The 487,587-nt window shown below is 47.0% G+C and overlaps 3 protein-coding genes, 5 long non-coding RNA genes and 1 pseudogene across 27 annotated transcripts, besides 72 other annotated features; 5 read left to right on the top strand and 4 right to left on the bottom strand.

Annotated features, from left to right (window-relative positions):
• The first annotated feature begins 765 nt into the window (after positions 1–765).
• On the top strand, positions 766–110,371 carry LRRK1-AS1 (LRRK1 antisense RNA 1). 8 transcript variants are annotated; one of them, XR_001751723.2, is made up of 4 exons: positions 58,213–58,784; positions 59,397–62,039; positions 101,826–101,971; positions 102,941–103,512. It is a non-coding gene; the product is annotated as an LRRK1 antisense RNA 1 (long non-coding RNA). The 8 variants fall into 8 exon arrangements; XR_001751726.2 differs by lacking the exon at positions 58,213–58,784 and adding an exon at positions 108,473–110,371 and having other exon boundaries at positions 60,990–62,039; positions 102,941–103,216; XR_001751725.2 differs by lacking the exon at positions 58,213–58,784 and adding an exon at positions 108,467–110,371 and having other exon boundaries at positions 60,990–62,039; positions 102,941–103,216.
• Positions 13,681–13,800: an enhancer, noted in NCBI's record as "active region_10187". NCBI's record gives its function as "activates an Ori minimal core promoter by ATAC-STARR-seq in GM12878 lymphoblastoid cells {active_cell/tissue: GM12878}" and the evidence as "EXISTENCE:reporter gene assay evidence [ECO:0000049][PMID:35858748]".
• Positions 16,705–16,754: an enhancer, noted in NCBI's record as "active region_10186". NCBI's record gives its function as "activates an Ori minimal core promoter by ATAC-STARR-seq in GM12878 lymphoblastoid cells {active_cell/tissue: GM12878}" and the evidence as "EXISTENCE:reporter gene assay evidence [ECO:0000049][PMID:35858748]".
• Positions 21,159–21,358: a silencer, noted in NCBI's record as "fragment chr15:101671452-101671651 (GRCh37/hg19 assembly coordinates)". NCBI's record gives its function as "represses an EF-1alpha promoter that drives an FKBP-Casp9 reporter gene in an ReSE screen in K562 erythroleukemia cells {active_cell/tissue: K562}" and the evidence as "EXISTENCE:reporter gene assay evidence [ECO:0000049][PMID:32094911]".
• Positions 24,580–24,749: an enhancer, noted in NCBI's record as "active region_10185". NCBI's record gives its function as "activates an Ori minimal core promoter by ATAC-STARR-seq in GM12878 lymphoblastoid cells {active_cell/tissue: GM12878}" and the evidence as "EXISTENCE:reporter gene assay evidence [ECO:0000049][PMID:35858748]".
• Positions 24,960–25,069: an enhancer, noted in NCBI's record as "active region_10184". NCBI's record gives its function as "activates an Ori minimal core promoter by ATAC-STARR-seq in GM12878 lymphoblastoid cells {active_cell/tissue: GM12878}" and the evidence as "EXISTENCE:reporter gene assay evidence [ECO:0000049][PMID:35858748]".
• Positions 25,360–25,409: an enhancer, noted in NCBI's record as "active region_10183". NCBI's record gives its function as "activates an Ori minimal core promoter by ATAC-STARR-seq in GM12878 lymphoblastoid cells {active_cell/tissue: GM12878}" and the evidence as "EXISTENCE:reporter gene assay evidence [ECO:0000049][PMID:35858748]".
• Positions 25,700–25,749: a silencer, noted in NCBI's record as "silent region_6884". NCBI's record gives its function as "represses an Ori minimal core promoter by ATAC-STARR-seq in GM12878 lymphoblastoid cells {active_cell/tissue: GM12878}" and the evidence as "EXISTENCE:reporter gene assay evidence [ECO:0000049][PMID:35858748]".
• Positions 33,732–34,233: an enhancer, noted in NCBI's record as "H3K4me1 hESC enhancer chr15:101658577-101659078 (GRCh37/hg19 assembly coordinates)". NCBI's record gives its function as "activates a minimal SCP1, AML or CMV promoter by ChIP-STARR-seq in naive H9 embryonic stem cells {active_cell/tissue: H9 hESC(naive)}" and the evidence as "EXISTENCE:reporter gene assay evidence [ECO:0000049][PMID:30033119]".
• Positions 39,830–40,616: an enhancer, noted in NCBI's record as "H3K27ac-H3K4me1 hESC enhancer chr15:101652194-101652980 (GRCh37/hg19 assembly coordinates)". NCBI's record gives its function as "activates a minimal SCP1, AML or CMV promoter by ChIP-STARR-seq in naive H9 embryonic stem cells {active_cell/tissue: H9 hESC(naive)}" and the evidence as "EXISTENCE:reporter gene assay evidence [ECO:0000049][PMID:30033119]".
• Positions 49,361–50,147: an enhancer, noted in NCBI's record as "H3K4me1 hESC enhancer chr15:101642663-101643449 (GRCh37/hg19 assembly coordinates)". NCBI's record gives its function as "activates a minimal SCP1, AML or CMV promoter by ChIP-STARR-seq in primed H9 embryonic stem cells {active_cell/tissue: H9 hESC(primed)}" and the evidence as "EXISTENCE:reporter gene assay evidence [ECO:0000049][PMID:30033119]".
• Positions 50,148–50,935: an enhancer, noted in NCBI's record as "H3K4me1 hESC enhancer chr15:101641875-101642662 (GRCh37/hg19 assembly coordinates)". NCBI's record gives its function as "activates a minimal SCP1, AML or CMV promoter by ChIP-STARR-seq in naive H9 embryonic stem cells {active_cell/tissue: H9 hESC(naive)}" and the evidence as "EXISTENCE:reporter gene assay evidence [ECO:0000049][PMID:30033119]".
• Positions 63,493–63,732: a silencer, noted in NCBI's record as "silent region_6883". NCBI's record gives its function as "represses an Ori minimal core promoter by ATAC-STARR-seq in GM12878 lymphoblastoid cells {active_cell/tissue: GM12878}" and the evidence as "EXISTENCE:reporter gene assay evidence [ECO:0000049][PMID:35858748]".
• Positions 72,568–73,129: an enhancer, noted in NCBI's record as "NANOG-H3K27ac-H3K4me1 hESC enhancer chr15:101619681-101620242 (GRCh37/hg19 assembly coordinates)". NCBI's record gives its function as "activates a minimal SCP1, AML or CMV promoter by ChIP-STARR-seq in naive H9 embryonic stem cells {active_cell/tissue: H9 hESC(naive)}" and the evidence as "EXISTENCE:reporter gene assay evidence [ECO:0000049][PMID:30033119]".
• Positions 73,130–73,691: an enhancer, noted in NCBI's record as "NANOG-H3K27ac-H3K4me1 hESC enhancer chr15:101619119-101619680 (GRCh37/hg19 assembly coordinates)". NCBI's record gives its function as "activates a minimal SCP1, AML or CMV promoter by ChIP-STARR-seq in naive H9 embryonic stem cells {active_cell/tissue: H9 hESC(naive)}" and the evidence as "EXISTENCE:reporter gene assay evidence [ECO:0000049][PMID:30033119]".
• Positions 73,692–74,255: an enhancer, noted in NCBI's record as "NANOG-H3K27ac-H3K4me1 hESC enhancer chr15:101618555-101619118 (GRCh37/hg19 assembly coordinates)". NCBI's record gives its function as "activates a minimal SCP1, AML or CMV promoter by ChIP-STARR-seq in primed H9 embryonic stem cells {active_cell/tissue: H9 hESC(primed)}" and the evidence as "EXISTENCE:reporter gene assay evidence [ECO:0000049][PMID:30033119]".
• Positions 74,256–74,817: an enhancer, noted in NCBI's record as "OCT4-NANOG-H3K27ac-H3K4me1 hESC enhancer chr15:101617993-101618554 (GRCh37/hg19 assembly coordinates)". NCBI's record gives its function as "activates a minimal SCP1, AML or CMV promoter by ChIP-STARR-seq in naive and primed H9 embryonic stem cells {active_cell/tissue: H9 hESC(naive and primed)}" and the evidence as "EXISTENCE:reporter gene assay evidence [ECO:0000049][PMID:30033119]".
• Positions 74,348–233,248, bottom strand: LRRK1 (leucine rich repeat kinase 1). The gene is made up of 34 exons (NM_024652.6): positions 233,154–233,248; positions 227,876–228,094; positions 178,638–178,801; positions 168,906–169,077; positions 163,792–163,971; positions 163,207–163,355; positions 143,542–143,768; positions 142,028–142,155; positions 141,768–141,931; positions 140,460–140,597; positions 138,177–138,289; positions 137,203–137,279; positions 131,423–131,552; positions 130,648–130,760; positions 130,008–130,222; positions 127,638–127,802; positions 126,468–126,640; positions 125,224–125,344; positions 124,808–124,967; positions 123,373–123,649; positions 106,453–106,624; positions 103,948–104,111; positions 102,822–102,961; positions 100,645–100,894; positions 99,517–99,683; positions 99,185–99,382; positions 97,382–97,659; positions 95,555–95,749; positions 94,464–94,615; positions 91,317–91,434; positions 89,915–90,031; positions 86,400–87,253; positions 85,864–85,965; positions 74,348–83,934 (listed from the first exon to the last, which is right to left on the bottom strand). The coding sequence occupies exons 2-34, from the start codon at positions 227,970–227,972 to the stop codon at positions 83,757–83,759; spliced, it is 6,048 nt and encodes a 2,015-aa protein (NP_078928.3). The 5' UTR covers positions 227,973–228,094; positions 233,154–233,248; the 3' UTR covers positions 74,348–83,756.
• Positions 75,382–75,943: an enhancer, noted in NCBI's record as "H3K27ac-H3K4me1 hESC enhancer chr15:101616867-101617428 (GRCh37/hg19 assembly coordinates)". NCBI's record gives its function as "activates a minimal SCP1, AML or CMV promoter by ChIP-STARR-seq in naive H9 embryonic stem cells {active_cell/tissue: H9 hESC(naive)}" and the evidence as "EXISTENCE:reporter gene assay evidence [ECO:0000049][PMID:30033119]".
• Positions 75,944–76,507: an enhancer, noted in NCBI's record as "H3K27ac hESC enhancer chr15:101616303-101616866 (GRCh37/hg19 assembly coordinates)". NCBI's record gives its function as "activates a minimal SCP1, AML or CMV promoter by ChIP-STARR-seq in naive H9 embryonic stem cells {active_cell/tissue: H9 hESC(naive)}" and the evidence as "EXISTENCE:reporter gene assay evidence [ECO:0000049][PMID:30033119]".
• Positions 82,291–82,457: a silencer, noted in NCBI's record as "fragment chr15:101610353-101610519 (GRCh37/hg19 assembly coordinates)". NCBI's record gives its function as "represses an EF-1alpha promoter that drives an FKBP-Casp9 reporter gene in an ReSE screen in phorbol 12-myristate 13-acetate-treated (for megakaryocytic differentiation) K562 erythroleukemia cells {active_cell/tissue: K562(+PMA)}" and the evidence as "EXISTENCE:reporter gene assay evidence [ECO:0000049][PMID:32094911]".
• Positions 82,412–83,075: an enhancer, noted in NCBI's record as "OCT4-NANOG-H3K27ac-H3K4me1 hESC enhancer chr15:101609735-101610398 (GRCh37/hg19 assembly coordinates)". NCBI's record gives its function as "activates a minimal SCP1, AML or CMV promoter by ChIP-STARR-seq in primed H9 embryonic stem cells {active_cell/tissue: H9 hESC(primed)}" and the evidence as "EXISTENCE:reporter gene assay evidence [ECO:0000049][PMID:30033119]".
• Positions 83,076–83,741: an enhancer, noted in NCBI's record as "OCT4-NANOG-H3K27ac-H3K4me1 hESC enhancer chr15:101609069-101609734 (GRCh37/hg19 assembly coordinates)". NCBI's record gives its function as "activates a minimal SCP1, AML or CMV promoter by ChIP-STARR-seq in naive and primed H9 embryonic stem cells {active_cell/tissue: H9 hESC(naive and primed)}" and the evidence as "EXISTENCE:reporter gene assay evidence [ECO:0000049][PMID:30033119]".
• Positions 84,406–85,071: an enhancer, noted in NCBI's record as "H3K27ac-H3K4me1 hESC enhancer chr15:101607739-101608404 (GRCh37/hg19 assembly coordinates)". NCBI's record gives its function as "activates a minimal SCP1, AML or CMV promoter by ChIP-STARR-seq in primed H9 embryonic stem cells {active_cell/tissue: H9 hESC(primed)}" and the evidence as "EXISTENCE:reporter gene assay evidence [ECO:0000049][PMID:30033119]".
• Positions 89,062–89,726: an enhancer, noted in NCBI's record as "H3K27ac-H3K4me1 hESC enhancer chr15:101603084-101603748 (GRCh37/hg19 assembly coordinates)". NCBI's record gives its function as "activates a minimal SCP1, AML or CMV promoter by ChIP-STARR-seq in naive H9 embryonic stem cells {active_cell/tissue: H9 hESC(naive)}" and the evidence as "EXISTENCE:reporter gene assay evidence [ECO:0000049][PMID:30033119]".
• Positions 89,727–90,392: an enhancer, noted in NCBI's record as "H3K27ac-H3K4me1 hESC enhancer chr15:101602418-101603083 (GRCh37/hg19 assembly coordinates)". NCBI's record gives its function as "activates a minimal SCP1, AML or CMV promoter by ChIP-STARR-seq in naive H9 embryonic stem cells {active_cell/tissue: H9 hESC(naive)}" and the evidence as "EXISTENCE:reporter gene assay evidence [ECO:0000049][PMID:30033119]".
• Positions 98,555–99,175: an enhancer, noted in NCBI's record as "H3K27ac-H3K4me1 hESC enhancer chr15:101593635-101594255 (GRCh37/hg19 assembly coordinates)". NCBI's record gives its function as "activates a minimal SCP1, AML or CMV promoter by ChIP-STARR-seq in primed H9 embryonic stem cells {active_cell/tissue: H9 hESC(primed)}" and the evidence as "EXISTENCE:reporter gene assay evidence [ECO:0000049][PMID:30033119]".
• Positions 103,364–103,887: an enhancer, noted in NCBI's record as "H3K4me1 hESC enhancer chr15:101588923-101589446 (GRCh37/hg19 assembly coordinates)". NCBI's record gives its function as "activates a minimal SCP1, AML or CMV promoter by ChIP-STARR-seq in primed H9 embryonic stem cells {active_cell/tissue: H9 hESC(primed)}" and the evidence as "EXISTENCE:reporter gene assay evidence [ECO:0000049][PMID:30033119]".
• Positions 103,888–104,412: an enhancer, noted in NCBI's record as "H3K4me1 hESC enhancer chr15:101588398-101588922 (GRCh37/hg19 assembly coordinates)". NCBI's record gives its function as "activates a minimal SCP1, AML or CMV promoter by ChIP-STARR-seq in primed H9 embryonic stem cells {active_cell/tissue: H9 hESC(primed)}" and the evidence as "EXISTENCE:reporter gene assay evidence [ECO:0000049][PMID:30033119]".
• Positions 104,549–105,049: an enhancer, noted in NCBI's record as "NANOG-H3K4me1 hESC enhancer chr15:101587761-101588261 (GRCh37/hg19 assembly coordinates)". NCBI's record gives its function as "activates a minimal SCP1, AML or CMV promoter by ChIP-STARR-seq in naive H9 embryonic stem cells {active_cell/tissue: H9 hESC(naive)}" and the evidence as "EXISTENCE:reporter gene assay evidence [ECO:0000049][PMID:30033119]".
• Positions 105,050–105,550: an enhancer, noted in NCBI's record as "NANOG-H3K4me1 hESC enhancer chr15:101587260-101587760 (GRCh37/hg19 assembly coordinates)". NCBI's record gives its function as "activates a minimal SCP1, AML or CMV promoter by ChIP-STARR-seq in naive H9 embryonic stem cells {active_cell/tissue: H9 hESC(naive)}" and the evidence as "EXISTENCE:reporter gene assay evidence [ECO:0000049][PMID:30033119]".
• Positions 105,846–106,531: an enhancer, noted in NCBI's record as "H3K4me1 hESC enhancer chr15:101586279-101586964 (GRCh37/hg19 assembly coordinates)". NCBI's record gives its function as "activates a minimal SCP1, AML or CMV promoter by ChIP-STARR-seq in primed H9 embryonic stem cells {active_cell/tissue: H9 hESC(primed)}" and the evidence as "EXISTENCE:reporter gene assay evidence [ECO:0000049][PMID:30033119]".
• Positions 123,301–123,853: an enhancer, noted in NCBI's record as "H3K4me1 hESC enhancer chr15:101568957-101569509 (GRCh37/hg19 assembly coordinates)". NCBI's record gives its function as "activates a minimal SCP1, AML or CMV promoter by ChIP-STARR-seq in primed H9 embryonic stem cells {active_cell/tissue: H9 hESC(primed)}" and the evidence as "EXISTENCE:reporter gene assay evidence [ECO:0000049][PMID:30033119]".
• Positions 124,298–125,497: an enhancer, noted in NCBI's record as "CDK7 strongly-dependent group 2 enhancer chr15:101567313-101568512 (GRCh37/hg19 assembly coordinates)". NCBI's record gives its function as "activates an origin of replication core promoter dependent on BRD2, BRD4, P300/CBP, MED14 and CDK7 cofactors, with strong dependence on CDK7, by STARR-seq in HCT116 cells {active_cell/tissue: HCT116}" and the evidence as "EXISTENCE:reporter gene assay evidence [ECO:0000049][PMID:35650434]".
• Positions 137,027–137,321: a silencer, noted in NCBI's record as "tiled region #13394; HepG2 Repressive non-DNase unmatched - State 20:ReprD". NCBI's record gives its function as "represses a minimal TATA promoter and a strong SV40 promoter by Sharpr-MPRA in HepG2 cells {active_cell/tissue: HepG2}" and the evidence as "EXISTENCE:reporter gene assay evidence [ECO:0000049][PMID:27701403]".
• Positions 144,019–144,348: an enhancer, noted in NCBI's record as "active region_10182". NCBI's record gives its function as "activates an Ori minimal core promoter by ATAC-STARR-seq in GM12878 lymphoblastoid cells {active_cell/tissue: GM12878}" and the evidence as "EXISTENCE:reporter gene assay evidence [ECO:0000049][PMID:35858748]".
• Positions 145,327–145,621: an enhancer, noted in NCBI's record as "tiled region #1628; K562 Activating DNase unmatched - State 12:CtcfO". NCBI's record gives its function as "activates a minimal TATA promoter and a strong SV40 promoter by Sharpr-MPRA in K562 cells {active_cell/tissue: K562}" and the evidence as "EXISTENCE:reporter gene assay evidence [ECO:0000049][PMID:27701403]".
• Positions 155,966–156,953: an enhancer, noted in NCBI's record as "H3K4me1 hESC enhancer chr15:101535857-101536844 (GRCh37/hg19 assembly coordinates)". NCBI's record gives its function as "activates a minimal SCP1, AML or CMV promoter by ChIP-STARR-seq in primed H9 embryonic stem cells {active_cell/tissue: H9 hESC(primed)}" and the evidence as "EXISTENCE:reporter gene assay evidence [ECO:0000049][PMID:30033119]".
• Positions 171,490–171,539: an enhancer, noted in NCBI's record as "active region_10181". NCBI's record gives its function as "activates an Ori minimal core promoter by ATAC-STARR-seq in GM12878 lymphoblastoid cells {active_cell/tissue: GM12878}" and the evidence as "EXISTENCE:reporter gene assay evidence [ECO:0000049][PMID:35858748]".
• Positions 178,829–178,878: a silencer, noted in NCBI's record as "silent region_6882". NCBI's record gives its function as "represses an Ori minimal core promoter by ATAC-STARR-seq in GM12878 lymphoblastoid cells {active_cell/tissue: GM12878}" and the evidence as "EXISTENCE:reporter gene assay evidence [ECO:0000049][PMID:35858748]".
• Positions 179,329–179,418: an enhancer, noted in NCBI's record as "active region_10180". NCBI's record gives its function as "activates an Ori minimal core promoter by ATAC-STARR-seq in GM12878 lymphoblastoid cells {active_cell/tissue: GM12878}" and the evidence as "EXISTENCE:reporter gene assay evidence [ECO:0000049][PMID:35858748]".
• Positions 193,809–193,858: an enhancer, noted in NCBI's record as "active region_10179". NCBI's record gives its function as "activates an Ori minimal core promoter by ATAC-STARR-seq in GM12878 lymphoblastoid cells {active_cell/tissue: GM12878}" and the evidence as "EXISTENCE:reporter gene assay evidence [ECO:0000049][PMID:35858748]".
• Positions 210,738–210,887: an enhancer, noted in NCBI's record as "active region_10178". NCBI's record gives its function as "activates an Ori minimal core promoter by ATAC-STARR-seq in GM12878 lymphoblastoid cells {active_cell/tissue: GM12878}" and the evidence as "EXISTENCE:reporter gene assay evidence [ECO:0000049][PMID:35858748]".
• Positions 210,928–211,067: an enhancer, noted in NCBI's record as "active region_10177". NCBI's record gives its function as "activates an Ori minimal core promoter by ATAC-STARR-seq in GM12878 lymphoblastoid cells {active_cell/tissue: GM12878}" and the evidence as "EXISTENCE:reporter gene assay evidence [ECO:0000049][PMID:35858748]".
• Positions 222,334–223,287: an enhancer, noted in NCBI's record as "H3K4me1 hESC enhancer chr15:101469523-101470476 (GRCh37/hg19 assembly coordinates)". NCBI's record gives its function as "activates a minimal SCP1, AML or CMV promoter by ChIP-STARR-seq in primed H9 embryonic stem cells {active_cell/tissue: H9 hESC(primed)}" and the evidence as "EXISTENCE:reporter gene assay evidence [ECO:0000049][PMID:30033119]".
• Positions 226,148–226,341: a silencer, noted in NCBI's record as "fragment chr15:101466469-101466662 (GRCh37/hg19 assembly coordinates)". NCBI's record gives its function as "represses an EF-1alpha promoter that drives an FKBP-Casp9 reporter gene in an ReSE screen in HepG2 liver carcinoma cells {active_cell/tissue: HepG2}" and the evidence as "EXISTENCE:reporter gene assay evidence [ECO:0000049][PMID:32094911]".
• Positions 227,445–227,945: an enhancer, noted in NCBI's record as "H3K4me1 hESC enhancer chr15:101464865-101465365 (GRCh37/hg19 assembly coordinates)". NCBI's record gives its function as "activates a minimal SCP1, AML or CMV promoter by ChIP-STARR-seq in primed H9 embryonic stem cells {active_cell/tissue: H9 hESC(primed)}" and the evidence as "EXISTENCE:reporter gene assay evidence [ECO:0000049][PMID:30033119]".
• Positions 227,946–228,446: an enhancer, noted in NCBI's record as "H3K4me1 hESC enhancer chr15:101464364-101464864 (GRCh37/hg19 assembly coordinates)". NCBI's record gives its function as "activates a minimal SCP1, AML or CMV promoter by ChIP-STARR-seq in naive and primed H9 embryonic stem cells {active_cell/tissue: H9 hESC(naive and primed)}" and the evidence as "EXISTENCE:reporter gene assay evidence [ECO:0000049][PMID:30033119]".
• Positions 231,620–231,679: an enhancer, noted in NCBI's record as "active region_10176". NCBI's record gives its function as "activates an Ori minimal core promoter by ATAC-STARR-seq in GM12878 lymphoblastoid cells {active_cell/tissue: GM12878}" and the evidence as "EXISTENCE:reporter gene assay evidence [ECO:0000049][PMID:35858748]".
• Positions 232,206–232,797: an enhancer, noted in NCBI's record as "H3K27ac-H3K4me1 hESC enhancer chr15:101460013-101460604 (GRCh37/hg19 assembly coordinates)". NCBI's record gives its function as "activates a minimal SCP1, AML or CMV promoter by ChIP-STARR-seq in naive H9 embryonic stem cells {active_cell/tissue: H9 hESC(naive)}" and the evidence as "EXISTENCE:reporter gene assay evidence [ECO:0000049][PMID:30033119]".
• Positions 233,012–233,601: a silencer, noted in NCBI's record as "silent region_6881". NCBI's record gives its function as "represses an Ori minimal core promoter by ATAC-STARR-seq in GM12878 lymphoblastoid cells {active_cell/tissue: GM12878}" and the evidence as "EXISTENCE:reporter gene assay evidence [ECO:0000049][PMID:35858748]".
• Positions 233,322–260,262, top strand: ALDH1A3-AS1 (ALDH1A3 antisense RNA 1). 3 transcript variants are annotated; one of them, NR_135827.1, is made up of 2 exons: positions 233,322–233,801; positions 256,539–260,262. It is a non-coding gene; the product is annotated as an ALDH1A3 antisense RNA 1 (long non-coding RNA). The 3 variants fall into 3 exon arrangements; NR_135828.1 differs by lacking the exon at positions 256,539–260,262 and adding an exon at positions 236,625–239,402; NR_135831.1 differs by lacking the exon at positions 256,539–260,262 and adding an exon at positions 236,625–239,402 and having other exon boundaries at positions 233,322–234,717.
• Positions 233,972–234,091: an enhancer, noted in NCBI's record as "active region_10175". NCBI's record gives its function as "activates an Ori minimal core promoter by ATAC-STARR-seq in GM12878 lymphoblastoid cells {active_cell/tissue: GM12878}" and the evidence as "EXISTENCE:reporter gene assay evidence [ECO:0000049][PMID:35858748]".
• Positions 233,972–234,581: a biological region, named in NCBI's record as "H3K4me1 hESC enhancer GRCh37_chr15:101458234-101458826".
• Positions 233,984–234,576: an enhancer, noted in NCBI's record as "H3K4me1 hESC enhancer chr15:101458234-101458826 (GRCh37/hg19 assembly coordinates)". NCBI's record gives its function as "activates a minimal SCP1, AML or CMV promoter by ChIP-STARR-seq in naive H9 embryonic stem cells {active_cell/tissue: H9 hESC(naive)}" and the evidence as "EXISTENCE:reporter gene assay evidence [ECO:0000049][PMID:30033119]".
• Positions 234,142–234,231: an enhancer, noted in NCBI's record as "active region_10174". NCBI's record gives its function as "activates an Ori minimal core promoter by ATAC-STARR-seq in GM12878 lymphoblastoid cells {active_cell/tissue: GM12878}" and the evidence as "EXISTENCE:reporter gene assay evidence [ECO:0000049][PMID:35858748]".
• Positions 234,362–234,581: a silencer, noted in NCBI's record as "silent region_6880". NCBI's record gives its function as "represses an Ori minimal core promoter by ATAC-STARR-seq in GM12878 lymphoblastoid cells {active_cell/tissue: GM12878}" and the evidence as "EXISTENCE:reporter gene assay evidence [ECO:0000049][PMID:35858748]".
• On the bottom strand, positions 235,979–272,774 carry ALDH1A3 (aldehyde dehydrogenase 1 family member A3). 2 transcript variants are annotated; one of them, NM_000693.4, is made up of 13 exons: positions 272,599–272,774; positions 267,234–267,338; positions 264,893–265,033; positions 259,966–260,095; positions 259,599–259,660; positions 258,523–258,651; positions 256,559–256,672; positions 254,420–254,522; positions 251,846–252,030; positions 246,918–247,082; positions 245,327–245,484; positions 244,123–244,197; positions 235,979–237,904 (listed from the first exon to the last, which is right to left on the bottom strand). In NM_000693.4, exons 1-13 carry the CDS (start codon positions 272,695–272,697, stop codon positions 237,832–237,834), a joined length of 1,539 nt encoding a protein of 512 aa, NP_000684.2. In that variant the 5' UTR covers positions 272,698–272,774; the 3' UTR covers positions 235,979–237,831. The 2 variants fall into 2 exon arrangements, with proteins under 2 accessions (NP_000684.2, NP_001280744.1); NM_001293815.2 differs by lacking the exons at positions 258,523–258,651; positions 259,599–259,660; positions 259,966–260,095.
• Positions 271,728–272,242: an enhancer, noted in NCBI's record as "H3K4me1 hESC enhancer chr15:101420568-101421082 (GRCh37/hg19 assembly coordinates)". NCBI's record gives its function as "activates a minimal SCP1, AML or CMV promoter by ChIP-STARR-seq in naive H9 embryonic stem cells {active_cell/tissue: H9 hESC(naive)}" and the evidence as "EXISTENCE:reporter gene assay evidence [ECO:0000049][PMID:30033119]".
• Positions 272,734–272,853: a silencer, noted in NCBI's record as "silent region_6879". NCBI's record gives its function as "represses an Ori minimal core promoter by ATAC-STARR-seq in GM12878 lymphoblastoid cells {active_cell/tissue: GM12878}" and the evidence as "EXISTENCE:reporter gene assay evidence [ECO:0000049][PMID:35858748]".
• LOC124903575 (collagen alpha-1(I) chain-like) lies at positions 272,802–273,659 on the top strand. Its single transcript, XM_047433433.1, has one exon. The coding sequence runs from the start codon at positions 272,802–272,804 to the stop codon at positions 273,582–273,584; it is 783 nt and encodes a 260-aa protein (XP_047289389.1). The 3' UTR covers positions 273,585–273,659.
• On the bottom strand, positions 275,727–302,853 carry GCAWKR (gastric cancer associated WDR5 and KAT2A binding lncRNA). Of its 8 annotated transcripts, NR_160704.1 has the most exons (9): positions 302,435–302,853; positions 297,257–297,374; positions 292,570–292,805; positions 291,279–292,449; positions 291,038–291,156; positions 290,700–290,869; positions 290,263–290,378; positions 287,855–287,929; positions 287,148–287,376 (listed from the first exon to the last, which is right to left on the bottom strand). It is a non-coding gene; the product is annotated as a gastric cancer associated WDR5 and KAT2A binding lncRNA (long non-coding RNA). The 8 variants fall into 8 exon arrangements; NR_160703.1 differs by lacking the exons at positions 287,148–287,376; positions 287,855–287,929; positions 290,263–290,378; ... (2 more) ...; positions 291,279–292,449; positions 297,257–297,374 and adding exons at positions 275,727–278,782; positions 285,166–285,247 and having other exon boundaries at positions 302,695–302,853; NR_160709.1 differs by lacking the exons at positions 287,148–287,376; positions 287,855–287,929; positions 291,038–291,156; ... (2 more) ...; positions 297,257–297,374; positions 302,435–302,853 and adding exons at positions 275,727–277,403; positions 278,613–278,782; positions 285,166–285,247 and having other exon boundaries at positions 290,263–290,762.
• Positions 302,727–303,021: an enhancer, noted in NCBI's record as "tiled region #9420; HepG2 Activating non-DNase unmatched - State 10:DNaseD, and K562 Activating non-DNase unmatched - State 4:PromP". NCBI's record gives its function as "activates a minimal TATA promoter and a strong SV40 promoter by Sharpr-MPRA in HepG2 and K562 cells {active_cell/tissue: HepG2 | K562}" and the evidence as "EXISTENCE:reporter gene assay evidence [ECO:0000049][PMID:27701403]".
• PHF5AP6 (PHF5A pseudogene 6) lies at positions 305,810–306,767 on the top strand (annotated as a pseudogene).
• LOC105371024 (uncharacterized) lies at positions 320,239–436,546 on the bottom strand. Of its 3 annotated transcripts, none has more exons than XR_932726.3 (5): positions 436,234–436,546; positions 410,683–410,772; positions 333,044–333,191; positions 324,385–324,479; positions 320,239–322,392 (listed from the first exon to the last, which is right to left on the bottom strand). It is a non-coding gene; the product is annotated as an uncharacterized LOC105371024 (long non-coding RNA). The 3 variants fall into 3 exon arrangements; XR_932729.3 differs by lacking the exon at positions 436,234–436,546 and adding an exon at positions 419,121–421,177; XR_932728.2 differs by lacking the exons at positions 320,239–322,392; positions 324,385–324,479; positions 333,044–333,191 and adding an exon at positions 393,450–393,550.
• Positions 349,183–350,382: an enhancer, noted in NCBI's record as "BRD4-independent group 4 enhancer chr15:101342428-101343627 (GRCh37/hg19 assembly coordinates)". NCBI's record gives its function as "activates an origin of replication core promoter dependent on BRD2, P300/CBP, MED14 and CDK7 cofactors, and independent of BRD4, by STARR-seq in HCT116 cells {active_cell/tissue: HCT116}" and the evidence as "EXISTENCE:reporter gene assay evidence [ECO:0000049][PMID:35650434]".
• Positions 364,975–365,175: a silencer, noted in NCBI's record as "peak2455 fragment used in MPRA reporter construct". NCBI's record gives its function as "represses an SCP1 promoter by STARR-seq MPRAs in K562 erythroleukemia cells {active_cell/tissue: K562}" and the evidence as "EXISTENCE:reporter gene assay evidence [ECO:0000049][PMID:32103011]".
• Positions 368,120–368,644, top strand: LOC440313 (protein enabled homolog). Its single transcript, XR_001751715.2, has one exon. It is a non-coding gene; the product is annotated as a protein enabled homolog (long non-coding RNA).
• Positions 369,906–370,535: an enhancer, noted in NCBI's record as "OCT4-NANOG-H3K4me1 hESC enhancer chr15:101322275-101322904 (GRCh37/hg19 assembly coordinates)". NCBI's record gives its function as "activates a minimal SCP1, AML or CMV promoter by ChIP-STARR-seq in naive H9 embryonic stem cells {active_cell/tissue: H9 hESC(naive)}" and the evidence as "EXISTENCE:reporter gene assay evidence [ECO:0000049][PMID:30033119]".
• Positions 383,418–383,918: an enhancer, noted in NCBI's record as "H3K4me1 hESC enhancer chr15:101308892-101309392 (GRCh37/hg19 assembly coordinates)". NCBI's record gives its function as "activates a minimal SCP1, AML or CMV promoter by ChIP-STARR-seq in naive H9 embryonic stem cells {active_cell/tissue: H9 hESC(naive)}" and the evidence as "EXISTENCE:reporter gene assay evidence [ECO:0000049][PMID:30033119]".
• Positions 386,528–387,155: an enhancer, noted in NCBI's record as "H3K4me1 hESC enhancer chr15:101305655-101306282 (GRCh37/hg19 assembly coordinates)". NCBI's record gives its function as "activates a minimal SCP1, AML or CMV promoter by ChIP-STARR-seq in primed H9 embryonic stem cells {active_cell/tissue: H9 hESC(primed)}" and the evidence as "EXISTENCE:reporter gene assay evidence [ECO:0000049][PMID:30033119]".
• Positions 387,156–387,783: an enhancer, noted in NCBI's record as "H3K4me1 hESC enhancer chr15:101305027-101305654 (GRCh37/hg19 assembly coordinates)". NCBI's record gives its function as "activates a minimal SCP1, AML or CMV promoter by ChIP-STARR-seq in primed H9 embryonic stem cells {active_cell/tissue: H9 hESC(primed)}" and the evidence as "EXISTENCE:reporter gene assay evidence [ECO:0000049][PMID:30033119]".
• Positions 429,607–430,806: an enhancer, noted in NCBI's record as "BRD4-independent group 4 enhancer chr15:101262004-101263203 (GRCh37/hg19 assembly coordinates)". NCBI's record gives its function as "activates an origin of replication core promoter dependent on BRD2, P300/CBP, MED14 and CDK7 cofactors, and independent of BRD4, by STARR-seq in HCT116 cells {active_cell/tissue: HCT116}" and the evidence as "EXISTENCE:reporter gene assay evidence [ECO:0000049][PMID:35650434]".
• Positions 437,368–438,201: an enhancer, noted in NCBI's record as "H3K4me1 hESC enhancer chr15:101254609-101255442 (GRCh37/hg19 assembly coordinates)". NCBI's record gives its function as "activates a minimal SCP1, AML or CMV promoter by ChIP-STARR-seq in primed H9 embryonic stem cells {active_cell/tissue: H9 hESC(primed)}" and the evidence as "EXISTENCE:reporter gene assay evidence [ECO:0000049][PMID:30033119]".
• Positions 438,202–439,035: an enhancer, noted in NCBI's record as "H3K4me1 hESC enhancer chr15:101253775-101254608 (GRCh37/hg19 assembly coordinates)". NCBI's record gives its function as "activates a minimal SCP1, AML or CMV promoter by ChIP-STARR-seq in primed H9 embryonic stem cells {active_cell/tissue: H9 hESC(primed)}" and the evidence as "EXISTENCE:reporter gene assay evidence [ECO:0000049][PMID:30033119]".
• Positions 438,202–439,548: a biological region, named in NCBI's record as "P300/CBP strongly-dependent group 1 enhancer GRCh37_chr15:101253262-101254461".
• Positions 438,349–439,548: an enhancer, noted in NCBI's record as "P300/CBP strongly-dependent group 1 enhancer chr15:101253262-101254461 (GRCh37/hg19 assembly coordinates)". NCBI's record gives its function as "activates an origin of replication core promoter dependent on BRD2, BRD4, P300/CBP, MED14 and CDK7 cofactors, with strong dependence on P300/CBP, by STARR-seq in HCT116 cells {active_cell/tissue: HCT116}" and the evidence as "EXISTENCE:reporter gene assay evidence [ECO:0000049][PMID:35650434]".
• Positions 448,898–449,167: an enhancer, noted in NCBI's record as "active region_10173". NCBI's record gives its function as "activates an Ori minimal core promoter by ATAC-STARR-seq in GM12878 lymphoblastoid cells {active_cell/tissue: GM12878}" and the evidence as "EXISTENCE:reporter gene assay evidence [ECO:0000049][PMID:35858748]".
• Positions 449,438–449,487: an enhancer, noted in NCBI's record as "active region_10172". NCBI's record gives its function as "activates an Ori minimal core promoter by ATAC-STARR-seq in GM12878 lymphoblastoid cells {active_cell/tissue: GM12878}" and the evidence as "EXISTENCE:reporter gene assay evidence [ECO:0000049][PMID:35858748]".
• Positions 449,548–449,647: an enhancer, noted in NCBI's record as "active region_10171". NCBI's record gives its function as "activates an Ori minimal core promoter by ATAC-STARR-seq in GM12878 lymphoblastoid cells {active_cell/tissue: GM12878}" and the evidence as "EXISTENCE:reporter gene assay evidence [ECO:0000049][PMID:35858748]".
• Positions 482,630–483,129: an enhancer, noted in NCBI's record as "H3K4me1 hESC enhancer chr15:101209681-101210180 (GRCh37/hg19 assembly coordinates)". NCBI's record gives its function as "activates a minimal SCP1, AML or CMV promoter by ChIP-STARR-seq in naive H9 embryonic stem cells {active_cell/tissue: H9 hESC(naive)}" and the evidence as "EXISTENCE:reporter gene assay evidence [ECO:0000049][PMID:30033119]".

Below are 487,587 nucleotides of genomic sequence, written 5' to 3'. Positions count from 1 at the left end.
GTTCCTACAGATGGACACAAGTCATTTCAGCCTTTTCAATCACAAACAATGGTGCGGTGTTTTATACTGCACAGACATCATTTTAGGTCCAGTTTAAATAGTAGTAGTGTAGGCCAGGTGCGGTGGCTCACGCCTGTAATCCCAGCACTTTGGGAGGCTGAGGTGGGTGAATCACCTGAGGTCAGGAGTTCGAGACCAGCCTGGCCAACATGGTGAAACCCCGTCTCTACTGAAAATACAAAAATTAGCTGGGTGTGGTGGTGCGTGCCTGTAGTCCCAGCTACTCGGGAGGCTGAGGCAGGAGGATTGCTTGAATCCGGGAGGCGGAGGTTGCAGTGAGCTGAGATCACGCCATTCACTCCGCCTGGGCAGCAGAGTGAGACTCCATCTCAAAAAAATTAAATACATAAATAAATAAATAGTAGTAGTCATGAAATGAACACTTATGCCTTTACCATCTGTGAACATATGCATCTCAGATTAATGCATTATAGAGTTTTTCTTATTTCTGTACTTTATATAAATAAGATCAGATTCAAGGTATTCTTTTTGTTATTTTTCTTTTCTTTCTCTATTTTTTGATTTGGGATCGTTCTCTGTCACCCAGGCTGGAGTGCAGGGGCACAATCTTGGCTCACTGCAACCTGGAACTCCTGGGCTCAAGTGATCCTCCCGTCTCAGCCTCTCGAGTAGCTAGGACTATGGCCATGTGCCACTACACCCTCTAAGTTTTCTTTTTCTTTTTTTTTTTTCTGTAGAGATGGAGTCTTGGTATGTTGGCCAGGCTGGTCTCAAATTCCTGGGCTCAAGTGATCCTCCCGCCTCAGCCTCCCGGATTGCTGAGACTGCAGGCCTCTTTCGGGTGGTCATTCTGGCTGGCTGCAGGTATTCTTTTTAAATTCTGTGTTCTCCTCACTGTTGCTCAAAATTATGATTTTTGACACATGCGTCCATTGAATGAATGTTAGATTCCATTGAATGACTGTACAGTTTAAAAAATAGTTGAGTTTACTTTTGAGGGTTCTTTGGACCATGGCCAGTGTTTTGTGTTTTGGACCGTGCTGTACAGACACTCTCTGTCCTTTCGTGCCCGTGTGCAGCGTTTTCACTGTGGTTACGCCCGACAGCAGATGTGCTTCCTCTCAGGACAGGTATGTATTTCCTGTTGCTTCCCATTCTCCTCTTGACTTTCTTTTGCATTTCAGGCTAAGCAGCTTTTCACGTCTTTGCAATTTGAGTTTCCTCATTTGTAAATGCCCCTCTGAGTCTTTTGCTCATTTTCCTATTATATTGTTTATCTTTTCCTTATTAGATTAGCGGGGTTCTTTCTGTATTTTGAATACAAATTCTGTGTTGCTCATTATTGTTGAAATATTGTCAGCTTGTGACTTGTCTTTTCCCTCTTTATGACGTCTTTTTTTACTTTTATTTTTTATTTATTCTTATTATTTTTTATTTTTTAGTAGAGATGAGGTTTCGCCATGTTGGCCAGGATGATCTTGAACTCCTGGCCTGAAGTGATCCCTTTGCTTTGGTTTCCCAAAGTGCTGGGATTACAGGCATGAGCCGTAGCACCCGGCCTTTATGGTGTCTTTTGATAACAGAAGTTCATAAATGTAACGCGGTCAGGCTGGTCGATCTTGTCCTTAGGGTTGGTGCTTTTTGGTTTTGTGCTTGAGGATCCTCCCCCAGCTGTGGTCCCAAGCACCCCCTCACCCAGAGCAGGCAGTGACTTGGATGTTTGGGTAGCGAGCTCTGGGTCAAGTTCCTGGCCCACACCTGCCAGGAACACTCAGCTCTGACTTGCCGTGGAGCCCCCTGTGCCTACTTTGCTGTCCACCCTGGGTGGGTGTGCCCCTGATGCACTGCTGTCAGCTTCCCCTTTGGATCTGGAATTTTATTTTTCTGTCTAACGTGCTTGTCCCCGGTTGGACTGGCCTGTATTCCTTGGGCAACCCAGCAGGTGGCTTGGCCTTTGGACAATTAGCTCCTCTGCTCCCCTGAGGAAGGGAAGGAAAGCCCCAGCGAGTGGTGGAGTTGGCTTCCGAGACACTTTCCAGTGACAGGTCTCTCCGGAGCTGGGGTCTCAGGGCAGGGCCTGCAGGGAAACGTGGACTCACTGGGGAGGAAGTATAGCTTGGCTCTGGGTTTGACGACAATGACGATGGTGACGATGATGATGACGACGATGCTATTTTGTTGTTGTTTTGGGGTTCACAGGAGCTGAGAGGAAGAGCAAGGGTTTGCAAATGAGGAAGAAAGCTGGGAAGTGGTTTCATGCATTTCCTCCTCTCTCCACGTGCCAGAAGGTGCCACTCGGAGGCTGTCTTCCCAGCCTCTTGAGGACAGGCAGAAGTCCTTGTGGCCTCAGTTAAAGGAAAGAAGAGAGAAAGAAAAGAATGAAAGCAAGAAAAGGGGCCAGGAGGGAGTGTGAGCTGCAATCCCAGCATCCTGACATGTGCCCTCATGCCTGGTCACATGCAGGCACGTTGCACGCCCGCTGGGCACAGGCCGCTTGTGTACCTTGGTCACTTATATTCTTAACAGCCATCCAGGACCCCGTCGAGTGCATAATACAGCCGTGTACTAATATAGCCATCCTTAGCAGCCGTCCGTGCACTAATACAGCCGTGCGGGTGGGCTGCCGTGCGCTAACCTAGCCGTCCTTTTGATGTTGGGCATGGGGTCATTTCCAGGGTCAGGTTAGATGTTCTAGACAGACCCAGCAGTGGGTAGCTTTAACTAGTACTTTAGTCCTTCCTTTCCATTATTTCCTTAAGCTACATTCTCATAAATGAAATTTCTGGGTAAATGATGAATATTTTTATGGTTTTAAAAAGACAGCATCAAATTTCTTTTCAAGGACAGGTGCTAATTTGGAAAATCCCAAATACATGTATCTATTAGAGATGGCATCCTGCTATATTGCCCAGGCTGGTCTTCAACTCCCGGCTTCAAGCAGTCCTCTTGCTTTGGCCTCCCCAAGTGCTGGAACTACAGGCGTGAGCCACAGTGCCTGACCCCTCGTAATTTTTAAAGATAGAGTGGGGCAGGAAAAGCTCACCAGAATGTCTCTCCAGCCCGTGAAGGGCTCCAGTCTTGGTGTCTGGAAGGCTCTAATCAGCAGCTCTGTTTTTACGGGGCCAGGCTGGAGCAGACAGGAAGGCTTTATGCTATCTGACTGATAAGGTTGTCTGGGGACTGTTTCCACACCACCGGTTTCTGTGCTTGTTGCTGTGGGCTTGGGTCTGGGGACCTGGGACCTGGCACGGAGCTATGGGGGCTCTGACTGTCTCAGACCCTGCCTCTGCCATCTTAGAGCTCACACTTTAGGTAGGGGGGAATGAAGCAACCGGTGCTCTCTAAGCAGAGTCGGGAAGCCTCATGTACCCAGGGCCTTGCTTTGGCCTCTCAGGGGTCGCAGGCAAGACTGGCTTGGTCAGGCCCAGAGGGTGCCCTGGGAAGGTGGGCCTCTCAGTTCAGGCTGGAAGCCCAGCTAGGGTGGTCAGGCCCTGAGGGCTGGAGGTGTAGGTAGAAAGGTGCCCTCAGGGAAACAACAGAAACGCCCAGTCCAGTGGCAATAAAGCCCCAAGGACAGGCAGGCAGTGCAGGGCACCCCCAGGCCGCCAGCCCAGAACCTTTCCCACTGGGGTCTGGGCCTTTCCATGGGCAGACAGAGCCCCACGGGCCAGGGCTGAGGGATCCATTGTCCCCACACTAGCAGGGCCCCTGACCCACTCGCATCCAGCAAGCGCGGCTGACCTTTCTCTGGGTGCTTGGCCGGAATCCAAGCCCATTCTTCCGAGCACCTCAGAGGGGGGTCAGGGCCTCAGCAGGGACCTGATCAGGACCTGAGGGTGGACAGTTTCACTTTCCCTCAGATACAGGGTGGGAGGCTATTTGGGGACAGGAGCCCAAAAGGGCCTGTCTGCTCACTCAGACCAAAAGTGGGATAAAACCAAAACCACTTCCTGGGAGGACAGCGTCTAGGGTGTCAGAGCCCGACACCGCTGCCCTCCACGCCTGCCTCCGCTGAAGTGGGTTCTGGGGGCTCCGAAGGTCAGCAGGGTTCCGGACGCTTTCCTGGGACTGCCCCTCCCAGCTGTGCAGGCTCAGAGGCTCCTCCACCCACTCCAGCATCCACAACAACAACAAAAATAAAAATAGCTCACACAGGACTTTCCCCATCCCAGCTCTGTGGTAGATGCCACTCTCATTACTCCCATTTTACAGATGAGGAAACTGAAGCACAGAGAGGTCAAGAAACCTGCTCCAGGTCACACAGCCAGTGAGCAGTGGAACCGGGGCTCAGAGGGAGGCAGTCTGACTCCAGAGCCAGAATGTACAGGCTTTTCATGTTGTGAGACGACAAATACATACACACGCGCCCACCAGAAGAAACCTACAGGCTGGGGCTGGGGGCAGAGTGGGGCTCCAAAGCCAGCAGACCTGGGACTGCATCCTAGCACTGCTGATCCCCAGACAGGTGACTTTGGTCGATTATCTTTTACATTTAGAGACAGGATCTCACACTGTTGCCCAGGCTGGAGTGCAGTGGTTGCAATCATAGCTCACTGCAGCCTTGACCTCCTGGGCTCAAGCGATCCTCCCACCTCAGCCCCCCAAGTAGGTAGGACTACAGTTGCATACCACGCCTGGCTAGGTTTTTAAACTTTTTGTAGAGATAGAGTCTCACTGTGTTGTTCAGGCTTGTCTTGAACTCCTGGGCTCAAGCGATCCTCCCACTTCAGCCTCCCAAAACACTGGGACTACAGGTGTGAGCATCTCGCCCAGCTCATTATTTCTGTTCACTTGTTACTTCATCTGTGAAACAGGAGAATAAACCCTACGGGAGCTGTGAGAATGAAAGGAGATCAGTCACATTCACAAACATGGGTGGCACTGTGGCCTCTCCAGCCATGGTAGATAGGCAGGAAGTGTGAGTTCCCATCCCCAGTCCTCCTCCTTCCCAGATAACCTCAGAAAGTCCCATAATTGTCCTGGGTGCAGGGATAGCATTTGGAAAAACTGATGGTTCTATTCATCCTGCTACAGGAGCCTCTTGGAAGATGCAAATGGATGAAACAACAGAAAACTGTGCTGCAAAAGGCCGATGCTCTGTGTATGGCCTCTCAAAAGATGTGAAACTAGGGGGAAAAACAATACCGTTCTTACCCTTTTCCTGGGCACCGCAGAGCCCTGTGATTCTGCTCACACCTGCAATCACCACCGCCTGATGTTCCGCTCTCAGATGCCCCAGGGACTATCCAGCCTGCAAGCCCAGGGCCTGTGTCCTGAGTCAGTAATCAGCTTCCCCTCTGGATTCACCTCTGAATTCCAAAATGGGTTGTCTGGGAACTTCATCAACTTCATGACTTCCATGTTCAATGGGAAAGTCAGCCTGCCTGGCCAAAGCAACAGTGAAATATGGGTTAACGTTACAACAATGTAATGCTGATTTAGATGTCAGTTTAATAGATGATGGGTGGTATTAGAAAGCACCTTCAGCCGGGCACGGTGGCTCGCGCCTGTAATCCCAGCACTTTGGGAGGCCGAGGCGGGCAGATTGCCTGAGGTCAGGAGTTCAAGACCATCCTGGCTAATATGGTGAAACTCTGTCTCTACTAAAAATACAAAAATTAGCCGGGCGTGGTGGCTGGTGCCTGTAGTCCCAGGTACTTGGGAGGCTGAGGCAGGAGAATTACTGGAACCCAGGAGGCAGAGGTTGCAGGGAGCTGAGATCACGCCACTGCACTCCAGCCTGGGCAAGAGGGCAAGACTGTCTCCAAGAAAAGCAAAAGAAAAAGGAAAAAAAAAAAAGAAAAGAAAGCGCCTTCAAGGCCATCTGTTTCTCTGCTACTACCCTTTTTGGAAAGACAAATCTCCTTCCCCTCCCTGTCCTCCTTCCTTCTACATTCCCCTAGGGCTGTGTACCTCTCTCTCAGCGTGCCCTGCCTTGGTGCCTCTGTGGCAGGGCCAGGTCTGACTTCCCAGATGAGCTTGCTCTCCTAAGCTGCATCATTGCATGACTCTCCTCTTTCCTAACCTCCCTCACTCCTCCAGCTCCCTTCTGCTGGTGAATGACATCTCTTCACGCCACACAGTCACAGGACGGCTGCTCCACCACCGGCATCACATCTCCTTTCCAGGCAGGAAGAAGAGGAAGGAGGAAGAGACAGGACAAAGGTGGTCTTTCTTCCAGTAAAGCTTTGACTTTTTATCTAGAAAACATTATCTCTGAGCTTTTCACCTACATTTCCTTGGCCAGACCTGGGTCACGTGGTCACCTCTAATTGAGAAGATGAGTATTTCAGAGGGACACATTTTTGTTCCCTCCCAAATCAGGGCTGTGTTAGGAAGAAAGCGGGAATGGGTCCTGGGAAGGCAGCTCGCAGTAACTCCACACAGTCTGTCCCTTTGCTATCCAGCACTCACGCAGCCCTTCCCTCAGACACAGAAAACATCAGTGTCTCCCAAGGCAAACAGCCAGAATCCCATCTTGCTACTTCCAGGGCAGGCTTCTTTGTAAGGTGCAGGTGGGGCGCCCTGTGGTCCTGTGACCTTGAAACTCAAAGACAAGTTATCTGCCCCGACATACTCAGGATCAGTGGTTGGTTAGAAACAGGAAAAGTGCAGTACAGCTTCCATCCAGCAACACGGAAAGGGATGCACACAGCAGTCGCTGGAGCAGGAAGTCCTGCTGAGTGAGGACGCCTGGCTTCCTGGGTACCATCTAGCACCCTGCTCTGCTCTCAGGAAGATGTGCCAGAGCCATTGCCTTCTGCAGACTCAGCTCTGCCCTATTCTCCTTATTCATTATTCTCCATGGGGTGGGTCTTGAGGGGATACGCCATTTCTGGGGGCCACACGGCTTCCTGTTGGTGTGAGTCTGGAGTCCTGGGGGTGGCTTCAAGTATTGGCTGTTACTCACCAACCTTGCATTCTTTTGGAGAATACATTTACTCAAAAACTTGGTTGGCTTCCAGTCTTCTAATTTTATTTATTTATTTTTGTGGTCAGTTCCGATAGCGGCCTCTATTTGGTGGTTGGAGGTCAACTTGTGACCCCTGCTGCCCTCTGGAGTCTCATTTTCAAATGATGTCTCCTGAGGTTGAATCTGATTGGTGGAGTGAGGTCACATGCCTGTGCCCTGGCTGCAAAGGAGGCTGGGAGGGAAGTTTTCTCTGTTCTACTTCAGGGACATGGGACTCTCAAGATGGGAAATGCCCCCAAACAGAGCCAGTATATTCTACAGATATGAGGCAGCCAGAAAACAGGAGGGGAACCGGGCGTGGTGGCTCATGCCTCTAATCCCAGCACTTTGGGAGGCTGAGGTGCGCAGATCACTTGAGCCCAGGAGTTTGGGACCAGCCTGGGCAACATGGTGAAACCCTGTGCCTACAAGAAATACAAAAAATTAGCCAGTCGCGGTAGTCTGCATCTGTATTGGGAGGCTGAGGTGGGAGGATCCATTGAGCATGCTATTTCCACCTCCTCACCTCTCCTTTCTGCAGTCCACCCCATTTGCCCTTTTTCCTCCTACTCCTTTAGCCACTCTTTGTGTCTTCTCAACTTGCTCCTCCTATTCCTCCTCCCTCTCTTAGATCTGAGGGATCCTGCGCCACCTCGGTGATTTCCTCTATAAATTGATGGCCTCATTTCTAGCTCCAGGTCAGAGCTCTGAGTTCCTAAGGCTCTTAGCTCACCTGACATTTGTGTTTGGTTTTTCCACAGCCATCTCAAACTTCATCTGTTCAATGCAGAACTCCTGATTTCCCTTTTTAATCTGCCTAACCGCTCTCAACCAGTGTACCCCATTTTCACAACAGCTACAACTATTTTCGGGCCAACAGTATATGAGTAATTCTTGATTCTCCTTCTTTCCTTCTCAGCCCATGTATTATACAATCCAGCAGCAAGCAACGTTGGGTTCTATCTTCTCATGTACCCCAATTCTCCCCATATCTTCCTGTTTCTGCTATCAGCAGTGTCATCCAAGTAGCCGTCAGTTTTCACCTGGATTGCTCCAGAGGCCTCCTAATGGTCTCGCTGCTTCCACTTTTGTTCCTTCTAGTTCTATCATTTCAGTCCTTTCTTCATTTTCCTCACAGCACGTGAACACTTGTTTGATTTGTAATGAATTATAGAAATGATCCCTGAAAGTAGAGAGTATAGTCTTACACTTGTTTAATTTGCAATCATGTTATTTGTCTGTTTCCTTATCTGCTCCCCACCTTCAATACCAGGCCCATGAGGACAGGGACCATCCCTGTGTTAGTCACTGACTAGTAGTGGGAAAAGTAGATACTCTATAAAGAAGTATTTGAAGCCAGGAGTGGTGGCTCATGCCTGTAATCCCAGCAACTTGGGAGGCTGAGGTGAGAGGGTTGCTTGAACCCAGATGTTTGAGGCTGCACTAAGCTATGATTGCACCACTGCACTCCAGCCTGATAACAAAGCAAGACCCTGTTTCTTTTCATAAAAGAGAGGCCGGGTGTGGTGGCTCATGCCTGTAATCGCAGCACTTTGGGAGGCTGAGGCAGACGGATTGCCTGAGCTCAGGAGTTCACGACCAGCCTGGGCAACACGGTGAAACCCCGTCTCTACTAAGATACAAAAAATTAGCCAGGCATGGCAGTGTGCACCTGTAGTCCCAGCTACTCGGGAAGCTGAGGCATGAGAGTTGCTTGAACCCGGGAGGCGGAGGTTGCAGTGAGCCAAGATCGTGCCAGTGCACTCCAGCCTGGGCGACAGAATGAGACTCCATCTCAAAAAAAAAAAAAGAAAAAAAAAATGTTTGATTTGACTATCTCTCAAATGTAGCTCAGCATCTGGTACTTCAAAAATTTTTGAGTCTTCTGGCCTGAACACCTGAGGAAACATTGCCTGTAGGGTATGTTTTTGTGGGGCAGAGATCATTTTGCAAACCCCATGGCCCATTCAGCTCTCAAGCTGCGTTTAAAATGAATCAATCTGATCTTAAACCTACTAATAACCAGAAGTGCCGTGCAGCCAACTAGCTCACCCCCAGGGTGGGTCCAGGCCCTGATCACTGCCAGCGATGAACTGATGCTCTTGTGGCCATCCACACACTTGCTCCCCAGAGGCCTCAGGCTTCCCGGCCGCCCAGCCTGTTGACATGTGCCGTGATAATTCTCCAAAGCCTCAGGTGAAGTGTGTGGGGAGCAGATCTCCCAAGCAGGTCAAAGGTGGCTTGATTTAGGATGTGTTGTCCTTTCCTTTTTGGGTACAAGCTGGAACCCGTGTGCAAGATGGTTTTGTTCAGGCTTGTCAAGTTATAGGAATGATCCTGTGCACCTCACATCTCTAGTTTATAGCTTCAGAGCCTGTGAGAGAGGAATGGGAACCCTTCACACATCGTAACTATGAGTAGCATATCTTAGGCACCAGCTACATGCCAGCCCCCAGCTAGGTCTTTATTGACATCATCTTCAGTCCTCACGTGGCTCTGCAAGTGAATGGGTCTGTGCAGCTCAAGACTGAGAAAGCCTGCAGCCGAGCCCCCTGCCCCTGCCTGCACCCTTTCCAACTCCTCCAGAGCTGGAGCTGTGAAGGCGGCCTTTGCCAGGTTCCCCTGCAGGTGAGGTTACATCTTGGGGGTTCCTAGGTTTTTTTCTTGTTGCAGGGGTGGAGACTTGGCAGCCTGGGAATGTAGGGCCATGGAGTAGGCAGGTGGGGGCCTGGCCTGGGTCCCACCTTGGCTGAGTGATCTGGCCAGAGCTGGTGTGGGGGGTGTAGCTTGGCCTCCCACAAGCCTCCCTCAGGGGGTCTGGGCCAGGCCCAGCATTTGGATTGACAGACTCAGCCCACCCAGGAAAGCATAGACTCTTAGAGGGAGAGGGATCTTGGAGGGCTTCTCAGCACTTGCCAGCATTTACCACTCACTGTGTCTGCAAGGGACACTCACTCCACTTCTGATAGAGGTATTGCACCACTATACCAATTATTGTTCTTGTAGCTATTATTATTATTCTGCTAATTATTTTCATATTGAGGTGGGAGAGTATGGCTCATTTATTTTTGTACCCACAATGACACAATGCCTGGGAGGCAGGAGTATGGAGCAGATGGATGAATAAGTGAATGGGTGGATGGATAAGTGGATAGGTGGTTGGATAGTTGGATGGATAAGTGGGTAGATGGGTGGATGATTGGGTGGATGGGTGGATGGTTGAGTGAATAGGTGGTTGGGTGGATGGGAGGGTGAATAGGTGGTTGGGTAGACAGCTGGATGAGTGAATAGGTGGGTAGAGGGGTGGATAGGTGAGTGGAGGGGTGGATGGTTGGATGGACAGATGGGTGGATGGGTGAATGGATGCATGAGTACATGGATAGATGGGTGGATAGGTGCATGGGTGGATGACATAAGGGTGTATTGATTGGTAGATATGTGGATGGGTGTGTGAGTGGATAGGTGGTTGAGTGGATGGATGGATAGGTGGGTGGATGGGTAGATGGGTGGATAGATGAGTACTTGGGTGTATGGGTGTGTGGGTTGATAGGTGGGTGGATTGGTGAATGGTGGGGTGGACAGGTGGTTGGGTGGGTAGGTAGATAAGTGGATAGATGGGTAGATGGGTGGATGGGTGTGTGAGTAGATAGATGGCTGGGTGGATGGATAGATGTGTGAGTGGATGGGTAGATGGGTAGGTGGATGGGTGATTGGGTGTGTGAGTATATGGATGTGGATGGGTGGATGGGTGTGGGGGTAGATAGATGGTTGGGTGGATGGGTAGATAGGTGGATAGGCAGATGAGTGGGTGAAAGGGTAGATGGTGGATAGATAAATGGATGAGTGGATGGGTAAATTAATGTATGTGTACATGGGTAGATGGATAGATGGGTGGGTGGGCGGGCAGATGGGTGAGGAGGTTGAGGGCGGGGGGGATTTGCCTCCACTTGCCCAGTCAGCTATCACAGAGGTACAGCACTCCAGTCCTTCTCACCCTCAGCTCCCCGTCTTTCTCCTTGTCTTTGACCATGCCTGTTGGTCTCTCCTCTCACACTGGGGGCATATAATGTGGCTGGGCTTTGGGATCAGGCTGAGTGTCCATTCTGCCCCTCAGCAGTGATGGGGCCATGGGGTGGTGCCAGTCACCAGCAGCAGCAGGGCCTGTGGTAAGAAAGAAGCAGGCGCACTGGCTGGGGCCACTCCTGCAGCTCCCCACACGGAGCCCTAGGCCTCTGGTTCCTTGTGCCTTTGGGGTAGCACTGCCGATACAACTTTCTGTGATGGTGGAAGGTTCTGGGTCTGTGCCATGCAATATGGGAACCATTAGCCCTGGGTGGCCATGGAACACTTGAAGTGTGGCTCATGTGGCAGAGGAGCTGACTTCCAAAATATACTTAATTTTAATTAGTTTAAATATATATTTCGATAGTGGCAGATAAGTAGTGGCTACCATTTTGGGCAGCACAGCTCTGGTGGGCTGGGCTAACTCTTGTTTGTAAAATCGCCTCATCCAAGGGAGGTTCCTGGGAAAGGGAGCCCCCTGACTCCTAAACCTGAGAACCCAAAATAGAGCTATGGAGGGTAGTCTTTCAGCAGGGGTGTTGGAGACACAGCTGTTGGGGGCTCAGGCACCCTGTGCTGTCAGCAGGGGCAGGAGCATCTGGTGGCTGGACACACTGCAGAGAGGTTGCTGGTCCCCTGCCCCATGTCCGTTCACTGTCTCCCAGACCTCCTGACTCTGAGCTGGGCCTCTTGGAATGAAGACCACAGGTCTCAGCCTCCCTTGCCTCTGGGTGTGGCCAGGTGACCTCTTTCATGAGACAAGGATGAAAGCAGAAATGCTGGGAGGCAGTGACTGGGAAATATCCGGAAGGAGACCCCTCTGGGCATGGCCTCTGCCTATCTCCCCTTTCCTCCATCCTGCTGCTTGGAGCAGAGGTGAGGACCAGAGTGCACCTTTAGCCATGAGGACCAGGAGACAGCCTGGGCTATGGGCAAGAAAGCTGGAGGGAGCCTCAGCTTCATGTTCAAGCCCAACCAGCTCATTGCCCTGGAGGGGAGCCCTGGCGAGCCGAGGTTTACCAGGCCTGGCTCTCTTCTGTCCTCTCCTGCGCTCCGCAGGGTCCTGGGCTTTCTTTCTAGCACGTGGTCCTGGCAGGTGCTGAGGGGCACGGCCCAGCTTCTCAGACAGCATCCGCCTCCCCTGCTTCCTTTCCAGCCTCTCCTCTGGCTGGGACAGACTATCTCTCTCCAGGTGGGACACTGGCTTGGTGTACAGGTCCTCCTATCCTGTTGTTTATGGTCTAAACTTTATCCTTGGAGCCTTTTGGAACCAAAAACCAAAACATAAAACCAAAAACCCAAAAACGTTGATCTGTTATAAAGCCTGGCTCTTGCAGTTTTAGGCCTCGGCTCTTAATGTAGTTTCACTTCCCAGCGTCTCCGTAGCCATCAGTGGAAGTCGAAAATGTACAAGTGTGTGCCCTGTTCCCGACTGTGCGGCCCCACCCTGGGGACAGCGAGTCTGAAATAACCCCTACCTGAATGGCCTAAGTGATGGGGCAGCATAAAGTACCAAAAAATCCCCCAAACCAGAAACAAAGCATTTTGTCAATATGTTAAAGTATTATATTATTCTGACACAAAGAGAAATAGCTCCCTGTGAGCTGACAACAAATGCTGAATTCCGAAATGGGGTCTCTCTGTTAATGGGGTAGACGCTTCTTGGACTGAAAGGTATTTGGATCCCATGGGGGGTGGGTGAGGAAGCGCAGAGTGGAGGGGTGGGGTAGGGTGAGCTTGTCTGAAAGGGTGTAGCCCCTTTAAAGTCTTTCGGGGCCCACCCCTCAAAACAGATGCCAGCCGGAGTCAAGCCCACCCCTAACCCCCCGCCACACACACACACGCGCACACACACGCACTGCCTACTGCTGCTCTTGGCTGGTTTCGTATTTCCACTCCATGCCTCTCAACTCCGGCAAGAATAACATTTCCATTTGTACCTTGTTAGGCCCTGGAGACCACAGGGTTCTAAGGAAAACGAGAGCACACATGTTTCCTCGCTGACTCACATGAGGGTCGACGGGTTTCAGCCATAAAGGTCCACTGTGCCCCAGCAGAAGCTGGGTGCGTGGCAGCCAGCCCCAGGAGCCCCCCGGGGGTCTGCAGGTTGCAGGGGGTGATGTATTTTTTTTTTCCTAGAACAGTGGGTGAGCAGGGGGCTGGAGCTGGCAGACTGTGACACATGTGTGTGTGAGGTCTTCAAAGCCTGCTTAGGTCCCCAGGCTCTTCCCCAATACAGGGTGGCCCCTCCCTCCCACCTCAGGGCCAGGGGCCTCAGGGTCATGTCTGCCCTATCAGTGGCGTCTGCTCTTAGAAACACCTGAACACGGACAGTGAAATCCTCAGGGTTGTTGCATTTAGATTGGGATTTGAATCTCCATATTTAGGAATGAAAGGTGGAATGTGAGGCATCGGCCAGGGGGTGGGCAGCTCTGTTTCTGTGGCCTTTCCTTTTCAGTACTCTCGAAATTACTCATCGTCCGTGTTTCAGGCCCTGACCACAGGGCTCAGATCAAGTATATGCAAAGGACCCTGGGTAGGCCTCCCTCCGAGAGCCATGAGCTAGTAGAGACCAACCTAGAAACCTCTCCCCACCCAAAGAGCCAGGGCAGAGTCTTGCAGTTCAGCCCCACTGTGCCCTGCCTGCCTGTGGGACTAGGGGGACCTCCAGCCCCTCTTTGGGGAGTCAGCTCTTTCTTCTGTGAGGTGAAGCGGGTCACCACATAGCCATGAACACAATAGCCAGATCTTAGGTTCTGCACCCCAGTCCCACCCCAAGGGACCAGGGCTCTCTGGGAGACTGGCTGGTTCCGGGTCTGGGCAGGAACGGTTTGAGGTAAGCCCGGACATCCTATGCCAGAAAGCAAGAAGTGCCCAGAGATTTCCGGGACAATTGGAACTTCAAAAAGTGTGGTGCCTGTCAGTGAGCATAAAGCATAGTGTGTTCAGTCCATGGACCCACTGTGATAAAACAGGAAAAGACAAAGCAAAGAAAGAGAAGGCGAGAGGAAAGCCCGTCCGTCCCCACTGGAGGGGAGCTTTGCAGGAGAAGCACCTGTTCCTCCCAGGGAATCTTCTTTATGGAAGAACGTCCGCTAATGGAGAAGGAAGGAGAGAAGTAGAAAATCGCTGCTCGACACCCTCAGTGAATAGCTGGTTCAGACCAGGCCAGTCTCTGGGGCTACTCCCGTGCAGTGGAAGGTCACGGAGGACTGGGGTGTTCACCGGGCACTGAAGCACCACCCCGAGATAACCTGCTGATTGCAAAGTGGAAAAGCCCTTTAGGGAAAAGATCTGGGGCTCCTGGGCTGGGCCCCTCCCTCGCCCCTGCTCCCACTGGGCCAGAGCCTCCCTGGCAGGCAGTGGCTCAACGTCCTTTTTTGGAAGGGGCAAGGGTTCCAGTCCCAGTCTTTTGGGCTCCTTCTGGACGTCCTCAGGAATGCAAGGTAGAGAGTCTGATCACCCCTAAGTCCTGAGAGACAGGAGCAGGCCACATCTTTGGGAGTAGATTCCTGAGAGCCGCCTTCCTCTGAGCATGGCCCTGGGAGTCTAACTCTGTCCTCTGCACAGTGGCTTGGGACAGGTTTTCCTCTGGACCTCTCAGAACCCTCACCTGGAAAATCTGGCATGCACAGATCAACAGCCCTGCCAACTCTGCAGTTTATGAAATAACCACACTTCAGAAATGTCACTATTGTTCCTTGCCTTTCTTTGGCTAAGTGAGGTCTGAGATAACGCAGACACTGTGCAGCAGCTGGTGACTCTGCAATTCTGCGCTGCCCACAGAGGATGTCCTGAAGCCAAGGTCCCCAAGTCCTGGTGTTAAAGCAAGTCAGAACAACACTATGCTACGAAACCATTCACACATGCACATACATGCACCTGCATACAAGACACATGCAACACATGCATGCAACACACACACAAGTGCACACAACACAGACACCCACACACACACACGCAAGGTGTCGAGTGTATGTGTGCTAATCATGGCAGAACAGGAAAGGCCCTGCCCACACTGTTAGGGTGGTGAGGCAGGAGCAGAGTGCGGGGTGTGCGCGTGGCTTGGTCTGTCCTCGTAAACCTGGCGGAACAGGAAGGGCCCTGCCCACACTGTTAGGGTGGTGGGGCAGGAGCAGAGTGCGGGGTGTGCGCATGGCTTGGTCTTTCCTCGTAGTTACTTGTGGACTTAGAAGGCAGATCTGTTAGTTGGCTGTGTGTGCGTGTGGAAGGGGAAGCGGCCCCCGGAACACAGGCTTATGAAGAAGGTGCTGCATGTGCCTGGATGTTAGATGTCCCTCCCTGCTCAGTCCCCATCACATCCATGTGGTCTACCTCAGTCCCACCGTGTTGCCTGCCACACCCACCCGTGCAAAAGCACAACCTGTGATGTCATGTTCTTGGTTTTGGAGGATGTCCACTCCTCTGAGCTACCTGACCCCAGCTCCTCTCAGAGGCAGGCTGGCTTGTTATTGTTAGCCCATTTCACAGAGGAGAAAATCAAGGCTTGGAGAGCCTTGGGGAATTGTCCACCGTTGCACAGCAAGGAGCGACTTCTCCTGAACCCTCGTTCTTTCCACACCCCACCCAGGCTCCGGTTGCCCTTCTCCTGGCCATACCTCTGCTTGGCTTCCTGATCACATTTTCTCATGTCCACAACCTTCAGTGCCTCCTATTGGCCTAGAGTGAAACGCGAGTCCTTGCTTAGCAGTTCTGTGAGCCCTTTCCATTGTCCCAGCTCCTCTCTCTCTGGATGCCTTCCTGAGTGCACTGCCTGGTGCCAGCTCCCCACTCCTCAAATACGTGGGAATTGGTCTCTGCTCATACAATCCTCTCCCATAGTCACTGTTCAGGAGATATTGGTTGTAGAGGTTCAGAGGAATGGGAGTGGCGGAGACCTCGTCCTGGAAGCGGAGGGTGGGGGGATGAGGTGTCCTTGATGGGGGAACAAAAGGCATGAAGGGGTGTACCTGTGTGCATGTGAGATGCAAGACTGCCGGGGGCTGCTAGAAAAGAGAGGGCAGGGGACATCTGGTGATGCCAGCAGAAACCCACAGAGTTCTGCCTGGGCAGCAGGTAGGAGCTGAGCTCATCTTCACAGGGATGGAGGGACCTCGGGGGCTTGTGACACCCTGTAGACCCTCTTGAAGCTGTGCCTGGGTCTCCACTGCAGGGGCTGTTTCTGGGTGTGGACATCATGTTCCCAACTGAAGACGATTTTTATCAGCTTGGGAATGATGAGATTGTAATAATGACAGTACCTAATGTTTAATGAGTGCTTACTGTTTCCTTGGCACTGACTGAGTGCTTTACGTGTATTTTCTGGTTTATCTTAACTGGGTACAACCGTGCACCGCATAATGATGTTTTGGTCAATGACGGACTGCATACACAATTGTGTCCCATAAGATTAAAATACCATATTTTTACCGTGCCCTTCCTATGTTCAGATATGTTTAGATACACACCTGCTTCCCAGCATGTTATAGTCGCCTATGGTACTCAGTACAGTAACATGCTGTGCAGGTTTGTAGCCCAGGAGCAGCAGGCTGTCCCATATGGTCGGCTGTACCACCTAGGCTTGTGTAAGAACGCACGAGGATGTTCACACAATGACAAAATTGCCTAACAACGCATCCTTTCTCAGAACGTATGCCCATCACTGACAGATATGTGGCTGAACTATTATTTTACCCTCTCAGGTGCCTCTCCGGACTCACACATCTTTTCTCTCTGGGCGCCCATGGGAGTTACCCACCGGAAGTGCAGGGGGGCGCCGTGGCTTGTCCGGCTTGCCGCCCAAGGTAGGGCTTCCCCTTGTCTGGTCTGTGGCTTTCACTTTAGTGCAGCCTCTGAAGTGAGTCTAGGGGTCAGGAGGGGGCATGACTTGTAAACAGTCCCATGTAAGAGCTGAGAGCCACTGCTGAATGAACAGGATCTTCCTCAGTCAGTGGTCAGAGCTATGTTCAAGACACATGTTTCAAAGCAATTACAAGCCTGTTAAAGAAAGGGATGGAAAGAAATGAATAGACACTTCACCAAAGCAGATATACAGACACATAACAGGCATGTGAAAAGGTGCTTCCCATTATTAATCACTAGGGTAATGCAAATCAAATCCATGATAAGGTGCCACCATGCATCTATTGAAATAGCTGAAATTGGCCGGGTGCGGTGGTTCATGCCTGTAATCCCAGCACTTTGGGAGGCCGAGGCAGGTGGATCACATGAGGTCAGGAGTTCGAGACCAGCCTGACCAACATGGTGAAACCCCATCTCTACCAAAAATACAAAATTAGCCGGGCATGTTGGCACATGCCTGTAATCCCAGCTACTTTGGAGGCGGAGGCAGTAGGACTGCTTGAACCCGGGAGATGGAGGTTGCAGTGAGCCAAGATCATGCCATTGCACTCCAGCCTGGGCAATGGCTGGAGTGAATTGCCCACTCCAACTAAAAAAGTGTTGGAGTGAACACTTTTTTAGTGAAAATGTGAAACTCCAACTAAGAAAAAATAATAATAAAATAAATAAAAGCTAAAATTGAAAAGACCGACAACACTAAGTGCTGGAGAGGAACTACCTTACATTGCGGTGGGACGTAAAATGGTACGAGCATTTAGAAAACAGTCTGGCTGTTTCTTTTCACAAAGTTGAACTATACCTACCATATAACCAGCAATCCCTCTCCTAGGTATTTATCCAAGAGAAATGAGAACATGTGTCTACATAAAACCTTGTACATGAATGTTGATAGCAGCGCTATTCATAACAGTTGAAAAATAAAAACAACCCAACTGTCCATCAACTAGTGAATCGATAAGCAGACTGTGGAACATCCATGCCATGGAATATTACTGAGCAATACAGGGAATGAATGCCTGATTTATTCAACAGCATAGATTAAACTCAAGTCACAGAAGCCAGACCCAAAAGCCTACATATATGATTTCAATTATATGACAACCTGGAAAAAGCAAAGCTGTAGGGATGGACAAGAGATCAGTAGTTGCCAGGTCTTGGGGTGAGGGATGGATATTGACCAAAAGGGACATGGGGAAACCTTTTGAGGTGGTGGGAGTATTCTTTAGCTTGATGGTGGTGCTTACATGAAAGTGTACATTTGTCAAAATTCATCACATTGCATACCCCAAAAGGGTGAATTTAACTGCATACAAAATATAGCAATAAATTTGGTTAAAAAATAATTCAGCCCAAAGGGATGCACCTCACCCCTTGATCACACCTTAGGCCATGCCTTCCGATAGCCATCTTTGGCACAAATATCCTGGACAGCGGGAGGCTGCAGGTGAGAGCCGGGAAGGAAATGATTGCCCCACGGAGAAGCCTGGTTTAAAGGCTGTGACACGGGGCCTAGCTCCACCTGCCTGGCTCTCCAGGAAATGGCTTTGTCTGCTGGATTTGCTTAAAGGGGCCTTAGGCAGTACCGTCTCTGAGGAGGGATCCTGCTGGGACCTTTCAAGGCCAGGTTCCAGGAGCATCAAGCCTGCAGAAGGGCTTTCAGCCCCAGCCCTGCAGGCCATTCCTGGCTCCTGGCCGGCTCTGGACCACCTGGCAGGAACTTCCTGGGGCCAGGCCACGCCTGAGCTGCAGCCCCTCGTGGTTCCAGCCACGGCCACCTGGGGGACTGCAGTTGCTCAGCAGTGGAGCCGCCCCTCCCGCCTCATGGCTTATATGGAGCTGAGCGTCAGGGAATTAGGAACATACGGCTGAGAGTGGCCCTGACAGACAGGAGGTGTCAGAGGCACCTGGCAGCTGTGCCCCGGCCAGACCCAGGTCCTCAGACCCTGGGGTCCTCTCAAGCATCCGGGGCCTGGCAAAGGAGCATGGGACTGGGGTGCAGGAGGGTCAGAGGTCAGGAGTGGAAACGTGGGTGACAGGGAGACTTTTTCAAGAGCAGATGGAGACTCTTTCATGTATAGAAGAGTTGCTGCTGGCCAACCAGGGAGGCATGGGCAGAGGCTGACCCGCTGCTTTCTCACACAGCCCCCCATGGCTGGCCTGGCCCTGAAGGGGCCTGTGGGGCTGGCCAGAGCCTTTTCCCAGGTGACAATGACCAAGTTTGGGGTTTCTGGAATTCTGGAATGTGAATGGTCACTCCCTATGTCAGCTGCAGGTGTGGGGGGTCTGTGGTCCTCATGTCACTTGGACTCATGTCGCTGAGTCTCCGTGTCCTTATTGTTCCCCTCATGAGGGTGGGGGCTAGGCGAGGTGGGAGAGGAGCTGGCAGGCCTGGCGCATGGTGCAGGTGAGGAACCACGGCCCCCTCGCTTCTTGCTGTGGAGGGGGTGGTCCGGTCAGCCAGGTCCCAGAAGCTGTGACCTCATCCCCTCACCCCGCCTCAAGGGGAGTTTGAGGAGAAGGTGCTTGGATGAGAGAGGTGGGGTGCCCAGCTCTGCTCTCAGACCCTGCTCCCCGGGACAGTGGACCTCACAAGTCCCTCCACAAGAGGGGCAGTGGTTAGGTGACAGTGACATGCCCAGTGCAGGGGAAAGGCCAGAGTGGACGCATCTCCTCGAACAGGCGACAGTGAGCACGTGGCGGTCCCTTTCCTCCTGCTCCACTCCGCAGACAGCTACAGAGGGTGTGAGCAAAGGTGCTCCCCTCGAGTGTGGAGTGGAGGCCTGTGGGGGAAGGGAAGGTTCCTGGTGGGGAAGGATGGGAGGAAGGGAAAAGGGGGCCAGAGAGGGCTGCAGCAGAGCAGGCCTTGCCCCTGGGCCGAGCAGGGACAGCCAAGCACGCATGCTCCGTGGAGACCTGGCCCACGTCTAACTGCGGAGTCAGCTGTTTCTTTGAACCAGCCTTCAGGTAGGAACATTTCAGTCATCGGATGCCGTGAAGCAGTTCTGGTGGCCTCTCTGGGCTGGAGCTAGGCCTCAGGAAAGAGCCCAGGTCAGCATCTCTGAGCTCTGCGAGGTCCTGTGCCACCGGCCCTATAGGCCACACCCTCTCCAGTCCCCACAGTGCCACTCAGAGTGCACCAGGCTTGTCCCTTGGGCCAGGATCTGACATGGCCACCGATGGTGGGGAATGGGCAGGACTCCAGCCAGGCCTCCAGAGCCCACGGACCACTTGGCGTCCCTGACCAGACTGCTCCCCATGTGAGGATGGAGGTAGCTTTTCCTGGGGTGCCTTGGTGGAGACTGGCAGATGTGTTGGCTTCGGAAGCAGAACTGCACTATGCTGCAGTGAGCACCTGAGCCCCTGCCTTGCCTAGGAGGAGAGGCCCACCTCACGCCTAGATCTGTAGATGCATAGGCTACGTCTATTCCTGTCGCAGGGTGGCCACAGATGAGGAACCTGAGGGCAGAGGGGAGGCCAGAGGGGTCAGTGACTCACTCAAGGTAAGACCCAGGACTCCAGCCCCCTGCGAGCCCTGAAGTCCGGTGTTAGTCCCTACAGCGAAGCAGATACCTAAGGCATCCGCTCCAACCCACGGTCTCCAGGGCCGCATACACGCTTCAACGGCTGGTGTATTTTCACTCCTGCAACGATCTTTTAAAAATTAAATATTTTTGAGTTGGCAATAGTTGTATATTAGTACAAAATTTAAAATGAACCAAAAAGCATCTGGTAAAAATCTCCTTTCCTGCTCCTGCGTCTAGTGACTCTTTCCTGGAGAAAACCAGTGGGGCCATTTTCTTGAGTATCTTTCGGGAGATATTTTTGCTTAGTCAGGCAAATACATTTATAGACTCCTTTTACCACTTTTAACCTGAATGGCAGCATACTATACATAATGATTTGTTCCTTTCTTTTCTTTTGGCTTAACATGTTATAGAGCTCATTCCTTATGCATATAGAGCTACCTCTTTTGTGTTAATGGTGGCATGGTATTTCATCATCGGAGTCAATACTGCTGTTTGCACAACTCTAGGCAGTACCTTTCACATGGTATTCAATGAGGCCCTGGATAGATGCACTATATTTAACCAGCTCTCTATTAAAAAAATTTTACTGTGGTAAAATACACACAGCATAAAATTTACCATATCGTATTAGTCCATTTTCGCATTGCTATAAAGAAGTACCTGAGACTGGGTTACTTATAAAGAAAAGAGGTTTAATTGGCTCCTGGTTCTGCAGGCTGTACAGGAAGCATGGCTGGGGAGACCTCAGGAAACTTACAATCATCGCAGCAGGTAAAGAGGAAGGAGGTACGTCTTACGTGGCTGGAGCAGGAGGAAGAGAGTGAAGGGGGAGGTGTCACACACTTTTAAACAACCAGGTCTTGTGAGAACTCACTGTCACAAGAACAGCAAGGGGGGAATCCACCCCCGTGATCCAGTCACCTTCCACCAGGTCCCTCCTCAAACACTGGGGATTACAATTTGACATGAGATTTGGGCGGGGACACAAGTCCAAACCATATCACATATCAACCCTTTTTAGGTGTGCAGTTCAGTGATATTAAGTACATTCCCACTGTTGTGCAACCATCACCACTATTCATCCACAGAACTCTCATCCTATGAAATCAAAACTCTGTGCGCATTAAATACTAACTCCCCATGCCGCTCTTCCCTTGCCCAGCCCCTCCACAGAACTCTCATCCTATGAAATCAAAACTCTGTACGCATTAAATACTAACTCCCCATGCCGCTCTTCCCTTGCCCAGCCCCTCCACAGAACTCTCATCCTATAAAATCAAAACTCTGTACGCATTAAATACTAACTCCCCATGCCGCTCTTCCCTTGCCCAGCCCCTCCACAGAACTCTCATCCTATGAAATCAAAACTCTGTGCGCATTAAATACTAACTCCCCATGCCGCTCTTCCCTTGCCCAGCCCCTCCACAGAACTCTCATCCTATGAAATCAAAACTCTGTGCACATTAAATACTAACTCCCCATGCCGCTCTTCCCTTGCCCAGCCCCTCCACAGAACTCTCATCCTATAAAATCAAAACTCTGTACGCATTAAATACTAACTCCCCATGCCGCTCTTCCCTTGCCCAGCCCCTCCACAGAACTCTCATCCTATAAAATCAAAACTCTGTGCACATTAAATACTAACTCCCCATACCGCTCTTCCCTTGCCCAGCCCCTGGCAACCACTGTTCCTTCTGTCTCTATGATTTTGACTCCTCCAGTTATCTCATCCAAGTGGAATCACACAGTCCTTTCTTATTTCACTCGGCATTATGTCTTCAAGGTTCATGCCTCCTGCAATGTGTCTCAGACTTTTGTTCCTTTTGAAGGCTGAGTAATATTCATTGTCTGTATTTACCATGTTCTTTATCCATTCATTCATCCATGCATGCTCAGCTTGCTTCCACATTTTAGCTGTTGTGAATAACATTTCTATGAACATTGGTGTACAAATTTCTCTTTGAGATGCTGCTTTCCGTTCTTTCGGCTACAGACCCAGAAGTGAAACTGTTAGATCATATTGTAATTCAATTTTTAACTTTCTGAGGAACTGCTGTACTATTTTCCACACAGCGGCAACATCTTACATTCCCAGCATCACAAGAATTCCAATTTCTTCACATCCTTGCCAACACTTGCTATTGTCTGTTTTTTTTTTTAAATAGTAGCCCTCATAATGGGTAAGCAGTGGTATCTCGTAGTTTTGATTTGCATTTCCCTAATGATTAGTGAGTTAAACATCTTTTCCTGTGTTTGTTGGCCATCTTCTTTGGGGAAACATCTATTCAATCCTTTGCCCATTTTCAAATTGGGTTTTGTTGTTTGTTGTTGTTGTTGAGTTTCAGGAGTTCTCCATATATCCTGGATATTAATCCCATATCAGATATATTATTTACAAAATTTTCTTCCATTCTGTGACTTGTCTCTTTACTCCAACCAGTTCCCTATGAATGGACATTTAGCTTGTATGCTAGTCAGCTCCGGCTGCTGTTAACAGATATCACCAACTGGGGTGCTTAAACAACAGACATTGATTTTCTCACAGTTCTGGAGGCTGGAAGTCCAAGATCAAGGTGCCATCAGAGCTGTTTCCTGGTGAGAGCTCTCTTCCTGGCTCATAGGTGGCTGCCTTCTTGCTGTAGCCTCAAAGGCAGAGAGGGAACACTCTGGTGTCTCTCCCTATTTTTTTTTTTTTTTTTGAAACAGAGTCTGGCTCTGTCACCAGGCTGGAGTACAGTGGTGCGATCTTGGCTCACTGCGACCTCTGCCTCCCAGGTTCAAGCGATTCTCCTGCCTCAGCCTCCCAAGTAGCTGGGATTACAGGCATGTGCCACCACACCCAGCTAATTTTTGTTAGTAGAGATGGGGTTTCACCATGTTGGCCAGGATGGTCTCGATCTCTTGACCTTGTGATCTGCCCACCTAGGCCTCCCAAAGTGCTGGGATTACAGGTGCAAGCCACTGCACCCAGCATCTCTCCCTGTTTTTAAGAGGAAACCAGCCCTAGAGAATCAGGGCCACCTCCTTCTGATCTCATCTAACCCTGATTGCCTCCTAATAGCCCTATCTGCAAATACTGTCACACTGCAGGATTCAGGCTTCAACATATGGATTTAGAGAGGACACAATTCAGTGCATAGCAACTTGTTGCCATATTTGGCTATTGTCAAATAAAAACAATACGGAGGGCTGGGCGACCTGCACATTCAGTCCCTTAGAACCAGAAGCTTGAGCAGCCCAGAGGCCAGTGCAGACCCTGCTTGCCTGGCGCTTTGCTGTGACCTCTGCTTGACAATGCTTGCTGCCTTGGAGCTGACGGGCTCTCGTCCAGCTCAGCTGGGGCACAAAACCGTGTAGCTTTGTCTAATTAAGAGCCACAGATGAAGTGCACCTTGGATGTGTTTCTTATTATTTCGGATGAAAGGTTGGCCTCTCTAGAAATCACCCCCAAGATTACTGTGCCTCAAACCTCGCTTGTTCCAGCCGATAGGGAAATGACGTTTTAACGATCATGTTAAATGAAACTGTAAGCTTGACCTTATTAGCTGCCTCTTCTTAATTAGCTGCTTATGCAAGCATTCTTTCCCCCCTGTAGATACAAATCAACAATTTCCAAGCCATCTTTGAACCAACCCACTCTTCTGTCCCCTTGCCAATTCCCTAGCTCCAGGGTTAATAAACTTCACATATGCTCAAGAGCAATTGCGTTAAGAAATGTTGCTTCCACGTAATTACTAGCAAAGTGCAGCATCAGCAGCCATTCATCCCTCACACATGTGCAAATTTACTGCAGGGTACATTCCTAGGAGTGTGTGTCATGGAGGACGGCTTGGCAGCTAGCATTCTGTGTGCTCTCCTCGCTGTTCCTTCAAAGGCTGGAAGGTGAGCCACTGCTTTTCCCGCTTCCCTTGCCGCTAGAGTTCTAAATGTGAAATGGGTTATGCCCGGTGGTCAATGTTTAACAACCAGCTCTCAAAAAAAAACAAAAAAACAACACAAAACAAAAGCAACCCGGCTGTTAGTGCTTGCTGATTTCCATGGTGTAAATATATCCACTGTGGTCAATTTCAATCTTGCTATCCCCTGGTGTCCCTGGACCTGGAATTGGAATTGCCGTGCACCGTTGGCTGTCACTAGGCTGAGCCAGCTCCAGCACATCCATAGTCCTGCCAATTCTTCGCACACCACTATGATTCAGAGGCCAAGACTCTCCTCCTGCTGCTTTTGGCCGTTTCTGCTGGCGAGCAAAGTTGTGGTGGTTGTTTTTCCTGTGGCAGCGTTCCAGGGTCCATTCAGTCCCTTTGTGGGGTCAAGAGGCAGGTATGGTACAGCACTGGGAGCCTCCCGACCCCCACCTGGCTGAGTGGAGTCAGGCTAGCAGAGCCCAGCCGGCTGGTCCCCAGGCCTTTTTCCGGGCACCACGCCAATAGGCCTGGCCCATGCCTCTCAATAAAACGGTAAGCCCCTAATTTCCTGTCTAAACCCCTTTTTGCTTAAAATTGTTAGAGTGGTTTCTGTTTCCTGTAACTAAACCCTGGCTGATGTAAAGTGGAACCTGAAACTGCATTTTTTTTTTTTTAAAGCAGATGTACGTTTTCCTTAGGCTTGTCTCCTAATCTGTCTGTGCAGAAGGATTTTAATGCGTTGTGAGGCCTGGGAGGACAATAATGAGTAAATTGGCACTCATTAAGCTTTGTAAATCTGAGAACTCTGGAGACAAAGCATCTGAGTGAGCTGAGAAGGGTGAGACCCACTTCTAGGGTCTGTGAGGCCCTGTCCTCTTAGCACTCCTTCTGCCAGGCCCCGGCAAGGCTGTCTGTGTTCACCAGGCAGAGGCTAGGCTGTAGGATGCTGGCGTTAGTTAGGGAGAAACTGGATTTTCTTAGATCCACAGAATCAGACACAAGTCATGAGACTATGTCATTTAGTTTGCAACTCCAAATGCTTTTGAGGCTGAGTTAACTGTGGGACGTCTCTTTGGATTTACTCTCAGGCAGGGCTCCTCCCTGGGGAGCAAACTACTCCTGAGGTGAGATGGGGGAGAACAGATGTGTACCAGTGATCCCAGCAGCCTAGGGAGGAGGCCCGACTTGCAGAGGCATTCTTTCAGCTCATTAAAGAGCACCCTCTTTGATAAAGGCAATTACCTCTTGGGAAAGAAGCCTGTTAGCAGCCCTCAGAACCTGGGTGTGAATGAATTTCCAGGTTCTTTCCAAGCTGAGAGCAGGTAGGTACTGCGAGGATGAGGCACAGCCTGGGTAAGTCTGGCAGCCGGAACTGTGGGGAGTAGACCCACCCACGGTCACTAATAAGAGGGGCTAGTCGGGACTGTGCCCTGAGAAGTGGGAGCTGAGCCCTGCAGAACCAGCTTCTAGGCTCTGTCCCCTCCTGCTGGCCCTTGGATAAGCCTCTCTGGGCCCCCTGCTTTCTCATCTGTCAAATGGGGATTATATTACCTAGCCTCATAATGTTCTCCTGCGGTGGGTAAAATGGAATCTTCAAAGCGCTAGGGAAATAGAAAGTGAGGGCGGGGTAGTGGGAGCTGTGGGCCTGGGTTCAGGCAGCGAGGTGACACACTGTCACTGAAGTCACAATAATAAAATCTACTAAGTCAGACGACTGGTGTTTTTGTTGCTGTTGTTTGTTTTTCTAATTACCAGGCATGATTAAATACTCCTGCCAGGGAAAATATTTTGTTGATCTAAATTCTAAACAATTGTGAGGGTTTATGTATATATATATATACTTCAAATCAACATGATTTTATTTATTATCCTTTGATAAGCTTTGTATTCCAAGTGAAAGTTAATTTCAGAACTCCCAGGTATAAAGTCGGTCCAGAAATGTGCTTTTCAAAAGTAAGTTGTGAGCCGTCTGAAGCCACTTTGGACATCATTCACGTCTCCAGTGCCCCAGGGTGCTGTGAATTCCTACATTTAAACAGCAGATTTGACGAAGCAACAATAGCACAGTGATCGGAAAGAGGAAGATTCGGAACTTAAGTTACTTCAATTCTGTATTCTGTGTGACCATTGAAGTCTTGTTTGTGTTTAACATTTAAAACAGTATAAGAGGCCAGGAGCGGTGGCTCATGCCTGCCGGTAATCCCAGCACTTTGGAAGGCCGAAGTGGGCGGATCACAAGGTCAGGAGTTCAAGACCAGCCAGACCAACATGGTGAAACCCTGTCTCTACTAAAAATACAAAAAATTAGCTGGGCGTGGTGGCAGCCGCCTGTAATCCCAGCTACTCGGGAGTCTGAGGCAGGAGAATCCCTTGAACTCAGGAGGCAGAGGTTGCAGTGAGCCGAGATCGCGCCACTGCACTCCAGCCTGGGTGACAGTGTGAGACTCAGTCTCAAAAACAAACTAACAACCCCAAAAAACAGTACAAGAGCACAAACTGCAAGGTGAGGGGACATTTTAGTTCATATATGAAATATTTTACTACATTGGAATGATATATTTAAAATTGGAAACATGTTCTTTTTAAATTATTAATTTAAAACTAAGGAACAAATCAAGAAAATTAAATATTAGAGAAAATATAGTAGTTGCCCAAGTTTTATCTTTTGCAGATGTTTTGTCTCATTTACTGAAATATAATTGATATACCATAAAATTCACTGTTTTAAAGTATACAATTCAGTGTTTGCTTTTTCTTTTTCCTTTAACCGTACTCACAAGGTTGTACAGCTTTCACTGCTATCTAATTCTAGAATATCTTTGTCACCTGAAAAATAAACCCCATACCACGAGCAGTCACTCTTCACTTCCCTCAGCCCTGGGCAGCCACTAGTCTATGTCTTCATGGATTTGCCTATTCTCAGAATTTAATAGAAGTGAAATCATATAATAGGTGACTTCTGCATTTGGTTTCTTTCCCTTAGCGTAATGTTTTCAAGGTTCTTCCATATTGTAGCATGTCAGAATTCCCTTCCTTTTGCTTTCCTTCCTGAATCATATTCCCTTGTATGGCTATACCAGATTTTCTTCTCCATTCGTCAGCTGCTAGGCATTTGGGTTATTGTCACCTTTTGGCCATTGTGAATCATGCTCCCATGAAGATTCATGTAGAAGATTTTGTGTGAATGGAGGTTTTCATTTTTCCTGGGCATAGACCTACGAGTGGAATTGCTGGTCATGTGGAAACTATGTTTAACGTTTTGAACAACCGCCAAGGGATTCGTCCTTTTGTGAGTGTATATCCAGTCCCAGCAATTTCTCCACATCCTCACTAACGCTTAGCTGCCCTTTAAAAATTAGAGTCATTCTAGTAGGTGTGAAATGGTCTCTCACTGCGGTTCCTTTTTTTTTTTTTTTTTTTCCCAGAGACAGAGTTCTGCTCTGTCACCCAGGCTGGTGTGCAGTGGTGCAATCTTGGCTCATTGCAATCCCCCCACTCCCAGGTTCAAGCGATTCTCCTGCCTCAACCTCCTGAGTAGCTTGGACTACAGGCACCTGCCACCACATTCAACTAATTTTTTTGTATTTTTTTGTAGAGATGGGCTCTCGCCATGTTGGCCAGGCTGGTCTCGAACTCCTGACCTCAAGTGATCTGCCCGCCTTGGCCTCCCAAAGTGCTGGGATTACAGGCATGAATCACTGCACCCAGCCTCTGTGGTTTTGATTTGCCTTTCCAATGACTTTTGATGTGATTATTGGCCATTTTTGTATGTCTTCTTTGGAGAAATGTCTATTCAATTCCTTCAGTCATTTTTGAATTGGGTTATTTTGTCTTTTTATTACTGAGTTTTAAGAATTCTTTATACATCCTAGAAGGAAGTCTTCATCAGATACATTATTTCCAAGTATTTTGTCTCATTATTTGTATCGTTCTTTCACTTTCTTGGTGGTTTGCTTTCTTTTGTTGCTGATGGTATCTAATCTAAAGAAACCATTGCCTAATCCAAGGTCAAGGAGATTGACGTCTGTTTGCTTCTGAGATGTTTTTAAGTTTTAGCTCTTACATTTAAGTCTTTGATCCATTTTGAGTAAATTTTTTAATGTCGTGTGAGACAGTAGTCCAAATCCATCCTTTTGTTTCAGCACCATTTTTTGAAAAGATGATTCTTTCCCCATCAACTTATCTTGACACACTTCTTGCAAATCAATTGACCATAGATGTAGCTACTTGAAGTTTTATTTCTGTTTTCCCTCAACTTCTTATTTTCAAAAATTTAAGTGGCAGGCCTTTGTTCTTCCCTCTTGTTACAGTTTGACATTCCTTCCTAAAAATCACTCTAAACTTTGTGACGGGTCCCAACTGTCCTCCTCACGTCCCCAGCACTTAGCTGGGGCAGTTGGCCTGGGGGCCTTGGTTCTCCTCCATGTGCCCCTCCGGCAGGCTGGCTCGGGCTTCTCACAGGGACCGGAGTTCCAGAGGGACAAAAGCGAAGATGGAAGGCCCCTTAAGGCCTTATTTGGAGTCACATGGTGTCTCTTGTGCCACTCTTTATGAGTCACAGCAAGTTGCAAGGCTTGGCCAGATTAGAGGGGTGGGGAACTAGCCTGTGCCTCTTGATGGGAGAAGATGGAAGGAATCTGCAAAGAATCTCTGACATTTTAATTCACTGCAATCTCTGAACATGCCAGAGTGTTTCCTAAGAACAGGAGAATTTTCCTGGATAGTCACACATGGTTGTAAAGTAAGCATCTTCAGAGAAGAGGACATTTAATAGAGGCCTGAATGAAGAGAGGGAATGAGACATGGGGAAGAGTATTAATATCAAGAGGAAGAGCACGTGCAAATGTCCTGGGGCAGAAAAGGACTTGGGGTGTTTGAGAAGCAGCACAGAGACCCAAGCAATGGGAGTGAGGGTGGGGCTGTTGTGAACATCAGATGGGATAAAATATGTAAAAGGGCTGTATTATGGAATAGTGAGGGGAACTATTTCTCTTCATACTGATTCTCTGAAGATATTTTCAGAGGGTGGGAGAGGACAGAAAAGGAGATACCTTCCATAATAACGCCCAGCTAGGTCAGGGGCAGGATGGGCCTTGGTGATACGTGTCCCCCGGAGTGTCTCAGTGCTACCGGCTTTTGCTGCCCAAAGCTGGTGCTACCTCAGGAACCTCCGCCAGCCCTCCCAGGTGGGCTGAGCACCTGCCTCAGAGCCCCTCCTTCCCAGCTGCCCAGCCCCAGCTTGGTGGCCTTGCCATGGGCTGCCGCCGGCTGACTCCCCTGGCCCCCTGGTGTTCAGGGTCCCAGGTTCCAGTGACTTTTAAGTGGCAACAGAGTTCAAAGGTGTCAACATTGTGAGGTGCAGGGCTTCCCCAGGGGCTGCTCTAGGACCTGGGATCTGTTTAGGTCAGAGAGCACTTAGCCAGGGCACTTAGAGAGCCACATCAGCCTACCCAGTGAGCCGCGGGTGGACGGGGGCCTGGCCACTTTTGGTTTTTGAGGTTTTTAGTATATGAAAAAAGAAAGCCAGAGACAGACAAAACAGGATGACAAGCATTGAGATGCACATTTAACTAACTGATAGTGCTTTAATGAAAATACAGGGGGAGAACACTTGTGCTATTCACAAAATATCGAAAACCTTATTTCCAAGTGCACCCCAAGTTACAGGTCCCTGGCGAGCAGCAGCTTCTTCAGTCCCACCTGGAAGGTCTGGATGACTCTGGTCACCCAGGATGTCCTCAACCAGACCACGTCTGGTCCACCAGGGTCCTTGGTGGCTGGGGGCTCCATTCCCACATGGTAAGGGAGGCTGCTCTGCAGGGGGAGGCTCAGGGGTCCAGCGGTCCGGGCAGGGTCTGCCCGCCACTCTCGCTCCCTGACTAGCCCTGTACACCGTGAGCAAGGTCTCTTTCCCCCTCTTTCCTCTTCCTCTGTCGCTAAGCGCCCCACTCCACACCCCTGCTTTTTATTTCTTTTCTCTCTCTGTGTGTCTCTCTTCCCCGGGCCTCTCTCTCTCTGTGTCTGTCTCTCTCTGCTCTCTTTCTGTCTCTGTCTCTTTCCTCTCTCTGTGTCTCTGTGTCTTCTGTCTGTTTCTTTCTTTCTGTTTCTCTGTTTCTCTCCCAGCCCTTTTTCCCTCTCTTTCATCCCCGACACTAAAGCAGAACCGTCATGGGCCCTACACCCCAGCCTCTGGATGGGAAAAGCTGTTTTGGGAAGTCTTGGGCCCTGCACCCCAGCGTCTGGAAGGGAAAAGCTGCTTTGGGAAATCCTGGGCTTGGGAAGGAGCAGCAGGTCGCTGGCAGCCTGGGGACTTCCTTCTCTCCAGGCAACCCTCTCCCAGCTGGAGGGCCCAGCCTTCCCAGCCCGCGCAGTCCCTGCTGCGTCTGGTTTCTGACCTCGCTGTGTCCAGGGCCGTGTTGTCTTGTGTCTCGGCAGGACCCGCACAGCTGGAGTGAGGCAGCCAGGCCGGGCCGTGGGGCGTCTCGGGGCTGCTGGCGCCCTCGTGAGGGGAGGACTCCCTGGAGACGCTTCTCCTTTCTCGGTCTCCTTCTGTCCCCTCCTCTAGCCAGTTGCTGCTTTCCCCAGATACTGGGGAATAAAGATGTTCTTGGACAGCAGGATTTGTCCTCTCACTGGGCTGAGGCCCGGCCCCTTCAGGGCTGCGGCTCCCGGACGTGCGAGGGTGTCATTGTCCCAGCCACCCGAGGAAATGGCATGCCTGTAAGGCGCGCCCAGCCTGGCTCAGCTGCACAAATGTGGCGTTTAAATATTTATTTTTAGTGGCTGCGGGTTTAATAGCAGCCTTCATTTTGGTGGGGGCAACCCTGAAAAGTAAAAATAAATCAGACCTTCGCCTTGTCAGTAAATCCTCCTGGCCCCTGCTGGGTGGACTCTGGGCCCGGTGCCCCAGTGTCCAGGGTGAGCTGGGAGGCCCGTGATTTGGGGGGCCACGCTGGGAGCCAGGCCAGCCTGCAACCACAGCTCGTCACGGAGACGCCCGAAGCCCTCCTTTCCCAGTCTCCCTGCCTGGCCCGCGCCACCTCCCCACCTGGCCCAGCTCACCGGCCTCACGCTGGGCTCATCAGCGGCTGCCAGGCACGGCGGCCGGGACAGAGGACCTGGGTCTGGCATGGGCACCTGCTGACCCCTGCTCAGGTCAGGAGGCCCGGGGTGCTCTGAGTTGCACATGTGACTCCCTCAGCCAGATGGGCTCTGACGCTTTCAAACTCCGTCTGTACCTCCTGCTGGCCTCGGCTCTCAGGCTACACCTGCTGGTCACCCTCTGCTTGCCCCCACCTGAGCTGGCCCTGGAGTGAGGGGTGAGCAAGTCCCCCGTGGTAGTGTTGAGGACGTGGTAGATCTGAGGCCATGCTTTGGCTTGGATTTGAGACTGTTGGGTGCTGGAATTCTTGCCCCACAGCCAAACGGGAGGCTGGCCCTGGAGGGTCTTGGGGGCCACTTCCCCAGGCCCCCAACAAAACTTTCTTCTGTCCTGCCTGATATGGGGCCTGGCATCCCTCTGGAGAAGGGCTTTTCATGGGTCAAGGCTGTGCCTGTCAGAGGAGCCTGGACCGAGTAACCCCAGAGGAGAGGGAACACCCACCACCTATCAGGCTTCTGCCGCAGACACATGAGTGACAGCTGGCCCGGACAGAGGCCCTGACCCCAGTTTTCAGATGTGAAACCTGGCTCAGAGAGGCCAAGTCCCTTTCCTCAGGTCAGAGCTCACAGAGGAGTGTGGGCTCACACCGAGCAGCCCATGCTTTCAATCCTCTTCCGGGCCATCTCCTCATTAAGTCACTTAATGGCTGTAGACACATCAAAGCTGATTGTTTTATCACATGATTCTCAAACTCAAATAATGGAGGACAACTTTCCACCCTCATTTTAGGGGGAAAGATTCTCTTGGTCCCCTAGTGTTGGTTTAAATGATTTTTATTATACTGCTACTTAAGTACATAAACACCTGCAAGCAGGCATAACCCTCTTATGCTTACAGCTGTGATAGAATCATACCACCAAGAGCCATTTGCAAGTTAAATACAAACAGCGTGAAAAGAGGAATGGCATTCAAATGAACAGAATTAGGCCAGGCACCGTGGCTCACACCTGTAATCCCAGCATTTTGGGAGGTCGAGGCGGGCAGATTGCCTGAGGTCAGGAGTTCAAGACCAGGCCTGGCCAACATGGCAAAACCCCATCTCTACTAAAAATACAAAAACTAGCAGGGCATTGTGGCATGTGCCTGTAATCCCAGCTACTTGGGAGGCTGAGGCAGGAGGATCACTTGAACCAGGGAGGCGGAGGTTGCAGTGAGCCAAGATTGTGCCACTGCACTCCAGGCTGGGTGACAGAGTGAGACTCTGTCTCAAAACAAATGAACAAACAAAAAACAAAACAAAAAAAACACAAATGAGGCCGGGCGCAGTGGCTCAGGCCTGTAATCCCAGCACTTTGGGAGGCTGAGGCGGGTGGATCACCCGAGGTCAGGAGTTTGAGACCAGCCTGACCAATATGGTGAAGCCCTGTCACTACTAAAAATACAAAAAAAATTAGCTGGGTGTGGTGGCATGCACCTGTAGTCCCAGCAACTCAGGAGGCTGAGACAGGAGAACGGCTTGAATCTGGGAGGCAGAGGTTGCAGTGAGCCAAGATCGCGCCACTGCACTCCAGCCTGGGTGACGGAGCGGGACTCTGTCTCAAAAAAACAAAAAAACAAAAAAACCCCAAAAAACAAAAAACAAACAAAAAACCCCACAAATGAACAACATGAGCTTAATGAGGTGTCTAATGGTCTAATGGTGTCTACTTTAGTGCCAGCTCCCTTGGGCTCAGCCCACCGGGGATGTGGGTCTCTCTCCATTGTCTTTACTTGAACTATGACAACTGCTTGTTTGCACAACACATGTTGTGCCAATGGCCCTTGGCTTGGATAGGACAGCAGCGTGCTCCCCCATTCAGATGCCAGTCACAGGATGGAGTACTGTGGAGTAAAGCTGGGGTCTGTGTCTTGTTTGTGCTGTGCCTGCATGCTAGTTGCTGAGCAGAGTCCCAAACATGTGGCATCTTAGGGAAGAGTTGGGGCAGGACTGGAGCAAGGGACAGCAGGGCCCGGCGTGGGGTGGGGAGTTGTGGGCTCAGAGCAGGGGATAGGCCAGGAGGCACACTCAAGTAAATCTTTTGCCCAGAGAGAAGGTGGCAGGAAAATCTCATGGCCTCCAACCTCCAGCTACATATGAGTGAATGAAAGCGGAATGACATCCCTGTCCTTTGTCCCAGGGAAGAGGTTTGTCTTGGAAGGGCAGCCCTTGAACGCTGTCCCGCAGGTCCCCCTGCAGGCTGCTACCTGGCCTGGATGCCCCGGAGCCTGAGCCAATTGTGCCACTGGCTGTTCCCGGCCTTGAAGCTCCTGTGGGCCCTCACTGCCCCTGACCGTTCCCTGTTTCCCTGAGAATTAAGGTCAGGCAGTGGGGCAGCCAGGCTCCAAGGAAGGACAACCAGATAAGGAAGGGGGCTCCCCACCAGCCTGAGAATGACTGACAGGTGGGCATACTAACCCCGCCTCCTGGGACTGACTGACAGAGCTGAACGCCTGCATCTGGGAAGGGCAGCGCCTCTGTCCCTGTTCTCCGTGGCCCCATGTCGCCTTCTCTCAGTGTCTTGCGGATTGAATGGGGTAGCCAAGAAGTGTGAGGCCCTTTGTCTTTCAGGCCTGTTTGGCGCCTCTCCACCTACCTGTGGATTGCCCTTGGGGTTGTCAGTTGCCCTGTACTGTATCTGAATGTGTCCCCCAAGATTCATGTCTTGAAATTTAATGGCCAATGTGGTAGTATTAAGAGGTGGGGCCTTTAGGAGGTGACTGCGTCATGAGGCAGAGCCCTCACGGATGGGATTAGGGCCCTTAGAAAAGGACTTGAGGGAGCGGGTTCATCCCCTTCGGTCCCTTCCGCCACGTGAGGAAGGATGCAGCATTCATCCCTCTGGAGGGCACGGCAACAGGCACCATCTTAGAAGCAGAGACTGGGCCCTCACCAGACACAGAACCTGCTGCCGCCTTGACCTTGAACTTTCCAGCCTCCAGAACTGTGAGACAATAGTCTGTTCTTTATAAATAACCCAGGCTTAGGTATTTTGTTACGGCAGACTGAATAGACTAGGACACCCTCTCTGGACACCAGAGAGGTGGTGGGTCCAGACACCCTCTCCGGACCCATTACACCCACTGTGTATATATATATATATATATATATATATGCTATATATACATAGTTCCCTCAAGCCCTTTTCTAAGGGCCCTAATCCCATCCGTGAGGGCTCTGCCTCATGATGCAGTCACCTCCTAAAGGCCCCACCTCTTAATACTACCACACTGGCCATTACATTTCAAGACATGAATCTTGGGGGACACATTCAGATATATATATATATGTATATGCCAACACAGTTTTTTTCTTCTGATGAAGTCTTCCTCTGTCACCCAGGCTGGAGTGCAGTGGTGCAATCTTGGCTCACTGCAACCTCCACCTCCCAGGTTCAAGCGATTCTTCTGCCTCAGCCTCCTTAATAGCTGGGATCACAGGCGCCTGCCAACACACCCAGCTAATTTTTGTATTTTTAGTAGAGACAGGGTTTCACCATGTTGGCCAAGCTGGTCTCAAACTCCTGAGCTCAAGTGATCTGCCTGCCTCGGCCTCCCAAAGTGCTGGGATTACTGGCGTGAGCCACTGCGCCTGGCCACAGATACAGTTTTATTAGAAAGTTCAAACCAACAGCGACAATAGCCACAGTAACTGTGAGCTTCTCCCCAGGTGCCTGGGGCACCAGGATTTCTCTCGCTGGAAGACTGAAGCTATCTGACCCCGTGAGGTATGAGCTGGGACGAGACGGTGGTCGTGGGGCAAAGGCAGCTTCGGCAGCAGTGCTTACATTTCACTTTTTTCTTAGTTTCCTCTGGGAGAGTGGGAAAGAAAGCAAGTCTTCGACTTTAGAAGGCAAATCTTGGTTTAGGTGGTGCCCCAATCAGAAAGCCACGCGTGCCAATGGCCTCTGGCCCATCACTCCACTTCTCTCTCCATGGAAGCTACGGCTCCATGAAGCTCTTTGGAAGAATTACAAGCAAAGCCAAAGTTATATTGTGGCCTGGATCTCTTTTGGAAGTAGGTGATGTATAAATTCTTAATTAAGGAGATATACAATATTATATTTGAATTTTCAGGCCCAGAGCCATCCTGGATAGCACAATGAGTGGAAGGGAAGTCTCTTATGTCCCCTGAACCTCCCTCTTCGGGTGTCTGCTTCATAAAAATTGCCAGAGAATTTGCTTTCCCAGAAGAGATTCTGCCTCCAGACCTCCTGGCCTGGGTGGGGACAGAGCATTTACCTTGCCAAGCTATGGGAACAGAGGGACTGTCCCTTTACAGGGCTACAGGGTTGCTGAGCTAGTAGGATGCATCTTTTTAGCTCCTTTCATGAGGGGAGGCCTACCTGTGATAAGATGAGATAGAGAGGCCCTGGATAGAGCCATACCTGAAGCCACCTACTCAGACGCCTCAGTTATATTAACCTACAAGTCCCCTCTCCTTTTTTTCCTACAGAAGATGGCTTGTGGTTGACAGAGCCTTGCCCACTGTAAGCACCAGGAAGCATGCAGTAAGAAGAATGTGGGCTTCCTCAACCATCCACCCACAGGCTGCTCTTGACTCAGGCCCTGTGATGTGTGCTGGGGGCCCAGGGATGAATTATGTCCTCAGTTACGACCTCAGTCCATTGAAGGGTCACTGAGACAAAGCCACGCTGCCCTATGCTGAATATTGGAAGGGTGGGTGGGAAGAGACTAAGGGAGGGCTTCCCAGAGGAGGTGACACCTTAACTCAAGGGAAGAATGGGGCTTGCCAAAGAGAGGAGAAAGCGTGGGCACAGGCCACGAGGCTGTCAGGACATGGAGTGTATGAAGAAACCGCAGGCAGTGAGCCGGGCCAGACTTCCCTGTGCTGGGGGAGGGTGGAGCGGTGGGAAGACAGCTGCAGCCCCCACGCCAGTCCTGCAGGGGCCCCAGGCTGGCCCTGCTGCGTGGAGTGTTGGCAGGAAGAGGCTGGAGGGAAACTCAGGAAGACACGCATGGCTGAGAACAGTGGTGGGGGAAGGAGGGGAGAAAGCCATTTTCTTTCCAGCCCCAAATGGTAAAGAAATGACCCTCCTCCTGCACAAATTGGAGTTCCTGCAGCTGGAAAGAAATCGGCTCATGCCATGTTTTATGATGCCTCGCCTGGGCCAGGCGGGGCCAGTACAGCCTGATGTGCTCACAGCTGGCCTGGCTGCCCCCGAAACCACAGTGACTGTCCTGCTGGCCCGGCCCTGGGCCCCGGGCCTCCACGTCCAGGCTGGAGAAACTTGGCTCCCCTGCAGCTTTCAAAATAAAGTGGTTTTTATTTCATATTCACAAGAGAAGGTAACAAAATATAATTGGGGTTGCTGCTTCTCATATTATTTATGCAGTTCTCCCCCCATCTCTCTTCCCAAAAGCAAGCCACAAAGGGGTCTTTGTTCTCTGCAAGTTCAAAGTCAGCTCCTCCAAGGGGAAACTTATTGGCGATTACAAGGAGGAGGTTCAGTTTTACAACGGCTGGCTGTCAGACCAGAAATATGGTACGCGTCAGGGTTCCGGTGGGAGCCGGCCAGAGTGCGGTCTGCAGGCTGCAGAAGCCATGTGAATGATTTCCAGTGAAAGATAGGGCAGGAGTGCCAGGGACAGGGGCAGCAGGAGCCACTCACGTCTGCTAGGCACACTCTGTCTCCATAGCCTCAGTTTCCTCACCTGTAGAATGGGCATCTCCACACTGGACTAAACCAGAGGATTTCATTCAGTCCTTTGGAGCCACGGGGCCCTGCCAACGCTCTCAGAAAAGAGTGGGCAAGACTCAGGGGCACGCATCCCCACTCCTGCCCTTCTGAAGGCTTCACTGATTGAATGTCCAGGTCAGATTTTTTTTTTGAGAAAAAGGTTTTTATAAACAAAAATCAGTAAAATCCTAGCTGGGTGCCGTGGCTCATGCCTGTAATCCCAGCACTTTGGGAGGCTGAGGCAGGGGGATGGCTTGAGCCCAGGAGCTCAAGACCACCCTAGGCAACAGAGTGAAACTCCATCTCTAAAAAAGTTTTTAAAAATTATCTGGGCATGGTGGTGTGTGCTTCTAGTCCCTGCTACTTGGGAGGCTGAGGCAAGAGGATGGCTTGAGCCCAGGAGTTTGAGGATGCGGTGAGCTGTGATCCTGCCATAGCACTCCAGCCTGAGACCCCATCTCTAAAAGGAAAAAAAAAATTGCAATAGCCTGGCCTGGATGAGCTTGAAGGCTCACTCCCAGCATCCTGTAGGAAATATGGCGCAGACAGGGCCTCCACCCTCAGCTGTCTGTGGCTCCTCTCGCCATGGTGGCCCCAAGTGGGGAGAATCCCAGGGATCTGGGTTGCCAACATCATGTCCCCTAGACACAGAGGGCCCATAGGGGTCCTTGGTGAGCATGCACTGGCTTCCTTAGCCACAAAGCTGTCCTGGGACCTACGCCTGGTTGAGGGTCCTTGAGGCAGCAGCCCTGGCCTTGGCTGCCCTGGGAGGCATCATTTTAATGAAAGCAGCTATTTCTGCAACAGCGAAAAGACCATCAGTGGGATTGCAGGTCACCTTTGCAGCTCTGGGCTGTCCATCCCCAGATGCAACATGATGTGGGAGGCCGGAGGCTCTGGCAGGTCCACGCTGGGAGGACTGGCCTCTTCTCTCACCCTGATGGAACCCCTGCAGGCCTGGCCACCAGACTCAGGGCCCACGACCTCCCAGCTTTCATTCCAGCTCCATTCCCAAGGAAGCCTGGGAAGTTGGGGGTGGGCTGGGGGAAGTGGTATGTCCCAGCGGCCTGTGCCTGCCACCGGAGCTCTTCACCATCCACCAAGAGGCGGGGGCCCCTGGGGGGAGAGTGGGGGACACCTGACCCTCCTTTGCTGGGAGCAAGAACTTCATTTGGGAGACCAGCGATGTGTTTCTGCAGCTCCAGGACGATGATATCGGGGCAGGGCAGGGAACTGACGGTGGGAGGAGGAGGGGCTTCCAAAAACAATGAAGTCTTCACCCTCCCTCTAGCCTCAGAGAGATGTGGCCCTCCCTGGTGAGATGCTCGGGGAAGAGGGAGAGAAGAAAGGAAGAGAGGGAATGTGAGGTGCCTCCTGTGTGCACTTCATGGAAGCCAGAGGGAGAAGGAGAGCATGGGAGGGGCTCCCTGCCTGCCTCCAAAATCATTCCAGAGCATTGATCTTGGGGAATTGCAGAGCAGAGGCCAGGCCTAGGTGAAGGTGGATGCTGAGGATCCCCCCAGGGCAGAGGACTATCAGACTGGAGGTGAATCCTGGGGGCCCAGGATTGCCTCCCTCAGTGGCCTCTCTGTCGCCCTTGCTGCCGGCCGTTGAATTCACTGATAAACATCAGCCCAGGGAGTTGAGACCTCAGGGCCCCTGGAGAAGATCTGTGCAGGCAAGAAGCGATCTGCTGAAGCCACAGTTCAGGGTCCTCTTTGCTCACATCATTTTACGTGAAAGAAGCTATTTCTGTGATAATGAAAAGGCCACGGCGGGGTTGCAGGTCGTCTCTGCAGCCCTGGGCTGTCCATCCCCAGACGCCATGCAATGTGCGAGGCCGCTGGCTCTGGCAGGTCCACCCTGGGAGGGCATCATGCTGCCAAGGTCCTCCAGCACCCACAGAGCTTCTCCCCACCTTACAGACAGGGAAACTGAGGTTCACAAAGCCAGTAGAGGTTAGGATTGGGGTCATTCCTGGGTCTGCTGACTCCACTCTGCTCTTTGCCACTTGATATTGGATGGGAGCAGGGCACTTACATTTAACACCGTGTGTCCTAGGGGGCAGGCGCTACACCCTGCACTTACCTGTGTTACCTTGTTCAATCCTAACACCATGAGTGGGTATCGACCCATTTTGCAGATGAGAAACTGAGGGTCAGAGAGCCTAAGTAAGTTGTGAGTGTGGATTGAAACGCAGACCTGCTTGACCCTAAAGCCCTGACCCGCTCTACCCCTGTGGAGCTCTGCGGCCTTCCCAGGGTGCCTCCCTTGAAGCTCCCTCGGCGGCCCAGGGGCATGCCCTAGGGAGCTTTAAAAAGGCTCATGTCTGGACCCCAGCCCCTGAGATTCTCATCTACTGGCTGGAGTGTGGCCTGGATGTCAGGGGTTCTTGGTGTTCCCCGTGGCCTTTTCTGGCAGCTGGGTTGAAAATCACAGTTCCAAAGGATGTCATCAGCCTCGAGGCCAGGCAGGGCCTGAGCTTCCTGCCCCGCTTTCCAGCCCCAACTTGCCCAGGAGAGCGAGGAGTGGAGGAAGCAGAGGCCCTGGCTGGGTGCATTTTGAAGGCAGTGAGCCTGGCCTGCCTGAGTCTTGGGCTCACTGAATATTCTCCCTGGATCTGGGGTGCCTGCTCAGAGTGAAGTCCCTGAGTGTGTTTACTTTTCCAAGAAACCCGCTGGGCTCATGCCACCTCTTCCAGCTTCCCGACCACCCAGCGTGATGTTGGACGCCTTGCTCCAGGTGTCCCTGTGAGCCTCGTGCTCTTGCCCCTGCCTGTCACGACCTGGCACAGCCTGGCTCATTTATCCGTGTGCTTATTTATGTCAGTCTTACCCACCTGAACGGACGTCCACGGCATGGGGGACCTCATCTGTGGCATCTGTCATGGTGTCCCTGGGTCTAGCACAGTGCCTGGCCCCTGGAAAGCATGTGTGTGGAGGAAATGAATGGATGGGGACGGGCTCACACCTCTGGGTGCTGATGTCATGTGTGACTTGAGGCTGATAAGCCGAGACCCCAGTGACTAAGCTAGTTGTAGGAAACCCTCAGTGCAGGGGGCTGAGCAGAAAACCCCTGGGAAGAAAGCCCTGCTGAGTGCACAAGCCCTGTCCAGGGTGGGGAGGGGCTGGCAGGCCCCAGACTAGTGTCCAGCTCAGCCTGGGCTGGGTCCTGGGGATCTGGGATACGGTGGCGCACCCTCGACCCTAAAATTGCCCCAGGCTTGTCCCCCCTGGGGTGAGGTAAGCAGGTCTGATGCACACGTCCCTTGGTACAGTCAGAACCACCCAACCCGAATACTTTACACTTCGCTCTTTAAGTCGCGCCTCTGCAGCTGTGGCAATGGGTGGCCCCAGTTTGTCTGGTGACTGAGCCGCACAGATGTCCGTTTGGAGACGGCAACCTAGGGACTCACACATGCAGGGAGCTGCTTGCCAGCGATGGGTAACCCGGCTCTCCTGAGGGGGCCTCAGGGGGTGCTGCAGCCACACCCACCCTAGCTCCCCTGCCCCTCCCCAGGGTCCCCTGCACATGCAGGGCTGGCTGGGCTGGAGGATCACCTGCAACCCTCAACCCCTGAGGGTCCCCAAACCTGTGTGTTGGAGCCCCCATGAGCTTTTCAAAGCCCGGTGTCCAGGTCCCCACCAACAAGTCAGAGTCTCTGTGGTGACACCTGGCCTTTGGTGTCACCCAACAGGCCACAGAACAAGCTTTTCCCCGAGGAACCGAGACACCTGCTCAAGCCTCTGCTCATTGCTGTTGGTAGTTCTGCTTGTGGCCAGCAAAGCCACATAATACCTAGGACAGTTTGATGACATGCAGGGATGCCAGGAGGGAGCTTTTGAGACCAGGATGGTCCTGGGAAAGTTGGGGTGTCTGTGATCCTCAGTAAAGGTCAAGGCTGTGAGCTGGGAGAAGGAAGGAGGGATCCCGAGGAAGGCAGCCGAGGCAGGTGTTGGGGGTTCATGATGGAGGCATGTGGGGCCTGGGCCTGGCGAGGAGTGAGCAGGTCCCCAAGGGAAGGAGGAGCAGGGTGCCCTCTAGGCAGGGGCAAAGAGGCTGCCAAAAAGGGAGGAGTGAGAGGCCGATGGGGTCTGGGGGAGAAGCACCAGGAGAGGCAGGCCACGCCGAGCAGAGCCTGAATGCACATTAAGGGAGCTGAAATCCTAGGCTTCAGGTAAAGGATAGCAGAAGCAGCTCAGTCCCTCTGAGGCTGGGACCCAAAAATGTCCGGAAGGTTGGAAAAGGCCACCATCAGCGGGCGTTTGATGTCCGGAAGGTTGGAAAAGGCCACGATTGGCAAGCTTTTGTGAATGGGTCATCTCTCCCAGCATCCTGTGGGGTCAGCTGGTCCCACGGGAGCTGTGGGGGCCTCGAGCAGCTGCTACTGAGCCCCGGCACCTCCCTCACAGTCCAGATATTTCCAAGCTGTTCCTGCGTCCCTGGCTATCCTTCAGTGACCTCAGCCAGGATGGAAGATAAACCAGCCACTGAACACGCATCCCTGGGACCACAGCACCTGGCCAGCCTGAACCACACAGCGATGGGTCTTGGGCCTTCATTCCTGGGACCCCTCACCTGGTCAAAAAGGAGGTGGCTCCTCAAAGTTAGGGGCCCTCCAGGCTGTGGTGAAAGGCTGCTTCATGAATTGTGCACGAGGCCATATAGAGAGGGGATAATTCCGTGGTGGTAGAGATAGGGGCCTCGCATTAGAGGGCCTCGCTTTTCAAGATATTTAGAAACGCAACGGCTTATTTTTGGGAAAGAAATTTTCAAAAGTCCTGGGTGTAAATAAGTAAATAAATAAAGCTAAAAATGGTCTCCAAGCCTTGGAGTGGCCCGATGGGCCTTCCCTGAGATTGTCCACATGTGGGTGGGCTCTTTGTGCTAGTTAACAAAGCAGTCAGTTCCCTCGTTGTTACCATCTGTGTTAGTCCGTTTTGCATTGCTATAAAAGGATACCTCCGAATGGATAATTCACTAAGAAAAGAAGTTTATTTTGGCTCATGGCTCCGTAGACTGTATAAGCAGGGCACCAGCATCTACTCAGCTTCTGGTGAGGCCTCTGGAAGCTTACAGTCACGGTGGAAGGCAAAGGGGGAGCAGGTGTGTCACATGGGGAGAGAGGAGCAAGAGAGATGCCAGGCTGTTTTAAACAACCCCTTATCAAATGAATGAATCCAATGAGTGAGTGAGAACTCACTTGTCACCAATGGGTGGTGCTCAGCCATTCATGAGGGATCCATCCCCGTGACCCCAACACCTCCCACCAGGCTCCAACGCTGGGAATCCAACACCAGGGACCACATTCCAACATGGAATTTGGAGGGGACACACATCTAAACACATTACCATCAGTACTATTTTTGTGGACTACATGCACTCATGCCTTGACTCCTGACTTCCGTGGGCTGAAAGTACAGCAGCATTTTTTTTTTTTTTTTTGAAACAAGGTCTTGCTCTGTCACCCAGGCTGATGTGCAGTAGTGTGGTCCTGGTTCACCTCTGCCTCAATCTCCCCAGGCTCAGGTGATCCTCCCACCTCAGCAATTTTTAAAAATTGCATAAACATTGTCACCTTGCATCATGAAGACAATAAGTGACTTTAACATTTCTGTTTGCTGGGCACAGTGGCTCACACCTGTAACCCCAGCACTTTGGGAGGCTGAGGTGAGCGGGTTACCTGAGGTCAGGAGTTCAAGACCAGCCTGGCCAACACGGTGAAACCCCATCTTTACTAAAAATACAAAACTTAGCTGGGCGTGGTGGCATGCACCTGTAATCTCAGCTACTTGGGAGGCTGAGGCAGGAGAATTGCTTGGACCCGGGAAAAGGAGGTGGCAGTGAGCCTGTCTCAAAAACAAGCAAACAAAAAACGCATTTCTGTCGTTGTTATAGTGTGTGTGTGTGTGTGTGTGTGTGTGTGTGTGTGTGTGTGTGTTTTGAGACACAGTTTCACTCTCTTACCTAGGCTGGAGTGCAGTGGTGCCATCTCAGCTCACTGCAACATCCACCTCCCAGGTTCCAGCGATTCTCCTGCCTCGGCCTCCCGGGTAGCTGAGACTACAGGTGGGCACCACCGTGCCTGGCTAATTTTGTATTTTTAGTAGAGATAGGGTTTCACCATGTTGGCCAGGCTGGTCTTGAACTCCTGACCTCAGGTGATCCACCCACCTCAGCCTCCCAAAGTGCTGGGATTACAGGCAGGAGCCACTGTACCCGGCCGTCATTGTTGTCATAATGTGTGTGTAGTAAATTTCAGAAGAAAGAGAAAAGCAGTCACAACACCGGCATCCCCAGGCAACCATTTCCATGTTACGCTTTTCTTTGTTGTGATCTTTATAATTATTTCTTTAACAGGCAGGAGTAACGTGGGTGTCCAGAGCGGCCGTGGGCAGCCAGTGTGGATGCAGAGTGGGGGTAGACAGGTACGTGGACACTCAGGGACCAAGGTCCATCAGTAGCCCCTGGGGATCAGGAGGTAGGAGCCAGAAAGCGTGTCACCTCATGGGGGGATGAGGCAACTGACACACAGGGGCTGTGGGGAGACCCCCAGGGGCAGGCTGGCTTCTGCTGCTGAGCTGGACCTGTTAGGGGCTCCACTCCTAGCACTGGAGGCTTATTGTGGAGCTTCTGATGAATCCTCAGACCGAAGAGCTCCTGGTCTCTTGAGAGTCTCATTGGTGGTAAGTGGCAGGAATCGTTTACCATCAATGATAAGAAGCCCAGCCCACACCAGCTTAAGAAGAAAGGGCAATTTGTTGCCTCACATCACTGAAAAGCCCTGGGGCAGCACCAGCACTGTCGGAGTTGGGGTCTGAAGGCTATCGGCAGGCCCCTGCGCGGGTCGCACTCTTGGGAAGGCCTCCCCTTCCAGCAGCTACAGGCATACAGACCCCTCCGTGGAAGGGGAAAAGGATTAACTGATTGTGGAGGCCTGCGTCACAAGCCTATCAGCGCGGCTGGCTCTAACAAACTGCAGTAGACTGGGGGACTTAAACAAAAACCCCTTATTTCTCACAGCAGAGGCTGGGAAGTCTGAGATCAAAGCACCAGCAGGTCTGACATCTGGTGAGGGCCCACTTCAGGTTCACAGATGGCTGCTTTCTCTCTGTCCTCACATAGCAAAGAGAGAGATGAAGCAAGCTCCCTGGTGTCTCTTCTGATAAGGGCACTAATCCCACCATAAGGGGCTCCACCCTCGTGACCTTATCACCTCCCAAGGGCCCCACCTCCTAAGCCCAAGCCACTGGGGATTAGGGTGTCAATGTATGAATTTGGGAAAGACACAAACATTTAGTCCATAGCAGACACCCAGAACAAAATACAACCATTGGCTGGCTCAAACAGCAGAGAAATTCGTTTTCCCACAATCCTGAAGGCCAGAAGAAATCAAGGAGTTCACCTAGAGATCAAGGTGCTGGCAGGGGTGGTTGTTTCTCAGGCCCCTCTTATTGGCTGGGAGATGACTGTCTTCCTCTGGGTCCTCACGTGGTCTTCCCTCTGTGAGTGTCTGTGTCCTAATCTCTTCTTCTTATAAGGACAGCAGTCATATTGGATTAGGGCCCACCTATGTGACCTTGTTTTATCTTAATTACCTCTTTAAAGACTATATCAACCAGATATGGTTACATTCTGGGGTTCTGGAGGTTAAGATTTCAACATGTGAATTTTGGAGGAAGACAATTCAGTCTGCAACAGAAGATAAAGTCCCCGGCCCTAGGGGACCGGGGGTGGGGGTATGTGGGGGGAATGGTATCAGCTGCCTTTGATCACACCCTCACTGTCGGCCAGGAAAGGTGTCAATTGCTTCTCATATGTATGGTCATGATGGGGAGAAAGGTTGGCCTCTGCCAAGTGTCGAATGGTGGCTCCCATGAAGACATGTCCACATCCGAATTCCTGGAAACCTGAGGATGTGATCTCGGTTGGAAAAAGGGCCTTACAGATGTAATCAAGTGAAAGGTCTTGAGACGAGACCATTCTGGGTTACTGGGTGGGCCTTAAACCCAAGGACGAGTGTCTCCATAAGAGAAGAGGAGACACAGACACACAGAGGAGAAGGCCATGCAACTGCAGAGGCAGAGATTGGGGCAATGCAGCCACAGGGAACACCTGAAGCCACCAGATGCCGAAGCGGCAAGGGCCAACTCTCCCGCAGCGCCTCTGGAGGGGGGCATGGCCCTGGGACCCCTCAAGCTGGAATTTCTGGCTCCATCATTGTTTTGAGTCTCCAAGTTTGTGGTGATTTATTGTGGCAGCCCCCAGAAACGAATACAGCCCCTGAAAGTTAAATCATTAAAATATTTGAACAAAGTGTGGGTGATTCAATGGAACTGAACTCTGGGATTGCCTGTCAGGTTGAAGTCAGCCAGCACTTCCATCCAGCGAGGCAGGACGGGAAGAGGATGATGAGTTAGTAGGAGGAGAAGGTTTGGTGCAGAGAGGGGCAGCAGCCTGCAGAGGTGGGTTGCAGAATCCGGAGGTTTTGTGGGAGAGTCCCCAAATGTTTTGTTCATTTTCATTTTTCATTTATCATATACTTCTAACTATTTGCAAGATGTCCTGAGCCACACGAAGGCAGGCACACATGCACTTGCTCCTTTCTCTCTCTCTCTCACACACACACACACACTCTCTCTCTCTCTCTCTCTCACACACACACACACACACTCTCTCTCTCTCTCACACACACACACACACACTCTCTCTCTCTCCCCCCCGCCCCTCTCTCTCACCCCTCTCATTCTTTCTCTCTCTCTCTTTTTTTTTAAGACAGAGTCTCGCTCTGTCACCAAGGCTGGAGTGCAGTGGCATGATCTCGGCTCACTACAAGCTCCGCCTCCCGGGTTCACGCCATTCTCCTGCCTCAGCCTCCCGAGTAGCACCACGCCCGGCTAATTTTTTGTATTTTCAGTAGAGACAGGGTTCCACCATGTTAGCCAGGATGGTCTCGATCTCCTGACCTCGTGATCCACCTGCCTCGGCCTCCCAAAGTGCTGGGATTACAGGCGTGAGCCACCACGCCCGGCCTCATTCTTTCTCTCCCTTAATCTCACTCTCACTCCTACTCACACACATTCAGTGTGACCAACTACTTATAAATTTGAACTTAAATCATTGACTTTGCTGCTAGTTAACTCGATTTAGTGCAAACCTTAGAATAAAGCTGTTTTCATCCCTGTGACAAAACTGTTAACAATTGTTACCATTGAGAGCTAATTGTCTTTGTGAATCAAAACTTCCTTAATGTTCTAAAACAAGAAAAAAATGCAAAAATAAACTGGAAACAAGGCTGATGTAAATCCACCCACCATAAACTTCAGTGTTTAATGTCACCCCTGCCATGATTTGGACTCGAATACATATCATTCTTAAAGAAACACAGCCCAGATAGTAATTCCGATGTTATTTACACCTTTCCAAAACAGCTATTTGGCCTCCAGATATTTTTGCTAAAATCTCCAAGTGTGTTCCTATTTTTTAACGCTGAAATCCGAGGGGAACCTGGTAGGTGGCATTCTCTATGGAATATACCCTGCCCCCACCCTCATTATTTTCTTTCCCTTTGAAGACAGAAAAAGAAAACTGACCTCTTTGGCTTTTGTCCTTTGACTGAGAGCAGGGGAGCATGGCAGCTGTACAACTCCTCTTGTTAATAATTTTAACCCTGCCCGTCACGGTTATACAGTTGAATACATGAGATCCATTTACACCCATAAACTACTGCTTTGGTCTATTTTATAGACTAGCAATATGTGTCATAAAAGGGAGGGGGTCACTATTAACTGTAAACTTAAAAACCCACTGGCATGGAAAGAGGAAGTCCAGGCAGTTAGTGGCTGTCTGGATTTATCCATCAGGTCCAAGGGGATGAGGCTAGATTAGGCCCTAACTTTCATGGCGTTCCCCCCTTGTCTGCAGTCTGCAGCCCCCAAAACTCCTCAACCCCTGAGATCCCCTCTGAGGCCCATCAGGTGCCATTCCAATGACTCAGCTTTCTGGAAATTCCAGCCAGAAATCCTTCTGGGGGAATCCATTCATTTAGCTCCTTGAAAAGGCACCTCTCAAAGTAAATTAACAATTTGGCAGTTCTGTTTCAACACTGAAGTCTGCTGTGAGTTTGATCACATGAGTCAGGTTCCCCAAGTCTTCCAAGAGCCATGGGACATTTGCCTGTGAAATGCCAGCCCGGGGCTTCCTGGCGAAAACCCAGATCATCACCATTCCTTGTCATCTCTCATCAGGGTGACATCGGATGATAAACAGTATAAGCGTCAGGATTAGTTTGTCAAGAGTAGGACATTTGGAGCCAGGCAATGTGGCTCATGACTATAGTCCCAGCCACTTAGGAGGCCAAGGCTGCAGGATCACTTGAGGCTAGGAGTTCAAGACCAGCCTAGGCAACATAGCTCGACCCTGTGTCCACAAAAGGAAAAAAAATTAGCTGGGCATGGAGGTGTGTGCCTGTAGTTCCAGCTACTTGGGAGGCTGAGGAGGGAAGATAGCTTGAACCCAGGAGTATAAGGCTGCATTGAGCTATGATTTGCGCCCTTGTACTCCAGCCTGGGCAGCAGAGTGAGACCCCATCTCTTTAAAAGAGTGGGGATATTTTGGTACAAGCCATCTGGCTTCAGGTAAACCCCTGCCAGGGTGTGGCCTGTGGAAGGCGGGACAGTCAGCTCACGTTCTGGAAGGCCACACCAGTGAGTGCCAACTGTGGTGACATCCGACTCATGAAGGGTTTGTGTGGTTTGGGACACCACTTAGTGGAGGATTTCTTTTTGAATCTGGACCCCTGCTAGTCTCATCCCAAGACTGGCTGTTAAGGAGGCGCTTGCCATGCCATTGCGGGGAATGTCACTAGGTTCTGGGTGACGAGGGGTGAGTCCTGTGCTTGCACATGAGGATACTCTGTTTGTCACTTGGTTCTGGGTGACGAGGGGGTGATTGCACACGAGGATACTCTGTAGGCACCAATTCTGTAAGTAAAGCTGGAGTGTAGACGGGTGACCCAAGGCTGACTGGTTTCCGGATTATGACAGGGAAAAAAAAGTGCTTAAGAAAGCTTGGGATAGCTGCACATTCTTTCCCAGCATTATGACAAGTGCAATCAACATTTGCTGCCTAAAACCTGGCTGCAGCCCTGGACCATCTGTGGGACGGGGCAGCTGCCATGTTGCCACTTGCTCATCTGACTTTGTATTGGTCGGTGGCTCCAAAATGCATCGGAAAGTGAAGTTGCCTTTCATTTGGAACTGATGCGGATGCCTACTCAGCTCCTGTTAGGGCGTGGGCTTTGAAGGGAGCTAAGAAATTCTCTAATGTTGGCAAAAAGTCCATATTCTAATTAGTGTTCAAAGTAGATAGTAGCCCTTTCCAAGCAAAAATCTCCTGTCCTGGAGGAGAAGGCCTTATCAGCCTGGATGTCTTCTCCCATTTCTAACCATTTTGGAAAGTAATGACGATGCGTGCTTTAAATTTATCAGAGGATCTTCCAAAGGTGCAAATGCAATTTGTGGGCATGGGGACTGTCACTCTGGAGTCCTCTGTGTCCCGCCTGGGAGAGTGTTCTGGGCTTTGTGGTTTGAAGGGCATGGTTCCAGCAGTGGTGCCTGTGTCACCTCCTCCCACTCCACACCCAGGGCAGACATCACCAGCCGATCACAGCATCTCTTCCCCAACCCACACCCGCTTCCCAACACCTTGCTTCGGGCAGCACTCCCAGTGACTCTTGCCTGTTTGTCTCTCTGGGCTTATTATTCAACAATTATCAAGTGCTAGGCACTGAAATGGTGCTGGGAATGCAATGGTGAGGCAAAGGAGAAAAAGCGTCGGCTCTGGTGTTGTTTATAGTCTACGAGGGGCTGATGTGGCAAGGGGACCACAGGAACAAATGTACAATTACGCCAGAGGTAGGACAGGCATGCTGCTGGGAGAACTCATTCTGGGGACATTGAGAGGAGAGACAGTTGGGTTCTGGAGGGTGGAGGGGGGAGTGTGAGTGGGAGCTCCGGAAGGGGCGCCTGGCAGCGGGGGGAGGAAGGTTGTCCAGTGTGGCTGTGGCACAGCTGGCCTACAGGTCTTTTTATTTTTTTTTTTTTTGAGACAGAGTCTTACTCTGTTGCCCAGGCTGGAGTGTAGTGGCGTGATCTTGGTTCACTGCAACCTCCACCTCCTGGGTTCAAGCAATTCTCCTGCCTCAGCCTCCCGAGTAGCTGGGGTTACAGTCATATTCCACCATGTCTGGCTAATTTTTATATTTTTAGTAGAGATGGGGTTTCGCCATGTTGGCCAGGCTGGTCTTGAACTCCTGACCTCAGGTGATCCACCCACCTTAGCCTCCCAATGTGTTGGGATTACAGGTGTGAGCCACCGCCCCTGACCAACCTATGAGTTTTGAGCGCTAAGACATCAGACCAGACAGGGCCTTGCAGGCCACACTGAGGCTCGTGGGCATCACTGAGAAGGAGCAAAGCAGCCCCTGGTGTCTAGGAGCTGGCCAGGCCCCTAGAGCTGGGCCTTGTGTTGTTAGGAGCTGTCCTGGCACTCCCAGCCCTGCCCTGCTGTCCTCACAGAGCACCAACAAGGTCCCCTGCAACCGTTGGGAAGTGCAACAAGGCCACCCTGCAGTCGTGTCTAAGCACAGACAAAAGCCAGGTCACAGTGCAAGCCAACAGCAGCAGATGCCCTCTCTGGGTTAAACTGAGTGAGGCTGCTTCCTTCCCTGCTGTGGGCTGCCCTCCCTGCAGATAAGATGTATAGGGGTGTCCCATCAGAGGCCTGTCCCCGCTCCTTGAGAGCACCCAATCTAGAGCAAAGCCTACTTCTTTGAACCCACCTCAAAGTCACCATTCTCTGTGGAGGCACCCCATGGCTGCCAGGGGTGGGGGCATCCTCCTGTTCAGCCTGCACCTGTTCAGCCACCGGTGATGTTCACAAGGAGCCCAGGGTTGGGGAAGGGGTGATGTTGCCATCTTCTCTTTTCTCTCATCCTCCTCTTGCTCAGGTCTGACCCCTAGTGAAGGGGCAGTGTGGGAGAGGAGGGGACGCAGCTGGGAGGATGCGACCTGACCACTGCCCTCCTGGTGATCCGGCATGGGTTCCCTGAGACCCAACAGGCTGCTTCCAAATGATCCTCATTTCTGGGCACTGAGCTCTCCAGGAGGTGCTCCACTTCACACTCCCTGGGGACAGTCATGCTGACTGTCCTTGACCTGGTGAACTCATTTCCTTAAGGGCTGGTGCCTCGAGCCTCCCTCTAGCTGGGTCCTCGGGCCCCCCTACAGCTGTCCAGGCTGTGTGGCCCACAGCACTCAACTTTTGGTTTGACTTTGGCAATGCGCCTAGCCTTACCTTCACTCTGCCATCCCAGTGCTGGCTGGGGATGGCCAGCTTTTATTTCCTTATTTGTCCCCTCCCATGTTCCATTTTTATCCTATCAGAATGCCCTTTTTTCAATCCTCCCTTAGATTGGCTACTTTTAGGATCCTGCTAATTGGTGTGTTTTACAGAGTGCAGATTGGTGCATTTTACAATCCTCTTGCTGGCTACAGAATGCTGATTGGTGCGTTTTACAGAGCACTGATTGGTGCATTTTACAATCCTCTTGCTAGCTACAGAGCACTGATTGGTGCGTTTTACAATCCTCCTGTAGGACAGAAAAGTTCTCCAAGTCTCTGCTCCACCCAGGAAGTCCAGTTGGCTTCACCTCTCACCAGCTGTGTGCCAGACCATCGGGCATCCTCAGGAGGGGTGGATCCGTGGTGTGTCCAGTGCTGCAGGGGAGCAATAGTGAGATTTGTGGGGGTCCTCACAGAGCCCTGTTTATGCGATTGGAGATGGGGAGGGAAGCGCTGTCTGCTCTCCTTCAATGTGGGGCAGCTAGAGCGCTTCCCTAAAATCCGCTCCTCATCCCCAACAACCCCTGAAGCTTTATTTCCCCACTGCGGGTGAGGAGGCTGGGAGGCTGCGGGGTCCCAGCCTGGAATGTGGAATCGCTTGTGGGGCTGCTTCCGAGGAAACTTCCACAGCGTGTGCCCGCACCAGGCTCTCAGAGCTTCTGGCACACAGCTGTTCGGTCCCGAGCTGGTCAGTCTCGGGTGGTCTAGGGGCAGGAGGGGGACCCCAGGACTCTCATCCTTCCTTTCCACCTGTATCCCTCAGCGGGATCCTGCTTCCCCCGGGTCTTGAAACCGGCTGGGAATGAATGAGCTTGGCCCGGCCTGCCTTCGGGTAATTAATACTCATCTCCGGAGGGGCCTGAGGACCAGAGGTTTGCATCGTCTCACTTCCCCTGGCACCGAGGGCCCCAGCCGTCATGGTGGAGGGGCGCTCCGGAGCGAGCTTTGTTCGTGGGATCTGGCCAAGCAACGAGCCATGGAGCCTGTGTCTGACAGCTTCCCTGGTGAGGTGAGGCCGTGAGGGTCACCATTGCCCTGGAGCCTGTGTCTGACAGCTTCCCTGGTGAGGTGAGGCCGTGAGGGTCACCATTGCCCTGGAGCCTGTGTCATCCCTGGTGTGAGGCCAGCGAGCCCTGACTGTCCTCCTGACAAGAGTGACCATTTAGGCCGAGGGAACAGGACCTCCCAACCCCTCGACAGTGGCTAAGCAGGCTTCCAACTCCCCCTGCCAGGCTGCCCCCTCTGCTGGCAGAGGAAGCTGTGCCAAGGCCCAGCCACGGGGCAGCCTGCAGATTCTGATGGCATCCACTTAGAAAGGGGCTTCTCCCAGCCAGGGACCCGCATGACTGGGAGGCAGAGGCCAGCTTTCTGCTGGGAAGTTCAGCCAGATCAGGCTTGAAGCCTTTCACTGAGTCCCGAGAGAGACCCTTTGCCCCCAGCCCTGAGTGTAGGATTCCTGTTCTCATGTGGATTCTCTTCCAGAGGAATCTGGAGAGAGGCCTGGAGTTGGAGCCTCCGCTGTTTGGTCCCAGGTGAGCCTCTTAGCCTCTGAGCTTCAATTTTCTTATTGACAAAATGGGCCACAGGCAACCAATGTGTGTTGAGCAGCTGCTGGATTCCCGGCACCGAAGCTGCGACTCTCTCGCCTCTGGCCTTCAATGGTCACCAGCACCATGGCTGCCACACAGGCATCGATTATGCTGGGGGCCCCGGGCTGGCCCCACGCTGACTTGTTCTCTTTATTCTACTGCAAAACCCTCAGCTCCCGGCAGCTTCAGAGATGGCTCCTTCTATTCCCGGGGCTCGGCTCTGACTACCACATGGAAGGTTCTCCATTAGACGCAGCGTGGATGGACACTAACTGGGAGGGAGGGACGCCTGGGTTTCTTTCTTGTTTTTTTTTTTTTTTGAGACGGAGTCTCGCTCTGTCGCCCAGGCTGGAGTGCGGTGGCGCGATCTCGGCTCACTGCAACCTTCGCCTCCCGGGTTCACGCCATTCTCCTGCCTCAGCCTCCCGAGTAGCTGGGACTACAGGCAGGTGCCACCACGCCCGGCTAATTTTTTGTATTTTTAGTAGAAACGGGGTTTTACCGTGTTAGCCAGGATGGTCTCATCTCCTGACCTCGTGATCCGTCCGCCTTGGCCTCCCAAATTGCTGGGATTACAGGCACGAGCCACCACGCCCAGGCAGGTTTCACTTCTGAAATTAAATTTGTGTGACTTATGAACCAACAAGAGCAAATAACTAATATCTTATTGAAAAAACCTCCTCTGGGCCAAGTGATTTATACACATTTTCCTAATGAACCTTCACAGTAGTCCTGTGAGATACTATCTTTCCCATTTCACAGGTGAGAACGTTGAGGAAACTGAGGCCTTGCCGGGGTCAGTCAGCACAGAAGAAGAGGGGGGCAGGATTTGGATCTGGGTCTCATGCCTCAGCCCGTGCTCCTGCATTCCCCTGGGCTGCCAACAGATATCATTTAGCAAGGCCCACTCATGGCCTGGGGTCTACGTGGCTGGCAGGCCACGGCGGTTACAGGGTAGAACTGTGGTTTTGCAGGGAACTGATGGAGGTTCAGCCCCATCTGCAGGAGGTGCCGGTGGAAGGCCCAGTGCTCCCCCAGTGGAGAGGCTCCTGGGATGAAGGACCCAGGGCCAGGGCATTCCGTGGAGGCTCTGAAGACCCCTCCACCTCAGCTAGCTTCTGCCTCAATCTCAGCCGGCCTGGGTGGCAGCCACGGAAACCCGGACCTGTCTGTGGCCCCTCAGCCTGGCGGCCCTGGTGATGCTGCGTTGCAAAACCACACTGTCTTGTTTTGACTTGCTCTTGGTTTCCCAGAAAATTTATTTACAGAAGTTAAGAATGCTTTATAACTTTAAATTCTTCTTTTATTATGGTAAAATATACATAACACACATTCTACCGTTTTAACCATTTTTAAGTATGCAGTTCCGTGGCAGTAATTCCCAATGAGTACATTCACAATGCTGCACAGCCATTCATTTCCAGAACTTTCTTCATCATCTCAAGCAGAAACTCTGTATCCATTAAATAATACCTCCCCATTCCCCCTCCCCGCAGCCCCTGGCTACCACCATTCCACTTTCTGACTATGAATTTGACTGCTCTAGGTACCTCACATAAGTAGGATCATGGTTTTTGTCCTCTTCCGATTGGCTTATTTCATGTAGCACAGTGTTGTCAAGGTTCATCCATGTTTCAGCATGTCAAAATTTATTTCTTTTAGAAGGCTGAATAGTACTCCATCATGTGGATAGAACACAATTTGTGTATCCATTCATCTGTTGAATGGACGTTTGGGTTGTTTCCATCTTATTTTTATTTATTTATATTTATTTATTTTTTGAGATGGAGTCTCACTCTGTCGCCCAGGCTGCAGTGCAATGGCACGATCTAGGCTCACTGCAACCTCTGCCTCCTGGGTTCAAGCAATTCTCCTGCCTCAGCTTCCTGAGTAGCTGGGACTATAGGCATGTGCCACCATGCCCGGCTAGTTTTTGTATTTTTAATAGAGACAGGGTTTCACTATGTTGGCCAGGCTGGTCTCAAACTCCTGACCTCGTGAACCGCCCGCCTCGGCTTCCCAAAATGCTGGGATTACAGGCGTGAGCCCGGCCTCCATCTTTTAATTATTGCAAACAATGCTGCTATGAACATGAGTCTCCAAATACCTGTATGAGTCCCTGCTTTCAATTGTTTAGGGTATACACCCAGAAGTGGAATTGAGAGATCAGGTGGTAATTTTATGTTTAACTTTCTGAAGAATCACCATACTGTTTTTCTCAGTGGCCGAATCATTTTACATTCTGCCAACAGCGGCAAGGATCTCAAGGGTCTCCACATCCCTGCCAACACCGATTTCCCTTTATGTTTCTTTTTTTTTTAATAATAGTCATCTTACAGCATGTGAAGTGGTATCTCATTGTAGTTTTATGCCTCTTAACTGTTTAAAAGTTTTACATCCAATGTAAAAATACTGTTTGTCCTATTCTAACTTATTCTTTTTTGTTTGTTTGTTTTAATTATTATTTTTTGAGGTGGAGTCTTGCTCTGTCACCCAGGTTGGAGTGCAATGGCTTGATCTTGGCTCACTGCAACCTCTGCCTCCTGGGTTCAAGCGATTCTCCTGGCTCAGCCTCCCGAGTAGCTGGGATTACAGGTAGGCACCACCACGCCGGCTAATTTTTGTATTCTCAGTAGAGATGGGTTTTTGCCATGTTAGCCAGGCTGGTCTCAAACTCCTGGCCTCAAGTCATCTGCCTGCCTCGGCCTCTCAAAGTGCTGGGATTACAGGTGTGAGCCACTGCGCCTGGCCTTTTTTTCATTATTTTTAATTGACACATAATTGTATGTATTTGTAGGGTATGGTGTGATATTCTGATACATTTATACGATGTGTGGTGATCGTATTCGGGTAATTAATATATCTGTCACCTCAAACACTTATCATTTCCTTGTGTTGGAAACATTTAAATTCTTCTCTTCAAGCCATTTGAAAATATATAATAAAAGAAATTGTTACCTGTAGTCATCCTACAGTACTATAGAATAGGGTCCCCAACCCCCCGGCCACAGACTGGTCCTGGTCTGTGGCCTGTTAGGAACCGGGCTGCACAGCGGAAGGTGAGAGGCAGTGGAGCGAGCGAAGCTTCATCTGTATTTACAGCTGCTCCCCATCACTCACATGACCGCCTGAGCTCCACCTCCCGTCAGATCAGCAGCGGTGTTAGATTCTCATAGGAGCACAAACCCTATCGTGAACCGCGCAGGTGAGGGATCTAGGGTGCACGCTCCTTATGAGAATCTAATGCCTGATGATCCGTCACTGTCTCCCATCACCCCCAGAAGGGACCGTCTAGTTGCAGGAAAACAAGCTCAGGGCTCCCACTGATTCTACAATATGATGAGTTGTATAAATATTTCATCACATAGTCCCATGTAATAATAATAGAAATAAGTGCACAATAATTGAAATGCGCTTGAATCATCCCAAAACTATACCTCCAACTCTGGGGGATGCGGAAAAATGGTCTTCCACAAAACCAGTGCCTGGTGCCAAAAAAGGCTGGGGAGGGCTGCTCTAGAACGCTAGAACTCATTCCTCTTAGCCAGCTGTAATTTTGTATCCATTAACCAACTTCTCCCCATCCTCCCTCTCCTCCTACCCTTCCCTGCCTCTGGTAACCACTTTCCTGTTTTCTTCTTCCATGAGACCCACTGTTTCAGCTTCCACATGTGGGCGAGACCGTGTGGTATTTGTCTTTCTGTGCCAGGCTCATCCACGACAGAATTTCATTCTTGTTTTTTCTGTTATCAAATTGCTCAGTAAGGCGACTTTCCTGTTTACCTAACCTTCCTTTGGCGGTGCATGAGAGGTGAAATTTCTGTACACCCTCACTAACATTTGATATTATTAGTCTTTCAAAATGTTCACAATCAGGTGGGCAAAAAGTGGTGCCTTTAGTAACTAGGTTTCATAGGCTTCATCTGTAGATGGGATCTTTGCTGTGGGTCTTTGCTTCATCTGTAGATGGGATCTTTGCTGTGGGTCTTTGCTTCATCAGCAGATGGGATCTTTGCTGTGGGTCTTTGCTTCATCAGCAGATGGGATCTTTGCTGTGGGTCTTTGCTTCATCAGCAGATGGGATCTTTGCTGTGGGTCTTGGCTTCATCAGTAGATGGGATCTTTGCTGTGGGTCTTTGCTTCATCTGTAGATGGGATCTTTGCTGTGGGTCTTGGCTTCATCAGTAGATGGGATCTTTGCTGTGGGTCTTGGCTTCTTCGGTAGATGGGATCTTTGCTGTGGGTCTTTGCTTCATCGGTAGATGGGATCTTTGCTGTGGGTCTTTGCTTCATCAGCAGATGGGATCTTTGCTGTGGGTCTTTGCTTCATCAGTAGATGGGATCTTTGCTGTGGGTCTTGGCTTCATCAGTAGATGGGATCTTTGCTGTGGGTCTTGGATTCATCAGTAGATGGGATCTTTGTTGTGGGTCTTTGCTTCATCGGTAGATGGGATCTTTGCTGTGGGTCTTGGCTTCATCGGTAGATGGGATCTTTGCTGTGGGTCTTTGCTTCATCGGTAGATGGGATCTTTGCTGTGGGTCTTTGCTTCATCGGCAGATGGGATCTTTGCTGTGGGTCTTTGCTTCATCAGTAGATGGGATCTTTGCTGTGGGTCTTGGCTTCATCAGTAGATGGGATCTTTGCTGTGGGTCTTGGCTTCATCAGTAGATGGGATCTTTGCTGTGGGTCTGCAGAAAATGCCCTAATCAAGTGAAGGAAACAACAGCTAAAATGTTCTCTTCTCCTACTCTGCCTCTATCTATTGAGAGGTTCGGGTCATCTAGTTTTTCCTACTCTACTAAGCTAACGTAGTGAGTCTTACTGTCAAGCAAGTCTTGCTTACCTGGGATTAAATGCTACTTGGTCATGATGGGTTATTCCTTTACTATGCTACTTGATTTGATTTGCTAATATATTAAAATATTTGCATACATGATCATTAGTGTGCTCTCTTTTCGTTTTGGAATTAACCTTATATTATCCTGCAAAATACGTTAATTCACTTTCTAGATTGTTGTATGCTCCAAAGTAGTTTACCTAACATGATAATTACCTATCTTTGAAGGTTAAGCAAAAAGTGTCCCGGGTGCTGTGGCTCACGCCTGTAATCTCAGCACTTTGGGAGGCGAAGGTGGGTGGATCATGAGGCCAGGAGTTCAAGACCAGGCCGGTCAAGATGGTGAAACCCTGTCTCTACTAAAAATACAAAACAATTAGCCAGGCTTGGCAGCAGGCGCCTGTAATCCCAGCTACTTGGGAGGCTGAGGCAGAGAATTGCTTGAACCTGGGAGGTGGAGGTTGCAGTGAGCCAAGATCATTCCACTGTACTCCAGCCTGGGCAACAGAGCAAGACTCCATCTCAAATAAATAAATAAATAAAAGTCTATAAAAACAGCTGGGCCCAGGCATTTAAAAAAATGTTCGGTCTTCTAGTTTAGTCTTTTATTGTCTATGCAAATTCTTTGGCTATTGAACTATCCAAGCTTTCTCTTTTTAAGCTTTTGGGGAATAGGTTGCAATACATTTCTTGTCTACTGTTTCTCTTAGTGTTTTCTAATTCTAACCCACTGTTTTTGGAATTTCTATTAGATGGTTTTGCAACTTCTGCATCTATCCTCCATGCACCTTCACATTTCCTTCACAGTTTTCGTGCTGTTTTCCTTGTGTGCTACATTCTGAACAGGACTTTGGCTTCAAACTCCAGAAACTTGCTCTTCAGGGGGCTCCACTTTTCTCCTTGGCTTTCTTGAGTTTTCCTTTTAACAATCATATGTTTAACAATCATATGTTAAGGTCTTTAGTTGGTTCCTTTTTTTTTTTAACAGTGGCCTGATCTTTATTTCTCCAAATACATTAATAGACTTTTTTTTTTTTTTTTGAGATAGGGTCTCACTCTCTTGCCTAGGCTGGAGTGCAGTGGTGCAATCTCAGCTCATTGCAACCTCCACCTCCCAGGTTCAAGTGATTCTCATGCCTCAGCCTTCCAAGTAGCTAGGATTACAGGTGTCCCCACTATGCCTGGCTAAATTGTGTATTTTTAGGAGAGACAGGGTTTCACCATGTTGGCCAGGCTGGCCTCGAATTCCTAGCCTCAAGTGATCTACCCACCTCGGCCTCCCAAAGTGCCGGGATTACAGGTGTGAGCCACCATGCCCGACCAACATACTTCTTTTAAAATCTCCATTTCTTTGTAATAAGAACTCACTTTCTTTAGGTGGTTTAGCTGTTGAGTTTGGTGACTCTCTCTCGCTGTGGGTTTTCCTCAGCTGTTTGTAGTGTCTTCGTTAAGCGCTCATCTTAGAGGGGGAGGTTTCCTGTTGACGCATCTGTAAGTGATGTATCTATTTACCCTCAGCAATTGCAGGTGAGAGGCAAGAATGCGTCGCCAGGTAGGCTGGGCCCGGGTGGTCTTCTGGATGCAGGCCCTTAGCACCTAACGGTCACTTGCAGCCCTGTTCTCTCGCTTGTACCTGCTCCCACTGAACTGGAAGCAGCCACCATTTCCAGAATTTGGAGCTATGGTTTCCTGATTCTCACTAATCCCAGCTGCTTCATAACTTCTGGACCACTGAAAGTATCCTGTTCTGGTTATCTGTTGCTGAGTAAGGAATCACTCTTAAAGGTAATGGCTTAAAACAACCATTTTATTCTCATTTCTCATGGCTCCTGAGGGTTGATGGGTTTGGCTGCGCAGGTCCTGTTCCGATGCCCTCCTTTTATGGGCCTGCAGCCAGACTGGTTGGGCGCTGCTTATCCGGGCATCAGATGGAACACCTGCCTGTGTCACCTCCATGTGGCTTGGGCTGTCTCATAGCATGGAGTCTGAGTGTCAATAATAAGCTCGCCCAGAGGGCCAGGCAGAAATGGAATCGGCCTTTCTGACCCAGCTAGTCACGTGGCATCACTTTTGTGTAGTCACTGGCCCACCAGGGTTCCAGGAGAGGAAGGAGAGACCCCAACTCTGGATAGGAGGAGCGTCTGAGCCCCTTGGTAGAAAAGCCATGTGGGATGAAAGGTCTTGTGGTAGCCATCTTGGAAAATGCAAGATCTGTCGCAACCACCTTTCCCCAGCACTGCCAGGAATTAACTTATTTTCTTAAACACCTTTTCTGCATTTTTTAAGAACTTAGGGGCAGGATCATGGAGCCAAAGCTTAGGCTCACCAGTCTTCTTGAGGTGATCTCACCTCATGGCTTATTTAATTTGTACTATTCCCCGCTATTCTATCTTGCAGTTTGTGCCATCTCATCCTCATGTACTCAGCTGGTGTTCCACACAGAAACCCCCTGGGGCCAGCGTGCATGATGTAGGCTTGAGGTGGAGGCTGCCCTCCTGGCCTTGTCGGACACAGCCTGGAAGCGGGGCCCAGTCACAGCGACAGTCATGGACTCCGAGGGTCCCCTGCCAGCTCTGTAGACCCTCTGCCTCCTAAGGCTCTCTGCGACTGCCGTGATCTACAGTTGGGAGTGCTCCAGGGAGTTCTCATGTGTGCTCCTCCACACGCAAGAGGCACTGCCTCTCGGGCGCCGATGTAGAATGGCTGGTGGGAATGGCTCGGTCCACTCTGAATGATCTCTCTCTTCTTAAAACCTGAGCATGGGTGCCCATGGCCTGCCCTCGGCCTGTCCAGTAGGCAGGGTGGGCACAGCACAGCAGTGCCTGGCTGCCCTGTCTCCCTCCTCTCACTGAGTCCTCCTGCAGGTGCACACTAGTGAGCTGCCCCACCGTCCTTCAGACTGGAGGTGCCTGAGAGAAGGGGCAGGCACAGGGGGATTGGAGGCCGTGCTAGTCAGGCTGGGTGAAGCAGCGGGGCTTGAGGAGGGCACCGCAGCCCTGTGAAGCTGAATCAGGACCTGGGAGCCACCTAGGCCTGGACCCCACAATGGAGACTGGGGAGTTAGGAGATGGCTGTGGTCCCTGCTCATCTCACTGGATGCCCAAGTGAGATGCTTAGGAGTTAAATGGACAGAGCCTCCAGCTGGGGCCAATGCTGAGAAGGCCTCTCCGGAGGGGGAATTTGCTTTCTTTTGCAACAAGGGAAGCTTGAATTCTGCCGTAAGGATCTCCATTCCTCACCAAGAAGTCTGGAGTCATGCCACACACAGCTGGATCAGCGCTGCCTTTTGGTCTGATGTGACAGTGGTTAAACTTGTGTGACAATGAGAAATCATGACAAACGACTTCCTTAATGTCAAAGTTTCCTAACTTTTCAGGGAAGAGAAAATAGGGCAACTGCATCATATTGCGGACAGTGAACTCGGATCTTTTAACTTCATTCCTACACCAAAGTTGCTGATTGAGGGAAATGGACAGGAATCGGCCTGACCCTTGGGTCTTGGGTATAGACAGGACAGGGCTGTCTGCCGAGAAGTGAGGCAGGAGCCGAGCAGGGATGTTTTGGAATCGGCGAGGGTGTCTGAACACCATCAGCTCTGCCTGCATCTGCTCCTCAGGCTGTCTGCAAGTAGCACCGTGTCCTGGAGCAGCATGTTAAAAAGCTGAGTTGGTTCAGGCTTTTGAAAAATCAAAACAAGACAAACGTCCACCCCCGTGATGAACAACAACTTTTTCCCAGGCTTGCAAGCGCTGCGGCCGGGTTGCCCTGGCAACGACACATTTTGGATCGGCCGCTTCCCTGGGCCTTCCTTTCCCATGTGCACAATGGGGATGGGAGAAGGTCAAGGTCATTTCCGGCTGCACATTCTGGGAGGCAAACCCATACCTCGGAGGCCTCTCTCCTGCCCTTTAGTCCCTGGCTGGCATCTCAGCAGGGAGAATAAAGGCGTCTGTGTTGTGGCTTCCTGGAGCCTCTTCCTTGGAAACAGATAGTCTGATAGGCAATGATGGCAGCTGCTGACTGCTTATGGCCTGGCTGCTGCTGGCCATGTGGGCCTCTGGAGCGGGGGGCCTTGTCAAGGCTCCCCAGACCCACTTCCACAGCCACAGGACCTGCCTGCAGTCTCTTTCCCTTTTCCTGGAAACTTCTGTCCCTTTGTCTACTCCCGATGAGTCAGAGTAGCCGATGGAGAGGAGTGCAGAGCCCAGGCCAGAAACAAGTGGCAAAGGCAAGGTGTGTCTCCTCTCTAAGGTCGCTAGGCCACAGCAGCAGTGGTTTTCGTTTGGGCCTGACAAGGAGCCGGTGCTGTAGTCACCCATGACTCTGGAGGCCCTGTTCATCCATCAGGCCTGGAAACACCAGCAGGACTGGCCAATCCGCCCCAGAGCTCAGCCAGCACGGACAGTCAGTCTTGGCCAGCAGCACCTTCCTCAGGCCTGAGAAGAAGAGGCCAGGTCTGCCTTGCACAAGCTGCAAACTTTGGTTCCCTGCACACCAGGCAGAGGGGGCTGCCCTGCCAGAGGCAGCTCCCACATCCCCTGAGCCTGAGTCATTACCTGCTAAAGAGGGGACAGCTCTTCAAAAGACCTGTGGCCTCCTGGGTCCCGGCAGCATCCGTGAAAGTGAAAAGAGCAGAATGTTGGTTGGCACAGTTTTCTGAATCTCTCCCTGGGCCATCTGTTCCAGTTACTGCTGTTTTCTAACAAAGCACCCCAAAACTTAGCGGCTTACCACAGCCATCTTCCCATACTCCTGGTTCTGCAGGTCTGGAAGTTGCACAGAGCACAGGAGGGCTGACTTGCTTCCATCCTGTAAAGTCTGAGGCCTCCACTGCAAAGACTCCACAGCTGAGAGGGACCCAACAGCTGGAACCATCTGAAGATGTCATCTCTCATGTTTCCCCCACATGATGCTGGCTGTTGGTGCGACCTCAGCCCAGGCTGTTGGCCACAACAGCCTCTGCATGTGGCTTGGGCTTCCTCAGAGCATGGCGGCCTCATCACAGTCAGACTTCTTGACTACAGGCTCAGGGCTCCAGAGGTGAGTGTCTGCTTCATTGCCTTTCCTACTGAGCTTTGGCAGTTATGCTGCATCATTTCCACCATATTCTATTTGTAACAAGCAAGTCACAAGCTCCCCCCAAATACAAGGGGAAGGGACACAGACTCCACTTGTTGATGGGAGGGGTGACAGGATGGGAGGTACTGTTGTGGCCGTCTTTGGAGAACATAATCGGACACGCCACTCTCCTGGCCTTCCTTCCCACTCTGCCCCAGCCACGATCCAGCTGCACAGACAGCCTTAATCAGGCCCTTCCAGTACCTTCTTCTCTTCCTAACAGCTGCTGGACAGGTCCTCCACAGGCCCAATAGTGAGCTGGGCCACCAAGGCATGGGGGAGGCCCCTCCATTTCTGCCTTTTTCACCATGGCTGGGGAAAGGGGCAAGCTCAGGGTTAACTGGAGTCCACAGGGTCATTCAGTTTGATGGAGTGCCCCAGGCTGTCCTGGGGCCTGGCCTGCCTCCCTCGCTGTCTGTGCCTGTTCATGTGGCTTTTGGTTTTGTGTTTCTTGGCTTGTGAGTTGTGGTTCCGGAATGAGGGGAGCCAGGCAGAGCCTCACCCTGGAACCAAGCAGTGGGGGGTCCTGAGAGCCCCCCCGGGAGCCCAGAGCTTCCTCTGTGGATGGTCTCCCCTCTGTGGCTCCAGTTTAGGGGACTTGGGACAGAACCTTTTGCCATCCCCTGCCCTATTTGTATTAGGGGCAGGCTGTTCTTGGTGGAATACAGTTTCTGTGTGGCTGACACAAGTGTGAACTGCTGACTTGCCTTTTGTGGCTGAGTTCTGAGGAGTTTTGCTGAGAACAGCGCAAGGGTTAGTAGGTCCCAGCTGTGAGAGCTGAGGGACTGCTGTAGTTGTAGAAGCTGCTTTTGTCAAGAGACTCTCTCAGGAAAAATGTTCTCTGGATTTCCAGACCCTTTTCTACTCTTTCCCCTATTCCCAATGTACCCCTGGCCCGCAGACCCCCCAAATTCCCTAGTGTGGACACAGAGCCCTACTCTGCCACCAGGCCTGCACCTGGCCGCGGGTCCAGATGCCAGAGACATTAAAGCATGTGTGCGTGCACACACACACAAACACACACCTACACACACATGCACACACATGAACACACACAAACACACGAACACAACACACATACACATACACACACATATGCACACACAAACACGAACACACACACACATACATATGCGTGCACATAGAGAACAGAGTATTCATGAGCCTGTAGTACATGCAAAAAAGCCAAGTTACGTTTTTAAAACTTTTCTATTGCACCAGAAATACAAGATGCCGCCTAGAACGTTGGGAGAAGAAGGTCCGCCCCGCAGCCGGCCCCCAGGCGGGCCCGCTTGTTTGGGCCTCTGCCTGCCCGCCGGGGGTGTCTGTATTTACATTCGTCCACACCCGCCACAAGGGTTCCTTTTTCCCCACGTGGCATCGTACTTGGGAATACTTGGTAAAGCAAACTCATCAAGCCCACAAACTCTTCTCAGAGGGCGCAGGAGCCCCGGGGCAGCCATTTCTCGGCGGGCTGGTGCCCCGTCGCGGCGGGAGGACGGCGTCCGGCTGCTCGGAGCGGGGCGCACCCTGGCGGCGGGCGAGGGAACTGCTCCTGCCCGCGGGTTGCATGGGGGCAGGTGCCCTCAGGAATAGGCTGGAGAGGTTGGCACGGCTCTCTGCTCTCCCGGGCTTCAGTGAGGGAGAGGAGCTGTTACATTTTGGCAAACAGCAGACCTTTCTTTCCCAAGCCCCCGGCTTCTAGCCACCATGGTTGACCGAGTTCTTTCTCTGCTGTAGGAGAAACAGGGCCCAGCCCCCGGCTTTGCCCAAGGGTCCCCCTGGCCCTCCTTCCCCGTCACTGCCTGGGAGTTAGTGATGACTGGGGAGGATTGGTTTTTGGGAGAGGGGCTGCAATGAGGAGTGTCACATTTTCTGAAGCGACAAGGAAGCCTCTGCACCCAGACCCTCACGTTCGTTCCCCCATCCAGTGTCCACCTGCCTGTCTCCCTCTAGCAAGTAAGTCCTCCCAGCCCAGCCCCTGACTTTGATGCAATCCCTCCCTGAGAACTGAGAGGGGCAAGTGCCCTGCCTTGAGCGATGGGAGTTCCTCTGTAGGGCCTTGTCACTTGGGGGATGGCAGGCCCCTCGCTGCTGGTTCCTGTTCCTGTCCCTGTGCTGGGGACAGCTGTGTGCAGCTGAAGAGAATTTTCAGGCCAAGCCTGAGGTTCAGGGTCTACTCCCTGACTGGAACAGAAGTAGACAGCACAAAAGACGTTACACTGGCCCTGAGCATGCCAAGGTCAGGAGGGTGGGGTTGGTGGGGGACCATGGATAGTCCCCAAGAACATTGACAGGAAAGACCTGGAGGCCCTTATGCACCTGAACTGTACTTCAGGAGCCAGGGTGGGGGCTGCAGCATCTTCCCTGATGCGTGCTCTCCGCAGTGGGGATCTGTCTATGCATACACCCTTACAACTTGCTGTTCCAGGCTGTCATCCCTGATTATTTTCCATCTCTGTCATTGAGGAAACAAGAATCTAAGAGGCATAGGATCTTGCCCTGGGTCTGGCAGCTGGCAATTGGCAGAGGGAGGATTCGAACCTGGGCCTGTATTTCCAAATCCCACCCTCAACACCACATTGAGGAACAGCCCCTTGAGGCTGAGCTCTGGCAATTCCTTTAGTCCTCAGTGTGGCCTCGAGGGAGAGGTTTGGAGCGAAGCCCTGGGCCTTTAGCTTTTGGGGTTTCCAGGACCCAGCAGAGGCCCAATTCCTGGCTGCCCCTGCTTGTACTCAGGGGTCTTGGGGTCTTTGGTCTTGAGGCCCCCATGGCCTCCATTGTGATGGAACCTAGTAGTTTGTGGCACACAGCCATTGGTTCTTCATCAACCAAGGAGGCAGGGCATGGAGGAGCCGCAGGTCCCAGGAGAGAGGAGGTGGCTGTGGGTCACCCAGCCAGGAGGTGCTGGAGGGAGTGCGAGCCCCATTTTCTGACCCTGACCCCAGCTGCCCCGCTTCATATTGCACTACCCAGTGTGTCTCTGTTCTCTTAGGTCCGACCTCTGAACGTAAGAGTGAATGAAAGGGAAACCAATAACGGGAAACTCAAAGGACAGGGGCCTCTGGGGTGGGCAGACCAGTAGCTGGAAGGGGTCCAGCCCTGATTCCTGAGATCGCCTCAGCCTTGTGCAGGCCCCACTGATGGGCAGGCTGGGCTCCAGCCATTGTCTGCTCCACGGCTCCATTGCGGAGCAGAAACCTTGCACCGAGGGCAAAAACACCTAGTGTGCCTTAGATCCAGTTTAAACCTTTTTGATAAAGAAAGTCCAGATAAAGAGTTCATTCACTTCCCCTTCTCCAGCTGCACTTGATCTGAGGCTTTGGTGACCCGATGCCGCTATTTCAGAGGGAGAAATGTTTTCTAGTTCCTTCCACCTCATTGTCAGCTGAAGCTCCCCCCAGCCCCCACCCTCTTCCTCCCCTCCTTCTCCTCTGTCTCCAGACCAGGGGAGAAGTTGTGCTGCTTGAGGGCAGGGTTGACGGGGATGCCTTGGCTGGACTTGGAGATGGAGGATTGAGTCTCGGTGGGAGAGATGTCGCCTGGCACGCAGCACATCCCAGAGGCCACTTTGGAGGAAGGGAAGAGGTCAGCTCCTGGTGCTCATGTGGTGGAAGCCACAACCACCTCGCAGAGCCTTCTCGGGTCTGCGTAGTGACGGGTGTGTGCTTGGAGGGCCAGGCAGGCTCTCCAGAGTGTGCAGAAAAGTGCCTCCTGGAGATTCTGCACACGCCCAGCCCGCCACACTCACATGAGTGAGACCGGGACTGGGCAGCTCCTAGATGACACCAACGACGGGACAAGCCAGAGCCTGGGAGGAAATGAATGCAGGATCCAAAACGGCGGCTGCCGTCCGAGTCGGCAGAACGAGGTTTCTGAGCGGGCTCCGGGCTGAGCGGCGGCAGATCCTCGCTCCCCGGGCCTCAGCGCTGTCGCGCATGCGGTTGAACGGCGGAGCCGCGGCCGCGCAGGCGCCGGAGGCCGTGGGAGGTGACATAGCTGCAGGGGGAGCTGGGGAAGAGCCGCGCAGGCGCCGGAGGAGGCCGGGGTAGGTGACGTAGCTGCAGGGGGAGCTGGGGAAGAGCCGCGCAGGCGCCGGAGGAGGCCGTGGGAGGTGACGTAGCTGCAGGGGGAGCTGGGGAAGAGCCGCGCAGGCGCCGGAGGAGGCCGTGGGAGGTGACGTAGCTGCAGGGGGAGCTGGGGAAGAGCCGCGCAGGCGCCGGAGGAGGCCGTGGGAGGTGACGTAGCTGCAGGGGGAGCTGGGGAAGAGCCGCGCAGGCGCCGGAGGAGGCCGTGGGAGGTGACGTAGCTGCAGGGGGAGCTGGGGAAGAGCCGCGCAGGCGCCGGAGAGTCTTGCGGAGCATCCCCCTGTGCTGAGTCCCGGATTCATTCCTTGGTTTTACAGACGAGGAAGCTGAGGATCTGAGAGCTGTACAGTAGTGGCTGAGGTGGGGTTTGCAGTGAAGGATGTGACACACCCCAGATGGAGCTGAATGGGCGTGGGACCTCAGGTCTTGGCCACAGTGGCCTGCTGTGCATTGATCCTGCTACAGAGTGTCCATTATCAGCCAGGCGCGGTGGCTCACGCCTGTAATCCCTGCACTTTGGGAGGCCGAGGTAGGGCGGATACCTGAGGTCGGGAGTTCAAGACCAGCATGACCAACGCAGAGAAACCCCGTCTCTACTAAAAATACAAAATTAGCCGGGCGTGGTGGCGCATGCTTGTAGTCCCAGCTACTCGGGAGGCTGAGGCAGGAGAATCGCTTGAACCCGGGAGGCAGAGGTTGAGGTGAGCTAAGATCGCGCCATTGCACTCCAGCCTGGCAACAAGAGTGAAACTCTGTCTCAAAAAAAAAAAAAAAGTGTGCATTATCAGGGACATGGCAAGAGGACGGTGGTGGAATGCTGGTGGAGCTGGCCCAGCCGTTTCTGGGGACGGGGTCCTCAGCACAGCCTGAGACTGCTCTGGTCCCACTGGCCAGGCTGGGGCTCTGGGGAGAGGCCTGTGGGAGGCTGGTGAATCCCAGGTCTGATGGCGCCTTTGGGCAACGTGTCTGGACTCAGAAGTCAGGAGCTGAGGATCCTGTGGGGTCGCGTGTCAAGGGGGATTTCGATGACAGCTGTAAGTCCAGGCAGTAGATCCAGCAGAATGCATGTGGCCACCAGAATTTACCCAGCGCCTCCAAAAAGTACCCAGTTGGGAAGGAGACAGACGCCTGTGTGGAGGGAGGGACGGGTGAGAATCTGGGGCCCTGTCCCTTAGTCCTTTGTAAATGGCAGAGGGAGAGGGGGCTTCCGGATGGCAGTGATCCAAAACTCACCTTTCCATAGAAACAGTGAGGACACTGGAGGCCCAGCTTCCGGGCCAGCCCCCAGTGCTGAGAGAAGCCACTGCCCCTTGCCACCCCCGGAGAGGATGCCAGCCGTGCTCATTAGAGGGTGGGTGCTCCCAGCATCCAGCCTCCCTCTCATTCAGAAACTCGGCTCCAGGAGGGGGTTTTGGAGGCTGGGTATATGAGGTGTGCCAGTACCTTGGGGTTCTTCTGAGACCAGGAACCCGTGCTTTAGGCCTTCAAGGGCCAGGACTCACCTGGGCAGTGATTGGATGGGAGCAGCCCCCTCGTCCCCCTCGTCTAAGGCAGTTCGAAGAGACAGCACCGCAGAAGGCCCTCTGTGTGTCCCACCCTCCTGGGGAAAGTGAGATTCCTGTCCAGGCTTGGAGGAGCAAGGCAGTTGCCTACTACTTGAATAAATGGGTTGTTTCTGGATTCTGGGAATTGGGTAGCTGACAATGGTGCCTCTTTGGTGTTGCTGCCAGGATGCTGGGAGTCTCAAAGGGGACCAGTCACAACAAGGACGTGCACTCTTTGGTTCCATAGTAATTTTATAGTAATTAAGAATGAATATTTTAGTTGGGCACAGTAGCTTGCACCTATAATCCCAGCACTTTGGGAAGATGAGGTGGAAAGATCCCTTGAGCTCCTTGAGCTCAGAAGTTTGAGACTAGCCTGGGCAACGTAGTGAAACCCTATCTTTACAAAAAATAAAAGAAATTTAGCCAGGCGTGGTGGTGTGTACCTGTAGTCCCAGCTACTCAGGAGGCTGAGGTGGGAGAATCACCTCAGCCCAGAAGTCAAGGCTGCAGTGAGCCGAGATCACACCACTGCACTCCAGCCTGGGTGATGGAGTGAGACCCTGTCTCAAAAAAAAAATTTGTAACTTTGATTTTTTTTTAATTGCAAAAGAAATTCTACATACGAACAATCCAAAAGAAAAGGAATAAAAGTGGCCATTCCAGCAGCGAGGAATAACCACCACTAATATTTTGGTCTGTGTCCTTCCAGCCTTGTCATTTATACATTTATACAATACTCTACAATTTTTTAAAAACATGATCTTCAGGCCTCCCTGTTTCACTTAGTGGATTGCAGGTGCCTTTCCTTGCCTTTCACTGTCCTCCTCCCAGAGCCTCCGTTCACCCTCACTGCAGGCCATGCTCTCTGGCTGGCCTTTATGCTCCGTGGAACCAAGGGGAACCCTAGAGCTTGAGACTTGTGGGATGCTGTAGGGCTGTTTGTTCCCAGCCTCCCAGAGTACAGCTAATATGTCCCACTACCTGAACGATGTGCCTGCCCCACTGCTGAGTGACATCGGTGTGGCTGGCAAGGCACCAGTGCTGGTCTTTCTTCCATTGCTCACACCTCTCCTGGGCTCCCTGGGCTTCTGGGTGAGTTGAACACTGTGGGGTGCAGGGGAGGTAGGGCTATCTAGCCTGGAGTGGGGTGAATGTGCCCTTGGGAAAAGGATGCCACTCTCTTCCAGATCTTTCTGTCCTTATGTCAGAGAGATGGAGTCATCCCAGCACTTATGGCCAGCAAACCTGAAGCGCCTCCATGGCCATCTCCCTCTGCCTTCAACCCACGTGAGCACTTCCTGGGAGCCAGGCTGGGTGCCAGGCTGTGAGGGCACTGCTGGGCTCACGCGTTACTGCCTGTGCACTGTTGATACCCTATTTATCAGGCTCATGAATCTGTTAAACATGAAACCATCAACCCTTTCCAAACAGTAACACACCGCTTCTGTGTCTCACACACGACTCCTGAGTTTTGGCAATTCCTCCAGTGAAACACTGATTTAACGTTTTTATTGGATCCCACTTGTAAATATTTAATTAAAGTCTAAAATGTTAGACTATCTCTAGTGCTTCGAACACCCAAACACTCAAAACATGCCTAAAATGCTATATTGGTTACACAACGAAGCACTCTGCTCTCTCTGGAACTGACCCCAGTGCTGAAGCCTGATTCCCACCTCCCCTCCTCACCCTACTCCCCGTCTTCTTACTGGTGCTCATAGCTCTTCCCAGGGGTTCTGAGCCTTCCTAGGGTTGCGGCGACCCCAGGAAAAGAGACAAGGCTTCAGGGTGGGACCAGTTAAGGGCTGAGGACACAGGGGCCAGGGTGTCGATGGTTCCTTTGGGGCGGTGCTCCCAACTGTTCCTCCCGAGGTGACTGGAACCTGAGCTCAGGCATTAGGCTGTGTCCTTTCTGTAGGATGTTGGAAGCTCAAGCTTTTCATGAAGCTTTGTGTTTTTTGGCAGCCTGATGTCCACCCCCTGAAGCGAAGTACTCTGTAATTTTGCTTGTCCCACTTCTATGATATGCTGGTGGGACATACACATGCTAACGAGATATGCCTCCGTGGCCTGCTTCACTAGGACCAGGGAAGCATATCTTGTTAGCATGTGCTAGACTGGCTGCTTTGAGGGTCTTTCTCAGGCGGGAGGGGTGAGTGTGGGCAGGCAGCTCACTGTCTCAGGGCTATCTCAGGACAGATGGCTGTCCCGCATCTGTGGGCCCCTTCCTGCTGGACCTCTTTCTCGCTGGTCATCAGTGCGGCCACCAGAGCGACAGCTCCTACACTCCTTCCAAGATAAGGATATACATGCATACATACATACATACATGCATACATGCATACATACATACATGTACGATGAGCTCTAACCTTTTCCATTACCACTACAATTTATATGCTTTCTAGAAACTGTATTGGTATCATTGCAACTTTTGACAACTGGCATTATTTCAATGAACCAGTGAACAAGTCACTGCCACTTGGCCAGAGTGAGCACTGCCCTGAAACCCCTGGGTATGCAGCCTGTCCCAGGCCCACTGTAAATAATGTGTGTGCATGTCTGTGTGTGTATATGCATGTATGTGTGTTGTGTATGTGTGTGTGTGGTATATGTGTGTGCACGCACGTGTGTCATGTGTATACATATGTATCTGCATATATGCGTATGTGTGCACGCTGTGTGTATGTGCGCATAAGTGGGTCATGTGTAAGTGTGCGTGTATGTGTATACAAGTGTGTGTATATCTGTATGTATGTGTGCGGTGTGTGTGTATGAGCATTCATGTCATGTGTATGTGTATTTGTATATGCATGTATGTGTACATGTGTATGGTGTATGCGTATGTGCTCACGAATGTGTGTGCCATGTGTAAATGTGCCTGTATGTGTATATGAGTGTATGCATGTGTGGGTGTGTGATGTGTGTCTCTATACATGTATGTGTGTGCAGTGTGTGTGCATGAGGATGCATGTGTGTATGTATCTATCTCTGTGCATGATATATGTATATGTGTGCATGTGTATGTCATGTGCATATGTGCCTGTTATGTGTATATGAGTGTATGCGTGTGTAGGTGTGTGGTGTGTATGCCTATGTATATATATGTGTGTGCTGTGTGCGTATGTGTTTTTGAATGCAAGAAAGTGCTACTCCCTGGATCACTCTTCATGACAGAGCTAGAAAATATTTTTGATGATGGATATTAATTTCCATTCGCTTTAAAAATAAGTAAAAGTCATGTTAAGAAGGGTCCTGCCTAGCCATCTGATTCCCTCCCCAGAGGCAACCACTGCTCCCGTATTTTGATTTCTTTCTACAATTAAAGGTCATGAGTTCACGTGGATGTTCCCAATTTCACACGTTAGGCTGCTGTCCCCTGGCCACCCCCACCTTCTTTTTGGATGGGACTCCTTTGCCTGTGAAGACCTCGCCTCTCTGTACCTTCCCTTGAGAAGTTCCCAGGCTGGGAGGCAGAGCTGGGCTGTTTCTTCTTACAGAGCAGGGGACAGCTCCGTGGAGCTGGTGCCAGGGGTGCGAGGCTGTGTGTGAGCGTGCTCGGTGGTCTGGGCGCGAGCTGGTCACAGGTCAAGTAGAATGGGCTGGGCGAGCTCAGGTCACCAAACCCTCAGCTCCCAGTGGCCCCAACGACAGGCTTTGCTGCTTGTTCTTCATACATGTCCGTGGCGAGCTGCCTGGGCACTCCGGGTCGTCTCTCCCAGGCTGACTGAGCAACAACCAGCGAAAGCTGCAGGGCCCAGGGCGGAGGGAAGGGGTGCTCTGGTAGAGTCGTCTCCCGCAGGAAGCGCAGGGCTCTCGCCTGTGGCACCGTGACAGTGCCCTTGCACTCGGCACGCATTTCCCAGCACTAACTAGTGCCTCTCCCCTCGGACCCACCAACAGACCTCAGTGGGCCGGGGAATGCAGCCCAACCATAGGCCCAGAAGAGCAGAGAGCCTGGTGACAGCCCTGGGGGTGGCAAGGACCACTGATGGCAAAGTGGAAATTAATTTTATTTGTGTGTGGATCATTATTACTACTTCATTTTAAAAAAACACATGTTCCAGGCCGGGCGCAATGGCTCACGCCTCTAATCCTAGGACTTTGGGAGGCCGAGGCGGGTGGGTCACCTGAGGTCAAGTGTTCGAGACCAGCCTGGCCAATATGGCGAAACCCCATCTCTACTAAAAATACAAAAATTAGCCGGGCGTGGTGGCGCACGCCTGTAATCCCAGCGACTCAGGAGGCTGAGGAAGGAGAATCGCTTGAACCCGGGAGGTGGAGGTTGCAGTGAGCCAAGGTCGTGTCACCAAGCTCCAGCCTGCACGACGGGGGCCAGACTCCATCTCAAAACACAAAAAACAAAAACCCGTATGTTCCAAATTGGGACTCTTAAACATCCCTATCATCTTATTACACTCATCAGTCAGCATCCGTTTATTCTTCTATGTGCTACACCTTAACTCAATTCGCAAGTAAGGGTGTGTACAAAAGTCTTCATTATTTCAGAAAAAATCTTCAGAGAGGAGATTTATTGTGAATGCTGGGATAGTTCATGGCAACAGGACTGCTTGTGTTTCCCCTAAGGGCTTCTCAAGGAAGACTGTGTGCTTCCCCCAGGGTGCCCTTCCCAGGCAGGAAAGAGGGGTCTCATGGCCAGGGGGAAAGGTGGGAGTCCTGGCCCTGGCGGGGGCCCTCCTAGTCCCTGTGCCGATCCCATCGGGAATTGTTGATGACAGAGGAGAAACCAGGGCTGCAGAGCTGGGGTAGCCTGTCCAGCATGGAATTTAAACTTGCAGGACATCAAAGCCACCACACCTTAAGTTTTGGCCTTTGGGTGACTTGGATGAAACCCTGGATCCTCTCTGTGACTGTGGTTTGGTTGCCTTGGGAAGAACTGTGGGCTACACCACACCCAGCTCTCACGATGCACCGGTGAGCAGGGGGCACGCCTGGCACACAACGCTCCAATCCATGGTTCTTAGGTCCCCCTGCCCGGACTTAAACAGAAGGTGGTTAGAGCCAGCTCACGTGCTGACCCTTAGTGCTCTGGTCGGGCTAATGGAAAATGTATCTGAATATTAGGAACTGCATTTGGCTGCCAGTCATAGACAGCTGAAAAATGCTGGCTTCAACAAGGAAGTGGGTTCCTTTTCCATAAGATCACATGAAGCCCGCAGGTTGGCAGTCAGAGCTGGCGAACTGTCCCCCATCACTGCCCCAGGTCCTCCTGGGGCCCTCCCTCCCACAAGGAAGGAGGAGGCAGGGGCAGGGTCAAAGGGGCCTCCAGTGACTCAGCCCCCTTTGATGGAGTTCCCTGAAGCTCTACTTGACGACATCCAAGTCACCCCTGGCTGGAGCTCAGTCCCAGGGCCACCCCACCTGCAAAGGTGGCTGGGAAAACATGCACCAACAAAATTGGGGTCTGATACTGAGCAGGAAGGGCTGCAGCTTGCAGTTTCTGCCACAGTGATTGTTAAAGTGCTGTTTAACTGACCCCTATACCCCAACTCCATTCTCCATTCCCCATCCCCCCACCCTTTCCCTCACCCCCTCTCCCCGCAGAGACTCTGAGGCCCCAGGCCCGACATGCTGGAAAATGTGGCTCCTTCCAGGGCAGCAGCCTGCTGCTTGCCTCTCGGCGTGTTTCAGGTTTTCCTGAGCATTGGGGAGTTTCTGTGTCACCATGTCTCCTCTGGGGCTTGCCCAGTGCTTTCTGCCAGAGGAGCCCGTGCTCCAGCCCTGGAGGCACTGTGAGGGAGACGGGCTCTGGCAGCCTCCCCGACCCAGGCAGGCTCCTTGCAAAGACCCTGCAGGTTTGAGCAATCAGTGGTCCTGGAAGGTGGTGACGGCTCAGCCAGTGACCAGTCGTCAGGCCACTGCTTTCCCAGGTGCAGTGTGGTGGGCGGGAGGAGGCCTGTGTGCCATCTCCTGGGGAGGGGTGGGCCTTGACCCTGCACCTGGGCTGCACACCTTCCCCATTCCAGGGTGAAGGTGGACCAGGGTCAGAGCCAATTGGCCTTGGCCCCCTGAGTCCAGCCCCGCATGCGTGTCCCCCTGCTGTAGCCATCCACCTCACCTGGGGCTCCGGGCCTGCATCCCACCATCCGCCTCACCTGGGCCTGCATCCCAAAGACAGCCAAGGAGGTTCTCGTTTAGCCAGGACCATGAAGTTAGATGGACGGATTGTTAGGGAACCCAACCCTGCCTCAGGACCTGCCCTCCATGGAATCAGACACTCACAGAGGAGAGGGGACAAAGGGGGGCTCCCCATGACCTCTAGAGACCAAGGCCAAGAGCCACCTGTTGGGCTCAGGGAAGAGGCCCCTCCCAGCCTAATTACCTCCATCATAGGCATGCACACAATTCAGGGTGCAGAGAGGAAGGAAGGTGTACAATAAAAATAAAGGGTTCACTCCTCTATGCCAGCCCTCTGTTCTCCTCCCCAGAGGCAACCAGTGTCCACCACGTCGTTGGGTGTCCTTTGGGATATTTTCCCTGTGCGTACACGCAGAGCTCTGCAATGTTTTTTACGCACACGGTAACTCAGTACACACTTTCATGCACGTCCGTGTGAAGAGACCACCAAACAGGCTTTGTGTGAGCAATAAAGCTGTTTATTTCACCTGGGTGCAGGCGGGCTGAGTCCGAAAAGAGAGTCAGTGCAGGGAGATGGGGGTGGGGCCGTTTTATAGGATTTGGGTAGGTAAAGGAAAATTACAGTCAAAGGGGGTTTGTTCTCTGGCGGGCAGGAGTGGGGGCGGCAAGGTGCTCAGTGGGGGTGCTTTTTGAGCCAGGATGAGCCAGGAAAAGGACTTTCACAAGGTAATGTCATCACTTAAGGCAAGAACCAGCCATTTACACTTCTTTTGTGGTGGAATGTCATCAGTTAAGGTGGGGCAGGGCATATTCACTTCTTTTGTGATTCTTCAGTTACTTCAGGCCATCTGGGCTTATATATGCGTGCAGGTCACAGGGGATGCGATGGCTTAGCTTGGGCTCAGAGGCCTGACATTCCTGCCTTCTTATATTAATAAGAAAAATAAAACAAAATAGTGTCGAAGTGTTGGGGCAGCGAAAATTTTTGGGGGGCGGTGTGGAGAGAGAGAATGGGCGATGTTTCTCAGGGCTGCTTCGAGCGGGATTCGGGGCGGCGTGGGAACCTAGAGTGGGAGAGATTAAGCTGAAGGGAGGTCTTGTGGTAAGGGGTGATATTGTGCGGTTGTTAGAAGAAACATTCGTCATTTAGAATTATTGGTGATGACCTGGATACGGTTTTGTATGAATTGAAAAACTAAACGGAATAAGTAAAGGAGAAAAACAGGTATAAAAGGTCTAAGAATTGAGATGACTCAGGACATCTGATTAGAGAGTGCCAAAGGAGGTTCAGCATAGTCCTGCCAGCAAAGATTATGTATTTAAGAGTTCAGAGTGGCGGTTTGGGGATAGCACCAGGAGATATCAGCTGTGATGGCTTGGAGAAACAGTGTAAACTGGCAGTGTAAACAAGAGCAGGGCACGTATGAGTAGTTGAGAATGGTGAATAGGAGTACGACTAGACAGAAGATAGTAGGGATGACAAGTTTTTTGGGGCACAGTCCAAGTTGGTCTGGTGTCTGGAATGAGACTGGGGCCTAATAAAAAGGAGCGTCTATACAGGAGCTCAAATGGGCTGTACCTTGTAGCATTCCAAGGACAGGCCTGAATTCTGAGAAGGGAAAGTGGTAAAAGTATTGTCCAGTCTTTTTTAAGTTGGTGGCTGAGCTTGGTGAGGTGTGTTTTTAAAAGATCATTAGTCCGTTCTACCTTTCCTGAAGGCTGAGGACTGTAAGGGATATAAAGGTTTCACTGAATACTAAGAGCCTGAAAAAACGCTTGGCTGATTTGACTAATAAAGGCTGGTCTGTTATCAGACAGTATAGAGGTGGGAAGGCCAAACCGAGGAATTATGTTTGACAGAAGGGAAGAAATGACCATGGTGGCCTTCTCAGACCCTGTAGGAAAGGCCTCTACCTATCCAGTGAAAGTGTCTACCTAGAATAAGAGGTATTTTAGTTATCTGACTCGGGGCATGTTGAGTAAAGTCAATTTGCCAGTCCTGGGTGGAGGCAAATCCCTGAGCTTGATGTGTAGGGAAGGGAGGGGGCCTGAATAATCCCTGAGGAGCAGTAGAATAGCAGATGGAACACTGAGAAGTTATTTCCTTGAGGATAGATTTCCACGATGGAAAGGAAATGAGAGGTTCTAAGAGGCGGGCTAGCGGCTTGTACTATAGCACAGCCTGCCTTTGCTGGTGTGTGGCCATTAGGCCTGGTGGAACTGCCATCCATAAACCAAGTGTGATCAGGGTGAGAAGCAGGGAAGAAGGAAATGTGGGGAAATGGGGTGAACGTCAGGTGGATCAGAGAGATGCAGTCATGGGGGTCAGGTGTGGTATCAGGAATAATGTGGGAGGCTGGATTGAAGTCGGTGCCAGGAAAAATGGTAATTGTGGGAGACTCAATAAAGAGTGAGTACAGCTGAAGGAGCCGGGGAGCAGAAAGTATATATGTCAGGTATGAGGAAGAAAATAGATTTTGGAAGTTATGATAACTGTAGAGAGTGAGTTGAGCATAGTTTGTGATTTTGAGGGCCTCTAAAAGTATTAGGGTGGCAGCAGCCGCTGCACAGAGACATGAGGGCTAGGCTAAAACAGTAAGGTCAAGTTGTTTGGACAGAAGGTCTACAGGGTGCGGTCCTGGCTCTTGTGTAAGAATTCTGACTGCACTAACCATGCCTAGGAAGGAAAGGAGTTCTTGTTTTGTAGAAGGGGTTGGGGTTTGGGAGATTAATCGGACATGATCGGCAGGGAGAGCACGTGTGTCTTTATGAGAATTATGCTGAGATAGGTAACAGATAGGGAAAAAATTTGGGCTTGACTGATGTAATGGGGGCTGTCTGTGAAGCTTTGGGGCAGTACAGCCCAGGTAATTTGCTGAGCCTGATGGGTGTCAGGGTCAGTCCAAGTGAAAGTGAAGAGAGGCTGGGATGAAGGGTGCAAAGGAATAGTAAAGAAAGCATGTTTGAGATCCAGAACACAATAATGGATTATGGAGTGAGGTATTGAGGATAGGAGAGTATATGGGTTTGACACCATGGGGTGGATAGGCAAAACAATGTGGTTGATAAGGCACAGATCCTGAACTAACTTGTAAGGCTTGTCTGGTTTTAGGACAAGTGAAATGGGGGAATTGTAAGGAGAGTTTATAGGCTTTAAAAGGCCATGCTGTAGCAGGAGAGTGATAACAGGCTTTAGTCTTTTCAAAGCATGCTGTGGGATGGGATATTGGTGTTGAGCGGGGTAAGGGTGATTAGGTTTCGATGAGATGGTAAGGGGTGCATGATCGGTCACCAAGGAGGGAGTAGAGGTATCTTATACTTATGGGTTAAGGTCGGGGGATACAAGAGGAGGACACAAAGGAGGCTTTGGATTGGGAAGAAGGGCAGTAATGAGGTGTGGCTGTAGCCCAGGAATAGTCAGGGAAGCAGATAATTTAGTTAAAGTGTCTCAGCCTAATAAGGGAACTGGGCAGCTGGGGATAACTAAAAGGAGTGCTTAAAAGAGTATTGTCTAAGTTGGCACCAGAGTTGGGGAGTTTTAAGAGGTTTAGAAGCCTGGCTGTCAATACGCACAACAGTTATGGAGGTAAGGGAAACAGGCCCTTGAAAAGAAGGTAATGTGGAGTGGGTAGCCTCCGTATTGATTAAGAAGGGGACGGGTTTACCTTCCACTGTGAGAGTTACTGGCAGCTCGGCGTCCGTGATGGTCTAGGGGGCTTCCGAGGTGATCGGGCAGTGTCAGTCTTCAGCCGCTAAGCCAAGAAGATCTGGGAAGGAGTCAGTCAGAGAGCCTTGGGCCGGAGTTCCAGGGGCTCTGGGAGTGGCTGCCAGGTGAGTTGGACAGTCCGATTTCCAGTGGGGTCCCGCACAGATGGGACACGGCTTAGGAGGAATCCTGGGCTGCAGGCATTCCTTGGCCTGGTGGCCAGATTTCTGGCACTTGTAGCAAGCTCCTGGGGGAGGAGGTTCTGGAGGAATGCCTGGCCGCTGCAGTTCAGGTGTTTGGAAGTTCTTGTGTGCTGGAGATGTGGCTGGGGTTTGTCTCACAGTGGAGGCAAGGAATTGCAACTTTTTTCTATTATTGTACACCTTGAAGGCAAGGTTAATTAAATCCTGTTGTGGGGTTTGAGGGCCGGAATTTAATTTTTGGAGTTTTATTTAATGTAGGGAGCAGATTGGGTGATAAAATATATATTGAGAATAAGACGGCCTTTTGGGCTTTTAGGGTCTAGGGCCGTAAAGTGTCTCAGGGTTGCTGCCAAACGAGGCATGAACTGGGCTGGGTTTTTATATTTGATGAAAAAGAGCCTAAACGCTATCTGATTTGGGATAAAGAAAAAGGAGCATTAACCTTGACTATGCCTTTAGCTCCAGCCACCTTTTTAAGAGAAAATTGCTGGGCAGGTAGGGGAGGGCTAGTCACGGAAGGAAACTGTAAGCCGGACCGGGTGTGAGGAGGGGAGGTGATAAAAAGATTATATGGTGGAGGAGCGGAGGCTGAGGAAGAATTGGGACCTAGCTCGGCCTGGCAAGGAGCAGCCTGGGGAGGAGGGGAGAGGTCAGATGGGTCTATAGAAAAGATTAGAAAGACTCAGCGATGCTTGGGGTTGGGACTGAGGAGACAGGCGGGAGGGAAAGAAGGAAGATTTGGGATGAGTTGCACTGGGAACAGAGACTAGGGAGGGACTGATGTGTAAAAGAACGCCTGGACGTCAGGCACCTCAGACCATTTGCCCATTTTACGACAAGAATTATTTAGATCTTGCAGGATGGAAAAATTGAAAGTGCTGTTTTCCGGCTATTTGGAACTACTGTTGAGTTTGTATTGGGGTCAAGCGGCATTGCAGAAGAAAATAAGGCATTTAGGTTTTAGGTCAGGTGTGAGTTGAAGAGGTTTTAAGTTTTTGAGAACATAGGCTAAGGGAGAAGAAGGAGGAATGGAGAGTGGAAGGTTGCCTACAGTGAAGGAGGCAAGTTTAAAGAAAAGGGAGAGTAGAGACACGGAGAGAAGCGGTTCAGGGGTTCTTACTCTCCAGAAAAGTGGGAAAGGGGTCGGGGTGCAGAGATACGAGGTCGGGATGTGGAAATAAGGGATCAAGGTGCAGAGATATAAGAGGTGGGGGCATGGAAATAAGGGATTGGGGCACAGAGATAAGAGGTTGGGGCACAGAAATAAGGGATTGGGGCGCAGAGATATGAGGTTGGAGTACTTGCTCCTCCTCTAGAAAAGCGGGACTTGCCGCTCAGGGTGAAGGAGAAGGGGTTGGGGGTTTCTTGCCCCCCAGAAAGGCGGAGAAGGGGTAGAGACACGGAGAGAAGGGGTTGGGGTCCTTGCCCATTCCCCAGAAAAGCGGGACTTGCCGCTAAGGGTGAAGGACCAAGGCAGGCGTCCCTGCGTGGTCTGACACCTCTGAAACCTGGGTGAATAATCAGAGAGGTGTCCCTGCAATGATTAAACACCAAGGGAAGGCTGCCTTCCCAGTCCGTGACCGGCGCTGGAGTTTTGGGTCCACGGATAAAACGTGTCTCCTTTATCTCTACCAGAAAATGAAAGGAATTGAAGTTAAGAGAAGGGAGAAATTGAAGTGTGGCGCCAAGATTGAAAGGAGAAAGAGGTTGAGGGATAGTGAGGGAGGTTGGAGAAGAGAGTAAAAAGAGGCTGCTTACTGGATTTGAAATTGGTGAGATGTTTCTTGGGCTGGTTGGTCTGAGGACTTGAGGTTGTAGGTGGATCTTTCTCATGGACCAAAGAGCAGGAGGACAGGGGATTGATCTCCCAAGGGAGGTTCCCCCCCCCCTCCCCCCGCGCCAGTTACGGCACCAAATTTAATGCACGTCCATGTGAAGAGACCACCAAACAGGCTTTGTGTGAGCAACAAGGCTGTTTATTTCACCTGGGCGCAGGTGGGCTGAGTCCGAAAAGGGAGTCAGTGAAGGGAGATAGGCGTGAGGCCGTTTTATAAGATTTGGGTAGGTAAAGGAAAAAGGGGGTTTGTTCTCTGGCGGGCAGGAGTGGGGGTGGCAACGTGCTCAGTGGGGGAGCTTTTTGAGCCAGGATGAGCCAGGAGAAGGAATTTCATAAGATAATGTCATCAGTTAAGTCAAGGACCGGCCTTTTTCACTTCTTTTGTGGTGGAATGTCATCAGTTAAGGCGGGGCAGGGCATATTCACTTCTTTTGTGATTCTTCAGTTACTTCAGGCCATCTAGGCATATACGTGCAAGTCACAGGGGATGCGATGGCTTGGCTTGGGCTCAGAGGCCTGACGCACTGTGCTGCAAGCTGCTTTCAAACAAATGCATTTATTATATCTTGGAGAACATTCCAGTCCAGCAGTTAGTGCTGCCTGCCTCTTTGACAGGCTGCAGAGGATGGCACTGTTGCATGTGCAGGAATTTTATGACCTCCCTCATGATAGAGGTTGGGGTTGCTTCCTGTTTGGGGCCATATTCTAAGAGATGCTATAGTGAACATCCTTGTTCTGTATCTTTGGGCACTTTTACCAAGATTTCAGGACCAAATACTTAAGTGGAACTGCTGGGTCAGAGGGTATGTGCATTTGAAATTTTGGTAGATAAGTCCAGAATGCCCTCCAAGGGGTAGCCTCCAACTACCCCCTCGTTAATCCACCCTCCATTCAGCAAAGTGAGTTGTAAAGTTGACTGAATCATCTAATAATCCTGCTTAAAACTGCCAGGAGCTTCCGCGGAGACCCCCACTTGCAATTCTGTGTGCACAGTCCCCTCCTTCAAGGCCGCAGCCACGCCAGGCTCTCCTGTCCCTCCCACACAGTGGCTTGAACCCACAACAGGGTCTTTGCATGTGCAAGGCCCTTGCACCCAGTGCCCTCAGAGCTCCATGGAATGCCTTCTTCCCATTCCTCAGTCTCACATTGTACCTCCTGGTGCAGGCTGCAGGCCTCGCCAGCCTCAGTCAAATGTAACGTTCCTAGGCCAAGCCACGAATTGCCCAACTGGGTGGTCCGGCTGCCCTGCTATCTCACTTGTTTGTGTGCTTATTGTCAACTCTACCTATGAGGAGTGAGCTCCTAAAAGCAGAGATTCGGCCAGCGCAGGTAGCTCACACCTGTAATCCCAGCACTTTGGGAGGATGAGGCGGGCGGATCACCTGAGCTCAGGAGTTCAAGACCATCCTGGCCAACATGGTGAAACCCCGTTTCTACTGAAAATACAAAAATTATCCAGGCATTGTGGTGCACGCCTGTAATCGCAGCTACTCGGGAGGCTGAGGCAGGAGAATTGCTTGAACCTGGGAGGCGGAGGTGGCAGTGAGCTGAGATCGCGCCATTGCACTCCAGCCTGGGCAACAGAGCGAGACTCCGTCTCAAAAAACAAAAACAAAACAAAACAAAAAAAACACAGAGATTCTTGACTGTGTCTCCGGTCACAGTGCCTGACACTTAGTAGGTGTTTAAGAAGGAGATGCTGGCTGGTTACCACCCTCTGCCAACATGAGGGTGGTAAGTGACATCTATCTGAGATGCCTGTGGTCCAGCTGATGTTGACAGGGTCCTCAGGGTGCCCCCCACCCCCTCACTGAAGCATGAGCTCTTCTACACCCGCCAGAGGTCACTGGGCAGAGGCCAAAGTTGCAGGGACCATGCTGAATGCTGGGCCCATCCCAGCAACATTTTACTGTTGTGGAGACTGTTTCCCTGCTGTTGGGTGAGGTCAAGCATTGATGTTTAAGGGTCTGTCTGTTTCTTTGTAATTCAATTGCTGCCCATGCCCTTAACCTGTTTGCCTTTCCGGTTTTCTGTTTCTTATTGACATTACGAACTCTCTGTAATGAAGATAAGTGAGGTCTTTGTCTCTCATTTGTGTTGCAATGTTTTTTTTTCTCAGTTGCTAGTCTTTTAGGCTTTGGACTAATTTTCCACGTAAGTTTCAATTTCATGGAGTCAAGTTCATTAGTCATTTCCTGTATTTTTTTTTTTTTTTTAAGAGTTGGGTCTTGCTCTGTCACCCAGGCTAGAAAGCTGGTGTGATCATAGCTCACTGTAACCTCCAACTCCCAGGCTCAAGGGTTCCTCCTGCCTTGGCTCCTGGGTAGCTGGGACTTTAGGCCTGTATGATTTCTAACTGTGATGTGATGAGATCCCCTCCCCTGGCTCTGTGAGGCCTGGGGCTGGGCTTTTCCAGGAGTAGGAGAGGGTGAATTTTGGTGCCTGCAAAGCAGCCTGGCCTCGCGTGATGCCAAAGCAAAAGCTTGGGGCCTGGGGCAGATGGAATCTGGCTTGCATCTGGGGGTTAACTGGGCAGTTGTGGGGCACTGGAATGAGAGGAGAGGGAGAGTGGGACTCCTGAGACCCTGCTGTGGGATGAGGGTGAGAGAATGGCAGGGAGGTAGACAGGAAGCACAGACCCTCAGCCCCCTGGGACTTGGTGCCCAGGTTGGTAAAAAAAAAAAAAAAAAAAAAAAAAAGAGTGGGGGGACTCGCTTTTTCCAAGCCTGTGACTGACAGAGCAGCGTCTCCACCCATGGAAGCTGCTCAGGGGCCACCTGCATGTTGGCACAGTGGGCAAGGAGGGGCTGCCCATTATCCCCAGACAGCGAGTGGGTCTGGGAGGGACTGAGCCCGTGCTGTGGTCATAAGCGCTCAAAAGACAGAGGCCACAGCTTCGTTCTTGAAAGAATCTGTTTATTTTGAGATTAAAAGAGTCTCATCTCCCTGCATATCCAGCAAATACTAAATTTGATCTTTTTAATTTTAGAAAAGGGTCAACAAACTTCAGCTGGAGTATGATCTCTCTTTCAAACTCCCATTCTGGTTTAAGGAGCCCCAAAGGGTAACTCTTGACAAAAAAGTGGCTATGTTTGCACATGTGTGTGCATATGTGTGTGCATGTGTGTAATGCATGTGCATAGTTTATAAAATGTTTGCTGTTGTATCCATAAATCCCCTGTGGACAACGTTCCTTTTCGTACTCCGCTGTACACGTGTGCAGTGAATGTTTAGCAAATACATAATTTGGTATAAATCCCATACAATGTGATTTCACAACCAGAAGCCTGACTGCTGAGATATTACTGAATTTTTTAAAGTGATAAACAAGATTATTATGTGCAAACAAACAGGGCCTGTGCTCCAGCTGCGTCCAAATTTACTTGACAAAGCTATAAACACAAGGCCCTTTCTGAAGTCCTGCTGATTGAGTTTCCCCTTCCTTTTGTCGGTGGAGAGGAATGTAAAGGCTAAGCGGGTGCACTCGGACTGTGTGCCTCTGGGCTTGCTGGCGGTGGCACTTAAAGGAACTCATTCATTCTCTGGATGGGGCAACACTCCTCACCCGGGATCCCCCAAGGGCTTTCCCACACGGAGACCTTCCCGAACACAGAGACATCTGATCTTGGCTTGCCCAAGCTGGCCCAGGCCTCGGGGACTCAGGAGCCTGTGGAATGTGCTGAGAGCCTGAGGTCTCTGGCGGGGAAAGGGCAGGGGTCACAGCCCCCCTCCTGCCCTACCTCAAGTGCTTCCCAGCGGAGGGCCTCTAGTGTAATTCCATCTGAGACCTGGGGATGGCAGGAAGGCCCGGCCCTGCTTTGTTTGACCCAGCTCAGAACAGGATCCTGCACCCCTGCTCCTGCAAACTGATGGGGGAGGCCAGAGGAGGCCGCTCCCAGCCTGATACCACTGTCTTCCCTGGGGCTGTAAAATCAGCAGTTGGGGGATGGGGTATTCAGAGAACTCTGCTCCAGAGAACCAGAGAACCCTGGAGCCACCGCCAGGCGAGTAACTTCTCAGCACTTCTTAGCAGCAAGGAGTTCAGGGGAGAACTCCATCTGTCTTCTAGGTCCTTGGAGAACTAGAGGCCGATGGCAGAGGGGTCAGGCTGCAGCCCCGGGCCAGCCAGCTCTGATGTGTGACAGTCATTCCACAGGAATTACCTTCTCTTGCGAGTGCAAGCCTCCAGCCGGCCCAGCTCCTCGTAGGACTGGTAGAAAATGTCGAACTCCCTGGCGCCCCAGCCCCTCCAGACGGCCAGGCACCACTCTGTGTTTTCATTTTCAAAGGTGCACACAACAGTGTCCTTTGCCACCACGGCAGCATCCACCAGCACCCTGCAGAGAGAAGGGGGTCTGAGGAAACTCACAGGGGTTCCCACTCGGGTGGGGTTGGGACCCTCCCCCTGTGCCTTCTGAGGAAGGCGGAGCTGGCTAAGGGCAGGGGAGTGTGTCTGCTTGCCAGCCCTCTCTGGGGTGTGCTGAGATGCACCACTTCTCCCCAGTGGCCAGCCTGTGGGCTTAGGCTTTATAAAGTCCAAAGACGGGCTGTGGGCATGAGTTCGCGTCCATGGGCTTTGTCTGTAAGAGTCAGACTCCCTGGAAGGCCACAGAGGCAATCAGATCATGCATCCTTGACTCAGCTCCCAAAGCGTCCAGAAAACACCACTGACCCAAATTTCTGCTTGTGAATGGCTCATGACCGAGTTTAACTCAACTCCCTTGCCACTAAGCTCAGTAAGATTCTTCTCTCATTCTGTTTCTACAGGCTTAGGAAATACAGGATCATATATTAAATGGAAAACCTACTGCCCCAAAGTCATCACTATATACATTTTTTGAAACTGTGGACAGTTTTGCAGGATCGGTGGGTGTGTGCTACAGGTTTCCTTTTGGGCCACAGTGTGGCCTCCCTGCCCTGGTGGTGCCCCACCCCAAGCACATACTAATTGCCTTTCCTCCCTCTGTGTCCCGTGTGTGCGGCCTGCGTGGCACTGAGGTGCTCCTGCAAACTGGGATGTCCAGGGACCTCTCACTCCGCGTGGCCTTGCCAGGACCTCCCCTTAGGGGAGGAGCCTCCCTCTAGCGAGAAAGAGGTAAAATCTGGCTTTAGGGATGAATAGGAGAAAAACAACAGCTAAACGTTAGGACATTAATGGCAGGTATGCCAAGGTCCTAACCTGGGTGCTGCACACCCATTTCCTCCAGAAGCCCGACCTGCAAGCTGGGAACTCCATCAGTTCAAGGCTTCTACCCACAGGCTCTGCCAGAGCTCAGGAGCAGATCCAGATCTTGCTTCCAGAACCACTTACAGAGTAAGGGTCACTGGCCCAGGACTCACTGCAAAAGTTCAAAGCTGGCAGGCAAGGGAGTGCGACTGCCAAGGATGTCCTTGTCATTGTCCTGCTTTGGGAGAAGCAAGCTGACTGGTGTTTCTCCACCCTCTTATGCTCCAGATGAAATAAAAACCCACTTGCCCAGGGATGGGGGATAACTCATGCTGCAGGGAAACAGGCCTAGTGTGAAATGGAAGAGCTCCAAAGTACACACACACACACACACACACACACACACACACACACACACATTTGAACTGAGGACTTTTCGTAGGGGAGATTTACCGTGTGGGGCTCGGTAGTCAAAGTGCGGGGTGTAAACACTGTGGGGAGCTGCAGCTGGCGCCAGCCTCACATCACTGCAACCATGTAGACCATGTCCCGGACAGGCCACCCTGCCCAGCATACCTTCACAGAGGAGACTGGCATAATCCTGGGGGTCCCCACCCACAGACAGGTACTGAGCTATGTCTCAGCCCAGGAAGGGCAGGAGCTGAGACCCCAGGCTTGGAGATGACAAGGTGTGCCTGTGTCATCTGTCCCCATAGGGTGCTGTGTGGGCTGGTGGACACCTCGGGTAGGGTTTCCTGCTTGGCAGGAAGAACAGTGAATCAATGACCTGGATGCATCTGCATGTCGATTGCAGCTGAACTCTGGCCCTGGAGACATTCGTTAGGTAGGGTACTAGGTAGGGTACTTGATCTACAGGTGCACTGGGTACTCCAGAAACAGGCAGCCATGGCCAGTGCGGAGCCCCTAGGAGCTGTCTGAGGGGCCCCATCTTGTTTCCACTTTGCCTTACAGCCACGTTAGTGGCTATGCTATTTGGGAGAATGGAAGGGCAGCAAAGCCACTGTGCAGGACCTGGCTGCAGGGCCTTCTGTGCTCATGCTGCTGCCTGGGTCCTAAAGGAGCTGCCACTCAGTCTTACCCATGCGGAGTCAGCTCTCGGGCTTTTAAGACGGCAATGACTCGGCCCCGCTGGGCGCCAGAATCCTTCTCCAGGCCAATGACGATAACATCTCCACCGCGCCTAAGCAACCAAAACCCAGAAGGGGAAGCGATTTGTCGGTAGCCGTGCTCTCCGGGGAGTGAAGCCGGTGTGCAGAAAGGTGCGGGAGGGAGGCAACAGACATGCAGTTTCTGCTAAGGGATTAAGTTATGGGGAGGGGACAGACTTCAAAGCAGAGGAGAATTTTCTCAGTGGAAACTGAGTCACAGTTGACTGTGGCTTTCCTTGTGTGGCACCTTAAGCTCTCTGGCAGGCAATAAGCTTTTGTGCGGCCACTCTTAGATTTGCTAAAGCGATCGCTTCCATTCCCAATGGAGGAAACCAACCCTCTTGGAAGAACAGCACCTGCCTCCCCACATGACCTGTAAGGAAGCCAGGGGGCTTCCCCTTGCTCTGTCCCCAGAGCAGGAGCAGTGGGCGTGCCCTGGATGGTGCCCTCACCTCGGGAAACGTACCTGGGGACCCAAATGAGGTCTCTGACGGCGAGGATCTTCACGGCCTGCAGGTGCTGGCTGAAGGTCTCCCCGTCCATGGGGGTCAGGTCATGCTCAGACCTGTCGGAGGCAGCACCGGGCGTATGTAGCATGTCTGAGTCCTCGCAGTCGGTGGAGAAAGGCACACTGGAAGAACTTGCTGGGGAGCTGGGGAGGCTTGAGGGGGACCTGGCAGCCTGGCGGGGTGGGGATGAGGAGTAGGAGGACATGGAGCAGTAGTCAGTGAGTGATTCCTGGTGGATCAGGATCTGCGTGCCCAGCTCCTCACTGTACATGATGCTCACGTCCGCGATGGAGTCCCCCTCAGGCACCTTTGGGTTGGCCGTGTGGCTGGCTGCCGGGGGTTCCGTGTCCAAGGGCCGCACGGGAAACATGTCCCTGAGGGGGCTGGGGACCCCGCAGAAGTACCGGGCACACAGCTGGTAGGTGGTGGAGTGGTACATCACCAAGGAGTTGGCCTTGTCATCCAGGCACCAGACGACCTCCTCCCCTCTGCCCTCAGAGCTGCACACGACTGACGTAACCATGGAGGGGGCCATGTAGGGCTCCAGCCGCCTGCAGATCTCCAGGGAGGCACAGTCGATGACAAGGAGGCCCGGCCCATTGCTGTACCAGACCTCAGAGCCGCTGTTGACCACCTCCATGGCCTTCACTGGGTAGGGGTTCTGCCGTGCGTCTTCATCCGCGATGCTGAACTTGGACCTGTTGGCTGTGTGTGAGCACAGGTAGGAGCAGCTGTCCTTTGGGGTGCCCCGCACCACGGGAAACACAGCCACAAGCCCATCGGCGAGGCCCGCTAAGACCAGGTAGGAATTCTGAAGGAAGGAGACAGGGATGTGTCACATCCTTCCATTTCACACATTCCAAGAGAGACACAGAGTAGGCACTGGACTCATCTGCACCCACACCAGGCGGGCAGTCACTTTCCACCAGTGCGCCTCAGGGCAGCAAATCTCTTAGAAAGGCCGGGGCTACTCCTAAAGAAGTGCAGCTCTGACTCCGCAGAGCCATATCTACCATCCCTGCAGCAAAGAAAGGAATGTGCCACCCAGAGGCAGGGCCTGTGGCACCAAGTAAGGCTGCGTGTCACCTGGACCACATGGGCTGCCTCTGCTTCTGCCAGCTTCTTGCAGGGCGAGCAGCAGGGAGCTGCCTTCTCCTTGAGGCCACCAAGGCCTCCTTCAGAGGCAGGACCTGGTGCCCCCGCCCTTTTCTCGGTGCTGCTTAACATGACAGCAGTGGGGGCATGGCAAGCATCTGTGCACTGCCCCCTGCCTGCCACCCCCCCCACCAGGCAGAGTGTTCCATAAGGATGGGCTCCCAGCCCACCAGCATCCCCGTGGCACTAGCCTGGCACAGGGAAGGGCTCAGTCTCCTTCATCTTGGTGGCCCTGTGACTCCACCTGGCTCCTGCTCCAAGTGGATGACATGTGTTTGCTGAACTAATTCTGGAAGAAATCGCTTCCTACTCAACCCTCTTCTGGAGGCCTGTCTCAGCCTGCTGAGCCCTCATCCCAGCTTACATCTATCGAGATGCCTGTGGTTCAGCTGACGTTGACAGGGTCCTCAGGGTGCCCCCCACCCCCTCAATGAAGCATGAGCTCTTCTACACCCGCCAGAGGTCACCGGGCAGAGGCCAAAGTTGCAGGGACCTTGCTGAATGCTGGGCCCACCCCAGACCGCCCCGGGGCACCTCCCAGGGCAGAGCCAGGAACAGAGTGCAGCTCCGCAGCCTAGACACCGCGTCGGCTGTGGTGGGGGTGGGAAGAGGTCTGCAGAACAAAGCTGGAGTCAGGGCAGAGCAGGGAGCTGGGCCTCATGCCAGTGAGGGGGCAGGGCAGAAAGCCTCCTTGTGGGGAGCTGGGGGAGCTCAGGAGGCTGGCTGTGCAGGGCAATGGAGTGGAGACCCGTAGCTCACTGTCCAGGACAACATGCTCTAAGAAAGCGTATCGAAATCCATCCCCAGGACTTTAGGGAAAGAAGGCAGCCAAGGCAAACAGGCTCCAGGTCTCTATCTGCAGTCCTGGCTCAGGCCCCGGCCAGGGCGGTGAGTGCCACGTCCCGGCTGGGTGTGAACGTGGGTGCGCGTGCAAGAATGCAGGCTTCGCGCTGGCGGCCTTGGAGGGGGCAGACACCCTGCCCAGGAGGCCCTGCACAGAGCAGGCTTTATTCCCTCTGGTCGTGCAGGAGGTGGTGCCCTGGCTGGGGGCTCTCGCCAGCGGTGGCCTCAATAACACTTTGTGTCGTGTTCTCCTGCGCTCTGGTACGGGCCTGGTCCCAAGCTGCGTAGCCTCGCTGTGGGGCCATGGTCATAAATGACTCTAAGGTTCATTTCATACCTGTTTTTTTTTTTTTTAAATGAAACTGAAGAAGGGTGAAGAGAAGAGTTCATGTATTTTGCGACCATCCAGAAGTAATAATAATACTCATTTACCAAGCACACCGGCCTAGACCTTTGGGTATGCTAGGCCTTCTGTCTCTTCTTATACCTGTTTTGTAGATGGGCAAACTGGAATTGGATGATGACAGTCACATTTTAACAAAGCAACACCAGTAAAGGCTTCTTGTGCATTTAGTGAGGGCGCCTATGCACAGACAGGCCCCTCAGGGTGGATGAAACCAGAGCTGGCTGAGCCGTGCCTGAATCCTGTGGGCGGAGGAGCCCGGAAAAGCCAGGGAGCTGCCCCCCACTGAGGGGCAGCTTCTCAAAGGAGGGGACAAGGCCCCGGGTCTTGAGAACTGAATCGGAGGCCGTCTGGGAAGAGGTGCGTGGAGGGGCTGTTCCTGGAGGAGGCTGGGATGTCAAGGGCCCAGCACAGAGTGGGGTGCTTTGTGGGGAGGGTGCCGGGCCCAGCAGGGACTGGAGGCCAGCCTCATAGAGGCTGGGGCTAATCCCAAGGTGCAGCACAGCTGGCTGGGCCTTTAATGGGGAGAGTGCCCCTTGGGGTCTCATTTAGAAAGGCCAGGGCTAGGAGGTTAAAGAGCTGAGTCTGCAGGGCTATGCTGCACAAAGAGAAACTGCGTCTGGTGTAAGACGGCGAGTACTTGGCGGGAGGCAGAGATGGAGGGAGGGAGATCAGGACCTCCAGGACCTGGTGATCAAGTGGCTGTGAGGTGGCTCTGGCCTGGGCAGGTGGGGAAGAGGCTCCGGATAGGGGAAGGGCACACGCATGACTGCTCACCGTGCCATTTGTACCAACAGTCCTTCCACCTGAGTCAGGGCATTTGCATGTGAAAGGGGGTTTTTCATTCGGCCTGCAGTCTGGCTGGGGACTTGACTTAGGTTTTTGCAAACCGGAAGGCACTAATGACGGACCAGGTCTGATATCTTTCCTCCCACCGTCTCTAAGTCTACGTCCTAGGCCAGGTGGTCCTAGGTGTGGCTCTGCAGGCGCCACCCTGACATAGCTAGGAGACGCCTCCTAGGCGTGGAAGTGCATCAGAGACCTGCATACCTGCCTTTGCCCCGACCTCACCTTTTTAATAACAGGCACGGCCAAGAAGCAGGTGACGACAGCTGGAGTATCCAAGGCCTGTTGGGGTGTGTTTAAGGGGCACATGCCCTTGAGGGTGTAGATGTAGATTTTCTGGTCCTGCAGAGGCAGACAGGTCCACTGTGAGACCCAGGCTGGAAAGTGTCTGGCATTTCCCAAGCCATTCCCATGAGGATGCACTTGGACTTGGGGATCCCCTATGGGTCTTGGAAAGTTACATGGATTGACACGTTCTGGTGGGTTGTTTATGGATTTCTGCTCTTTGTAGAAACGTTGAAAAAGACAGACTAGTCTAAAGAGGAAACAGAAAATAGCCCGTCATCTATTCCCCAGAGAAAACCAACATTGGGATCTGGGGGCACAGCCTCTCAGAAGTTCTCTGTGGTATTTGTGTGTGCACCTGGTACTGGCAAAGTGGACTCACGCCGCAATGCTGTCTTCTCACTGTTCTTCCCATGTGAGACAGCATGCTTTAGGCAGAGCCCTTGCTTTCCTCACTCTAGGAGGAAATGTTCACTGTTCTTCCCATGCAACAGCACGCTTTAGGCAGAGCCCTTGCTCTCGCCCATTCTAGGAGGAAATGTTGTGGGAGCATCTCTTGGATGCCTGGGACTGGGCTGCACCTACTTCGGCTAATCTGTTGTCAGATGTTTCTTAACACTGAGATTTCTGAGGCTTAAGTGGTACGCAAGGCTGGAGTGCAATGGTGCGATCTTGGCTCATTGCAACCTCCACCTCCTGGGTTCAACCGATTCTCCTGCCTCAGCCTCCTGAGTAGCTGGGAACACTCACGCACCACCATGCCCAGCTAATTTTTGTATTTTTTAGTAGAGACGGGGTTTCACTATGTTGGCCAGGATGGTCTCAATCTCTTGACCTCGTGATCCTCCTATCTTGGCCTCCCAAAGTGCTGGGATTACAGGCGTGAGCCCCTGTGCCTAGCCTGCCTCAGAACATTTGTGTTTGGCCAGTTGTCTCGGGACTTCTCAGAAGACCCCTCCTTGGGCCTTCTAGTGACTTCCCTGATTTCCCTGATGTGAAGGCAAGAGGCCTTCAGAGCTGAGTGACTAGCAGTGTTATGGGAAACACAGGCACGTCCCTAGCCTCCTGGGTCTCGTCTCCTGCTGAGGGTCTACATCTGGTCCTCACCATCGCAAATCCCGGCCTCCAGCCAGCAGCAGGCAGGGTTGAGCTGCCCCTGGTGACAGGCTGCTACTTCTCGGGGCTCCTGGCATTACTTGGGGACTGCACGGGGATGCGCTGGGGGTTATCTGAAAGTTCACTTGACCTGGCGTCCTGTATTTTTATGAATGTGGCCCCCACCCAGGGCTGCACCCAGTGGGCAGTGCTTACCTCGGTGGGCAGGCCTGCGGGCAGTGCTTACCTCGGTGGCTGTCCACAGGGATCTCTGGACCTGGAGCTGGCAGCTCACCTTCATCCCAGGGCAGCACATCCTCTGCACCTCCATGAGGCCCTTCTCTGTGTTCACCACCGTGTAGTTCCTGTAAGTGGCAGAAACTGTGCTGTCAGTGCCCGGGGGCCAGGGGCTGCCTCCTTTCCCTGAGCCTGGCCTGCCAGCTGCGAGCCTCGTCTACCTCCCCTGCTCCCACCCAGGGTTGCATCCTGTGTTCTGAGAGGGCAGAGCCGGGTTCTGCCCGAAGGGTAATGCTTGACCGTCGCCCGCAGGAAGGGCATTCGCCAGAGAAGAAAGGCTGTCCTCTTTCCGTGACCCCTCAGGGTTGAGACGGTTGCCCCCAGTACGAAGGAGGGGCCCTCCCGCCGGCCATATCCTGCCCGCCCCTGTTATGCGGGGAGCTCCTCACTGTAGAGTAGACAAAGCCAGGGCTAAAGACAAGTTGGGAGAATTCCAGAGGAGATTGGGTTGGGGCGGGGGGGCACTCAAAATGTGCTCCCAGCACGAGTGCTCTGAGAACTAATGGCTTGTCATTTGCGAGAGCCTTGGCTCACCAGGCCGGCTGTCCCCGGCATCGCTGTCTCCCCTCAGGCTGTGGCGGGCATCCTGAGCACTCACTGCATGGCAGAGGAGGCTGAAGCTGATGGGGCTGGGAAGTTATGTACCCCGCATCACGCAGCTCTGTCCCTCAGACTCAAGAGAATATGTTAAGCTCGCGGATAGCAGTTCTCAATATAAAGTTTCTCCTGCCACCAAATTTTAAAAAGCTGTTGACTGATAACGTATTTGCAGATGATAGAAATGGTAGAAAATACAGCAAACAAAAACTTCCTTCAGGTGTATTTGTCTCCTTTTCCCATCATTTTTTTATGCATCAGAAAAACAAAACTAAGATATTTGAATAGCTTTTACTTTGAAAACAAACAGTTAAAAATATAGAGAGTCATAAAGAATAATTGCCCCTGTTCCCTGCAACTGGAATTGTGTCCTAGGCGTATCCTGTTTACCTGCTCGTCTGCCCTGCCTCTCCTGCCTCCTTTCCTTCCTTAATTCTCAGACAGATCTCAAGTCAAGTCCGGTTCCATCCTGGCTCCCCTGCTTGGCTGCCCGTGTGCTCCCAGCCAGCCCCCTCCTCCCTTCCTGTGAGTGAGTCTCTCTTCAGGCCGCAGTGAGTTTTAAAGAACCTTCACAGGTCACAGGAAGAGGCCTCTGTCTTCCCTCTGGGATGAGTCTTCAGAGCCCTGAGCGGAACTGTCTCAGGTACCTGCCGCGTGTGTGTCTCTAGGCCAGCAGGGCAGGGCCCGGCCCAGCCTCCCAGGACCAGTCTGGCCCAAGGTCCTCCAATTCACCCTCAGAAGTCTGACGATGTCCTTGCTTCTAGGGTGGCAGATGTTCCAGGTGCACTCCCTGCCCCGGACCTGGACTCTGCCATGATTCTGATGAGCCCTGGTTCACTTTGGTACTTAGAGACCACAGTCTGGGTCCTAGGGGTGCATATTGGCATTTGGTTGGTCCTTGTTTTTAGGCCTTTTCAGTGAGCAGAACTGAGATATTTGTGTTTATTTTTCAACTATGTCACGAGTCTATCCAATCGATTCAGAACTGCAGGCTTTTACTTACCCGACTTTACATCTCTTTCCCCTTTAGCTCATGTTTCCAGCAACAGCAACATAATTACTCATTAACTGACTCCACAACCACAAGCAGCATCTTAGAGTAACAATCATAACAGTGCTGCCAACAATATAATTACTGAAACCTGTTTAATTAATATGTTTGCTTTTTGTTTTGTCCTTAGAGTACATCCCATCAGGAAGGCGTGCTCCATCGCTGTGTTTTGGAATAACTTCTCTTTTTTTCTGAGGCAGGGTCTCACTCTGTCACCCAGGCTGGAGTGCAGTGGCACAATCACCACCCACTGCAGTGGCAAACTCCTGGGTTCAAGTAATCCTCCTGCCTCAGCCTCCTGAGTAGCAGGGACTACAGGTGCTCGCCACCATTCCCAGCTAATTTTTGTTATTTATTTATTTTTGTAGAGACAAAGTTTCACCATGTTTCCTAGACTGGTCTCAAACTCCTGAACTCAAAAGATCCACCTGCCTCAGCCTCCTAAAGTGCTGGGGTTACAGGCATGAGCCACAAGGCCTGGTCAGAAAAACTTCCTTACAGCATCATTTCTTAGAGTACGTCTGTGTCACAACCCTCAGTCCGAGTGGCATAAAACCTGACGCAAACTCACAAAGACTGACCTAAGAGAAACTGCGAAGTCTGTTCCGTTTATCTTATTATGTCTCAAGCTCATTCCTCACTCTACCCCAGGCATCCTCCCCAAAGGTCACACTCCAGATGCCGTCTTTACTACCGACTGTGCGCCTCCCACCCACCCCACGGCAAGCACGTCTTGTCTGGCCACCGCCTCCTAGTTTTTCGGCTCATCCCACCTGAAACCATAACTCTTGAGTTTTTTTTTTAACTCTGGCAATACCTAGGATCCTTTAGTACTTTGCATTGTGCTCCCTGAATTTGTGGCCTCACTTAGGTTCCTTGGTCCATCTCTGTATCACTCCCTTGAAAACACCCCAATGCCTCTGCCCCTCTCTCCCTTTGGCAAAACCCCAACTCTGTTTAGACGCCCCCCCCCGTTGCCCCTTCTGCAATCTGGGGCAGCAGAACATGCTTGAGAAAGTCACATAACCAGGCCGACAGGCCTCATTTCGTTTTTAAAAATGTTTTAAATTTTCTAATTTTTTAAAAGATGGGGTCTTGCTATGTTGTTCAGGCTAAACTTGAACTCCTGGGCTCAGGTGATTCTCCTGCCTCAGCCTCTGGAGTGGCTAGGACTGTAGGCACATGCCACAGTGCCCTCACGTCCCCAGACACCCTGGCAGATACTACCCATTTTTGGCATCTCTTAACCACAAAACCATACATGCACGTCTCTTTGTGTGGACTTTCTTCTGCTCTCCCTGCTCTTTCTTGAGTGCAGTCTAACCAGGTTCTGGACCCTACCGTCTGCTAAATAATTCTCACTGTGGTCAACATCGACTGTGTTCCCAGATTCCACGGCGGCCTCCCACCCCAAATACAAAGGGGGCAGGGCAGCCCGCAGGAGCTTACCTGGACTCCTCTTTTCCATCCCAAAACACCACGGTGTACTCCTGGCCCTGGGATGAGAAGAAGGCTGTCTGCTTCCCACAGCACAGTTCATACATGAAGGTGGCAAAAGTCGGGTCCTTCATCTGGCTCACCACCGACAGGGCCAGCGGTCGCTGAGGGAGAGAAGCCACCAGAAGAGAGCAAGGTCACTTACAACCGGATTGGTGCCCGTTCTGCCCATGAGATCAGCCAGCCCCAACCAGGGAGGAATGAGGGATTCTGTTCATTCAGACTAGATCCAAACAAGAGGCTGAAACAGCTTCAGACGTCAGGAGCAAACCCATCCAGGTATCTGGGTCACCTTTGGCTACGGCAATTTAAGCTCATCTGGTCAGGTTAGCTGAACCCTGGGTATTCCAACCCAGGCCCAAGGACATACACTCTTCATCTCACTATATTGCCCAAGCTGGAGTGCAGAACCTACTCACAGGTGCGATCAGGGCGCACCATAGCCTAAAACTCCTGGGCTCAAGTGATCCTCCTGCCTCAGCCTCCCCAGTGGCTGGGACTATAAGTCCATGTCACCATGCCCAGATAAGGACATGCGTTCTTCTAAAGAATACCCTGTTTACTCCCCATACATTAAACTAGCTCTGTCTGATTTAATAAATGAGTTTTAACTTTGAAACCACTAGCCTCTTCCAAAAACACAAAAACACCACCGTCAAAAAACTAGCCTGAACACTGTAATATGATCCCTGATTCTCACAACGAAACCTTTTCCCCATCACTTTACAAAGAGACACCCACATTCTCTCTGTTCTTGCATAGGGACTGTATTGTTATAAAGGGGTTTATATACTTTGTTTGCACGGTGAAGTAACACAAAAGTCGGGGAGGAAAAGGAAGTTTGTTTCGTAAGAGTGACACGCACACACAAAGACAATGAAAGTAGGTATGTTAGGAGCAGCAAACATCACCCTCTAGAAGAAATGAGCAGAGAAGGGTTGCCAATGGTGATGGTTGGGCAGCCAGGCACACACCCCCTGGGGACCCACAGCTTCCTCACATGGCAGGAGGTCCCAGGCCCTGGGCTCTGTGTCCCCAAGTACCTTCTCTGGCTTAGTGTCCCAGCACTCCATCATGAGCGCCTGCAGTCGCCGGAACTGCACTTCCTCCGGCTGCCCCAGAACCGGGCGGATGCCCTTGGACAGCTTCTTGGCAATCTGGAGCTGGTGGTGGCCCAGTGCAGGGCGCTGTCCTGACAGCAACTCGTAGAGCACCATTCCATAGGAGAACATATCTACCTGGGCACAGAACAAGCCAAGTCAGGTCGCTGCCTGGGCCCAGTGGCCTTCACAAGGTGGCCCTCAGGTGGAGGGACCAGGGAGACACAATTAGACAAGGAAAACAAACATTCAACAAACCACCTGACCATGTCCCTCTATCCATTTATCCATCCACCTATCTGACCACTTTCTCTTCTATCCATTTATCTATCCATTTTCTCACCCTTCCTTCTTTCCATCCATCCATCCACCCATCCATCCATTTGCTTGTCTTCCTGTACATTTATCCATTCTTCTCATCTGTCCATCCATCTATCCATCCGACCACCTGTCCTGCACATTTATCCATCTGTCTTCCTATCCTTCCTCTTTTCCATCCACCCATCCATCTGACTTCCCACCATATTGTCCATTTGCCCATTGTCCCATCCATCCATCTATCCATCGATCCATCCTTCCATCCAATAAAACACACTGAGAACTTGCTGTTAGTCACTGATTAAGGACTCCAAGGATGTCATGGTCCTTATTCTTGAGTACCAAGACAAGGCAGGAAAACACACACCCTCAGCTTAATGTGCTTGGTACTAAAAGTGTTATGTATTGCAACTCATAAAAAAAGGAGCGTCTCCTGGATCACAACATGTTGTCTCCTCTAATTTTCATAATCAAAAAGGTCCAGCAAGGAAAAATTTATACAGACCCCTATAAGGGTCAAGAAATAACATTTTAGCAGGAGAATGACTGAGATAGATAGACTTGAGAATTTTTAATGTGAATGTTTCCATGATAATCTGAGTTTCAAGGTGACCTCCTTGTTGAAGTCAGCTACTATTATGAAGCTCTTATTTTTGTTGCTCTGATTTGCCTTTTCTATGGGCAACAACCACAGGTGCTGAGCTAATCCATACATGCACAGGTCATTCCTACAGGAATTAGTCAATGACCATCTGTAGAATCACCAGATAATAAGAAATTATAGACAAGGGAATTTTAATGCTGGGTGATCAATTAACAAGGCTGGCACTAGATGTAATACATGCGTGGTAAGATGACTTCAAGTTGTGTGTGTGCCTGCATCTACCAAGTAGCCATCAGGGATAAATGTTATCAGAAGATCAACATTTAGTCATTGTCTCAACTGAGGCTGGCAGTGCAGTTGCCAGGGGATGCCAGCTTGCTCTTTCACTCTTCTCCTGGTTTGGCATTCAACTTGGCCAGCACCCTGTGGCCGGGACTTAAGGCCAAGGGTCTTTACCGTCCTTATTCTGTCTGCTCCTCCTGAGTGCCCTGCAAGGCTGGTCCTGTGTCCTCACTGTGGACATCTAAATGTGAGTTGGAGCCCAAATCCAGACCTGTTTCTCTCTTGGACTCTTCATCTGCTGTTTACAGCCTCTACAATGTTACTGAATCAAGGTCTGAGAAGGCTGATGCTAAGGAGAAGTCAACTTTGCTACAAGCAGACAGACACAGGCCCCTGCACCCTTCTGGTTCAAGCCAGAACCTCCCTCATTGAGCAAGGGAGAGTGAGAAAAATGTGCTTTTGGGGATGCTGAGCCCCGAAGCTTCAGGTGCCTCCAGGACTGCCCGGCTAGCCTGAGGGCTGGGCTCCTACACTGTGGGGCTGGGCCAGGGGATCCAGGCACGTACCTTCTCATCATATACAATGCGAGGCCTGATCTCTGGGGCCTGGTAGCCAGGAGTGCCCTCCACGCCTAGGGCGCCCTCATGGAATGACTGCCTCGAAATCCCGTAGTCAGATAGCTTGATGTTGATGTGCTCCTTGACGTCAAGGGACCACACCAGAATGTTGTCCGACTTCAGGTCACAGAAGATGATGTTTTTCTTGTGCAGGTAGGCCAGGCCCGAGGCGATCTGGTAGGCTATTTTTTGGGTGAGCATGTGTCCCAGGGGTATAAAGGAAGAATCTTGCAAAGAAAAACAATTTTCAAATGTATCAAAATTTCAGTTTTGATAGAATCAAATTATCATGATAACAACTGTCTTTTTGTCTTCCGATCTCCCTAGATACTTTATGATTTTTTTTCTTTTTTCTTTTATTGAGACAGAGTCTCCCTCTATCACCCAGGCTGGAGTGCAGTGGCATGGTCTTGGCTCACTGCAACCTCTGCCTCCAGGGTTCAAGCAGTTCTCCTGCCTCAGCCTCCCAAGTTGAGTAGCTAGGACTATAGGCGCGTGCCACCATGCCTGGCTAATTTTCGTATTTTTAGTAGACATGGGGTTTCACCATGTTGGCCAGGCTGGTCTTGAATTCCTGGCTTTAAGCGACCTGCCCGCCTGGGCCTCCCAAAGTGTTGGGATTACACATGTGAGCCACTGCGCCTGGCCCTTAGATACTTTATATTCCATTGACACATTCTCACTATTCACCAGACTGCCATAAAGGACAGAGAATGGCCTGGTTAAGTGAAACAGTATTTAGGATAGAAATGCTCATCGCTGTAGCTTCATTCCTGATATCTTATTCCTGGAATTGCTGGCATTTTGCTGAATGAGCAAGGGTTCGAAATCTCTAGAGTTCACCTCAGGTCAAGGCTGTCCTACGTAAAGGGGTGAGAGGCAAGTAGAAGCATTTTGTTTGGCTGGGCGTGTGGCTCATGCCGGTGATTCCAGCACTTTGGGAGGCTAAAGTGGGGGGATCGACTGAGCTCACAGTTCGAGAACGACCTGGGCAACAGGGTGAAAGGCCATCTCTACAAACAACAACAACAAATTAGCTGGGTGTGGTGGCGTGTGCTTGTAGCTACTCGGGAAGTTGCGGTGGGAGGATGGCTTGAGTTCAGGAGGTCAAAGCTGCAGTGAGCTGAGATTGCACCACTGTCCTCCAGCCTGGCCAACAAAGTGAGATCCTGTATTAAAAAAAAGTAAAGAATTCTGTTTAAAAAATTATCTTCCATTGAGGCAGAAGTGATTGATTTTCATAGCATTTCTTCTTCCTTAGTCAAAAGACAGCTACCTTTCACCCTCTGGCCACTCTGGAGTTTAGCTGCTCTTTTCTCAAGGTAAATTACTTCGACATTTTATGTTAAAATATGGTCCCACTGACCCTGCGGTCTCAGAGTCTCAGCAGCCGTGTACGTGTGCAGTTGGGAAAGTGATTCAATGCAGCTCCCGTGCTCGGTGCCCTCCCAGCGAGGCCTGTTACCATCCTCCTTTTACAGGCAAATAAACTCAGCGGCTTTCCGGACCGCGGCAGAGCCTGGTCTTAGCCGACTCCAGAGTGTGCGCTCCCCCGTCCTCGCCAAGGCTCTGCCTAGTGACTGGACCTGGCGGGGAGCCTGGCCTCGCAGCCAGGGGATGGTCACACGAGCCATGGGTTGGGCGTGCCCTGGGCTTGCCAAGGCCACCTGAGGCTCTACCCCCCGTGCCAGGCAGGAGGCGCCCGGGGCTCTGTCGGTCTCCGGGGCCGGGTGGGGCGGCGCGCCGCGGTACCTCTGGCGTTCTCGGACAGCACGGTGTTGAGGCTGCTGAGCGGCGCGAGCTCCAGGGCGAAGCAGAGCGGGTGGATGCTGATGCCGATGAGCGCCACGATGCAGGGGTGCTGCAGCGCGTGCAGCATGCTGGCCTCCTGCCGGAACTCGGAGAAGTTCTTCATGGCATCGGTGGCCCGCAGGTGCCTCAGCATGGTGTCTGCCAGGGACAGCGCAGTGTCAGCCAGTAGGACATGGGGTGCCTGCAGCCTCAGGCCTCTCTAAGGCCGCACAGAGCTTAGACCCGGGCAGCATATGTCTGAGAAAAACAGCACCAACCTGGGACCCGCTTACCTGCCGGTACGTTAGCAAAGTTCTTGAATTTTTTGATGTGGAAGCGCTTGACGGCCACAGGCTGGCCCTGGTACCGGGCCCGGTAGATGACGGTGCCACTGCCGCCCTGGCCCAGGACGCTGCCCTCGTCCTCGCTGTGCTCCAGCTTGCTGTTCTCCAGGAAGAGCCTGCCACACACGCCCGGCATCAGCCACATCCCCCCCGCCCTGATGCGGGTGGGTCCTGGGCTGGGTCATTTGCCCCAACGGCCGAGAGTCATGGTTCAAAGCCATCTGTGAGGCTGGACAGATCTGGGCCACCCCGGCCCTGCCACTTGTGGGTGAGCACACCTGGGTAGGTTATGCAGGCTTGCTAAGCCTCAGTCTCCTCTGTACAGAGGGCTCTCAGGACAGGAACGGCCTCAGAGGTGGTGATGGCTGGCACAGGGTGAACCCCACAGAAGTGGTGGCCGTAGAGAAAGGACCCCTTTGGAAGTTTTCTTCTGAAAGGTGACGTTTCCTATTTCCTCCCCGATTCTCTCTCTAGTTATGATCTTGGGTTAGCATAGGTACAATAAACTCTAAGAACAGATTTGAGGGGTCCAAGGCTCAGCGCTAGGGCTACAGACAGGAGTCAGCGTTTGACAAAGAAGGTAAACGAGGCTCTGGGTGGGAGCTCAGCGCTAGGGCTACAGACAGGAGTCAGCGTTTGACAAAGAAGGTAAACAAGGCTCTGGGTGGGAGCTCTCCCTTCTCTCCCCTTCCTGAATGCTTGAGGAGCACTGGCTGCACTTATCTGCTGGCCCTAGAGCTGGTGGGGAGGTAGGAGTGGAAAGGAGAGGCAGCTCAGGAGAGAGCAGCTCTGGCTACGAGGGGAAGGGGGAGCCGTATGGGGAGGCAGGATGGCTGCACTTGCAAAGCACTCTTCCCAGTTGGGCCTATCAAGGCCTCCAAAATGGAAAGCCGGCAGCCTGGTTCCTTTCAGGCAGCCGAGGATGGGAACCTAAAAGGTACTGAGATTGGTGGGAAGCCATGGCCGGGGCACCTGCCCGCCCCAGAGGGGTCTTCCTGGAGATCACTCGGCAACTGCACAGCGAGGAACGCCCCCTGTGACCTGCACTGTGTTCTGGGAGGGGCCTTCGGGGCATACCTGGCCGGGAAGTCGGTCATGAACAGTTCAGGGACCAGCTCCTGCAGCGGCACGGGGAGGTCCGGGTGTCTGGGGCAGGAGATGAAGTCCCGCTCGATGGCCGTCAGGACACAGTCTTCCATGTCGAAGTACTGCACATCCTCTGATTTCTCACTGGGGTCCGTGTGCTGGGCCCAGGCTGTCTCGCAGACCGGGCAGGGCACGTACTGCTCCATGAGTGGCGTCCCGTCGCTCTCTGTGGCTGTCAGGGCTAAATAAGGACAGAGCAGGAGACAGCTTCACAAGAAGGTGGTGCAGGAGGGCCCCCCGAGCAGCACTCTGCACCCCAGGCCCTGAGGCCTTCGCAGCAGGGGAGCTGCCTGTCCTGGCCTGTACCCAAGAGACAGGCTGAAACCCACTGCCACATTCGGGTGCCTTTTTGGAGAGCGCAATTGTTTGTCCTGAAAGATGTGTCCAGGGAGGGTTCAGGATGCTTCCGAGAACTGTCCAGTGGTCGGGACACTGAGCAGGCTGGCTGGGGGGCCTGAGAGGAGTGGGGGGATCCCTCCTGCATGACTGGGCCCTAACAGGTCATCGCAGACTAGGTGTGAGCTATCCTCCAACCATCACGGCAGTGGGGAAGGCACCCTTCTTACAATTAGAAACATCAGGTTTACAATGTCCATGAAGGGCAATGCAGGGGCAGAAATGAGTGCAAATTATCATAGACGAAACTCAGTCACCGGACACGGGATTCCCCCACGCCTCTGAGAGGAGGTGCAGAGAAACACCCTCCAAGATGCCCTGTGGAGGTGCCCTCAGGGCCGGCCAACTGCCTGCTTCATGCAAGGTAGGAGGTGGATGCCTAGAACTTTCCAGGCACATCTGATATCTGCAGGTCCATGTGTAAGGCATCCCGTTGGGAGGGGCCCCTGGCTGGGGATGCTGGCTCCAGGCGATCTGTCTCAGGTGCTCACCAGAGCCCTTTCCATCTCAGGTGACTGTCTAAGGGACCCACCTGTCAAACTGCCCAGCACCTGCTGTGTGGGGAACACTGGCTGGTGGGGAGCTGCAAAGTGCCCAGAAGGGTTCACATGGGCCTAAGGGCCCCCTTAGACAGCCAAGTGCCTCCCAAATCACCATGACACGCACACCCAGCTGACTTCTCCGAGGGCTCCTTTCTAAGCCTTTTTTCCTTGTAGGTCACCCTTCCTGCCAACAGTGTGAAGGACCCCAACCCTGACAGAGACCAGACCCTGGGATCTGGAATGTGTATCCTGAGTGCATTCTGCCACTGCCTCTTAGCCACCTTCCCTGATGCTGTCTGGGATGCAGGCATTGCATGCAGGTGAGGCCGGCCCAGGAGGCCGGGGGACCAGCCGAGGCTTGCAGGGGTGGCACTGGAATTCCAAACCCGCTCTCCCACAGCTGCTTGGCCTCCAGCGTTCAGGGGCTGAGGCTCTCGGGCAGCCTGTCCCACAGCTGCTTGGCCTCCAGCGTTCAGGGCTGAAGCTCTCAGGGCAGCCCCTCCCACAGCTGCTTGCCCCATTAAACCCCAGATGGCCTCCCCCTGGCAGGCTGCTCTGGGAGTCGTCTCCACCCCAGGAGCAAAACAAACAGGAGGCCTCAGGAACTTCACTCAAAGAGTACTTTTTTTGGGTGAACTATCAATGAAGAAACAGATCCAAAGGGTCTGAGAAGGGCGGTGTTAGTGGTTTGATCACCGCCGGGATGGGTGGGGTGGCAGGGGAGGAGAGCAAGGCCCCTTGGCTGCCACGGCTCCCCTCCATCCCTGCCCCTGCGCAGGGGATAAATTTCCATCTGCCGGCTCCCCTGCAATTTCAGCCACACAGTCCTCACTATGAAAACAAGACACGTGTGAGCTCACACTGAGCATCTCCGTGGACCACTCGTGGTACCAGTGTCATCTTTCTTGCCACGCCTGTGGGCAGCTGGCAGGCCGCTTCCCTGCACATTCCCAGTGGTGTCCGAGCCCAGTCCTCCCCGTGGGACTCCCCCCAGTGACAGAGCTGGACTTCTCGGGGGCCAGGACTCCCACCAAAGTGCTGTTAAGACCCCCTAGTTTTCTTGGGCTGAATCCCAGTGGGATTTTTGTCCACCCCGAAAGCAGCAGCCCCACCCTGATTCATAAGAAATATTAGCATGAATGAGGGCTTGCTTCTAGCATCTCCTCTTACCGGGAAACCACTGATCAATCAAGGAATTGACGTGGTCCGTGATGAAAGCCATGGCTGAGAAGTCCCTCACTTCTGATTGGCAAACAATTTTCATTCCTCCGCTTTTCTTCTTTTTCCAGTTCACGTCGGAAGATTCCACACTGCAATCCAGAGACCAAAAGGAGCCCATTGCGATCTGGCTCTGGGGGACCCTGGGATGATATCCCTACCCCCAGGGACAGGAACCAACCCCCGGGGACCTGGAGAGACTCTGTGCCCTGCAGGACCGATGGGGGACTCCTCCCTGTATGTACGTGTGCGTGGCCCTGCCTTGTTCTTGCCCCGGACCTGGCCTGGTGAAGGAGGCACGAGGAAGATTGCAGTCAGGGACGCTCAGCCTGGGAGCTGACCCTCAGGTGAGGCCCTAAGGAAGTTCCCAGACCTCCCTGAACCTCAGTATGCTCATCTGTCCAGCAGCAACCCTGGGCCTTAAGTGAGAACATCTATGCGGAAGAGGCAGGTGCCAATCAAGCCCTCTGTAAAGTTACCTCCCCTTTTCCCTTCTTCTCCTCTCACAGAGCTGAAGAATATTTTGCAAAGTTCATTGTAAACATTAAAATAATCTTGGGTGTTTATCATTCGTTAAACCTGTTGGGCTGACTTTAGGTCTACCGCTCTCAAAAAACCAAGAATAAATGGCACAGGGAGCTGAGTTCCGTGTCTGGTTATGGGCAGTGGAGATGGGGGCTGAGGAGTCTCAGCATCCCCTGTCCCCAGCCTGGCTTCTCACAGAACAAGGGGACGGGCAGGATGGCTGCAAGGTCACCATGGTGACCTGAATAACCATGGGAAGTGCCTGAGGCTCTCCTGAGCTCAATGGCCGCCACGTCCCTCAAGTCCTCAGCTGTGGCCGCCACATCTGCCTTTGCCTTTCCCGTCCTGCAAGGGGGGCTCAGCAGGGGTGAGGAGACCGGAGCCTCTGGGACACTCGTGGGAGGGCCTCACATTTCTAGCAAGCTGCCATGACGAGCCGCTCTCACGAGCAAAATTCTGGACACCAAGAGGATGAGGCATCCTGCTGACGTGGCCCCGCGGTGGCTGCTGTGGCACCTGCTGACCTGGCAGGTGGGCTTCCAGGTGTTCCTACCTGAGGTAGCCCCCATCAAAAGTGACCAGGAGCCCTTCCTGCCAATAGATGGTCTGATTTCTTTTCACTCTGAATGTGCTACAGCGATTTCTCTGGTTTCCTGTAAAACTGTAAATGGTGACTTTCCTGTTCCTGCTTTTAGTATTCTTCTTGTTTTCAAAAAGCTGAAAGACAGAGAAAAGACCCTGCTTAAGTATTCTGGGCTCCTCGCTGGCCCTGGGCAGAGCTCTGCAGAGGCCGGGCTGGGCCCCATCTTGATAAATGTCCCCCATCTTTCCCACCCTCTCCTCCCACGCTGCTCATCCCTGCTGCCAAATTGAACGTTACATTAGCTGACGGGGTCTCCAGGGAATTCCGGAAACACAGTTTTTCCAAAGAATTGAAAAATAGGCTTTCCTTTAAAATTTTTTTCCCTTTCTGACTTTACAAGCAAAAATTCATATTAGAAAATGTAGAAAATACAGAAAAATGTAAGAGGGAAAACAAAACACCAATTTAACACCAAGCAGAGAGATCATTCAGATTTTGGTATATATTATTCCAGGATTTTTTTTTTTTCTATCTCCATATGTTTGTGAAAAACAGCTGAAGCCATATTGGATTTCTAATTTCGTATATGTTAAAAAACCCCACCTTTCCTATGCCATTAAAAACACACATAAAATTCATTTTTCTAAAGTTTAATATTCTATTAAGCATAGTAATTTCCTGAACCACTCTCTTCTGGAAGTGTAAGTTGGTGCCAATCTTTTGCTCCCTCAAAACCACCTTGAGTTACATGAGAAAGGCACAGAGCTTTCTCTGATTGAAAATGATGTCCTCAGTTTAGATGTTTACCAGTCGGATTATTGGTCGAAGGGTCTGATCGTTTTAAAGCTCTGGATGTATCCCGAGGAATCGCTTCTCGAACGACGAGACTGTCCTGTGCGCTGACTACCAGTGTGCGCGGGGCCGCTCCGTGCCCCGGGCTGGGGATTACGGCTCAGCTTTTTGCTAATGTGATGGATGAAAACTGGCATCTCACTGCTGCTTGAATTTGCATGCCTTTGATGAGTGATGAGACTGCACTCTTTTCCCCCTCCTGTCACCCATCTGAATTTCAATAGGACTTCTTTCCTAACTTCGAGTGAGGGAAGCTGCTGCCCGGAAGGGCGCCCTGGCCTCCAGGCCCAGCTGGGCCCCACTTGTCAGCTCAGCCTCCCACGATGCTAGTGCTCCATGACCCTCCCTTGAGAAGACAGCGGCACACAGAGTTCAAAGGGAGGGCAGAGGAATGGGAACGTAGGAGCACCAGCGCCTGCGCCCACTCCTTCAATCAGTGCACCCTTCTGGCGCTATTAACCCATCTCCCTCCCCGCTAGCACAGGCTGCTACTGTCACGATGGACTTTAAGGCTTTTGCATTGATTTTTTTCTTACCATTTCGGTAAAAATGGGAAGATCAAAGAACATTTTTATAGAGCTAAGAAGTTATAATTCAATAAGGGCTTTCTAATTAGGATGTAGCAACAGTAAACTCATACGGAGTTTAATGTCAAGGATTTGACAGTCAGGGATTATGCCAGAGGTTCGCAAAACCAAAAGTGTGTCAGAATCCCCTGGAGGGTTGTGAAAACCAGTGCGGGGTTCCCCCTGGAGTTTCTCATGCAGTGGGTTTGAGGTGGGGCCTGAGAACGTGTGTTCCTCACACGTTCCCAGGTGAGGCTGATTTTGCTGGTATAGGAACCCCACTTTGAAAAACACCACTGTAGCAAATGTTGCTTCCATGTTCCTGCCCTGCATGAAATTAATGTTGTCTGACAGCGGGGACGCCTTCCTGTAACCCCAGGTAAACCCACAGAAGCTAACTCCTTGGGCGGGGGGTCTCCCGTGTTACCAGAACCAACGTACAGTTCTGCACAAGTGGTTCTCAAACTGGACTGCACAGGGGACTCGCCTGGGAGCCTTAAAAATACCAAAGAGGAATCACTTTTTCAAATGATGCCACACTCAAAGACCCTGATTCAATCGGTCTGGAGTGTGGTCTGTGTCTTTTAGAATTTCCTCCAGGCGAGTCTAGCGTGCAGCCAGGACGGCAAAACCGTGCTTCTAACTTCACGGTTCTCCAAGTGTGGTTGCTGGGCCGGCGGCATCACCTCGGGGAATGGATAGAAATGTGAATTCTTGGCCTCAGTCCACACCTACTGAATCAGAACCTCGGGTGGGGCCACCAAACTGTGTTCTAACAAACTCCAGGTGGTTTTGAGGTGGGCTAACACTGAGAACCACTGTTTATAAAGGGCGTGTTCTGTCTAAGGAGGGTGCTGCTTTGGAACTCCCAGGATGGCTTCAGTGGGTTGGCCAGCAGCCCATGCCACACCTGCCCCCTGGCACTACATTGGTGGCATGGCTCTAGGAGAAGGGTCTCCAGGCAGGGCCCCCCAGCAAAGGGCATTCCCCTCCCCCAGTGGTACAACTGTAGGTGGCTCTCGGGCATCTGTCTATGCAGAAACCGCAGCCATAATACCTGCAGGTCCATCTCCGCCAGGCTGATCAGCATCCGTGCTATAAACCTTTGCCAGAAGCCAACGGGAACGAAGCTCATCTTAAATACCCTCTGAATGGTGTTGGCTGTGGGGTGCCGCATACCGTGGGTGTCCAGGCCAGGTTTAGATGGAAGGAGATGGGGCAGGAGGTAGCTGAAACACACCAAGGGGGACTGGTGAACAGTGGGGCCCAAGCTCCACTGCAGGGCCCTGACCCCAGCAGATGGCCTGATCTGGGGACAGGCTGTGCTGGAACACCTCAGGCTGCTGGGTTCCTTCCTCCCAGGGCCTTTGGAATTCTGTTATTAGTAAGAGAAGCGTGGTTTATATGCTAAGAATAAATACTCCAAAGGAAAATGAAGACTGGTCCCATTAATATGAGTCTATCATGGTTTCTAAGATACTAGAATAAGGCTAAGGGAAGACATGAAAACATCATGGTCCTAAAAATGTCAGACACAGCAAATGGGACTCAATTCTCTATAAACGGGGTTGCAGTTGGGGAAATAACATTAACTTTGGTTGATGAAGGAAAAACAAACACAGCTGCAAGGTTTCAAGGACAATGCAGATATTAGGGTCAGAGTAACATTTTTGGCCTTTAAAGCTATTTATTATTCTTGGCCCGTTGACACGACGCGATTGCCTTAAAAGTTAGAATAGGCCTGTTTTGTGCGGAAGAGGGATGTTTTACGAGAACACTCTCGGTCATCATAAAAATGCTGCATCATTGCATCGGCAAGGGCTTCACGGCTGAAACCTGGGAGGTCCCTCCAAAAGGGTGCCCGAAAACCAGCAACGGCTGCATCCTGTGGGGCTGCGGGGGCAGGCACTGGACAGGTACAGGACGGCCCCTGGTGTGCAGATGCTGCACTCCTTCCCAATAAAGGTTTTACCTTCAGCTCTCCTAATCTTAAATCTATTTCAGTCCAATAAATGTCCTTAGAACTTTCTGGAAAAGACTCCCTAAACTGTAAGAAAATTCAGTGACAGCCCATGGCCCGAGCATACAGGCGCAAGTCTCGGCTCTCACTTACACGCTCTGACACATGGGTATACAATGGGGAGAGAAAGGATCCCCTCTTGGCAGGGCTGGTGAAGGTAGACGGGGGCTGTGCAGATGACACAGCAGACACAGGTGGTGAAGCAGGAGGCCTTTTCAGCCTTTCAGGTCTTGAGTGAAAGGACATTCCCAACCTCTCGCTAGATGCCTCTTCATCAGAGTGTCCTGTCTTATTCCTTTACATCTGAAAAGTCCTTGCTTCTCTATCTGCTCAGTGTTTGTTCCCCATACAGGAGGCCCTGGGCCGTGCCTGCTGTTTCTTTCTGCTTTTTCTACTTCATCTCATGCATCCTGGGTCTCTCATGTGGCCCTCTTACAGTGGTGGTGCCCCATGTCTGTCTTGCTCTTCTCCTTGTCGGAGTGTGCTTAGAGAGTGGGGGGAGCATTCTCTGTCCCCAGGCGTCCCAGCACGATGTGCGGTGGCACACAGAAGAGGTGCTCCATGATGTTTTTGAGGGCAGAGGTTTAGAAGGTGACATGGCAAATAAAGAGATCCTGAGTGGCCACAGAAGCCAGTTCTCAAGGGAAGCAGTGGTCTCCAGGTAGTGGAGGCCGCTGGCTCCGGGTTTCAGAGCAATTACGAGCTGGGAAAGGCCGTCCCAGGGAATGACCAGTGAGTCGGCAGGACAGGTCCTAAGAGGTAAATTCTTCATGTGTTTGATGAACGTAAAGCAGTGAAACCCTGGCAGGGCACAGTGTCTGCACGGAGGTGCTGGCTCATGCCACCCCACTGAGACAGCCTCAGACAGGGGCCGCAGCCCTTCTCAGAGTCTGCTGAGAGGCAAGGACCTTCCTCCTGAAAGAAGCACAAAGGCTTAAAACTGTATGGTACTTCCAGGGAGTTCATGGAGATTTTCTGAGGGGCTGGAGGGGTTCACTGCAGGTGGGAAACCATGCTCTGAGAGGAGCCGCAAATGTGTCTGTTTGCACAGATCCAGGGATCCCAGCAGCCTTAGAAAGCTGATGATGCCAGGAGCGGGGACTTGCCTGGGGCTCAAGGGAACCATTATGCCTGTGCTGAGATGAAACGTGTCCCACTATTCCTGGATGTGTACAGAACCCGACACCATGGCTATGAGTACCTACCACGAAGAAACAGTAACAATAACTGGACTGTCAATACTGGATGTCTTGGGAGCTTAAGAGACACTGTTCTGAGTATTTTACATGTATTTGTCAGTGGCTGTTCCCATGCAGGAGGCCCTGGGACATGCCTGCTACTGTTTCTTTCTGCTGGTCTGAATATTTTACATGTATTATCTAATTTAATCCTCACAACAACTATCATACTTATGGTAATTATATTATACCCATTATGCAGACGAGAAAGAAGGTAGTTGGGATTCATACTTGTGCGTCCCAACTTCATATTCTAACCTGCTGTGCCATAAGCCTTGGTGAGGACCTGGCCGTGATCACACTGATGGTCTTGTTCAGGCCAACACACACACACACACACATTATAAATACGTGTACGTTTTATACATATAAAAACTGACTTCATATAGATAACTGACTTTCTTTTACTGAGTACTCGTATCTCCTCACTCCTCTAACCTGCGATAAAACAATCTGAAAGTTGTCAGATCCGGCAATGTTGTAAACACACAGGCTGCCTTACTCTGAACGTTCTCATGGACCAAAGTTAAGGACACCGCTGGGCCATGTTATGAGGGGCTGTGGAATTTTGAATTCCTCTTTGGGGTTTTATTTTGTAAGGAACCCAGAGAGCTGGAGCAGCAAGAAAGACTTGAGGCCCCTCCCATACCTAGTGGGAGGTGGGTGGGGCCTCAGGCAAAGGTGGGGCCAGTGGCTGGTTCCCAGGTGGCCGGGTCTCTGGCCTCACTGTGCAGGATCCAGGCCTGCTCCCCAGAAGTCTCCAGGTGACACCCCTGTAGAGATCTGGAGCTGAGGACGCAGAGTGGCGACGTGTTCTCTGGGTGCTGCATGGCAACATTCTGTGGATTTGGATCCTGTGGATTTGGATCCTGGATACAGCTTCATTGCCAATATCAGCATCAAACCCAGGAAGCGGCTGATATGGAAACTAGTACTCAGAGGCCTGAGGACCAAGCTGGTTTAGGGCAGAGCATCATGGCAGGTCTCACCCCTCGTGTGCTCCCCCAGCCTGGCCCTCGTAGGGGTCCCACCCCGAGGGGAGGCGTTCAGTTCAGCTACTTCAGAAGATATATCCTGGCAATGGGTAGCACAGAGGAGAGTAGGAGGAAAGAAGAAGCCAACACTACACTTGGTTTTGATGAAAACCAAGCCTCAAAAGTGAGAATTTGAAGGAAGAAAAGTTAAGTAATAGCTCATAAAGAGTCTGCACAAATCCCCCGACAAGAGCACCCTGCTTGTAAGGATAGGGGGCCTCACTCCCTCTCCCCTGCCTTCCATGGGCCAAATGCCAGGGCCAGAGCACATGCTGTGGGGAGGCAGAGAAGTGTGCTGCCCAATGCTCAAGGGCTGACAGCATAACTGAGGGTCCGGGCAGGTGGGTAAGAGGTAACAAGTAGGGGAGTGTAAGGGCAGTAAAAGCCACAGGAGGATGGTGGCAGAGCTCTCGGAGGGGCAGTAGGCTTCTCAGAGGCCCCTGGGCTGCAGCAGAGCAGGTGGCTGGGCATCCTTGATCACATGAGAGGAGGTGGCATGGGGTCAGAGGTCCTCAGCGAGGGGTCAGGGGTGACGAAGACTGAGGAGGACCCCTGTCTGCCCAGAAGACAATGGGGTGACACCTTTAAAAAGACTGACAGAAAAATGACCCAGAATTCTACATCGAAGAAAATTATCCAGCAAAAAATTAGAGTGTTAATAAAGACATTTTCATATAAACAAAAGTCTTGTCTAAAAAAGAGAATTTGTTTCCATCAGACTTAGACTTTAAGACATGCTACACGTAATTCTTCAGGATGAAAAGAGATTATACCAGATGGAAAGAAGTGAAGAGCACCAGAAACAATCAACATTTTTCCCTTAATTTCTTAAAAGACTATTGATTGTTTAATTATTCAAAGCAAAAGTAATAACACTATATTATGGGGTTCATTACATATATTGTAGTCCTCCCTTATCTGCAGTTTCTTTTTCATGGTTTCAATTACTGGTCCAAAAATATCAAGATATTTAGAAAGAGAGAGAGAGAGACCACATTTATGTAACTTCTGTGACAGTATATCATAATTATACTGTTTTGTTGTTATTGTTGTTAATTTCTATGTGTTGTTAATCACTTACTGGTTTACAATTAAACTTCATCATAGGTATGTAGATAAAGGAAAAGGCATAGTATATGTAGGGCTCAATACTATCGCAGTTTTAGGCATCCACGGGGGTCTGGAAATCCACCAGCTGTGGATAAGGGGGACTACTGTATAGAAGAAACGTGGATGACAGCAAGAGTACAGAGGGTGCTGGGAGGAGTAATGTCCTGGTATCGTGCTAAGGTTTTTGCATTTAATTCAAGGTGGTATAATATTAATTACAAGTAGATTGTGATAAGGTAAGGATGCATATTCTAATCCCAAGAGTAACCACTAAAACACAGTACCAGGAAGAATGGCCAAAAACCCAACAGAGAGCATGAAAATACTAAAATAAAATTTAACTCAAAAGAAGGCAGGAAAGAATGAACAAAATAACAAAATCAGATGGTATAAATACAAAATAAATAGAGAAATAGTAGGCTTAAACCCAACCATATAATTAATTATGATAAATGTGAATGAATCAAATATTCCTATTAAAAGGCAGAGATTATCAGATTGGATAATGTGCTGTCAGCAAGAGATTCCTTTTTTATAGAGATCATAACCTGCTACTAGAAGAATAGGGAAAAAACCCAGGTAGAACTAAAAGAGCTGGTGTGGCTATTTTAACATCAGACAAAATAGACTTCAAGAAAAGGAGTATTACCAGTGATAAAGAGAAACATTGTATAATGAAAAAAGGGTCACTTCATTACACAGGCATGACACCAATGTGTATATGTAACCAATAATGGCTTCAAAATATATAAAATAAAGCCTGTCAGAACTGGAGAGAGAGGTAGACTTATCATTAGATATTTTACCATCTCTCTCTTAGTAATTGATAGAATGAGTAGGAAAAAAATCAGTGAGAATACGGAAGATTTGAACACGTTGTTTACCACTCTGAGCTAATTAAGGTTTATAAGATACTACAGCCACAACACAGAAAACTCGTTTCTTGTGTGCACTCCAGACTTTCACTGGGAAAGATCACACATTGGCCCATAAAATAAGTCTCAGTGAATTTCAAAATACAGAAATCTTAGAATATATTCTCTGACCAAAATAATATAAGATATATTAGAAAATCTTTCGAACTAAATGATAAAAACACAACATAGCAAAATTAGTTGTATTTGTCATATAAAGCAGTGCTTAGAAAGTTATGGCTTTAAATGCTTACATAGAAAATAGGAAAGGCTTAAAATAAATGACCTAAGCTTCTACCTTAAGAAGGAAGAACAAGAAGCACAAATTAAACCCAAAGTTAGCTGAAGGAAGACAATAATAAAGAGCAGTAATAGATGAAATAAAAGAGAAAAATAATAGAAGAAATCAGCAATGGCAACGGTTCGTTCTTTAAAACGGTTCCAAAAATTTGATAAACACTTAGCAAGACTGATCAAGAAAGAATGAGAGAAAAGACATATTATTAATATCAGGAGAGAGAGCATATCACTACACATTCCAGAGATATTTTAAATATCTTTATATTAATATATTCTGCACCATAGATGAAATGAAAAAATTTATTGAAAAAAAAATAACTTACCAAAACTGACACAAGAATAGAAAATTTTAATAACCCTATAGCTAATAAATAGATTGAATTTGTAATTAAAAATCCTCTTGTGAAGTAAACTCCAGGCTATAAATTCTATCAAACTGTTAAGGAAGGTCTAACACCAATCTTATACAAAATCTTGAAGAAAATAGAGAAGGAAAAAAATCTTTTCAATTCATTTTATGAAGACAGCCTATGTCTGATAACCCATAAAGACTTTTCATCAAAGTACCAACCAATATCCCTCATGAACATAGATTAAAAAATTCTTATGCAAAATAGGAGCCACTGAAATCTAGCATTAGATAAAAAAGATAATAAATCATGAACACTTGGTATGAATCTTGGGAATACAAAGTTGGTTTAACATTTGAAAATCCATCAACATATTTAACAGAAAAATAACTGAAGAAAAAAATTAACAGAGGCAGAACAAGCATTTTTGGGGGACAAAATTCAGTACCCATTTATGATAAAAGCTTTTAGCAAACTGGGAATAAAAGGGAACTTCCTCAATCTGATAAAGTTTCCATGGATAACAAAGCTCTGCAGAAAACATCACACTTGATGGTGAAAGACTGAATGCTTCCCCCCTGAGATCACACAGAATGACGCCTTCTCTCATCCCTTCTATTTAAACCTTCGCTAGAGATCCGAGCCAATGCAATCAGGCAAACAGAGCAAAAAAATATGTGAAGATTAGAATGAAAAAAGTAAAACTGTCTTTTTTTCAAAAAAGAAGCATACTTAGAAAATCCTGAAAAATCTACTGGAGCTAATAGGTGAATTTAGCAAGGTTTTTTGATATAAGGTAAATATTTAAAAATAAATTATATTTCTGTATACCAGCAACAAGAAATGGAAATCAAATTAGAAGATATGTCATTTACCCATATCGGAGAACATAAATTATGTAGACACAAATTTAACAAAAGATGCAGAAAATCTGAATACTGAAAACAAACCACCGTGGAGAGAAACTTTTTAAAAACCAAAATAAATGAGAGATATACCATGTTCATATTGGAAGATTCAATATTTCTAAGATGTCAGCTTTCTTTGATCTATAGATTCAATGTAATCTCCATAAAAATCACAACGGTTTTTTAAGAATCAGACAAGCTGATTCTAAAATTTAGATGAAAATGCAAAGGATCTAGAATAATCCAAAATAATCTTGAAACAGAAGAACAAAATTGGAGGGTGTCATATGCTGAATAATGAGCCCCAAAATATCCAGGTCCTAAACCCTAGAACTGTGATTGTTACCTTACATGGAAATAGAGACTTTGTAGATGTGATTAAGTTATGGACTTTGAAATGGGGGAAAGATCCCACATTATCTGGGTGGACCTTAAGTGCAGCCACAAGTGTGCTTAAAAGATGGGGGAAGAGAGAGATTTGCACAGAAGAAGGCAAGATGGCCACTGGCGCAGGGTGCCATGCTGCTGGGAGGGACGGCTTCAAGATGGCTGACTAGAGGCATTTCAGACTTGCCTCTGACACTGAGAAGAGGCAAAATAGTGAGTAGATAATCACACGTTGAATAGATCATCCAAGAGGGAACACTGGAATTCAACAGAAAAGTGACAGGAAATACCTAAGGCAAGGAAGGACAAGGAAGCAAGGCAGCCTGCTAGGCTGAGAGCTGAGAGAGACTCCCCAGTGTGGGGAAAGGTAAGTGAGAGATCCCCAGTGGTCGACATTCCCACTCTGGACTCCTGAAATCCAAGGCACAGGAGAGCCCCTCACCCTTTGTGGGCCCTGAAACTAACTGATGGGAGATTGTGCAATGGCACTGCTCGGAGGGTGCTCACTCTAGGTCTCACACTCTCTGAGACCTGAGCAGCCACACTAAGGAGGCAATTTATTTATATTTTAATTTTTAATTTCAATAGGGCTTTGGGGAGCAGGTGGTGTTTGGTTACGTGATAAAGTTCTTCAGTGGTGATTTCTGAGATTTTGGCACTCCCATCACCTGAGCAGTGTACACAGTACCTGATGTGTAGTTTTTTATCTCTCATCCCCTCCCACCCTTTCCCCTGAGTCCCCAAAATCCATTGTATTATTCTTATGCCTTTGCATTCTCATAGCTTAACTCCCAATTATAATTTGGAACATATGATGTTTAGTTTTCCATTCCTGAGTTACTTCACTTACAATAATGGTCTCCAATTCATCCAGGTTGCTGCAGATGCCATTATTTTATTCCTTTATATGGCTGAGTAGTATTCTATGGTGTATATATACCACAATTTTTTTAATCCAATTATTGATTGATGCACATTTGGGATGGTTCCATATTTTTGCAATTAGGAATTGTGCTGTTATAAACATGTGTGTGCAAGTATCTTTTTTGTATAATGACTTCTTTTCCTCTGGGTAGATAGCCAGTAGTGAGATTGCTGGATCAAATGGTAACCTACTTTTAGTTCTTTAAGAAATCTGCAAGGAGCCATTTTACAGCCCTGTCCCCAACAGACTGTGTACTGTCCGGGAGCCCAGTGGTGCTGGGGCTGAGGTGCAAGAGAAATGTGGGCTGCTACCCCTGGGGCTGAGGTGTGAGTGAGGCATAGGCTACCACCTTAAAGGCTAAGGTGTGAGTGGCATATGTTCCCCACCCACCAGCCTAATCTGTTGCCACTGAAGGTGGCCCACCCTCCCCAGTGGCAGGGCAGCAGTGTGGCCACTGATGTCCCCAGCCTGAGCATTCCATTGCTGGCCTGGGGATCACTTCACTCCTGCCTACCATGGCTGGTACCTGTACACACCATTGAGGGGCCTGAATACAAGCCCACCTGACCTGGCTTCATGTCCCCTGGCCCCTGTGCCAGAGCATGTGGACTAGGGCTGAGGGACTGCCCAGCTCAGTGGTTCAGTCCACCATCAGTGGTACCTGACCACTTCTCCTGAGGGCCTAAGGTTGGGCCTACCGACTCTGCTGTTACCACTACAGCTGGTACCTACTTGCACATGTCACCCGTGGCCCTGTGCACAAGCCCAACCAGCCCATTGCAGCCACTGCCAATACCAGCATGCACTGCTCAGGACCTACAAGGTTTTCCTGCCACTTCCACTGCCATTACCCACACCATGCCAGCTGCCTAGGGACCTGAGAACCCAGCCACCTACCTGGCCCACTGATGCCACTACCAACATCCAAGTAAGCCTCCTGGAAGCCCAAGAATAGGCCTGTCTGGACCCTCTAACACTGGTGCCAGTGTATACCACCCTGGGGTCCAAGGAGAGGCATGCCTGCTGCCACCACTGGGGCCCAAAGACTGGCCCACCTGGCATCCCTGTTCCCAGCAAAACTTCCCCACAAGCTCCACTAACAACTGCACCCTAAATTACTGAGGAAATCACAGATGCCACTGACATTGTTTATAGCCAAAGAAATAATACAGATTACACTACTGCATCTACATAGAATGAAAGCCAAAGTGCCCTACTGAACCAACACCACAGATGCCTCTTCAGGAGAAAGTTCTCCCCTGTGAAGGCAAATTCAAATACTGGAAGAAGTGACTGTTACACCAGATGCACAGATATCAATGTAAGGACACAGGAAACATGAAAAAGCAAGGACATATGATACTTCCAAAGGAAAACAATAATTCTCCAGCCATACAGCCTAATCAAGAACAAATTTATAAAATCCTGGAAAAATAATTAAAAATTCTGATACTAAAGGAGCTCAGTGAGATAGAAGAAAATTCTAAAAAAAATACAAAGAAATCAGAAAAACAATTCAGGATACAAATGATAAATTTACCAAAGAGATAGATATTAATATCATTTAAAAAAAACCAAATGGAAATTCTGGGACTGAAGAATTCATTGAGTGAAATATAAAATACATTCAAAAGCTTCAACAATAGGCTAGATCAAGCAGAATCATAATCTCAGAACTTGAAGACAAGTCTTATGAAAAAAACAGAGTTAGACAAAAATAAAGAAAAATGAAGAAAATAATGAGTAAATATTTTCTCGATGAGTGATATATGGGACACCATAAAGCAACCAAGTATTTAAATTACTGGAGTCCCAGAAGGTGAAGAGAGAATGAAAGGGTTAGGAAAACCTATTTAACAAAATAAGAGATGAAAACTTCCTACGTCTAGCAAGGTATTTAGACATCCAGATACAGGAGGCTCTGAGATCCCCAAACAGAGATAATGCAAGAAGGTCTTCTCCATGGCACATTATAGTCAAGTTGTCTAAAGTCAAAGAGAGAATTCTAAATACAGCAATAGAAAAGAATCTAGTCACCTAAGAGACCCCATTAGACTAACAGCAGATTCCTCAGCAGAAACCTTATGTCACTAATAGACTGGCCCTATAAGAACTGCTCAAGGGATCCTTAACCTGGAAGCAAAAAGAAAAGTGACATTTAACATCATGAAAACACACAAAAGTATAAAAATCACTGGTAAAGCAAACACTCAAATGAGGAAGAGAAAGGACTCAAATGGTACCACCACAGAAAACCACCAAACCACAATGATAAGCAGTAAGAGAGAAATAAAGGAACAAAGAATATATAAAAACAACCAGAAAATAATTAACAATAGGACAGGAACAAAACCTCACATATTAATAATTGCCTTGAATGTAAGTGTATTAAATTCTCCACTTAAAAGGTGTACACTGGCTGAATGGATTAAAAAAACATGATTCAATTATATGCTACCAATAAGAAACTCACTTTATCTGTAAAGACACACATAGACTGAAAGTAAAGCATTGCAAAAAGATATTCCATGCAAATAGTAGCCAAAAGCAAGCAGACATCGCTATACTTGTATCAGACAAAACAGACTTTAAGTCAAAAGCAGTAAAAAGACAAAGAAGAAATGATAAAGGGATCAATCCAACAAGAGAATATAACAATATCAATATATATGCACCCAACATTGGAGCACCCAGATTCATAAAGCAAATATTACTAGATCTAGAGAGAGAGATATATTCTAATACTATAATAGTATGGCACTTAAACATACCACTCTCAGCATTAGACAGATCATCTAGACAGAAACTCATCAAAAAAACATTGGATTTAAATGACTTGAGACCAAAAGGACCTTACAGACATTTACAAACCAAACCCAAAATCAGCAGAAGGAAAGAAACCACATAATAAATAAGGGTCAGAGCAGAAATAAAATGGAATACAGACTTAAAAAACAATACAAAGGATCAATTAAATGAAAAGTTGATTCTTCAAAAAGATAAACAAAATTGATAAATCACTAGCTAGAGTAACCAAGAAGAGAAAAGACCCAAATAACCAAAATTGGTAATGAAAAAGGAGACATTACAACTGATACCACCGAAATACAAAAGATCATCAGAGACTACTATGAAGAACTATATGTTAACAAACTGCAAAGCCTAGGAAAAAAAAACAGACAAATTCCCAGAAATATAAAACCTTACCCAAAGTTAATCAGGAATAAAAAGTAAACCTGAACAGATCAATAATGGATTCTAAAATTCATATGGAACCAAACAAGAGATTGAATAGCTAAAGCAATCCTGAGCAAAAAGAACAAAGCTGGAGGAATCACACTATCTGACTTCAAAATATACTACAAAGCTATAGTAACCAAAACAGCATGATATCAGTATAAAAATAGACACCTAGACTAATGGAACAAAATAGAGAACCCAGAAATAAATCCACATATTTACAGTCAACTGATTCTCAACAAAGGTGCTAAGAACCTACAGTGGAGAAAATACACCCTCTTCAATAAATGGTGCTGGGAAAATTGGATATCCATATGGAGAAGAATGGAACTAGACCCCCTATCTCTTACCACATACAAAAATCAACTCAAAATGGATTAAAGCCTTAAATTTAAGACCCCAAACTATAAACTACTAGAAGAAAACAGGGTAAGCACTTCAGGACATTGGTCTAGGCAAAGGTTTTATGGCTAAGACCTCGAAAACACAAACAACTAAAACAAAAATAGACAAATAGTACTATATTAAACTAAATGGCTTCTTCACTGCATAGGAAACAATTAGCAGAGTGAAGAGACCTGTTGAATGAGAGAAAATATTTGCAAAGTATTCATCCAACAAGGAACTAATATCCACAATTTACAAGAAATTCAAACAACTCAATAAAACTCAAATAATCTCAAAAGAAGGCAAAGGACATGAATAGACATTTTTCAAAAGAAGACATATGAATGGCCAACAGGTATATGAAAAATGCTCAACACCATGAATCATCAGGGAAATGCAAATCAAAACCACAATGAGATATCATATAACCCCAGTTGAACAGCTACTATCAGAAAACCAAAAAATAACAGATGCTGGTGAGGACGCAGAGAAAAGAAAAACTCTTATACGCTGTTGGCTGTAATGTAAATTAGTACAGCCTCTGTGGAAAATAGTATGGCGATTTCTCAAACAACTAAAAATAGAACTACCATACAATCCAGCAATCCCACTAGTGGGTATTTATACAAAGGAAAAGAACCCAGGTATTAAAGGGATACCTGGATTCCCTTATCTATTGCAGCACTATTCAAAATAGCAAAGATAAGGAACCAACCTAAGTGTCCATCAATGGAGAAATGGATAAAGAAAGGTCCATATACACAATGGAATACTACTTGGCTGTAAAAGAGAATGAAATCATGTCATTTGCAGCAACATGGATGAAACTGTAAGTCATTACATTAAATGAAATAAACCAGGCAAAGAGAAACAAATACTGCATGCTCCCACTCATATGTGGGAGCTAAAAAACTTGATCTTATGAAGATAGAAAATAGCATGACAGATACTAGAAGCTAGGAAGGGTGTGAGAGTGGGAGGAAGAGAGGTTGGTGAATGGGTACAGACATACAGTTAGAAGAAATAAGTTCTAATGGTTAATAGCAGACTAGGGTGACGATAGTTAGCAAGAATATATGGTATATTTCAAAGTGGTTAGAAGCCAGGACTTGAAATGATACCAACACATAGAAAGGATAAATACTCAAAGTGATGGATACCCCAAATACCCTGACTTGATCATTCCACATTCTACACATGTAAAAACTACTCACCTGTACCCCATAAATACGTAAAATATTATGTATTGATAAAAGAAATGTGAGCTAAGAAATGCAGCTCTAGAGACTGGAAAAGATAAGAAAATGGATTTTCTTCTAGAGCCTTCAGAGGCAGCATGATCCTGCTGACCCCTTGACTTTGGACCAGGGAAACTTACTTTGGACTTCTGGCCTCCAGAAAAATGTGTGTTGTTTTAAGATGCCACATTCATGGTATCTTACAGCAATCACAGGAAACTAATACAAAACGCTCACGCAACCTGATTTCAAGTCTTACTCTAAAGCTACAATAATCAGTGGGGTTTGGCACTGGCATAAGGATAGGCATATATATTAGTGGAACAAAATAGAGTCCTGAAATAAACCCACATCACTGATTTTTGATAAAGAAACCAAGATAATTCCATGGGGAAAGGAAAGTCTTTCCAACAAATGGTTCTGGAACAATGGGATAATATACAGGAAAAAAATGGACCTCGACCCCTACTTCACCCCATATACAAAAATTAATTTGACATAGATTATAGACCTGGAAGTAAAAGCTAAACTACAAACCTTCTAGAAGAAAAATAAAGAAAGATTGTCAAGATTGTGGTATAAGCAAATATTTCTTAAAGATGACATAAAAAGCAATAATCACACAATTTAAAAGTTAGACTTCATTAATATAAAAAAAGGAAGTCACAGACTGGGAGAAAATATTTGCAAATCATATATCTGAGAAAGAACTTGTATCGGGTAGGGGGAGGGGGGAGGGATAGCATTAGGAGATACACCTCATGTTAAATGACGAGTTAATGGGTGCAGCACAATATGGCACATGTGTACATATGTAACAAACCTGCACGTTGTGCACATGTACCCTAGAACTTAAAGAATAAAAAAAAAAGAACTTGTATCCAGAAGATATAAAGAAGTACATATCAGTACCAAAAAGGAAAACATTCTAATCATAAAATAGGCATAAAACTTGAATAGACACTTCACAGAAGAAGATATACCAACGGCCAATAAGCTCACGAAAGGTGCTAGACCTCATTAGTCATGAAGAAAATGTAAAGTAAAGCCACAGTCAAGTACAAGCTCACATCCACTGGAATAGCTAAAATCAGAAAGACCTACAGACAACAAATATTGGGGAGGAGGCCGGCGCAGTGGCTCACCCCTGTAATCCCAGCACTTTGGGAGGCCAAGGCAGGCGGATCACGAGGTCAGGAGATCGAGACCATCCTGGATAACATGGTGAAACCCTGTCTCTACTAAAAATACAAAAAATTAGCCAGGCGCGGTGGTGGGCGCCTGTAGTCCCAGCTACTTTGGAGGCTGAGGCAGGAGAATGGCAAGAACCCGGGAGGCAGAGCTTGTAATGAGCCAAGATCGTGCCACTGCACTCCAGTCTGGGCGACAGAGCGAGACTCCATCTCAAAAAAAAAAAAAATAGTGGGGAGGAAATGGAGTGTACAGTCTCTTGGAGGAGCATACAGTCTCTTGGGGGACAGCCTGGTGATTTCTTATAAAATTAAACTTACACTCTATTATCCAGCAATTCCACTCCTGGTTTTGATCCAAGAGAAATGAAAACATGTGTCTCCAAAAAGACTTAAGACTGTTTACAGCAGTGTTATTCATCATAGCCCAAAGTTGGAAACCATCCAAATGCCTATCAAGAGCTGAGTGGATAAACAAATTGCAGTAAAGCCATACAATGGAATACTACTCAGCAACAGAAAGAACAAACTCCTGATACACACAACCGCATGGATGGATCTCAAAGGCATGATGTTTAGTGCGAGAAGCCAATTAGAGACCATATTGCGTGACTCTGTGCGGTTGAGAAGTTCAAGAACAGGAAACAGTAGGCTCTGGTGCTGGAAGTCAGAGTGCTGGTGCTGACACGGATGGGAAGCGACTGGAAGGGCGTCTGGCGGAACTTCCAGTATGACAGGAACATTCTGTGTCTTGAGGCAGGTGCTGCTTGCACAGTTGTATGCATTTGTCAAAAGTCATTGTTTTGAACACTAGCGATCCGGGCATTTCACTGTAAGTAAACTTTACCTATGATGGAACACTACTCAGCCATAAAAAGGGATGAATTAACAGCATTTGCAGTGACCTGGAGGAGACGGGAGACTATTATTCTAAGTGAAGTAACTCAGGAATGGGAAACCCAACATCGTATGTTCTCACTGATATGTGAGAGCTAAGCTGTCAGGATGCAAAGGCGTAAGAATGACACAATGGACTTTGGGGACTTGGGGGAGAGTGGGAGGTGGGCGAGGGATAAAAGACACAAATAGGGTGCAGTGTATACTGTTCGGGTGATGGTGCGCCAGAAATCTCATAAATCACCACTAAAGAACTTACGTAACCAAATACCAACTGTACCCCGATAACTGATGGAAAAAATCTTTGTAAATAAACAAACAAAAACAGAAGCAGGTATGGGTGTCACAAGGAGGAAAGGGGCTGTCAACAGAATTGTTTCACTGGGAGATGGCAGGGCCATGTCATTCCAGGTGGGGTGAGGAGTGGGTGTCAGGGGTACAGGGAGGAATTTGGAGCCTAGAGTGCCACTCCCTGAGCACAGTTCCGTGGGTGGGGCGTGGGGGAAGGTGATCGGTGGGACCACACAGCAGAGGAGAGAAGGCAGGTGTCTCAGACATGCTGTGTCAGTCACCGTGCCAGACTTCCAGGTGGGAGCAATTTGGAAGCTCAGGCCTGAGCCTCTGGAGGCTGGGCCCTGCTGAAAATCTGAGGATTCTTCCTTTGGCGGACCAAGGAGGACCCCAAAGCTGCATGGAGGACCAAGGCAGCTGAATTGATGGCTTGGGCAAAGTGCAGGGGAGGGGCCTGCTGAGGACACTGCGGGCTGGAAGGGAGGGTGGCAAGGTCCTCTCATGGAGAAGGCCCTCCAGAGGGGAGGGTCAGTACTTGGGGCAGGGTCAGCAGAGGACAGGAGAGGTACCTGGGGGCACCTAGAGGGCTACCTGGCGACCAGCACAAAGTCATGAGGAGCGGCAGGTGCTGGGGAGCAAGAAAAGGAGGAAAAGGAGGAGAGGCTCATTTGTTTTGTTTGCAGTTTAGGACTGGGGAGACCTGGGTATGTTACAGATCCAGGAGAAGTCCACAGAAAGAGGCAATGATCAGCTACTATATGGAATGCCTCTATTTGACCCTCGGACCATCCACCCTGGAGTAGCTGATGATGTTGCTCTCATGATTTAATCATGTTGGACTGCATTTGGAACTGGGCTGTGTAATTAGTATGCACATCCTAGTCGCTCATTCTTTTTTTGTTGTTGTTGTTTTGAGAAGGAGTCTCGCTCTGTTGCCAAGGCTGGAGTGCAGAGCTGTGATCTCTGTTCACTGCAACCTCTGCCTCCTGGGTTCAAGCAATTCTCCTGCTTCAGTCTCCCAAGTAGCTGGGATTACAGGCATGCACCACCATGCCCGGCTAATTTTTGTATTTTTAGTAGAAACGGGGTTTCACCATGTTGGTCAAGCTGGACTTGAACTCCTGACCTCAATTGATCTGGCCACCTCGGCCTCCCAAAGAGTTGGGATTAAAGGTGTGAGCCACCTCACCTGGCCACTCACTCTCATTTACCAAATAATCAAGCAATCAAGCCCCTGTAAAGTGAAATTCCCACAAATTATTTTTAATGACATCCTTCCATGTTTTCCTACACCTTTTCAATAAGTGGATTTCTTTTAACTCCCTGAACAGAGAAGCCCGTGGCACAGGAGGGAGCGGCCAGCCGTGCTCACTGTCCTGCTGACCCAGGCCCGGCAGGCAGGTCATCGGGTGCTGGCCTGTCCGTAGGGGGCAGCAGTGGCAGCACTGATCCCTGGAAATCTTGTTCAGGCCACCAGTGGCTCCAGACCCCAACTCCCTCTTTCGGGGAGCAACCTGCACAGCCTGGCGTGTTAAGTTGTGTCCTCACCTGTCATTGGCGACGGGCAGGGCGATCTCAAACTTGGCCAGGAACTGGAAGTACTGCTCTTCCGTCTGCTGCGTGAAGCCAGTCCCCACCAGCAGCATCCTGAGGTCTTCTGCTCTGATCACCCCATTCTTGGCCACTGACCGAGAGCCCTTAATATTAAAGATCCTCTGCAGACATTCGGAGAGCCAAATAGGGTCGAGGAAGTAGAGGTTCCTCAGGCCGTGGCTGGTGTCCGGGAAATGGAGCAGGGTGCCGGTTTCTATGAGGAAGCTGATGGCTGCCCCAGGCAAGGAGAGGAGGAAGCAGCAGTTAGACAAAGGAGCGAAAGGGACTCTGGGGTGGCCCTCTTTCCAAGAGGACCCAGGTCACAAATTATTCCTGAGAAGAAACCAACATGTCCCACATGCTGGACCCTTCAGGTGGGCTGGCAGCCTGATCACAGGTGCCCTGGTGGCCCCTGGTAACTCTTGCCAAAGTCCTAGGCTGATGGCCGCCTGGGTAACTACACTTGATCCTCATTATTTGTGGATTTTGCCTTTGCAAATTCACCTTCTTGCTAAGATTGATCTGCAACCTCCAAATCAGCACTCCTGCGGTTATTTGCAGACATGTGCTGAGTGGTGAAAAATTTGCATTGACCAATGTGCACGTTGCCAGCGGAGGCTGAACAGGACAACTCTCTCAGCTCTCATGCTGAAAACAGCTGCCTGCTTAGTGGTCTATGTCAGTGCCACGTTTTTTGAATTTTTGTGCTTTTTGTTGACGCTTTCACTGTTCAAAATGGTCCCTAGTGAAGTGCTGAAACGCTGTGTAGTTCCCTAAGCGTGAGAAGGCTGCGATGTGCCTTATGGAGGAAACCTGTGTGTTAGATAAGCTTTGTTCATGAATGAGCAATAGTGCTGTCAGCCGTGAGTTCAATGCCAACAAATCAACAACATATATTAAGTATGGCATCTTTACGCAGCAACACACATAAAACAAGGTTCTGTACTGACGGGCTGGTGAGTATGTGGTGACCAGAGGCTCGCAGGAGCCCAACGCTGCGTCTCTCCTAGGAGCACTGGTTCCGTATTTGCTATTTCAGTGATCGCGGTGACTTTACAGAACGTTAAGTCCTGTGGCTAATGAGAATCGATTGTAACTGTTTGACCTCTGTCTCCCTGACTGAATATCAGCCCCGGAGGGCAGGCGCCAGTCCATCAGCTTGTATGTCTGTCCTCGTGGCAAACACAATGCTGGTGTAGAGTAGCTGTTTGTGTTCTCTCCCTCCAAGGAAAGAAGGGTGAGAGGGAAGAAGGAAGGGGAGGGGGATGGAAGGCAGAAACGCAGGCTGGGTGTCGGTCTCTCATTCATTACTGAGGCCAAGCTGAAGTTAGCAAGTACAGACAGTTCCATTTCTCACGGGCACCCTGCCACCTACCCCAGCCCCACCCACCTGACTGCAGGTCCTCGTAGTCCTTGATGTCGTTGTCGGGCGTCTGCTCCACCAGCTGCTCCAGCTGCCTGTCCGTCAGGTACTGCACGTCGTCGTCCCGGCTGCGGCGCTGCTGCTCTGCCAGCACGGCCTCCTGCAGGCTCAGGTAGCTCCTGGGGATCTGGGGGACAGTTGGGCGAGGCAGGGTCTCTCAGGTCCCAAGGCACACCTGCCAGCTTGGGCAGATCCTGCCCGGCCCCTGTGGCCTGAGGGGGTGGGACGTTTCCACCCACTATCTTCCATCCTGACCCTCCCTCACCAGGAACCACCGAGCCTTGCCACACAGACATGGGCTTCACAGGAGAGAGGGGGAAGTGAGGACCCCCAACAATGGGAAGCAGGCAGACTGGTTTAAACTGGACCAGCAAGGTACCCACCAGCCGCCCTGCCAGTCGCTGGCAGCCGATGGTGCTGCCCACGTCCTTCATGCTGCACGTGACGTGGAAAATCAGCTGTCGCAGCCCTTCCTGACCTTCCAGGCTCTTGCAGGAAATCTCACTGTGAGCAAAAAGACCCGTCTTTACTCATCATGCCCCACTCCGAGGAAGCGCTGCTGCTTCTCTGTTTCCCTGAGAGGTTTGTCCTGAACGCTGGCAAGTCTGGAGAACTCGTGAAAGACAACACAAGAAGTTTATTGAGGCCTTGCTTTGTGCAAATCACTGTGCTGGGTGCCCCACACTGTGTCGCTTTAGTCTGTCTTCCCAGACTAAACATGGCACTTCACGGAGGAGGAAAGTGAGGTGCAGAGGTACACCGAGACCCCCAAGGGTACAGGCTGGGCAGGCACAGGCTCACACAGGCTGGACTTGGGTTCTGACCCAGAGCCAGGACTCCTCTTATCACAGACCCCATGGGACTTTCTCAAGGGCAAAGCAGGAATTCCTGACAGCCTCATCCTGTATTCCGAGCCAGGCCAATGTGTCCCAGGCTGACCCATGCACCAATACCCGTGGCGCTCTGCCCCGGGCGAGGGAATCTGAGAGCCATCAGTGCAGATAATGCAATATGCAGTGTATTTTACTCCCATTAGGGCACACTTAATTTGCTGAACCTCATCTTCTTCACCTACAAAGTGGCAAACAATCCCCACAACCTGCAGGGCTGTTGTGAAAGTCCAGTGACAGGCAGTCAGCCCAGGGCAATTGGACTTATCTGTATGGACACGTCGTGATGCCTAACTGAAAGCCCCTCCAAACTCTTGGCCCTCTGTGACTCAAAGGCTGCTATCAGGACCACTCAGACCCAATGGAAGGACTGGCCCTCCCTCCCCAGGGTCTGTCCTTGATCAGTGATCAACAAATGAGATGGGCAGCAATTGGTTGGGTGGTGCCCACGTTCAGTCTCCTGGTTCAATAGGCACCATGCATTTTCAGCACTGGCCCTTGGGGCGGGGATGGGGCAGAAAGGAAGCAAAGAGGGGCACCTCCAGGCCTCAACCAGCCAGCCGTCTGGTAGGTCTTCACCCTCCCCAAGGCTGGGTCAGCTCTGTGGATGGCCACCCTTGGCCAGGAAAGGGGCCTAGCCCCACCCAGACTCAGGAGCTCTCTGCAAGCTGATCCCAGGAAAGATCAGCGACTGGCACCCACAAGAAGGCAGGAGCTGCCCGAGGCTGGGCACTCACTGTAAGTGTTTGAAGGTGATGTCTGGGAAGCCTGTGGCCCTGGAGCCGGAGGGGGAGCGGCAGAGTGCCAGCACATAGGCACGCAGCGTTGCAATCCTTTCCACACGGAACTTGGCTTCAATTAAATCCAGGTGCGTCCCGACCACCAGCACCACGGCGTTTGGGGCCTTGGCCTGCAACAGAGAACCCCACGGCTGAGTACTGTCTCTGTTCATGGAACAAGGGACAGGACAGAGCTCCCAGCTGTGCAGGTGCGCTGACCCTGGATGCCACGGCCCTTGCTCAGCCACCAATCTGCAGCCTTGAGACGGTTTGGATGTTTGCCTCCTCCAAATCTTATGTTGAAATGTGATCCCCAGTGTTGGAGGTGAGGCCTGACGGGAGGTTGGGTCATGGGGCCAGATCCCTCATGAATGGCTTGGCACCTTCCTGCAGTAATGGGTGCGTTCACCCTATGTCAGTTCACAGAGGAGCTGATTGTGGAAAGGAGGCTGGCTCCTCTTCCTGTCTCTCCTGCTCCCTCTCTCACTATGTGACATGCTGGCTCCCCTTCCCTTCTGCCATGACTAAAAGCTTCCTGAGGCCTAACCAAAAGCCAACAGATGCTGAAGCCATGCTTGTATAGTCTGCGGAATTGTGAGCCAAATGAACCTCTTTTCTTCATAAATTACCCAGTCTCATTCCTTTCTAGTAATGCAAAACAGACTGCGCTACAGGATGTCAGCCCAGGCAGCACCTGTGCTCCTCATTCTCCGTGAACCTGAGGGACTGTTGCATTGAGGGGTGTCTATGGTGTTCTGTGACCTCCTCCACGGAGGGTGCTGAGTTGGACTTGTGGGGAGGGATTTCTGACCCTTCAGACATGACAGCAGCCATCAGAGGCAGGGAGACAAGGACATCTTTATAACAGGAAGGGAACCCTGCTCTGCTTTTGGATCCAAGGGTGGGGGTTCCTAAATTTAAGGGAAGCGGGGAAATTACATCACCAGCCCTCAGCAGAGGAAGGTTTCAAGTGCCTCACTGTGAAAAGCAAGCAGGACCACGGTTCTGGGGCCCTCTGTGGCAACATAACCCCCTTTTTTTCTCAGTACAGGGGATGCTTGAGGGAAGCGGTGGGACCTGCAAAGCTCTGGGCACTGAAATGGCAGGGCTGGCGTCTGGTGTCCTCACCTCGATGTTGAGCAGCCAGAACTGGAGGTTGGCCACGGCCTCCTCCCCCAGCGCCAGGTTCCAGACCACCACGTACAGGGCCTTGTCCGTGAAGAAGCACTGGTTGACAGTGGCCATGCTGGCCGGTCCCCCGATGTCCCAGACGTTGAACTCCACGGACTCAACCTACTTGAGCAACAAGGCAGCGACAGGGAGGCATTTTAGAGACAAAGGCTTCAGTCAATCAAACGGAGACAACGGATAACTCTGGAGGCTGGACTCGGGGGTCTGAAAAAACAACCGTGGAAAAGTTCTGGACACTCTATTGTTTCTTAGGAAACAGTTATCTGGGCGAGGGACAGGGGCCCGGTGGCATGGGGGTGGGCTTCTGGGACTTCTGTCTACTCCTAGCAGAGCAGAGACCAGGCCCTGGACAGACTTCAGAGGGCCTGGCTCTGTCTGGGCTGCAGATGGGTAGGGGATGCCCTGTGGGAGGAAGCTGTGCTCTGATGTCACGGCTTGCACTGGGGTTCAGCCTCCCTGTGTGCCAGGGCAAGAGGAGGAGATGGGCCTCTGAACTTGTGGGGCTCAGAGGGTGGCGCCCACCAAGGATGCTGGGAAACTCCCTCCCACCCTGTGGGAATCAAACAAAAGATGAGCTGTTGGGCTGCCGGGAACGGCTGTGTAAACGGTGGTTTCTCTATCATTGCATGAGGTAAGAGTCTGGCCCTGGATGCTAAGGCTGCAGTTTTCTACAGAAAGGAGTCATCTCTGTGAGGCAGCATCAGCCTCCAAGACACAGTGTGCTGACCTGGTTTTGTATAAAGATGAAAACAGCTGTTCTCAACTGGCTGAGGCCGGCCACAGAGAGAGCGGCGGGCTCAGCCTTCACAGGATTGTCCTTCCACTAAAGGGTAGGGGGTTTTAATCATCGCAGAAAGGAAGTGGGGGTGAAGGTCAGGAAAAATAGAAGCACGAATTCACCCCTCAGGCCTCAGCTAGAGGAAGCTAAGAGAAGAAATGAGATTGCATAACTGTTAAGAAAAAGGCAAAGCTGGAGAGAATGCAGAGGATTCTGGTTCCTGGAGAGAACCTTCAGACTCGAGTCAGCTAGATTTGCTCCTGGAATGTTCTAGGATTGGCCTAGCGTTGATTGTCGTGTTTGATTGTTCTGGCCCCAACAGGCAGCGCTTCACCCCTTGGAGGACCAGCTTCCAAGTTCGTGTTAGAACAGATGCACAGCTTCAATGCCTACTTTTTCAAAGCAGGTTTGGAAAGTGGTTGTGTGTGGAAGAAGCTGCAGTGTTTGGTTGGCACTGTGCGTGGGAGCTTTGGGGGAAAATCATGGACCATCTGGATCTCAAGCCTCCTCAGTTTTCCACAGTGAAGCAGCCTCTTGCCCCTTGGATCCCGAGGAATCACAGGGTGGCAGAAATCCAAATACAGTTGATGAGGATGGCCTTATCTATGTGTGTTCGTTCCCCGAGCTCAGAGAAAGGGCTAACTGCCCCTGCTCTATTCCAGGGATGGAGTTCCCACCAACAGTCCATGGCTCTTTTCTCTGTTACATGAACAGGAAAATGTTCATTTCCATTTGCCTGGCACTGAATGGAAAGCAAGATGATTAAGAAGTTTATGGATGGACTCAAAAAATTTTTTTTGAATGGAGTCTTGCTCTGTCGCCAGGCTGGAGTGCAGTGGCATGATCTCGGCTCACTGCAACCTCCACCTCCCGGGTTCAAGCAGTGATGGATTCATTTTAAGTAGGGCTTAGAAACAGGACTTTTCAGAACCTGGGGTGAAAGCAGGTGTCAGGGACGGCAGGGTGTTAAGTCCCAGAGTGCTTTTAGCCTCCTCATCAGGGGGCAGATGCTGGTGTGTTTCACTGCCTGCAACAGTGGTTAGCTCTCAGCCCTGGGGGTGCCTTATCCCAGACCACTTGAACTTGAATCCTTGGGGTCAGAGAGCAGTGAGGTGAGGCCTGGGAATTGCTATCTTTAAAAGCCCCTCAAGGGAATCTAACAGACAGCCGGGGTTAAGAACCACTGTCCCAGAGCCTCAAGTAACTATAACAGAAACATACAGGGCAGGTGGATCATTTAAGCTGGGGAGGTTGAGGATGCATCCAGCCTGAGAGACACAGTGAAACCCTGTCTCAAGAAAAAAAAAAAAGAAAAGTAAAGAAAAAGAAAACATCACAAAGTCACATTAAGAAATGATTCGCTGCTCTTGGCAGAAGCTGGTATGGAATGGTACACAGTGGCTCCTGCAAAGGGCCTGAGCTTTGGACACCAGGCTGAGAAAATCCTGGGCTCTCTGGGGAGAAGGGAGAAGGAGTCCAAGGGATGTTCCTCCCACCCACAGGGACTCTGCACGCAGACCATCCTTGACCTTGGCTCTCGAGCCAGCCGGCCTCTGGAGCTCCCACTTGGTGGTCCTGATGGTGGCCTCTCCATGCACCACCTGGGGGGCCCTCCCCGTCTGTAAGATCTCCAGGAGGGTGGACTTGCCCTGGCGCGGGGGACCCACGATGATCATCTTCATCAGCTTGCACTTTTCCGCTTTCCGCAGCTGAGCACGCAGGTAAGACAGCATTGCTTTGGGGCCTGTGCAAAATCATTAAGGGGAAGGGTAGCTGCGTGGGCACATGCTCACATCTCTTAGGACACAAAATCCTGTTGTGAAGGAACTCCTTCTTTGTGTTTTAGTGGGGACAGTTAAGGAAGACTACTGGATCAGGGGGAGGGAAGGCATGACACTAACCACCCTAAAAGCGAACTCTAAGAGGCAAGAACCTATGGACAAAATCCTTGCTGCCCAGGAGGTCACAGTTGTATCACCTGGTCCTTCTCAGTATAGTGACCCTCAGTAACGATTGCTTTAGGGACAATTTTATAGCATCTTGTCAAATCTGGAACCTGGAGCTGGGCTCCATGGGTCACCAACTGTCTCCACCCCCAGAACTTAACAAGTGGACTGGAGTTGTCTTTCCAAGAGGTGATGGCAGGGGACAGGGCTGCGGAAGCCCTACCTTCTTTTTGGATTTCTGCAGGCACATTGCTGATGGTCAGGTCTTCAGTGTCCAGCTGCCAGAGGTTGCCCAGCTGCCCCAGCTCAGGAGGGAGCTCCCGGAGGCCAGGGTTGCTGAAGACAGATGTGTCCACCACGAGAGAATACACACACACACACACACACACACACACACACACACACGCACACACGTGGCTCCTGTCAGCCTCTGCAGCCTGTACCCCAGACCCCACACTTTGAGCCCTGATTTCAACACTAATTCCAAAGGCTTTCTCCTGGAGGATCAGTGATAGAAACGGCAGCTCTGTCTTCTGCAAATCCCCACGGCTTAGAATTGAGTCCCCTCCCCCAACTTTCCTGTCTCTGCTACTAAGTACATCCCCATAAAGATGATCACTACCTCTTCCCGAGAAGGCGATGTCCCTTTAATATTAATATAACATTTTACACTCTCATCAAGCTTTGCACACTGCCTAGAACCCCTGGCAGTAGCTGGCATGCAATGGGAGCTCAGTAATGAAAGGATGAATGATTGAGTGGTTCTCCTCATCACAGCCCAAGTGATGTAGTGAAAGTGTGTATCATTGCATTGCTACTCCGTCTTCCTCTCTCCCCACCTCCTTGATCAAGCCCTGTTCCGAAAATCTCACTACTGCTTCTTGGAAAGTAGATGGCTTCTTTCTGCCTGGCTTTCTGTGTCCCAGTTGGTTTAGGGATGGGCGTTCTGCCTCTCTGGGCCAGCAGAGCCAGCACGGCCCCTCCAGATGTGTACTTACTTTCCCAAGTAGAGCTCTGATAAGCTCTTCAGTAGGCAAACCGAGGGAGGGACTGTGTCGAGGTGGTTGTCGTTCAGGCAAAGGACTTCCAAAGACTCACTTAGGAAGGCCGGAAATTCCAGCACACTTGCTGCAAAGACATGGCAAAGCAGACTGCATTTAAAAATAATTCTGGACCGTCACAGCGTGGTGACCAGGTGGGCGTATAAACTGATGCAACCTCCAGAGGGCATTTTGGCAAGCCTATCAGAACAAAATGCTCACCTCATCGACCTAGCAATTCTCATTCTACAGATAGCTTTGCATGCATGTGTGGCAAAGATGTGAGAATGAGGACACTCAGTGGCAGAGATAGAGGACAATCTACAACAACCTATGTGTCCAGCCACAGGGGGTTGGTTCAATGAGTAATAGAATAATTGCAGCTATTACAAAGTATGGGGCAGGTCTACATATATGGGGGTATGAAGTAATACTCAAGAGCTACCCATCAATTGAAAAGGCAAGGTGCGCCAGGCTGGTGGCTCACGCCTGTAATCCTAGCACTTTGGGAGGCCGAGGTAGGGGGATCACAAGGTCAGGAGTTCAAGACCAGGCTGGCTAAGATGGTAAAACCCTGTCTCTACTAAAGATACAAAAATTAGCCAGGCGTGATGGTGGGCACCTGTAATCCCAGCTACTCGGGGGGGCTGAGGCAGGAGAATTACTTGAACCTGGGAGGTGGAGGTTGCAGTGAGTTGAGTTTGTGCCACTGCACTCCAGCCTGGGTGACAGAGCAAGACTCCATCTCAAAAAAAAAAAAAAAAAAAAAAAGTTCAGAACCGGATATCTAGAAGGCTTATTAGTGTAGCAGAAAATGTGTGCACACATGCATGCACACACACGCATACCATGTATATGTTATATGCACACACACCACACCTGCACATGTGTATGCACAGAGGTTACAGTTGTTAGACAGGAACACAATGGTTACCAGAGATGCACTGAACTCCATAGTTGTCTCTGGGGAAAGGAATTACTAGAGGACTGAATATTTATCCCATGCCCTTTGCTACTGTTCAAAAACGGTGTTTTAAAATATACATGCGTTGCTTTTTCCATGAAAAAAAGCTAGTTAATGAAAATATACCACAGTTGGCTGTTTTTATGCTTCTTACAATGCCATTCTTTGAAAAGCCAGCCAACTGTTTAGTATTTAAGTGACTTTATTAATTAGGCTCACTATGAGATTACCATGAAAATCATGTCAAATTTGCTGTTTCCACGGGCACCAGAGCATTTGAGTTGAGAAAGAGCTTGGAAACGCACACTGATGGGAATCAGAGGTTTGGATTTCAGCAGAATCTCTGAAGTGCCTTTATCCTCCCTACTAAGGCCTGGAGAGGGGGCAGGACAGCATGCCTGGGAGCTCGGAGAATTCAAGATTAAACAACTGCCTCAAAGCCCTCTCATAGGGTTCCCTGCCAGACATGGAAAATAGAGAAGCCGGAGTTCTTTTGTTGGGCTGAAACCAGGCTCGGTTGCCCTTGATCATAGCTACCCCGCCTCGGCTCTGGCTTTCCTCCACACATGTAGCTGCAATAACAATGGTAATGGGTAACCTGGCCTCTGAGAACATTCAGGGAGAGCCGATAATGGAATACCAAAACCAATGCCTGGAAAATCTGCCCAGCTAGCTGTACTGTGAATGGGACTCACTGCAGGGGCTCCTGCGGAAATAAAGGTGCACCGGCCTTCTAAAGATGGCTTTGTATGAGTCCTTGCTAGGTAAGGAAATGTTCAAAAAGCTTCCTTTTTTTTCCTTCAATGAAAAAAGATGATCAATATTAGCCTGCCCTAATTCACATTTTCATGAAAGAACGTCATAATGAGAAAGGCTTACTTTCTCCCCAGAGAACACATTCTAAACACCTGGCCTCTGTGCTTTCCAAACTTTTAAAGTTTCGCTACGGTGTTTATGAAGCCTCTTTAAGTAAGAGATGGCTGGAATAATGAGCTATGATTGCAAACAGAGGCAACACCTGTAACAGACCTCCTGGCCCAGTGTTGAAAACGATGGGCACTGAGCTGGGGAGAACACAGTTCAAGGTATTTAAGAACTGTAATTATTTATTCATAAGTTATTTATGACTCTGCTGGTCTGATTTTTACCGTAAAAACGGCCATCCAAATTATTTTTGGATGAGGCCACTGCACAAATATGACTATTTGGATGTACATAAATCTACTTGGAATTTTACTATCCTACTGCAAACAAGCTGTCTTTTGTAGATAATTCCTTACCCAAGGGTCCATGGCCCTGGGAGAATAACCCTACTGAGGAAAAGGGTTTGCAAAGAGCCGCCTTCTTTTCACTCAGGTGTGGGCCTCAACTTTCTAGATGAAGTTTAAAGAATCAAGAGGCCTTTGTCATCTGCCAAGGCCAAGATTCACCTCTGCCAGAGAACCTCCCAGGGGCGCGGCCCCCTCACATGGCTCCCCAGATGTACTTCTGCGGGCTGCCAGCTGTCACTTTCTAGAGCATTGGTACCGCGCGTAGTCCTATGGTGCTTTTCCATGCATGCCTGTGATTTTCCCCACTGGCGTCTCATTGAGTGCTGAGCCCACTTCCTTGCACACTCCTCCGTGGTCCCAGGAAGGATTCGGCATTTCTAAACTGGAGACACGTTTCTAATCCACACAGCAAGTGGCTTGCGTGACCGAGGTCTACACTAGCTCCTGTTCTCATACCCATCATCCCGCCTGGCATGAAGGAGAAGATGGTGTTTGTTTCCCCTTCCTTCTAAGTGAAATCCCTATGTCTGGACTCAATTTCTACAGTCCTAAGGCTCTTCATTTATAAAAGGATCAGTTATGAAATTCATAATTGCATTTCCCTATTCGTGTGGTTAAGGACCTTTTCATTTGTTTCCTGGCCCTCTGGACTTCCTTTTCTGAAAATTGTTTATATCCCTTGCCCATTTTTTTTGCCTATTGTGTTGTCTTTTTTTTTTTTTTTTTTAAATCAATTTGTAAGCATTCTTTGTATATCAGGGACTTAAGCCAATTTGTGTTGCAACAATTTGTGTTGCAAATATTTCTTCTTAGTCTGTTTGCATTATGACTTGGTTTATGATGCTTCCCACTGAACACAATTTTTGAATGTTTATGAAGCCAATGATTTCAGTCTTTTTAAAAAATTATTCCTGGATTTTCCAACTAGATTTTAAAGATCTCCCTCATAGCAAAGTTATACCTATATTCCTTAAATGTTATTGTTTTCTTTTTTTATACTTAAACCTGATTGTTGTAATCTAGTATCGTGTTTTGTCCCCCTTCCAGGCAGGAATATCAACACCGTTTATTAACGCACGCAAGCATCCTTTTACACTAAGTTGAAGTTCTGCCTTTGTCATATATTACATAATAACAGTCCCCAACCTTTTTGGCACCACGGACCGGTTTTGTGGAAGACAATTTTTCCATGGACTGCAGCATTGGTGAGGGGGACAGTTTAGGGATGAAACTGTTCCACCTCAGATCATCAGGCGTTAGATTCTCATAAGGAGGGCACAACCTAGAGCCCTCACAGACGCGGTTCACAATAGGGTTCGCGCTCCTATGAGAATCCAATGCTGCCGCTGATCTGACAGGAGGTGGCGCTGATGCTCACTGGCCCACCGCTCACCTCCTCCTGTGTGGCCTGGTTCCTAGCAGGCCAGGGACCAATACCGGTTCGCTTCCTGGGGGGCGCTGGGGACTCCCGATGTATTTCTATGTTTACTGAGGTCTATTTTTGGACTCTTTTATCTGGTCCACTGATATTCCTTTTTCAGTCACATATAAATACACACGCTCTTATGGGACAGATCTCTATGTGTATCATACTCAACACACAAGCACACCAGTTCATCCAAGAGCGTAGCAGCGGCAAACTCCCTAGTTCACCTCCTGCAAATGTGTCCTGGCCTCTGTGGCGTCACTCATCCCTACCTCATACTATCTGTACTTGCCAACAACCATCTATCAAACTGAAGAAGAAAGTTGTATTATGTTTAAAACAACCTGGATGTGGGTTCTGGTTTTCTGGGCCAGCATCCTGAGGGATATTTCTGTGAGCAGAGCTGGCTTTGGAAGTTGTAGCTTTGAGGTTAAGAAGCAGAGCTGGTTGTTTAATGAAAGGGACAGCTCCATACCTTCCCCTGTGTCTCACAGAAGATAATGGAACAAAAAGAGCTTGTTTACCTAGATGTACTCTCTGCTGAACTGGCCTTGTTGTGTGACCAGCACAAAAACTAGGAAAGTTCTGTCTCTGTTGAGTTTTGGGGAAGACCACGAGCCCCTGTGCAACCTTGGCCTCACCTCAGCCTGTGGGTCCAAAGGCGGCCGTGATCCATGTGGGCTTTGCAAGATACCATCGTGTGGCAGTAGAGACTTAACAGCACGTAGCTGCTGGTCCAGGGCTGAAGTCCCACAGTCCTGGGATGAAACCTGGCTCTGCTACTGAGAAGCAGCCACACAACCTGGGACAAATCAGTCAGTCCCTATGCCATGGATTGAACTGTGTCCCCCGCCCCCCACCAAATTCATATGTCGAAGCTCTAATACCCAATGTGACACCATTTGGAGATGGGATATTTGAGCTGTAATTAGGTTTAGATGAGGTCATGAGGGTGGGGCCCTTATGATGAGATTAACATTCTTATAAGAAGAGGGGCCGGGCGTGGTGGCTCACACCTGTAATCCCAGCACTTTGGGAGGCTGAGGCAGGCGGATCACTTGAGGTCAGGAGTTCAAGACCAGCCTGGCCAACATGGTGAAACCCTGGATATCTGAGAGGAGGGCGCCAGCACTGTCAGGGGCTAGCAAGGGCCTTCTTCCTGGCATCCTGTATTGTATTAAAATACAAAATTACTATTTGGAGATGGGATATTTGAGCTGTAATTAGGTTTGGATGAGGTCATGAGGGTGGGGCCCTTATGAGATTAACGTTCTTATAGGAAGAGGGGCCGGGCACAGTGGCTCATCTCCAAAAATACAAAAATTAGCCAGGCATGGTGGCACATGCCTGTAATCCCAGCTACTTGGGAGGCTGAAGAAGGAGAATAGCTTGAACCTGGGAGGCGGAGGTTGCAGGGAGCCAAGATCGCGCCACTGCACTCCAGCCTGGGCGACAGAGCGAGACTCAGTCTCAAAGAAAAAAAAAAAAAAAGAAGAGGAAGAAAGACCAGAGTCCTCTCTCTCTTCACTATCTCAGGACATAGAGAGAAGGATGCCAGGAAGAAGGCCCTCGCAAGCCCCTGACAGTGCTGGCACCCTCCTCTCAGATATCCAGCTTCCAGAACTGTGAGAAAATAAGTGTCTGCTGCTGAAGCACTCGGTCGGTGGTATTTTGGTGTGGCAGCCAAGCTCAGACACCCTGGGAGCCTCAGTCTCCCCACGTGCAAAATGGGGAAATGTGGCCCATACCTCACGTTGTGAGGATGAGAAACTCTCACATATGTAACCTGCCTAGGGCACTGCCTGGTGTGTAGATCAGCTGCACATATTAGCTGCTGGCATCACTGGCCTCCACGCAGGAGAGTGGGGCTTGAGGATACTTGCGTGTCACACGTGGGACAGAAAGAATGGGCGCAGCTCATATGCAGGGTTTTCATTTGAACTTGGACATCTGTGGCATTGCAACAGGGCATTGAAGGGGAAGGCCCAAGATAAGGGCGATCCCCACTTTGGTGGAGCAGGAACCAGGCTACCCCGGCTGTCTCATCTGGGAACACCGTCTCCCAACCCACACACACCTGCCTCAGTCCCGGAGCGCTGGCGACCTCTGGTGGTGAAAAAGGCAATACGCTTCGTTTTCAGTCCATCTTCATTTCTGGGGGGAGGAAAAAGAGACAAAATTTGAGGACAGCACGACAAAAGCATTACTTTTGGCTGTGATGTTATAATGCCAAGCCACGGAGATAGGGAGCAATTCATGTGCAACTCTTCAGGGCCTGGCAGGGGCGCACGCTGCAGTGGCGGCTGCCTTTTTCACTGCCCCCACCCCTCCCCGCAGAGGTCCTCCTTGGGGTGCAAGTTCCACCGTGATACTGCAGAAGTGGCCTTCTGCAGATAACGGGGGCGGCTGGTCTCCAGAGGCTGGCTGGGCTCATCCCGGCTTTCCACCTATTGGAAGGCTTTGGGGCTGGGTGCTTTTATTCAATTCCACGTCCATTTCAGTTAGTGATCAGCAGAGACTTTTGAACAGAATTACAGATTGGGCTGAAGTGAGAGACAAGATTCTCCAGCAGACTAAAAATTAAAAATGAGAGGACACCATTAGGGGCTGTTTCCCCCCACATTCCTGTGTCGAAGCCCTAACCTCCAATTCCTCAGAATGTGACTGTATTTGGAAACAGGGCTGTTAAGGAGGTAACTAAGTTAAAATGAGGTCATTAGGATGGACTCTAATCCAATCCGACTGGTGTCCTTATAAGAAGAGGAGATTAGGTCACAGACGTGAACAGAGGCCTGACCGCAACAGGACACAGGGAGAAGACGGCATCTGCAAGCTAAGGAGAGGGGCCTCAGGAGAAACCAACCAGGCCTGCCCACACCCTCACCTCGGACTTCAGCCCCCAGGGCTGTGAGGCAGTGATTTCTGTTGTTAAGCCCCCAGCTGGCGGCTCAGCAGCCCTCGCAGACTCACATGCCACCATTCAGAGGACCTGCTCGACCGTGGCCCCACACACGCTTTGGAACTGGCCAGGGAGGAGAGGCCCCTGCTTACTTGCCAAGTTGGTTTCTGGAGAGATCCAGGGTTTTGAGCTGCCTGCAGGTCCACTTCTCTTGAGGTGGAAGTGCCGCCAGCTGGTTCCCCTGTAACCTCAAGAACATGAGGGCCTGAGAGAGAGAGGGAGGGAGAGAGAAGCTAAGATAGCATCAGATACAAGAAGGGAGGGGAGACTGAAGAGCCAGTCAGTTCCCAACCACGCGCAGTCAAACGATTCCAACCAATTTTCCTTCACGCAGATCCCAGCTGTGTGGGGCCCAGCAGCCTCTTCAAACTCACGAAATGATATCAAACAGTGCGACGGGGCCATCTATCTACAGGAGCTCCTCCCTCAAAGGCAGTGAGAGGCAATTATTCTAGAGTGAAAGGAGCCCAAGCAGCTGTCAGCATTAAGGATTCTTAAGAGTACTGATTACCGGTGTGTCTCTCTGGGGAAAGTGCCAGACTCTGATGGTTTGGAGGACAACGGCTCACGGCTGGTGGGGGTGGCATGGGGCATGCAGTACAGTGCTGGTGTCTGCCACCTCCTGGTGGGTGGCCTCCTGGGCCAGCCCAGGTCTGGGGACGGGGTGGCAGTGCCACCAAGGGTAACTGTCCTAGCCGCATGCCCTCTGCTAGCCGACACAGTCCCAAGCTGGGCCCCTCAGGATTATCAGCATGTCTGGGGTGCCCCTCGTGGGTAGCCCTCCCTCAGCCCTACTGCAAACAGACCCTGCAGGGAACCCAGTCACCAAGGGGGATGAGGGGCTACCTTGCACCTGTAACACGTTTTATTCTTTTTTTGTTATTCTTTTTATTTATTTACTTTTTTAGAGATAGGGTCTCGCTCTGTTTCTTAGGCTGGAGTGCAGCGGTGTGATCATAGCTTGCTACAGCCTCAAACTCCTGGCCTCAAGCAGTCCCCCCATTTTGGCCTCGCAAAGTGCTGGGAGTACGGTTCTGAGTCGCCGTGCCCAGGTCTGAGCCATCATGCCTGGCCCACGTTTTACTTTGCAGGAGTACCTTAGACATGCTATCTCCCTGCTTGAGGACATCACCACAGCCACCAACTATCCCGCCCACAACCAGGGCGGCCTCAGGAGGGCCACAGGCTGTTTGCTGCCCCACATTAAATTCTCTCCTCCTGGTGCTTTTGTCTCCTTCCTTGTTGAAGGGGCTCACGCCACCGCCCACCATCAGAACCGCTGCAGCCAGCCCCCTCCTGCTGAAATTCTATGGAGACCCTGCCATGTGCCAGACCTCAGGGTCCCCCAAGCCCCCACATACCCACCCACCCCTTCCCAGTGTGGAGAAGGAGACCTCGAGCAGACACATTCCCTGCAGGCCCACAGTGAAGCTCTGGACAAGGCTCTGCCTCTCCTGATTTGCTGCTTCTGGGCTTTGGGGGAAGCCAAAAATCCAAGCCTGCTAGTTGTTGGTGTGAAATACGAGAAGACAGACTCAGAACAGGGGCCCAGGGGCTGTGGACAAGGCCTGAAGGCCAGGAGTACCCTGCGAGGAGTATGATGTGGGACCACCCCCCCCCGGGGGCACCCCGCGTGGCTCCTTTCTTCTGAGAAGCGTGAGTCCTGTCCCTGGGTCCCTGGCTTTGCCCTGTGCTTGTCAGGAGCCTAGGACATGATAGCCCATCCTCTCTGAGGATACACATGCTGAAGGGGCCTTCGCTGCCTTGTGGGGGTCGCCGCACACAAGAGGCTGCACCAGGCCTTGGAGGAGTGCCCGTGGGGGTCCTGGCAGTGGCCTGGCAGGACCGGGGGCTGAAGCCTGTGCAGGGTGGCCTGGGCACTCTGCCTGGGGGTCCACTACAGGGCCCCTGGTGAGGCTGCCCTGATGGGGCCCCTTCTGGGGTTGGCCCTGAGCTCCAAGCAATGAGTGTGATCCACGGCCTGTCTGCCTAAGGACCCGCCAACCACCTAAAACAACCTAAAGCGAGAAGGTACCCGTATTCTGGGGTAGGCACACAGGGTTCCGTGGAAAGGCCCTTCCTGGAGCTCTCAGTGTCCACTCAGCCTCATATATGGGCAGGCCGTGGACTTAAAGAAAGTCCCGAGGGATACGAACCATAACCCCACCACCACCTGACACAGCTGCTTCTGCTGTCCACGTGCCACCCTCATCGCTGTTCGTGGCCATGCATATTTTTGATAGCTGAACTTTTTCTTCATCTTTTCCCCTTATATTTATCTCAGAAGCTCAGGAAAAGCACATACATTTCACTGCAACACGGAGCAATTTTCTCTCAAAAGCCGAAAATGAGAAAGAAAGGGCTATTAGGCTTACATCAAGCTGGAAAAGTCCCAGGGGAACTTCTTTGAGTGCGTTTTCTGAGAAATCCACATCCTTCAGGTGATTTTTCCAAAAGACAGCCATTTTGTCTGGCAGACATTCCAGGGCATTTCTGGAAGCTTTACAACATTTCTAAGAGATTGACGAGAAAAAAAAATGTATATTAGTTAGCTCTTTAAATGCAGTGGTGCCTTTGAGACTGTTTCCAAATTTGATGTTAAAAATGGACCATTACAATAATGTCCTGTAATGAAGATGACTGAGTGTTGCTGGAAGGCTGCACACCCTCACTGTCCTTGTCCTCCCGCCCCTACTCCAAGGAAGGGACAGGAATGGGGTTTCCTGGGGGAGCTCATGGTCTTTTTCCTTCATTCCAGAACATCCGGCCCATTGTCCTTGGAAATAATGGAACAATTCAGGACCACACTGGAGAGAGAAGCTGGTTTCCCCTACACGAATGGCCAAACTAGGAATGATAATGCCAGTGATGAAGAGTTTCCTGGTTTAAAACCAACAGCCATAACACACACACACATGCACACACACACACACACATTCTTCATGCTATTCCATCTGTTTTAACAAGCAAAATTCCCCAGATGCAAAAACAGCATTTAATCAGCAGTGCTACGAGTGCAGATTGATGCTTTTTTTTTTTTTTTTTTGAGACAGAGTCTTGCTCTGTCACCAGACTGGAGTGCAATGGTGCAATCTCGGCTCACTGCAACCTCTGCCTCCCCGGTAAAAGCAATTCCCTGGCCTCAGCCTCCTGCGTAGCTGGGACTACAGCCACGTGCCACCACGCCCAGCTTATTTTTTTTTTTTTTTTAATTTTAGTAGAGACGGGGTTTCACCATGTTGGCCAGGATGGTCTCAATCTCCTGACCTTGTGATCCACCTACCTTGGCCTCCCAAAGTGCTGGGATTACAGGCATGAGCCATAGCGCCCGGCCTGATTTCTTACTCTTATGTGATAGTTGTCCTAAAAGAACTGAACCCTCCTTTTTTCAGGCATGAGTCGTCCTGTGCCAGGGTGAAAGCTGTCCCTGGGTAAAGTTCTGTGGGTGTTGCTGGGTGGCTCTTGAACCCAGAGCCAGGCAGGCTGGCTTTCAGGTGAGTCATCTGCCTGGGACACAGCCTCGCTGTATGCTGAGTGACGATGCTTACAATGTGGGAACCGGGCCCTTCTACCCGGCTTCGCTGCTGAGGGGATGAACTGACATAATGCACCTGAGGGCTCTCTGAGGCCAGCTGAGAGGCAGAGTTGACTGTGGCTTTCATGACTTTTGGTGTGATACTCACCAAAGGGCAGGCCCAGGGATCTGGAAACACCTTCAGGTTGTTTCTGGAGACATTCAGAGAATTGAGGGACTTGAAAGAGTGAAGGAACAGGGCAGGGAGTTCTGTCAATTTATTGTCAGATATATCAAGTTCCTGTAGCTTCCGTAAACCTATCCAGTTAGTGGCTAAAAAAAAAAAAAAAGACCCAAAGTATGAATTGGTAAAAATATCCCTACCAAGAAGAAAATGACTAATTCACTCAAGTTGATGAGAAAACATACCATTTTCTTCTTCGAACAATTTTTCTAAACAATTTTTTGAAGCTGTCAGTTTTTGAAGTTTTGAGAGGTGCAAGAATCCAGGAGGGAGGTGGGACAACTTGTTGCTGGAAATGTCAATTTCAAGTAGCCTGCGATGGAGAAGAAGGAAGGCAGGCATCAGAATAAAGAGGGAAAACACCAAATTTACATATTTTTCTATAAACCAAGAGGTGTATTTTTTTTCTTTTTCTCCCCATGCAAGGTTAAAGAGTGTGCATTGAAAATGTAGTGCATATGATTTTTAATTCTTTTGAAGAACTCTTACTGTGTCCTGTGTAGATAAAGACAAACCTCTCATCGGTGGGCCCTGGCTCCACTGACCAACAGGGATTCGAATCCTTCGCAGGCATGTAATAGCAAAATGAGTAGGTTCCCTGAAAGCTGCTGAGACCACAGAGCAGGGCTTTGAACCTTCTGGACCTGTCCATCTGGCCCAGGTGAAGGGCCTCACTTGGACGGCACTTGCTTTTTAAGTTCTGGTGTGCAGGCTTCTTTCCCGTTCTCACTTGGGAGTCCCATGGATTAATGCCTACCCCAAGCTCTTTCCAACATTCTTGACTCTTGCTTCACTTAGAGCCTTGGTTTTTCATTTTAAAAATCGATTCAACCCTTTATGGAATGAGGACTTGCAGTTATGTGTCCAAAAGAAATCAGGCCAGGTGCGGTGGCTCATGCCTGTAATCTCAGCACTTTGGGAGGCCGAGGCAGGCGGATCATGAGGTCAGGAGGTCAAGACCATCCTGGCCAACACGGTGAAACCCCGTCTCTACTAAAAATACAAAAATTAGCTGGGTGTGGTGGCATGTGCCTGTAATCCCAGTTACTCGGGAGGCTGAGACAGGAGAATTGCTTGAACCAGGGAGTTGCAGGTTGCCATGAGCCGAGATTATGCCACTGCACTCCAGTTGGGCAGCAGAGTGAGACTCCGTCTCAAAAAAAATAAAAATAAAAATAAAAAATAAAGAAATCAACTAAGGTCATTCCTCCTTCCATGCAAGCTCAGGGGTAAGGCTCAGGTCTCCCTCCAAGGCCTCCAGAAGAAGCAAGCCTGGACTGCCCACACTGTCCACCTGCTGCCAGAGTCCTGCAGAGTTAACCCTTTCTCTGAGGCCCTTCCCACTTTCCCTGGAAGGCAGAGTAAAAGCTGGTGCCTCAGAGCCCCATTGCATCCACCAGTGTGGGAAGGTTTGGCTGCCCTCATCTGATTCCTGGGCAGGACCAAGACAAGCATCTCAGGCAAGCATTCGCATGTCCCCGGGTGAGCTGTGTAAACTTGGGCCAGACAAATGATCTCTCTAAACCTCTCTGTTTTAACCTGAAAGGGAGGCTTGCCTCAGGGTAGGCAAAACTCCTTCTCCTATTTTAGCCAGAACATTTTTCCCCCAAAACCACAAAATACAACCCGGGAGCATGTGCAGGAGCACAACGGTGACAGCGGGGTCACACACGGCTCCGGTCACACCCCGGGGAGCCACCTGGAACAGATGATTTCGTCCGATGACTGCACGCCAGGCAGCTCCCCCAGGTGGTTGTCGGAGAGGTTCAGCTTCCGGAGATTGATGAGGCCCCAGGGGATAACCGAGGGGAGGGTCGCCAGGCAGTTGGCAGAAAGGTCGAGCTCCGTGATCTGGCAGGAGATGTCTATGAGCCAGTCTAGGTCTACCCAGGGCAGTCTGAGATGGGACCATTTCACACGGAGAGCCTGGTGGTGGAAAGAAAGGAAAAGCACATGTGGAGGGTGAGTTCAGGGCCCACATGGGCTTGGAATAAAGCAAGGGTTAATGCAAATGCGCGTCTGTGTGCCTGCTCCAGCCCGGGTCCCAAGAGGCCTGCACATGTCCTTCTCGGCCGCCGGCACCTGCCACGGTGGTGGGTGCAGAAGAGCTACCTGTTCCCATCGGCACCTGCGTCTCACAGGCAATCTGTGCACAGCGCCTGCAAGTCACCCTCCAACCTCCAGAGGGCGCCGGTGGGCGCGGGCTCAGTGCCGCCCCTCAAGAGGCGGCTCACAGGGAAGAGCGCGGCGGGATTGTCCACGTACAGAGGAGACCGCTGAAGCGTCCAGGCGCCTCCCCCAGACTGGAGAAGAAAGCTGACTCCCAAACCCAAGTCTCTGACCTCCCTTCAAGGCGGCCTTTCCTGTGATCAGAGGAGCTGCCGCCTGCAGCTGCCCGCACCGCGCCAGGGTGCTTGGTGGACAGGCTGCTTTCAGAGCGAGCCTGAGATACAGACAGACGATGGCCACACAATATATAAAAAACAGAACTCTGGCCCACGACCCACAGTGACCTGCCTAGGAAACCAACCTCTTTATCTATAGCAAACAGCCCGGGAAGCCAGTCTCTTGCAGGAGGCCAGCCTCTTTTTTTTTTTTTTTTTTTTTTTTTTTTTTTTTTGAGATGGAGTCTCGCTCTGTCGCCCAGGCTGGAGTGCAGTGGTGCGATCTCGGCTCACTGCAACCGCCGCTTCCCGGGTTCAAGCGATTCTCCTGCCTCAGCCTCCTCAGTAGCTGCACCACCACTCACGGCTAATTTTTGTGTTTTTATTAGAGACGGTGTTTCACCATGTTCGTCGAGCTCAGGCTGGTCTCAAACTCCTGACCTCGGGCAATCCACCCACCTTGGCCTCCCAAAGTGCTGCAATTACAGGCATGAGCCACTTCTTATCTCTAGTAACAACCCAGGAAGCTAAGCCATCATTTCCGTAAAAGTCAGTCTAAAATGGCCAGGACTTGGTTAATAACTGACCGATTCTCTAATTTTTGTCCTCACTTTCCATTTAGGACCAACCCGAGAGAGCCAACTTTGCACCCCTACCAATCCCATAGGATGCCCAGCCTGCAGCGAGGCCCCCCAGCTTCCCCACGACAACGGCCTCCCGGCAGGAGGCCCCGGAGGCCTTCCCTTTGTCCCACTAGAAAGCTCCCGCTCCTCTGCCAGCCTGTGGGTCTCTGCCACACGCAAGTCCTGGTGGCTGGCGCTCTTGCCGTTGAAGTCCTGCTAAACAAAATGTCTTTGCTCCACTCATTTCTCACTGGTCTTCCTTTATTTCCACCAGAGGGAGTCAGAAGGGCCAGCGGTTTTCCGGCATGGGGTGGTCAAAGGGACCTGGCGAAATATATGGGAGCAGGACTTTGCTCTTTCTTCCTGATTACCGAAGAATATTGGGCTCAATCAGGTTTCTGGGGAGAAGAAATCTGCTTTTGGGTCTGTTTCTTCGAAGCAACTGGAAATCCGTATTGGAAAATTAGAGGAGCAGAAATATGAACAAAAATTAGTGCTTCGCAAATGGGAAAATGTAACAAGCAGAGGCTACGAGAAAGGTCCCAATAACGTGGGATGAATTCCTCAAAAATTGGCGGCAGGTGACGGGCATCCCTATTTGGCCACCAGATGGCGATGAGCGCCTGTCTTTAGCTCCTCCTCCGCCCACTCCAGGAGTTTGGAAAGACTGGGCCTACGCCCCTCAACACTCCGTCCGGTCTTTGAACCAGAGGAATGAGGGACTCTGTCGCTCTGTCTGTCTGTCTCTCTGTTCACATGGATGAAAAGGGAAGGGCGGCACTGGATCTTAGGCCAGGAGGGTAGATTCTGAGCTGATTTTTTAAGACAAGTCACTCAATTGCCCTGGGCCTGTTTGATTGTTACTATTTTACTCCCCACATTTTAATTTTGAAAAATTTTTTAAATTTCAGAAAAGTTGCACTAGGACACAGTGAATACCTGTGCACTCTCCACCTCGACTCACTGATTGTTAAAACGCTGTCACATAGGCTTTTGCCCCTCTTTCTCCACACAAATACACACGCTTTTTATGTTTTGATGAATCATTTGCCAGTAAATTATACATCGTGATGCTTCACCCGTAAATACTTCAGCATGTATCCCTGAAGAATAATATTTTTCTACACAACAGCCGTATAATTATCATTTTCAGTAAGTGTAACATCAATACGATATTATTAAGTTCACAGCCCATGTTAGAATATTCTCAATTATCCCAGAAATGTGGTTTATAACTATTTTGTGTCCTGATCTGGGATCCCTTGACAATTGCATGACATTGCAATCACACACTGCATTACACTGTATGTTTCTTTACTTTTCTTTCATCTGGAAGAGTCTTCACACCTTTTAATGCCTTTTCTTTTTTTTTTTTTTTTTTTTATCACATTGTCGTTGCATTAAGTCCTGCAACTTTTAGCCTCTTCATCGGGGGCAGATGCTGGTGTGTTTCACTGCTTGTCTTATAGAATATCCCATAATCTGAATTTACTCAAGTTTTTCCTAAAGTTTAGATTAAAGTTAGCTATTTTGGGCAACAACCTTAGAGTCTAGTTGAGTGGTTCCCACTAAACCCCACCCGGGGCACCTGATATTAGGTGTTCCTGCTACAGGTGGTGCCCTGTTTGGTCTCATGGTTAAGGTGGTGTCTATCAGTCCCTCCTTTGTAAAGGTTAACATTATACCCTTTGCGATTAGTACACAATCTATGGGGTGATATTCTGAGACTATGTGACAATTCTGTGTTTCTGCATCCTTTTGCCCCATGGGTTTAGCCTCCGTTGCTGATCCTGGCCTGAATCAATTAGTACAACGGTGGTTGCAATGAGAAAGTTTTGCTAAAGCTACCTTTCTTTCTACATGTATTACCTGGCATTCTTCTGTATAGAAAAGCATTGCCTCCTCACCTGTTTAAGTATCACTATGGACTCATGGATTCTTTTTTTTCCCAAGTATCATTATTTTTTTGACACCCAAGTCATCCCCAATTTGTCCAGGGGGAGCCCCACTGGGGTGGGAGAGAGCCCCCTGTGTTCCTGTGACATATCGCTGTCAATTTTGGGACGCCTCCTTACTTCCCGGCAAAACAAGATCTTCCAGTCTCCTCTTGTACTTTCTAAGCCCAGGCCTTGATTCCCTTGAGCAAAAATTGGTATTTAGAAACCAAGATCTGGGTGTGAGGTGTGCTCATCACCGCTGGGGTGTCACTGCTTTTCAGCCCATTGATGGGACACAGCTCTGTATTTAACATGAGTGTGTTCTGATGCCTCCAATTCAATGCAGCAAAGGGGTTTTTTTCCCTCATCTTTCCATAATCCACAATTCACGACTGTATCACTCTTCATTCCATTATCATTGTTTTTAATCTGTTAAATAAGTGGCTTGGATCAGATGATGCCTAGGTCAGTTCTCGTCCCAATATTGTTTCCGGTGGTCGTCTTGCAAAGTACAGTGGCCTTTGGGTAGGAGTCTTTGGATAAGCATGACAGTCAGCCCAGCAACAGGCTGACAGGAAGGTCACCATGTGGACTTTGCAATGCCAAGTCAAAAAAGGCTCCACAGGGCCTGTCTGCCTCTCCTTCCTGGATTCACAGAGACACACCCAGGTCTCAGGGGCAAGGGCCAGACAGCTGAACATGGAATCAAGGTGTCCAGATTGCAATCCAACCCTCTCCACTCACTCTGCGTGGCCATTATGGTCTTTCCGTATGGAATGGTTGGTACCCAAACTGAAATGGCAGCCAAATGCAAGATGCAGGGGAGGCTGGTTATGGTTTTGGCTTTGACAACAAATCTTAAGTCTCTATTGAAAATCTTTAAATAAAACTCTGGGGACCATCATAAAATAAACAAAACAACAGCAAGTAATCAAATTATTACTGTAACATGACCCAATTATGGTACAAATACCTTGGGGAAGGGCTTAGGTGTGGCTGTCCTTACAATGGCAGCCTCCCTCTCAGCACCTCCTCCACATCCCCTGAGCTGGGGCTGGAGCCCTGAACTGCAGAAGGAGCAGGGGCTCAGCCTCAGGCTGCTTAACTAACTCCACGTGGACTCTGGGCAAGCCGCAGTGGAGGTGAGCACTTTTTTGGGCTCTGTTCAGCTTGAGACACTTTGTATTAACCTCTCCACTGATCTGTGTGGCACTGACTCAGCCCACATTTCTTTTGCTGTGGCAGACAGCATGGCCAACCGGAACCCGGACTGCACACCCCACAGTGCAGAGCCCTGCCTGGCTGCCTCTGCAGCTCAACCTCATACCCACTATGCAGCAGACACTAAATCAGTGTTTGTGAGCTGAAGAGATTCAAGCCACCAAGACCTGCAAGCTATCCACTCTGTGCACTTCTTACCAGATCAATCATCCTGAAATATCAAAGTCTGCGCAAGACCTTTCAGCTCTCCCTAGCCCACTCCGCCTTTAGCAGAACATCCAAAGTCCCTCCTTTGCAGCCTGACAGCCCCCCAGTTGGCTCCAACCCACTTTTCCAACTTTATGTCTTCCTGCCTCTTTCATAGCTTCTCCCTGCCCACCCAGAGCAGCCTCTGATCTATAGCGATGCCCTTTGCCTTCCTACTGGCAGTGATTTGTGGGGTTAATTTATTCTGGGTAAAAGAAATTAGGGGAAGGGGCACACTCCCAGGGCAGGGGAATTCGAGGCCAAGGAAAAGCTGCCAATCAAAGTGCAGAAACTGCTTGTTCATAAATCAACTGCAGGGCTCACAAGTAGGCCCAACATTGACATTTGTAGGAAGGGTTTTGGGGACCACAAGGGTGTAGCCGTGCTGTTGGTAACTGACTGGCCCATGTGCTCAAAGGGCTGCTGGGGTGCTCTGGGGCTGCAGACCTCCCCCGCCTCCCTACTGGAATGTGGGTTACCATGGTGACCAAAGGGGCCAAGATGGGAGGACAACATGGGAAGTACAAGGTGGGCTGGGCCTGGAGCTAAGAGGGTGATATGGTTTGGCTGTGTCCCCACCCAAATCTCATCCTGAAGGAGATAGAGAATTACGGGTAGCTCCCATAATTCCTATGTGTTGTGGGAGGCACCTGGTGGAAGATAATTAAATCATGGGGCGGTTTCCCCCATACTGTTCTCATGATAGTGAACAAGTCTCATGAGATCTGATGGTTTTATAAGGGGAAGCCCCTTTCACTTGTCTCTCATTCTCTCTCTTGCCTGCTGCCATGTAAGACGTGTCTTTCACCTTCTGCCATGATTGTGAGGCCTCCCCAGCCATGTGGAACTGTGAGTCCATTAAACCTCTTTTTCTTTATAAATTACCCAGTCTCAAGTATGTTTTTATCAGCAGTGTAAAAAGAGAATAATACAGAGGGTCTTTGCATACACCCTTAGAGTGGACCTCCTTTCTCCTCTTGGAGAAAGCAGATGTTGCCTGTTCCCAGAGCTCTCTGTAGGCACATACCCACTGTGCTTCTGCAGGACTGACATCTGATAAACTCAAGCTGGGAGGGAAGTGGTAAAAAGCAGAAGTCTGCAAAAATGTTGACACTCGGAAAATAGACATGCTTGGAAATGGTTTCTGGGCTGGATGGAGGTTGAAAAACCTGTGCAATTTCTACCTGGTCTGGGGCTAGTCTGAAAACTGATTTACAAAAGTTATTTTCTTGTTCAAGCACAGACATTACAGGGTGCCCAGGTGTCCACAAAGTGGCAGAGAGAAACTAGAAAAAATGCACAGTTAAAAAAGTTGTCCAGGGCTGGGCGCAGTGGCTCATGCCTGTAATCCCAGAACTTTGGGAGGCCAAGGCAGGTGGATCACTTGAAGCCAGGAGCTCACGATCAGCCTGGACAACATGGTGAAACCCTGTCTCTACTAAAAATATGAAAAAATAACCAGGTGTGGTGGTGCACACCTGTAGTCCCAGCTACTTGGGAGGCTGAGGCCGAATCACTTGAACCCGGGAGATGGAAGTTGCAGTGAGCTGAGATTGCACCCCTGCACTCCAACCTGGGTGACAGAGCCAGATTCCATCTCAAAATAAAAAATAAATAAATAAAAAGATGTTCATGCACTTGACATTAAAACCTAACTCTTCCAGCCCTGAAGCCCTCATTAGCCCTCATTATTTATTTGTGTCTAGTCCAGGCAGAATCACAATAAACAAGATTCCGAGAGAGCAAAGCCAGCAATTATATAATCCTATCCATGAAGGCTAAACTACAAAATCAAAGACAGCTGGTTAAGGAGAAGCCATCAATTCAACACAGGAGTGGTTAAGCTCCACCCACCCTATCACAAACAGGTGGAGAATGTGTTCATGTTGGTTTTTCAAGCATGAGCCCTTTAAATTTCAGTCCAAGTAAAAGGAAGTACCACTTTCTCGAGAAGGCTCAGTGCAATGATTTCAGAAACTTGTTTTCCACGGCAGTGGTGGTGACTTGGATTGCTTTCAAGAAGGATTAGGTGTATTTAAGGGCAACTGCTTCATTAGAGACTGATGTATAAGAAAGATCTCCTCATCTGGTGATGGAGGCTGCTGTTCAGGAGGGTGCTAGACACCTTCACATGATGCTTCTTGGAGATGTTAGCCATAAAATTGTCACAGTGAATGAGGCATTGCCCCACAATGACATCTCTTATGTTTTTATATCAGTGCAAACCTATTAGTTGAAGAAAAAAATTGTTCAATGAAGAGCTGGCATCTACAAAGCTTTTAGCCTGGTTTGAACCTCAGCAGATGTGGCTGGCACCCCAGCCCAGGGCAGACTCCGAAAACGATTCCTGGCCCCTGTGACATATGCACACAGGTGTTCCTCTGTACGATTCTGTGGGGTCAAGAGCAGCCTTGCCGGAGTGACGTTGTAATGTTAGCTCCTTGCTAGGTCTCACTGACCCCACAGCAGAATTCATAGCTCTTCCTGTGTCTGCAGCTCCTTGTTCCTGTCAGTTGGTCAGTATTTTGCTTATGGCTCATGAGTAAGAATCTTCCCCCCTAGAAACCGTAGATCCCTTCAGAGCACAGACTATAGCTCAGTGACAAAAGGGCACACCACAGTAAAAGCAGTTAATAGGTATCTATTCAATGAAGACACACGTTACAATGGGGGGAAATACACAGAAAGTTCTTGAACTTGTCAATTCTTGGCCCATACAAACCCCAAGTCTTTCTTTCTGCAGTTAAGCAAAGATTCCTGGGACGGTGCCTCCTCCTTGTTGAACCAGCCAGTAAGACAAGAGCCACATTCTGATACGCAGAAGTAACAATAAGAACAACTGAACAGCCAAAGAAGCTGCAAAATCAATGAACCTAATCTAAAATGGGGAGACTCACTCAAAGGCCTGGAGAAAATGCCAAAAGAAGCCCTGAAAACAAAGATGCTCAGAGCAGCAGGCCCAGAAATGGCATCTGAAGGCTCATCCCAGGTTATCTGCATGACGCCAGTGATTATAGTAGAGATGAGACGATGGCTGCAGAGAGCGTCTGTGCACCGACGCCCACAAGCTGAAGGTAAATTTCAAGGCTACAGGTTCCCAGAGAACTCTGGGAACTCAGACCATCAGACGGGGCCCTGAGTGACAGGGATTCAGTGACAGAGAACTGGAAACACCACAGACAGCAGCTCTGTCCCAGCATCCTTGTGCATGTAAAGGCCACAACAGAACCAAACAAACTGTGCCTCATCTCTGCTCCCAGGAGGAATATTCATTGTGGGTTTTCTAAACACCTACTTCTCAAGTTCCTGCACTCTGGTAGAGACAAGCTCTTAAGGAGAAAGGAGGCATTGAAAACGGGAGGATGAGGACACTGTACCTTGACTGGCCGTCTACCTGGCATCTAAGGTGGCCCATGGCAGGTGGATCCAGGCCAAGGGCAATGAAGTGAAGGCAGCAAGGATGGTGTGACGGGTTGCAGTGTGTCCCTCCAAAAAGATATGCTGAAGTCCTAACGCCCCGTACTGCGGAATGTGACTTTAATTAAAAACAGAGGTCATCTAGCCAAAATGAGGTTATTGTGGGGGCCATCATCCAACATGACTGGTGTTCTTATGAAAAAGGAGAAACGTGAACAGAGGCAGACAACGGGAAGACGATGTGAAGACACAGGGAGAAGACAGCAGATGACGGGGGAGATGTGGCCACAAGCCGAGAAGTGTTGGGGACCACCAGCAGTCCCCAGCAGCTGGAAGGGGCAGGGAAAGACCCTCCCTCAGGGCTTCCAGGAGAAGCCGACCCTTCCAACACCTTGACCGTGGACTGCTGACCTCCAGGACCGTGAGAGAATACATTTCTGTTGTGTTAAGCCACCCAGTTTTGGGTGCTTTGTTACAGCAGTTCTAAGAATTCAGATGGTAATGAGTCAAGGGAAGAGAGGGGAGGTTGGGACCAGAGAGCTGGGAACATTCCATTGACACAGATTATGGTCATGATCACACAGATAACAAAAGGAAAGGCAAGGAACAGACTCTTAGAAAGCCAAAAGCATTCCTGCTAAGTAGATTAGAAATGTAATTTTAAAAGGTAATGACAATGACAGAAAAATCAGCTATTAAATTTGGGGAAAGCCTGTGAGGACTCTATGATGTAAATGGAGAATTTCAGAAAGGACTTGAGAATAACCACCACAGGGAGTAGGGAAAGGAGAGACAAGAAAATGGGGGACAGTTTCCTTCTAATCTTAGAGGGGTTTACCCACTTAAATAAAAGACTGAATGAGATAAAACAATGAAGTCAGTTTTGACAATAGCATGTCTGTTAAAAAATATTGTAAATATCAGAATTAGTGGTTGGCTGCCAATATGTTTAAACAAAGAAAGGAAATATTACCGTTGAAACCAGATAAATGAGAAACCTAAGTACAAAAATAACTTACAAGATACACTTCTGATCATATATTAAACAGTCAACATGTAACAATCTGTACTAAACAGTCGTTGTAACAATCTGTGGCTACAAGTCCAGACTCTAGGCAAACAATCTGGAAGTAGAAATGTCAGATTTACTTACCAAAATAAAAATCATCAGTGACACGATCAGAGAAAAAACAAACATTGTATGAAACAAACAAGGAAAATAGAGAATCAGCTCCCCAAGTCTCCTAATTCAATATAATTTTTTCCCAGTCAAATATTTCAAATAACAAATAGTTCCTATGTTATGTAAGTGGTTCCTTAATACAGGACTCATTTCATTTTATGAGTCAAAACCAGTTACTTTGCAAGGGCCATTAAAATTCCAGCCCAATTACATGTACGCACATGGATACAAAACTGCAACAAAATATTTAATCAGCTACAACTAAACTCAGAGAGTTAAGTTCTCTGGCCAGGTAGGGTCTGAACAAAGACAAGGGCGTGACAGTAATTTAGGGAGGAGCACAGCACACCCTATCAGAGAAAGGGAAACTGAGCTTCTCTTTTAAGCAAGTGAATGCCAAAAGATGTGTTTAGTAAAATTCATCACTTTTTCTTTGCTAAAATTCTTAAAAAACAGGTAGAGAGGTTTTTAAAACAAAAAGCAACATTGTACTTTTTTCTGTAATATTTCAGTCATTTCTTTTAAAAATAGGAAACTTACAAGAAATCTCCTGTCACTAGTTCCAGCTTAGGAATTTTGCCAATAGCTATTTGAAAGAGGGAAAAAAATGCAAGAAATAAAAATATGGTGTCTGCAGTTAACTAAGCTACTTAACTTGCTTTCGAGAGAACCCTCAGTTTTCTCAACTTGTAAATAAAGACAAAACTTCCACCTCACAGGCTGTATAAGAGATTAAAATACAATGTTTGGCAAAGTACTTTTTTAAAGCTATGAGGCCCTACGTAAACAGAAAGGAGGTTACTGCATACAAAAATTTCAACCATCCACCCATTCATTCATCCATCCATCTATCCACCCACCCACCTGTTCATCCATGCAACCATGCAATCATCCACCCACCCATCTACCCACCCATCTATCTATCCATCCATTCATCCATCCATCCATGCAACCATGTAACCATCAACCCACCTGTCTACCCACCCATCTATCTATCCATCCTTCTATCCATTCATCCATCTATCATCCTCCTATCCATCCATGCAACCATCCACTGACCCATCTATCTATCCAAGCAACTATCCATCTATCCATCCATCCACACACCCACCCACCCACCCATCCATTTTCTACCTACCCACCTATCTATCGTGTTCCAAGTCCTATACGGAGGGGCAAACACAGGGTGAGCAAAATTGGCCAAGGTTTCTGCTTTGAGGAAGCTTCTAGTCATGTGGAGAAATTGATTAAAGAAGAATGTCACCCAAACAAATAACCCAAACTTTGTTTAGTGCTTTGAATAAAACTGACAGGGAGCTCTGAGACATAGAAGGTTGGGGTGGGGGCAAGTGACCAGGCCTGAGGGTTAAGGAAGGCTTTCCTGAGGATATTGTGTGGGGATCTGCAGGGTGTCCTGGGTCGAGGAGGAGCAGTGTGCTGAGTGCTGAGTGCTGAGGAGGCAGGCTCGCTTTTTCCTGGCTAGGCGTGGTCTGCTTGCTGGTACAGCATGGATGGTATAGTCTTTCCCTGCCACCAGATATTTTGGCTTCCTTTCTTTTTTTTTTTTTTTTTGAGACAGAGTCTTGTTCTGTCGTCCAGGCTGAAGTGCAATGGCACTATCTCGGCTCACTGCAACCTTGCCTCCCAGTTTCAAGCGATTCTCCTGTCTCAGCCCCACAGTAGCTGGGATTATAGGCATGCACCACCACACCCAACTCATGTTTGTATTTTTAGTAGAGACGGGGGGGTTTCACCATGTTGGCCAGGCTGGTCTCGAACTCCTAACCTCAGATGATCCACCACCTTGGCCTCCCAATGTGCTGGGATTATAGGCGTGAGCCACCGCACCCAGCAGACATGTTGGTTTCTTTCCCCCATGTCTTCTTATCATAAACAGCAGTGCTGTGGCCATGTTTGTGGCCATCACTATTGATTTCATTTGAATTCTGTCCTAGAGGTATTCTTCAGAAAGGAAATATTGAATTCAGAACAGTTCACTGGGAGAAAAGAGGTTTATAGCTTTTGCCACATGATGCCAATTACTTTCCACACATATGGAACCAATTCACAGTGCCAGCAGCAAGACCCTGGTGTGTCCGTTGCTCTGTGCTCTGCCAAATGTCTTACTCATTGTGTATATTTATTTTTGCTAGTTTAATAGGTGTGTGACAGTACTTGCAAGCTGTTTGAATTTGAATTTCTGTAATTGCCAGTGATGTTGTGTATGTTTCCATGCCATGATTTACTGCCAGTGTTTTCTTATATGTAAATTAACTGTTCATTCTCTCAAATTTTTACTTGCTGGAATCTGTGAGCACTGTGACAGCCAGGGCAAAGGTCTGGCCATCACTGCTGGGTCCCAAGCATCTGGCAGGAGATCGATAAACTTTGGCTAAATTAAATTCGATCATCAGCTGACATGGAGTTGCACCAATGATCTACCTTGGATTTAAGTGTTTGTCAGTTATTTTTTCCGAAATATTTTCCATGTCTTTTCTTTTTAAAATTATGTTTTAGTATAAATAATTTTGCTTTAATGTTCATGTTATTTCTGATCATATATCTTCATATATGTTTAGAAATTGAAAGGCAGTCATCTCCCTCTTATAACTGGGATAAACATGCTTTTAAATATATATATGTCTCTATAGATATAAGATCTATAGATATGATTATATTAATAATCATATCTATAGATATGCATATTCTGATGAGTTTTCAAAGCTTAACGCTAACTTGTCTAGAATCCATTTGTATCATAATGAATCTAAATCTCTGTGCTGAACTCCAACAGTTCTCACAGCCTTGGCTAATGTTTCTTACTCTTATTCTCTTTCTTATTCTTTTCTCATTACGTCTTCTAGTTTGTCACTGAAGTTCAAATAATAGTTTTTCTGTTTCTGCCTGTCTAGCTTAATCATTTTTCTCTGTCGTTAACTAAATACAAGTGACTGACATGCTCACTGCTTTGTCGGATGTCTTAAAATCCAGCAGGACGACATGAACACAGGACTGAGAAGCCACGCGCTGTTCCCCTTCACTTATTCTGCCACGTGACCCTGGCTACCCATTTTCGAGTTCTATGAAGCACTAACATGCACATGGATAGCATCACATTTGTCTCCTATTCCACAGGGAAAACATATGGGCAGAGGAAGAGGACAGGGAAAGCTTCAGTATTTGGAACCTGGAGAAAATGGGCATGTGTGGGACAATGGACTGAACTGCTCACCAGGACACAAGAATAGTGGAACTGGTGGAAGGATGCTGGGAACAGTCCAGGGTTTACTTCATGACCCTCAGAGGGTAGGAAAAGGGCCTCCTCTTCTGTTCACACGAGCGACTGTGGAACAGGCCAGGCCAAGAGGAGTCAGGGTCCATGCCCCAGCCCTGGCTGTCACCATGGGGGCCTTGCTGGGCCAGGCTGAATTCTGGGAATGCCAGTGCCCACGTTGGCTCCTACAGCAGCACCGCCTGCTGAGAAGAGGGTATGTGGCGCCAGGGCGGTGGTGATGTGTGCGGAAGTGCTCTGCAATGCACGAAACTCTGGAGTGACACCCTCTGCACCAAATGTGAGGTCCTATCTAAGACAGGGTTGTTCCCCAGAGGCCTCAGGTGTCCCTCAGGAAAGGCCACCAGCCCCCAGCCATCAGGCACTCTCATGAGCACGCAGCCCTGGCTCAGCTGCCTCCAGCAGCAGCTTGCATGGCCCCAGTAAAACGCCTGCCTTAACCCTGAGGATGTGCAGCTGGGCTGCTTGCGCTCAGGGCACTGACACACAGACATGAAGGGTGGGGCACCAGGAACTTGAAAGCTACATATGCCGGAACTGATCCAAACAGTAATAATAGATGTCCCTCTCTCTTTAGGTTAGCTGCCAGATTTGAAATCATTAGAGACTTTTAAAAGGAAATTAATAATTTCCCCATTGGGTTGTTTGAAAGTTAATTTCAGGTCTGCTCTACTTCCACACTTAAAACAGCCCCAGTGAGCCCTCAGCCTGGCCCTCTAACTGCTGAACAGGAGCGAACATCGTGGTTATTCTGGGATCTGATTAGGCTTTTCCTGGCATTTCTGAGTTTTCTTGTTCCTTTCTGGGTGTGACAACATCAAAGCATTAAGCTATTTCTCATGGCAACGCAGCTAAACATTGACCCGATGTTCACCACGAACGCGGGCCGTCTCATTAGATGTTCAGGCAAAACTTTAGCAGCTTTAAGAGGAGCACTGCCCAGCCAGGCAAACAGCATGGCCAGGTCTGACTTTACTTCACTTTTGTTTCTTAGAGAGTGTGTCCCAGCAGTCCAGACCATACAGTGTGGCCTCTGGAACCTTCTTCATCCAAACACCAGCAAAACCCAAGCAGCCAGCCACTGCCAATGGAAAACAAATGTGGGTTTCTCTGTATTTTCTCCCTTTGCGGGCAGAGGTGGATTCGGGCTATGCTTGGCCCAGAAACATGCAGAGGGGCTGCTGTACCTGGGTCGGCTGTGGCTTCCACACACGCAGCAATTACATTAAAAAATACTGACCAGCTGGTGTGTCAGGCAGAGCTCAACCACACAAAAAACACGATGGCACATGCATGATCTCCCTAAGACATCATCGCGTGGCCCGTGACTGCTTGTTGTACCAGGGCTGGAGCAACAACCTCCGTCACACGTGCCCTGAAGGGACCGTTACTTCAACAAGGTCACAGCCATGAGTGCCAGCAGTGCCAAAGGCCTTTTCAGACCATGTGTCATGTCAGTGAAGCACCCTTTTAATACCTACCCTTGTGTAATATTCTGAACCAACCCAAACTGTCACTTTAATCCCACTGGATACCTGGGAAGGTAGGAGCACTTACCTCTGGCTCCTGAGTCATCCTTCCTGACTGCCGGAACCCTCTGCCCGGACCCCTCTCTGTTCTCTTCTGCCAGCAGCACCGAAGGAATGTGCTGTTGCAGGTTAGAGATGACGGGGCAGCCAGGCACACCCACTCCAAGGTACTTGCCTCTGAAATTCACTTGAATGCTAAAAATACCACCTGCTTTGGGGAAGCTCAAGGAGCCCTTGAGACTCAGGTTGCGCTGAAATTTCATTTCCTCTTCTGATTCCACGCAACAGAGCCAGTTAGAGGAAAAGCACCATTGCCTTTTCCTTGTCTTTTCATTCACAAAATGCAGTAATCGCTTCCTCCATGCTCTATGCCAACCTTGGCATGTGTAAGAAGAGTTGCCTCACAGAAAAGATCACAGGTAGAAGATAACAGCTGTTTCTGCTTTTACCCTTACACCAAGAAAATCGGAGCCACTGGCTCTTGACCTTGGGTGCACATTGGAATCACCTGGAGAATTTCTAAAACTCCTCATGCCGGGTCTCACGCTACAGATTCAGATTTAATCAGTGTAAGATGTGGTCTGAGCATCAGGATTTTAAAAAGTTCCCAGGGATTATGATGTGCAGAGAATCATTCGTCTATGTGAAACCTAGGCGGTACAGTTCAGGAACTGTGTTCGGGAGTCTAAGCATCAATACTGTTTAGTATTTGTCATCCTTGGACAAATAACGTAATGTCTTTATACCCCAATAATTTCATATGTAAAACAGATGCTATTCCCTGCAGTTCTTACCGAGGTGTTATAAGGACCAAATTAGTTAAGAAAGTGCTTGGAAAAGTAACAAGCACTACATAGATGTAAGGGTTAGATGATCATCATTTCTTTTGGTGATGTGCGGCTAATAGCAATATAACTAATATTTATTGAGCACTTATTATGTGCCAGGGCCTGTGCTAAGTGCACAGCTGCCCTGTGAAGGGCATTGTTATCCCTGTTTTATAACTGAGAAAACCAACCAAGGAACAGATAGGTAGAAATATACAGAAAGTAGAATATCAGTATTCTTTAGAAACTAGGAAACCAGCAGGAATAAGGGAAGGGTAAAAAGGAAATAGTAATAAATATAAATTAAAGAGATGGAAAAATATATACTAATAGGACAGGTTGTACACAAATATGAAGTGGGTGGATCCCTCGTTCAAAAGAAACACACTCAGATGAGATTAAAAACCAAATGCTGTTTACAAGAAATATACCTACGGCAAAGAGACAAATAAAAACCTGAAAATAAATATCTGGGAAAACTTATCCAAGGTTGACACAAAGAAAAACAGGGCAAAGTGGACACGTGAAGAGAAAACAAACTCAATTTCAAGGACAGAGACATCAACAGGATTAAGGTGGCCATTTGATATAACCAAAATAGGTATTGATGAGTCATAAAGCCAGAAACCAGGTATGTCAAGCAAAACCTTGTAGAGACATAAGAAGAATGAGATTTTAAAAATCATCAGAAGTGGGAAATAAATATATGTACTTGTATCGATGGATGTATGTACACTTGTACATCTCTATATATCTATATATCTCTATATCTATATTTCAGGCTCTGATAAAGAAAGCTAGCACAAACAGGCAGCACATAAAGGGCTCAAATACTGTAATCAACAAGCTAAAATTAGAGAAAAAGGAGGAAGAAATAAATATTCAACTCAAGAAACAGGTAACATCTATTAGGCGTTTGCTACGTGCCAGGCTTTGCTATTAGGATGTCACAAATATTACTACACTTATTTGTCAAGCATCCCTCTGAGACAGGTATTTTATTGCTTTTCCCATTAAACCAAGACACAGACGAAGGCCCTGCAGTACTGAAGCCTGGAGTCCAGATAAGAACCAGGAAGTCTCATGCCAAGGCCTTGCTTTAACCTCAACACCATCAACAAAACTCTCAAAAAAGAACATATGGGCCGGGCACGGTGGCTCATGCCTGTAATCCCACCACTTTGGGAGGCCGAGGCGGGTGGATCACCTGAGGTCAAGACTAGCCTGACCAACATGGTGAAATCCCATCTCTACTAAAAATACAAAAATCAGCTTGGTGTGGTGTTGCACACCTGTAATCCCTGCTACTTGGGAGGCTGAGGCAGGGGAATTGCTTGGACCCGGGAGGTGGAGGTTACAGTGAGCTGAGACCACGCCATTGCACTCCAGCCTGGGTGACAAGAGTGAAACTCCATCTCAAAAAACAAGAACAGAAACAAAACAAAACAAAACCCCAAAAACAACCATATGAAGAGGGTTTTAATACAGACAGAAGTGAAAATTAATGAAATAACAAACAAAACAAGTAATTTTAAAAAATCTATCAAGTTCCTTGACAGTTCCTTGTATTTTAACATAAATCTCTGGCTAATTTGATTAAGTTTGAAAGAGAAAAAGTAAAACTGTTCAACAGCATAAATGAAAAGAGTAATATAAGTATAGATATAGAAGAAAAGAATGAGAAAAATGTCAATGCAACATTATGATGGCAAATTCAAAAACCTAAAGGAAATGGATAATTTTCTACCAAAATATAATTTCCTGACTTGCATATAAGGGAAAGCAGACAATGTGAATTGACAAATGACTTCAAAAGGAATCAGAAAATAAAGATCTGCTTTATCTAATTAACCATTAACAATAAATAATTCCTGTGAGACTTCTCCAGATAATAATAAGATGGAAAGTTCCCCATGTTATTTTGTAAAGCTAGCATCATCTTATATAAAACCACATAGAAACATTAAAAATAGAAAATTATAGATCAATTCACCTATAAACACAGATGCAGAAACTGTAAATAAAATATCAATAGATCAAATCCAGCAGTTAAAAAAAGACAATGAGCATTTATAATAGGAGTTCAAGGTTGAGTCAACATCTATCAAAATCATTTATTAAATCAATAAAGTAGAAAAGCTATATGAATACACTAATTGCTGCAAAAAGGGATTTGAAAAAGTTCAGTAATGTTTCCTAATAAAAACTCAAAGCAAAAATGAATACATGGAAACTACCTAAATATAACAAGAACCTATTTGCTAACTGTCCAGAGCAAATGCTTATAAATTGGTGACACCAAGACATTTAAAATCAGGAACAAGATAGATATAACTGCTAGAGTCATGATTATTCAGTTTTTGAGATTTCTAAAGATACACAATAAGACATGGAATAATAAGTTGTATAAATATTAGAAAAAAGAGATAAACTTGTTTTGAATTTGTAGAATATGTGATCATATATCCAAAAGTATTGAGGAATTCTAGTAAAAACTACATTAGAGTGAATAAGAGAAGATGGGAAAGGAACTGGATAAAACAGAAATAAACAAAATAACTTTTCTCCATACCAGTAACATCAGGTTGGAATAGAAATGGAAAAGAGTTATATAAATATATAGATAGTTCATTAAAATGGTAGCAAAAACAATATAAAAGTCACTAACAGACAAGACAGGTCCAGGAGTTTTAGGAAGAAAAGAAAAAAATCTCATTAAAGAACATAAAAGCTACACAAATAGAGTCACTGTGGGAAATGAGCAAAATAGAAGAACAAATGTCCGATAATAGTCCAGTCAAGATATCTTTGAAAAAAACTAATGAACAGAAAACTTGCATTAACAGATTGTAAAACTTAAATGCAGTGCCTATAATCGAAACAATATGACATTTGCCAGAAACAGATTAATAGGCCAGTGAACCAGTACTGAGAATCCCAAAATGTATACAGATATAGGTACTGGGGAAAATGCCAATGGTGACATCTCAATTCAGATGAGAAAGAAAACTTCATTTTAAAAACTGTGCTAGAGTAGCTGGCTATCTGGAAGAGATAAAAGCTAGCCACCTCCACCCTCTGCCACTTCCCTCATACAATACACACAAATAAATACCAGAAAGGTTAAAGCTTAAAATGTAAAAACTAAATGAATGAAAACATTACAAGGAACTCCAGGAGAATACTGAAATAAAATTAGAGGGAAAGTGGCCTTCTTGTATAACCACATACCAGAAAGGAGAAGATGAACATATTGAATTATGTATTATTTTACCTTTGCTATCACAAAAGATAACAAAAAAAGAAAAATAATGGATTGGGAAAAATATTGGCAACATTTATGATAAAGTCTTAAAAATCTCTAATGTTCAAAAAAAAAAAAACCCTCCAAAGTGAGAAAAAAAGACAAACAATCCTTTAGAAAAAATAATCAACAAACATTAACAGGCAGTTCACATAAAGGGAATGCAAATAGTTCATGAACATATGAAAAGATATCCAGTATTATTACTAATATAACATGGAAATTAAAATAAGCAGAAATTATTTTTGCCTCACACTGATGAAAATTAATAGGCTCCAGGATGCCTACTGCTTGCTGGCTGAGGGGTGGAGACAGAGAATCCCACCTATTGCTGGTGAAAATGTGAATCACCAGAGTGTTGGGGGGCAGTGTTTCCAAAGCAGCCCACTTTTAGGACTGTGCTCTACATAAGCAAACATACCATAGCAAATCAGGCTATATTGCAACAGGAAAAAAAAAAGAACTATTTCAAATGTCCACCAATAGCAGGAGAGCTATGTCAACTAAGTGACACTGGCTCTATGTATTTAAAGAACGTCCCTAAAAGAATGAGTTGAAGCCACAATAACTGATCTAGAGGAAGTCCATGATAGAATACTAAATTTAAAAAGCCAAGTTGAAGACAATGTAAATAACGCAATAATATTTTTGTTATTAAAATGGGAAATTAAAACTAAACCCTGTATAGTTTTGTAAATGTTTTTATAGCATTGCATGTGGAAGGATGTGAAAAGATCCCTACCAGGTTGTTAAACTATTTACTTCAAGGGCAGAAGATTCATAATTTTGATTACCACTCTCAATTGTGATCACTTGTTATAACAATCATTCATAACTTTAGTAATTTTAAAATTTAACACATAAAAATTTAAAAAAGAAATATGTTAAATATGATATATTTAACCAATTTTTGAAAAAAGGAAAAGAGAAAAAAAACAACCAAAAAAAACCAGAAACAAAAACAAAAACTCTGGGAGGGGGATGAAGCCCAGATTTCAGCTCCCACCCTGCTATAGCTTGAATGTCCCCTTCAAAACTCATGATGAAATGTAATTGCTGTTGTGATAAGGATGGGACCATTAAGAGGTGATTAGGCCAAGAAGGCCCCACCCTCATAAATGGATTGATGTTGTTATTGTGGAAGTGGGTTTGTTATTTTGAGGGTGGGTTGTTATAAAAGTGAGTTCTTCCCTCTCTCAGTCTGTTGGTCTCTTGCCCTCCACCTTCATATCACTGCATGAAGGCCCTCACCAGATACCAGCACTATGCTCTTGGACTTCTCAATCTCCAGACCTGTAAGCCAAATATATTTCTGTTTATTATAAATTACCCAGTCTGCAGGATTCTGTTACAGCAGCACAAAAGGAACTAAAACACACTCCACAGGCAGTGACTACTCACTGTTTTTCCCGGATAACTGCTGGGCAAGGGACTGGCTTCAATGAAGTACTTTCTCAGCAGATGTTTGCTGGGGTCAGGACTATCCAGCAAGATGTAGGAACAGAAATAGGCCCCATGCCGAAGCAGGAATATTGCAATGTCTTCATTCCCTAAAGGAACAAAACCAAAAAGCTAAGGGCATGCAGATGCTAGTGTCACAGTCGTTGGAAGGGCAGACTCTGATATGTGGAATGGAAACTGAAAAGGTACTTGTGCATGTTGGACTTCTCTATTTACTTCCCTTGGTGCATCAAGTTTCTGTTAGTGGGAGAATTTCTGTGGGGCTTTGCCCTTTGGAGTGCCTCGTACAACAGTCCCATTAGCCACAGTCAGTCTCTGTCACTGAAATCCCCTTGCGGGGGCAAGTAAGGAGGAAATGAGGAAGGGTGCAGATATTTTGAAAAAGAAACATAGAACAGGAGTTGCAAAAGTCTCCTCACAGAGGTGATTTGAGAGCCAAGAGTGAGAATAAAGACACAGTCCCACATCTGGAGGCTGAGATGGTTTGCACGGTCAGGGTTGACTCAGGGTAGTGGGGAAACCCACCTGACTTGATGGCCGCATACAGGGGCAAGCGCACGATGACAGGGAACTCATTCTTCCTGACAGCGTAGCTCTCCGGGTCAGCCCCGTGCGTCAGGACCAGGAGCTTCACAACCCCCAGGTGCCCTCGCTGGCAAGCCAAGGCCAGCATCCAGTTCAGAAGCCGCTGGGGACTGCAGGGACCTGGCAGGAGATGGCAGGACAAAGGGAAAGTGCCACTGAAGGGTGCTGTTTGTTCCCACTCTGCTCTTCCCTTAGACCGCTAGTAGCAATGGACTGGTTAAATAAAATGTGGTACATTTGCACCATGGAATACTATACAGCCATAAAAAAGAATGAGATCATGTACTTTGCAGCATCATGGATGGAGCTGGAGGTCATTATCCTAAGTGAACTAACGCAACAACAGAAAACCAAATACTGCATGTTATCACTTATAAGGGGGAGCTAAACATTGAATGCACGTGGACACAAAGAAGGGAACAATAGACACTGGGGACTACTTGATGGTGGAGGGAGGGAAAAGGGGGAAGGTTAAAAAATTACCTATTGAGTCCCATGCTTATTACCCAGGTGACGAAATAATCTGCATACCGAACCCCGGCAACATGCAGTTTACCCACGTAACAAACCTGCATATGTACCCCTGAACCTAAAGTAAAAGTTAAACAAAACAAAACAAAACCCAGCTGTCCTGTTTCCAGCTGAAAGTTGCTTCTGTTGAGTTGATAGTGTTTTCTGGAATAGTCTCTCTGAATTGCATATGACATTTCCCCACATCAGTCACCCACCTGCTTGTCAGATAATGCCGAGTGATGAAATGGAGGATTAAAAATGGCGTATCCAGCATGATCTTAGCCAAATAAAAAATGGGTGTGTGGAAATAAGACTAGAAACAACTACCCCAGCATTGTGGTATTTTCTCTGGGCTCTCCCCTGCCCTCACCCCTCCCCTAGGGTAACATTACATGCAGGAGTATGAACTTTGGAGACAGGCATTTTAGAAATAAAATAATTTAGTATGTAATTTTGGACACATTTCTTAATCTCTCTCTGTTTCAGTTTGCCTGTTGGTAAAATCGGAATAATAATACTCATTCTTCCAAGTTTAATGTGAGGACTACATCACAAAATGCATGTCAAGTGCCTGGATCAATAAACCCTAACTCATGATGTTGTGTCATTGTATTATTAAAGTACTGACACTTTCCCACATTTTAAAATTATCTATAATATACATATATTACTTTCATGAATAATAATAATAAAAGCTTTGGTGAAAGATCTGTCAGGCCTAAAAGTGACAATTTCTCCCCAGTAGAACCACCTACTTAATTCCAGGATGAAATAACACTTAGCACATTGAATTGACGGGGGCAGTGTGGGCTGAAATGTTACAATATCTTCAAGTTCAAAATAGTGCAATATCTTTTGGGTCTAGTTGCCATGGAAAAATGACCTCATCTTCTGCAGGGACACTTCCCAAATGCATCATAACACTGCCTCATTTCCAGAGGCACATAGTCCTAGGGATCAAAGTGCTCCCAAGTGAGGAGAGAGTGACTCTCTCCTTCGCGACAGGACATTGATCAGGAAACCGGGGTCAGGATGGCCCTGTATTCACCAAATAAAGCATGTAGCATAGGGCTGAGGCTGGAGCCAGTGCCAAGTAAATATCCCTTCTTCTCCCTCTACTGTTAACCAGAATTAATGATTTGTAGGTATGTTAACAGAAAATAAGTGACCCCTAATCCACTTACACAAGAATATCTGGGTAAGAGAAACACAGTAACCATGCTAGTAACTTCTGTTGAGATGGGGATGTGTCAGTCTTTGGAGGCAGGCATTATATTTCAGGACCATGATTTTAAGATGAGGAAACCAAAGCTCAGAGAGGTTTGGAAATGTAGGAGATTGGTCAGAGTCGTAGGAAAAACTACAGGGAAAGGACACAAACCTTCTGAAAGTTTGGAAGCTTCTGCAGAGCCCTGGGGGAGAACAGCTGAAGGCAGAGGGCAAGGAGTGTAGGGGAATGTATCTTAAACAGGCTTGTTTACTTATGTTGACCAGGAACTGACCTTTGATCATCTGCTGGCTTGATGTTCCCTGAAAGGGGAACAATAAATGTTAATTACCTACAGGTTGTGTTGGCTCCAGGTTTTCGGCATTGTGCCTGCACTGAATGAAAGCAAGCAGCTCTAGCTTCTTCGGGCTGCTCTCTGGCCAACAGAGCCAGGCAGTGACTCAGCTGCTCTTACACCGTACACCTGTGTCTGAGTACTCATTTCATCCATCAGCCAGGGTCTGTGGGACACACCTGGCAGGGAAACTTCTTGAAGGTCCCACAGTTAGTAAATAGCAAGGTCAAGACTTAAACCTTGCTTTGTCTAAAATCAAAGGGTGCTCTCTTAACCACACAAAACCCCTACAGGTACTCTCTACAGCCTAAGGCCAACGACACTCAGAGGAGCCCCTCTTCCTCCCTGCTCAGCTTCAGAGACCAGGAATCACATAACAACGTGCTTCAAAGAATGCATCCCATCAACCTCTCATCCCTCTTCTTCTCAAACCCTCCTTTGTTCTCTAGCTGCTTCTTGTTTTTGTTTTTTGTTTGAGACAGGGTCTCCTTCTATCTCAGCCTGGAGTGCAGTAATGTGATCATAGCTGACTGCAGCCTTGGACTCCTGGGCTTAAGCCATTCTCCCACTTCACCCTCCCAAGTACCTGGGAATATAGGCATGTGCCACCATGCCTGGTTAATTTAAATTTTTTTTTTTTTTTGTAGATACAGGGTCTCACTATGTTACCCAGGCTGGTCATGAAATCCTGGGCTCAAGTGATCCTCTTGCCTTGGCCTCCCAAATTGTTGGGATTACAGGCATGAGCCAGCATGTCCAGCCTGACTCTTGTTTGTCTTCTTGTCTTGACTTACTCCTGACCATGGCTGACTTCCCTTCCAGCTTGGGAACTCCTTTGCAGGAAGTGCAGGGATGGGTACACACTGTTTTGCCCATCTCTGCACTTTCTGCAAAGCCCACCACAATGGTCTGAAATCCTTCAGTCCTCAGCAGCTTTGCTCAGAGTTGAGCTGAAGATACGATGCTCCTGGGAGCAGTTGAAAACCATGACGAGGTTCAGCCACACTTCCTGCTCTGCAAAAGCAGGCAACCCAAGTCCTTCCTTCACTTGTCTGCCAAGTAAACTCCTATTCACTCTGCAAAGCCCAGGTCAGATGTCAGCCTCCCTTCGGAGACCCTACCCTGCCCCCTGATGTGTGCTCCCAGACCTCTGCGTAAAAATACTTCAACCTCAGTGTAGTTACATTGCACAGTGTTACTCCTTTCTGCCTCAATTTCCCCTGCTTGGCCAGGAGGTACTAAATGGCTGGGAAAATCTTTAAAAAAATTATCTGTCTCTCACGTTCTACACAGTTTTCAGCACTTGACAGTATTCAATAAATATTAGCTAACATTAGGTGACGGAGTCAGCTGGTGCAGACTCTTCAGGGCTAGAACAGAGCTAATCTTGGGGCTCCCCGAGAAGAGGCAGGTCAGCCTTTGGCTCCTCAGGAGCACCCAAGCTCCTCTCTGCCCTCCTATGTCTTGTCTTAGTATGCTTCTCATGGGCCCTAAAATTGCCCTGATTTCTGCCCATAACCTCATTCTGTTCAGACACATGAGGGGAACACTAGCTTGGAACCAACGCTGAGCACAGATCTATCAAAGCCCACAGCTGGAAACCCTCAAACAAGACCACTATATAAGGGGTGAGGCCCAATGCAAAATGAAAAGAATGGGGCTTCTTGTTTAAAAATCATGAAACATTTTAAGATAGTGAGTACAGAGTATTAAACGTAACGTGGGCCCTTCTAGGTGCAGGGCCCTGGGTGACTGCATGTTCTCCCACCCAAGAGGTGGGCCCTGGCTCCCAAGCAAAATCTCAAATCCCAAAGACCATGGCTAGGGTGTGCCTCACCCTATAGCTGTAGCGATGCCTGCCTAGACTGGTGCAGTGTTTCTGAGCCAAGACCACCACGGGAAATTACAGGAGACCAGGACATCTTGAGTTCACCAGAGAAAAAAATAGTTCCTACAAAAGCAACATAGTGTGGTACACCAATACAATGGAATATTATTCAGCCATTAAAAGAAATGAGCTATCAAGTCACAAAAAGGCATGGAGAAACCTTAAATGCATATCGCTATGGGAAAGAAGTGAGTTTGAAACGGCTACAGACTGTGGGATTCCAACTAGAGCGATGTTCTGGAAAAGGCAAAGATAGTAAAAAAGATCAGTAGTTGCCAGGGGCCAGGGGAGGGAGGGAGGGAGGGAGGGATGGGGCCAGGGGAGGGGTGGAGCACAGAGGATTTTTAGGGCAGTGAAACTGCTCTATGTAATACTGTCATGATGGACACGTGTCATTATCCATTTGTCAAAACCGATGGGATATACAACAGCAAGAATGAATTGCAACGTAAGCGATGGACTTTAGTTAGTAAGAAGGTATCAATATTAGTTGATCAGTTGTCACAAATGTCCCACACTAACACAAAACAGAGTTATAGGGAAAACCATGTGGAGGGCGCACAGTGGAGGGTCACCTCTCTGAGCTTTGTTTTCGTCATCTTAAAACCATGGTTCTGAAATATAGCACCTGCCTCCTGAGACTGATGCGTCCCCATCTCAATAGAAGTTACTAGCATGATTACTGTCTCTCTTACCTAGATATTCTTGTGTAAGTGATTTAGCGATCACCTGTTTTCTGTTAACATACCTCCAAATCATTAATTCTGGAACTCCGTACATTCCAATTGATTTTTTCCATAAATCTAAAACTTCTCTAAAAAGACCAAGGTCTATTAATTATTTTTTTAAAAAGCAATGTTAATTACATTCTTTATGAAATATGGTGTTTGAGAATTTCCCTTATGAGTTCATGGGAGTGAGAGGTGGAATGTGGCTGGCAGGCAAGCTTCACTTTGTTTGGGTGTCAATGGCCTACCCTGTATTTCTTGATCTCATTATTGGTGAAAGCATGAAGAAGTAAACATTTTGGGGTGAAGCCTAAGAAGAGGGTGCCCTGAGACACGGTTAAGAGCTCATGCCCTGTGATTTACCTGGTAAGGACTCAAGCAATTCCTGCACAACTGCCGTGTGTCCAAAATACGCTGCCACCACGGCTGGGTTGTCATCCGTGGGCTCGGTGGGCAGCTCCACCAGTCTCTTGCTGAGTAGGTAGCGGACCATCTCCAGATCCCCATAGGCTGCCGGGATGCTCAGAAGCTGGCCCTGGTCAAAACAGAACAGGGCTCCAGTGAGACTGGCTCTATTAGGAACTGCCAAGACAACTGACGTTAAACCCTTCACCAGGTCCCGGAGCAGGACTGGAGTTGTGTTGTCCAGAACGGCAGCACCTGCCAAGTGTGACTGGGCAGCACTTGAAATGTGGCTCCTCAGAAGTGAGAGGTGGAGAGTATAAAATCACACGTGAATTCAAAGACCTAGTACAGAAAGGGTAAGCTAGCTCATCAATAATTTATGTTGATTACATGTTGAAACAATGATTTTAATATATTCATGTTAAATAATATTAACATTTTATTTGTTTGTTTCTGTTTGCTCCTTTATTTTATTTATTTTTTTTGACAGGGTCTCTCTCTGTTACCCAAGCTGGAGTGCAGTAGTGCAATCTCAGCTCACTGCAGCCTTGACCTCCCAGGCTAAAGTGATCCCCCTGCCTCAGCTTCCTGCGTAGCTGGGACTGCAGGCACATGCCACCACACCGGCTAATTTTGTTTATTTTTTTTGTAGAGACCAGATCTTGCTATGTTGCCAGGGCTGGTCTCGAACTTCTGAGCTCAACTGATCCTCCAACCGGAATACCTGTGATTATAGGTGTGTGCTTGTTTACTGCTTTAATGTGGCTACTAGAAAATATGATATATACATGTGGCTCGCATTTGCTGCTCTCGACTACCTGCTTCATGAGGAAGGGGACGGTGTGCATAGCCCCTTCTGGCATAGAGCCAGAGCTCAGTAACCACTTGGTACATGTTAAGTCAGCCTTGCGAAGGGGGAAGGGAACCAGCTCTCTGAAGAACCATCCTGCAATGTATTCATAAATGGAATGTGACACACCAGGGGACTTCACAGATCTGAATCCTGGGACAAAGATCCTCCAGCAGCATGCAGAGGGACTCTTGACTTGGTGGCCCAGAGGAAGGAAAGGATATGGTGGAAACTGGACCTAAGCCTGAGTTCCTGCTCATTCCAGTCCTTCTGGTATGTAAAGGTCCCAGGAGGAGGGCCATGTGTTAATATATGAACAAGGATGTGGAGGTTCAGAGAGGCTTCAGAGCTTGCCCAAGACCACATAGCTAGTAAGTGGCTATCATTGACCAGTGTAAAAGTGGCCTTGACTTATCACGAGCTCTCTGGGTCTGAGAAAAGGATGCTCAGATAGCTGCTAGATTGGCATGTCAAGTGTTTGATTGCGTTTCTGAAATGTCAAGTCCTTTGGAAGCTGGCTGCCTCCTGTGGGCTTGAACATCAGTGTGGTCAAGCAGGTAGATGGGGATCCCCTATTGGAATGGGATGGCCAGTGTCCCCCATCAACACCTACTGAGGATCTACTGTGTGTGAGAGTGGGACTGGGGACTCAGGATGACAGGGATGGCGAGTGCCCCCCATCAACACCTACTGAGGATCTACTGTGTGTGAGAGTGGGACTGGGCACTCAGGATGCCAGGGATGGCGAGTGCCCCCATCAACACCTACTGAGGATCTACTGTGTGTGACAGGTGGGACTGGGCACTGAGGATGCCAGGGGCCATTTCTGGCCTCCACAGATTTACAATTAAGTTTGAGGTGGGAATATGCATAAACAGCCCCCGACAAGCACATTTGACTTGCTGAATAGTTTATAACACAAGTGTGTTTGGAGATCATTTTAGGTAAGTTGGGCAGGAATGGGTAAAATGGAGCCCCCAGGAAAGGGAGTGAACATTTATCAAAGCTCTCACCAGGTGCCAGATGCTGGACTGAGTACTTTATTCACATGGCCACATTCAATCCTCCTAACAGTCATGCCAGGAATGTGCCTGTATTTCTATGTTATGGAAGAGGAAATAAAAGCTTGCCCATGGTTAGGGAGTTTATCATCAGCAGAACTACTCAGAGTTTGAACTGGGATGTGTCTAGCTCTAAAGCCCAAGAGTCTCTGTTGCATCCAAGACTTCCTGGAAACATGGGACTTGGAGGAAGGCTCAGGTTCTGTTAGTGGAGTGAATGGGCTGGCAGTGGGAGGTATGTCTGACACGTGAGGAGAGGAACAGTCTAAGGGGCTGGGATCAGGTGAAGGACGGTAGACTCATACATTCAATATGATCAGAAAAGAAAAGCCCACCCACCTGCCACTCTGCCCAGGGTGAGGCCCAGTAGCCCTGTCATTCCAGGAAAGCATTTGCATTATGGATAAAAGCCACAGTGATTGATTAAATGCTTCACTGCCCACAACTAACAGCTGTCTAGACTCGGTCGGTTAGAGGCTTAAAAGCCCCATCCTCTAGAGGTGGTAAGTGACGTCATAGGAGCCAGCCCAAGGCCAAGAGGGACCCAGACAGTGGAAAAGGTGAAAGCTGGCTTTCTGGCTGGAGGCTCCATAGTGAGTATTTGAAAAAATTCAAACAGCATAGAAAAGTATAAAACAGGAAGTAGGCCTCTCTCTATGCCTTTACCTCCCAGTCGCCCTCTGCAAAGGATGCCTTCCAGAACATATTTATTTATAGTACTCACAGGTAATCTCATATACAACCAAATGCTTTTTTCACTTAATTCATTATGACCTTTTAATCAACAATATAACACACCTGCACACCTGCAGAAAAATGCAAATATTTTAAATGTTCAGTTTCATGCAAGGCATTTGAATACACCCATGTAACTGGCCTCAGTCCAAAGACCAGGACATCACCTGTGCCCAGAAGCCCTCTTTGTTCCTTCTAGTAACTGCCCTATGGTGTGTAGCCACTATACTGACTTCTAACACCACAGATTAACTATTGCCAGTTTTTAAGTGCTGTAAAAGTGGAATTATACTTTACCTATTTTTTTTTTAACTTTTTGCTTTGAAATAATCAGAGATTCACAGGAAGTTACAAAGATAGTACTGAGAAAACCCTAGTATCCTTCATCCAGTTTCCCCCGATGGCAATATGTTACATAATTGTAGCAAGATACTTGACGTTAGTACAATGTATGTATATAGTTCTGCATTTTGTCACACATGTAGACTTGAGTAGCCACTACCACAATCAAGATACGAACCTGTTCCATCACCTGTTCCATCAAAAGGTCTCCCTCATGCCACGCACCCATGGTAGTCTCACTCATTCTCTTCCTTTTCACCATCTCTAACCCCTGACAAACACTAATCTCTCTTCCACCTGTAAAATTTTGTCATTTTGAGAATGTTACATAAATGGAATCATAGAGAATATGATCTTTTGAGATTGGCTTTTTTTTTTTTTAAATCAGCATAATGTCCTGAGATCCATCTGAGTTGCTGCGTGTTTCAGGAGAGCTCCTTTGTATAGCTTAGTAGTACTCCATATATGTTTAAGTATCCACTTACTGAGAGTCTTTGGTTGTATCCAGTTTTGGGCCATTACAAATAAAGTTGGTATGACACATCATGAGCAAGTTTTCATGTGCATGTAAGTTTCCTCTCTCTAGACTAAATGTTCAGGAGTTCAATTGCTGGTTCATAAGTGTATTTCTAGTTTTTTTAAAGAAACTGACAAACTAGTTTCCAGCGTGATTGTACCATGTTACATTCTCAGTGGCAACACATTAGAGATACCCCTTCTCTGCATCCCAATCTGAATTTGGTACTGTCACTATTTTTTATTTTTGCTGTTCATAAAGCTGTGCAATGACATCTTATCATTGCTCTAATTTTCATTTTCCTAATGGCTAACGATGTTGAACATCTTTTCATGTGCTTATTTGCCATCTGTGTATCTTCCTCAGTGAAATGTCTCTTCACATATCTCATACATTTTCTATTTGGATTGTTTGCTTTTTCATGTTGAGTTCTGAGAGTTCTTTATATATTCTAGCTATGAGTCCTTTGTCAGATAAGTGATTTGTAAATACCTCTCTCAGTCTGTAGCTTTTTTTAGAATCACTGTCTTAGGTATTTCTCAGAGAAAAGTTTTTAATCTTGGTGAGGTCCAGTTTACCAATTTTTCTTTCATAAATCATTTCTTTTATGGATTTTCTGTATAGATTGTCATGTGATCCACACATAGAGACAGTTTAATTTATTTCTTTCATATCTGTGTGCCTTTTATTTCATTTCCTTGCCTTCTTGCATTGGCTAGAATTGCCAGCAATATATTAAATACATTGAATAGTATTTTTTAAATACAATGATATTATAGTTGCTCTTGAATAGAACTTGCAGTATTATATTGAGAATGGACATTCTTGCCTTGTTCCTGATCTCAGGGGAAAACAGTCTTCAACATCAAGAATGATGTTAGTTGTAGGTTTTTGTCAATATTCTTTACCCAATTGAGGAAGTTCCCTCCTATTCTTAATTTTCTAAGAGTTTTTGAAAAACATGGTATTGAATTTTGTCAATTTTTTTCTGTATCAATTGATATGATAAGGTAACTTTTCTTTTTTAGTTTATTAATAAGGAGGATTACATTGATTGATGATTGAAACTGAAGCAACTTTGCATCTCTGGAATAAATTCCACTTGGTCATGGCTTATAATTCCTTTTACATATAGCAGAATTGTACTTGCTAATATTTTGTGAAGAATTTTTGCATCCACATTCATAATGGGCATTGGTCCGTACTTTTCTTTTTTTAACACTGTCTTTGGTTTTGGTGTCAGGGTAATACAGCCTTCATAAAAGTGTTAAAAAATGTTCCCTTTTCTATTTTCTAGAAGGGACTATGTAGCATTGGTATTAATTCTTTAAATGTTAGGTAGAATTATCCAGTGAAGCCATCTGAACCTGTAAATTTATTTTTTGGGGAAGTTTAAAATTATGAATTGAATTTTCTTAATAGTTAAAAGGCTATTCAAATTATGCATTTCCTATTAAGTTGAGGTAATTTCTACTTTTCAAGGATTTGTCCCTTTCATCTAAGTTGTCCAATGTATGTGTTTAGAGCTGTTCATAATGTCCCCTTATTATCTTTTTGATATCTGCAGGATCTGTAGTGATGTTCTGTGTTTCCCTTCTGACGTTGGTGATTTTTGTCTTTTGGATTTTTTTTCCCCTAAAGGCAATGTTTCCCTTTGACTACTTCCAAGGTTTTATTTTGTTTTGTCTTTAGTTTTAATAAGCTTGACTATGATGAGCTTGGAATGGATTTCTCTGGGCATATCCTGTTTGTTTTCAACTTCTTGAATCTGAACATTTATGTCTTCTGCCAGTTTGAGAAGCTTTCAGCCATTGTTTCTTTGAGTTCTCCTTCAGTCTTGCCTTCTGTCTAGTCTCCCGGGATTCTGATGACATGACTGTTGGATCTTCTGTTAAAATCCTCACATGTCCATGAGGCTCTGTTCTTTTGTTCAGTCTATTTTCTTTTGCTTTGGCTTTTGTTCCAGAGTGGGTAATTTCTACTGTTCTGTATTCTCCCTGATTCTTTCCCCTGTCCTCTCTTCTCCATTCTACAGTTGAGCCCATTCATTGAGTTTTTTTTTAATTTTAAAATTTCAGGTATTGTACTTTTAAGTTCTAAAATTTTCATTTGGCTCTCCTCATGTCTTTTATTTCTTTGCCGAAACTTTCTATTACTCCATTTGTTTCAAGTGTATTTATAATTGCTCACAGAAGCATTTTTATGATGACTGCCTTCAAATCCTTGTTAGATGATTCTAACATTGGAGTCATCCTAGTGTTGGCATCTCTTGGTTGTCTTGTCTCAGTGAGTTTGCGATCTTTCTGGTCTTGGTAATTACGAGTAATTTTTTATTGTGGCCTGGATATTTGGGTCTTTATGTTTTAAGACTCTGGATCTTACTTCAATCTTGTGTGTTGGCAGGTCTCCTCTGACGCCACTCTGGTGGGTAAACAGGGATGCCCCTTCATTGCTGCCTGGTGGGGTGGAAATCTGGGGGCTGTACTTAGAATCAGTTGACACCCAGTAAGCAGGGGCTCCTTGCTATTGCTGGGCAGCGTTGGGACTTCAGGTTCTCCTCTAGGCCTGCTTCAATTCTGCCCTAGTTAGATGGGGAATGCATGTCTCATTACTGCCAGGCTGGGTGGTGACAGAAGTCCAGGCTCCCCACATGCTGTCCACTGATGGTGATGGGGGATGTTGTCACCACCTGGTGGGGATTAGCACCCCAGCTCCTCACAGCCTTCTCTGACACCGTGGGGTGGGGATGATTGGGGTGCCTGTTACAGCCTGGCAAGGGTGGAAATCTAAGCTCTCCACCTGGCCCTTGCTGGTGAGGGGTGGGGCTGGGCTGCAAGTATATTTCTTCAGTGTTTTGCCGAAGAGGGTTGTTGACTGCCTGTAAGTTTCCTGCCTGGCTTTGCTGTTCCTTTCCTGGTGCTTTGGTTGGAGAGAGCAGGCTTTCCTTGGAATTTTTTTTTTTTTTCTCTGTGCCAGTTTGTGTTTCTGGATTGCCAACTTCCTCAGTATCTGGTTTGGGATGTATGAGATACAAATAAAACCCAAAAACGTACTATTGTGATTTCCTTGAGTACTGAGGCCACCAGCTACTCTGCCTTCTTTTCTCTACCTTTTAGAATCCTACGTTTGTTTTACATGTAACGTCTAGAGCTTCAGTGCACTTAGTGAGAAGAAGAGGGCAAAGTAAACAACCTCCATATTCCCTCCATCTTCCCGGAAGCAGAAGTTCTGCACTTATTACATTAAGTTACACTGGAGTTCTTTCCAAAACAGCTGCTAGAGATTATCTTGTCCTTTTGGAGTGCTGTGTGGTATTCTAGGACCAGGACAGACTGAGATTTCTGTAGCAGCCTTCTCCTGTGGATGGAACAGTTAGGCAGTTTTCAAGGTTGTTCTATCTTAAACACAACTTGAATGAACATCCTTACACATACAAATTGGTAATTTTTTTTCAAGTAAATCTGTAGGGGTAAGTTCCTAGCAGTAGTTTTGCTGGGTCAAAGATAATGAAATTTGAAAATTTGACAAGCATTTTCAGATGGCCTTCCAAAGAGGCTGCACACATTCCTAGTACCTTCCTAGTAGCATTGAATAAAGGTGTGTAAGTTCCCATAGCCTTCCTTCTGATTTTTATCAAACTTTAAGGTGTCAATCTGATTAGCTTAAAAAGGCTGCTTCATTTTTGTTTTATTTGCCTTTCTATACGCATTAACGAAGTTGAATAACTTTACATATGTGTACCATCTATCTGAATATCTTTCAGATGTGTGTGTGTCTATTTGCCTATTCATATCCTTAGTCATTTTCATTCCAGGTACTGTTCTCACCTACTCTTGGTATTGAGGTTGTGTTAGCTTCATTAAAGGAACAGGTGAGTGCACCCTCTTTTTCTATTTTCTGGACAAGTGATTATATTATTGGTAGAACACACCAGTAAAACCATGTAGACCTAGAATTTGCTTTGTCAGAAGGTTTTACATGATTGATTTATTTCCTTCATGGTTGAAAGACTATTCATGCTTTCTGTTTCTTTTTAAAGTTAAATTTTTCTTTTTATTTGTTCATTTCATCTAAATTTTTGAGTGTTTTAACATAAACTTGTTCATAATACATTCTCTTATTATGTTTTTAATGCTTGTATAAACTGTCATGAAGTTCTCTTTTATATTCCTGATTTATCTATTTCTTCTTTTTTATCTTTTACTCTCACCAGAGATTTTCTATTTTATTAATCTCTTCAAAGAACCAATTTTTGATTTAGTGGTCATTTCTACTTCTTTCTACTTTGCTTTCTATTTCAAAACTTTCAAATTATTTTTACAGTTTCATGGCTTCTACTTTCTTTACCTTTATTTTGCTGTTTCCATGTCCTGCTGCCCTTTTGAAAATTATGTTATTATTTCATATTGATTTGTAAAAGCTCTTTGTCAATGAAGGGTATTAGCCATATACTTTCTCCTTTTGCATCAACCGTTGACTCTTATTTATGGTATTTTTTGGAACTATAATTTTACATTTTTATGAAAACACAGATGTATCCATCCTTTTCCTCACTGTCTTCTCAAAGTCCAATCAGCTGGGATTTCATCAGTCCTGTATTCAGGGGAGAGGCAGCTTTCTAGGAACCTTCTCGATTTTGAGTTGCCACTGTCCATGATGCCACAGAGAAGAGACACACACCCTGGACTCTGTTTTCCTTTATTCAAATATGGGCCAGAGTGCTCTTTGCCAAATTATGATGCCACTGCCTTTAACAGCTTTTCCACCCTCAGGATGAAGTCACATCCCCCTTGGCTCTCAGGTCTCTCCATGATCATCTTCCCCCGTCAGCATCTCCTGCTGCTGCCACATCCCTGAATCTGCACAGCTCTGGAATGAGCCACTATCTCTGGCTGCTTGGCCACTTGGCAGGGATGCCAGGCTGTGTTTGCTGCCCAGCTCCTCCCTGCTTGAGGCCACTGGGGTGCACCCGAGGAGCCCACAGCTCTGACCTGCTCGTGTGCACAGCGCAGCTCTCTCTGTGCAGAAGAATGATCCTTTTCCATATCCACCATGAATTCCTAATCAGAGGGATCTTAAATGCCTTCCTTCTGCTTAACAATTCCCAAGCATGCTGTACTGCCCCTCTCCCAATCTCTTACACTTCTGAGAACAGGTTGGAGTTTTAGGAATTGAATGAATTCTAACTATCAATTAAATGGAGGCATGTTAAGCCTGTCCTAATCAAAGTGATGCAAATAAAACATCCTTAAGGTATTTTCATGATAATAGCCAGTAAGAAGCCCCCACAGGGGCAAAAAATGTGGTGATGGTCCACTCCAACTTTTGCTGGGAGGGTTAATCTGTAGAAGATTTTTGGAAAACAGCTTGGCATGTATTCCAAAACTTTAAAAGTCCTCATATCCACATTCTCAATCCCTGCAGATCTATGCTAAGAAAATAACATTACCATAAGAAAAGAATGAGGCAAAAACATTCAATAGAGCATCGTTTATATTAGTAAGAGATGAGAAGCAATCCTAATATCAGCCAAGATGAATAGCCAGGTAGACACGGTCCCTCTAGATGGAGTGTCACGTAGCCATTGAAGGAGACGCCTACAAGGAATTTTTAATCATCTGGAAAATTCTTAAAATAATGTTATAAAAGTACGAGCAGCAGCTGCATCACCATATATGCAATCTGTCTGCATCTATATTAGAAACAACAACAACAACCATGTATGCTCAGATCGGCAGGCTGGAAGAAAATACAGCAAAACTGTTAAGTGGGTTTTAGGGTGTATCAGGAATTTGGTAACTTTTTTGTCCCATTTTTCCTACTTTGACATATTTTCTAAATTTTATTTTTCCAGCATGTGCTACTTTTTATAACGACAAAAACGTAAAAGAATAGAGTAGGTTAAGCCTCTGGGTGGCATTTTGTTCTTTACATTTAAGTGACCACACCCCCGTCCCTCAAAGGCCTCCCATGAAAAGGTGGCAGGGGCCTGCTTAGGTGATATCAGACTGAGAAGTCAGTTGGAAAGGAAAGGCGCCCACAAGTTTATACGCAAAGCGAGGCGTTTCCAGAACACAGTAAAAACGCCCATTACCGTTATGACAATAACGAGAAAATCATCTGAGCGGTCCCCTTCGTCCAGCCCGGGGCTGCATGGGTGGCCGCAGGGGCAGGCGCTCCCCTACCTTTTCCAGCTGGGACGCGCACTGGTCGCAGGCCTCCTCCAGCAGGTCCCGGGCGCCGCCGCGGTCTCCCCGCCTGTACGCGGCGCGGATGCCTTCCGTCCTGCGGGACCGCGCTGCAGGGTCACCGCCCCGCGTGGACGGCTTGCCGCCCGTGTCCCCGGCACCTGCGCGGGAGGAAGCACACACACACGGCGTCACCGCCCACTGCCCGCGTGCTCTTGAGAATCACCGTGGAACACAGCAGGAGGCGGCGCGGCCCGTTGCACGATCGCGGGGGCTTCAGGAAGAGAGAGGGGTGGCCCCGCGACGCTCCCTGCGCTCGCCGCCCCGCGACCCGCAACCCAACCGGGGCCGCTGCGAAGGCACCGGGCGGCGAGCGCAGCTCGGAGGATTCTGCAGCGAGACCGCCACCTGGAGCCCTTCCAGGGCACCGGGGACAGCGGCCCGCGGGGGAGCGGCCGGGCCGACCTCGCCGACAGCAGCGGAGGCGCAGGGGCTTTGGCGAGAGAGCCGCGGGTCTCAGCCACGCTGTCCCGCTGCGGTGCCCACGGGGGAAAGACAGGCCACCTCCCGGGGGTGTGGACATCCAGACGCTTTCCCGCCCTGCCCAGAAAACCCCACGAAGGGCGTGGGATTTAAATCAGCCGCCCTCACTCCAGACCTGCCCTGGCACGAACGCGCTGCGTAACGATGGGGGACGACACCGGGCCTCGGGTCGCGCTGCTTCACCAGAGCGTGGGCTGCTCCCGGTCATCCGAGCACCTGCTGCCACTCGGGAGGAGAGGCCAGCCTTGCGGGAGGCCGCGACCCAGCGCCCGGGCCGTTCAGCAAAAGCGGCGGTCACTCACGGGGCGGCCACGGCAGGCCGAGCCCTCGCTGGGTGCAGGAGGAGCCGAGGGAAAGGAAGGCGGCCTCTCGCCCTCCCCGAGCTTCCACTCTAGAAGGGGTTCACAGTGAGGGCCTGTGGACCCCGAAAGGCTGACAGGCTTCCGAAGTTCCCTGAACACCCTAAAATTGTACACAAAACTGGGTGTGTGTGTGTGTGTGTGTACAGTTTTTCGAGGACAAAATTCAAAGCTTCTACCAGATTTCCAAAGAGGTTAGGGAACAACAGTAAAAAGCTTTCTCTCCATAGGTATTACGGAAAGACTGCGATGGATGAGCAGTTGAATTCTGACTGTGTGGAGTGATAGCAGAAATAGGGAAAGAATACTGTTGTGAAAGGTGACCAAGCAAATTGGGTTATTGTTTTTACACCCAACTAAAACGGAGCTGAGAAGCCAAGAAGAAAAAGCACTCGGGGCATATAACATGACTCCAAAAACATGATTCTCTACAAGTCCGACTACTAAAAATGCCTACCACAACTAAAACCAGTTTTATCTAATAACTACTAAAACGACTTTAAAACTAGCTTTACCCACAACTGTCACTCACCCATCATAACTTGCCAACTCTCCAAAACCTTGCTAATACTAATAAGTTTTCTTGAAAAACACACATAACATTTCTCCTTTTTATTACAAAACTGCCAACCTTCTCTTTATTCTTCAAACATACCAAAACACACACACACACACACACACACACACACACACACACACTCTCTCTCTCTCTCTCTCTCTCTCTCTCATATATATATATATATATCCCAAATTACAATTCTTATATCCCAAGAAAACATTAGATTTTAAAATCCTTTTGAGGCTGGGTGTGGTGGCTTATGCCTGTAATCCCAGCACTTTGGGAGTCCGAGGCAGGCAGATTACTTGAGGTCAGGAGTTCGAGACCAGCCTGGCCAACATGGTGAAACCCCGTCTCTACTGAAGACACAAAAATTAGCCGGGTGTGGTGGCACGCGCCTGTAATCCCAGCTACTCAGGTGGCTGAGGCACGAGGATCACTTGAACCCAGGAGCCTGAGGTAGCAGTGAGCTGAGATCGCACCACTGCACTCCAGCCTGGGTGACAGAGCGAAACTCTGTCTAAAAAAAAAAAAAATTCTTTTGTCATTTGCAACAGCCAGGGATGGAACTGGAGGTCATTATCTTGAGTGAAATAAGCAGGCACAAAAAGACAAACATTCCATGTTCTCACTTATTTGTGGGAGCTAAAAATTTGATCCCATGGAGGCAAAGACTGGAAAAATGGGAAAAACAGCTAACAGAGACTGAGAAGGGTGAGTGTCGGAGCAGGGAGGACGAACAGAAGTGGGTTAAAGGGTACAAGCATACAGTAAGAAGGAATAAATTCAATGTTTGATAGCAGAGTAGGGTGACTATAGTTAACAAAAATGTACTGTATTCAGGTGATGGACACCCTAAATGCCCTGACTGGATCACCACATACTATATACACATAACAAAATGTCACATACACCCCACAAATGTGTACAAATAAAAAATAAAAATAAAAATTCACCTCTACATTTTTATTTTGACTTCAACACTATCATCCTTGGCCAAGTTCACGCAGCCAGTAGAGGCAAACTGGGACAGAAGTTTGGTCTCCCAGCTCTCAAGCTAAACCCAACCCATCTTTGTGCTGCCTCTCTGAAAGGATGAATAAGACAGGCTTTGGATTGATTTTCTTCTTCTTTTTTCTTTTTCTTTTTCTTTTCTTTTTTTTTTTTTTTGAGACACAGTTTCACTCTGCTTCCAAGGCTGGTGTGCAGTGGCGCGATCTCGGCTCACTGCAATCTCCACCTCCCGGGTTCAAGTGATTCTCATGCCTCAACCTCCTGAGTAGCTGGGATTACAGGTGCACGCCACCAAGTCCAGCTAATTTTTGTATTTTTAGTAGAGATGGGGTTTCACCATGTTGGCCAGGCTGGTCTCAAACTCTCGACCTCAAGTGATCCACCCACCTCAGCCTCACAGAGTGCTGGGATTACAGGCGTGAGCCGCTGCGCCTGGCCTTGTTTTTCTTTTTAAATGTAAATGCATAGCACGGTTGGCTCACAAACATACACCTCACAAAAATGAATCACATAATAGCAGTTAACATTGAAAAATTGAAAAAATAGTTTATGATAGTATAAAATTACATTCTTAGAAAAAAATGTAACAAAAGATGGGCAAGATCTGTACGCTGAAAACATAAAACATTGCTGAGAGAAATTGAACAAGACCTAAATAAGTGGGAAGACATCCATCTTCAAGGATTGGAAGAATCAGTACTGTTAAGATGTTAATTCTCTTTGATTTTATCTATAGATTCAATAATCCCAACTATGATTCCAATAGGGTCATTTTTGCGGGATAGAAATTGACAGTCTGATTCTTAAATTTATATGGAAATTTGAAAGACCTAGAATAGCCAAAGCAATCTTGAAAAAGAAGAGAGTTGGAGAATGTACACTACCTGATTTCAAGACTTGGAAAGGATGGAGTTGGAAGCCATTATCCTTCCAAAAAACAAACTACAAAGCTATAGTAATCAAGACAGTATGGTACTGGTATAGACAAATGGCTCCAAGGGACAGAACAGAGGGTTGAAAAATAGACCTGTGCTTGTACATTCAATTGATTTTTGACAAGGGAGCCAAAGCAGTACAATGGGAAAAGCAAAGTCTTTTCAGTAAAAAGTGCTGGAACAACTGGACACCCTCATTTAATAAAAAGCAGCCCTGACCCCTACTTCTCACCATATACAAATATCATCTTGAGATGGCACACACATGTTCATTACAGCACTATTTACAATAGCAAAGTCATGGAATCAACCCAAATGCCCATCAGTGATGGACCGGATAAAGAAAATGTGGTGGCTGGGTGCGGTGGCTCATGCGGTGGCCCATGCCTATAATCCCAGCACTTTGGGAGGCCAAGGCAGGTGGATCACCTGAGGCCAGGAGTACGAGACCAGCCAGGCCAACATGGTGAAACCCCGTCTCTACTAAAAATACAAAAAATTAGCCCAGCGTGGTGGTGGGCACCTGTAATCTCAGCTATTATGAAGGCTGAGGCAGGAGAATCGCTTGAACCTGGGAGGCAGAGGTTGCAGTGAGCTGAGGTAGCACCACTGCACTTCAGCCTAGTCAACAAGAGCAAAACTCTGTCTCAAAAAAAAAAGAAGAAAAAAGCAGAGAAAATATGATACATATATACACCATAGAATACTATGCAGCCATAAAAAGGAATAAGATTATCACTTTGCAGGGACATGGATGGAGTTGGAAGCCATTATCCTCAGCAAGCTAACACAGGAACAGAAAACCAAATACCACATGTTCTCACTTATAAGTGGGAGCTGACCAATGAGAATACATGGAAACAAGAGGGGAACAACACACACTGGGCACCTGTGGTGAGGGAGGGTGGGGAAAGAGCATAAGGAAGAATAGCTAATGGATGCTGGGCTTAATACCTGGCTGATGGGATGATCTGTGCAGTAAATCCCCATGGCACATGTTTACCTATGTAACAAACAAGCACATCCTGCTCATGTACCCCTGAACTTGAAAAAAAAACTTGAAAAAAAAGAAAAAATAACTGAGATGAATCATGGACCTAAACATAAAGGCTAAAACTATGAAGCTTCTAGGAAAACATAGCGGAGATTATCTTCATGACTTGAGAGTAAGTCTTTACTTACTTTCTTACATGGGACACAGAAAACAATAACCAGGAAAGGAAAAATTGCTAAATTAGGCTTCATCAAAATTTAAAACTTCTGCCCCTCAAAAGACCCCATTTAAAGTTAAATAGGCAAATTATAGACTACAATAACGTATTTTCAAAACATATCTGAAAATAAATGGTATCTAGAATATAAAAACTCGTATAACTCCATAATAAAAAGACAAACAATCCAATTGAAAATGAGCAGGCTGGACCTGGTGGCTCACACCTGTAATCCCAGCAATTTGGAAGGCCAAGGTGGGTGTATCCATTGAGCCTAGGAGTTTGAGACCAGTCTGGGAAACAAGTAGACCCTGTCTCTACAAAACATTTTAAAAATTAGCCGGGCATGGTGGTGCACACCTGTAGTCCCAGCTACTCAGGAAGCTGAGATGTAGGAGGATGGCTTGAGCCCAGGAGGTCAAGGCTTCAATGAGCTGTGACTACACCACTGCACTCCACTGGCCTGGGTGACAGAACAAGACCCTGTCTCAAAAAAACAAAACAGAAGGAAGGGAAGGGAAAGGAAGGGAAGGGGAAGGGGAAGGGGAAGGGGAAGGAAAGGGGAAGGAAAGGGGAAGGGAAGGAAGGAAAGAAAGAAAGGAAAAGGGAAGGGAAGGGAAGGGAGGAAGGAAGGAAGGAAGGAAGGAAGGAAAGAAAGAAAGAAAGAAAGAAAAAGAAAGAAAGAAAGAAAAAGAAAAGGAAGAAAGAAAGAGAGAGGGCAAAGATTTAAACAGCAAAAAAATATTCAAAAAGCTCAATGTCATTAGTCATCAGGGAAATGCAAATTAAAACCACAATGAGATACCACTATGCTCTCACCAGAATGGCTAAAACTGTAAGGCCAACACTACTTGGTGAGGACATGGAGCAACCAGAATGTTCATACCTTACTGGCTAGAGTGCAAAATGGTCCAATCACTTTGGAAACAGGTCTGGTGGTTTCTTATAAAACTACATGTATACCTACCCTGTGACCCATAAATTCCATTCTTATCTAACCAAGAGAAATATGTCCAGAAATGTATCCAACAATATTCACAGCAGCCTTATTCATATTTCCAAACTGTAAATAGCCCAAGTGTCCATCCACAGGAGAATGAATAAACAAACCGTGGTACAGTAACTACTCAACAATAAAAAGGAAGGACCGATTGATCTATGGAAAGACTGATAGCAATCTCAAAAAAAATAATGCTGAGTGAAAGAAACCTTGTACAAAAATGATTCCATTTATATGCTGTTCTAAGATATAGTGAAAAAAAATCAGAAGGGTGGATCGTGGCCATATGGTAGACAGTGAGTTTTCCTGTGGATGGGGCACAAGGACATCAGTTTGGTGGTTCTATATCTCACTGGAGTTTTCATTACACAGTTGCTGTATTTGTCAAAACTTATCAAGCAGTCCATTTAAGATATGTGCATCTTACTTTATATATATTTTACCTAAAAAAACTACAAACAATATTGAACCTTAGTCCATACTATGCATGCTACAGTATTTAAGAGTGAAGTGTACAGATGTTTGCAATATGCTTTGAAATGCATTAAAAATGAGTGGATGGTTGGATAGAAAGGCAAGAGAGAAATTTTGGAAAGTGTTAATGGTGTGATCTGAGTGGTAGGTATATGAATATAGATGGTTCAATTCTTTCTACTTTAGTGTATGTTTGAAATTTTTCATAACAAAATGTTGGGAGAAAATATGAGTCCTAATGTCTATACTCCAAATGCATGGCTTGCCATATGACACAAGGTATGAGCTCTTGCCACCAAAGAGCTCCCTTTGGAAAATCCTGCTCCCAGGAAAAATCCTGCTCTGCAGAAAGAAAAAAGGCAAGCTGCTTACGGAGCAAAGCCCCTAATACCAATCCAGGGTCTTTACAACTCACGCTAAGCCATGACTTGCTCCATTTCAAAGGCAATCGTCCTGAAAATCCAAGTAAATGGATGACCATCACACACAATCTGTATCATTCCTGAGATGCCAACACAGAATTGCTGTGTCTGAGTGGAGATTATTGTGTCTTGGCTGTGTGCTTTTGAAAAGAGGAATCGGGAAAAGGCTTGGTGTGTAAGCGGTTATACGTGTGAATAAGGCAGCTTCACTTCCCAACACACATTAACAGTCACCATTAATTATTTACAGGCAGAGCCCCTGGGACATGTGAGAGCAGGCCAGAGGGAGAAAGGCCATTAGCAGGGCCCAGAAGGAATAGAATCAACTGCTGTCATCCCTCAGATGGGGGCACTTAATTATGTCATTGCTTGTCTCTCAGAATTAAACAAATACCCGCTTATCCAGTAAAAGACATGTGCAGGTATGTGTATGTGTGAATGCACAAGCAGGTATGAAGTAGCCTCTTCTGTCCATGTTAGGAACATACATACAAACAGCTAAACCTTTAAGCCCAAGTTAAGGGACATTTTGAAGGTGGAACTTAGGGCATATGTAGGCCATAAGGTGCCCATGAGATTACAAGGGTGATTTAACTTGATTTTTCAATCATGCCTTGTGTGTGGAGTAAATGATGTAATAAGAATCTAGAACCTGCTCAGTTTTCTTTACATTATAAAAATGTTGTGGTGTTTATCTGTTTCGACTCTGACTTTCTTAAGTTGCAGGGTGACACCATATCCACTCTCACCGACCCTGTGGGCTGAGGGTCTGGTCCAATCAAGTTGTTGGAAGGACATTAGGAAAAGGCACCAGTTAATGCGTATGCATTTAATTTAATCTGCCAATCTCATTTAATTTCCTGAAATTATACAGAGAATGGTTAACCTTTATTTAAATTGAAAGAAAAAAGACCCAAATGCTTTGACCATAGTGAGTATTAGGCATGGGCCATGGGGGACTTCATGACAGAACTAGAAAAGATTTTTCTTCTTTATTTCCCAAGACCTGCGTGATGGGAATATATGACTGCTTCATTCAAAACTTTACAGACACTACAAAAGTAATGAAAGAACACATTCTCACTGAAAAAAAATTAAATAGTTCAGAAATAAATATAAAGGCAAAAGCCCCTCCTCACCGCCACAGAAAACAATAACCAGGAAAGGAAAAATTGTTAAATTAGGCTTCATCAAAATTTAGAACTTCTGCACCTTTTCCTAGAGATAATACTTATTTAGTCATTTTTTTCTCCAAAATACTATTGTTTTGTATTTGAGAATTGGTAACTTTTGATTTAAACTTAAAATGTAGGAAACACATTTATACTATTTGAGATTATTCAGTTACTTGTGCTTATTCATCAACTATTATCCATAATTATATTCTTTTATACAGTAAAATATCTCAGTTCTAAATATTTTCCTCATAAAGATTTCAAATTCATATTAAAAAATAAAATGGAGCAAACATTCTATTTCAATAACACATTAATGTCCCAAATAAGTAGCTAGAGCTAGTAGGAAAATAATAGTAGAACATTGCTATAATGCAGTTTCAAATTTTAGAAAATCCTTTTGGTTCTCTAAATTATAATTTATGTCATTATTTTCATATATGGTGATGAAAATTTCCAAATTTTCAGGCATCTTACTTGCTTTTAATGTAAAGCTAATACATTCCAATGAAGTATTTAACGAAGTAAAGGAGGAGAAGGATAAATGAATAGCACCAGGGAGATTTTTTTTTTCAGGTTTGGTTGGTGTTGCTAGTTTGATTTTTAAAGGCAGTGGTTAGAAGTAGGAACTGGTTAGGGAAAATGAAATTATAAATGCAGTGAATAGCTAGGGTTATGGAGTCAGCACATGTGCAGCCATTCAAGATGACAAGAAACATTTACAATAAGCTCTGAGCTTGTAAGTGAACATATTTCTGGTTGTTGATAAGTGTTAGTCTTCACTGTATGCTGGTATTTCAATGTGCCGGCCATGGATGGTAAGTTAAAGTTCCTACATAAAGAAGCATTTGGTTAGAAAAAACATAAAATATTTAAAAACCTGTAGGACCTGAACACCATTTAGTTCTTGATAATTGCTTTCAATTTAACATACTATTTTTAAAGAAATACCTTCAGTGATACTGTGTGTTTCACAGTCAGCCATTTCAAGAAGAAGTGATTTTAGCTGCCAATAACTCAGTCTTTAAACATCATTTCCATAACTCATGTTTCAGAAAAAACAAATTATTCTAATTACAGAAAAACTAACAGAAATTATTTTTCTTTTTCAGTATTCTGAAAGAGTAATAAAACAGAATTCCATGAATATGACAGAGTAATGCTGGCTGTGACAACCGTGTCTCTGACGGCAGGCAGCTCACTGTTCTGCAGGTACACCTTGAAAGACACCGCCCCAGTCTGTCCATCCCTGGTTCTGTCTGTCCTTATGTTCCAAGGAGACAGTCTTACATTTTGTTCCAGAGCAATAATTGTTAAGTCATCACTCCTGTCCCAATCATTGGAATAAAATTCTCTTTGTACTGTTTTTTTTCCCTACAAATCTAGGAAAATAGAGAAAATGAAATGAAAAAAATGGCTTTAATTATGTAAGTTCTAAATGTTGGCCTCATGTGTGTGTGCGCGCATGCGTGTGCACGTGTGTGTGTGTGTATTTCTCTTCTCCCCACCAAGGAAAACACTTAGAATAAAAGGCAAATGTTTTTGGTCAATCTGAAGTGTGTGACATCCTCTGTAAATCTTAGAAAAGACACTGCCGTTTGATTTGCATATCCATGACTTTATTTTATTGCATTTGCCTCCGTCAATAGAGCAGCAAAAAGTGAAAATGATCTACCAGCCCACAGCTCATTGCAGAACAAACAAAAGTAAACTTCAGGATGCTACTGACCTGGTCATAGTTGTTTAACGACCTTCCTGTGCCACTGAGTCCCCATGTGGCCAAAGCACCAGGGAAACGGGGCTGGCCTTCCCGGGAGGTGACACCCTCCTGGCACTTTGGGGGCTCGCCCTCTGTTGCCCTAGCTTTGCCAGCCTTCCACTGGAAGGATGCTTCTTTTTTCACCAGATATCACTCTAGCGTTTCAGCATCAGCAGCCGTTTACATCTCTGGGTCATATTACGGTGAAATCCAACCCTTGACGTCTTTGGGAAAGATGTGGAGGTTGGGGGTGTGCAGAGGAGGGAGGGTCACCCAGCCCCGGGGTGATCTGCGGTGATAATTCCTCTCCAGATGGTGGGTGCTCAGGGCCATTGCACCCATCACCCAGGCCCTCCACCCGCATCAGACAGGAAAGCAAAAGCCAGGGCCGGGCTCTGCGGGCTCTCACTAACAGTTCTGGCCCAGAGGCTAGCATTTCTCACTGCAGAAATGCTTCACGGCATAGATTACCATTTTGTGGATATACTCACCAAATCACTAGGAATTTTTGTTAATAAGAGGGAGATGGATGGTTATACATATAGACAGGTTGGTCTCCTGGGGGAAAATTGCATGGAAAAGTGCTATTTGCTTTAGTAATAAAAATATAATTAATCACAAGATGCTATGTTATGTCCACCTGACACAGTAAAACATTGAAAGGCTTATAACATTCCTTGCTGTCATGAGTGTGGGGAAATGGGTGCATCCTCTGGTCCATTGGCCATCGTGGGAGGCCTTGCCAACCGGATGGTCATTTCAGAAAGCGGGAGGGCAGTACTACATAACAAAAGCGGGAAGTCGGCCTGTTCTCCCACGGTTTTCTCTTCTAGGCATTTCCCTACAGAAATGACACGGTGCACACTAAAAGACTACTCCCGAGCCAGGACTTCTGCAGAGGTCCCTGCCACAGCCGAGGTAAGAGCAACTCTGCAGACAAGCGGCCCAGGCCAAGGATTAGGGAGTGGTGTAGAGCAGGGTGGTGCCCAAGGGCCAGCACAGGCCTGGGGACTGGACTCACGTCACTTAACGTCTACAGCAGCGCTAGGAAGGAGGTGACTCTGCTGCCATTTTACAGAGGAACAAGGCCAAGACAGTGACACAGGTTCACAGAACAACAGCGCTGGCAACGAGCAGCCGGAGGGGAAGCATCCTGACGCTGGGGCCCACAGAGTCGCTGCTACTCGGCTTTCTAAGTTAATACCTGCTGGTGCTTCAGAATAAGGGGCTCGGATGCGGCCATCAGAACCTATGACAATGAAGACTAAGGAGAAGGGTGAAAAAATGCTTACCAGCTATCAAGCTAAAAGTAGAACATAGGACAGAGGCCGTGACAAACCACAGGAAAAACACAGAACACAGATGGACACCATTTAAAAGTACGCAAAATGGGCTGGGCGTGGTGGCTCATGCCTGTAATCCCAGCACTTTGGGAGGCCGAGGCCGGCAGATTACCTGAGGTCGGGAGTTCAAGACCAGCCTGGCTAACATGGCGAAACCCCATCTCTACTAAAAATACAAAATTAGCCAGGCATGGTGGTGCATGCCTGTAATCGCAGTTACTCAGGAGGCTGAGGCAGGAGAATTGCTTGAACTCGGGAGGTAGAGGTTGTGGTGAGCCGAGATTGCGCCATTGCACCCCAGCCTGGGCAATAAGAGTGAAACTCCATCTCAAAAAAAAAAAAAAAAATATATATATATATATATATATATATATATGCAAAATGAAATAATTTATTCTAGGTTCTCTGATTATTTGTGATTAAAATCCTTTGAGAAAAGGTCCCTAATGAGTCTATGAATATAGATAATACATACAGTCTATTATTTTTGTTTGTAAAACCTGAACCTGACACTCTTTTCTCCTCCCTCTCCCTGTCTCTGTTTAGAAAGAAAATCTAAAGGACACACAAAAATTACAGTAGCCGTCCCCTTCAGCAGATGAAATGACTGGAGTTTTAAAATTTTATTTATTTATTTATTTAAGACAAGGTCTCACTCTGTCACCCAGGCTGGAGTGCAGTGCTGTGATCTCAGCTCACTACAACCTCTGCCTCCCAGGTTCAAGAAATTATTATGCTTCAGTCTCCCGAGTAACTGGGATTACAGGTGTTTGCCACCACGCCCAGCCGATTTTTGTATTTTTAATGGAGACAGGGTTTCGCCACATTGGCCAGGCTGGTCTCGAACTCCTGACCTCAAGTGATCCACCCGCCTTGGCCTCCCAAAGTGCTGGGATTACAGACATAAGCCACCATGCCCAGCCTGGAGTTTTAAAAATATTTCTATTTTTCTGTGTTTTTCAATATATTTTTTGCAGTAACTTGTATTGCTGCTGAAATTAAGAAAAAAAAATTAAAAGATGAAGTATGTCCAGCAAAATGTTAACTGTGTTTCACCCTGGCTTAGTGAACCAGTTCTTCAGTGGTATTATCTATATTGAAGCAACTGTTTGCTCTCAATCTACCGAATCTTGACTCAGTTGCTCTAGAAAAAAGGATGGAGAGCAAGGAAGTCTCATGGAACAAAAATTGGCACAGGTGTCCCAGATTTTGAAAGATAAAATAAAATGGTTTATAATAATGTTTCATGTATTGGTCATTGGTGCCATTTATTGAGTCCTGCCGGATGCTGTAGAAAGTGTCCTGCGTGCATTTGACTTCCTCCCAACACCCATACAAGGCTAGGCTTCTCATCATCACTCACCACAAGGTGACCAGTGCCCTGAGTGGTTAGAGAAACTTCCCCCACCCAGCTCCCAACAACAGAGCTGAGATTTGGACCCCCAGCACCTGCCATCAAAGCTCATCCTCTGCTTCCTAGGTTGTGTGTTCCCAACTGCTATGGTTTTTTTTTTTTTTTTTGACGGAGTCTCACTCTGTTGCTAGGCTGGAGTGCGGTGGCGCGATCTCGGCTAACTGCAACCTCTGCCTCCCAGATTCAAGTGATTCTCCTGCCTCAGCCTCCCGAGTAGCTGGGATTACAGGCACGCACCACCATGCCCGGCTAATTTTTGTATTTTTAGTAGAGACAGGGTTTCACCATGTTGGCCAGTATGGTCTTGATCGCTTGACCTCGTGATCTGCCCGCCTTGGCCTCCCAAAGTGCTGGGATTACAGGCGTGAGCCACCGCGCCCAGCCACCAACTGCTATGGTTTTAATGTCCCCTCCAAAATTCATGTTGAAACTTAATCCCCATTGTAATGGTATTAGGAGTTGCAGCCTTTGGGACATAATCAAGATTGGATAAGGTCACTATGGTGGGGACCCTGTAATAAGACTGGTGGCTTTATAAGAATAGGAAAAGAGACCTGAGCCAGCACACTCAGGCCCTTTGCCATGTGATGCCCGGCACCACCTCAGGACTCTGCAGCCAGTCCCCACCAGCAAGAAGCCCTGACCAGATGCAGCCCCTCAGCCATAGACCTCCCAGCTTTCAGAACTGTAAGAAACAAATTCATTTTCTTTATAAATTACCCAGTCTCTGGCATCCAGTTATAGCAACAGAAAACGAACTAAGACAACAGCCAAACATGAGACTCTTATTCAGCACCTAACATGCATGGCAGAAATGTGGGAACGAAAACATGAGATGACCCTGTCTCATTAGATGGAAAAAACGGAGAGGAAATGGAAACCAATCCCTCCATTAATTTTCTGCTGTAGAAGAAGAGAAACACAGAAATACAAAGCTATGAAGATGAATTCTTTCCTAGATTTTGTTCCTCTTCCAAAAATTCATTTATTTATTGCTCATTCGTTCTACAAATATTTAGTACCTCCTATGTGCTGAGCTGGACCCTGGGGACACAGCTTGCTGAGACACACAGAAAGAGCTCAAGTGCGCTGCTACAGTATTTCCAGAGTTTACTTTCAAACACCCACAACAGAAACCATGCCCTTTACCCAAAAGGGGATGCTTGAGGGACTTGGGAGAGCCAACAGACAAAAACTGACCTGGTAAAAAAAGGAGAACCATCTTTTTGGAAAATTAAAAATCACATAAATAGGACAGTTCATTTATTTAATACTCAGTAATACTATAGAAAATGGTACAATTCGAAGATAAACACACACACACAGTCAGTCCTACTCCGATTTTGGGGAAGATGATTGTGATTATAAATACTGGAGGATTAGGACACCCTTTGACATTGCCACGTTGCTTCTGGGAAACTGATTCCAAAAGAATAGTTCTACACATTTAAAAAGCACTATGCAAAAAAAAAAAAAAAAGCAATATGAACGTAGATGCTGATTGCAGCACTGTTCAGTAGAGCAAAGAACGGTGATTTTGACAATTATAATGCACAGACCCTGGAACTACACAAACAGGAAAACTGTCAAGGAGGAAGCCCCCAAAACGATAACTCTGGTTTTTCTTACGTGGCGGAATTCAAGGTGAACTTCTCGAGACCCTTTTCTCTATTTTCCAGTTATTTCTCTATTACTACTATAACAACATTGTTATATTAAAAAAAATGCTTTTCAGGTTGACAAAGTACATTTGCTAACTGGATTTAACTTCCTCCCAACAAAAATGAGTGCAAGGAAAGGAAGAAAATGTCTCAATCTGAAAGGAACATTTAGGATGAGGCACCGAGAGTTTTCCAATCATGCCATCTACTGAGAACTGTGTGAAAACCCGCAGTTACAGGAAGAACTGAACTCTGTACATTGGAAGACTTGGTTTCAAGCCCCAGCTGTGCTATTTGACATAGCATGGTGTTTGGCAAGTATTTAAGATGTCTGAATATTATCATCTTCTTGTAAAAGAAAATGGCACATATAAAAGATATTGCACAATGCATATGAATAAAAAAATACATACACAAAGAGAAGCGGTGAGCACACAAATGGGGGTGATTTCCAGGAGGCCTGGCCCCTTCCTCCCTACTCCAGGTGCCTGTGAGGCTGCCAGACTGCACTCTCATTTCCTCTATGGACCAAGCTTCCCTTAGCTTTTGTTCCTGTGTCTGCCTTATCTGGAAGGAGCCCTTACGCTTTCCATGCTTCTCGAAATTCTCCTCCTTCTAGCCTAGCGCAGGGGTGCACCCCAGAAAGGACTTGCAGAATTTCCCAGCGGGCTGCCTCTCCTTTCTCCGCCTGCACGTGGTCTGACCTGGGTCCTGGACTGTCCCCTGCAGAGTAGGTCTGCCAGCCTCCTGCTCTGCCCAGGGCTGCCCGCAGGCTGGGTTCTGCTTACTCACTGCCGTGGGTGCCTATCTAGACTGTATCACTGAAAGCCTCTCCACTTCAATTTGTTGACCGTCCAGAGCTCTCTGCATATTAGTAAGGGGGTCGTCTATAATTTTGCCCATCTACAGTTACGGCCACAGGGGTACAGAATTCTCCCAGCAAAAGAGGAGGAGAATGATGCCTTCAGGCACTTCTAAATTTTCCTTTCCAAGAATGATTTTCTTTTGGCCACTCAGCCACACATCCCCCTCCAACCCTTCCCTAAGGTCTGGTCACTTCAGCACAACAGTGGTAGGGTTCATATCAGGTCAAAATGTAAACTCTTTCAAGATAATATGTGGGGGCTTTCCAAGTCATAAAAGTATCTGAGACCTTAGTCATACACACTGCCCAGAAATACATGACTGCAAAACGTTGGCAGGGAAGGAAGTCCCAGAGCACAGAGAGCCCGGGAGAGAAACGGAGAAGTGTGACCACCATGCTGACCCCGCGCTGCTTCCTGGGCCCACCTCCAGGCCCTGCACATTTCCGTCCTCTCCACTTCGGATGGTGGCACCTACTTCAGAGGGGTTATTGTGAGGGTCAAGTGGATGGAAGCACGAGAAGTGCTTAGAACACTGCCTGACCCCGAGAGGCTCTAGATAAATGCTAGCTACTATTATTGTTATTTGAAGTTAAGTTAGAAATTTGGCCCCTCTCTGAAAACTGTGAAGTCTGGGGTTTCTATCTTATTCCTTAGCCATCTGGGATGAATCATGCCTATTCAAATGAATAAGTCAGTGGGTATTGGAATCTTATTTACTTAGCTATGGGTCAAATGTTAGTGAGGCCAAGAAGTGGAAGACAAAAGCCTTGCTTTAGCACCCTTGCTGGGCTTGCTGGGGAGCAGAGGTACAGACGTATCCAAAACACCCAAACATCAACTCCAGACAGGACAGTATATACCAGTGGAAACAGCCATATTCCTGCATGCTGCCCAGCATACAGCTGAAGCTCAATAAATATTCAGTATACATGTTTGTGCCAAAATGAAGGGCCCCAATTGTTTACTCTGATAGTTCCCTTATTTAAAAATGCTGCTTAACCTACTACAGAAAAACAACAAATTAAAAAGGAAGATACAAAGAGAGAAAGAAAAGAACAAAAGAACTACAGAACAGGCTGGGTGTGGGGGTTCATGCCTGTAATCCCAGAACTTTGGGAGGCTAAGGCGGGCAGATCACTTGCGGTCAGGAGTTTGAGACCAGCCTGGCCAACATGGTGAAACCCTGTCACACAAAAATTAGTTGGGTGTGGTGGTGGCTGCCTGTAATCCCAGCTACTCAGGAGGCTGAGGCAGGAGAATCACTTGAACCTGGGAGGCGGAGGTTGCAGTGAGCAGAGATCACGCCACTGCACTCCAGCCAGGGTGACAGAGTGAGACTCCGTCTCAGCAACAACAACAACAGCCAACTACAGAACAATCCGAAAATAATTAAAAAATTGGCAAAAGTATGTCCTTACTTGTCAGTAACTACTTTAAATATAAATGGATTGACTTTTCCAATCAAAAGACACACAGTAGCTGAATAGATTAAAAAATCCAAGAACCAGCAATATGCTACCTATAAGAGATCCACTTTTGCTTTAAACATACACATAGATGGAAAGTGAAGGAATGACAAAAGATATTTCATGCAAATGAAACCAAAAGAGCTAAAGAATGGCGATACTTATACCAGACTGAATAGACTTTCAGTCAAAATCTGTCAGAAGTGACAAAGAAGGTCACTATATAATGATAAAGGGGTCAATTCATTAAAAGAGTGTACTAATTTTAAATATGTATGTACCTAACATTGGAGCACATAAATAAGTAAAGCAAATATTAACAGAACTGAAGGGAGAAATATATAGCAATATAATAATAGTAGGGGACTTCAATACCCTACTTTCAATAATAGATAGATCATCCAGACAGAAAATTAATAAGAAAACAGTGAATTTGAATAATACTATAGACCAAATAGACCTAACAGACATATGCAGAACAATGCCTTCAACAGCGAGAGAATATAATTTTTTCTCAAGCACACGTGGGACATTCCCCAAGAAATGTCATATGTTGGGCCATAAAACAAGTCTTAACATATTTAAGATGATGGAAATATTATCAAGTTTCTTTTCTTATCATAATGGTGTAAAACTAGAAGTCAATAACAAGAAGAAAATGGAAAAATCCACATATATGTGGAAATTAAACCACATACTCCTGAACAACCAATGGGTCATAGAAGAAATCAAAAAGGAAATCAGAAAGTATCTTCAGACAAGTCGAAAAGGAAACACAACATACCAAAACTTACGGGATACAGCAAAAGCAGTTCTAAGATGAAAGTTGACAGCCAGAAATGCCTACATTAAGCAAAAAGAAATATCTTAATTAGACAAACTAACTTTACACTTTAAGGAACTAGAAAAAGAGCAAACTGAGCCCAAAGTTAGAAGAAAGAAAATAAGTATTAGAGCAGAAATAAACGAAATAGAGACTAAATAGATAATAGAAAAGATCAGGCTGGTCATGGTGGCTCACGCCTGCAATCCCAGCACTTTGGGAGGCCAAGGAGTGCAGATCATGGGGTCAGGAGTTCAAGACCAGCCTGGTCAAGATGGTGAAACCCTGTCTCTACTAAAAACACAAAAATTAGCCAGGCGTGGTTGTGGGCGCCTGTAATCCCAGCTACTCAGGAGGCTGAGGCAGAGAGTTGCTTGAACCCGGGAGGTGGAGGCTGCAGTGAGCCAAGATCGTGCCACTGCACTCCAGCCCTCCAGCCTGGGGGTGACAGAGTGAGATTCTGTCTCAAAAAAAAAAAAAAAAAAGAAAAAAAAAAGGAAAGAAAAGCGAAAGTAAGAGTTTTTTTTTTTAATTGACAAATCGTTAGCTAGACTAAGAAAAAAAAGAAAGAGAACTCAAATAAATACAATTATAAATGAAATAGGGGGCATTACAATTGGTATAATAGAAGTACAAAGTATTATGAGACTACTATAACAATTATACACAAACAAATTAGATAACCTGGAAGAAATGGATAAATTCTTAGAAACATACTACCTATCAAAAATAAGTCATACAGAAATAGAAAATCTGAACAGGCCAATAATGAGTAAAGAGACTGAGGAAGTAATCAAAAACCTCCTAACAATAAAAAGCCCAGAATCAGATAGATGGCTTCACAGGTGAATTCTACCAAACGTTTAAAGAAGAGTGAATGCCAGTCCTTCCTAAACTCTTCCAAATATTGAAGACAATAAAGACTTTCGAACTTGTTTTACAAGATTAGCAATACCTCCTACCACAGCCAGATAAAAACACCATAAGAAAAGAAAATTACAGACCAATATCCCTGCTGAACTTAGGTGCAAAAATCCTCAAGAGGATACAGGCAAACTCATTTCAACAGCACATTAAAAAAATCATACACCATTATGAAGTTCAGTTTAAGCCTGGGAAGCAAGGATGGTTCAGCATATGCAAATCAACAGACACGATACACCACATTAACAGAATAAAGGATAAAAATCATATAATGAACTCAATAAATGCAGAAAAAAACATTAGTAAAAATTCAACATCCTTTCAAAATAAAAATTCTCAACAAGTTGGTTATAGCAGGAATGTACTTTAATATCATAAAGGCCATATAAAACAAGCCTACAGCTATGATCATACTTAATGGTGAAAAGCTGAAAGCATTTTCTCCAAGATCAGGAACAAGACAAGTATGCCCACTCTTGCCACTTCTACTAGAAGTCCTAGCCAGAGAAATTAGGTAAGAAAAAGAAATAAAAGACATCCAAATAAGAAAAGAAGAAGTCAATTGGTCTCTGTTTGCAGATGACATGATCTTATATGCAGAAAACCTAAAGACTCCACCAGAAAACTCCTAGAACTAATAAATAAATTCAGTAAAGTTGCAGGACACAAAATCAACATACAAAAAATCATTTGCAGTTCTATACACCAACAATAAGCTTTTAGAAAAAGAAATTAAGAAAACAATCCCTTTTACAATAGCTACAGAAAATACTTAGGAGTAAATTTAACCAAGAAGCAGAAAGATCTATACACTAAAAACTATAAGACATTGATGAAAGAAATTGAAAAAGACACAAATAAATGGAAAGATATCCTGTCTCCATGGATTGGAAGCATTAATACTGTTAAAATGTCCATACTACTCAAAGTGATCCACAGACTCAATGCAATTCCTGTCAAAATTCCAATGGCATTTTTCACAAAAATAGAAAAAAAAATCCTAAAATTTGTATGGAACCACAGACGACCCCCAATTAGCCAAAGCAATCTTGAGAAAGAACATAGCTAGAAGCATCACACTTCCTGATTTAAAACTGTGTTACAAATTATAAGCAAAACAGTATGGTTCTAATTGTATGCATTGGTCTATGTGTTAAAATAGACACATAGGCCAGTGAAACAGAATGGAGAGTCCAGAAATAAATGTATGCATATACAAATAACTAATCTTTGAGAAAGGTGCCTAAAATGCACAATGGAGAAGAATGGCCTTTTCAATAAATAGTGTCGAAAAAAACTGGACATCTACATGCAAGACAATGAAATTGGACCCATATCTTATGCCATGCACAGAAATTAACTAGAAATAAATTAAAGACTTAAAACATATGAAACAGTAAAACTCCTAGGAGAAAACATAGGAAAAAATCTCCTTGACATTATTCTTGGCAATGATCTTTCCTATATGACACTGAAAGTACAGGCAACCAAAGCACAAATAAACAAATGGGATTACATCAAACTAAAAACCACAGCAAAGGAAACAATCAACAAAATGAAAAGGCAACCTATGGAATGAGAGAAAATATTGCAAACCATATATCTGATAAGGGGTTAATATTCAAAATGTGTAAAGAACCCATATGATTTAATAGCAAAAAAAGCTAAATAACTTGATTTTTAAAATGGGCAAAGGACCTGAATAAAAATTTTCCGAAGAAGACATACAAATGACCAAAGGTATAGGAAAAGGTTGTCGGCACGTCTAATCATCAGGGAAATGGAAATTAAAAACATGAGTTAGGCCGGGCACGGTGACTCACACCTGTAATCCCAGCACTTTGGGAGGCCGAGGCGGGCAGATCACGAGGTCAGGAGTTCGAGACCAGCCTGGCCAATATGATGAAACCTCATTTCTACTAAAAATACAAAAATTAGCCAGGCGTGGTGGTGTGTGCCTGTAGACCCAGGTACTGGTGAGGCTGAGGCAGAAGAATTGCTTGAACCTGGGAGACAGAGGTTGCAGTGAGCCGAGATTGTGCCACTGCCCTCCAGCCTGGGGGACACAGTGAGACTGTGTCTCAAACAACAACAACAACAAAACAAACAAACAAACAAAAAAACCTATGTGTTATTACCTCACACCTGTTAGGGTGATTATTATAAAAAAGACAAGGATAACACATGTTGACAAGGAGAAGGGAACACTCATACAGTGTTGCTGGGAATGTAAGGTAGCAGCCATTATGGGAAAAAGTATGAAGGCTCCTCAAAAAATTAAAAATAGAACTACCCTATGATTCAGAAATCCCACTGCTGGGTATTTACCCAAAGGAAAGGAAATCAGTATCTCGAAGAGATATCTGTAACCCCATATTAACGGTATGTAGCATTATTCACAAGAGCCAAGATATGGAAACAACCTGTGTCCTTTGACAGATGGAGAGAGAAAATATGGCTTATATACATATACATATGTGTGTATATATATATATATATATATATATAGACACACACATACACACACACAATGGAATACTATACAACCTTTAAAAGGAAGTAAATTCTGTCATTTGCAACATGGGTGAACCTGGAGAACATTATGCTAAGTGAAATAGGCCAGACACAGAAGACAAATACTCTATGATCTCACTTATATGTGGAATCTTAAAAAGTCCAAATTAAAGAAGCCGAGAGTGAATGGTGGTTGCCAAGAGCTGGGGCATGGGAGAAATAGGGAGGTGTTGGTTGAAGGGTACAAACTTTTAGTTATAAGATGAGTAAGTTCGGGGATCTAATGTACAGCCTGTTGAGTATATAGTTAATAATACTGAATTGTATACTTGAAATTTACTAAAAGAGTAGATCTTAAGTGTTGTTAATACACACGGGCACACAAAGGTAATTATGTGAAATGGTAGATGTGTTCATTAACTTGATTATGCTCATCATTTTGCAACATTTATGTATATCAAATAATCACATTATATACATGAAATATATAATTTTTATTTGGCAATTATACCTCAATAAAACTGTAAAGTAAGTGAATAAAAATGCTGCTTAATGAGATTAGCCAACATTCAAATGAGTGGCCCTAGAGTTAATTTTGGTCAATAGATTCTGTTAAAAGATCTTGCTTAAAGCATAAGGAATGCCCAGTAATATTCCCAAGTAAGATGTAAGCTTTATGACGCAGACTTAAAACCTGGAGGCAGCCGAGTTAATTGTCTGGTTAATCACCATAAAAATCACTGATGGGAATGATTACTGTGATAAAACGTGGATGTACCTGAAAGCCTGACAAGCATTTGATACCATTTCCAGGGAAAGGTATGCTGGGATTGAATGCTGTCTCCATCAGAGGAAAGAGTGGGCCAGGGCAGGAGTCAGGTCCTGTGAGAAGGGCCCCACAAAGAAGAGTGGGCTAATCAATGGTGTTTGTCCAACTGGATAGCCACATGGAAAAATATATGATCAGATCCGTTACTCCCGTGAAACACCAAGATAATTCCAAATGAATTAGAGATATAATGTAAAAAAATAAAACGATGTAGGCATTAGAAGAAAACACAGGCAAATTCCTTTTTAGCCTGGGAGTGTATAACCCCTTTAACTGTGGCTCACAACCCAGAAGTAATAAAAGATGGATACATCGGTCACATTTAAAAGATCACAGCTTTATTGAGAGATAATTCACGTATCATAAAATTCACCATTTAAAAGTGTACAATTCAGTGGGTTTGAATATATTCACAGAGTTGTGTAACTATCACCGCTTTCTAATTTTAAAACATTTGTACCACCCTGCAAATATACGCTTATACCAGTCAGTTCCCACTTCCTCCTCCAGGTCCCTGCCAACCACTAATCTACTTTCTATCTCTACAGTTTGCCTCTTCTGAACATGTCATATACGTGGAATAATACAATATGGTTTTTGTGACTTAGTTCTTTCACTCAGCATGTTTTCAAGACTTATTCATGTTGTAGCATATATTAGTACTTACTCTTAATAATACTATTATTTTATTATTATTATTATTATTATTTTTTTTTTTCTGAGATGGAGTTTCGCTCTTGTTGCCCAAGTGGGAGTGCAATGGTGCGATCTCAGCTCACTTGCAACCTCTGCCTCCCGCGTTCAAGCCATTCTCCTGCCTCAGCCTCCTAAGTAGCTGGGATTACAGACGCATGCCACCATGCCTGGCTAATATTTGTATTTTTAGTAGAAACAGGATTTCACCATGTTGGCCAGGCTGGTCTCAAACTCCTGACCTGAGATGATCCACCTGTCTCGGCCTCCCAAAGTGCTGGGATTACAGGTGTGAGCCACTATGCCCGGCCTTATTATTTAATTATTAAGTATTAATTCATACTTGCTAGTAATGCTATTATTTCCTTGCTATTGCTGCGTAATATTCCACTGTATGAATAGACCACATTTGTTTATTTATTCATCAGCTGATGGGAGCTTGGGTTTTTCCACTTTTTGGTTATTAGGAATAATGCTACCGTGATCACTTATGTGCAAGTTTTTCTGTGAATATCTGCCCTCAGTTCTCTTGTGTATATACTCAGGAGTGGAATTGCTGGGTCATATGGTAATTGCATGTTCAAAATGTTGAGAAACTGCCAAACCATTTTCCAAACTGCCTGCAGCATGTTCCAGTCCCACCTTCAATGAATGAACGCTCCAATTTCTCCATATCCTGACTACCGCTTGCCATTTTCCATCTGTCTTTCTGTTGTCCTTTCTGTTGGGTGTGAAGTGGTATCTCATGGTGGTTTTGCTTCGCATTTCCATAATGATTAATGATGTTGAGCATCTTTTCATGTGCTGATTGGCCATTTTCACATCTTCTTTGGATAAATGTCTATTTAGTCTGTTTAGACCCTTTGCTCTTTTTTTCTGAGACGGAGTCTCACTCTGTAGCCCAGGCTGGAGTGCGGTGGCGCAACCTCTGCTCCCTGCAAGCTCCGCCTCCCGGGTTCACGCCATTCTCCTGCCTCAGCCTCCCAAATAGCTGGGACTACAGGCGCCCGCCACCACGCCCGGCTAATTTTTTGTATTTTTAGTAGAGATGGCGTTTCACCGTGTTAGCCAGGATGGTCTCGATCTCCTGACCTCGTGATCTGCCCGCCTTGGCCTCCCAAAGTGCTGGGATGACAGGCGCGAGCCACCGCGCCCGGCCTGCTCTTTTTTAAATTGGGTTGTTTTTTTGTTGCTGAATTGTGAGAGTTCTTTATATAATCAGATACAAGTCCTTTAAAGATAAATAATTTGGAAATATTTTCTCCCATTTCACAGGTTCTTTTCACTTTCTTGATTATGTCTATTGAAGAACAAAAATTTTTAACTGATGAAGTCCAACTTACTACCTATTTTTCCTTTTGTCGCTTGTGTTTTTGGTGTAGTATCTGAGAAACTATTGCCTAATCCAAGGTCATAAAGATTTAATCCTGTTTTCTTTTAAGAGTTTTATAGGTTTAGCCATTCTCTTGTATTTTATTTGAATATTAGAATCATCTTGCCATTTTTGTAAGAATTTCAGCTAGGATTTTAAAGAGACTGCATTGAATGCATAAGTCAATTTGGGGAGTATTGCCATCTTACCATTATTAAGTCTTCCAATCCATGAATACAGAATGTTTTTTCATTTATTCAGGTTCTTTTTAACTTCTTTCCACAATGTTTTGCAGTTTTTGGTGTATAAATCTTACGCTTCTTTTGTTACATTTATTCCCAAATTTTTTATTCTTTTGGATACTATTGTAAATGTGTTTTCTTAATTAAATTTTCAGATTGTTAAGTGATAATTCATACAACCACAATTGATTTTTACATTTTGATCTTGCATCCTGCAAATTTGCTGAACTATTAGTTCTAATTGTCTTTTGTGTGTTGTTTAGAATATTCTACGTACAGTATGATGTCACCGGAAAATATAGTTTTACCTCTCCAATTTGGATTTCATTTCTTTTTCTTGTCTTTGCCCTGGCAAGAACCTCCAGTGTAATGTTGAATAGAAGTAGTGAGAGTGGACATCCTTGTTTTGTTCCTGATGTTAGGGAGAAAGCAGTCAGTCTTTCACTATTAAGTATGATGTTAGTTATGGGTTTTTTTTTTGTTAACAGATGCAGTTTATCAGATTGAGGAAGTTTCCTTCTATTACTAGTTTACTGAGTGTTTCTCATCAAAGGGTAGTGAATTTTGTTAAATGCTTTTCTGTGTCTATTGAGATGATCATATATTTTTTCTCCTTTATTCTATTAATATGGATTATTATATTGATTGATGTTAAACCAAGCTTGGAATCCTAAGATAAATTCCACTTGGTCATGGCGTATAATCCTTTTTATGTGTTACTAAATTCGGTTTGCTAGTGTCTTGTTGAGATTTTGCATCTATATTTGAAAGAGGTAGTGGTCTGTAGTTTTCCTGTGAGATCTTTTTCTGGTTTTGGCTTCAGGGTAATACTGGTTTCATAGACTGAATTGGGAAGTATTCTTCCATATTTTATTGTTTGGAAGAGTTTGTGAAGTTGATGTTAACTCTTCTTTAAATGTTTGGTAGAATTCACCAGTGAAACTATCTGGGCCTGGCTTTTCTTTGTGGGGAATTACTTATTTATTTATTACTAATTCAGTCTCTCTACTTGTTTTAAGTGTAATTAGATTTTCTACTTCTTCTTGAGTCAGTTTGGATAGTTTGTGTCTTTCTAGGACTTTATTTCATCTAGGTTATTGAATTTGTTGGTGCAAATTGTTCACAGTATTTTCCTATAATCTTTTTTTATTTCTATAAGGTTGCCAGCGATGTTCCTCTTTCATTCCTGATCTTGGTAATTTGAGCCTTCTCCTTTTTATTTTTAAGGTCATTCTAACTAAAGGTTTGTCAACAAAAATCGTTGGTTTTTTCAAAGAACTAACTTTTGATTTCACTGATTTTCCCTACTGCTTTTATATTCTCTATTTTATTTTTTTCTGCTCTAATTTTTGTTATTTCCTTCCTTCTACTTGCTTTCGGTTTAGTCTATTCTTTTTCTAGTTTCTTAAGGTGGAAGTTTAGGTTATTGATTTGAGATCTTTCTTCTTTTTTACATATAGGTAGCTGCTGCTATAAATTTTACTCTGAGCACTGCTTTAGCTGTATCCCTTAAGTGTTAGCGTGATGTGTTTTTGTTTTAATTCATCGCAAAGTATATTCTGTTTTTTTGTGATTTCTTCTTTAACACATTCGTTCTTTAATAGTGTGTTGTTTAATTTCTACATATTTGTGAATTTCCCAAATTTCTTTCTGTTATTGATTTCTAACTTCTTTCTATTGTGGTCACCGAATATATTTTGTATGATTTCCATTCTTTTACATTTATGGAGGCTTGTTTTATGGCCAAACATAACATTTAAACATATAAGGATAAAAACTCCAACTCCACATCTCAAAACACAGAAACAAGGTAAAAAGACAAATGGCGACTTAGAAAAAAAAATTTGCAACGTATAGACAAAGGGTTAATATGAGGAAACAAACATGCTCTTTAATTGGTGGAGAGAATGCAAAATGGTACAACCCACAGGGAGGGGAATTTACCAATACTTAGCAAAACTACATCCCTTTCATGACCTCCGTGCATTCATAAGTCACATTCAAACGGCGGGGACGAAACCCATGAGGAGGTGTCCCATCTGGCCGCCTCTGCCTCCTCCTTTACCCTAAGGAAGTCCAAGTGCACCTTCCTGGTGCTGGGCAGGCAGGGAAGGGGTGCCGAGGGGCTGAGGTGTCTGCATTGGAAAGGGCAGATGTGGAGGAAGACAGACTCAGAAACAGAAACCTACATGCATAACAAGACAAGCTGGCTTTGGGGGTAGCACCTGGGAGCTTTCTTGAGAGAACGAGGTTTAAGATTGATGACAGAGACTGTATTTTGTGAGCTTTTTGGGAAGAGCTGGGCAAAGGAGTTCAGCAGTGTGTCTGTGTGCTTTCAGTGGAATTCCCCGTGGATGCCTTGTCAAGCAACTGTCTTAAAGACTTCAGCTGCTTGTTGATTTTAAGATTCCAGGCTGGAGTTTCCTTTGAATACATCACTGTGCAGACAAAGGTCATGGAGCAGCTCACGTTTCCCTGGATCTCACATAAATATTCATTTCTCCTCCTCTACTTTTTTAACAAATGGATTATACGATAATCATGTTCTGCATCTTGTTTTTCCTGCTTGAAAGTTCTTCTGCATAGGCACATGGAGATCTAGCACACTCTTCTTCATGATAGCTTCCTGTCTTCATGGATGAACATTTAGGGCATTTCCAGTTTTTCCTTAGTCTCTGCAATGCTGACATAAACATCCTGGGAAATGCATATGCGTTTCTGCCCACGTAGCAACTATAAAATCTCCAGCAGCGGAAGGAGCAGAGGATATACTCAGTCCTAATTTTAATAAATATTGCCAATTTCTGCTCAATAAGTTCTTTTCAAGATAGCCTCAATTATTAACTCCAATATTGAGTTAAAATATTGAGAATAAAAAATATATATAAAGTAGAACAAAACGATAGTCTTACTACATTAAATAATACCAAACTTTCTGATTTTTCCAATCTGTAAAACAGAATAAGATATCTCATAATTGGTTTTCATTTGCATTTCTTTCCATAGGAATGGGCACAGTGTATTTTCTATGTTTATCAATTGTTTCTATTTTTTTCTATTAACTAAATTAAACTGCCTAATCCTGTGTTTTGTTTGATTTGAAAACTGGAGCCTGGGCATGGTGGCTCACACCTGTAATCCCAGCACTTTGGGAGGCCGAGGCGGGCGGATCACGAGGTCAGGAGATGGAGACCATCTTGGCCAACATGGTGAAACCCCGCCTCTACTAAAATACAAAAAAATTAGCCAGTTATGGTGGTGCGGGCCTGTAATCCCAGCTGAGGCAGAGGAATCGCTTGAAGCTGGGAGGCGGAGGTTGCAGTGAGCTGAGATCGTGACACTGCACTCCAGCCTGGTGACAGAGCAGGACTCCGTCTCAAAAAAAAAGAAAAAGAAAAAAGAAAGAAAGAAAATTGGAATGTTCTTTTTGTTAATGCTCTTTGCAAATGAAGGAAAAGAGCTCTTTGGAATCTGTGTTGAAAATAGTTTTCTACCTATTCGTTGACTGGCACTTAAGAAGGGCTTTGCTACTGAATAGTTCTAATTGGTATGTTGTTCAACATTCATTCAAGTTCTCCTAAATTTATGATGTCTAGGTTTGGTGCTGTGCTTAGAAAAATATCCTTTACTCCAAAACTGTTTAGTTTCATCATTTTCCTAGACTTTTAGTGGTGTTGATTTTTATGCTTAAGACATCTAGCGTTATTTGTTACAGCACATATTAGGAATCGCCCAAATGCCCGTGAAGAGGAGACTGCCTGTATAGCTGAGTTGCATCCATGCTATAGATTTGATCCATCTGAAAATGATGTTGGAGTGGGAGTGAGAAAGCAATATGTTACCCCTATGCTATTCCCAAATAAACCTTTCCTGGACTAATTATAATTCTAACTAGCAAGGCAAAATCAATGTGCATTTTGGCCTATTTTCAGATTGCCACACTGTTCCATTGCTTTCTCTGTGCATTGTCTCGCTAGTCTCCAACCCCAGTCATTATGGTGGCATTGGAATAAATTTTAGCATACGCTGCAACTAATCTCCTCCCCTCCTCTCACCCCATCCCCTCCCCACCTGAACTTTCCTGTATTCTCATAGGTTTATTTCTCTAGGTAAAATTTATTATACTTTTTCCATGTTCCAAAAAGAAATCCTGTTTGTATTCTAATTGAGAATGCATTAAATGATAGGATCAATTTGTGGAGAATTGATATATTTACAATATTAAGTCCTCCTACACAAGAAGATGATATGTTATTTTTCTTACTCAAATATCCTTTATGTCAAGAGTTTAAGGTGTTCTTAGGTAGGCCTGATATATTTACCGCTATTTCCCCTAAGTATTTTATATTTAACATATTCATTTAATAATTAAGAGAAAAAAGCAGCGTATTTCCTCTATAGCCTCTTTGAATATTCAAAGTTTTCATTTCAGTTTTCTGTGTTCTTAGATAGATCTTGATAGAGCATCTAATTATAGGTTAACAACGAATAGATACCGTGCCGACACTAACAGCGCCTAGAAATTGATAAGGAAAATCAGAGTTCCTCAAAAATTGATTAATAAAGAATATGAAGGCTGGGCACTGTGGCTCATGCCTGTAATCCCAGCACTTTGGGAAGCCGAGGCAGGTGGATCACCTGAGATTAGGAGTTTGAGACCAGCCTGGCCAACATGGTGAAACCCCTTCTTTTCTAAAAATACAAAAATTAGCCAGTGTGTTGGTGGGCGCCTGTGATCCCAGCTACTCGGGAGGCTGAGGCAGGATAATCATTTGAACCCAGGAGGCGGAGGTTGCAGTGAGCCGAGGTTGTGCCATTGCACTCCAGCCTGAGTGACAGAGCAAGACTCTGTCAAAAAAAAAAAAAAAAAAAAAAAAAAAAAAAGAGGCTCTGCAGAGATAGTTTTTAAAAAAGTAAATATAGCTACTTCTTACGCATGCTAAAACATGCTTGGTCACACTCATCGTAAGAGAAGTGCATATTCTAACTAGGCTGAGGTACCATTTTTCACATATCACATTAGGAAAAAGCAAACATTTGGTAATAAATACTTGTCAGCCACTGGGAAACAGACACGCACACATGTTTTCAGGGATTGGGGCATAAACAGGAAAAACTCTCCTGAAGGGCTGCTTAGCAACATCTGTCAGATTTTTCGAAGCATATATGCCCCGTGACCCATCACTTTGGGAATGTGTTGTATAGATGAGCTTCTATACATGGGAACAGACATCTGGCATTATTTGTTACAGCACATGTTAGGAATCGCCCAAATGCCCGTGAAGAGGAGACCGCCTGTATAACTGAGTTGCATCCATGTCACAGAACACTATGCAGTTGACTAAAAGGAGGCCAATGACACCCTTAATGTGTGAAAGAAACAGGCAAGGCACAGAACAGCATCTGCGATCAGCTACATTTTGTGTAAAAGAGGGGAAAAATCAGACTCTATCTTTGTTTTGCTTCTTTACTTATAAAAAAGATTCTGGAAGGATGTAAGAATCTCAGGATTGTAGATCGATACTTATGATTTTTGAACCATAAGACCGTATGACATTTTCAAACAACTAAAGTTTTAACATATTGGCAAGGGAACAAATATGAGGTCATGTTTTCTTCCTTTTCCTCTGCATGTCTTCCAGGCTGAGATATATACCCTCAAGTTCAAACAACAGAAATTGACTCCAGCTGATTTGTCTCAATACTAGGACTGCCATCTGCCTTCCAAACACAAAAGCAAGCACACAAAATAGAAGCAAAAAAGCCAAGATCAGGAGTCCTCCGTAGCTGGTAGAATTGTAGGCTGGTGTCTATCATGTGAGGATTTGAGGTGAACCCAGTGAGTGATTACAGTGTAGCCTCCGAAAGGTTAAAGCAAATGCCACAAACCCATCCTTGTAAAAGATAATGCTGAACAGAAGTGAAAGCTTGCCTACCCCACCCCTTCGACCTAAGATACAAACTCTGAGAAGATCCTCAGTCTGCAGCGAGAGTTAACATTTCCTGGGTGCTGCACTGCTCTGCAGCTGGGTTTTTGGTGCATAGCTGAGTTAGATCAATGCTGCGCTGTGGTTGTTGCAGTCACAGATCTTTTTCCTGGATGGAGAAGCCTGCTTGTGTATGGTGCAAACTACTTCCATTTAGTACAAGCTCTGGCTGAACAACAATAGGTCTCCTCCTTTTTTTCATGAGCAATATCCTGATATTAAAGCAAGAAGCTCCATGATTCCTCAGCAACTGAAACACTCTGAGAATGTCTGGGCCCCACTGTGAGGCCCCATGCCCACCCAAACCTCACTAACAGCCCCGCTTCATGATTTTTCTCTGACCTGTGTTCAAGGCATTCATTATGAATGGCTGGAGGCTGAACATTTAAGATAAGGGATCACGACCGGGTGTGGTGGCTCACACCTGTAATCCCAGCACTTTGGGAGGCCGAGGTGGGCAGGTCACCTGAGGTCAGGAGTTCGAGACCAGCCTGACTAACATGGTGAAACCCTGTCTCTACCAAAAATACAAAAATTAGCTGGGCATACTGGTGGGCGCCTGTAATCCCAGCTGCTTGGGAGGCTGAGGCAGGAGAATCGCTTGAACCCAGGAGGCGGATGTTGCAGTGAGCCGAGATCACACCATCGCACTCCTGCCTGAGTGACAAAAAAAAAAAAAAGATACGATCACTTGCAAACAAATGATCACAAAAATGCCAAGAACTGAGGAGGAACTAAACTTATTTTTAGCTTAAAAAAAAAAAAAGAACCAAGTAAAAAGGGACATTATCTAAGATCCAATTCAGTAAGTTTCTGATAGTTTATCTTTGTAACTTCCTAAAGCTACTGCTTGTTTATTTAAATTTTTAGAAATCATATGGCAATAACAACAAAGATAGAAATTTGTTGTTTTGTAGAAATTTGGGGGAGAAAGTGAGAATAGAAACATTATTTTGTAAAGGCAGTGAGTAAATATTCAAAGGAAACACTTAGGTTAATTCATTTAACCCCATCAGATGCTAGTATTAGCTCTGCTTACAGATAAAGAAAGAGGTCCCCAGAGAGTCAGTGACTTGCCCAAGGGAGGGGGCAGAATTTCCACTCTAAATCACTGAATTAATTTTTATTAAAAAGGCAGAAAACAATGACTCAGCAAGCTGTTACACCCCCTTGGAGTAAAACAGAAAGATTAAAATTACACTTGAAGGAAAGGCAGGCCATCTTGTCCCTATTTTAAGAAAGTGAAATAATTCACTTTACATAGACTGTTGCCTTAGGCCCAGGAGTCTTTATATAAGATCCCAATTTGGAACATACCAAGACAGTTTGTGCATATTTTTATTAAGTCACTTCTGAGTTACTCTGTGAAAACCGGGAAAAAAGCACCTTCCAAACTTGTTGAAAAGGGATGGCCAGCACTACGGGTTGATCAGTAAGCACTGGCGGATGGAGAACCCTGGGAGTTGTTCAGCATGGACATGGAGGCCGTCTCCGGGTGAGTGCACACCCCACCCGCCCACTGTGAGCAGAGAGGCCTCATGAGGACCCAAGGCTGCTACCAACAGAACCAGAGGGGGACTCCGGGCACCCATCGTCAGCCTTGCTTACTCCGTGAATTGTCGAACTTCACACTGTACCAGTTTTCTTCAGTGAGACATACAGGTTTTGTAATTTGGAAAAAAAAGAAAAGAAAAAGCATTCTGAAGATAAGGCAAGGAAAGATTTGGACTTTAATTGAAACATTTTAATTTAAAATGTTAATTAAACAGCTTTAATTTTGATGATTAGATTTGAGGGTCATCACACTTTCGTGTACACACATTTGGAAATGAAGACTGGCCACATTTTAAATCCATGTCTTCCATAACTGTGAGCCATGCCTTCTCTAGCTTAGAGCCAAATAAAATCGGACTCACCATTTTGTAAGGACCCTACTTTTTAATCATTGTAATATTATTATCATTTTCCCTAATAGAAATAGAGTCCAGTTGAGGCTACATAATTTGCCCAACAGAGAAAGAGAAAAAGAACAGGCCATTTTTTTTGAGGGTCTGCCTAGCATGTGCACTTAGTATGGTGCTAACCATTCCGCAAACAGATTCTAACCCTGCCCCTGTCACAGATAGGACTAGCTGTGGAAGCATCAGGATTTGAACCCGGTTCCTTCCGACTGTAGAGCCGGTTCTTGACATTCTCACTCAGTATTTCCTGCAAGTGCACACCTTGGAGATGCCCAGGAGACGCTGGAAGATGAGATCAAGACAGTAGGCTGAGCCCGGCTGCAGCCACCACCTCCTGCTCCAAATCCTTAGAAATTATTACAAATATCAACAAGCCTTATTAGCATGGGAAAAGAAGTGACCTGAGAAGACCGGAATCCACTGTGCGTGAGGTGGAGAAGGCTTGGGAGAGCTCCGAGGCTGCTGGGGGACATGGGAAGCAAGAGGGTCCCCAGGTCACCAGCAGGGCGACTGGGAGGAGTGGGGAGCCATAGTGGGCAGACTCCTGTGGATCTGGCCCCTCTCCAGCTTGTGCCAGGCAGCCTGGGACTGATGGGTCTACACTCGATGTGGGCTAAAGAGAAAGTGTGCTGGGCAACTCCCAGGAGGCACACGGAGCCCACCACCCGGAAGCCATGCTCTGGATGTCCCCAAGGCAGCCTGCTACAGTCCCCTGGCCCTCCTCTTCGCAGGCTATTGTGACAAATGCTGTGTTCACAGACAGCTACGGGGAATCCCGAGCAGAACAGTCAGCATCCACCCAGGCACCCGCAAGCATCTGAGGAAGAGCAGCGCCATAAAGAGAAGCACGAAACTCCTCTAACCAAGCCAGCACACAGGCAGGCCACCGATCAGCAGGAAGAGACATCCCACCTTACACACACACACACACACACACACACACACACACACACAGAGACATAGACACACACAGACACACACACACACACAGACACACACACACACAGAGACACACACAGACACACACAGAGACACAGACACACACATACAGGCACACACACACACACACAAAGACACACACAGAGACACAGACACACACACACAGACACACACACATAGACACACACAGACACACACACGGACACACACAGAGACACAGACACACACACAGACAGACACACACAGACACACACACAGACACATACAGACACACACAGAAACACACATGCACAAAGACACACAGACACACACATAGATATGCAGACACACAGACACACATACAAAGAGACACACACAGACACACACACACAGAAAATATTTATGTTTCCTCTTTATGTAGCCAAGGGCACAGGCTCATTGGAAGCAGTCTGATCACCTAGGGGAGAAGCTGTGTCATATTTCACCACTGTCCCCCTTGGGCCTCAGAGTCCCCAGGAGGAAGTGAGCAGCTGACAGTGACAATGTCTCTGCAAGGCAGGGTCTAGCCAGGTCAGAGGGCCTGCACATCTTGCTGCATCCTCACATTACTGTTCGGGGCAAACCTACACAAATCACACAGTCACTGAGATAAGACAGCTTTGGGCTTTCCTGATTCACAACACAGCTTGGTATTGTCAACTGTTCATCCTTATCTTGGAGGAAAAGACTGAGTTAGCATGGGAGCTTCCCTAAGCAGAATCTCAGGCTCCAGCTTTCCAGCACCTCCAGGGCCCCTCTCTACACAGAATTAATGTTAGCAGAGCGAGAATGAATTCAGAATAAATATTACTGATGTCTTGGAGAGAAACAGGAGGATGCAGCATCCACAAACAAGAATCAACTAAAACTCTTGGGAATTAAAACGAGAAGAGTTGCACTGTGAAGCACAGTGGGTGAGCTGCAGAGCAGAGACACCGTTGAAGGACAAATCAGGAATCTGGAAGACCAAGAGGAGGATGCAGCACCAAAAGACAAGGAGGCCGGGAGCAGAGATAAAAGAGTGAGAGACATTGAAGATATTTTTTGAAGTTTTTCAAAATGTGTCTAATGAGAGTTTCAGAAACATATACTTAAATAAATAAGAATAATTTTCAAGTTGCAAAAATATGAGTCCTCAGAAGTGACAGGATACTAGTCAAGAAGAGTAAATTTAGAAAAAAGAAGAATGAAGGACTAGTGAAATAAACAATCTTATGGAAAGACTGATCAACAACAAAATGAGAGAGAGAGAGAGAGCAGGACATGTGAGAACACAAAAGCATTATCTGAAACAAAGAGATAAAACTATATTAGAGAACTTAAAATCATGGCATCATCAGCAAAGGACACAGGGATTCTTGGAGAAACAGTGCATCGTGCATCCGGGGCAGGATATGGACAATCTGGCCCTGGATGTCTTGTCACATCAGAAAGCAAGGAAGTTATCAAAGACTTCTGGGGTCATGCCAAAAGATAGAGGAACCTACTCAGGGGGCCTACTGGCAAAAGAGGAACAGCGTTAGCATCAAGAATCAAATAAATTAAAATTCATGAGTTCATAATGATACTAAGGAAAAAAAACCCCACCTTCATTGGCCGCCTTCAAAAGGTGCTAGGGAATTGACTTATTTTCAGTAGAATGAATAAGAAAACTAAGAGAAAAAAACCCAACTATTTACCCCGACTTTGCTGTACAAACTGTAACTCAGGGTACCACAGAGTTAATGGAAGAAATTTCTTCTTTAGAGATCACTTTCAGCTGATAAATGAAGAAGGTAAGATAGACTTAAAATAACACCACTTTGCAACCTCAAATTAAATAATTGATCTAAGCAACCATCAATGACTGATAAAACCATTGTGTGAAAAGTCGAAAAACCATTAGGACGTTTATAAAGAGTGATTGCGCTGACACCACTGAAAATCATTAAAAAACTCTAAACATCAGAGAGAGACAATTAGACATTCTGTGACTAGGTGATGCAGGAGGAAGAACCCACCATCTATTGGGCATTTTTGCCAAAACATCTTACTAAATCTAATCAGGCCTCTGGATCTACAAAAACATAGGGAAGGTGGGAACATGTCAGGCCACACATAGAAATGCAATTGCCAAAAATCCAGACTGTGGAAAATTGCAAAGGACAAACAATATGGCTTTATCAACAAAAGAAACTGCAATGAAAAAGAAATTGAGGGAGAAAGATAGAAATTAAGAGACTTAGGAACTGTACTGTCCCATGTCCCAGCATGCAAGGGCACTGACTCAACAAACCTGCCCCAAACAAACCAGTGATAAAAACAGAGACAATGCAGGACATTTGAACACTGACTAGATATTTGATATTTTGACTTTTTTATTTATTTTGAGATGGAGTTTCACTCTTGTTGCCCAGGCTGGAGTGCAATGGCATGATCTGGGCTCACTGTAACGTCCATCTCCTGGGTTCAAGCGATTCTCCTGTCTCAGTCTCCCGAGTAGCTGGGATTACAGGTGCCCGCCACCATGCCTCGCTAGTTTTTTGTATTTTTAGTAGAGATGGGGTTTCTCCATGTTAGTCAGGTTGGTCCCAAACTCCTGACCTCAGGTGATCCACCCACCTCAGCCTCCTAAAGTCCTAGGATTACAGGCATGAGCCACCACACCCGGCCCTCTCCAGCCAAGGGTCCAGCCTGGGTCTCCCCTCTCAGAAGCCTAGCCTGTCAACAGCATGCTATTGTGGGCATACATTAACATACACTTTTAAACATACATTTAAACGTATGTTAAATGTATTTTGTTTTTTCTTTTCTAGACTTCTTAAGCTATAAGTATGGAATTGGGTTCTAAATCATCTGGAAAGAGAGAGAAGGGGGTTTACATGGATGCAGATTGGCCATGTGGGGGAAGGAGGGAGGATGGCAGAAGGTGGGTTACCTGCATGGGAGGAGTAAGTTCCAGTGCACCAGAGCACTGGAGGGGGAATCGAGTTAACAATAGTTTGTGGTCTGTTTTCAAAAAGCTAGAAGAGTGGCTTTTGCATGTTCCCAACACCAAGAAATGAAAAATGTTTGCGGTGATAGATATGCTAATTATCCTTATTTGATCATTACACATTGTATACATGTATCCAAGTATCACTCTGTATCCCATAGACAAGCACAATTATTACATGTCAACTAAAAACAAGAGGGTTAAAAAAAAGATTGCCCATGTGTGATAATTACTGAAATTGGGTAATGGGTACAAAGGGGTGCATTTTAATATTCTCTCTACTTGTGTACTGTGTTCAAAAGTTTCTGTAATAAAAAATTTTAAAAAGTGGCCGGGTGTGGTGGCTCACATCTGTAATCCCAGCACCTTGGGAGGCTGAGGCAAGTGGATTGCTTGAGCTCAGGAGTTCGAGACCAACCTGGGCAACATGGTGAACCCCCATCTCTACAAAAAAAAAAAAAATACAAAAATTAGCCAAGCATGGTGGTGTGCGCCTGTAGTCCCAGCTACTTAGGAGGATGAGGTAGGAGGATCGCTAAAGCCCAGGCTGTCAAGGCTGTAGTGAGCCGAGAGGTCGCCACTGCACTCCTGCTTGGGTGACAGAGTGAGACCCTGTCTCTAAGTAAGTAAGTAAATAAATAAAGAAATAAATAGGCTGGGCGCAGTGGCTCACGCCGGTAATCCCAGCACTTTGGGAGGCCGAGACGGGCGGATCACGAGGTCAGGAGATCGAGACCATCCTGGCTAACACGGTGAAACCCCGTCTCTACTAAAAATACAAAAAAATTAGCCGGGCGTGGTGGCGGGCGCCTGTAGTCCCAGCTGCTTGGGAGGTGGAGGCAGGAGAATGGCATCAACCTGGGAGGCAGAGCTTGCAGTGAGCTGAGATCGCGCCACTGCACTCCAGCCTGGGGGACAGAGTGAGACTCCGCCTCAAAATAAATAAATAAAATAAAATAATAAATAAATAAATAAACATTTTAAAAAAAGAAATCTAAGACAAAAATATAACATTTTAAAGTTCCACGTAGCTAAAGACTTATGAAAAGAGAAAAATGTGCCATTTTGAGTCCAGGCCTAAAAACTGTGGTTTCTGAGGCCAATAAAAAAGGGGAACTAAATAGTAGCCCTGATTCTTTGGAAGAGACGGCAATTGGTAGTAAGTTTGGGTAGGGGGCGGGAATGGGTACTTTTTATTGTATTCCCTTTTGTACTTCTTTTAAATTGTGTGTAAGTATATGATTCATCTATTAAAAATGAATAAGATAGTTTAAAAATATATTTTAAAATCCTGAACCATTATCAACTTCATGCTAAAATATTCGAAAATCTAGATTAAATGGATAACTATCTAAAAATTGTATTGCATAAAATAACTCAAGAAGAAATAGAACATTTACATAAACCTATAACCTTTAAAGACAGAGAATCAATAGTGAGACATCTACCCATTAAAAAGCACCAGGCCTGTATGGTTTTATAGGCAAAGTGATGTATTCTGCTTCTTGGAAAATATAGGACATACTTATATTATCAAACTTATGTTGGTTGAAGAAGCAAGATGCAAAAAGACTGGCATAGTATGAAAATATTTAATCCAACATTTTTAGTATGGAAACTGTTCTGAAAGGAGCAGGATTGACAAAACAGGACTCTGGTTACCCCATCCCTACCACAGCTGGACAATGAGCCAGCTGAGATGCCTCCTTCTCCCAGCTGAAGTGATAGCACCCAAGCTCAGTTTCCCATGGGTCTAGTGGCTCATCATAGAGGACTGCACATCCCACAGACCCCAAGTTGCCCCATAGAAGCAGCCAGCACCCACAGCTAGCATGCTATTGACAGGCTGGGCTCTGAGAGGGAAGACCCAGGCTGGACCCTTGGCTGGAGTAGAACCCAGCCCCATCCAGCCCTATCCAGTAGATGCCCTGGCATAGCTTCTTGTTAAAGGAGAGGCTGGGGGCCACATGCCATGCCATCTTGCAGATTCAGGCTTTGTGATTTTCTTTCTCTTAATAAAGCCTATTCCCTAATCTCAGTGGATGACATTGTGGAGTTCATGCCAACCCCTGCGCAATAGATGGTAGCCCAGGGGGAATCCACCTGGCAAGGCAGAAATGATACCATGTATTTACAGACACACACACACATACAGCCATAAAGGGTTCAGACTAACTTCAGAATAATGGCTACCCCTGGAGTTGAAGGAGAGCAGTGATCAGGGAGAGATCCAAAGGCGTTCTGGCTGTACCTGTAAGGTTTGACTTCTTAAAATATTTTCTTTGTAGCAAAAATGACAAAATAACGAATGTTGGTTAAATCTGAGTGATGGGTACATCTTTGATCCCTCCTTCCTTTACTCGTCACTCACCTAACCCGTATCAAAGCCTGCTCCTCTCACCAGGAGGTAGAGTCTATTTCCTGTGCCGGCCTAAATCTGGACTGGCCTTTGACTTGTTTTGACCCACAGGTAGTGGCCGAAGTGATGCTGTACCAGGTCTAGGCCTATGCCTTGGGAGGCCTAGAGGCTTCTGCTGCTAAACTCCAAGAATTCGGCAGTAGGCTGTAAAGAAGCTTGGGCTAGACATGCGGTGGATGAGAAGGTGTGTGGAAGAGAGAGAAGTCATGTGGAGGAGCACGGAGGGGCCAGACATGGGAGTGAAGCAAGAAGAACCACCAGCTGGGCCCTGCCTAGATTCCTGACCCACAGAAACCTGGGAAATGATCATTCGTTGTTCTTTTAAGCCAGCAAGTGATAGGGTGGTTTGTTACATACTTGTGTGTGGATACCCACACAAGTCCTGATAGCTTTATTTTGAGACCTATTCCCAGTGCATTCTCTTCCTCCCACTGCTACCCCACCATCCTGGCCCTCCTGGTGCCTTCTCTCCAGGGCTCTGGCAATAGCCTTCTAATTCCCTAAATAAAACCATGCAGCTCCTCAGATGTGTCCATCAGCCTTGGAACAAAATCTACACTCCTGCTGTGAAGGCTTTACCTCTCCAGCCCCATTTGGTGCTTCTCTCACTCTGCCCCAACTGCACAGGCCATCTTGCGGTCAGTCAAACCTACCGAGCTCATTCCCGCTGCCCAGCCTTTGCACTCACTGATGCCTTGCCAGGAGCACCATTTCCCCAGCTCCTTTACAGGACTGACCTGATTCCATTCACTTCATTCTGTGTAAATGCCACCTCCCCCCAGACACCTTCCCTGATCTCTGACCAGCAGTAGTGCCCTATGCCTGTCACTCTCCATCCCTGCAACCTGGTTGATTTCTGTCATGGCCCTGTTCACTCCTGACAGTAGAGTGCAGGTTTATTTACTGTGTTTCCCCTGCTGGAATAGAAACATCATGAGGACATTTTCCTGGCTTCCCAGAGCCCTGACCATAGCAGGCTCTGACATAGCCTGGAGTGTAGGACTAAGACCAGGCACAAGAGGGAGGGCTGAGCAGATCATTCTCTGTTATTTTCAGTATGTTCAATAAACCCTCTTCTTCCCAGCCTTCCTGTGGCTGCCTCCTTCTGGTCAACTGAGCAGACCTGAGATTCAACATCAATGTCTTACCTAATAATAAATCAAAATGGCCACACTGTGCCTCTTTTGTACATGATCTTACTCTAATGCTTCATTGAGCATCACTCTCTGGTTTTCTTCTTCCTTCCTTTTTTTTTTTTTTTTTTTTGAGACAGTTTCTTGCTGTGTCACCCAGGCTGAAATGCAGTGGTGTGATCTCTGCTCACTGCAGTCTCTGCCTCCTAGGCTCAAACAATCCTCCCACCTCAGCACCCCCAAGTAGCTGGGACCACAGGTGTGTGCCTCCACGACCGGCTAATTTTTTTTTTTTTTTTTTTTTTTTTTGTAGAGATGGGGTTTTGCCATGTTGGCCAGGCTGGTCTCAAACTCCTGAAGTCAAGTGATCCACTTGCTTGGCCTCCCAGAGTGCTGGGATTACAGGCATGAGCTACCTTGCTCAGCTCTCTTGTTCTTTGCTGTCTACTTTTCCTGCTACAACTGGAAGCCCTGTAAGGGCAGAGGCCACACTCCTGCTGTGTCCCCAGCATCTGGAACAGTGTCCTCCACAAGTGGATGCCTAAGAATGGTTGAAATAATCATGCTGAATTAATAAAGACAAACACAAAGCTGGGGCTTAGAAGAAATGTAGAGAATGCAGAGGTCATTAAAAAGAACTTCAAAAATAAGTGCCAGTGAAAAATATTTTTCTGCCAGCATTTTCACTGACTTAGTATCCTAGGAAGTTGCTTTCTATGTAATTTATAGACATTCTTTGCCTATAAAGTCAGCTGACTGCAAATTTCCCTAATAATGCTTTGAATCATATAATTATTGATTTGTCTGGAATTCACTGTAAAATATTGGTTTCAATACATGATTTTGACATCTTAAATAAATAAATAAAAATTAACTGAGAAGATAAGACTGACACCAAAATAAAATAAAATAAATGGCAATTAGGATCCTCTGGGAAATTCAAGAAAATACTGTGTACAAAACACAGGAGCACAACGCTATGAAAATAAACAACCAAGAACAGGAAAGAGTTTTGGAAATTAAGACTGAGTTCCAAAATGAAATGTTCAATAGACAGGTTAGAAGATGAAGTCAAGCAAATCTTTTTTTTTTTTTTTTTTTTTTTTTTTTTTTTGAGATGGAGTCTGGCACTGTGGCCCAGGCTGGAGTGGAGTGGTGTGATCTCAGCTCACTGCAACCTCTGCTTCCCAGGTTCAAGCGATTCTCATGCCTCAGCCTCCTGAGTAGCTGGGACTACAGGTGTGTGCCACCATACCCGGCTAATTTTTGTATTTTTAGTAAAGACGGGGTTTCGCCACGTTGGCCAGGCTGGTCTGGAACTCCTGACTTCAAGTGATCTGCCCACCTCAGCCTCTCAAAGAGCTGTGATTACCAGTGTGTTACTGGACCTGGTCAAAAGTTTATAAACATTAAGAAAAAGAACAACAGTTGGAAAATGTGAGCGAAAAGATAAGCAACCTGTATCTTAATTAATAGGAGTTCCAGAAAAACAAACAAAACAAAACTATAGCGAAAGCAGAAGAGAAAAATATTATCAAAGAAAATACAAGAAATGTCCCATGCATGAAAGGGATACATGCTTGGCCCACCCAGTGCCAAGCAGCAGGAATGGAAGAGGACCCTCACCCAGGTCTTTCGTTGGAAAATTTTGGAAGACCAAGCACACAGGGAAGATTCTGAAAGCTTCTGAAAGGGAAAACCAGGTCACCACAGGGCAGTGAGAATCACACCACATCAGAGGACAAGGGAGAAGGTTCCAAAGGCAGAGGATTCCAATTGAGATCGCAGGAGAGGGCAAAATAAAGATGCCCTCAGGAACACAGAGTCTCCTGCAGGAGCCTCCCAGGAGGCCTTTCTTAGGCATTTTCTTGCTGATGCATTCCAATTAAATAAAGGTGCAAAGTAAGAGTCCTGGGTGGGAGGCGGGAGGCCGATGGAGGTAGCAGGGAAGGGGGTGATTCTCATCTCCAGGGCTCCACAGAACACTGGGTCTCCAGGCACTCGTCATCACGAAGGGAACATGTCATTTAAAGTCACAAATGTAACCTAGGGATGAGTCAGCCCCAAAAGAATGAAATGCAGAGGGAGCAGCAGATAGATGGGGTGCAAAAGGGAAGGAAATATTCATTTATTATGGCAGGAAGTCAACAGGCACTGTTTCAACGGATCAGCAATAGAGAGGTGCAGGCATCTTCTTTACATTGAGAAATGATAATTACCTGAAGAACTAAAACCAGAAACAGGAAATAACAACTCTTTTGGGAAGTTGACACTGGGGCAGGGCCTTGTTGCTTTTCCTATATTATAGTCCCTTCTGTCTGACAGCCTTCATTAACCAGGGGTATGCCTTCCTTTGATAATTTTTAATGTGCTTGTTCTGTGATCCCGCCATTCTGCTGGGGCATATGCAGTAATATTCAACTCTTAGAAGCAAAAGGTAGAAAGAATCTAAAGACCCTTTAATAAGACATTGATGAAAGATGGTTGGATTCACACCAGATGTGGTGCATATAGAGGGAACTCTGAGACATCCTCAAGGGAAAAAAGTTGTACAATAGTATGTACAACTGAATATGCATGTAAAACCAGAAATATATACAAAGATAACCATACATGTGCTTTGGAAGAGGTTAGGAAGAAAACACACTCAGGCCAGGTGCTGTGGCTCACGCCTGTAATCTCAGCACTTTGGGAGGCCGAGACGAGTGGATCACTTGAGGTCAGGAGTTCCAGACCAGCCCGGCCAACATGGTGAAACACCATCTCTACTAAAAATACAAAAATTTGCTGGGCGTGGTGGCGAGTGCCTGTAATCCCAGCTACTCAGGAGGCTGAGGCAGGAGAATCGCTTGAACCCTGGAGGTGGAGGTTGCAGTGAGCCGAGGTTGCGCCATTGCACTCCAGCCTGAATGACAAGAATGAAACTCCGTCTCAAAACAAACAAACAAACAAAAAGAAAACACACTCAGCTAACAGTGATTACCCATGGGCATGATGGAAAGGGGGCCAAGAATAACTGTGGCTTTCTCTTATCATGTCAATCCACTGTGTGAATTGTGGAATTCCATATAAATAACTTTTTTCTTAACCTTCAGGGAGGAGTCAGGCACCAGGAGAATGCTCATAGTGCACTGTCAGGCAGCGGTTCTTCGCTTGCTTCTTATTTTTGAACCCGTGGGTGCTGGTGAAGGTTGCACAGAGACTGGAGTGACGGCCCACTGGAGCCATTTTTGCCTGGAAGCTGGGGTGGGGGCAGAATGACTGGAGGAGCCCTGCCCTGGCCTCCCGCGCCAGCCCCACCAGCAGATCGAGGCCCTGAACCTTCCATCTCTAACCCTGCAGGTGTGGGCCACCTGTGACCACCCACTTGCCTCTCTGAGTTCACACGGCTGTGTCAAGTCCAAACTAAGCTGCTAACAGGAACTTCAGAGAGCCATTCCTGTCCACTTACATTCAATTTCTAACCTCAAATTTGCATCGTAACATGGCTTCATATTTAAAATAATCGATTAAGATGTTCTCTGCCTTTAAATATCTCTGAGTCACTGAAAAGTTCAAAGTGTCACGTAAGTTATTTTTGTTCTCGGTTCTCCTGAAACGACCAGGTAGGTGATTTTAAGCCAACATTTGGCAATGTGCCACGGCCCCTGGGTGCTGGATGTTGAATGGAGGATGAGAGGATGTCGCCAGGCACAACCCCAGCAGCATTAGCAAAAGGAACTGCAATCCTCAAAAGTTCTTTACAGTTGAAAATACAAGTTCTGATTAATGTGTGCTTCTTTGTGCAGCATGGGGGTGATGAGCTCAGGAAGGACTCTATTGCTTGAGATATGTGTTTCTGTTCGGTTTTCTCGTTTCTTTTTTATGACAAATGTCACCCAATAAGTAGCAAGATGGCTAAGTGGAATCTGGACAAACTGAACCCAAGGGTGGCCTGAATAGTGAAGGGACTCAGAATTGGGACTTCCAAAGAATAATAGCAGCTTCTTATTTTCATTCATCAAACTTTCCAAAAATGTGCGTGCAATTCACACACTCAAGTTTAGACTTACATGGCATTGGGAGTGGTGGGAGGGCTCCATTCCCAGAGAACTAAAGAATTTCATAAAAATCCCTAGTGATGGCTCCTTCAAAGTCTGACTCAGGCAAACCAGGAGGGGTGAAAATCCTTGTCGCTCTGCACAGGGGCCTGGGGAGGCCCACATGGACATCTCCCTGCTCTCAGGCTACTGATCTCTTCATGGGGGCCAGGGCAGATGGCTGGTAAGAAAATCTTCTCTCTTGGTGGCTGAATGCATGCCAAGTGAGCCTGGGCTGCTCCCTAGCAAGCACAGAGGCCACCAGATAGGGCTGCCCTGCACACCCCACATAAAGGAGGCCAAGTCAGGAGCAAGTGTGGGGTGGGGGAGGCCAGGGAGGGGGTGAGGACTGGGGCTCTGGTGAGCTACCACATTCAGGCTTGGGCCACCTAGGATGGGGTGGATCAGTGGGGGTGCTCCTGAAAGCCGGTCCACGGCAGGGTGGGGAAGCAGGTAGGGGCAGCTCTCCCTGTGGACCCAGGTGTGTATGGCCTAATAATTAGCCCACAGACAGACTGAGAAGTCAAAAAACTCTTGGATATCCAAGCGGAACGTGTAAAGTTGCCGGCGGCCTGTCCGTGGGATGGCTTACTCAGCCTAAAAAGGAATCTGCAGGGAGGGCAACACATCTGCTTTTAGTGACTCCAAGAAATGGGTTAAGGGATTCCGATCTGTCTAAATGAATAAAGCCTGGTGCAAAGAGAGCCCCACAGCATCCACTTCCTACCAGAGCTGCCCACAGAAAGGCTGGCGTTGTTTGCTAGGGAGTCAGCTCCCCATTGCTAGAAGTAAGCAAGCACATTCCAGACAAGTAACCAGGAGAAGATCTAAGCCTCAGGTTAAAACGAATGTTCAAAGGCTCATCAAGGGCCTGGAGCATCTGTAGCTGGCCTCTGCTTTGTAAGCATGAAGCACAGCTGTGCTAACTGCCACCTGCATGGATGGACGCACACAGCCACCTCGCCTGCCACCTGGGCCACCAATCAGCTTCCCTGTCCTTCTCCTCACTCATTAAAAGATTCCTGACCAGACGTGGCTGTGCTCCCTGGAGGGGCTGGTGAACTCCTGCAGCCAGGCTGGAATCTCCTTCCCTGCAAGGCCCTGCCTGCCCTGTTTCCTGTGGCTCTCACGGTGTGAACACAGCCCAGCACGTTCAGGCAGGAATCCAACAGGAGGAACAGGTCAGAGATGTGGGCTGGCTCATCACTGGGGATCTGTCCCTCGTAGACTTTCCTGCTGTGGCCTGACAAGAAGGCTGGCTGCCACCCTAGAGGCTCTTCCTAATTTGATCTATTTCCTAGTTCTATTTCTGGAAGGCAGGAAGAGACCCTACTTGAGCAAACCTCTTAGCTCCTATATTAAGGAGTTGTATTTCAAATACAGATTCGCAAAAGCCAAAGGAGAAAAAAACAAGACATTGGAAGTAGCCATGAAACAACCTGGGATTTGAAGAACTTCTGGAATGTTCCTTCTCCTCCTTTGGTCCATGCTGGGTCCGGTGGTGGGCAGTGCTCTGAGAGGTGTGTGACTGTGGCAGGGCTTTCAGGACCGAAGCGACGGCCACTCACAGAGAGCTGGGGGGGCGAGCCACTGCCTGGGTGATGTCTGCTCAAGTTCCACCCACCCTCCGCAATCCAGAAGTCTTCCCAAGTATTCTCCACCTGAATTATGTGGAAGTTTCCTGACTTCTCTACTTTCCAGGACAGCTCTCCTTGGCTGGCGGGACTGGTTTTTCCACTCTGGCTGGTGTCAGACATACTCAGAAGAATGAACATCTAATGACATGTTTGTCAAAGTAATGCGCGTCCTGCAGCCCATGCCCAGCATCTCATTGACAGCTGCTCTGTCAGCTGGCAAACTCTACGCCCATCAAAGCTTTCCAACCATTCCTCTTGCACCGCAGGCGAGCTGACTGCTGCTGGTGCTAATGAGGTTGAGATTGTCACACACCTTCCTGGGACACAATTGTGTTGCACAAACACACAGCGGGCCGCACGGCAGGGCAGACACACACAGACCCCAGCCTCACACCAGCTGGGCAAAGCCCCCCACATCCAGGGGCTTTGAAAGGATTAACCATTGTAAACAAACATGAGCTGAGGTCACGCAAGTCACAACAGGTAGGGGGTGTGAAAAGGCGTGCCTAGTACACAAATAAAAAATTAAAAATACCATTACCCCAACACCCAAGAGTAGACACTCTTTTTTAAAGTGTGGGTCTTTTTCTAACGCACACGTGGAAGTATAATAAGAACGTCGTCGTTTTCAATCACGTTATCTTCCAAGGATTTTTAAAGCATGAGAAAGCTGTCCCTACATAATTTTGAGTGTCGTTAGTTTTCCTTCTGGCGGCCAACTTTTCTCAGCCGGAGCTGGAAATTAGGCCTGAACAGTGTTCCCTGAGTGAGGCTGGTGGATTTGGGGGGTGGGAGAGGGGAAACAGGGCTCCCTATCATCCCAGGAAGTCTAGGAGAAGGTGGGATGGGACAAATCCAGCTTAGGCTCTGGGGACATGTGCAGAGGGTGAGTCCTGCGGGGGGATCAGCTGCAGTCATAGTAAGTCAAGTATTCCGCATTTATTCCAGAAAGACTTCAAGGCAAAGAGGCCAGTGGAGGCAGATCTAACTTTGGATGTAAGCACAGGAGGTTTACCGTTTAGATTCTAAACACAAATCATCAGTACTTAAATAAACAATAATTTAAAAATAACTTGCAATATTATTCGTCTGGATGCAAAAGAAGGCAAAACAAAACAAAAAGCAATGTGTAGATATTGCAGGAAACATAAACAGCACCGATGAGCAAAGCACAGTGACTGCAATCCCAGCACACAGACGTGGCCACACGCCACCCTTTGAGCATTACCTGCTCCTTGGCTGTAGTCTTAGTGTACACATTTATTAATATATTCTGCGAAAATGAAATCCAACATGCAATGCGTTAAAATTGGGCTTTACAGAGGGAGCACTGTAGGCTTTAGTCCCTGGAATTAATAACTTCTGTTAGTGAGCTCCAGGGCTGGGGCTCACAGGCTCAGTTCTGCTGGTACCACCTGTGGGACCTTAAAACTCTGAGTATGGGTATAAATTAGTAGCTTCTCACCAGATTCCTTATGAGGATTTGGTTATTATTGTAATTCATTAACATGTAACATAATTTTCTTAATGCTAAACAGGGGACAGAACTTTCTGGGGTGTTTCAGGCTATCTTCCTCTCCTCTTCAACTCTGTGTTCTCTGTATTAGGTCACTGCACAAACACCTCCCTCATTCTCAGGGGTTCCCAGGGTGTCACTTCCCTGTCCTGTCCCTACTTCAAGCTCCTTGAACAGTACACAGTGAAGGCTGCTGAGGTCACGTCAGGGTCCTTGGCCCTTGTGTGTGTCCCTTGGGTTATACAGAACAGGGATAGCAGGGATTCCTGAGATCCCACTGGGGAAAGAGGCCATCAGAGCAGAGTCAGGAGAGGACACCTCCTAAGGAGCAGTGCCAAGCTCAGATGCAGGCCTTTAGGGAGAATCATGGGGGCTGGGGAGTGCCACACTTTGGCCTTTCGGAACACCTTAACATTTTCTGGTTATCTGTCCTGCCACGAGCTTGGAGGTGGGGATGGGTTTGTCCAAAGCCCATTGCGCCCCGGTCCCTGGGACCTGTAAGAATCAACGGGGGATCCCTGGGGACCTAGAAACGCAGGCTGTCTGTGCCCCAGGCCTCCTGAATGAGATTCTGCATTTCATCAGGATCCCCAGGGGACATGTGCACCTGATAATTTGAGAAGTGCTGCTCTATGGGACTCAAACCATTTAGATGGCCTGATTCTCAACTTTAGCTACACGTTAGAATCACTAGGGAACTTTGAAAAATTAGCCATGCTGGCCGGGCGCCGTGGCTCACACCTGTAATCCCACCCCTTTGGGAGGCTGAGGTGGGTGGATCACTTGAGGTCAGGAATTCTAGACCAGCCTGGCCAACATGGTGAAACTTCGTCTCTACTAAAAATACAAAAATTAGCTGGGCGTGGTGGCGCACGCCTGTAGTACCAGCTACTCAGGAGGCTGAGGCAGGAGAATCACTTGAACCTGGGAGGTGGAAGTTGCAGTGAGCTGAGGTCATGCTACTGCACTCCAGCCTGGGTGACAGAGCAAGACACTGTCTCAAAAAAAAAAAAAAAAAAAAAAGAAAAAAAGAAAAGAAAAAGAAAAGAAAGAAAGAAAATGAAAAAGAAAAAATTACCCATGCTTGTTCACTCCCCGCCCCCCTGCCCCAAGATGCTGCTCCAGTGGGTCCAGGTGGTGCCAGGGCCCTGCCGGTTTGAGCCACTACCCAGTGACTGTGTGGGCCGTGGTTGAGAAGCACTCCTTTAGATCACCAACTGTTGACCAGGAGGGGAGGGAGCAGCGCCTCCTGTGGGCTTTTTCAGATGACACAGTCACCTACCCTACAGGCCCCAAACAGACCCAAGGTCCCTGTCCCCACCCTCGTCCCTCAGGGCTGCGAAGAGGAGCAGCAGGAGGATAAGGGAGCCTCACGTGCACTGGAAAGGTGGAGGTGCTACCCCCAAATCGGGGACTGCGTTCTATCACCCACGCCACCTCGATCTCACACCAACAGAGCAAGGTCTTCCTACCACACAACTGAAAAAAGACACACGTCTAATACAAAGAAAAAGAAAATTTACAAAGATGCAAGTTGAACACTCTGGAAAGATTTAGTGCTGGGCAATGTCAAGAAGCAAATTCGTTTCCCATTTCATAATGTGATGGATGTGAAACGACACCTTCCAGAAACATCACCCTGGTCAGCTGCTGGACATTTCAGATGGAGTGAAAACACTCAAACAACTGAACAAAGTGTCTGCCAAGCCAGGTACAGTGGCCGATCGTTAGTTAACACGGTTAAGGGTACAAACGTGGGCCTCTCAGACCCAACCTGTTGACCCTTTCACCTCCCATAGTGTGGCCTAGCATTTAAGAATGAGTGTTGCAGCATTAAGACAGGGTTCAGATGGCAATTCTGTGATTTCTGAGTTGTTGACCTTGAACACGTTTCCAGGCTTCTCTTACCCTCATGTTCCTCAGCTATAAAACGGAAATAAAAGTACCATGTGCCAGGTTGTCGTGAGGATTTTATGACATTATTTCGTAAAGTTCTGAACTTTGTACATGTAGTGCCTGGTACATACTAAGGGATTGACAAATATTTGTAAACGATGATATCCTATTGGTCTTAAAGGTGGTGCAAGTGTAGCGGAAAATCTGGCAAAATACGTGCCAAGAGCTTAACGATGTTCAAGACCAATCATTCAACTTCTGTAAACCTGCATTACAGAAATAACCTTGAAACCAGGTATGAAGAGATGGGAAGGAAATGCTCTCAGTAGGAGTAAACAACTAGAAGCAACCCAAATGTCCCACAGGAGAATAAGGATTAGGTCAATAACTGCACATAGCACTCCCGCAGATAATGATGTTTGTTTTGGTTCGGAGTACTGCCCAATTTATGAATCATTTTTTGATCCAATTATTAAATCGTAAAAAAATAAAATAAAATAAATGAAATGATGTTTCACTTGATTGCGGGAGCCAGGTGGTGCCCTAAGCAAATGTCACTGATGGACGGTGAAGAGAAAAAAGCAACATGCAACATTACATACACCTTGTAAGTACAATAAGGTTAAAACAAAGTCCCCTAAACACAGAGAAGCAGAGACTAGGAGAGAACATGCCAAGATGCTCATTGTACTTGTGTTTGAGATAGCGGGATTCTGGATGATTCCTTTCCCTTCTTCCTTTTTTTTAAATTATTTTTTTCAATTTTTCCTTAATAAACATGTATTATTTTTATAATGAAAAAACAAAACTACATCCTTTTTCTTAAAAGTTCTTTAACCCAGCATGAAGTGATGTCCCAATTGTTAAGATCTGTGAGTCCACAATAAATTTTGTACACTGTTCCTCAATTTTTAGAATTTAAGAGTCCCAAGATATATTATATGATGAAAGAGCACCAAATGATGGACATTTGATTTCCACTGGTTGAGAACTCCTTGTTCTTACATAGCCTAGACACCCTGCAGGATGAGCATGGCAGGTCACACCCAGGCAGGCATAAGCACAGCCCTGTCCTTACCGTTAAGCGTCTCCATGGCACGTTCTGGACACACAGCTGACTCCTCCGGCCCCACACACCAGTACATGCTGGGGGGTCTTTGCGACATGCCAGCCATCAACCCTTGCAGCAGCCGATCTTCAAAGGCAGGTCCCGCTGTTGTCACTGCCACTGCCGCTGGCTGTGGGGTGCATTAAGGCGTGGACTCGTAGCCATGGCTGAGCAGAAAGCTTTCTTGCTCTGGTGGCGAAAAACAATCAAAACAGAAAGCCTTTATAATTCCTGTCCTCCTCCCCTGCAAATATTTGCATGGGTTCATTTAGTTTTCCCTCTGCAACATTCCTTTTTGTAGTCCATCTATCCAGCCAAACCCATCAGGTGTGGTCAGTGGGAAGGCACAGCTCCCCCCATCCCATCTTGATGCGGGGCTCAGGTATTGTCTACCTGAGAAGAGTCTCAAACAAACCCCAGACAATTGGAAAACACATACTGGTAACAGCTTCAATCATTGTTCAGTCAACGCACACCTACTGTCACATGCAAGGTAGCCAGGCTCTGTGTGAGGCTCAGTGGCACCAAGATGGCTCAAGGAGGCTCTTGCCCTCAGGGGCACACTCCAGTGGGGGTAGGGCAGACATAGTTAAGGTTAGTCACGATACAAGGCTCTCCTTTTGCCCGGGGCCAGTTCTTCTGGAAGCCAGAGGTGAGCACGTCATCCCAAGGGGGTGGTCAGGCAACAGTTCCAAAGACATGGAATTATTACTGGTTATGAAGTCAAGTTAGCATGAGCTTTAGCAGAAAGCTAAATGACGGAGGTTAGCAGACATGAGCCTCAAAAATTCTGCCCCTTTCCCAGGGGACATTTGGCAATGTCTGGAGACATTTTTGGTTGCCACAACTTGGCTGGGGGAGAGTGCTACAGGCCTCTAATGGGTAGAGGTCAATGATGCTGCTAAACATCCTACAATGTACAGGACTGCTATTTGCAACAAAGAATTATCTGGCCCCAAAAGTTCCAGGGTGGAGTTAGACTAATCTCTGAAACTAATGACTATGATAAACTGAGACCAAGTGCTGCTCTTCTATGCTGGGCCCCCACTGAGCTTAGAGTCCCCCCATGGGCATAAGTGCCCATCCTGGTATGGTGATTGAAGGACCAGAGGGAGGGTAAGACCCATGCCTAGCTCAGGCCTGACATGAGGTACTACCATAAGTAATGCATGTGCGCCTATCCTTGTTCTTATAGCATATCCTACATGTGATGAAGTACGAGGTAATTAGCACCTCTTGTCTGTGTTCTCTCAGATAGACAACTCTGAAATGGGGAGTGATAGTGCAGCCAAAAATATATTTTTTAAATCAAGGTTATATAAAAATAATGCCTAAGAGAATCTGTACAGGCAAAAGCATAGCGTGGACGTTAAAGGTGTGGACTGCCTGTGTCACATGTTCGCAGTGTGACTCCCAGCTGAAAGGTATGTGTGTCTCAGTTTTCACCTGTTAAAAATAGACATCCACCCTTATGCCCGGGCCTGCTAGTGGGGTTACTGTGTGAATTCAACCAAAGTGAAGTTTCTGCAGCCTCTCTCTACGACAGGGCTGGGGTGGTCATTACCTGTAGTACCAGCGCACAGACTTGGAGGCCAGCGGGTCTCCCACTTCCCTGCTAATTAATAAGATCAGAATATCAATGCTGGAGGGCAGATGCCAGCCTCACCAGCGGGTAGGTTCTAGAAGATGCCGTGAGCAGTAGGGGCACGAAGTAAGGTACAGGACAAGGCTGTGGGAATTTCTCACCTAAAAGCCTAGAACTCAGGCACCTGGCCCAGGTGGACTGGACTCGTCAAGGCAGGGAAAGGTGGAGCTAGAAAAGCCAGGCTCCAGCAGCCTTGTGCAAGCTGCACATGTTTCAGAGGCAAAAGGGATGGTCGACACAAACCACGTGTGGGAAACACCTGTGTTTGAAGTTGGGAAGCCTGAAAAGTCGAAGGAGGAAAGGAAAAACGATCAATCTGGGCAAAATTTAGGGGATGATGAAAGCCTTATAAATAGCAAAACCTGATTTGGAAAATCAACTTGTGACAGAGAGAGGAAGAGCCAGCAAGACAGAATCTGTTTTAAAATAAACGTTCCGATCACACATTCACATCCAGAAACTGAGAAGCACAGTTGCCATCTGCTTTCAGACACCTCTCCAAAACAGCTACCGCACATAACCAACAGCATTTCAAAAATCCAAACGCTAGACATTCTTCCTGAAAACAGAAGTGTCTTACCATACAATGTTTTTAAGTTCTAAAAAAAAAAAAATCTTAAAATTATTTCAGGCTAACCCTCACCCAGCACATTTTGTTCCCCTTTTCATTTTCAGTTTCCTTTTGAAAATCACTTTACCAGTGGAAGACTCTGCCCCTGGAGCAGTTTTAAAATTCTAGTTACTATTTTGGCTTATATTCTAAGGTAGAAGTTTTAAGATGAGGTAATTCAAATTTTGCTCAATCTTTGCCCTCAAACGGATCTTTGCTTCCTCCTGCTTCTTTTGGGTCCAGAGAGGTGCCAACAAGTGATGATTACAAGTTACATGTCTTCATTATACACCCTAAAGAGGGCATCAAGAGGTTTTCAGCAGTAATGATGGTTTAAATGATTTTTCAAAACCTCATCAATTTCCTTTTGCCAACTATTTATACCTGCATTAATGAATAAACCTAAACATTTAATGGAAAAGAAAATAGATGGGTGCGGTGGTTCACGCTTGTAATCCCAGCTCTTTGGGAGGCCGAGGAGAGTGGATCACTTGAGGTCAGGAGTTCGAGATCACCCTGGCCAATATGGTAAAAACCCATCTCTACTAAAATTACAAAAATTAGCTGGGCATGCTGGTGGGCGCCTGTAATCCCAGCTACTTGGGAGGCCGAGGCATGAGAATCACTTAAACTGGGGGAGGTGGAGGTTGCAGTGAGCCAAGATTGCACCACTGCACTCCAACCTGGGTGACAGAGCAAGACTCTAGAGAAAAGAAAAGAGAAGAACCTGTCATTCATTCTACAAATGTCTTATTGAGTTCTTTCTATGAAGAGGGAACTTCATGAGTTTGTGAAGCTGGTGGGGGAGCAGACAGCTAAGTAATTGCTATAAAGCTTCTGACAGCAGAGAAGCCCAGATATTTTAGGAGGCTTGGGAAGGACTGTCGATATCAGTTAGAAGTTAGAAGTCCCTTGCAAGCAAAGCATGCTAGACATGCTCATTCATATCACCTAGTTCCTTTTTGAAACAAAATCCTGGTCAAAATGGTTAGCCCATGATTCTAGAAATCTCTTGAGTGCTATTTGCATCCCTTACTAGCATTGGCTTTTGCCTATAAAATGTGTTTAATGGGTTTGGGGGCATCCAAATATCTTGGAGCTGCAGGCCAGAGAAATATGTTGTTCTCAATCCCAGATGAGCCCAAAAAGGGTGGAGGAGAGAAATGCTCCATGAGTCTGAAACCACAGGTAAGTTAGGGTTGTCCATTCCCCATCCAGTCACTCTACCACCATGCACGGGGTATCTCCCTGTACAGTTATGGGAATGAGGGCACAGCAATAAGCAAGACAGATCAGTCTCTGACCCCAAGAGCTCCAGTGGAGACCACAAGATAATTAAGGAGAAATTAAACAGATAAAGAAGGAGTACAGAATGGGGACTGCAGGGAGGCTGCAGAGTGAGGGATGTGAGAGGGAGCGTGGGTTTTCAGAGGGTGACCAGGGAAGACTTTCTGAGGCTGTGTGAAGAGTCAGGAGGCAGCAGTGCAGGGGACCAGTGCTGGACAGCAAGCTCAGCCAGTGTGGCCTGGGGCAATGGCCTGGTGGTCCGAGACAGCAGAGGCTGGATCAGCTGGGGGTGTGAGGAGAAGGAGGTCTCCTGGATTGCGTGCCAGTTGCAAGGAGAAGCTACTGAAGGACTCCATAAAGAGGACTGATATGGTCTGATTTACCCATTTAAACACACAGACACACACAGACGCACGCTGCTATATAGAGAATGGAGGAAGGGGGAACTGAAATCCTACAGTAAAGAGATGCTGGTACCCTGGACAAGGGGCAGGGTGGGGGGTGGGGGCATAAGAAAAAGGGGACAGATCAGGACACATTTTAGACATAGATTCAACAGACTGAATGTTTTTTATCTGAGGATCCGAGTTGACTGCGAGGTCACTGCCAGAGACATCGACTTTTGGGAGAGGGAAAGGTTTGGCTGACCGCAAAACCTCCTTTAGGAACAAATTAGGTGTGAGGTTAGTTTGTTATATTATTTTCTCTTTCAGGACATAGGCAAAGATGAAGAGAATCAAATCATAAAAGGCGTTTAATGTTAACATTTTCCAAAATTGTGCATGTTCTAGCTATCCCTTTAATGTCTGGGCATTTTGATACCCTGTGAGTGGCTGGCAAACTCTATCATTAGTGTACACGGTGAGAGGTTTGCTGAAAGCTATATGCCCCCGTTTCTCTACCTGTTGCAGGGGAAGTGTTCGTGGGAGAAAAACTTCGCGGCCTCATACTGTGAAGGGGTAGGTTGAGATGGCCACGGGGGTTCTCAGATTCTCCACCAGCGTCTCCTCGCTGACCCCGGCCTTCCTAGGCTTCCTTCCCGCGTCCCTGCCTGCCAGGAAGGTCCCCTGTAGCTTGCAGAGACCATGGTAGACAGAGCAGTTGTATCTGCGCCAGCCAGAGACCACCTGGGCAAGAAGCGTGACCCAGACATCGAGGAGGGTGAAGCCTCGCTGGGCCGCCCCGCAACCCCAGGAAGCCCCGGACCAGCGAGAGGCTCCCGGGCGGTCTCTTGCCGACACCCCGGCACGGGCTCACCCGCGCGCTCACACTCCGCCCGCTCCCCGCTAAGGGACTGGGTTCGCTCCAAAGGCAGAGGAAACCTATGGGCTCCCCGGCTCGTGTCTCCCGACTCGTGTCTCTTGCCTCCGCTTCCCAGCTTTCCCGACCCTGCCCGGACGGGGTTTCGGGGTTCCCTGCTCGGGCCCCGCGCGCTCCCCTCCCACAGGCTGGCTGGGCTCCGGGCGCGGCGGGAGGCAGCGGGGACGTGAGACCGGGGTCGCCCCACACGCCCTCCGCGCCCCTCGGGCCGCGGCCCCTGCGCAACGGCCCCCCGTGCCCGACCACGCGGCCGCCCGGAGCGCAGGGGCCCGCGGGCAGGCAGAGGCCGAGGCTCCCCGCGGGCGCCGGGCGCGGGCTCTGGGTTCCCCGGGCGGGGCCGGGAGGCAGCCAGGCCGCCGGGGGGCGCCGGCAGGAGCGGCGCTTACCTGAGGCGGCGGCGGGGCCGGGTGCGGGCGCTCCGGGACGCGGGGCCGGGCGGACACACTGGCGGGGCCGGGGCCTGGCCGTCCCACCGCCGTCTGCCCCCCGCGCCGGGGCCGGGCCCAGACGCACTTCCTCAATCCTGAGGCGGGCGGGCGGGGAGGGCGGCGCGAAGAGCGCGCAGAGCAAGGCCGCCGCCAGCTCTCCCAGGAACCGTCGCGAGGCGTCCCCTCGGCGGCCGCCTCAGTTTCCCTGGCCGTAAAACGCGGGCGATGGCGCTCGATGCCCCGGGAGACGCCGGGGTCCGCGGGCCCTTCCGGCACCGGGTCCTCCTTCAGGTTCGGGCACCCGGCTGCCTCCACGCGGGGCGAGCGCGGCGATGGGATCGGTCCGTGCTGCGCTCAGCCCCGCTTTCGCTATCCCTCTGCTCCAGGGGCAGCAAAATCAGCAGATGAGCCCCCAGCGCGCCTGCGGCCCACACACTGCGGCCGTAACAGTTAAACAGACGGGGAACATTCATGTGCGTAGAGCTCTTCACGGGGCGATACAGAAATGTGTCGTTCTAAAGCGTTAACGACCTGCAATTTGCATATCCTCCAACACATGGATTTTACTGATTCAATTATGGATGTGTGCAAAGAATCTGCTGCTCGGTGAGTCATTGTTAATTGTCGGCTTTGGGGGGAATACATAAAACGTGGAATATTGGCAATTTATCGTGTTTCGACCTTTTATAAAGGCGTCACCAGGCTGCTGAGGCTAATACAGAAACGCAGACCATAAAAAAGATCTGCGTCCACGCTGCAGGCGGGCCTCACGCTGAGCTCCCCGTGTCGACCCGGGGACAAAGCCTGCTCAGGAAGAGCAGAGGGTTCCACGCCCTGCAGGACCAGCGCCCTGGGCCCCTCTCCTGGAAAGTTATGACTCGCACGTTCCCAGGATTTAGCGCACATCTCCCCCACCCTCACTGCCATTTCACAGAACCGGGGCAGCCGCAGGGCTCCTGCAGGACCTCCCGGACGCCGCGGGGCCGTGTTCCCTTGAGCGGCTTCTTGGGTCCCTGGTTGGAGAGGGGACCACCGAGCAGCTTCGCTCTGCTCCTGGGAGGCTACTTCTGCCACTGGACGACTTTCCAAAAGGGTGAGCGCAGTTCTGCAATCCTGTTCTCACCCCTGAGGGCCTCACACCAGTTTGCAGGAGCCAGCAGTGTGATTGCCACCGACAAGTTCCCAACAATTTGCAGGGCGTGGTGTCCTCAGTGCTGAGAGAGCCCCGCGACGGCGGTGCAGCTCCTCCAGGGCGCGCAGCCCCGCCACCTGGCGCCACCGCGAGGGAGCGCAGGCCCAGGGCCCGGGCAGACGCTGGAGGGGACGCGGCAGGTGAAGATGGGGCACCTCCACTTCCCTTCTAAAGGAGCCTGGGAATAGGCTAGGAAATGTCCCCACTGTAGAAGACAGCAGGAACATCTGACACGCGGATAACCTGTGCTGAGCTCGTTATATTCCCAGCATTTAATTCTAGCCATTAGGCATGCGTTAGCCACAACTTCGCATAGGAAGGTTATTGCAGGTAAGTTAAGACTCCTTTCCACTTCTTCCTAAGGGTCGCTGACCCATGGTTCTCTAGCTTTTGCTGGTAATCCCACCCAGATTCTCAGCACCCTAGGTTGGAATGACCCCTCCTGAGGTGGGTGGGGTAGCTGGGAGGCACCTCCCTGAACTGACTTTTCTGCCTTTTTGAAGGTGCAGTGGCTGAGCGCTCCTTCAGTGTTTTCCGGTTGTCTTTCTTCAGCCCAGTACGCAGTTTCCTCAGACAGTCTTCCTTGAGCAACTTCCTAAACGCCCTTCATTATCCCCCTTCAAGCTCATGCCTAGGAGCAAGGAGCAAAGCCATTAGAAAGGCTTCATCCACCAGCAGGAGAAGCTAGGACATCCCAAAGGGTCCACTTCTAGAGAGGTGCCAACCCCCACACGCACACCAGGCACACAAATGCATGTGTGCACACGCATACCACACCCTCCAATTGTCCCCAGAATGGCTCCCTTCAGGGAGTCATGTTCCGGGACACCAAATGAGGGAAAATATCCTTCTCCTACAGTTTCCTGCTCACATTTGGATTGAGAAATGGGATGTCTCTAAATAATGTGTCTAAATTCTCTTAACATAAGTGCATATGTTACGAGAGATCTGATCCCAGCCTCCCTTTTTTGTTAAAGTGGTGGTGCTTTGCCACCCATGTCAAAATGATCTGGGCTTTCCACATCAAATGCAAGGGATGAGCTTGGAGGACATACCCCAGTACCAGCAATGATCTTGAGCCAATGGCAGCGTCAGCTCACAACGGGGTGATTGAGGCTTCTTGGTTAGAAGCTTTAGAAACTTGAGGTCAGTAAAACCCAAATTGATCCTTTCTCTAGATCCTCTAGATTTCTCTAGAGGAAAAGGTGACAAAAACAGACACTTGTGCTCACCGTCAGGGGCACAATGCTGTCCGTCAATCCTCATGCAGTCCTCCCCACCATTTCGCACACTGACACCATCACTACTTTATGATAAAAGGAGACTCAGGCAGCTTAGATAACAGCTGAAACTCAGCCAGCTATGACATGGAACCTCTGAGGCCCAGCTCCTTGCCTGGTCAACCCCCAAGCCCACAGAAATGGGTTTCACACTCAGGCAAAGCACTGGGCCCGACTGACTGAGCAAATGTAATTTTATGCTTACATTATTGATCCTGCTTTAATATCAGCCATTTCGTACAGGTCTCAGAAAGAGAAAGGCCTGCCATCGAATTCAAATGACTTTGGTCTTTAAATGAAAAAGCACAATGTTTCTCAAATATCCAATTTTATTTTATCATTCTCGCATTGTGGGATGCGATCTGCAGCTAGGATCGGAATTCCCAGGCCTATAGATTTTTAAACCACACCACAGGGGTAAACCTTAAAAGAAGTGAAACCTAACACTATATATATTTCCATTTCTAAATACAGTATATTACAGAAGTTTAAATATACCACCTCTGTGTACTTACAACTATAAAAAGATACAATAACTCTACCAATTATAAATAATGTAGCATTTCATATTAAAGACATTATCGTACAATGGAAGAATAGGAACCCTCTAACGTATCACTATCAAGGTTAGTGTCTATATCTACTTGAGATAAAATACTGAAAATTCAGTGTATGAAGCCAAATCCTGATTTAACAAGTTATTGGTAGTATAAGTGATAAGTGTTAGCTGATGAAGGGAAGGCAAATGTGGTAATTTATATCTCTGACAAGGGTGATAGGCCCATTTTATACATGGTTTTCGTTATACACACACTGGTTCTGTTACGGGCCCTCATTTTATTATTGCCCTCCCCAACTTAATTTGCAAACTTAAGCACTACTTTCCCAATTAGGAAAGTACTAGTTAGTAACCATAAAAGTATCCGTCGGATAACACATTTGTTTTTGTTTTTGAAGCTATATGGGAACACTTTCAGTTTCCCAAGTTAAAACATGAAATTGCACATCATCATTTGGATCCCCAAAGAGGAAAAGAAAAATTCACAACCTGCCAGTGAAATACTCAGGCCACTTGGATGAAGACCGAGGTCCTCCATAGAATCCAGGTGTTATTTACTAACTAATCAGAAATTAATATCAAAATAGGACTTAAAAATAACAAGGCTGTGTTATTACAGCAGTCTTTCCAGTTGTGTACGCTTTACTAATCTAAATTGGGTAACAGAACTGGAGAAAAGGAAGACTACACAGACTTATCATAAGCTGTTAGTGAACGTGATAGAAATGCGTAATTTGTTAAAGCGAATTACAGCTCTGATTTGTCAAATGAGGAGGTGAATTATCCTAGGATTTGCTATGCTGTTGTGGCGTTAGAAGATTGGATCTTTAGCAGCAAAGGTAACCTCAACAATATTTTCTGCTTAAGAAAGTGCCTTGGTTAAGGTAGACCGTGATATCGTCTTTGACTAAGCTCTCTGGGCTATTGATTCTGTCATATTCCAAAGGCAGTATTGGTTTGAAGCCGAATCTCACGGTCAATGTCAACATGCAATCCACAAAGACCCTGGCGCCCTTCCACGGTATGCACTAACCAAAACTTTCTCACTGTGAAATCCTTTTTTTAAAAACAAGAAAACAAAAAACAAAAACCAAAAAACCTTACTGTGAATCCTTTCCCAAGGAATGGTCCCACCTTCACCTCGGAAAGAGGCGTGGCTTGCTCTGTAAGCAGGTCCACCCTGAGGAGACCGCTGGTGCAAGAGCCCTGCTTGCAGAACACACAGGGGGTTTTCCCACATTCTTACTGGAGTCAGATTCGGCAAAGCATTTCAAGCAACTGCTGGACACTTCAAATACCACTCCCTGTTAACAACGCCCTGAGTATCTCACTGTCTCCAGGATCTGGTTTAAAGGGAAACACAGAAATGGCCAACAGCTCCCTCCCCAGGCAGGACTGCGATTTCACAGACAACCTATAGGCATCCCCAGTCTGGTGAATAAACAGGAGAGTGAGAGGAAAACAGCAATCATTCAACTCCAGTAGATGTAAAGCCTCCAGAAGAATGTGTCCCGGGAAGGTCAGAAATGTCATTTTTTTCCTCCAGCACATTTCATCTGCCACATTCCGCCGTCCGATGTTTGAGGAAGGAGCCCCGCCTTTCCTTCAGGGGTTCTTGTCGCCAAGTTTGATGGTGACAGTTTTCACTTCTGTGTATTCGGCCAAAGCGTATTCACCTCTGTGATCACAGAAAAGAGGAAAATTCAAAATGGGTACATCCCTTAGCCATTGTGTAGAAACTGTTCTGAGGCTTCATCATTCCATCAGGCCGTTGGAGGCTTATGCAAAAGGTTAAAATGTGACGACCTCATGGAATAATAGCCAGGACTATAACAGCACTAGTAAGTGTCAGTAGCTGCATATGTGACTTAAATGTAAATATCAAGGTCTTCTTCTGTGTGATGCTTTTGAAATGGCCAGGACTAAGGGTTTCCCTTTAGAGAATGAAGGGGATTTTAAAAAAAGTAAAGAGGTGAATTCCCTGGGGTGGCAATAGAGAGCAAAACGAGAGAGCCTGGTGGACGGTGGGGTGTCTGTGAACGAGGGAGGGGCAGAAATTACACTGGGTTGATAACTTTTAGATGGCAATTGGGAGCTGCTTGAAGAGGAGACAGAAGAGGCAGAGGCCCAAAGCTATTGGCTGGGGATGTGGCCAGAGGACCAGTGGGAAGAACACCAAGGGCCTGAAGCTGGCCTCAGAGTGCACAGCTGGGGACCAGCTGTCAGGCAGTGAGGCCAGCCTAGGGGGCATGAGAGAAGCAGACGTTAGCACAGAGTGGACATGGGGAGGCCACAGCTTTTGGGTTCACATCCTTGGTATAGTTCCTTTCTTTAAATCTTGCAGGGCTCAGGTGATCCTTCCCTGGCACCATGGGCCGTCTTCAGGGTAGCTTCCCTTCCAAGACCCAAGAGGCAGCTTTGGAGAGATTTAAATCCTTCTAAGCGCTTGATCTGCTGTCAGGTGAAGAAAAATGTGTGCTTGTTTAGGAAGAGATGAAGGTAGAGGTGGCCACTGGAGTCTCTGTAGTTAAAAAGACCTGTGACAGAATCCCATCTCCTCCCTTAGATCAATGGTTCTCAAAGTGTGGTCCCCAGACCAGCAGCATCAGCCTCACCTCTGAACTTGCTAGAAATGTAGATTCTCAGGCCTCCCCCAGCCCTACTATCGTAGGCAGAATAAGGATCTCCCCAGGTATCCAAAATTGGATCCCCCAAACCTGTGAATATGTTGGGCTACAGAGTGAAGAATTAATGTTGCAGATGGAATTCAAGTTACTAATCAATTGACTTTAAAAGAGGGAGACTCTCCTGGATCATCCAGGCAGACCCAGTGTAATCACAAGGGTCCCCAAAACTGGCAGAAGAAGAGAGGCAGAGCAAAATGAGATTATAGAAACAGGTTCAGAGAGCAGCAGTGCTGGCTTTGAAGATGGAGGATGGGGCCACCAGCCTAGGAATGCGAGCAGCCTCTAGAGGATGGAAAAGGCAAGGAAGTAGATTCTCTCCTGAGAACCTCCAAAAAGGAATGAAGCCCTTGATTTTAGCTCAGGGAGACCTGTGTCAGATTTTTATCCTACAGAACTATAAGATAATAGATTTATGTTATTTAAGCCACTGATGTTATGGTAACTTCTTGCAGGAGCAATAAAAGACTAATAAACTTACTGAATCAGAAACTCTATGGTGGGGCCCAGACATCTGTATTTTTTTTTTTTTTTTTTGAGACGGAGTCTCGCTCTGTCGCCCAGGCTGGAGTGCAGTGGCGCGATCTCGGCTCACTGCAAGCTCCGCCTCCCGGGTTCACGCCATTCTCCTGCCTCAGCCTCCCGAGTAGCTGGGACTACAGGCGCCCGCTGCCACGCCCGGCTAATTTTTTGTATTTTTAGTAGAGACGGGGTTTCACCTTGTTAGCCAGGATGGTCTCGATCTCCTGACCTCGTGATCCGCCCGCCTCGGCCTCCCAAAGTGCTGGGATTACAGGCGTGAGCCACCGCGCCCGGCCGACATCTGTATTTTAACAAGTCCTCCAAGTGATTCTGATGCATACTCAAGTTGGAGAACCACTGGCTTAGAACTATGTTGCTTAGGTAAGTTCTTTGCCTTCCCTGAGCCTCAACTTCATCAACTATCAAATAGGAAAACCATCACCTCCTTGTAATTATAACAATTACAGATAATCATGTAGAGCCCCTACTATGTGTTAGGCAGAAAATGAATGGTAGGTGCCATTGAGATTTTTAGGTCATTTCCTAAAACAAATAGTTCCAGAACCCATGAAAATAAGTGAATTATTTTATAATCTTTCCTAAATAAAACACAAAACATAAAAGCCATAAACAGAATGCTAAATTCTATTTTTGTAGAGCAGAGACTCCATTAAAAACTCCCAAATGACAAACTAGAAAAAAAATTTACAACACTGTGTGAAAATCAGAGTGTGATTTTCCTTAATATACAAAGAGCTCTTGCAAACCAACAAGAAAAACACAAATACCCAAATGGAAAAATCAACAAAGGACAGGAATAGTTAGTTTTCAGAAAAAGAAATATGAATTACCAATAAGTGTGAAAATGGTGCTCAATGCCATCATGATTAAAGAAATGTAACCAAAACAGTGGTGAGCCCATTTTTCATGTGGCAGATTACTCAATTTTAGTAATTTATTCTGAAAACAATCTCCCACAAGTGTATACTTCCACTTGTATGCACAAGGAAGTACATCAGCATGGTTTGTAATAGCAGAACCCCTTGGAAATACACAAAAGTTCCTCATGGGAGATCATCAATAAAAAGAACGGAAGGATATCCAAAACCCAGTCTCAATAACGAAATGTAGCTTGCTCCCATTTCATTTGAAAACAGAAAAGAACACACATATATAAATCCATTGTATGCAAATAAAATGCACAATACACTCTAAAAGTGAGAATACAATGTTGCATTGTAAAAATTCAAAGCCAATAATTATTTATCAAGTTAGTAAAGAAAAGAAACGCAAACAAAGTGATGAAATCAGATTGAATTAACACATAACTAACACATGCAGTAGGATTACAGCATTCCTTTAAGAATCAATACAGAGCTCCTCTCATTCTTTCATTTCTGAAGTTGCTGTCCTGGTTCAAATTCTTGCTGCTCTTATTCAACCCAGTGGGACATCTCCTCAATGGATTCTCAGCCAGTCTCAACCACTTTGCAGTTCAAAGCTATCCAGGAGCCCAGCCTTACTCCTGTTAAACCTCACCAGAATGTCAGGAGGCACAGGGACTGGTGGCTGTGTTGTTCACTGCAGTATGCTCAGAGCCTAGCATCATGCCTGGTGAATCAAAGATGCTCAAGAAGTATTTGCCAAGTGAACAAAAGAATGAATGAGCAAATGAATGATGGAACAACGTTTACCTCTAACAAATGGGACTGAAGGTCAGGGAGGGAAGCCTTGACTTTCCATATCTCTATTGCGTAGATTTTTTGGTTACTATATCATTTTTATTCAGAAGAAAGGCTCCCAGGAGGAAGAGGAATTTCAGGCTCCATCCTGAGACCCGCACAGAAACAGCTCCCGGAGGGGCCCGTGGGTGGGCGGCCAGAAGCCAGCCCAGTCCAGGTGGCCGGGGACGGGGAAAACCATGGAATCCCCCGCACGATGCTCCAGCATTAAAAAAGGGGAACTTCTTGCAACATGAAGACATTAATTAGAGACAACTGAAGACAGAAATTGGTTTTCCAGGCAGTTTCTAGGCTCCTTGTGAATTATTTTTAAATATTTTATCAAAAGCCTTGAGAAAATATAGGCCAAGGGCCTAAAAAACAGACATTCAAAAAAGTCCCGATGGAGGCTAACTGGCAGGAGGACACATGGGCTGTGTCCAGTGAGTCCTCACCAAGCCCTGCTCTGTGCCAGGCGAGGGGGTGTTAAGGAGCCAAAAGCACTGTTAGGGTGGCAAGAGGGAAGGTTGCAATGAGGGTGAATCACCAGTGCAAAGCAGTACACACCAGGGATTGGGGGCCCTGCAGCTTCTACGCCCAGGGACATTTGCTTCGGGGACTGGAGTCCTTGCTGTGGCGTGAGGCTGTGTCTGGCGTCTGGGAGGAGGACTGTGTGGGGTCTGGGTTCCCCAGCCCTAATGACCCAGCTGGTTGAAGGCAGCAGATGAAAGGAGACAAATGACCACGCAAACCCTGGGTGGCCTCATGAACAGGTGGCGGACAAGGGTGATCCCTGTTGAGCAAGGTCCTGCACTGCGGTGGGTCCAAGGACTAAGCTGCCAGCATTCATTTCTGACTGTCACTTACCAGCTTCCTGTGCCATTTTCTCATCTGAAAACAGCTGGACCCATCTCATGGATGGGCGTGAGGATGGTATGAAGGAACAGGCATAGAGAGCTCAACCGAGCCTGCTGCAGAGTCTGTGCTCAGCAAATCCCAGCTGTTGCCAGTACTGTTGCTGTTGGAGGGCCCAAGAGGGGACCCTGGTGACCCCAGCCCTGGCTGCCTGTCCCTGGAGGGGCAGGTGTAAGAAGTGATGAAGCAGGGGCTCACAGAACTCAAATGCAAACAGGCCACTAGAGGGAGGAAATGCAATTTCTGCAAAGGGGTTTCATGGCCAACAATTACTGATGTCCGCTGAAGGCGAAGCCAGCCACAGGGATAAGGGGGAAGGCTAATGGACAGGCTTCACTCACAAGTGCAGACGCCTTGGAGTATTTGCTGAGAGTCAGGGATGGACTACAAAGCAGGACTGAGGTGGGAGGGGGACAGGACCCCAATTCCACATAGACTGGTCAAGAACATCTGTTTGGGGATGGAAGCCAGGCCCATCCCTTCACAGCATCTTTAAGAATCTCAAAAGAGAGCCACACAAAGGCCCCAACCAAGGCCCAAGGTGAGGGGAAGCGTTTGAGTCTGTTCCCGCTGGAAGAAGTGCAAACAAGGGACTACATTTGTATATAAATAGGACAGACTAGTGAAATAAAAGGAAGAGTTTGGGTCCCTAGAGATGTCCCAGGAACCTGGGGTGTTGTCACAGATGGTTCCTTGGGAACACTGATCCTACAAAATGTTTGTCCACACAGGCTAATAAAATCCTGAGCTGGGGAGAGAAGACAGTGTCCGGCTGGAAACCACACATCTCCACTCCCGGGTTGCTCTAGCCAGCTCTGGGTGTGGGCCAGACGCAAGAAGTTCCACCCATTAATCTAAACCTAGGGAACTCATTTTCCCAGCAGGCAGGACAAAAAAGGAAGTGTGGAGGGGTTTGCACACACAGTGGAGGGGTTTGCAGTGGGTTTGCACACACACGAAGGGGTTTGCAGTGGGTTTACACACACGGAGGAGTTTGCACACACATGTGGAGGGGTTTGCAGTGGGTTTGCACACACTGGGGTTTGCAGTGGGTTCACACACTGAGGAGTTTGCACACACATGTGGAGGGGTTTGCAGTGGGTTTGCACACACAGTGGAGGGGTTTCCAGTGGGTTTGCACACACACAAAGGGGTTTGCAGTGGGTTTACATGCACACGTGGAGGGTTTGCAGTGGGTTTACACACACGGAGGAGTTTGCAGTGGGTTCACACACTGAGGAGTTTGCACACACATGTGGAGGGGTTTGCAGTGGGTTTGCACACACACGGAGGGGTTTGCAGTGGGTTTACATGCACACGTGGAGGGTTTGCAGTGGGTTTACACACACGGAGGAGTTTGCAGTGGGTTCACACACTGAGGAGTTTGCACACACATGTGGAGGGGTTTGCAGTGGGTTTGCACACGCACGGAGGGGTTTGCAGTGGGTTTACATGCACGCGTGGAGGGTTTGCAGTGGGTTTGCACGCGCATGGAGGGGTTTGCAGTGGGTTTGCACACGCATGTGGAGGGATTTGCAGTAGGCTTGCATATACTGAGAGGGCCGCAGAGGCCCAGCAGGAGGTGTTGTCATATGCCTCCTGGGAGGAGGTCCCCTACTAGGCTCAGAAAAAAGGACCCAGCAGGTAGGAGCCTTACCTGGGTCAGCCTTACCTGTCTTCACTGCTGTGAGTGGGGAGTTGTGTGAATAATGACACCCCACATCTGGCAAAAGTACACTTTTTCAGTTCTGCCTGTGTCCCCGTCCAGGGAGCTTTTGTCAAATATCCACTGAATGTCCCCAGCATGATGGCTGCTGGGCAGACACAAAAGCCGAGGCCTGGAGGGGGGCAGGCTGAGGATGTAAGTGGGAAGGGTGGGCTGGAGAGAGGAAGGGATGGGTCCCCACCAACCCTAGAGGGACACAGCTGGCCCAGACAGAGCGGCGGTGTGGGGGGGACGGGGTGTCAGCAGATTGGAGCCTGTGTCACTGCCTGCAAATCTAGTGGATCTAGTGTTCAGCCCACGGCAGGCTCAGAATGATGGAAACACTTACAGTTCTCTGCCATTTCCTGACATTTTAAAGCCACCAAATGGAGCCTGTGCATAGAGGGCGTTGTAGCAGTTGATCCTAGAAAAGAATGGAAGAAAGCTCAGAGTCATCTGGAGAAGACCCCCTGGCTCCTGGCACTGCAGCCACTTAGCCCCCAGTGCAGGGCATTGTCTAATAAACAGTCTTTTGCCAAAGCTTCCTTGATGAAAACACAGGGTGCTCTCAACTTTTGTCTTCTCATTCTTCTCATCAGCAACTAAAATTTGGAAATCCTCAAGTACAGAGTGTGTTTCATTGGGATAGGAATGAAATGATAAGGGGAGAAAAAAGAAGAGAGGGCCAGGCATGATGACTTATGCCTGTAATCCCAGCACTTCGGGAGGCTGAGATGGATGGATCACCTGAGGTCAGGAGTTCAAGACTAGCCTGACCAACATGGTGAAACCCCATCTCTACTAAAAATACAAAAATTAGCTGGGCGTGGTGGCGTGCACCTGTAGTCCCAGCTACTGGGGAGGCTGAGGCAGGAGAATTGCTTGAACCTGGGAGGTGGAGGTTGCAGTGAGCCGAGAGTGTGCCACTGCACTCCTGCCTGGGGGAAAGAGCAAGACTCCATCTCAAAAAAAAAAAAAAAAAAAAAAGAAAGAAAGAAAGAAAAAGAAAAATCAGGGTGTAGAGGAATAAGAATTAGCTTTGAAATGAGACAGAACTGACCCCAAAGTTCTCCTGCTTCCTGGTTATATGATTCTGGGCTTATTGCTCAACCTCTCTGAGCCTCAATTCATTAATCTTTAATATGGGGATCACAAAACATAATCTGCAGAATTACTGATGAGGCAGAGACTAGTATCCACATTTTGCAGATGGGCATGAACTGCTTTTAGAATCAGAATGGAAAATAAAGTTGGAGGGGCAGTACAGCACAGGGGCCACAGGCACAGGTACTGGAGCCCTCTCGGCCATCTGCTAGCTGTGTGACCCTGGGCAAGTCACTTCATCTCTCTGTGCCTCAATTTTCTCATCTCTGAAATGGAGACATAATGGCAGCTACCTCAGAAGATGGTCATGAGGATGGAAGGAAGCACTGAGACAGGGCTTGGTATATAATATACAATGTAAACAATGAGAAACTCTCAGTTAATAGAAGAATAATGAACTTAGCAAGAAGCAACTCAGGAGAGCTGAAATACACACACAGTCAACTCACCAGACCGTTCCAGACTCTAAGGCAGAAGCCAACTTCAGGGCTTTGTCGAGATTTTTTGTGAACACGGCTGCTGTGAGTCCATAGTCGGTGCTATTCGCTCTTTTTATCACTTCTTCGATACTTTTGAACTTCAGTATTGGTTGCACTGGCCCGAAAATCTATGATTAATTGCAAGAATGGCAATGAGAGGCATGACTGAATGGAAATGCATGCTGTGAACAAGCATTTCCTTCTCTTTACATGTTTTTCATATGCCCAGAGCACACACATGCCTGAAAAACGATGATTAGAGAAGAAAGAACGTCCAAACATTGCTTCAGCTGCATTGCCATTGGAGACTGAAGGGAAGGATTAACATGAAACAAAAATAAAAAATAATAACAAAAAATATATGTTGTGTTTAAGATGTCTTGTTGTCATCAGGGTTTCCGAGAAACCCAGCCAGAGAGCCTTGGAGTAACCCATAGATGCACAGAACACAAAACCTTTAGGTAACTTTTTTCGGAGTTGTCCTGAAGGATATCTGCAGGCACTTTGTAAGACTGTGCTCCTACCTCTTGGAGCTGTGTTTTCTACCAAGGAAGACACCCTAGAACGTTTCCATAATAACTACCAGGGGAAGGAATGACACAATATTCACCACAGTTTGTGACACAGCAAAGAAAAGGAAATGGAAGAACTAAGGCTTGAACATTTAAAGGTGATTTTGAAGGGAGCTTGTAATTGATTCAATATTAGACATAATTATAAGCCGGCAGGATGGTGCCTGGCCTGCCAAAATACCTTCCGGGTTCCCCAGGACCTCTCGTCACAGGGATGTTTAAGGAGCTGAGCTTCATGCCATCACGGCACATAACAATCTCAAGGAAGACGCCTCTGAAATACCTGCCCCAGAAAGCCCTTGGCAGGGACTCATCCTTTTATGTGCCCCAAAATACCACCTCCAGGGTCTAACCTCCTGGGATCCAGCTCTCCTCTTACAAATGCTGTGTGGGAACCAGTTCCCGTCTAGTGTAACAGTGGAGTTGAAAGAGAAAGATTTACACTCTTATGGGAGTGGGGGAGTCTCCTTAATTTCCCTCATTTTCAAGACGTCCGTGGTGGAAAATGTCAATAAAAATTCCAGCTGTGACATGTTCCTTGAGTGAACACTTGAAATTCAGTCTAGGGGCACTGAAGGCGGCTTTGGGCCCTGAATCCACAGGTTCTTGAACTGATTCCTGGCAAAACCCACAGGTGGCAACAGTTCTCCACCTGCGGCTGCATGACTGACTCGGGGACCGGTTGTGTTAGAAAATCAGAGAGGGCTTGCTGCTCCCAGAGAGGGTGAGCCATGAGTGAAAACTAGCTAGAACAAACAAGGTACCTGCTGTATCATGCTTGGAGTTCGCCAGAGGCAGGACAAAACGGCTTCCCTAGGGACCCCAAAGGAGAGGGGAAAGACCACACAGAAAAAACAACAACGACAACAACAGCAACAAAAACAAAAAAACACTCAGATCACAAGGATTTCTGGGATCCCTGGGCCCTAGGGAAGGACTCGTGTTTGAAAGGCCCCGCAAGTCGTAGCCTTGCCACAGCCCCCTTGTACCTCCTCTTTGGCAATCCGCATGTTGTCTGTGACTTCTGAGAAGACAGTGGGTTTGATGAAGAGCCCCTTGTCTTCCATGGCTGAGCCCCCGCATTCCAGCTTGGCCCCTTCCTTCTTCCCACTCTCGATCAGCTCTAAGATTTTGTCGAACTGCTTTTGATCAATCTGCAAGACACAAACAAGAAGTACAGCCTGGCTTCCTTCTGGGCAGTGGCTGCCATCTCATGTTTTCAGTGGCCTTCAACATGATCAGCCATCCTCCCTCTGCATGTTCTTGTCAAGCCATGATCCATGTAACTAATGAGCCTTGCAGGCAAATATTCCTCTGATGCACAGAGCTGGGCTCTTTGGAGCAGGGGAGAGATGGGGAGATAGACTAGTCTCATCCTCTGGAGGTTTGGGACATATTTACACTTCTATCTCCCTTTTCCATGCAGCAAAGTTAGTCCATGAGTGACACAGGTCTGAAGTGGTCACAGTCTTTCTTCTCCCAACTCTTTACATTCTACTCAGGTTGCCAAATTTAGCAAATAAAAATACGGGATGCCCAGTGAATCTGAATTTCAGAAAAATGACACATAATTTTTTTTAGTATGTCCCAAAACAATATTTGGGATATACTTAAGCTAAAAGTGCATTTACTGTTTATCTGAAATTCATGTTTACCTGGGTGCCATGTATCACCTGGCAACCCTGTGCCCTGCTCAGTTGGCACCGTGAATCAGGGTAATAGTTACTGGAATTCTCCTGTCATGGTGCAGAGAAGCGAGAAGAAAAGCTAACCACCTTACTCAACACCCCTGGGGACAAAGCAGAATGAGCCTCCAGGTGGGGTGGCAGGGCTGCTCCTTGGTTGGTGGTGGGAACAGCTCATGAGAAAGACTCTCCCTTTTGCTATCTTGTCTAGACGTCTCCTTGGCTGGAGTTTGCCCTGTGCCACCAGCCTGACCCACAGCTTGTGAACACGCTACTGAGCAGTTGTCAAAAGCGCACCCTTTTGGGAGACTGCTCAAGAGGGAAAATGCTCTTTCTGCCCCCTCCACTGGTCCTTCTTCCTGAAATCTATGGGAATCTTGTCCTTTATCATGATCTGTGGCTGGTCTCCCTCCTCTTTGGCTGGGAGAGACAAAGCTTTACTAGGTTTACTTTAGCTGGGATTTTTAGATGGGAAAACTGGTTTCATTCCAATGATCATAAACAGAAAAAGAAGCAAACCCAGTGGTGCAATTGGATGACGGTCTGTCCTGGAGGAGCAGGAGAGAGGGCATAAACCGTGCATGCCACTTGACCAATCATCTCATGAAATATGGACCCAGTTTAAAAATACTAACTCAGATCCATACCTCACACTTTATACCAGGCCAAACTCCAAACCCAGTTTAAAAATACTGACTCAGATCCATACCTCACACCTTATACCAGGCCAAACTCCAAACCCAGTTTAAAAATACTAACTCAGATCCATACCTCACACCTTATACCAGGCCAAACTCCAAACCCAGTTTAAAAATACTAACTCAGATCCATACCTCACACTTTATACCAGGCCAAACTCCAAATAGATCAAAGATATAACCAGGAAAAACAAAACCATAAAAGTTTTATATGTGGGAGACTTATCCTGCAAACTTGGAGTGCCTTCTAATGACTCAAAATGCAGAAGCCAAAAAAGAAAAGATGTATAATTTTGAGTATGTAAAAAAAATGGGGTGGGGGCAAAATTATCATAACAAAGAGCAAAACAACAAACTTGGAAAAAATATTAACAAGTCATATTCATAGAAAGCTAATCTCTCTACTATGTATGTAAAGAGGTCTTAGAAGTGATAAGAAAAATGCCTAACAGCTTGCAAGAAAAATACGCAAAGCACATTTGATAATAAAGGAAATACAAACGGTTTTTAAATATATAATAAGATGTTCTACCTTGCTTATTATAAGCGGTAGATGCATATTAAAATGAAACAAGATAGCATTTTTAACTCTCCTATGGGCAAAAATCCATATTCTGTTGGAAAGGGTAAAGAAACAGACAAACTTCTAGAATGTTAGTAGGAATACACGTTGGTTCAGCCTCTATGGAAGGTAATTCAGCAACACTTAAGGAAATTAGAAATGTGTTCCCACTTAGCAACCCACTTTGGGAAAGCTGTCCCAGGGATTTCCTTGTGTGTGTGTGAAATCACATACTCTGAGGCCTTGTGTGTGACTGCACATACCTGCATGCTAATCAGAAGATGTTACTGAAATTCTGGTGGCTTCATCCAGCAGAATTCCATACACATGTGAAAAAGAATCAGGCAGGTTCCCATGGACTGGTATAAAGAGCTCTTCCAGTTTTTTTAGGGAACAATAAACAAAGTGCAAGATGATATACTATCATGGAAACTTCCGTGTAAAAATAACAAAGGCAATCAGGACTTGCATTCATCTGCTTGCATGCACACGAAAACATTCTAGAGGGAAACATGAGGAACTAAGAACTGGGGATACCGTGGGGAGAAGGGTAAGAACCAGGTGTACAAAGGTGGGGGCGGGAGGGGCGGGAATCCTTTCACTATAGACGTTTTTAGGCGTTTTGGGGTTTGACCCGTGTATGTGTACTCCACTCAAAAAAAGTAACAAAAACAGCTTTGCAACAGATCCCGGAAGAGCTCAAGGTTCTCTCAACTTCTCTCTGGGTGAACCAAGTCTCAGGTTAACAGTTCCAGATGCTGCTGAGCTGCTCTTCCCCTCCCTGAGGGGCCAAAAGGGACACAGGGGCTTCGCCCAACCGCAGGTCCTCCCTGGCTGCTGGGCATATGCCATCTGGCAGACCCTGTTTGTCCTGCAGGCAGTGCTGGGTCCCCGTGGAAAACCTACACATCCAAACTCCACACTCCCTGGAGAGCCCGTAGGAACACATTGTTTAAATCTAATAATCCTCCATGAAATGTCAGCTGGTGCCTTACAGTACAGGAAGAGAGACCTGCCAGGAAGTGAGATGACGCAGCAGGGCACAACACCAGAAACAGGGAAATACGGCCCCCACAGGACTGGCTCAAGGCTGTGCTCGGCTCTCTGCCCGGAGGACGCTGCCGGATCCTGCCCGGCCAGGTGGCCTGCATAATGTTTATGTGCCTCGTTGCTCAGTTGCCAAATAAACCTGAATGATTTTGGAGCATTCCTGTGAGCGCTAGCCCGGCCGTGGACCCGGATCTAGGTCAGCTAGCTGTTTTACAGGCATGAGACAGACAGGACTATTTAGACAGCTGTAAGTCCTCTCAGAGTAAAATCTTATTACCGTAGATGAAAAAGCACTTTGGAAGAAAAAGAAACCCCAACAGCATTCTAAAATAATATGCTGAGGTTAGACGGCTTTAGTGAGCTTTCAGAAGGACTTTGAGCGGTGGCATAAATGCACTGATGAAATCAGCACCCATTCTGCCTCTATCTGTTCTCTTGGAAGAAATCGGTGTATCTGGCCTCAAAAGTCAAGACTCAGACATCAGGCATAAGCCAAGAAAAGAGCCACAGAAAGAGACTTACAAATAACGACGGGGTAAAAAAGTTTCTTCTGTATGGGGATCAGTTCACATATTTCCCACTGATTGTGGATTAGCTTTAAAACTCACGGCGGATTCAATAATGACTTGTGGTCATGTTTGCGTTCAGATCTGAAATCCAGCCGAGGCCATTAGACAACCTTGTGTCACTGACCGCTGGGTTTGGGGCACAGGCTGGGCAGGCAATGACTGAGGAGAAGGAATGTTAGCCACAAGAAGTGCTTTCTGCCAGGGTCACGTGGCGTCGGAGTGTGTGGACTGGGGCCAGTGGAGGGTGGGCACTGATGGCCAGAAATGCATCCTTCCTCCATGAGGCCCTCCCTTCTTCCCCAGCCAGGGCATCCCCACAGGACAGCCTGATGTCATGCACAGACACTCACTGCCACCTAGACTGGAGAACCTGTCATTTAAAGCTTCCTCCTGTTTAAAAATAAAACCTGCCCATAATTGAATACTTCCTAGGTGCCATGAAATTCTCATAATATTCATTGATTACTCCCACTCTCCAGATGAGGAAACTGAGGCATGGAAGGGTTTTTGTGACTTTCATAAAACCCAGGGCCAAATCTGAGCTCAGATCCACAGCAGCCTCCCCTGTAAACATGCAGTGCTGTCACAGTAGGGGAAGTGGCAGCCTCCCGGGATAGACACAAGTGGGTAAGTCACGGACATGTGACTTGAAATTTCATGGCTGGGGCAGGACTTTGGCTAAAAGCAAAGTGAGTGACTGCTGAGCTCCATTTCAATAATGCATGGGATGGTCAGGCTGCCCTCTTTTAAATATTTATCCATCTGCTTCACTTCATAATTAGTAAGAAAGTGATACAGGATGTGCCGTTTTAAAGAGGATATTAAATCTCGTGGTTATGATCATTTTCATCCTGTCCTTGGCTTCCCAAACTCATCCTCCAGAGACATGTTCCTACTGCCTGGAGATACATTCTCCTGCCCCAGGCTCTCTCCGTCTGGGATTGTTTGATTTCTGATGGTTCACCTTGTCCTGTAACCCACGTGGGCTTGAGGGCCTCGGGCTGCGACTGAGACTCCAGGCCACACGCTGCCTGCACTCTGCTGCCTTCAGCCAGCCTACAGCCCCTTTTCTGTAGGGAGGTCATCCTGGAGAGTGGAGGGTTCAGGCAGATGGCCTTCTGCCCTGGGAATAGCGCCCTCCTCCCATGCCTCAGTGTGTCCTGCCCCCTTTCGTGAGCCCCCGGGACCTGACAGGATTGTGTTTCTGATCAGTTTCTAAAGAAAAGAAAGCCTCCTGGGCAGGACAGGTCAGCATTCCTTTCACGGAGAGGGACCCTGTAGGCGGTTGCCATGGGACTGCCTGCTTCAGCCCCTAGACAAGCACCATGGTTTCACACACACCAGGGGGATTACCTGAGGCCCCTGTTCTGTTTTGACATCGAAGGGGTCTCCCACGGGCCGTTTCTTGGCATACTCCACGCTCCGCCTGACAAACTCAGAGTAGACCTGCTCCTCCACGAACACCCTGGAGGCTGCCGTGCAACACTGGCCTTGGTTGAAGAACACTCCCTGATGGGCACACTCCACTGCCAAGTCCACTGGAGGGGGAGGGGCGAGGGAGGCGGGCAGAGCGAGAGGAAGCGATTAAGTTGTTAAAGCAGGACTGGTGACAGCTGCAATTCTAATTGCCCACACAAGAAAACAGGCCCCAGGATGGCTGCATTTCAGAAATTAATTTTGTTTGCAGACTTTCCCAAATAGAGAGGAAGGGAGAAAGGATTTTGGGGTCCACCAAGTTTGGGGTTAAATCAATTCCCTGACTGCAGGACTTCTCAGTACCTTTAATATGCTAATAAGTCCAGAGAGTCATAGCACCCTCCATTTCACTTGCCTTTTTCTAGAGGACTCCCCTCCCCTCCCCTTTTTCTAGAGGACTAATGTTTTATAGAATAAACTTCGGTAATTATTGATGTAGGCCCCCTGGCGAGAACTTCTAAAGAAGCCAAAATGTTCCACCTTGAGTAAAAGAAGGGTCTTATTAAGTAAGATAATATCATGTGTGTGACTTAGAAGGGCTGACTAAGTTGCAGAGCTGACATTGAACTAAAACCAGTTATTCAAACCAAGCCAGAGGGTATTTAGAGAATAAGATCTTGGGGGACACGCTTAGTGGATAAGAATGGTATTGGGATGTCATTTACATCTACAGAGGGGTTTCTAGTGTTCAACCGTTGGCTGGTTTCATCACCACCAACCCCCGCACTATTGCTTTCTTAAGAAATGCAGCTTTCCTTTGCATAGAGGCTGGCAGTGGCTCTGGGCATTGGAAGGTGATCCGTTCCAATTCCACAGGGGCTGCTCCAAGGGACTGTGCCCTTGGCTTTGAGAAGGAGGCTGCTCCTATCTAGCTGAGTCATTTGTGGAAGTTTCAGTGGCAGCAGGACAGCACCATAAGGTTTGGGGGTACCTCTCTGCACCCTTGACCCCTGCAGCTGGCTGGGCCAGGTCCCAACTTGGAACTGCCCCTCCTCCGAGATAACAGACTCATTTCCTGCTCCTGACGGAGCTAGGGGTGAGGCGAAGGGGCAGGGGAATGGTGGCTTGTTACCCTTGATGTCTTGCCTGGGATGCTGGTTATGTCAGGATGTAATTTGTGGACTGGCACCGCCCTGATGAGGAGAAGGAGGTGGCTACACAGCATGTTTTTATGACCCTCGTAAGTAAAACCAAGCCCCAAACACAATTAGTCCTGTGCTTTAGCTGCAGTTTTCCTCCCCAAGAGGAGGAAGATGAACTTCAGTGCAGGTGGCGTATCCAGATACGGTGGCACAGGAAAGCAAAACAGGAGTCCTGGCTGTTTGGGACTCCAAATGTGAGTCACAGTGCCAGAAATGCTCCGTGTGGCTCCAAAAACCACTTGCTATTCATAGCACTAATGGTGCTTCCACAAGGGAACACTGACCCAGGCAAGAAATGGAAAGTCCATCTTCACACCCAGCTCCCCTTTCCTTCCTGAGAGCCTGTATCCTCCTCCTGTCCTTTCTCCCATTGTGAAAGCCAGCTGCCAGAAAGGAACTGATATCAGTCATTTACACCTTAGTAAGAAATTGTGCCAGGGTCATTTTTCTTGGGGATATTTGCAATTCCAACCTTATCTGAGTGTGAAGTGAAAGGCTTTGTTCTCCACGACAGGAATTTCTGGCACCCGTGGACAGGTCTGGGAGGCTATTCTTTAAGGCAAAGGTGTTTCAAGGCACTTGGGAAGTCACACCTTTTGATAGCTGACCCTGTCAGCAGGTGAATGAATGCCCGGCCAGCCCTTCCTTCCCTCTTGTGGACATGGCAGCCAACAATAGCATATATTTTAACGCTGTGTCGTTTGGCTGTCAAGACGCAAGCTATCCCCAAACTGCTGGGCAGGTTGCTTTCCCAGGGCAGGGGTGCAGGCCTAGAACCAGGCAAAGCGGGTAATTTGAAGGATCAGTTGCTACTGCCCTCCTCTGATTTATCAGGTCTGAGACACAAGGAAAGAGCACCTCCACTCTTCAGGGATCTTAAAACATATGATAGGAAATGTGACTTGGAGGGGAGAATGAATGACTGGGAGTGGGCAGCACCTGCCCTCCCCACTCCTCCCAGGGGGCTCTGGAGGAGAAGCCAGACCTGCTCCTCGTGACCCCAGCTCTGCAGGAACAGGCAGGTAAACTTAACGCTAAGGCGCAGAAACAGGCAGCCTCTCAGGTGCCACTCAAGCCATATCGTTTTGGCAGTAGAAGGCAGCTTTCTGCTAGAAGTAAAGCTGGCATTTTGATGTCCACCTGCCTGTCTGCGGCTGGCTGACTGTGGGCAGGATGCCCACGGTGGAAGCGTCCCCACTGTGTGTGCACACATCTTACTCTCAGTTGGTTTTGAATTCAGGCCAGGAAGTAGGGGGAGACAGATGGATGCCCTGAAGCCCCAGCAAAGCCCAGGAGGGCAGAGACTCACAGTCAGCGTCCGCACACACGATGCAGGGGTTCTTCCCCCCCAGCTCCAGCGTCACCCGCTTCAGATTGCTCCGGGACGCAGCTTCTTTAACCAGTTTTCCAACCTCCAGGACAGAACACAGATCACAATTTACCTTGGATGTTGCTGAACTTGGCCCAGGCGTAAACATCAGTGAACATTCTGATCAAGCCCGGGTGGCAGTGCCACCACCTGGCTCTCGGCCCAGGCGCTCCAGGCCCCGATGCCGTCCCTTCACTGTCCTGGCCTCTGCCAGCATCTCCTCCCATGCCAGACCATGACATCCTGGGATCCTTGGTCTAAGCCGCTCCACTTACAGGTGTGAGTTAGAGCCTCTGGAAGCCCACACAGCTGGCTGGGAACAGGGCTGCCACCCGCTAACCTGTCCTGGTGCCTGTCCTTCTGAGCCCAGCAGGCTGGTCCAGCCAGTCTGGTAAAGGGCTTCAGGGACCGCAGGGTGACTCTTCTACCTCTCACTAGAAACAGCTGAAATTCCAACAGCCCAGTAGGGGGGTGGTTCTGTGTGGCTCTTTGGTGTGATCTGAGGGAACCTCCAAGTGTTAGAGAAGTAGCGAGGGCAGCCAGCCTTCCGGATGAGAAGGAGCCGATTCTCTGGAAACACACTCTAAGACTGAGGCTGCCGCAGACAGGCAGGGAGTGAAGGGGTGCGCTATGAGCAGAAAAGCCACTCACCAGTCATGCTCAAGGCCCCCACGGGGTCTCTCCCATTGCCCACTGTACCCCTGGAGGGGAGGGCTGGCCCAGCATGACTCGGTGACTTATCTAGGGCAACAAGTAAAGCCCAGCACCACGAACTTCAGAGCTGGGAAGATCCTCAGAGACCAGTGCAGACACGGAGGCCTAGAGCCAGAAGCTAGCAAGGCGCGGCCCAGGCTCTTCCGGGTCTGAGACTGTTTTCTCCAATGCTAAGGTGTGAGCGCATTTTAAACATCAGCAAGCTCATGGGTGATGGCTGAATGAGGTCTGGAATCCATCCACAGGGCAGTGTCTGTCTCCAAGGAGAGTAACAGCATCCACCAGGGCTTGGACTAACTAAGGAGGGGGATGGGGACACTGATTGCAGCGGGTGTTTTTTTCTTTTTTAAGTACAGAAGAAATACTTTCTCATTAAAAGTAATTCCACATAGAGATGTATGTGAATTACAGGGAGAAAGCCTTCAGCTTCCCTCCGGCTCTGCCCCGAGCCCACCCCATAGGTGGCCATCAGTAAGGATTTCTTGGGAATCCTTCCAGATAATTTCTACTTCTACAAGCACACACCTCTACGAATGGGAAAATATTGTGGGTAATTTTCTACCGTTTGCTGTTTTGTGCTTCAACAATAGATCATGGACAGCTTTCCTTGTTGTAACGGCTGTAAAACATTCCAGAGAATGAATATAATATCCTTGAAAATATGTCCCTGAAGCCTCATGAGAAAATTTCTCTAAGTAGTTTTTTCTTTTTTTGAAATGGAGCTTCTGAATCGAAAAGTTTTTCACTTTAAATGTTGGATGAGTGCTACCAAAACACTGTGCATCTTAGGGCAAGTGTCGCTGAGCACCTGCTTCCCCATATTCTCAGCAGTATCATTTCAGTTCTTAGCAATCTGGCAGGCAAAAGGAAAGTCTGATTTTGTTTGAATTTGCATTTTCCTGATTACCAGCAAACTAGTTTAAGCTTAATGGGCACGTCGTATTTCTATTCTCTGAACTGCCCATTTTTCTACCATTCAGTTTGGTTTTTTTTTTTCATTGACTTGTAGGAGCACTTTGCATATGACGGATATAAATTCTTGGAGCACTGCATGCATCACGACTATTTTTCTCTGAGCTTGTTATTTATCTCTTAATCTTAATTATGGTGTTTGACAGATGAATATTTTACATTTCTACTTTATCTTATCTCTCAATCTTTTCTTCTAAGGCTTCTGAGTTCTATTAGATATTTATTTAGTTTGGAAACTAGACCAGTGACTTTTTTTAACTGGTTGTTATGTACTAAAACATGGTCAAATTTAGAAGAAAAACAAATCATATTAAAGCCTGTCAAAGGAAAAGCTCACGGGTGTCAAATAACACGCCCCTTTCACTTTCCCCAGCACCCTGTGAGGAGGGTTACCTCTGTGGAGCCGGTGAAGGCGATCTTGTTGATCTGAGGGTGAGAAGAAATTGCTGCTCCCACTGTGGGCCCGAATCCTGGCACAATGTTCACCACTCCTGGAGGGAACCCGGCCTGGGAAGAAATCAAGATAGCACTTGAAGAAGAACGGACTTCATCCACCACGGATCCACATTTGGGCCGAGAGAGCCGTGGCTGCCTCACATCCCCACAGGGAACCCGGGCCGGGCTGGATTTACCCAGGACCCAGAAGCAGTTGACCGTGGGCACCCTGGGAGCTGACCTGGGCTTCTCATCCCCTGCTGCCAGCCCAGTGTGCAGGCTGGGCAAGGGGAGATGCCCACTTCTCCTTCTGGGGGGGGACCCCATCCCAAAGTGATATGCAGTGCAAATGTGTGGTTATGCTTCAAGGTGGCCATGGCCCGCCTGTAGCACAGCACCTTTCCATGTGGGGTGTGTGTGTGTGTGAGGGAGAGTGTGTGTATGCGTTAAGGGGAGAGGGGTACCTTGATCAGAATGCCCTGCCCAGGATCAGAGGCACCTGCAAAATATCTGCCAAGAGCTTCAGTTTTGTTTTTTCTTCTTTTTTTTTTTTTTGAGATGGAGTCTTGCTCTGTCGCCCTGGCTAGAGTGTAGTGGCGCGATCTTGGCTCACTGTAAGCTCCGCCTCCCAGGTTCACGCCATTCTCCTGTCTCAGCCTCCTGAGTAGCTGGGACTACAGGTGCCCGCCACCACGCCTGGCTAATTTTTTTTTTTTTAAGTAGAGATGGGGTTTCACTGTGTTAGCCAGGATGGTCTCGATCTCCTGACCTCGTGATCCACCCACCTCGGCTTCCCAAAGTCCTGGGATTACAGGCGTGAGCCCAGTTTTCATTTTTTAATCAGACCCGTTATTATTCCAAATGGTGACAGGGTATCACTCCCTTAAAGTTCTTTGCTTGTTCAACCTGGGTCTCACCTGGAGCAAGCCCTTCTGGAAGGCAGGGACTGCCACCTCGTTCACGTTCATGCCTCGTGTTTTTCATATACTAAGCCTCTTTATCAGGCGAGAACACAAAACAAACGAGGTGGAGGATGCTCTTCCCCACCTGTGCTGAGTCTTACTTAGAACACATTATTTCAGAAAATCAAGATTTTAGGCACGCTGCTTGAGTCTTTAGATTTTTAGGCACTGTTTCTTAACAGTTGGGATTTTCACATTCCTAAGTCTCACCAGTGTGACTTAATTATGCCCCACATCACCAAAGGAAAGTGGAAAATTGGCTCATCACCAGCTGTTCCCACCTTGCTTCTAAGCAACTGTGGACCTGCCTGCCGGTCATATCAGCCCGACTAAGAAGAGAAAGGAATGGATCTTTTCTTCTGTCCCTCTTTGCTTCCTGTTGCTTTCTCTAAATCTTTGCTCCATACAACCTGGGGATGGAATGACTAAAGGTATGTCTGGAAGGAGGTGTCCCATTGAGCCTCTGTTTCCCTAAGTTCTGGCTGCCTGAGGGAGAAGAGATTGCATTCAGAGCAGAGGGCACTGATTAGCAGGGACCCGGCACACGGACTGCTGCAGCCGCCCAGCTAGAGCTGACGAGGCCACCTCTCCAGAGAAAAATGGACCATTTCATAAACTGAGAATGCAAATCCCAGAGAACCTCCCAAATATTTGGCTCCCTCTTGGTTGACCCCCCCTGAAAATTCTCTAGACAAACCACTGGGTCCTCAACCATAGGTTTGAGCCCATAATAAGAGTTAAGCATTCTCATTAGGACCACTGGGAGGAATGGAGTTTCTCCAGCTCAGTGGCCACAAGCAGGAGAAAGAACGTGCAGTCGCCAAACAAAACACTGGAAGTCATTCCCTTCCCACTCGATTGCCAGCAGTCTGCCACTGTCCCATCTCGTGACGGTGGCCTGGTTCCTAGGAGTGGGAATGTTACCAAGAACATGTGATATTTTCTTTTTGGATGTCTCACCTCTTTGATCAGAGAGCCGAGATAAAGGGCGGTGAGAGGTGTCTGCTCCGCAGGCTTCAGGACCATGGTGTTCCCACAGCAGAGGGCGGGTGCCAGCTTCCACACCAGCATCAGCAGGGGGAAGTTCCACTGCGACAGAGCACAGGGGCTTTGGAGGCCCAGATCCACCCTCTTACCCTGTCCCATGTGCTCAACGATGCCTTTGTGGAGGACACTTGCTTTTCATGGTCTGGATTTGGGGTATGTGGGGTAACATAGGAGTGTGCAATGATCAGAACTGCAATCCTGCACAGCACTTCCTAAACTGCATTCTGGGTGGTACTAATAGGCAGCCTTTGCAAAGAGGATGCTGTTGCATGTGTTCTACCTCTCCCTCTAAAACATCTGCTGAAGACGTGTCCTCCTCCCTGCCTCCATGGGCACTTTTTGAACCCTCACTTCATGTTGCCACCTGGCTCTTCAGCTTCCTGCCTGGCTGTTGTTGCAATGGCCAGAGGCTTCCCAAACAGACAGGCAGCATTGTTGCACTTCTTGGGCACCTATAAGCATCCCCACCGCCCAATGAATAAAGTCCCGGCCCCTTAGCAGCCAAAGCTGCTGGAAGCTGGCCCACACCACCTGCCACGTGTGCTCACCCTTTTCCTCACTTTTGCTCCTGCCTGAGCTCTAGCCCCACCAGCTTTCCTGCTGTTCCCTTCCAAGTAGCCCAGCCACCTCTGCACTTTTGCCTAGGCCATTCCCACTCCTTGGAAAATCCTTTTCCTTGTTGAACAAGTCTTTCTTATCTTTAAGGCCCAGCTAAGAGACCACCTTCCTGGGAATGCTGGCCATTCCTGACCACTCTGGCTGGGAACCACAGTGCTTTCTGTGGCATGCCTAAAGCCGGTCTTAGGAGAGCAGAAATGGGGTCTAATCCATCTCAAGAGCCCCCAAGCATGGAGTTCCATGCCACGAAGAAAATGCTTGTTCAACGCTGGTGCAATCAGATAAAAACACACCAGAAATTGATTCCAAAGGACACAGGGCAGTGGGGCAGGATCTACATAGAATCTACTGAGAAAGGCTGCCATACTTACTGGAGTGATGGCCCCACAGACACCAATGGGCTCATGCCTGGTGAAGCACACGACGTTGTCATCTGGAAGAGGGTTACATGGTGGGGAAGGACACACTCACTTAGTCCAGGTTAGGAACTTCAAGTAGTAAAAAGACAAGAAAGAAACCAACAAGGGTGCCAGATTCAAGTCTTGTCTATTATACAGAGAAGTGATTTGACCTCAACTTTAAAAGTGAAGTTCTTAGAAGAAGAATTGGCAGTACCATTTGGAGAGGGAGTGGGGTTGGGAATGGTGCCTTAGGGAAACAGTCAGGGGGGGCTCTGGATTAATGAAAAGATATAGCCCCAAAGGGATCCCAAATGAAGCTATAATCCACCTTGCTCACCTGTGGGGATGGTCTTGCCCTGGATTTTGTCTGCCCACCCTGCAAAGTATCTGAGGGTTCTAATACAGCCCTCCAGGTCGATGAAAAAAGCATGAAGAAATGGCTTCCCTGTATCCATCGTCTCCAGGGCCTGCAATAACAAGATGATGTCTGTTTCGGACATAGCTTGCTTTTCTTTTGCACTGTCAGGTTGTTAAAGATGGAAGTTGGGGAGAGAACACAGTCCTAGGACATTGCTCTGTAGACCTCACAGTCAGATGCACCTCTTCAGAAAGCATGACACCAAATGTAAAGCGAGGCCTGTCTCTGAGTGTGAGGATTGCTTTTATTTCAAAACACCTAAAGTGGGCTGCAGGGTGGTGGGCTAAAACATAGACATGCACCCTCTTTGAAGGGCCCCTTGGAGGCCAGGCGGATTTAAAGCTGTGCTGGGAAGGAACGCACACTGGCATCTGATCTTCCATCTGTAGCACAGTGGCCTCTGCTGTGTGGCCAGTCGTGTGTGCTTGTGTGTTCCCAGGAAGCTCTCTGAAGGTTAGCTGGCTCTGGGGTGGCTGCAGTGGGAGCTGCCCTCCTCGAACAAAAGAGAAAGAGAAGATGTAGGCTCTTCCTTCTCGGCCAGGCTGGCCAGTGTGGCTGTGGAAAGTGACTGAGCCGAGAAGGGTCGCGCCCCCAGCACAAAGATGCAATCCTTCCCTCCTGCACTGCAGAGCCCGGCCGGCCGGATGCAGAGTCGGAAGGGAGCAGACTGCCCTGCTGGTGAGGGAGGTGATTACCCAGGGCGAGTGTGCAGCCACTCAATGGCAGGGATTCTTTTCTATTTCCAGCCGGGGTGGAAGAGAACCCCTTTGTCCCTCAGACAAGTGGCCCCAGTTGAGCCCAGCGCTGAAACCGCCAGTCATCCGCCTCTGCAGGAAGTGGCCGCCCTGACACATAGCCCAGGGCTGGATTCTTGTGGAAGAGTCAGTGGAGTGAGATGGTGATTGAAAAAGGAAGAAGGCCCCTCCTCAGATCCAGGGCTTTAACCCCAGCGCACTCCCCGATGTCTCACCCTTTGAGCTCCATGACTGCATTCCCACTTCAAGGTGCAGGCACGGACGCTAACGGCCCAGTGACTTGGCCAAGGCCACCCAGTAATGCAGCAGCTGAATTGGGGGCATCTACTTCTGGCCAGCACAGCGACTGGCCTTTACAGGCTGCTCCTGGACAGGTGTGTCTGGAAAGACTGCAGGGCAGCCACTCCGGATGCTCGGGCTACCCCAGCTCCCCTTTGCTTCAGGAATGAGCCAAGCCCCCTTTAAATAGGAGGCAACTACATCTGCTGAACCCTAGTTAAGTAAGTGGGCCTTGGGTAAGTCCCTGAATCACTCCTTGCCTCAGTTTCCTCATCTGTAAAATAAGAATAATAACGGTTCCTACCTCACAGGGCCAGCGTTAGAGTGAAAGGAGTCAGTGTCCACAGAGCAGCAACCACAGTGCCCGCCCATGGTGAGTGCTGGATTGGTGTTCACATGAGAACACTGATGATTACACTGACTATCATCAACTTCCCTTTAGGCACCAGAGAAGGGCTTGGCGATCCTCACCTGGGGACCCAGACAGCGCACTGGGTTGCTAAAGACCACAGGACTGGTCTAGCTTGGGGTGTGTGTTCTGCCCCCAGCAGCTGCCACTCAGGGACTGAGTCAGGCCAGTGTGACATCAAGTATACTCTAGTGTTGGTTCCTATAGATTTTCACTCAAGCGTGAACTTTCATTTTTCCAGGGGAAGCCTAGCAATTGCAAATAGTGCAAAAAGGCCTCTAAGACTGACCTATTCCAGACAGTATCTGCATATCTGTCAGTGGAATTGCAAGTTTATTCTTTGCTCTTTTCTGGGATGGAACAAGAGAGAGGACTTCAACATCCAGCACTGAGGGTAAGCGCGAGACATGGAGCCAAGATTCTGCCTCCAGTCCTGGATTACCACCTCTGGCTGGGTGACCTAGGACAGGTTACTTAACCTCTCTGGGCCTCAGTTTCTCATCTCTGAAATGAGATAATAAATCCTACAGGTCAACAAGCCAGGTACATGGCGAACATTCAGCCAGCATTGCTATTTGTTTTTATTGTCAACTTCAGCAAGTTTGCTTACTGGAGTGACAACATGAATTTACCAGGTTAGTTTTATGGAATTTCTCTGAGCAAAACCCAGGTCATGATAGGTTTAGACGGGAAATTATTAAAAAAAATTATGCAGGTGAGTGAGTCCAAGTGCTCGCTACAGATTGAAACAGTCATCCTTTAAACAACTTGTTACTGTGGCTCAATCATGAGTAAACCATAGCCACTCCTAAGTTTATTTCCTTTAACATTTTAAGAGGAAAATGTGCCTCCTGAGAAATTAACACATCAGAACCCTCAGATACTAAAGAATGACGGGAAGTGCCAGGAAAACAGCACGGCAGGGCTTACAACGAGAGGACCCAGAAATGGCACTTGGGGTGAAAAGGAGAGTGGATAGGGAGGGCTTCCGTTTGGGAGCTCCCAAAATGAGCGCCCAAAGAGCAGAGTTGGGGCCTGGGTGCCCCAGCAAAGGAAAGCCATCCAGGGGCCGCTGGATCCCCCACATCTGTTTCCAGACACTGAGCACAGAAATAAACACCCAGCTCTGTCAAACCACTGAGCCGGCAAGAGAACACGCTCCATGAACATGCACGGAAACCATATCGAGGTGGAGAGCAAGGGGCGCTCTCCTGTGATGTGGTTGGAGTTTTAAAAACCGTGTTTGCCAGTAATTCTCTTGTCCCTTTCATGTTGTGGCAAAGAGCTGGATCTTATTTCTCGTGGGCTGCGAGGTGCCAGTGGCAGAAGTGATTTGCTGGGTTTGCATTCTGAGATCCTCCAAAGCTGTCTGCTATCAAAACACAGTCGTGCCAGGACAATGGGGCAGCCTGAAGATGAAGGTGGCTTTGTAGCCTCTGCTCCTAAGATGATACTGACACTTAAGGACAGGGTTCAGGGCGGGGGGTGCCCAGGGCACATCCTCTCTAGCCTGCTATTAGTCCACACGGACATTGCCGACCGATGAGCTCATGCCGGGTGAAAACAGAAATGTTTTTGAAAAAGCCAGTTTGGCAGCTTGAGGGTTGACGCTGGCTTACGTTGCAGGAAGAAACCAGAGGCTCCTCAGAGAGAAGCGCTTACCCTGGGAGGGAGCTACTCTCACCCGGGGAACATGTGGACTGGCCGGGCTGACTGGGAAGGAAGGAAGGGGAGCTCGAGTTTCTGTGTGGATGCACCCTTAGGGAAATGCACCCAAGAGTACGGCCTGAGAGTTCCTCCACCCTGAGAAACACATTCAGGGGCAACAGCAATTTCCGTGTCCTGGCTGACACCCTCCTTTAAACAGTGGCTACCCTACTGCTTGTTCCCGACATCAGAAAAACCATTTTTCCAAATCAAAGGCCAGAAAGGAGATCTCCTCCCCTACAACCGGGCCTCAAGGTTTGGAACAACTTTTAAAAACAAGAGGCTGAGATGGGCAAGGACAGGATGCAAAGGACCTCATGGCCCAACGTGGCCCTGAGATGTCCTCTGATCACTCCCTCATGACCAGAGGAGGGTCTGAGGATCCTGCTAAAAAATGGACTTACAACTGATGAATGCCTTGGCAGCTCAGCCTCATGGGGTATGCTCCATCAATATCCCCACCTAGGGTATCTAGAAATTACTGGCCAGCAGTGCATGTAGGTGAGGTTAGAAAATGGGTCTTCACATGACCTCATTATGATAACTGCTATTATTAATGATAGCTGTCATCTATTTAGTGCTTACTGCCTGCCAGGGACTCTGCCTAGAATCTTAAATAGATCATTCTTACACCACTGAGTTATCATTATCGGTGACATTTTACATGAAGAAATAAATCTCAGAGAGGTTTCACAACTTGTCCAAAGTCACACAGCTAGTAAGTGGCAGAGTGGGGATTTGAACCCAGGTCTTTCCTATTCTGAGGTTTCCTATAACCAGGCTATCCTGCCCTCACCACCGCTCCACATATGCTCGCTACTAGCCAGTTCAGGGGTGACTGAGGAATGATTTTAGGTCACATGGGAACAATTTTTTCTATGTTAAGTGGTGGCATTTATTTTGGTAAGTATTAGAAAAATAAAATTAGCACATCAAACCTGTGATTTCATGAATATTGTTTCTTAGGATGAGATTAAACTTAAGTTTAAAAGGGAGTTAAGGCTGGGTGCAGTGGCTCACATCTGTAATCCCAGCACTTTGGGAGGCCAAGGCCGGTAGATCACCTGAGGCCAGGAGTTCGAGACCAGGAGTTCAAGACCTGGCCAACATGATGAAACCCTGTCTCTGTTACAAATATAAAAATTAGCCGGGCATGGTGGCAGGCACCTGTAGTCCCAGCTACTCAGGAGGCTGAGGCAAGAGAATCATTTTAACCTGGGAGGCAGAGGCTGCAGTGAGCCGAGATCGCGCCACTGCACTCCAGCCTGGGTGACAGAGGGAGACTCTGTCTCAAAAAAATAAATAAAATAAAATAAATAAAAGGAAGTTTATACAAAAAAGAAAAAAGTTAAGTACATAAACACACAGGTGGTACCAGGATATGGCCCAGCTCATGGTCACCAATCTGTGAGTGCCCCAAGTCTGAGACCACTGATGTAGCTCAACTGCCTATAGACAACAACTTGGTCAAGAAGCTGAGCTGCAGAGGACAAAAGTCTGACTTCAAAATGAAAGGGATTCAGTCTAGAGGCATTAACACCTGCAAGTATTGCCAGAGAGCCGTGTCTCAGAGGATGGAACAGACCCACGACCACACAAAACCAGGACCGTGATCTTTTTTCCCATACCCCATGGTGGACAGGACCCTCAGTGAGGCTGGCTCATCCCCCACCGGCCCCCAAGTGCATGTACTCACGGCCAAGGTGGCGCGGTCCCTCTCCACCAGGTCAGCCAGCTGGTGCAGCAGCCGCCCACGACTCAGGGCATCCAGCCGGCGCCATGGCGAGCCCCTCTGGAAGGCAACCTGTGCAGCCTCCACAGCCTTGTCCACGTCGGGCTGAGCGACCAGAACAACAGAGAGAGACTGTCATCTTTTGACGTGACTGCAGTTTGGGTGTCATCTTTTGACGTGACTGAAGTTTGGGTGTCATCTTTTGAGGTGACTGCAGTTTGGGTGTCATCTTTTGACGTGACTGCAGTTTGGGTGTCATCTTTTGAAGTGACTGCAGTTTCGGTGTCATCTTTTGAGGTGACTGCAGTTTGGGTGTCATCTTTTGAGGTGACTGCAGTTTGGGTGTCATCTTTTGACGTGACTGCAGTTTGGGTGTCATCTTTTGAGGTGACTGCAGTTTGGGTGTCATCTTTTGACGTGACTGCAGTTTGGGACCACGGCCATCAGTTATAGAGAACAGCAGATTGTCCCGCTGGCAGACAGGCTGCAAGCAGCAGCATGTTTTTCAATCACTTGAATGGCTGGGAGCGTTCAAGTGATTTTTTTTCTTCTTTACATCTTAATATTTCTACAGTGGCCAAATACCAATGTTTGTTTCTGATTATAAAAAGCATTTAAAAATATTTCCTAAAGAGTATTTTTCTCAGGGACCCAAGTACGGAAGGACTTTCCACTGGCTGCCTCAGTGTGAACGCACACGAGCCTGCTGTTCACAGATCAGGTGGGAAGTGTCTGCCTGGCATTTGATCCCAGCTGGGAACTTGTGGTCCAAGAGTGAGAATGGGGAAATTCCTTCCTTTCTGGATTGCAGAACTGACCATCGTGGAACAGTTCGCAGACAGGGAGGAGCATGAAGGCCGTTTTTCTCCCTTCAGCCTCACCCACCCCATGGGAGCAGAACTGGATCTTTTGTGCACTGATAGAATAATCACAACGGAACCTTCTTTCTAAAAGGAAAGAAGTGAGGGCCATTTAGAGTAGTGTCACTGTCTCTTTTTCTCAGGAAAATGGGCCACATTCATCTCGAAGGCCCCTCCATGCCTCTCTCTTTCTAGGAAGGTACAGCAGGGAGTGGATGTGGGACACCAGTCAGGAGTGACTCTACCGAGTCTCTGTGTGTCCAGAGCTGGCTTGGGGGTGAGCAGAAGCTTGGCAGGGGAGATGTGGGACACTGAATTTCTTCTCCCAGGCTCTGGGGTGGAGGCCAGGACCTTTCCAGCTGCAGAGGGTGTGGTGGCCTCTGGCTCAGAACAGTCACTCAGACCAAGGGAGAAATCAAGGCCCAGGGCAAGGGTCTCGTTCTCCTCCTAGCACCTGTACGGGGCACTTGGGAGTCTCCTAGTGGAAACCCCATTCCATGTCATGGCTTCCCCCCAATGCCCTCACATTTTTCTATGAGCTCCTCTGTGCCACTTTCTTTGTTAGCAGAGCCTAACTGTCATGAGGTGCCACACAGAGGGGGGTCTGTATAGGTGGGGCCAGTGTGCATTTGCACGTCTGTCACAAAAACTCATGGGCAAGATAAAATCCAAGCCTACTCTGCACACGCCCTTCACTGCATCCACTTCCAACGTCATCAGTTTGCTGACCAAGAACATCAGTCCAGCACTCCAGCAGCTAAGGAAACATTTACATCTCCCTGCCCTCAGTGGAAGGGCTTTACCTCTGCACTGACATTCAGAATAGATTTGATGGCCTTGCAATGTATAAAGGACACATTCGGAAGTCCCTTAGCTTCTGTATTACTATATAGACCTTGCACTTGCAAATAGAGTGATAAAGGTTACCGCTTTCCATGCTCATGTAAATTTCTAGGAGAAAAGAAATCTGGTGGTTACATTGTTAACTATCCCCGCATCACCCGGGTAGCAACTATTTTTTTTCCTTCAAAGTGTCTATTTTTTTCTAAAGTGTCTTCTGCCAGAAAGCTTCATTTCGTGAAACACACCAGCGGGAAATGCTTTCTGGAAAGATTCTTTAATGCCTCCAGGTCCAAATAATTGATAAAAAAAAAAAAAAAAGAAAAAAGAAAACCTTTCCTTTAGCCATATGATGAGGATAGCTGAGGTCATCCTCATAGTAGGAGAAACATCTATCAAGGGAGAATGATTCTCTGCAGAGGATCATCGGTAATTGATGCCATTCTGTGCCACACGTCTGAGAACCACATGCCAATTCACGCAGCTAGCCCAGGCCCTGCCCCCAGGATAGGCCAGTTCTGTCTTATAGCTAAGCCGAACCGTTTCCTTATCCTTTGGTCATCCATAATTGAATTACTTAGAGCAAATTTATTTTAAGTATTTACCTTATCTCCTTCTTCCACTTCACATATTTGCTCCCGAGTTGAAGGGTTACATGTAGCAAACTTTTTCCCACTCTTGGATTCGTGCCATTCATTGTTGATAAATATCTAACCAGGAAAGGAAGTGTAACCAATTAGGTTTAGATCAAAATCATATAATTTCAACATGCTAAGGACCTTAGGTGACGTCTTATCCATCTTGTCCACCTTCCTCTCTGCTGCTTCCCTCTCCCCTTCGACATCTTATAGATGAGACCCGGAGGGGAACAGAGTCCCAGGACTGCATGACCAACAGATCAACTAGGACAGACTCGAAATTCAAGTTTTGGTCAAATAAAACTATAGTCACTTAGAGATTTTTTTCTAAATTATTATTATTATCTTCAGCAATAACATGGATTCACAGAGGAATGGCTAAGTTAAATGGTTAAATAGAGGCTGTGAATGGAATCTCATACCCCAATAGACTTTGGGGGAAGAGTCAATAGGTTTATATACATAAAAGTCCCAAGCAGTCCGCCTGCCCCTGAAGGGTAAGGACGCACCGAGCACTCCCTTTCTCCTTTCAGTGGCAACACTCAGCAAGATTGATTGCCAAGGAGCTCACTTTGAGGAGGATCTCACCATCGCCCTTCAGTTTTCACCAATGCACATCAGCATGTCCCTCCCCAGCACATTCCCCTTAAAATGTGTATTTTCATAGCAAACCACCATGGCGCATGTTTACCTATGTCACAGACCTGCACATCCTGCACATGTACCCTAGAACTTAAAATAAAAGTTGATAAAATGTCAAAAAAAAAAAAAAACCCAGAAAAACCTCCGAAGCTTGATAATAAACCAGCGTTGAAGTACAAAGTTAAATGTCTGGGTTAGAAACTTTCCAGGTTACATTAAGAGATGTCGCAAATAACTGTTTATATAACCCGCAGAAATCACTTTTCTGGGAACCTCAATGATCCAGAATGCAGATGAGAATGAAAGTTTTTTTGACAAAAGACATCATGAGCAGACTAAGAAGAACATACGAAGTCCATGCACTGAAACATATGTACTATTTACTGTTAGTTTACACTAAGTTCTAATTGTCTTATTAATGTCATATTAAAAGAGAGGGCTTTTGGAAAAAACTAGGAAGAGACATGACAGACAATATACAAAACACATTCCGACAGCACGGAGGTCCCCGGCTGCCCAGCCAGAAGACACACAAACTCCTGCTACACCAACTTGGAATGGCTTCCTCATCACAGCCTATCACAGCATCAGAAGAACCCCCGTGGCAGAAATGGCTGACACGCATGTCTCTCAAGTAAAATGCCGTCAGTAATTTCTGAGTACAGAATTAGTTCATCAGGTTCCGTTTTTACATCTATCTGCATGTGGTATACATAGCTTTACTTTGCTTCTTTTTGAATTGTTTAAAGGAAGAATTGCGTCCCTCAAGGGCTAATTTCAATTATTGTGAAATTGATTCATTTGAAACATTTGACTCCCCAGTGATGACAGATGAGAGAGGGCAGCCATCTCCTAAGCATGAGTCTTGGTTACATTCTCTGTATTGGGCTTCCTGTATAAACTCCACAGCTCCGGCTTAATACCTGGGTGATGGGTTGATCCATGCAGCAAACCACCATGGCACATGTTTACCTATGTAACAAACCTGCACATCCTGCACATGTACCCCAGAACTTAAAAGTTGATAGAATGTTAAAAAAAAAAAAAACCCACAAAAACCTCTGAAGCTCATAGTGAGGAAGCCTGGTCTGAGTCGGTTGGGGACCAAGCACAGGAGGCAGACTCTGGCTGGGCAGGTGAGCAGAGACCAGCTGCCCCCCAGTTTGGAATCCAGAACTGAGAGCATCGGTCACCATTGGGATTTGCCTGTCTGGCTTCTGGAAGCTTAGCGTCTCCAATGTGAGGCCAGGCCCCCAGGGAAGCGCACCAGGAAAAGGCCAGGCTACAATTACAGGTTTATTCTTCCAGCTGAAACTAAATCCAAGAGTTCACTTTTGCCATCCAGCAAGTCATCACTTGGTAACAGCGAGAAATTAATAACTGAGGAAGAAGAGTTAAGTTAGTGCGGGGAGGAAAGTGCAGCCAGGAAGAGGGGCCCATTTGTAGAAAGATGAAATTTCGTGGGTTAGATAATAGAGACTGTCAGTGAAAATTGCTGATTCTAGGTCCTTCCTGGTATCAACTCCAAGGGGGAGGGAAAATGAGAAGGTGGCAGAAGAGAATATAAATAAGGGGGCTGAAAACAGATTACAATGATCGGATGTCTGCTATACTGCTATACTTCATCTCCAAGCATGCTCCTCCAAAAAAAATTACTGTTTGTTCATGACATTGATCTGTAACCAGCAACCTTAAAAAAAAATCAGACTGTTTGACTCTAACCATATTTTCCCATCACTATGTTTTTAATTTTGTAAAATCTTTTACTTTATACCACACTACAGTAGTAAGTAATCTTGTAAGTGGTTTCTACTGTTGATTTTTCTCTCCATTAAAACAAAACAAAAGCACAAATATAAGGAAAGGGTATATAAATATGGTCTACTGATTATGCTGGCTGTATTGTTTTGAACTCCAAATCAGGGTAAAGGGTCTAGAAGGAATTGTTGTCTTTGATTTGTGGATTAGCATACAACAAACCTTATAGAGGTATAGCATTAAGCTACATTGAGCTGTAGACCTGGTTCACATTTTACAAAAGGAACAGAATGACATGGAAGCAGGACGGAGCTGTAAGGTGTCTCAGGCAGAGGTGAAGATGACAGTCATACAAGTGAATCCTATTGATGCCGATTTCCCGTAACTTCCATCTGACAACAGGCCACTCAGCTAAACTCAAAAAGAATATGTTTTCAGAAAAGGAGATTTGGGGGAATTTTATTTTTCATAAGAGAGATAATAAAAACCGGTGTTTTAAAAATCAGAAAACTTTGAAGAGAATCCCTGCTACTGGAAGAAATTTTATAAGGAAAGAAAGAGGCCCTCTAAATTAGAAGGGACTTCTATCCTCTGAGATCTGTGTGGGGACCCTGGAGGGGCTCTCAGCTCTCCAGAATCACACAGCATGACCCTAGAGAATGAAATGTTAACATGTGAGGACAAATGAAGGGGCTTTGACAAAGTCATCCTGAAAGTTGGACCACCCTGGGAAATGGCACTGCCGGGGCTAGGGCTCAGATGGACCAACTCTGGTGTGTGCCCCATTATCGAGAAGCACCATGAGTCAATTTTGGAAAATAGCAGACCACTGCTGGCTCCCATGCTCCACCGTCTGCTCTCCTGCCAGGCCACCCACCTGCCGGGCCACTCGCCCACTCTGGGCCTCAGTCCTGCACTTCAGTTTATCCCGCTCCTTCCCTCGGCAGGCACTCTTGGTGGCCTCACTCTCGGCCGCCTCTCCAGTCCAGTCTCCCTGAGGACTGTGCCAGGGCACTGGTTGGCCACCCTCAGCCACACAAGCTGCCTGGGTCCACAACTGCTATGGGGAGGTCTCTGCAGAGATGGGCCAGGAGCCAGGACAGAGCAGGCAGCAGCACAGTCCCCCAACGGGTGAGGAGCCAGCAGCCGGTGTCAGGCAGTTGGGGCCTTTATCGCCTGGGAGACCACTCAAGATCCCAGCACTCCAGGCCGATCCACCAGCTTCCCTCAGCCTCATTCCTGCACTGGTTCCCTTTAACTGGCAAAGGTTGCGCACCCACCAAGACAACAGGCAACCATTGCTCTGTGAATTGTCTAAGGTCTCCATAAGGGCTACATCTACACTTTAAAAGTGTCCTAAAAATCATAGAGAAAGAGGTAAACTTTTTGTATGTGGTCAGATTGCTGATAGGACTCAAAAACATAAAAAGTAAAAGGACCATAATACATTTACTGTCTGGTTTCTATATACAGTATTTTGAAATCCTGTACAACCAAAAGAAAACAAACAACCTCCCCACTTAACCATCAGTAGCAGCAGCCAAGCACCTGGGGTTAGGGTCTTACAAAATTCGGGTACCATTTTCACTCTTCCCAGAATTCGTGTTGGAATTTTCACTCTGAAGCTGATATTACAAATAAAACTACATTAAGAATAATTTCCAGCGTTTAGTTTACAGCGACGTGTCTTTGTTGATTACAGAGCCTTCTGAAAACAGTTAATTTAAATGTCTTGTGATCAGAGGCTCAGCCGACATTGGGAATTAAGTGCCAAGAGACCCAAATCTGAAGGCCACACATAGTGCCCTGCAACTTTCTCCGCTTGATTAAAATTCTTTGAGAAAGATAATTGCTACTTCTTAAAGTAAAACGGATGAGGAAATTCTCTAAGTGCGGTGTCAGCTGGAGTTGGGGGCTATGGGTAAAAGCAAAAATCAAGAGAAGCCAAAGGTGGGGAAAGTTAAGGCAATGGCTCTCGGCCTGGCCTGTGCCTCTAAAGTGCCCCAGCACCGGCCCACGACAGACGCGCACGCCAGACAGCCTGGGGGTGTCCTCCATCGGGTCGCGCTCCCGGACCCGGGTCTCTCGGCCCTCCTCAGCCCCAGCTCAGAGGCCTCGGAGGCCTCACCATCTTCTTTTATTCCTTTCTGCCCCGGGCAGGTAATCTCGCCGTTCTGCCAACGCTGTAGCCTCCCAGCCCACAGAGCGAGGAGGCAGAGAACCGTGCGCTTCTGCGGCCTCGCGACCCACCGCTTCCCAAAGGCCCAGGTCTGCGACCTTCCGGAGCGCGCGCCTTGTGTGTAAACACCGGGACCTCTGGGCTCCGGGGAGGTTTCGTCAGTAAGCGAGCACCTTCCTACTCCTCCTCGTTCTGCTGCTGAGCCGGGTATAAACTAAGCACGGAAGGCGCCCGCTGCGCTTTGCTCGGAGGACCCGCTTCCCCAGTCTTCCAACTGCAGCTCCGCCATCTGCCTCCCGGACTCTCTCTTGGCGCTCTCGGACCCTCCGACCCTCTCAAAGCCAGACTCGTCCACCCTGGAAATCATCGCAGGGGTTTTTGGGGAGGGAGCTCCCCAAAACCAGCGCGCTCCGAGTCAACGCGGCGCGCACCTCCACTCGCGATCAAAGCGGGCAGCGCAGGGACACGTCGGGGCCTCGCAGGGATGCGGGCGGCCCGGCCCCGCGCGGGCGCTGGACGGCCTCGGTTTCCCGGCTTCGAGGCTCACAGCGCCGAGCCCCGCCGCCTGCGATCCCGCCCGAGACGTCCCGCGAAAGGTGCGGTTTCTGGAGAGCCGCGCCCGGGCAGGGAGGCTCGGGTCTCGGCGGCGCCCGGCGGACCCCCGGCCCGCTGCTCCCTCGCCCCCGCCGCCCCGAGTCTGGCTGCCCAGCGCAGGGGCCCGCGGCCGTCGGGTGGGAGGGGCGCCCGCCTCACCTTGGTGAACTTGACCTCCAGGTTGCGGATGGGGCGCGGCAGGGCCGGCGGCTTCCTGTCCGGCTGCCCGTTTTCCACGGCCCCGTTAGCGGTGGCCATGGCTCCTCCGCGCTCCCTGGCCCGAGGCGCCCTAGTCTGCGGCGCACCGGCTCGGCCCGGACACTGCGCAGCCCGCTCCCGGGGTGGCAGCTCCCCGCCGCTTTATGCAGCGCCCCACGCCTCCCGCCCGAGGGGGCCGCCTAATTGGCTGCGGGACCGGAGGAAGGGAGGGCGGGCTGCGGGAGGGAGGAGAGGGGAGGGCGGCCGGCCCGCCTCACCCCGCCCCGCCCGCCGCCCCTGCGGGAGCCCGAGCGCCGGCGGCTCCACCCGCGTGCCGCGGACCGTCCCGGCGCCCGCGCCGCGCGCTCTCTCGCCCCGGAGGCTGCCTGTGGACGAGCTCCCCGAGGAGCCGCCGGGCCCCGGAAGTCGCAGGGCTGGGACACCCGACCCGGCAGGGAGCTGAGCCGCGGGGCCACGGCGCCCCGCTGCCTCCCCGAAGTCGGGCGGGCTCCCCGCGCGGCACATGCAGCCCACTCCCAGCCGCCGCACGGCGCGCTCGCCCGACTTCGGCCGGCTCGCGGCGCTCGGGAATGCGCGCTCTCCGCCGGGCCCTGCGCCGCGCCCGGGTCGGGGCTCCTGGCGGGGCCGCCCCGCGTCGCTGCGCACGTGCCCTGCTCTTGGGTCCAGCCGCCCGATCCCCGCTAGCAGGACAGACGCCCGCTGCGCCCCACCCTGCCCGAGCGCGGACAGCCGGCGGGCGCACCCCGGCCCAGCCGGCCTGGAGTCTCCCCGGGGCCCTGGGGCTTCGCCCGCGGTGGGGCAGAAGGCGAAAGCAAAGCGCCGGACCCGGGCGGCTCTCCGCCGAGGAGCCCTGGCGCCGCTGGGCCTCTGACCTTCGCAGGCGCACACCGCCTTCCATCCCAGAGCCCGGGGGGCAATTGATCTGATTTTTTAAATGCATAAATTATACCTCGATTAAAAAATGATAATTAAAAAAAAGCACATGAGACCTTTGCTGCTAATCGTTTTAAGAGTTTAAATTCTTGTCGCGCATTACTTCCCAGGAGGGGGAGGTAAGTCTAGCTCCTCTCCTTTTGCGATTTGGGAAACGCTCCATCAACTCCCAGGACTTGACCCAGGCCCCATCTGAGACACGGAAGCGGCTTCTGATGCATGCCATTCCTCAGGTCGCTGGAACAAAGACCGGAGGCACGGACTCCTGACAAAAGCTGTGCTTTAATCCTCAGATAGGCTCAGCCCCTTCAGTTCATCTCTTTCTGTAGGTAACCCCAAGTAATCAACAATGGGGAGGGGTCTCCTTATTTTCCTGTTTTGAGGCCTCCGTGTCCATCTCTCTGTCCCCTGGTGTCCTTCTGGATAGAGCTGGATAGAGGGGTAAGTTTTGAAGCTTTTGGAAACCCCACATCTGACCCTTACCCTGGGGTTGTGGAAAGGTCTTGTGCTGTTATGGCCTGGAGTGCACAGCTGAGGCCGGGGAAAGGGGATAATGGACCCTCGAGCGGGGCAGCCTTGACCGATATCGGCTGGCTAACACTGGCGAGTCTGAGCAATGCCAGCTCTTTCCTCAGCTGCTTCTGCAAATCCGGGGCTCCCTGCCCTCTTGGCTGGCCCCATGGCTCCCACTCAGATCTCCTGAAAACATCTGGGCAGATGTGCTATGCCACGGCCCCCGGCTGGGTGCTGAGCCCTAGCGTTTGGGTGCCTGAGCCCAAGAGGACCGTCAGGGAGTAGTGACAAACCCCTCCTGCATGGATGGAGGCCAGGGGCCCAAGGCCAGTGTGTGCAGCAGGCCCCAGGAAGCTGCAACTAGAGATGCTTTACAAACTGAACTCCCATCCTGAGACTTTATCGGGGGTCCTTGATGGTTGAAATTATGTCACTGCCAGGATTTTAAAAAAAAATCTGAAATAAAATTTATAGAGGAAACTGTGTTAATTAAATAATTGCTGGATTGATGGGGGAGGCAAATGGGGTTGAGCTTAGAACTCTGCTCCTTTAGGGAAGATAGTCGAGCCTGTTTGGTCAAAGATAGACAGTCACCACTTTGTTGGCTATGAAGTCAGGAATGAAAGCCACCTCACCTCACACTCAGACATCCTTGTGACCCGAGGCGTCTGGTCTCAGGAGCCAGTTGCAAAGATGCCGACTGGCTCACCTGCAGCTCCTCCGTTTGATACCCACGTGATCCTGGGAGCCTGAGATCAGACTGGAGCACTCAGCCATAGACTTTGTCACAGTAGGTGGCTCCCAGAGAGCAGGTCAGGAGGATGGGCCTAGCTCTGGGCTTGTCCAGACAAGCAGGCTCTACCTCTGCTCCCATCGGCAGGAGGGGTGGAGGCAAATGCGCTTCTCCCCATTTTACGGGTGAGTAAACAGAGGCGTGCAGACACTTGCCCCAGACATCACCATCGGTCGAGAAACTAAGGCCAGACTGTGTGAGAGTGGGTGGTGCAGTGCAGGGAGGAGGGGCTTCTCTGACATTCCTCTGACCTATTCTTTCAAGCAGGTGAGCACCTATGACCCAGGGTGGTCCCATGTCACTGGGGCTGCATAGGGCATAGTGAAGACACGAAGGGCTTTGAAGGTCAAAAATGGCGGGAGTATCCCTTTTCGTTGTGCCTTTCCTAGGAACCATATCTCCTAGCTGTGGCCTCAGAGGCAGGGACCACAGGGGCCGGGAAGGAGGAAGATTTATTTTTGCTCACAGTGGGTTGCTGGGTGTTTGGTTCAGTGATGAGGTGCCTGAGCATCGGAGATGGCAGAGGCCCAGCCCCTTCTGCTCACATCCCTGAACTGAGTCCCAGCTATGCACCCTTGGATGGGATATTGATCTCTCTGAACTTCAGTGTTCTTTTCCATAATCTCCTTCCCACTTACTTTACAGTGTTTGGGGAGGCTTAAGCAAGATAAGGCTCTCAAGAAGTGCTACCTACATACCAGCTCTTCATTTTCATATTCTTCCTGGAGACTGGTTCCTCTTTGCTGGCTTTTCTTCTTGGAAGTCAGCAAGTTCCCCCCACTTGTCTCTGGCTTGCGGGAGCCCCCCAAGTCAACAGTCCCTCTGCTCATTTCATTGTGAAAAAGTATTTATTCATTTTGTTTCCAGCTCTGTGGTGCTGCCGTTGTCTGCTGTTTGTCTTGTTGGTGCATCAAATGAGCTGAGTCCAAGACATGTCATGTTGCAGGCTTGTTTGCGGATGACCACTCAGTAAAAAGAAGCATGAATAAAAGACAAAGATAAAACAGAAGTCAGGTGGTCACCCCCTAAGTTCAACCTCATTCCATTTCTAAACCCATAATCATCTGTGGGTGATGTTGAGGTCTGAAGCAAACGTAGTGAATAATGATGATGACGTTGATGAACCCCCTACTGTGTTTCATGTTATTTCAGATCTGGTACCTGAGCCTTGTGGAGAGACGCCCAGGTCTGCTGAGTACCCCTTGTGTCCCCGCAGCCTCTGGCCAGCTGCAGAGCTGCCCCTCCCACCCAGTCTACTCACCTCCCTCAGTGTTGTGGAGTTGAGGCAGGGGCCTGAGTCTTGGGTGTGCCTTCTGAACCCTTCCTAGACAGCCAGGCCCCTGGGCTGAGGGTAGTTCTTTGATGTAGGGAAGCCCGGTCACCCCACTGTGCAGCACTCAGGCCAGTGCTTGGGTGACTCAGGGAGGCGACCTAACTTCAGGTTTTTTGGCTACAAAATGGGGGTGGCATGTGCCCCTGTGGTGAGGGAGGGCTGACTTCACTGTGAGCACCTCCTTGCTGGTATCAATGAAGTCAATTCCATGTTTCATGTGAGTCATTCGGTATCGCCTCAACCTGACTAGAATAGGCAACTACTTACCTTTGAAGCTCACCGTATATTAAGACCCATCAAATACTACAACATTGTTCTGTCCTCAAGGAACACACAAACAAATCTTTTCCCTGCGAGTTTCCATCAGTGATTGATGATATCGAGGCAGGAGCACCCCAGGTTGGAGAAAGAGGAGCTGATAACACCCAAACAAGGTGAAGAGAAAGGAGCTGCCAGCCCACCACACAGCTCCACCAGCTGCTTTCTCTCCAGCCCTGCCAGTCCTTTCTGGCCCTGGGAAAGGCCTTCACTACACAATGTTAGGCTGAGGCAAATCAGTCTTGGACCAGGCAGAAGCCAACGGAGAACTCATTACATAAAAGCAAAGAGACATCATGGTATTTGTGGGTCAGGCCCCAGTGAAGCCACACACACATGCACACACACATACACACATACACATGCATGCACACATGCACACACACACATGCACACACACACAGCCTGCCAGTTCACAGCTGCCAGAGATTTCCCCTTGGTCTGTCTTCCAGTGGATGAGAGTTGTGGCCCAGCCAGGAGAGAACATGGAGGGTAAGGTCGAGAGAGTTGGTTGAGTACCCAATAGTTCTCTCCTTTCTTGCCAGTGGAATCCCATGTTATCGAGGGTGGTAGTGGGCTTTGATAAACATATTTCCCAGCCTCTCTTGCAGAAGTATAAGCTGAAGTTTTTGGTTTGGGCTTCCAAAGAAGCTCTTAGGCATGGTGGCTTATGCCTGTAATCCCAGCACTTTGGGAGGTCGAAGTGGGAGGATCACTTGAGGCCAGGAGTTCAGGACCAAAGAAACTCTTTACATGGGACTGAGTCAGCTGAAAGGCTCTTCTTCCTTTCTGCTGCCTGGAACACAGACATGAGAGCTGGGTCTCCAGCAGCCATCATGTAACCATAATGCAATTCTGAAATGCAAGTTCCATGGTAAGGAAGTTGGAAGAGACACTTAGGAAGAACGTGGGTCCCTGATGGCCCTGGAACCAGCCCTTCATCCCTGGATATTTTTTCTTGGATTTTTTTTTCATGTGAGAAAAAGGAAAATCCCTATATTATTAAAGCCCACCATTTGGGTTTTCTGTTATATGTGGCCAACTTAATCCTAAGCAGCATAGCTGGCTGTTGGCCATCGCTATGACAAGAAGAGCAAAATTTTAACTCAAGTGGAATAATGATCTCATTTTTGTATAAACGGAGCAGCACAGACATAAAACTCTTATCACCATCTCTGTTATTTTGACCTTAATCAAATAACCTTGATGCGCTGTGCTCAGGTTTATAGTATGTTAAAAAACAAAGACAAAAACTAGCTCTGGGATGGAATAAATGGAGTAAGCTCACTGATTCATTGGATGATGAGGTCCTACTAGGGAAGAGAATCTCTTTGGTACAAAAGCCCCGTGGAGCTGCCATCCTCTGGTGCTCATAGGTGTTAGTTGTGTCCTCACATCTACTGAGGAAGGCACCAACACTCAGAAAGATTGAGTGACTGAAAAAGTCCCTGGGTCACCCAGACCTGGAAGATACTTGGTCAGGCCAGCACTCAAATCAGGCAGCAAGAAGTCAGACTTTGTTTTAAAGTAAACAAAATGTCACTCCATATAATCAGTGAATTTTGCTCATAATACTTCACACCCCTCAATACCACCACCGGCAAGTCTCAGTGATGTGAGAAGTTGTTTGCAGACTTTCCAATCTCCTTCAAAATTCAAGAATTCTGAATTTTGAACCACACTTCTTGGGGTTTCAGTTCAATTTACTCCAGACAAAACATACTTCCTGGTTAAAAGGAAAATTGTTTAAGGGGTCTTACAAAAGAAAGGGTTCAGGAAGATTCTTGGACACAAAGTGGTTCTTGCTAAATAATTGTCCTGAGATAAGCCTAAGAGAATCAGAAACACACACATTGAATTTCCCTTGAAATTCACATGGGTATACCACTGTCGGGAAAGGGGGCTTAGCAACATGCATTTTGCCAAACCCAAAATGTTTGAAAAATGATTTGAGTATGTGCACGTTTGGCAAATCACTCTTGGGTTCATCTATCCTAGCCCCACAGTGACAAGACTTTCCCCCTGCCCTTCATCCGGGACCCCCTGTAAAGGAGCATTAGTTACCCAAGAATCTTCCCTTGGATTTTTGCCATGCTGTGAGTCCTGGGGTGGAGACCAAGGTGGGGGATGGAGGGGTTGTCAGAATCTGTGTTCTCATGGGAATGCCTGGGGATCCTCTTGCAGTTGTGTCTTTGTGTAATGAGAGTTACTCAGGCAGCACTCTTGAGGTTCCCCTGTAATCAGAAAGCGTCTATAAAGCACATCATGTCTTATAACATGTTTAGGCAGACAGGAAGCCTGTTATGTATGTAGCAGAGAGGAAACCTATTTATGTATATTTTCATCTAGTTTCATATGGCATTATGGTGATTCTAAAACACTCCACCCCCAGGGGAATAGATTAATTAGTGACCTATAGTATTTTCATACCTATAATGTCCTTTATTATTGAGCATATCTGCAAGCACTGAGTTTGCATCACATTACACTCTATTATACATTACATTGTATTATATATTATATTATTTGCAAAGATAGTTCATCAATTAAGAGACAATGAATTGGATATGGTGTATTTTCCACCAGTGAGAGTAAATAAACATGAATATTAGGAACAAAACATGGGATTATAGACTTTATAAGGTGCATGTCAATGTGCATCTTCTATATTCCATGGATACTTCAGCTATCATGAATTTCAGCGCATTTTTTTTTTAATCCCAGGAAGTCCTAAGCTTTTCCACCTGCTTACAATGTCCAGAGATTTCACTGCACTTCTCCTGTTGGCCACTAGATGTCACAGGACCAAGTTGAGTAGGAAGTTGCCACTGAAGTTCCTTCTATGAGAGAAGCAGGTATTTCCCAACTTAGCAATAAATGGCATTGCAAGAGCTTGTTCACAGTACAGTGCCCAAAACTTCAGTTGCACCACAGACATGATGCTAGAACTGGTGATTAGTGCCCAGGCTAGCCCACAAAAGCCTACTCGCTTCTCCATAAGCCTAAAATGGGTTCCTAGCTTTGAGATCAAACAGATGTGGGTGCTGTTCTCAGCTCAGGGAGAAATTGGGCCTAATCTTTTTCAACCACTGTTTCCTTTTCTGAAGATGGGAGTAGTAATTCCTGCTCAGCAAGGGAGTCATGGGGGTAGGTGAGGTGGAGGTGCGACAAGTACATTTGCAAGAAGATAGACAAGACGTCACTGCTGCCTGACCCTTGATGAAGCTCACAGAAAGCACCACCCAGAACCTTGTCCTACTGGCTGTGAGGCATCACCCCTGAGCTGGCTGCTCTGTTGGGCCCTGGGTGCCCACCTCATCCCCATCCCTACCTGTCCCTCTCACAGACAAGACAACCCAGACCCCCCAATAGAAATTTGCAAAGGAATTGCAAAAGGATAAATAATGGCAAAGGATAAGTGTGTATGAGCCTAGGAGTTTAGCCTTGCAGGCGGGTAGACTGGGAAGGATTCCCACGGGGCATTTGCCAGCCTCATTGTTTCATCTCCCTTGGTCACAGATTCCTCGTCTGTAGAAGATGATGGTTCCTCCTTCATGGGATGAGAAATGCAACTGAGATCGCTGATGTGACAGGGCCAGCCCCTGCCTGGCGTATGGTGGATGCTCGGTTTATGTCACTTGAGAGACTTTCTTGCTAGGGAGATGGACTTCAGTCTCTTCCTTCAGCCCTGGCCAAGAAGCCTCCAGCTGGGCGGGCAGCTTCTCAACCCTTCTAGAACTTTCTTCCCGGTCTTCTCTCTGATCTGTGCTACAGGCGGCTTTCAGCAGCTCCAGACTCTTCTCTGGCTCATGCCAGGCTCCATTCCCCCAACACCCATCCCTTCACTTGTATTTATGCTTCACTGCAACACAGCAGACACTTTTGGGGCTTCTTCTAGGAATCTATCTGGCTTTGGGTTTCTGAACACCCAACTCTGCCCCGACTCGCTTCTCTCTCTCCTGTTTCATTAGCCATGTATCAGGGCTGATTCTTCTCAGTCTTTTTAGTTTCTTCCCCATGCTGCCTCTCAGGCATTGGTGGGGCACTGGCAGCACTGTGTAGACAAGGATCTTGACTCTCATCAGAATGTCCTGATTGATTAGTGATGTCTTTCGTGGGCACAGGATGCAGGCAAGCCCTAGAAACTGGCCTTCTAACGTGGTGACATGCACAGGGGTCACCAGGGATCTTGTTGACAGGCAGGTTGCATTCATAGGTCTGATGTGGGGCTCAGGGTTCTGCCCTTCTAACAAGCTATTAACAAGTATCTAACAAGCTACTAACAAGTATCTAACAACAAGCTACCAGCAAGTATCCTCCCTAGACTGGCAGCATGAGCATTTACTGGGAGCTTGATAGAAATGCAGACTCCCAGGCCCTGCCCTAGACTTATTGAGCCGGAATCTGCAGGTTGACAAAAGCCCCACCCAGGAGCTTCAAATACACATCATGGTATGAGAAGGGCCACCAGGCTCTGGTCTGGCTAATACCTGGCCTCTTAGGAAAAGCAATCCCTGCCCCACCAAGAGCCCACCTTGTCAGAATGGCTGAAACGAGCTCCTCTTTTTCTTGTTCTCTGTTTATTTTCAGGGTGGAGATGACATCACCTTCTACTGTGAGACCAAGGATAGCCCAATACTGGTCCCAGTCAAGATCCCAACTGCCCCCACTGTTTAGAGGCTCCTTACAGCTATACCCAAGGGAGTGTTTTTGAAGGATTTTAATCAACACACTTTTATAAGATGAGAGCCTAGAAGTACCAGGGCAAGACTATTAACAAGAGGTTCTATCTTCATTATATTGCATGCAAATTGCTCTTTATACTGCTCTTGAATTCTGGGGCTTGAGGAAGGCAGGCTTACTGAGAAGGGATGTATACTCTGGGGAAGAAGGAGGGACCCTCTGTGTACAGTGGAAGTTAGGCCCTGTGCCCATCGGAGAGGCTGCAATGAATCTTACCAGGCTAAGAGCCCCACTTTGGGATGTGAGGCCCCAGGGGCAACAGGGCACGACAAAGTGTTTCCCCAGAATGGCTGAAGGGGGACATCAAAGGGACAAGTGTGGACAGTGGACAGTTGAAGCAGGCAATGGGAAGGCAGAACTGAGAGACGGCCCCAAGCCTCAGGTTGCAGAGGTGAGGCAAGGACAGAGTGGGGCCGTCCACGTGGGCTCAGAGCAGCCGCCCTGACTCAGGCTGAGTGGCTTGAGATGAAGGCTACAGGCAGGCTGTCTCAGGCACTCAGCCCCGTCCGGTAGTGGCCCAGGCTCCTCCGTGAGAGCATTGACTTTAGGAGTTGTGCATATTCCAACTCAGGAGGTGGCCACATTATTATATACATATGATTTTGTAGACACAGAATTATAATGATGTATTTATTTATGTAGTTCTTCTTTGCCATCGGTCTTCTTTACTAGACAGAGCTCCCATTTATGGTATGAACTGAGAGAGATTCAGTAGCTAGTTCCAGGCTCCCCGGCTCCGGCACTTGCATCTCTAACCCCTGGGGTACCTGGTGGAGGTCTCTAACCCTCAGCTTCCTTCTCTGCAAAAGTGGGTGGCTTGGTAGTGCACAGCTATGGGGACAGCATGGTGTCCCTGTGCTGGGATGTTAAGGAAATGGACCTCTCCAGGTGGGGGTGCTGGTGCTGGTGCTGGCTGGGTGTGTGGTCACCCTTCAGCTGCTCAAGGAGGGGTCTCCAAGGCTACGGCGCATTTATTGGCCAAGGTTAGCCTTGTGATTGGTCCCAATGGAATGGAATGGAAAATTGACTGAGGGAAGAGAAATTTTTCTGTGATACCCGAACAAAGGCCTTCTGAAGTGGAACTAACTAAAGCATGAGGAATGACCCGGAGAATGAAGGAATAAAGCCTAGTGCTACACTACTCTCCTGCCCAATTCCCAATCCCTTTCCACTCAGAATCAGCTGCCCCCCGCCCAGCAAGGACTCCCACGATCTCCCTCTACACTGCCTCGGTGCTGGCTGGCCAGGGTGCCCTCTGTTGCTAAAACAGAATCACTCACTTCAACTCATGGCCTTTGCGATCACCACTGCTCCTGCCTGGAGTGCTCTTTTCCTCAGATCTTTGCATGACTGATCTCTCCTCAGGAAAGTCTCAGCTTAAATGCCGCCCCCTCAGAGAGGCCTCCCCTGACCAGTCTGTCTGAAACCCCACGACCTCACCCTTCCCTCCCACATCCCTTTCTGTCATCTTTATGGCCCTGATTATACATTTCCTCTTTGTTTGCTGACGGACTCCTGATTCTAGAACTGAAGCGCAAAAATGCAGGGGACTCGCCCACCCCGACACCAGCCACCAGGTGGCGTCATTAACCCAGGACAGCTTGGTACCTACTATTGCAAGGGGTCCCCAAATACTCAAAATTGGCACCTTCACCAACTAGGAGTTGGATAGTTTATTAGCAGATTTGCAGTCAATGCATCAGGACTAATAGTCTTTCCAGAACAAATTAAAATGAGGCCTTAGGTTGGTGTCATAAAAAACAAGTTCTGCTTGTTTTCCCACTCGTGCCTGGGACGTTTATAGATGAAGTAACCCTGTCAGTGCTTAGCATAGTGTCGTATCCCTGGCGGAGACCAGAGAGATCTCCAAAACCTAAGTCTTTAGAAAGTCTGCACCTGTGGCACAAGCGTGTGTCCATGGCCATGGAGTTAGCTGTTAGCGAGGGTGGAGGAGCCCAGGCCACCTGACTCCCAGCCTGGGATGCCTTCTTCCATGCCATGTGGAAACCCATGACCCCAGGCCTGTGCCAAAGCACCCTCTTGGTTTGTATTTTGTAAGAGGTAGAATGGTTAATCCTGAACAGAGTGGACTTCTGGTAAGCCAAAGGGTTTTTTGCTCAGTTACAAAGCATTTTAGGAGCTAGGCACCATAACTGCAGAAAAATAAGACATCCCTCAAAGAGTCTGTAATGTAATGGAGAGAATAACTATGTCTGGTAGAATAATGAGTGATGAATTCAAGATGCTAATGACATCCTGGAGAGGAAAGAGTAGAGGTAAGGGATGGTCCTCTTGGGTATAGGGAAGGTTTTTAAAAAGAGGGAAATGTCTAAGATTGTGTGGTTGGGCCTCTGTGTTGTCACTCTATTTTGGCAAAATAAAAGCCGGCAGCATTGTTGTAGCCATATTGAAAGCTCCAGGGAGTTCCAGCTTTGCATCTGGGCGAGAATATGCCAACTGTGCTGGGGCCCTGGGGCTGGGAGCTTGGTGGCCCGTCATCCTGCTGGCCTGCCGTTTCTGCCCAGTCCTAGCATCTCTGGCAGAAGGTATTTTTAGAGTGTGCTTTAAAGACGGACAACTCCTCAGAGAGTCACCAAATGGCTTCAAACTCTGAAAATGCTGAAAGTAGGCTTGACTTTGCTGTGGCTAGGTAGTATCCTGCCTCTATGTTGGGACACAAAATAAAGGCCACCAATCTTTTAGAGGTAGTAGAATTCCTCCCGAGGTGGGTTGGAGAGCATTCACACCCCCACCTGTCTCCCTCCATCTTACACTGGTGCTCAGGAAGCTGCACTGTCAGGCTGTGTGGCACAACCACCTGGGCATGTTGTATTTGGGGTGTTGGTCTCAAGAAGGAAAACACTCTTGGTTATGCTTTTCTTTTTTCTTTCTTTCTTTCTTTTTTTTTTTTTTTTGAGGCAGAGTCTTGCTCTGTTGCCCAGGCTGGAGTGCAGTGACACAATCTTGGCTTGCTGCAACCTCTGCCTCCTGGATTCAAGTGATTCTCCTGTCTCAGCCTCCCGGGTAGCTGGGACTACCAGCAAGTGCCACCACACCCGGCTAATTTTTGTATTTTTAGTAGAGACAGGGTTTCTCCATGTTGGTCAGACTGGTCTCAAACTCCTGACCCCAGGTGATCCGCCTGCCTTGGCCTCCCAAAGTGCTGGGATTACAGGCATGAACCACTGCGCCCGGCCTGGTTATGCTTTTCTTAAAATGTAGTTTGCAGCCATAAGCTAGTCCATAGAACAATCTCTATTTTACCTTGTATATAGGGACTCATAAGCAAACTTATTTTTTAGCCTTAAGTTGTGTAGGATTTGGTACCTATTACATGGATTAAATAGGAAAAAAGTTTGAGGTAGATGGCCTGGCACACATTGTCTATAACAGATACTGCTTACCTATAGGCCCCTCTCATCTAGCAACTTCCTAGCAATCTAGCAACAATCCAGCAACTTCCTTTCTGCTAACCTTTGTGATTGAAGAAACTTATTTTTGGTAACTTTCCCAATCCACAAAACCAATCCCATTTTAAGGTGGGAGAGTGTAGTGTAACAATGGGATCACTGTTTTTTTGTTGGTGAGATGAAAATGTTTAAGCTTGGCCCTAACACCAGTTGCTATTGAAAGGTACTGCCTTGTACAAAATAACAAACCAAATCCCAGACTGTCTGTTTATGGTTATTACGGTTCACTTCATTAAGCCATAACTCTGATTACATTCTTTCTCCTGCCCTACCCTGAAGGCTGAGCTCTGAGGCCAGGGGGCCGAGCCTGCTCTTATCTGGGAACTGCCGTGTCCAAAAACATATCTGGGCAAAATAGATGAGTTGTGGACAAAGGGAACTCTCAGGCTTTGAGGGGACCTTACCTGAGGGGCTCCTTCCGAGCCCTGGAGTCATGCTGCCCCTCCTGAGCACCTCGGCTCTTGAGGCTCCAGGTTCCTGTTGCACCTGCAGAGATTCAAGTGAGAAATCTCTGGTTGGAGAAGGTGCAGGTGTGAGTTTGCTTTAATCTGAGATAATAAGGCAGACTCTCAAAGAATGAGATGGAGTGAACAGAGAGAAGCCCACCGTTGTGGGCACGGAGTGTGGATGTCCCTGAGCCTCCGTGTGTCAGCCCATCTGTTAAGTCAGCTTTCATCTTCGTGACATTTTCCCAGGGCTCTCTCCTGCTATAAATGACTCATGAAACACATGAATTAGAGACCATCCTCAACCCCATGCAGGCAGCCCTTGACAGTGTGCTCTTGGGGCAGAGTTCTGGCCTCAAATGCACCTTCAGGAGCATTCCTTTGCTCAAGAGGCTGAGTATGGAGGAGGAGACAAGGCAGGCAAGGGAGGTGGGTCGCTCTGGGTTCCATTCTCCCCCTCAGTGGTGTGGGACCTTCAAGCTCTTTTGCCTCTCTCTCAGCCTCCTCACCTATAAAATTCAGTCACACCTACTCATGGGGCAGCAGCTAGTCCCTGGCGATGGGCTCCACGAATGGAGCCTCCTGGTGTTCATGTCTCTGTACGGTCCCTGGCTATGCTAACTCTGGATTGGTCCTGCCACTGCGTCAACTACAGAGTGCTGAGTCATGGCAGGCCAGTTCCAGGCCTGATCCTTGGGAAACTGGGCAACTTCTGCCTCTGTACTTTTGGGGGCCTGAGCATCCATGTAGGAAGTCCAGGTAGCCTTCACGAGAGACGACATGGAAAATCCATGTGCAGAGGGAGAGGCCCTAGCACCCCAAGGAGAGACAGACAGGCCCAGGTGTCCCAATGTCCTAGCTGAGCCCAGCCTCCCAGGCACTCCTGCCAAAGCTCCAGGGAGGTGAATGCAGTCACCTTGGAGGTCCAGCCACTGCCGCCACCTGACTGCAGCTGGATGAGACCCCAAACAAGACCAGCAGAGGGACCCTCTAGTTGAGCCCCAGTGAACCCTTAGAATCATGAGAAATTCAAAAAATGCCTGTTGTTTTAAGCTCTGAGCTCAGGGGCAGTTTGCTATGCAGGGACAGATCACACGACATGGGTATACCCTAAAGTCAGGAATGCCAGCTGCCTGCATCACCCCCACGGTGAGGATCGGAAAGATTTTCTGTTAAGTCTCAATGCAGCTCCTGGCACATGCTCAAAAATAGCCGGTTTTCTTATAAATAAATGCAAATAGGTGGTTTTCCCTCTCCTGTGCCCTAATTAGTCTAAACACTGACCTCTCATGGGCCCTGGCTCCTGATATCCTTAAATCTTTTTTTTTTTTTTTTTTTTTTTGAGATGGAGTCTAACTCTGTTGCCCAGGCTGGAGTGCAGTGGCCCAATCTTGGCTCACTGCAACCTCCACCTCCTGAGCTCAAGAGATTCTCCTGCCTCAGCCTCCTGAGTAGCTGGGATTACAGGCACACGCCACCATGCCTAGCTAATTTTTGTAAAGACGGAGTTTCACCATGTTGACCAGGATGGTCTTGAACTCCTGACCTCAAGTGATCTGCCCGCCTTGGCCTCCCAAAGGGCTGGGATTATAGGCATGAGCTACTGCACCCAGCCCCCGATATCCTTAAATCTTGTTTAACGCCATGGAAGGAGGGTTCAGGTGTGCCAGCCCATTGGCAGAGCCATGTTGCAGGGGCATCTCGTTCAGCAAACATTTACAGGCCTGTTCTTATGTGCCAGATGCCACACCAGGCACTGAGGCTCCTGCAGACGGCACTGCAGACAAACCACTGATCTCATAGCTGGTACATGGCGGGGAGAAGACAGACATGGAATGAGAGGCTGCAAGTGTGAGTAGTTGTATGGAGAAGTGCAGAAAGGGGAGGGCTTACTTTGGTTTAGTTCAGCTGCAAGTGATGAAGACTAGAAACAACATCAGTTAAAGAGGATACAGGTTTATTTTCACCTGAGAGAAATACGGCCTTGGGCAGTCTAGGACTGGCAAGGCAGCTCCACAGTCACTCATCAGAGTCTGATGTCTTCTTTCTTTCTGCTCAGCCCTCTTAGCTTGTAATGTCCATCCTCACATTGGTCCCAAGATGGCTGCTGGAGCTCCAACCATCATGGCCACATTCCATGGGGGAAGGGCAAAGAAGAAAGTTCACCTCCTGTTTTAATTATCCCCCTTTTGAATAACTTTCTCTGAGGCATCCTCTACCCCTAAAGTCTTCTGCTTACACCCGCTTGGCCACAGATGTCTGTAAACTTGGGAAATGTAGTGCTTTAGCTGCCCCAATAATATAAGTGTCTGTCAGTCAAGAAGAAAGGGGGATAGGTTTTGCTTGGCAACTGGCATCCTCTACCCCAGGGACCACTCCCAAGCACAGAAGTGACATTATTCAGCAGAAAGAAAGTGTGAGCCAATTAGACAAAGAGCATTACAGATGGAGAGACTCAACCCCCACAGAAAACCCAGAGGTGAGAAATCTCATGAATCCTTCAAGGAATTCACAGGAGTCCAGGGTGAACCTCTTCCCCCTCAGCATAATTCCCTCATCTGTTTAGCAGGAGCTTACTTTAGCTTAGGATCTGGGAAAACACCGGCCTCCCCTCCCACCCTGAGAAGAAGCTGAGGTTACCATTCACCTTTGGGACTGAGTGAGTTTCCGCTTTTCCCTGAGAGCAGACTTGACAGATGAGGGACACGGAGGAGCTAGGGCTCTGAGACATAAAGCGGGGAAAAGAGGAACTCTTAAAACGAGGAGAGATGGATCCTTGCCTTCCTCTTCTGGGTTGAGGGGTCTAGGGGACCCCCTGAAGCAGCAGCCAGGGAGGCTACAGCCATGAGACTTCTGGCAACTTCCAGGAGGACCTGGCACGCTGCTCTCTGTTTGCTGATTTAGTCTAATAAGTGCATGAAACAGTATTTTCAAATTGCAATCTCCTTAGCTCTGGGGCCTATACCAATGATTCCTCGAAATTCCTTTTGTTCTGATCTCACACATCAATTCAGCACGTGAGGGGTCTGAAGGGAACTCCATTAGAAATGCAGGCTAGATAAATGTAAAACATGCTGTTTTCTTTTTCTTTTTCTTTCTTTCTTTTTTTTCTTTTGCCTTTCAACACCTGGGGCCTGCCAAGCCCACTTCAAGGAAAGGGGCTGCATTTTAAGTTAGCCCTGTTTTCTGGAACTGGTGGGAACGTCTTCATTTTTCAGATTTCCGCCTGTGGTTACCTCGCGAGGCTTCTCAGCCAGGCCCTGCGTGTCCCCTCTCCCACTGCATCCCAGCTCCCCCTGGCTGGATTCCTCAGCGCATCTGCTGTGGGCTGGGTGCCCAATCATTTTCCATTAATGCCTCTGGACAGAGAGGCCTACACAGCTGCACAGCTTGTGACGCAACGTACCCGACACATATACTCCCTGCTTGTCCCCGGCCAACCCTGGCCAGAGAGCCATCGGAAACTGGTGTTTACTGGGAAGTGATTTGACTCTGTAACACGGTGACCACAAGCCCCATTCCACTGGCCGACACGGTCCCAAATATTTCCTTCTCTCATGAGCTTCCCATCCCCCTGCCCCGACAGTTGCTGTTTAGAAAAGTGCGGCTCAGGAAGGGGAGGAGAAAGTGGCAGCCTCATAATCTGGGAACGAAAGAGTCTTTGCACACTGTCATTAGAGGTCTGTACATATTGGGCAAAATGTTTATAGTTGCTCTCTTGAAAAGTGAGTTATAACTCCTTACATTTACCCAAGTCATCGCTTTCAGGATCTGACTCTCGTTTCTTAGAAGGCATTACATCGCTTTAATATGCAACAGTCTAACATAACATTAAATCATTTTTAAAAGTTTCATCTAGTTGAGCCTGAGCCAAGGTATTCTTGGGTTGGGTTTGCACATCCACCCTTTTGTTTTTTATATAGTTAAAAAGAAACACACGGCAAAATACCTATCAAGTGATCTCACCCTTGCTGGTGTCCAAGAGTGATATCTTGGCTAAGTGGGTCTCTTTGATTTCTAGGGGCCCCAAAAGATGGCTTCATTTTCAAGACCAGCAAGTGTTCTATGTGTGCCCACCACACACACCAGACTGCAGTGTGCGGGGGTGGGAGGAGGTGCCTGGGCTGGCTGCAGAATGGAAAAATCATGGTTTTCCAGGGATGCCAGGGACTTGAAGAGAGAGAGGCTGAGCCAGAGCTGGGAGGAGAGCAAGTGCTTTTGCCCCTTTTATAAGAGATGCTTCAGCAAAGCCTTCACCACACATGTCCTCCATTTCCCTTCTGCAAAAGGCCCCCATTCATTCACTATGGCCCCAAGTGAGGGCTGCTGTCCCAGGAGTCTTTGTCCTAACTCCTGCACCAAATCTCCTCCTTTGTTTGTCCTCCAGACCATCCTTGGAACCTTTCTTTATTTGTTTATTTTCGAGACGGAGTCTCGCTCTGTCACCTAGGCTGGAGTACTGTGGTGTGATCGTGGCTCACTGCAACCTTTGCCTCCTGGGTTCCAGCGATTCTCCTGCCTCAGCCTCCTGAGTAGCTGGGACTACTGGTGTGCACCACCATGCCTGGCTAATTTTTGTATTTTTAGTAGAGACGGGGTTTCACCATGTTGGCCAGGCTGGTCTCGAGCTCCTGACCTCAAGTGATCCACCTGCCTTGGCCTCCCAAAGTGCTGGGATTACAGGCATGAGCCACTGCTCTCAGCCTCTGTGGAATCTTTAAATGGCCCTCAGTCAACTCAGCTTGGGTTAGACTTGGGTGTTCACATGCCTGTCTCCCCACAGGCAGTAAGAGGGGAGCCATGTCTTGGTCACCCAAAAATCCTGATGGCCTTCCAGTGTCCTTTGGTGACTCAGTGAATGCAGCAGAATCCCTCACGTATGCAGCCGGGGAAGATGGGGAGCTGTCGCTTCCATTGCCATCTCCTGCCTCCTGCCCAGTGTGCAGCACAGCCCAGCCCCACAGCCCGCCCACCCCCAAGATCCCCACTTCTCACTTCCTCACTCCATTCCTGCCCAGGCCTTGCCCTGCTGGCCTGGGGATTCCCCCAGCTCACCTTGGTTCTTCAGAATATGTAGTGGGGGTGGTAGAGATACACGTAGGGATATCTGGTAGGTGTGACAACATTCTTCCAGTCTCAGCCACTTCCAGAAGCTGCCCAAGTCCTTGAGACTAGGTGATGGTCGGGTGGAGGAGGAAGTGGTTAGGGAAGCAGAGACCCAGATGGCTGCCTCAGTCCTAGGTAGGATGAGGGCCTAGGGGTAGAGTCTCCCTGGAGCAATCTGAGGACTCACTGGATAATCCACCCTCTGTCTTCCTCCAGGGACCTGGGCCCTCTGGAGCCTCTTCCTGGAGCCTCGTTGTGGATGAGAGCCACCCTGGCCTCTGCCCCGACCCTGGACATGTCTAGCAGGGCTGGCACCAGCTGCCCCCCAGCAACCCATGAGCCGACTCCAGCCGCCGGGGGCCTGTGTTGCAAGCTGGGCCTCTTACTGCTCTCCCTGGGCTTGGCCTCTCCTCCCCAGTTGGCTCGGCTGGTCTGGAAACAATGACTGTGGACAGAAACGACTTCTCGCGGGAGTTTTGGAAGCCGCGGCTGGGCATCAGCAAACAGCTCTTGCACAGGGCAGTGGCTCCCGAGGAGACGCAGAAATGCTGGGAGGCTGGAGGGGAAGTGGCAGAGACAATAGGAGGCATTGTGTCTTCTCCCAGGAAGCTGTGCTTTGCGTTGCTTCCAAGAAAATCGACTCTGGGGCAGCTCCATCTATTCCAAAGCAACAACTTTATGTGATTATGTTAGTCCCAGGCTCAGACAAACGCGCCCTTCCTACCTCATTAACAATGCCAGCAGGGCCCAGCTGTGCCATGGGGGGGCTCCGTGCCCTAATTCGTCAGACAAGGGCGGAGTGTAGGAAGTCATAGGAACAATGCATCTCAGAGCAGAAGCTGTCTGTGGAGGGAGTGCAGCTTTGATGTAGGGCATGGCCCTGATTAGGGTTGACGGCTAGGGACGGTCCATGCTCGGGAAGGTGGCATAAGCCCGGATGGCATTTGGGATGTGGGGTTTTGCACCTGGGTCTGTTGAAGTTTGATGAAGTTTAACACGTGCAAACAGTGGCTTTTGTTCTGCAGGACAAAGGCCTTCCTCGACCTGGGCCCAGGCTGAGACCTTGGTGGTGGCACCGTTTCCTCCCCGTCGCCTCTTGTCACTCTCCTTGTGGAAGTTTAATTAGGACAACGAGTTTCACAGGCTCATTTCTCACTCCAGCAACTTTCTAACACTTCCTAACGAGAAAGCTGGAGCCTGAGGACTGTGGGGCAGAGAGGGGGCTATGGGCCTGGCCAGAAGGACCGTTGAGGGGACTGGGAGGGGCTGGGGTGCATGGAGAGGAGCAGAACAGGCACAGAGGAAGCACAAAACCACAATGGGTCCCTGGAGAACTGTGGATTGATCTGGGAAGAAGAGAAAATAAAACAAATCCTAACTGGTCTTTGTTTTCTGGGTGGCCAGACAGTATTTTCCCCAAATTCTCTATGGTTCTGGAAAAGAAAGCAAAGGATCAATCACTGTTGACTTTGTGGTTTTCAGAACTGGATCACACGGGCCGTTACTTAACACCTTCAACTCCTCTTACTGCCATGTAAGCCTTTCCCATCCACAGGGTTCTAAACAGAGAGGTCGTGATGACCAGGCCAGGCCCCCAGCCCACTCCTGAACCAAGCTCCTCACTTTTTATCCAGGTGTGGACACGGTGGAGGTCCCCTGGGCAGGGGACAGGGAACCCACATCAAGGGCATGATCCTGCTGACCTCAATGGAGATACTGGCTTTCCTGGGCCCAAAGAGCATGAAGAGCTGGGGGTGGAGGGACAGAGGATCCCTGTGTATCCTCACCTGCATCAGTCAGTATAGTTCAGGTTGTGCTGCAGTAACACCAAAAATGTGGGTGCTTCAACAGCACACGGCTTGCTTCTTCCGCTGCTACACATCCATGGTGGGTCAGCTAACAGCTCTGCTCCACATCACCCCAACCCCTGGCCCCAAGCTGATAGAGCATGGTCTCATTATTTATAACACTGGCAACTGGTTTGATAGAGGGAGAGAAAGAGGTTGTGATGGCACACTGGCTCTTGAAGTGCCCTCTTGGGGATGACACATCCCAGTCTTACTCAATTTCAAAGTTGCGTGGATATACGTAACTTCCAAGCAGGGGAGAGAGGTCATCCTACCGTGATTCTGGAAGCTAGAACCAGAAATATTTGGTGAGTAGTACTAATAACCTCCTGTTTTAGTTATCTGTTGCTGTGTAACAAATGACTCCAAAACCTAGCGGTTTAAAATCATAACCATTCATTTTTCTCACCTGGCAACCCGGGAGCAGCTTAGCTGGGTGATTCTGGCTCAGAATCTCTCATGAAGTTGTGGTTAAAATGTCAGCCAGGGCTGCAGGCATCCGAAGGCTTGACTGGGGCTGGAGGGTCTGGCTCCAAGATGCCACTCACATGGCTGCTGGCAGGAGGCCTCATTGCTTTACCATGCAGATCTCTCCAATGAGCTGCCTGAGTGTGCTCATGACATAGAAGCTGGTTTGTCCCAGAGCTAACGATATGAGAGAGAGAGAAGGAGAACAAGCAGGAAACTGCAGTACTGTTTAGGACCTCACACACATGACCTCTGCTTTATTTTATGCATGAGAAGCAAGGCACTAAATCCAGCCTACATTTAAGCAGAGGGAAATTAAGCTCCACCTCTTGAAGAAAGGAGAGTCAAAGAATCTGGGGTCATATCTTAAAACCACCACACCTACAATAGTTCCCCAGGTGACCATCACAGGGCTGCAGACCCATCTGGCCCTGGTTCAGCCCAGGCTCTTCATTTGTATCCGGGGGCCTCTGCATCTGTCCCTGTCCCTCTCCAATTGAGACAGGAGGAGAAGCCCCAGGAGGGTAAGAGGAGGAGAGTGCACACCTTTCAAAACAGTCTCATGGTAAACAGAGACAAAGAGAGAGAAGGAAGGGAAGCACATGAGCCTTTGGCGTCTTTAAACCTTAATATTCTGTGGCCCCCTCTCCAAACTGAGGATGCCCTCTGACAGCTGTGTGGGCTGTCAAGGAAGATTTGAAACTCTTCCTACCCATAAGAACTTCCTCCCTGGCTGAGCACACTTCACCACTGGTGGGTGTGGCCTGTTGGAGTCAGGGGTCTCTGCCCGGGCAGACAGAAATGCTCCTTGTGCAGAAAGTGAGTGAGCAGGTGGGCTCCTCACTACCTAAGTACACACTAAACACACAAGCTTCCCAGGGGATGGGAATCGATTTTGCGCTACAACAAAATATACCTATCCCTTTGAGTTATGAGTGAAACTTCAGGACTAAGGCTCTGCTATCCATCCTGGTATATGTGAGACTCCCGGCAGCAATTTGAAACGATCAGAGCCAGAGACAGAGAGGACAGAGTAAAGGCCCTAAGAGAAAGCCCAACAGGAAGTCGGCAAATTGAGTGAGGGAGTCAGGAGATGGGCAAGGCTCGCCTGGCCACGGGCTTGACCCAGAGGCTCTAGCTTGCGATGGGCAGGAAAGTTTTCACACACACCCTTTGATGGCCCACACAGACGTCAGTGGGGCATCCTCAATTTGGAGAGGGAGCCGTGAGAATACCACATGTAGAAAATGACCCTGCCCTGGTTGTTTAGAAAAGCTGTCAGGAAGGTCAGTGGTCTTCTATTAACCTCCATCTCCTGTATTTCTAGAACAGCTGGGGTAGACAGGGGAGGTGTTTTGGGTTCTCACCTTTCCTGGAATTCTGGCCTAGTGAGAGCTCAGTGACTGAAGGCTCCCTTCTGGGACCCTCAGGGGGCTGCATGTAAGTGGGGAGGGCCGGGGCAGTGCTGGCCCAGAGGACAGGCACACAGAGTGCAGTGGGGCCACTGTGGGCTGGGGAGGGTTGCTGGCCACAAGGCAGCAGATTTCCTGACATAGCCTTACTATTTACTTTTTGGTCAATAATTGGAAAAAGTATTGGAAAGAGAGAACATATGGAATTTGGCCTAAAGAAAAGTTCAGGGGACTTACTGGAGCCAGTAGTCTCGTCCTACAAGTGATGCTCTATGTGGCTGAGAACTGGGCTGGAGGGTGCTGGAGGTGGCCTGACCCCAGGAAAGCCTTGTCTGTCCATGTGCATGAGGTGGAAAGCCCCAAGGGACTGAGCTTCCCCTCCAGAGCCACTGCCCCTCCTCCTGGGCAGCAAGGGTGGGAAACGGTTACCACAGCAATGCCCCAGGGCTGCCAGAGCTTGTTCAGCCTGGGCCAGGTCCTTTCTTGGGGGTAGCTTTTTCCCTTTTAATTATTTTTTTTCTATCTCTCCTGCTACTAAGTCTTCGTGTCCCCCTTTTGCGAACAGTTGAGACTTTGCTTTCAATGATGAGATTGACCCCTGGTTGCCCATCAAAAAGTGGTGAATGAACTCCTGGTGGGACTGATGATTGGTACAACTCATGGGAAATGGTTTGGGAGAATCTACCAAAGCTGCACATCCTCTGTGGCCCGGGAAGTTCACTCCTAGGTTCACCAAGGAAGAAAGTGCTTTCACCCAGAGATGTAGATGAGAATGTTCATGGTAGCTTTATTCCTAAGAGCCATAACTGGGAAAGACCCCAATGTCCGTAAAAGGCAGAACAGATACATAAATATTCACACACAGGAACACTAACTGCAGTGAAAATGTAAGAGCACAACTCTACAGAGCAACACAGATGGACCTCAGGCATGCACCCTTGAGAAAAAGCGCCTGCCAGCCAGAGTGTATGTAACATTCATAGTTCCAGTTATGGAAAATCCAAGGACAGGCAAAACCATTCTGGGGGATAGAAATTAGCACGGTGGCTCCCTCAGGTGGGGTCTTGACAGGGAGGGGTCTGAGAGCCTTCAGGGGCAAGAAATGTTCTATTTCTTGATATTGGTGGTGGTTACACAGATATACACACAGGTGAAACATTCATCAAGATATGCCTTTCAGATGTATGCACTTTAATGTACGTGTGTGATATTTAGACAGTAAAAGAAAGGTAAAAGAAGGGGCAAACAGGTTTTCTATATGTTCTGGGCTTTTTGGAGTTTTTAAGCGATGCTTCCTTAACAATGAAGAATTGGCCATTCCATAAAAAAAAAAAAAAAAAAAACCAGTGCACATGTCACTTTGCCTTCTGGACTTTGGAGTCTTTCCAGGAAGAAATAAGTTTAGGGGAAAGTGACACTCTAGTCGTAGAACTTCCTCCCACCGAGGAGGCGATGCTTACCCCCTCCCCTCCCTGTTGAGGTTTGAGCAGCCAAATAGTTTCAACTTTCAGATGTCATCTTCCAAGCAAAGAGTTCTCATTATGGTCTAATTACCTTGGCTATTAGAAACAGGAAACGAATAGCTAAGCTATTGAACTTGGGGAAAAGAAGAGAACAGCGTCCTACCAATACTTTAAAAGCTGCAGAAAGATCACTGCCCAGTCTCCTCAGGGCTATTTGCCTAATTATATATTTTGCAAATAAACTAAAGAAAGAACGAATTCAAGACAGTGTCGTTTAAATCTTTCAGATAAATAAAAATAAATGTGTGGTTGGAAGCTATAAATAAATACATTTTATATTTTAAAATGCCTAATTACATATTTGCCTAAGGAATTTCTGCACATTGTGGTAAAATTAATATACATAGTGCATTTTCCCCCGAAAGATATAAATATAAAAACAAATATAAAATGCTCAATCTTTCTGATTGTGTAATGAGTTCTGGTCAATACAAGTTCTTTTTCTTCACTAATATTTACGGTTTGGGGGAACATTCTAGGGAAAGGAACTTTGTCAAAGGGACTGTAGTGGGAGAAAATCCCAAGAAATAGGGGGTGCCTTTTTTCCTGTCAAGCGCTTTATATAACAGTCATCTGCCCTCCACCCCCTCTTCCAACCCAGAGAGCATTTCTCCTAAGAGAATGGTGAAAAGTGGATCCCTAAATGATTTCCCATTGTTCTTGTAAAATATATGTTACACCTCCAAGCCCAGAGAATGGGCCCCCATGAGAAGCGTGTCCATGCGGTTCTGCTGCCAGCCTCTGTGATATCGGATACCACATGAAAACTAAGAAAGCAAAGAAGATAGACGTGGAAACACTGGGAAACAAAATCTGAATATTTTATTTCAAAGGGAAACTCTTCATGAATGTCTCTCCCTGACTTTGTGAGACGTGCTGAGCATAGGCATACTTTTAATCAAGTAAATTAAAGTTGCTTTAAAGCAGGACGAAGCAGCCAGATTGCATCCTGCTAGAGAGACCAGCTTCGATGAGTAGAAACGCACCAGGTTCCTTGAAATAGGACGCTGGACAGGAAATAATTTCTGTTGCCCCACTTTTAAGGAAAAATTCTACAAACAAATAGAGCTCTTTATCAACAGTTCAGAAGTAAAGGAAGGCATTTTAAAAGGGTCAATCAGATGTAGACTTTCAATCGTGTTTGTGCCAAGGACAGAGCCTCAAGCGTGGCTTTAAATGGTTTTCCGTCACTGTCAAAGCACAACTGTGTATTTAGCAAAAGTTACTGGCTTTATTAAAATTTATTTCCAATTATTAAAATAACAATAGCTCGACAGGAATGTGCTTCCTCCTTTGAGTCAAAAGTGTGTATTTGGCTTTATTTTTCCAAATAGTCATCTAAGATGCTACACGAGCTACATGGCTGATGAGTTGCTGAGACTTGCAGGTAATATTCACACGCAGGTAAGGGTGGAAGGAATGATACAAGAATTATCACACAGACACAACTGTATTTTGTTGTTATTTGGTGGGTTGGGGGGAAGCTATATTTTTATAACTGTCTTAGATACCCAGAGTCAAACAAGGGCATTTTGGCCAGGCGTGGTGGGTCACGCCTGTAATCTCAGCACTTTGGGAGGCCGAGGTGGGTGGATCACCTGAGGTCAGGAGTTGGAGACCATCCTGGCCAACATGGTGAAACCCTGTCTCTACTAAAAATACGAAACAATTAGCTGGGCGTGGTGGCAGATACCTGTAATCCCAGCTACTCAGGAGGCTGAGGCAGGAGAATCACTTGAACCTGGGAGGCAGAGGTTGTAGTGAGCCGAGATCGCGCCACTGCACTCCAGCCTGGGCGACAGAGCAAGACTCTGTCTCAAAGAAGAAGAAGAAGAAAAAAAGGCATTTTATTGGATGTTGGAAATTGCCTATTGTGTAGACAAATAACTGTCATTGGACCACCCCTTTTCAACTGAGCCTAGGTGCTACAGCCCTAGCATCTCCCTGGAGCTCCTGGGAAAGTGCTATCTTTGACCTTACCTCATGCCCAGCTTAGAATCTGCCTCTCCTAGGCCCCAGGGCACTGCCACACCCATGAGTGTTGGTGGAGAGGGTTGGAGGGTTGAAGACTACACATTACATTCAGGTGTCGAACAACGAGGGGCCCAGAGATGAGTGACAGCTGTTCCCTTCCAGCAAGGACTTTGTATTTCATTAAGACTAAGAGACGTGAGTAAAAATGGGAGTTATCTTCAAAAAGTTACACCGGTGTTTGGGTCTGCATTTGTCATAGATGCCCCCTGGTTCTCCACACCTGGGAATGGTCCTACTCTCCTTTTATCAATGAGTGCTGAGGTCACGGTCGGATGGACATCCTGAGCCCTACGGCAGCCGGCCTTGACTCCTGCCTCTAGCCTGGCCTGCGTTGGGTTCTTACAGCCATCCCTTTCTGTGACTGCTGTATTAGCCATGGCGTAAGGATGAAAGAGCAGCATTAAGTTTTCTTCTGGAAAGTCAGTGATCTGAAGGAAAGGTGGGATCACAGGGTTTCACTGGTTTCCAAGGGCAGTCATCCACAGACATGTCCCCTGATTGAGCCCATGCCACAACACCTGCTCTCCTGCACACACAGCCAGCATTCTTATCTGTGATGGCTTCAGGAGGGCACCAGTGTCTGGGGGCAGGGAGGGTAGATTTTAGGCCTCCCATCTCTCTGCATCCTTAGCCCTTCCTCTTCTCATCTTATCAAAGGTTGCCTGGGAGTTCTGTGGTCCTTGCCAATGTAGTCCTTCTGTATCGATGCGGGGCGCCCTCTGCCATTTGCCTATGGCTGACTGCAAGAGCCAGGGTCTGCTGAAACCAGGCTAAACAGAGCCAGCGAGAGGCAGCTTTGGGCTAGCCAGTCCTCCACAGACAGGGGTGTGATTGGGTCCTAGAAGCCCCCTCTCCACTGTGGGCCCGGGGAGGCCGCCCCGGATAACATGTTCCAGGTGTTCAGCCCCAAAACAAAGAGGCTTTTCTCTGCTGCCTGAGAATGAAGAGTCCTCGCTAGTTGCATAAGGTTTTTCCGAGATGGTAATATTTGGTTACAGTAAGATCTGTTATTTCACAGGAAACCCAACAGGGGTGCCTGTAATTGGATTCATGTAGTAACTGGGAAAGCTCATAGCAGGGAGCTGGGGGCAGGGAGGGGGGGACCCTAGCTCCTTAACACAGCGTTCAGTGGGGTCAGTGTTCAGCTCTCTGAGCAGAGCCTTGCATGAGAGACTGCCAGGTCCCTGGCCACCTCCCGAGGTCAAGGTCAGCCATGGAAGCTCTGTGCGTTCCTCTAAGTCTAACACCCCACACAGTTTCCAGGATCCACATAGTCCACCCGATTTAATCTTAACTCTAAAGCCCGAACAAGCAACACTACCCAACAGGGCGGAATCCAACATTTCAGTGTCAAAAGCCAATTGCTGCAGATTTGCTGGGGACACTACAGTATTTGGTACCCGAAGTACCTACTTTTATAAAGTATCTGTGATGACTTGAAAGAATATAGGTTTCTCTACACAGCTTATATGAATTCATCTCCTTCCAGGAATTCTTATGTATATATCACTACTACATCAGTTAAATAAATCTATAATTCACCATAAATTAATATTTATATCAATTAACATGAATGAAATTAATATAACTGGATATTCAACTTAGGATGTGTATCCATGGCTTAAAATCTAATGCACTAGGATATATTTTATCCAAGATCAAGTACATTAAGAAACACATACATGTGAGTGCAACGAAATAAGGTTTTGATCAGCTCCCAGATCTGATGATGTATTTACTTAAGTCCTCTCAAAGGGTTGGTTTTTGCTGTCCAGGGCCAGGCAGCGACATGCTAAAGGAGTGAGAACCTCTTCCGAGGAGCACAACAAGCCCCCAGAGTCACTCTTGCTTCCCCTTTCAGGAGGTGCCCATGGCCAGTTTCTCAGACACATGATGGGGACAACATCGGAGAACTTTAATCCCAATGACAGGAATTGTGGGAAACTAAGAGTTCTAATGACCGAGTCATTGTTTCTTGTTCTTGTGAGTCCATCTGTTGGGGAACCAGGGCTGTTGAGTGATGGGTCTAATTGGTGACTGGCAGTCATGGACTTGAAAGATGGGGGAGAGGGTTGGGGATGGCATACGTGGGGGCTCAGGGGGAGGGTGGAAACCATGAACGTGGGTACTTTGAGTTATTGTTAGCTCCCAGATCCCTGCTCCTGGCCTCCCACCTTTACCCTGGTCCTCCAGGTGGGCACACTCCCTGCTGGACTCTGATACGTACTGCACTAGTCTAGTGAGGAGCACACTGCTTGGGTCATAAAGCTGTCATCTGGAGATGCCTGGTTTATAACTGTCAATACGGGCTTTGGCCCACTTGCACTGGACCTGGCTTCCCAGAGGTGTTTACCACAGCTTGGAGTAGTTGATATAAATAGAGTAGAAGTACTTGATAAAACCATCACATACCATCCTCTCTCACCCATTTTCCAAGGTTTGTTTGTTTTTGTTTTTTGGTTTTTTTTTGGTGGAGTCCCCCTCTGTCACCCAGGCTGAAGTGCAATGGCGTGATCTCGGCTCACTGCAACTTCTGCCTGCCGGGTTCAAGCGATTCTCCTGTCTTAGCCTACCGAGTAGCTGGGATTACAGCCACCACACCTGGCTAATTTTTGTACTTTTAGTAGAGGCAGGGTTTCGCCATGTTGGCCAGGCTGGTCTGGAACTTCTGACCTTTGGTGATCTGCCCGCCTTGGCCTCCCAAAGTGCTGGGATTACAGGTGTGAGCCACCGTGCCCTGACTGTTTTCCTAGGTTTTAATATATATTGCCTTTCTGCCACTACAGACGTGTAGAACCGGGCCTCCGCAGGTGCCAAATGCTGCCTGTCCCAAGTCTCAGAATCTGCCTGTTCTTTACTTTCATCTGTAATATGGGTTGGACACTCAAATTATTTATATGTATTATGCATGATTGTTTTATATTTTTGACTCATTAAAATCACTCAACAATTAAAAAATAATTACAAGTATTAAAATATTTAGATACTTTGTTTCAGTTGTTTCAACTTTGTCAAAATCATGAAAATCACTAAAAGATAAACTTTCTCCTGTCTAACTGAACTTTTGTACCCTCTGACCAACATCACCCCAACCCCCCACACTCTAGCCCCTGGTAACCTCCATTCTACTCTGTTTCTGTGAGTTCAATGTTTTAAGATTCCACCTGTGGGTGAGATCATGCAGTATTTGTCTTTCTGTGCCTGGGATAAATAAACTGTTAGTTTATAACACTTATTTTAAAGAGTTTTTTTTTTGTTTGTTTTGTTTTGTTTTTTTGCGACGGAGTCTCGCTCGGTCACCAGGCTGGAATGCAGTGGTGTGATCTCAGCTCACTGCAACCTCCGTCTTCCGGGTTCAAGTGATTCTCCTGCCTCAGCCTCCGGAGTAGCTGGGATTACAGGTATCTGCCACCATGCCCGGCTAATTGTTTCGTATTTTTATTAGAGATGGGGTTTCGCCATGTTGGCCAGGCTGGTCTCAAACTCCTGACCTCAGTGATCCACCTGCCTCGGCCTTCCAAAGTGCTGGGATTACAGGTGTGAGCCACTGCACCCGGCCTAAATAGTTTTTAACTATTCAATATAGAGCTGGAGGCCATTGTCCTCAGCAAACTAACACAGGAACAGAAAACCAAATACCACATGTTCTCACTTATAAGTGGGAGCTGACCGATGAGAACTTACGGGCACAAAAGGGAACAATACACACTGGGGTCTATTGGAGGGTGAAGGTGGGATGAGGGAGAGGATCAGGAAAAACAACTATTGGGTACTAGGCTTAATATCTGGGTGACGAACTAATGTGTATAACAAACTCCCATGACACAAGTTTACCTGTGTAACAAACCTGCACATGGACCGCTGAACTTAAAGTTAAACCAAAAACATTTAAAAAGTAAAGAGAAAAAGAAAATAAGATAAAATCAATATGCCCACTTTCCTCATCTTTAAAATGAGAGTTGAGCTCTAGAAGGTCTCCGGTTCCTTCAGTCTCTAAAATTTTATGTTCTAAGTTAAGTTTTTATTTGTTAGTTCCCTTTTAGCCGGCACATTCCCAAATAAGTATAGCCAGATCAGCTTTTTTTCCCCCCGAATGACATTATGAAAGATTTTAAACATATAGGAAAGGTGAAAAGACAATACAACAAATACGTGTGTACTCAGCACATAGATTCAGCAATTGATAACATCTACCATATTTGCTTTGTCCCTATGTGTATGCCTGTCCTTGTCAAATCATTTTAAATTAAGTTCCAGACATCCTGGCCCTTTACTCCCCGAGATCTCAGCATGCGATTCCTAGAAATAAGGACATTTTTCTGCATGACACGACACAGTCATCACACCTGAGAAAACAGACAATACTGGACTCAGTCACCTAACTGTAGTGTCTGTGGTACTGTAATATCACCTAAGAAGACGCACAATGTCTCTTTCATTTCTTTTCATTGAAAACAGCACCTCCCACTCCCCACCCCTTGCACTTTCCCAGATAACACTGGCTTTTGAAAAGAGGTGCGACCAGGCGCAGTGGCTCACGCTTGTAATCCCAGCACTGTAGGAGGCCGAGGCGGGCGGATCACGAGGTCAGGAGATCGACACCATCCTGGCTAACTTGGTGAAACCCCGTCTCTACTAAAAATACAAAAAATTAGCCGGGCGCGGTGGCGGGCACCTGTAGTCCCAGCTACTCGGGAGGCTGAGGCAGGAGAATGGCGTGAACCCGGGAGGCGGAGCTTGCAGTGAGCCGAGATCGCGCCACCGCACTCCAGCCTGGGCGACAGAGCGAGACTCCACCTAAAAAAAAAAAAAAAGAGAGAGAGATGCGACATAATACCTTGTCGAATGTTCCATTTCCTCACGGCGTTGCTTAATGGTACTTTGAAAGTTCAGTCTAAGGCTGGCTTGGGTTCAGGTTCAATGTCATTGGCTCCCTCCTGAGTGGGGCTGTGCGTCCCCTCGCTGTTTGGAGGGGACGTTCGGAGCAGCCCGAGAGGCCACCATGCCCCCCGCCCCCCGCTCCCGGGTCCCCGGGAAGAGGCAGCCCGACGGCCCGGCTGCAGACCTCGGCTCTCCCGCAGGCTGCGGGTGGGTTACCTGGCTCCGGGAGACCAGGTTTCCTCGTCTGGGGAGCGCAGCAGTCTCATAGCTGCCGTGAGAGGGTTCGCGACAGAATCACCGCGAAGGGCGGGAGGACCCGGATCGTCGGGAGAGGTGGGCTGCGTGCAGCCACTGCGCGGGGACCCGGATGCACGCACAGGGCGTGGCAGGGGGCGGGGCAGGGCCGTTCGGTGGCCTGTGTGGAGCGATGCCACCTGCTGGTTCTGTACGTCCAGGGGGGCAGCGTGTGCACAGCTCTGGGACCCCGAGGTCCTCGGGGGGACACACTGCTCTCTCCAGCGCACACAGACTCCACACACACACGCCCGCATCACAACGGCAAACACGCGCCACCCCCCAGTTACCCGGAGACACATGCGGGTAAATATGACCCCAGGAACTTGCTGAATACGAGTAACTGTGTTTCATTCCTCCTACCCGTCCGCTGTGGGTTTACTAGAGTTTGTCTTAGATGGCAAATAAGAAAGCTTTTTATTTTAAATGACAGTCAGGGCAAGAATCAGGTTGCTAATTTCCCTGAGACGCATGAGGGTGTAATGACACATCCAGGCTGGAAACCAAGAGTCATTTTCCTTGAAAGACTTAACTTGAAAGTCGGTCTGTACTAGCGAGTTCCAAGGCCCTGATGAAAAACAGAAAGCGGCAGGGAAAGGAGGAAGGAGGAGAGTGAGAGCTAAGTGGATGGCGTTCGGGACACGGCTCTCGTTGGAAGGCACAGACTCTCTGCAGCTCTGTGCGAAACGCTCCTTGCTGGTTGGAGTCCTGGCACCACCGGAATCACTGTGCTCAGATGTCCTTTCAGGGGCAGTGGGTGGCAGCGGCGGCCTTACTCAGGGGCTTCTGCCTGAGAAGGAAAAAGGTTGAGCCGCCTCCCCATCGATTTGTCCACCCCGTTTTCTTTTTTTCTTTTTCTTTTTTTCTTGAGACCGAGTCTCGCTCTGTCCCCCAGGCTGGAGCGCAGTGGTGCGATCTCGGCTCACTGCAAGCTCCGCCTCCCGGGTTCACGCCCTTCTCCTGCCTCAGCCTCCCGAGCAGCTGGGACTACAGGCGCCCGCCGCCACGCCCGGCTAATTTTTTGTATTTTTAGTGGAGACGGGGTTTCACCGTGTTAGCCAGGATGGTCTCGATCTCCTGACCTCGTGATCCGCCCGCCTCGGCCTCCCAAAGTGCTGGGAGTACAGGCGTGAGCCACCGCGCCCGGCCCACCACGTTTTCTTAATGACCTGATTTGGGACTGCAGACAAATGAGTCTGTGATTTTTCATGTGTTTGCGTAAAGGCTGAGTTTGAAGAGATTCCTTCATTTTTCCCCCTCCTTAGGTCTTTTTTTTTTCTTTTTTTTTTTTTGATATGGAGCTTCGTTCTTGTTGCCCAGGCTGGAGTGCAGTGGCTCGATCTCGGCTCACCGTAACCTCCACCTCCTGGGTTCAAGCCATTCTCCTGCCTCTGCCTCCTGAGTAGCTGGAATTACAGGCATGGGTCACCATGCCTGGCTAATTTTGTATTTTTAGTAGAGACAGGGTTTCTCCATGTTGGTCAGGCTGGTCTCGAACTCCCGACCTCAGGTGATCTGCCTGCCTCGGCCTCCCAAAGTACTGGGATTACAAGTGTGAGCCACCACGGCCAGCCTCCCCCTCCTTAGGTCTTTACGAGCACTAAAATTCTATAACTAGAATCCCATCTGAATTCAGTTTTCTATTTCTTCTGATGTTTTATTGTTTGCCACAGTAACTGTAAGGAAATACATAACATTTTGAATAGTTAATCATCAGGCAAATTAGTGTTGTTTGGAAGATTTGCCCACTTGGGCTGGCAAGGTTGCAGTAAAACTGGCACTGGTGGCCCTGCAAATCGGGTCTATCACTTTGGGAGAGTAATAACTTAGTGATATGTATAAAAATATTCCATACTATTTCACTAATATGGCCCCTTGGGAACTAATCCCAAGATAACTGAAGAAAGATACAGTATGTGTGAAAGTGTTCGTTACAGTGGATCATACAACGGAAAAGCTGGAAAGCACGTGTGTGTCAATAGGTGAACTGTATAGTATGACATCCAGCAATTAGTAATTATGTAAATGCTAGAAATGAGGGAGTTATCCACCAAACCACATTTTTGAAAGGTTAAACAACAAAATTATATCTACATTGTAATTATAATTATGTACGTATATGTCAGGTAGTATATGAAAATAGGGTGGAGTAGTGAAATTATGGGTACAATTGTTTTTATTTGTTGTTCTTTACACTTTTTTGCTTTAAAATATTTAAAAAATTACCAGCTTTGTGTCAGGGTTGGTTCAGGATTCTGTGCTGTTTAAGGCATGCATGAGAAGAGTTATTCTTTTTTAAGATACCCAGCAACAAGGTACATAAAAACAAAAACAAGCGAAGTAAGTCAGACTGTGTCACTGACTATAAACAAGTCAACCTGTTTTTCCAATACATGATTCACTGGAAGTGAACACGTCAAAGTGGCACATAGGGCAGCTTTGGGTCAGCTGGAGCTGAGCGCCAACCCAGCACGGACCTTCCTCAGCTGTGTGGCTATTTGACACGAGCTTCAGTTTCCTCATCTGTGCAATGAGAAGATAGCATTCACCTGTGTAGGGCAGAGGTGGGATTGGAGATCCTGGGCCTGGTGAGTGTGGACTCTTAAGAAGAATAGCCTTTCTCTGAGAGGGATTGAAGATGTTTATTTTTCCCCCTTTATTATCTTTTGGAAAACATATTGATATGTGCACCAGACGGTATGAAACATGGGTTGCTATGAAGCTTCCTATCGGTGTCCCCTCATGAAGCAGGACCAGCAGTGACTTGACCTGTCCCTGTCCTGCTCGCCCCCAGGGACCAGCTCTCTCTTCAGTTTTAAAATAAGTTTAAAACCCCGAATGCCTGCATGTCTGAAACATATCAGAAGGCATGGCTAAGCAACTGAAATGTCAGTTCCTGGAACTGGAATGATTTGGAGACAACGAGAATGAAGAAACTATTTCTAAATGAGGCGAATTCATGAAAGGAAAGGGAATGATTTCTAAATGGAAAAAGATAGGTTTATGCACTGGGTTCAGAGTTATCTTAATAGGTAGCCCAGTGGCCAGTTTCATCGGGAGCGACAGCAAAACATCATCCTGATTTGATCTTTTGCTGCAAGCAGGCTGGTGGTTGCCATCAGAAGACTGTGTCAAAAATAGAAATGGCTCCCCAAAGATTGTCAATTTGGGGAGCTCTAAGACAGACGTCTTCCATGAATGCAAAAAATACAGCTTCAAGAAGAGGTAATTGGGTGGGGCTGAGTGGCTCATGCCTGTAATCCTAGCACTTTGGGAGGCCAAGGCAGGCGAATCACCTGAGATCAGGAGTTCCAGACCAGCCTGGCCAACATGTCGAAACCCCATCTCTACTAAAAATACAAAAATTAGCCGGGTGTGGTGGCACATGCCTATAATCTCAGCTACTCAGGAGGCTGAGGCATGAGAATCATTTGAACCTGGGAGGCAGAGGCTTCAATGAGCTGAGATTGTGCCACTGCACTCCAGCCCAAGTGGCAAAGCGAGACTCTGTCTCAAAAAAAAAAAAAAAAAAAAAAGATGATTGGTGGGTGTCCCCTTCCTCTTCCACATCAAGCTGCTGCAGCTGCCAGAAAATAAGCCTTCTGCCACCAGCAGAAAGGGAGCAGAGCCCAGGGCATCACCAGGAGCGCCTGGTAATATACCAGCACCTTGCCACCCCTCCTCTCCCTTCACCCAGACACATGAGAGAAATGGAAAAGGATTCTTCACAGAGCACTCGGGCACACTGTATCAGAGAAAAACTGATAGATTCGTTCATGGTTTTTCTCGAATTCCAGAAGCAAAGCTCTGTTCTCCATATTGATATGTTCTCCCTAAACTTAGGTCTTCTAAAAAGAAATAATATTTCAGTCTGCTGCTTGAGGAGTTGACAGTGAAGCTAACCCAGTGAAAAACGTGTTCTTGCAGCAACTCTGGTGGCAGTTGTCCTTGAGGGGGCTTTGGTGTGTGGAAGCTATCAAAACAAGAAATGTGCACATTTAGTCTTGTAACACTTACCTGGCGGTGCTGGTTTCGTGTTATTTTCCTTTAAAAAAATTGGGGACCCCGCACGGTGGCTCAAGCCTGTAATCCCAGCATTTTGGGAGTCTGAGACGGGTGGATCACTTGAGATCAGGAGTTCGAGACCAGCCTGGCCAACATGGTGAAACCCCGTCTCTACTACAAATACAAAAATTAGCCGGGTGTGGTCTTGCGCATCTGTAGTCCCAGCTACTCGGGTGGCTGAGGCATGAGAATCTCTTGAACCCAGGAGGCAGAGGTTGCACTGAGCGAAGATCGCACCACTGCACTCCAGCCTGGGCAACAGAGCAAGACTCTGTCTCAAAACAAACAAAAAATGCTATCACATTAATAAAGTTGGTGTTTATTTTATTTTATTTTTATTTTTATTTTAAAAAAAGAGTTCTCTTAGGTAAATACACAGCTACTCTGATTCGAGTCTCAAATGGGACCTAACCATGAGCCAAAAAGCAGAGTGGTCAGATGATTTCTGATGCACCCCCTGCTGTCTTTCTGAAAGGCACAGTGGCAGGATGCCTGAGTGTCCGGGCCTCTGCTCCTGGAGGGGTCAAGAAGCAGCCCACGCTCAGATACTTTCTGGCCCCTCCCTAGGGCCACTTGCACACCTCTCTCTCCAGTGACATGAAAGAACCTCCCTGAGAGGCCAGAATCAGACATCTGTGACCTGGGCCCTTCAGGGGTAAGTCTTGGTCAGCAGATGCAACCCTCTAAAGTGACCGACTTTATCTGACCTTGGGACAATGGGTCTAAATGACCCTGGGATAACAGCTAAGGGTGGCTCCGCCTAGGCAAGGTGTTGTCCCCATGTATCTTTCCCAGATTCGAAGGCCTCTTAGCCCTTCACTTGATCAGGTGGCAGAGACCTCACACCAGGCAAACAAGCTGTTCACACTGTGGACCACATACCCTCCAGGTGTCATCTGAGGTCATGTGGTCATGCTTAGAAAACATCGCTCTCACCGGAGCACCCGACGTTGTCGCGTTAGGAGTGGGCCCACATTTCACTCCAGCAATCCAGCCCTGTCTAAAACATACCCGGACAGCTCAGGGCTTGGGGAGCATGATTTTGATTTTCCTTGTAAGTGACAAATCCTTGTTCTTTGAGGGCGGGCTTCATTTTGAAAACAGTTCTAAGTCACTCAGATCTGGTGTAGAAATAATCATAGTAGGTAACACCATTTTTGTTTTCTTTAAAAAAAATCTTTTGAACGTAAGCAAGGTAATGAGATCACTTTTTTTTATGAGACTTATTAACCTTTTTTGGTGAGGTTTATTGGCAAGGTGAGTCCACATTCTGCAATTCCAAGCATGTTCCAAAGCTGCATCGTGGGAGCGGGAGTCCAGCCACCCAAAGGGGCTGCTTTGAAAGGCAGCACCCGGAGGAATGTGCGGATTTGGATCCAGCTGTTCGGGACTCAAGTCTATTCCATGCTTTTCCAACACAGCTGCGCTCTGACAGAGGCACCCACTAACTGGGTCCATCCTACGTCCTGGCACTTCCCCACACAGTGACCTGCATGCTTGTTAGTTGCATCCAGGTTCAAGAAGCATTTATCTAAACAGTACATTCTGTAACTTATTACATGTCATCAGTCAATCAGCCAGAGATCATAGTACGGAAACTATTTGAATTATTTTCTGCTTTCCTTCAAAATACTGTCCCAGGGCTGTTGTGGGTCACTGACATTTACAAATTATCCTCACATCAAGAATTAGAGAATACTTTGGACTCAACCAAAAACAAAACCAACAACAACAACAACAAAAACCACCAAACGAATCCTCACTGCAAACTCTATTTCAGAGGGTCTCCGTAGTACCAGCGTCTTCTGGTACTAGGTCTGTATCACTAACTTCTTTCTTGCTAGTTTCCCATTATCTACGTTAAAAAAAAAAAAGAGCATGTCCCAGTTAAGTGACTTGTGCTTATTTTTGTGAACATAACTCTTGTTGCTAAAATAGGACAGGGTAAAGCTGATGGTCCCGCTGTAAAATATGAAAAGTTTCCAATTTCTTCTATTACCTGGTAAAATGTTTCCCTTCCAGAGAGACAGCTAGAATTTAGCTGTCCAGCAAGAGGACTAAGCAACTTCTCTGCCAGAGGGTGGTTGAGCCCTCAAACCCGTGCTGCCGACTTTAGGTTGTACATGTATGTATTCTGGGGAATGTGTGCAGGATTCTGGTTTGGCTGTATTTCTGGACGTTATTTATGTCAGTTGAGTCACGTGGCAAGTTTGCTATAGCCGGTCTTCAAAAACGTGGACAAGACTCTGGTTGCCTGGAAAGTACAATGATGATGAAAGAAAGGGAAATAGGCTCACACCATAAACAAAGCTAGAAACAAGGAATTTAGTGAAAACATAGAAAATATGTTGTGCATGTGAACTGACTCAGGCCAAAATTAAACAAACCAGGCAGGAAGAGAGAGACTTTCCAGCTCGCTGAGGGTTTAAGGCGGCCTTCTCTGATTGTTATCTGCTGCTGATTACCTGGTTTTGAAGGTAAAAGCAAAATGTGCTCACACCTCCGAGGATAACAATCCCCTCAGCAGAAACTCTAGCACCAAATCCAACCCTGGCGCTGTGGCTGCAGAATTTCACTTTTCGCTTTATCTCTGCTGTCCATCTGGGCTGTCAGGCCTGTCACATACCTGCAGCCTACAGCCTGGAAACCAGGGACTTTGATGTTCTAAAGGACGCTTTATCTGGGGTAATTTTGGCCAATTCTTACGTTATTGTGTAGGATATTCAGAGATGCAGAGAATGAGCGATGGCTTTGTCTGCTAAGATCAGAGCAATTTGCAAGCTTTACTGAGGGACAAGGTCTCATAAAGGAACTTTTGAGCTGGAGTCTGTCAACACCACTGAGAACTGGCATGACATCAAGCTCCATGATTATGGATAGCTTCAGCATCAGTGGGCAGAGAGAAAGGCTGTGGGCATGTGGAATTCCTCCTAGCCAGAGCAGGAAGCCTTGCAGCTTATGACTGGCTTCATATTAGATTAATTTTTTTAATTAAAAAGGTAATCATATACATGGGAACAAAGTCAAATTGTACAATGGAAAACAAGTCTGTCTCCCATCCTAAATTCCTTGTTGAGTTCTCCTCTCAGGAGCAGTCATTGTTGCCCAATTTATGTGGGCGTAAATAATCTAGGAGTTCATCAAGCATGGTCCTACTCCAGCTTCTACACAGAAGGGAGTGGCACCACCATACCCTCTGTCTCCTGCTCTGTTCACGTAGTATCTTGTAGGTCATTCTTTAACTGTGATAATGGCTATGTCTTTTGTGTTCTCACTATGTCCAGAACACCAGGCTTGGTATTTGTACCTATATTTGTAATCCTCTCAACAGTTTATGAGGTGGGTACAATTATGAAGCTCGTTTTACAGATGCACAAATAAAGGCATGGAGGGATACATGACCTGCCCAAGGTCTCCAGTCTAGAGAGGCCAACCCAGGATTTTAACCCCAGAACCTGTTCAAGACAACTACCAGTGTTATCACCCTAGAGGCACCTCATTCTTAAAAACCAATACTATTATATCATACTTCATAGATACAATAGAAAGTATAAGGAGTATGTAGTATTTTTTTTGAGATGGAGTCTTGCTCTGTCACCCAGGCTGGAGTGAAATGGTGTGATCTCCGCTCACTGCAACCTCTGCCTCCCAGGTTCAAGTGATTCTCCTGCCTCGGCCTCCCAAGTAGCTGGGATTACATGTGCCCGCCACCAAGCCCAGCTAATTTTTTTGTGTTTTTAGTAGAGACGGAGTTTCACCATGTTGGCCAGGCTGGTCTCGAACTCCTGACATTAGGTGATCCGCCCACCTCGGCCTCCCAAAGTGCTGGGATTACAGGAGTGAGCCACCGCACCCGGCCCAGGAGTATGTAGTATGAAGCACAGTAGTAAAATAAAAAATTGCAGGGGTTCCATATACTCTCTTGCTGTATAAAAATCATTTTACTCCGCATGTAATAATATCTAAATAATATCTCATTTTGTTTCTCTTCTCTTCTTTTTGAAGTAAAAATTATGTCATAGTTCCTCGTTCATTTTCACCACTCTGTTGTACTCCTTTGGGTGGATGTATCATAACTTACTTAACCAGTCTAACCGATGGGCATTCAGAATGTTTGAATCATTTGGCTGTTATTTGTAACAACCATGACCCTGCTTCTATATATGTCTTTGCATACCTCTCTGAGTATCCTCAAGGATAAAAGCCCAGGTCAAAAGCCCCAGTCAACTGGGTCAAGGGCTAGATAGGGCTAAGTTTGCCATACAAGGAGTTACACCAATGATCTCTTTCACAGTTGTTGAATGAGAGTCCTGCTTCATCACAATAGTTGGTAAAGTTAATTTTTTTTTTGTCCTGGCCAGTTTGAAAAGTAAAAGCTTTCTACTTTTAAATTAAATAACATTTATTTAATTATGATTGAGGTCAAGTAGCCATTTGTATTCCATTTGTACATGAAAATAGCCTCACTTATTTATCTGTTACTTGTCTTTTCTTATTGAATCTCAACCGATCATTACAAATTGTGGAAATTAGCACTTTCTCTATATTATCTGTGACAAATGCTTTCCCGCAGATTGTCATTTATTTTTTAACTCTGTTTATGGTAATTTTTCCTAAACAGAATTATGTGGTCAGATTCATAACTTTTATCATGTTGGAATATTATGTTTTATGTAGAAAGCCCTTCCAAAAACACTCAAGGGTCTTTTTTTTTTAATGTTCTCAAGTTTTACTCTAATAATTTGGCAGTTTTATCTTTCGTATGTGTTTAAATATTCATCCATCTACTAGAAGTTTTTGATTGAATGAAATGAGATAAAAATTTTTATATTACTTTTTACAGATTGCTACCCTGGTACCCCAACTCCACTTTTGAATTATCTACCCTTTTACCCACTGATTTGAAATACAGTTTTTAAAAATATTATTTCATTTTTTTTAAGACAGGATCTCGCTCTGTCACCCAGGCTGGAGTGCAGTGACACGATCACAGCTCACTGCAGCCTTGACCTCCTGGGCTCAAGTGATCCTCCGATCTCAGCCTCCCGAGTAGCTGGGACCACAGGCACGTGTGCCACTACAACCAGCTAATTTTTAAAAATTATTTATAGAGATGGTATCTACCTATGTTACCCAGGCTTGTCTCAAACTCCTAGGCTCAAGCAATCCTCCTGCCTCAGCTTCCCAAAGTGTTGAGATTACAGGCATGAGCCACTGCACCCAGCCTGAAATACAGTTGGATCATACATCAAATTGTTATATGCATTTGGCCTGTTTCTTTACTCACTGCATGATTCCATTGATCTTTTTGACTGTTCACACATGAAAACCAAACTACAGCTCTACAATATTTTTAAATTATTGCTCTCTTTAAATTATTGCTCTTTTGAGTTTTCACAGTTTTTCTGGAAATGATCAAATGTTTATTTTTTTCTGCGTGAATTTTTCTTTAGCTTGTGTAGTTAAAAAAGGAGGAGATCCTATTGATATTTTTATTGAGATCACATTAGTTTAGGCAGAATTATTTTCAGCATTTACAACACTGATGTTTTCTACCCAATAATAAAGTAGTTCCCCCATATTTTAGTCTTCTCTTGTCTTTTGGTATCATTTATAAAGTATATTTATATAGGACATGTGTATTTCTTAAAAATTATAGTCCCAGATATTCTTTTTTTTTTACTCTTTTCTTCCATTATATTTTCTAGTGAGTTGCTGCTTGCACATGAGAAGCTACTAATTTTTGTTTAATTTTGTCACCAGGGATCTTACTAAGTCTCTTAATTGTTTACAACAGTTTTTCAGTTGATTCTCCTGTGTGAGTGTGTATTTGAGGCATACTATTGTATGATCTGCAAATAATAAAACATTTACTTCCTTCTCAATTTTTTTTGCATTTTTTTCTCTTGTCTAATTATATTAATGAGTAATTCAAATACAATTTAGAATTGTTGTGGTAATTGTGAGCATCTTGATCTCTTTCTTGACTTCAGTAGAAATATTTTGTCATTAAACACAATTCCGGCACCTGCACATGTGTGTAAAATCATGATAAATGAGTACGTTCCTATTTTATTAAGACATTAAATGTGAATTGTGTTGAACTTAATGCTTTTTCTTTTGTTTTCTTTTCTTTTTTTTTTTTTTTTTTTTTTTTGAGATGGTTCTCGCTCTGTCACCCAGGCTAGAGTGCAGTGGTAAGATCTTGGCTCACTGCAACCTCCACCTCCTGGGTTCAAGCAATTCTCCTGCCTTGGCCTCCCTAGTAGCTGGGATAACAGGCGCCCACCACCATGCCTGGCTAATTTTTTTGTATTATTAGTAGAGAGGGGTTTCACCATGTTTGCCAGCCTGGTCTCGAACTCCTGACCTCAGGTGATCTGCCCGCCTCTGCCTCCCAAAGTGCTGGGATTACAGGCATGAGCCACCACATCCAGCCGAACTTAATGCCTTTTCTAAATCTATGGACAAACTAATGTAGTTTTTCTCTTTTCACCTACTCCATGTTATATTAGTAGATTTCCTACTTTGGGGCATTTTCCCATCTTAGATTGAACTCCATGTTGGCTATGGTGGATTTTTCTTTTAAAGCATGGTTGGATTAGAGTTTTTTTTAACTATGTTCATGGGTGAGATTGGTTTATATTTTTCTTTTGGGAGGCATTCTCAAATGTTGTTATCTCTCTCTGTGTGTGTGTATATATATATACATATATATATATATACACACACATTTTTATTCATAAAAATAATTGGTTAAATGGAGCACAATATCTTGGATTGAATCTGGGAACAGAAAAGGATCATCAGTGGAAAAAGAATGGGTGAAATCCAAATAAAATCTGTAGGTTAGTTAATAGTTCTGTACCATTAATAGTTTCTTAGTTTTGACAAATGTACTCTGGTTATAGAATACATTACCAGTACGGAAAGCTGGGAGAAGGCTGTATGGAAACTCCCTGTATTATCTTTGCAAGTCTTCTGTAAATCTAAAAGTATTCAAAAATAAAAGTTCTGAAATAAAACATACTTCGTAAGATTTCCTTCTTCATTATTCATAGCAGTTTCAATAACATTGGCGGTATCAGCATTTTGGATGGTTGATGAAATCCGTTTACAAAATCAACTGCGCTGAGTGCTCCCTTGAAGTCTCTGCTATGTGAACTACTCTGTTTCTATTTCTCTCTTTTCATTTCTGTATTTAGTAACTTATATCTTATTAGAAAACCATGAGGTTTTCATATTTATTTCTGCAAAATTGAGCAGGGTAATCATTTATTATTTTAAAATTTTCCTTGCAGCTGAGAATTTTCCGATTTCATACCTATTTTTTTTTCTTTTTGTGGTTTTCTGCCATTTTCCTTGATTTGGTTAATTTTTCTCCTTTTATATTTATTATCTCTCCCTGCAATTTTCTCAAATTTATTTTATTTGTCTTGCCTTAATTTTTTTTTTTTTTTTTTTTTTTTTTGAGACCGGGTCTCACTCTGTTGCCCAGGTTGGAGCGCAGTGGCGTGATCTTGGCTCACTGCAACTTCCGCCTCCCAGGTTCAAGAGACTCTCCTGCCTCAGCCTCCCTTGTAGCTGGGATTACTGGCATGTGCCACGATGCCAAGCTAATTTTTGTATTTTTAGTAGAGATGGGGTTTCACCACGTTGGCCAGGCTGGTCTCGAACGCCTGACCTCAGGTAATCCACCCACCTCAGCCTCCCAAAGTGCTGGGATTACAGGTGTGAGCCACCACTCCCAGTACTTTTTTTTAGTTGAGTGTATATACTGTTAATTTAAGTACTTAAAGCTATGAAATTCCCTCAACATATTGCTTTAGCTATATCATATAGCTTCTGATAAATGTTTTTGTATTATTTTTATTTCATAATATTCTGCAGTTCTGTTTTCTATTTTATTTTGGACCTGAGTTCTGTATAAGAGAAAATTTAAAAGTTTTTAGGGATCTGTTGCTTTTAAAAGTAACACTCGCTAGATTGGTTATTTTTATTTTTGAACAAGTCCTTACAGTGAGTAACCACTGTCATTTTTTTCTCTATGAATATTTTTATTTGATCATGAATACTTGCAAAACAAAAGCAGACATACAGTAAAATTCTTTATCTTCATTTCTGCCATATCTTCCCACACTTTAAAAAGTTCAGACTTCTTTTCCTAGCTTATTTGATTTTACTTTCATAATTTATCAGAGGTTGCATTGGACTTTCAGTTAAGTGAAAGGAGCTATACAATTAGATCATGTCTCTTTGGGAGGTTGTATAGTTAGAAGTTGTTTAGGTTCAATGAAAATTTAGAATAAAGAAGTATAATGATAGAGACATATAGGACATAAAGGGGAGAAAGGAATGATGATGAAATATGCTCCTAAATCTGTGAATGTCACATCTTAGGAAGCCAAGAATCCCCAGTCCCACTACTAACCTAAGATGCTGATGAAGTCCCCATCAGAAATAATAGGGACCCTTTAGTTCAATGCAGGAGGGTATCACTTACATGATTAAGGGAGGGGGTGTGTGTCAGCATTTGCAGCCCCATTTTTAGCTGATTGAAAATCTAGCCAACAACTTCCGGGCAGATAAGGTTGCCCCCCGACCAATTCCTGAGTGGTATCACCTCTGCTAGACACGAAATACTTCCACACCCTTGGCCTTCGGAGTGGCCATGCTCCATCCCTCGTCTTTCTGTGTGGCCTCTGTAGAGGCCAAGATCCTCTCCAAAAGTTCTGCAAGCTGGGATGCTGCCCTGCTCTGCCAAGTGTCTCAAAGGTAAGGCGTTGCTTCAAATTATTCAGAAATAATAAAGCATACAAAACCCAACGTGGATTTTAAGAATATTCACACATAACCTATAAAACTGACTTTAGCCTTGAATGCTTCCTGAAGTAATGGATTTTGACTTGTTCCCCCAAATCTTCCCACATGACTCAATCTGATGAAAATGATATGATTCTCAAGGGATTCATGTGGTTCCATTGCCCATACCATTTGCCATTTTCCACCCTGTCCAATGTGGTGGGTCTTTTCTAGTTGTTTCGCTTGGCTGATAGCTGTCCACATCTTCCGTGCCAGCCCTTGGGTGTGCATTCTTTCTTGAGACACGTCTCCAAATCAGATTACTGTAGTGAGCTTCCTCTTCCCCTGGGTATTTATTTATTTAGATATAAAGAAAGTTGACAAATGTGTTTTGTATTACATGCTATCAACTACAGCGGCTGCAGCTCCACAGGGCTGAGGGATGTTTTTCATCAACGCCTGAGAGTTGCCCCTTGTGAGCCCAGTGTTCCTTCCATTTCTAGGTAGAGGGAATGGCCTGGATCCCCTTAACTGGTCAGCAAAAAGTATAGGAGGGGGTACATCAGCTTCTATGTGCTTCTTCCTGTTTCTTTTTTCATTGTCTTCTTGTTGCTCTTTCCACAGCTCGTTTTCTTTAGAGCACACACAGCTGTATATGGGTTTCGGGGCAGCATGCTCATGTTTATTATAAATTCCATCTTTACCTGACTTCAGTGTCATATAGTAATAATGATTATTATTTTATAGTAATTACTTTTATTTTATTTTATAGTAATTTACTCTTATTTTATGAGCCAAAAAGAAATCAGGTGTTCTCATACTTCCTAGCTTATCATTAAATTCAGTTCGCCATGTTGTATGTGTGCATTTGTGTGTGTGCATGAGAAAGACAGAGGGAGGGATAGAGAAAGGGTTGGCACTGATTAGGTGCCACAAAACAATAAAACATTGCCTAATTTGAATAGCTTCAAGGTATCACCAAATACTCACCATGGTAATAATAATAATACCTGAGAAATTGTGTTGAATCTTCACACTATCCAATGCCACTCTTTGTTAGGCGCCTTGCCTGTATTACATCTGTTAGTCCTCACGACGACTCTACAAGATAGGAATGCTATCCCCATTGGACACATGACGTGACTGAGGCTCAGAGAGTGACTAATTCGTCTACAGTGGGAATGGGATCAAAACTCAGATTGTATAACCAATGATGGTCAGGATGCTCTGTGGAAGATGTAGCCTTCTTTACTAAAGGCTTTTCTACAGCTTCCTAAGAGTGTTTTCTCCCAAAAAGAATGCTTACACACTGTTGGTGGGACTGTAAATTAGTTTAGCCATGTGGCAGACAGTGTGGCAATTCCTCGAAGACCTGAAGACAGAGTACCATCCGACCCAGCAATCCCATTACTGAGTATATACCTGAAGGAATATAAATCATTCTATTACAAAGACACATGCACATGAATGTCCATTGCAGCGCTATTCACAATAGCAAATACATGGAATCAACCTAAATGTCCATCAATGATAGACTAGATAAAGAAAATATGGTACATATAATCGGTATGGAATACTATGCAGTCATAAAAAAGAACAAGATCACGTCCTTTGCAGGGACACGGATGGAGCTGGAGGCCTTTATCCTTAGCAAACTAACACAGGAACAGAAAACCAAATACTAAATGTTCTCTCATAAGTGGGAGCTAAATTATGAGAACACATGGACACATAGAGGGGAACAACAGACGCTCGGGCCTCCTTGAGGGTGGAGGTTGGGAGGAGGGAGAGGATCCAGAAAAACAACTAACGGGTATTAGGCTTAATACCTGGGGTGAGGAAATAATCAGTACAACAACCTCACCGCCATGTCACAAGTTTACCTATGTAACAAACCTGCGCTTGTACTCTGAACTTAACATAAAAGTTAAAAAAAGAGTGTTTTCTCCCAATGTTGCAAGGAACCTCCTTTTAGAGTTGGGTAAACGTTTGAAGATTCAAAATAGAATTGAGTAATATCTGGAGCAGAAAATACAGCACCATTCCTGTCTGCTTTCCCTTCCTCTTTCTCAAGAGGCCTCTCCTTCCCACCTCATCTGCTTCTAGCAAATCAAATTGATACAATTATAAAATGTTAAGCTGTTTTTTAATTGTTATGGATGCTAATTTTTGTAACCTGTCATTCCCTATTTGTCTCATTAAAACATTTTATTTCCCATATTTATAGAGTGGCATCTAAGTTTTAGAAAGTGACAGTATTTTTTAAAGTGAGATTTCATTTCTTAGATAATTTATGCTTTCAGTTGTTTAGTTTACTCTTAGGTCATTACTTACTGCATAAATTAGTAGATCAAAGCGAAGAAATGGTTCTTAGAGTTTCAGCTGTAAGGCACCTGGCTGTCTTGGATGTAGGCCCTTGAATTTGGGCTCTAGGCATGAGTATTTTACCTTTTTACCTTACGATTAACCTTGTGATTAATGCCAGGGTTGTAAAAATCTCTTAAACCCATCTGACAAATTTTTCTTATGCACTAAATATGCCTAGCGGCAGCTCCCTGGATTTACACAGCAAGTTTTGTGTTTAGGAGCAAGTTCAGGGTCTTCTGTTTGTGAAATCCTTACCATAACTACTTCCCTCCAAAGGGTCATTATGGAAACTGATCTTTCATAACAGAGGCATTGCAGAGCACACAATCAAGAAACACTGACTCTGCTTCTTGAGTAATATCAACAAGAAAGACATTTTTAGTCTTCACATGTGCAGTTATATGTTCAGAATAGCATTTCCTGTGGCTGAAAAATCTCAGGAGACTGTGATCTGGAGCAACAAGGTGGTACAAACAGTTATTTTAATGAGAGCAGAGGCATGTGGCTCGCAGGAAGGGAGGAGAGTCCGCCTCTGCTGCTTCCACTCGAGTATGGGAGGGCAGCTCTGGGGAGAGGTACAGCCTGAAACCCTGCAGTGTTATTGTCTGGGTTGCCCTATAATTTAGGGTGCTGAGTGTGATATAAGAGGGCCATTAAATCAGGACATTAACCATGTCAGAAAGTAAATGAGCTCCTTTGTTGGATGGAGTTCTGTGGTCTTGAAGTCACCAGGGTAAATCATTCACATAAATACCGCTCCCATGAGGGGTCTGCATGGGCAGAGACCAGTAGATGTGGGTTTCATATACACCCCGAGTGTGCACACAGGTCCACACCCACTCGCACGCAAGCTATACTCCTCAAGGTAGGAGGACAGCATTCACCTTCAGCTGAGATCCAACCATTTTACCAGCAAGCTCATCCGACCACTAACAGGATAAGGGACTGGCCTTGTTTTCACAGAAAGGCAGAGACACTTCCCCTTCGGCAGGCTGCCTGTGAGCCAGAGACCTTAAGTGGTTTTAAGTCAGCATTGCAAACTTTACCTTGTGATTCCAGAATTTATTTCTGGGTGACGAATCTTCATCTTTGAATCTTCATTTTGCAATGTCTTACTACGAGTGTGTGTATGTGTTTTAAACTAATATTTATTTATCTACTTTTCTACAAATCACTTGCAAAGCACTTTTCACATATGTCTTCTCATTGCAAGTTTTTTTAAAAAGATCCTCAATTTACAGAGACAAAAGTTAATATAAAGAGGAGGGTGAAAAAGATTCATGTTAAAATTTGCCAACAGAACAACTGGACATCCATAAGCAAAAAAATTTTTTAAGTCTCTGATCTAAGTCTCTTACCTTATAAAAGAATTAAGTCAAAATGTACCATGTAAAACTATAAAGCTCTTAGAAGAAAACAGGAGAACAGCTTCATGACCTTGGGTTGCATGAGAAGTTCTTACACTTAACATCTAGTACATGACTGAGAAAAGAAAAACTTCGTGAATTGGATTTCAGCAAATTAAAATATTTTGCTCCACAAAAGGCACCATTAAGTGGGTGAAAACACAAGTCGTAAATGGGGAGGAAACACTTGCAAATCACGTATGAGATTAAGGACTTATATCCAGAGTATATAAAGAACCCTCAAAACTCAACAGTAAGAAAACAAACAACTGAATTTTTTCAATGGGCAAAATATTCGAAGAGACACTTCACCAAAGAAGATATAAGCAAATGGGCACAACGAGAAGTCTTCAACACCATTAGCCTCTAGGAAAATGCAAATTAGAACAGCCATGAGAGTCCGTTTCCCACCTAGTAGAATGGCTAAAATGAAAACACTGACAATACCAAGTGGCGGCAAGAATGAGACAACTGGCACTTTCACACATGCTGGTGGGAATGCAAAGTGACGTGGCCACTCTGAAAAACAGTTTGTCAGTTTAAGTTTAATGACACGCTTACCATACGACTCAAGAATCCCACGCCTAGATACTTGCTCTACAGAAATGAAAGCATGTTTACACAGAACCTGTGCATGACTGTTTATAGAAAGAGTATTTATCATCACTAAAACTGAAACACTCTTATTGATGGGTGAATTGAGAAACACACTGTGGTATATGAAATACTACCTCACAATAAAAAGGAATAAACTATTGAGACAGATGACAACATGGAGAAACTTCAAAGGCATTACACTGAGTGAAAGAAAACTAATTGCAAAAGGTTACCTACTGCGTGAGTTTATAAAGCAAAACCATAGGGATGGAAAACAGACCAGCAGTTGTCAGGGGTTGGGGGTGGAGAAGAGTTTGGCTATGAAAGGCAGCTTGAGGCCAGAGTCTGGGGGATGGAAGTCTTCCATAACCTAATTGTGGAGGTGGTTACACAAATCTACATGTCTTAAAACTCATAGAACTGTACACTACATGGAAGTCCATTTCACTGTCTATAAATTTAAACATTAATAATAAAAGCAAATAAGCAAAAATGGTAGCTGGCATCGATCAAGTGCTTACCATGTGCTTGGCCTATTGTGGCATTCTGTCCAAGGGCATTCATTTCCACTTTGGTCCCTCTGACTCCAGCTTCCCACCACACCTCAGCTACCTGATTTTCAGCTAGACTGGCACCAAGCCAAAAGCCCAGAACAACTTCAAGTTACTTCTGGTGATGCCTTTTTCACTTGGCTTCTTCTTTAGTTTAATAAGTTGGTGCATGGGATTTGTCTTCTACTGCAAGACCTGGCTTTTGTGTTTGGACAGGAGCTACGGGCTGGCTGGGATCTGTGACTAGCAGCGAGGTGGGACTCAGGCTTGTGACAGGAGGCTGAGCAGATGGCGGCCATCCCCAGGAGTCAGTCCTCTGGGAGCACAGAAAGTACTAAAATCCGATTGTTGGCACACGTGTGAGCAGGATGGAAAAGGACCACCCTGGCTCACTAAAGGTTGTTCCTGGAACAGGATTGCCCCAGGGTGCCCTGGAACTAGTCATCCTGCAAGTCAGGGCTCAGTGAGTTGAGCATTGCTCTGACATAGAGAAAAATTAAAAGCATTCTGCATAAAGTCTGTCATTCTTCCTGTACACAGTGCAGGAGAGGGGCTCAAACTGACCAGAGGCAGACACCGATTTCAGAGCCTTTGTGTCATTCAGGAAAGGTTCTGGAGTTGATTTGTGCCTGCAGATGACTCTGTCCTGACTTGGATGAAGCCAGAGGAGGCATGCAGGGGCTGTCTGGATTCTCCAATCCTGAGGGCAGTTGGACGTCTGTGGAGCTCATTCCTTCTTGCCCTCTGCCCTGGGCATCGCTGTGATGGCCTGACCTCATTGGCTGTAAATTAAGGCCTCTCCATTTTCTGCAAACCTCCTGATCACTGCCCAGGTAGTGGGGCTCTGACAAGGTGTGTGGGAACTTTCCCAGGTTGGCTCCCCAGGAGAGGGGCTGGGTGGAAAGACCACTCTGCATGGACTGAATGGAGTGAGATCTGAGACAGGTGGGACATGTTTTCTGCATCGAGTGGAATTTCAAAGAGATTCCAGAAATAATCATGGCAATACAGATCCATGCTTGAAGAGTCTTGAGCTGTGGGGACTGTTTCTCAAACAAAGACTGTGAAGGCAGTACAATTAAGTAGATTGGGGACTCAGAGGGCCCTGCTTTAATTTATTTTTCTGGGGGAAAGCACAGGATGGATAGGATTACCAAGATCACAGGGAGCAGAAGATGATGTCACTGGGTGAACAGAGAGCCTTCTGGTGGGGGGTGGGCTCACCCAGTTCTCGGCCACCCCACAGCTTCCCACTAGAGGTGCGGGGAGCCGATGACTTGGCAGGCAAAAGAGCAGGACTGTGTCCTCAGAGAAGCCTCGCTGTGACTCGGGGCTAGAAACTGGGGCACAGTCTGTGTGCATGTTAGCACATAGACAGCAGACACTTCTGTTCCTGCCTCGGCTTCCTTCTCGTGGTGGCTCTGCAAGGCAGCTCACTTGTTCTGGGCCAATGTGCATCTCAGCTGGAGATCGGGGAGGGTGGGCATCTATCTACTCTTCTGCCTGTCCCTGTTAGGTTCGCAGAGGAGCAGCGTTCTGCCCGGCTGCAGGGCCCTGACCGCTGCTGTGGGTCCGAGCACCTGGCTTAGATTTGGACTGGTTTTGGGGGCATCAACATCAGGGAGCACTGAGGCCTCTCTGGACCTCTGTGAGCCCCTTACGGTTGATCTTGAGTGACAGCATGCAACCCCAAAGCTCTTGTAGCCTGAAGAGGAGAATGCATTCGGCAACGCTGTTGAGCTTTACTGATGAGATTTCTCAGGTTCCAGCCCACCCAGGAGGTAATTGGGAGGAGTGAGAGTTGGCGATGATTTCCACTGATTTTCAGATGCCTGTTGAGAAGATGATATGGTTTTTCTCCTTTAATACATTAATGTGATGAAGTGTGTGCATTGACTTTCCAATAGTAAATCACTCTTGTATTCCAGGATTAAAAAAAGATAATACTTAACATGTAATGTTAACATTTTATGACTTAATCAAAACATTGAAAACAAATGGAACTATCAAGCTTATCATGAAGACATTAATCTTTACCACTCTGATTCCAAGTCAGGCACAATTCCTTCACATTTTAAAATGTCTGAAAATGGGATGCAACAATAGATGATATTTCATTCATCAGTAAGAGTTTTCCCTCTTGTGTTGCATTGTACAACCAATGTCATACAGTGCTTATAGCTCCGATTTTGGTTAAGTCAATATTCTTTATTTTGACTTTAAAAATTCAAAGCTGAGCCATATAGTAGACAGGATTACATCTCCTGTTTTGTGCAATCTTTGTTCCTTGTGTTAAGAATCATTCTGTCATATTATTTGCTTAGTTTTTTATATGCCTAAGCTAATTCCATTTTAAACATTCCAAAAAATCCATTTAACTCCATTCGGTGCAAATGTATGAGGTAAGGTGCTGTTTTCTTTATTTTTTCATCTGGACCAGTGGCAGGCTGGTACATGTTTAACAACTGCCTCTCCAAAAGAAAACACATGCATTTATATGCATATAAGTTTACTATAAGTGTTACTGACATAAAGGACAGTTAGCACACTACTTACAATTAACAATAAAAACTTTATTGTAACTTCTATACGATGAACTGTTTCTCACAGAATGCTTTCATTGATTTTTGTCAAACTCATATAACCATAACGAATGAGTGTAGTTCTTTTTAAAATTTTTTATGTTATTTTTAATTTTTAGTGACAGGGTCTCCCTCTGTTGCCCAGGCTGGAGTGCAGTGATGTGATCTCATTGTCTGGAACTCCTGGGCTCAAGCAATCTTCCTGCCTCAGTTTACTGAGTAGGTGGGACTACAGGCATGCACCACCATGGCTGGCTAATTTTTAAATTTTTCCATAGAGATGGAGTCTCACTTGCTGCCCAGGCTGGTCTCCATCTCCTGGCCTCAAGAGATTGATCCTCCTGCCTCAGCCTTCCAAGTGTAGAGATTATAGGTGTGAGCCACCATGCCCGGCCTGGAGTGCAGTTCTTATGTGTTAGTTATTTAGTATTTTCACTTTTGTTAATGTATAAGACACAAGTGCAACAACAAGAATTTTTTTGAACTTCATTTTGTTCATCAATGATGTGAGTATAATTTCTTTGCTTCATTGCATATTAGTTTTTGAGTACTGAAAGACTATTTTCGTGTCTTTTATTCCTGCTATTCACAACGTAATGACTTCAGACTTGACTCATGTAAAGTCTAATCTGCATTAACAATGTCTTCATTATTTTCTTAAGTATAGACCATCAGAACAATAAATCAAGCCCTGATTTGAAGGTTTTGCTGGTTTCTGTGGTGTAAATACTTCCACCCAGGCCAATATGAAGCTACTAATGTGACATTGCTGAACACAGAGTTGGCAAGAGGTGCGTTGTACTCTACCATGAAAACACAATAAATGCACTCCTGAACTTAAAATAAAAGTTGAAAAAAAGAAAAAACAAAAAGAAACCACACGTGTTAAAATGCCAAAAAAAATACAATAAGTGTAAATTACAAGAACACAGATACCAGTAAAATGTAGTATAATGAGATATAGATGAATTTGGAATATTTATCATCTTTATTTCTAATATGATTAAGCCTTTTATAATTTACTTTTTAAATAATGACTGTGTTTAAAAACTGGCTTACAACATTCCCAAATATTTAACAATTGGCTCCAATGGGCTGACACCAGTACCACCACATGATAGAGCCCTCCCACCTAGAGTCCCTCCTCCTCCTGTACCCATCTTCACAGATCATTCTCTAGGCCTGCTGCACAGCTGTTGACCTCAGAGTTCTCTTGGTCGTGATTCTAAAAATCCCCTTTACCTTTTGCTGCATTGGATTCCATTTTCTAGAGCCCACATCTTCCTCTTTCTCGGCTTACTCCCTCATTTTTAAGGAGCACATCCTTTAGTAGATCCCTGAGAAAAGGGAAATGGAATTTTTCTTGTCAGATCATCTAGGCACATGTCGAATGAAATCCACTGGCCTGATGTGTTTACCACTTGGTTGAGATATGCTTCATTATCATAGTTAGAAACCATCACTCACTCTTTTCTCATTTTTTTAATCATTTGTTCAATATGCATTGTGAATCTACTATGCTTCATTATTATTATCCTGTTGATTATAACAATAAAAATTCTTTTGCTACTTAAAGTCTTTCATGTGGAACATTATGCTTTTCAAGTCTTTGGCTTTGATATTTTTACCTTACAAATTCCATCATCAAACAGCTGTCATTCAAAGCTTGTTCAGCTTCATGTTCTTTCCTGCCTGGTCTCAAATGCCACACTTCACTTGCCATTAGTGTGACAGCATCTTTAAAGACAACGCTAAAGTCTGATTTTGCATGTGGCTTGTGTGGTGACTTCTAAAATGCATTTAGGTGAGACAAAGCGTTATTTATTTACCCTGTATTCCTGATTTGTGCCCTAATTTCTTCAACCCAAACAACGAAGGCATGAGATACGATGACAGTAGAGGGACTTCTCGCTGTAAAATTATAGAATTCTGTTTCATGAATAATCTTTGGGTGACTTTATCCAGGGAAATCTGTAAAAATGAAGAATGGGGGAGGAGGAGAGTGAAGGAGAAAAGAAAGAAAAAGGAAATAGTAGAGGGCAGATGAAAAAATCAGCAGCAGCCACTTGCATGATTGGAATCTGAAATAAAAAGAGTCCCTCAAACTAGCATGTTCTTAAATGAGCTGAAGGAATTCTAATAGATTTTCAACAATTATAAAAAAAATCTACATTTCAGAAAATCCAGCCTGGGCCTATGATCTGTTTATTTACTGATCTGGGATCCTTGAGAGGCCTTTAAAAATGTCAGCCTGGGCCAGGCGCAGTGGCTCATACCTGTAATCCCAGAACTTTGGGAGGCCGAGGCAGGCGGATCACGAGGTCAGCAGATCAAGACCATCCTGGCTAACACGGTGAAACCCTGTCTCTACTAAAAATACAAAAAAAATTAGCCGGTAGTGATGGTGGGTGCCTGTAGTCTCAGCTACTCGGGAGGCTGAGGCAGGAGAATGGCGTGAACCCGGGAGGCGGAGATCACGTCACTGCACTCCAGCCTGGGCTACAGAGCGAGACTCCGTCTCAAAAAAAAAAAAAAAAAAAAAAAAGTCAGCCTGTTGGAGAGCATCCTTAGGGGATATTCCAGAAGTGTTCAGACTGCCTGGGAATTTTGTACCAGTCACCTGTGCTTCTAGGGGTTGGTACTACCCCTGAGAAAGAAGCCAGGTAGGAAGGACGAATTCCTTGAGGGCATTTGGCTCTGTGTCCCATGAGGCTGGCACTCTAGCGGGGGTGGTCCAAAGAGACCTGAAAATTGGCAGTTCCCCAAGCCCCGATCCCTTACTCCCCACCAATCCCTTCCTGTTGAACCAACTATCAGGGCATGCCTGTGTGCCATGGGGCAGCCCATGGCCTGTCTGATCCTTTTCTGACCCCTTAGCCCATGGGTGCTCAGGGGTCCTCTATCCAACCCAGCATGGTGTCACCTGCGTTGTGCTTTTTCCTGCTCTCTTTCTTGACCACTGGGCTCTCCTAATTCTGCATCCATCATCCCTGCTTCTTGTACTGTTTTAAAGCACCCTGGGTCTCAGACTAGCTCCCATGGACAAAAGCTGTGACTGGATCCGTCTGGGGCTTCACACTGGCTGGGCACGTGTTGAGGGTGGTTGCATTGCCCCTGGAGGAGAAGGCCCCACACTCATCCTCTCTCTTCTCTGTTGCTGTGACTGCACTCCCAAACAGTGAGGCTCAGCTGTGGGCTGGGCTCCGTTTCTACTGCCACTTCCGAAGTCAACGACAGGAACTAGAGGGTGTGGGCTGCCACAGGGGACTCGTGCCAGAGGGACATGGGGGTTGCCCAGGGTGGTCAGAAGTGGACAATGCCAGAAGGTGAGAGCAGAAGGCTCAAAGATGAGAAACCAAGTCGTCCTTGGGCCTGCATGCTGGGCACAAACAAGGCTGGCAGAGGAACAGGGAGGGGAGAAGAAGGTGGGAACACGTGCTGTGCACATGCTGAGATAGTTGCAGTAGCCATAGTCTCTCCCAAATCCCTGGGGGAGCCACCTGGCTTTGCAGCCCAGGGTTGGGGTGAACAGATTGGCCCCTGTCCTCCAAGAGTGCCTGTGATCAGGACACCAGGGCAAGGATTTTGGGGGTCCATTACCCCCGGCTAGGACCCGTTCCTGCTGTGAACCTTTCCCTCCTATAAACACACCTCCTCCACAGGAGAAAAGCCCACTCTTCCACTCCTGGGCTCCAGGGGCAGATCCTGGGCTGTATAATTAATGTGGCAGTTTTCCTCATTCTGTGGTGCTTACAGAGGCTTTGAGCCATGACATGAACCTCTGATTTTTATCTAACTGTTCACATGTGGATGTTTCAGCTCCTTCCTCACTTCCACCACAATGCAGCACCATGCCTCCTCCAGGGGCCTCTCAACAAGTGTTCTCCTTTAGGGCTGGCATGCATGTGCCCAACTTGCTCACTGAACAGACTACCTTGGCCTGCTCAGCTACTCACCCTTGACACCTTCATCAAGCACTGGTGCTCTGCTCAGCCCAGGGTCCCACAGCTCCTGTGTCCACACGTGAGTATGCACATGTCCGTTCTCCCAGCATGTGCTGCCTGTCTGCCCAGGAGGCGGCTGACAGGGCAATCCTCCCACCAGGGTTCTGGCCAGGACAAACGAGGGGCTTCCCCATGATCCGGGTCCCTGGCAGTTAACAGGCTCCTTGTCTTGCCTCGATGGCCCCAGGAGACAATCCCAAAAAGACCACAGTTAGAAATCAGGACGTTTCCCAGGGTTTAGCTGCCAGGTTTATCCATGGCCATCTGATTACATATTTTAAATCATTGCAACGGTAAATTATCCATTTTACCAGCCTGGTGCTGGAATTCACTTTTTTATTGATGGAAACTCTGCAGTTTTACATTAGTTATAAGGGGACTTCAAGGTTGCTTATGAGAGGTTTTGCCCATACAAAAAAGTTTAGGAGTTATTTATGTCCCAAAAATGAGGGACTGGGATGGGCTGGTTGTTTCCCAAAAATCAGTGATTTGGCTTGATTTGCTATTAATCAATTTTCCTCACTTCTTTTGAATTTGATCTTATCTAATGAGAAGTAAATAAGTGGACAAAGTTAGTGAGTCGAATCAAGAAGCAACTGGAAAATTCCCACCAAAATGAGGAGATTTTCTTTTTAAAGTCCTGCCACTTCTGCTTTCTTTCATATATAAGGGGAAAATTCTAGTTATGAAAGAGAAGCTGAAGGATGGCTGGAGATTATCACAGATTTTAATGGTGATTTTTTAAAAAAGGTTACTATCTTAATTTTATTCTGCACCAAATAAGGACATATTTTCTACTGTTGTCTGCCTGTCATAACCTTTTTTTTCTCTAATTGTTTGGATGGTGTGAGATCCTCTATAGTCTCATAGAACCTAAGCCAGAAGCAGGAACCTTCTGCATAACCACGAATCCTCAGGTGATTCCTTTTGAGAATTCTGGGGGATGGACAGAGGAAACGAAAGCAAATTTCCACAACCAAAGAGGTGAGTGGATGAGGAAGGTGAGTGGGAGGAAGGGATCCCAGAGCGCCTACTCCTGAACTCACGTCATCAGAAGAGATGTATCAGCCGGAAGGCTGTAGGCATTTCCTCAGTGGAAACAGGCAGGTTCCTGATAAATCAGCCTGGAGGTCAAGAAAACTGAGCTTTTTGAATAACAGGATTTAAATTCAGCAGATTTTTGGATGTCTGATATGAAACAATTGGGGAATTAACTTCTAAATTCAACAGCTAAAACAAAAAGATGAGGTGATTAAAGATTACCTACAGCAACAGTTTCCTCTGTGAGAAAATATAATTATGAGAGTCTCAGATGATCTTTCCTTTGTAAAACAAATACTTTATTACCTAGGTGTGAGTTTTCAGCTCTGGGAGGAAGGTACAGATGGAGAAAAACTGCAGGCACCTGCGTTTGTAATGATTTGGGGAGTTTGTTTTATCAACTGCTCACAGGATTGAAATAGCACCTCTGGGACTGATTTCCTTTTCTAATTTCTGACTTTGCAGTCTCCAGATATTGCAGGAAGAATGGCAAGACAGTTCTGGGGTACAGCTGTGCAGTTTAGGGGACAGAAGTCATAGGGTAAGGACACTGCTGTTGACCTTCCACCTTGCCCCCTCCCCTTCCTGGGACAGTGTGAAGCAGGCAGGCAGAGTGCAGACAGGCTATAACATAGAATACCACCCAAGTTTTCAGATTGGCCTCAAGGTAGCACACAAATGAAGCAGACTGGACCTGCATGCTAAGCCTGCTAAAAGGAAAATTTAAATAGGACCTGTCTCATAACACAATACTCAGGATTATTTTTAAAATGATTTGTTATATAAAGGAGCAGGAAAATTACAACTTGAAAGAACAATCAACAGATGCTAACACTGAGATGAATTCAGATTTCATCTGATGATTCAGATGAAATTTTCTGACAAAGATTTTAAAGCAACCATCATAAAAATGCTCCAATAAGGAATTAGGAACGCTCTTGAAATATGTTAAAATCTTAATTTAAAAAGATACAAAATAACTAAATAGACATCACAGATAAAATGATATAACTACATGGAACTAATAGAACCAAAAAATGTAATAACCAAAATTAAAAGCTTCCTGAATGTGCTTAATAGCAAAGAAGAGATAATAGAAGAAAGAACTTCTGAATTTGAAGGCAGATGAATAGAAATGATCCAGTTTGGACAACATATACAAAAAATGCACTGAAAAAAGAAGAACAGAGCCTCAGGGAACTGTGAAATAATAACAAAAGAAATCTAGTATGTGCATCATCAGAGTCCCAGTAAGGGAGGAGAAAGGGAGTAGGGTTGAAACATATTTGAAGAAATAATGCCTAAAATCCCCCCAAATTTGGCAAAAGTCATAAGCCTACAGATTCAAGAGCACAGTGAACCCCAAATAGGATAACTCAAGAAACCCATGCCCAGACATATCACAATCAAACTTCTGAAAACTAAGGACATAGGAAAATCACCTAGAAAGAAATAATGCATTACCTAAAAAGAAACAATAATTCTAGTAACAGTGGACTTATCATCAGAAATCCTGCAGTCCAGAAGGAAGTGGTACATGTTTCAAGTGCTGAAGGGAAAACAAACCATTAACTGTCAACTCAGGATTCTATATCCAGCAAAAATATCCTTCAGGAAGGAAGAGAGGATAAGAGCATTCTCAGATAAAGGAGAATTTGTTACCAGCAGACCTACCCCAGAAAAATGACTAAAGGAAGTTCTTCAAACAGAAAGAAAATAACAGAAAAAAAACTTAGAATGTGAGGAAGGAATAAATAACAATGAAATGGGTAAAATGGAGTTAAGTAAAATAGACTATCCCTTTACTCTTTAGTTTTTTGTTTGTTTGTTTTGTTTTGTTTGTTCTTTTTAAGACAGAGTCTCACTCTGTCACCCAGGCTGGAGTGCAGTGGCGCCATCTCGGCTCACTGCAAGCTCCACCTCCCAGGTTCACACCATTCTCCTGCCTCAGCCTCCCAAGTAGCTGGGACTACAGGCACCTGCCACCAGGCCTGGCTAATTTTTTTTGTATTTTTTAGTAGAAACAGGGTTTCACCGTGTTAGCCAGGATGGTCTCCATCTCCTGTCCTCGTGATCCACCCGCCTCGGCCTCCCAAAGTGCTGGGATTACAGGTGTGAGCCACCGCGACTGGCCTAGTTTTTTAAATAAAGTTTGATGGTTGAAGCAAAATGTTTGTAAAAACCCACATCATTTAATGTAGTGCTCAGTGTATGTAGAGGAAACATTTAAGGAAATTGTATTATAAAGGAGTGGGGGGATGGTTAAAGGCACCTAAATGGAGATAACATTTCTACATTTTATTTGAAGTGGTAAGATACTGACACCAGCAGACTGCAATAAGTTACATATGCATATTTTAATACCTAGAGAAACCACTAAAAAACTATAAAAGACATATACTTACAATATTTAAGATAAATAAAATAGCATTCTAGAAAATGTTTAAGTAACTCACAAGAAAACAAAACATTAAAAACAGAAACAAACAACACAGAGAACAAACAAAAAAATAACATGGCAGACAGAAGAATAAAATGGCTAACATACTAATAATTACATTAAATGTAAATGATCTAAATGTGCCAGATATTGGCAGAGTGGATTAAAGATCATGACCCAACTACTTTCTGTCTATGAAGAACTTACTTCAAATTTAATAATATACGTAGTTTGAAAGTAAAAGAAGAGGCAGTAAGATGCCCATGGCCTGGGTGGGCAGGGGACAAGCTGAAGTTGGATGTTAAGTTCACAAATCAGAGATGTCACCAAGTTCAGAATCAATGTCAGAGAAGCAATTCTGAGCTCCCACTGTGAAGTGAGTGTTTAACAAATATGATTAATGTGGTTACTGCTGCCCCCACAAATTCATGCTATTACCACATTTGACTGATGATAAAACTATCACTCTGAGTCTTAAACCAAAACTTGCCTGAAACCAAGCTAATGAGTAAGGGACCAGGGGCATCTGCCAAGCACATCCAAATTTTTTCTATATTTCAGACTTAAAGCAGAACTGGAAGGCTTTAAGGAAGGAGAAGGGACAAAGTAAGGGGGCTTGTAGGTTGGAACAGTGAGTTCCAGCAAGATTGTAGATTTCTAGGATGGCCTCATCCTAAAACTCTGAGCCTGAGCCCTGACCCCTAACTCTCACCCCACAGTGCTCACATTCAGGAGAAACCTTGAGTATTGATGATTTTAAGGGCTTTTTGTTTGAAAATTACATGTGGTAATGATATTGTGCATATGATTTTTAAAAAACAATTCTAATTTTTTGGAGATATATATATATATATATATATTTCAGTATTTGCAGACAAAATGGTATGATGTCTGGAATCTGCTTTGAAATAAGCCAATGTGTGTGTGAGTGTGTGTGTGTGGGTGGGGAGGACGTCAGGGTGTTATTGAAATAAAATTATAAATGATTTAATACTTGTTGAAGTTGGCAATTGGTACATGTGGGTCCATTTGGTCTCTCTGCTCTTGTGTATATTTGAAAATTTTTATAATAAAATTGTTTTTTTAAAAGCCACCAAAGATAACCTGGAAAGGAAAGAGAAGCCATGTGCCTGAGGAGAGAAGGGAGGCCAGGCCAGGTTCCCTGGGTTAGGTGGGGGGATGGTGGAAGGATGCTGTTGATGAGCTGACTAGGCGTGTGAATTTTGGGTGTGGCTGGACTTGAACCAGCAGTTTTCCCATTCTCTGGTGCAGCGTTTGTCCACTTAGCCCAGAATGCCTGAGGCTCAAGCACAGCTGTGCCTGCTAGAGGGAGGCCCAGTAAAAGGACATTCCCTTTGAGGAACTGGTGATCCAAAATGCGTACCCCAAACCAAGTGGACATCAATGGGACAAGTCTGTTCAATGCTAAACTGTATCCTTTCGTCCTTCATCACCCCCATCTTGCCCGAATCCACCTGGCACCTATATTCAAGCTTTTATCTTTTCCCATTCTGTTCCTGTTCTACCCTTTTCCCAAAGCCATGTCCACTCCCAGCGGCTTTAGTAAAAGCACTATGCTTCCATGTTCTTAAAATGATTTCTGAGATACCTACCCACTAAGAAATTCCTCCTAAATATTTAGATAAGGGGTGTTGAGTTCTACCACAATTCCTTCCTCACATACATATTCTTCCACCAAATACCTTGACCCATTTGCTTTTCATTACTGTAAAAATGTAAATTCCCAGTTTATTAATTGCCTATCTGTTTCTAATATTTCAGTCTGGCGCAGTGTGGTCTGTGCTGATGTGTCAGCTGCAGGAAGCAGGCATGGTACTGGTTTTCTTAGCTTACTCTGTGTAGTTACTCAAGAAAAGGCTCACCAACAGGCACCTCTCAGATGCTTCAGGAGAGGAGGGCTGTCTTTGTGAAAGGAATAGTAAGAATGGTGAGGTGTCGTTTGTGCTCTCCCCTGTCCCTGGCTGCCTCCACTTCCCTCAGGCATCTAGGACTGAGGCAGCCTTCTCACTAGGACCTCTAAAACCCAACTGCTGTATTTTCTGATGTCAAAACTTCTCAGTCCCATCTCCCCAGGATGCTCCTCCAGGTTAGAACAGCCAATCACTTGAACCGTGCTGGCTTAATGGGTTACTCAATTCTGACTAACATTTGCATTTTAATACTTTGGTCCAAAGGGTAAATATTATAGGCATCTGGAGCACCTTTGGAAGCTGGTGAAGGAGATATACCAGAGTGTGGGTGGTTTCTAGCACCTTCATATCAGTCCATGTCGGCTGCTGCTAGAAGCTGGCACTGTGTTCAAATTATAAATCACCCAATAAACCACGACAAAGGAAAACATTGGCAAGCCACCTCCAGCTGGGTGATGAAGGCTTTATGAAGAGAAGATTCTTACCTGTGCTTAAGGAATATGGGAGCGTCTTTCAGAAAACTGGAGGGAACGCCATCCCTGGACACAACTGGATTTGTCTGCCATGTGTTGGCATGCCTGGGGGCCTTTCACCTCGGGGTTCCATGATTTGGGACAGATTTCATGGTGGGCTCTGTTGAATAGGAAATATACTGTTGGAAATAAGACAGGACAGAAGCCTTCCAGCTCCATCATTCTGAGCTTTTCCTAGGTTCACACTGGGTTTTTTGAGCTCCCAAATGCTGTATCACAGTGAACTCATATGGAAAGGCAAACCTTCTTATCCTGAACTGTATGGGTCAAATACTTCCTTCAAGGCAGACTCAAATGCTGGGAGGATCCCTCCCTCCTCTCTTCCTCTCCAATTTCGGCCTCCTGACGTCAGTGAAGCTTTTACTGGCCTAGACACTTTGGCCTTGGGCCCAGAAAGCATCATTGTGGACAGCCCAGACCTGAGGCTGATGGCCCAGATAATTGGACAATCTGGGCCCAGATACCAGTTTCCAAAACCAAAGAGATTTCTGTGTTGCGTGACCTATCATTTAAGCCAGACAGAAAAGCTTTGACATTTCTTCTCCATTCCCTCTTTTTAAACAATGTAAAATGCTGTTCCACATCTAATTGTACTGGAGAAATGTGACAACTATAATTTTAGGCCTCAAATGCCCACAAACAGTTTTGTAAATCTTACAGACTCTATTCATCAATAAATTGTGTGTGTGATTAACCATTCTAAAATGGCTTTTTTCTTTTTTCCTCATTTAAAAAAATGTATAGCCCATTGACAATAGTTTTAAAATACCGAATTTATTTTAAAGATTTGAAACATATTTGGATAGATAAATATCTATATGTCTTAATATTTTAATTTACGTATAATTAACTTTTCTCATGAACAATTCTGTGAGTTTTTACATACGCATAGATTCTTGTAACCACCACCACATATAGGATTCAAAACAAGTCCAGTATCCCAAAGGATGTGTCCTTTGGGTTTTCCCTTTGAAGTCAATCCCTCCTTCCACACTTAACCCCTGACAATCACTTAATGTGTTCTCCATCACTAAGTTTTCCTTTTCCAGAATGTCATATAAATGGAATCATGTAACAGGTAACTTTAAGCATGACTTCTAACCACAATGCCTTTGCAATTCATCCAAGTCATTGTGTGTATCAAGAGTTTGTTCTGGCCGGACATGGTGGCTCACACCTATAATACCAGCACTTTGGGAGGCTGAGGCGGGTGGATCACGTGAGGTCAGAAGTTAGAGACCAGCTGGCCAAAATGGTGAAACCCAATCTCTATAAAAAGTACAAAAATCAGCTGGGTGTAATAGCACGTGCCTGTAATCCCAGCTACTCAGGAGGCTGAGGCAGGAGAACCTATTGAATCCAAGAGGCAGAGGTTGCAGTGAGCCAAGATCACACCACTGCACTCCAGCCTGGGCAATGAAAACAAGACTCTGTCTCAAAAAAAAAAAAAAAAAAAAAAAAAGAATTAGTTCCTTTTCATTGCTGAGTAGTTTTCTGTTGTATGGATATACAAGTTTGTTTGCCTATTTACCCACTGAGACATATTGGGATCATTTCCACTTTTCTGGCAATTATAAATAATGTTGGTATAAACATTCATGAACTAATTATTGTGTGAATGTAAGTTTTCATTTCTCTATAGTAAATACCTAAGAGTGTGATTGCTGGGTCATATTGTAAGTTTATGGTTAACTTTACAACAACTGCTCAACTATTTTCCAGAGTGATTGTATCATTTTGTATTCCCATCAACAAATGTATGCATGAGAGCTCCAGTTGCTCCTCATCCTCACCAACACTTGGTATTGAGTTCTTTTTTTAAAATTTTGCCATTTTAATAGGCATGTAATGGTGTGTCATTGTAGCTTTAATATGCACTTCCTTAATAGCTAATGGTACTGAGTATCTGTTCATGAGTTTATTTGCTATCCATATATCTTTTGGTGAAGTGTCTGTTAAAATGTTTTGCTCCTTAAAAGTTTTTTTTTTTTTTAATTGAGTAGAGTACATTCTGGATACAATCCTTTGTCTCAGCAGTCCCCAACATTTTTGGCACCAGGGACCAGTTTTGTCAAAGATAATTGTTTCCATGGACTGACAGAGGAGATGGTTTCAGGATGACACTGTTCCACCTCAGATCATCAGGCATTAGATTCTTATAAGGAGCATGCAACCTAGATCCCTTGCATGTGCAGTTCACAATGGGTTCCAAGCTCCCGTGAGAATCTAATGCCACCGCTGATCTGACAGGAGCAGAGCTCAGATGGTAATGCTTGCTGGCCTGCCACTCACCTCCTGCTGTGCAGCCCAGTTCCTAACAGGCTAGTTTTATGTTTTACATGTAGGTCTACGATGCTATTTGAGTAAATTTTTAAATATTCTGTGGGGTGTAGGTTAAGGCTTATTTATTTATTTTTTACATATGGTATTCAGTTGTTCTAGGACCATTTAGAGAAAAGTTTGTTATTTCTTCACCTAACTGCCTTTGCACCTTTGTCAAAATTCAGTTGGCCGTATTTTTGTGAACCTATTTTTTGAGTTTCTGTTCTGTTTCACGTATGCACATATCTATTCATTTGCCAATACTACACTGTATTGACTACTGGAGTTTTATCGTATGTTTTAAAATTAGGTAATATGAGTCCTTGAACTTTGTTCTTCTTTTTAAAGATTTTGGCTATTCTAGTTCCTTAACCCATCCATACACATTTTAGAATAAGTTGTCTATATGTACAAAGGATCTTGCTGATATTTTAACTGGGAATGTGCTAAATCTATAAATCAATTTTGGGATTTATTGACATCTTAAGTAAGCCTTCCAATCTCTGTGAACATGGTATGTCACTCTATTTAGACTTCTTCGATCTCTTTCACTGGTGTTCTGGATTTTTCAGCATGTAAAAGCTGCACATATTTTGACAAATTTACTTATACCTAAGTACTTCATTTTGAAGGCTATTGTAAATGCTTTTAAAATATCAGTTTCCAACTGCCCAGTGTTAGTATAAAGAAATGCAATTGATTTTGTTTATTGATATTATGTTCTGTGACAGGAAAATAAAATATTGGGACCCAAAACTCCCTATGTCAAAGAGAAAAATTAAGTTTGGAAGTGAGTTACCCAAATAAAAGCTGTCTTTTCTTTTTTTACTAAAAATATAACTACAGATAGAAGGTCAAATGTCTCCACAGGTGGCCTCTCTCATCCTGACGATGTAAATTAACAGGTTATTTTTACTAGTACAGGAAAATAGGAGACTAGAAATCATCCCCCAACCCACCCTAACATGAATACATATTTGATTTTTACCTCTACTCTGTGTTTATCTTATGTTAAGTGTAGGTTTCCCAAGTGCAAGATGAATACATAATTGGCTGTTCCCTTTACGCTCCTTCCTTTCCATGCACAACATGTGGATTCAGTGAGACTAATCAAAGCCTCACAAGAATGTGGCCATACACTCCCTCTGTTTTTTTCTTTCCCCTTTCCCCTGCTGCTCACATTTTCCCTTTTAAATATTGAAGCCCTCAAAAGCTTCTTTGGAAAAAGTTTGGGCCACAGATCCTACTGTGGCTTGCATCTCCTTTTCCCAGCAAAATAAACCTCTAAATTGATTGAGGCTCACCTCAGTCATTTTCTTTGGTCTCACAGTGGTATGACCTTGTTCAACACACTAGTTCTAGAAATTTTTTAAAGTGAATTTTCTATATAGACAATCATATCATCTCTTAATAAAGGTAGTAACATTTTTCTTTCAAATCTGGATGCCTATTATTTCTTTTTCTTGCCTTATTGCATTTGCGAGCATTTTAATATGCCATCAAATAGGAGTAGTGAAGGCAGATATCCTTGCCTAGTTCCCAGACTTAGAAAGTATTCAGTCTTTGACTGTTAAGAATGATGTTAGCTGTAGGTTGTCTAGTATATGCCTTTTATCAGATTGAGGAACTTCATTACTATTCTTAGTTTGCCTAGGTTTAAAAAAATTATGCATAAATGTTGAATTCTATCCAGCAGTGTTTTTTCTCCATCTATTGATATGATCATAGCATTTTGTTACTGTTAAGTCTGTGTAGTGGTTAATTTTATTTGTCCACTTGCAGGTTATTTTGGGATGAGTTTAACATTTAAATCAGTAAATTTTGGGTAAAGAAGATTGCCCTCAATAATGTGAGTGGGCCTCATCCAATCAGTTGAAAGTTTAAATAGAACAAAAAGATCAGCCTCCCTGAACAAGAGAAAATTCTCTGGCAGATGGCCATCAGACTTCATCCGCACCAGTGGCTCTTCTGAGTCTTGCCTGCTGGCCTTCAGACTGGAACTGCACCACTGGCTCTCCTGTATCTTGAGCCTGTTACAGAACTGAACTGGGGTCCACTCTCTCAGCACAGTAAGGGCAAACACCCACACTGAGATTTGCAGCAGGAGAAAGAAGAACATTTATTTATAGGACACCAGGCAAGGAGAATTGGGCAGCTCACGCTTAAGACACAACCTATCCAGTGGCTTGCAAGCAAGAATTTTTAAAGGTGGGGATAAATTTCAGGAAAGCAGAAGTTACAGGCAAAATTGTAAAGCAATATATGGAGGTTATACAATGGTTTGGCCTACAAAGTGGGGATATCTTGAAGTGAGGGCTTCTAGGTAATAGCTTCAAAATTTTTCTGATTTGCAATTGGTTAAGGAAGAGAAGCTTTGTTTAAAAATTTGAGGGGAGTAGAAAGATATGCTAAGTCTGACTTGTGTGACTTCCTCCCAGCACTTCAGGAAGAACTTCAGAACAAAGAACAGTGGTCAGAGTTTAGTCCTCCATTCCCCCTTATCTGAGAGGTCTATGTGCCAGTGGATTCATTTAGTGGAGGTCCAGATTTCCAAAAAAGCACTTAGGGACATACGTTAAGATGTTATCTGTAGTCAAATATCCTATGACTCTAACTTCCTTGACTATTGTTTTAAGCTACTATTACCTGCTTGTTTATCAAGTTACTCATTTACTTCTCAGGGCTGGGTTGGTGCCTGAAATTTCCCTTGAAGGAACTCAAGATTTCCTTTAATTTCTATGCCTGCAGGCCCCTAAGATGGACCTCTGCTCTATCTCAAGCCTGCCAGCCCACACTGCAGATTTTGGACTTGCCAGTCTCTATAATCTCATGAGCCAATTCTTTATAATAAATCTCTTTACACATGTATGCATGTGTAAAGAGAGCACTGTTAGGTCATGGAGTGATCTGGTAACAGAGATAGGCAAAATATCATCCTTCAATACTCCTAACCAAACACTTATAAGAAGCAAGGATCTGAGTGTGTATATAATACTTTCCAACATTTTTGTCACACTAGAAGTGTAATGACATTGGCTGGTTGGAGCTAATGTTGCTAGACAAAGAAGTGGGGAAATAAAAAGTTAAGCTCAGGGATATTAGTTTCCAGCACAAATGCTGAATTAATGACCTAAGAGCTTCTATGTCTGCCCTGAAAGAGACCATTATCTCCTGTAGCCTCAGAGCTGAGATTGCTGAAAACCAAACCCAGAATCTCATCCTGCAAGAGGCTGACTTACAATGTAAATTGAATTCCAAGCCTTGCAGAGTGTCCACTGCTAAATGAGGCATCGATTGGAAAGGAACTAGATCCTAAATTTGAAATGGGATGTGTAGAAAGTTGAAATGGGACCCTGATGAAGCTGAGGACATTGAGACCCTAAATTTTGATCAGACTTCTTTGTCAGTAGAAGGAGTCTTTCTGTCCCCAGTATGAGAAGCCTCTCCACCCCAGTGAGAGGAAATTAACCCTGTCTTGTTTAAGGAAGTTGCAATGGCTGCCTCGAGGCAGTTGCCCTGCAAGACAAGGCAGATTGTCCTCAGGGTCCACCCCCAAGACACTTCTTTGTTTCTAAACCTGTAACTAGACTTAAGCCCCAATAGGATCCTAAAGGTAGGGTATGGAGTATGACTCATGAGATGTGCTACACTTTAAAGGAGCTACTTGAGTTTTCTAATTTACACAAACAGGAATCTGGGGCATATGTATGGAAACAGACATTAAGGTTGTGGGATAATGCTTGAAGGAACATAAAGTTGGATGAGGACAAATTTATTGATATGGGCCCACTAAGAAGAGATTCTGCATTTAATATTTCAGCTCAGGGAGTTAGAAAGGGCTTTAAAGTTTGGTTGGTTGGTTGGCTAAAATGAGGACTAAAAGGTGGCCCAGAGTGAGTGAGCTAGAAATACCAGAACTGTCTTGCTATACTCAAAGGCTTAGAGAGATTGGAACGTTAGAATAAATTTGTCATGTAAGGCCTGCTCACAGACCCTGAAACGGTCCAAAACATATACCTTTCACCATGACTGTGAGAAGTAAATTTATGAGGAGAGCCCAAGTGTCTTTGAAGAGCTCTGTGATCACTCTTCTTTGTAGGCCAGACCTTACAGTGGGAACTGTGGTCACTGATTGGGAAACCTACATCAAATGGAGTAACTGGATCTCAGGGTGGCAGGGGACAAGGTATATATTCAGCTGCCACAGGCAAGGAGGATGTGGTTATCATGATGAACAGCAAAGTCACAGCAGCAATCAGAATAGTCTATTTCACTTCTAGGAACACCATGGTCAGCTGCTAACCAATACCATAAGTAGATTTATGTTGTAAGTAGACTTATGTGTTGGTTAACAGTTGACCATGGCGTTCCCAGAAGTGAAATAGACAAGGAGCAAAATAAATTCTTACTTCATCTGTATAAGCATAAAAGTTCTAGGTCAAGTAACCAAAAGTCTAAGCTGAATCACAAAAACAGAGAATCTTGGCCCCTCAATCAATTCCCAGACTTGAGCCAGTTTATCGACCCTTGAACTCCTTGAGCCAATTCCCCCAAATTTATACTATTAATCTTTCTCCCAACTTTCCAAAAGAGACCTATGGCCTTTTACCAGGGTAACTGTGCATTGGGAAAAAGAAAATAATCAGACCTCTAGGGGACTACTGGACACTGGTGCTGAGCTGATATCACCAATGCCAGGAGACCCAAAACATCATTGAGGCCCACCAGTCAAAGTAGGGACTTATGGAAGTCAGGTGATCAATGGAGTTTCAGCTCAGCTGAGTTTCACAGTGGATTCAGCGAGCCTCAGAACCCATCTTGGGCTATTTCTCCAGTTCCAGAATGCATAATTGGAGTAGACATACTCGGTCACAGGCAGAATCCTTACATTGCTCACCTGACCTATGATATGAGGGCTAATATGGTGGAAAAGGCCAATTGGAAGCCATTAGAGCTTCCTCCACATAGAAAAATAGTTAATCAAAAACAATACTGTGTCTATATCCCTGGAAGGATTGCACAGATTGGTGCCACCGTCAAGGACCTGGAAGATGCAGAGATGGTGATTCCCACCATATCCCCATTCAACTTGCCTATTTGGCCTGCACAGAAGACAGATGGATCTTGGAGAATAATGGTGGATTATTATAAGCTTCATCAGGGGGTGAGTCTAATTTTAGCTGCTATATAAGATGGAGTTTCACAGCTTGAGCAAATGAACACAACCCCTGGTACCTTGTACCAGCTATTTATCTGGCAAATGCTTTCCACCAGAAGCAGTTTGCTTTCAGCTAGCAAAGCCAGCAATACATCTTCACTGTCCTACCTCAGGGCTATATCAACTCTCAAGTCCTGTGTTATAATTTAGTTCACAGGATCTTGACTGTGTTTCCCTTCCACAAGGTATCATACTGGTGCATTACCTTGATGACATTACACCGACTGGACCTAGTGAGCAAGAAGTGTAACTACTCTAGATTTATTGAAAAGACATTTACATGCCAGGAGGTAAGAAATAAATCCAATAAAAATTCAGGGGCCGGCCAGGTGCGGTGGCTTACGCCTGTAATCCCAGCACTTTGGGAGGCTGAGGCAGGCAGATCATGAGGTCAGGAGATCAAGACCATCCTGGCTAACATGGTGAAACCCCGTCTCTACTAAAAATACAAAACATTAGCTGTGCGTGGTGGCGGGCACCTGTAGTCCCAGTTACTCAGGAGGCTGAGGCAGGAGAATGGCTTGAACCCGGGAGGCGGAGCTTGCAGTGAGCCAAGATTAGGCCACTGTACTCCAGCCTGGGCGACAGAGTGAGACTCCATCTCAAAAAAAAAAAAAAAAAATTCGGGGGCCTTCTACCTCAGTGACATTTCTAGGGATCTGGTAGAGTGGGGCATTCCAATATATTAGTTCTAAAATGAAGGATAAGTTGTTGAATCTGGCCTCTCCTGCAACAATATCAACAAAAAGGCACAATGCCTAGTGCGCCTCTCTGGATTTTGGAGGCAATATATTCCTCATCTGGGTTTGCTAATCTGATCCATTCACTGAGTGACTGAATAACTCCAAAAGCTGCTTGTTTTGAGTGGGGCCCAGAATAAGAGAATGCTCTGCAACAGGTTCAGGCTGTTGTGCAAGCCGCTCTGTCACTTAGACCATATGACCCAGCAGATCCAGTGGTTCTTGAAGTATCAGTGGCAGATGGAGATGCTGTTTGGAGCATTTGGCAGGCCCCTGGAGATGAATCACAGGAATAGATGGTTAGGATTTTGGGGCAAAGCCTTGCTATCCTCTGCAAATAACTACTCCTTTGAGAAACAGCTCTTGGCCTGCTACTGGGCCTCAGTAATGACTGAATGCCTAATTATGGACCATCAAATTCCCATACAATTTGAGCTGCCCATCATGAACTAGGTGGCGTATGACCCCTAACCCATAAAGTTGGGCATACACAGCAGGACTTCATCATCAAATGAGGGTGCTATATACAAGATTGGGTTCATGTGGGCCCAGAAGGCACAAATAAGCTACACGAAGAAGTGGCCCAAATGCCCATGGTCCCCACTCCTGCCATACTGCCTTCTGTCTCCCAGTCTGCACCTATGACCTCATGGGGAGTTCCCTATGATCAATTGACAGAGGAAGAGAAAGCACTGGCCTTGTTTATGTGATATGCAGGCACCACCTAAATGTGAGCACCTGCAGCACTACAGCCCCTTTCTGGGACATCCCTAAAGGACAGTGGTGAATGGAAATCCTCCCAGTCAGCAGAAATTTGAACAATACACCTGGTTATGCACTTTGCTTGAAAGGGGAAAAGGCTAGACATGTAACTATATACTGAGTCATGGGCTGTGGCCAGTAGTTCGGCTGGATAGTCAAGGACACGTAAGAAACATGATTGGAAAATTGGTCACAAGGAAGAGGTATGTGGATAGACCTCTCTGCATGGGCAAAAAAAAGATGAAGATATTTGTATCCTATGTCAATGCCACCAAAGGGTGACCTCAGTAGAGGTGGACTTTAATAATTAAATGGATAGGATGACCTGCTCTGTGGATATCAATTAGCCTCTTTCCCCAGGGACTTCTGTTATTTCCCAGTGAACTCATAAAAAAAGTAGCCATGGTGGAGGTTATGCCTGGCCTCAGTAACATGAACTTCTACTCATCAAAGATGACCTGACTACAGACACCACTGAGCACCCAATCTGCTAACAGCAGAGACCAGCTCTGAATCTCCACCATGGCATCATTCCCTGCGGTGTTCAGTCAGCTACCAGGTGGCAGGTTGATTATACCGGACTGTTTCTCTCATGGGAGAAGCAGCATTTTATTCTTACCAGAATATATATTCTAGATACAGATTTGCCTATCATGCACGCAATGTTTCTGCCAAGACTACTACTCAGATTTATGGAATGCCTTATCCATTGTCATGGTATTCCACACAGCATTGTGTCTGGTCAAGGAATTCACTTTGCAGCAAATAAAGTGTGATAATAGACCTATGCCCCTGGACATCATTGGTCTTTCCATGTTCCACACCATCCTGAAGCACCTGGCTTGATAGAATAGTGGAATTGGCATTGGAAAACTCAGCAACAGTTTCATCTACGTGACAATACCTTCCAGGTCTGGGGAAAGTTATTTACAAGGCTGTATATGCTCTGAAGTATCCAATATATGGTGCTGTTTCTCCCATAGCCAGGATGAACTTCTACTCATCAAAGATCCAGGAATCAAAGGTCCAGGAATCAAGGGGTGAAAATAGGAGTGACACCATTCACTACCATCCCTAGTGACTCACTAGCAAAATGTTTGCTTCCTGTTCCACAACTTCATATCCCCCTGGCCTAGAGGTCTTAGTACCAAAGGAAAAAATGCTTCTGCCAAGAGACACAACACTGATTCCACTGAATTGGAAGTTAGGACTGCCAACTGAGCATTTTGGACTCCTCATGCCTCTGGATCAAGAGGAAAAAGAGTTACTGTGCTGGCTGGGGTGATTGATTCTGACTACCAAGGGAAACTGGATACTGCTCCACAATGATGGTAAAGAAGAATGTGTCTGGAGCACAGGAGATCCCCTAGGGCATCTCAGTATTACCAAGCCTTGAGATCAAAGTCAATAAAAACTAGAACAACTCAATCCAGGCAGGGCTACTAACAGTCCAGACACCTCAGGAATGAAGGTTTGGGTACCACACTCGATAAAGAACTCCTACTTGCTGAAGTACCTGCTGAAGGCAAAGGGAACATGAAGTGGGTAGTGGAAGGTAGTTTTAATTGCCAGCTATGATCACGTGACCAGTTATAGAAATGAGAACTATAATTGTGATGACTGTTTCTTCCATATTTTTGATGAACATGTTTGTGTGTGTATATATGCATGTATGTACCAAATATCTTTGTTTTCTTCCCTCTCTAATCTCATTATTATATACCATAAGATGTACTGATGTCAGATCACAGTATTTAAGTTTGTTAATGTTACAAGATCCGTGGGGTGCTGCTTTTCTGGCTGGAAATCTCTGTGGCTGGTGGCACCTTTTTGGCTGAGTTTTGTTCAGGCCCACTGGGCTCATTCAGCCCACTCAGCCTGGCAGGCTGTGCTTGGCTCACACTACCAGCCTGGATCCCATACCTGCCAAGGGTGAGCCAGGTGTCAAGTGGTGAGGGGTGTATGAGCAAATAAGCATGGGATCCAGTCACTGCACACAATCAGTCATGCTGGCCACTGCAGCAGGGCAGGCAGCTCCAGGGGTCAGCACAGGCCCTTGCTCTCTGTGAGGCTGCAGTTGGACCAGGTGCACTGCAAGCAGCTTACATGGCTGCCACCGGGGAATGTGGTGGCACCTGGTAGCTTGGAGACTCCAGGAGCTGCTAGGCCACAGAGAGGGAGTCACAGCCCTGGCCTGGGGAGCTTCTAAGTCTGGGCTCCCTGAAGGGCCACAGTTCTTCTCTCCTTCTCTTCACCCACAATGTGGCAAGCAATGGGTGTGTTTCAGCCCTGTTTGTGTCACAGCTTTTTCAGTCCTGCCATGTGGCAGGTCCTGAGTTCTTGCCCTGTGTCCAGGAAGAATGAGGTATGCAGACAAGTGGAGGGTGAGCAAGGTGAAGAAGAGCTTTACTGAGTGACAAAATAGCTCAGAGGAGGCCCTGCAGTGGGTAGCTCCTCTCTGCAGCCAGTTGTCCTGATGTCTGCTCAGCTGTGGCTGAGCCCAGGGCATTTATGGGCCTCAGAGGGGAGGAAGTGCACACCAATTGGTCCACAGGCAGCCATGGGCTGGCCTGGAAAACACACCACAAGTTTCCATTCTGGTCTGTGGGACTCGAAGCCCAGCCTGCAGCCTTCAGGCCCTCCCTGGGCAGAAGGTGAGTCCTTACTGGGCACCTACCCCCTTCCACTCAGGAACCTGTGTGTCTCCTGCTACATTCATGGTGCCCGTGCTGTAGGTGCCAATGGGCACCTGCAGGCCAGCATCAAGCTGCCCTCAGTGCCCCCTTGGCTTCCCTCCTATGCTCAACAGTGCCCAAAGTCTGGAGGGGGCCTAGGCAGCAGGTGGCTGGTGTGTCAGCACTGCCCTGAGTGTGTGCACACCTGGCTGGGCTGTGATAGTGTCCGGGCTTGGCCCTGACTTTTCTCTGAGATCAGTGCAGGCACTGGCAACAGGGAGAAGCCAGGCAGCAGGATAAGGTACTTCCAAGCCTGCAAGGGCAGGGGGAGACTTCTGGAGTCCCCAAGAGTGCAGGGATGCCTGGGTCCACAACTGTGGTTTGGGTTGCTGCAGCTCTGCCTGGTGGGGTGGGGATTCTGCCTGCTCCATGAAGCAGGAGGCCCTGGTCAGCAGCCATGACTTGGGTGGCTGCGGCTGCACCTGGGGAGCTCCCTTTCCATCAACTCAGAAGGGGCAGGGTTCCCATTTGTCCCTGGCTCCTGCCAGCTCCACGGAGTGTGCAGCCCTGGCCACGCCTCCCTGTTGCAGCCAGAGTGATGGCAGCAGCTGCTCCAGATGGGCCTCTGCTGCCATCATTAACTTTATATCATAGCATTTAAATTACTGGATATCAGGGAAAGGAGTAAACATCCAATGACTTTGCTTTCTTTTCTGGGGAAGAAGTTAGTGCATTTTCAGTTGTGTGCAAGACAATTGTATCCTAAGAAGATGCATTCAGATGCCAGGTTGACAAGAAGTAAACTTGTGACGGTTCATTTTATGTGTCAACTTTGAGGATGTTTTTGGATGAGATTATTTAAAACAATTTACTGTTGGTAAAGAAGACTGCCCTCCATAACATGGGTGGGTCTCATTGAATTAGTTGAAGGCCTGCATGAAAAAAAAAAAAGACTGGTCTCCCCAGCAAGGTAAAATTTTTCAGCAGTCTGCCTTTAAATCTCATCTGCCCCATTGGCTCTTCTAGGTCTCAAGCCTACTGGCCCACACTACAGATTTGAATTTCCCAGCCTCCATTCCATAATTTATGTAAATCAGTTCCCCATAGGAAATCTCTTTCTCTCTCTTTCTCTCTCTCTCTCCCCCTCTCCTCTCCCCGTCCCTCTCCTTCCTCTCCCTTTTCCTCTCCCTCTGTCCATTTCTGTTGGTTCTGCTTCTCTGGATAACTCACTAATGCAGCCTATTAATGTGGTGAATCACATTCATTACCTTCAAATATTGAGTCATTCTTATTTAGGATAAATTCCACTTCATTATGATGGATTTTTAAAAAATATTGCTGTATCCAATTTGCTAATATTTTATTGAGGACTTTTGGGTCTATAGTCATAGGAGTATTGGTCTGTGGTTTTCTTTTCTTGTGCTTGTCTTAGTTCAGTTTTGGTATGACAGTAACATTGGCCTACTAAAGAAGTTAAGAAGTGTTCTCTCCTTTTCTATTTTCTGGATGGGTTTGTTAAGTATCACTGTTATTTTTCATTTGAATGTGTGGCCAAATTCACAATGAAACCATCTGGCTTGGAGTTTGCCTTTTTGGTTTTGTTTTTAATGGCGAGTTCAAATTTTAAAAAATATATAAGACTATTTACACAGTTTATTTCTTCTTGATTTAATTTTGGTAGTTTGTGGCTTTTAAGAAATTGGCTCATCATCTAAATTATTAAATTTATGAGCATAGAGTTGTTCATAGTATCCCTTTATTATCCTTCTGATGTATTTAAAAGGTGTCAGATACTATGAACAACAATCAGGAATACCTTCTTTTTCCCCCTGATGTCGGCAATTTGTTTCTTTCATCTTTTTTTCTTGGTCAGTCTGGCTATAGGTTTATCAATTTTATTGACTTTTTTAAAGAATCAAATTTGGTTTTATTGATTTTATCTGTTGTTTTTACCTCTTAAATGTCGTTGATTCCTGCTCTCATCTTTATTATTTCTGCCCTCCTAGCTTTAGGTTTATTTTACTCTTTTTTCTAGCTAATTGAAGTGGAAGCTTAAATTATTGATTTGAGACCTTTCTTCTTTTATAATATATATTTCATATACCATAACTTTTCCTCTAAACACTGCTTTAGCTCCATCCCACAAATTTTTATATGTTATATTTTCATTTTATTTACTTCAAAAGATTTTTTAATTTCCCTTGAGACTTCTTTGTTGGCCTATGGATTATTTAGAAATACATTATTTAATTTTCAAATATTTGAAGATTTTCCAGACATTATTCTAATATTGATTTCTAGTTTAATTCCTTTATGGCCATAAACCATACTTGAATAATTTAAAAAAAATTAAATTTAACTTAAAAAAATTAGAATATGATCTTATTTTGTAAATGTTCTATATGTACTTGAAAAGAATGTGTATTCTGCTTTTGTTGGGTGAAGTATCTACACATATCAATTAGGTTGAGCTGGTTGATGGTGTTCTTCATGTCTTTTATATACTTGCTGATTTTCCATCTATTTGTTTGATTACTGAGAGAAATGCTTAAATCCACAACTGTAACTGTATATTTGTCTATTTCTCCTTTCAGTTCTATTTGGTTTTACTTTATGTATTTTGAAGCCCTGTTGTTAGGAACATACACATTTAGGATTGTTATGTCTTCTTTAAACCTGTAATTTTTTTAGTATTTAAAAATAATCTTATAGAATGAGGTGACATTCAATTGAAAAAAAAGCACAATGGATTAACCCTTTTTAAAGAAAAACTTTATTTTTAATGTGTACTCTGAATTTCCTCATTTTTTAAAGCAAAGAGCCTCTGGAAATCATATTACATTATAGGCTGCTGTGACTAAGTTTTGATTAAATGTTTTTTTTCTTTCCTAAATATCTCCCTTTGTTACATTAGTTAAGTGTAGGTCCTCATTTTGGTTGGTGTAATTCCAAAAAATCAAGGGTAGGGTTTTTTCCCTTCAGGCCCCAAAGCCACAGTCAAAAGTAGTCAGTTGTCTCTCTCTCCCTATGCCCCTCCTTCTGCATGGGTTTCTGTGTGTGTTTACTTGTAAAACATACCAACTCCCATGGAAAAACGATCAAATCTCAAAACTAAAATACAGAAGCTCCGCTTTTACCTATAGCCTTGCTGCCAGTTATTTTCAGACAAGGGTTAGGATGTATGTTTTCCAGAGTTCCCCAAAGTGAGCCAGTGTACAGTGTTGGCCCTGACAAGCACGGGTGGGAATGAGGGAAAATAAAGAAATTTTCGCCCTTGCGTCAGGCTCTGGAAAGCAAAATTCAGAAAAAAGGCTGAGAAAAGCTTTCTTCCGAAGAACCTTTCTAAGCATTGTTGGAATCTGGCTTGAAAACAATGCACAGCATTTGACATTTCTTCATATTATGCCAAAGGTAGTTAACTAAGGAAGGTGCCAGCTCAGGTAGGAGATTTGAGACCTCATGGGTTGGCCCTGGAGTGATTATCTACTGCACTAGTCTACTGGACCTTCTCCGTTCTTCCAGCTTCAACAGCAAGAGGCCCCAGAGCTGTCATCCACGTCTCCTTACACGTTGGACATCTGCTTCAAGAACCCCTCCAATTAAAAGAGCAGGAAACTCCCCGGTGGCTGTTTACCACGTCCCCCACAGACCATGAAGTGAACATCTGATAACCGGCCGGGGGAGGAATAAACTCACTTTAGCTCATAGTTACGGTTTAACAGGTCCCTGTGTGTTTATTCATAGAACCCTGGTTGGTTGGACTTGAGTTTAAATAGTTGACAGGAAGCAATACCTTCCTTCCTGATATCCCGAGCTCATCCAGAGCCAGAGGATGAACTTTCCAGGTTGGTTTACCGTCCCTATAAATAAACATAATGTCTGTATTCATAGAAGACCCACTGCCTCCGAATAAGTGGAGCTTGAATAATTGACGTCCTTCATAAACTCCCACTGTGGCGGAAGCAAGCCTCTTGGCCCTGGGGGCTCTTAGTGACCTCTGGGTGTCTTCAGCTCCTGGTGACCCAGAGTGAACAAACAAGTCCCCTGGCCACACCATGAAGGCCACAGGAAGCTGCAAGCTCACAAGCCCTCCTGCACATGTGGTTAGCCTAAGGAAGACCACAGCAGGTATTTTTAAAGCTCTGCTCTAGGAATTGCTTAGGAGAAATGGCCCTAAATGGCTTAAACTCAAGGATGGGAACTGCCTACTGAAATCGATAGGCCTTTTTTGTGGTAGGCAAGGGAGTGAGAGTGGCCAGGTCCTTGAGAGCGCTGTCCTGCTTCCGTGCTTGTGCGGGTGACAGGGAGATTCTGGCCTCACTGTTCAGGGACAGCCACACTTGACAGGTGCTCCCCAGCAGGCCATACCCAGGATTGGTGCTAGGGCCACTGTGTGTACCTACATGGCATCCGCAAGCCCAGCCTGAGCGCAGCTGGCGATGGCTTATTCTAACCCCAAGGCCAACATTCCATTCCACCATCCTGTCCTGTTCTCTTGGGTTTGTTTCCAGATACAAGTGAGGATTCAGAGGATGTCCTGGACTGCTGAAATCCCTTTGATCTATTGCTTCCCACCCCAGGCAAAATGGCCTCTAGGCTTCACCATGATTAAATGACAGTACCACAAGAGAAAGAGGCATGGCTCGCTGCAACCGCAAGCTGTGCTGGCTACAAAAGAACCTTTCCATTCAGCTCAAAGCACACTGTTCAGAGACTGGCTTGTTGTAGCTGTGCACATGGTGTTGGCTTCAAAGGTAAGTTATTTCCTTGATGCTGTTTTGTTTTTTACTTGGTTGTTGTTCAGTACATGACATTGCTTGCTCTGCCTTATTTGGGCGTCATGGGAAGTGCTGGAATCTATTTGTGGGGATAAACACAAAAATAAACACTTGCAGAAGAGGGCATCTGAGGACACCTGAGACTGTTTAACTTGTGCCTGTGACTGAAGGGAAGTGGGTTCTAACCTGGCTGCCTTTGATGTGTGGTGGAAGGAGCCCAGGGCAGCGGGGCCAGTCACGCAAGGACATCGCTCAAGGCCCAGACCACCCTCCCTAATTGAGCCCAGCAGACGGCAAAGCTGGGAAAGGCACCCAGATTCCAGCTCCACTGCTGGCATGGGCCTGGGCAGGCAGCTGAGCGGCCCATCGGGTGGGGACAGTGGCTGATTGTCTGGCTGAAAACAAGCCTGGGGGATTGTGTGTCGTGGGGAAGGGATCCCCGTCTGATCTTCATCCACAGGGACCTGGGGCACCTGGAGCCCTGTCAGAGCCCTGCTCCCAGGTTTCCGGCTGAATGGCCCAACAATGTTTACAGCCCTTACCCCCGGGGGGGTGGGCGCCCCCAAGGTCCAGGCACCTGAAAGCAGAGAGGACTCACCCTTGTGTTATTATTCCCCAGGCTGCAGAGCCATGCTTGTTTCAGGCAGGCTGTGGACAGGTATGCACCAGCAGACACCCAACACCGAGCAAGGGGGTGGCAGGAGACACACGCACACCTGGGCCGTTCCCCTCACAGGTACGAAGCCGCTTCCCTGGGGGAGGCTTTTTATATCTGCCGACAGCGATCATGACAAGATAAAATGCAAGGATGCCTGGGTTTCTTGTCAAAGAAAATGAAGCTTATTCCAGGGCACCAGCACCTCCCCTGCAGGTCTGAAGCAGTCCAGCTCTAAAGGCTAGGAACCTTTTGTTTGCTGAGAATATTCTGGAATTTTTCAGCAGTTATTACAGCCCAGATGTAACGTCTGAAATGCATGAACAGAGCCTAAAGCACTCAGCCTCGCAGGGAACAGTTATGTCCCCTGTATATCCAGGAGTCTTGGTTTGGGGGCGTCATCTGAGGATTCCAGCAACGCTCACAGCCCACCCCACCCCACTGCAGCCCCCTAGGGACCACAGTTGATTCTGCCAAACTAACTCTGAATCCTAACAGACGCTTAGGTTTTATAGCTGTTGTTCCTGGACACTGTGCAGCCACTGGCTCTTTTTTATTTTGCTCCACGGGTCCCAGGTTTTCGTCTGCAGAATGATTTGTTTCTCTAGTTCTCAGTTCACTTGGCGCTATGTGCGCCCCTCCAGGCCGTGCCTCGCTCCTTGGCCCACCCAGGCCTGTCCCAGCTCCCAGATGCACAGAAGGGAGCCCCGGGGGGCCTCGTCCAGCGCAAAGCCCAAAGCCTCCTTGTGCTTCCCACATGGTTCCCGTCTCACTCCCCTGCCTTCCTTCTCTTCTCCAGCTTCAGATCCCATCACTGAAAAGGTCATACTGATTTTGACCCTTGGGCGCGTTCTAGGACTTGGTTTTGCTTTTGCTCACTCCCTGGCTTCACTCTGTGACTGCACTGGGTCACAGACCTTCCCCGGGTCTCCTCCCACTAACAACCCCGTTCCATTTGGTCCTGGCCCCCAGAACACCTGCCCAGTGTGGCTGGTTCTCCCTTTGGGCGTGAAGGCGGGGTACAACTCAGTCCCTGTTCACTGTGTATTTGTCTGGTTTTAGCACACAGAGTAAACAAGCAGAGGCACAAGCAGGGCTAGTTAAGACCTTAGATCTTCCATGGAGTCACACTTTGCAGGTCTCACCTCACGTTGTACCAAACCTACCAAGGCACCTTCCCTCCCTGGGTGCACCTCACCTGGACCTCCAGGCGAGTGGAGCTGCACTGCACACGCTGCCATGCATTCATTCTGGTGGACGTTTGATGGACCACACGGTGACTTCTGTTGGCAGCATTTTTGGCTTATTTTCCAGCCAATGACTCCCCGGTGTCCTCATCCAGAGGCAGCTGCTGATAAGCTGCCCCAGTTTAACCTTCACAGACACAAAGGCCGTGGATGTGGCCCTTGGTTTTCGCCTCCCTGCTGAAAACAACAACAAACCTCGAAACACCACCACTCGGCTTCTTTGGTTCCTGCTTCCCTACCCTCCTATGGAGTCTCTGATTTCTAGCCATCCATCTTACCCTGCAGATGGTCGCAGTACACAAGGGAAATTTACATGGAACAGCGGTGAGCAAAAAGACAGAAATGCTCTCCTTTTCCTGGGCCAGGTATGCACACTCGCCCACCCTTTCCCACATCCCTCCACTTCTTCTCCTCTGCTTTAGAGTCCAAAGTTCTTCAGGAACTTACCCCAGAGACGACCCTTCTGCGCTTTCCCAGGGGCTTTTTTGCACTACAGCCTCTCCTCATTAAAAATAACAACACACACAAAAAAATAAAAAACAAAAACTGATCTTGCTCCCACATCTCCTTCCAGATCCAATCCCTCTGTCCCTTCTCTGCCAGCATTCACCTGGAATTTGTCTTTTTGTGTCTGAGCTCTTTTCCCCCAGGCATTGTGATGCTGTGTCTATCAAACCCGACATTCTGACCAATGCCCTACCTAGCCTGTCGAGTGGTTATTGTATTCCATTGCTCTGTTTTTGTACCAGTACTGCACTATTTTAATGACTCTGGCTTTGCAAAATGGCCTAATGCCTGGTAGAGAGAGGTTGTTTTTGATGATGGTGTTTAAAATTGATTTAGCTCTTCAAATTCCTTCATTGTTTCATATAAATTTTGGAATCGGTTTCCAAAGATGAATCAAAGAATCTTAATTGCATTTGCACTTAATGTATTAATTTGGAAGTAAAGTAACTAGATCTCTACAATGTTGAATTTTTCTATGCCTAGACAGTAAATATCTATTTATTTATTTTAATTTTTTATGTCTTTCAGTGTTTTCTAATAATCTCCATAAAGTTTGCACATTCTTGTTAGGTGTATTTTATATGGGTGTATGTATATGTCTTGCAGATGTGACATTTTAAATGTTACATTACTAGTTTCTTATTGAATATTTAATGAATAATTGTTAATTTTTATAACTTTATTTTGTATTCATATACCCTTCCTCACTGTCTTACTAATTCTATTATTTTATCCATTGAGTTGCTTGTCTTTTTTTATATGGATGATGATAAATTACTTACAATTTTGTCTACCTTTCTAATTCTTATTCTTGTCTTGTTGCATTGTTTAGAATCTCTAGTACTCTATTCAATAGTAGTGGTGATAATGGGCATTTTCCCACATTAAATATGTTGTTTTACTATTACATAAGCTGTCTGCAGTAGATTTTTGATAAGTGCCAATTATTATTTTCATGATATTTCCTTCTATGGTTATGATGTGCATGTTTTCTTGTGAACGCGCTTTAAATTGTATTGAGTGCTTTTTCTGTATCTTTCGAAAGGTACATAGATGTTTCTTCTTCTTCTTTTTTTTTTTTTTTTTTTGAGATGGAGTCTTGCTCTGTCGCCCAGGCTGGAGTGCAGTGGCACGATCTTGGCTCACTGCAAGCTCTGCTTCCCAGGTTCACGCCATTCTCCTGCCTCAGCCTCCCGAGTAGCTGGGACTACAGGCGCCCGCCACCATGCCCGGCTAATTTTTTGTATTTTTAGTAGAGATGGGGTTTCACCATGTTAGCCGGGATGGTCTCCATCTCCTGACCTCGTGATCCGCCCACCTTGGCCTCCCAAAGTGTTGGGATTACAGGCGTGAGCCTCTGCACCTGGACTTTTCTTCTTTAATATATTAACGAGGTGAAATATGCATACATTATACCTAATGAAAGAACCATCTTTCCATTTCTAGTGTAAGCCTAACTTAGTCATGACAAATTATTATTTTAGGACACTACAGATTAGAATCCCTAACATTTCCTGTAGGACTTTTACATTTATATTTCTAAGAGACTTCTAAGTGACCTGTACTTTTTCTTTCTTATAGGAACCATTGCATTTATTTTAATACAGATTATATTTACACAAAAAATAAATTAAAAACTTATTTATTTTTATCTGTAAGATATATGTTATGTAAGTATTTTATCTTATTTAATTCTTATTATCTGTAAGGACTTATAAAAATAGGAATTATCTGTTCTTTGGCAATTTGATAAAAATATACCCAAAAAATCTGAGTGAGGTTGTAGATTGCCACCTGATTTTCTTGATTGCAACTGGTTTACTTTGGCAGCTTATATTCTATATATTCTTTGGTTTTTCAAAAGTGTATGAAATAGTTGTTCATAATATCTTCTTTGATCTAAAACATTTTTTCAGTATCTATAGTTATTTCCCTTTTTAATTGCCAGATTTGGGGTTTCGTACCTTCTTTTTCAATTGATTCATTCTGTCAAAGGATTTATTTAAAATCTTAATAGTTCTTTCAAAGAACCTCGGTTTTATGAATTATCTCTAGTACCTACTCTCCCCCAATCCATGTATTTCATTAACTTTTGCCCCCTTTTTTATTCTAAGCCTAATTTTTTCAATCTTTCTTGTTTTCTGCTAAATATATTAAAACTATATGTCTCCCTCTAAGTATTGTTTTGGATATATTCCACAGTTTTTGATAAGTAGTATTTTTATATTTATTTCATTGAAAAATGATAATTCCATTATGATTTCCTTTTAATCCACAAATTATTGAAAAGTAAAGCTTTTAGTTTTCAAACATGGAATGTTTTCAGTGAATTTTTTCTTTGTTGATTCCTGATTTTATTGTATCATGAAGAGAGAATGCAGTCTGTATGATGTTGGTTATTTGGAATTTGTTGAGACTTTCTTTGTGGCCAAATATGTGATCAATTTTCATAACTGTTCTGTGTGCTTTTTGTTTTCTATATACAAAGTTAATATTAAGTTTATAATTGAATTATTCCATTATCTACATCCCTCTTTGTTTTTTGCCTGGTTGGTGTTTTCATTTTTGAGAAGTTTGCTAACATCTACTATAATATGGATTTATTTTCTCGATGGGTGTATTGTTTATTTTATCAGTATAAAATGTATTTCTTCACCCCTTTTAATACTGTTGCTTTAAACTTTATTTGGTGTGACATTAGTATTTCTATTATAGAATTTCTTTGTTCACATTTGCCCATTTTGTTAGCTTGTTTGTCTTTCTATTATTAAGTTGTAGCAGTACTTTAAGTATACTGGGTACCAGTTTTTTATTTTGTCAGATATATGTTATGTGCATGTGTTATCTTACTCTGTGGCTTGTCTATTCGTTTTCCTCACTGGGCCTTTTGATCAGCAGAAGATTTAATTTTGATGAAGTCTAATTTATCAGGTTTTTTTTTCTTTTATTGTTATTGCTTTCTGTTTTGTCTGAGAAACCTTTGCCTATGCCCAAGTCCTGAAGACATTCTATTTTCCTTTAAAAGCTTCATGGTCCATTTCAAATTAATTTTTTTTTTTTGAGATGGAGTATCGCTTTGTCACCCAGGCTGGAGTGCAGTGGCGTGATCTCGGCTCACTGCAACCTCTGCCTCCTGGGTTCAAGTGATTCTCCTGCCTCAGCCTCCTGAGTAGCTGGTACTATAGGCGTGTGCCACCACACCAGGCTAATTTTTTGTATTTTTAGTACAGATGGGGTTTCATCATGTTAGCCAGGATGGTTTCGATCTCCTGACCTCGTGATCCACCTGCCTCAGCCTCCCAAAGTGCTGGGATTACAGGTATGAGCCACCGCATCCAGCCATAGTATTCTTATTTTATATTGCTGGATAGTATTTGCCAATATTAGTAAAATTAGCAATTAGTAATAGTAATTACTATTACTTATTAGCAAATCAGTAATTAGTAATAGCACTTGCATTATTACTAAACTAATTAGTGATAGTTTGTCTATTACCTTATATACACATCCAATAGGCTATACAAGGATAAATAGCAATAATATTAGCAAATATTAACAAATTAGTAATAGTAATTACTATTGCTTATTAGCAGATTACTAGTTAGTAATAATAACTGCATTGCTGGTATAAACTATTTCGTAGTGAAGTAGTATCCTTTTTATATATTGCTGGATGGCATTTACTAGTATTTTGTTAAGTTTTTTTGCACCTAGAGTCGTAATTCTCTTCCTTCTTTCCTCCCTCCCTCCCTCCCTTTCTTTTCTTTTTGTCAGGCTATTATTTGGTATTAGGGTTGTGCTGGTATCACTAAATGGGTTGGAATGTTTTTCATCCTCCTCTGTTTTCTGAATAAGTTTACATAAGATTGGTATTATTTCTTAAATGTTTAATAGAATTAATCAGTGAAAACATTTGGACCTGGAATTTTCTTTACTGGAGGAATTTAATTTCTTTAATATAGGACTATTCCTAATTTTTGTTTCCTCTTGTATTAGTTTTGGTTAGTGGTGTTTCTCTAAGAATTTGTCTATTTCATCTAAGTTGTTAAATTTTTTGGCATAATACTGTTCATTATATTTCTTCTTCTATCCCCCTGATATTGGTGATTTGTGTTCTCTCTCTCTCTCTCATCAGTTTAGCTAAGCATTTATTAATTTTCTTAATCTTTTCAAAAAACCAACTTTTGGTTTTTAATTTTTTCTCTATTATTTTCCATTTTGTTGATTTCTGCCTGTATCTTTATTGTTTCTTTTTTTCTACTCAACTTTGCTTTTTTTCCCCAACTTCTTAAGGTGAAATCATAGGTCATTGATTTAAGATTTTTTAATTTTATAATGTAAGTTTCTGAGCTGTAATGTTTTTATCTAAATTCTGCTTTACTCAAATTCCTAATTTTAATGCGTAGGGTTTTTGATTTTCTATCATTCAGTTTTAATATTTTTAAATTTTCATTGTGACTTTTTTTTTACTCATAGATTACTTAGAAGTGTGTTATTTGTTGCCAAATATTTGGGATTTTCCTAGATATTTTATTCTTATAGATTTCTAAGTTAGTTCTGTAATTATCAGGGAACGTAGTCTATGTGATTTAAATCCTTGTAAATTTATTTAGTTTATTTAATAACCTATCATATGGTATATCTTGGTAAGCAAACTATGTGAACTTAAGAATACAGATTCAGCAATTTTAGATATATTGTCCTAAAACATCAATTAGATTAGAGTGGCTGATAGCATTATTCAGTTCATCTATATCTTTAGTGATGTTTTGGACTAGGTTTTATGACTATTCTTGAGAGAGCGATGTTTACAATTTTAACTTTGTGGAACTGTGTGATTCTTTAATTCTGTCAATTTTTGCTTCATGTATTTTGAAGCTCTGTTATTAGCCATATGTTTATCTATAATTTTTATAGATGAATCTAATAAATTGACCCTTTTATCATCATGACTTACCCTTCTTCATCTCCAGTAAAACTATTTGTCTTATGGTCAGTTTTGTCTGATATTAATGTAGCCATTCCAGTCTTCTTCTGCTTCCTGGTAGCATGGTACAAATGTTTTCATCCATTTACTTTCAACCTATGTGTGTCTTATTACATATAAGTCGTACCTCTTATAGATAGCATATAGTTGGGTTTTGCTCTTTCATCCATAATGATAATATCATTCTTTTAATTGTCATGTTTGTTCTATTCTGTGATGGTTAATATTAAGTGTCAACTTGATTTGATTGAAGGATGCAAAGTATTGTTTCTGGGTGTGTCGGTAAGGATGTTGCCAGAGGAAGTTAACATTTGAGTCAGTGGACTGGGAAAGGAACACTCACTGTCAGTGTGGGTGGGTACCTTTCCATCAGCTGCCAGTGCAACTAGAAAAAGCAGGCAGAAGAAGGTGAAATAAACTGGCTTGCTGAGTTGTCAGGCTTTCGTCTTTCTCCCGTGCTGGATGCCTCCTGCCCTTGAACATCAGACTCTGAGTTCTTTGGCCTCTTGGACTTATGCCAGTGGTTTGCCAGGGGCTCTTGGGCCTTCAGCCACAGATTGAAGGTGGCACTGTCAGCTTCCCTACTTCTGAGGCTTTGGGACTCAGATTGAGCCACTACTGGCTTCCTTGCTCCTCAGGTTGCAGACAGCAAGTGGGACTTCGTCTTGGTGATCATGTGAGTTAATTTTCCTTAATAAACTCCCTTTCATATATACATATATCCTATTAGTTCTGTCCCTCTGGAGATCCCTAATACAGATTTTGGTACCAGGAATGGGGTACTGCTATAAAGATCCCTGAAAATGTGGAAGTGACTTTGGAACTTGGTAATGGGCAGAGGTTGGAACAGTTTGGAAGGCTCAGAAGACAGGAAGATGTGGGAAAGTTTGGGACAGACTTGTTGAATGGTTTTGACCAAAATGCTAATAGTGATATGGACAATAAATTCCAGGCTGAGGTGGTCTCAGATGGAGATGAGGAACTTATTGGGAACTGGAGCAAAGGTCACTCTTGATATGCTTTAGCAAAGAGACTGGAGGCATTTTGTCCCTGCCCTAGAGATCTGTGGAAATTTGAACTTGAGAGAGTTGATTTAGGGTATCTGGCAGAAGAAATTTCTAAGCAGCAAAGCATTCAAGAGGTGACGGGCTTTTCCTGGAAGTGTACAGGTATATGAGCTCACAAAGAGATGGTTTGAAATTGGAGCTTATGTTTAAAGGGGAAGCAAAGAATAAAAGTTTAGAAAATTTGCAGCCTGACCATGTGATAGAAAAGAAAAACCCGTTTTCTGGGGAGAACTTCAAGTTAGCTGCAGAAATTTTCATGAATAATGAGGAACTGAATGTTAATTGCCAAGACAATAAGGAAAATGTGTCTAGGGCATTTCAGAGATCTTCAAGGCAGCCCCTCCCATCACAGGTCCAGAGGTCTAGGAGGGAAAAATGGTTTCATGGGCCAGGCCCAGGGCCCAGCTGCTTTGTGCAACATAGGGACTTGGTGCCCTGTGTCCCAGCTGCTTCAGCTCCAGCCGTAGCTAAAAGGGGCCACAGTACAGGTCAGGCCATTGCTTCCGAGTGTGCAAGCCCCAAGCCTTTGAGCCTTCCACATGGTGTTGGGCCTGCAGGTGCACAGAAAACAAGAGTTGAGCTTTGGGTGCCTCTGCCTAGATTTCAGAAGATGTATGGAAACACCTGATTGTCCAGGCAGAAGTCTGCTGCAGGGGCAGAACCCTCATGGGGAACCTCTACTAGGGAAATGCAGAGGGGAAATGTGGGGTTGGAGTCCCAACACAGAGTCCCCACTGAGGCACTGCCTAGTGGAGCTGTGAGAAGAGGGCCACCGTCCTTCAAACCCCAGAATGGTAGATCCACTGATAGCTTGCACCATGCACTTGGAAAAGCCTTAGGCACTCAGTGCCAGCCAGTGAAACCAGCCACAAGGGATATCTATTGGTTTTAACTATACCATTGCATTTTTAGATGTTTGTCTTGGGGATAACACTCCTAACCCTCCACAGTTTACTTCCTATTAATATTGCACCATTTACCTAAAGTGTAGAAACCTTGCAGCCATATAGGACCATTTCCCATTCCTCTGTTTTTTATGCTATAGTAATCATATGTGTTACCTCTACATATGTTACCTCTCAAGGCATTGTTCTGTTTTTCCTTTGACAGTTTTATATATTTTTAAAAATTAAAAGAGAAATAGTATATTTACCCAGAAATATACTATTTCTTATGTTATTCTTCCCTTCCTAAAGATCCAGTTTTCTGTTTAGTATCATTTCCCTTCAGCCTCAGGAACCTCTTTAAGCATTTCTTATACTGAAGTTTGCTGGCTACAAATTCTCTTAATTTTCTTTTTACCTAAGCATGTTTTTATTTCATCTTTATTCTTGAAAGATATTTTCACCGTATATAAACTTCTGAGTTAATGGTTTTTTTGTTTCAAAGCTTTTAAATAACTTCTCATCTCCATTGTTTCTGATGAGAAGTCAGTGATAACTCAAATGTTTTTCACCCATATGTATTTTTTTTCTGGCTTCTTTTGAGATTCTTTCTATAAAAAACTTGTTTTCAGAAGTTTGACTCTGATGTGCCCTGGCTTGGTTTTCTTTGTATTTGTACTTCTTGGAGTTTACTGAGCTTCTTTAATCTTTAAAATTTAGAAATTTGGAGCTATTTTTTTTTCTGTAGAAATTATTTGCAGTTTAAAACTTGTGATAAGATATAGATCACATAGAACTTTATGTATACAATTTGGTAGTTTTAAGAACATTCACATTGCTGTGCAACCCAACTCCAGAACTCGTTTCATTTCGCCAAAGTAAAACTCTACACCCACCACAGAAATCTCTATTCCCTCCTCCCTTCAGGCCCTGGTAACCAGCATTCTATTTTCCGTCTCTATAAATCTGACTATTCTGGGTATCTCATGTAGGTGGAACCATACAGTATTTGTCCTTTTCTGACTAGCTTATTTCACTTAGTACCGTGTCCTCAAGGTGCATCCACGCTGTAGCATGTGTTCAAATTTCCTTCCTTTCTAAGGCTGAAGAATATCTTGCTGTATGTATACACCACATTTTGTTTATGTGCTCATGCATCGATGGACACTTGTGTTGCTTCCATCTTTTGGCTACTGTGGATAATGTGACTATGAAAACTGGTGTACAAATACCTGTTGGAATCCCTGCTCTCAATTCCTCTGGGTATATGCCCAAACATGGAATTGCTGAATCATATGGTAAATCTCTTTTCAATTTTTTTTTTTTTTGAGACAGCGTTTCACTCTTGTTGCCCAGGCTGGAGTACAGTGGCACAATCTCGGCTCACTGCAGCCTCCACCTCCTGGGTTCAAGCAATTCTCCTGCCTCAGCCTCTCGAGTAGCTAGGATTACAGGCGCCTGCCACCACGCCTGGCTAATTTTTTGTATTTTTAGTAGAGACGGGGTTTTGCCATGTTGGTCAAGCTGGTCTCAAACTCCTGACCTCAGGTGATCTGCCCGTCTTGGCCTCTCGAAGTGTTGGGATGACAGGTGTGATCCACTGCGCCTGGTCTATTTTCAATTTTTTGAGGAACCACCATACTCTGCCACAGCAGCTGAACCTTTTACACTCTTACAACAGTGCACTGGTGTTCCAATTTCATCATGTCCTTGTCAACTCTTCTTATTTTTTTAAGGTGGCACACTACTAGGTATGAAGTGGTATCTTATTGTGATTTTAATTTGTGTTTTTTTCAGTGATTAGTGATGTTGAACATCTCTTCATGTGCTTGTTAGCCATTTGTATATTTTCTTTGGAGAAATGTCTATTCAATTCTTTACCCATTTTTTTAATTGAGTTTTTTTTTGTTGTTTTGTTTTGCTGTCGAGCTATTGGAATTCTGTCTGTATTCTGAATATTAACCCTTTATCAGATATATAATTTGTAAATATTTTCTCTCATTCTGTGGGCTGCTTTTTCATTTTGTTGATTATATTCTTTGATGTACAGATTTTTTATAATAAAATTTATCTATTTTTACTTTTGCTACCTGTGCTTTTAGTGTCATATCGAAGAAATCATTGCCAAGTCCAATGTCATGAAGCTTTCCCCTTATTTTATTATTATTATTTTGAGTGTAGTGGCGCGATCTCGGCTCACTGCAAGCTCCGCCTCCCGGGTTCACGCCATTCTCCTGCCTCAGCCTCCCAAGTAGCTGGGACTACAGACGCCCGCCACCATGCCTGGTTAATTTTTTTTATTTTTAGTAGCGACGGGGCTTCACCGTGTTCGCCAGGATGGTCTCGATCTCCTGACCTCGTGATCCACCCGCCTCAGCCTCCCACAGTGCTGGGATTGCAGGCGTGAGCCACTGTGCCGGCCACCCATTTTAAAGTGGACAGTTGAGTGGCACTCTGCACACTCACATTACTGTGCAGCCATCACTGCCATCCGCCTCCAGAACTCTTTCCATCTTCCCAAACTGAAATTCTGTACTCATTAAACACTAACTCCACATTCCCTCTTCCCCTCAGCCCCTGGCAAGCACCATTCTACTTTCTGTCTCTATGAATCTGATGACTCCAGGCACCTCGCATAAATGGAATCGCGCAGCATTGGTCCTTCGTGACTGGCTTATGATTGAGCGTAATGTCCTCAAGGGCTTACCATGTTGCAACACGTGTCAGAATCTTTTGAAGGTGGAATAATATTTCATTGTATGTATATACCACATGTTGCTTATTCATTCATTGTTGGACATTTAGGTTGTTTTCATCTTTTTGTAAATAATGCTACTGTGAATATGAACATAGGAAGTTCATTTTATAAGGGGACCCAGGGAAGTTTTAACTGGTACATGATACGAGAGGTAACATCTATGGTCACGAGGCAAAGGAAGTTGCCAAATGCCTGTGGCTTGAGCCACATGAAGGGAGGGATGATTTAGGATGGGGGCCCACATAAAAGGAACATGCCAGGGAGCTCTTGCTGTGAAAAACACTTGCCTGACAGCAGAGAGTGCGTTTCATGCTCCTCTACCTACTGCTTCTGGACAGCTTATGTGTGTGCTGCACACCTCACTCCGCTGGCTGAGGTCTCTCCATCCAGATCTTCCGGCACTTGGGTGCAGTTACCTGCACTTTGCAGATGAGGAAATGGAAGTGCAAAGATATTAGTAGGCCTGTTCCTGTCACCAGCTGGCTGGCTCCAAACGTTGTCCTCCAAGGCATGGAAGGATGGTCAGGACATCGTGGGGTGCCTCTGTCAGAAGCACCCTGGTCCCTCAGGATCCTGATCTTCCTTCACATCCAGGGTGGTTGGATGCGGGGAGGAGGCACAGAGAAAGCGGCACATGGTGTGAAGTTCAAGGATGCAGTGTGATGTGGCTCCGGGCCACCCGGTGATGTGAGGCAGGGGCGTCCCATCCCTGTCTTGCTTCTCAGTTTCTTCATCTGTAGAACATAGACAGCCACTCTTCCCTCATGGAGATGTTGAGAAAATCACAACCCACACAGTGTAGGAAGTCGTCCGCCCACAGTAGGCAGATGATGAGAGGGCAGCAATTTCAGGCCACTTTGCAGATCCTACACTATTCTTTTTTTTTTTTTTTTTGAGACGGAGTCTCGCTCTGTCGCCCAGGCTGGAGTGTGGTGGTGCGATCTCGGCTCACTGCAAGCTCCGCCTCCCGGGTTCAAGCCATGCTCCTGCTTCAGCCTCCCGAGCAGGTAGGACTACAGGCGCCCGCCACCACGCCCGGCTAATTTTTTGTATTTTTAGTAGAGACGGGGTTTCACCGTATTAGCCAGGATGGTCTCGATCTCCTGACCTCGTGATCCGCCCGCCTTGGCCTCCCAAAGTGCTGGGATTACAGGCGTGAGCCACCGCACCCGGCCAACCCTACACTATTCTTGTGCCCTTGCCCGCTGGAGCCTGAGATGTGGGAGGGCAAGCCCATCCCCTTCCTGCGTAGACTTGCCCCTCTCAGCGAGGAGTGAGGGCGCTGGGAGGTGAGGGGTCATGCCCTCCTGGCACAGGGGGAGGGTAAGAGCACGGGCTCCTGTGAGGAGGGCAGGAGGGCAGACACTGAGGGCACACACTGAGGGCAGGTGTTCCTGGCCCAACTAATACCCCACTGGGCGGGTAACAGCCGGAGGTAACAAAACCACAACATGGTGAGTGGCAGGGTAGGGGGCGGGTGGACAGAGAGTGGGGAGAGGTGTTGGGAAAGGCACAAGTTCTGGAATCAACCCGTCTGATTCCATTCCATCCACAAGGGCTGGTTCCCTGCTATTCTGGGCATGGACAGGCGGCAGCACAGGCCAATTGCAAAGATTCCCTTTGCTGAGCTCTGCGGCCCTCCTGTTATGAGGCCTGGTGCACAGCAGCCATTTGCCAAGTGGAGGCTGTATTTCTTCCAGAAAGCCGTCTTTCCTAAACTCCTTTCTGCCTATGTCAGTTGGAAAGGTGGCTCCCTCTCTAACTCCCCTTCCCCTGTGGTGAGCTCCTCCAAGCACATATAGTAGGTGCTCGATGCTTGCTGGCAGAATCAATGAATGGGCAGGGCATCATAGCCAAGACAGTGGAGGGCAACAGGAAGAGAAGAGTTCAGATTTCAAGGGGAAGCCGAGAGTAAAACCCTGTGCTGTCCTGGGAGACACATTCATAGGCATTTCATTCTGGAACTCTACCTGAGGCATCCAGGAGCCTGCCTGGGGGCCTCTGCCTCAATATTGCTGCATCTGCCCACACAGTCTTCTAGGTCCTGTGTGTCTGCTAAGGGATGCTAACTTGACTGTTCGCAGAGCGGAGAAAGGCACGATCACCCAGAAAGCCCACACAGTAAAGACAGAGCCACAGTGTAAGCACTGGCTCAGCCTGTTGCTTCTGAGCCCCCATCCTGTGCAGGACCCCACTCTCTGTGTGTCAGAGAGGAAACACAGGGATGAATCCCATGGGCATCACCTCCCCCCAGTTCATGCTCCAGATGCAGGGCTTGGGAAGAGACACTGCAGAATCAGGCTTTGCAGTGAGCTGCTGTTTCCCTTGCTAGAAATGGTTTCTTTGGGTGATGATTGAATGGCGATGGTCTTCAGGGCTGTTCCGTTCAGTTGTGTAGTTGCATTGGGCCAAATGTGCCCAGCTAGGAGGCAAATTGGACCTGAAATCCAGCTCATGCCACTTTTGCCACACCATGCCAGGGGTTGCTGCTGCCCAGGGGGGCACCTTCTGTAATCTACACAAAGGCACAGCACGTGGGCAGTGCTGAGCTTGCTTCCTTCCGGTGCATCCGATGCCGGTGAGCAAGAAGGCAAGGTGCAGTGTGCAGCCCCTTGGTGGGACCCCAAACTGCTGCAGGGGAAGTAGCAGGGGCAGAGAGATGGGCGGCCAACCCACCTGCACAGGGCCTCTTACCTCCCCATTCCCTCTCATCCCAGCCCTGGGGCATGCTTGGAGGTTGGCAGAGCCTTGCAGGAACTGACTCTGGAGATTCTCAGAAGGAAAAGCAGGAGAGGGAGTTTCCAGAGATTGGCGGGGAACTGAGGGGAGATCCCTGTGACTGAAGCCTGCTTAGCAACATGGGAATCTCCTGCCATCACAGGATGCCAAAAGGGTGCGAGGCAAGAGAGACAAAAGGTAAAGTAACAAAGGCACCTGATCAAAGCCAGGGGCTGGGTGTCCCTGGCTCCACTTTACACAGGAATCAACTGAGGCTCACTGGGTGAGGCTGCTTGACCCCTACCACTCTACTAGTCAGTGGCTGGGCCACACTTTAGACCCCGGCCTGCCTGGCTCCCCACAGCAGCTGCCGCCTCTGCATGGACACCACCCCAGCCTGGCGCTGGGTGCAGTTGTGCGGGGGAAGCTGCAGCCTGGGCAGGTTGGGCTCTTGTGTTGCTCCCAGAGCAGCTGACCTCATCCCATCTGGGTGTGTGGGGAAGGCAGCAGGTGTGGTGCTGGGAGGGACAGGAGCCCGTGTTCAACATGTCTGGAGAAATCAGTGACAACAGAAATGGCACGCGATTTCCGTATGGAGAGCAAAGCCACCGAGGGGTTTCTCCGGAAAAGTCAGGGGGATGGCATCGATTGCTCAAGGAGGATTTAGCAATAGGATGGAAGGAAGCCTACACGCTGGCGTCAGGAGCACGCTCAACCAGCACAAGAAGCGCACCCAGGCGGCAGGAGCCACAGCCGCCTCCAGGTGTCCGTGATGCGCCTTCAGCGGGCGCCGCAGCTCTAGCTGCGCGTTAGGGTCCCCGGAGAAGTTACAAAGCGAGCGCATAGGCTTGGGCCCTATTCAATGGTTCTGCCTTAATTGCTCTGGGGAGACCCCGGCAGGGGCATGTTTTTGAGTTTCAGGACTCTGCTGTGTAGCTGTGATGGAGAATCTTTCTCTGTGGGCTCATGACGCCCACCCAGGTCTGCTCCCCACCCCGTCCCATGAAGTCTTCTGCCTCCAGGGTGGCAGCAGGTCGACCAGGGGCCATGTGAGCTGGAGCAGGCCGATCCTCACCTGGGTCTAGAGAGGCGATCTGGCCAGGTGACCCGTGAGGCTCCTCCCTGGGGCAAAATCTTCGTGAAGGGTGGGCCGGAGAAGACGTGAAGGCAGGTGGGACGCACCCACTTCCCAGCCCTGAGGGACTGGAGACTGGTGTCTCAGCCAGCTCGGGCTGCCGTAGCAAAACACCACAGAATGGGAGGCTTAAGTAACAGCTTGATTTTTCTCACAGCTCTGGAAGCTGGAAGCCCCAAATCAAGGCGTCGGCAGGGCTGGTTTCTCTGAGACCATCCTGGGCTTGCAGACGGCCGCCCTCTCTCCATATCCACATGTGATCCTTCCTCTGTGCCTGTCTGTGTCCTAATCTCTTTTTCTTGTAAGGACACGAGTCAGATCATGTTAGGGACCACCCTAACGACCCCAATTTAACCTAACTGCCTCTTTAAAGGCCCTGTCTCCAAATAGTCACATTCTGAGGAATGGGTTTAGGGCCTCAGTGCATGAATTCGGGAGAAACACAATTCAGCCCCTAACAGCTGTGCTGGAGGCTTGATGAGACGGCCCTGCCTAATCTAACTTCAGGACAGCAAGCACACACCTGTATGCTCACACTCTCACACACACCTGCATGCTCACACACACACACGCCTGCATACTCACACACCCACACCCACACACTCACACACATTGACACGCACACACACTCTCACACACACATTCACACACACATACACACGCACACTCACACACACGACACACACTCACACACATTCACACACATAAGCACACTCACATTGACACACATTCACACACTCACACATACACACACACATACACATACACACATATACACACTCACTCACACACATTGACACACACACTCATACACATTCACACACACTCACACACACTCACATTGACACACTCATACAAATTCACACACTCACACACACGTACACACACACATTGACACACACACACATTCACACACTCTCACACACACTCTCACATCACATTGATCTAGGGATTTCCTCAGGTTGAAACGGGCCTGACCATCTGCAAATGGGCAGGTAAGTCCAAATGCAGAACTGATCTTCACTTAGGGCTTCAGACAAAATCTCAATTGATGTAAAAGCCCATTAACCGCCCCCCTCAAAGTAAAACAACAGCAACAACAACAAAAGGTGTTTCGAATTAGTTTTTGAAACTAAAAGTATTTCAAGAAATTCACTCCATGAATGAGTCATGACATGGCATAGTGGGAAGAACAACTTCCTGGGGCCAAGAAAACCTGAGCTGAAAGTCAGTAGTGCCTGTGAGCAGCCCCTGGACCTGGGGCAACTCACTGACCTCTCTGAGCCCAGCTTCTTAGGGGCTTGTGAGCATCGTCCCCTGCCAGGGCCTCTGCACACCGCCTGGTCTGGAACAGGGACACCTTGGGTGCTCCTCCCTCCAAGCCTTCCCACCGCCCTGGTGCACAAGGCACCTACAGCTCTGGAGCTCTCAGCTACAGCTGAGGTGCTCTGGGCTCTCCTGCGGGGCCGAGGGGCTTGTGACGCTGGGCCTCTTCCTACAGTCACTCATATCCACGTGGAATGAGGTTTCCAATATCCATAGGCAAATATGATCCACCCACCTGCCTGCCTACCTTCTGAAGTCACCATTTCCCTGACATAATTGCATCTTACAGATCTTACAGCTGTTTCCTGTGGCCCACTTGATGGTTGGTGGCACCTTGGCATGTCCACCAGGTAGCACCTCATGCTGAACATCACAGCTGGCCCCAGGCAGGCCCTTCCCTTCCTCCTCACTCTGTCTACATCACTGGATCAGGGAAGCTGGCTTCATTCAACCCTTCCTTCTGTAGGTCCTGAAAGGTGAGGTGATGGCTGCTTCTCCACTCCCCACCCCTCTTTGTTGTGTAAGTGTGATTGGTCACACATCACAGAAAACTCATATAGCAGATATTTGCCACGTAACGTAGAATTTGAAAGCACATCTATGCCATAGGAAACGGCTAATTGCCTTGACTCAGGAGTGCCCCCAAGAGCCTGTCTCATTGGGAATCCTTCAGCTGTCCCAAGAGGAAACCATTGCGTTGACTTTTGTGACAGTCATGTACTTGGTTTTAATGATGTTTATCACTTACTTACAAGTTCTTAAGCACCAGAGTTGAGTTGGGCCTCTTTCTGCCCCTGGGATCACTGGGCATGTCCTCGTCAGTGCCTGATTTCTTTTGCTCAGTGTGTTTGGGGGATCCTTCTATTTCATTGCCTGGTCTTCGCTCATTTCCTATTGCAGTTCCGTGCATGGCCCATTACATGAACACAACCATTGTTTTCTCTCTTCCATTGTTTTCTCTCTTCTGCTATTGATGGACTCGGGGTTGCTTCTGATCTTTGGCTCTTAGGAAGGTTGCCCCATAAACATCCTCTTACCTGTCTCCAGGTGCACCTGTGCACAGTGCCTGCCAGAAAAGTACCTGGGGGTGGAACTGAGTTTCTTCACTTTGGCAGGTGCTGCAGACGGTCAGCTTCTCTTCTCACCAGCAGTGGGAGAGCCCCCTGTGCTCCAGCCCTCCCCAGAGCTGGGGATCATCAGACCTGAGAGCCACAGGTCCTCGTCCATGTGTAGCTGACCAGATGTGAGGATGCTCTGCCCATGTTTGGGGACAGCTTCTTTTCCTCTCCCCATCTGGCTCCCCGCTGCTCCCTGTGTGCCCACCCCACCTGCCCCGGTGTTTGGCTGGCCTCCTCTTCCTGCTGAGCCAGTGCCTCTAAGGAGCTGCCAGCAGTGGGGATGCGCCAGGCCTCCTCCAGTTCTCCAGGGCGCAGGCTTTCTGCTGCGACCATCCCGGGTCTCATCGAGCTCTGCACCCTGCACCCGCAGCGCTGACCTCACGGAGTCTGCCCCTCTGCTGCAGCTTGCCCTGGCCTCCTGCCTGCCTCTTTCTGATCCTGTCGTCTTTTGCCTCCTTGGCCTCCCTCCTGGCCTTGCTGCTGTCTCCCTTCCTCAGCTTGTCTTTTGGGGAATCTCTAACCTTCCAGAACTCCCTCTGCCCATATGGAGCCCCGATCTGGGCAGCACCACCCCTTTGCAAAACTCCCCTCCGTCCACACCTCCCTGGGGCTTGCAGGCACCATCCAAGGAACAGCAGGACTCACCATCTCAGTGAGCCAGGGCAGGGTAGCCCGGGTCTGAGGCAGCGTGGGATTGGGAGTCTGAGCCATGGCGTGGGCTATGGGACCTGGGCCAGGCAGCAAATGTCTCTAAGCTCTCCTGTTCTCATCCATAAAAGAACATAATTATAAGGATTCAGTGAGAGAATATCCACGGCAGTGTTTGGGAGTGATGTGCTACCTGGCTCAGAAGTCACTGTGAACATCATTGTCCCTTTCTGTAATGTAGCTTTCTGTCATGCATCTAGCTAGTATGTAAGGAGAACCTGGTGCACACAGGCTGTTACTTCACCTTATCTTGTTGTGGAGTGCTCGTAACTGCCCGCCAGGAGGTAGGCACCGTGTTCCTCTCTGCTTTACAGAAGAGGAAACCGAGGCCTAGGAAGGGGGCTGGCCTTGGCTGAGATGTCACCCCTGATGACAGGCAAAGCTGGGAATCTCATCTCTGTGGCCAGACTCCCAGCACCATCATGCACGGCTTTCTGGAGCAAAGGCAGAATGATGAGGAGATCACAGGCACGGAGGCAGGAGTGTGAAAGCATCAGAATATGCCACCCCAAAGGATGCCGCTTTGACATAAGGATTATTTTGAGCTGAAGGCAACTGAGAAACAGCCAGATGCAGAAAAAGCTCTCTACTCCCCATGCTCCCATCTGCCTCAAGGGAGGGCAGAAATTTATCTTTTTTTTTTTTTGAGACAGAGTCTCACTCTGTCACCCAGGCTGGAGTGCAGTGGAGCAATCTTGGCTCACTGCAATTTCAGCCTCCTCGGTTCAAGAGATCCTCATGCCTCAGATCCCCAAGTAGCTGGGATGACAAGCATGCACCACCGCACTCGGCTAATTTTTGTATTTTTAGTAGAGACGGGGTTTCGCCGTGTTGGCCAGGCTGGTCTTGAACTCCTGACTTCCTCCTTCAACACCTGCCTCGGCCTCCCAAAGTGCTGGGATTACAGGCATGAGCCACGGTGCCTGGCCCAGAAATTCATTTTTGTGAAGGATTCCTCCTCCCCTCTCCTGTACCAGAAAGAAGCCACAACTCATCACCGGAGATGGCACCAACCTGAATAGTCATAACCTTTAACAACCCTTATCTTCCATTATTTCCCCCGTATGTATCCCTTTCCACATTTGCCATCCCTAGAAGCTCAAAACATTTTTCCTTTGTCTTGTCATGTCTCCACAATTTTTTTATTTTTTTTGAAACAGAGTCTTGCTCTGTCACCCAGGCTGGAGTGCAGTGACACGATCTCGACTCACTGCAACCTCCGCCTCCCGGGTTCAAGTGATTCTCCAGCCTCAGCCTCCTGAGTAGCTGGGATTACAGGCATGTGCCACCATGCCCAGATAATTTTTGTATTTTTAGTAGAGATGGGGTTTCACCATGTTGGTCAGGCTTCTCTCAATCTCCTGACCTCGTGATCCTCCCGCCTTGGCCTCCCAAAGTGCTGGGATTACAGACATGAGCCACCATGCTGGCCACATCTCCACAATTTATGGCTCTTTGTTAAGATGTTACACAGGCTCCAAATGCTAACCACCTCAGAGAGTCACATTTCTTTGTGAATGCCCACGCATATGTATATAATTAAATCTGTTCTTTTCTCTTGTTAATTGCCTTTTGTCAGTTTAATTTGCAGGACCTCAGTCACTGAACATAAGAAGGTAGAAGACACATTTTTTTTTCTCCCTCACAAAGCCAGGACCCCTGAGGAGGGTCCCAGGCCCTGCTCATAGCACACCATGCCTAAGAGGGGACCAGCTCCAGGGAACAGCAGGGTAACCCCCCCCATGATATGGAATGCTGTGGGATGTGCCAGGGTGTGGCCCCCAGCCAGGGTGAGCAAGCGGGTCAGCTCCCTCTGGCCCTTGGAGGCCTCAGTATGCCTTGCAGCCCGAGTCCTGCCTGTCCCTCCTTGCAGCCCGAGTCCTGCCTGTCCCTCCTTGCAGCCCGAGTCCTGCCTGTCCCTCCTTGCAGCCCGAGTCCTGCCTGTCCCTCCTTGCAGCCCGAGTCCTGCCTGTCCCTCCTTGCAGCCCTGGCTGCAGAAAGGGTGAACCTGCCTTGAGGGCACTGCCTGCGCCTTCCCAGGGAGCTCCTCTGGCCTCCCCTCTCCATTCGCCCACTCCTCCGTGGTTACGTTTCGTGAAAACAGATGCTTTCCAGGAGAGTCACAGTTCATTAGGGAGATGGAGAGCAGGGATCCCAGGCTGCCACTGTGACCAGAATGGAGAGGCCTTCCCAGCACAGCAATCCCCTGGGCTGGTGCAGTGCCTGGCCCATCAGAGGGGCTGAATGGGCAGGGGCAGGGCAGACAGAGATTGCCCTACAGAGGTGACCTTTTGTTACTAGCTTGAGAGTTGCTTTCCTCTATCTCTTTAGATAAGTTATTTGGTAGATGCTGTTACTGATGTGTGCACTGTGGGCTTCAGCAAAGACAGAAACAGATCCCTGAGAACCCCTGGGAACAGCTGCAGTGGTGAGTGGCCACTCCCAGCAGTCCTCTCTCAGAGGACAGAGGGGCTGCACAGAGGAGGAAAGGAGGGGTGTGGGTGTTTCTCCCCACGCCTTTTGCTTCCAGAGAGAGGCCTCTGGGATGCAGGATCTCCCCAGGTGTTGCTTCTTCAGCTGGGAGCTGTTGACACCCACCAGGGACTGGAAGATCCCTGGACAAAACAAAGGTGAGAAAGAAGCCCTGGAAGGGCCCGGGGGAGAGGGATGTGCCAAGAGAGAAAGATGGGGTTTCCTGGGGGCACCTGGACCCGCCTGGTCCCTGTACTCTGGGCCCTGCCCTGGCCCGTCACTACTGACCTGCTCTCCCAAACGCCAATCACACCATCCACACAGAATCACTGGCTAAATGAGGTTCATGGTTCTGTGTGGACACTTCCACATCCACCTTTTCACTAAATTCAAACGGTGGCTCTTGCCTTTATTTTTTAAACAGCCTTACTGAGGTATAATTGACATAGAACAAGCCGTGCCTATCTGAAGTGTACAATTTGGTAGCTTTGACATAGGTAGACCCCCAGGAAACCATCACCATGGTCAAGATAGTGAGCGCATTCATCAGCCCAAGCATTATTTATGTTTTTAAACTAACATAAATTAAGTTTATCCTTAAACAGACTGGTATGGACACAAATTGACAGGAAATAGAAACCGAAGGCATGAGCCTCTCTTCTGTGGAGGGGATGGTTGGGGACGGTCACCACTTCCACGCATGCCTGTGGGGACTCCTGCAGGCAACCCACTCTGGTTTTCTGGAAAGCAGGAGAACATCCCAGAAATGCTACACAGAGTTCCTGAGGGCAGGTCTGCTGCCGGCTGAGGCAGAACCTGAATGTGGGCACGCCAGGCAGAGGGGATGGCCTGTCACCCTCTTCAGAAGGCGCTTCATGGTAGGAAGGTAAAGGGCAGCTCTCGGGTGTGGACTTAAAATCCTAGTCAGGCCTGAAGTAAAATTTGGGAAAGATTCCTGTCCTTCTGCCCATTCCCAAGGCAACTGCCTTCTCCTCAGCACCTACTGGCATAGGGCATGCCCAACTCGGTACCCACCGGGTGCAGGCCAGAAACTCACACGCTCAACTGAGTTGTCAGGATGGGGCCTTGGCTCGTGGGCGGGCCTTGATCATCTCTGGTTTCTCTTGCTGGGATTCATTTATTTACTTATTTATTGCCAAAAGCTGAATACCTGGATTCCTAAGTGCGATCTCCTAATTCTTACAGTTGGCAATGTAATGATTTTTTAAACACGTCAGGGGAGGCAGGTCTAAGGGCCCCCAAACTACAGGTGTCCGTCTCGAGGCATTTGCCCTATCGGGTGGCTCCAGATTGGCTCTTTCTTCACCCCCCAACAGATTCCCCTTGCATTTCACTTCATGTCAACGAACTTCCGCTGAGCAAGTGTGGCTGTCACGTCCAGGGCCCTGGGCTGGGGAAGCTGCAGAGGTGATTGGCCATCCCTGTCCGTGGGAAGACTTGCTAGCTGAAGTGCGCCACAGAAATGCATCCTAGTCCATGGGCTTGGGGAAGAGAAGGCAATTAGTCTACTGGGGTGCTCCCAGAAGGCTGCAGGAAGGAAGGAGCACTGGAGCTGAGAAAGATGATGAAGATCCACAGGTCAGCAGCGAGGAAGAAGAGGAGAGCTGCAGAGGTGGAGAGTGCAAGGTGTGTCCCAGGAGCGACAGGTGGTTTGCCTATGGGGCCAGACTGGGGACCCCAGGGATGCTGGGGTGCTGGGAGAAGAATGATTTGGAAAAAAGGAGATTCATGTTCTCCTGGTCTCTCTCCCTCTCTGAGGCCTCCTAAGGCATTGCCTCTGGGCCTCTTGGGGGTTCTGTGGAACTTGGATTATGGTCCTAGAAACCTAGAAATAAGAGTGGCCACAAAGATTCTGTCGCTGAGACCCATCCAATGCAGGACCCCCGTCTCCTACAGCACTAATTTCATCCACATCCCCTTCCCACCTCTCCATCAAATAGGCCAGATCCCCAGCGTCCCTTCTTATAGAAATGGGAGGTGGGGACTCTTGAGTTTTTCCCAGCGTAAGAATAAAAAAATGAGCTGCCAAAAGTTGCCTGGAATCAGAACTCGGGAGCGCACTGGAGCTGGGAGAGAAGAAATGGATACAGACAAGCTTCCTCTGGCCAGCTGTGCCTACACTCTATAAAAAAGTGTCAGATTCAATCACCCGGGTTTGGGGGTTGTTGGCGCCAAACATCTGGATCTTTGGACGGGCCCCTAAGACGCCAGGATGTTGCACTTCCCACCTGGAAGTCTGCCGTCATCTAAGTGCAGCCCTGACTCGGGAGAGGGCGAGCACCTGGCCAGGCCCGGCCCACTTCCTCCGAGGGGCCTCGGCCCCCTCTCCCTGCAGATGGACAGGACACACGTGTTTGCAGGACCTCTGGGGTGGGGGTGGGGAGGAGGCAGGGCCTGTCTAGCCTGTTCTGGGTCTTTCCTGGCTCTGAAGCAGCCCTGTGCCCACAACCAGAACTTACCGCGGGTGGCTGCACCCTGGGTTGACTCAGGCCGACCGGCCTGGCCCCTGGGAAGTGGACGCGATGCTACGTAGGCTTTGCTTATGAAGGAAGAAATCTACTTACATCCATCTGACTCTCTCCTCTCACCAAGAATAAGCCACATAGTTCATTCCAAGGGTCTGAATTCCCAGAGGTGCTCTGTGTGTGTGTGTAGGCTTACTACTTCAAAAGGAGGCAAAACGATGCCAGCCCTTCAAAATACTTTCCAGCAATACAGTGACCTGAATTAGAGCCTGTCATCCCCACTAATTTGCTAGTAAATAAAGATGTTTCTGACCATCTAAAGGAGGTGGCCAGGGAAAGCCAACCAATTTTTGTGTGACGTAATGCCCCGCCCTCTCCTGGCTGGTGTCAAGGGCACTGCCCAGGTGTAAGTGCAGTAGTTGGCAGGAAATGTCTTGAGAATATGAAGCTGCATCCTAGTTCCTCCGTCGGTTAAACGTGGAGTTACCATGTGCCCAGCAATCCCACTCCTGGGATATACCCGAGACAAATGAGAATAGACGTCCACCCAGAAACCTGTTCGTGAATGCTCACAGCAGCACTGTTCACAACAGCGAAAAGTGGAAGCAACCTAGACGCCACCCGATGATGAATGAAGAAATGAAATAGGGTCCATCCATATCATGCAGTGTTATTTGGCAGTAAGAAGGAACGAAGTACCAATACATCCTGCAGCATGAATGGGCCTTGAAAGCACGATGGCAAGTGAAGGAAGCCAGACACAGAATGATCAATATTGTATGATTCCAATTATGTAAAATGCCCAGAATAGGCAAATCCATAGAAATAAAAAACAATTCATAGTTTCCTAAGGCTGGGGGCAGAGAGGAATGAGGAGTGACTGCTAATGGCTATGAGGTTTGTTTTTGTAGTGATGGAATGTTCTCTAATTTGGTGATGGATGTACAATTCCGTGAATAGACTAAAAGCCACTGGATTGTGCACTTTCAATGGGTAAATTGAATGTTATGTGAATTATACCACAATAAAATTGTTCTTTTAAAAGGCAAAAAAGTTGCACTCTCAACAAATTCCAGGATTCAGACTTTTTAAATTCCCAGATAGTTGCCCACCCAATCAGCCCACATAGTTGAGGGGATTTTGTTGTTGTTGTTTTTGATACGGAGTCTCGCTCTGTCACCCAGGCTGGAGTGCAGTGGCACAGTCTCAGCTGACTGCAACCTCCGCCTCCCGGGTTCAAGGGACTCTCCTGCCTCAGCCTCCTGAGTAGCAGGGATTACAGATGCGTGCCACCACTCCCAGCTAATTTTTTGTATTTTTAGTAGAGACGGGGTTTCACCATGTTGGCCAGGGTGGTCTCAAGCTCCTGACCTTGTGATCCGTCCACCTCGGCCTCCCAAAGTGCTGGGATTACAGGTGTGAGCCACCGCGCCTGACTGAGAGGTTTTAATAGGGTTAAATAATGGACTTATGTTTTGTTGGTTGGCATCCAATATTTGGAATTGTGGCAAGATAGGACTGATCTCATCACCGTGCTCCCAGGGAGATAACAGTGGGATATGATTTTCCTTGACATAAAAGGCTGAGCTATGTTCTTACGATTTTAGAGGAAGGACTGAATGTTTATTACCCCAGAATCCAGTATTTGGACCCGTGAAACAAAGAATGATAGCTCATTTTGTTTTTATAGAGTCGGGGTATCACTCTGTTGTTCTTGCTGGAGTACATGGGTGCAATCGTGGCTCACTGCAACCTCGAAGTCCGGGGCTGAAATGATATTCCTGTCTCAGCCTGCCGATTAGCTGGGACTACAGTTGCATGCCACCATGCCTGACTCATTAAAAAAAAAATTGTAGAAATGTGGTCTTGCTATGTTGCCCAGGCTGCTCCCAAACTCCTGGCCTCAAGTGATCCTCCTGTCTCAGCCTCCCAGGTTGCTGGGACTATAGGCATAAGCCACTGCATGTGGTAGGATCTATGAAATTAAAAAAGTGATAGCTTGTTGTTTTGCTGTGTGGCCTTGGGCAAATGACCTAGCCTCTCCGGTTTGTAGTTTCTTCCTTTATAAAATGGGGATTAAAATGGTACCATTTCTTAGGGTTCTATGAGGATTAAATAGGTAAAATATTGAAACCACTAGCCCGGGCATGGTGGCTCATTCCTGTAATCCAAGCACTTTGGGAGGCTGAGGCGGGCAGATCGCCTGAGGTCAGGAGTTCGAGACCAGCCTGGCCAACATGGTAAAACCCCATCTCAACTAAAAATACAAAAAAAAAAAAAAAAAAAAATTAGCTGAGCATGGTGGCAGGCGCCTGTAATTCCAGCTACATGGGAGGCTGAGGCAGGAGAATTGCTTGAACCAGGGAGGCAGAGGTTGCAGTGAGCCGAGACCGCACCACTGCACTCCAGCTTGGGCAATGAGAATGAAACTCCGTCTCAAAAAAAAAAAAAAAAATTAAGCCACTAAAAATAATGTCCAGCGTATTACACAATGCATTTACTACTATTTGCTTTCTGCTTCTGGGCCTAAGGACTTGGTCTCCACTGCCCGATGTCTTCCCCTTAAACTTTCAAATTGCTCACCACCTCACTCTGATAGGGTCCCTGGTCACCTATCACAAGGCACGATGCCTTGCCTGACCACACGAGCTAAGAGGGCCACTCCATCCCACTACTGTTTGTCTTCACCTCACTGTTATGACCTGAAATCGCTATGTCTGTGTTTGCTTGTGTGTTTACTATTTTGCTTTTCCATGAGCATGCACACTGCCTTGTTCATGCATTGAAACTTGCCTGGGCCAGAGGCATTTGCTGAAGGAAAGAATGAATCAAAGAAGGGTGTCCCCTGTTCATGGAGCATGTCCCGGAGCTCTGTGCCCCCAACCTCAGAAGACTTAAGGAGGCCTAATCTGAGCAGTTAGAAGGACCTTCAGCAATTGTGTGTGTCCGGGGAGGCTCTCAGTCCTAGGAGCCCTGGAAATACAAAGTCCAGAAGTGAGAAGCCAGAAAAGTACTATCCTTTTGGCCAGAAGCTGAATTCATCTAGAGGGAAGACTCTTTCTTCTCGGGAAACACAACCACTGGTTGTGCCCTCGGATGAGGGCAGGTCCCGCTCTGCCACGGAGCAGCTGACAAGTGCAGAACTGGACACTTTTCAGGCAGGATGGAGGGGGACAGTGGGCAAAGGGCTGCTCCAGCCGAGCTTATCACCTGATCTCATCCCCGGATCTGGACCACGTGGCCAACGAGCTGCCAGAGAGGCAGGAAAAGTGAGTGTATTTTTGCTGAGCATATTAATACTCCAATCAAATTAGATCGGAATGAAGAAAAAGCAGAATCGCAGAATAGCTGTTAGCAAAGGAGAAAAATACGATAACAGTGATAGTCGTGGTACCCGCAGCCCCTCTCACAGAGCAGGAGGGTATAAAAGGGCCAGGTGCCCCATAACTCCCTCACAGTTGCTTTTCAAGCAATAAACAGAGTCTAGGGGCTTACACGGAGCCAGCGGGTATGCTTGGGAAAACACCCAGTGACCCCAGCCCATGAGGCACTCAGAAAAGAGAGGACACCACAGCGGCCTCCCCTTAAAAATCAAGCAAGCAGGCCAGGCATGGTGGCTCCCGCTTGTAATCGCAGCACTTTGGGAGGCCAAAGCATCAGGAGTTCAAGACCAGCCTGGCCAACATGGTGAAACCCCATCTCTACTAAAAATGCAAAAATTAGCTGGGCGTGTTGGCAAACGCCTGTCATCCCAGCTGCTTGGGAGGCTGAGGTAGGAGAATCACTTGAACTGGGGAGGTGGAGGTTGCAGTGAGCCGAGATTGCACCACTGCACTCCAGCCTGGGCAACTGAGTGAGACCCTGTCTCAAAAAAAAAATCAAGCAAGCAAACAGCATTTTCCCCGACCCTAACTATGAAAGAAATGCGATAAGCCCTCTCCCTCTCCCTCCTCTCCCTCTCTTTCCACGGTCTCCCTCTCATGCCGAGCCGAAGCTGGACTGTACTGCTGCCATCTCGGCTCACTGCAACCTCCCTGCCTGATTCTCCTGCCTCAGCCTGCCGAGTGCCTGCGATTGCAGGCGCGCGCCGCCACGCCTGACTGGTTTTCGTATTTTTTTGGTGGAGACGGGGTTTCGCTGTGTTGGCCGGGCTGGTCTCCAGCTCCTAAGCGCGAGTGATCCGCCAGCCTCGGCCTCCCGAGGTGCCGGGATTGCAGACGGAGTCTGGTTCACTCAGTGCTCAATGGTGCCCAGGCTGGAGTGCAGTGGCGTGATCTCGGCTCGCTACAACCTCCACCTCCCAGCCGCCTGCCTTGGCCTCCCAAAGTGCCGAGATTGCAGCCTCTGCCCGGCCGCCACCCCGTCTGGGAAGTGAGGAGCGTCTCTGCCTGGCTGCCCATCGTCTGGGACGTGAGGAGCCCCTCTGCCTGGCTGCCCAGTCTGGAAAGTGAGGAGCGTCTCTGCCCGGCCGCCATCCCACCTGGGAAGTGAGGAGCGCCTCGTCCCGGCCGCCATCCCATCTAGGAAGTGAGGAGCGTCTCTGCCCGGCAGCCCATCGTCTGAGATGTGGGGAGCGCCTCTGCCCCGCCGCCCCATCTGGGATGTGAGGAGCGCCTCTGTCCCGCCGCCCCGTCTGGGAGGTGAGGAGCGTCTCTGCCCGGCAACCGCCCCGTCTGAGAAGTGAGGAGCCCCTCCGCCCGGCTGCCGCCCTGTCCGGAAGGGAGGTGGGGGTCAGCCCCCTGCCCAGCCAGCCGCCCTGTCCGGGAGGGAGGTGGGGGTCAGCCCCCCACCCGGCCAGCCACCCCGTCCGGGAGGTGAGGGGCGCCTCTGCCCGGCCGCCCCTACTGGGAAGTGAGGAGCCTCTCTGCCTGACCACCCCGTCTGGGAGGTGTACCCAACAGCTCATTGAGAACGGGCCATGATGACAATGGCGGTTTTGTGGAATAGAAAAGGGGGAAAGGTGGGGAAAAGATTGAGAAATCGGATGGTTGCCGTGTCTGTGTAGAAAGAGGTAGACATGGGAGACTTTTCATTTTTTTCTGTACTAAGAAAAATTCTTCTGCCTTGGGATCCTGTTGATCTATGACCTTACCCCCAACCCTGTGCTCTCTGAAACATGTGCTGTGTCCACTCAGGGTTAAATGGATTAAGGGCGGTGCAAGATGTGCTTTGTTAAACAGATGCTTGAAGGCAGCATGCTCGTTAAGAGTCATCACCACTCCCTAATCTCAAGTACCCAGGGACACACACACTCTGCCTAGGAAAACCAGAGACCTTTGTTCACTTGTTTATCTGCTGACCTTCCCTCCACTATTGTCCTATGACCCTGCCAAATCCCCCTCTGCGGGAAACACCCACGAATGATCAATAAAAAAAAAATAAATAAATAAATAAAAATAAAAAATAAAAAAAATAAAAAAAAATAAAAAAAAAAGAAAGAAATGCCAGATCTCTTCACCATACACCATCTGGAAAATTCAGGGAACTATACAGAAGAAAACCCTACCAGTGTCAGATGAACACGGTTACCATTCTGACGTGACTCCTTCCAAACCCTCCCGTCCGTTCCCGATAGCATTTTATGTTGTGCGCTTTCCTTTGGAATGCATGACTTGCCTTTTGCCCTGAGTGCATAGATCAACCTTTTGTGTGTGTGGAAAGTATTGGGAATCTCAAGAAGCCAGCACAGGGGCTTAAACACAGACAAAAAACACCCCTCCATCCCCCGGCTTCCCTCTCAGGTGTATACCCACTGTGACTTCCAAAGCTGGGTGCGTGAGTTGTGTGTTTCTTAAATTACACTGACTGCAGAAGCCATGTGGGAAGCAAGCAATTCTCCAAAAGGGGCTTTTATATGCCTTGTGTGGCCAAGTGTGCCTCCAGCCCAGGGGAGAGGAAGTACATGGAGTTTACTTCTTGGACAGACCAGGCCTCTTTAAGTACTTTTTTTTTTTTAATTCAATTAGCTTGAGAGGGAAGGTGGGGAGGGTCACCAGCTGTGTGGTTTGTGAGTCAGTTGAATTTCAAGCTGTAAACTGCGTATTTCAGGCAATGGACATCTTAAGGCTTGGGGATTTTATTATTATTTATTTTCAAGTCTGGCCCTGGAACAGACTGGTTCTGTCCCTCTCCAGGTTTTAGCATTAGATCTTGATGTCTGTAAATAAGGAGGTAATTTGAGATATCTGTGACCTAAATTTGGGAGATTAATGAAATGAGGGTCTGGTGCTGTGAGGCTGGGGCGAAGAGACGGGTGAAAGTCTGTGTGTCAGGCACTCACTTCCAGGTGGCCTCCCTGCGGCTGACATTGGCTCTGAAACCTGATTGGGTCCCGCAGTTTGACCGCAGGCAGAATATTTAAATTGAAACTGTCCTGGAAAGTTTGGGGAGCATGATTGCCCTAAGTATTGCCTGTGCTTTATCTTGTTTATGTAACATACATTAGCAAATTTAAGCACTCGGGGACCAGGGAGTCAGCAGTGTGGGAGTTGGGGGCGGGTTGGGGGTTGAAGCCCCTGGTTTATCGTATTTGCGAGTTTCTGTGGTATAAACAATCTCACCAACCTGACATCATTGGAGGTTGGGGAGAGGTATGCAGTATTATATGGTACATATTATATGGTGTTTCCACCATATAAACACCAGATAGATTGTAAATAAACATAAACTCAATAGTAAAATTGAGTAAAATAAGTAGAAAGCGATGGGTTTGATGAGTTTTGAGTTATACCTTTGCTCTTAATACAATTGTTTTTAATATACCTTATCTCATTGTAAGCTTACTATTCTTTTTTTTTTAATAAAAGCTGCATTTAACAAGCAGATCACAAGATTTCTGCAAATTTAACAGCATTCTCTCATGATCAGGAATGAGGCGGCCCCACCACACAGATGTCTAATGGGGCAGGTTGGGAGGGAGCGAGCACACACTGTCCTGTGGCTGACAAGGTCTAGGAAGGTTTCCACTGTACTCACCCTGCCAACCCTGCCAGCTCTGCAGCCCAGCTGTCTGGCTCTCTGGCTAAGCACGGCCCAGGGATGCTTCCTGGTTCCCAGGTCTCACTCAAGCAGCCTACTGGACTGGGGCCCATCTCCAAGTCTCAGATCTTCCTCCCTCCCTCCCTTCCTCTCCGTCTCTGTGCCTGTCTGAGTCCAGGACAATAAGGCAAGTCATCAGCCTATTGTGTGTCTTTTTTTTCTTTTTGAGACAGAGTCTCACTGTTTTGCCCAGGCTGGAGTGCAGTGGCGTGATCTCGGCTCACTGCAACATCCGCCTCCACAGTTCAAGCGATTCTCCTGCCTCAGCCTCCCAAGTAGCTAGGACCACAGGCATGCACCACCATGCCTGGCTAATTTTTGTATTTTTAGTAGAGACAGGGTTTCGCTATGCTGTCCAGGCTGGTCTCTAACTCCAGACCTCACGTGATACGCACACCTCAGCCTCCTAAAGTGCTGGGAATACAGGCGTGAGCCACCGCACCCAGCCCTGTGTGTCCTTCATAAATGTCATTTGTGGGGAGGGTCAGTTGGAGACATTTGAAAATCTCATAAGCTGTTGAAAAGAGGCCAGAGACAGAAAGCAGGCCCTCCAGCCTGTAGCTGTCACCTGGAGGCTGTGCCTGTGGTTCCCTGGCCTGACTTCCTGGGGCCATTCCACACCTGGGAAGAGGGAGGGAACTGCGGAAGCACCATTTATGGAGCACCTGCCAAGAGGGCAATGGGGCTGATTGATGCTGCCTAGAAGAAAGGCCACCTCTTGGCTGAGTTATCCTACATCTCTCCTTGCCTGGAGCTGCCTCAGACAACGAAGGCATGCTGGATGCATGCCACCCCTGACCCAGAATGCGCAGAGAGGTCCATGCAGCAAGCCCCAGAGAGCAAGGATGAGGTGCCCACTCTTTACTCTTGAGCCAGCTCCTTGGCTTTGCGCTGCATGCCCGGGGAGGGAAGGGGGCTCAGAGTGGGAGGGGAAGGCCTGGCCAAGGCAAGTCCTGGAGGAGACACACTCCCACATTTAGAGACAAAGACATGCTGATCCTGAAGATATCATTAACTTAATTTTATAGGACAGAATCCTGGGAAGCTGGCCAACCCGAGGGAAGGAAGAGACGGGGGAAATTGGAATTCTAAAATATTTTAAAGCAGTTGCAATGGATTACTTTTGATTACTTTCAAGAACATAAAGTGACTTGAAGGAAGCTGACTATGGGTTGCCAAGTAGTCTTACTTAAGGGATTTTTAAGTTAAGAATAAGTGCTATTTGCATATTAAGAGTTTGTAAGAAATCCTACAGGCTAAAGGTTCCAGAGGCACAGTAGGGTGGGAAGGAGTGAGGGAGGTCCAGCAGGGAGACAGTGTTCAGTTACTGAACTTAGGACATCTTGAATCCACCATCTCAACCCTGAGGGCTTTTGACTCTATGTTTATGAATATAAAAGCATTAGCCCAAATTGTTTCAATATTGGCTATTTTGGAGAAGAAAATATCTTCTAGAGCTAATTCCGTCATGGTCATTTCATTTCATGATCATTTTTTCATGAAGCAGCGTTGGAACAAAGTCCCTCTCTCCTATTGTCATTTTTACTTCACTAAAACTGCTTTTATCAGGATTCTTTCTTTTTTCCAGGACAACAACAACTAGGCTCTCCAACCCCACTAGGACTCTCCTCTCTCCTCCCGAATGGCTGACTTTTCTTGGACAGTCTCCCTCCTCAGGGCTTGGCCCTGGCAGCTCTGGTCCCAGGTTAAAAATCCTGGGGAAGCCTCTGATAGGTCCAGCAGTGTTCCCTGTCCATTCCTGGCCCAGTCACCTTTGGGCAACGGGCAGAGATGCAATGATGTCCCCACCCATCTTGGAGGCTGGGGCGGAGTCTGTAAGCAGGTGAAAACCCTGCTTCAACCCGGCCAGGTTTAGAATGGGGTTTCTGTCTTGGGCAGATGAAACACACCCACCCATGATTGCTTTGGTCATTTTTCCCAAATGCTAAATGATCACAGCTCAGTCAGAGGGACTTCTCCAAAACTCCAGCACTTCACAGATGAGTGTGTGTCAGCACAGTAAGCTTCCAGCAGAATGGAGCGGCACATGGGGCATCAGAGAAGCCCCACCCTGTGTGCCAGGCTGGGCTGGCCAGGAATCAGATGGCCATGGGTCCTTTGTTCACAGGGCTGGACATGGTCAGAGTTGTGCGTGGCCCAGCACCTCTAGGCAGACAGAGGCTGTGGGAAAAAGAGGGGTTTGTGGAGTCACGAAGGCTCTCCCAAGTATGGGTTGCTTGTTCTGTTCTGTTTTGCTGCTCAGCCTATTCCAGCAGGCCCCATCCAGCTCCTGTCCAGCTCTAGGTCAGCTGTGTAGGGGCCATGACAATGGCTCTCTCCTGTTAGGGTCCCGTACCCTGCCAGGGCTTTCCACTCATGATGGCAGATCCTCAGGAAACCCACCCAGGACACGCTTCTCACCTGCTGTGTGTCTCTGCTGTATCTTCAGTAATATGGAGCTGTCTTTAGTCTCCAACTCCAGGACTGCATGAGAACCAACGAGGCCCCTAGAGCAAGGTCCCGGCACAGCCTGAGGGCGGCCCTTATGGACTTGCAACTGCAACTGCTCTCAGGAGCTGGTCGGTGCTCGGGTCCACCTGCCTCCCCACTCAGGGATGGCCACCATCGCTCCCTGGGGCTCTGGGCAACCACAGAAGACCTGGGGATCTGGGGCGGAGTTGCCTCCTGCCCACAGTAGGGGGAGGTCGCTGCACCTGGGGCTAAAATCTGACAGACTGGGTGGGTCACTCTGACAGCCCCTGGGAGGGCGAGACGTGTGGGGGTGGCCACTTGTGGAGGGGCTGGGTGGCTGTTGCCATCCCAGGAGGGCAGTGCTATAATGCACTTGGCTGGAAGGCCTAGGCTGAACAGCTGACCTAATGCCTCCATGCAGGACTTGCATGGGGCGTAAACACCTAGGGCAGCAATAAAGTGAAGAGGAAGGAGCTGGATCCCCTTACAACCCTCATTTCCACCTCCCAGGGAAGGTGGTAGAGGGAGGAAGCCTGGCTACGTGGAGGGTGAGGCCTCGGGCAGGTCTCTGCATCCCACCCCTGGCACCTCTGGCTCCTGGACACACAGACACACAAACAGGGCCTCTCCCTGAGTGGCCTTCTGTGGGCAGGGGCTTCCCTAAGCGAGGAGGGACCATCAGGAAGCAACACCTGGCATTTGCAAAGACAGGAAGGGTTCCACAGGTCCCGTTAACTCCCGGGCTGGAAGAGGAGCCCACTCACTCCTGTCTCGTGGACACTGCCGGGTGGCAGGTCCTGTCCCTGTGGCCCTGAGGACTCAGAGGATGTCCCTTATCTGCCTCTACCCTCAGGCTTCTGCAGCCTTTTGCCTGGTGCCCACAAGGTAACGAAGCCTCACCTCCCACCCCAGGCTGATGGGGAGGGAGGCTCAGGAACCGCATGACACACACGAGCCCTGCCTCCACTCTCATTCACTCACCTCCAAGGTGGCTCTAATTATCCTCATTTTATAGAAAACCGATGACCAGAGAAGCCCACAGAACTGGTCCACGTGCACCCAGGGTTCAAACACAGGTCATCTGAACTTGAAGGCCTACATCAGAATTCCAGAAACGCCACCACCCTGGGACCAAAACCACCACCATGGGGCCAAAACCAACACCCTGGGGCCAAAACCACCACCATGGGGCCAAAACCACCACCCTGGGGCCAAAACCACCACCCTGGGGCCAAAACCACCACCGTGGGACCAAAACCACCACCCTGGGGCCAAAACCACCACCCTGGGGCCAAAACCAACACCCTGGGGCCAAAACCACCACCCTGGGGCCAAAACCACCACCCTGGGGCCAAAACCACCACCACGGGACCAAAACCACCACCATGGGACCAAAACCACCACCCTGGGGCCAAAACCACCACCACGGGACCAAAACCACCACCCTGGGGCCAAAACCACCACCACGGGACCAAAACCACCACCCTGGGACCAAAACCACCACCCTGGGGCCAAAACCACCACCCTGGGACCAAAACCACCACCCTGGGGCCAAAACCACCACCATGGGACCAAAACCACCACCCTGGGACCTGCCACTCTCTGAGCTTCAGCTTCAGATTCCAGAGAGAAAGAGGAGGTGGGAGGATTTGACTGGTCCAGCCCAGGTCCTCGGGCCGGCCAGGGCCCTGGATGTCTCCACTGCATGCTGGCTGTGATGTGCTTCAAGCCCTCACTGCTCCCGAGAGCCACTGATTTGCTCCCTCAGCCAGCTGGGACTGCTCTGATGTGGAGCAGCAGAGACTTACTCAGGCCACTTTACTTTACTACCTTATTACCAGGGTGCCCTCAGCAGGAGTCCGTGCGGACTGGCCAGCCGACACGGGGGCAGCCCAGGCCCTTCTCTTTCCTCCTTCTCTGTGTCTGTCCCTCCCATCACTCAACAAATGAGTGTGGGGAAAACGATGAGTAAATGGGGGCAGGCGGGAGGGGAGATGGAGAGAGGGAGGGAGAAAAGGAAGGAGAGAAAGATGGAGGGAGGAAGGGAGAGAAAGGAGAAAGGGAGGGAAGGAGAAAGGGAGGGAAGGGGAAAGGAGGACGGAAGTGGGGGGACAAGGATGAGGGAAGGGAGGGGGGACAGCGCATCTGGTTTCCAGTTTCTGGCCCTCCTCTCACCAGCTGACAGATGCTGGCCGAGACCCTCATCCCCTGTGAGGCTTGTCTCCCTCATCTGTAAAATGGGGCTGCAAGGCCTCCCCTCAGGGACTTTCAGTGGAGCTGGGAGCAGGCCCCTCATTTCCCTCCTGATCCTGAGGGCAAGGCAGGACCAGCTCTTTCCAGAACAGGGGCAGGGGGATTTTGGCTTCTGTGTCTCCTAATGACCTTCCAATGTCTCAGGTCTCCAGGAGGGAAGGAGTAATGCCCACCCGCCCGCAGGACCCTCCCCAGCCTGGCCCATAAGCTGTGGCCATTGGCCAGGAGAGATGTGCTTCCCTCTGGGGGGTCTGGAAGCCATTCACTCCCTCTCCGACCTCACCCCTTCATCTGCAGGTTAAGCAGTGAAGCCTGGATGGGGTGCCCCAGCCCTGTGCCTGTCTGAGAGAACACAGTACATGCGCCCAGGTTCCTCTGGGTGGTTTTGAGGTGGGGAGAGTAGAGGTGGGATCCAGGGCCAGTGCCCAGGGCCTGCCTGCCTGGAGCTGCTGCAGCTCCCAGGGAATGGGGTCTAGGTTGGCACCAGGCCAAGGTCTCCCAGCCCACACACTCCCAGACCTTGACTTGATCTTCTTAATTTCCACAATCCTCTTAATTGGCCGGTCACAAGGCCTCCTAAGTCAATCAGATTCTCTCTTGACCACCCCCCACCATCTCTGTCTCATGCTGGGTGTCCCTCGCCATCCATCTCCCTTGCCTCTCTGTTTCTGTCTGTCTCTGCACTGCCGTCTCCCCCTCCTCCCGTATCTCTCTGAGCCTGTCCCTCCACTCCCTCCTTTGCTTCCGGCCTCACGCTTTGGTCCCCACCCCCCTCCAGTGGTCTCACAGGGACAGCTGTGAAGAATTAGGAGCTGGACGGTGAGGATCAGCCCGGAGCGGCAGGGGATGATTTCTGTCTCCGTGGGAGATCGGGCAGGTTTTCTTAATTATTTCACCCAACAGCACATGTCCTGGGGCTCTCAGGGATTTTCTTGGACTTTCCCTCCTCTCAAAGTCTTGATTCTCACCTGAGTTAGACAGTTTGTCTTCATTTGTAGAGCAGCTTTCAGGCCCCCAGAAACGGTCCCAGCCCCCTACGCCCCTAAGCTTCCAGAGAGCATCTGTGGTGAGCCCGGGAGCCCCGGGAACCAGCCTCCCCTGGCCCGTATCCCCCCTCTTCCCAGAACGGGGTGCCTCTCCTCCGAGAGTCCCCTTGCCCCGTGTTGCCCCAGACCCCGATGGAGGGGCTCAGAGCCACACCTCTGCAAAGGGATGCGGGACCAGTTCTTACCCTAGGGGCCACCAATAACAGCTGCTCCCTGCCCGGCCTCAGAGGCTGCTTCCCACTGAAGCCAGCTCCCTTGGGTGTCGCTGTCACAGGGACCAGAACCGCTGCCATTCCCTTGGGCAAGCTGCCCACCGAGCTGCTGCCTTCTTCTGTGTGAAATGGGGCAACAAAGGCACCTGCCTCACGGGACGATTGCTACAGCTACCGCAACTCCCTGAGCATCTAGTACGTGCCAGCGCCATGTCACACCCTCTTGCCAATCATCCCGTTCTTCCTCTCAGTGACCGTGGCAGGAGGGATTTGTATGTCCATTTTATGGATTGAGAGACTGAGGTTTACAGATGTGAAATTATTTTGCTAGGGCCTGAGAGCTCCAGAAGGTGGTGTCGTGGAACCCCAGTGCTTATCTGGGGTGTTTTTTCATTATTCGACCACAGGAAGCCCCTGGTGCCTTCCGCTTCTCTGCCCCATCACATTCCCCACTGCTGTGGCTCTGTGCCCATACGGGCTCCCACCACACACAGGAGGAGGGAGCTGACTGCCTTGGCAGCTCTGCTTGTGGTTAAAGGAGGGGGAGCTCACATTTCAGTTCTTCCTGGCTTGGAAAAGGCCATTGGAAAAAACAGCCCTTCCACCCCCCAGCGATGTGTGTTCACAGCTCTTCAGCCCTGGCAGGCCTGAGAGCTCCCCCAAGGCAGTGGAGAGATCTGGGGCCATGGGCGGCAGCCACACCGCACAGTGCGGGAGGTACACTCTGGGTACAAGTACCTCATCCTGCAGGGTTTAGAGGGCCTGGAGGTCAGACTGGCTGAGCACAGGGCTCTGGGCGTTGGCAGTGTGTCTCACATACATTGAGGCTGATACTGTTGGTGGAACTGCAGAGCTGTAGATCCAGAGGCTGCAAAAGGGAATGAGGTTCTCTCAGCCAGCAGGCCCCTAATTACAGGCTGCAGGTGAGTGGAAGAGCTTCATGCTGTGAACAGGCTCCAGAAAGCTTCATTCTTTATACTGGCCAAGGGGAGAAGGAGGAAAAGGAGGCCGGCCCGGGGATGCTAGATTAGACAAGCCTGTGAGGTTCTAATAATATAAACACAAATCAAACCGTCTTAAGCAAAAAGAAACATTGATGAATGTAATTAAAATGTTTAAGGTGTAGCTTCAGGTATAGCTGGATCCAGATGCTCTAACAGTGTCACCAGGAAGCTGTCTGTCATCCTCTAGCTCAGCTTTCTTTGGCTTTTGGCTTCACTCTCAGGCAGCTCCTTCCAAGGAGCAGCCCTTGACCAGCTCCTGGGCTACATCAGCGGCTGCAAACAAGCCCAGAGGCTGCTGCTTACCGAGTGAACTAGGCCGCGTGTTTGTCTCCAAACTAATCACATCAGTCGGGCTGGACTGTGCTGAGTATTTCAGCCTCACTCACATCCTTCTCCTGAGTGGAGGCATCCACGCAAGGCTGCAGAACCACGCGATAGAATACAATCGTGATGGGGTTGACACCCCAAGGAAATGAGGCAGCTGATACCAGGAAAGAGGAATGAACACAGGGCTGGGTCCACCTTGCCCAGGTCACTTCGGCACCCCATCCCTCCATTTCCTCATCAGCAAGAAAAGAGGGGCCGTAAGGCCCACCTCCCCAGGTGGGCTCCACGTCTAAGCCCCCATGGCCCCATGGGTCAAGTGTGAGTTGTAAGGAACTGGGGGTGAAGGGAAGGCCCGAGCCAGGCCTCCACACCGGCCACTTCTCACTTCAAGTTCAGTGAGTGAGATGAAAAACACCACAAAATGAAGACAAAGGCTCTATTGCCTGCCCCTGGCTTCTCCTCACACTTTGTGCTGCCTGGGCCCCACTGGCCTACTGTCAGCTCCTCTTCCTGCCCAGGGGACTTCAGCCAGACTTCTTCCCCTGCCGGGAGGCCTGTTCACCCCTCTAGCACCCACTGCCTGCCTGGATGCAACCTCTTGAAGGCATATGAGAGGTGGCCTTTTCACATCTGTCCCGTTGCCGGGGAAGCCGGGATGGTCATCTGCTCCTCAGGTCCCTTGGGAGGAAGGCACGAGGGAGCTGCTGCTGACTAAAGCTGGAGGAGCCGTTCCCCCACCCCACAGGCTCCCTTGTCAGTCATTCCTCTTTGCCTGTAGCTCTTCCTCCCTTCCAGCCAGACTCAAGGCTGGGGCTGACTGTCTCAGGGAAGGGAGACCCGGAAGAGCCCAGTGAGGCCTGCAGGGGAAGCCTCGACCCATGGAGTCCAATCCTGCTCTCAGAAGCACACACAAGGATGATAGCTTTGAGAGGACAAAGGCATCTGGCACTTCCTGCAGAAGAGGAGGGAAGAGTGTGGGATAGGATGACAGGGGGGTTCCTGCTGACTGAGAGGCCCCAGGATCAGGCCCTGCACTGTGGGATGACTCACCCCACTTTCCAGGGGTCAGAGATACCTCATGGTAGGTTGAGGGATGCCAAGGCAGAGGAACTTGGACCCCCTTTTTCCTCTGAGACTCTGTGGCCTGGCTGGTGGCCATCTGGAGAGACACGGTCTGGAGGAGACTGGGACAGAGGTGGGGTGGCACTTGTCCTCTGCAGAGCTGAAATGGCCTGGGGGGCACTCACAGCTTTCTGGGGCTCCTAGGAGCGAGGTGGAGATGGCTAAGAGTTGGCAGTAGAGGACATGGAGTGGGGGCCCCATTCAGTGAGGATGTGCAGAGGTTTGAAGGCTGGCCTGCCACCTAGATGGCCCCTGTCCCATGCCAGGGTGGCATGGAAGCTCCCTGTCAGCACTGGACTTCCCCAGGGATAAAGGGCAAGGAGAGGGGGGGAAGAGACTCCGGAACTCATCTGATGGGTCAACACTCACAGGTCAGGAAGTGTCAAGCGCTGGGCCTCCATTCGGTGCTGCTGATGTGTGTGTCTGCCCTCTGCCAGCACCACGCTTGGTTTCTATAGCTCTGTAGTAAGTCTCAGTACCGGGTATGTGGTTTCTCCTACTTCATTCTCCTCTGTCAGAGATTGTTATCTCGGGCCTTTCCTTTTTCATATATATTATAGAATAAGCTTGTCTGTATCTGTAAAAACCTTGCTGAGATTTTGATAGGAATGGTGTTAAAACTGCCGTCAGTTTGGGTAGAAGAGACATCTGTCGTGCTGAGCCTTCGAATCCATGAACCCTGACGTGTCTCCATGCGTTAGGTCTTCCTTGATTTCTTTCATCAGTGGCTTGTAATTTTCATCACACAGACTCTTATTTTTTAAACTCATAAAAAGATTCACCTAGAGCTTTCCAGGTTCACTGTAGCATCCTCTTTGTCTTTGTTCTTGCCGTCTTGCTGAAGGCAGTACTCCATCCCACTAAGGACACCTCGTTGAGCTCCAGGTCCATGTAATCCACGCCAAGTTGTGACTATGCGCAAACTTATCCACCTCCGGGGGTGGGGAACACATCCTGCTGAGGCAGCCCCTCCTCCGACTGTGCCCGCCAGAAAGTTCTTGCATGGAGTACATTTCTGCACCCAGGCGCCCTGGCTCTACCCCAGGGCCACCCACCCACAGTTCGAATCCCTGACTTTCTCTGCTTTGCAAACCTTTTGTCTCTTCTCTAAGCCTCAACTCAGAGCACTCCGCTGGGTATTTCTCAAAATTCGCCTCCCTGCGCTGACTGGTCCTCATCTTCTTTCAGCTCCTGACACTGTCAATCTGTTTCTGAAACACACATGAAACACACACTCTCTCTCTCTCTCTCCTCTTCTTCCTTTGTCTCATCACCCCACATTCCTTTCTCTTCCTCTCCAAGCCCGTCCCACGTCCTGGCTGCCCTCACAGGTGACAGCTGAGATCTGACTTACACCTGGCCAGGGACAAGGCACCTTCCACCTGCTCCCAAGTGTCCCAAATGAACCCAGAGAAGAATTGAAACAGACTCCAATGGCTCTTCTCTTTCAGGATACTGTGCCACATGTAGGGATGAGCAGGGAAGCTTCCACACGAAGCCATCTAAACCTCAGTCTAACTTTGTTTTTGCAGGCTCTGGCAATGATGCCAGACTCTATGGGACAACAGGTCACCAAGGCAACCCTGCCCAGTGGATTTGGCCAACGTTTTGGACCGTGTAAATAACACCTCTATTCATGTCCAGCTGCTGGTGACCCGGAAGAGGCAGCAGACGCTGTGGAGGCTTTGCCAGCCTCCCTGCCTGGATCATGAGACCCTGAGCAATACACTTGTCTTTCTGAGTCTCTGCTTCCTCCTCACAAGGCAGGGTGCTAAGATCTACCTCCCAAGGAGCTGGTGTGCATTGTGGAAATCAGATACAGTGCCGAGCACCACGCCTGGAACTGTGGTCATGGCACTGTGACCACCATCGTCATTAGCGTTTTGGAGGGAGGCCACGCAGTTCTGTGGCTGCTTGTGTCTCTGAACTTGCTCACTCATGTGGCTCCTTAAAGAGTGGTTTGTGGTGGTTTCTTCCTCAGATGAGAACAGCACCGGGTCCCGGGTTTCTATTTGCCTTGCATCTCCCAAAAGTGCTGACTTACTCAACCAAGTACACCCAGGCCCCGGGGCTGACCAGGGAAGTGATTCAGGGTGTGGCACAGGGGTGGGCAGGAGCACCCACCTGCTTGAGCCCCACAACACCATTGGGTGCGGCTGCCCAAGGACCCCCAACACTCATCCACACTTTTGGCCCTTTAGAGACCCAAGGCTTAGACTGCTCCAAGAAGGGAGGCTGCACCCTCAGCTGGAGAGAGGATTCAAATGGTAGCTAGCAAGACTCCAGAGATGTACAAGCAGCTGGGGGCCACCAGATACAGCAGGCAACCGGGCCCTTTAAGTGTGGCTAGTCCAGATTGGCATGTCCTGAGAGTGTAAAATCCACACTGGATTTCAAAGACTTTGTACCAAAATTTATATATGTATTTTTATATATAATAATATCTTAGATATTAGATATATATCAGATATATAGATAACATAATATATATTAGATATATGTATATCTAATATATCTAACATAATAGATAATATATACATTAGAATCTGTTTCTTTTCACTTTAAAAATATGGCTACCAGAAGCTTTGAAATGACACGTGGCTGGTATTTACAGCTCACGTTGTGTTTCTATAGGGTAGTGCCACTCAACAGACTGTCCAATATATATGACTTGTTTTAGGGGCCTGGTCCTGGGAGGCCAGGGTCCTCCTCTTTCCTTGATCCCAGGAGATCCTGCAGGGTCCTCGCCACCTAGCCCCCTTGGCCTTGGTGCACATACAACAAAATCCAGAACCCTGGAAGGCTCCTGTGCTCCCCTGCATCTTTGGATCTGCACACCCAGCCCTGTGCACACAGTCCCTCAAGCACATATAGCTCTTTTATGAAACTTGGGAACAGGACTTCCTGATTCAAGGTACTTTCCTGGTGTCCTCCAGAAAATCAACACAATAAACATGCAAATCTATGACAGCTACCGTGGGAATAATGTCTCGGATACAGCACCCTTGTCCAGTATGCAGCTTGCACAGCCGTATGTGGCAGCCCTGCCAGTATCTAGCTGCTCAATATTAGTTGGAGAGATAATTAAGGAAGAAATAATAGGGACTCCCACCCCCATGATGTTTCTGGGCTGAGGCTGCACCTCTTGTCCAATGAAAATGACAGTTTTTTTCAAGCAAGAGGCCACTTCTCAGGACTGTGGCCCTAGCCTCACTCACTGCCCACACGTGAAAACCACGTCAACGTAGCAGCACACCTCCAACATTCAGAAAGTTCATACAGCTACGGGCAGAAGGTAAACACCTACTGATGCTTCAAGCCCAGCCTAGGACCCTCTGCGAAGAATCTCCGTCTCTGCACTGCTGATGTCACAGAACAGCCCAGGGAGGGGTCGCTGGGCTAGTCTAACCTGAGCTGTTACCGTCTTGGTTGAGGGACCATTGCTTTGTTGGAGGATGGGTGCCGATACAGACTGGTGCAGTGTGCTGGCATGCTTTTATCAGAGAGTGCTGATACACATCTGCTTAGAATGATTAAAGTTTCTCATCTCGTCTGACTCATAGGGCAGCATCCACAGAAAAGCAGAGGATGAGATAAGCCGGGAGGGCTGGGAGTGTCCGACTTTCACAGCTCTGTTTTCACCTCACAATGTCCTGTTTGCTCTCAGTGAGTTTGTTGGTTGGTTATATAAACATGTAGATATTTACTCATCTGTGGCAGGGTGAGTTTAACCCTTTTCTTCCTTAGCTTCTCACATATAGCTTTTATTTGTGTTTCATTCATGTTTAGCGTTGATGATTTCTCTCATTTGACACTTTTCCATTACATGGAAATTTCAGTCCCCAGAAAAAATGTAAAAGAGGGTGTTTTGCTTGTTTGTGAATTCATCTTTCTTTTCTTTTAAAAGCATTTTCTATTTTCCCACATATGAGTTTGATTGCAACTAGAGAGCAACAGGAAGTGAGTGAGGGGCCAAGCTGAGAGCATCAAAACAATTCTCAGCCCCGTTTTCCAGAGCTCCTTGCAGTTCCTTTAACCAAATGGATGCTTTGCGGAGAGTTAGGTTATTTAGTACAGTAAACAATTTTTTTCTTTTCCTTTCAGCCACTTAATGTGGTATCATGAAAGGAAGATCAACTTCTTAATGAAAAAAAGCTGTGATGGAAGAGGAGGCTATAGCACATCAGGAGCGCTTCCAGGCTTACATAAGTAACATTCCTGCTGCATAAACATCTTGGCAAATCCGGAGACTAAATCCCATCCCACACCGCTGGCCTGAACCAAACACTGTATAATGTTTTAAAAAAGAAAAAGAATCCCGTTGATGGTAACAGTTTTCTTTCCAGAAACAAGTCATTAGTTTGGACAAAAAAATCCAATTGCATCTGCTGAGCTCCCCAAAGTTCTAGTGGAAATTATTATCTAGAGAAAAAGCAAGTGAGGAGTAAGAGTGGAGGATTGTGATCTCTTAAGAGTAAAACAGAAACGGCACTTAAACCCCATGATGTGCCTTTCAGCGCAAAATTGCAAACCCCAAATAATTAAACTATCCTAATTTGGCAAATGTCAACAAGAGAGTTCAAAAATAATCATCATAATTTTAATGCATTATTAACTCTACTAGAGATTTTAAACAAAATTAAACATTGATCTATTTACTTAACTCCTGAAATGACATGAAGTTGAAGCATACAGGCCGGGTGTGGCAGCTCATGGCCATAATCCCAGCATTTGGGAGGCCTTGGTGGGCGGGTCACCTGAGGTCAAGAGTTCGAGACCAGCTTGGCCAACATGGAGAAACCCCATCTCTACTAAAAATAGAAAAAAAAAAAAAATTAGCCAGGCGTGGTGGCAGGTGTCTCTAATCCCAGCTACTCTGGAGGCTGAGGCAGGAGAATCACTTGAACCCGGGGTAGGCGGAAACGTTGCAATGAGCTGAGATGGCACTGCTGCACTCCACCCTGGGTGACAGAGTCAGATTCCCGGTCAAAAAAAGAACATTCATTAAACATTTACTGTGGCCAGGGGCTGTGGCTCACTCCTGTAATCCTAGCACTTTGGGAGGCTGAAGCGGGCAGGTCACCTGAGGTCAGGAGTTCGAGACCAGCCTGGCCAACACGGTAAAACCCCGTCTCTACTAAAAATACAAAAACGAAATTAGCTGGGTGTGGTGGCAGGCACCTGTAATCCCAGCTACTCAGGAGGCTGAGGCAGGAAAATCACTTGAACCTGGGAGGCAGCGGTTGCAGTGAGCCAAGACTGAGCCACTGCATTCCAGTCTGGGCAACAGAGCGAGACTCTGTCTCAAAAAAAAAAAAGAAAGAAAGAAAAGTATGTACTTGGTGCTCTTTGGAGCCCCAGCTTTCCTGTAATACATACATAGGAATTCATATTAATATTTGTTCCCAAGAAAAGATGGGACTTACAGAGCACTATCTGTTTCATAACATATTCTCCATGACATTTTAATTCCAAGAAGTACTAACACCAAGTTGTGAGGAAAAACTATTCCTTCTTTCTAAGTGTTTGAGGCATAAAAGCAAAGTCATATTCCAATAAAACCAGTTTCCATGGTTCCTGAGCTACAAAGAATATTTGCATTTCTTTCTTCAATTCCCACAAGTAACAACTCTTCAGAAGTAGTTCCTCTAAAGTCTTTTCTTCCAAAAGTCTGAACAGACCAATGATCATAGAAGTGATAGAGAAAATAGTTAGAGCTCCTCCTAGACGCCCCCAAAGGGCATCAAGTCCAAATCATTTCTCAGTGCTTCTCAAATTACTCCACTCCACAGGAAAAGAGGGAAACTTCCAATTATTTACAAAGCCAAGAGTATTACTGGTTTGAAAACTTGACAAAGAGTTTAACTAAAAGTAAAACTACAGACCAATCTCACTCACTAACATTGATAGGAAAATGTTAAAGAAAATCTAAGCAAATAGAATCAGGAAATCAGGACCAAGGCAAAGATGTTCACTATCATCATTACTGTATAAAGTTGTATTGGAGGGATTAGCCAAAGAAAGAAAAAGAGGAAATAACTACAAGCAGATCAATTTGAAAGGAAACAATAACAATAAAAAAAAATCTGTGTAGATGATATGATGATATATTAGGAGAGTCCCCAAATAATCACTGGAAAAGCTAAGGCAAACCATAAGACAATTCAGTAAAATAGCAGGCTATGAAATGAATAAACAGGAGCCAAAGCCTCCATATCTATAAACAAAGGCCATCTAGGAGGAATAATAAAAGGGAAGATCTCATTTCTGATAGGGAGAAAAAAGACCTTAGTGTAAACTTAATGAGAAATGTGCAACCTATTCAAGGAAAATATGAAACTTTTGTGAAAGATGCAAAAGTGTAATTAAGGAAATTGAGAGATATACCATGTTCGTAGATAGGAAGACTGAACATCAAAAAGATATCAATTTATTTTAAAATAATTTATAAATTTGGCATGTTCTCAATAAATATTATGGCTTTTTTTCTGGAGCTAGGCAAGCTGATTCAAAGGTTTAATTGAAGCACAAACAAGCAGAAATAGCCAGGAAAATCTGAAAAAACAATGTGGAGAAACTAGCGTTACCAAATATTAAAACATATTACAAAGTTTTTATCATTTAAAAGAACAGTATAGAACTGGTGCACAGACTGATGGGACAGAATAGAAAAATCCAGAAATAGGCTCAACCGCTCATGGAAATTTAATATACACCAAAGGAAGCATCTCAAATCAGTGGAGAAAAAATAGACTTTTAAAATAAGTGGCACTGGAATAATACCTGCATAGCTACAGAAAAAAAAGAGAAAACTGATTTGTTTCTCACCCTGTATACAAAGATAACTTCTTATTAGTTCAGAGATTAAATATTTAATATTATGGAATAATAAGAAATCATATAAAATAAAAAATGAATAAATTACTGATAATTCAGGGTGGGGGAAAAATGTTCCTAAACTATGACTGAAAATCCAGAAGCAATTAAGGAAAAGACTGACAAATTTGACAGCATATAAACAGAGGAAAACTTTTGCATGAAAAAAAAAACAAACAAAAACACCATAAATAAATGAAAAAGGAAAAATAGATTGTGAAAGAGTTTCTTAAAAGAGAGAAGAAAAAGACTAAGAATCTCATAGAAAAATAAGCCAGAGCTATGAGCAGATATATCAGAAAAAAATGCAAATAGCCCTCATCCACATGCACATTGATTAACCACCTTCACAATAAGAGAAATTTAAATGAAAACTATAATGAGTATTATTCTTACATTTAAGGGACAAAAATCCAAAAGTTTGATGAGAAACTTAGTGCTGGTGGGAGTAAGAAAAAATTATTCAACACTATGAAAAGAAATTTTGAAATATTTAGCAAAATTACACAAGCATTTGATCCAGAAATCTCCCTTTAGAAATCTATTACAAATACATATTCCCAAAATGTTTTTTAAACATGCATGGTTATATTAAAAGACAGGAAACAATTAAAATGTCCACAAATACAATCATATAAAGTTAGTGTTCAAACTATAGTACTTCTACTCAATGGAGAATTATTCAGATGTTAAGAGAAATGAGGACTCTCTCTATGCATTGCTAAAGACAATCTCCAGAATATATCATTTTGTGAAGAAAAAACAATTGAAGAATACATTTTTAAAGAGAAACTTTTGTTTTTGTGCAATATAAATGTTCTACATAAAGTGAAATATGAGGAACATTTATAAAGTAATTTGTGAAAATAAAAAGTCAGATTTAATGAAATAAGTCTCTGTATTGACTTAATGTCCTAGCCATACAGAGGGGTATATTTTAAAACACAGTAATTCTATGGAACATTTCTAGTGCGGTATACCCCAATGACCAAAAAAAGTAACTGCAAAGAAATCTTAATTGTTACTAATCATGTTGCTAGAAATCATTTGGGAATTGATGTTCTCAAGCTTATGTATATGCTAACATGAAGTAAATAACCGTACAAATGTTAGGAATCAAGATTTTAAATAAAAGAGGTCCAATGTAAAATCTTTGTAATACTAAATTTGAATCTGAAGATATCAGAATAAACTCATAATGTGTTTCCTTTAAGAAAAATGTATTTCCTTGTTCCATTTGTTCACAAAGGCCTAGAAACAATGATCAGCCGACGAGTGATAAACACCACAAATGCCTCGATTTTGGTCTCTAAATTCCATTTTTCACCAAAAGAAATCAGGCTCTTTGAAGAAATGTCTGGATCCAGGTGTGGAGCAGGAAATACACAAGATAAACCTGGATCATCTTGTCAAATCTGAGAACATGTACACAGTCATGGACGGCTGCTATTGGGTCAAAGGGATTCTTTGTAGGACCGCAGAAGGCTCCTACTGGCCAAAGGTAGTACAATATGAGCATCAAGAACAGCAGTTACAATGCATTGAAGCATAAAAAACACATAAATATGTCTAATCCGTGAGTTCATAATGATAAGCAAAAAAACATGAGACAGACGCCAAACTCATTTTTAACTTTTAAGGCTAATGGAATGCCAGTTTATTATTCTGAAATCTGTAAACAAAGGGGAAAAAATTAAACATTTATCTGGCCTTCCCTGAAGGAACTGTGCCTCAGGGTAACAAAGTTTTTGGTGAGAGGAAGTTTCTCTTTGTAGAAGTATTTTAGTTAACACGTGGAGAAGGAATGATAAAGTTGGAAGATCACCATTTTGAAACCTCTAATGGTCATCAATGTCTGCTAAAACCATTAGGCAAAAAGCTGATGGGGAATTTTAATAACTGATGGATCAGGCTAACAATATTTGAAACCATTGATCCATCTTAATAGCACAGAAGGGGAGAGAACCAGAGATTATGTGTCTCCTGATAGAAGTACACACCACCACCCATGAAGTATTTTTGCCAAAAAAAATCCAACCTGTTTATTATAAAGTCACAGATCTACCATTTTATAAGAAACACTGCAGATGGAAGATCATGTTAAATGACACCATAGGGATGCAATCAGCAAGGTCCGGAATCTGACAAACTCCACAGGATGAATGACCTGGATCTTCAACAGGAAAATTAAGGGGGATGGGAAAGATGCTTAAGAGACTCATCAATCCATATGAAATGTGTGACCTTTATTTGAATCCTGATTCAAACAAACCAACTGTAAAAATGAGTTATGAGATAGTTCAGGAAATAAGAATATATGACATTTTTATTGTTAAAATTTTTAGATTTCATAATAGCAATATGGTTTTTTTTTAAGAGTCTTATCTTTTAGATATAAATGCTAAAGTACTTATAGACTAAAATACTTGCTGTGTGGGATTTGCTTCAAAAGAATCCTATCAGGGGAAGGAAAGAAAATGGGCAGGCTAGAGATGCTATGTATTAGCTATGACGTGATGATTATTGAGATGCAATGATGGCTGTTTTTTATACCTTGTATATACATTTGGATATGTTCAGGACTTTTCTAACAAAATGTTAACAAAAGAAAATAAAGTTGTTCTTGATGTCTCAGGAGCCCACAGATGTCTGATGAGAAGGTATAGCGTTTCCATCCATGGATAGAACTTGTTAGGGTATACAGAAAAGACTCAAACCTCAGTTGCCTGTCCCCCATCCTTCATGCCAGACTCTCATGGTCAAGATTTCCAGAAATATAAGGACTATCTATGTAGTTTACATACAAGTGGGATGATATAGTTGGGGAGAGGAACTCAAATATCTAAAGCCCTGGGTAAGATGGGGGTAGGGGGTGGAATTTAATTGTATATTGGGAAATAACCACCACAAAACTTCTTTGACTAACAGGAGAAGAATTTTTTATCGAACTCTCAATCTGAAGATCATTAATTTTCTACCAAAAGTCAGGGTACACATGAACACCTAAATTCATTACTCACATCCATAAAGTTCATTGCTGCATCCAAAGATAAATGCAAAATCATCCACAAGTTGTTATATGGGGCATCTTTTCAGACTACTAACTTGGGTTATGTCTACTGTTGAATAGATCTGTGCAGTGTTTTATATGTCAGGGAAGTTAAAGCTACAGAACTAAGGTTGATAAAGATCCAACTTAAAGCATAAAATTTTATTTATTTATTAATTTATTTTTATTTGCATAGGTTATTGGGGAACAGGTGGTGTTTGGTGACATGAGTAAGTTCTTCAGTGGTGATTTGTGAGATTTTGGTGCACCCATCACCCGAGAAGTGTACACTGTACCCAATTTGTAGTCTTTTATCCCTCAGCCCCCTCCCACCCTTTCCCTTCTAGTCCCCAAAATCTACTGCATCATTTTTAAAGCATCATATTTTAAAAAGGCAAAGGTTGAAAGAGCTAGCAGACAGAGTGGGCTCAATAAGTATTTGCTTACATGTTAGAAAAGCAACACTGGTATCTACCCTACTCTGCTATTTTCAGAAATACAGACAATGCAAATCACGAAAGTAGACACTCAATAAATGGTAATTATAAGTGAAAGACTAGCTGTGGGGCAGAGTAGATAATCATGATGAAGAACCATGAGCCAGAGAACTAAACAGGTTCTTGGCTAAAGGCCTCATTGATGTTCTAATGAGGAGACCTAATGGAATGTCTAAATGGGAGCTGCATGTGCTATTTAAATATAGGTTGCTGTGCATATCTATCAATTGTTTAGCTGATTTCATAGGGTGCAATGATTGTCTTTATTCAATCCCAAGCAAGAAAGCACATCAGAGATTGTTCCAGAGAGGGAATTGAACTGGAGGACCAAAGGATCCTGGAAGTCAATATTCTGGCACCCAGAGTGACCAGCATGTGATGAGCTGTACCCTTACAAAGTGGCACCTAATATACTCCTGCTGCTATTTGTGTACATGCATATATTAGATTAACCATAATGAAACTGCTGATATGCAACCATCATTGACCAAAAAAACAGCAATGTCATAGGATTCAACTTAATACTGTGAAACTTGAACATGCGGAAGAGATGGAGAAGTAGGTGAGACTAAAGTTCCTCAAAGGTGGAGGTTCTCAATGCTCCAAATACTCTCTTTATAACTAATGCTTTATAATGTCCCTGTTTTTATCCTGAAATAAAAGTCAAGTAACATAACTCAACCACATTTAAAAAGTTTTTAAATTCAGTACTAGTCCCTAACTTTAATGTAATGCAGAAATGAGAAGAAGTTACTTTTTAAAAAATAATATATGTGATGGTTATTTTTATGTGTCAACTTGGCTAGGCCAGAGTACCTGAATATTTGGTCAAATACCAGTCTAGTTGTGGCTGTAAAGGTATTTTTTGGATTAGATTAACATTTAAATCACCAGACTTGGGTCCGCATAGTGGCTTACTCCTGCAATCCCAGCACTTTGGGAGGCTGAGGCGGGCAGATCACCTGAGGTCAGGAGTTCAAGACCAGCCTGGCCAACATGGTGAAACCCAATCTTTAATTAAAAAAAATAAATTAGCTGGGCGTAGTGACAGCTGCCTGTAATCCCAGCTACTTGGGAAGCTGAGGCAGTAGAATTGCTTGAACCCGGGAGGCAGAGGTCGCAGTGAGCTGAGATCTTGCTACTACACTCCAGCCTAGGCAACAAGAGTGAAACTTCATCTCAAAAAAAAAAAATCAGCAGATTTTAACTAAACCAGATTAATCCTTCATAAGGTGGATGGGCCTTGTTTAATCAGTTGAAGGTCTTAAGAGCAAAGACTGAGGTCCCCCAAGGAAGAAGGAATTCTGTCTCCAGGATGCCACTGGACTTAAGCTGCAGCGACAACTCTTCCCTGGATCTCCAGCCTGTCAGCCTGCCCTGCAGATTCTGGACATGCCAGCCCTCACAGTTATGTGAGAGCCAATTCCTTAAAATAAGTCAGTCTGTCTCTCTCTCTCTCTCTTCCTATTTCCCCCTCTCTCTCTCCCACCTCTGTCTTCTCCATATATATATATGTGCACACACACACAACACACACACACATATATATATATCTCTAATATGGTATATGTGTCTGCATGTATGTGAATATATCCAATAGTATGTATGTATACATATGTATACACATGCATACACATTCACAGATGCACACTCACACACAATAGGTTGTACACATGTGTATACACAAACACACTCATTCTACTGGTTCTATTTCTCTGGAAAACCATGACTAATATAAGATGATTTAAAAATAAATTTGGCAGCTAACCAGGGAGGTGAAAGATCTCTAATAATGAGAATTACAAAACACTACTCAAAGAAATCAGAGAAGACACAAACAAATGGAAAAAAATCCCATGCTCATGGATAGGAAGAATCAATATCATTAAAATAGACCTACTTTCCAAAGCAACTACAGATTCAATGCTATTCCTATCAAACTACCAACAACATTCCTCACAGAACTAGAAAAAACTTTTAAAATTCATATGGAACCAAAAAAGAGCCTGAATAGCCAAGGCAATCCTAGGCAAAAAAAAAAAACAAGTCTGGAGGCATCACATTACCCAACTTCAAACTATACCACAGAGCTACAGTAACGAAAACAGCATGGTACTGGTACAAAAACAGGCACACACACCAATGTAACAGAATAGAGAGCCCAGAAGTAAGGCCGCACACTTACAACCATCTGATCTTCAACAAAGCTGACAAAAACAAGCAATGGGGAAAAGACTCCCTATTCAATGAATGTGCTGGATAACTGGCTAGCAATATGCAGAATATTGAAGCTGGACTCCTTCCATACACCATATACAAAAGTTAATTTAAGATGGATTAAAGACATAAATATAAAACCCAAAACTATAAAAAACTCTGGAAAACAACCTAGGCAATACCATACTGGACATAGGAACTGGCAAAGAGTTCATGACAAAGACATCAAAAGCAATTGCAACAAAAGTAAAAACTGACAAATGGGATCTAATTAAACTTAAAAGCTTCTGCACAGCAAAAGAAACCATCAGCAGAATAAACAGACAACCTACAGAATAGGAGAAAACATTTGCAAACTATGCATCTGACAAAGGCTAATACTCAGCATCTATAAGGAACTTAAACAAATTTACAAGAGGAAAACAACCCCATTAAAGAGGGGGCAAAGGACATGAACAGACACTTTTCAAAAGAAGACAAATATGTGGTTAACAATTATATGAAAATAAGCTCAATATCACTGATCATTAGAGAAATGCAAATCAAAACCACAATGAGATACCATCTCACAGCAGTCAGAATGTCTATCACTAAAAAGTCAAAAAATAACAGATGCTGGCAAGGTTGTGGGGAAAATGGAACACTTACACACTGTTGGTGGAAATGTAAACTGGTTCAACCATTGTGAAAAGCAGTATGGTGATTCCTCAAAGAGCTAAAGGCAGAACTACCATTCAACCCTGTCGTCCCATTACTGGGTATATACCCAGAGGAATATAAATCATTCTAGCATAAAGACAAATGTTCACTGCAGCACTATTCACAATAGCAAAGACATGGAATCAACCTAAATGCCCATCAATGACAGACTGAATAAAGAAAATGTGGTACATAAACACCATGGAATACTGTGCAGTGATAAAAAAACAAGATCATGTCTTTTGCAGAAATGTGGATGGAGCTGGAGGCTGTTATCCTTAGCAAACTAACACAGAAACAGAAAACCAAGTACTGCATTCTCACTTGTAAGTGGGAGCTAAATTGTGAGAACTTGTGAACACAAAGAAGGAAACAATAGACATTGGGTCTACTTGAATGTTGAGGGTGGGAGGAGGGAGAGGAGCAGAAAAGACAACTATTGGGTACTGGGTTTAATACCTGGGTGATAAAATAATCTGTACAACAAACCCCCATGACATGAGTTTACCTACATAACAAACCTTCACATGTACCCCAGAACTTAAAACAAAAGTTAAAAGAAAAAAAAGAAAAAAAAATCATTGCCAAAACCATTGTCAAAAAAACGTTACTAGGAGTTAACATTACAATTGTGAAAGGAAAATGAATCTTGGGACCCCAAACTCACTAAGCCAGAGGGAAAAGCCAAGCTGGGAACCAGGTCATGCAAACCTGCCTCCCATTTTGATTCCTAAATAAGATGGTTACAAAGATGAAAAGCTACATACTTCCCTCACATTGTGCCCACATGAAAATTCCTTGTGGGACCCAAGATCTTTACCCTGAAGCGGTTCTGTTAAAGTTCACCACAGCCATGTAAATTGATAGCTTATCTTCACAGGTACAGAGACAAAGGACAGAACTCAAAGTCGTCCCTTTGTTCATCTGAGACAAATGCATACGTAATTGTTTCCTCTGCCCTGTTGTCTATGTTATCTTGTGTAAAAATGCAGATTCACTGAGCCAGACAAAGGCATGAATGACTATTTCCCCCTACCCCATTCACATGAAAATTGTGTATTTCTCAGTATCCTACCCTTTCCCTTTTGAATGTTGAAGCCCTCAAAATCATATTTAAAGAAAGGCATAGACCTATCTCCCCGGTGCATGTCCTTAACTTTGGCAAATACGTCTCCTAAAATGATTTTTTTAATTAAAATAAATAAATTAGGAAAAATTCTGCTTCTGGGAAGATGGAGTAGACATATCTTTCCCTAATTTCCCACTAAGCACAACTAAAACTCTGGACATTATATATAAAACAAACACGATAAGTCTCTGAAAGGTGATGAGGAGAAGGTAGGCTGGCTAAGTGCCTTAAGACTCAAGGAATGATGTGGTAGTGAGTTCTGTAGGGTTTCTTTTTGCCTCATATATCCTAAACTTGGAACTGAAAAAGCTGGCAAGCTGGAGATCCCGATGAACACAAACCACCACCACAATAACGAAAGCTTGCTCTCTCTAACAAAAGGGCCAAGAAAGGGGCAGCCTAGCAAGACAGAAAACTTGTACAGACTAACTGCTCTATTCCAGTGAAAACCACAGAAAACATTACCTACATCAGCAAAGACCAAGGAGAGAGCCTAGACTTCTTCCTTTGTGAGACTCTTAACACACACCAAAGGGTGACGTCAGAGAAGACCCAGTAGACACCTAAGATTTTCATCCCCTCTGGTAAGTAATGAGATATGAACCCCCAGGGTCAGTGGAGACAAGTTAGCGAGCTAGACCTCCCACCCACATCCAGCAACAACACAGAACCCCACAGCTTGGGTGTCCACAGAGGCTGAGTGAGGAACCTGCACTTCTACCCCTACCTGGCAGTAACAAGGCAGCACTCCTTTTCCACCTCTGCAAAAACAATGTCAGAGAAAGCTAGCTAAAACAGAAGATTTAAATATGGTCCAAATTTTGCTAACATAATACAAAAATGTCCAGATTAGAGTTGAAAATCACTCATCATGTCAAGAACTAGAAAGATCTCAAATGTAATGAAAAAGACAGTGAACAGATGCCAACATCAGGATGACAAAGACGTTAAAATTATCTTAAAGATATTTTAAAGAAGACAGGATAAAAATGCTCTAACAAGCAATTATGATCACGAAATACATCTAAAAAAAAAACTTAAGAAACAGAAATTTTCCACAAAGAAGATGTAAAGAAGAACCAAATGAAAATTTTAGAACTGAAAAATACAATAGCTGAAATAAACAGCTTAGTAGATGGGTTCAACAGCAGAATGAGGGGACAGAGGAAAGAATCAGTAAACTTGAAGATAGAAAAATAGAAATAAGCCAATCTGAACAACAGAGAGAAAATATTCTGGAAAAAAAAAAAAAGAACAGAGGGTTGGGGACTGAGGGGACTATGACAAACGATCTAATGTTTGGGTCATAAGAGTCCTGGAAGAAAAAGGTCCAGGCTGAAAAAGCACTTGAAGAAATAATGGCTGAAAAACTTACCAAATTTAGCAAGAGACATAAATTTACAGATTCAAGAAGTAGAACAAATGCCAAATGGAATAAACCCCAAGAAAAACATGCCAAGACACATCAAAGTAATACTTTTGAAAACTAAAGACAAAAAAAAAATTCTGAAAGTGGCCAGAGAAAACCATAACATCTTACCTATTGAGGAAAAACAATTTGAATGACAGCAGATTTCTCTTCAGAAAGCAAAGAGGCCAGAAGAAAGGGGTGTAATATTTTTCAAGTGCTGAAAGAAAGGAATTGTCAACCTAGAATCAATACCTAGTAAAATAGCCTTATGATTGAAGTGAAAAATCAAGACAGTTTTGAATGAAGGAAAACTAAGAAAATTGTCACCAGCAAATCTACCCTAAAATAATAAAGGAATTTCTCAAAATAGAGACAAAACAATAAAAGAAAGAATCTTAGAATATCTAAAAGGGGCTGGGGCCAATGGCTCGCACCGGTAATCCCAGCACTTCAGGATGCCAAGGCAGGCAGATCATGTGAGGCCAAGAGTTGGAGACCAGCCTGACCAACATGGCGAAACCCCATCTCTACTAAAAATACAAAAATTAGCCAGACGTGGTGGTGCGGCCCTGTAATCCCAGCTACTCAGGAGGCTGAGGCACAAGGATTGCTTGAACCTGGGAGGCGGAGGTTGCAGTGAACCGAGATCATGCCATTTCACTCCAGGCTGGTGACACAGCGAGACTCTGTCTCAAAAAAAAAAAAAAAAAAAAGATATCTAAAAGGAAGAAAGAACATGGAAAGAACAAAATTACTAACTAAAAGATTTTCCTTCTTCTCTTGAATTTTCTAAATTAAGTTTGATGGGAAAAGCAAAAATTATAACACTGTGTGATATGGTTCTAAAGATATGCAGAGGAAAATTCAGTACAGTTATAACTGGAGGAAGGTAAAGGGATATAAAGAGAGGGAAGATATCTATACTGAATTAACTGGTAAAATGACAATACTAGCAGACAGTGATAAATTATTTTATGTAATTTAATATTTAGAGCAATCACTAAAAAAAATTCTAAGAAATACACTCAAAAGCACTACAGATAAATCAATTGGAATTCTAAAAAATGTTCAAGTAACCCATAGGAAGCAGGAAAAGAAAACAAAGAAACAATGAAAAAAAGGAATAAACAAAATTTTAAAATGGCAGACTTAAGTTTTAACATATTTATAATTCTATTAAATGTAAATGATCTAAGTGCACCATTTATAAGACAGAGATTGGAAGAGTCTGTTTTAAATGGACAAAGTAGACAACATGCGAGAACAGATGGGCAATATAAGCAGGGAGGTAGAAATCCTAAGAAAGAACCAAAAAGAAATGCTGAAAGACAAAAACACTGTAACAGAAACGAAGGATGCATTTGATGGGCTTATTAGTAACCCATCAAAAGAAAGATAAGAAAGAGAGAAAAAAACAGAAAAAAAATACTGGAACAATATTTCCACCAAATAAATGTCACACACCAAACCATAGACCCAGGAAGTTCAGAGAACACCATGCAGGATAAATGCCAATAACACTGCACCTAGGCCTATCATCTTCAAACTACAGAAAATCAAAGAGAGGAAAAACATGTTACTACAAAGAAACAAAGATAAGAAATTATATCCAACTTCTCTTCAGAAACCATGCGAGCAAGAAGAGAGTAGAGTGAAATAAAGTGTGGGGAAATAAAACCCACAACCCAGCAACCTACAATTCTGTACCCTGTAAAATTATCCTTCAAAAGTGAAGGAAAAATACTTTCTCAGACAAACAAATATTGAGGGAATTCGTTGCCCGTGAACCTGCCTTGCAAGAAATTTTAAAAGAAGTTCTTTAGGGAGAAGGAAAATAATGTAGTTCAGAAACTTGGACCTACGTAAAGAAAGTATAAAGGTTGAAGAAAAAATACGTGAAGGTAAAATAAAAATGTTTATTTTTCTTATTCTCAGTTGATTTAACAGATAAATTTGTTTAAAATAATAATAGCAACATTGTATTAGATATATATATGCACTTATATATAAATAAAATTAGTGACAGCAGTGATACAAGAAATGGAGAAGAGGAATTTGGATTATTTGTTATTATAAGGTATTCACACAACTTGTGAAGTGGGATATTGTTATTTAAAAGTACACTCAAATTAGTTGTCAATGTATGTTACAACTCTAGGGAAACCACTAAAAAATAAAAAAAGAAGTACAACTGATATGCCAAGAAAGGAGAGAAAATGGAATGTAAAATGCTAATTAAGACCACAAAAGATAGGAAAAGAGTAGAAGACAAAAGAAGAAAGAAAGATGAAAGGCAACAAATAGAAAAGTGTAACAAATATGGTAGATACGAATCCAATGATATCAATAATAATGTTGAATGTCAATGATATAATATGAATCCAATTATACCAATAATAATTTTGAATGTCAATGATATAAATGCACCAACTAAAAGACAGTCATTGTCAGAGTGGATCAATAAACAAGACCCAACTATATGTTCTCTACCAAAAAAACAAAAAGCAAACCCACTTTAAATATGAAGATAAAAATAGGTTAAAAGAAAATGGACAAAATATTACAAAGTAAGGTTAATCAAAAGAAAGCAGAAGTAGCCATATTAATTTTAGAAAAAGCAGACCTAAAAGCAGGGAAAGTGATCATGGATAAAGAAGGGCATTACATAGTGATAAATGGGTCAATTCTCCAAGAAGACATAACAATCCTTAACATGTATGCACTTAACATCAGTGTCAAACTATGAGACACAAAAACTGATAGAATTGCAAGGAAAAATAGATGAATACACTGTCATAGTTGAAGATTTAAAAACTCTTGATCATAAATGGGCAGATCCAGCAAGCAGTAAATCAGTAAGGACATAATTGAACTCAACAACACCATAAATCAACTGGATATAATTGATACCTCTAGACTATTTCATCCAACAACAGCAGAATACATATTCTTCTCAAGCTCACATGGGACATTCACCAAAATGGACCATATTCTGGGCTATAAAATACACGTAATTAAAAAAACAAAAAACAGAAATCATTGAATATCTACTTTCAGACCCCAAAGTAATTAAACTAGAAATTAATGACAGGAAGATAATGGGATAATCCCCAACTACATAGAGATTAAACAACACCTTTCTAAATAATATACGGTCAAAGAAGAAAACTAAAGGGAAACTTTAAAATATTTGGGACTAAATGAAAATTAAAACATAACTAATAAAAATTTGTGGGATGCAGTGAAAGCAACACTTAGTGGGAAATTTATAGCACTGAATACACATATAAGAAAAGAAGATCTAAAAACAAACTAATTTCTATATTAGGAAGCTAGAAATAAAGAGTAAATTAAATTCCAAGTATGCAGAAGAAAAGAAATAATAAGAATTAGAACAAAAAGTAATTAAATTGAAAATAGGAAATTAACAGAAAAAAATCAATGAAATAAAAACGTGGTACTTTGGAAAGACCAGTAAAATTGATAAGCCTTTAGCCAGGCTGAGAAAAAAAGACAGGACCCAAATTACTAATATCAGACATGAGAGAAGGGACGTCACTATAGAGCCCATAGACACTGAAAGGATGATAAATAAATACTATGAACAACTCTATGCCCACAGATTTGGTAACCTAGATAAAATGGACCAATATCTTGAAAGACACAAGCTGCCAAAACTCACATAAGAAGAAACAGACAATCTTAATAGGTCTGTATCTATTGAAGAGGTTGAATCAATTACCTCCGAAACAAAAAGCCTCAGGCCCATCCGTATAGGTTCACTGGTGATTTCTACCAAACATTTAAGGAAGAAACTACACCAATTCTCTACAGCCACTTTCAGAAGACAGAAACAGAGGGAAGCTATGCATGTTTAGGGGCAGAGAGTATAAGGCAAATCTCTGCACCTTCCTCTCAATTTTGCTATGAACCTAAAACTGCTCTTAAAAATAAAGTCTTAAAAATTAAACAACAACAAACATTATTCAACCATATGTTATCCAAAAGAAATTTCTTCCAATATAATGATAAAGGCAGGTTGGCAGTAAAGGGATTTTTTAAAAATCATGCAAACATCAATCAAAGGAAAGCAGGAATGGCTATATAAACATAAGATGGAGTAGATATCAGAGCAAAGAAAATTACCAGAGACAGAAAGAGACATATAATAATATAATAATAAAAGGGTCAATCCATCAAGAAGATACAGTAATTCTAAATATGTATGCACCTAACAACAGAGCTACAAGATATATGAACACAAAACTGATAAAACTAAAAGGAGAAATAGACAAATCCACAATTATAGTTGGAGATTTCAATGCACCTATCTGAACAATTTATGAAACAACTAGAAAGAAAATCAGCAAGTATAGAGAGAAGAATTCAGCAATACCATCAGTCAACAAATCTAAACGACATTCATAGAACACATCACTCAACGGCAGAATATATATTCTTTCCAAGTGTCCACAAAACATTTACCAAGATAGGACATATTACCAGCCATTAAAAAAATTCACAAATTTAAAAGCATTAGACTCATACCGAGTGTATTCTCTAACCACAGTGGAATTCAACAAGAAATCAAAAGCAGAAAAGTAACAAGAAGTTTCCAGACACTTAGAAACTAAACAACACATATTTAAATAATCCCTGAGTAAAAAATAAACTCTGTAGGAAAAGATGTTTTTAAATATATTAAAATGAATAAAAATTAAAATACAATATATCCAAATTTTAGGGACGCAGCTAACATAGTGCTGAGAGGGAAATTTATAACATGAAACGCACACATTAGGAAACAGGAAAAGTCTCAAATCATTAATCTGGGTTCTTAATCTAGAGAAAGAAATGCAAAATAAATCAATAGCAATCAAAAAGAACAAAATAATATAGATAAAAGCAGAAATTAATAAAATCGAAAACAAAATATAGAGAAAAATCAACAAAACAAAGAACTGGTTCTTTAAAAACACCAACAAAACTGACAAATCTTTAGAAAGACTAAAAACAAGAGAGAGATGCAAATTACCAATATCAGGGTTGAAACAAGGAATATTACTACAGTCTCTGCAGGATTATACAGACAGATAATAAGGCAATACGAGAAAGTATTCAACATGCATAAATTTGACAATTTAGATAAAACTGATCACTTCCTTAAAAAATATAAATTACCACAACTCGCCCAATATAAAATAGATCATGTAAATAGCCCCATAGTTCTTAAGGAAATTTAATTTATAATTTTAAAACTCCCAAAGAAGAAATCTCTAGGACAAGGCAGTTTTACTGGATAACTCTACCAAACTCTTTAAAAAGAATGAACACCAGTTATATACAACCTCTTCCAGAAAATAGAAGAGGCAAGAACATTTTCCAATTCATTTTATGAGCCTACTATTACCCTCATGCCACATTCAGATAAATGCCTTGTGGGGTTTATTCCAGGCATGCAAGATTGCTCCAGTATTAGGAAACTAATCAATGTGATCCAACATATTAACAGCCTAAAGAAGGAAAACCACGTATTCCTACCAATCAATGCAGAAAAAGCATTTGACAAGATTCAATACCCATTAATGTTTTAAAAATTCTCAAAAAATAGAAATAAAGGGGAAGTTGCTCAACTTGATAAAAGGACCTACAAAAAGCTACAGCAAACATTCTTACCTGTGAAAGATTGAATGCTTTCCTCCTAAGATTAGGAACAAAGGCAGGATGTCTGCTCTCATCACTCTTACTCAGCATAGACTGGAAGTTCTGGTCAATACAATAGAAAAGAAAGGTAATGAAAGGAAGAAATAAAAGTCACCCAATTTCTGGATGAGGTAATTGTCCACAGAGACGATCCCAAGAGATATATTAAAAAAACTCTTAAGAATTTACAAATGTGTTCAGGAAAGTTGAAGCATACAAGATAAACATGCAAAAATAACATTTTTCTATATAGTACCAAAGAACACACGGAGATTGAAATTAAAAATACAATAGCATTTACAATTGTTCAAAGGAAAATAAAACATTTAGGTGTAAATCTAACAAATCACTTACAGGAATTGTATGCTGAAAATTATATAATGCTGATAAAGGAAATCAAAGATGATATAATAAATGGAAAGGCATATTTTGTTCATGGACTGGAGTCTCAACGCAGTAAAGATGTCAATTCTTCCTAAGTTAATATACAGAGTTAATGCAATTTTTGTCAAAATTCCAGGAATTTGCCATATAAATTCTCAAATTATATGGAATTTTGTTTTAGTTATATTTATATGAAAAAGGAAAATCACTGGAATAACTAAAGCAAAAGTTCAAAAAAGAATAAAGTGGGATAAATGAGTTTACTCAATTTCAAGACTTACTATTTATAGTGAAGTTATCAAGACTGTGTGGTATTGGCAGAGGGACAGACATACATAGATCAATAGAACAGAGCAGAGAACCTGGAAATAGACCCATACAAGTATGTTCAACTGAGTTTTAACAAAGCAGCAGAAGCAATTCAACAGAGTAAAGATAGCCTTTACAACAAATGGTACTAGTGCAATTGGACATCCAGAGGCAAAAAAAAAAGAATCTTGCCCTATCTTATACAAAAATTACTCAAAATACACCATGGGCTAAAATGTAAACTGTAAAATTATAAAACTTGTAGAAAAAAGAACATAACATAAAATATTCAGGGCTAAGGATAGAAAAAAATTCTTGAACTTGACACCAAAAACATGATCCACACAAGGAGAAACTGACATTGAACGTCATCAAAAACACTTTTGTTCCGCAAAAGATCCTGTTAAGAGGATGAAAACAAGCTACAGAGTGAGCAAAAATATTTGCAAACTACCTATCTATATTTATATAACTCATGTAATTAATCAGTAAAAAAGCAAACAATCCTTAGAAATTGGGCCAAAGACATGAACAGACATTTTACCAAAAAGGATGTACTAATGGCAAATAAGCACATGAAAAAATATTTAATGAGCTTAGCCATTAGGGAAACGTAAATTAAAAGAACAATAAATTATCACTAACTATCTAATCAGAATGGCTAAAATAAAAATTGGTGACGACAACACCAAAGCTGGTGATGTGGGGAAATTCAGTCACTCACAGATGGCTGGTGGGAGTGTGAAATGATACAGTTAAAACCAGCCGGAAGTTTTATATAAATCTAAACATGCAACTAGCATTGCACTACTTGACATTTATCCAAGAGAAATGAAGACTTATATCCACCCAAACACTTGAACATGAATGTTTATAGCAGCTTTGTTTGCAATTGCCCCATATGGAAAACAGCCCAGATGTCCTTCAGTGGGTGAATAATGAAACCAGCTGTGGTACATCCATACCATGGGATAATGCTGAGCAACAGCAAGGAACAGACTACTGATCCATGCAACACCCTAAGTGGATCTGTGAGTCCATTTATCATATACTATTCTTTTTTCTTTCCCTTTCTTTTTTTTTTTTTTTTTAGACAGTGTCTCACTCTGTCACCCAGGCTGGAGTGCAGTGGCATGATGGTAACTCACCGCAGCCTCAACCTCCTGGTCTCAAGCCGGGACTACAGGCGTGTGTTACCATGCCTAGCTTATGTAACACTCTTTAAATGACAAAATTATAGAAATAGAGAACATATTAATGTTCATCAAGGGTTAAGGAGGGGGCAGGGAGCTGGCAGGAAGTAGGTGTAGCCATAAGGAAATGGAACCGTTCTGCATCTTGACTACATCACTGTCAATATCCTAGTTGTGATATTATGCTACAGTTTTGAAAGATGTTACCATTGGAGAAAACAGGTAAGGAGATTTCTTTGTGTTATTTCTTACAACTGCACGTGAGTCTACAATGTTCTCAAAATAAAAAACATAATTAGAAAAAAATAAATTACAGAAGCCACATATATAATAGTGGACAAGACACCAGCAACTATGGAAAGGCCAGGGTGACAGTAATAGATTTAAACGCAGGCTAATGCTGAAGTTTGTGTTAATTCAAATGCCATGAACAACAATACTGTTAGCAATGTTGGTTAACAAAAGGTTCACAATTCTCAATAAAATTCTGAACCAAACAATAATCTTTTCTCTCAAATAACACAGTATTTGCATTCTTGGAAAATACTAAGTATATTAAAACTACGCAAAAATGACTTTGTGTTTATATGTAACATGGAGTTAAATTCTAGGCTCACTGAATAAAACCCCAAATGTGACAACCAAAAATGCCCCCAAAGGCAAGTACGTTTTCCCTGCATTAATACCCATTGCTCTACCCCTCCAGCATTATCTGGAGACCACTGGTGAAGCAGGTATGTGAATCCATCTGTCTTTTATTAACCTAGGCATTAAAAAGACTTGTGAAATATTTTCTACATTTGCGAAATTACATAAAACAATATCACTCTTCTCAATTTTTTTTCTGTTTCGGGAAATAGAGCTAGAGAGTAATGAAGTTCAGAAATCAGAAAGTGTGAAAATTGCTGCTCTCAGGCAAGTGCCCCATCTTCCCCCCTTGATATTGACAGCATCTAGTAACATGACTAAAACATGATAGGTGCTACATAAACACCTTTATTGAGCTGAACAAAGAGACCAGCTAGAAGACCAGAAAACCCCACTTCACCAGAACACTCCAAGTATTCCCTTGAGTACCCAGGATTCAATGAGTAGAGCAAAGGCTCCCACGGCTGGGGATCTTCCTTGTGTAACTGTGCCTCCCCTGGCGCCCTGGACAGTGTCTTCCATAGAGCTCCCACTTCCCATTTCACTTGAGACCCAGCCCAATTCCAGAGCCTGCCCAGGGTCACAGCTGAGAGCGAAGGACCCAGGGCTTTTGCCTCCAAGCCTCTGGCTTCCCCACCAGCCTTTGCTGCCCTAGCGGTGGCACTTTCACCCTTTCCTCTGATTGGCCGTGGAAATAGACAAGGCCTTGTCAAAGCTGTGGCTAGTGGGTTTCATGATTCTTTCTCATGTAGGACTCTGCCCCGGGATGAGGGGAACTCTCTAGAGAAATGGCTGCAAAAGCTGGGCTCTTGCTTCTCAGTCAGGTGACAGCCCTTCCTGGGGAAAGGACTCGGCACCAGCCAGAATGCAGAGGAGAGCCCTCCGTCTCATTGGTCCTGTGTGGAGAACCCTGACTAATGCAATGTCCTCTGATAAAACTAGCTGGAATATGTCCTTTGAATGTGCTGCAGTGACTGTCTTCTTCTCAGGTCTGTATGGCACCTACATGTTTTCTCCAAGCCTCAAACCCTCCAATCGGCAGGGCCACCTGAAAGTACAGGCACAGGAGCGCTGGCCCAAATTTCAAATGGTCACATGACTTTTCCATGCTTGGGAACATGTTTTCCTGCTCCCCACAGACAATCCATTATAGTATCAGGAGGAGAAAATTCTAGAATAAATCCGTTCTCAATTCCCTGTATCCCTTTTGATGGTGCTCACACTGCGAAAAGCTAATTGGGCAGGGTAACAGTGAGGCGAGGCACCCCGTACCCCAGCTGCAGTTTACTCATTGAGTTAAGGATGGAAGCTTCCCTCCGTTTCTTCACCTGAACAGAAACCAGTATTAAACCTTAATCTCCGGGCCTAGGAACATTTTACATTTGACCACTGTGACCCTCCAAAAGGCTGGGAGCAGGACATCCTGAAAATCAAACGAGGTGAGGCTAAAAATAATGTAGAATTGAGGAGTCTTCAATTAAGCTGTTTTGTAAAATGAGTCTAATGATTGATTTCTGCACAGCTGATCAGACAGGTCTTGAGGTTTATTCAGTTCTAGCGATAAGATGTCTCAGTACCCTGTTGGTGTGTGTGTGTAGTGGGGACAAGGAGGTGGCCTACTATCGTCATATCTGGTGTGTTTGCTTCCCTGGAGGTAATCGTCACTCAACAGAAAGTAAAGCTCAAAGACCCCAAAAGTCCTAGATATCCTCAGAGCTATTAATTGTTTTTGTTGTTGTTCTGCAGTAGAACCAGAAAAGTTGGTAAGGAAAGGTCTGGAAGAGGGAGTTCCAGCCTCCAGGCCCTGCCTCCGATGCCAGACGCGCTGTAGAAAGGTGTAAACTGCTCCACAATCCCACGCATGGGGAGAGAGATCCTGTTACCCTGACTTGCCTTCAGATCACCTCATGTTTTCTGAAAGCTGAGCTGCCTGTCATTTTGTCGGGACTATTGTGACCGCAGAGGCCTCTGAATCGCCCACTTGGCAGGACTCGCCAGGCTTCTTGCTAGCCCAGCCCAAGGTTCCCCGCAGGGGTTCACTCCACCATTTAATTATATGTGGTTTGAGAAGTCTGCGGTAATCCTCTGAAAATGGACGGCCTTTTTGTTCTCCTCTCACGGCAGAGGCTCCTAAAACAGGCCAACCAATCTTCATTGGTTCTGTAAGCAGTGAGGGGCAAGGATAACACAAAGGTTCTACCCAGGTTCCCAGCTCCCGGGGAACGCGTGGCAAGGGGCACAAATATCATCAAGAGGTAAGGGGTCCCCACCCATAGGCGCTCAACACACAGCTCACAAAGTGGAAGGCTGGGAGTCCAATCCAGCCTACAGACACTTAGTCTCTAACAAATTTTGATTTTTTTTTCTCAATTTGCTTGGAAATTTTAAGAGTTAAAACATTTTACATTAAGATCTGTATTTCTGGCCTCTCTTGAAAAATTGGGAGACTTAGCAGCTCCAGGCTGCATTCCCCAGGGCAACTGGGAGCTGGAGCTGAGGAATCATCGCCCCCTTCAGACAGGGCAGTGGATCTCAGAGCGTGGTCCTCATCAGTAGCAGCCACATCACCTGGACAGTTGTTAGAACTGTGGAGTCTGAAGGCCGGGTGGGGTGGCTCACGCCTGTAATCCCAGCACTTTGGGAGGCCGAGGTGGGTGGATCACAAGGTCAAGAGATGGCCAACATGGTGAAACCCTGTCTCTACTAAAAATACAACAATTAGCTGGGCATGGCGGTGCGTGCCTGTAGTCCCAGCTATTGGGGAGGCTGAGGCAGGAGAATTGCTTGAACCAAGAAGGCGGAGGTTGCAGTGATCCGAGATTGCGCCACTGCACTCCAGCCTGGTGAAAGAGCAAGACTCTGTCAAAAAACAAAAAAAGAAAGAAAAAGAAATGTGAACTCTGAAAAAATCAAACTTGCAGAAGATGAGAGTAGAATGGTAACTACCAGAGACTGGGGACGGGGAATGGGGATGGGGAGATGTTGACCAAAGGGGTTCACAGTTTCAGCCAGACAGGAGGACTAGGTTTTTGAGATCTATTGTATGATATGGTGACCATGGTCAGTAATAACGTAATATATTTAAAAATTACTAGAAGAATAGATTTCAAATGTTCTCACTACAAAGAAACGACAAATATGTGAAGTGATGGATGTGTTACTCTAGCTTGATATAATCATTCCACAATGTATACATGTATCAAAACATCGTATTTTACCCCATAAGTATATGCAATTGTTATTTGTCAATTAAAAGTAAAACTTCAAATTAGCATGCATGGTGACATGCGCCTGTACTCCCAGCTGCTTGGGAGCCTAAGCCCAGGAGGCGGAGGTTGCAGTGAGCCGAGACTGCGCTACTGCACTCCAACCTGGGTGTCAGAGTGAGACTCTGTCTCAAAAACAAAAACAAACAAACAAACAAACAAATCCAAATAAAGAAGAAAGAGAAATGCACGTTTTCAACCCCAGAACCACTGCCTCAGACACTCCGGCGTAGGGCCCAGCACTCTGTGTTCTGACAAGCCCTGCAGGGAGTCTGATGCTTGAATTTGAGGATGGCTGAGACCGAGCCTGGGTACTGTTTCCAAAGTGCCCACTCTGCCCTGATGCCTACTCCCAGCCTGGATCTACATCAAGTGTTGATGCTACCAGCCTCTGTGTTTGTGACCCCTAGCTTCACTGCTTTTGCATTTTGTATTTTGCATTTGCATTTTGTATTTGTACTCCACTCAGCTGGAATAGTTGGCAGCAATGTGCCTTGTTCTCTGCATACAAGGGGTGATGGGAGAAGGCTCTGATGTGCCTCCAGGCCAGGCTACAAAGTCAAAAGTCAAGCAGCAAGCGCTGAAGGCTCAATGCATGAAGACCCAAAAGAAGCTGAAAAGAAGAGAGGTGGCAGGAGAAGACCCTGGATCGATGCCACCTGGATCTAGTCACTTTCATCCCCCACCCTGGGGCGCCTTCTCACCCATATACATGTGACTTGGTGCAGCTGTAAGTGGCTATGTGCATATTTATGTGTTTCTAATATTTGTCCTGAGTTGTGCATTTTTCTGCCTGCTCTTCTGTCTCTACTTCAGAAGACACTTCCCTCTCTACAACCCAGGGCAAGGGTTGGGCCCTTACATCCTCTAAGCCCAGGGGTCTGCTGGGCAAAAATACTCACGGCCACCACAAAGATGGAGTGGAGCTGATCTGGCCGGGCTCTCAGCAAGAGGGCACAGAGGAAAATGTAGGCAAAAGCCAGGAGAGCTGTATGGACAGCTGTGGTGTCAACACTTGGCTACCTGGATCATGGCTGCCACTGATAAAATGGGCAAAAAAATGACAGCCCACTGGCTTGAAAAGGGGAGCAGAGCAGGCCTGAGCTGCCAAGGTCAAGGACAGGTGGGATTTGCTGTAGTGCCGCAGCCTGGCCATGGTGCTTGGCACAAAGCAGACACAGCCTAAGTATTTGCCGGAAAGAAGAAATAAAACAGTGTGGCACTGAAGTTGGGCTGAGGGGGCCCTGACATTTGCTCACTTACTCATTCCTCCATCTGTTCACTCACTGCATGTGGCGCTTTTGTACCAGGCCCTGCTCCAAGCACAATCGGGAGCCAGGGGTTCAGTGACACACTCAGCTGAATGGAGAAAGCAAAGAATTTCCATTAACACCTGCAAAACATGCAGGTGCAGGATGGGCTGCCAGGTGCCAGGAGCTCTCATGTCATTTCATTTAAGTGGCTGCTCCTTCCTCAGCTGATCTAGGTTCCCGCAGCATCACACCAACCCCCTAGGTATGATCTGGGTCTCCCCTGCTTGAGGAAAGAAGGAAGAAGATAGGAGGACCTAATCTGTGCCCATGTGGAGCTAGGAGCCTTAGACTCTGACTGCCCTGAGAGCGGTGGGCAACATATTCATTTATATTGGAAAGATAATAATTACAACGAATATTATATTATTATGGTAGCAGCAGCAGGAATAACAGTAATAGCTGCCTTTATTGCCTGATGTATTAATCCATTCTCACACTGCTATAAAGAAGTACCTGAGACTGGGTAATTTATAAAGAAAAGAGGTTTAATTGACTAACAGTTCCACAGAGTGTACAGAAGGCATGGCTGGGAGGCCTCAGGAAATTGGTGGAGAGTGGTAGAAGGGCAAGGGAAAGCAAGCACATCTTCACATGGCAGCAGGAGAGAAAGAGAGCAAAGGGGGAAGTGCTACGTACTTTCAAACAACCAGATCTTGTGAGAACTCATTCACTATCATGAGAACAGCAAGGGAGAAATCCTCCCCCGTGATCCAATCACTTCCCACCAGGTCCCTCCCCCAACATTGGGGATTACAATTCAACATGAGATTTGGGTGGGGACACAGAGTCAAACCGTATCACCAGAGTTCTCACTAAGATATAGGCCAATGAGTCAGGCATATTTTCTGCATTTGGTCATTTTCTCATCACAACAGTCAAAAGGATTAGATATTTTGATCTTATTTTACAAATGAAGAAGCTCAGTATTAGGGAGTTTGGGTGTCAGGCATCTTTTCAAATCCAGTGAGGTACAATAGAAGAGCCAACCCTATATAAGACACGGCAAAGGAAAGAAAACAAAATTAGAGTCCAAGAACCTAAGTCTAAACCTCACTTGGCTCTAGTAATTATTAGCTACAGGCCACCACATACAGCTGCCCAGGTTGTCTACTGCATCACAACCCCAGGAGATGCTTTTCACTGAGAGAGCAGTGTGAATGCTCTCTCAGGTTGTGCAACCTGGTGGCCCTTGTTAGTTCTATGGCCACCTAACCTCCTCTCAGGGTATCGTGAGGGTTCAAGGAGATGTCTGCACCAAGTCTTTGTGTGCAAAGCCTGTGGCTCCAGGGATTTCATACCTGTCTTTCCACTGGATGTCTTCTTGGTGGGGAATCTGCTGCAGGTCACCAGGATTAGCCAAGCCCTGGCTGGCAGAGACAAACATTCTCAGAATGTCAGTTTACTGCCTTCTGTGGAATGCGGCAGCCTGGAGACAAACAGGAACTGGAGCCAAGGACTCGTGTCTCTGGCCCCAGCTCTTCATTGTTAAATGCTCTCTTCACAGCCACGGGCTAACAGAGAAGCCACCAACAGATGGTTCTGCTTTGCAGCGTGATGGAAACTTAGGCCCATCCCCTCCTCGTTTACAGTGCGTGCCAGCACCAGCCATCCTTGTCACAAAAAGATACCCAAGAAACAGCAGAGAGCCAAGACTCTCATCAATAGAGAGCTGCAAGCTTCCCCCCATGGAGCTGAGAATGGGGTACTGAACAGGGTCTGAACCCAGCACAAACTCTTCATGGGATTTGGTAGCACTGGGCTTCTAGAGGGCAAAAGAAGCTTCCAAACAGACAAAAATATAATGGCAGGTTTATGTTCTTCCTGGAAAATCTGATGACAAGTTCTCATGGAATGAAAGAATTGGCCTAAAATATGACTTGGCTCCAGGTACAAACATCAGTGTTGGTCAGCCCAGGGATCCTAACTTAGCCAAGAACTGAGGAACCACATATAAGAAGCCTCGAGGGGCATGGTCCCTCCTGCAGTGCTGTGTCCTGGAATTCATCTCCAAGCCACTGTGACCTTTCTCCTATATTACCTTGTTGCTATTCCCGTGCACACAACTCTCACTGGCTTGTTTTTTTGCCCGAGGCCTTCAACAAGGCTCACCTGCTCTCAGAAAAGCACTATGGATACTAGGCTTGCTTCTCATCTAAGGATACCCCTGTTGGGAGGGAGCCACCAACACAGCATGCTGGGGCTGAGCCGAGACCCCTTCCTCGCAGCTGGTGGACTGGGGATGAAGACCCCCAAGCTGGGCCTGGGGATTTGGGGTTGGGACTTGGAAATGCCTGATAGGATTTGTCACACACACTTGAATTGAAAACATGTCAGCAAGGAAGTTCAAGGTTGAACAGAGTCTCTTTAAGGTCTGACCTTTGGTCTGCCTAGAGAGCCACGTGGACGGGGAAATGATAATGAGAGAAGGGGGCCCAGAAAGAAAGAGGGGAAAGGCTCCTTCCTGGATTCTCTCTGGATTTCCCATTCCTGGGTCCAGGTCTTCCTGAGCTGTCCATTCCTTTAGGCTCCCCATGTCCTTAAAATAAATGCACCCCATTTGCACACTTTTCTATTTTTTGCCTGTTTGAGAGGATCACCATTACTGGGAGGTGACAACTTGCCCTGACTTGAACCTCCAGCAGTCACAAAGCAGTGCAAGGATGTGGAAGCCCCAGTTTCAGACATCATCTCCCAACTTTATGCTTAAAACATAGGGCACATATGTGACAACTCCCATGACTGTTTAATGACAGTGAGGACATCCATGTTCCTCATCCTTGTTCATCTTTGCACTATCCTTTTGAGGCAATTGTTGTTCCCAGTTTACAGGTAAAAACACTGAGGCTCAGAGAGGTTAAGCAACTTGCCTAAAGTCACACAGCTTCTGCTAATTCAGTGTATTCCTCAACTCATCCTCCAGTGCTAGAGGCCCCTGGTCAGAAGGGCTTACAGAATTAACAAACCTTAACCAGAGCAGGACTCTGAGGAGTTTACTAGTCTCATTAAGGCCCTGACACATGTTTTAAATTCATTCATTTTCTCAAGCTCTGGGGAAAGCTTGCAAAAGCAGCCCAGTGGATGGCAGCTGTGGCGACAGATCACGTCCTCGGGGCTTCATTCAATGACTCACTCTCCTTGTCAGATTGAGCCCCTCTACTGCTGTGGCCGTTGCCTGGAGAAGAGGAGACGGCTCTGCCTGCTGCCGCCCCTGCCCTGGGTGAGAACCACCAGGGCAACCTGCCATAAATGCAGCTCTCCGGGTCCCCTCTAAGATGGATGGAATCAGATCCTACCAATGTCCATCCTACAATCTGCTTGTTTAAAAAGTGATTGCACAATTAGCCGGGTGTGGTGGCAGATGTCTATAATCCCAGCTACTGGGGAGGCTGAGGCAGGAGAATCGCTTGAACCCAGGAGGTGGAGGTTGCAGTGAGCTGAGATCACACCACTGCACTCCAGCCTGGGTAGCAGAGCGACAGTCCATCTCAAAAAAAAAAAAAAAAGTGGTTGCACAGAGCCTTATGTGCACTTGAACTTCAGACCTAAGTCACCATTTTGGAGACTTGAGGCCCATGTGTTCTCCAAGTGAACTGAAAGTCCTCCTTGTGGGCTTTCCCCCAGGGTTTCACTTCCATTCCTTTCCTGTCATTTCTTTCCTTTCCTTAGTGCTTTTGGTTCCTTGGAGCTACTGTGTGAGTGGGCCTGAGAGTGCTCGGGAAGTCAGATGAGGATGCTGCCATCACGCTGTCTTCCCAGCCATGTGGGAGGTCAGCCTGGGTGGTTCTGGAAATTTGCTACCCACTGACTGAGAGAGCAAAGACTGTCCCCAGGAAACAACTGGGTGACTCCCAGCACCTTCAGTGGGCCCTGGGCCCCAAAGGCCACTTTCCTGGCTGGTGGTCGCTGAGGGTTAACAGTGCCCCTGAGCAGTGTCACTTTAGAATCTTTATAAAGGCTGTGCTGGGCAACAGTCAAGTCGGCCGGGGAGGGCATTGGTTGAGGTTGTCTTGACTGTCTGCAAGGCTGAGAACACCTGAATCATCCATCTCAAACATGGGGGTAGGTGTGTAAACAGAAAGGGGGCCGGAGGAGTCCTCTGACATGCACCCTGCTGGTCAGCGCTGAGCCCAGGCCCTGGCAGAAAGGGCAGCCACCACTCAGCTCCCACTGATTGGGCCACATGGAGATGCATCCTGGAATTGAAAAGATCATCTGGATTTTCAAGAAATGGGAAATTCTGATTTTATGTGAAATTTCCCAACTTGTAATAAAATATCGGCATGTAATTTAATTTATAAACAACACCCTATACTGGCCAAACAAAATTATCTGCTGACTGGATGCGGCCCCCAGGCTGTCTGTTGTGGCCTCTGCTGTCAACGTTGTCTAAGAGGTAGTGGCTCTGCAAGGAGAGTGCATTGGCTTTGCTCAGACATGAACCTTCTGGTAGACAGTCTCAGCCTGTGGCTGCAGGCCAGCAGGGCAGAACCACCCAGGACACAGAGGCTGGGGTGGCAGGCACCAGAGGCTGAGCCATGGCTAGGCATGAGCTGGCCTGGAGAGCAGGTGTGGATAGGGACATCCGTTTATTCTTTTTTTTTTTTTTTTTGACACGGAGTTTCGCTCTTGTAGCCCAGGCTGCAGTGCAATGGCGTGGTCTTGGCTCACTGCAACCTCTGCCTCCTGGGTTCAAGTGATTCTCTTGCCTCAGCCTCCTGAGTAGCTGGAATTACAGGTGCACCCCATCATGCCTGGCTAATTTCCGTACCATTAGTAGAGATGGAGTTTCACCATGTTGGCCAGGCTGGTCTCGAACTCTTGACCTCAGGTGATCCACCCGCCTTGGCCTCCCAAAATGCTGGGATTACAGGTGTGAGCCACCGCGCCTGGCCTATTCTTTCAGCAAATATTTACTAGCTGCAGCATACGAGGCACTGAGATACATGGCAGCTTGTTAATTTCCTGGGGCTGCTGTAACAAATCACAACAGACTCGGTGGCTTTAAACAACAAAAATGTATCCTCTCACAGTTCTGGAGGCCAGAAGTTAGAAACCAGTAGCACTTGGCCAAAGTCAAGGTGTTGTTAGGGCCACCCTCCGGTGGAGGCACCAGGGGAGAAGCCCTTCCTCGCCTCTTCCAGCCTCTGGTGGCTGCATCACTCTAGTCTCTGCCTCGTGGCCACACGGCCTCCTTCCCTCCTGTGTGTGTCACATCTCTTTCTGCATCTCTTTTATAAGGACACCTGTTTGGTTTAGGAGCCACCTGGATAATCCAGGATAATCTCCCCATCTCAAAATCCTTCACATCTGCAAAGATCATTTTTCCTTATAAGGTAACATTTACAGGTTCCAGAGGTGAAGACCTGGTATCTTTGGGGGCCAGTATTCAGCCGTGAGTCAGGAGGAACATAACTCACAGGTGGCAAAGAACAAAAAACAGATAAGGTCCTTCTCCTCCTGGATCTTACTTTCTAGTGGGGAGAGGGAGCAGAAGAAAGCCAACATGCCAGTAAATACATAATAAAATCTCATGTTATAGACATGCTGGGGAGAACGACCAAGATCCGTTGGGCCCTGCTCCTCAGGCCTCAGGAATGTGCCCCACTGGGTTGTCCACCTCTGTCCGCCCCACCAGGTGGAGGCTGGGCTGTCCCTCACCGCATCCCCGAGCTCCTCAGCTCACACCTGTTGCACGTGTTTGCTGCAGACCCCGAGACTTGGTGAATGAGGACATCATCTGGTGGGGATTGGGAGCCCGACAGGAAGGGAAGCCATCTGGGTGGTTCCCTTGAGAGCTATCTGGCGTCCTGCTGGAGGATGCAGTCAGTCTGGCTGCAGCTGAGGAAGGGCAGGCTCCCTCGGGGCTCACCTAGAGGGCTTGGCTGGTGACCACAGACTTCTTGGAGCACACTTCCCTTCTCAGTTCGAAGCCCCACTGGGGAGATTTTCCTGGCCCACGTAGGGCTTGTGCTGGGAATTCCACACCTGCCTATCACAAAGCAAGCACCAGCAAGGCACAGTGGTGGCACCTTCCACAGAGGGAGGACTCCTCTCCTCATGGGAGGGCCTGGCAGTCACTGTGTGAAGCCCCCAAAAGGTAGGCTGGGTCGGAGGGCTCGCCTCCAGCTTTTGGTCTCCAATCTGGTTACAGCCATGTCTCCGGGAGCCCAGCCTCAGAGCTCCATTCCAGCAAGGCTGGTGGGAAGGGTCTGGACTGGGGCAGGGGGCCTGAAAACGTCAAGGTCACATGATGCATTTGATGGGGCTCAGGACACACCACCGCAAAACATGACCATAGGAGACCAAAATGTGCCACCTCCAAATACACTTCTTGGCGTATTTTGGTCTAGTTATTCAAGAAGGTGTCTGCACTAGGACTAGCTAGTAGCTCTGAAAAAGCCGTCCTTTTGTAAAAGAAATTTTTCATCTATAAAGGAAATCTACATTAGCTTAGTGAAGTATCTCTATCAGGAAGAGGGTTGCTCCCAGATAACTTTTATGACCTGAGGGACTTTTTATCTGCATAACAAGACAACCTTTATTCACCATACATTTCCTTCCCTCATCCTACCATCAACCTGTGTTGCCACCTCCATCCCCCGACCCTGGAAGTCCCAAGCCTCTGTTCTGTAGCTCAGTATATAAGGTTCAATTCTCTGACCCTTACTGAAGTCTTGTATTTTGTAGAATTCTCATGCATATATGTGTAATTAAAATGGTTTTCTCTTGTTTATCTGTGTTATGTCAACTTAATTTGTATCCCAGCCAAAAACTTAGCGGGGTGGAAGGAAGTCATTTCCCCCTCCTCTACACATGTCGATATTTAAGTGTGTTCCCATCCCCTTGACCTCCCCTGCCAGGCACACCCTGTTACTCCTACGTGTCAGATGTCATTCTCTCTTTATGAATGAAACGGGAGACTGAGGTCCAGGGAGGAATGTAACTCGTCCAAACGCCTTCAGATTCCAGCAGGCCGTGCTCACTGGCATATGAATTTAAACGCAGTTAGTAAATAAAATCCTCCAAAGCCACCTGCATCCACCCCTCTCTGATATCCCGGGAAGTTGGGAAACTCTGGAAGTACGCTGGTCTTCCCCGCAGTGGGAGCAGCGGGGAGCTGAGACTCTCCTGCCTGCCCCGGAGGAGCAGAAGCGTGGGAGGGCGGGCAAGTCAAGCACTTGGTATCTCCATTGTGAAACACCGGGATAATCAGGTTCTCCTTCCGAGGGGAGAGCCGTCAGGGCAGGTCCACAGAAGCCACGCGAGGGCTTTGAACTCTGCAACAGGCAGGGCTGGAGGGAGACAAAGGAGCCCCGGGGTGGGTATAGTTTCCAGGGCAGCCCTGGCCCTGGTCCCCTGACACCCTTGGAAAACAGAGAATCAGGCTTGGCATATTTAGCACCCGGAAGCAGCTAGGAACGGTGGCTGCAGAGTGAGGACTGAGTCATCCCGGTCACACCATCTACAGTTGTGTGTCCTTGACCACGAGTCCCCGTGGGGACTCAGTGTCCCCACTGAGAAAATGAGAACAATGCCCCTGACACAGGGTTGTTTTGAAAATTAGATATAATTTTCCATAATCCATAACACAATAGGCCCTACATTCAATGGTAGAATATTCTTGTTCTTGCTATCACAGTGTGACCTTGGGGGAGTCCATTCATCTCTCTCTACTTGGTTTCTTTAGATGTCAAAAGAGACATTCTCAGGTGCTTCGCTTTTCTCGTCTTTAAAATGGCAGCAGTCACAGTATGTTCCTTATTGGATGCTGGGAGGGTGCCACAAGTGAGCGTCAGTGGAACAGAGCCGGGTTCATGCCGAGTACTCTGTGTGTGTGCTGGTATCCGTGCTACTCTATGGCACTGGGACATATCATCATTCCAGGCCTTCCCAGGAGGAAAGGAATGGGATAAGAATGAAATCAGGGTAATGGGGATGGTAGAAGGAAGCCCAGCAAAGCCGCTGCTCCACGCAGTGAGGAGGGAGCATAGAGACCCTCCTACTCTCCCCCAGGCTCAGAGTCCCCAGGAAGCCTGGGGGACCACAGCCCTCCTCCGCATTCCAGACTGCAGCCCCAAGCCCAGGATCTCGAGTGTCCTGCAAGGCCCTGACCCTTGGCAGCCACCCGGCAGGCCCATGCATACTAGGGCAGGCCCAGTGTGTGTTGGACTCAGGGTGGGCATATGTGGGCAGGGCACATGCACAGTGCACTAGTGAGGCATTTCTGCCCGCATTCCACCGACGAGCAAACTGAGACGTAAGGAGTTTCAGCAAATTGTCTGAGCCCCATGGTGAGTCAGTGAGGGCTGGGAAACTGGAGCCCTGCTATCCCTAAGGCTCCTGTATTCCCTGTAAGGAAGTTCTGGCATCGCCTAGAGAGAGAGTATTCTCTCACTGCTCACCACCCACCCCCACCCCAACCCAGCCCCTGAAAACACCCATGGGGCCTGGTAAACCATGAATCTCTCCCAAGTGTATCACGAGCTGGGCCCCATCTGCAGCAGGCATCCCCGGAGGGTTACATGCGGGTCCTGGTGATGCGGTGGGGCTGGCTGGTGGTCCACGCCATGAGGAGTGACCACATAGACCACCCTGCCCTCTGCCTACTTCCCAAGCTTAGAGTCCGCAGGAGGCCTGGGAGGCCACAGTGCCCAAATGGAACCAGGTATAGGCTACTTCCCTCTGATTGCTTTCAAGAAATCTGTGACCTCTGATCCATTCTGGGCTGGCCTCATTTAGGAGGTCAAGTTTCATGTCCCTTTTAGGAACAACCATGAGTCCCAGGCTGCCTCTGGCCCCTCCTGGCTTCTCTTCCTTCTGCAAGCATCCCTTGACAGAAGCTGGTGGAAAGCAGCTTGTCTGTTCTTGTGGGGCAGCCTCCAGGCATGGCTGCTTCAGCAGGGGCTCCACTTGCCCCTGTTAGCAGCTCCCCACACCCCCGATCCCATTCCCCTTAACCCAAAACTTCAGGAGCTCTGGGTTTACTCAGTCCAAAGGGGTCAGCCCTGTGCCACTGGAGTGTCTCCAGCCCACCTGTGGCCTTGGCCTCTGTGGCTATGTCCCCAAGGTGCAACAGAAGAGGCCGAAACGTTCTACAGAGTTCACTGCATGGTACCACGCACTGCAGTGATGACCTTGAGGATCCAGGCCCAAGAACAGGTGGAGGGGCACCCAGGGCTCAGGTCCATGTGATTCACTCAGGCTCAGCCATTGTTGCAAAGTCCCTCCAGGCCAGCTTAGCTTCCCGCCTGTACCTTTGTAGTCATGCTACAGCGTGGAAATACATGTGAACATGGCATGGTCTTTGGTCAGTGAACACACTGCTCCGGGGTCTCCCTGTGCACACTGCTACACTCTGTTTCCCATCTCTTGTTCAGTTCAGAGCAGCTGCATGTCTGACTTCCAACAAAGGAATGTGGGGAAAATGACGGGAGCCACCTCCAAACCATCCATGAAAACCTCCCACACAAGACTCCATGACCTCTCTCCATCTGCCTGCTGAATAGGGAAGCCCCTGAGGACTAGAGAGGGCAGGGCACAGGACAGAAGCACCGCGGGTCCCTTCCCTGGGTTGCCACTGAATAAGAGCCACCTGGGAGAGCCTTCCAGCCCAGCCAGGATCCCCCATGTGGGACCACTGCATCAGTGAAAAGAAAATTCCAGTGCTTTAAGCCAGGGGTCAGCCAACTGCAGACTGCAGGCCAAATCCAGCCGCCTGCCTGTTTTTGTATGGACTTTTGTATGTGAGCTCAAAATGGGTTTTATGGGTTTTTTTGTTTGTTTGTTTTTGTTTGTTTTGTTTTTTTTGAGACAAAGTCTTGCTCTGTTGCCCAGGCTGGAGTGCAGAGGCCCGATCTCAGCTCACTGCAACCTCCACCTCCCAGGTTCAAGCGATTCTCCTGCCTCAGCCTCCCAAGTAGCTGGGATTTCAGGCCTGCGCCACCACGCTTGGATAATTTTTGTATTTTTAGTAGAGACGGGGTTTCATCATGTTCATCAGGCTGGTCTTGAATTCCTGACATCGTGATCCACCCGCCTCAGCCTCCCAAAGTGCTGGGATTACAGGCGTGAGCCACCGCGCCCGGCCAGGTTTTATGTTTTAAAAAAGGATTTAAAGAATAGGATTTTGTGACACAGGAAAATTATATGAAATTCAAATTTCAGTGCCCTTACATAAAGTTTGATTGGAGCACAGTCACGCCAGTTCATTTACATCCCATCTGTGGCTGCTTTCACAGGACAACAGCAGCGGTGAGAGTTGCAAGACCGTATGGCCTGCAAAGCCTAAAAGTATTTCCCCCCAGTCCATACAGAGAGTTTGCCAACCCCTGCTTTCTTCTGTCACTAGGATTTGAGGGTTGTTTGTTACAGAAGTGAGCTTATCCTGGCTAACACAATTAAGTGACATGATAAATATTTTTTTTTTTTTGAGATGGAGTCTCACTCTATTGCCCAGGCTGGAGTGCAGTGGCACTATCTCGGCTCACTGCAACCTCCGCCTCCCGAACTCAAGCGATTCTCCTGCCTCAGCCTCCTGAGTAGCTGGGATTACAGGTGCCTGCCACCACACCCAGCTAATTTTTGTATTTTTCGTAGAGATGAGGTTTCACCACATTGACCAGGCTGGTCTTAAACTCCTGACCTTAAGTGATCCACCTGCCTTGGCCTCCCAAAGTGCTGGGATTACAGGCATGAGCCACCATGCCCAGCCATGATGAAGATTTTTAAGACTTTGAGATGTAGGGCAAAATTGCCTTTTGGAGGATTATGTTAACTTATACACTCCCACCAAGACTTATGAGCAGGACAATTGCCCCACTCTTTTGCCAATCCTGGGCATGTGACATACCCTCACTAGAAAACAAGAATAATGATTCCACCTGCCTAGGGCTATGGGGGAGCCGAAATGAAATAGTCTGTGACATAGTAGGTGCCCAGTAAATATCACTATTGACCTTTGGGTGCTGAGAGGTCCTTCTCACAAGAGTGAGATCATAATACATGGATGTTTTTGATGCCTAAGTCTGGCCCCACAAGGAGGATCTTCTGATGCGTCAGGCGCATTGCTTTGAGAATGTCTGTGGATGGTACTCTCTCCTTCTGATGCCCATGTCATTAAGTGGCCCTGTGACGATATCAGAACTGCCTGTTCTTTTCTTTATTTCTTGGGTTTGCACAACTCATCCAGGCTGTTAGAAGTGGAATGCGATTAGATGAGGAAAAGAAAAAAAAAAGCCCTGAGCACTTCTGCCAAGGAGAATTATACAGGTACTAGATCAGCACTCTACTCTGATAGAATGAGGAAACCCAAAGGCAAATTGGCACAGCCCTTTAAAAAACAAAGAGCGCTGTGTCCCCTTTGAAAATTCCTGCTGGTGATATGGCCAAGAAGAATTCGGGAAGATGAGAGGCAGTGACCAGACCACCTGAATTCCAGCACACTCCCTGGTTAAGAACTAATGGAAGTAAGGAAACTATTTTTGGAAGCTGGTTAAATATAAAAAGCAGAGACATGGATGGAAATTATATCAGACGACATCCACCATGCTCTCAGGAAAGTAAAAAGGAGAAAGGGGAGAGGGTAGAGGCAGTGTGACATGCTGCAGCCAGCACCCATGGTCCACAGGGCCCAGCTGTTAAATATTTAAGAACTTCGTGAACCTGTTGTTTAACTGTTGGGAAATTAAAGTCAGCCATGGTGGAAGTATGTACACCACAGAAATTGGCAAAAGCCACAGATCAGGGCTTTGTGACTTTTTTCCCCAGAGTTCCAATTTACCAATACACCCCTGGGTAGAGGGAGAAGAGGGGAATGAAGGCAATGTTCCATCAGGAAAGGAGCCTCAACTCAGAGGAGGAGAAGCAGCAAAAAGGAAGAGCAATAACCTTAGTTTTTTTTTTCCCTTAGGGAAAATTTTCAGATATGGCCCAGACGGGTTAAGTGACTTGCCCAAAGTTACACAGCTAAGAAGTTTTAGAGCTAGAATTTGAACCCAAGTATTTCTGGTAATGATGATTTCTTTCAGTTTCTTTTTTCTTTCACTATCTCAACAACTGATTAATGAATTAATGAAAAGGAGTCACCTGTTTGAAAAAAGTGTCTTTAGGGTCAGCTGCCTGAAAAATTCTGAATTCATGGGTTAGAATCACATGTTTGCTTTTGGCTTGGTTACCAATGGCTTTGTTTTCACAAACCAAATACACTCTCAAAGGACCCAAATTTGCTATCTTTAAGGATTTTCTGTATGACTAATCCTGCATGTATAATCCTGGAAGCCAGTTCCAAAGATTGGTTTTGAGAATGCTTTGGTGTTATCTCCTGAGTAATGAGTAATCTCTCAAGAAGTCCAAGTGCAAAAAGAAACACTCGCTTAGAGGCCAAATTCCAGGTATAGTCACTGGATCAAGGGACAAGATGGCGAGTTTGAAGCGGGGGCCTACCATCTACTGGCTCTCTCACACTTCTTAAAGGACCCATTGGCTGGTGTCAGGGAGGTCGGGGAAGGAAGTTAAGGAGAGCTGGAAACATCCCAGGCTTCTGTTTGCATTTCTTTGGCAAGGGGTTGCCACTTGTGTGGACAAGTATTATTAGGATGACCTACCTTGATTTAGCTAGTCAGGATAAATAAAAAACCTTCTTGGTTTTCATAAATACTGTGGCATTTTACAGTCATGACTCAGTGCTTCATCTGCAATCAAGATTCAGACACCAATGACCAATGGTTGGAAGTGATGATTCATTCAAACAGCACATTGATTTTGCAATAGACCGTGGAACTCTGTCCACATAAAACTCATTGTATTTCCCTGTCAGAACTCAGAGTCGTCAAGGCAACCTAGTCCTGCATGCCAACTCGTTCTGGTCCGTGTTCACGTTTTGTGCTCACGGTCCTGTTCCTGTCGGTTTGAGGAGTGGAAAGTTCCCTGACATCAGCACTGCTAGCTCGTCCTCTTCAGGGGCTGATACTGCAGCTGGCTGACTCTTGACAGCAGGTGGTTCTCCCCATTTGGGCAGGGCTTATGTTCTGCAAGGTTTATTAGGGCCAATTAGCTCCTCAGAAGGGTATTGCAAAAATAAAGTAAATTCAGGAGCTACCTCCCTTCAAATGGACACTGCTCTACCAACAAGCTATGGCACATCGAGGGCAGCGGCGTTAAATTCTCAGCCTTCAAGACACAGCCTGCAGCCCGCCCTCCTTTCCCCAGCAGCTCCTGGGAGCATCCCGGCCACGTGGACATGGCAGGCTGGGAAGACCCAACGATGGGGCACTATGCCATGTGTAAAGGGGATAACTAGCTTGGAATTACCCACTTACCGTATCCAATCTAACTTGGATAACTGTGAGAAATCGTATTCAACAATACTATTTACATATTGAAACTGTCTCAATAATTTGTAGATACTCATCTTTTCTGGAATGTTCATGAGTAATTTGTCTCAGTATCTCTATGTAACTGAGACAGAAAGCTTGGCTCTACCCATGAAAGAATTAGTCACTTACATAAATAAGGATACAAACGGCTTGAGGAAATAGATTCTGTGAGACTCAAAACAGGATTACCAAGAACTGAAATGTACACCGGTGAGGCACATCACGCCACACACACACACACACACACACACACACACACACAAGACCCATCTGCCCACCGCCCTGCTGGCACCAGCATAGCAACAATGAACAATGGTGTGGAATGCGTACAGCATGACAGCACTGACATTTCCTCTTCCCAGTTAACCAGCGTGGCACTGCTGCGGTTCATTCACTGGCAGCTCATTCATTTGTTCCTTAATGTGACCTGACTCCCCATTCATTCCCTCCCCACCCCAAACCCGTCACCAGGCTCTCTGGAACTCTCCTATCTCCTCCACCTCTTCTCTAAATCTTCCTTGTGCGGGAACCTGGCTGCCCCCTCCCCTGAGGGCCCCACTTCCCCTGCAGCCTCTCAAGGAGGGGAAGGGTTGCTGGTGTAAGAAAGTTGGGGGTGGGTTGGAAGCTGGGAGTGTCCCACGGCTGCTTCTACACCTCTCTATTCCTCCTGGCCACTGGCTTCCTCTCCCCGCTGCTGTGGTCCATCAACCTTCATTTCGGGGCAGACTTGAGCTGCTCATTGGCTTCGTCTCTTGTCACCACATGGCAGACTGTCTCTCTCAATGGCGAGCCAGGTCCTGACCTCCCCAGCGCCTGAGCTGTCCTCCTCCTCCCCGCCCCCAACACTCCCATGGTCTCACCCTGCTGTTGCCAGTAGCTTCCCCACATCCAAGGTCTCCATCTCCAGTATCCCCTCTGTGGCTGCCACACAGGGTCCTCCCAGCTCACCCACTCAATGTCCCCATGGCTGCAATCCACTTTCTCCCCAGTCCTCCCATCCCCACCCTCAGCACCTTCTCCCTCCCTTTCTTTACACCCTCCTCCATCATCGTAACCCTTACCTCCCTCCCCACCCTGGCACTGTGAGTACTACACCCCCATGACTGACCTCCCCACCCTGGCACTGTGAGTACTATACCCCCATGACTGACCTGCCCACCCTGGCACTGTGAGTACTACACCCCCATGACTGACCTGCCCACCCTGGCACTGTGAGTACTATACCCCCATGACTGACCTGCCCACCCTGGCACTGTGAGTACTACACCCCCATGACTGACCTGCCCACCCTGGCACTGTGAGTACTATACCCCCATGACTGACCTGCCCACCCTGGCACTGTGAGTACTACACCCCCATGACTGACCTGCCCACCCTGGCACTGTGAGTACTATACCCCCATGACTGACCTGCCCACCCTGGCACTGTGAGTACTATACCCCCATGACTGACCTGCCCACCCTGGCACTGTGAGTACTATACCCCCATGACTGACCTGCCCACCCTGGCACTGTGAGTACTACACCCCCATGACTGACCTGCCCACCCTGGCACTGTGAGTACTACACCCCCATGACTGACCTGCCCACCCTGGCACTGTGAGTACTATACCCCCATGACTGACCTGCCCACCCTGGCACTGTGAGTACTATACCCCCATGACTGACCTGCCCACCCTGGCACTGTGAGTACTATACCCCCATGACTGACCTGCCCACCCTGGCACTGTGAGTACTATACCCCCATGACTGACCTGCCCACCCTGGCACTGTGAGTACTATACCCCCATGACTGACCTGCCCACCCTGGCACTGTGAGTACTATACCCCCATGACTGACCTGCCCACCCTGGCACTGTGATTACTACACCCCCATGACTGACCTGCCCACCCTGGCACTGTGAGTACTACACCCCCATGACTGACCTGCCCACCCTGGCACTGTGAGTACTACACCCCCATGACTGACCTGCCCACCCTGGCACTGTGAGTACTATACCCCCATGACTGACCTGCCCACCCTGGCACTGTGAGTACTACACCCCCATGACTGACCTGCCCACCCTGGCACTGTGAGTACTACACCCCCATGACTGACCTGCCCACCCTGGCACTGTGAGTACTATACCCCCATGACTGACCTGCCCACCCTGGCACTGTGAGTACTACACCCCCATGACTGACCTGCCCACCCTGGCACTGTGAGTACTACACCCCCATGACTGACCTGCCCACCCTGGCACTGTGAGTACTATACCCCCATGACTGACCTGCCCACCCTGGCACTGTGAGTACTATACCCCCATGACTGACCTGCCCACCCTGGCACTGTGAGTACTATACCCCCATGACTGACCCTAATCTTGAATGGACGCAGCCATTTGCCTTCTCCACATAGCTGTTGTTGCCAGAGAAAATCTCCCAACCAGGACGACTGGTTCTGCCTCCATCCATTAGAACATGACTCAGGGGCACTCAGCATTGCTCAGGGTCCCGAATCCCTTCCTTGGAGTTGACTTTTCTGCTCTCTGAGGCCATCTCATGCTGTCTCCTCCCCTGGTCCACCCACAGGGCTGCCCTCACCTCCTGGTTCCTGCGTGAAACACTAGAAGTGAAGGGACCTCCCTTCACTTCCTGCATCCCATGGAAGCACGTCTGAGTCCTGGGAACTGTGACCTGCTCTCCTACCCCAGCCCTCATCTCGTGGCATCCTGCGCCTGCCCCTCTGGCCCTTCCCCTCTCTCACCATAGCCTTCAGCCTGTACACTGGATCATCCTTGGACATGCAGATTCCAGCACCTTCTACCTGAAAAAACCACACCCTCCGCCCCATTTCTTCATCTCATTCTCTGCCCTCCTTCACGACAGAGGGTCTCCAAAATGGCTGTCTACACGCTGCCTCCATTTCCCCACCTCCACGATCCATACCTCTTCAACTCTCTCCAGCCTGACTATTGTCCCCTAGCTCCGTGGAAGCTCCCTTATTAGGGCCACCAATGTTTCCTTGTTCACAAATCCAGTAGACACTTTTTTCTCCCTATCGGCGTTGGTCACAGTCGTCCGTCCACTCCTCCTTTTTTAATACCTTCCCCTCCCGACTTCCTAGGCCTGTCACCCACTCAGCTTCCTGCAACTGCACTTTCCACCCATGCCTCGCCCTGTCTGACCAACGTTCAACACTGCAGCGCGCTGCCTTGGCCCTGGGTCCCTTCTCCTCCTCATCTCTCTTTTCAGAGGATCGCATTCAGCCTCATGGCTTTTACATACCTTCTGTACTCTGAGGATGCCAACAGGATGTCTCCAGACCTTGCCTCACCACCCGTACTCTTATTCTAGCTGCCCCCTTGGCACTCTCACTTGGCAGTCTAGGAGGTGTCTGTCATGGAACAGGACCAAAATGGAGCTGTTAGTCCATTCCCTCTTCCCTCTGGGGAAAGCTCAATGAAACAAGTACACACATTTATTCTTGAGCCTTCTCCAGTCCTTCTTTCAGGCCTGCCACCAAGAAGATACCCTTGAGGCTCCACCCCTAAAACCTGGGTCAGTCTGATCTCAAACCTTTTGGCCTTTTACAAGATAACTTGACAGGAAAGTCCTTGTGGCTCAGTAAGCTGTCATCCCCAGCTCCAAGCTCATCCAAGCCTTCAGCACCTCTCTGGCCTTGTGGCCTCCAGCTGCGTGCCCATTGCAATGCAGAGCTGGCATCCATGCTTTCCCAGAACACCTCCTCCCCTGTCAATAGCTCCTGGTTTCCCCATGGACAACTCACCTTCCTCCACTCTCCACCTGTCTTAGCCCAAGGTGACCGTACCCCCAGCTACTTGACAGCAGGAAGACAACTCAAGTATAGCCAAACAACCTATTCCATTTCCTTGGGAACAGGACCCAAGCCAGGCCAAAAAGACCAAATTTTAGGACTTGGGAGTTACTGGAAATGTGACGCTCTCCAGCTGGGAGGGAGGGGGTCTTGATGACATTATTTGAGCCACTAAATCCACTTATTTCTGCACCTTTCAGTTATGGGGGCCAATAATCCCCCCACCTTTATTTTTATTTAAACCAGTTTGAGTAGGGATTATTTTACTCACAACTCAAAGAGCTCTGATGAATGCATCAGTTCACTCATTCATTCATTCATTCACTCGCTCATTCACATACTACGTGCTAAGCACTAATTCACCCGCTAATGATTTGCCTAATCACCATTGTGCTCACGTCACTGAAACCATATATGCCCTCCACCTGACCCCATTGCTTATGGGATCTAAAGTCCTGGCATTTATAATTCCATAGTTGGGCCCTATCTGATATTTTTCCAGGCTCCTTAATAGAAACACACACATCAAAGAGACCAATTCCCTCTAGTCCCCTTCAAAAACCATATTTACTCCAGTTTCAACACTGTGTTGCACACTCCCAACTTGATCCATCTCCGATGCCCATCTCTCTCTCTCGGCCCCTCTGAGGAGTCACAGAGAAGGATGCTGGCTCACAAACCATGCGTCCTTCTGCAGCACCTCCTCTGCTGGGTCCTGCTCTACAGCACTGTCCCAATGCATACACGTCCTGCTTCCCAAAGGGCAACGTGAAGGCCTGCGTCTCAAGTAGAGTTTGTGCCTCTGAGTGCCTGGGACAGAGCTGGACATGCTCCTGAATGACAAGAACAGACACTAGTACACAGCTTACTATTGTCCAGGCCTGGTTCTATGTTAATTCAATTAACTCTCAGGATAGCCAGCAGTTGGGAAACCAAAGCACTCAGGAACTCACTCAAGGCCACATGGCTAGCAGGTGACGGAGCTGGAATAAGAACCTGGAACCGCCTCAATATGGGATTTCATCGAGGAAGGGGCAGAAGAGACCTTCAGGGAAAATGCATTTCTGAGGCCTCCTCTTCTAACCCAGTGCCTACCCTGCCATCTGAGGTGAACGTCCTTACTGAACTGATCTCTGCCCGAGTGGCTCAGAAAGTCAAGTCTATGGATCCCTGTTGGGCATCGTGTCAGTGTCAAAGTGCTCAAATGTTTCTAGACTCTTACCCCCAGCATCGGGTCTTGCAGCTTCCCAGCCCAGTAACAAACAGTGGACAGGTAGGGATCCGTGGCCCATTCTTTGAGTATAGGATCCAGTCAGCTCTTCTCCTGGAGTGCATGGCACCTCTTCACCTCTAGTCAACCCTGTCCGAGGTGGGCAGCCACATGTGATCCTAGAGTCCAGAAGGCTGGAGGCATGAGCTGAGAAGCAGGGAGCCGGCCAAGGAGACACCAGCCTGAGCAGAAGGCCAGCGGGAGCAGCTGAGACAGCGATGGGAAAGCAGCCCTGGCTGCTCGGCCTCCTGCTCCTAAGGCCAGTGGCCACAGGCCAGGCCAGCCCTGTCATTGACAGTCAAGAAGCCAGGGATTCAGTGCCAAGGGCCACTGGGTCTCCTGAGAATAATTAACCAGGTCCCCACTCGAAGACAGAAGGTCAGATTGATGGGCCTCCAACCAGGGGTCAATGGCCTCTGTCTGGTAAACACTCAAGTTTCATTAATTCTTTCAACAAACATTTACTGATTGCTGGGCTCTGTGCCAGCATGTGAGATCGAACCAGGCCTTCTGTCTTCTGGGCTGGTTGGGAGACGGGCGCCTCAACAAACTCTCACACTGACGGTCAAGGGAGGGGTGATGGGGAAGAAGAGGGGACACGGAGCCACCTGCTTGGCTGCAGCTTCATAGAGAAGTTCAGTGGCCTCTCGCCCATGCCTGTGGTATGCGAAGCTGTTTGGGGACCTGCCCCTGCCTTGCCCAGCCCATTTCTCAGCATCAGGGCAACTGATCCTTCCAGGAGCCTCTGAGTTAACAAGCACAGTAAAAGCTAGGGGTCTTGCCGTGGGCCAGGGGGCAGCACAAGCACAGAAGCCCCTTCCCCACTAAGTCCTGCCCCTCCTCCGGTCCCTTTCCACCTGCCATTCATTCGCACCCCCAGAACCTGATGTTCTGAGCTGGGACCTGTCACTTCTCCAGCAGAGGCTGGGAGGACAATAGAAAGACAATGTTCCTTATTCCTGAGAGGCAGCGTGACAGAATTTAAAACCTCAGCAAGATCTGGGTTCAAATCCTGACTCAGCCACTTGACGAGAGAGCTATGAAGGGGTCGAGCGCTCAGACAGAGCCAGATGGCCGGGGGCCGAATTCCAGCACTGCCACCTCCCCTGTGTCAGAGTGTGTCACCTAACGCTCCTGTAAACTGAAGAGCACTGAAGAACCTGCCATGTGTTTGTTCAGAGGAGCGAGCAACTGATTTCACGCAGGGCTTAAAACAGGGCTTTGCTCACAGCAAGCACTTCACTCTTGCCAGTTGTTGTTGGCCGTGGTTATTATACCTGCTGGGAGGGACATTGAAAGATGTAAATGGGCCAGTCACTTAAACATGTTGAGTAGGTGCCTGGCAAACTTTAGTGTCCTTTCTTCCACGTTTTTCTGTTAAGATAAAGAACACAAGGAAGGCAGACCCTGCCACCCCCAGCATCCCCATGGCGAGGGCCTGCCGGGAGGGGTCTGTCTCCCGGGGCTGCTCCCGTGGTTCCCAGGGTGGCAGCAACTAGATTCCATTTTTGCAACACCCCTCAAGTCCTCTCAAGGGTCATGTGAAGTTCTTGAGATAATATCAATTTAAATTCACCTGAATGTTTAAACATGGTTCTTTAAAGCAGGAAGACAGAGAGGTGGAAGAAGCTGAATGGCCGTGCCCGCGGGAGCATGGCTGGTCAGACGCCGGGTCTGAGGAGTACCGAGGTGAGCCCAGAGGACACTCCCCAGCCTCTGACCCTGGGGCAGATGCCAGGGAACTCTCTCCCTGGGACAGGCCCTACGTCTTGTGCAGGGAGGGAAGCTAAGTGTTGTGCAGAAAAGACAAGGCTTAAAATGCTGATTCCCCCTCATGCCTGCCACCTCCTTCCTACCAGGCAGGGGCTTTTCTTGCTGCCTTTTTCAGAGCATTTTGTGGGAGGAAAGAGGAAAGCCATTGAGGGTCTCTAGGCTGAAGCCTCGAGGCTGGAAGGGATGGTGCAAAGGGAAGCAGGGGACACCAGACACGATCTCCCACCTGAAATGAGTGCCACACAGCCTGGCCAAGTGATGCTTAGCTAGTGAGGCGAGCTGCCTGCAAGGCCAACAGAGCCCTTCTCTCTGTAGCTGTCCTAGCAGCCAGCCTTGCCCTCTGAAGAGAGAGGAGGCCTCACTGGGGGCCTTTCTCCATACAGCCTGCTAGGGACCTCACGGATTGTTGAAAGGGTAGCGCCATTGGGACCTCAGAATCACCTGCACGTGCTCCCAGGGGGCCTGGGTAGACCTGGCCTCAAATCCCATTCCCTGACCACTGCCTGGTACCCTGTTGGCTGAAGGAACATCCCAGTGGATCTGCCAGCCAGGAGAGAGCCTTAGATGTCATTTCATTTCAAGTCATGCCAGCCCTTCCCTGAGCTGCCCACTGTGGTTTGGGCTGAAGTGTCCATCTAGATAGATAATTGCCAACCTTGGCCTCATGTTGGGACTCGGTTTTTCCTAGCCCTCTTTGGCTTCCGTCTGCCTCTCCAGCTGGCAGAATCCTATCGTGCCTGGGCTGGCGGCACCGGCAGGCACCTGGGCAGGGCCGGCCAAGGTGAGAGCCAGGCCACCAGGTGAGCCCAGGCCACGATACCAGCAGGTGATTCAGGTAGCGTGAGGATGAAGTCTCCTAGGGAGAGGAGCATGGTGGGTGAGTCACTGCAGAGGAATCCTCTGGGGTTATGAATAGGCCTGGCTGGCGAGATGGGAGGAAGAATGATAAAACACCATTGTAGGAGCAGCTTCCTGATAGGCAGTTATGAAACCAGGAATAATCCTTCTGAGGGAATTTCAGGCTTCAGGCAGCTTTGAGCCCCTTCCGTGCCAAGGCCAGCGTTATAAAGTGCACGAGGTGCCTGGGGCCTGCCGGAGCTGCGCCTATACAATGGCATTTAATTTATCAGCATGCCAGCCTCCCAGATAAGCATGCCCATCCCCAACTTAGACACGGATAAACAGACCAGGCGAGGCTCCCTGCCCGGGCTCCACAGCTGAACCAGTACAGGAACGCAGGTCTGTCTGACAGCGAGGCTTCTGCTCCTTCAACCAGGCCATGAGGCTTGCTGGCCAGCCGTGGGGGACAGGCAGGAGCCAGGAACCCCAAAATGATCACACCGTAAACTCTAGCATCCAGAGATTCCTAGTACAATGCGGTCGACCAAATACTCCACTGAGATTCGTATGTGAGGCCGGCTGCGGGAAACGCTGCCCAGGGAGGGAGGTAGTTGGAAATCCATTTAAATAGAAGCAGGTCTGTTAAAACCACTTCATCTTCATTTCCTTTTTAAAAAATTAAATAGGCCGGGCGCAGTGGCTCGCGCCTGTAATTCCAGCACTTTGGGAGCCTGAGGCGGGTGGATCACGAGGTCAGGAGATCGAGACCATCCTGGCCAACATGGTGAAACCCTGTCTCTACCAAAAATCAAAAATTAGCTGGGCGTGGTGGCAGGCGCCTGTGGTCCCAGCTACTCGGGAGGCTGAGGCAGGAGAATCGCTTGAACCCAGAAAGCAGAGGTTGCAGTGAGCCGAGATCGCACCACTGCTCTCCAGCCTGGCGACAGAGCCAGACTCTGTCTAAATAAATAAGTAAATGCCACAGCTGGAAGAGGCTTCCAACAGGAACCAAGCAGAGGCCCGTTTTCTGCTACAAGGTCATCTTGCTTCCATTTGCCGGTGAGGGTCAGGTCTCTGTCCATGCAGGAGTTCTGGAGACCATTCCAGAAATTCCCTGGCCCACACAGCCATGCCCACTCCAGCTTCTCCCACACAGCCCTCAGATGGAGCAAGGCTGGGCCTGGCCGGGTGGGCACCAGTGGCCTCAGGGGAGACCAGAATGTGGTCTGGTTGGGACCCCACCCGCTTCCCTGGGCTTCAGGCCCAACATGCAGGCTTATGCACATTCTCAAGCTGCCTGGGAGCTGGACATTGGGGGCGAGTGACGTCAGAGCCTGGAGAGAGGATCCTCCGGCTGTGGCCTACGGGGTGTGGTGGGGATGGAGTCTGGCAAAGTTTCGCCTGCTCCTTCGAGCACTGCAGGCACAGAACCTCAGCAGGCCAAACCCCATCAGCACCAGCAAGGCCAGGAGGACACCACTCATGCAAACTAGAGGGTTTGGTTGGCCTGTTTTTGTTTTCTACATAAATACCAAACAACCATCTCTCCTTGCCTTTGACAAATCAGCAGCTCCATTGTGAAAGCTGACAGTGGAGGATGCACTTCAGGGAGGAATGGAAGGGGTCCAAGTCACCCTGGATATCTACTTATCTGGAACAGGGGGCTCTGAAAGGGGTGTCTGGGGAAGGTCTTTTCTCTAATGGGGATCAAGAAGGAGCTGGCAGTAGCCTGGACAAAGCAGCTCCCCCCACCCCATAGGCACCGCTTGAAGCTCTTGCCTTTTCCCTGTTACCGTAGGATGACGTAAGTCCCAACCTGTGCCTCAGCTCTGTCTTCCTACTAGGGATTTTCAAGACGTTTGGCTCTTCTGAAGCCTGGACATTGCACACACAAGTTAGAGCCAAGCACAACTGCTTTAGCTTAAAACAAACTCTGCCTTCTGTAATTAAAGCCTCAACGCAATGGCTGCAATGTCTGTGTGCTTGCTGGCTTGTTTCCTGTGATCTCTCCAAGTATATCACAAGCCACTCATACGCCATATGCAAACCCAGATGCACAGAACCCCACCCCCAACAACCCCAGCCTTCCCTCCTGACGGTGAGACATGGGCACTTCATTTATCAAAGTTTGAAGAGGCCAGATACGTGCCAGGCATCCTGCAGCTTGTGGTCTTTGGCTGCATTCGAGTTGCTGGAACATTTATCTAACAACCCAAGGTGCCAGAGCTACTAACGCTGTGCTGAGGGCAGTGCAGCCTGAAGGGCTTTGAGGAAGGGAAACCGTATAATCCGAACCCAAGCCCAGTTAGCATGGAAGCAACACAGCCATCTGCAGAGACAAGCCCAGCCCTCTTAACTGTCAACCCAAGATCAGTCAAGGGATCCAAGATACAGGTTCTGCCATTCCCAAATTGCACACACATCTTTCTCCACCAAGTGGCTGCTTATGAGCAACTGGGACGAAAGCATGCACCTAATCCCTTAGGTCCATGACAACAGGGCAGGTAGGGGTGGAGGTGGAGGTGGCGGCAATGGTGGAGATGGTAGAGCTTGTGGTGATGGTGCTTGTGGAGGAGGCGGTGATGACCACGGTGAGGAATAGCAGTGGGTAGGCCGATCCTGGTTCAGATGGAATTGGGTTGGCACTCCTTCCCGCAAGAGCATGAGCAACTGCACCGCTGGATCTTATACTCAGGAATTTTCCGATAGATTTAACACTTCAGAGGCACAACTGCCCCTTCCTACTAGAGCTTAAAGAGCACATCGTAACCTGGGCCCGACATCAACCTGTCTTTCCTTCTGCTCACTTTTCCAGGGGTTCCGTCCATTTCTGTGGCTGTTGACTCCCAAGTCCGTGTTTCCAGCCCAGAACCCTCCCCTGAGCCTCAGTTCCTACATGGTAGTTCTTCAGGACATCCTGTGTCTGTTCTGCGATCAAACTCAGCATGTCCAAATGAGCTATTTTTTAACTTCCATCCTGGTCTCAAACCTACCATCATTCTACATTCTCTATCATGATGAATCCATGCAGACACGAATCAGAAATTCCTACTATGTCCTGCACTCATCATCACCACCTCCCCTATGACCACTCTACCATCACCTGTACGAACACCTCCATGACCTCAACCTCCACCTTCACCCCCATTTCCACCCCCATCCCCACACCCACCACCTCCACCTCCACCATCGTCACCACTTTTACCTCCTTTACCTCTGCCACCACCACCACCACCAATATAAACACCATCATCATCTCCACCTCCACCTCCACCTCCACCATGACCTCCACCTCCACCTCCACCTCCACCATGACCTCCACCACCACCTCCACCTCCATCATGACCTCCACCTCCACCTCCACCTCCACCACCACCATCACAACTTCCACCACCACCTCCAATATAAACACCATCATAATCTCCACCTTCACCTCCATTTCTACCACCACCATCTCCACCTACACTACTTTTACCTCCACCTCTACCACTAACAACATCAACACTATCATCACCTCCACTGCCTCATCTTCGCCTCTAGCTTCTCTTCCACCACTATCACCTCCACTGCCTCATCTTCGCCTCTAGCTTCTCTTCCACCACCATCACCATCATTGTCACCTCTAGCTTCCATCACCACCACCACCACCACCAACACCACCTCCACCTCCATCACCTCCACAGTCTTCACCACCACCTCCACCTCCACCTCCAACACCACACACACATACACAAAACTTTGTGTGCATACACACACACACACATGCACACACTCCTACTGGGTCAGGTCACCTACTTTTAGTGATTCTTTCTCCTAAATTCTCTAGAGTCTGCCCCTATGTCAATCTTGCCATATCCAGCTCTGCACTCTTCATCTTCCTCTCCTCCCATCTGGCCTAGACACAGCTGTTACAGTGACCTTTCTAGAGGGCTTAAAGCCTGCAATGACTTCTTACCACATGCCCCCAGACTTTCCCAAATGTGCCCTAAAAGAAAGAGTCTTGATCATATTTGGAAAATGCTGAGTTAAAAAACTTAAATGCTTATGTTTACTGTAAGCTTTGTCACAGCCTTTAATATAAATGGGTATTGAGCCACATCTAGAGGAAGAATAGAGTTTCCCATAACTTGCTGGGGCTCCTCAGGGAAAAGTGGATACTGAACCACCTCTTTGGCTCTTGCTTCCCTTTCTCTGCCTTAAAAACCCTTATTCTGCTGATAAGAATAAAGGTTCCTTACACATCTTCCAAGGTGAATGTGGTCAGCCCCTCTCTACTCCTTCCTCACTCCTTCTCCAATACTGTAATCATCTGTCTCCATTTCTGATTTCCCCACTTGTCTGGAAGCTCCCTAAAGCAGGGAATAATAGTGATCTCCTGGGCCAACACAGCAATCAAGAAATGGTGTGTGTCCCATTCGTGTTTGTGGAGTAACTGTTGAATGTTTACTGATCTGGGCAAGAAAAGTTGAAGCAAAACCAGTGGTCTACTGGAGTGATGTGCCCACCCTCTGCATCTCAGGCCCTCTTCTCCCTCCAACACCTCAGCTCACTGCCCTGGACCCTGCCTCCACCCCTCCATCAATGTCGCTCTTACTCATGTCACCAGTGGTTGGAACCACTAACTCCCCCTGGCACATTTCTGCTTTCAGCCAACTCAACTTCTCAGCAGAATTCTACACAGTCCACCCTGTGGTCTCTCTGAGACACTCTCCAGCCCAGCCCCTGCCTGGTTTTCCTCCCACCCCTCTGGCTACTACGCTGTCCTGGTCTCCTTTACTGGCCTGGGCCTCTCTATCCTTCTGGCCAATGCTGGCATCCCTTCAGGCTTGGACCTTGTTCTCCTCATCCCCTGCTGGGCTCTGTCCATTAGCAGTTTCCTGACCCTTCCCAGCTGCTCCATGGCTGTGACTATCCCCATCCTCTGATGACCTGTCATGATGTGTCTGCCCCAGACTTCTCCTTGGACCTTCCAGTCTGATCTCACTAACTGCCCAATGGACTAATGTCCTTTAATATCTCACTGGCACCTCAAACTCAGTGTAGCCAAAATCTTAACTCTTGATCTTCCCCTCCAACCTAATCTGCCTCCGGTATTTTCGCATCTCCATAAATGGCTCATCCATCTGGCTTACCTCCATGGCTTGGCCAAAGTTAGTTCCTCTACACAGATCTTCTTATAAATGTATTTTTTTGCAATAAGAATAATAAATATGTGACCTGCACTTTTAAAATACCATGTATAGGCCAGGTGAGGTGGCTCATGTCTGTAATCCAAACAGTTTGGGAGGCGGAGGCAGCCAGATTGCTTGAGCTTGAGACCAGCCTGGGCAACATGGTGAAACCCCATCTCTGCCAAAAATACAAAAATTAGTCAGTCATGATGACGTGCACCTGTAGTCCCAGCTACTTGGAAGGCTGAGGCAGGAGAATCACTTGAGCCCAAGAGGCAGAGGTTGCAGTGAGCCAGGATCACACCACTGTATTCCTGCCTGGGTGACAGAGCAAGACCCTGTCTTTAAAAAAAAAAAAAGTAATCATCTTGGTTTACTGAAACTCTTTGTTATTGATTAGCAAATCCCCATTTCCCCCTGCTCTGGCCCCTGGAAATCACCATTCTACTCTCTGCTTCTATGAGTTTCACTATTTTCAATATCTCAGATGTAAAATCATGAAATATTTGTCCTTCTGTGACTTGTTCATTTCACTTAGCATAATGTCTTCCAGGTTCATTTATGTTGTTGCAGACAGCAGTATTTTCAGCTTTTTCAAGACTGAATAATATTCCCTCATGTGTCTATACCACATTTTCTTTATCTATTTATTCTTTGAAGACACTTAGGTTGTTTCCACATCTTTGCTAGTGTGACTCATGCTGCAATGGCAGAGGAGCGCAGACGTCTCTTCAAGATCCTGATTTCAGTTCTTTAGAACAAATACCCAGTAGTGGGATTGTTGGATCATAATAGGTCCATTTTTACTTTTTTGAGGAATCTCCATACTGTTTTCCAGAGTGGCTGCACCATTTTGCATTCCTACCCAGTGTGTGAGGGTTCTAAATTCTCCACACCCTTGTCAACACGTATCTTTTGGGCTTTGGTAATAGCTATCTTGACAGGTGTGAGATGCTATCACTTTGAGGTTTTGGTTTGTGTTTCCTGGTGATTAGCGATGCTGAGCATTCTTCCCAGTCCACCCGTTTCTCTTGATCCTCATTGCCACCAGCCAATCCAAACACCAACCTCTCTATTGCTTGCATTCTTGTGGCAGCCTCCAAACAGGTCTCCTGGCATGTTCCTATCACAAAAGGCAGCAGCCTCACCCTTCTCAGCGGATCAACAAGAAACTCCCTTCTTGCCTCCTGGAGGCTCAGGGCTCTTAGACATTCTGCTTGTGTCACGCATAATGGAGCTTGCTTTAGTTTCCTGGGGCTGCCAGAACAAATACCATAGACAGGGTGGCTTAAACAAAGGATGTTTATCATCTCACGGTTCTGGAAGCTGCAAGTCTGAGATCAGGGTGTCAGCAGGGCTGGTTCCTTCTAGGGGCCATAAGGGAGAATCCGTCCCAGGCCTGTCTCTCTCCTGGTGGGTTGCTGGCTATCTTTGGTGTTCCTCGTCTGGTAGACCCCCGCCTTCATCTTCACTTGGCATTCTTCCTGTGTGCGTGTCTGTATCCAAGTTTCTCATCTTTATAAGTTCACCAGTCATATTGGATTAGAGGCCCACTCTATTCCAGTATGGCCTTTTCCTAATTTAACTAATTGCATCTTCAATGACTCTATTTCCAAACAATTAGGGCAAGTTCTAAAGTACTAAAGCATTAAGACTTCAACTTCAGTTTTAGGGGCAGAGCCTGTCCACAGGTCCAAAGAAGACGTCACAGAGCCCTGGGTCAGCTGGCACGGGTGGGGGTCTCTCTGTGGTTGGTAGCACATGGACAGGGTGAGCATTGGTAGCACATGGACAGGGTGAGCATTGGTAGCACATGGACAGGGTGAGCATTGGTAGCACATGGACAGGGTGAGCATTGGTAGCACATGGACAGGGTGAGCATTGGTAGCACATGGACAGGGTGAGCATTGGTAGCACATGGACAGGGTGAGCATTGGTAGCGCATGGACAGGGTGAGCATTGGTAGCGCATGGACAGGGTGAGCATTGGTAGCGCATGGACAGGGTGAGCATTGGTAGCGCATGGACAGGGTGAGCATTGGTAGCGCATGGACAGGGTGAGCATTGGTAGCGCATGGACAGGGTGAGCATTGGTAGCGCATGGACAGGGTGAGCATTGGTAGCGCATGGACAGGGTGAGCATTGGTAGCGCATGGACAGGGTGAGCATTGGTAGCGCATGGACAGGGTGAGCATTGGTAGCATATGGACAGGGTGAGCACCCAGTGTGGAAGGCATATGGTGGAGTGGCCAGCGTTATGAGGCCCTCAGACACTGCCTGGCCTAGGAAGGTCACTTTTGAATGAAGGGACCTTCACCCACCTCCAGAGAAGGCGGGGATCTCCGCTACATCTCTGGTGAGGAGATTGAGTGGGGGCCTCCACAGGGCTCCCCAGAACTCTTGCCAGCTCAGCTCTGAAAGCCCCAGTCACCAACAAGCTCTGGGGATGAAGCTGGGTGGCCGCTCACCCTGGCAGGGCCATGGCTCTAGCACCTTACTTATCTGCTGCCCAGAAGGTGCCGGCCCTCCCCTTCCTCATTCACCCTGTCGCCAAGAACTGAGGGCCGGCCAGAGCCTTCCCAGCACTTGCAAGATAAATGGGAGTGAGCAGACATTTCCGTAGCCCGACTCCCTTTCTGTGGCTGCCTGGTCCACTTCAAGGTCCGCAGACTCCACTCCAGAAGAGCAGCAGCGCGAAGAGAACTTCTCCTGACATGGAGGTGTGCAAAGGGTGCACCTACGACAGCTGCTCCAGGTCGCTGGGCTCCATGGTCTGTGTGAGCCTTAGCACTGGGAAGGCACGGAGGGCCCTTCACATTGACATTTTATCTCCATTAAAGATGGCAGAGGGATTCCTGTGATGAGGTTAGCTCATCACAACCATGAGTCCCCCTCTTCCCTCCCACACAGCTGGGCTCCCAAGATTTCAAGAGTGCCCATAGCCGGCGAGCCGCAGCCTGGGCACAAACAGCTGCTCAATAAAGACCTCCTGGCTGCTTCTTTATTCCCTATCGGCATGCCCAGCTTCCTCCTGGGACTCCCTCCCAAAGTAGGATTCTCTGATTATCTTTAGCTGACCTCTCTCCCAAGTTCCCCTGCGCTGTCTCTGGCCAGGATAACAGCATCACCACTTTCAGTTGCCTCAGCCAGAGATGTTGACTCCTCATAGCTTGTCCTCTCTGAGGCCCCTGGCTTCTGTCTCCCTATTTCCCTTGAGCCCTGCCGCATCTTTCCACGCAGAGAACCTCCCATCAGGCCTGCACTTGGCCTTGCCCTTAGCGTGATGATGGCCTTTGCTCTTGGCTCCGCTCTGGTGGGTTCTTTCCGTCCCATCCAACCTCCTCTCTGCCTCCAGAGCCCCAGGACAGCTTGAGAGCCTGTACCACCCGATGGTACACTGTTTGGACATGCATAGTCTGGCCTCTGCCTATTTGGCTTGACTTCCCCTGGCCAGCCTGCACCATCCTCTAAACATCCATGCCCTTCACCTCCTGCCTCAACCACACCAAGCCACTTTCTATCCCACACCAGGTAATGCTGTTTCCTACCATTGTACTTTTCACCACTACGTCCCTCCCTTTTGGAACACTCTTCTTCTAGTCCTCTAGCCCATGAACCCTTATTCATCCTCTGAGGCCCAACTCCAACATCGACTTCTGTGACATCAGCCTGAGTCACCCCACTCCTTCATGTCTTCTCCCAGAGCAGGTTGGAACCTCATCCACATTGGATTTATCACTTCCTATTGTAATCCTTTGTCAACCAGCCAGTCTCTCCCACAAGAGTCCCAAAAGTTCTCAAATGCCAGTGTGCACAAAATCACCTGCAGCATGATAAACAGCAGGTCACCTGGTTCCACGACCAAGATTCCAATCTGGGGCCCAGGAATGAACATTTTCATAAACATACCAGGTGATCTTCATGCAGGTGATCCTGGGGCCCCACACTAGATCTGCTGCTCTCATGGGTTCCAGGCTTGGGGAATCTTGTCTTCTTCAGGGGTAGGCGTCCCCAGCTCCAGCTCAGCGCCCATCACATGGAATAATAAATGAGAGACCTTGGCTCACAGCATGGCTTCCCCCCTTCTGCCAGCCAAATGGCTATGGCAGGCCCCACCGCTCCTCTGAGGTTCAAGGAAGACTTCCACCAGGCCCGGTTCACAGAGCTGTGAGGAGGATTTGGGAACATGAGAACCTCAGGCACAACATTTGGGCCCACTACATGATCAGTGAATATGGTTGAATCTATAGCAACATATGCTTCTTATAGTTTTCAAAATGTGCTGAGGCCTTACTCTAGTCATGTAATGGGATATCTGCTTACAAACAGTCATAGGAGTAAAAAAATCCCTTCGTCCCCTCCCTTCTTAGGAATCAATGGAGTTTACAATCTGTTCCGATTTCCCCCAGGTGTCAAAGGGAGGGGAGTGTTTCCAGCCTGCTGCGTGTCCCCTGTGGTGGGGACAGGCCCTGGCGTGGGGTCCATGGGGAGCTGCAGTGGTCCTGGGCCTGTACACACTGGCCAGCAGAAATCACCTTTTTCCCACGCCCCTCCCAGAAGGTTTGAGGAACAGCAACGAGACTGGGGCTGGAACAGAGACTGAGTGAAGGCCAGAGCCATGGGAAAAAAGGCGGGGGAAGTATGGGGGGCTCAGGCCAGGACAGCCACTGGAGGGCGTGGGCAGAAGAATGCACTACCTGACTTCCACTATGAAACCATCACTGGCCGCTTTCTCGAGGCTGGAATACGGGGAGAAACAGGGAGGCTGCCTGAGAGCGCACATCATTCAGATGTGAATTGATGGTGCTTAGACAAAGGTGAGGGCAGCAAACCTGATGAGAAGCGGCAGTTCCAGAAAGATCAACAGGGTTTCCTGGCAATTGGATATGGGGTGTGAGAGAAGACAGAAGTCAATTTGAGTGGGTTTCTGTTGCTTGCAGCCAAAAGACTGAGTCCTGACACTGGGTTCCTCTGCTCTCCCCAGGAGCTGGAGGTGCTCTCTTCCAGCAGACTCCCCACTGGGCCCAAGGAAAGCCTGGTAAGATGCTCCCTCAGAAGTCACCCAGGGCCCCATGAGGAATTAGAAGTGACGACTAAGCCAAAGAATTGAGTGAGTGAGGATGTTTACACAGAGAAGCCCAGTCAGAAAGAACAAAAGGTGTGAATGAGAAATCCAGGAAATCGGCCATGAACCCAAGAGCTTGTTTGGGTTCAGCACACTTTCCCACACATTGTCAGCAGCTGCAAGGCCCATCCTCTGTGGCTGAAACTTCTCGGTGAAAGTGCCAGACCACACACATCAGCCTTTATGACTGTGCTGGTGTGGTGGAAGCAGTACTCACCTACCCTCTCTGTGAGCACTCCAGATTTCCCAGCCTCCCTTGTTATGAGGCCAGGTCATGTGACTAATTCTGACCAATGGACTGTGAGCACCAAAGATGGGTTTTACTTCCAGGACAAGCAGTAGGAGGCAGTGTGTGTCCTCCATCCCTCTCTTTCTGTGTTACAGTGACCTGGGGCAAAATGGACGTCTCCTGGATCCTTGAGTCACCACGTGGAGAAGAACTATTGACCACTCTTGCTGGGCCTTACAGGTGCAAGAAATAAACTTCTGCTTCTTACAAGGTTAATTTATTGCCAGAGCATGGCATGGCATAGCTGTGGCAAATACAACTGGGTAAGGACTTGGGCACCAATTTAAAACTACAATACAAGGGTAGGTCACATTCATATATTACTTTGCAGTTTAAAAGAGCTTTTGCTTATTCTCATTTGATACTCACCTGTTCTATGAACTAGGTAGGTCTATCTGAATATTTTCAAATGGACACCTTCTGACTGGCTTCAAAAGCAATGATAGAGAAATCAATAGATTTCCTTTGTAGAAAACAAAATGTAAAAGAAGACTTTTTAAATCATACTATTAAAAGTTAATATAGACATACAGACAAACTTACTAGGAGCAAGCAGGACCTACTGAGAAAGCTATGAACTCGACTGAGGGAAATAAAATTTTAACAAATACTGAGTTCTTGATTAGGAAGATTCAGTATCACAAATATAAAAACTCTTCCAAATTAACATATAAATGTAACATACTTTGAATCAAAACCCTCAGATGACTTTTTGAGAGGCTTGATAGTATGAATACGAAGTTTTTCTTGGAAAATGAAGAGGTGATAGTAGTTTAAACATTGTGTGTGGGAGAGGTCACGGTGCACTACTAGATAGATATTAAAACAAAGCTAACCCCAAACCACAACCATCAAGGTGGGCTCTAATGGAGAAATAAACATAACCACAAGATAGAATAGAAAGCCTGCAAACAGACTTCAGTACTTCTTATTCCAAAGGGATTCGAAGCCAAAGCTTAACAATTTTCAAACCCTCAAACTCTGGGGCATTCCATACATTGCCAGGGTAACAGTGGCTTATTATGGCAAAGATCCTCACTAGAACAGCCTGAGATGGAAAGGAAGGTGTGTTGAAATGTGTGTGTGACTTTGAAAAACTGCCTGCACACATATACATATTCCTGAAATGCAAAAAAATGATAAACAGTTCAAGATATTGCTTACTTCTGCAAGAGAAGAAAAAGAATGAAATCAGAAAGACTTCAAAGGTTCTTCAAAGACTTAATGATGTTCTATTTATTTTGCTGAGAGGTGGGTAGATGAGGGTTCATTATATTCTTCTTTTTTTTTTTTTTTTTTTTGAGATGGAGTCTCACTCTGTCGTCCAGGCTGGAGTACAGTGGTGCAGTCTTGGCTCGCTGCAACCTCTGCCCCCCAGGTTCAAGTGACTCTCTTGCCTCAACCTCCAGAGTAGCTGGGACTACAGGAACATGCCACCACACCCAGCTAATTTTTTGTATTTTCAGGAGAGACAGGGTTTTACCATGTTGGCGAGGCTGGTCTCGAACTCTTGACCTCAGGTTATCTGCCCACCTCAGCCTCTCAAAGTGCTAGGGTTACAGGCATAACCGTGCCCAGCCCATTATATTATTCTTTATTCCTTATGTAGACAATCTACACATTCTTTGTATGTATGAAATATTTCCTAATACATTTTAAAACCCCTGAGATGTATTGATATCCCTCCCAGGAAGATGTATCCACTCCGTCTTCAGTTACAAATCAATGAATTAATAAATGAATAGTAAAACGACAAAAGATCTTGAAGAATTATAACGTGAAGCATTATCCATGATTCACCATATTTTGCAAAAAAAAAAAAAAATTGGTGATGAAGATGAGGTCCAGTGCTTTCATAAAAACAAGTGAGGAAATAACTTCTAGTGTCATCCTATTCTTCCCCTAGTACTTTAACCTTCCTACCACACTGTACAAAAAAGACATAGACTTCCGATACAGCTGCAATCACCATTTAGAACTGTAATGGGAAAAAAACAATATTTTTTTTCCTTTTTTTTGAGATGGAGTCTCACCCTGCCACCCAGGCTAGAGTGCAGTGGCGCAATCTCAGCTCACTGCAACCTCTGCCTCCCAGGTTCAAGCAATTCTTCTGCCTCAGCCTCCCAAGCAGCTGGGACTACAGGTGTGTGCCACCACACCCAGCTAATTTTTGTATTTTTAGTAGACACAGGGTTTCACCATGTTGGCCAGGCTGGTTTTGAACTCCTGACCTGAAGTGATCCACCCACTTTGACTTCCCAAAGTGCTGGGATTACAGGCGTGAGCCACCATGCCTGGCCAAAAACAAAAACAAGTTTAAACAATTTTTAAACTCCCATAGAAATAGAAGATTATAAATTCTATATGGAAAAATCAACAAAAATTTATTGAAGGACATTTTTTAAAAGACATGAATAACTCCATGTTCCTCAATGGAAATGCTCATTTTTATAAAAGGCTCACGTCTCCCCAAAATAGTACACAAACTGAATAAATTGCCAACCAATATCTTAAAGGATTCCTATAGAATTTGCAAAATGGGTTCTATTTTAATTATATCTGAAAGAAGAGCCAGAGGTGTCTGAAAATAAGAAAATTGAAAGGTTATTGAGATATTGGATATCAAACTATTCTATAAAGTTTTAGTTATTAAAGCATTGTGGTATTATTGGCAATAGGATAGACAGATTGATGAAAAAAAAAAAAACCCAGCAAGTCTTGAAACGAACTCAATATATGGTAGAGGTGTCATTTCAAACCAGCAGAGACAGACTCAAATGTTCAATAAATGAAGGCTGGACCTTTAACTAGTATGATGGATTATTTGCTTAGGGCCCAGCCCAGTGGCTCACACCTGTAATCCCAGTAGTTTGGGAGGCTGAGGCAGGAGGATCAATTAAGCCCAGGAGTTCAAGACCAGCCCGAGCAACATAGTGAGATCCTGTCACTACCAAAAAAAGAAAAAAAAAAAATTGCCAGACATGGTGCCACATGCCTGTGGTTCAAGCTACTCAAGAGACTGAGGTGGGAGGATCCCTTGAGCCTGGGAAGTTGAGGCTGCAGTAAGTTGCGAGCATGCCACTGCACTTCAGCCTGGGTGACACAGTGAGACCCTGTCTTAAAAAAAAAAAAAATTGAACTACTCAGATCCCTAACACAACACCATATACAAAAATAAAATTCAAATGAATCAAAGAATCAATTGCAAAAAATAAATTTATAAAAGTATTAGAAAATATATAGGAACATATCTTCATACTTAATATGCAGAAAGTTTTGCTAAGCAAGATATCGAATCCATTAGCCATAAAATAAAATAATGATATATTCAACTACCTACAAATTTGAGAAGTTCTGTACATTAATAACATCATTTTCTAAGTTTAATGGTGAGAGAGACTCAGGGAGAAATTATTTGTAATGTGTATGATAAATAATCCCAATTCACCAACTACAAAAAATTTTAAGAATTAGTAAAAGAAAAAGAGCCACCTGGGCAGAATAACCAGGCAAATGACACCAAAACACAATTCACAGAAGAAATACAAATGTTACACTTAAAAACACAAGTTCAAACAATGAGATGACATTTAAAAATGTACCAGATTGGCAAACATTTTTAAAGATTGATAATATGACATGTGGGTTTGGTTATGAAAGAAAGGAATCCATCACAAGGCTGCATCACAAGCTCTTAGAGTATGGAATGGGCACCCTGTTTTGGAGGGCACTGAGCGATGCCCACTGACAAAGCAGGCGGCCCTCTGATCCAGTAATCTCACAGTTAGGAATGTACCTGACCCAAATCCTCACACCGTGCACAAGGCTACACATTCAGGAACATTTCCCGCAGTATTGCTAATAATAGCTAAAGTAGGAGAAACTTAAAGATCTCTTAGAATGGGACTGGCCAAATAAATGATGGTGTATTACTCCTGTGAAATATCATGCAATCATTCATAAGAATTAGGTGGTTCTAAACGTACAGAAGCAAAAAGAGACCAAAGGTATATTCTTAAATGCAAGATAGAGCCTCAAAACAGTACATTTGTTATGACCCATTTTTCAAGTGCCTCTCTCTCTCTCTCTCTCTCTCTATATATATATATATTTATATATGTACAATATTTGTAGGGAGATATATATATATCTCATATATATATATGTCATGAAACAAAGAACTAGAATGGTCCTTACCAACCTGTTACTCTAGCAAGAGAAATCAGATTGGGAGTGAGGTGGGAAGATGGGACCTGTGATGAAGAACTTTTAATAATCTATGTTTCTGTTGCATGAGACATTTTAAAAAGATATGTTTAAAAATAGTCAAAGAATAGTAAGTGCAGAATTATTTTAAATTTTTAAAAATTATTTCATTTAAGTTTTTAAATCCTTAAATATATTTGCAGCAATCTTTCCTTTGTACAGTAGTATATAGGACCATAAAATGACCACGCAATCTGGACCATGCAAAGCAATCTTAGTGATTAAGAGGGAGAACACACCCTAAATCTCCTCTGAGAAGGGAACAAGGACTGAGTCTTGAAGAGAAACCTGCAAGTTTTTCTTAATATACTTCTGTGTTACTGGATAGTTGGTAATGAGCGTTAGAATTTTTAAAAGAAGAAAAACACATGCAGAAAAAGAGAAAGTCATCTGACAATACCATTGTTTTTCTAAAGAAATACTTAAAATGCATATACATGAAAATATTTCATTGGATTATTATTGAATTATCTTTATTAGATTTTTTAAATTATGAAGCAATACATGTTTGCAACAATGAAACAAGCCAAAGATGATGAAGAAAATGTTACCGTTTCTGGATTTGTTCCGTTTCACTGCTCTATGTGAATATTTGTGTGTCAATGCCATACTGTTTTGTTAAAGCAGTTTTAAAGCTGTAGTATCCCCTGAGGCAAACTACTCCCCTCACACCATTCTTTTATAAGTTGTTCCAGGCTATTCTCAGACTTTGTTCTTTTCAATTACCTTTAAGATATATTTATTTAAAGATATAGTATAGGGATTCCATTTAAAATCACATTTCATTTTCATTTTTATACAATTTTGACTTTCTATTTAGGTATGTGATATGTCTCTCCAATGTTGTTTTAATTTCTTTAATAAAGTTGTATAATGTTCTTCAGTAGGTGTTAGATTCTTCTTGCTAGTTTTATTTTTATTCCTATGAATATTGCAGGATTTTAAATAACTAAGATGAGTAGGAGATTTCCATTTTCATTTCTAACTGAATTTTGATAATAGAGAAAGGCTATTTATTTTTGTATATTTACCTTGTATCCAGCAAACCTGCTACATGTTCTACTCAATACTAAGTTTTAATTAGTCTCTCAGGTTTTCAAGATATGCAATCAACCATGATAATTTTGTCTGTTTGTAATATTTATATTTTTAATTTAATTTTCATGTTTTATCTTAGTAATAAAAGCACACAGTTTTAAAAGTCAAATGATACTAGATTTATAATTTTAAAAAGTAGTTTCTTGCTACACTCACTTTTTTTTGCCACACTTACTTTTTATTCTGAATCTTCAGATGCAGCCACCTTGACCTATTTTACCTACTTCTTTCAACATTTTCACAGAGCCATATTTCTAAATGACATGTTCATATGAGCACATTTTTATTTTTTTTAAGTTTAGATACTACCTATTGACTTCCTACAATGGGAAAATAAGAATTTAGCTCTCTTATACCACCCCTCACCCACACACATACTCCCCATTCTCCTAATATAGTTTTACCACAATAAACCAATTTTTATATCCACATAGTCATGGATATGTAAATATTATCTATAGCTGAGCCATACACATAGTGACCATCTTTCCTTTGCTTTACAGCTTTTCTTTTCCCTGAAGTTAATAATGGCTTTAGGTTTTTGTTTCTTCCTTCCTTTCTTTCTTTGCTTCTTTGTTTTCCTGTGTGTGCATGTGTATTGTTGTTATTGTTTTGTTTTGCTTAGCTATTCATTAACATCTCCTCTGGATACATTCTCCTCTCATTATATTTAAGTACACTCCATAATCTATTCATTTTGTATTTTTTTTGGAGATCTCTTTCGGTGGCCCTCTATCTTCCTGCTACAAATGGGATCAGCTGCTCTGACAGGCAACTACATGGCTGTAATTCTGGACTTCCATTCACATTAACCTTTCAAAACATCTTTTTGCCTTTCAGCCATGTTTCCTGTTCACTTATTTTTCATTTTTCATGGTCTTTCTCTGTATTAATTTACTCTTTGCAGTAGTTAGATGATGAGAAAGAAGTCATTCCCGCTTGTTGTAAAAGTTTTCCAGTAGAGAGAGAAACATGAACTACTAAGCCAAAATGGCAGAAGAGAAGGGGTTAACTGAAAGAGAAAAACTGTGGTCACCCAAGATAAGAAGGTACTATGTGGGAGAAAGTTCCCAGAGATCACACATGGGTGAGCTGGCTTTGGAGAGGGGAAAGTCTTCCCACAAGCATCGACCGGAAGAGCTGAAAGGCAGACTCTACTTCTGGGAATTTGGCAGACTGGATTATTTGGGTCAACCCTTCTGCAGAAAACAATGACAAATGTCAGATAAAATAGGAGAGACACATATTTTGAAGCATCCAAAAGCTGGCTAAATATTAGATTTATTAAAGTTGTCTTTTTGACAGTCAAAAATGGTGTACTAATAATAATATCATATGTTGCAACCTAATAGTGAGGAATTATTAGGCCAAACATTTAAGAGAAAGAGGGAGCCCCAGAAACGAAAGAGCAATACTGGAGTTGCTTTTGCTTTGAGGGCAACTGCTGATCCAGCAAACTTGAACTTTGATTGGTTCCTGATGGTGACGGGGAAAAACAAAAGTGAAGAGTATAACAGGAGAATCTCCCCACATTAAATCATGAGCCCAAAAAGCTATACCCTCAGAATAAAAATGAGTCAGTAGTAATCTTCTCCCATCCGAGTGAGGGAATTAAATGAGGCACTGAACAGAGCAGGAGAGGATGGCGATGTCCTCTCAATATTTGTAATCGTAAGTAGGCCTTTAGGGAGATCTGCATCCCAAATTCACATTCCTGGGATGGTCCCAAACTAATCTTAAGTGCGAATTTAGTTTAAAGTACTCTTTGACTAGCAGTGACCTCAGGCAACTTCAGGAAAAAACAAATGCAAATCCCGAAGGGAAGCACTTCATCCCACAAATAATTTTTCAAGGACAGTCAGCATTATACAATAAAAAATAACCAAGCACATAAGGAAACAAGGCACCATGAGTGAGATCCAATAGAAAGAATGAACAGCAGAAACAAACCTGCAAAAAGTCAGATTCTAGAATCATATGACATGAATTATAAAATAACTACACTTCTTGATGTTAAAAGATTTTTGAAGCTTAAAATATCCTGCAGAGAATAGGAAACTATAAAAAGTGACATAGCAAATTTGAAATTGAACCAAATGGAACTTCTAGGAATAAAAATAAGGAATAATCATAATTTAAAACTCAGTCAACAGGTTCAACAAAAGCAGAAAAAGCTGAAGAAAGAATTTGGGAACTGGAAGCTAGGTCAATATAAATCATCTAGAATGAAGCACGGTGACAAAAAATGGAAAATGTGAAAGAGAAGTTAAGAAATGTGGACGACGGAATGAGAAGACCAACATGCATTTAATCAGAGTCAGAGAAGGAGAGGAAAAGAATGGAGAAAAGTCAGTATTTGAAGAGATATTGGCTAGACATTTTCAGAACTGGCAGAAGTTTGGAATATGATCCAGGGTAGTGTTCCTCACTAAATACATAACAAAATTTGTTCTGCCGTCATAGAGTTGTGGGTATTAGTAGGACTTGGGGAATTTTAAATTTTATTAAACCAAGATCACGCCACCCCACCCTCTGAGTTAAAATTCAGTATCAGTGTGATAACGCATTACAAAATCAGCCCCTACTCTGGATGGGAAATGAGAACTTACAGCCCAGCTGAAATGAAGTGGAGAAAGTTCTTTAGAAATAGTGATATTAGGATAGAATTCCTTTGAATCCTCCCAAAAGAGCCATGAAGTTTCATTTTTAAAAATCAGTATTTTGGTGAAAAAGCATAACTTCTTGGAGGATGAAAAAGAAAATCCCACAAGGTCCTACATCAACAGCCTGGGCCAAGGCGCCAGAAAAACTTCATATACTCTGTCTTGTCATGAGTTACAATCATTGTTCTGGGAATTTTCTCAGGGGCTTGGCATTTTTCCTTATAAACAAAACTACATATCATTCTTGAAGCTGTCTGATAACTGGAATGCTAGCAGTTACGGCATCTTTTCCAGGCCAAAGAGCAATGCCCAGTGGTCCCAAAGGGCAGCTAGGGGTCTAGGTTTTGGTTTTCATTCCCCAGCGGAGCTGCTCTCATTCAGGACACATGTGGAGACAGCCAGCTCACATGGACCTCAGAGGGCTTCTTCCTCTACTCCACAGCCCTGTACTTTTCTCTGCCTGGAGATATTAAAGGTCAAGGGCTAAGGCTTCTGAGGGTCTGTTAGTATGTACTAAGTTCCTTGAGACTCCTAGCTCAAGTACCCATGGCTGGTACAGCACGTTCCTTGTTTGCAAATTAATCCTGTGATGAAGTTTATAAGACAAAGTTTGATGACCTCTTGGATAAAGGGATGCAGGCTCAGAGACAGTTTAAATAAACTGAACTAAAAAGGCAAAGAAATAATCATTGGCAAGCTTCCCAGTCATCTTTCTTTTAGTTTCTCTCCCTCCTTTCCTTCCTTCCTTGCTTCCTTTCTGTTAGTAATATCAGGGTAGTTTATCTCTTTATTATCTAGCCTTGATTCCCCACCATGCCTTGAGCAGAGCCCCTGATTTAGAGATTGATCAGGGAGTCATGCACACTTCTGTGTCATTGTACCTCTGTTGGTGGTGGTGCTGGGCTCTTTCATGTGAATATGACACTGATCCCTGTAGGACTGGCAGAAGGTGGCTTACAGGCATTCTCAGCTACCTTGAGAGTCTGCTCTCATTGGAGTCTAGGTTCTCTTCCTCTCCAGTGCCTCCCCCTGGCCGCCCCGCACACTCTTCTTCATTCATAAACCTTCAGTCACTCCCCATCGTCTCCAGTCTCAAGGCTAACCTTGTTTGGCTTTCAAGGCCCTCCTCAGTCTTATCCCAATAACAGTCCCCAGCTGATTTCCAGCTCTCATTTCTCTAGTGGTTCTCAACCTGGGGTGCCCTAGAGGGTGTTTGGAAATGGGTAGAAGCATTTTCATTGTCATTAGGATGGGGGTGGCACTTACTGGGCAGGGTCCAGGCATGAGAATTACCCTCTAATGCCTGGAACAGTCCCACACACTGAACAATTGTCTCATCCCGATGCCAGTGGTGCCCCTGTTGAGAAACGCTGCTTGATTCTGGCCAAACTTGTTCACTCTCCATCCATCAAACCAGTTATGTATGTTTGCACTCCTGGCCCAACCCACCTGGAATTTCCCTCCTTTCCTCTCTGCTCCTCTGAGTTCTACCCACTTAGAAGGCACTCATTTTACAGATATGGCTTGCTTGGACACCCAGCTACAGCCATTCCCTCTAAGCCTTCAAAGCCACTATTATCACTCAGAGGCTGACCAGCTCGTGGGAGGTATGTGGACAGTGGAGCCGCACAGCCCCAGGTTTGAGCCTCATTCTGCCACTTTACCCATGTGGCCTGAGGAGAGCCACTTCCTCTTGCTAAGTCTACTTTCCTTGTCTCTAAAGTAGAGATGATAATAGCACCTACCTTTTTTCTATGAGGAATATTCTATGAGGATTAAATGCTGCACCATAGGGTAAAGTGCCCAGAGCCTCCTAGCATGTGGCAGGAACTCCATTAATGCTATACATATATTTGTATATATTCCTTACAAGACAGTGTGCTTATTCACTAAATGCTTGTAGAGTTGATATCCACCCCTAAGGCTGTCTGCAAAGTCGAAGCATGTCGTTGCTGCAGAGTTGAAGCATCATGCTGGACAGACTGGGTGGGCAAAGGTTCATTTTCCTGCAGCCACAGAATGTGTCTTAGTACGGGAGCCACTTGGAAGCGGCAGATGAAGAGGGGCCCCCACGGGGGCAACACCCTCAGCATCCTATCTTTTCACTATGCTGAAGCACATGCTTAATGATGCCCACTGCCTGAGGTCCGTGCACATCCCAAAGGAGAGCTAAGAGGAGAACATGGGCGCCATCAGTCTTACTGAGGGCAGTGACTGCCCATAAGAAATGGAAGCCAGAGGGTGAGAGTGAGAAGCCATCCCCTGAAATGGAACGCCACTTCCACACCACTTCCAGCATCTCTCAGCTGCTTGCTCCTTGCACTGGTTCTGTGCTCCTAAAACTCTGTTACCTTGGAGTCTTCCTAACTCGGCTTTGCTCTGTGGCCTGACCACAGATCTTTGACCCTTAGAGGAGGAATGGCTTCACTGCATTTATCCAGTGACATGGGATGTTACAGATATCCAGGAATTAGGGCAAAGGCCAGGCCAGCCCCAGCTTGCTGGTCTGAGGCCAAAGCCCGAGACCCTGCTCTCTTTGAACTGGCTCATAGCAACCATGAAGGTCTTGCCAATGAAAGTTGAGGATGTGACTTGCTTGGTAACCCTTAAGAAATGAAAGTTGAGAGAATTCTCAGTGAGGAATGACTAAGCGTGATACTGTAAGCCAGGGACTTTCAAGTGCCTCCTCAACGATTTCCTACTTTTAAGGTTAACAACATTCCAGAAGTCTAAAAAGATGCATAGAGAGTATTCCAAACTCCCTAGAGGAAGAGTTCAGATGCAAGGCATTGAATTTGCTGGGCTTTGAAGACAAGGAAATGTCAAAACCAAACTCAGGACAATATGTTAAGGGAATGAATGGGACTGTCTGGTGGGAGTGAAGGAGCCGTGAACAGAGGGAGTAGGACTGAACCTGAGCTAAATGACAAGACTTCTGGGCACCTCACACAGCTTCTCTGAGTGTCTGCCTCATTATTCCATGAGAACATTGGCCTATAAAGACTACAGATGCTCCCTGACTTACAATGGGGTTGCATCCCAATACACCCTTCATAAGTTGAAAATATCATAAATCGAAAATGCATTTAATACACCTAACCTACCAAACATCATAGCTTAGCCTAGTTGACCTTAAACATGCTCAGAACATTGACATTAGTCTACAGTTGGGCAAAATCATCTAACACAAAGCCTATTTTATAATAAGTGTTGAATACCCCATGCAGTTTGTTGAATACTGTACTGAAGTATGGTTTCTAGTCAACGTGTATAACTTTTGCACCACTGTAAAGTTGGAAAACCCTAAGTCAAACCATCATAAAAGCTGTATGTCTATGTGATGAGCCAGTTAAACACCCAATGGACTTTTACCCAAGGGATTGGTAAGTGGCCAAAATGATTGCGTTGGTTGATTCTTTGTCTGCTGGCTCTTTCCACAGAAGACTACCCCCTCACATGATGAGCCACAAAGGCATCTGAGGATGTCCAGCTCTCTTGGGTCACCCCAGATCCACCTGATGCTACATTCCTGGACCTGGGCCTGGCGTCAAGTTCTGCTCTTGACACTAGTCATCTGTGAGTTACCCCTCTGGACCGCCCCTTCTTCGTGTCTCCATGAGCTTGCTCCCAGACCCCAGGGCAGGGCTAATTCCATCAGGGCTCTGGACTGGGGGTCAGTTGCACCTGTGCCCAAAAGCCAGAGCCAAGAAGCTGCAATGTCCTTTGCTCACCACACTGCACTGGGTAGCACCTGGTGTACAGTCAGAGCACCAGGGTGAGAATGGACAAGGGCCAACTTGGACTCCTATTGTCTGAGGGGAATGTGGCTGTCGCTGCCCTGAACAGGCAAGTCAGAGAGGAGCTGGAACAGAGGCCTGATTTGGTTCCTTGCACCTGTTGGCACACCTCTCAATACAGGGTCTCAACAGGAGCTCTGGACTGAGAGTCACAATCATTTATACCCCTGGGTAAAAGTGTTCAAAAGAGAAAGGCTGGAGGGGACTCCCTGGCCAATGACAAACACAGTGTCCCTCTTCAGGAGCTGGAGAAGCTTAGGCTTCAACATGGAGAAACATGTGTCTGTCTCAAGCCTACATCTGCCAATGTAGGCACATGTTTCCCTGCCAGGGGCCAGCTGGAAGCTTCCTGGAGCTCCTTATGCTTCTGGCCTCTTCAACTCACAAACTGTTCAGCAGGGCAAAACCCTTAACAAGCTGGAACATAATCAAAACTCTAAATGCATTAGGTCATTTCTCCTGTAATGAGAAAGAAAAATCACAATAAAACAAATTCACATCAAGAACATACTGAAAGAACAGTAACAATAGCCATATCCACAAAACAATCTTAGCCTTGTCACCAGCGAGGAGGCAATCTTAGGATGGTGGCTGTAAGGCCATCAAATCCCCAAGGAACCGTCCAACCATCCAACAAAAGAATCAATACTGGAGACGATCGCTGTTTCCCAAGGCAGAGAGCAGACACATGCATCGTGCCTTGTCAGTGACGACGCAAATGGAAACGCTTCTGCGGTCAATCTTCAGTGAATGCGATGATTTTATTAACTGATTCTTGAGTATCCGGGCCCTCCTTAAACATTCTGGTGAAAGGACATTTGTAAGATACACAAAGAATTCACACACCCTACATCTTGAGAAAATCAGACGCTTCATATCCTTTGTGGAAATGAGATCGAGAACAAAATAAAATATAAAAATCTTTTAAAATCCATGAAACAATAAGGAGACGAGAAGGGGATGAGGGGACAAACAAAAAGAAAAGGGGCCACTTGCCTGGCGCTTTGGAGGCCTAGAAAGTTAAACGTGTCCTAAAGTCATGGCACTGGCCGCCCTCCAAAATCTGAGAGGCACCTCAAGGCATTTGGAAGAAAGCACCACTTGGCTGGGAAAAGTGGTACCAAGGGAGGCTTTCAGGCCAGGAATTACAGGGAAAGTAACAATCATGTTAATCAAGTGCCTAGAATTGGCTTCACACCGACTTTCTCTGAAACTATTGGCCAAGAATATCTTTCAGTTTATTTGCACAATTGACCAAAATTCCTTCTACCTTAGAACGTATTAACCTGATCTACTTGTTCTTAAGGTTCAGGAGATCACAGATTCTTTTGAGAATCCAACAAAGCTATGTACCCTTTCCACCAAAAAAATTATTGTTGGCACACACTTCTCAACGAATTAACAAGGACCCGAAGCCAACTCATAGACCCTGGTTTGAAACCCCTGTGCTAAAGTGGACTCCATTTGGGACCCAGGGACCAAGGATGGGCGCAGTTTCATTTCCCGAGTTTCAATATCAGGGGCTGATCATCTACGCGAGGTGACGAGATAACTATAATCATAAGAGAAAGGCACCTTAGCGCCTCCCAAGTTTGCCCTGGGAATTTAGCATCCTCACTGGTTATTGTGGAGGCATCCATCCAGCCTGGCCAGGGCCCTTTCTCCCAGGGGCCTTCAGGCATTTACAAAACACCAGATGGCACAACTCTTCTAGGCAGGTATGGGACAGGACAACCTGTTAGTACTCAAATCAGGGACTGTCTCCATTAGGGGTGTGTGTGTGTGTGTGTGTGTCCATGCATGCGTGCACCTGGGAATCTCAGGCCATCTCAGTGGGCTGGTTGGGTTCATCTAGACTCACCTGAGCCATTTCTTCACTTTGGAGCATTTCTCCAAAGAAATTACGGGTAAAACCAACATCACAAATGATGTAATGATTTGGCCCAGAAGTGATCCTCATCACTTCCCCTCCCAGCCCTTTGGCTGGGAGCAGTGCTATGGCCCTGTCTGAGAAGGGAGGAAAATAGAAACTCCCTGTGGTCCACCAGAGCAGAGCACTGGATCCAGGCAAGCTCAGGAGCTCTCCTCCACACACTCTTTACACAGGAATCAGAGACACCGACGGGAAAAAGGACATGCTCTAGGTCACTGTCTAGAAAGGGCACAGCCAAGACTCCAGCCTGGGTCTGTCGTACAAAGTTTCCATGCCCCTAATCACAGTCGGAGCGCAGTGGGGGTAAACAAAGGGAAGGCAGAAGCAAAGAACTTCCTTGCTCTGTGTGATGTGCTTTCAGATCGCAAGGAGCTTTCTGCATGCTGGGGGACCACCTGCCCTGGGAGAGTCTGGGGTCTACAGGCCTCCCCGCATTCCACTACTGGGGAGAGCACACTGATGACAGCCCTCGCCTGGTGTTACTGATGTCTTGGCGTGTTGGCCATGCAATAAGCAGATTTTCATCTCACCTCTGACTTGGTGGCACACGATGGGCCTCCTGGTGAGCTTGAGGGTCGTGCTGCAACATTCCATTTCTATTGCATCAGTGTCACTGGGGCACACAGAGCACGCCTTCCTGCAGCCCCAAACCTACAGGCTCCCCCAACAAGGCCCCTCCCCACACAGGGACCAGGGTGGCAAAGGGTGCACAATGCCCTCTTCCTGTGGCCTATTGAGAAGGAGTAGGCAGGGCACGGAGGCAGTGGGGAGGCTGTGAAGGAAGGTTTGCCTTCGTTTTAAGGTTTGGTGCTTTTAGGCGTAAACTCTGAGTTTCTTTCCTGACACCATGCCTACAGCCAGGAGGCTGGGAAATCAGGCTTGCTGGGGCTCAGACCTGAGTAGCGAGTCTTCATGCTCTGAGCCAAAGAGCACAGCAGGGTCTGTGCCTGGGGTCAGTGTCCTCACAGCAGCAGCACCTGTGGCCCATAGCAATGACTGAACTATGGCCCTGGGGTCCTGGGTGGGACACCACCCCCCAGTATCAACTAGGAAGGGTCTGGAGTCAAGCTTCTGCCCCTACATTGTGCTGGCTGCCTCTTTCCTACACAATGTTTAGGGGTTTGCTTGATTTATTTTGAGAGCAAATTACTATCACAATTCGAGAGCCCTGAGCCCCTCGCCTGCCCCAGGACTCTCCTCAATCCCCCCGCGCTTTCTCTCTTTCTCTCTCTCTCTCCCCTGTACGCTGCCACCCATGCAGCTGATGCGACACAGCTGCGGAGTGATTTAACGCGGGGATCATTCCTGTCTGACACTCTGACTTGGGAGAAAACCTGGATGTTTTTGTGCATAATAGAGCTACTTTCCTCACTCAGCATCAGCATTTACAGGCTGTACAACTCACTCTTCCTGGAATTTGCTCTTCTGGTTCTTGTAATCCTGGGCTGAGTGATGCCATGCCTCCCTGTTCTCTGCTTCCTGCAAGGATTTTTTTTTTTCTTTTTGGCTGGCCACATTTGATCCATTAGAAGCCTCCCCGTTTTTTCCCTTCCATTTCTCCCTTTCCATCCCCCATTTCAGTCCACCCTGAGGGTTTCTGAATAAAGCCGGAGGAGTGCGTTCCCGCCTTTGACTCACGCTGCTCCAGTTGAAAGTTCACTGAATTTCCTTATGCACCAAGAAGCTTCACACTGAGTACCTCTGAGAAACTCTTACTCACTTGATTACAGCATTGCTAAACTTTTGGCAGAACACGTGTTTACCCATTTAATTATCATTATTCAGTGTTTCTCCCACTCGGATTTCTGGTTTTACATATTATATCATTTTTGGCTGAGCAGACGTGTGGGGAATGGTAATATAGAAGGCGGAAAAAGATACAGTGGATCGGGATGTGCACTTAAACTTTAGTTTTTTCTCCCAAGGACGACTGTCTGCGAGATATCCATGTCACCAAGCAAATATTCTTTTCTTTAAATCACTTTTCTTTTGTTTTCGGAAAAAGTCCCTTCCATTGGTCCTCCCCTCATTGGGTCTTACTCATGCCTCAATCACTTCCTACTGGGGTTATAGATGGTTTTTGTTTCACGACATCTAAAATGATGTCTTTTGAATGAATATCCAAGGAGCCAAACAGACATAGAAAGATTGATTCTGGAAAATAAAATATTAGTCATTTGCTTTCCTCACTTGTGAAACACGCTGAAGGATTAAAATTCAAATCAGTCATCCAGATTTCCAAGGTTTTCGTCATCCCAATCAATCTCGTAATTCAAATCCAGAATCAACTTCATCTATTCACATATGCCTTTCTTTTTTTGGTGGATTTGTGGGTGACCATTTCCAAGCCACTGGCCGGGGAAGACAAGAGAGGATGACCCCTCTATGTGAACCGCAGGTCACTAGCCCATGAGCCCAGCTGTCTCCAGGAGAGAACTGAGGAGCTTCTGCCAAGGACGCATTGACCTCTGGGATGCCCTGGCCTGAAAGGACCCTCACATTTGACTCTGCTCTAACTATCTGTCTCGTCACTGTTTTGTTCCCCACTGCTCCCCACCAGGGCTCCTGGCTCTAAGTCCACTCGAGGACGAAGGCGCCAGCTGAGAAGGCATGGTCCGAGAACATCTTGCCTGCAAGGGGCCATGCTCTGGTCCCAGCCTCGGCTCATGTGGGCAGCTGACACATCTTCCCATGAGTGGGAACTGCGGGTTCACCCTCGTCTTTGTCGTCCAGCATGTGGCCCTCGGGGAGCAGCCTTTCCTCACAGTCACCCGCTTCCCTCTGGGCCTTGACCCTGCTACTGCCGAGAAGGCTACGTGCTCACCAAAAATGTGTGCTCATCTCTGAGTGTGGGGTGGTGCCTGGAGACAGCCCTGTCCAGCAGCAGCCCTGCCGGGGACGACGTTTCCCCCTTCCCTTGCTTCCAGGCAAGGCCAAGGCCAAGTGACTAGTTCTTGCCAGAGGAATGTCGGCAGATGTGCTGAGTGTCGTTTCTGAGGCAGACATGACTGAGCCTTCCCTCCACTCTCCAGCTGGAGAAGGAGCAGATCCAGGGGCCTGGGGGATGGCAAAGACATGAGAGGGAGAGATCCAGGTCTCTATGGACGAGTCGCCGTTGCCCAAGCACATCTGCCTCGGACTGCTGTTCCATAGAGTGGAACACAAAGGCCTACATGCGAAACCGCTGAGATGCAGGGGGTCATTTGTTCCGGCAGCCAGTGTCCCTTCAGCCTCCAACGGCCGTCTTCATCCCTCCCCCTCTGGAGCTGCTGAGTTCCTGGCAGAGCTCCCTGGGTGTGGCCGCCCATCCTGAGCCTGCCACCTCCCAAGGGGCTAATTTCCCCACAACAGCTGAGACCAGCACCCTGAGGGCCAACAGCAGTGGCAGCTTCAAACCTCCAAGTCTTTTTTATTTTATTTTAATTATTTATTTATTTTTTGAGATGGAGTCTCACTCTGTTGCCCAGGCTGGAGTGCAGTGGCACAATCTTGGCTCACTGCAACCTCTGCCTGCCGGGTTCAAGTGATTCTCCTGTCTCAGCCTCCTGAGTAGCTGGGATTACAGGTGCACACCACCACGCCCGGCTAATTTTTGTATTTTTATTAGAGACGGGGTTTCCCCATGTTGGTCAGGCTGGTCTCGAACTCCTGACCTCAGGTTATCCACCTGCCCCAGCCTCCCAAAGTGCTGGGATTACAGGTGTGAGCCACTGCGCCCAGCCTCCAAGTCTTTTGTCAAGATGACTTCCGTCCCTTCAGGGCATGTCCAGCAGATGCTGCCCAGGCTGCTGTGAGGGGGACAAGGGCTCATTCCCCAGTAGGCGCGAAGGGAGGCTATACGGGGGTCAGCTCCCCCATGGTGCAAATCTGCACCCAGACTCCACAAGGAGCCTAGCCTGTCCCTCTCTCAGTTCTCAGCCTGCTAAACAGGAGAATGATGCTTCCTGCAGGGTGGCTAGAGGCTTTCAAAGGATAAGACAGCTAACGTGGCTGGTGCAAGGGCTCAGGAAACATCAGCTCCCTTCCGCCCTCCTTTCTGAGTAGGAAACTATGAGGCTGAAACTCATCTAGAAAGGCAAAGAGGGAAACCCCCCTAAAACCCCAAGACAGGTCAGGTGCGGTGGCTCATGCCTATAATCCCAGCACTTTGGGAGGCCGAGGCAAGCAGATCACCTGAGGTTGGGCGTTTGAGACCAGCCTGACCAACATGGAGAAAGCCCATCTCTCCTAATAATACAAAAATTAGCCGGACGTGGTGGCGCATGCCTGTAATCCCAGCTACTTGGGAGGCTGAGGCACGAGAATCACTTGAACCCGGGGGGCGGGGGTTGCAGTGAGCCGAGATCACACCATTGCACTCCAGCCTGGGCAACAAGACTGAAACTCCGTCTCAAAAAAAAAAAAAAAAAAAAAACCAAGACAGGCAGGCAAACCAGACAGGGTGCAGTCACTTCTGGCCATGCCCTTCCCAATTAGGACTGAACTCTGCCAGCCTTCCAGCATTCCAGGGAGGTGACATCTGGGCCAGGGGTCCCCAGCGGCCAGCCCAGGCCCACTGTGACCCGCGCCCCAGAACACACCACAGTGGCGTGCAGGGTGCTGTTGGGAACCCCTTCCCACCACACCTAGGGTCAGCTGGTGGCAGGTAGGAAGCTGCTTTCAGAGCTCTTTAAAACAGCCCTTGATTATGATAAAGCCAAAAAATAACAGATGCTGATGAGGTTGCTGAGAAAAGAGAACACTTACACGCTGTTGGTGGAAGTGTAAATTAGTTCAGCCATTGTGGAAGACAGTGTGGCGATTCCTCAAAGAGCTAAAAACAGAACTACCATTCAAGCCAGCAATCCCATTACTGTGTATATACCCAAAGGAATAGAAATCATTCTACCATAAAGACACATGCACGCGTATGTTCACTGCAGCTCTAGTCACAATAGCTAAGACATGGAATCAACCTACATGCCGATCAGTGACAGACTGGATAAAGAAAATGTGGTACATATACTCCATAGAATACTAAGCAGCCATAAAAAAGAACAAGATCATGTCCTTTGCAGGGACATGCATGGAGCTGGAGACCATCATCCTTAGCAAACTAACCCAGGAACAGAAAACTAAATCCCACATGTTCTCACCTACAAGTGGGAGCTAAATGATGAGAACACATGGACACATAGAGGGGAACGACACACACTGGGGCCTCCTTGAGGGTGGAGGCTGGGAGGAGGGAGAGGATCAGAAAAATAGCTATTGGGTACTAGGCTTAGTACCTGGGGACTAAATCTGTACAACAAATCCCCGTGACACACATTTACCTGCACATGTACCCCTGAACAAACCTGGACATGTATTCCTGAACCTAAAATTTAAAAAAACCTGCACATGTGCTCCTGAACCTAAAATAACAGTTTTTTTAAATCATCCCTAGCTATATGAACTTAAATGGATGAATGAATATATCAGTCAATCGGTGCCTGGCGTGTGCGGCCACCTGCCTCCATCTCGGATGGAGAATCAGTGCTCTCCCGTTGATCTTGTCCTGATGCAGATGCAGCCCAGGCTGCACTCTAGAAAGCCCACAGCTACTTTCCAGCCAGCTGCCTGACAAGGAGGGAACACAAGGGTTGTTCTCCTGGAGCAGCTCCAGCTCCACTGTCCTCGGGGGCCTGCCTCACCCTCCACATCTCTTTCAGCACCTGGGCAGCCCTACCCTGGTGTCCTAGGAAGTGCGCCTCATGTCCTGCACTCCACCAGAGCATCTGCTGGAACCGCAGCATGGGAGCCGGCTTGTCATCAGGGGTCTTTTTGAGACTCTGGCCTTCGTCTCAATCCATCCATGAGCACAGGGTGCCTGGACGTGGCTTGCCTTAACCCCACTTCTGCAGAATGTCTGCTCTCAAGGAAACTCAGCCAAGACACCAAATTCCACAGGATGTGTCTTGTGACCCTGAAGAGGAATTCAGAACCTCTCATTTCAAATGGAATCAGATACTGAAGGATGATATTGGTCCTCTGTCCTTCCCTAAGGCCTGAGAGTGTCTAAATGTCAGCCAGGACAAACTCCGTTTGGGGAAAGTAGGGTAATTTGTTTAAAGCCCTGGAGATCATAAGTGGAATTATATTTTTGTTATATGCAGGGGTTCTTGGGGAGCTCAGGATGGCCACTGCTCCTCCTTTCTCAGGAGGGCCCAGCAGTAAGGAGGAAATAAGGAAGTCACCTCCATCCTTGCCCTAAAGAGGCGCTTCATCGAGGCAACTCTTTCCTGCTCTGTGGCCAAGACCTGAGAGCCCTCCAAGGCCAGCTTCCAGAATAAAAAGGGAGATGACAACTTCGGAGCATAGGGGCAAAACATCTCCTCTCTGGAATGATGAGCCCAGATTCTCTTCCAGACCCACAGGGCAAAATCATGAGTATTTTTGGAGGATGGAGAGAGGAAACCCTTCCTTTCTTCTCCACAAATGGAGCTACTGCCACTAGTGCCTCAGCACTTCCAAAAAGGCCCACATGCCAGCCAGGCCCCCAAAATTAAAGGAGCAGTTCATATTTTCAGCAAGAGGAAGGGAGAGGAAAACGTGTGTAGATGACAGTTCTGCATGGTAGGGGCAGGGACAAAAGGGGCTATCAAAAATAGAACCAGGAGACCCACCCCCCCAGGGACATTTTCTGGCCTTGGGGCCCACTAGTAAAGTCTCAACCACAGCAGAGTCCACAGGAAACCACCCCCTGCCTGCTCAGACGGCCCTCAAGGAACTTTGAGGTTTAGAGAAGACTCTGTTAGAGTCCACGATAAAAGAGCCTGTGAAGAAATAAGATTTGGAGCTTTTGTCTATTGCGGTATTTGACTGGAAATACCAATTGCCTCTAGAGTTACAGATCCAACCCTGCATTAAAATACCCTTTCATGCCTGAAATGCTAGCAAGTGTTTAAAGCACCCTTCATTTATGGATGCTGCAAAACCATCAGACTTCAGAGTTTTTTGATAGAGGTAGTTCAATGACATTCAAACCACCTTTGCGAAAATTATAACAGTGAGAAAATGATGACAGTAAAAGTGACCCGACCTAACCAACTCCATCTTGCCTTTAACCTCCAAACTGCCCTTGGTCATTCCTGATTGTGGGCCAACCTAACTTTAGGAGAAATTTAGTCTATAGTTTAAATGATAACAGCCCTCCCCCTAAACTAAACTGCCTCTGTAAAACTAATGAAAGGCCAGTGGCTTAGGCAGCTTAGAGGAGCCTGAATTCATAGTTAAACTATTATCAGCCATGAATCCAGAGGTCATAAGATTTGTAACTTCCCCAATTACTCCTGTAAATAACATCATCATTGTAGAGCCTGAAACTGGCCTTTTGAGATGTGTTTACAGACTTTTGCATTTCTGACTGCTGGACGACTCCACCAGGACCAGCAACTCCTGTGGTCCCCACCCAGAAGCGGACTCAGTGCATGAGGACCATTTTCCACACCCCCATGATCATATCCCCAACCAGTCAGCAATACCCATTCTCTAGCCCCCCGCCCACCAAACTATATTTAAAAAACACTAGCCTCCAAAATTTCAGGGTGGCTTATTTGAGTAATAATAATTCTCCATTCTCCTGTTGAGCCAGCTCTGTGTGTATTAACTCCCTCTCTACTACAATTTCCCTGTGTTGGGAAATGGGCCCTCTCTGGGCAGTGGGCAAGAAGAACCTGTTGTGTGGTTACAACATCCACCACTTCATTACCAAACACTAATGAAACAGAAAGGCCTCATTTTAGAGGGACTGACCCTTGAGTGAGCAGATCCATCTGCCGGAGATTTTCCAAGGCTCCTGGCCTGCTCCCCACGCCCAGTAGCCATCAAGTCAACTCTTGAAGGCAGGGTGGATGTCTGAATTCCTCCCATGAGGGGTAGGATTTGCACTCCACACAACTCTCTGTGTCTCCATATACAAGGTCTGGCCACATGCCTCAAGTTTCTCAACTTGCGAAGACACATAGAGGACATTCTGACAGGATGTGTCATGAGGTTTGTGAAAGAGGGTCCCTATGGGGCACAGCCACTGTCTGAGTTAGAAGAAAAGTGGGGCCCAGTCCTTTGTGCCCATGAAACCTTCCTCACCCCCACATGCTGGCCAGTCTCTTCTCTCTCCCCGAATCTGATCAGGTGCATAAAGGCTTCTGGATAATGGATTGTTGTTACGAGCTGCCTTTGCAACACTTTTATCTTCATCTTTTCTCCAGATGTCATAACATGATGGTCATAATGTTCATTTGTTTTCTTAAGAAATTCGTGCTAAGCACCAGGTGCTAGATGAAAAAGGAGTCCCATGTCCACAAAGCTCACAGTTTTGTGGGAAGGAGAGTCCCACAAGCAGGTGATACAGGGAATAACAAGACTCCCCACCTACTCTGGGGTGGTCAGAGAAGGCTTCCTGCAGGACAGGATGTCTCAGCTGAGACCTTCGGAATGCCTCGGATTCAACCAGCAGAAGGGAGAAACTGAAATGGCATGGGAACCTAGCCAGACTCAGGCCTCAGAAGCAGCAGACACAGAGACGGTGAGGTGAGAGAGAATGTCGCACTTGGGGAAATGGCTGAGACGCCAAGGAGAGATGAGGGGGGCCCACAGACCCACAAGAAGCTTTAATTGCACCAGCAAGGTGGCTCATGCCTATAATCCCAGCACTTTGGGAGGCTGAGGTGGGTGAATCACTTGAGGTCAGGAGTTCGAGACCATCCTGGCAAACATGGTGAAACCCCATCTCTACTGAAAATACAAAAATTAGCCAGGTGTGATGGTGGCACATCTGTAATCCTACCTGCTGTGGAGGCTGATGCAGGAAAATTGCTTGAACCCAGGATGCGGAGGTTGCAGTGAGCCGAGATCACTGCGCCACTGCACTCCAGCCTGGGTGACAGAATAAGACTCCATCTCAAAACACACACACACACACACAAACTTAAAAACTAAAAATAAAAAGAAGCTTTAATTTCACCCCAGGGGCAACATCAGGACACAAACCTGGCCTGAGAATGGCTGACAGGTGAGTCTGAGTCAGCTGCCATATGTCATAAACTATAAGATGCCATCAATTTTAAGCCACAACCTGTTTCAGAAATGTTAAAATGTGAAAAACTGTCAATATTAGAATATGAGAGATAGAAGGCCACTCCATTGAATGAAGAAAAAATAGTATCAGCTCAAAGCAACCCACACACCAGAGGAGTGAGGCAGTCCCACCTGGGGAATGCAGAGTGTGAGCTGGGGAGAGGAGGTTGCAAATAGCACCACTTTGCTGGGGACAATCGTATGCCCCTATATGGCCTACTCTCAACAATTTTTCCCAGGCCAAACAGATAAAAGAAAACCTCGGCCAGGTGCAATGGCTTATGCCTATAATCCCAGCACTTTGGGAGGCTGAGGCAGGCGGATCATGAGGTCAGGAGTTCAAGACCAGTCTGACCAACATGGTGAAACCCCATCTCTACTAAAAATACAAAAATTAGCCAGGTGTAGTGGTGCTTGCCTGTAATCCAAGCTATTCAGGAGGCTGAGGCAGGAGAATTGCTTGAACCTAGGACACGGAGGTTACAGTGAGCTGAGATCACACCACTGCACTCTAGCCCTCCAGCCTGGCGACAGAGCAAGACTCCATCTAAAAAAAAAAAAAAAAAAAAAAGATTCCATTCCAAGATGGCCGAATAGGAACAGCTCCAGTCTGCAGCTCCCAGCGTGATAGATGCAGAAGATGGGTGATTTCTGCATTTCCAACTGAGGTACCTGGTTCATCTCACCAGGACTGGTTGGACAGTGGGTGCAGCCCACAGAGGGCAACTCAAAGCAGGGCGGGGCATTGCCTCATCCAGGAAGCACAAGGGGTCAGGGGATTTCCTTTTCCTAGCCAGGGGAAGCGTAACAGACTGTACCTGGAAAAATGGGACACTCCCACCCAAATAGTGCACTTTTCCAATGGTCTTGCAAACGGCACACCAGGAGATTATATGCCACACCCACAGAACCTTGCTCACTGTTAGTCTGAGATAGAACTGCGAGGCAGCAAGCCTGGCAGGGGGAGGGGTGTCCGCCATTGCTGAGGCTTGAGTAGGTAAACAAAGCAGCCAGGGAAGCTTGAACTGGGTGGAGCCCACCTCAGCTCACCAAGGCCTGCTGCCTCTGTAGTCTCCACCTCTGGGGGCAGGGCATAGCTGAACAAAAGGCAGCAGAAACTTCTGCAGACTTAAACGTCCCTGTCTGACAGCTCTGAAGAGAGCAGTGGTTCTGCCAGCACAGGGTTTGAGCTCTGAGAATGGACAGACTGCCTCCTCAAGTGGGTGCCTGACCCCCGTGTAGCCTAACTGGGAGACACCTCCCAGTAGGGGTCGACTGACACCTCATACAGGCAGGTGCCCCTCTGGGACGAAGCTTCCAGAAGAAGGATCAGGCAGCCATATTTGCTGTTCTGCAATATTTACTGTTCTGCAGCCTCTGCTGGTGATACCCAGGGAAACAGGGTCTAGAGTGGACCTCCAGCAAACTCCAACAGACCTGCAGCTGAGGGACCTGTTAGAAGGAAAACTAACAAACAGAAAGGAATAGCATCAACATCAACTAAAAGGACATCCACACCAAAACCCCATCTGTAGGTCACTAACATCAAAGACCAAAGGTAGAAAAAAACCACAAAGATGGGGAGAAACCAGAGCAGAAAAGCTGAAAATTCTAAACACCAGAAAGTCTCTTCTCCTCCAAAGGGTCGCAGCTCCTCGCCAGCAGCAGAACAAAGCTGGACAAAGAATGACTTTGACAAGCTGACAGAAGTAGACTTCAGAAGGTCGGTAATGACAAACTTCTCTGAGCTAAAGGAGAATGTTTGAACCCATCGCAAGGAAGCTAAAAACCTTGAAAAAAGATTAGACAAATGGCTAACTAGAATAAACAGTGTAGAGAAGACCTTAAATGACCTGATAGAGCTGAAAACCATGGCATGAGAACTACGTGACACATGCATAAGCTTCAATAGCCAATTTGATCAAGTGGAAGAAAGGGTATCAGTGATTCAAGATCAAATTAATGAAATAAAGCAAGAAGAGAAGTTTAGAGAAAAAAGAGTAAAAAGAAATGAACAAAGCCTCCAAGAAATATGGGACTATGTGAAAAGACAAAATCTACGTCTGACTGGTGTACCTGAAAGTGACAGGGAGAACAGAACCAAGTTGGAAAACACTTTTCACGATATTATCCAGGAGAACTTCCCCAACATAGCAAGGCAGGCCAGCATTCAAATTCAGGAAATACAGAGAACACCACAAAGATACTCCTTGAAAAGAGCAACCCCAAGACACATAATTGTCAGATTCACCAAAGTTGAAATGAAGGAAAAAATGTTAAGGGCAGCCAGAGAGAAAGGTCAGGTTACCCACAAAGGGAAGCCCATCAGACTAACAACAGATATCTTGGCAGAAACTCTATAAGCCAGAAGAGAGTGGGGACCAATATTCAACATTCTTAAAAAAAGAATTTTCAACCCAGAATTTCATATCCAGCCAAACTAAGCTTCATAAGTGAAGGAGAAATAAAATCCTTTAAAGACAAGCAAATGCTGAGAGATTTTGTCACCACCGGGCCTGACTTACAAGAGTTCCTGAAGGAAGCACTGAACATGGAAAGGAACAACCGGTACCAGCCACTGCAAAAACATGCCAAATTGTAAAGACCATCGAGGCTAGGAAGAAACTGCATCAACTAATGGGCAAAATAACCAGCTAACATCATAATGACAGGATCAAATCCACACATAACAATATTAACCTTAAATGAAAATGGGCTAAATGTCCCAATTAAAAGACACAGACACAAATTGGATAAAGAGTCAAGACCCATCAGTGTGCTGTATTCAGGAGACCCATCTCACATGCAGAGACACACATAGGCTCAAAATAAAGGGATGGAGAAAGATCTACCAAGCAAATGGAAAACAAAAAAAAGCAGGGGTTGCAATCCTAACCTCTGATAAAACAGACTTTAAACCAACAAAGATCAAAAGAGACAAAGAAGGCCATTACATAATGGTAAAGGGATCAATTCGACAAGAAGAGCTAACTATCCTAAGTATATATGCACCCAATATAGGAGCACCCAGATTCATAAAGCAAGTCCTTAGAGACCTACAAAGAGACTTAGACTCCCACACATTAATAATGGGAGACTTTAACACCCCACTCTCTGTATTAGACAGATCAACGAGACAGAGGTTAACAAGGATACCCAGGACTTGAACTCAGCTCTGCACCAAGCGGACCTAATAGACATCTACAGAACTCTCCACCCCAAATCAACAGAATATACATTCTTCTCAGTACCACATCATACTTAGTCCAAAATTGACCACATAGTTGGAAGTAAAACACTCCTCAGCAAATGTAAAAGAACAGAAATCACAACAAACTGTCTCTCAGACCACAGTGCAATCAATTAGAACTCAGGATTAAGAAACTCACTCAAAACTGCACAAATACATGGGAAATGAACAACCTGCTCCTGAATGACTACTGGGTAAATATCGAATTGAAGGCAGAAATAAAGATGTTCTTTGAAACCAATGAGAACAAAGACACAACATATCAGAATCTCTGGGACACATTTAAAGCAGTGTGTAGAGGGAAATTTATAGCACTAAATGCCCACAAGAGAAAGCAGGAAAGATCTAAAATTGACACCCTAACATCACAATTAAAAGAACTAGAGAAGCAAGAGCAAACACATTCAAAAGCTAGCAGAAGGCAAGAAATAACTAAGATCAGAGCAGAACTGAAGGAGACAGAGACACAAAAATCCCTTCAAAAAATCAGTGAATCCAGGAGCTGGTTTTTTGAAAAGATCAACAAAATTGATAGACCGCTAGCAAGACTAATAAAGAAGAAAAGAGAGAAGAATCAAAAAGATGCAATAAAAAATGATAAAGGGCTTATCACCACCGATCCCACAGAAATACAAATTACCATCAGAGAATACTATAAACACCTCTACGCAAATAAACTAGAAAATCTAGAAGAAATGGATAAATTCCTGGACATGTACACCCTCCCAAGACTAAACCAGGAAGAAGTTGAATCTCTCAATAGACCAATAACAGGCTCTGAAATTGAGGCAATAATTAATAGCCTACCAACCAAAAAAAATCCAGGATCAGACAGATTCACAGCCGAATTCTACCAGAAGTACAAAGAGAAGCTGGTACCATTCCTTCTGAAATTATTCCAATCAATAGAAAAAGAGAGAATCCTTCCTAACTCATTTTATGAGGCCAACATCATCTTGATACCAAAGCCTGGCAGAGCACAACAAAAAAAGAGAATTTTAGACCAATATCCCTGATGAACATTGATGTGAAAATCCTCAATAAAATACTGGCAAACTGAATCCAGCAGCACATCAAAAAGCTTATCCACCACAATAAAGTCAGCTTCATCCCTGGGATGCAAGGCTGGTTCAACATACGCAAATCAATAAATGTAATCCATCACATAAACAGAACCAACGACAAAAACCACACGATTATCTCAACGGATGCAGAAAAGGCCTTCAACAAAGGTCAACAGCCCTTCATGCTAAAAACTCTCAATAAACTAGATATTGATGTAACATATCTCAAAATAATAAGAGCTATTTATGACAAACCCACAGCCAATATCATACTGAATGGGCAAAAACTGGAAGCATTCCCTTTGAAAACCGGCACAAGACAAGGATGCCCTCTCTCACCACTCCTATTCAACATAGTATTGGCAGTTCTGGCCAGGGCAATCAGGCAGGAGAAATAAATAAAGGGTATTCAATTAGGAAAAGAGGAAGTCAAATTGTCCCTGATTGCAGATGATATGATTGTATATCTAGAAAACCCCATCATCTCAGCCTAAAATCTCCTTAAGCTGATAAGCAACTTCAGCAAAGTCTCAGGATACAAAATCAATGTACAAAAATCACAAGTATTCCTATACACCAATAACAGACAAACAGAGAGCCAAATCATGAGTGAACTCCCTTTCACAATTGCTACAAAGAGAATAAAATACCTAGGAATCCAGCTTACAAGGGATGTGAAGGCCCTCTTCAAGGAGAACTACAAACCACTGCTCAATGAAATAAAAGTGGGCACAGACAAATGGAAGAACATTCTATGCTTATGGATAGGAAGACTCAATATCGTGACAATGGCCATACTGCCCAAGGTAATTTATAGATTCAATGTCATCCCCATCAAGCTACCAATGACTTTCTTCACAGAGTTAGAAAAAACTACTTTAAACTTTATATGGAACCAAAAAAGAGCCCAAATTGCCAAGACAATCCTAAGCAAAAAGAACAAAGCTCGAGGCATCACACTACTTGACTTCAAACTATATGACAAGGCTACAGTAACCAAAACAGCATGGTACTGGTACCAAAACAGAGATATAGACCAATGGAACAGAACAGAGGCCTCAGAAATAACACCACACATCTACAATCATCTGATCTTTGACAAACCTGACAAAAACAAGAAATGGGGAAAGGATTCCCTATCTAATAAATGGTGCTGGGAAAACTGGCTAGCCATATGTAGAAAGCCAAAACTGGACCCCTTCCTTACACCTTATACAAAAATTAATTCAAGATGGATTAAAGACTTAAATGTTAGACCTAAAACCATAAAAACCCTAGAAGAAAACCTAGGCAATAGCATTCAGGACATAGGCATGGGCAAGGACTTCATGACTAAAACACCAAAAGCAATGGCAACAAAAGCCAAAATTGACAAATGGGATCTAATTAAACTAAAGAGCTTCTGCACAGCAAAAGAAACTACCATCAGAGTGAACAGGCAACCTACAGAATGGGAGAAAATTTTTGTAATCTACCCATCTGATAAAGGGGTAATATCCAGAATCTACAAAGAACTTAAACAAATTTACAAGAAAAAAACAAACAACCTCATCAAAAAGTGGGCAAAGGATATGAACAGACACTTCTCAAAAGAAGACATTTATGCAGCCAACAGACACATGAAAAAATGCTCATCATCACTGGCCATCAGAGAAATGCAAATCAAAACCACAGTGAGATACCATCTCACACCAGTTAGAATGGCAATCATTAAAAAGTCAGGAAACAACAGGTGCTGGAGAGGATGTGGAGAAACAGGAACACTTTTACACTGTTGGTGGGACTGTAAACTAGTTCAACCATTGTGGAAGTCAGTGTGGCGATTCCTCAGGGATCTAGAACTGGAAATACCATTTGACCCAGTGATCCCATTACTGGGTATACACCCAAAGGATTATAAATCATGCTACTATAAAGACACATGCACACATATGTTTATTGTGGCACTATTCACAATAGCAAAGTCTTGGAACCAACTCAAATGTTCATTAATGATAGACTGGTTTAAGAAAATGTGGCATATATACACCAAGGAATACTATGCAGCCATAAAAAAGATGAGTTCATATCCTTTGCAGAGACATGGATGAAGCTGGAAACTATCATTCTCAGCAAACTATCACAAGGACAGAAAACCAAACACTGCATGTTCTCACTCATAGGTGGGAATTGAACAATGAGAACACGTGGACATGGGGCGGGGAACATCACACACTGGGGCCTGTGGTGGGGGAAGGGATAGCATTAGGAGATATACCTAATGTAAATGACAAGTTAATGGGTGCAGCAAACCAACATGGCACATGTATACCTATGTAACAAACCTGCACGTTGTGCACATGTACCCTAGAACTTAAAGTATATATAAAAAAAACTTTCACATACCAAAAAATGGATTCAAAACCTCATCTCAGTCTGAAAAAACAAAAGTAAGCCTCAAGACCTAATTAAAAATATATATATGAAGCAAAGGAAACGCTTGAACACTGTTGGTAAATTAGTACAGCCATTGTGGAAAACTCTATAGAGGTTCCTCAAAAAAATAAAAATAGAACTACCATAGATCCAGCAATCACCCTTCTGGTGATTTAGCCAAAACATTTGAGATCAGTATGTGAAAGAGGTATCTGCACTCCCATGTTCACTGTGGCATTATTCACAATAGCCAAGATATAGTATCAACCTAAGCGTCCATCAACAGATGAACGGATAAGGGAAATGTGGTACATATATACAATGGAGTACTATTAGCTTTAAAAAGAAGGAAATTCTGCCATTTGCAGCCACACGGATGGAATTGAAGAACATTATGCTAAGTGAAATAAGCCAGGCACAGGAAGACAAATACCACATGTTCTCACTTACATGTGGAATCGAAAACAAGCAGATGGCTGGGCCTGGTGGCTGATGCCTGTAATCTCAGTACTTTGAGAGGCTGAGATGGGAGGAACGCTGGAGAGTTAGAGACCATCCCTGGCAACATAGTGATACCCCCATCTCAACAAAAGATAAAAAAAAAAATAGCCAGGTGTGGTGGCACAGGCCTGTGGGCCCAGCTACTCCGGAGGCTGAGTCGGGAGGATTGCTTGAGCCTGAAAGGTCGAAACTGCAGTGAGCCAGGGTCACGCCACTGCACTCTAGCCTGGGTGACAGAGTGAGACCTTATCTCAAAAAAAAAAAAAAAAAAAAAAAAAAAAAAAAAAAAAAAAAGGGAAAGGGAGAGGGGAAGGAGGGAGGGAAGGGAGCAGAGGATAGAATGGCAGTTACTAGAGCCAGGGGTTAGGGAAAATTGAAAGGCAATGGTCAAAGGGTACAGAGCCTCAATTAAAAGGAGGAGGAATTTTATTTTCCTTGGAGATATAGTGCACATCATAATAAAATAGTAAATAATAATGTATAGTACATTTTAACATCACTAAGAGTAAACTTCAAATGTTCTCACCACAAAAAAATGAAAAGTTTTGAGGTGATATGTTAATTAGCTTGATTTAATTTTTTCACATTGTATTCATGGATGAAAACAACTCTTTGTACTCCATAAACATATACAACTATAATTTATCAATCTACAATTAAAAACAGAAAGTCCAAAAATGGGTTCCTTAAGCGGGACGTGGAGATGAAAAGTACAACCTGTGCTTTTCTGAGGGGGCACATTTGGGCCGATCTCACGCATATGAGGCTCCCACCCACACAGAGCTGCCTTTCCAAGCCCACACTCAACAGCAACCCCCAGACTGTCCCCTGCTCTGTGTCCCACCCTCTACTGAGGCTGTGGCTGTCCTGCCCTCTGCCGGATGGTCAGCATTCACACACCATATTTCCTGGTTGACATTTCCCCTCTTTTTAACATTTCTGAATTCATGATGACTTTTACAATGGACGCGTATGTTAAGATGGTGGCATTTTTCCCTTCTGAAAAGCTGTTACTGCTCTGATGGTGCCTCTTACAATAACGGTAAAATCCAGAGCCTTAGACTCTAGAATATTCGGTAATCCCCGTGCCCAGCAGATCACGCTGTAGCGAATGACTCATTAAAACACACACACACATGAAAACAGGACACGAGCTTTTTTTCTTTTCATAAATACTGTGGTCTCCAACTGGTCTCCCCCTTTTGCAAATGTGCACAAATAACCACTAATAAACAAATTCCAAGCTCTATTGGGTAATTCCTCTTAAAAAGGAAAAAACTGGGGTAGTCTTGGTTTAAAGTCAGGAGTATTTTGGGTTAGAGTCACAGGAATTAGACTCATGAGTATTTTAGGGAGTGCTTTTTGCCTCCATCTGTAAAAGTATGGATTCTGCAATGAGGTCGGGTGGGGGAAATGACCCCAGCAAGGAGGAGGCTGGGCGATGTGGCTGGACGCAGCTTGCTTAACTTGCCGGCTGTCATTTGCCAGTGCCTGTTGACACCCATCATCTGGGTCCTCTTCACAGGAGCCCTGTACCCACTGTCCCTGTGTGGGAACTGAGTCTCTGGGAGTGAGGTGGCTTACCCATCACCACGCAGCACAGAGGTGTGCAGTCAGGACTTGAACGCAGGTGCATCTAATTCCACACACCCACAGAGATTCCCAGACAGAGGCACAGCGCCCAGGGTGCTTTAACTCAAGATGCAAATGAGCTTTCCTTAAGTTCTCCCCAGTAGACCCCCAGTGCAGAGTTCCCCTCCCTGCTACGCAGTGCTGCCATTTCCACGTTGAAGAGCAATCGCCGGGTGGAGGTTCATTCATGAAACGTTTGTTTCTACCTGTGCCCCCAAAGCTGCGCTGGAAATGGCCCCTTTAACAACAGAACCATCGGCAGGGCTCGCCCCTTTCTGGTGACTTCCAGATATTAAAACAGTGTGGTCACCTCCTGCCATGCTCACCTGGCAGCTCTCAGGAAGTCTTGTGGGGGCGGGGGGACTTACTTTCCAATACCTCGAGCCTTTCCATTGTGGGTGTGGGCCTTCGTGCCAGAACCCAGCCTGGGGCTCTGGGGAAAGGGTCCTGAACAGCCAATGTATTAACAGGGCTGGGGTGAGGCAGCCCGGGAGCAGAGCCCATCACTTCCCAGGCAATAGTGTAAACATCCCAACTCTCCCCATCTCCTCTTCTCTCCCTGAAGCGACTTCCACGTATACCCAGTGCTCCCAGCACGGGGTCCCTGTGATTCACAGCCTCCTGCCACTTCAATGAGCACGCTTTGAAAAGTGAGCCCTCATCCTTCCAGTCTTAATCAAGTGTGCTATGAGCAGGTGGAGGATGACTGCACCAAGCAGGCCATGGCTAAGTGGAGCCAAATATGGTGACTCTGATGGGTGGAATTGTGTTCCCAACTAAAATTCATGTGTTGAATCCTAACCCCGAGCGCTGCAGACTGCAATTTACTAATAAATAGGGTCTTTGCAGGCTGCACCAAGTTAAGATGAGGTCATTAGGGTGGGCCCTAATCTAATGAGACTGGTGTCCTTATAAAAAGGAGATGAGGGCCAGGCGCAGTGGCTCACGCCTGTAATCCCAGCATTTTGGGAGGCTGAGGCAGGCAGATCACAAGGTCAGGAGATTGAGACCATGCTGGCTAACTTGGTGAAACCCTGTCTCTACTAAAAATACAAAAAGTTAGCCGGGCGTGGTGGCGGGCGCCTCTGGTCCCAGCTACTCAGGAGGCTGAGGCAGGAGAATGGCATGAACCTGGGAGGCGGAGCTTGCAGTGAGCCGAGATCTTGCCATTGCACTCCATCCTGGGCGACAGAGTGAAACTCCGTCTCAGAAAAATAAATAAATAAATAAATAAATAAATAAATAAATAAATAAATAAAATAAAAAGGAGAGACGTGGACAGAGAGAGACACACACGGGGAGACTGCCACATGGACATGAAGGCACAGATCAGGATGAGTTTTCAACAAGCCAAGGGATGCCAAAGATCTCCAGAAACCCTCCCCGAAGCTAGAGAGAGGCCTGGAGCAGAGTTTCCCTCCCAGCCCTCAGTAGGACCCCACCCTGCCAGCACCTTGATTTTTGTCTTTCAGCCTCCAGAACTGAGAGACGATCCATTTCTGCTGTTTAAGTCCCCAGGCTGTGGCACTCTGAAACAGCCCTCACAAACCAATACGCCGACCAAACACCCTGGAATCTCCAGGAAAGTTACAATTCCAAGTGTCTAAACCTCAGTCCTCATAAGCTGTCAAAATGTCCCAGAAATTCACATTTCAGCTACAAAATACCCTCTCCCAAGCTGCCTCCTAAACCTCCAAACAGCATGAAAGCTCATTGAGAGATCTAAGTCTTGATTCAGGATTCAGAGAATGAGGCCGTCAAACGTATAGATCCATCTACAAAAGCCTGCCTCATTCAGGGCTCACTTTACCCAGGGGGAAGCAATCAGGTCTTCTCCCGCTCTCCAGACTCCTGTGATGGTGGTGGGGGCTGGACCCACCCTCGGAAGGCAGGCAAATTCCTGCCAGGAGTCAGCTGAGCCGAGCCATCTCTTGCAGAAAGCTCCTAGCCCCGCAGGGGTGAACCGGCTGCTGCTCCCGCGCTGGGAGTGCTGTCCATCCCTCGGTGCTCCAGCAGCCGCCCCTGGGAGGACAGCCCCGTTTGAAGCCCACGTGCAGGCGAAACCCCTTCAGAGCTGGGCATGGGTTTCCAGTCATCGCCACATCACTCTCTGTCTGAACTTGAACATACCTCAAGCTTGCTGGTTGTTACTGGGTCGCAGTAACTAGATTTTCTTGGGGGGTTGGTGTGGGTGGGTGGAAAGATACATCCAGAAAATGAAATGTAATGTTGCCTCTTATTCACCAAGAAGTTTTTCAAGCCAGAAGACCATGGTGTTTTTCGTTGATTGGTATTGCTTGATTTAGATTCGGAAGCTGGGCTCTCCTACAGTTACCCAGCCCTTCACTGGACTGGCTGACAAGGAACCAAACAGCCCTATCAACCTGTGCAATGCTCGAGGGTCAGCCAGAAGCCATGGAGCCCCTAGTCTGAGTGGGGAAAGCAATTCACAGTGGAATGTGCAGAGGTGGCTTCCAGCAAAACCCAACCCACAGTGGCTAGTGGCCCAAGACACGTCACCTGGGCGCTGGGTGAACGGTTTAAAGATGTCACAGTAAAGCCAGCCAAGGGATCAGTTGGACTACATGCAGCATTGTCTGTCTGCAGGGGAGTCCCCTGAGAGTTCCTAGAGACAGACATGTGGCTACCATCTCACCTCCACCACTTCCTCACCATATGACTTCAGGCAACTCCCTCAGCCTCTCTGTGCCTCAGTTTCCTCATCTTCATCTTGCGGTAATGGAGTGCCTGCCTCATAGAGTCATTGAGAAGAGTTGCCTGGAAGAGAGAGCATCCCGCAAGCACACACACACACACACACACACATGCATCCACGCACCCAGGTTGCTAAGTTGTCAGTAACCACAGCCTTTAGGCCATCACAGCCAGCAGGGCCTGAGGATCATCGAGTCCAGAGGAGGAAGGGATGGCCCGAGGGCAGGCCACAGGGGGCTCAGGGCCAGGCGGAAGCCCCCTCCTCTGAGGGGATCCCTGTGCCCTCACACAGAGCCGGGATGCTCCACATCCTTACACTCACAATGTGTCTTTTTCAGACCCCAGAAACCCACATTTCAGGAAAGATGATTTTCTTTAGTACAAGAGGCTCTTATTACAGGAAGGAAACAATTTTAAAATGGCATCTAGAAATGGCCACTTAGGTTAGGTGGGAACAGAGAGACATAATGACCCTCAGTCCTCCACTTTCCCACCCACATTTCTGTGAGGGGTGTGTGTGCGTGTGTGTGTTTAAACACAAGTCTGAGTCACAGAATTTAAAATCTAAGGAAGGGAATTTTCAAGCGAGTCTCATCAGCTCCAGCTCTGTGGGACCCACCAGCTTGTCCTATCTATTTACTTTATTATTCGGTTGTTGGCCAGAGAGATGAAATATGGGATTAGAGAGGAGGTGAGAGACAAAACAATCCACCATGGTGTAAATAAATGAAGAGCCAAATCCTCCGTCCAAACAAAACCGAAGTGGCCTGGCCAGGCCTTCCTCTCCACGCGCTGCCCCGCGCCTCGCCTCCCCTCAACCGCAGGAACATATGGAGTCGGAAAATGCACGTTAACAAAGCGCTGCACGTCGCCAGGCGCTGGCTAGTCCCTGGAAGAGACACAAGCATTTCCCAGCCTCTGCTGAGGGGCCAGATGTTTTCCTCATTAGGTTTTCCTCGGGTAGAAATAATTCTTGCCTGTTTAATGTTCAAGTCAATTAGTAATCACTCTACAAGGCCTGGGAGCTGTCTACTTTCAGTTGCCTTTAGAGATGAAACTCTAAAAACATATCCTAGCACACAGCATCATCTATGAAACATACCTGCCAAAAACGCTGACCCTGGACCCAGCCTGCTGCCAAACTTACCTCCAGTTTACCGGATATACCAAAAGTAGAGGAACAAGCTAAGTGACACCAGGGATAAACAGGCATGCAAATCCAGAATATGGGATATTATCTAAGACAAATTTTCTGGACTCTTTAGTCAACTCCTGAGATTTTTTTTTTTTTTTTAGGTAGCATGCATTATTCTGGAATGAAAGATCAAAGGGACACAACCAAATGCAACGTGTAAACCAAGATTCAATCCTGGTTTTAAAAAGTAAATCAAAACAGTTATAACAGATATTCTTGTGGCAACTGGGGAAATCTGAATAAGAACTCTGTATTAGACTTTGAAATTACCATTGTTTTCTTATGAATGATATCAGTATTCTGGTTATATTGAAGAATGTATTTTTGGATGCAAGCGAAGTATCATAATGTCTACACCTTCGTTTTATTTATTTATTTATTTATTTTCAGAGACAAGTTCTCAGCCTGCCATCCAGGCTAGAGCACAGTGCACAGTCATGGTTCACTGCAACTTCAACCTCCGGAGCTCAAGTGATCCTCCCACCTCAGCCTCCCAAGTTGCTGGGACTACTGCTATTATTTTAAATTTTTTGTAGAGGTAGAGTCTTGCTAGATTGCCCCGGTTGGGCTCTAACTCCTGGGCTCAAGTGACCCTCCCACCACAGCCTCCCAAAGTCCTAGGAGTACAGGTATAAACCACTATGCCCAACCAATAACTTAGTTTTAAATAGCACAGAAAAAAAGATATATAGGCGTCCATGTACACACAAAGATAACTCAGTGATGTTAACATCTTCGCAAATGTGGAAACCACAGATGCTTTCATATTAAACAGCTGGGGAAAGAAAACAAAGAAAAAGAAAACCAAAAGAACAAAAATAGTTTTAAAACTAAAACATAAAATTAAGTTAGGGAAAAATCTATTCTAATTAAAAGCCATGTACTCCACTACTTTGTCTTCTGAAAAGCATAATGGAGAACATACTGCCGGCCAACAAGTATGCATGATAAAACTACTAGGCATGAAAAGAGGAAACAAGAGCATTGTAAAATCAAAATGCAGGGTAGGCCAGGTGCAGTGGCTCACACCTGTAACCCAGCACTTTGAGAGGCCAAGGTGGGAGGATCAGTTGAAAATGGAAGAGAGCCATCCATATACGCACCGATGATGATAGCTCAAAAATCAAGGAAAATCAAATACTGCCCAGTTCCTGTACTTGGTTATATGAATGATGAGAAAATGTTCTCACATTGGTCTTCAGTCCTCTGGATGCTGAACTAAAAGAATTATACCGGGCTGGGCCCGGTGGCTCATGCCTGTAATCCTAGCACTTTGGGAGGCTGAGGTGGGTGGATCACGAGGTCAAGAGATCGAGACCCTCCTTGACCAGCATGGTGAAACCCCATCTCTACTAAAAATACAAAAATTAGCTAGGTTTGGTGGTGTGCACCTGTAGTCCAAGCTACTCAGGAGGCTGAGGCAGGAGAATCACTTGAACCCGGGAGGCAGAGGTGGCAGTGAGCCGAGTTCGTGCCACTCCACTCTAGCCTGGTAACAGAGTAAGACTCTGTCTCAAAAAAAAAAAATATATATATATATATATATACCCATTACAGGATGTTTTAGTTCATTTAGTTATTCATTCCACAAATATTTGCTGAGGGCCTGCTATAGTCCAGGCACATAGACATATATACATAAGTCATGCTATGATGAAATACATAAAGCATGATAAGGGACTTGGGAATACGGAGTCTGACTTTTGGCCAAGGGGCCAGGGTTGAGCTCTTGGAGAAGGTGCCCTCTGGGCTGAGGCTGGAGTGAGTGAGCGAGCCGCCCTGTGTTCCAGAGGGAGGAGTGCTTCTGGCAGAGGAACAGTCCGTGCACAGAAAGGCTGCAGGGCAGGGGTGTGCTCTGCACGTGGGGATTGCAGGACTCACAGCGGCTCCAGCAAAGTGCTACAGGCCAGAGAGGGCTGGAAGCCACGGGAAGCACTTCAGATTTGGTGAGTTGGAAGGCATCAGTAGGTTTGAGAGGAGGAGTGACATGTCTGATCTGTGTTTTTAAAGGTTAAAGCCAAATGATCCTCTTGAAAGAGTAAACCAGAATATTATCAAGTCTATGAAGGCAGGGGTGATATCAAAAACACCGAACAACTTTCCAGACAAGGGCTCTGCCAGTCTCAGCTGACACTGGTCCTTGCATAGAAGCCAGGTGCCAGAGAGCCCACCTGCTGGGGCAAGGGCCAGTTCTGGAGTTCCTGGATCTGGGTGAGGTATCTAAGATCCAGGAGGTCTCAGGGAATGCCTGTTTGCCCATCTGTATGGAAGTAGTTAATATTTTAACAAAAGAATGGGTAAACACACGCACATATAAAGATAAAATGAATATACATAAGAGTCAGTCATGTCTCCATTTAACTGTCTAAAGTAGGTAGAATTGAGTTGGAAGTTTAAGAAAACCCAATCAAGGTCATCAATGAGCAGTTCGACTTCTTCCCCAACTGCCTTTATCCATAGACAATTCATCCATCCATCCAT

The sequence above is a fragment of the Homo sapiens genome, chromosome 15, assembly GCF_000001405.40.
Source record: "Homo sapiens chromosome 15, GRCh38.p14 Primary Assembly".
Classification (NCBI taxonomy): Eukaryota; Metazoa; Chordata; class Mammalia; order Primates; family Hominidae; genus Homo; species Homo sapiens.
The sequence above is the reverse complement of the archived record's forward strand: the minus strand, read 5'-3'. Positions and strand labels throughout refer to the sequence as shown.

Bases quoted from the DNA above. Each gene is read 5' to 3' on its own strand.
- LOC124903575 (XM_047433433.1), top strand. From the start codon at position 272,802: ATGCAGCGCCCCACGCCTCCCGCCCGAGGGGGCCGCCTAATTGGCTGC.
- LRRK1 (NM_024652.6), bottom strand. From the start codon at position 227,972: ATGGCTGGCATGTCGCAAAGACCCCCCAGCATGTACTGGTGTGTGGGG. The intron at 163,356-163,791 runs GTGGGTTTCCCC...TTGTTCCTTTAG, and splicing joins GTATGCGGCCATCAAGTCAG to GGAATGAAGACATTGCAATA. The intron at 94,616-95,554 runs GTACTTGGGGAC...TCTCTCCCTCAG, and splicing joins GGGACACTAAGCCAGAGAAG to CGACCGCTGGCCCTGTCGGT.
- ALDH1A3 (NM_000693.4), bottom strand. From the start codon at position 272,697: ATGGCCACCGCTAACGGGGCCGTGGAAAACGGGCAGCCGGACAGGAAG. The intron at 258,652-259,598 runs GTAAGTATGGCA...GCTCTGTCGCAG, and splicing joins TCTGTGGGGCCATCACTCCA to TGGAACTTCCCCCTGCTGAT. The intron at 252,031-254,419 runs GTGAGTCTCTGC...CTCCCCCTCCAG, and splicing joins CGTGTGTGCGGACGCTGACT to TGGACTTGGCAGTGGAGTGT.